General features: G+C 30.5%; 4 protein-coding genes and 1 long non-coding RNA gene across 19 annotated transcripts; 3 read left to right on the top strand and 2 right to left on the bottom strand.

Moving 5' to 3' along the window:
* The first annotated feature begins 32,936 nt into the window (after positions 1-32,936).
* LOC142319300 (2-acylglycerol O-acyltransferase 2-like) lies at positions 32,937-100,626 on the top strand. 6 transcript variants are annotated; one of them, XR_012755169.1, is made up of 8 exons: positions 32,937-33,180; positions 56,751-56,987; positions 68,339-68,604; positions 72,637-72,814; positions 75,674-75,873; positions 77,788-77,958; positions 96,913-97,028; positions 100,269-100,626. XR_012755169.1 is itself a non-coding variant. In XM_075356439.1 (7 exons), exons 2-6 carry the CDS (start codon positions 56,764-56,766, stop codon positions 77,943-77,945), a joined length of 1,026 nt encoding a protein of 341 aa, XP_075212554.1. In that variant the 5' UTR covers positions 32,937-33,180; positions 56,751-56,763; the 3' UTR covers positions 77,946-77,958; positions 85,846-85,903. The 6 variants fall into 6 exon arrangements, 3 of the variants coding, with proteins under 3 accessions (XP_075212554.1, XP_075212564.1, XP_075212540.1); XR_012755166.1 differs by lacking the exon at positions 100,269-100,626 and adding an exon at positions 97,476-98,084; XR_012755168.1 differs by lacking the exons at positions 32,937-33,180; positions 100,269-100,626 and adding exons at positions 42,761-42,885; positions 97,476-98,084.
* Positions 82,593-123,304, bottom strand: cn (Kynurenine 3-monooxygenase cn). The gene is made up of 11 exons (XM_075356404.1): positions 123,223-123,304; positions 101,196-101,265; positions 97,302-97,492; positions 96,503-96,551; positions 94,140-94,227; positions 93,530-93,701; positions 91,160-91,411; positions 88,750-88,839; positions 86,370-86,510; positions 84,166-84,327; positions 82,593-82,943 (listed from the first exon to the last, which is right to left on the bottom strand). The coding sequence occupies exons 1-11, from the start codon at positions 123,277-123,279 to the stop codon at positions 82,854-82,856; spliced, it is 1,362 nt and encodes a 453-aa protein (XP_075212519.1). The 5' UTR covers positions 123,280-123,304; the 3' UTR covers positions 82,593-82,853.
* Positions 123,305-131,409: 8,105 nt separating this feature from the next.
* hlk (hulk) lies at positions 131,410-440,910 on the top strand. 10 transcript variants are annotated; one of them, XM_075356311.1, is made up of 36 exons: positions 131,410-131,882; positions 219,851-220,033; positions 224,263-224,403; positions 235,201-235,236; positions 241,600-241,782; positions 255,921-256,064; positions 261,331-261,513; positions 262,572-262,703; positions 266,152-266,334; positions 271,121-271,252; positions 273,398-273,580; positions 277,082-277,213; positions 279,385-279,567; positions 283,028-283,159; positions 284,420-284,608; positions 291,575-291,715; positions 292,901-293,083; positions 299,487-299,624; positions 325,174-325,356; positions 353,959-353,979; positions 364,311-364,442; positions 370,518-370,700; positions 374,244-374,384; positions 378,640-378,828; positions 381,474-381,611; positions 392,334-392,516; positions 402,760-402,860; positions 413,322-413,406; positions 413,621-413,752; positions 417,940-418,122; positions 424,087-424,227; positions 427,119-427,193; positions 429,684-429,791; positions 429,909-430,049; positions 433,310-433,495; positions 437,719-440,910. In XM_075356311.1, the coding sequence occupies exons 1-36, from the start codon at positions 131,720-131,722 to the stop codon at positions 437,883-437,885; spliced, it is 5,250 nt and encodes a 1,749-aa protein (XP_075212426.1). In that variant the 5' UTR covers positions 131,410-131,719; the 3' UTR covers positions 437,886-440,910. The 10 variants fall into 10 exon arrangements, with proteins under 10 accessions (XP_075212426.1, XP_075212463.1, XP_075212483.1 ...); XM_075356348.1 differs by having other exon boundaries at positions 131,411-131,882; positions 392,334-392,441; XM_075356368.1 differs by lacking the exon at positions 392,334-392,516 and adding an exon at positions 390,249-390,320 and having other exon boundaries at positions 131,411-131,882.
* A 7,600-nt stretch (positions 440,911-448,510) lies between these two features.
* Nmt (N-myristoyl transferase) lies at positions 448,511-541,068 on the bottom strand. The gene is made up of 11 exons (XM_075356301.1): positions 540,903-541,068; positions 490,725-490,842; positions 486,056-486,170; positions 482,206-482,422; positions 475,688-475,804; positions 474,527-474,697; positions 468,145-468,325; positions 463,210-463,327; positions 455,272-455,417; positions 452,098-452,235; positions 448,511-449,805 (listed from the first exon to the last, which is right to left on the bottom strand). The coding sequence occupies exons 1-11, from the start codon at positions 540,977-540,979 to the stop codon at positions 449,785-449,787; spliced, it is 1,419 nt and encodes a 472-aa protein (XP_075212416.1). The 5' UTR covers positions 540,980-541,068; the 3' UTR covers positions 448,511-449,784.
* Positions 541,069-550,985: 9,917 nt separating this feature from the next.
* Positions 550,986-575,686, top strand: LOC142318125 (uncharacterized). Its single transcript, XR_012754827.1, has 3 exons — positions 550,986-551,125; positions 556,291-556,389; positions 575,617-575,686. It is a non-coding gene; the product is annotated as an uncharacterized LOC142318125 (long non-coding RNA).
* The last annotated feature ends 1,030 nt before the right edge of the window (positions 575,687-576,716 follow it).

The following is a 576,716-nucleotide window of genomic DNA, read 5'->3' as shown; positions in this document are numbered from 1 at the left end:
AATAACTCAGCTTATTGCCTTCGCTGTAGGCCTCGTTCGGACATCTTGAATGTTCTACATCGTCTCCCTCTGAACTAGCTAACCGAGTTCGCGGAAGCGTGAACCTCGCGCCTAGTTCTGCTTGTTATGAGCCAATTTCGTGAATGTCTCGTAATTCGAGGCAATTTGGGTACACAGTATTACTTTTGTTTTTGATGGAAAACCATAGACATTTGTTAAACAAAAGTAGCAGTCTTTGTAATGATTGTTGATTCGCACTAAGCCACAGATATAGCAAAAATCAAATGCTTGTTTTTTTCCTTATAACGATTGCGCGAGCTTAATAACTTTTAGTACATATTTTAAGCGGTGACCATTTTTTATCTTGCTCTCCCAGTGGACAACCGAAATAAAACTCATAAATAGTTTATATCAATTTTGAAATTATTCTACGCTGATTCTTTGTACTAGCTCACCATATGCGTACCATAAAAAAGAAATTTGAGAATTTTTACTCCAATGCGTTTGCCACCTCATTTTGTAAATATAAGCTAAAAAAGAGTCTTAAAATAAAATGATCTCTATTTCTGCACTTCGTTAATTTATGAAAATAAACTTATGAAAATAAAATTTATTAACTGGAAAAAGTAACGGACAAATAGCTAACTTAATTCGCATAATTTAAACGTACCAGCTGCCCTTAATTTTAACCAACAGTGGCTGTAGGTGCACTGAGAAACTGAGTGTTTCCAAAAAGAGAGATATTATTCTAGAATACCCCATTAGAATGACTCACCTTTTCTATTTTGCATCAAAAGTCACATATAGCATCTCATCATGTAGCAAATCGTCGGCAGGTATTTTAAACTGAGTTAGCTCGTATACGTGAAGTTATAGAATATTTTTTATTACATTTTCAATTTCAATATAAAAAAAATAGTTTATAGAAACCTCATTAACGAATCTGTCCACAAGATCGTGTAGACCATTGTAATGATTAATTATTATTAAAATACGTATAATTTTATGTAATTATAATTTAGAATTTTGCACAACATTAATTAATATTTATAAAAAAGTATTTTAAAGGAAATTATTGACAATAATATTTATAATTTATAATCATATTATAAATAATCTAATACAAATAGTTTGTACTATTTTCATTGGTCACCTTAAATCCATTACAGCCTACCTCATAGGGAGGTGCAAGGTGGTTGGAAAGGGGCTAGTTAATGAGGATAAGTGGAAGAACAGTAAGAACCTTCTTAAGCCGCTTTGAGATTCTAAATTATGTATAAATGTGGACATAAAAATGAAAACCTTCTAGTCGAATAACTGCAATAAAGAAACTTCATAATAAGGTAAAATACTACAGTCTACAAAATTACAACAATAAAAATATAGTTAAGCAATTAAAAGTAGTAAAGTACAACAAAAATTAACCTAATATGTGATTTAAATTGACCAAACTCTATTGGCCAGTAAAACAATCACAAAAATTAACATTAAAAGAAGGGTACGAAAGAGAGGAAAGTCAGACAACTTTGTCGCTATTATTGCGAGTTAATCGACGAATTACTGTTATTTAATTAAAAAATTATTCTGTTTTTTCCCAAGAGATAAACTGCATATTCATTTACTGAATAAAGACATCTTTTGCCAGGAGAAGATTGAAATGATTTGCTTGTATACGAAATTGTCAAACAATTTTTATACTTCTCGTCGGAACCTTAACTGAATTTCTTGATTAGAAGTTAAAGTTTCATGTAGATATTCCCTTACCAATTTCGAATCATAAATGATGCGATACCAAGCTTTGTCAGTCACACCAGGGAAACTCCATCTCAAAGCCCACGAAAAATGTTTCTTGAAACATTATTAACATCAGATGTAAATCCCAGATATGTTCGTCTACCTGGAAATGTGACTCCAGGTAGCCGAACGATATCCACCTCCGTGCAGTAATATCTACGCACACGTCCTGGGCGAGCAATGACATAGTACTTCGGTACTCATCACTTATGTCGTCCAACGGGGGAATGATTTTGCTCAAGAAATCCCCTATGGTGGTCCCGAGCTGGTTGCAGTTGCGCTTCATGGTTTCGATGTTTGCAACGGGGGCCGGAGGCATGACCGTGATTTGTTTTGCCGACGCTGGCGGAGTGCGACCGGAGCGTGCCCATCTCTCCTCCAAGTTGTTGAGCACAGTTAAGGGTAGGCTGCTGTAAGCTTAGCTCTGCCAGTCTTGCGCCGCCCGGCGTGAGTCAGTCACTTCGGCTGTTAGCAGGGGATGTTTTATGGGCAGGAATTGTCAGGTCACGTGCGAGACCTGGGATGTCAGTATCGGGCCCGCCAGTACCTGACACTCCAGAAGACTTGAAGAAACAAAAATGTAGCCACCAAAACTACACAGACCTTTAAGTGAGAGAGTGAGAAGTTTACCCGCCGCGCGCGCGCGCGTGTGTGAGTGTGTGTGTGTGTGTGTGTGTGTGTGTGTGCGAGTGTGTGTGTGTGTGTGTGTGTGTGTGTGTGTGTATACATAGAATGATTCAGGAGAAAAGGGAAATAATTTAGGAACTGATTCTAGAGCTTGAAATAAGAAAAAAGTTTGTACAAACATATCTTTGAAAGTGCTTTGTTTTCAAGTTACGGCTAATGAAAAATTTCAGTTCCCCTAGTGAAATGAGGTCACACTGAAATTTTTATAACATTATATATAGATTAAGCTTGATGGTTTCTTATGTTGTTTGACCTGACAAATTGAATAAAACAAGTCAGAGAACTGTATTTTCCACATTTTTTCCATGATATCCAACATAAAACAGAAAAATTCAGTGATGAAAAACGTGTTTTTTTTTTTAGGTTTGCACTATATATTTTAGAATCCATTGGTTTTGTGATTCTAATCTATTGAAAATTCAGATACATTAATATGTATTCAAAAAATGTTTAAACCATCTGTTATTTATTTAATTATCCAAAATTTTGTTAATCAGACATTGTAACCAAAATTAAGCAATAGAACCATATTAATTTTCAGAAGCAGTAGTTATGAAATAAAATATTTTAATTAAATGCAGATTATTCTTGACAATTAGGTGCTTAATCATTAATTTGACTTAACCTAATGAATCAAAATGGCTAGATTGTTGTAATATATCTTTACTTTTCCTTAAACATTATAGTATAGAAATGATTGTAAAACATGTCTGGAATGTTGAAGAAATAATGAAACGGTTTATATTATTAGGATATACATTTGAATTTTATCTTTTAACTTAAGTAAACCATTTGAGTGGCCATTACACCTCTGTAAAGAAAAAAGTAAGCAAAGCACAAATTCTCTCACTCAATCTCTCTCTTTCTCTTATTCCGGCTTGCATAATACTCAAATGTTTCCATGTTATTTTCTGTTCTTTTCTATTCTGTAGTAATCTTTTATTCTTAACATATTTACTCAGAAGATAGAAGATACATCTTACAACTTTAATTATTTTGTATTTTACAGTCATTGACTTCTTTACTGTTCTCTGGGAATCCCTTTACTACTAAATTAAGTAAAGCTGGAAGTTTTATATATGGCTTACTAACATAGTTCATGTTCATATTACAACCTGACATAAATTTCTGCCCTGTTCTATTTTTATAAAAACTTATTCGTTTTATTATCAATTTTCCTTTCTGTTTTTCCTATTGTCAGTTTTTAAACACGACACTGGACTACATTCTGTAAAAGTATTTTCAAGGATTTCTTTCTAATACTAAGATCTGTATTTGATACTAATAGATAATATTTCACTTTGTTTGTACCAGACTGCTTTTGATGTTTACGTCACTTTAGCCATCCTGTAATTTTACAAATAAAATTCTACAAGTTCTGGGAAATTATATTCTCCTCTTTTAATCTTTAATTTCTTCTTATCATCTTTTATGTCACATTTCATTGCTTTTATTTTTTCTCTTATTTTCTTTAGTAGTAATTAATTCATGCCTTCAGTAATTTTGCTAAGTTAATTTTGATAAATTTAATTTGAAATCTTTTTTCTCCATTATTTATAGAAATAAAAAGAACAATTGGGTCAGCCTGTTTCCTCGTCTCAATCCTTTTTGAATCAAATCTTTTTTTTCTTCATGTTCTACTCTAATTCCCAACTATGAGTTTCTTTTATAGATTGTATGTCACCCTTATCTCCTAGTATACAGTTAATCTTTTCTTAACATCTTTACATTTTTATCATTTTAATTGGATTAACCTGGTGATTATAATACCTGCTCATAATTATCTAAATATATGTGGATATAATATATACAGAAATACTATTTTCAATTAAGAACACTTATAATAGTGTTCTTAATGATGATTTAGGTATGTCAGCCATGGTAAATGCGTTATTACATACATAACCAAAAGAAGCTGCTTCATCATTTGCATGGAATTATTAAGGAAAACTATACAATAACCTTGATAATCTGATAAGCACTACAAAGCAAACAAATTAATGAATAAAAAGAGAAGTTGTTATAGTACATGTTAGTTCATAAAAATTATAATTATATGAGATAACAGCCAATTAAATAAGTGGAAAAATAATAAATAAATAAAAATTATGTACAATATAATAAAAATTTTCAATTTCAATTTGCGTTATTAGGTAATCTATTAAATTTTGAAAAGGAAGCGTAAATGGTACTTTGTTAAAGTTTAAAATATTTTGTTATATAGTATGAGCATAGATCTTTCTGATTCCACACATGAGGTTGTCTTTTTAAAAAATGTAGTTCATTTTTTAAATAGAGAAAGTAATAAAAATCTTTTACATTTTTCTGAATTATCTTTCACTCTATGTTAAGTTTCCTTAGACTGCTCCTGGCAGGTAGGGGTTGTGGTTAGTTAATTTTGAATGTTTTTTATGCATTATTATTTTGAGTTGTTCAAGTATGTTAAGTTTTGTTCTTTTTTATTAAATTATACTAATTAAAAACCTTTCTTATACTATACTAACACTAACATGTGTTTGTGTAAGTTTGAAATTGTAAGCATTCATTTTACTTTAGTATCATCTTTTTAAATTTAGAATTATTTTTTTGAATTATTTATGTCTATACTACCTTATCAGTAAGATTTATTGCTTGCTTGCTTGTATTAGACTTTTCTTCTTATACATATTTACCAGTCTTTGTTTAATGATATTGAAATTATATGTAAGAAGCAGTTATACTTTATTGAAATGTAATAAATAATACTTGTAATTCAGTTATATCTACCTACTTAATGTAATTTTATCTTCATTGTGATAACATCTATGTTCTCACTATTTTATTAATGCTAAAAAAAATATTTTTAACAGATTTGTATTACTCTAAAAAAAATTCATCACTTTACTAGTTCTTTAAGCCAGTTCCAAACAAGTTTAGTTCCAAGCAAGTTAGTTTTGTAAGTTATTTTTTACTAGTTCATGTTATGATACTTGACCTCTCATGATGACTCAGAGAAGGGCTCAAACAAACAAAATTCTATTGGACTGAGGACTGGATCTCAAGGTGATCACACAGTAGAAATCCTAGCCTAATTTTTAAAGAATTCAAGTGAAAACTATACAAAGGAGCAAAGATTTTCTCTGTAAACTACATATTTTTCTATATTGCATGCAGTTTATTTTCAATCATATGTCTTTAATAGTGTCTCCCAATTAATATTCTGCCCTTTTATAAATCACAAAAATTACAGTTTTTAGCAAAAAATTGTTAGCGTTAATTTACCAGCTGACAGTTGGTTCATGAACACTTTTATAAAATTAAAAATTGGTGAAAAAGGATGTTATTACTTCATATTTTTTCATTTGTATTTCATTTCATAGTAATAAATCCAGATCCCAGGTCTTATTATAAATCATTATTTTTTTTACAAACATTTATTACTTTCATGCAAATAGTATTAAGTTTTTTTTACAGACTTGAAGTTTGCTTTCTTTTTTAATGTTGGTAAGTTTTTGTGTAATCCCTCTTGCACATATTTAATAGCATTCAGTTTGTTATTAATAATTAAATAAATTGTGTCAATGCTTATGTTATAGATTTCCAAAATTTTTATACTAAAATTTATGTCTTAATATTTCTATCATTGCAAGATTCCAGATCTAGAGTTGCATTTGGTTGCTACCATTTTCTAGAGTTGCATATGATTTGGTTGTTCCTCAGTTTGGTTATCAATAGACTAGATTTTAAGTTATTTTTACATCTGTATAAGAGACTATATCACTGTATATTGCTACTTAAGAATGTAGTTTCTTTTGTTTATTCTTTAACAAGAATGCTTTGTATTTGTAACAAACAAAATAAATTTGTTATTCTGTTTGGTACACACATTATACAGATCATATCAGCAATTGGAAGATATGCTATTCCATGGGTAAAAGAAAAGAATTTGCTGAGAAAAACTCAGCATTTGCAAGGATGGATGAAAACCTTGATCAGAGTACCATAACAAAATACACAAACTATAAGATAAAAAATACATGTAATTAAAGCCAACAATAGTTATTTAAAATATAAACACATGAAATAATATTAATGTACATGATAATGCTAAATATTAAAAAAGTACAAAATAAATTACAATTCAGGTGTTAATGAAAATTATTTGAGCACAACCTATGTATGAGGCAGACAGAATACAGAAAATTCAGGGTTTTATTTAGCTATTTATTATACAATCATACTTGTGTGCACACATGTGTGTGTGTGTGTGTGTGTGTGTGTGTGTGTGTGTGCTCATGTACATGTGCGTCTGTGTTAAATGAGCAAGCAGGTATATGTGTACAAGTCATATCTTCTATATTCAAGGTATAAAAAAGGGGTGTAAAGCATTATTTTTCATCCATAACTATGAATCCTTTAGACCAATATTTCCTATTTAAAATTTTAGTACTTGTACAATTATTATCATAAGTGTGTAACCTTTTTTTTAAAATATGTTTAAAAATAAATTAATTAAAAAAAGAAACTCAATTTTTTTTCAATCTTAAATCCATCTCTATAAAACTTAACAAATGAAGTGTGTTCATATAACTCACATTCAATTTGAGTTAGTATTTTTTATATATATATAAAATACAAACTCAAATCTATATATATATATATATATATATATGCAATATATAATGCATATATAATGCAATATATATATATATATATATAAAAATATGAAAAGGAAATTCTTAAATCAGCAGAAGAAACTTAGGCGGAATAAAGAGAACTGGTAGAAAACCTTGGGTTTCAGACAATATATTGCAGCTGATGGATGAACGTAGAAAATATAAGAATAAGAAGCTAGTGATGAAGAAAGTAAAAGTAACTATCGGCAATTAAGAAATGCTATAAACAGGAAATGCAAACTGGCGAAAGAAGAGTGGATTAAAGAAAAGTGTTCAGAAGTGGAAAGAGAAATGAACATTGGTAAAATAGACGGAGCATACAGGAAAGTTAAGGAAAATTTTGGGGTACACAAATTAAAATCTAATAATGTGTTAAACAAAGATGGAACACCAATATATAATACGAAAGGTAAAGTCGATAGATGGGTGGAATATATTGAAGAGTTATACGGAGGAAATGAATTAGAAAATGGTCTTATAGAGGAAGAAAAGGAAGTTGAGGAGGATAAAATGGGAGATACAATACTGAGATCTGAATTTAAGAGAGTATTAAAAGATTTAAATGGCAGAAAGGCTCCTGGAATAGACGGAATACCTGTAGAATTACTGCGCAGTGCAGGTGAGGAAGCGATTGATAGATTATACAAACTGGTGTGTAATATTTATGAAAAAGGGGAATTTCCGTCAGACTTCAATAAAAGTGTTATAGTAATGATACCAAAGAAAGCAGGGGCAGATAAATGTGAAGAATACAGAATAATTAGTTTAACTAGTCATGCATCAAAAATCTTAACTAGAATTCTATACAGAAGAATTGAGAGGAGAGTGGAGGAAGTGTTAGGAGAAGACCAATTTGGTTTCAGGAAAAGTATAGGGACAAGGGAATCAATTTTAGGCCTCAGATTAATAGTAGAAGGAAGATTAAAGAAAAACAAACCTACATACTTGGTGTTTATAGACCTAGAAAAGGCATTCGATAACGTAGACTGGAATAAAATGTTCAGCATTTAAAAAAAATTAGGGTTCAAATACAGAGATAGAAGAACAATTGCTAACATGTACAGGAACCAAACAGCAACAGTAACAATTGAAGAACATAAGAAAGAAGCCGTAATAAGAAAGGGAGTTCGACAAGGATGTTCCCTATCTCCGTTACTTTTTAATCTTTACATGGAACTAGCAGTTAATGATGTTAAAGAACAATTTAGATTCGGAGTAACAGTACAAGGTGAAAAGATAAAGATGCTACGATTTGCTGATGATATAGTAATTCTAGCCGAGAGTAAAAAGGATTTAGAAGAAACAATGAACGGCATAGATGAAGTCCTACGCAAGAATTATCGCATAAAAATAAACAATAAGAAAACAAAAGTAATGAAATATAGTAGAAATAACAATGATGGACCACTAAATGTGAAAATAGGAGGAGAAAAGATTATGGAGGTAGAAGAATTTTGTTATTTGGGAAGTAGAATTACTAAAGATGGACGAAGCAGGAGCCATATAAAATGCCGAATAGCACAAGCTAAACGAGCCTTCAGTAAGAAATATAATTTGTTTACATCAACAATTAATTTAAATGTCAGGAAAAGATTTTTGAAAGTGTATGTTTGGAGTGTCACTTTATATGGAAGTGAAACTTGGACAATCGTAGTATCTGAGAAGAAAAGATTAGAAGCTTTTGAAATGTGGTGCTATAGGAGAATGTTAAAAATCAGATGGGTGGATAAAGTGACAAATGAAGAAGTATTGCGGCAAATAGATGAAGAAAGAAGCATTTGGAAAAATATAGTTAAAAGAAGAGACAGACTTATAGGCCACATACTAAGGCATCCTGGAATAGTCGCTTTAATATTGGAAGGACAGGTAGAAGGAAAAAATCGTGTAGGCAGGCCATGGTTGGAATATGTAAAACAAATTGTTAGGGATGTAGGATGTAGAGGGTATACTGAAATGAAACGACTAGCGCTAGATAGGGAATCTTGGAGAGCTGCATCAAACGAGTCAAATGACTGAAGACAAAAAAAAAATAAATAAATAAATAAAAATATGAATTAATAATCAATGAGCTTAGATTATTAAAGACAGCCAATTGTCAATTTTAAATGAATAAATAATTATTTATTGTAGATGTATTATTGAGAGTAGACAAATCAGCAAATTCTACATCATGCATCCTTAATAATAAATTTTCTTTGTTTATTTTACTTTTTTTAATTAACTAAATACCATTTACTTTTTTAATCAAATATATTAACACCCTGAATATCTTAAACTAAAGATTATACAAAAAATACATCATAACATGATGAAAAAACAAATAATATTTTATCAATTGAAAATAGATAATCATGTTGCATCAGGTAATAATGGTACTTGTTTAATGCACTGAGTACAAGCTCAATACAAATCAAAAGATAAAACAGATTTACAAATTTTTTTTTTAATACTAAGTACCAAAAAAATTGACTGGCATGTATTTTTAAAATTGCATAAGATTATAAAAAAGAAATGATGGTTTATAATAAACTGAGACCAAAATGTAAATCATTTTTTGCTAATAAATGGCCAGATAAGACAGCAAAACCATTTTATTCAACCAAGGAAGATATTATAAATTTAGAAGATTTAAAAGTTAAAGTTTATGTAATGGGAAACGGGAATTCAACTCTTAGGTTAAAAATAAATGCATATTAGCTTTATCAAATTTATCAATATTTCACGCTGTTTCAGTAAAATTGTACGAAACTGAACAACAATTTATAAAAAACTTGTGGACAAATGTTATTCCTTGGTAACATGGAATAAAAAGTTATTAATAAGTTAATAACTAATAATAATAATAATAAGTTATGGAATAAGTTGTCTTGAAAAGACAACTTATCTGGTAAAATTAAAGGCTTATATCAAAAAGTTGTATATAAGTTTGAAAATTTGAACCTAAATATAATAGTTGGTCAAAGTCGAAAAATGTATGTATGAAATTCTTATAGATGTACATAAACCTAAAACTGCAGAATACAATACTCTAAATCATGGTGATTTTGGTGTACATTATTTGATGTACAAATACAACGATAATAAACTGATGTTATACCAGTCGACTTTCAGTTATGTCGATATGCACCTCCTACTTTCGATATTTTTATTTAAAGAACGGAAATGTAAACAAGTTAGAATTGAAAAATTCTATGGTTTTTTTTTTTGGTGGGGGGTTTACGTAGGGGGAGGCGAAAAACTCTGCTCGCAAATATCACAATGCGCCCGTACGTGGTTATGTCGGGTTCCAGCCAAACTCACCCAGGTCAATCAAGCCAGAACCGACTAATAAAAACTCCCCCTATCAGTGACATGCCGATACCAACTTTTCGGCATCACTCGGAACATGCCGCCCCGCTACGTCACAAGACGTCTGGAGAAGGGAAGCCAAGCCACACAGAATGGAAACCACAATGTCCCCAACCCCGGCGACCAGGTAACCCACTACCCAGACGCAACACAAGACAAGACTAAAGAGCGTAGGTGCCTTAGCCGCTAAAATTGAACAAGACAAGGCAGAACTTAAGTAGTCCAAAACCTCACGCAACTTAGTATAGGCTTAAAAGTCTGTTTCCCGAAAGAATGAAGCATACCTCTACAATCAACCTGGCCAACACCAAAGAACGGTTTGGTATGCAAGGTACGAACATGAAATTAACATGAACGGGATATCCTATCCAGTAAAGGTAAAAGACATTGATCGCTTCGAAGTGTTGAACCCCACAATAAGCATCAATGTCTACGGCTATGAAGAAGATAACGATCGAGTGTACCCGGTGCGTGTTACCGAAAACCGCGATCGTACCTATTGCATACATCTATTGCTGCTTGCAGGGGAGACAAGAGATAAATTCCATTATTGCCTTATAAATACCAAACCTGGTATGAACGGGCTATCTCGTCTCCTTTCGAGTCTAACAAAGAGTCGATGCAGCAGTCAATATTGTCCGTATTGTCTGCACCGTTTCAGTTCATCAGACCCACTTGTCGCTACACAAACCTAAACCAACATTTGATCGAGTGTAAGCGACACGGTGCACAAAGGATAAGAGTACCCGATCCCGCTAAAGAAAAGGAATGCGTGATGAAGTTTAGGGACTACTCGTCCACACTACGCGTTCCGTATACGGTGTATGCAGACTTTGAATCATTTGTACATCCGATGGACACTGCCACCCCTAAACCCAACACTAGTTTTACCGATAAGGTAGCCCACCATCTTCCGTCCGGTTACGCCTATGTAATCGTCGACGAGGAAGGGGCGATTTGTGAAGGTCCTGTAGTCTACCGAGCGAGAACCGATGGTGAAAATATCGTTGAGAAGATGCTGGATGAATTGCTCGGTCACGCCAGTAGATTGCACAAAATTATGATTACCGAAAAACCGATGGTGATGACTCCCGAAGACAATGAAACATTTCAAAGGGCTACCGAGTGTTTTCTTTGTCATTGTGAGTTGACCGATGACCGTGTACGTCATCACTCGCATACCACAGGACGGTTTCTCGGTGCATGTCATAACGAGTGCAATTTAAATTGTAAGCGCACCGAGCATATTCCGGTATTTTTTCATAACATCCGCGGTTACGATAGCCATCATATAGTTCAAGCTTTGGGAAAATATAAGGACGATGTAAAAATAAACTGTATCGCCAACACGTCCGAGCGATTACAGTCACTGTCCGTCGGTCCGTTGAGGTTCTTGGACTCTTTACAATTTTTTTCGTCGTCGCACGAAAAACTTGTAGAAAATCTAGTAAAAGATTGTCAGGACAAAGACACGTATTTAAACGTCTCACGAACTGTTACCCGCTACCCGAGAAAAGAGATTGTTTAATCCGTAAAGGCGTTTATCCGTACGAGTATATGACCCATATAAACAAGTTTTTCGAAACCCAACTTCCACCGCAGATGGCATTCTACAGTACGCTAACAAGAGAGAACATAACGGACGATGATTACGTCCACGCTCGACCGTACCCCTATTTCCGTACTACTTATAACGTTTCGCTTACACTGATTTCAACTAGTCTTTACCGGAGTATTTATACTCCGATCCTCACGTTTCGAGTTGGCTCCGATCCTGCCGGTCCGGACCCAACTCGAAGGAAGAGAATGATCGTCCGCCCTCACATTTTCCCACAAAATCCCACCCAGGTCCGTTAACTCTTCTCACGGAACAACATTTGTTTAGGTGTGTCAGTAGGCAGTATTAAAAACAAACATTGTTAAATTGATCTGTTACCTTTAGTAAAAAGGTTTGTTTTAGCCCCTTTCTGTATTCCTCCCATTATTATTTTTCTACTACTTTCTTGGTAATTGGTAGGAATCTGTTACTCAGGTCTGCTATATCTGGCTTGTTACAATATTATATTAATGTTGATGAAAAATTAAGGAAAACCGAAATTGCACTTCAACTAAAAGGCCGTTACCAGAGAAATATTGGTATACTACACTTGACGCTGACTACTAACACACATAATAATATTTATTCAGTAATTTTTAAGGTATAATATATGTAGTGAATTTAATAATAATTATCCTGAACAAATCAAAACAAATTCATTATTTTGTGTTGTTAATCTAGAATTTGTCGATGAGTGAACTAGAATTAAGATCGAGAATGGTGTCCAGTAGCTTTGAGAACCTCCCCAACGGGAAGACAAATTAATTTTCTCCCTAATACTCAAAACACCGATCTAAAATAATTTGCCTTTTTTAGGAGTATTAATATCTTCCAAGAATGCATAATTTTAAGTTACACAAGAGAACGTTCTAGAATATTTTGTATGATATAGAACCTAAAACCAAATTTGAATGATGTATCTTAAATAACCATCACAAACTGTTATAAAGGTCATAAGTACTTTCTGTCTAATACGTAATAGATTGGTTGAAATCCCTACAATTTACTGTGATATCGAACTGCAATCAGTAAAACATATACATACAGTTACGTATTAGTACGTAACACAAACACAGTTTGACTTATTTCATTGCATTACTGGTAAATAGAGTGATACAAATTTTTTAAAACTTGTGATTTATCTTATTACACTTCTAACATTTGCATATTTATGCAAATAACTATTTCGTTATTTTATTAATGTTCAATTAGGTTTTTCAATTAAAAAATAGAGAGGAAAAAAGAAAATTGATTAATTATAATATTTTTCTTTATTGACCATTCAAAAAGACTGAAGGAGTAATGAAAATAATTATTGCAAATAATTAAAAGTAACAAATATAAAGATGTACAAAAATGTGAACTTGAATTTAAAAATAAAACAACGGAAAATTAAAAATGTAATGTTGGTTGAAAGTATGTGATGTAAGATGATATTAGAAGGCAAGTATATCTTTCTGCTTGGATTATTTATATAATCGTAGTGTTATTAAAGATTATCTGATTTTAATTTTTTTTATTTTTTAACTTCATTAATATTACTAATAAACCTGTATTTTTATGGGTTTGTTACGAATTTTTGGTTTTTTCTCAATAATATGTTTCTACAATTACCTTTATTTTAACAGAATTTTTTTTTTCGTTACAGATTATCATTGTTTTTTTAAATGAAGAACCGAGTTTTATATTAAGTTTTAGATTTTTACGTTATGGAAACGTGAGCAGTTCTTCCGAATCGGTCATTATTTTCCTTATCTTACTCTAATAACTACTTAGCGTAATCCCTATTTTCATCAAATAATTTCTTTATTTTTTTTTAAATTAGTTCTGAGATGAGATATTTAGTTCCATAATTATAGCTAAATTATTTTGAAGTTATAATCGATTCACTTTAAGAACTCTTTTATTGTAAACAAACCGCGTGGCGTTATAATAGACTGTCTCGAAAGTTACGCGTAACAATTAAATATTGTGATGTTTTATGTTCGATTTATGAATGATGTTTTCAGTTGGCGTCGACTAAATCGAGTTATTTACGATTTAATTAAGTAGCAGCCGTAAAGTAATATTGCCATTGAAAAAAACACGATGACGATAAAGTTCATATAAATACTGGTGACGACTAGCAAATTGGGTCACTCTGTACATAAATACACTAATACAATCGCGCACGTTGCTGTAAAAATTCACAACTACAAACAATAGCTGGGATAGCTCTAACGCTGAACACAGTATAACAAGATTATTGTTAGTAGTAGATTTAACATTCAGCGTTGATCCTAGTAAAGCCTGTTATTTTTACACGGATTTGAATACTAGATGGTGGATACCGGGTTCTTTGGTGGTTGGGTTTCAATTAACCACATATCTCAGGAATGGTCAAACTCAGACTGTACAAGACAACTCGTCCTCTGAGGACGAGTCCATCTCGATCCCCCCCCCCCCCACCGAGGGGAGAAGAACCCACCTCATAGCGTGTCCGGTCGCTACACCACCCCCTCCGTTCCTAGCCAGCAGTGGCTTTAACGGAGGACTTCTTCTCGCCCTCAAACTGATGCACACCACAGCTTACAGTTTAGGCCCCGCAGAGATGCCACCGATGCAGATGCCCCAAGGGACATCTACATAGGTAAAAATTCACCCCGAGATAGATTTACAAGTTTATGCCTTCAGAATGAAGACAACGGACACCTGCAGCTATCACGTCGCCCTCAAGAACTAAGCTAGAAACCTAACCGCGGAAAGAAGACCCCGCCCCTAGATCCTACTATAATGAGCCACTTTCTGAATGTCTCAGATCCGCACTATCAACCTCAATAATAAACTTCCCACTAAAGTTTAACATCGAAATTTAGGCCTAGTTCCCTTAAGAACCCCGCTTAATACTCTAATGAGTTTCTATCTGACTCCGTTCCGGTCTGCCCGGGAGAGGAGAATAAACGCCTACTCCCGTACACCGACATCGCGGAGTCCCGCGTGACATTCACCATCTTTCGCAATTGCCGCCGAGATTCCCTTACGTACCACCAGAGCAGCACCCAGAGAAGCCCCGCCGACAGTGACTTTAGCTCAAAACGCCCTCGTCGGAGCGCGACCGCACCCGCCGGGCAAGAATAATCCCGCCCACCGACAACGGGCGCAACTCCGCCGACAGCCTGATTCAATGCATACCACCAATACATCTAACCGAGGCACGCTGCCTAAGCGCCTACCTTCGGCCAGTCAACTGCCCAGGCGGTCCCTAGCCACCCAGGTTCCTAACACCTACTAAATTCCCTCGGCGGTCATGCTCAGGGCGAGGAAGCGAAGGAAGCCAGCAACTATTTTCCACTCACTACGAGTCCTCCAGTTGACTCGTAGATCCAAAACAGAGTTTACTCTCTCGAGTTCCCTAATAACTCTGGTACGTTCAGCTTCGTACCGGGGACATATGTAGAGGAAATGGTCCACAGTTTCATCGACCCTACAGTCCGGACAGAAGCCGGAATCAACCAACCTAAACTTAGCCAATTTGTCCGTAAATGCACCATGTCCTGAAAGGAACTGAGTGGTATGCCGATTGGGGGATATCCAGCTAATCGCTCGCAACTCTCTAACATCGGGGAATACACCATGCGTATAACGACCTGTCAAAGAAGTGTTCCACCTATCTTGCCAAGAGTCAAAACCTTGGTCTTCGATCTCACGCATACGCCCAGTAGTAAGAAGGCCAGCCTTCCTAGCAACATACCGCTGGCTACGTTCCGTAGCCGAAATATCCGCAGGTTTGATGCCTGCAATCACAGTTACTGCCTCTCGCGAGACAGTCCTGTAACCTGAGGACGAGTCCAGCAGGATTGGACCCGTCCGGGTCAAGCCAATCCCGGCATTCGAGGAATTTAGAAAAACGAAGGGCAGACCTGATAGTTTTGTCCCGCTGGCCAAAGTAGTCCAGGAGGACCTGGACTACTTGTTCGAGTTTCTTCCCCTTCCCGGTGGCGTCAGGGTTGGGACGAGGAAAACTATCCTTCCAGGGTGGTGAAGATTAAAGAGGCGGCGTTAGCAGACGGATTTAAGACTTTGGTCTTTAAACCCAAAGAGATCAAAGGGGTTGCTGAGGTAGCTCAGGCCTCAGTGCACCCCAGCCCCTACGCTGATCTAAACGGGAAGCCAGTAAGGTGAGGAAGAAACCAGAGGTCATATTCGTTAACAGGGCGGAGAGACCGAAGACCACGAGCAAGGTTCTCAAACGTGACTTTCAGGTTGCCCTTTGCGGTAACCGAAAGGAGCTTCGTATTAGGGGCATAAAGGAGACCAGCAAAGGGCTGGTAATTGTTGTAAATAACTGTCCGAGTCTTCACGGAGTGAAGACTGTTAAGAAGCTTGAGGTCAAGGTTGATCACAAGCGGTTGAGAAGGGCCCGAGTCATTGTATATGACATCGAGCGGAGTCTCTCTGATGAGGTTTTGTCTTTCAAGAGCAAAACACTGATTTGGATGAGGCCTCGTTCAAGGATCAGTTTAGGCTAGTGTTCAAAACAGGTAAGCGTGATGCCCCACGGTATCACGGAGTTTTCGAATTAGCGGTTGGTCTCCACCAGAAGTTCGTGTCGGAGGGACGAATCTTCGTTGACTTCGCATATCCTGTCGCGTCGAGTACCTTGACGTATAGCGGTGCTTTAAGTGTTGTAGGTTCGGCCATAGGGCCAAGTTCTGTAAGTATGCGTCGGTCTGCCCGCATTGTGGCGAGGAGGATCACAAGCGTAACGACTGTCCGCAAAAGAAGGAGGCTCCGTCTTGCGTGAAGTGTAAAACGTTGTGCAAAAGTCATAGGCACTCGGTCAGTAGTAAGGAGTATGGTTGCTACTTGAGAGCTGTTGAGTTATATTTCAACTCTCTTGATGGTTAGGTTCGGTCAACTTAATGCCCAGGGAGCCTATGCAGTCCAAGTTGAGTTAGGTGAGGTTGTTGAGAAACGGAGCCTCGATGTTATTCTTCTACAGCACCCATACGTGGTCAAGGGTGATCTGCCAGGTTTTTCAGACTGGAATAAGTTTTACGTTGGTGATAGTAAATCCGCCGTGCTGTGCAGGAAGTCTATAGATAGTATCTTCATACAGCAGGCCTCTGACACGCATCAACGTCGAACGTCGTTGTTAAGCTTGCCATGAATGGTTTGGACCTGGTTGTAGTTAGTTCGTACTTTCAGTACAGGGATCCCACAACAGCAATTGGAAAGATGGAATAGAATTGTTAGGTGGTAGCGGGTCGTCCTATTCTTATAGGAGTTGATGCGAATGCCAAATCGCTTCTTTGGCACAGTAGGATCACGGACGATGGCGGCGAATTTATCGAAGGTTTCATCGCGCAGCATCAGTTTGATGTTTTCAATGTAGCCGGTGAATTGACTACCTTCGCCGGTGCAGTCGGTTTGCGGAGGGCCTTCCATGATACCCACATTGATGTTACCATTGGTAAGGATATCCCCGGTAGGATTCTGAATTGGTCGATAGTCGATTATTGCGAAAGTGATCACCAACTAATACTTTTTGATTGGGTAGGTGGGCTGGGGTGACGTTCCTGTTCCAGGCGTTCGGATAGGCCCAAGTTTTTGAATATTCTTGCGGCCAGGCTAAGAGTTTTTACTCGGAGTCTGGACGAGGTCCCACTAGACAAACTGGCAGAGAATTTTTCTTCTGCAATAGTTGAAGCCACTGAACACTCCATTCCCAGAAACACGGGTCGGGTCGGGTCGGGTTTGTGGACTCTGGAATTGACTGCGATGAAGCGGACTGTGGGCCGGCTCAGGAGAGCCGCACAACGTGCGGATGATCCTGATCGCCATGCAGTCTTGTTTGCGGATTATCGTCGGAAGAGAACCGAGTATTTTCCTAAGGTTAGGTATTCTAAACGTGATTCCTGGCGCTCTTTTGTGCAAGAGCAGGGACGTAAAGACCCGTGCGTTGTTGTTTATCAAGTACTTTGTCATAAGCGGAAAAAATACATTCTTCTGTCGGCTCTCTCGACCCAGGATGGTGTTGTTATAGATAAAGATCGTGTCCTCACTCATCTTATGAACGATCTACTTCCAGATGATACCGAGGTTGGTGAGACTTCGTATCATCAACGTGTCCGGAGGGAAGTTGTAGGTTTTCGCTATGAGATTTTGTTTTCAGAAATTACTGAGGTGGAAGTCCGTCAACTAATTTGTAGCTTGGCTAAAAGTAAAGCCCCCGGATATGATGGTATCACAGTTGAGCTCCTTGTTCGCACATTGCCCGTTATTGTTGGTCCCCTGACTAGGGTTTTAATAGGTTACTTTTAGCTGTGCATTTCCCAGTGTGTTGGAAATGTGGTGTGTTGAAATTGCTCTTCAAAGGTGGCGACAAGGATCCCACTGTAAGTTCTTCTTACCGTCCTCTGACGCTCTTGCCTGTAGTAGGTAAGGTTTTCCAGGTTTTGTACCATTAATAGTAGGTTAACTTCTAACCATATGCTGATTAGAAGCCAGCATATGGTTAGAAGCATATGGTTAACCTCCGCCCCGGCAAGGGCACAGAGGACGCGCTTCTTATAGTCATGGATTTGGCTTCGGCCACCGAGTACAAGTGTGTACTCGGCGTCTTCTTGGACATATTCAGGGCTTTCAACAATTTGTGTTTGCCCTCTGCCTTGTTTCAACTGCAGCAGCGTGGTTGCACTCTAAATGAGATTAGAACTCTCTCGAGTTACTTCAGCGACAGAACTGTCGTCCTTCGTGAATAGCAATTCGAAAGTAGGAAAGACCTTGTCTAAAGGTTGTCCACAGGGCAGTGTTCTTGGTCCACTGGTCTGGGTAGTTGAGTTTGATTCTCTCATATGGTTGCGGATGCCCAGTGGCCGTCGCATCGTGGCTTATGCCGACGATGGGCTGCTGCTGGTCGAGGGCAGCTCGCGTGCCGAGATTGAGTTCAGAGCGACACAGGCATGTAAGGTATTAAGGTTGTGAAGTCTTCAACATAAGATGGTTTTCATTGCGGAGAAAACCACTATGATGTTCTTGAAGGGTCGTCTAGCCGCAACCCATCATTCGCGGGTTATGATGGATGGCCTTCCGATTAGGTATGTTACTGTTCAGAAGTATCTGGGTGTTATCCTTGATGGGAAACTTCAATTGAAGGAGCACCTCCAGTTTGTAGCGAAGAAGGCCATTGATGCCTTCTTCGGCGTTCATAGAGTCATTCATCCCGATTGGGGGTTGAATTATCGTACCATGCGTATTCCTTACAGTGGTGTCTGTGAGGCCGTAATGTTGTACGCTGCGCCCGTCTGGGCTAATCGTTTACAATTACGATGAGCAAATACGAGCTCAACGTCTTCCATTGTTAGCTGTTGTCGGTGGCTACAGAAGTGTCTCGCGAGAGGCAGTCACTGTGATCGCCGGCACAAAACCCATTGATTTTTTAGCTACGGAAGCATAGCAAGCGGTATATTTCCAAGAAGAGAGGCCTTCTAACGTCATGCGAGAAATTGAAGACCAAGGTTTTGACTCTTGGCAAGCTAGGTGGAACGATTCTTCTACAGGTCGATACACGCAAGGTATTTTTCCAAATGTTAGAGAGTTACGAACGATTAGTTGGGTTTCTCCCATCGGCATATAACTCAACTTCCTTCGGGACAAGGTGCTTTTAAGGATAGTTTGGCTAGGTTTAGGTTGGTTGACTCTGGCTTGTGTCCGGACTGTAGGGTCAATGATACTGTGGACCATGTCCTGTATGTCTGTCCCCGGTACGAAGTTGAGCGTACCAGAGTCGTTAGGGGACTTTAGAGAGTAAACTTCTTCTTTGACCTGCGAGTAAACTGGAGGACCCGCAGAGATTGGAAAATTGTTGCTTGCTTCCTTCGATTCCTCACCCAGCGTAGGACGACCGAGGGGATTTAGTAGAGTAGGAACCTGGGCGGCTAGGGTCCGCCTGGGCAGTTTGATTGACCAAAGGAAGGCGCTTTGGTGCCGAGCCACGGTTAGTTAGATCTGAGGTGATTATCAATTATATAAGCTGTCGGTGGAACGGCGACTGCACTGCCGATGGACATGGGTTACCATGCAGCCGTGAGGTGTAGCGGCATCTCGATGATGGTTTATGAGGTGAATGTCACGCGGGACTCTGCGATGGAGTTGAGTGGGAGTAGGAGGTCTGTTCGCCTCTGCCTTGTAGACCAGACCGGAGTCCATAATTTAACCTAAGTCTGGGATATGAACTAAGTTGAGTTCAGGAAATTTAGGACTAAATTTCGTTGTTGTGATCAACATTTTTAGAGGTATGTTGTGTTTAAATTTGCCTCGAAAATCGAGACATTGACGAAATTGGCTCAAGTTAAGCAGAACTAGACGCGGGGGGTTGTGTTTCCGCGAACTCGGTTAGTTAGTTCAACCCACCGGGTTGGTCTAGGGGTGAACGCGTCTTCCCAAATCAGCCGATTTGAAAGTCGAGAGTTCCAGCGTTCAAGTCCTAGTAAAGCCAGCTATTTTTACACGGATTTGAATACTAGATCGTGGATACCGGTGTTCTTTGGTGGTTGGGTTTCAATTAACCACACATCTCAGGAATGGTCAAATTGAGAATGTACAAGACTACACTTCATTTACACTCATACATATCATCCTCATTTATCCTCTGAAGTATTATCTAAACGGTAGTTACCGGAGGTTAAACAGGAAAAAAGAAAGAAGAAAGAGAAGGTTAGTAGTTCAGAGGGATACGATGTAGGACATTCAAGATGTCCGGACGAGGCCTACAGCAAAGACAAAAGGTTAGTTAATAAATCACCGACGCAAATGTCTACCGAGGCATTTACATCGGTGGCATCCCAACGAGGCCACGCTTATTACTATGAGGTGTAAAAAGTCAGAGGGCGATAGACGACTCCTGTTAAAGCGCAACAGGGCTAGGAACGGGTTGGGTGGTGTGGCAACTTGAACGTCCCTAGGCAGTTGTCTTCCCCTACGGGGTTGGGGTGATGATACAATGAACCACGTCTTCTACGTCTGTCCCCAATACGAGGTCGAACGTTTACGTCCTGTTAGGTAACTTAAGAGAGTACATTACTTTCTGGATCTTCGTATCTGGATGAACCACGAAGAGTGGTCACTAGTGGCTCGTTTTCTTCGCGCCCTTGCGGTGTGTAGGTCTGCAGAGGGAGTTTAATCGAGGTACTCGATCGTGGTAGAATCCCGGGTGGCTAGGATTCTGGCTTAGGGATTGGATTGTTGGAATTAGGCGCATTGGCATCGTACCACGGTTGTATTGGTATTGTTTGTGATTCGCTTTCGGGCTTCCGCTGGTGGGGGTTGCCGCGCCGCCGGGGTATGTTAACCCGTGCGACAGGAGGGGTGGCTTCCCTCCGCGGGTAGCGGTCATGATCGTGACTTGGTAATGCCACGCGAGATAACATGATGAGACCGGGTTGGGATGCGGGGTTTGTCCCCGGCTCCTGCGCGGACCGGAATGAGATTGTGTTCCCCTTGTTAGGTGACCTAAATTGGTCGACTTAATTGGTAGTAGGTCTGAATTTCTATGTTGCGTAAAACATTATTTTGATTGGTATGAGTGTAGCACTGATTTAACTTTAAACTCGTACGTTTTCTGAGCCATTCACTGTCACGAACTGTGTTTTCAAATCTTTACTTGGCGCGAGGTTCGCGCTTCCGAGGTTAGTTTGAGTGAATCATGTTAGGTTGAATGTGAAGGTATCCGTTTGAGGCTACGTGAAGGCAAAATTTGATTTGTATTTTACTGATGCAAATGTCTGCCGAGGCATTTACATCGGTGGCATCCCGACCGAGGCCTGGCTGATGACTGTGAGATGTAATCAGTTAGAGAGTCTAAAGTCGACCTCTGGTAAAGCCCCTCAGAGCTTGGATCAGAGGGGGTAGTGTAGCGACCGGGAACGTCACAAAGTGGGTATCTTCTTCTTACAGGGTTGGGATGGATGGTCATAAGTTTCGCGACCATCTGAGGGGCTTGACCACCTCAGCCAGTATCTTGTCAGGCCCCGGGCTCTTACCGCTACTGAGCCGTCCCGTTGCAGAACGATCTTGTCAACAATGAAACGCCTGAAGTCCTCTGCGACCAACTCCACCCTAGTCGCAATCTCATAGACTGGGAACAACGCCTCCCCCACCTTCCTCGGAAGCCCGGCCGACATGGTAGGAAGAGACTAACCAAACTTACTGGTCGCTATATGGTAGGTGTCTCCTAAAGAGTTGGGAGACGCAGCTCCTGTCACTTCTGTTTTTTGGACTTAATGATCACGTCTCTGAAGGCCTTCTTTTCATGACAAAGGGCATCCTAGGCCTCCCCCTACCACCACCACCATTCATAATCCCTCACGTATCCCCTCTTAGCCCAGATACAGTACAGTCATTCTGGCTGCCAGGATGGGTTCAACCAATAGACCCTCTTCTGCCTGGTCTTCCCAACCGCGGGTTTCACTTCCGCTCACACCTTGCTCAGGAGACTCACTGAATCCTTGTAGGACAGGATCTCCATGTCCATGTTTTATGACCTCTCTTTTATGTACTTTCTATTGATCTATCTATAACAGTTCACCAGATATGATCACTGTTTAAATTAGTTCAGTCCTTTTCATCTCATGATGATGTGCCCAGCCAGCAAGTAGAAGTTACCTTTCTACTCTGAATTTTCTGATTTAACTTTTATTATCTTTCATTCTCCTCATTACTTAATTTTTTTCTTTGCCTTGCCCTTTTTCCATGCCCATATTTCAATTGTTTTCAGCCTTCCAAACTTCTGAAGAAGTATCTTCATCTCTTAATTTACTATTTACTACAGAACTCTTACTACATAATAATTGCTTCTTTCATTGATATTCTTGTCCTTTTATTTTCACTTTTATAAATCTTCAATTAACATGGCACCTAAGCACCTGTACTGTTTTACTTATTCAATTCGCTTCCTTCTTTTGTATAGACTTTCATCAGTTTATTGCTTTCTACCCTCGTTACTTTTGCTTTCTAATACTCACTTTTAATGCAAACTTTGTCATAGTGCTTTTAATTTTGAAATGATCTGCTTAGTATCCTCTGCTTCATTGCCTGTGCTTCATGTGTTCTGTGACTTTTCACTGATCCCTTCATCATTTTATTGAGCATTTTGTTCATACGTTTGACATATTTTATCTTTATGGAATTTAAATGTATAATGGTTTTTAAATTATTTTTAAACTAATGATTTTTTTAAACATTTTATTTTCATTGTACAACTCAATAAGCCTTTCTCCTCTCTCATTTCATATCTCCATTGTGCACTTTCTTGTAAGTTGATATTAAATTCCTCTATTCCCCTGCCCCAGCATACTAATTTTTCATTATTATCCTACAACAATCTTCACAATCCTCTTCATAAAATTTCTTCCTGTAGGTTAATTTTTCACTTGCTTCAGATAAAATTGATTCTTTATAATTATAATTCTATAAAGTTTTAAAAAAAAAATATTTATTTTGTAAAATAATGTAATATATAACTTATACATTTCATACATACATACATAACCTTAGATTTCTTAATTATTGTAAAAATTCAGTCCAGTTAAATGATAAATTGAAATAATCTACATGGATTTATTTCAGCTGCAAAGAAGAAAACAAATGTTTTTTAAATTTTATCTGATATTGGTTCATGCAGACTTGGAAAAACATATCATGGAATTTGAAATATAAGTATCTATTAACCTTTTTTCTCTTTAATTATAAATAAAAATGAAAAATACTTATCATAAGACCTTAAAAAAATTAAATATTTTAATATTTTGTATCTTACATTCTTGAACTAATACATCTGAAAGTGTAATTAAGCTTTTATAACATTTACATTTAGCTTTAAAGCTTTAAAGCTTTAAAAGCTTTAAAAGCCAGAAAGCTTTAAAAGCTTTTATAACATCAAAAAATTTTCAACTACAAAAAATAAAATCACAGACTAGTAAAAGGCTGGCTAACAAGCCATGCTCCTCTCTCAACAAGGCTATGAGGGAACCAAAAAACAGGTTCTGAGGTCTTTCATATAGAAATTTAGAGAGTGACCTGAATAAACCTCATTTTATCAATATTCAATTGGCAAATCAATCACAAAGTAAAACTGAAAAAGATATTTTTTTTATAGTTTAGCTGCACATTAATAGAAAGATATTAATTAGTTTGGTTTTTTATTTTTTTCTGTTTAGCCTCTGGAACCACCATAAGATATTACTTCATAGGATGAGTGAGGATGATATGTATGAATATAATTGAAGTGTAGTCTTGTAGAGTCTCAGGTCGACCATTCCTGAGATGTATGATTAATTGAAACCAACCACCAAAGAACACTGGTATTCACCATCTAGTATTCAAATCCGTATGAAAGTAGTTACTTTCATACGGATTTGCGGATACGGATTTCAGTAAAGGCAGTTGCCTTTACTGGGATTTGAAGCTTAGAACCCTTGACTTCAAAATCAGTTGATTTTCAATGATGAGTTCACCACTAGATCAACTCAATAGATCATTAGTTTGGTAACTGCTCTTTTATGTAATGGTTTTTCCTATCCCTGCTGTATCCTTTTTACTGTTTAGCCCCTAGGAATTATTGTCAGGTATTACTTCAGAGGATGAATGAGGATGATATGTATGAGTGTAAGTGGAGTGTAGTCTTGAACAGTCTCAGGTCAACAATTTCTGAGATGTGTGGTTAATTGAAACAAACCACCAAAGAACACCAGTATCCATGATCTAGTATTCAAGTCCATATAAAAATAACTGCTTTTACTAGGACTTGAACGCTGGAAATCTCAACTTCCAAATCAACTGATTTGCGAAGACGCGTTCACCACTAGACCAATCCGGTGGGTTAAGCCCTGCTGTTCCACTCGCACTAAAAGCAACAGAACTTAATGTATCCAAGTTGCAGTCCTGGTAAAAGTGCTATTACTTTCAGATCTCTACAAATATGCCATAAATATTTCTCATACTGAATCCTGCTCAATACAAGTTGCATATTTTCATAAGACTTCATGTGAACAGCGTATGCTGATGGTACTGATGGGTATTTATTTCCAGTGTGAAGTTGATCAGCTTTTAAACTAAGCTTTGAACTTTGACGATTCAATAAAAAGTTGCCATTCATCAGGATGGTGCATATGTCCCAAAGCTTCCAGTAAAGAGTCCAGATCATTACAGTACACTAAGTACTGACTGTCTATCACGGAAAGCACTTATTTTAGTGCCTGCTTGTAAAAGATGCCGTCCTTTCAGTCTTGATGCCAGTATTTCTGCTTGATTCTTTGATACATTTAGATCACGAACCAGTACATTTAATGCTGACTGATTAATTAGATGTGGTTCAGTATATTTTCTAAATAGTTTGGATCTCTTTCTTCAATGCCTGATAAGTCAGTACAAGATTCAACATTTTCATTTTCATCTGAGTTCCATGTTTCTGGTGATACTGAAATTGAAAGCTCTTGGCTACGTGAAACTCGCCACACGGTAGATTCAATGTCAGGGTATTTAACAGTACATCTAGTTTTAGCTGTAGTCCCAGTTTTCTTTATTACACAAAAATAACAGTCTGTTGTGATCCTTCGGTTCTCTCCAAAGCATTCGAATTGCAAATGGCATGTGACAAGATCCATTTAGTCAACCAGTCAACAATTTTACACAAGAAACACAGCAAATATGAGGAGCCCAAGATTTGTCCTGATCATCTAATTTACATCCAGAAAACAGTTCATACAACTGAGACTTCAACATTACCTCACCACAGATGTAGCAGAAATTTTTTGGATGATTAATGCATCTGTGAGGCATTGTTAATACATTACAATAACTAATATTGTTTAAAAAGTAACACTTTATAAAAACACTAATTTAATAAACATACACTCACTTTACTGAACAACATATACCCACAAATACAAAAGCCAGCTACAAAACTGAATGTTACACACACAAGAATTCACACTTGAATGAGAATTAAAAATATTTCTCAAGTCTGCACTACAGTTTATAAGTAAATATAATGACAGAAATAACTGAGTGGATGATGTGTTTATAGTAGAATGAAAATAAGAATGAGCATATTCTTGTTCCTTTTAATTAGTGTCTAAATAATAAACATGATGACTTATGTCTAAAAAATCAATGTGACAAAAATTAAGGGACTGTAATAAATAAACAAAAGCTTTTTATTGATAAATAATTTAATAAAATATCTTCACAAAATGCTATGCTTATGGAGTTCATCCAAAATACTACCTGACAATAAAAATGGTAGTTAAAAGAAAACTAAGCCTGATAGAGTAATTCTGATTCATATTTGAAATAAGCATGAAATATACTATAAGAATCAGTTATTCACTCTCATTTAACAAAATCATTGTTAATCAGTGCTATTTGTGAAATACCCTACAACTATTCTTACTCTAAATCATTTTAACTCCATTATAAATGTATTAATATTACGTAAAAATTTACTTGTAATGTGATTTTTTTTAAATATTTTTTGCATGTAGAAACTTTTTAAGTTGATAATAAAATACAAGGTACTAAATAAAATTTATTTAGAAATAAATTGGATATTATATAATAGATTATTTTATAATTGATTAGTAAAAATTAATAAATTTTCTTTACTATTAATTAATAAATTAACTATTTCTCTTTTTATATATACAAGTCTAAAATTTATTGTTTATTAAAATTTTCTAGAAACGTTATGATGTTACTTAAATTTCAATAAAACCAAAAAAATTACATTTATTTTCTATAATTTTCAACTGGAGAATGCTGTAAAATAATTCACTGACCAAACACAGAAAGATACATATATCAAAGTGTCATATGAGATTTTAGGTCATAGACATTTTGAAGAAGGTACTCTTTTTTGAGAGTACTAAAATTTAAATTAGAATGTATTTAAAGAAATTATTTTACATAAGACTAGAAACTAAATTTCTGCTAGTGATAAATGTACATAAAGAAAATAGTTGACATAAAAATGGCAATTTAATCATTATATATATAATTGCAAAAATCACGTATAAGAAATACAAAAAATTTAATTAGTTTAAGGAAATTTAGGTAAGAGATTTTGCTGAAGAAAATTTCCAATAGTATTATTTTGTTACAACTGTTTAAATAAGCAGGGAATTTGTAATGAAGTCAGGGTATTTATATCAAAACATCTGTAACACAATTTTCCCATTAGTTTAATATAATTGTCTAATTAAAAATAGAAATCTAATATCTTCATGTAACAAGCTCAAAACAACATAACATCAATAATATTTGTACATAACAGCACTTTTATTGTTTTTTTTTTGTTTTTTTTTTTTTTAATGATGAATTCATTAAATCACCACAGAAGCTTATGAAAGCTTGTATGAGAGAATGTACAATGAAATTTTTGTAGCATACAAAAATTGCCATAACTGACCAGGGATTCTAATTCAGATCCCCGGATGAAAGTGAGATGTTACTACTCTACCTCAAATATTGGCAGTTTATATGTAACATTATTAACAGTTAAATTATCAACATAAGTCATTAAGTAGCAAGCAAACAAAAGAAGCTAACACTTAAAATTATTAAATATTACACATGACTTGCAGTCAAACTACATGGTAACTGTTCTTCCAAAAGATTAAACACAGGAAATTAGCAACACACCTTCTTCGTTGGAATAATTGGTGACACTGTTGTTAGTGTTGCATTAAAAACCTTAAGAACTCTCCCTTCCCATGTATGTATTTAGATAATACATTCAGTTTTTACTTGAGTCGTTATTTGAATCTACTCATATCTAGTGTGTAAATTTCATAATTTTTTGTTGTTCATGTGCTGTGCATGATGTATATGTATATAATCATGGTTTATGTCTTATGTCTGCATGTCATATTTCTGTGAGATTATATGCCAAATTTGGTTTGTTGTAGGACTTTTTGTAGTTTTGAAAACTACATGTCTTCTGAACTGAAGATATTGATATTTTAAAACCTTTTTTAAGACATGCTTCACTAACAGCTGTTAGTAGTTTATAGCTACACTAACAGCTTCACTAACAGCTGTTAGTAGTTTATAGCTGTTAGTAGATTATATGCCAAATTTGGTTTGTTGTAGGACATTTTGTAGTTTTGAAAATTACATGTCTTCTGAACTGAAGATATTGATATTTTAAAACCTTTTTTAAGACATGCTTCATTAACAGCTCCAATGAAGTAGTTATGGCTTTGTGTGGTTTCAATTAACCACACATCACATGAATGGTCGACCTGAGGCTGTACAAGACTATATTTCACTGTACTTCATTTTCACTCATATATATAATCCTCATTCGTAATACCTAACATTAATTCCAGAGGCTAAACAGAAAATGAAAGGTGTGGCTTATAAGCTCAGAAATGTTCTTTAAAAGTACAATTTCCATGTAAGTTGAAAGTGGCTATTTATAATAATTTAGAAATAATGTAAGTTTTAGATATTTTGCATACTGTAGAATGTGGATTATAGAAATATGATTTATATGTAGTAAATATGACAATGATTAATACTTCTATTGAAGTAGTTTTATAGCTAGTAAACTAAATGTTTAAAAAATAATTATAAAATAATTTTGGTACACAATCTATGCATTATCTACAAAGGTGTAGAAATATTAAAGATAAATTTCATATTCACATTTACAAAATATTAAAGATAAGATTTTAATGAGATATTTGTAGAAATTCTTTTATTTTGATTAGTGTAATAATTTGAGTATTATCAACGAAACAGTGAACCATCATTATTGTAATATTCTGTTTTGTTTGTTATAGATTCATAATTTATGTTATTCTCATGTATTAGTATTATTATTTTCCTTTGATATTCATAAATTCCATGTGTTCATTAATTAATCATTTCACAGATTTTATATCCTCATTAAAATGTGTAGGTGAATTAATTCATATTTAATGTTGTAAAAAATGAATAATATAATTAAATACCAATAATTAATTTAGAACCGTTTAATTTAGAACACAACTTTTGCTGTAAACCTAAATTCATTAAATCTGTAGAAAAAATGTTCTCCTACATTTTATTTTTAGATTTATTATATTTATTTTTAGCTACAACTGTCAACAATAACTTTATAAAGTAGAACACAAGGGTCTGAGATGTATTTATTTTACAAGATTAAAATAATCTTGTAATGTTACTATGGTAATAAGAACAGAAATTCCTAAATAAAAAAATCTCATATCTTAAACACAATTATTCTGTTTTTGTTAAAGGTAAGAAACCTGCTACTATTTAACTTTTTAAAATTATTGCAAAACAATTAATAACTTTTAATTCAATGATTTTTTCATATGTAAACAACATTGTGTAGTTATATGCATTAGATGTTATATATTAAATATTAAATAATATGTATGTATATCTTCTGTAATTCTAAAAATAGTTTTAGCAATTATTAGATTATGTAAGATAAAAATTCTGAAAACCAACCCTAATTCTTGAATTATTTTTCCCTCTCATCCTTCTTTAATAAATCCATTTTCCCATCATTACTATTAAATTACCATCTCCTTTAATTTATTTTTTTACATAATTTTTCTCATCATATTCCTTTTCTATTTCCTCAGATTCAACTGAAAAGGTTACCATATGAACTTATTCTGCATCCTTGATTTGAGCTTTGATTTTAAAAGATTTTAAAATTGTAAAATTTCAGCATGCAATTTCAAATTGTACTTATTAGTTGTTACACTAGAATTAACCAATAATTACTGGTCTCTTAATAGCACATATCATAAAGGATCTTAAAATTGTTCATCATAAAAGATTTTAAAATACCACAGTAAAAAAACTGAGATTTCTTGTCAATTCAAAAATAGTTTTTGTTTATTACTTAATTGATTATAATTGAGAAAAGTGTATTAATGTTATTAAAATTTTTTTAACTAGTATTTTTTGCCTAACTTTCTAATGAAATAATTGAATTTTGAAATAAATATTTAGCAATCACCAATTAATACAACACACGTTGCAAAATCTTCAGTGTAAAATGAATGAAGGATTTTAACAATTTTTTATGATGTTATATATAGTTATAGAAAATGTATTACACTAAGAATCAGAAGCTGCACTCTTCTAGTGTTGACAAGAGAGTTATTTTTAAGATACCATTCCAACATGCAATTCATCATTTAAACCATTACCATATATAAAACAATTGTAATACAAAGCACAAAATGGAAGTACATATTTTCTTACTGGGAATTATTAGTTATATCAAAAGCTTCATACTATGATTTTAAAAAAAAGTTGATTTTTTGTGTAAATCTAAAAATAAAAAAAAACCTTAATTAAAAAAAATAAATATAACCCAAACAACTAATAAATCCATAATCACCAAGTTATACTTTGTATGGTTACAACAATTTTATGTAGAATTTAGAAAATAATATTTGCTTTGTTTTCCTCGAGAGAAACTGTCTACCACTTTATTGATTTCTTAGGTAAAATCCTCAGTAGTTGCTGTTTTCTCTCTCTAGACAGAAGACTTGGGTATTAAAAATTTTTCCTTTCACTGTTACTGTTGTAATGTTTTTTCATTGATTTGGTCACATTTACATCAGATGCCTTCCTGCAATCAATCTTTCAGTAAGTGCCACTACTTGCAGTCTAAGGTAAATTTCAATGGCTTAGAACTCCTTACAGAATGGATATCCTTTTCAGAAGGTTTTCTTGCAACTACTGATGTAAAGGAGGCTGGGTTGGACAAAATTTTGAGAATTTTAACTATTTCTGTATTCTAATGAGCTACCATAAAAAAATACATCCTTTTCTTAGGATATTTTTGCAGTAAACTGTAGTAATTGAATTTCAATCATACAATATGACATTAATTTACAGTAAAAGGAAATGATTTATTGAAATTTCATTAAAAAGTAAAATTTTAACAAATACATGAAATAAAAATTGTTAGAACATCAGTCTTCATTTTAATCTTCAGTTTCATCTTTCTAAAATAAACTTTCAGAAATAAATGAAAATTTCAAACATCTATATTTTTTGTTAGACTAAATTAATAGTTAAAGTTTTGTTATATGATATATGCAGTTTTTTCATCCATACTGCATAATATATGTAAAAGTGGATTTTGAAAAAATGTCTCTTTTGGGGGTTTTGTGAAACATGAGTAGCTGTTTCAAATTTAGATAATAATAAAATTTTTATAATGTTATTACAAAATTATATTCAGGAGATGGTTAGCAGTGCAATTAATTTCACAGCAAAGATAGGATTAAACTAATTTTTAAACTGTTCTATAATCTAATTTATCAGTGTTGCAAATTTTAATACATTTCTTTATATTCAACAAAAATCAATGTCATCAAAAAATCAATCAATACAAAGTAAGGTCACACAGAAATCAATTAAATGCTATTAAAAAATTCAGAAAAGATAGATTTAATTTTAATATTACATTTTGCTAAATTATTAGAATTTATTATAGAACATAATTTTTTCCTGGAAAGATGTTTTCATTATGAAGTCCAAACAAATATCAGAATGATAACCCAATTATAAAATGTAAATACATTTTATAACATTTTTATTATTCTGTTATAAGTATATTTGAATTTTTTGTAAGGATAATTTACCAAAATTCAAGGATAGAAGAGTAATAGTTCTTATTACAGTCACTTATTTTATTCTATATCCTTTCATGTGTGTTCAACTGAGTACTCCTTCTTCTTTTTCCTGTTTAGCCTCCAGGAATTACCATTGAGATAATACTTCAGAGGATGATATGTATGAGTGTAAATGAAGTGTAGTCTTGTACAGTGTGTTTGACCGTTCCTGAGATGTGTGGTTAATTGAAACCCAACCACTAAAGAACACCGGTATCCATGATCTCATATTCAAATCTGTGTAAAAATAACTGACTTTAGTAGGAGTTGAATGCTGGAACTTTCAACTTCCAAATAAGCTGATTTGGGAAGACGCATTCACTACTAGACCAACCCGGTGGGTTAACTGAGTACTCCTGGTCACATTCTAACTTTACCATTCTAATTATGAGAAGACTCTGTTTTTCTCTTTAATTCTTAACTCTTAATTGTTTTAATTCATACATCTGCCACCATCTTCACCTGTCCCACCATCATGAGATAACATGTGTACAGACAAATGAGTGACTCTCAGTTAATAAAAGTTATATTCTATTTAGGATATAAATATAAATAGAATGAATATACTGAAAATAATATAAATAGAATATTAATATAGTAGTTAACAGCTTATTAATCACTATAAAACTAAATACCAACCCTGTTGCTAGCAGCTTAATATCAGCCACTGTCCAGTAGCTAACCAGTACTATCTATCATTCTAAGATAATTGAACTGTGATAATACCAAGATGATGATTTCTCTTGTAAAATAATGCTGATTATTAGTGTAAAAGTGTGATTTCTTTTAAGCACAAGTTTGCATACTATAAACAAATGAAAATTATGAATGCATATACATCATATGAAATAAAACATCAATAATTATAACTTAACAGATATAAGTAAACATAATTTTTTTTTTCTTATTTCAGTGTAACCATTCAACAAAAATGGGAACTGTATATTATGATCAGAAATGCAGCTCACGCAATGGTTCAATTTTTTATGGCCAAGGTATGAATGGTGTAAGTCAAAAGTTCCAAAAATGTTGTTATTGATTATTTCTTACTGTCCTATTTTATTTTTATGTTCTTCTGTACTGCATTATTCTATATCATATATTCTCAAAAGGCAGCTTTTAATAGTTCTCTAGATATGGACAAGTTTAAGAGAAGGAAGCGAGTTCTGGTCCGATTGACGTCGGGTCGTATTGGTGTGACTACTAATGTGTTATTTTCTATGGTTTAATTAAGGGTTATTGATCTGAATTTGTGTTGAAATTATATATTATAGTGTCGTACACAATCGTACGAGTGCGTAATGTTGAGGATTTACGTTAAATACGGTTATTAAGGAGTTTGTAATATAGTATCTGAAGGACGAGGTACGCCATCTTTACATCAGTAATAAGGACTCTGAAGGACGAGGTAAGTCATCTTTACATCAGTAATAAGGACCGTAATTGCCCTTAAAATTAATAATTGTATGTTAGTGTAATCTGAGTGATAAAGTGGTAATTAACGTTTTTTAGTAGTTAATCGTTTATATTTTAAGTTTTACAGACTTGTATAAATTAGCGTAGTATAACCTATGGCACCACGTGGTCATATATTTTCGGCTTGTAGTTAATTAAATAAGTGTAATTACGGGACGAACAGCTTAACATATTATAGACCGTCACTTTTGAGTGAAATAACGTTTATTTTAAGTCTGTATGTTAATTATCAAAGTTTTTATTAAATAATTTAATTTAGTGTTCTGCACGTGGTCGCGTGGCGGATATGAGCTCTACAGTGGTACCAACTGTGATAGTTAAATTATTGTGTCACTTTATTAATTTGTTTATTTTATTCTTAGTTTCAATTTTTAATTAATTTAATTCTTAAACAAACCTCAATGAATAGGCGGGAGGTTCAAATTGAGTAGTTAGGACTTAGAAAATTCTAAGTCCTACAGTCCAGTACAACTCAGAGCCCCCTGGGATTCAAAGCCTTTTGGGTCCTGATAGATCCTCCCCATAGTGTGGGGGCCTACTAGTGGGGCCACGAGCTACACGGTCTTTGTCCACACTTACAACAATATAGTTTATAATGGAGCGGAATAAACCCGTAGAGGAGATATACGTGAAAGACAAAGAAGGTTTAGGAAAAGCAAGAAGATGCTGAGATCACCTAGGCCTTCGCCGCCAAGAAGTCTGATAAAATATGTGAAGAGGATGACAAACAAGATGAGATAGCAGACAGGGCCAAGAAAACATGACAAGGTAGTAATGGGGAACAAGTATAGGGATGCCCAGAAATGCAATTACTACTGGAAGAAATTGGTGGATCTCTGCAAGGTCACGCCACCAGAAAAGGCGATTTCGGACACGGACAAACGAATACTTGTTCAGGCCAAGGAAGTTGCAGATATAATTGCTGATCTAACATCCCAAGTTAGAAAAGAAAACAAATATACCCATAATATCAGAATGGGTCTGGAAACACTGTTGAAAGCTTTGAGTATGGATGACCCTACTGCCCTAAAGGTAGTTCTGGATAGAAGGTGGCCTGCACAGGCATTCGAGCATGTTAAGGAGGTAATGCTGTACCTAATGGGAGAGAAAGGGGGATCAAAACTCCCAGAATAATGGAAGATGGCAACGGTAGTGGTGTGAAAGCAGGGAACCACTTAAGCGGATCTTCTGAAGCAGGTCAAGTAATCTATAGGAGAGGAACTTGCGCCTGCGATTCTTTCTGTTAGGAAAGTACTAGGAGAAGAAGTAGAGGTGAGCATGGCAGAAGGAACAAAAGCAATAAAGAGCTTAAGGGTAAAGAAGAAAGTCCAGGCGCTGGAGCTAACTATCTCTGGCAAAGGCCCGTCATCCAGACCGGCACTACTATGTGTCGAGATCTAAACACAGAGGCGACGAAGGAAGACGTACGGAGGGGTGCGGTTAAGGCCTTAGGTTCTAAAACATCGGCGAGAGTAACGTCAATAAGACTGGCGCAAGGAAGCGATCAGCATGCGACAGTGGTGATGCCAGCAATAAAGACAGCCAGGATTACCACCTCAGACAGACTATTTGTGGGATGGCAGCCTGTAGGGTTGAGGTTCGAAGGCCGGAAATGAGTTGCTTCAGGTGTTGGGAGAAGGGTCACCCTGCTTCACAGGGAGCCTGTCGTGAGCCTGACAGTAGTAAAAATTATTTCAATTGCGGCAGGGTCATTGAAGGGTGGAACAGCAGAAATGGAAATGTGTAGTGGTGACTGGTCATAGAATGGACAGTCGGGTCTGTAAACACAACCAACAATGAATTGTATTCAAGTGAACATCAACAGGAGCCGGATTGCTCATGACCTACTGTGGGCAGTATCGTCAGCCAGGGATACGGATTTGCTCCTAATCTCAGAGTCCAATGCAAGAGTGGTGGCTGCAGATACATTGATTGCAGACAGAAGTGGGGATGCAGTTATTCAGATCCGTGTGGAAAATTTGCAGCATTGGAGTTATCAGAAAGAATTGGTCTGGTTGCAGTTGAGACAATCGAATACAGGATAATGTCTGGATACATCTCCCCAAACTGCAATTTGGATCGGTTTGAGGAATTTCTCAGGGATTAGGAGCAACTCCTTAGGAGGTCGAGAAAACTGGTCATCCTTGCCGGAGACTTTAACACAGAATGTGTAGAGCTGGGGGCATGAGTCGACAGTGAGAGGTTGAGTTAGCCACACTGCTGGGGTCAGTGGGGCTAACGGTCTTGAACATGCCAGAGGTATGTTCCTTACCTTTGTCGATAAGGAAAGAGTATCAGTGGTGGACATAATGGTGGTTTCAGAGGTTACAGTAGGGAAAATCAGAGATTAGAGACTGGCAAAGGACGAACTTGGTAGTGATCATAAGGCAGAGGTATTTATTGCCTTATGGGATCATTGGGTGAATACCAGGCTAGGTAGTAGTAGATTGCATCCCACTGAGGTTCAGGTAAACTTGGAGATGAACCAATGGCAAGATGGAGGTCCAATTGAGTTAACAACAGCTCTTGTTGCAGCGAGAGAAAGGATGATGCCCCCAATAGATCGGCAAGGAGGAAGGTGTGGTGGAGCAAAGATATCTCTCCTTAAAAGTGGAGGGAATTGTGGCAAGAAGGAGGTATTAATGTTTACAAAGAAGAGACCCAGAGCACACAGGAACTGGCCGGAGTGGATCACATAGCAAGAAAAAGGCTGAGTGTAGCCATCAAAATGATTAAGAGGGTGAAATGGCAGAAGCTACTAGAGGACCCAGAGTAGATCCATGGGGGAGGACCTATCAAATTGAAGAAATTGACAGGTACCTCCCTCATCTAACCAAGTGCCAAACATTGAGTGCAGTAAGACAGCTGTTCCCCTTAGAGGACCAATTTGGGAGGAAATCAACTGTGAACATCAACATTTCTTTACGCTGGAGGAGCTATGCCGACGATCTGGCACTTTTAGTAGCTGGTCATGCAGAGGAGGACTTTGGAAGAGATTGTGAACATGGTGGTGAGCATGGTTGCCGACTGGCTTGAGGAGAAGGGACTGTGACTTGCACCAGAAAAGAGACTTCAATGGTTGCAGGGTTGGCCGCAGATGTAAGAGGAATTTAGAGATCGTGGTCAGGGGCACCAGGTCTGCACGTTAAGGTATGCCAAATATCTTGGTGTATGGCTGGAAAGAACGAGCCTCTTTTATCACCATCTAGAAGAGGCTGTAGCCAAGACTGAGAGAGTAACAGACTTCCTGACATGGTTGATGGCCAACCAGCAAGGTATAGGTTTTTTATCACACAATGGTATTATGTAATTGGTATTGTTGAACAAGATTTAATAACTGATTATATTCATCTTGTTTTTGTGTTTGTTTTCTTCTTGTAATATTGTTAGCAGTAAGTTTTTGTGTTTATGTATTATATTATTATGTTATTTGTGAGTATGTGGTTACTCTTGTGTTATAATTGTAAAATTATAATAAAATATAAATAATCTTGTAACAATGAAATTTATGGAAAACATTAAAATGACTATTAACTGTATAAATATTAATCATAGGTCTGCTGTTCTAGAGTTCTTGTATGATATGATTGATTGTAATGTTCTGCGATCAAAGGCATTTGCAGGGCACATGAATTAGGGAAGGTGGATAGTTCACTAAACAAAGACAAATGGCTTGTATGATAATTAACTGTTGTCATATAAACTAAATAGATGATTGTAATTATATTATGTTATTGTTTTTTATACTTTTATTTTCTTGCAATTTGTATAATTCATTTTTTTTAGCTGTAAGTCTTGGTTGTACTTTCTCTTGTGTTTTTGTGTAACATTCAGTGCATTAATAGAGCTGATAGAAAATACAATAGACCTATTGATGTGTAAACTACTAGTTTATTAGTTGCTGATTGTCTTCTTTATTGATTTCTTCTATGTTGGGTGATAACTTTTGAACTTCATTGCTTGCAGACTACATGAGTTAGGGATAGTTAATTGTACAAGAGTGTAGTAGGGCTACATGACCTCCATGGTCAGTAGTTATGGTTAGTCATAGGATGTTTTACTGCTTTCTTTTATTTTGTTGTTTATGCGCCTTGTTAGTTATAAGTTTTGTGTTGTACTCTCTTTATGACTAGTGGTTATAATGTAATGCTATAATGGAACCTATGAAGATGTAAAGGTTGTGAAAAAAATGGTAAGATGTACAATACCTGTGAGAAAATAGGACAGTTATTCAATTATTGATGGCTGCTTCAGGATGAATTAAAAAAAACAAAAGAGGGAACGAATCGTGGTCGCCATATAGGGCCGGGAGGCAGCCGCATTGTTTAGGGTGCATTGATCTGCTCATGTGCAAGAGTGAGGGATCGGAGCTCTCCGATGATGGCAACAGGGACCCTCAAGGTTTGAAGGTTTATGGGCTGGGACACAGTCTTCGTTGTGTGAGGTTTGTGAAATGAGAGCCTTGCACACATAACCCACCGGGTTGGTCTAGTGGTGAACGCATCTTCCCAAATCAGCTGATTTGAAAGACAAGAGTTCCAGCATTCAAGTCCTAGTAAAGCCAGTTATTTTTACACGGATTTGAATACTAGATTGTGGATACCAGTGTTCTTTGGTGGTTGGGTTTCAATTAACCACACATCTCAGGAATGGTCGAACTGAGAATGTACAAGACTGCACTTCATTTACACTCATACATATCATCCTCTGAAGAATTATCTAAACCGTAGTTACTCTACGGATTTAGTTTCTCCCCAGATTGAGGAACCTTCATTATTAGGTAAGATTTTCTTTTTGCCAAGAAGTCAAGAATGATTACTACCCACAAAGATATATTTCTTGTCTATCTCAGTAGCTTCCTTCCAGATTGAACTGGAATCACTGAATGCAACGTTAAAATGCTCCTTTCACCTAGGTGATTACTAATGTTTTCAATGAAAAACTTAAAATCATTAACTTTTTCTGGAGTTGTCTCTTCCAGAGAATGGACTAAATATATTATAATAAAACATTGATTCTCAAATTGTTTCACCCACCGACCACATTGAGAATCAAAGATTTTGTAGTGCTTCTGAAATTTTTAATCTTACCATCTGTTAAAAATAATAATTGTAATTGCTGTTTTTAAAAAAACAGTTTTTAAGATGCACTCTTTTTTTAATCGTCCTGGAATCATTCTTTGAAATCACCATGGAGGTTCTCTGAGTGTTGGCAGTAAACAATTTAATTTTAGTTTGAATTATCAAACTAAACCTACCTGTTTTAAATGTGCATCTTAAAAAAAAAACAATTGCAATTATTGTTTTTAAAGGTAGCATAACTATTTCTGAGTTTGAAACTTGCATTTTAAATGAGTGCAATTAAAACACACATTTAATCATATTTGGAAGTATATTTATTAAAATCTCTTTAAAAAAAAATACAATTGTATTTATATAGTTATGACAACAATAGTGATAGTGTATTCATTATAACATGACAGTAATTAAAACAAAGCTTTCAATTGATAAATTATACTTACATTAATGTGAAGGATGAATCTGATGCTTTAACGAGTTTTTTAATATCAGGCTCGAATTTACTTAAAAACAGCCATAAGTTGACACGTATGGTAACATACAGCAGATTTCTCTTTTTGGTTAGCAACATTGCTACAGTAAAACAGCTGTAGCAATGCTACAACTATTGCTACATTGATGAAATGTCCTTGAATCAATGTTTGAAACATCATGGAGGTTCTTCAAGTATTGGCAGTAAACAAGTAACCATTGTCATTGAAGGATACTGCTGATAAATTAGGGAAGTTATTAAATTCACATCTGCCAATATTTCTCTTGTGTAATAGCAGTTTGGCTACCATAGCAGCAACAATATTTTTTGTTTTAATCAAGTTCAAGTCATCACCTTAAAGCTAGAGATTATCATTAAATAATTTATATAGGAATACGCAGTATCATTCTTTGATCTAATAGGTTGTCGCACAACTCTGTCTTTGTTTTCCAGGAACTCTATCACAAAGACACAGAGTCAAACAGATTGTAAAACCGAGTAAGAGAATTACCTTTTGATAGCCAGCGCACTTCTGTGTAAAGCAGCAAGTGGTTGAAATCTTCATCATTGGCAACACAAAGCTGACCAAATAATCTGTGATTGAGTTGCTTCTGATTTTATTAACTGCTCTGACAACATATTACAGTGATGTATGTAGGCGGCATTTACTCAGGTTTCTTGCAACTAAATGTTGGCGATGAATGATGCAATTTACAACGAGCACATCTGGAACTTTATTTTTTAAGCACACTATGAAGCCTTTGTGACACCTGTCATAGCCAGAGCGCCATCAGTAGCAACTGACATAATATTCTTCAGAAGAATTTCCTTTTCATCACAAAATGTTTCTAGTGTATAATTTCTCCCTTTGCATCTTTCTCCAAATTTATAGCAAGTAGTAGTTCTTGACGTATTTTTTCATCTTTGATAAACCTCACGTACAACTACAATGCTTCATTAGTTGGTAAAATGGACTTATCCAACTGAATTGAAAATTGCAAGTCTTCAGATGATTGCATAATGATTCTCTGATGTTTTCAGCCAACTCATCGATTCATCTTTGCACAGAACTATTTTTCGATAATAACTGTCACTGATTTAAGGAACACATGGTTATTACTTGCACTGACAAAAAATAGAGTATTCAAGCTTTAATTTTTTTGTTCATTCATCTCTCTAAGCCTCTTGGTTGCAAAGTTAAAGTAGTTTGAATACAATAATTTTTTATCATAAAATATCGGTGTCCCTTTAATTTTTTGTACTAGTGTAGTGGGTATAAGTTTAGTTTGAAATATCAGGAAAACATAATTTTTGCCTTTTTTTTCAATCAGCCATCACCTTCCTAGACCACCTGAGCACCCCCAATTTTCTGTGGGCCTTCTATCGCCCCCATAAGGGGGCATTACCACAAACTTTGAGAACAATTGTCATAAATGAAGAAGAACCTTCTGAATTTGAGAGAGTGATACGGATTTTCCCTTTTTGAAAGTTCCATCATATCAGTACTCAGCAAAAAGCAAGAATTTTCATTCTTTTTTGAGAAAAGTTTAAGCAGATTTATTGTCCAGATTGTGTAATCTCTGTATTTGATAACCTTCCTGTAACAAGTTGTAGGCAAAGTTATTGATGGTTATGACCTAGGTCCAAAGAGATTGAATGGGTTATCCTACTCATATTATTTAACTGGGTTAGAAATACTTAGAGCTCAATGTTCAAATATAATATCTGTTTTACAACATTCCTCTCACATTACACAATCTGAACTGGCCTAAAGTGTCTGACTAAACTGGAAACTACTGTACATTGGCAGAGCAAGCTCACTGCTGATTTTCCTTTATTGTGCTCTCAAAGTTAAGGAAAAAGGAAAATAAAATATTAAGGCGAACATAGTAAACACCAGATAATACAGAGAGTGGTAAAAAAATTAGAACTAAGAATAAAAGAGAAAAAAGAATCTTATCATTTTGGGTCATAATGGTAAAGTACTCAACTGAACTCACATGACAGGTTTTTGAGTTGGCTCATGAAATGAATCTAGTTCGTTGAAATCCTCAAATGAAATATTTCAATAATTTACACAATTTATGTAATAACACAAGTCCAGATATGTAGTTGAACAACAAATCCAAAATAGAAAACATAGTTACACATTGAAGATAATAAAAAAAATAAAAAAAACAGTTATTAGTTAACTGGGAATGGCAATATTGTTGTCAAAGGCTTCTTAAGTAATATTGGTAGACTGGCAAACTAAAATTGAAGTTTTGAAATTATTGCCAGTTTATTAAATCACAACTAACTAGTAAGAACGCATTTAATCAGTGAGAAAATAAACGTTTTTAAAATTGCTAGGAAGGTAGGAAAGGTTTATACCTTTTCATCTGTGTTTTACAGCAATAAACCACCAAGAAACTGTAGTATACTATTTAATATTCATCTTATTCAGTACTTGAATAAGTATTGAATAAGATTTTGTTAAGTACTGAATCGTATGACTACTTTCTATTTTTCATGGGATTTGTTGGATATTACAAGGGCATTCTATAGAAATCTCATTTACCTTACTAATATATTAATGCCCCACTTGTTTTAGAAAATTAAAAACATTCTTGAAATAGCCCATAATATTTTAGAATTTTTCCTGGATGGCCCACCCATACTGGGATACATATTCCCTGCGGATATTACAGCGGCATTAGTACAGTGTAGTTGGATGTGTTAGTTAATAAGTTTTTCTTTTATGTGGCGGGGGGGGGGGGGTTCTGGGCGAAAAACCCAGTTGTGGAATGTCACAGTGGTATGGTACTTATCTGCTATGTAAACTGCTGAACAGTTTGCTACTAAGAATACTAATAAGAAAATTTATTAAGAATACTAATAGAAAAATCACTTGATAATTCAATACGATTTTCAGCAAAATGTTAACAATTCATAAAATTGATAATTTACGGTTGAAATAAAATAAAAAAATAGCTGTGCTTTCTCCTGAACTCCCAAACAGAAAATTATACCCTTATACAACAGTCAGATTCTTTAAGGAAATGTTGTATTAAAGTACGCGTATTTCAATAAAATAAGCGTTTAACGTTACCATTATTCATAGCTTGAGACGCAATATTAACTGTTCTTTACCCTCCAACTTAGAACCTGACTGGAATATTACATATGAGAAAAATTTCTGTAAATTTGAGTGAAGCTCGTAGGCAGGATGAAATGATCGAAATAAAAAACAATGGTTTACAAGGACAAGGAATAATTTACGCTGTTCCTGCCGGTAAGCGTGTTAAATTAAAAAAAAAATGTTTGAAAAAAGATTATTTTTATCTGACATATGGTGGCCTACAGTGGAATACTGGATTATATATATATTATCTAACCGACCACTCGTTTATAGAACTTCACTGATCCAGTAACAAATGAACAACCCAGATAAGTGAGCGATTGTGGGCGTCAATAAAACGTCGTTATTGAGCCGATTGTGGCATGAATAATTTTATTGTGGCGAAACAAAATGTAAGCATTATGACCTCTTCAAAGTGTTATTTGAAGATACTCGTATAGCTCTTTGATTATCAGAATAGTAACTTATTTATTTTTATTTTTTTATTTCAATTTGTTTTATTACGATATTCTTTTAAAAGAATTTTTAATAAGTATGTCAGTTACTTTTACGACAGAAAATATTTTTAGTTGGTTTCATTTTATTCTATAGGTCAAATAAATAAAGATTTGTTTTTAGAAAAAAATACTTGAAAATTATTTTTAAAAAATAGTCATTCTTTTTGAGTTTTACAGTAAAAATATATTACTAAATATATTATTAAATATATTATAAATATATGTATTTATATATAACACTGGCATAACGAAACAAATAAAACTCTGTATGTGGTTATCAGACTTGTTATCAGTTCTAAAATGTGTTTATTCTTGATATAAGGAAGGGATAGTATTACTGTTGGGATAAATGTAAGCAGTTTGTGTAGTTTGGTGCTTACAACTCCTTAATTTGTAGTTTGTCTTTTGCCAGTAAACATAAATTCTACTATTTATTGCTCAATATAACGAGTCTCTTAGTTTAAATCAGGTAACAATAAATTATTTAACAGAATTTTTTATATTATTTTTACATTTATAAAATTAAAAATAAAACAGTGTTTCATAGGGTAAAATATTAAATTCCGACTGTATTAACAATTTTTTTTTTCATGAATTTTGTTTGAATCAATATATTTTTTTATATATATAATTTATCTAAAAACTGAGATAAACATAGTTATGTGTTTGTCGCTTTATAAACATAAACATGTTTATTACTTCAGGGATTAAAATAACAAACAAAATTATGATTTTATTTTTATAAAGCGATAAGTGATGTAATTAATAAATATTTAGAAGTTTTACTTAATTTAGATAAATAGAATGATGTAGGTTGAAACAGTTTTCCAAAATGTAAATTGTGTATATCCAAATTTTGTTATGGAGGATGAAACATTAATTAAAATTCCAATTAAAAAATTATGACCCACCAGGTCGATCTAGTGGTAAATTCCTCGCCGTAAATCAGTTGATTTCGAAGTCGAAGTTTTCAGGTTCAAATTTGTTGATGCGACTATAAATAAAATATGTATTGTAATTTTGACGATTCTTATATCAATGGCACTAAAAGGTGTCCCATTTTTAATTCGAGTCCAAATGAAACAGTCAGTATTCGCTCTTTCGGTGCAAAAATAATATTTTTCAAAGTATATGTAAGGAAATATATTGATAAATTATACTTAATATTATTAGCAAATTTAATGTTGAGCTTTAGAAGTAAAGAGAATAATCTCTAGCGTAGGTTAGGTTTGATACCTTTTTTTATTTATGTTAAGGATGTATTAGTAGTTTATATTTTGGGTACGGTGGTAAAAGTTTTGTCACGCACATTTTTTAAGAGAGCGTGAGAGAGTGAGTGTGTGTGTGTGAAGGGTAAGGTACAAACACACACACTTGTATATTTATATATTTATAAAGAAATATCAGTATTTTACAAATATTATATGAATTGCTAATTTTTTTAATATATAAAAATTTTTGAATTATTAAGATTATTGATTTCAAGTACATTAAAATCCTTTAAAAATAAATTGGTATACTTAAAAAAAAATAAACACGCGGGCGCACTTGTGTTTAGTTAGAAAAGCAATTAATAAGTTTTGAGGAAATCTTAAATTCATATTTGTAAATGAATCGTAATAATAATAATACGTAATATACCTATTAAAATAATTGATTGTAAAGGCTTGTACGTGCAGGCACACACGGACTTGTAGATGCGTGCCTGCACGTACAAGCCTAATAAGATCGGACCGTATTATTGTTTATAAATATTTAAAAATAGCCTAATTGTTATGATGGTGTTTAATGTTTAAAAGTAAAACCGGTTACACAATACTATATGATAAATGATGAATTGCAATTGTATTTAATTAACATTGTAGTTTATTTACTGATATCGTTCTTTAAGGCAACTGATTTGTATCACTAATATACCAAATATAAGTGATTTATTTATTTACTAGCATGAGCTTGGAACGTTGGGACTAGGTTATTATTAATCTCTCAGACCTTCCTTAGAAATTGAATCGGGGACCTCCGATGCAGCTGGCCAGTATAATACTAACTCTTCGCCAGACATAATTTTGTTTGTTAAAATAATTAAATAATAAGATTATTATTCGTTAAAATTGGAAATACGTCAGCTACTATGTAGATTAATACGACTGTAAAACGTAGGAGTACGTTTTTTTAAATAAATAAAGTACGTTTTTTATTTTTTAAATAAAAAATTAAAGTATAAATAATTTCATTCTAAAGTAGATTGAATTTTAGATCGAGAGTACACTTGAATCATGCAAAAATCGGCCATCAATCTACAAATACCCCGTTTGAATTTCGAAAATCGGAAAGCTGTTTACAGAGATATTATAAGAGCACTCCATTGCACCTCCAAAAAGTAGCGCCCAAGGGAGACCCCGATTGTACCAGCTCATGGTGATGATCGGCCTAGCCTCGCACGAGGTGTTAGTACCTCACAGCACTTTAGCCTCGCACGCAGTCCCCACGGGAAGCCCATTATTTTATTAAGACGTTTTATTAAACAGAAACTTTTTAAATTTATTTAATTTTATTTTATTTAAGGTAAATTTAATTTTGTTAGTTTTGTATTATTCTATTGATTTGAATAATTCAATTTTAGCTAACACAATGATAGAGGCTCACAGTTTACAGTTCGTTAATTCAGTTCATTAAATTTGTGCTTCAACCGACAAATGTTCAATATTATATAATGAGTATTCTAATTTTAATTTCAATCACTTTTCTTTTAATTTATACGATTAAGTTTCGTAATTAAGTTTCAAAGTAAATTATAGTAATCATAATAATTACAACGGTAGAAGTACATTATTGGAATTGACTCCCTATCAAATTCCGGATCCCAACTGGAAATCTTATCAGGGGCCTCCAATATAGTTGATAAAGCACAATGCGAACTCTTCCGTAGACACAGTTTTATTTAGTAAAATAATTATATTTGCCCTTTTTATCGTTTGGCTTTTTTGGATCATCGGGTAACAGGTACTGTTCAGATTGTTTAAAATATAACAATATTAACAGATATAACACGTATATCTGTTAAGCTAAAGCAATTATTAAATCGAAAAGAATGAAATAGTGTTCGATAAAAAAGATTTTAATAGCTGCTACATAAATTGTTACAGTAAGGAATTATTGTAATAAATCCGATATAAAACACGTAAACGTTTTAAAACTTGAGAATTTTATTCTGAGTAAGCGATATTTTTTTATGTATTTCCGTTTAACATGCCCTGAAAGTTTTTTACATCGAACAGACTTTGGATCGTCTCACTAAAAAAAATCTAATACGTATCCTCGATCAACATAACAAAACTGAGAATATTTTTTAAATTGTCTGTGCAGACAAAGAAGTTTTTTTTTAACTAAATCTTTCAACTTAAATTTTCATCTTCCTCGAAATCCATTTAGCGAAGAGTAAAAAGTTTTAAAAAGATAGATAAGAAACAAGATACATTTTTCTAAAGATTCAAACAAAACCTTTAAACATTTCCTTCCAGTTATTTAACAAGCAAAATTTTATAACTTTTTAAAAAATCTTAACAAGAAGAGGTTGAAGAAACTAAAAAAATATTTTTACAATTCGAAACCTCTCTAAAAAAAACGAAAATAAAAATGGTCCGCGCAATTCGTTTCTTTAAAAACTTAGGTAGGTTTATCTTCCCTGAAAGCCTTGGATAATGTCTGATCCACGTGGCTAATGAATTATTCTAAATATAGGATTTCATTTTGCTTTTTTTCACTAATAATAATTAATTTTTTGAAACAATCTAAAACTAATAGCATCAATTCAAATCAGCGATAGAATGAAATGTATAGTATTAGAAAATAATGTTTTTTAAGAATATTATTTGTAGAGGATTTTTCTCTTAAAATGTTTGTCTAATTCATATACAAAACAAATAGATTGCACAAAAAATAGAAATATGTCAAAAAGAACTATAAAAAATTTGACTTATTATCGATTTTGAAAGTAAAATCATTAAACACGTATTTGTAATCACTGAAATGATTCTGACGTACATTATATTGAAAGCTTATTCAACAATAATTACAAAGATATAGAAAATAAAAGACGTTAGAGAGAGAGAGAGAGAGAGAGAGAATTTTTTTCAAATTTAATTTTCGGAAAAATTAAAATTGGCCAATTATATTTATTTATGTATACCAGGTTACAGAATAACAGCACAGTGACATGTCAACAGTACTCTGCAGAGATGCCAAGACATCTGTGCGTAGTCTGGCGTGTAGTCGTAAATGTACCGATAAATGTGTAATCTCTGATTTATTTTTGTTATTATTGAATTATTACTTATTGTAATTATTAATAAATCAATAAAACAAAAAAACAAATAAACGAAATGATAATCAACTCCGACTTAGGGAGACCGACAATATGATCGACAAGATCGGGCAAGTACGCCTCAGTGAATATGTTGTTCTTGTGAGGGTGTATTTTAAACTAATAAATCCAAAAATAATACGATTCTAAATTATACTTCAATTAATGTTAAATAATCAATGTTTCACCAAACCTATTGATAGGTTACATTATGCCTATCGATAGGCATTATTACATATACACATATGTAATAATGCCTATTAAATCACATACACATTTTTAAAAGTACATAAATTTTTATTTCACTAAAACTTCTGATTTTTTTTATACCTTTTTTTTATTGTTATTATTGAATAATTATTTATTTTAACATTTTTATACTATCACGCATGAAATCTGAGCAAACACGAACATTTTAATATTTTGAGCTAATCATATTAATGGCATTGAGTTCTGCAATGAAAATACTGGTGACGCTGGGAAGGCCAAACATGTTTGTTCTATTGCCATATTGGATGAATAAAATCCTCAAATTTTTTGTGCGAACATAATTCAACAATTCTTAGTTACAACCAAGGGATGTATCTCTTTTTTTTTAATTGATGATATCACAAGTTATACACAAGTTTGAAGCTTTTGCGTGGGATATGGAAATGGAATTTTGTATAAAAAATGCCTTGCCTAACCGGGATTCGAACCTGGGACCTCAGGATGAAAGGCCGAGATCGGCCAGGAGATCGGCATTAAATTTAATATTTAGAAAGAGCATGGTATATTTTACCTGTTAATCCCCTACAAAATAAATTTAGTGCCTAGTCCCATTTCGTTTCATTTACGTAAAAAAAATTACCGGGCTTATAAATTATCTGAAAGGGAAGGTCATGGAGAAAGGAAACTGTCACTTGCAGGATTTCTCATGTAGTCTTCTGCATGCAGTCGTGTATAGGTTTCCAAAAGAAGTTTATAATTATTTAATTTAAATTCCTTGATTGGTTATACAGTAAAATCGATATTTGAAACAGATTTAATCGATTCTTAATAATTATTACAAATTAATAGAAACGTTTTGTAAATTATGATCCCTATATTTTTTTTTTCAACTTAAAATACTATAAACCATTTCCTCTTGATAAAGGAAGTTATCATTATACTAACAGAAATATCAAACTACTTTATTCATCCGGTTCAACCACAAATGATAAACTTAATTCTCAAGAAATTTTTTTAATGCTTGATAAACAAATTTTAACGAGATATTGATAGATTTTAACTAGATATTAAACAAAGGAAGATTTTCAGTATAATAAAACTGAAAAATACAATAAAATTCTTTGTAAGAACATTGGGTCTCAGTAGATCCCTTTGATCAAATTACGTTGTTATCAAAATTATACAGTGTATAATAATTAGTAAAAAAAAATATATTTGGGTCTAGTTGACCCCCTTTCACATCAGTTATCTTTTATAAAATATTTAATAACAGTCACAACTTTTAAAAACAGATAAAATATCAAAGCATACAGGTCAAATTCAGCTGACTTATGTTTTGGAGCTTAAACGTTTATTTGAGTAATTTATTTACTTCATTATGTTGTCCGAACTTGTCAAAGAATTTTGAAAATATGAGACAAACTATTTATAATGAAATTTTAAGTAAATGAATGAATAAATGCTTTCATAGTACAAAAGTTCAATATTTTACGATCACGATACAATAAAACCAGAAATTCAAAATGGCCACAACTAATAATCCCCATTTTTAATTTTGCATCAAATTTAATGTCATCAAAGTCCCCCTCCTATACAATGTTAAGTCAGTCCGAAGATATCAAAACACAGGCCAACACACGTAAATACAAACACGCATTTTCTGGAAATTTTTTATAAATATTTTTGTCTGTCTTTTGAACAAGTAAGCCGATGGCTGAATTTTCTCCTTATAGCTATACTATTGCACCAGCAGTAGTAAAAGAACTAGCAGGAATGTAAAAGAACCGTTTTAGTAACAGAAAGTTTTTTGACGGATTTTTTTTAAAGTAATTTTTTGCCACAAAACATCAATGAAAAATTGAACGAAAAACTATAGTTATATTAATATACGATGTAAGGATATCTTTCTTTTTTTATATTTAAATAGTTTCTTAATATTTGTAGCATACCTCATTCAATTCTGATAGACGAAGTATTTTCGCATGAAATATCAAGATGATTAGACGGAGAATTTCTGCATTCTTTTTTTTTAGTTCTCTTAAATTTTTTGTTTTTGTCGTATAGACAAGGTGTTTTAATCTATTTTTTACTTAAAATAAAAAAAATAAAATTGAATAAACATCACATTGACTTATTGAACTTATTCATAACATTATTCATAAACTCAAATTGACTTATCAACGTTACTTAGAAAATATTTTACAATTACTGAATTTCAACTTTTAAGAATCGGCGCCAAAATAAATTTAATTATCAAATAAAATTAAAGAGCGATTAATGTTTTACCTAATTTAATTTTTAAATTTCTTATTATCTCTAAAGCATTTATACGGTCAACATAAAAAAATTATTTTTAAGTATTATTTATTATATCAATAAATCTTCATTTTCTGCAGAATTTTAAATTACTTCATAAATAACTGAATAAATATAATTTTTTATTATCATTAAGTGCATTAAAATAAGCAATTAACATAAAATAAAAGCTACATTTTAAACACACCTGTAATGTATTTAAATTTTAAAATAACTCATCATACCTTACATTTGCAAAATCGTTTTCAAATTATGAGTTTTAGTTTGACCGGTTTTACAGTATATATTTTAATTTTCAATTATTAGTCATAATATACTAATTAGTTTTACTAATTAGATTATCAGGAAATTTTGTGCTGGTGAAAAAAAGAAAATTTTCATATAAACATAGATTTAAAACTCTTCGTCTGCAAATGTTAAGTGGCGAAAGATTTCGCCCTGCCTTCTGTGCCTTCGGTGATGTCTGTACTTTTAGTAGTTTTTTGAGAAATCTAGAGTAAATGTAAAGGATTAGGTACGAAAAACGTGGGATAAAGTGCGTAATAAACGCATAAAAATTTTAAACAAAACTTGAATCTGATTTTAGTAAAATGTGGACGAATAAAGTCCACATTTAATAAATAAACAAACGTAAGACGTGACAACGTCTTATAAATCGATGAACGCCGGCAGCACGCACGAAAAATTGTCCCGTTCCGCTTCATGTCAAGCAGGTTTTAGCGGGCTTTTCAAAAACAGCAATTTCATGGATTTGATTTATGATTTCAACTTCGTCGTTTTAAATTGGGACTTTATCAACATTGATTTGATTAAAGTTTATTTCTATAACAAATTGTCAATTTGTTTGTTTAAACAAACAAACAATTCGAGTTATTGTCATTGATTTGATTTCAGTATATTTCTATAATTATTCATGATTATTTTTAAACAAATTATTTAAGTTAAACTTGCAAAAACTATAAATAATATTTAAAAATTTAATATTAATTTTTTTTAACCAGAATTTCGATTTACTGGAATATACTACCATGTCAAGCAGGTTTGAACAATTTCATGAATTTGATTTATGATTTCAATGTCATCGTTTTAAATTGTTATTTTTGTTCAATTGTTAAATGATTCAATTTAAACTTGCAAAAATTATTAATATTAATTATTATTATTATTATTATTAAATGGAATATTAACAATCACTTCGATTCAATTTGTTTGTTTAAACAAGTAATTTTTTAAAACATCCAAATCATGGATTAATTTAATTAATTGGTATTTTCATCTAGCCCAACGCCAGTTTCTCAAAAAAACATGTATTTACATCATAAGGATAACAAGTTTTTTTTTTGCGATATTACAATAAAAAGGTCGACGAATATCGTGGGCGCTTCGCGCCCGCGACATTGTCAGTCTTTGCAAGACGTTGTCACGCTCAAATCTCGTGCGAAACGTAGTTCCACACAAACCAATTTTTTTACTAGGAATTAAATGAAACAAAATTTTCAATATTTCAAAATAAATATTAAAAAAAAAAAAATATTTTTATGAGTTAATTACCCATTAACAAAGGATAGTAGAACACGTCCAGAAAGTTCGTCGTGAATAACTCTGCGTAACATAGTAATTTAAATTTAGATTTACCTTAATATGTTTGACTGATTGCTAATCTAGATGTCATCACACGCTATTTTTGTAGCGTGTGAAAATGCCATGCCTGACTGGAATTCGAACCCGGGACCTCCGGATGAAAGGCCGAGACGCTACGTCGGCTTTCGTTATTTAACGGAGGAAATAGTAAAATTTTGTACGCATTCAAATCTTTCTACGAAAGCCGACGTAGCGTCTCGGCCTTTCATCCGGAGGTCCCGGGTTCGAATTCCAGTCAGGCATGGCAAAAATAGTAAAAATCGTTTTAAATAAGAGAGTGCCACAACCAAGCGTCTTTTAAAATGCTATGTAACTTTTCAGCGATAATCAAGCTTTTCAGCATTGTTTCATTTTATCGGATCCTTGGATTTTCTTTAACACCTTACAGATAAGTGTATGGAAATCATTCGTAAGTCACATTCAGTGAGTCACTGAATGTAGCTTTGGCAGTTGGGCAGTAAATTAAATTTTGGCTTAAAGACATGTTCCACTGGAGAAAGTAATGAAAAAAGTTCATATACACATAGGTCTGGAAAAACTTTGTTTTCGAGTTACGGCTAGCGAAAGATTTCGCCCGGATTTCAACTCATCTAATAAAAAGAAGCCCTACTGTAATTTTTGGGACCCAAATTAAGAAGTAAATTTGGTAGATTCTTATGTAATTTGAACTTCTTCATGACTCGGAGTTGGTATCGGCCGCCAAGACGTTTGGCTGATTACTGCAGGGGTATCTGCCACTAGCCACTTTTGAGGTCGATTGTTGAAAAGAGGCGGGCGCCTTCCTTAAACGGGCCGGCTTCCTTTCCGAAGTCGGATCCCATGGACTGCTGACCGAGTTGGTTGCAAGGGAGTGCTGGAAAATACTCCCTGGTGCCGCTTCAACACCGTCTTCAATCTTATCTTTACCTCAGGGGGTATTATATTTTTCACAGTCCAGTTTCGATACAGCAGGATCGGGTCGATCGTGCCAAAAAACGGTTTTGCGGGTTTCCTTACCTAGATGGAGGGAACCACGACTGTAGTCCCACATGGCTTGTTGTTACTTCAGCCAGTCGTCTTCCAGAAGCGTTGTGGGAATTTTCGTGTCACCGCAGAAAAGCTCTATTTGCACTACTCCCGAGGTACGGCAGTAAGTAGAATTCAATGCCAGCTCTATCTTGATGCCTGTGTTGAAATTGGCTTGCCACAGTAACAGCTCTTTTAGCCACAGAAGTATCCGGTTGAAGCTCACCTACTCTATCCAGCGAACTGCGCCCAGAACTAACGCGAATTTCGTGAATAACATGAGTTACTCTGAGTTACTCAGCAATATTGGTAGGAAAGCAACTTCACTACCGGGAGCTAGTCGATGAATGAGTTTTCTCTTCTGCAACAGGAATCGTTCCGCCGATCACTTTGTATTGCCTGGGCCAGGACAGAGCTCTCCTTTCAGCTGCCGTTCGACGTACTCGGCTCATTGCTCAACAGACACTCTGTTCTTGTAGACGAGAGGTACAGTCCTCATGTGCTAGACCGCTGAAGGTTGCCGTTATCACCGGCGGAAATGCTGCACGAATGCTCGCAACCCGGCAGTCAATGTTGTTGGGCGCCTTGTGTGTAGGTCTGTCGGCTAACATGTGGTCGACAGAGGCACGGCAATGTCCAGTCTTCTCGTCCAGACGATCTTCGCCACACGTTGGGCGCCACTTGTAACTTACAAGTTCGGTTACAAGTGGTTATATACTAACCTTATGGTTAGTATTTGTCAATTGGCTCGTAATTCATAACCTTGTGGTGGCCCTAAAAACGGCATATGTTTCCGTTAGCTCTGAGAAGAGCTGTTGGGTCCGGTCTCCGGTGAAGTCGGGGAGAGTTCATTGAAGTCAGACCGGGTTTTTCCTCAGCGGCAGTTGGGTCCCCGCTACAACGTGGCAGTAATGGCCCCCCAGAGCCCCGCAGTTTCGGGTCAGCGTCGGTTGTTCTCGCCGGGGCGGTCCTCCCCGAGCGATCCTTCGCTGGACCGGCTACTGCTGCTGAGTCTGCCGGCCAGGGTGATTGAAGCTTGGCGGGCTGACCAGGCCTGCTGCTCAGGCGGGGATGTTGGCATCCGCCGGGAGGTCCCACGGGATGTTGGCATCCGCCGGGAGGTCCCACGTTGGGGCGGCCAGGGAACTTCTTCTGTCTTCTTCAGGTGGTGGTCGACGATGAATTGAAAATTCACTCGTGTCCGCTCTTTTATTGGACCCTGAGAGTGGTGGGGCGGCAACGCCGCTATGGTGGGAGAACTGCGCGGTCGTCTGAGCGGCGATAGTGCTGCTTGTATCAGCTCGTACGTATACTGGGCGCCAGATCACATTTGACTTGCTACCGTGTTCGTCCGCCGATATTAAATTAGGCATATATGTAGTAAAAATACATATAAATTTATATGTACGTGGTGGGGTGATTCAAAAAGGACTTCTTAACTTTAAAAGCACATAAAAATTTATTGAGGAGGTGACTTACAGATTCGACTGAGATCTCATTTCATAGAAAAACACATCACGTTTGTCACCCAACATTCACTTTGGTTCCATATGGCTTCCATTTGTAATGCGATATACATACAACCTGAATTAGATTTCATTCCAGATTTTAGCCAGCAAAAGGGCGTTACCTCTGCAGTTGCGGTATTAATTCATAGTCTTACCTAAAGAAGATCAGTAGTTAAAAGTGATACATAAACGCGAACGCGATCTTTATAAAACACAAGAATAATCTAGTTGGGTCAAATATGGGGAGCGAGGTGGTATTGCAATCGGACTTTCAGACCAATTCACTGACCTGGGAATCAAGTATCAAGAAAATCTGACTTCTAGGCAGTAGTGAGGTGGTGATCCGTCTTTTTGATAGTTATTGCGTTCATCTTGGCCAAGAAGAAGAATAAGAAAATTTTGAAGCATATCCACATAAACGATATTGCCGCTTGGAAGAAAACAGTTGTTGTAAAGTTTCATGAGAGTTTTTGCTACCCCATATTCGGCAGTTGAGTGTTCACCTTTCCGCTGATGTGAAAACGTTGATTCATCACTAAAATTATATTGTCTAAAAATATATAGTTGTCTGCAATTCTATCCGTCATCTCTACACAAACTGCAGCCGAACAATTTTGCCGTCATCTGTAATGTGTTGAATCATGGTTAGTTTGTATAGCTTCAAGTGCAGTCGTATATGCAGTATGAGTCAAACAATCGTTTGTGAAATGCTAGTTTCACTTGACGCCGAATTGGTTTATTCGGACTACGTGCAAAGCATTGTTCTACAGGCAGCTTCAGGGACGTGTGGGCATCCTGGTGATTTTGTATGTTTAACAGAACACAACTGTCTCAACAAGGTTTGATGCCAAGTGTAAATTGTGTATTGTATGCCTACTAAATGGCTCCCTACAATACTCTGCGAAAATTACATTGAACTCTGCAGTTGCAGATTGTAAATCGTGAAACCAAAACTCAAACCAAGCACGTTCTGCACCAATCATGCAACACCATTACCCGTTTTTTAAAACACTGGTGTCAGCGCTAGTGGCCAAATTCAGTACTAATGACTCAAAACTTGATATGTTTTGCAGAAAATTAAGACCTCAACCGAATCTGTAAATGTTTATATGATTTTTAATTTCAGCAGTCCTTTTTGAATCACTTGGTATATATATATATATATGTTATTTTACTGATAATAGCCTGCGAGTAAATGATGCATTACATTTCATAAGCCATAAGCCACGTGTGTAGCCTATCCATGGTTTCCAGAAAAACCTACCGTGAGAAACAGTGTAATGAAGCTGCAACCTTTGTCTTCTTTATTCTAATTGTAAGAATATAATAACTTAGTCTTTGTCCTGGACTCGTTCGATTCTCATCGTCCTATTGAAGTCTTCAGTCTGGACCTGTACAATGCACATCGTTTTATTAAAGTCTTGGACTCTTTCGATATTATATCGTCCTATTTTATAACACATTAGCATGTACGCATAATGATGTTAACAGTTATCATTTACGATTACGTGTATACTAATTGTAATAATTTAATTGTAATAAATAAAGTTCGTATGTATGCATGTATTGTATATGCCTAACTTAACATCGACGAACGCAACACGCTAGTAACTTAGATGTCGGCGGGAGTACAGTATATAAGTACGTGCTTGCGCAAGCGTCACTCGCACACGTAGCTAGCTGCACACGTAGCTAGCTGACCGCGCAGATCTCCAGTGGTGGGGCGCTGCGGCCCCACCACTCGCAGGCTCCAATAAAAGAGCTCCAATAAAAGAGCATACATCAGAGTGAATCTTCAACTCGTTGTCGACCACCGCCTGCAGAAGACCAAGAAGATGGAAGAAGACAAAAGAAGTTTCCTGGCCGGCTCCTGGCGGATGCTAAGATCCCCGCCGGAGCAGCAGGCCTGACCGGCCCGCTGAGGGAGCCGCTGGGCGCGGACGTTCCTTCCCGCTCCATCCCAACCCCGTATGGGGAAGACCTTGTGACGTTACCGGTCGCCACGCCAACCCCTCTGTTGGCATCTCAGTCATCAGCCAGGCCTCGGTCGGGATGCCACCGCTGTAAATGCCTCTGCAGACATTTGTATCAGTAAAATACATATCAAATTTCGCCTTTACGAAGGCCTCAAACGGACATCTTCACATCCAACCTAACATGATTTCCTCAAACTAACTAACCAAAAACCTTCCCGATCCAGCTCGCATTTCAATATCGCTCGGTGGACTCAGCAGCAGGAGCCGGCCCAGCGTGGGATCGCTCGGGGAGAACTGCCTCGGCCGCGCCGGCGAAAAACGACCGACGCCGACCCGATACTGCAGGGCTCATGGGGCTACCACTATCACGCTGCAGTGGGGACCGAACTGCCGCTGAGGTGAAGCCCCGTTTGATTTCAATGGACGAGCCGCAACTCTCTGACTACAGCCGAGCCGACTTCGCCGGAGTCCAGCTTCCGGAACCAACAGCTCTTCTCAGAGCTAACGCAAAAACGGACCTTTTCAGTGCTATAATATGGTTTTAAGGTGCCACGTGCCGTCTAAGCCATCCGGCGACAAAAAAAAAAAAATATATATATATATATATATGTAATTTGTATTCATGTTCTTCTTACGGTGTAAGTGCACACTAAGAAAGGATTTTTGAAATTCCAAGTTTAAACCTTTTATTTCTAGATAACAAATGAACATATTTGTGGTCACGTATTAGTGGTATTTTTCGAGTGACGCTAATAACTGGGCAAAATACATTTTTGCCCAGTTATTTTTAAAATTTTTAAGATGGAGGCAGACTATTATGAAACCCGCATTCTACAGAGAGACCAAACTGTTGCTATGAAGAAATTTGAATGATAGTATTTTAATCCATTAAGTAAGGTTTAATTTTTAATTATTATTATTTCCACAAGCAGAAGTTTAATGAACACAATGAAATCTTGGGGCAAAGCCCTTACCAACTAAACCTACCCTGACCGCGATGGGAAACGAGATTACGCAAGTAACCGTTATAGGGCAGGCGAAGCCGCCAGGTAGGTACTAATATATAAATAAAATAGCTTCCTATGATCTACATTATGGAAAATTAAATATGTGGACTTGGTCAGTTCCCCTGAACAATTCAATTATTTAAATTAGCCAATAAATGTTTTCATTTGAAAAATTTAAAGTTCATTGTAATCAATTTAGAAACTGTTTTATGGATATAAAAATTGATATTTTTAATATTAATTTTTATATCCACAAACTAATATAGTTTCAAATAAGTATGTAATAATGTAACTTATTGTTTGTGCAGGTTACAAGAAACTATGCAAATACTAGGAATACAATTTGAACCCCTTCAAGTGCCACTTGAACAAAGACTTCAAACACTAGCTGCTGGGGCATGGTTCTGCACAGTTGCATTTGCTAATCCAGTAGGTTTTATTTCAGCAGCATACCTTATTTTATACACAAAATTAAGGTGGATTGTTATAATATATGCTTTTTGGATCATTTGTGACAGAGACACTGCAAATAAGGGAGGGAGAAGGTAAGTGTGTATTTATAAAAATTAAAAGAAAAAGAAATTTAATTACAGAAAGATCTTCATCTTTCTGTAATTAAATTTTAAATGAAGGATACATGATCCTACATTTTAGAATTATAATTGCTGAAATTCGGAATACTTTTGAATTGATAAGCTTAAGTCCTTATCAGATCAAAAAACTTGGTACGTTATTTCAATAAATATTTAAATAAATTATACCTCTTATTATTCATGTATGGAAAACCCTGATGGCTAACCTGACATTGCATTCCTTATAAATGTACATAACATTCCATTTTCCTACTTGATATCGAAGATGGAATCTCCAGTTTACAACATTTCATTACATATGAAAGTGGGTGGGATCAGGTTTCACAGCAAGGGAGCGAGAACGGAATCCTTCTTCCGGCTTTCCCTGGTGATGAATTTTTCCACAACTAGATGCGCATCTCTAAACAGCCGTGCGGTTAGACAAGTAATCACGTACTACGGCCTGTAGGACTACGGGAATATTGTGCCGTTCCAACTCATAGAGACAGAACTACAACACAAGAAAGAAATAAAGATTGCCAAACATATTTACAGTCGGCGCTTTCCACCTCGGCAAGAGCATTTAATCCTCGCTGCTAAACCCTTTCATAAAGCCATACTGGCCTCGATTTAGAAAACATTTCGTATCGATGTTTTCCCAGAGCCTTTACACAACCAACCTTCCCAGCAACTTACCGATAACCGGGAAGTGGCTAATGGGTCGATAACGGGTTTAATGAGTCGATAACGGTCGACCTCACTTGGATCCTTTCCTGCTTTTCAGAGCACCCTCACCAAAGCCACCTTCCAACAAGTCGGAAAGCAACCCCAGCTAAGACACCTTTAGAACAGCCTGCTAAGCGCCTCTCTTATGACAGGCAACAAATTATATAAAATATCCGGGTCAAGTTGGTCAATCTCCGATTGCACTGGAGAGCACGTTCAGTAACTTTGGCCGGTAACACGAATTCGTCAGCTGTCAGGGGTTGCGCTGCAACTCGTCCATGGAGTCTTGCCAAAACTTGAGTTTGGCTACCTTGATGGCATGAACGTATTCATTACGGACGCACCGGTAAAAACGCAGGAAATCAGCGTGCACATCATCCACGATAATCCTCGTTAGGGGACGACGCTGGTACATTCTGCGCCCGGATCTCACTTTTGCGCGTTCAGGTCAGAGGACCACCACTTTTTTAGGTCCGCCGCCTGCGATCAACAGGCACCCTCCCGAATGCGAAGGTCATAACGGCTCCTGGCACTTTGATCAACGGACAGGCCCAAGGGTCCGTCCATTGGTTGTGGCCGCCGTATGACCCTATCGCAGCCAGTCTTGATGGCCCGGCCTAATTGTTCAGCCATCAATTTCACCTTTTTGCTGTGCTTCATGCGCCATTTCAACCCCTGTAAGGCAGCCGCGCACACGCGCCGCAGCCTGAGCTGATCCAGGTTCCTTAGGTTATAGCGACCCGTTTCGGGAGCTCTTAAAGGCTATGTAAGCGATCTTATAGGTTATAAGCCCTATGATCGCTCACTCTGGCCTCAGAGCTAGACAGTCCAACTACGTTTACTTCTTAGCTGGTCGCCCGTCACCTAGTTGATGTCGATGTAACTTTCTCCCAGTTCGCAAAAGATAGTCGTAGGTTGTTCTGCCTCGTTAAGCAAGTAGAGGTTCCTGGCTTCAACAAACTGTATGAGACCAGCGCCTTTGGGATCAGTGAGTGGTTAGTGTCCAGAGTAACCAGCACTTTGATGCCCGGGAGACCCTCCAGAATCCGCCCAACTTTCGCCAACAAGTCATTGATACTCCATCCAAGCTGGAAGTTTCCTGACATCAGTACAACATCGAGCATACCCCTCGTGACTCGCACGACGGTAATTGCTCATCAGAAAACTGAAGCATCCAGAAGACACCCAACGAGACCGAGCCAACCACGATCGCAGAGAGCGGCCCGTTCCTCACGAGAAAGAATAACATAACCCCGTGGAAGCCGACCACCCTATCTCTGACCGTGTACAGCTCCTGGACCAAGAGGACCTCGAAATCGTACTCCTCAAGAATCCTCATGGCTTCATTGGTGGCCGCTCGGAACGATGCCGGTTTAACTGTCCCAGGCGCAAGCGTTCGATATGGTGACGACCGTCCTCGAAAGCTTCCCTCAATTCAAGCGTCGCCATACGCCGTATTATGTACGATCTTCGCCCAGGCTATGTCGTGTGACCTGCATTGTTTGCAGGTCACACACCTGCAATACGAGACACCCGGTGTCTCGTATCTAAATCTTCTTTGCTGCCGGACCACCCTGGTTCCCTTGAGGAAGTTCTCCGCAACCATACTCAATGCTGGATTTTGGCTGTGTATTGCCTTGAGGATTTCGGGCTCTCGATTTCCTCTGCTCTCGTTGCCCTTGGCAAATCCTACCGCCTCATTCGGTCGTTCTAAAGCATATGACCAATCACAAACGGCTACTGAGCCTCGAAACAGTTTAGCGACCAGTATAAATAGCTACTCGAGCTTATCTAACAGCGTGAGAAGACTAATCGCATACACCACCGGCTTAAGTGTCCCAACCGCTCACTTGACATATATGCTAAAATGGATAAGTGCACCCTGTCAACTACAAAAAATATATATTACATCTATATATTAAAATTCGTTTAGACAGCAATTCGCTGCCACGCCTAGGTTGCTGAATGCCAGCAAGTGTCTGTCCACCATATTATAGCGCTTGGAGCCTTAATTGGCTGGTGGCCATATATATTTCTATAGGTTAGCTTCCCTCAGCAGTGCAGAAGGAGTCTTTTCCCCTTAGGTAAACTACTGATGTCGGTTGAACAAAGCAATCACATCAAGGAACTCCCACACCGTCCGAGTTGGCCATTCACCGCTGTGAGTGGCCAACTTTCCCCTTGACCTCTAAGTTCCAGTGTGGCCAGATCTCTGGCCCCCAAGAGCAGGGCAGTCAAACATCAGGTGTTCATTTGACTGGACCTCCCCACAGACGCACAGCTCATCAGCTGCCAGGCGGAACTGAAACAGATATTGGTTTTAATTAACATGGTTGGTGAGCACCTGGCTACTCGTTCTTAAAAATGAGCTTGAGACATACCACCCCACAGATCCTGTATAAATTTATACAAGGATCTTCCCTTAGTCATGGTGTGCCATTCCAGCTGCCATGCATCCATCACGAGGTTCTGCAGCCTCTTCCGCAGGCGGGAGATGGGCAACTGAATGAAATTTAGATCCGGTGCATTGTGATCGCCGTTCCGCTCCGGTACTGGCCCGGCTTGAAACCGCATCTCAAATACCTCGGCCTCCCGACCTCTTCGCAATTTCCACATGGCTGCTCAAACTTTCACCACTAAATCGATTCGGAGAGCCTTTCCCAATACGGTGTAGCCTCATAGGAGGTCGCAGAACACTAGAATGAGTGAGTATATTAAGATGATTAAAATGGAAATGACATCATCATGGATGGACGTGGCTCTTTCCATTTTTGTATAAACAAGTTTAAACATATACGCTTATGTTTGATATCTAGACACTGTTAGTAATTTCTTAAAGAAAAGCAATTTCTGAAGAGAACATAAAATAAACTACACGCAAACTTTTTAAGAATAAAAGTATTACTTATAAGATCAGTGTTCAGTATATTTTATTCACTTCACCTACAAAGTAACATTCAAGGGGATCATAAAGGTTATCTTTGGTCACTAATCCTTCCTCAACACCAACGGAAACTTTTTGTTGGAAAGAATCATGTCAAGAATTTTCCACCTCTTGGTAAACATTTATTAAATTGGATAAATTTAAATCATTAATAGAATCAAATATATAAAAGCTGCCTTTTTCCTAGCATGAGTGAATCATCCAATCATCTTTATGCTAAAATTACCCATCATTTATATTTATATTGGGTCATTTAGAATCAAAGTAATACTTTCCAATAAAATTGACCAAAAAAAAAGATAGGTGTCTGGGCAGAAGTAATGATTAGGAACAATAAGTTCCTATCATCTCTAGATTTATTTTCAACCCAGACTGATTGGTTTGTGAATTTCAAATCCCTTCTTTGCAATTCGACACCATTCTTTACAGCCATCAAGGCATCCCACATTTTACCAGTTTCAGCACAATCTGTTTCAGCCTATCTGTTTGGAAATACTCAGTCTTATTTAACTATTATTGAATACAGTTTCTGTTAGGGCTATAATATTCTATAACTACTGATGCAAAAATTTTCTCCAGCTTTGTTCTAAGTCTCCGCACATTCGCTTAAAAAATGTTTTATTCCTTATGACCCATTAATATTAGCTATGTTACCCTCCTCCAGGGTTCTACTCTCTTTAATATTGTCAACATTAGAGACATCCCTCCTCTGGGGTAAGGAAGTACTAATAATATTTTGGATCAAACCTCAGAGACAATGATTTTATAAAAGCCATTAGCAACAGAAGCATAAAAAGAGATGCTGATGCTCTCAGAGATTTTAACCAAATTTTCAACTTGTATAACATCAGTAGTGAACTTAAATCTAGTAACTGTTCTAAAGTGAAATTTAACCACCGATAAATTTTTCTCATCTATACCAAAAACAGCTTTCTCATTTACTTTAGCCAATGACACTAATTCTTTACTTACTTACAGTAGCGTAGTTATAATTAAAAATAAAATTTAAATCTATTTTTATTTTTATTTTTTTATGTTGACCAGTTTTCGATTCAGTGTATGGCAGTTCATTACTGTCAACATATTCAATTACAACTGTGGACTCAGAATTAGCAGTATAATTACATCCATACACTAAACAACAATAGCAAGGTATTGTGTCTTCTTCAGTTACACTCATGTTATGCGCACACAGAATCTTACATTTATTTTGTCACTTTCCATTATGCATGGCACTATTGGCAGCAGGCCCAGTCACAGTATTATTACTAAGATTCCTGAAAGCTTATGTTTCAATGAGCTCTCCAACCTTAACTTTTAGTGATTTGTTATCCTTGTTTAACACCAATAAGTAACTCTAAAAATGCAATTGTTCCATGGAGATATTCAAATCTATTAATTAAATCTCGTAAAGCCTAGAATAATAAGCAGCAGACTTTTGCAATTAACCCATATCAAGAAAAAAGAAGAATAACATATCAGGAAATGTTATGTTTAAATGTCTAAAACTGGGCTTGCATGAATGTGGTGATGGACACAAACAATTTTTGTAAATATTTTCTGACTGTCCTTGGATAACCCCCAAAAATTACTCCATAAGTCAACAATAAATATACCTAACCATAATACACCATTAATAAGAGGGCTAATAAATGGTATCCCAAAATGAAGTGATATTTTTAGTCTGCATTTTTTTTATACTAAACCAGAGTAGAGATTTTTATACACTTATCAGTAAATATTGACATTAAATTATGGAAAAGTCCACACTTGAATAACACACGTTATTCAATAACACATTTTTATCAATAAAAATGGTGAAAATTTTACAGAAACTGTTCCCAAATTTGGTATCATAATGCATTTTCTTGGTACATCATAGTAAATTTAATCAATAAATTAATCAATAAGTGTTAGAGAAAAATCAATCCGTCATCGCAGTCAACAATCAAGCATTTCCACCCCTTTGCATTCTCTTCCAGATAGAACTTCCAAGCTAGGTACCCCATAATACTTGAGCTTTTGAATCAGGAGAGAATGGTTCACTCATCCAAAGCTTCGGCTTTTTGAGATCATAACACATCTATGACCCTCCAAGACCTGTTAAAGTAAAAACAATGCAAGATTAATTGCTCCAGTGGTATTTCTATTTTTACGAAAACCAAACTGGCTCTCAGACAATAGTTTATTATCCCCAAAATGATTAACTACTCCAAGTGCAGGACTTTCAGAAATTTTAGAAAAGTATGACAACAAAATGATACAGAGTGAAAATAATTAAACTCTAAAGGAGAACTTTTCTTTTTCAAGACAGGAATAATTTTAGTGTATTTTAAATAATCTGGAAAAACTGCCGTTTAAATGAGATATTTATTAACAAGGTAATTAATAAACATTTAAGGTTATTAATTAATTACCTAAATCAAGCTAATTTAAGGACTTCTTATAAACTTACCACATATTTTTATAAGAAATGGAGAATTATCATCATTGTCAATAGATTAGTTAGAAATTATGTTACACACTTCAAACCCAGAGATCAGTTCGAAGTAATCAGTTGTTTGTTTTATATAATTTGGAAAGAAACCCCTTATGCAAAGTCATTTAGCTTGCAAAATTTTTACGCAGAATGGTTGCAAAATCTTCATTAAGAGGTTCATTCGACAGCAATAGTAGAGAAATTTCATTGTTCTTTCCAGTTAAGGCAGTTATATCCTTCTCAATGCTCCATGCAGCTTCAGTCCTGTTAACTGAGTCAGCAATCCTTTGGCCATAACAGAACCTTTTAAGAATAGAAATGCATTTCTTTAAAAAATGTATATACATACAGGTATACATAATTTATGAAGAACTGTTGGTAACATAATTTACGTAGTTCTCATTTCTTATTACAGATGCATAGATTCCAGTTGTTATCCAATCTTTAGCATCTTTAACACTTGTTAATTTTTTTTAGGTATATGAGGAAATACATAAATATTAAAATTTTTTTTTTTGTCTTCAGTCATTTGACTGGTTTGATGCAGCTCTCCAAGATTCCCTATCTAGTGCTAGTCGTTTCATTTCAGTATACCCTCTACATCCTACATCCCTAACAATTTGTTTTACATATTCAAAACATGGCCTGCCTACACAATTTTTTCCTTCTACCTGTCCTTCCAATATTAAAGCGACTATTCCAGGATGCCTTAGTATGTGGCCTATAAGTCTGTCTCTTCTTTTAACTATATTTTTCCAAATGCTTCTTTCTTCATCTATTTGCCACAATACCTCTTCATTTGACACTTTAAAAGCTTCTAATCTTTTCTTCTCAGATACTCCGATTGTACAAGTTTCACTTTCATATAAAGTGACACTCCAAACATATACTTTCAAAAATCTTTTCCTGACATTTAAATTAATTTTTGATGTCAACAAATTATATTTCTTACTGAAGGCTCGTTTCGCTTGTGCTATTCGGCATTTTATATCGCTCCTGCTTCATCCATCTTTAGAGATTCTACTTCCCAAATAACTAAATTCTTCTACCTCCATAATCTTTTATCCTCCTATTTTCACATTCATTGGTCCATCTTTGTTATTTCTACTACATTTCATTACTTTTGTTTTGTTCTTGTTTATTTTCATGCGATAGTTTTTGCGTAGGACTTCATCTATGCCGTTCATTGTTTCTTCTAAATCCTTTTTACTCTCGGCTAGAATTACTATATCATCAGCAAATCGTAGCATCTTTATCTTTTCACCTTGTACTGTTACTCCGAATCTAAATTGTTCTTTAACATCATTAACTGCTAGTTCCATGCAAAGATTAAAAAGTAACGGAGATAGGGAATATCCTTGTCAGACTCCCTTTCTTATTACGGCTTCTTTCTTATGTTCTTCAATTATTTCTGTTGCTGTTTGGTTCCTGTACATGTCAGCAATTGTTCTATCTCTGTATTAAAACCCTAATTTTTTTAAAATGCTGAACATTTTATTCCAGTCTGCGTTATCGAATGTCTTTTCTAGGTCTATAAACGCCAAGTATGTTGGTTTGTTTTCTTCCTTCTACTATTAATCTGAGGCCTAAAATTGCTTCCCTTGTCCCTATACTTTTCCTGAAACCAAATTGGTCTTCTCCTAACACTTCTTCCACTCTCCTCTCAATTCTTCTGTATAGAATTCTAGTTAAGATTTTTGATGCATGACTAGTTAAACTAATTGTTCTGTATTCTTCACATTTATCTGCCCCTGCTTTTTTTTATCATGACTATAACACTTTTTTGAAGTCTGACGGAAATTCCCCTTTTTCATAAATATTACACACAAGTTTGTATAATCTATCAATCGCTTCCTCACCTGCACTGCGCAGTAATTCTACAGGTATTCCGTCTATTCTAGGAGCCTTTCTGCCATTTAAATCTTTTAATGCTCTCTTAAATTCAGATCTCAGTATTGTTTCTCCCATTTCATCCTCCTCAACTTCCTCTTCTTCCTCTATAACACCATTTTCTAATTCATTTCCTCCGTATAACTCTTCAATATATTCCACCCATCTATCGACTTTACCTTTCGTATTATATATTGGTGTACCATCTTTGTTTAACACATTATTAAATGTTAATTTATGTACCCCAAAATTTTCCTTAACTTTCCTGTATGCTCCGTCTATTTTAACAATGTTCATTTCTCTTTCTACTTCTGAACACTTTTCTTTAATCCACTCTTCTTTCACTAGTTTGCACTTCCTGTTTATAGCATTTCTTAATTGTCGGTAGTTCTTTTACTTTCCGCAATATATCGTCTGAAACCCAAGGTTTTCTACCAGTTCTCTTTATTCCGCCTAAGTTTGCTTCTGCCATTCTTCTTCTACATTTTCTACCTTATCTTTTTTACTCAGACCTCTTGCGATGTCCTCAAAAATCTTCTTTACCTCCTCTTCCTCAAGCTTCTCTAAATTCCCCCGATTCATCTGACACCTTTTCTTCAGGACATTTCATATCACCAAATTATGGTCGCTATCAATGTGTCTGCTCCAGGGTAAGTTTTGCAGTCAACGAGTTGATTTCTAAATCTTTGCTTAACCATGATATAATCTATCTGATACCTTGCACTATCACCTGGCTTTTTCTAAGTGTATATTCTTCTATTAAGATTTTTAAATTGGGTGTTGGCAATTACTAAATTATACTTCGTGCAAAACTCTATAAGTCGGTCCCCTCTTTCATTCCTTTTGCCCAGCCCACTATATTTCCTTCCTTGCCTTTTCCAATGCTTGCATTCCAATCTCCAACTATTATTAAATTTTCATCTCCTTTTACGTGTTTAATTGCTTCATCAATTTCTTCTTATACACACTCTACCTCATCATCATCATGGGCGCTTGTAGGCATATAGACGTTAACAATCGTTGTCGGTTTAGGTTTTGATTTTATCCTTATTACAATGATTCTATCGCTATGCGTCTTGAAATACTCCACTTAAATACTCCGTTCATCACGAAACCCACTCCTGCCTGCCCATTATTTGATGCTGAGTTAATTACTCTAAAATCACCTGACCAAAAGTCGCCTTCCTCTTCCCACCGAACCTCACTAATTCCTACTACATCCACATTTATCCTATCCATTTCCCTTTTTAAATTTTCTAGCCTCCAACCTTTTTTAAACTTCTAACATTCCACGCTCCGACTCGTAGAATGTTATTTTTTAATTTTCTGGTGACCCCTTCCTTAGTAGTCCCCACCCGGAGATCCGAACGGGGGACTATTTTACCTCCGGAATATTTTACCAAGGAAGGCGCCTCCATCATTACTATTTGAAAATGCAGAGAGCCACATTTTCTTGGAAAAAAAGCAGCTGTAGTTTTCCATTGCTTTCAGCTGCGCAGTACTCAGAGGAATGAGTGATGTTGATATGGCCGTTTAAGTCATTCTGACTCATGCCCCTAACAACTACTGAAAGAGCTGCTGCCCTCTTTCAGGAATCATTCCTTAGTCTGGCTCTCAACAGATACCTCTCCGATATGGTTGCACCTTCGGTCCAGCTACTCTGTATCCCTGAGCACTCAAGCCCCCTCACCAACGGCAAGGTCTCATGATTCATAGAGGAGGTTAAATTTTAATAACAAAATAAATTGTTTTTTTTTTTTTTCTATTTCAAATTAAATAAAAATTGTCAGTTCTCATTCTGTAAATATGAATTAATGAATGTATCATTTTCTGAAAAAGTTACTGTTTTAAAAAAATTTCTCCACTTCTTAGAATTTTTACCCAGAAGATTTGAACTGACATTATCTAATTTTAAGTACTTGTGCTGTATGGTTTGAAATACTACTCTCATGAATCTCAGTTTCACAATTAACGTGGCAAAAACTGGATAAAAAAATACAGTGGGATGTGATTTTATGGTATAGTTACATTTAAGTGAAGGCAGTAAATAGTTGTTACATCCAAAACCTCAGCACGAATTGGATTACATTACAAAATAATATTGTAATTCTCACCCAAAATAATATAAAAAGAAGGATACTTAAGGATGTGTTTCCTGCAGTATTTAAGGAGAAAAACATTTTGAGAAATATTTTTAAGATTTAATTTTCCTTACCCCAGAAGTTCTATAAATAAACTTTACAATAAATGTGTATTTTTGCAATGGTACTGCAACATTCAAAGATAGCTTTCATACATAATCCTTTAAATTCATTCTAACAAGCTTCATCCTTTTTCTTAATAGTGCATGCATAGTTAGCAACCAATAAAAAAATTTCTTACTTTATACAATATACAAAGACTATCTTCTCTGGCCCATTGTTCATTTAAACATCACATCTGAGATACAGCAAGTTGTGAAAGGAAGATATTGAACTCATCAAACTTGTTTGTTTGAATCAACCCCTGTGAATTAAGATCCATTATTTTCAAACTATAAACTTCATCCTTGAGACCAGGAACCTAAGAATCAGAAGTGGAGAAAACCCATCTAGTGGTAGATTTTTTTTCACACTTCCTTCCCACCTAACTGTAAAAACATTTTTCCCCAGAATTTTCCCAGATAAATTATATTACAATTTTTGAAGGTTACTCATTAAACTAAACCTAAATGTATCAGGCGACGAAAATCTCAGAAAAGGTGATGGAGAGACCAATGCTCCCAGAGATGACTCACTGTACTTTTAATACTTTCAGTATTAAAAGGATGAGTTCAAAGAAGACATTGGTTTGAAACTGTTGAGCAATAAATGAGTGATTTTTCTGCTAAGAAGTTTTTTGATGTGAATTTCTTATGCAGCATTAGCTGCACCAACAAAAGCACCAATAGAATTATAAATAGGTACCTTAATACTAACTAAATTACAAACATATGAAATCAATTTTTTACTTTCCTCCAGGTAAGAATAAATAATAGCCACATTCTGCTTTAAAATGACCAGTAATAAGCTGATCACTACATATATATCAGAACCAAGGAAGCATCTCCACTGATATTTGGTTGCTTTAGTGTTATATCATAATACTCAGATGAAACTATTAGTTTTTAAGGAATCACTTTTTTAATTTTAATTATTGATTTATTGTAGAATAATTTTTTATTTTGACAATTTTAGTTGTACAAACTTTAAACCATATGAAATATAAATGTTCCTATTTTCAAATTTTATATTTTTATTATGATAGGATTGAATGGATACGTAATTGGATATTTTGGGACTACTACAGTCGGTATTTTCCATTGAAATTAATAAAGACTGCTGAACTTCATCCTCAACATAATTACTTACTAGTTGTTTATCCTCATGGATTGCTTAGTTCTGGAGCTTTTGGACATTTTGCAACAAATTCAACCAATTTCAAAGATATATTTCCTGGTATAAGAACATTTTTGTTAACTCTTAATATTCATTTTTTAACACCTTTCTATCGTGATTTAGTTCTTGGTATGGGTAAGTGAGGCTTTTCAAAGTTTTATTACATTAAAGTATCTTTTAATTTTACAATTTCTATTTGAAAACATTTCAATTGTAATATATAAATTAAAAAATTAAAATAATATCTGTTCACATAATATTGAATTATGTTTGTCATAACATCAGCATATTTGTATATTGCTGATTGCAAGAATCCATGTTCACATAATATTGAATTATGTTTGTCATAACATCAGCATATTTGTATATTGCTGATTGCAAGAATCCATGTTCAGTTAACATGATTAAGTTAATATGTTAAGTTAACATGTTCAGTTAATATTGTTTTATTAAACACAAAGCTCAATAATGAAAAAAATTAAAATCATAAATATTTTTTTTATCTCAATGACCATCGGAAGGTATTGTATTGCTTTAGAGGATGAGATGAATGTTTTGTAGCATGTGAAAAGGCCATGCCTGACCGGGATTTGAACCCAGGACCTCCAAATGAAAGGCAGAGATGCTACCATTCACACTACAGAGACTGGTGCTGCCTCTTACTTTGAACACTTGAATATCACTTCCTGAGGATATTCTGTTCTTTTTTCTCAAGCACTTGTGTTTGCTAAAGATATTAAATTCTTGATCATAATTGTAAGAATACCTTTTTATTCAAATGTACATACTCAACTTTTGTGTGAAAAATTTCTACGTTAAACCTTCTTTATCATCATACTGTGACCACTTTTAACCAGGTACAGTAAAACATCACTTTTACAGAACTTGATTTGGCTGACTTTACAGATTTTTTGTGTCAATCTTTATGACTTTTAATAAAGGTATTTTGACTTACTTTAGTATTTTTTAAAACTTACCTAAACTAATTTATTAAGATTATTTAAATGATTTAAGTGTACTTTTCTTATCAAATTATATGGTGATAAATATAACAGAATATATAAAAATACTTTTTCTCCATTTTCTGACTTCTTGAATTTATGGTCTGGTCTTAGATACAGTTGAAACTTTATTTAGAGTTTATTTGAAAGTACTCCATTACTTACTCTTGTCTTGACTCCCTTAAATCTACTAATTGTTAGAATAAATTTAGCCACACACTTGTCTTTTAAAGTCATTACTTACAACATGCAGTTTTACATTTAATAAAATGATGGTCTGTTATGCAAACACCTTGATAACATTGTTCTTGTCTTCTTGAACTATAATCAGTATCCTGTAATCATTTCAACATTCAGATTATAAAAATAGGTTACAGGTTAAAAATAGGTTTTATAGGTTAAAAATATAATGCTGTTTTTCCTCATGAAGTTTTCTGCTAATACTGCCCTGAAATTCAATAAATTTTTAGACTATTCATAATTATATACCTGACTTATAATCAACAGAGGAAAAATGTTTAAATTACCCTAATAAAACTATTTACTTAAGCAACTTAAAGCAATAGTTTAATAAAAACATCTAACTGAAGCCAAATTAATTGATATTATGACAAAATGACAAATTATGAATTTTAAAAAATGAATTGAAGAAAAAAGAAAAGAAAAAATGAAGAATACGGTTTGATTTCTAAATTTATGGAGTAATGTTTCCTGAAGATCTTTTGGATCTTTAAATCAACTCCTTAATTATTCATGTGTAGAATTTGTATGAGTGAAATTCTGTGGAACATCAAGCTCATTCGGAAGGAACAGTCACATCAGATATCAAATGAACACAATTGTGTATAAAATTTTAAGGGAAGTCACGGTATCCCTTGGGCGTAAAAACTTCTTGGGGTTTTGTGTTTCTGAATTCTATGAAATCTTTAGGGTTAATTTGAAACCAAATTTATGCAATTCTGAACATTTGGAATTTTTTTTATGAATGCATGTTTGTACAGATACTAATTAGTTGAATATAAAATTGGTATTTTTTGTGTCATGCAAAACTACGTACAGTATTCTTTTTTTTAATTTTGTCATACTTTTTTAGTATAATTATGTTATTGTTTAACTAACCTCACTTTTTATTGAGAAACAATTTCTGTACTTTTAATTCTAGTTTCCTTCATGAAGTGAGTTTTGAAGTGATAATTTTTAACTGTGCGTTTTGTGAAGTGATACTATAAAACTCTTGTCTTTTTCTTTTGTGAATTTATATTCTTTTAAAATTGCCCAGAGTTTCTTAAAAACCATTTAACAAAGCCAATCCTCACAAGTGTTCCTAGAAAAATAAAACATTTTTTTTTGGACTCGGTAAGAGAACTTCAGATGAAGCTCAACATAGTTCAAGCAGTACACTACAAAAAAATACATTTGACTTCCTTGCACACCTATTAAATAAATAACATTCCCACATTTTTTTTTTAATGAAAAGTACATAAAATTTTATTTCATAAAAACTTTTGATTTTTTTTGTTATTGAATTATTATTCATCTTAAATTTTTTTATAGTGAGAGGTTAATACTTATTAATAAATCAGTATATCACGGAGTTTGTTAGAACTTCATCGGTAAAAGGCAACAAAGTCAACGAACTACGTTTACAGTTCTAAACATGACCTAACCTAACAGTGAAATAAAAAAATAAGCGTGAAAGCATTATATTTCAGTTCAATTAAATTATCAATAAAGAATACTTTCAAAAATTAACCTCTAATTTTGTTAGAATTTGTCATTTTATTCATTTTTTTAATATACCTTTACGAATTGCGCTGCTAGATAGCAGTATTTGATAGTACAAAATAGCATACACAAACTAGATAATGTACTTGTACTTGAAATAATAAAATTTAAAAGAAAATATACTTACAGCTTGTTTTTATAGTAAATGCTGGTATGTAAATGACAGTACTGAAGATGAAACAATTTTTTTAATTCCCATCACTTCTTTAAAAAAAATAATAAAAGTATTTGTTTACAAAAGATTATATTAGTCTTATTAATAAAGGAAAAATATGATATGATGAAGTGAATGATATGATTATCAACAAAATAAGTTGGCAGTGAAATCCAATTTGTTTATTGTAAGGCAATAAATTGTAATAATAAATACATAAGACAACAATCAGTAATTCATAAAAAGAATAATCTAACAAAATCCAGTAATATTCAAAAAAATTACAATAAAAGTTGTAAATCATATGGTAAGAATCTTGCAGATAGCTTCTCCTCAAAATTCAAAAATTTTTAGCTGTTCCATAGTTTAAGCGTTCCATATAATAAGCAAAAAAAAAGAAAAATTTGTTGCAGAACTTACGAGCCTGATTTCATTTATATGTAATACATATTACATTTACAGAAATAATACAATTCTTATGATTATTCGTTGTTTAGTAAATGAAATTGAGTAAAAGTTTTGTAACATATATTAAACATGTATTTCTTTTTAAACAAAATTCTAAATTAATAACAGGTTTTGATAATAGAAATGTAGTTCTTACCTTTTTTGATATCAGTATTGTAAAAAGAAGAACAAGTCTGATTCAAACCAATATGCCTACCCCTTATGATCCAATTATTTCATTAATTAAAATTTTATTTGGCTATAACTTGAACCAATGCAAATAAGTACCACTTATGTATATCGCTGAAAAGCTCTTAACGAAGGCTTAATACTCCAGTTAAGAAAAAGTTCAAAATCCAATTTCTTTTGGATTTTGGGCTTTATTGGACACTTTTGGTTCAGTCAATCACAATCAAAAGGAGAGGTGCACAACTTGATGTTACAACAGACCTAAATCCAAAATTTCAACATCCTACTGTTAATTGTTTTTGAGTTATGTGAGATACATATAGACATCACACCGAAACTAGTCAAGATGGATTCAGGGATGATCAAAATGGATATTTCCATTGAAATTTGGAAAACCAAAATTTTTCACGATCATAATATTTCCTTTACTTCGTACAAGAAAGTAAAAAGAGAGCTCATCAAAAAAGAACTAGGTGGGCTCTAGTTTATGAAAACAAAAACTGACAAGTTTTTTATAAGAATGTTTATTATTAGTTAGATTTTTAAAAAAAAATAATTAAAAAAATATATAATACATTAATCCTGTTTTAGGAGGATGTTCAGTGTCAGAACAAAGCATGATGTATTTGTTGGATAAGGATAAAAAAAAAGGTAAAGCATTAGTCCTCATGGCAGGTGGTGCTCGAGAATCTTTACTTTGTCAACCAGGAACTTATAAAATAATTTTACAGAATAGAAAAGGATTTATCAGAATTGCCTTACAAACTGGGTAAATCAATACAGTTGTATAATATTAGTTAAAATAATAATAAAGTAAAAATCTCCTTTAATTTTAAATCAAACAAACAAATTCTGAACTAATTTTACAGCTGATTGTGTAACCATCATAAAAATGAACCAAGGAATATATTTCACAGTCAAACATATTGGTATTTTATGTATTTTAAAAGCATATATTTTTAATTTAATATAAACATCTGCAAACTATTTAAAAATTAAATTAATTAGAGTATTTATCTCTTGAGGCATTTCTTCTGAATGAATTAACTGCTTTTAATGAAACGCCCTAGCTGATTTGATCTTGATCTTGATCATACCTAGTCTTGTAATGGTTAGAAACTGTTTGACATTTTATTCTACAATTATTAAAGCTGTAATTTAATGTTCTTCATAGGCAACTAAAAATTTCACAGAACAATCTTTTATGTGTCTAGCACCAGCTAAATGATCAGCAAGGCTACTTTAGAGAAGTTAAGATCTCAAGATGGTGTAAATTGGTATAGCTTAAAAATTGCCTGGCTTGTATGACAATAGATAAACTGTACATCATCATAGAGACTTTACACATATCCTCAGATGTAAGTTCTTATTCATCTCCAGTGGAAATTTAAAGTAATCTTTGATATTTGATACATTTTTTCTTCAGTAGAATGGATTAAATCATAATTATTTTTCTTAATTCAATAAAGTCATAAAAATGTCTGCTGTTCTGGTAATAATTTTTCTTCTGATCTGCTGAAGAATTTTGGAGACCAGAAAAACTCAATATGTTAAATTACACCTTGGCTGTTGACACATTACATTAACTGAATTTCTCTGAATCCCTTTCCACAAATTTCCTTCTTACAAGATAATTTTCTTTCTTTAGCATTTGAATTGGATCAAACAAACCAACTACGGTAATAGCAGACAACAAACTGTAATCATTAGTAATAATGCCCGATGTTACAGCAGCAACAATATTTGCTGCTACAGGAACTCATTTCTACTCAGCAGTAGAAAATTGTGCAGTGAAATTGTCAGGTTTAATTCATTTATCATTATCATTTTCTTTTGTAACTTTATTTTTTAGCCCAAAAATTATTTTTTTCATTTGATGAATATTGAAAATATTTCAAATTATAATATTTTTATAAGTACTAGACCTGATGTTTTAAAAAACCTTGTTTGGTCAGAATTAATAATAATTTACATGAATAAACTAACTCCTTCAAATTTAATCTATAATGTTTATAAAATTAAGATAAAACTCAAAAATAAAATTCTTATCATTACCTTCATTTAATAAGTTTTTCTTCTAGTTTGATTTCAGAGTTAAAAGATATTTGAGGATGCTTATATATTTCTTTCTTTATAGCTGTTACTGAAATTGAAACTAAAATTTAGTTCATTTGAAGAAATATTGAAACTTGAACTTTATTCTTAAGATGTTTGCAAGTTAAATTATTTTGGAAACTTTTGAGTTATTTTATCATAAATGTCTTTTCCCTCTTGAAAACTTTCTAGAATCAAGGAAAAGATTTTTTTTCATAACTTTCTTGTAATTTTCAATGTATATAAAACTATTTTTTCCGACCCTTTACATCACTGACATCCTTTTACATCAGCACTTTCCAACCACTACATCAATTGGATAGTGAAACAGAGAAGGCTGCTTACTCACCCTTATGAGAAAACTAACATCCAAAAGAAATTATTATGAGGAATGAATAGAAAAAAACATTTCAACTCATAAAAATACATTCTTTCATCAATATGAAAGAGGTTTATGGATTTTCTGACCAAAAATTGCATGAGACCAATAACATTTATAAATATATTATTTTATTTAAAAGATTAGTATAAAGCTGTACATTATTGTTTCACATTTCCATGGTAATTAATGATGTTAAGAATTGCAATTAATTTATAATGAAAGAATTATTTAAATTATCTGCATAAATTACTTTATTTAAATTTTTTTGTAATATACATACAACTACTATGAACTGTGTACTTCTCAAACTTGACAATTATTTTACACCAACTAAAAAACAAAATTAATAAATGTTTTTAAACTTTTTAATAAAAGGAAGTATATCCTCTTATGTGTGTATGTTCTTTACATTCAAGCCTTACATTTTACTAATTCCTCAGTTGTAATGATAATGTTTTTTTTTTTTTTGAGCATTACACCATTTACCTTTCATTCACAATTTTCTTCATTATTTACTATTTTCTGTTTATATTTTTTCTCCTTCTGTCTCTGTAGATGCGTTAAAATGTTATCTATTCTTAAAATTAATCCTTATCCTTTAAAATTTTACCCAAGTTAGTCAGTGCAAACTTGTTTAACTATACAAATCACACTTTCACTCCTTTGCGGCTGATTATACGAGTAAATCGCAAAAGCGCACCTGCATATACAGTGGAATAAGGTAAGTTATCTTACTTTATTTAGTTTATACTTAGGTTGATCTAATAAAATAAATATATTGTATAAAAAAAAAATTACGAAAAATATGTATTGCAATTTTTGGAGAAAAAAGCAATGGGGAATGTCAAAGTAGAAAGAAAATCAATAAGTGACCTTACACACCAATGTTTTTCAAATAATATTGTAACAGTTCTATAAATTAAAAAAAATTTGTCATATCACTTCACTAGAAGTTTAAATTCTTTATTAAAAGTTTAAAGCTCTACTGCAAAAAGACAGATAATACGAGAATAGTACTGTTAGGTGGCAGAATCTGATATTAAAACACCATTCACTGGATTCCACCATAAACAAAATGTAAAAATGAGTGTTTTACTTTTAATAAGTGCAAAATGAAATTACATCAATTTCTCTTAGTGTTCTTTATTTCAGAACATCACTTGTCCCTGTTATTTCATTTGGAGAACCAGATATATTTGACCAAGTGCACAGTGTCCCAGGATCCTGGCTATCGTGGTCTCAAAATTTAGTGATGAAACTAACTGGATTTGCTCCATGCGTTCCTATTGGAAGAGGACTATTTCAGTACAATTTTGGATTAGTACCTAGGAGATATCCGATTACAACCGTTGGTAAGTTATTAAAAGCTGATAGTAAATATGAGGCGATTTTAACGAGAACATAAATACACTTGCAACATCAACAAAGTGCAGTTTATTTAAAACTTCTTTTTAGCTTCTGTTTTCATCTTTTATTAAACATATTGAATTGGCTGGTATCCAAATTTAATTCATAACTAATTAACTGATATTGTTTTTATATTTATTTCAAAACTAGAACCAAGATAAATCAATAAAAATCACAGTGTAGAGATTATTATGCAATCAGTGTGTAAGGAATGACTTTTAATCTATTAAAACTTAGCTATTAATATGTTTTTACTTTCCTTGTTAAAATACTAAGTAATTAATTTTTAATCTAATTAAATTTTTTTTTAATAATTACATTACTAAGTTTTTAATTTCTAAGTGATTAATTTACTAAGCGTATTGGTGGGAACATAGAATGTAAATTATGTAGTACGAAAAACTTTACACGTGACAAAGTTTTGAATCTGAAATGTTCAAAGGCTGAGACGCTAATATTCCACCATGGAAATTAGTAATTACTGTATATTAGCAATTTGTATAAATATTCATAACAAAAACAGTAGATCAGTTATAAACAAACTGCAATACCAAGGTAAATTTCTTAGTTAAATCTAGTTAATAATATCATTTTAATGAATTAAAGTGAAAATGAATGACATTTTATCATGTTCTATTAAAATTTTACACCAGTTATAAACTATAATAATATTTTACGTTGATTTATGATTTTAAATTCATATGATCAATGTTAATATAATAAGTGCTGTTAAGTCAATTAACAACAAACATACTTACTAGATAACGTTTACTTTTAGATAGTAACGTGATTTGTTAGTAATAAAGTAAAGCTGGCAAGTGTTTTTTATTTATCAAAGTATTAATCTTAATTGTAACAATTACAAGAGGTGCACTGGTGCCGGAACACTGTTCTGGTACTGCTTTTTGAGAGAAATAAAAAATTCCCTTTCACATCAAAATTTGTTTCAAAGTCTAGCCTACATTTTATTTTAACATAAAAAATGTAATCTAAATTATAAATATCAGATCATCCAAATGTAGTCCTTACTTTTGGACATCTGTGGTCACACAGTGAAAATGTCACTAAAAATCTAATTCACAATAAAAAGTAAAACATTAAACATGAAAAAGGTAAGTTTTACCAATGTAAACATAAAAATTAATTTACATTTTACATAAAATAGTTATGTACCTGTACCTATCTACCTATAGCTGTAGAACATATTCTTAAAGAATATAACCAGCCTGTAGCTATAGACCATATTCTCAGGAATATGGTCCATAGCTACAATATGTCAGGAAATACGTTTTATATTTTTTTACAAAATCAAACATTCTGGTACTGGAAAATTTTTATAAGCACCCTTAACAATTATAGTTAGAAGTATATAAACACTTTTATTAGATTTAATGAAATTGTATATAAACATTTGGGACAGGTCAAGTAACCCACTTTGTGAACCAGTTATCTTGTGGTATAAAACATATGCATTATTCTTAGCATATATATTTTTTTAAATACATACTTTTTATTATTTTTTATATTAAAAATCAATAAAAAGGAATTTGGAAAAATATAAAAAACAAATATATTGAAAATATGTCAAGCATGTTATCTTTCAAGGACTTAGATGAAATTTATCTGAACATGATTTTCACTTCTTTTTTAAATTAAAACAAATTTTAATAAGTTTGATGTAAGTAAAAATTTTAAAATATTTCAATATTTTTTTTAATTTGATGTAGTTATGATAAAAAACATAATTATGTTATTATTTTTACTGCCAAACGTTTTGAACAACATTATCATCAAATGAAACATCGCAATTTCTAAATTAATATCACAGAAAATAATTATTGTTCATTTTCTTTTTATAGTTGGAAGCCCAATTTATGTTGAGAAGAAAGAGCATCCAAATGACGAGGAAATTGAAAACCTGCATTACATATTTACTAACAAACTTATTGATCTATTTGAAAACAATAAACATAAGTATATTTCTAACCCTGATGAAACTTCTTTAATTATTTTGTGATCTATCTTCAAAAGTAAGTATATAAATTATAAATTATAACTACAATATTATTGTACCAGTATATATATTTATGAATTATTGTTTTCAGGTTTTTGCGTATATTTTACTTACGACTATTTTCGATGTAAAAATTATTTCTTTTTTATAATATTCTTATTTGCTATGAGTTGTTTAGAAATAAAGTTGTATGCAAATTAATCTAAATACAGTTTATTAATACAAAAATAAAATTAAAACCATCTTATAGCTGAAAATAAAGTTGTATGAAAATTAATCTAAATACAGTTTATTAATACAAAAAAAAATTAAAACCATCTTATAGCTGATCAGTTTGTAAATATCTGGTAAGCAATATGTCATCAGATACAAATTTGCGTTAGCTTCAACAAATTTATGACTGTTTCTTCATCACAAACAATATTTTATTGATTTAGCTACATAAGTTTTTATGATGTAGTTCATTTTTACCACAGCTAACAGATTCATATCTGGATTGTTCAGGAGAGTGACCTAGTTACTAGAGGAGCACAAGAATTTTCCGTTCTTCTATGAAAACTTTTCATTATTTTGTAAGTAAACCTTAGGTTAAATTGTTATTGGAATATTTAATTTTCTGTTTATGAAGTAAATCCATAAATCACCACTGACAGCAATGATCTTGGTTGGATGTTCATATGTATAAAACTAATTACTGAATAAGGATTGGTGATTTTTGGGTTGATGAGTTTCCAACATAAATGATTCTGTTCCTTTGCATAAAAATGTAACCCATCAAAAAATCATTTTACTATTTTTCTTTTAATAAAATTTGCATTTAATCAACTAAATGAGCAAATTTTTTTTATTATGTATTAACTGCTTCTTCATAGATAGCTGGTCAATAAACATTCTATTTAGCTGCAAATAGTCTATATATTGAATAGTTGCCACTATAGATTTGTTATTCAGCCTCCTAGCTCTCAATTTAAGTCTGTAGCAGATGGACTAACCTCATGTCAGTTGTACTTTTTCTTCCTCATAACTGTGATGGTTTAATTTTTTATACGGTTAAACTTAATCTTTCTCTGCGGTAGAAAGGAACTACTTTCTTTAATTTATTTTAAGATACCATTCACAATATTCATACTACAATCAAAACAGTTTGTCTTGTGTCATACTGGTATGCACTGAAACAAAAACTTTTTAGAATTTTTTACTTAATTTACATCAATTAATTTTTTTACAATCCACAAAGTGTGAAAAAAGTGAAAATGTAATTTTATTGCAAAATATTGAGTATTTTTTAAAAAATAGAAGTTTTTATTTAATATTCACCAAGGACTAGATAAATTTACTTTACGCTGAAAACATGCTGTGTAAAGAAATCAGAAACAAAAAAATTCCCTTATCAGTTTAATTTATATGCTACTGAATTGGGCAAGGAACAAAAATAAAATGATTAGTATTATAATTTTATAATACTAATCATAGAACGGTTCCATCGTTCTATCATCTAATGTTAAGATCTAGTCTTCAGAGAACATTAATGTAATTTTAAACACAGTTTTTTGTTTCAGAGTGAAACACAGTTTTAGAGTGAAAGTCTAAAAGTCATCCACTTAGGATGACTTTTAGGAAGAATAGGTAGCATCTATTTGAGTGTTAGTTTAGGATATGTTATAGTTCAAAATTGGTTCACCAACATTTATTTGATTGCACTAAATATTAAATAAATTTAAATCTACTTTTTAATAATTTACCATACTATAATTTATAAAACTATTAGGCTAATGCTGTAAATAAGTAAATACTTTATTCTGATTGATATATAGTACATTATACAGATTACATCTGAAATGGATAGGCGTGCTACTCCATGAAAAAAAGGAATAGCACCACCAATTGCCTGGATGGTTTAAGAAAAACCATGGTAAAACCTTAATCGAAGCAACATCACAAAATAAACAAAAAAATTTACTAGACATATAAAATAAGACAAGACTGCTTAAACTTCATATTAACAATTAAAAATAATAAATTAAATATATTAAATGATGATGCAGAAAATTCAGGGAGTATGTTTTGTTATTTTTTAATTAGTTTTATTTAAAAATAAGCAAAAAATGCTGTATCTAACAGAAAAACTATGTAATGGTAATTGTTATTTTATTCAGTTTGAACTATAAATTCAACAACTGTCTAAAAACATAGATATATACTATGTAACTCCTTTCTAAAATTAACTAACTGCAGTTATCAATTTTTAAAAAAAAAAATTACTTTTTCAGAACTTTTTCCAAAGAAACAACTGAGGTAAAAATATTGTGTGATACTAATAATTATTATTATTATTTTTTATGGCCGGATAGGATAGTCAGTCCATTATCCAAGTCTCTTTGATGGGACAGTTTGGGCCTTGCAATCCTCCCAATACCTATTCTTGTGGAGTGTGAAGGGAGTGTTTTTATTCTTGATTTTCGTGTTTAATTTTATTTTATCTGTGGTGTCTTCTGGTGTAAAGCCAATATATTCTTCTGATCCTCTTATCTGTCTGATCCTCTCTTATTTCTCTGATCCATCTGCATCCTGTCTTAGTGTTTTTTGAGTCAAGATTGTACTGTACTAACTTTCAGAAGTCTTGAATCTTGCATCCTCCTCCTGATATGTCCAAAAAATCATAGTCTTTTCTTACACATGGTATTTGTGATGGGTTCTAACTCTTTGTACATGGCATTGTTGGGCATAATCCACCACTACCCGTCTTTCTGGTACTTTTTATTGATGCTGGTTCTTCCGATTCTTTTGATTATCTGGAGGCTGTGTGTCTTTGATTATTTGTTCAGGTGGAAGAGTGTTTCTGCTGCATTAGTGGCTTCTGGTTTTATAACTGTGTTGTAGTGTCTTCATTTAGATTTATTGATAGGCATTTTTTTCTGTGAGTGTACCAGGTTAATTTTTTAGCATTAGCTAGTTTGTTTCTTCTTATTTGGATCAAGGTTTTTTTGTACTCAAAGCTTGTGTATAGAAGTACGAAATGTAATTTTTGTAGCATATGAAAAATGCCATGCCTGACTGGGATTTGAACCCAGGACCTCCAGATGAAAGATTGAGATGCTACCACTTGTGCCATGAAGGCTGGCATTTAAAGTGGGTTACTATTTTGATTTTATTACTGTTTATGTTTACTTCTTTTTATGTTGGTTTTTGGGCACAGTTTCTGTCTTTTTGAATGTTATTTTGAGGCCAATTTTATTTGCAGTGTTTTTAATATTTTAGTTTTAGCTTCATCAATGTAGTTAGCTAGCAGTGCCAAGTCGTCTGCAAAACCAAGGCAGTTTGTTTTGATTTTTCAGCCTATTTTTACTTTTGGGGGACATTTTTTGAGCCATTCCCTCATTACCATTTCTAGAATGCAGTTGAATAATAGCAGTGAGAGCCCATCATCTTGGTGTGGTCCTGTTTTAATCTCAAATGATCCCAAGAGCTTACCCCTGAATTTTACCTCCTACTTAGTATTTATAAGGATCAGTTTCATCATGTTTATTTTGTATGTAGTCTGAGGTGTCTTAGAATTATTTTTAATAGAATTTCTATGGATGCATTCATAAGCTTTTTTTAAATCTACAAATGTTATCACCATGAATCTATTTTTTTTCCTATTGTAATCCATTATTGCCTTGAGACTCATGATCTGGTCTGGAGAACTCCTCCAGGGTCTGAAATCTTGAAATCTCCCTGGTATTCTCTAGTTCTTTCTTGAGTTTTGCCTGTTAAGGATGGTTTTTGAAAGAATTTTGTATGTTGTCACTGTGAGTGAGATCCGCTATAAATGTTAGGGTCTGTTTTGCGTAGCGGATGGAAGAGGGTTGTCGTTCAGTGGTCTGGCAATTCTTCTTTGATCCAGATGTTGACAAGAATTTGTTGTAGAGCACTTTTTGCTGATATTTCTGAATTATGTTGTCACTAAGAGTGAGATCTGCTATAAATGTTAGGGTCTGTTTTGCGTAGCGGATGGAAGAGGGTTGTCGTTCAGTGGTCTGGGAATTCTTCTTTGATCCAGACAAGATGTTGTTGTAGAGCACTTTTTGCTGATATTTCTGCATGTAATGCAGAAATCTCTCACTGCTTTGTAATTGTTCATCTCACCCAGTGCTTGGTAGACTTCTTTTATTGTGAGGGTTGATGTTTTCTTATTTTTTATTGTGAGAGGGTTGAGGGGTGTTGGTGTTGAAGTTTAGGATTTCTGTCGGTTCTTCTCAATTTTGTTAAAATATTTAGCTAGGATTTCTGGATTGTCTTTATTGTTATGAGCAAGTTTACCCTTTTTATTTTGTAGTAGTCTCTTGACTGTGTTTTATTGAATTCTATTGACTAAAGTGTGTCTTTATGGTGCTGTCTATTCTCCTTAGGGTTTCGGTGGTTTCTTTACATTGTTTTACTAGATTCTGAAAGGATATGTCTTAATTTAATTTTTCATTTTTTCCTTGGAATGTCAGTTATTTTGGTTTTTATAATAATTATTTCTTTTTAAATATTTTGTCAATTAGAAGAAAAGGAATGTTATAAACAGAAAGAATAACAAGTTTTTGTTTAGTAATAAGAAAGAATATAAAAGCTATGTTAAACAAAATTTTAATGTATTACAAATGTATGGAGTATTACATTTTTTAGCATCAGTGAATTCTTATTAAATTTGAAAGAACAGACATTTTTTTAATTTGCAAAAGATCTAAAGAGCACAAATGCTGAAATCAATTTTTGATACACATAGGTTTTAATAAAAATTGTAGTCTACATCAACATAAACCTTAAACAATTATGACAATACAGCTTAAAAAATAAATAATTCTATAATGTGCTAACCAAAGTTCAGTAAAAATATGTATCATACAGTAAAAATTGTTTTTTTTTTGTTGACTTTATAATCGATCAATTCAGAGCAATTTTAATTTTATAGAGCAATGCACTGATTCCCATTACTAAGACTAAAAGAATCAAGGTAATAGAATTCTTTATCACCTGAAAAATTAAAATGAGATGAAAATATTGAAAAATGATAAAATTATAATAAATAAATAAATCATAAAAATAGTATCTTTAAATATTTTCTGTGTGGATTATACATACAGCTTTTTTGAAAATTCAAATAATTCATCAAAATATTAACTAATGTGCAAAATAAATTCAAAAAAATAATTTAACCACCAAAACACAATAACAGTAGAAACCTAAGACTAAAAGAATCAAAGTAATAGATCATCAGTCAGTACACAGTTCTGTAATTACATCAAACAATACAATAACAAACACAAAATTTGTAATGCCATTACTAGAATGGTCGACTATCAGTATTAGTTTTTTTACAGATTACATACTTTATAGATATACTGAGTATCTTTAAATAATTTTATTGCATATAAAATTATGCAAATGTTTGAATCAATTACCCTATAGCTGTAGTTTTCCTCTACTAAATATGCCGTGGTACATAGTTTTATTAAATTTTTCTTTTATTATTCTCCTTTTATCATTATTTTTAAGAATCATATGGTTTATAGCAGTATGGTACTGCTATAAACCATATGATTCTTACTTTATTGATAAAACAAATCTTCTCTAGTTATATTTTACAGAAAATAATTTTAGTTAATTATTATGTAAACAGATATCTTCCTGTAAAAAAACAATCTCCTGCAGTGATTTATTTTAATATGAATGGAGCTGGATTACATACATTCCTGTTTTTTATGAATTGGGTTTTGAAAGTTTCTTTTTACTTACTTGGGTTATTCCATGGGAGATTAGCAAGATATTTGTGTAGAATCATCAGCCCACCCACTGAAGGTCTTTTGGTGTTAGAAAGACCAGGGAGTATAAAGAATAAAAATAACTACCTGATAACATGCATTTAATATTCAGTAACTGGTCTTCTTTGATCTTAGACTAGTTGACAGAGCTGTTAATTGAAACCATACTAGTAACAAGAAAGTTAAGTTTATCTGCATTGGTAACATGAACAATTAGATGTTTGCATGTTACCTCTATATAAAACATGTTTTATATAGATGTCTGCCTCCATTGAATTTTTACCACAAAAGTTGCAAGAAAAATCATAAGAACTAAATTAAGAAATAAGAATAGCAAAACTTCTCAGATATAGAGGTCTGAAACCTCTATTTCAAATTACTACCTTCACCTTCAGTGTACAAGTAGTTAACAGATCCTAATAAAAAAAATTCACCTTGTCTTGCCATTTTTTATTCTTCAAACAGTCACTGTATCTCATTGTTGAAAATGTAACACCATTATATAAAGGAAGCCACACAGCTGGAAAGAATTTGTACAATGTATTATCAAGTTTTTTTCTTATTAAAAATGATTTTCTCGTTACTAAATCTCTCATCTGAAATACAGAAAATCAATAGGATAAAATATCATTACTGCATGAGAAAATTAATAAATTTAGAATTTTTTAACGTTTTAAGAATTTTCAACATTTGATACCAAAGTCATTATAATTCATGACTGTAGCTATATTCATCTGCTGTTTAGTCAATTCAGAAATAATGTTGTATTTTATCTATTTTAGATATTTATTTTTCAACTCAAAAGTGTTAAATCTATAGATTTAACACTTTTGATATCCCTCCTTGAGAATTTTGTTGAGATTGGCTTGTTGAAGAGAAGAATTTATTTATGAAGAATAACTTATTTTAATTTTATTAAATAGAGAATTATTTTATTCTTAAATATGTTGTTACTAAGATATTGAACAAAATATATAATTACATGAATATTTTTTATACCAACATTAAGTACAACTGACTATCTGTAGTAAATATGGCTTTAAGGATAGTTGATGGATGAAATGCTGATTTATTTTTCAGTTGTTTAATATCTAATTTCACTAATCACATTGCGTTGTGATCTGCTGATGTGTATATAATCTTAGATTTTCTATTATGGACCAAAGCATTTTCTTTCTTCTATTTATCTATTTTGTTGATCCTACAAAAGGAACCTAAAAATAGTTGAATTATGGTAAAAGAAATATAAATTATTTTTTATTACTATTATTATTATATGACCCTTATGTTAGAATGGTAGTATCCCTGCCTTCCATCAGAAATATGAAATGAGATTCATTTCTCATCATAAAACAAAAGTGGGGGAATGCTATAATTGACCAAAAGTTTGTAGTTACTGGAACATGAAATAAATAGTTTTTTTTTTTTGTTACAGCTAGTAATATGAAACTATTGATAGTGTCAGCATTATTTATCATTGCATTAAAACCACAGTATTATGATAAAAGTACTGAAAAAAGGCTGACATATAAATAGTTCACTTTTAACCACTGTAAAATTTGTAAATATTTTAAAGTAAAAATTAATAAGTTAAAATAATATTTTACAATTTTTATCACTATTAAAATATTTACTGTTCTATACCATCTGTTCTAGTGTTTCTTAAGGTTGTGATACTTGTTACGTATCTGATATACTATTTGTACTTGTTGTAGAGGCTTTCTCTGAGAACAGTGATGTTCATCATAAAACCAATCACTGTGTGGAAAGGACAAATGCGTAACTTTTGTTCTTGGATACCATTGCACTTTGTGACCCTTCCTTGCTGATTTTAGTAGCATGAAGTACTAGGGTGAAATAAATAATTTTTTTGTTTAAGCTGGTTATGTAAACTATTGAGTGACAACAGCTCTATCACTGTCATTTTAAAAATACATTGTTTCCCACATTATTATGACTTAAATACTGAAAAAAGGACTAATATTTCATTACATCCTTTATTTTTTGGATTTGTTTCATCATAGCACCATTATTTTTCTTTCAAGGTATTATGATTTAAAATTAACATTATCTCAAATACAATAAAATAAATAGAAAATATGTTCTTTTCTTAGGAGATTTCTGCAATAAACTACACTACAGAATTTCAACAGTACAATATGATGTTAATTTATAGTAACAGATACAAATTTTTGAAATTTCATTAAAAATAAAAATTATAATAAATACATGAAATAAGAATAATCTTCACTTTCATCTTTCTAGAATAAATTTTCAGAAATAAATTAAAATTTCACTCTATAGCTTTTGTTTAGTTAAACAGTGGGGTTTTACACAAAATTTACAGATGATATATGTGGTTTTTTCATCCATATGAAAAAGTGGATTTTGAAAAAGTCACAGGATTTCTGAAATATAAGTAGCTGATTCAGATTTAGGTAATTATCAAATTATTATAATATTTTTACTACATTAATATATTAAAATAATATTCAGGAAGTGGTAAGTAATGAAATTTGGTAAGTAGTGCAATTAATTTCAGAGCAATGATAGGATTAAACCAATTTTTAAACTGTATTCTGCAATCTGATTTACGTCTTTTGGTAATTTTTAATGTTTTTCCTTTTACACAACAAACCTCAATGTAATTATACATTGCGAGATCACAAATAGCAGATGCATCTTGACATCTTCTTTTGGAAAATTCATTAAGAATCACATGTAGGTTGTTTCCAAATTGAGAAAACAGGTCATCCAATATGTAACAATCTTCAAACCCCTGATGAAAAAACAATAAAATACTATTAAAAAATTTAAAAACAATTTTAAAAATATTGTTCATTTAAAGAAGAGTAAAAATTGTTCATTTAAAGAAGAGTAAATCGTTCAAGAAGTATAAATCATTCAAACTATCTGTGGGCTGCTCACAGACATCTGGCACACCACGTGGTCTGCTCTATGCCAAACAAATTCACACATCATCCTTTTTTACAGGAAAGATACATCTGAGTGCTCCTGCTCTCTTTACCACTTCTATATAAAGTGGTCTTTACCACTTCTAACCATGATGTGCCAAAATAAGATTCTTTTTTCTGTTATTCTTAGCTCTAAGTTTTTTAGCGTTTACTATGTTCGTTTTTAATACCTTATTATCATCTTTCCCTTTATCTTTGAGGGCAGGCTAAAGGAAAGACAGTAGTAAACTTGCTGTGCCAATGTATAGTACTGTTTCCAGACACTTCAGGGTAATTCTGATTGTGCAAAATGAGTGAGTTGTTGGAAAAGTTAAATAATATGAATGGGATAACCCATTCAGTCTCTTCAGACTAGGTCATAACCAATAATTTTGCATGCAACTTGTTACAGAAAGGTTGTCAAATACAAGGGTTGCGTAGGCTGAATAATTAACCTGTTTAAACATTATCTGTAGAAAGAATGAAGATTTTTGATCTTTGCCAAATGGTCTTTGCTGCATCTATGAATAATACCATTCTCTCGAAGTGTCAACTCCAAGAAAAGCTAAATGATTTTAAGTTTCTCATTGAAAATATTGGCCTATGGTGAAAGGAGCTTTTTAACATACAAGGTCTGTCCGGAAAGTAATGCCACCAAGTTTACAATCACATTGTCAATTGTTCTGTAACAATGTCCTTTCAGGGAGAATTTTAAATGGGGAAACAAAAAGAAGTCTGCAGAAACCAAGTCAGAACTGTAGGAAGGCTGGGGCGGCATTGCTACTTTAGGACTGACCAGATAACTGATCATGACAAAGGCACTGTGGACTGGTGCATTGTCGGTGAAGTTCCAGTCGCCATTGATGTCTGGTCTTATGCGCCGAATCCTTGCTCTCAATCTCTTGAGAACTTCTACGTAAAATTTAGAGTTAATGGTTGTCCCGGGAGGCACAAACTTACAGTGGATGATCCTGCTCGAGGCTTCTTATGTGAGGGGACGCCAAGGTGCACCACTTGGTACTTTGCCTCTTTGTTTCGGGATCATACTTTCTTTCTTTCTTTTCCTGTTTAGCCTCCGGTAACTACCGTTTAGATAATACTTCAGGGGATGATTGAGGATGATATGTATGAGTGTAAATGAAGTGTAGTCTTGTACATTCTCAGTTCGACCAATCCTGAGATGTGTGGTTAATTGAAACCCAACCACCAAAGAACACCGGTATAGCATTCAAATCCATATAAAAATAACTGGCTTTACTAGGACTTGAACGCTGGAACTCTCGGCTTCCAAAAAAGCTGATTTGGGAAGACGCGTTCACCACTAGACCAACATTTACATTTCATCACCCGCGATAATGTTGACCAAAAAGTGAGAATCATTTTCACACATTTCCAAAACATCTTGACAAATTTCCACTCATCGAGAATTTTTGACAACGGTCAAAATTCTTGGGACAAGCTTCGCGCACACTTTTCTTGTGTGCAAATCCTTGGTCACAATCCCATGGATGATACTTATTGGAATATTTAAGATGCCGATCATTAAACGAACACTCATTCGATGGTCTGTTTACAAAAATTCTTTCAACCTCCTAATCGTTTTAGGAGGTTGACGAGTGTCCAGTGCAGGCTTCATCATCGACCTCTTCACGGCCTTCCAAAAACGCTTTGTGCTATCTGTAGACTTTCCGTGACAAACAATCATCCTCAAAGGCCTATTAAACCATTGGATAAGTTTCTGCTGCAGACTTGCTCTTCTTGGTAAAAAGAGCCAAGAAGTAAATTTTACTTGATAATGAAAACCTTAGTTCCTCAATTTGGAGAAAAAATAGCTACAGGAAAGCCATAACTGATGAATATTTAATTTTAGTAAAAAAAATTTTTTTAACAATTCTAAGGTAGGTAATTTTTAACAAATTGCATTTTTTTGCATAAACTCATCTGTTTGTTCATCTGTTTTTGTTTGCATAAACTCATCATGAAAAATATTGAAATCTACCTTTTGAGTATATATGATATTTATGAACAATTCAATAACATGATTTCTGCAAATTTTGTACTTACAGCATTCATACCTTGGCCATAAAATGGCACCATTGCGTGAGCTGCATCTCCGATTATCATACAGTTCCCATTTTTGTTGAATGGGTTACACTAGAAAAAAAAAAGTGTATATTTACTTTTATCTGTTGAATCATAATTATTGATGTTTTATTTAATCTGAAACATATGAATTCATAATTTTATTTCTTTATAGTAAATAAACTTGTACTTAAAATTAATCATTCTTCTACATTAATAATCAGAATTATTTCTCAAGGGAAATCATTGACTATTATCATAATTCAATTGTATTAGAGTGTTAGATAGCACTGGGTAGCTACTGGATAGTGGCTGATATTAAGCTGCCAGCAAGATGGTTGGTATTTTATAGCGGTTAACAAGCTGTTCTGTATTTATATTCTATTAAGGTAGAGTCAGTCATTTGTCTATCATGGTGGTGGAGCAGATGAAAATTATGTTGGCAGATGTATCATTTTCACTCTCATGGTGTTTTATTTTTTAACCTCCGGAACCACCAATGGTATTACTTCAGAGGATGAGGTAATTTGTAGCATGTGAAAATGCCATCCCTGACCAGGATTCGATAATATAAACATATTTTTTTTGGTTCCAACCCGGGACATATTTTTGAAATTACTTAAAAGTAATTACTTAACAGTTTACTGAAACATTAAACTTATGTTTTCAGTTGTATTTTTCACTAAACATGACTTTTTTCAGAAATGTTTTTTTTTTACTTCAATTACATCATAAAATTTACAACAAGAAAGTTCTGAATTAATTTTAAGATTTAGCAGATGTTTAACAGTAGATACTGAAAGTCTGCTCCTTTATGCAGACCAAATGATCCCCATAATTGAAAAACTCAACTGGAGTAGATGTCCCAGGCAAAGACATCGCAAACTCAATCATTTTAGAAATACTGCTACATGAAATATCAGTCCTTTGAAACACCTTAAAAATTGCTTTCCACTTCTCTTCAATAGTATCTGGTACTGTTTCAGAACTTGAACCACAACCTACCCTTTGGATTTGAATTACCTGGTTCAATAATGTACGTTCATCAAATAGGTCATCAATATTTATGGAATATTTTATAATTTCATTAACAACTTGTACAGTCTATTCTAAATCAGACCAGGCAATTTCAGTTTTATCCACTGAAACTTACTAACTTTATCAAAACTGGTTCTTCACAACTCTAGAATTTTTGTTTCTGAACATCATTATTTTCTTTTAGAGTGCAGAGCAATTCTTTGGCAGAAGATGGTATAAATTTGTGGGTTTTTCTTTCCTGAAGTTGACAAATTAATTCAAAATATGTCTGAAATGCATCTGTTGCTGTGACAGAATTAGCTTCCAACTTCAGAACTACATTATTAAATAACTGTAGAGTACCATATACAAATTTCAAAAACATTTCATTTTCTAGATTTTCAAAAAATCAAATAATTTTTGGCATTTGTCACAAGATAAGAAGTATGATTTTAGGCCATCAAAAATGAAAAAATTGTTTCTATTGCAGGTAACAAAATAAGGAAGCTTGTGCTGTTATAAGATAATACTTTTTTGTAATCTGTTTCCACAAATTCACAGAACTCTTTAAGTTTCGTTACTCTTTCTGTATATATGTGAAAATATTTATAAATTTTTATAACAATAACTTCTATGTCCAGGGGTAGAGAATCACGTGCTGTTTGTACTGAATTGTGTACAATATGGGCTGAACAAGCAATTCCTATAATAGGTATATATAAATTAACTTTTCAGAACATATTTTCATTCCCATTTCTCTTCACAGCACCAAAATTACTGTTAGTGTTATCAGTAGTATAACAAACCAACTTTTCTTCAAGTTTGTATTTTTCCGCACACTGCAAAGATACTTAATCAAAATTTGAGCAGTTTCCTCCTCCAGACTGAGATATCTTACAACAATCAGAGCAAGTTTTACTTCATTTCTGTTTGAGCTATCCATCGTTACTGCTACATAATTAATGTTTTCCAAAAACGCAACACATTATCAAATATAAATGGTTAAAGATAAAAGTTTTGAGTCATATTACTTTTTAACCAGTTTAGATGTGCAGTCTGATGTTTTGAAACTGAGTGCGGTATGTGAAATGTAGCTTTTTAGCAGCACACTCCAGATTTTTCTTAATACTTTACTAACCATGTACATTTCATCTCTTTAACTGCAGCACAACTTAATATTTAGGAAAACCAGGACTTTACAATTCTAACAAATATTCAATACTATATATATGATAATAATAAAAATTTTATTTTGCCAGGTATGTTTGCTTATAATTCTGACAATTCTCAATTAATTTGATTTCATTTTATAAAGTATAAATTTAAAAATATTAATATACTTATAATTAAAATATTTCATACACAAACTACTTACTTTAACTGAAACAAGCGGTGACGGTTTTGTTGCAAAAAAATCAGAAATTAGTTTTTCTTTTCCAATAAGTGGGATTGAGTCTGGAAAATACTTTTTAAAAAATCGTAACACCATTTCTGGTGAATCCAGAATTGTAAATTGTTTAAAAGGCATAAATAAAGATACAGTCCATGTACAGTCCAAATTTGGAAGAGCAATCATCATAAATGTATTTCTGGGCCAAATGTGCAAGTAATTTTTTGGCATGGCAAACTGAAAATTTTTTTAAAATTATAATTTGATCAAATATTACCATACATTACAAATAAAAGTTCTACTTAATACAAATAAATAGAAATGAGCAAGTTAGCTAAGTTAGTAATATTCTATCCTATCATTAGCCTCAGCAACTGTGGGTGTGCAGGTAGCAGATTGTGAAACAATCACCACATATGGGGCTAAGCACTAAGCAAATGTTTTGCCAAGTACAAGTAAAGTGGAGAGAAAAACAACATTGTTGGTCAGGAACACATCAGATAATGGGAATGCAGTAAAAGGTGGAAATTTTTTTCCAGCTATAAAATATTTTATTTTAATATTATTAAAATATTATTATTTTAATATTATTAAAAATAAATTATAAATAAAAATATCATTAAAACAATTTTTTAATAATAAAGCAAGAACATAAGACAGTATGTTTGCTATTACAAAAACCACAGTGAAAGAATTATTTTGTCAAAATAAAATCAAAGCTTAAATCAACAGTGGCAGAATAAGTTTGGATACCAACCTTTTAAGTTGAATTTGAGGAAATAGAAAAAGAATATGAAGAGAAAGGTGAAATCAAATAAATTAGAATTAAATAAAGGTGATTGTAATTTGATAGTAAAGAGAAAACGGATATCAATAAACAAGGATGAGAAGGGAAAATATTTCAGGAATTAGGGTTGGTTTTCAGAATTTTTACCTTATGTAATCTAATAATTTCTAAACATTTCATTTATATAACAACACACTGTTGTTTATATATGAAATTCATCAAAATTTAACCTGTTACCACATATATGCCTAACTTAACATCGGCAGATGGCAACGGTAGCAGCTCAAATGTCAGCAGGAGTACAGTACATGTGCACGTTTGCACAGCATCACTCCCGCTGCACAGATAACTGCGCAGTTCTCCCAACATAGGGCCTGCTGCTCTGGCAGGGATGTTGGCATCTGCTAGGAGGTCTCATGATGAGGCGGCCAGGAACCATCTTTTAGCAGCAGGCCCGGCCAGCCCACCAAGGGAGCTGCTGGACATGAACACTACCTTCCCGTTCCAGCTGACCGGGCTTCAATCGCCCTGGCCGGTGGACTCAGGAGCAGGAGCTGGCCAGCGTGGGATCACTCGGGGATCCGAGTCAGCACCGCCCTGGTGCTGACTCAATACTGCAGGACTCTGGGGGCCACCACTGCCACACTACAGTGGGGACCCAACTGCCACTGAGGGGAAGTTCGTCTTATTTCAATTGACGAGCTGCAACTCTTCCACTACCGCCAAGTTGACTTCGCTGGAGACCAGCTTTTGGACCCAACAGCTCTTTCCAGAGCTAATTCAAAAAAAGGATCCTTTTCAGGGCTACCACAAGGTTATAAATTACGAGCCTTCGAAGCCAATAAACAACAACAGGCCTTCTCAGGACTACCACAAGGTAATAAAGTGTCACATGCCATCAAAACCATTCAGCAACAAACTAAAACAGAATAATTGTGTTTGACATAAGATTTTTTAACTTATAAATTTCTATTCTTATTACCATAGTAATATTGCAACATTGTTTTAATCTTATTAAATTGAAATAATTGTAGGGCACTCCACAAATAATCAAAAAACTATTTTTTAAATTTAAAATAAAAATGCTTTCCACAATACCTAGAATATTTTCAGTTGGTATTCTACAGGTAATAGAAAATAAAAAAAATACCAATAAACCCATAATTTTGAAATATTTTACGGGTCATAAACTTATCATAGAACTTAGTTGCCATTTAATATGACAGGAAAATGTTTCCCCTCAACAACATTATAATATTTATAAATGACTCATTTACAAATTTTTTTCTGGAGACCTTTTGACGTTAATCTTTCTTTTTGTTCAGTGGAAATTGTGGTAATATTATCATTAATGGCAGAAATCTTATACAGACAAGAAAAACTATAAAGTATTAAGTGCTTTCTAAATTTTTTAAGATAAGTATCATTAACAGAAATGGTCTCAGAACTCCAACAAGAATTTATACCCAAGAGAGTGATATATAATTTTGTAGTTGTAAAGTTTAAGAATTTTATATTTGATGAATAATGACTACTCATAATGAATAATTATTACATTTATCACTAACCTCCTTCTGATTATTGTATGGGATACAGAGCTCAATATATCCATGTTCTATGTATGTTTGACTGAAATAAAACATAGGTTGCTTCATCATTTCACGACGTACAGCAGAATGTGCTCCATCAGCTCCAATTATCAAATCAGCATGTACAGTAATTCTTTCTCCACTCTCACCTCTTAATTAAGGAAAAAAATTAATCAAATTCTTTAGTTTTAAATCATAATTTTAAAAAGAGTTAAAATTACAAAATTTATGATAGTTAATTCCTTGTTACCAAACCATTGTATACAATTCAGGTCATTCTCTAAATTTTTATTTGAAAGATCTCAGAAACTGTCTTTTACTTCCTTCATAGCGTTGCTGACAGTAGAACATGGCTTGTTTTGTTAGCTAGCCTGTCTTTTACTAGCTTATGATTTTTTTTTTTTTTTTATTGAAAATGTTTTGTTATAAAAAATTTAATTGCACTTCTAGTTATATTAGTCCAAGAATGTAAAATATAAACATATTAAAATATTTAATTTTTTTTAATGTTAATGATGAGTGTTTTCATTTTTATTTATAATTAAAGGAAAAGAAAAAGTTAATAGACATTACTAAAAAGATAACTTACATTTCAAATTCCATGATATTTGTTTCCAAATCTGCATGAACTAATTTGTGATTAAAGTTAAATTTAACATTTTTGTTCTTCTCCGCAGCTGAAAAATAAATTCATTTATTTAACAATTCAGTATGTTATTAAATTTTTACAATAATTAAAAAATTTAAAGTTATGTATGAAATATAACAAATTATTTTATAAAAGAAATATTTTTATTTTAAAACTTTATGAAACTATAATTATAGAGAATTAATTTTATCTGAAGCCTTGAAAGATTAACATACAGGAAGAAATATGAATGTGAAGATTGTTACAGGATAATAATGGAAGTTTGGAATGCTGTGGTAGGAAAAGAGATGAATGTAACATCAAATTACAGGAAAGTACACAATGGAAATATGAAATGAAAGGGGGCTTATTGAGTTGTGCAATGAAATTAAATATTCAAACAAAAACCCTGCATTTAAATTCCCAAGAGATAAAAACAGATTTAAAACACTTTAATAAATATGTTAGAGGTGTGATAAAAGTGCTCAAGAAAATGATGAAGGGATCAATATCATTGTAAAAAGTTACAGAAGTACAGATGTTGCAGCAGAGAATATTCAGCTGATCATTCCAAATTTAGACGCACTACGACAAAGTGAGACATGAAAGTGAATGTTAGAAAAACAAAAGTGATAAGGGTGAAAGGCAATAAGCTGATGAATGTCTGTTAAAAATAAGGAAGAAGTAAAATAATACAAATGCTTAGTGTAGCACTTTAACTGAAGATTTATAAAAGTGAAAACAAAAAACAGAACAATTATACTAATAGCTAAGCATTTAAGAGGAAGAAAGAATTATTATGGTATAAGCGTAAATTTCTCTTTTATAAGGATAAAAGAGAAAAAAAAGATAAATCTGAACAATTCAGTATAGAAAGGTAACTGGCTGGGCACATCATGAGATAAGGACTAAATTTATTTAAACAGTGCAGATAGTGCAAAAAAGAGAGGTCATAAAAGAGTAGAAATTAGACAATCTAAAAAAAATGTGAGAACTTAAAATTTTAGCTGGAAGTAGAAAAGAATGAAGACTGGTGTAATGTAAAGAACCTGACTTAGAGCACAAAATCATCTAGCGCTGACACAATCTAGTTTGTAATGTAACATAAATACATTTCATTCTCCCAAAAATATATGTCAATAACTAGTAACTGGATTGTTAATTTGTAGCAGTACTTTACAAATATTACTGTTTTTCTTATACACATGTATATATTTGATATTTATAGTTGTTTAGAATGAACTGTCATTGGCGAAAGGTTTCAGGAACAGTTAGAGATGCTTGATCATATATGTGTCGACTGGAACAAATATTTATTTATTTATTTTTTATAAGATAATTGAATATGAAATATAATGCCTTGTGACATATAATGTTATTAGATGACATGGGAAAATTGTTGAAATAGGCTAAGACTGGTGCGATAGCAAATAGTATTCTGTCACTTGTGCCATGAAATTGACGATTATATTCTTATATTTTTGGCTTAGAACTCTACCATTCAATCCATGAAATACAATTTAATGAACATTAAGAAGTTAGTAGCACCAAGTTCTGTACTCCAACAGTCGGAAGTTTATATTATGTCCAATATTGAGTGAGCAGGATTTACTGTTTTTCTATTTACTGTCCATGATTAAACGAATTACATACACAGTAAATATAAAAACAAACAATATCAACGTCAGCAGTTAATGTAGTGTTCAGCATTCCAGCTTCTTGGTTAGCTAGTATTGGGTGTAGTAAAGTTGTAACCTCATTTGTTTTTTAACATTTCATACATCTTATCTTCTTCATATAAACACATCAATCTATAAATACAAATTTATATAACATAATCTCTATTCATATAAAAACATCAATCTATAAACACAAATTTATATAACATAATCTCTATAAGCATCAGAACCTTTTCATTAACTTCTTCTACAGTAAGCAACTGTTGAATCTAAAATAAACATATGACTGAAGTAAGTTATTAATTATACTGAAGTAATTGCGTAAGGTGTGTAAAAAGATTTGCTAAAAGTAAATATAATAATGAAAAAATATATTTCCTTCTTTAAGCAACTACAGGCTTAACACCCAATTAATAGTTGCTGATAAGAAATGGAAATTATAACATGTGAAAAATATAACATGTGAAAAATAAAAATACTCATTTATTTAATTTAATTATAATCTTTGTTAGTAACGTCATTATCCAGTGAATATACGGCGGTTTGCTGAAAGTTTTATCAGCCTTTTGTTGAATTAGATAACATATCATAAACTTCCTATCTTCTGATGTAAAATATAATTTGTCAGTAATAAAGATGGCTTACCTGTAATTAATTTTTCATTAAGGAACTTTCTTCCAACAGAATGAATGCACTGTAAAAGCAAAAAATAAAAAATAAAGTAATGAAATTATTTAATTGAATAGTGAATTACTGGCATTAAATAGTAGTAAGAGCATTCTTAACCACTTTGGTTCCAAACCTGTGTATATACATTATATATTTGGCTTCTTCAAGTAGTTTCAAAATAGTAGTTTGTAAGGGATTATCTTATTAATAAATTATCTTATTCCAAAAAATCCATATTAAAAGATTTTCTTTAACAAATTAATATTACTGTGTTTACAAATTAAAAAAAAATGGTGTATTCTATTTAACGTTCATAAGTAATGTGCACTCAAATACTGTCTATTAATTGCTTTGAAATTGTTATTTATTAAAAACTATTCTTTCAGAATTTTTTTGCAGCATTTTATTAGCATATGATGGTTGTTGAAATATATATATAAATGTAATGCAGCCGATGGTGCGAATTAAGTTCATGAAAGCGCTTCTGCTTTAAAGAAATAAGGTGAGTAATCCTATTTCAGTTATTCTTTACTTGGGTTGATCTATTAATATATATATATATATATATATTAAAGGGTGTTGGTATTAGAGATAAATAATAAAATTTGATTAATAGATTGATAGATACTTTTTATTAAATTCTGCAGAGATGTTGTTTTTTTCTGATTTTGTTTATTATATAAAACCTCAGCGCTGAAGAAATTTTCATATATTAATATTATAATTTATAATATTATAATATTATAATATTATAATAATTTATTATTTTACTTACCTTATTTTCTAAAGCATCATATAGTATTTCGGTCAACTGTCCATCTCTTTTATGGATCATTCGACCTTTCATAGGAATAGAATTATCTTTTATAATCAAGTCTAAACCAACTTGTTTCAATGCTATTAATCCACGTGTAGACAGAGCCAAATTGATACTTTTCCCTTTTACCAGGTCTGTTCTACGAATATCTTGAAACAGAAAAAATGCATCAGTTACTCAAGCAAATTATCAAGAGATTCTAGCAAAAGCTTTGCTATATGTAGTTTCCATCAATTGAGTTCTACCAACAAGTTAAGAACTATTGAATTGCTTTAATACACAATACAAATTATTATTTTTGTATGTGAGTTTGTAAAGTAGTTACAGCTAAATGTACGATCTTTCCTTTATCAAATTGATCAGTAAGTGCTTGCTTTTAGTAAATTGTGTATTAATTTACATGAGTGCTACTATCTGTTGCACTTTTTATGAGAATGTCTCCATCAAATTGAAATTTTGTTTATATTTATATGTGTAATTACTATTTTAATACATTTAATTTTTATGTATTAAATAAAATTAATTTGTCATCTTTATTAATTTCTGATATTTCTAAATTTGTGTTAATATCAGAAATAAAATGTTTATTGTTTATTAAATGGTCTGCCATGTTAGATAAACCTAATTTATTATTTTCGTAATTTCTATAATGTTCAAGAAATCTAGTTTTAAACTATCTGTTTGTTTTTCCTGTTTAAATAACATCACAATCATTATATCTAATTCTATAAATTCCACAGAGATTGTTTATGTTATTATTATTTTTGTTTTTTTAAATATTTTATTATGTGGTTATAAGGTTTGTATACTGGTTAAATATTTCTTTATTGCAAGTTTTAGTAATGTATTAATGTGTAAATACTTTATGTATATTTTTTCACTCTTTTGTGTCTTATCTATTGTTTGTAAGGTAGTTATTTTGTTATTGTGTTTTAATAGTTTTTCCTTAAAAAATATTATTAATTAAAGTAGTATCTTATCCATTTTCAACCGCTTTATGTTTTATGATGTTTGTTTCATTATTTAACTTTTCTTTGTTATTATGAGTATGTGTGTATTTGATTGTTCTATTAATCATATTTATATAAGTGTTAATTTTATGAGATCAAGAGTGATTTGATTTTTTATGAATTGTCATGTAGGTTTGTGAATTGTCATGTAGGTTTTCTATATACTGATGTTTCAATTTGGTTGTCCTTGTTTATTTCAATATTGATATCTAAATAATTTAACATTCTATTATTATCTATTTCAAATGTGAATCTTAAATTTTCTTTATAAGAATTTAATTTGTTTAAATTATTATATATAATGTTTGGTGGAATTTAGAGCTAGTGAGGACTGTATTTTTTGATGCTAGATGATGATGATGATAAAATAAAGCAATGCCTTGTTGTTGTTGATGAATTGTGTTTAATTTCTTTTCACACATAAATTTACTTGAACATTATCAAGTAACACTAAGCCTAAGCAACCATCCAGACTGAAACGAAAAGCATGACCGTACTGTACGGGATTCTAACTTAGAATATAATTAACACTATTTGTCCATCCGGACGAAATGAATAATGCGACTGCACTAGGCGGGATCCTAACAGAGAATAAAATGTACGAAACAGACTTGCTGGTGAGTGCTAGTACATATTAGAGCGCAGCACCAGACAGCTTGTTCATAGAATGGAACACATCGCCCACCAATTATAATTTTGTGATACAATACATGAAATGAAACTTAATGCACAAACAAAGAGTATTACATAAAATAGTTACGTTAATGCCTGAGAAATCAGGGTTAGGTAAGGAAGTTAATGGGGTGAAGGTTAGAAAATGTCCAGGAGTAAGTGGAGTTGGATCAGATGTATGCCGCCCGCCATGACAGATAAGTATTTCTTCCAAAGAAAGATCTGACAGTATACGATTATTTTTATTTTTTAAATTATAAATGAAGCGACGACAATATTAAAATATGTTTAATGTTCATGTGAACGAAGAAAATGGTTTTGAAAGTTTCTACAGCGTCTGTAGTTTGAAGAGCAGCTGAAAACACATTAGTTTTGCTAGATTTCTTCTCTTCCTTGAGCAAATCTGGTGGACTCATAGAAATGATAGGCGAATTGGATGGCCAGGTGTTCTTCTCTTCCTTCAGAAAAGATAGACCATTCCACCAGAGTTGTGACGAGGTTAATGCATCCGGCATGCAACCACGTGACAGGATGTCTGTGGGATTATCCCTTGAAGGAACATGCTTCCATAAGCATTCCTTACTTAGCTCTTGAATTTTGTAAACTCTATTTGCAATGAATATCTTCCATCAATTAGGAAGCGATGACAACCAGTAAACTACCATTTGAGAATCCGACCAAAAGTGGATTGAATCGAATCTTATACCTAAGATACACTTAACCTTATTGAATAAATGAGAGGAAATGTGCTGTTTTCTTAAACAATTAAGACATAATTTTTTCTGAATATAAAATTTTTCCTTTCATTAACATTATAACTTAAAAATTCATCACATCGATACAATGGATGGTTGCTAGTTTTACATAATGCGCACATAGAATCATTCGAATTATTTACATAAAATACATTTGTACTAGAACTAGGTTTTGAATAATCATATTTTTTTCCGCTAAAACCTACATTAGGTGGCTGTTGCTTTTCATTACATTGAATCGTGTCTGTGGAATAAAATAATTTACGCTTAGATTCTAAGAAAGAAATGAGTTGTTCTAACCTTGAAATTCATTATTTTCCAATGTTTTTTCCCAGTTTCTTAAAATATTTAAATTTAAATTTTGAGTAATTCATTGTATTATAATATAAATAATCAATATTTAGATTCTTCAATGCATTAATATTTGAATTAATTTGATCAATGAATTTAGATAAATTTTCAGAATTTTCTTTTTTTAATCGTTTCAGATTAATAATTTCCATAGCATGTTTAGCTGCAATTAATTGTTTGTTGTCATAACAAGCTTTAAGTAAGTTTATGGCAGTTTCATAATTTTTAGATGTTACTAATAAATTTGTTTTATTAGTAACAAAAGAAAAGGAAACTGGTTAGGACACATGATTAGAGAACTGGAATCTTGACAACTTATAATAGATGAGGTGAAGGTTGGAAATTACAAGAAGAGGAGAAATAGAGTTCACATGATGTTGCCAGCTACAACCCCAGATGCTGATGATGATGAACTAAAAAAAAAAAAACGATGAAAAAGAAAGAAAGAAAAAAGATGATGAACTCAAAGATCAAACTAAACTGATAACAAGGGTCATTGAAATTTAATTAAAAGTAGCTGTATTTTATACTGAATTTGAAACATATTTCTGCAGTATCATTGCTGATAGGAATATATATAAATATACTTATTACAATTTTCTTTTTTTTTTCTTTTAAATCTCTTGTTCCAAATTTTAACTTTGAACTTTTCCATTCTGTAAAAAATATGATAACAAGAAAATAAATCACAGAAAGTAATTTAATTACAGAAAATGTAATTGTAATTTTCTTATTCAGAATGCATTATAAAAAAAAACATTTTTTAAGAATGAAAAGATTTAAATTAAATATGTCTTTTTTATACCAATTTTTGCGGCAATCTTTTTTTTATTTTACTCATTTTTTCATCATGTTCTTAACATTTATTTTTTAATATGTGAGAATTTATAGTTAAATTTGAAATTTAGCTTCTTCTTTATTTTGGGAAGTGGCTGATTTATGTTTTTTCTCAACTGTATTTTTATAAATTATTTAATGATTCATTCACCAATTATTTATAACAACCTTAAACTAAATAATGAACATAATTATTTTTTAATTAATAAATTTATTTCTCACTATACCTTTTCTGTATTCATAAACATTAACATTATGCCCTCGTTGCCCAATAAAACAAGCAGCTAATGATCCAACCTGGAAATCATAATTTTTATTATATTATTGCATGTAAACAAGTATGTCTTTTTTAAGAAATACTTTGTGCATAATAACATTAATAAATACACAAATGTTGCTATATAATTGATGCAGTAATCAATAACATCTTAATTTTAAAACTTATAATTGGATCACCAGGTTGCTCAGATTATGCTATACAATAAACCACAACCATTTACCACCAATATTTATCAAAAAACTTTGTTTTCCTTAATGCTAGCTGTCACTGAAAAAAATTTTATTTATAACACTTTGATTTGGTTTATTCTTTCAAAAGTTTATAGTTTTAAATAAATTTCATGGTTCCGTAAAGATTTGCAAAAAATAAACAAGATATATTAATTGGGGATTGTAAAGGTCTTCAGAAATATTCAGCAAGTGACTATCATGAAGGAAGTTAATACTTCCTTCATCAATCACCTGATTATATAAAAGAGTTGCATTAACTTTTCTGGCTTAGAAGAAAAAGTTATCCTGGCTACTGAAGGTTGTGGCTTAGGAAAATTATTTTACTCTTTGAATAAAATTTTGAGATAAGAGGTCCATGGTGACTTTTTTCCCGCTTTCCTTAACCAATTGTAACCAAAATTAAATGACATCAATGATCCCATATTTATTTTAGAAATAATCATATAAAAAATTTCATAAAAATCATTTAATCCAGTCTGAAGTTAAGTAGAATGATAGCTAACACAAAACAACAACAAAAAATTACTTTTATCCCCTCTGAATGAAATTAAACAAAAACAAAACCAAAGTGAATCATCTAATTAGTAAAAAAATGCAAATTTAAACCCGTTTACAGGGGGATTAATTAAACAAACACCATCAGAAAAACTATGACAATAAATTATGTGAAAGAATTTATTTTACCCAGAATCAATTTAAATGTACTCATATTTTTGGATGTAGAAATAAAATATATTTTATTAGCATTAATAAAAATCTGAGTGGTTAGATAATATTACACAATTATTCAACCAGGATCTATTAACAGAATTGCAAAAGATCTAGATATTTGTAGAATATTAATCGATAATAATCTATAGTAGGGTAATAGAAATATTATTAAGCATAAGAATGTATAACAGTTTATTAATCATTATTAATAAAGATTAAATACTGTTGTATATTCGTTAAATTACAGACTTATTATTTAAGAAGAAATTTCCAACTCAATAAAATGTAGTAAAAGGGTATAAAAAGATAAAAATAAATAATTTGTATATATATTAAAAAAATAAATTTTTTCTATAGTAATTAAAAATAAATAAAATGATATCACAAAATTTAAATCTTTATTTAGTGATCATGTCTTGCTGTGATTGGACTGAGCTGTAAGGACATAGCTATGCGTTATTGCATTAGTTGTTTGTGCATACTATGAGGAAAGAACTGAATACACTTAGTGAGAAGGGAGAAATTAATTATTTTTATCCACAAAAAAAAGTTATTTTTGGAGAGCATATGCTAACCTTTTAAATCAACGTATTATGTTGTAGAGTGATGAAAAATGTTAAGTGTACTTGCTTGGTGGTCCAGATAGACTGGAATAAAAGTTGCAGTTCATCACTTAGCAGGTCTTCCATACGTTGCAGTAAAAAATAATACTTCTGCATTCTATTTTTATCACTATAAATTTTTGTGTAGTTATTCCCTAATTATTTTGCTCTAATAATATAAGTAGAATTAAAAAACCGGAACATTAAAAAATTAATAACAAACAGGAACATTAAGAATGTTCTGATTTTTTAATTCTAAGGATTCTAATGATTGTAGAAAAATCTTAGATTTTCTTTTGATGATTGGGAATGGTGGCTGTATCAAAAATTTCCCAATCTAAAAATAATTTACTTGTACTTTTCTTCATCCATTTCTGAAATTATAGTTAAAAATTTCTCAATCTTTAGTTATATATTGTTATCTGATCTTGTTTCCTCAAAAATAACACCAGAGATTTGCCGGTTGAAGTACAAATTTAATGAATTAAATTAATAAACTGTGAGCTGTGAACCTTTATCACTGTGTGAGTTGGGTTTGAACTGAATGAATCGAATCTGAATAATATTACAAAGATAGTAGAATTAAATTTACATTAAATAAAATTAAAAAAAAATTTTTTAATTTCTGTTTAACAATAATGGGCTTCCTGTGAGGACTTCGTGTGAGGCTAGACTGAGGTATGCGAGCACCTCATGGGAGGCTAGACAGATCACTATCAACTGGTAACAAAAGGCGTACCCCTGGGGCACTGTTTTGGGAGGTACAATAGGGTGCTCTTATACTATCTCTGCAAACAATCATCCGATTTTCAAAATTCAAATGTGGTATTTGTTAGTAGGTTGAAGGCTAACTTTTGCATGGATCAGCTACACTCTTGATTTAACAGATCACGGTTATTCGGAAATGTTATATCTCCACAACCAATCTTCCGATTTTCAAAATTCAAACAGGGAATTAGCTAGTTATTAATACAAAACCACGATAGAACCATAAAGTAATGTTTGTCAGTAATATTTTTTTCTTTTAGCAGTCTTGTTTTTTGTTAATATTTATCTCTACTCTACAACAACGCAATTAAATTGGGAGAATTCACTTAAAATAGCCTGCCATAGTATAATCATCAATAGAACCATAAACTGTACAGGGGAATATGATACTTTTACATACCCGTGCAGTGAAGTGTAGATAGATAATGTTTAGTTAAATAAATATTTAATACAACCCACAGAAAATGAAAATTTTTATAATAAAATGGACATAAATAAATTAAATTAAGCCATTTTAAACAGAAAATAAAATTAATAAATTTGATACACTAAACAAAACGTTCATAATTACCAACACATAAAATCTATGAAAAACATTTAACTATACTATTGATTTTTAATACTAATTACAAAAGATTTATTAAAATAATTGATAACATCAAATATAAAGTAAATATTTATGATATACTGTGTGGAAAATAAAATTGTAAAAAATAAAGTTTTTTTATAAGTATGACAAATTTGAAAAAATTCTTTAAGGAACATTTATAAGTACTAGAAAAAAGGCGGGCACGAAAATGTTACATGGTTTGTTTCATTACAACATGATTTTGTTAAATGTTTTTGCCAATTGTAACTAAATAATGTTTATGAATTTAGCGTACAACAAAAGCTTCAAAATCCTAAACATTTTTAGCTAGCTGTTTCTTGAGTTGTGATTTTTTAACACAGCTCTAGCTCCAATATTTTCCTTTTTTATACCCAAAACACAAATATAATTTTGCATAAATCGAAATCTTTCAAACAATGAATCGTTTGAAAAATATAAATTGTTCGAACGAATGAATTGTTTGTTCCCTGCGCGCAGCTGCTCGCCACACCACCATTGGTTTGCTCTGAGCAAATAGCTGCTAAGATAAAAATGTGAGCACATACAACAAACAAACCCACGCACCATCCTTTTTACTTCCTTGTATGAAGTAAAGGAAGTACTGTGATCGTGAAAAATGTTGGTTTTCAGATTTCAACGGAAATATCCATTTTGACCATACTTGAATCCATTTGGACTAGTTTTGAAGTGATGTCTGTACATATGTATGTACGTACATATCCCGCATAACTCAAAAAAACGATTAGCCATAGTAAGTTGAAATTTTGGATTTAGGACTTGCCATAACATCTAGTTGTGCACCTCTGGTTTTGATTGCAATCGACTGAACCAAAAGTGTCCAAGAAAACCTGAAATCTAAACAAATTTAGATTTTGGACTTTTTCCTAACTGCAGTAATAAGAAGCCCTCATTGAGAGATTTTCAACGATATATCATATGTGGTACGTATTTTCGTTGGTTCCAGAGTTATAACCTAATGAAATATTTGAATCTATAAGGGGAAGGCATTTCGCATTGGTTCGAATCAGACTTCATCTCCTTTTTTATTTTTTTAACTCTTTTTTTTTTACTGTAAATATATTGCCTTATTAATAATTACCTGTGAGAGTAAAAAAACGTTTTACAATAAATAAATTATTCAATAATAACAATAAAAAAAATGAAAAAAAGAAGTTATTAGTGAAATAAAATTTTATATACTTATATGTATATGTAATTTAATAGGAATTATTACATATGTGTACATGTAATAGGGTTAGTGAAACTTCTGATTATTTAATATTAATTGACAATTATAATTTAGAATCGTATTACTCCAGATTAAAAAACTATATCTCAATCCGTTCTTAAATTATAAAATTTTATTGAATAAACATACAAGTAACTAAAATTGTGAGCAGTGGAAAAATCAAGGGAGATATGGCATTTGTTCTCATGAACATTTTATACAATTGCCCAAAAAGGAGTGTAATATATTTAGGGTGTATGTTTGTTTGTTGGTATGTATGTATGTCCTACTACATCTGCTCAATGGCTGAACCGATTTAGATGTATAATCTAGTGTTTTAATTCTTATGTTACTGGGAGTGTCACAGGCTATATATATATATGTAGTATTGAAATTTGTCGGTTGAAATTCAACTTTAATGAACTGCAAACTGTGTTAGCTGGGTTTGAATTGAATTATTCAAATCAATTGAATGCATAATATTACAAAAGTAATTGAATTAGATTTACGTTAAATGAAATAAAATAATATTCAATAAATTTAAAAAGTTTGTTTAATAAAATATCTGTTAATAATAATGGGCTTCCCGTGGGGACTGAGTGAGGCTATAGTGCTGAGATTATGCGAACATCTCGTGCAAGGCTGGACCATTCATCACCATCAACTGATAACAAATGTAGTGCCTGTGGGACGCTGTTTTGGGAGGTGCAATGGGGGTGCTCTTATAATATCTCAGCAAACAATCGTACGATTTTCAAAATTCAAACGGGTATTTGTTAAGTTGAAGACTAAGTTTTGCATGCATCAGATATACTGTCAATCTAACAGATCACAGTTATTCTGAAACATTGTTACATCTTTACAACCAATCTTTCAATTTTCAAAATTCAAATGAAGTTTTGCTAATATAATACAAAATCATGATGGAACCAAAACTGAACAAAAAGAGCAATTTTTTTTGGCAGTTGTTTTTTTTTAATTTTTAATATCTATCTCTTGTTTGTTTATTTTTATGCCTTAGTGTAGGCCAAACTTAGTCCCTTAAGTTTGGTCAACACCTCTCAGGACAACTTATACTAACAGAAATGAATTTATGTATACAGACTTATTCACGAAGAATGTAACAAAATTTCAGGACATCTTCTGTTAGAGAAATAAATGATAAAATCCACATAAACGTAAGTTCGCAAACTCGTTGTTAGCAAGTGTTGGCGAAATATTTTGTCCTGATTTCTACACCTTCGATAAAATTAAATCAGGTTGTAATTCTTGGGACACAAATAAAGGGCAAATTTAATGGTTTTATTGAAATCTGACTTGAAAAATTGGAACATTGATACAAAAAAACTCTGTTGAAGTACGGAAACCCACCTAAATCAGAGTTTGTCGGGCATCATGCTGTATTCACTGTGGGGGAGGACATTTTCTGCAGTTAATTTAATTGTAAGCTGGTCTTATTGTTTCTTTTTGTATTTATTTTTTCTAAGATATTAAATTCTTCTTTTTTTTTGTAATATTGAATATCTTGTTTAGTTTAATACCTAGTTAAGATCTTTCTCATTTTCATGTTTTGTTTTTAATAAACATCAAAATTTTTGTTTGTATTTAGTCTCTGTGGATCTTATTATTACCATATTACTAGGAATTAAATTCTCTACATTTAAAGCTTTTGCGTATTTATTACCCACTTAACGCCATCCATTATTTTATGCTAAACATAAAATAGTGTGTTTTTCGACCCCAATCGTTTGTTTTTTACCCCAGATTTCTCTATAACTGCTAAAAACACAGTTCTGGGACTTATTTTTTCTTCAATTTTTCAGGTCAGATTTCATATAAAACCACCTAATTTACCCCACTTAGATTATCCCTTAAAGTGGGATCCAAGAATTACAATCTGGCATAATTTTACCAAAAGCGCAGAAATCGGGGAAAACATTTCGCCAGCCAATACTTGCTAACAAATCATTTCCGACCTATGTTTAATAACGTTTTTTTTCTTTATTTTCCCAATAGAAGATGTCCTGAAAGTTTATTACACTCTGTGAATAACTCAGAATAATTCTGCATAGATTTATTTCATACTCTAATTTTTTTTTACGCCAAAGGTTAGTATAATTTTAATTATTTGTACAAAAAGCTACATCATTAAAAACCTTAAACTAATTTGGAAAGTAGAAGGTAATCAAAAATTTACATTTTTATTTGTCATCATATGACTAACAGTATTTTATTTTTATTTTATAATAAATCAAAGTAGGATTTATAAAACAAGCTATTAATTTCATTCATTATTTACTGAATCACTCAAATTTATTGAGTTGTTTTTTTATACCGAATATAAATTAGAACTGAATTCAAACTAATTTACTAACATATTAGATTTCATTATTAACCAGAAAAAAATAATAACTTATAAAGAAACAGTCATAAAATTAATTTTATTTATTTGTTTAAAATAAATATACAAACATTATCCACCAGTAATTTACTTATAATCAAACAGTTGGCTCAAGATCAGCGAATAGTTGGCAGCAGTTATCTTTAGTTCTAATTTTATTGTTATAACTTTTAATACTGATTATCACTGCCATATTTATTACAAATAAGCGTATAATTGATTGTATAAAAATAAATATTAGAAAAATGTATAAATACTTGGTTTTAGATTGATTGATTGATATTTTGCACTTGCTGGAAAATATAAAATGTTTTTTTAACTAAAAAACTTCTTTCTTATATTTAATTGAAAAATATTTTCCTATGCAAATGATTTTTATAGTAAGAAAAATATTAAGAAAAACATTTCGTTGGGGTAATAGCAAACATTATTTTCATATTCCTTTATTTATATATATATATATATAATAGCTTTAATAAAAATGTCTGCAGTTTAGTAATGACTATTCAATGAGCTAAAAATGAAAAGTATGTGATTAATTGAGAATAAACTATTAGTTAATGCTGAGCCTAATTTGCAGAACAAGTTAATTTAAGATGTAATATATTATTATTTTTTTTATGAAAATAGGTTACAAATGTTAAAAGGTGTTTGATTTTTTACTGGTTCACAAATATTTTCTAGAGTTAAATTTTTACTTCCTTACACGAAGTAAAGGAAGTATTGTGATCGTGAAAGATGTTGGTTTCCAGATTTCAACAGAAATATACCTTATGACCATCCCTGAATCCATTTTGCCTAGTTTTGGCGTGACGTCTGTACATATCTCACATAACTTATAAATGATTAGCCATGAGATGTTAAAATTTTGGATGTAGGACTGCTATAACATCATATGTTGTGTGCCTTCCCTTTTGATTGCAATTGACTGAACCAAAAGTGTCCAAAGAAGCCCAGAATTCAGGATTCTTGGATTTGGATTTTTTCTTAACTGTATAATAAGCCCTCATTGAGAGTTTTTCAATGATATATCATAAATGGTACTTATTTTCATTAGTTCCAGAGTTGTAGCCAAATAAAAGTTTAATTAATGAAATATTTGGATCTTATGGGAAGGCACATCGGTTCGAATCAGACTTCATCTCCTTTTTTTAACTTTAATTTTTTTAATTTAAATATATTGATTTATTAATAATTATTAACTCCTTATTGTAAAAAACGTTTTACGATGAATAATATAATTCAATAACAAAAAATATCAGAAGTTTTTATTGAAATAAAATTTTTTGTACTTTTCATTTAAAAAAAAAATGTGTAACTCTAATTTATAATAGGCTGACAAAGAAGTCACGTGTTGTCCAGATCAGATTTTATTTTTATAAGTAGCTTTAATTATTCCAAATTGCTGGGACTTTTTAAAGTTCAAGCCTGAACTATATTAAAACGTTTTTATCTATATAATTTCAATTAATTAATAATGTTTCCATCCCTGATTTCATGCTAAATTTAAAAAAGTTGGTTACGCGTGTTTTCATGATTACTTACAGATGGGTAGCAGCATCACCAACCAATGTCATGATTGCGGGGAACAGGACACCGCAGAACATGTGGTGTTCTCCTGCCCAAGATGGTGAGATTTGAGGGTCGGACTGGTGGACCAAGGAATAGTGGTTGCGAGCAATATAATAAAAGTAATGCTTAGCAGCAAGTACAAGTGAGATAAAGTATTGACAGTGGTCTCTACCATGATACATGTAAAGGTGCATTAGGAGAGAATTCAACAGAATATGCATCAACAGATGAAAAAAACATGAATTTTTTGTTGGCTAATCAGTATTGAAAAATGTTTCCAATGAAGAAGCCTTTGTTGGGCAAATTTCCCACCCACTTTGTTGTTTGACTCAACAATTTTACAAGAATTACAATTCACGTATGTTATTAACTGTATAAAATTTCAATTTTGTATGAGAAACTCTTATTGAGATACACGATTAGTCTTGTGTGTAAAATAACCCCCTGCATGTTTGTCTAATTGAAAACCTTAATGGTTATGTTTGACATCCAATTTACTATGCCAAATTTGAAGATTGTATGACAAATCGTTAGAGATATTTAATTAGCTCTAAGTATAGACTACCTACCTTACTAACAAACTAAAATAACATAAATGATTAAAATATGTGACCTATTTTAGCCAATAAATAAGGATATTTTTATGATACTTGAAAAAAGTGAAAAATGTCTACACCTTTTAATTTAGAGATTGATAGAACAACACGAATCAAAAGTATATAAACTTCCTAGGAGATACTAGATTACCAAAACTTCAGATAAAATTTTGAGATACTAGACGTATGGTGACATTACACCAAAATTAGGCCATGGTGGCCCTTGACCAATATTGGAGGTAAAAAGAAGTGACAACAATGACCCATATTCAAAATTTAATAAAAATCAGTTAATTCAGTATTAAAATGTCAAATAAACTGATAAAAAAGGATAAGGCATATTGTCCCCATTTTTTAATTAAATTGGATAAAATGCAAAACCAGTTGACATACTCTAATGGAATCTCCTATACAAGACTGTAAATTTGAGTCCAGAAACAACAAAAAAGAAATTGTCCCATATCTCTCTGCCTCCTGACTAATTTTGAACAAAATTAAGTGGCAATAATGCTTCATATACAGAAATATTGTTCCAAATTTCATCAAAATCAATTCATGAAGTTAGAAATATCAAGTAACAACATGTCTATATATATATATATATATATATATATGTACATTATTCTGAAATTATTCAGTACTAATTACATTCTGAAATTATTCAGTACTAATTAGAGTTCAATACGAATTGTGTTTTTCTTCTTTACCCCCTTCCCCCACCCGCACGAACAGGCCGCCAGAAGATCACGCAAATATATAAATATATATCATTTCACTTCTGATTTTTCCTCTTTCTTCAAAATTCTTTCATTTTTCTGTCCAGCACTAGCGCTCTTTTTTACATATAAAAAAGCCAGTATTTGGCGGATTTTTTCTATAAATCTTTTTCTATCATTTTAATGCTTTATTTAGGTCTTCCTTTACTTGTTTCATGTATGAGGGGCAGAGGTTTATAGTTCCAAAATTTACCAAAAACCTTTTGTTCAATCTATCTCAATCCATTCGAACCATATGTCTCACAAAATTTAGTCTTTTCGTTTTGTGGGTTATAAATCTTCAAAAGTTTTATCTTTTTTTTCTTTAATTTTGTAAATAGTTTTATTATTTCTTTTATTATCAATATTATTACATATATTTTTTTTTTAGAGGGATTCATGATACATTAGATCTGAAAAAAGTTTGACATGCAAATTTTGATCCGATTAGTAAGTATACCTTTCCTTATATAGTACACTGTATTATTTATACAATGTACTGTAAACCCGGTAAAGTAAAAATTGTCTTCTGTAATGAAACTGCACCAATAAAAAGGAGTTAAATGATTGTGGAAATTTTAGCTTGTAAAATGTTAAGAGGTACTGATGCTATTTAAAGTTGTTATAATTGATCTTATGGGTACCCCGCATCTTAAAATTTTATTCAGAGTAGAATAATTTTTTTTTCATTGTTCTTTACTTGTATATTTACATATTTTAATGCTCCTCCCAATAGTAATCTGTTAGGGTGAAGCTCTCAGTAGACAGAAAGTTATGCAACTCTTTGCCAACTTTTTTAAATTTAGTATAAAATCAGGGATGGAAACATTAGTAATTAATTGAAATTATACAGATAAAATTTAATGTAGATAAAACCCATTTTGATCAAATGACGTTTTTATCATCAAAATTATATTGCTAAAAAATATAATTAATTTTTTTTTAATATGGTAGTTGCGAACCCCTTGTGCAAGTAGGTTGAAAAACAAACCAAACCTGATATATATATACTATTATTAAAGAGGAAGAAGGTTTCTTTTGTTTGGGATAAACAAAAAAACTCGATCTATCGCAATTAAAATTTTACCCATGTTTCATGGCATACCGAAAAAAGTTTTTCGATATACCGTATTTATTCAAGTACCCCCGCACTTTTTTTCTTGGAATTGGAGAGAAAAAATAAGGGTGCCGGGCCTACTTGAAACATAGCCTTTAGCCAGGATAATTTATGGAAAGTAAACGTTTTCTTAGAAGTACCTAAATTTAGTCGCATAAATAAAGTTTACATTAGGCTTTCGTTTAATACCGGATACCGCTTATACAGAATATCCTTAATTATTAACATCCTGTTCATGTTATCGATAGGAACGAGTTTACGGTATTTTTATAAAACTGATTCATTCTGTATAGGCTGCATCCGGTTCTAATGACACTACAGTTACAGAATCAGTTACCCATCCTCGTCTTGTCATTGTACATATTCGCCATAGTCACTGTACTGTTTGTATATGTGAACGGTTGTGTGCATTTTATCTGTTTAGTTTATCTTGTAAAGTTTAATAGGATGATTTATTTTAATTAAGGCATTAAAATGAGTACTAAAGAACAGCGTTTACCATCTACCCGTAATACGTTATTTAGATGTTCATAATCAATCAATTCAAACCCAGTTCACACAGTGATAAGACACTCACAGTTCACAATTCATTGAGGTTTGTGCTTCAACCGGCAAAACTCCACTACTTAATACCAGATGGTCAATATAAATTGATATGTTTTTTTTATCCCTACATCCCCAGGCCGGATATCCAATTAAGTATACTCGGCCCGAGAACGTGTCCTTTAACTCAAAGGAGGCCTCCCCACCCACCGGCTAAAAATCCGGCACGGCAGGTCGACCCCCCTTCCCCCCCGGCGGTTGGATCTTCTGTTGCCTGCCTCAAATTCCCAGCGGATGGTAACCAGACCCGATTATGTCGTTCCCAGCCCGCCCGGCAGACACCGGGTCTCGGTCATTAGCATTGCCTGCCTCATCAGGAGGCAAGTCACCTCATACGAGGCCGTACGATCTCCTGCGATGACACCAAGGAGAACACTCCTATGAACCCCCTGAAGGCTCACAACATTACGCCTAACGTTTGTGACAGCGATCCATACCGGGGCCGCATATAGGAAAGAAGAGGCCACCACCGAGGCGATGAGTCTCCTCTTCGATGTCCTTGGTGCCCTCTGGCCAGCCAACAAGGCATTGATTGACCGAACCGTTTTTCCGGCCTTTTCACAGCAATACAAGACGTGGTCCCTGAATTTCAAGTTTTTGTCCAGCAGGACCCCCAGGTAGCGTATACACGTCCGCCTATTTATAGTCTGGCCGCCTACCCTTAAGACAAGGCCCCTTACCAGACGCCGACTAGTAAACATGATGTATTCATACCACGATCACCCAACCATGTATAATTGTAGGGCTTGATTTCCTTTTTCCTGCACTTCTTCTTCCGTAGCTCCGCTTACAAGAATGCAGAGATCGTCGGCTTAGGCAATTAGTTCAGTTTCCGTTGGTGTGGGAAGCCTCAAAACACCGTCATAAACAAGAATCCAGAGGAGGGGGCCTAACGCTGATCCCTGCGGAACTTCCCTGCCGAGACTACAGTTAATCGGACCATCCAGTTGTCAATCCTCATTTGCCTGTCATACAAATATTTTTCGATCTGCCTTCTGATGTAAGCACTGACCTCCTTAGCTGTGAGAGCCGCCATGATGGCTTTCCACTTCACTGAGCTGAAAGCGTTGCGAACGTCCAGTGAAATCATCAGCGGAATCTGGCGCGTTCGCCATATCCCACTACTTCCTGCCCAGGAGACTACCCGCCTGAGCGCTTGTAAACTGGAACGCCCTCGCCTGAACCCATATTGATTAGTACGGAGTCCATTCTCAACCTCCTCCATCAATCTGCCGGCTACGAGCCTCTCCGCCCCCTTGCCCAAATTGTTGATGAGACAGATGGGCCGGTAGGTCATCTCATCCATGCCACCAGGTTTCTTCGGGAGGAAAACAACCCGTGATTACTTCCAAGATTTTGGAAAAGATCTATTCTGTAGCCCGAAACAGGCGACGTCTGTCATTTCCCAAAGAATCTCCTCCATAAGCGTCTTAAGAATGGCCGCCGGAATGCCATCAGGATCTGGACTCTTTTTGTCACGCAGTTTGGCAATTGTCTGGGCCACCTCGTCCTGAGTGAATCATCCACGACCGCATTCAATATGTTCTAAAACATCCCGTTCACTTTCCGGGAAAAGTATGTTAATTTGCTCGTTCGCCTGTATACCCGTGAGGGCAGGTAGACGCATTCCAAGCTTTTTTGTCGCCACCTGGTATGCCCGCACCCACGAATCTGCATCTAACTCTAGGCAAAGTTGTCGCAATTTCGATCTCTTGGATTCTTTGAATTTGAAGTTAAGGGTCCTTCTAGCAGTGGCGAAGCTGTTGGCTACCGCGTCGTAGGCAGGGCTATTTATTCTCCTCAACCGTTGCTTTCTGTGGCGCAGACCCTGAAGTGATTGTCGTAAAGCGGCAATTTCCGGTGTCCACCAGTATACCGGACGGAAGCGCCTACGTGTAACAGGGAGTCGTGCCATTTCCTGAATGACCAGGTCTTGAAGCACCTCCGGGGTGACAACCGTAACGTCGGAGAGTTTATTAACCACGAGCTCTATCTATGCCCCGGTAAGTCGCGGTGGCCTGTATTCGTCTAGCCTCTGAAGCAGCACAACGTGGTATTGCAACAATACAGCACGATGATCGCTAGCTTTTCTTCATTTAGTACCGTCATTTGGAAACAGTCGTTTCCCCATCTGTCGTCAACCATTACTAAGTACACTGGTGTGGCCACACGCCACATACGTCCGAATTCCGTCGTAAAGGCATCTAAGGCCCACTGCTTGGAGCATCTCCATCAATACTAAGCTATTGTTATAAGAACAACCAGCTATCACTGTTTGACAATTGAAGTCGCCGAGCAGAACAAATCTTCTGGGGGACCTCACAATAACATCTTGCATAGCGCCGACAAAAGGTACATAGTCCTCAAGAGGAATGTTGGGACTCACATACACTGCAATGATTGTGAAATGTCTCGTTTCCACCCTAATTATGTCTTCTTTCCGGTGAAGAAGCTGCCAACGGTGCCGACCACTAACGTTGTACAGAGCTACATCCCCAGCTGCATCGGCACACCAATCATGTCTGGCCACAGTGTATCGATTAGGCTCCGACGTGACCACAATATTGACGTCATACCTTTTCGCAACCTCCCCCACCAAATCGTGTGAGAGGATGCTTCTATTAGCGTTTTCTAACATTATTTTAGTCATACTGAGTTTTACGCACGTCCTGCCTCCGGTGCGATGTTCGGTTGAGTTATAATCGAGGCATCTTGTGGCCTCTATACAATCTCTAATAACGTGTCCAAAACTTCCACATTTGTAACACAATGTTGCCCTGTCATGACCCTTACAGTCGGTACTTCTGTGCCCCGTTGACCAGCACCTATAACCCCTGATAGATTCTGTTCGAATGTAGGCCCGACAATGGACCCACCCTATCTTTATTCTACTGGCTACGCCTCGAGATACGCCCTTTCACAACATTTATTGAAATTGGTGCTGAAATAAGATGAAAATGTGCTCGGTTAACAGTTTTAATTACTTTAAAATTAATTTTAAAATCGGACATCATTACTTTCAGCGAAAGCTGTATCAAGGCATTAAAAGATTGATCCACAAGTTGAGTAACTTATACAATACATTAAAGAAGATTGATCCAGTATATCAGTAAATTATTCAATACATTAAAAAAGATTGTGGAAAATTTTAAAAAAGGACTTAACTCAAAAACGGTGCGTCCTAGACGATTTTTAACGCGATTTTGAAAGGCTTATTATAAGGGTGGGTTTTCCTACATCTGAGAACGATTGCTGCTAGTTTCATCCGTCCAAGTCCAGCCGTTCTCGAGATACGCCCTTTTCTCAACATTTTTGGAAATTGATGATGAAATAAAATATAAATGTGTATTTTACCACTCGGTTAACAGTTTTAATTACTTTAAAATTAATTTTAAAATCGGACATCAATACTTTTAGTGAAAGCGGGATAAATTATTTTGGTCCCGCAGATCTGCGGGGCCAAATATTTGTAAAAATTTCTAATATTGAAAATGTTTAATATTGCAAAAATGTCTAATATCTTCAATAAATTGAAAAGTTTAAATTTAACCATAAATTACTAAATTTTTAATGGATTTTGTATCCTATTTAGGATATTTTGTTGCCCAATTGGCGAACGGCAGTACAAAATGTTAAAAAAACAGTGTTTTTCGACAACTTGGCAATATTTGTGAAAAAATGTACTTTCTATAGTCTATTTGAATTACAAAACTTCACTTTACATATAGAGAAAAAAATATTGAATATTTTAAATTATTGTAATAATATTAATTTTAAATTGTTAATTTTATACAGATTCAAAAAACCTACTATTACCAATAAAAAGTTAACATTTATATAAATATCAAAATTAAGCTTCGTAATAATAAAATTCAACAAAAAGAAAATTCCCCATTGTAAATGTATTGGGTGGATGTACATTTAAAAACAAAAGTAAACATGGTTCTCTCTTGCCAAACACCGTTAGATGTATTGTATGCGGCCCACTAATTGTGGTAAAACAAATGTAGTTTTTTCAATCTTTTAGTTCAAGAAAACGGTATTCGTTTTTAAAACTTGTACATTTTCTCAAAATCGCTTCATCAACCTCTCTATAGAATGTTGTCAAATTTAATGATGATGAATCCTGAAATGGGCTATTATGAATATACTGAAAACGATCAAGTCCCTCAACCAGAGGCGATTGAACCACATTCAATAATGATTTTTGATGATCTAATAAAAGAGAAACAAAATAATATTGGTTCTTATTTTGCACGGGGGTGTCATAATAAAATTGATTGTTTTTATCTAGCACAAACGTATATAAAATACCAAAACAACTCGTACGTGACAATTGCAGTTTTTTAATTTTATTCAACCAAGACAATTTAAATTTAAAACACATTTACGATGATCATGTAAACGTCGACGTGTCTTTTGATGATTTTATATCAATGTGTGATCAAGTTTGAAATACAAACCAATATAATTTTCTAGCCATCGATAAAGAAAAGGATAAAAATAAAGGTCGATATAGAAACAACATCAAAATATTCATAATTATTGAAAGTAACGTTTAACGTTCAAGATGACGTTTAACGTAACGTATAACGTTAACAAAATGATCGTTTTTAAGTTTCTTTTTATTCTTTATTGAGCAATAAAAAAGGAGAAACAAATGATTGAAATTGACAAGCTTAATAAAAATTTTAAACGTAAACATGTAGCTTTTATGATGGGTTTGGCCGAAGAAGAAGCTTTATTTGCTAAACGTTTCAAACCGATAATAGATCCTATAAATGAAATTAAAGAAAAAGTAAATAGACCCAGACAAACTCCACCTAAAACTGATGGAGAAATTGATGTAGACAGAGTAGGGCGTGTATTGGGTGATAGATTGTCGGCTCATTTAGAAAGACACCAAGATAGATGTGAACAGAGTTTATTGGAACAAGATTCAGAAGAAGAAGATGTAGCCTATTCTACATTATTATCTGAACAAACAACATTACCACTATATTCTGAACAATCTCAAGAAGAACAACCTAAAATATATACAAAATATACGCCTATATTAGAAGACAATGACACTGAAATAATTAAACCATACTTGGAAACGTTAAAAACTGGTCCAAAAGCATCTATAGGCCGCGTATATGGTGTAAAGTATGATAAAAATACAGATACTTGTACTTTGGGCGACATTAAAATTTAATTTAAAGACGATAAAATTCATTTGGGGGATTTAATTTATTCAGCCACACCAGGTCTTTTAGAGTTGTTTGTTTATAAAAATCCAGACTTGAAAAAGGTTCACATAGAAGATATGAAGGTTTATGGAGAAATGTTGAAATATACTGTGCTCATTTGATGGAACGACACGATTCTTAAACAGTGAAATCGAATAAATCTTTTAAATATAAGAAGTAATTATAAAATTGTTTCCTATAAAAAAACCCGTTTACCCAATATCCCCATATAAAATACCATCCAGGTCTTTTAGTGGTTCTGGGTTATTGCACGCACCAATTATAATCCAGTATATTTATATCGGGACGATCCAAACGAATTGATTGATAGATTTTATACACTTGTGGGTGAATATGATGCTGGAAGTAAGACCGTTTCAATTGAAATCATATCCATAATTAAAGAATTGAAATGTTGAATTTAAATAGGTTTTTGAATGTTTATTTACATTTTCTTTATATAGAGAAATGTCGCGAATAAAATTAAGTAAAGGTCGTCGACGAGGAGAATGAGGTTTTTCACTCACACCAGAAAGAAATTTTGATGTAAAACATAACAGATTGTGTAATGTATCCGATCCTATCGATGAAAAGGATGCGTTGAATTTTAAACGATGTAAACTTATGTTTGAGGAACTCGGTGAAAAGTTTGTTGGTTTAGAACGATTAAACGAAGAAATGACAAAAGTTGATGTAAACATTAAAAAATATATAGAGGATGAAAATTGAAACTTGCAGATGCAACTGTTGAATTTATGAAAGATTCCCTCGAACCTCTTAAAGAAAAAATTGCCAAGTATATAGACGATGAATTAAACGGTCACATTACAGAAGATCTCATCGCGAACCAAATTAAATCCATTGTCGGGGAATGAGACGAGAAAACGAAATTACTAAATTAAAAATACTCGATAAACCATAACATCAATAGTTTATTTAAATTAAAATTAAATTGTTTTATATATAGACATGAAGAAAAAAGGCGAGACAGACAAAAAGACCAAGACTAAGAAAAAAGGTCCTGTGGTATTATTGGTTCTGTGGAGAATAAAGCTGTAGATTTATTACCAGTTGAAGCGCATTTACCAGGTTACAATTATTGTGGTCCTGGCACAAAATTGGATAAAAGGTTAAAACGCGGGGATAAAGGCGTTAATAAGTTGGATGATGCCTGTAAATTGCACGATATTGCCTATTCGAAATATTCAGACACCAAAACCAGAGCCCAAGCCGACAAAGCACTAGCTGAGAGAGCTTGGGAACGTGTAATTGCGCCGGATAGTAGTTTGACTGAAAGAGCGGCTGCCTATGCTGTAACAAATGCGATGAAATTAAAATCTAAATTCGGGGGTCGATTAAAATTTAAAAAAAAAATGGCGGGAGAGTAAAAAATGGGCAAGTAAAAAAAAAATAATCGATTCAATACCGAGGCGTGCTTTATATGATGATGAATTGAAAGAGTATGCAAAACGATTGAAAATTCCACATTTCGGAGGTGTTTTTATGTTGGACGCTTTACCAAAAAGATTGGAAAAAATGAATGTGCTATAGTCAATTTGGACACATAAAAGGATGTGGTACACATTGGGTTTGCTTTAGAAAAGTCGATAATAATGTAAACGATTTTGATGGTATAGGAAACATACACCCGTCCCCAGAATTGATGAATTATTTTGGAAAATCTAATGTAACGTACAATTACAACAGATATCAAGCCGATGATGATGTAATTTGTGGTCGATTGTGTTTAGAGTTTTTATCCGAATAAATTGTACATTTTAATTTTTATTTTTCTGATTTTAGACATGTGTTTGTTGTCGATTGATGGAAACAATTCGTTGATTAAACAAACATTTTTTCCTTCAATAGACCTTTCAAAAGGCCAATATGAATTGGGCTTAAAATGGTTGATGACGGCCAACACGATTCCAAATGTTGAAGAAAACAAAAATAATAAATTGTGTTTGGCGTTCGACAAGGACGTTTAAAAAGATGAAATAACAATTATGAATTTACAAAGAAAAATTACATAACAATACCGACGGGTAGTTATGAAATTGAAGACGCTGTTGAATATATACAAAATGAAATGAAGAAAATTAAAAATCAATCACATTAAAGGCGAATAGCAATACGTTACAATGTGAAATTAAAAGCACCGTGTGGATAGATTTTTTAGATACAGATTGAAGTATTGGCAGTCTATTGGGTTATGGGGCGAGAATTCTCAAACCAAAACAAACACATCATTCAGATCGAATAATAAATATCGCTCCTGCAAATGTAATATGTGTAAAATGTAATATTATTTCGGGCGGATATAAAAACGAGAAATAAGATTGCATATTTTGTATGATTTCCTGCTGAGTGTCAATCCTGGTGTAATGATTGAAGAATGTCCATTTTATATTACATTCGTACCAGTAGATGAAAAAGAAATTACCAACTTCATAATAAAATTGATCGATGAAAACGATCAGTTGTTAAATTTACGCGGCGAACGGGTAAGCAGGTCGTTGGTATTGAGAGAATGTAACTAAGTTGTTGCAATTCAATTTTTTTTCATTTCGTTAGAAATGCCATATAAAAGTGACTGTGACGATGATGTTAAATATAAACTAACAGAGGAAAGCATTAAGAAATTAAAATCTCTAGGATTTGAAATTGTTGGTGGAAAATTAAAAAGCACCAATAAGTTGTTGAAATGAAAAATAATTTTTTCTTATATAGAGATGAATTATTTAAATGTTAAAAAAGTCGCGTCTACTGACGAATCGTTAACATATAAACAAATACATAAACACACCCCATTTGAAAACAACTTTAAAACGGGTGACAAGATTATAATAAGAATAAATCAACCGGACGAGTATACTGTTCCGGACGACAGTTGTCTACGTATTCGTGGGAAACTTGTTGGTGAAAACAATAAAAAATCAACAACATCAGAATTGGTTAATTTTGCGGGCGCCTTTCTATTCGATGAGATTGTTTACAAAATAAACGGGCAAGAGGTGGCCAGCACGAAGAACGTAGGTGTGACCACTATTATGAAAATTGTAATTTCAGTAACAATTCGATTCTATTGTTGGAACAAGCTGGCTGGGTTACTGGTACAAATAAAATTAATATAGACAAAGATGCGGCGTTTACTTTATACATTCCCCTTTCAATGTTGTTGGGTTTTGCCGAAGATTATAAGAAAATAATTATAAACAACAGGCAAGAATTGTTATTGAAACGTACTAGTGATGATGTAAACGGTATACTGGCCACGGTTTCAGATCATAAATCTAGACTAGAAATAACAGATGTTGCATGGCTTGTACCATATTTAAAGGTTTCGAGTCAATATCAGTCGGAATTGTCCAAATTGAGAGAAAAAAATTACGAATTGCGTATACCGTTTAGAAGTTGGGAAATTCATCAGAATCCAACAGTCCCACAGACAAAATCTATGGTTTGGAATGTAAAAACATCATCACAACTGGACAAACCTAGATACGTTATTGTAGGGTTTCAAACGATAGATTAAACAAAGCTACAAAGAACGCGTCGGAATTTGATTCGGGCAACGTTAAAAATATTAAAGTATTTATAAATTCAACTGTTATCTATACTAGGATTTAGAGGTAATCGAATGTTGATGCACAAAATGTCGTCGAGTTTAAACAATTGTATTATAAATTGACCGATTCACCATATACGTTTTCAGATTATAAAAACAAATATCCCGTGTACGTGATTGATTGTTCACGACAGGATGAATCTATAAAAATGGGCGTTATTGATTTGAAAATTAATATTGAAGTTGAAGAGAATTTTAAACCAAATACAATCGCGTATTGTTTATTAATATATGAAAATGTAGTGGCTTATTCACCGTTAACCGGCAAAGTAATTAAACAACCTTCATAAGTAGAAATTTTAATTACTTTTTATTTTTTATTTTTAATGTATTGAATAATTTACTCAATTACAGACGTAAAGTGATGGTGGGTGGGGGGAGTCTTCTTTAATGTATTGTATAAGTTACTCAGGTTCTGCTTAAAAAGTACTGGGGGGTGATTCAAGCAGAACCTGAGTAACTTATATAATACATGTGGGGGGAATCTTCTTTATTATATTGTATAAGTTACTCAGGTTCTACTTAAAAAGTGGTGGGGGTTGATAAAGGAGGACCTAAGGTTTCTACACTACTACTGTGTGAGGTGGGTTTGAATTGATTGATACGAACATCTAAATAACAATTTTTTAAGTTTTATTCCAAGTTTCAAAGGTTAAAATTGATTTAAAATTTTTTTTGGAACCTGTTTTTTTTTTATTTCTCGGTAGAAAATGAAGAAATCAACTTGATTTTTGGTGAATGACATCTTCATGTCAATAAACAAATTTCTAGATTTTTAAAATTCGACCTTAAAAGGGGATGAAGAAAGGTAAAAACGTTTTTGAACAATAATTGTAAATTTCCCCAATCCCGACTATAATAAACGAGATATTCAATAGATTTGGGCTTGTAAATACTCTTCAGAAAAATATTTAAAAACCACTGGCTGCCCCTGCCTCTGGTTACTTGACTAATAAAAAAAGATTGACCGCTACGGAAAACGCAAATAACCATGTAGCACAGGCGAAGCTGCGACAAGGAGCTAGCGTATGTATATATATATATATATATATATATGTAGAGCCAAATATTTTTGCCAACACTCGTACATACATATCTAACTACAGTCATCTCCTGAAAATTTCTAAACTTTTTGTGTTTTTAAACTAAGGGGGTCATGAATTACTGACATTTTCAAAAGTAAACTATTCCCAAAATGTTAGCCCATCGCTATATTTCCAGGAAAGTAAAGGTGATTAAATATATATATATATATATATTTAAATTTAAGGTATTTTATTCTAGGTTATTCATCTTACGTATTATTAGAATTAAATAAAAACTATTTTAATGGTATGGGACAATAAGGAAACTATCTTTCATTTTAAATGCATATTACGCTTCTTCATTCAAATTCTAAAATCTGAGTAATAATATAAAAAAGTTGTTTAAATTAAAGGTGTATATAATAAATATCGACCTCGTGACGGAGTGGTAGCGTATTCGTCACTTACCTTTATGCTTAATGTACCGAAGTTTTCTCATGCACAAATGTACGTGTGTTAAAGCTTATTAGTTAATTATAAAAAGATATTTTAAATATATTTTATTCTTTTTATTATTTTTACTGCTTTCTATTTGGTCACAGTTTACATGTTCGTTTGATATATGATATTTTTTATTATCAAAATTTAATAATTAAAGTTTATCTATCAAGCTTAATTTTTTATTTTAAAAATAACAATTCTTACAAAAGTTAAAATTGTATTTTTTAATTTAATTTGTTGAAAGAGACTTTTTTTATTAAAAACATACCATTATTTTTACATAATTTAATAATAAACGCATTAATTAATTTTAGTTATATTACTCTATTCCTTAATTTTATTTGTTTAAGTAAGTTTAACTAATTAATTACATATTAATTTGTAATATTTTCTTACCAAGCCTGCCCCAATTAGTGCAATATTAAGCCGGTCACTTGTAGTATCACTGTTCATGACTTCTAATTACAAGCTGACCCGATATCTGACTAAACAGACTTTTTATTTACATATATACAAAAAGTGAATTTTAATCCAATAAAGGTAATCTATCCTTCTAATGAACTTTTCAAAGGTTTCTTGCATATAAATGTGTTATTCTATACTTATCTATAGTATTGTGTTTCTTGTCCGACAATCGTATGGTTTATGTAACGGTTTTATATGTAGGTGCTTGTTGTTTTGGAATGTTAGTATTTTTTATTTTGTTATTTACACCGGAGTGGGTATCACATAATACGTCATATTTTTTTCTTAAATAAGATAATAAGTCTATTTCTAACAAATCGTTTATTAAAACCGATTTTCTGTAATTACTGCATTTAATTATCTCCATTTTAAAATTATTTTTTAAAAATATTTTAAACTAAATATAAAAAAAAAATGAAGCGTAAATAATTATTGATAACAAAAAACAATTTAAATCTGAAAAACATGAAATTGATTTCATTGAAACATAATGATTTTTTAAAAAAATAAAAAAATGAAAATAAATAATTTACTAGGTTTTATTTCCATTGTATTTATCCGGATAATAGATAATATTATTTTTTATTTTGCTAATGTGTACGTTGTGTGTAATGTGTGGTAGATAATAAGCCACACATAATGGTTAAATAATTCATTAAAGTTATTGTGATTTTTTTTTAATATTTTGATTTATTTCAATCCACTTTTTTCTCCTTTTTATTTTGTAAGAATGCTTTATTTTATTTCTATGTATAAAAATAATATCTTGTATATTAATATATTATAGATTGTAGTGTTTTTTATGTATTTTTTTTTATCTGAGACTATAAATAATTCAAATTTAATTTTATGAGCATAAAAATTTATTAAAACTTTTATTTTATCACAATTTTGGCATAACATTAAATTTATTTCTAAAAATCTACAAATTTACACGTTTAATGATTCAAGAAAAATAAAAAATCTAATGTGGACAACACATGACTTCCTTTTACCCCTATAAAATTACATAACACATTTTTAAAAGTACATAAAATGTTATTTCACTATTAACTACTGATTTTTGATTTTTTCTGTTATTATTGGATTATTATTTATTGTAAAAGTCTTTTTACAATCACGGGTTCATAATTATTAATAAATCATTATATTTAAATGAAAACAAAAATTAAAAAAAAAAATTAATTAAAAAAAAGTTAAAAGTCCGATTCAAATCGATGTGCCTTCCCTATTTGGATCCTATTTGTAAGATCCAAATATCGTTAATTATAATTTTATTTGGCTAAAACTCTGGAACCAATGATATCAGTTATGATATATCTTGAAATGCTCTCAATGAGCACTGATTACTGCAGTTAACAAAAAGTCCAAAAAAAATATTTGAAATTGTGATAAAGGTTTTAATACCTTTAAGAAACACGTAATTCTTTAACTTATAAATCTTTATTATGTTGTATAACCTTTGAAAAATGCATTTCAATAAAAATTGTCCATACCTTCTTTCCTAGCTGTCGAAAAATTTTTTTCTATCAGATATTTTTCACAAATGACGTAATTGTTTGATGATAATATTGTTTTAGTTAAAATTATATTTTTTAACTGTAATGTGACTTTTTAAAATATTGTCAATTATTAAAACTCTAGGATATATAATTTCATTACGTATATTTCTATTTTTAAAAATAACTTCATTAATAATTTTATATATGTGGCATCTTTAATCATAAGTTGACTTTTTTTTATAGCTGTTGTGTGTGCGGTGGTTGTATTTAATGAGTGCTAGTGGGACTTAATTTTGTCCCACTAATTTGTAATTTTATTATTTTATGATAGTATTGTAAATGAGGTACTATACTATAGATCGTTTATTGAAGATTGTTATTATTTCTAATTTTCGTGTTCGAGATTATATGTTTTAGCCAGTATCGACTTCCAAGTGACTGATATAAATTTTATTGACACGTTGCTATGAACCGCTTCAAGCTGTTCCATCTAGCAACGTCAAATGTATCCAGTAACTTTCAGGGGAATAGAAAATGATCCTAAGAAAACCCAAAAAAGTAATGGTTATGTAGGTTAGTTAGAAACGAAGTCACTACTCCAGCCGGTCCTAGGGGTGCCTTAATGCTTTCCAAAAAGGAAGAGCACCACCTGAGGGAGGAATCGACGAACCCGCCAAGCAATCGATAGACATTAAACCTTTTTTTCTGTTATTTTAACCTTCGGGGCCACCGTTAGGTATTTATTTCAAAGGATGAGATGAATGATACTTTTTGTAGCGTGTAAAAATGCCATTCCTGACCGGGATTTCAACCCGGGACCTCCAGATGAAAGACCGAGACGCTACTACTAGCGCCACGAAGGCCAGTGGTAGACATTAATCCTACCCCAATAGTCCTGTACGGCATCACAGACATAAAACCTTTCAATTTATTAGATTCGGTAGTGCCCAGTGTCTGCGCTAACAATAATAAGTTACTACAAATTCTCCCAAGAAAATATTGATAGCTACAAAAAGGTCATTCAGGTGATGTGGGAGCATAATCTCATAGGGCATACCTACAAGAGACACGATGAAAGAGCATTTCTAGTGGTATTAAAAAATTTTAAGCCATTATTGGCTAATTGGAGGTCATCTTCTTGCTCTTAAACTGATCACACCACAGTCATCAGCCGGCCTCGGTGAGATGCCACTCATGTAAATGCCTCAGAAGACATTCACATCAGTAAAGTTAGCCCTCTAAACCCTAACTCTACTGCCTAACTCTATTGCTACCTAATAACGGATGTACCAACGTACAAATACGATTTATTTCCGTACATTATCGTGCTACGATAGCAACTATAAGTTATTGATTGGAGTGCAAACCAAATATATGTCCCAGGGGACCTCGGGTCTGGTCCGTTCGTGAGCTGAGTGTAACCTCTAATCTCCCACTTTAGCCCCAAATTTGAGATCAGCTTGGATGAACTACAAGTTGATCGCAACTATGGTTTCCTTATTTGCCCTTAATAAGTGCACTCAAATTCCACGCTAAATAATTAGGTAATCGTACCTGGGAGAGTAAAAGTCACACTCCCGAGTACGACCCCCATTGATACTTGAAATATTCTACCCGGGGCTCGGTAGCAAGCACGTCTACCCCCGGCCAATCAACTGTCCAGGCGGTACCCTAGCCACCCGGGGTACTACCACTAAAATGAACCCGCAATTGCCAGTGCAGGGTATGAGGCGAAGTAAGCTCTAGCCAAGTAATCATTGTTGAAGCATCACAGCGGTAGAAACCTACGACCAGAAGTCGTTGCCACTTCGCCCTAGTTGCCCTCTGAACTAGCGAACTGAGTTCGCGGAAGCACGAACCCCGCGCCTAGTTTTACATTTAACTGAACTATTGTGAGTAAATATCTCATAATATTCGAGGCAAATTCAATAAATTACATCACACAAGAAATGTTCGCAACAACGGAACTTATTCCTAGTTCCCTTAGTGAACTCAACTTTACAGTTCGAACCCCTGATTTGATTACAACTACTGATTCCGGTCTGGTCGATCAGGGAGAAGAGAACAGATTCCCACTCAGTTCCATCGCAGAGTCCCGCGTGACATTTACTTTATCACATAAACTACCGTCGTCGAGATGGTGCTATATCTCACGGCTGCATGGGAGTCCATGCCCTCGGCAGTGCAGTCACCATCCTGCCTACAGCTATGCTTGCTGATTCATTTAACTGCCCTCGTCAAAATGACGCTACATCTCACAGCTGCATGAATAACCATATCCACGGCAGTAGAGTCGTTGTTCCACCGACAGCAAATACACTAAAAATCATCATACGGTTTTCTAACTAACCGTGGCTCGATGCCAACACGCTTACCTCCGGCCAGTCAACTGTCCAGGGGTTCCCTAGCCACCCGGGGTACTACATTACTTATAGTGGTTTGTCTGTCATTTCTCCCACCACCATCACGGTCGCCTTAAAGCATAAGACCGAATGTCCGTACCACAAACGGCTATTGTGCTTCAAAACGGTTAGCGATCAATATCCTAATTAGCTCCTAGAGCTTACCTAACCACGTGAGCGAAATAAATGTGATGCCTTACACCACTCGTTTGCGTGTCCCACCGCTCACTTGTCATATATTACTAAAATGAGTAGGCGCACCCCATCTACATACTAAAATATATGACTTGTCAATAAATTAAAATTTATTCCGTCAAGCACAGCAAATTTCTGTCACGCCTAGGTCGCTGAATGCCAGCAAGTACCTGTCCACCATATTATAGCACTTGGAGCTATATCTGACCGATGGCCAGCCATTTCTCGAGGGTAGCTTGCTACAGCAAGCGGAAGGAGTCTTATATCTCTTAAACTACTGATGCCGGTTGAACAAAGCAATGGCATCAAAGAACATCTACACGGTCCGCAATGGACTCACGCCACATTGACTTGCCGCTTATGAGTGGCCAACTTTCCCCTTGACCTCTAAGTTCCAGGGTGGCCTGAGTTCTGCCCCCCCCCGCACACACACCAAGAGCTGCAGTCGACCATCATGTGTTCGTTCGACTGGACCTCCCAGCAAACGCACAGCTCATCAACTGCCAGGTGGAGCCGAAACAAATATTGATTCAAATTCGCGTGGTTGGAGAGCACTTGGGCTCCCGTTGCCCTTAAAAATGAACTAGTGGCGTAACATCCCCCCAATCCTGTATAAATCTACACAAGGATCTACCCTTAGTTGTGGCGTGCCATTCCTGCTACCATGGTTCCATCACGAGGCTGTAAGGCCTCCTTTGCAAGCGAGAGATGGGTAACTGTTCGAAATTTAGACCCGATGCATTGCGATCACCGTTCCGCTCCGGTACAGGCCCGGCTCGAAACCGCATCCCAAATACCTCGGCCTCCCTGCTTCTTCGCAAGTTCCACATGGCTGCCCGAACTTTCACCACTAAATTGATTGGGAGAGCCTTTCTCAATACGGTGGTAACCTCGTAGGAGGTTGTTTTAAGCACACCAGTGCATAAGATTAGGCTCTGCGCAGGGCACTCCTTAAATTTTTAATCAGCCCGTAATCCTTTCGAGCAATTCTCCTAAGCTTGTGCATCACAGAGATGGCGTCCGCCGCTACTTGCCTAATGTAGTTGCTAAACAGAAACCTCTCATCAAACAAAACACCTAGGTATTTATGAACTCTAACTCGGCTGATCACACAGCCTTTATACTTAATATAGGGGTTACGACTGTAATTTGTCTGCACCCTTGAGAAGCATACAGTTCGTCTTGGACACAGAAATCTTTAAATTTTGCATGTCCATCCAGCCATCTGCGGTTGACAAAGCCGTCTGCGCCGGTCTTCTAGCTGTGGTCGTGAATTACCACGAAATAACAGGAGACAGTCATCGGCGAAAGCCTGGGCCGTGACCCCTTCTGGGAATGTCAATCCCCTACATTATTTATACCCCCACAGCTGTTCTGCTCAGTACAAGGAATCGGAGAAAGCCAGCGACTATAGTCCATTCTTTGCGAGCCTTCCAATTGACCCGCAAATCAAGAAAGGAGTTCCCTAACAACTGTGGTATGTTCAGCCTCGTAGGGGGATAAACATAAAGGACATGGTTCACAGTGTCATCGACCCTATAGTCCGGGCATAAGCCCGAGTCAGCCAACCAAACCTAGCCAAACTATTCCTAAATGCACCATGTCCCGAAAGGAATTGAGTTATGTACCGATTGGGGGAAACCCACCTAATAGCTCGCAAGTCCCTAACATCTGGAAATATACCATGCGTATATCGCCCAGCAGAAGAATCGTTCGTTTTAACTTGCCAAGAGTCAAAACTTTAGTCTTCAATATCTCGCATACACTCAGAAATAAGAAGGCAGATAGAAGTTCTTGGAGATATACCGCTTGCTACGTTCCATAGTTAGAATGTCAATGAGTTTTATGCCGGCGATCACGGAGACTGCCTCTCTCGAGAGTTCTGTAGCCTTCGTTTATCATAAACAACATAATAAAATTATTTCGTAGAATGGTGTTTGAAATTTTACGTAAAGAGTAAAACTGAATTTACTCGAATATTCACATATTAAAAAAGGCAGTTTAGATTCAATCGATGCGTAATTGTAACAACCTTATTGTGTTTCAACTTTCCACATGCAGTATCGCAGCTAAATCTAATTTTAAAATATCTAGTTAAAAACCGGTATTACTTTATTTTTAATTTATTTAATAAATATTTCTTAATACTTGTAATAGAAGAAGCTGAAAAGATTTGTAATCTGGCTGCATGGAGAAAGTTTGACATTGTTGAAAATTTCATCTGAGATTGGGACAACTTCTGTTAAAAAGAAAGTAAAGTAGATCTTTTCGTAATTCAAAATCTACTACCCAAATATAAAAGAAAACTTCCTTAATATCACAAGAAGAAAAAATGCGGTATCCTGTACTATAGAATACGACAATTATGTTTTTAAAATAGCTAAATCATTGTTAAAGCAATTTCAAAGCAAGTTCACAATGGCTAAAAAAATGGTTTTACAATAAAACATTCTATTAATAACACAAAGACGAGCAGTTACCAACGACTTTCAAACTCTAACGAATAAAAAATAGTAGATTTTCACAATTATACAATAAATCTTAGAAAAAAAGACTTATTCGCTTTATCAAATATTACCTGCGGATTACCCATCCTTTGTACGGGTAACGAACTATAATTAATATTTTGAAGATGAAGTCAGACTATTTTGAAACCCGCATTCTTCAGATCACTCGAAGTTAAGATCTGTACTGACCAAAGTATTGCTATAAAGAAATTACAATACATTAATAGTTTTTATAAATTGAAGAGGCTTTAATTTTTATTTTTTATTAATATTCTCACAAGCATGAGTTTAATGAACACAGGTAGTCTAGTGGGCAAAGCCCCTAGGGTAGACTTGAAGGGCGAGTAATCGAGCCCTGATTGGCTAAACATCCCCTGACTGCGGTGGTGGGAAACACTAGTAACCGTATAGCACAGGCGAAGCCACGACGGGTCTGCTAGTATATATAATATATATGTATGTATATATATATATATATATATATATATATTGATTTTCATAATATCATTAAAGTTATTTTTAGATTTATTTTTATGACAAGAAATGTATTTATACAGTTTAAAAAGTAATACATGATTAAATAAAATTAAAAGATATTTCATTTAAAAAAATTAAGTCTTCATTTTGCAACAGCATTACAGAGTTAAAAGGTAACTACATTTTTGTATTGTTATTTTATCTTTTAAACAATAATATTAATTTTATTACAGCTTTTTAATAAACTTTTTTTCTTTTATGTTCCACTTTATAAGTGTTTAAGGTTACACATTAAAGCAGGCAATTTTATATTTTCTTATAACTAAATTTGATTTTTTTAAACTATATTTTCGATTCCAAGATTTGTATGATTTATAAAATTTTGTTATATTAAATTTATTTCTTATAATTCTGTTATTAAAATGAACTTATTTTTTATTAAAACTTTTATTTCGTTAATCTATTGTGCTATCGATACTAAATAATATAAAACATATCAACAAAAAATAGATTTTGTTTATCTACTGACTTAGTTTGCTCATCTACTATTTGTTTTTAACAAACATATTTTTAAAAAATGTTCATTAAGAAGTTTGGCAACAACGTACATAATTTGACAGAAATTATTTTTAAAATTATAATCTATAACTAGTTGTATAAATGGAATTCGAAAAATGCTGTAATTTTCAGACCATGATACACGAATTTAAAGGATTTTGTGGTTGTAGGAAATATTTTTCCTATCAAGTTAAATAATACATAATTCCAGTCAATACAGTTTTAATTTTTTTTTTAGAAAAAAATTAATAAAAATTTATAATTTTATTTCTTCAGGTGGATAAAAAAGCTATTGATTGTTAAAGCGGATCTCATTTAATATAATAAATCTGTGTGTGTGTGTGTGTGTTAGCTCTAAACGTTTCGCGCTTGCGCAAATTTATAACGTAGGCAAGAACCCCGTGCGTACATATACAGTATGAATAAACACATTTCGAATTACTTCTCAACGAAATCTCTTAGAACGAGTGTAAATACAATACATTAATTTTTCTTAATAACTTAGTTGTAGATAAATAAATATAATAATTGCAGTGTGATTAATTTTATAACTAAATTGTTAATATAATAAACGAGTGCAGGAATTTGAATAAATAATTACAATTTTATATTATATTTTATAATTAAATGATGAACAAATTGAGGTTGGGAGGAACCACTATCAGGGGTGATGCTTTATAGTGTAAAGTGGCGAAACCAAGCGGCAGGCGGAATCGGATAGTGTATTTTTAGTCCGAGTCTGGGACGGTGGTAAGTACCCGGGCGGGCGCGGGCGCAGAGGTGCGCGATGGTACGGTGGTGGTTGGTGTTACTGCTGGCTGGTGCGGTGGCCGTCCACGGCAAGAAACAGGGTGCTGGAGAAAATTCCAAGGAGCCGGTAATTGAAGAAGTCACCGCCAAGCAGCTCGAGAGGGTCCTCAACGAAAAGGACTTCGTCGCCGTCTTCTGGTGTAAGTCCATACACGGCACTTGCCACTTTCTTATGACGTCACGAAACCCGACCCAACTGCTTTTTTATTCCATCTCCCCATCCATTAAAAAAATTCATAAAAATATATTGCATGTGGAAAACAGGGTAGAATAATTTTGTTTTTTTTTTATTATTATTTATCTTTTTCTAATAATTAATATAAATTTTCACTAATTAGTTTCACACACACACGCGCGCACCCGCGAATACACTTTACCCACTCAAGTACCTAGATTATGTATATATACAGTAATTTATCTGTAATCTATTCCAGATGAAACTAAGGTTAGCTCAGATTTATAGAATTATCAGACTAAAAATAATGTATATCAGATTAATATTTAAAAATTTATTTTTTATATATGGTATACATGATTTAAGATCGGCTTTTGTTAGAGTGGATTACGTAGTTTAATTGTAATCAATGTCAAGAAAAATTAAATTACAGATAAAAATAAATCACAAGTATTAGTACAAAACAATTATTTAATTCTGAGTTAAAAATGTTCTTTTATAAATAGAATTTAATTTAACCACAAAATTTATTCAAAAAGGTATAAGAGCGTTTACCACTAATGAAGTGCTTAATGGAATTTGTAAATCCTTACTTAAAGTGCTAAATTTCATTAATAAAACTTTTCATTGGTCATTATTTACAGTAATAAATAATCTAAAAGAAGTTTATAATTATTAATTTTATATACTGTATTTATATTCTCCAACTAGTTTTCCAGCTACTGCCTGGTGTGTGTGTATTTTCTGACCTGACTTAGGTGCAATGTAAGTGTAAATGTACCGGCAATTAGTTTTATTAACACAGCATTTCATCAGATAAATTAAATAATATTAAATTCGTATGTAAATTTAAAGATGTTGTCAGATTGAAGACTGGATTTATAAAATTTGTAGATTTAGATATTTTAAAAAGCATAAACAGTATCGATGAATTGGCGTGCTAGTATTACTATTATGGAATAGAATATTCAATTTCTTTCCTTTTCAAAATCATACACTACAGGATAATGATGATTGTATTAATTATTAATTAGAATAAAATAATTTACAATAAATTAATCTCTCTCCATCTTTATTCTAGTAAAAAATTTCCTCCGACCTCAATGGTAGAATGGTAGCGTCTCTGTCTTTCTTTTATAGATCCCGCGTTCAAGCCCCGGTCATGGCATGATATTTTCACTTGCTACATTCATTATTATCCATCGGCAGCTGTTAAGTTTTCAGCATTGTATTATTGAATAAATAAAGTTTGGTGTTTGTGTGTGTGTGTGTGTGTGTGTGTAGATGCCTTGTAGATTTTTAATCTTGCTGAAATGGTTTCTCCTATTTTTCAGTCATAATTATACCATTAAAATCGTATACAATGCAGTGGTAATAGTACATATAGACGACAATGACCGATTCCTAACTAGTTGAATTTATGTGATAATAAGAATACAACAATGTTAATTTTTTATTTCTAAATAGAATAATACACCATAATATATTATTAAAAACTGATAGGTATTCTTAGAATTTTTATGATTAATCAGTAAATAATTTGAATTTAAATAAAAATAAAATATTATTTTTTATTGACATTATAATTTAATTGAAATTCAATAAAATTGAATTTCTAATTCAATAAATTAAAAATTTAATGAACTCAGTTTTTCCTATTTTCTCGGAGGAGTGGTAGCATTTTGGGTTTTTCAGCCGAAGAACTCGGGTTCGAATCCCAGTCAGGTATGGCATTTCTCATGCTCTAAAAAAGCCCATATCCCTCACGCACAATCATCAGGCTTATGTGACGATATCATCAGTAAAAAAAAAGTAGTTTGAAAAAACAAACCATTAACCATTTCTTGTCCAATTCAAGCCGACCACTATTGAACAATGCTGTTAATTAAACTCTAACAACGAAATAAGTCTCAATTTAATATTTTATTCCAGTTTCAATCTAAATCCTGAAATAATTAATATCTTCGATGATTAAGTTAGAATCCAATTATATGAAGAAAAAAAAGTAGGTATTAAAGTCCTAAATATATTCTAAAAATACAAAATTTTGATTCAAAAACTAATTGAGGTTTCATATAGTTAGACAGTAGTCCGATTATAGTAATAATAATTTAAATAGTACAATCATCTTTTTAAAAAGTTACATGATTAAATGAAGATACTTTATATTTACTGTAGATGATTTAAAACAACTTCAACAACAGTCCGATTATAGTAATAATAATTTAAATAGTACAATCATCTTTTTAAAAAGTTACATGATTAAATGAAGATACTTTATATTTACTGTAGATGATTTAAAACAACTTGCTTAAGTAAAAATGTCCATTACGTTAATTTTTTGTATTATATTTGTGGATTACGTTGTTTCTCAGTAACTGTATTCATATTTTACATTAACTAACAGCAGAAAACTGAAGAAACATTTGACATTATTACTTACCGGATATTAAAATTTTATTAGTGGCCGGAATCTTTTTACTACCTTGTACGAAGTACAAGGGAAGTACAAAGGAAGTATTGTAATAGCGAAAAACTTCGGTTTTCAGATTTCAACGAAAATATCCATTTTGACCATTCATGAATCCATTTTGATTAGTTTCCAGGACATCTGTACGTATGTATTTCGTAAAACGATAAGCCATAGAATGTTGAAATTTTGTATTTAGTTAGTTGTGCACTTCCACTTTTGATTGCAATCGACCGGGCCAACAATGTATATACGGTCAGGCCTCTAAATAAAGCGGGGTTTAAATTTTGAAACATTTGGATTTTTTACTTTTTCTTTCAGTAATAAGCCCTTGTTGAGTTCTTTTCAATGATATATCATAAGTGGTAATTATTTTCATTGGTTCCAGAGTTATAGCCAAATAAAATTTTAATTAATGAAATATTTGGATCTTAGAAGGGGAAGACACATTAGTTCGAATCCGACTTCATATACATATATTTTTTTTTTTTTTTTTTTATTTAAATATATTAATTTCTTAATAATTATTAACCTTCGATTGTATAAACAATTTTAGCAATAAATAATAATTCAATAATAACAATACAAAAAAAATCAGAAGTTATTAGTGAAATAAAATTTTATGTACTTTCCATTTTAATTCAAAAATGTTTACAATCAGGTTAATAATTATTAATAAATCAATATATTTAAATTAAGAAAAGTTAAAAAAAAAACTATATTAAGTCCGATTCGAACTGATGTGTGCATGATACGAATCCTACACGTTCTCACTTGCACCACATATCTACTTCGACGGCGTGAAACAAAATTAATATATAAACTAATATAAAATTCTAAGGAAATTTTTAGAGCCATTTTTCTTGAGTATAATTGAATATCGTGTGTTAGTATTTTGTGAATGAAAACACGTAAAGGGTGTACTATTCACACACTCAATATGGTTCAAATCGGTGTCCCAATGCTCGTGCCTTCCCCTTGTTAGCTACAGTAATATAGGTCGTAGATGCCTTAAACTGATTTAACTTTTTATAGCAAAAGGTCACTATATTTATTTTCTCTCGTAATTAGAAATAATTTGCTTACGAAAAACAATTTTTTCTTAAACATTAAGATCTTAGTATATTAGAACAATTTTATTTCAGGTAAGATTGTTGAATTAGTAATTATATAAATATTTAATGATAATAAAAACTAATATTTTAGTAGTTGTGTAACTGTCCACTTTATTAAAGAATTTGAAGATCGTATCTCACTTTCAAATGAAATAAGTTTAAATGAAGTGCAGCAAAAAATGTGTATATGTAATTTAATAGGCGTGCCCAGAAGTCATGTGGTGTCTAAATCAGATTTTTTAACATTGGGAATACAGACGTATATTCCGTTTTGAATTAAAATTGGATAAATGTCTTCAGAATAAATTTAATCATACCAATTAATCATTAAAATCAAATTAAGATTTTATATAAATAAAAACAAAATTGCGCATTCATAGCGCGTTTTTTTTTTATATATATATAATTAAACATACAAATTTATTTGATTTGTCCTTGATTTTAAGGTAGAAAATATTTTGCTGGAAAATATAATAGATTTGATTCCACATTCGTTATTTTTTAAAAATTCTATTCTGAGTCATTAAAAAACAGATCAAAATCTTCATTATTTAATTATAGTAGTGTAAAGAAAATTCCAGAACGTCACATTTACCAAAGCTTAGGTTAAATTCTTAGCTTAAATTCTTAGCTTAAAATTATCAAAAAGGTATAAAACAAACCTTTATATTTTTTTGTGAATGCATTATAAGATCATTTATAAATTTCTTAACTATTTACAGATGGGAATAAATAAGTCCTCATTTATTTCATTAAACATTTGCAAAACAATTATAAAAAAAGGATGATTAGGGAACGTAAAATAATTCGTATACCCATTTAATGAATGTACTCAAAAGTTTTTGTAGGATTAAATTCCATCAAATTTTTATCTTGCTTGAAAATATTTTTATATTGAGTTAAATATTTACATAATTGGCTGCCTTCATGAACATTATAAAAAATGTAATATATAACTTATAAATAAAAATGTAAATGTTCGTTTGTTCAAAATCTTAAATCTCCGAAAGTTCTTCACCGATTGCTTTGAAATTTTGACACAACGCTACATTCAAATACGCGCGTGTTTTTATATACCTACACTTACCTATTTACCTATGATGTCACACCTGTGACAGGTAAATACATGGTTTTTAAAAAACAGCGCTCTCTGTTGGACGTAAAAGCAACACGCGCTATACTAAATACTTTACGATTCCATTTCAATGATTCCGATATGTGTGTCCGCTATAGTCTAAAAAATTACTGGGCCGATTTACGCGCGGGGAAAAAGAGAGAAAGGGAAAAAAGTAAAAGGGTGAAAGGAAATGGACAGGAATGGGGAAAGGAAAGGTAAAGGGAGTGGAAAGGAGGAAATGGAAATGGAATAAAGGTAAAAATGAAAATGGGAAAAGGAAAATGGAGAAAAGGGGTGAATGGAAGGGGGAAAGGGTAAAAGGGGAAAGGTTACATTTTTTGAAGTTCCGTAATGTTCATTTCCTTGATGTTTTATCAACCTTTCAATTTCGTTCATTTAATCTACATATATATATATATATATATATACTCAAATCTAGCAATAGTGAAGCACTGCCGGGTCTGCTAGTTCTAATATAAATATTATTTTATTAGATTTTATCATAATTTAAAAAATTTTTTTTAACTTTTAATAGTTTTAATACAACATACCACTGTCTTTGTTGAAAGCTTGCCCAAGTTTAATCAGAAACATTTCTCTGATGAAAACAAGTTTGACAAGTTTTCCTCAGTTGAATAACGAAGCGTATAATAAAGACAAAGTTATGTGAATACACTTTATAATCCCAGCTTAGTATCCAAGAAACACCTTTTATTATTTATTACACAGTTTATCGCCGTAAGATTATTTGCATAACCTAAATTATATGATAAAAACCTTTAATGTTTATACATTAAAGAGGTATATGTGGTTGTATATACTTGATTATACAAGCGATCGATTTAGTATCACTCGCCCAATCCCCCACCGATTCTATTGAAACTTTACAGACATTTTAACGAAGGTTCTAAAAATATTCTGTGAAAATTTTAACTTTCTAGGATTCATAGAAAAAAATGGCGGCTTTCAATTTCAGCTCTGAAATATTAAATGGATTGTTCGGTTATAAATCCCACTTTAAGTTATAAATCCCACTTTAACCAGTTGATTACCCTGGAAACTGAAGGAAGATTATGACTAATCATTAACTTATTTTATTCAATTTGAATAGCTGTTTTAAAAATATGTCATCTGGTATTAATGATTTTTAGTAGCTATTTTTGTAAAGAATGAAAAATGTGGTTTATCTGAAATCGATGATTTTATTTGAACGCTGCATTTTGTTTCTATGAATCCTAGAAGGTTGAAATTTTCACGCAATATTGTGCGTGTGCATAGAAAACTTTTAATACTAGAAATCAAATTAGTATTCCACAAGAATCTAATAAAAATTACAGTAAACTATTAATCAAATTTATGCTCAAGAGTAATCTAAAAATATGATCTATTGGTTATAAATAACTAAACTTTTTTCAATCTCTTCGTAACATTTTTAATTATTGTACCGATATTTTTCCCCGCTATTTTTAAAAAAATAACAATTTCATTCAGTAATGAATATTTAAAAAACGAAACTTTTTTAATTATTGGTTTGCTCAAAGATCATATATTAATGAAAATTCAACTATTATTACGTCGAGGATGAAAATATATTTGCAAATAAAAACATAAAAAAATATTTTGCGTCAGTAAGTATAAAAAAAAAAAATGGTATTCTCTTATGAACAACAGTTCATAATAGGAGTTAAGTAACGTTTTTATTACGTTAATATTTCAGTAAATACTCGTATTTGTAAATATGACTTATTTACGGGAATACTTTCTTCTCTGCCAGTATTTATTGGGAAAGAATTATTATTTTTTTTAATATAACTTCATCATATTAAACTTTTGACTATTACATATTTTCTTATTTAGGTTATTAATATATATATATTACTCCATGATTATGTGGGACTGACTCTTGCAGGCTTATCCTTTAAAACCACTTTCCTACGACAACATGGTATTCGGGTTCTCTTTAACAAAGTATTATCACAGCACTCCCATGTGACTTGTGCCCTCCAATGTTAGCCAGATTCCTAACAACCATCAGGATCCTGTATTTTTTTTGGGGGGGGGAGGACGAAATTCCTTAATATGAACTTAGCCCAAAGGGAGACTCAGAGGGAATCATTCACTTCTGGATTGCTTTCGCCATCTTTGTTCGATGATTTTTAAACAACATCGTGGAAGCACAACAAATTCTTTCTGGCATGCTTCCTTACACTGCAGGAACCGATCACAAATTAATACGGTGTGTTCTGCGGTACCCTCCTCCTCGTTCCTACACATTCTGCGGATGTTCTCAGCGTCCGTGCATGCAGATGTGCCTCGAAACACCCTCGACTGGTAAGGAACTGGGACGCCTCGTAGTGTTTTCGGTGCAGGCATCTCTGAAGGTTAGGGATTGTACTGGGATTATACACATTAAATATTACACTTTTGGATAAATCGACGTTGATTGATTCCTACATCTTAGATACATAAGTAAAAATATAATTAGACTGGTGTGTGTGTGTGTGTGTGTGTGTGTGTGTGTATAAATATATATACTTGACTTCAAATTGGTGCTTATTACTGTAATAAGCAATTTTTCGGATCTACCACACATCTCTTTCTCTCGCTCTCTCTCAGTTAGGAGAAATATGGATCTCAAAAAAAAATGATATTCTTTGAAAACATAATCCCACTTCAATTATTAATAACTTTTTATTCGCTTTTTTATTAAAAATACTTTCTGAAATTAAAAAAAGTAAAATTATGTAAAATGACAAAAAATAATAATTATAACTTTTAATCATTTTTTTATTCATTTAAACAGTCAAATTTTTAAATAACTATTTTTTATATCTTTACATTTATAATGAAAATTTCTTGAGAATATGTTTAAAAAGTGTCATATAACAATTTGTTAATAGCGGACGACAATGCAGTTTTTTAATGCTTGTTATTCACAACATACAAGTAAATAAATAAAATCAGGTGATAAAAATGTTTGTAAGTTAAATATTTATTTTTTAATTTAATTAAATATACGTTTAGAACTAGATTTTTTAAACTAATTGTTATTAATAAAGGTCACCTGTCAAAGAGAATGTTTTATCTTAGAGTATAGAAGAAAAATTAATTTACTGCAGGTATAGCAAGATTAGAATGATATCAGTCATTCGTAGTCGTTATGCAATCGACTAGCTTTAAATTTCATTGAATCTTTGTTAGTACGTATTTATATATGATAGCTATAATCTACGTTCAGGTTAAAAAGACCTTTATAAAATCATATTAATTAAAAAGCTAGCAATAAAGTTGTTATACTTCCTTGGCATTGATTATTTATTCATATATAATGGAAAGGTATAGATGAAAATAAAATTATCCTTATGTATTTAGATAAAGCAAAAAAGTTTAAAAGATTCAAAGTATCGGTAATTTTTTTTCTGCTCCACACCACCAAAATTACCTTCCAAGAAAATCTGATTTTTCTATCTTTATAAACGGAATAGACTAAAAATTCCTGTAAAATGTAAAATGTAAAATGTAAAAATTACTGTAAAATGTACAATCAATAAAAAATTCCTAAGATTTATTTTTTTGATGGTGGGGAGTGAATCGTGTCATGAAATTTTATTGTAATAATATTATTAAAAAGTTCTTTATTTAAACTTTTAATACAATTGAAAGTTTAAATAAACAAAAAAAGTTTTAAGAAATTTGAAAAAATCGTTATTTTTAAACTTTGATCGGCTACCCCATCATATTGTCATCAAAGTAGTTTTTTAGACTACGTACACCATTACTATACCTAGAAAGACATAATTAAAAATTCGGTTAAAAATATGTAAAAAATAAAAGCTAGCTTTTTTCGATTTCTTTTATGAAGAGAAGGAATTTTGAGACAAATTGTTTTTAAAAATGGTAAGATAATCATGCTCGCATGTACTGAACTTAATATAAAGTTGGGTTATGATTGTAAAAGTTTGAAAAAATTTACCCCCAATAAAATATCTACCCCCACCCCTCGGAGATATTGACCTAATATAAAGGATTCTCTATAAAATTCCATCAAAATCAGTTTATCCAGTCAAAAGTTATTAAGCTTCAAACACGCCAACACATGTACATACATATACACATTTATATGAATATTGACTCCTCTTTTTTGTTTTTTGGGGGTCCCTGGGTGATGAAACATCAAGAAATGAAAAAACCCAAATCTCATTTTTTGACTGATTATCATCCTTTCCTTCTTGCAATATAGATCTAGAGCTACGATGCCAGGAAAGTAAAAATGAGAATGAATGAAATTAATAATCAGAACTAATTGTAACTTTAAATTAATTTAATTTTCTTTACAAATAAAATAATTTGAATTATTATTTCGGATGATTGGTTATAAATATTATGTTTATAATAGAAATTTTTTCTCTTAATTACATAAAAAATACGTATATAAAATACATCGTTTTTTTAGCGTTAGGAAATCAGTTTTTAAAATTCCATGAAGCTGTACCTCATTTCATTGTGCTGTAGATATTTATAACTCCCATAATCGATTCCAAATAATCAATGGTTAAACTAATCTCAAAAATTCTTTCATCTAAAGCTATGTTTGTTCTTTCATCAAATGTGTGTAAAATTTTTCTTTTGAGTTAATTATCTTAGATCACTACTTGGAGTATACTGCAGACTACTTTTGAAATTAACAGTGAAAAATAATAAATGGTCACAATTTTGGTTAGGATGATTATAGCCTGAAGTTTTGTACATCAATTTCTTTTTCAATGTCCTTTAAAATGATGTGTTACAACCCTACCCTTTCCATTTAAAATACTGGAATTGTATCTCTATGAGAGCCCTTGGAGGCTTCCAATATAATCTTATACTGAAAATAAATCATGTTAGATCATTTTGGTAAATTCTATTTTTTTATTTAACTGACGAAATAGGATTTAGGGGTTGCCTACTTTATTAATAGTGTATTTATTTGTAATTTAGAAAAAGAATAAAACGTCGGTCTCCATGGTGAAGTGGTAGCGTCTTGTTCTTTCGTTAGGGGTCCCGGGTTCGAATACCGGTCAGGGATGGCACTTTTCATAACAGTACCAAATTCCATTTCCATATTCCCATTAATAAGCCTCTCTATAATCTTCTGTGGTGAATAATTCATAAAGAAAAAAAGAAAGAAAAAATATGGTTGTAATAATTATTTTAGTGTTACAGTACGATGACTTGTCTACAACAGAACGTTCATCAAATTTCAAGAACAAGGCTATGTTCAAACAAGGCTATGTGATGCAATACATCCATCCATCACTTCTTTTTACTTCATTAGATGGGTTGAGGATGTGTAGAAATAAGATGAAACGTTCGTCTAAAAGTTAATTTTAACAGTTAATAGGCTAATAATATAAGAAATCCTATTTTTAAAAATATAATAAATTAAATTAGGTCAAAAAATTGGAAATAAAATAATAAATTGAAAAAAAAAGCATGATGACTCATTGGCATAAAGCACATTGAACTCGGTACTGAAAGATCTTATTTTTTTTATTTAACCATATTAAAAGTCCATAAATTGTAAATGTTTATACAGTTTTTTTATGTTCATCTACCTACCAGTTTTTCTTCACTTAGTAATTTAATTTTAAATGTGAAATGAAAATAATTTATTTCATGAAAGAAAAATTATTTTTTTTCAGTGTTAGTCATCTTCCATAGTTGTGTGTGTGTGTGTGTGTGTGTTATAATAAGTCATTTATCTATATCTATATCTATATCTATATGTATATATATATATATATATATATATATATATATATATATATATATTTATATATATATATAAAAAATTTTTGGACAAAATATATTTGGAAATTTTTGGACAAAATATGTCGAGATATTTATGAAATAAATAAATATACAAACACACTCACTACCTTCTTTATATATATATATATATATATAATAACCTGTGCGGATAAGATACATATTGGAAAATGCAAAATTTTACTTTTTTTTCATCGAAATTCGTCGAATTCATCGAAAATATTGGTCGGTACACAATCAATCATATGTAACCATACAGCACGGGCGAAGCCGCGACGGGTATGCTAGTTATTAATAAATAATATATTTATGTATAGTTAAATATTATATGTACTAATACAGATTATTACTAAAACTAATAATGGATAAAATAATACAGTTTTTAGTGGAGAATTATGTAATTATTTACAGTTATGCTTGGTGGAGATAGAATTTCGAGTAACTAACTTTGTATTGTACGAACGGAACTGACGACTGCTAGTCATTTTTGTGGATATGATATCTAGTGTAGGCTCTTAAACAGTTGGATTCCATCCAAATATTGTGATCTCCCCCGCATTACGTCACAGCTTTGACGTGCGCAACAGCAGAACACACTCTACACCAGAGCTTGATATTTTTACGTTCGGTTATTTTTAATAACTATTTCATTTAAATCGATTTCCATCTTATATCATTATATCCATTATAATTATAACTTATTTGTTAAACTGTAATTTAAAATATGTATATCTGGGTTTAATTAGGACAATTATCATTATATATGATAATTATAATGATAATGATAATCTGGATATAAAACTAAAATCCAGAATTATAATGAAAAGTATGATTAACATTGAAATTCTTACTATATTTGCAGATATATTTAGATAATAAACATTTTGATTTAGAATATGTATTTTTTTAAAATGAGATTAATTTTAAAATCAAAAACAGCTGACAAAATATTACGTGCCTTTCCCTGCTATCCCGATCAAGTCATACAATAACTGGCACAGTTTTTTCGTTGCAAAGTTTTTTCTGCATTTTAGATCCGACGTATATAATTGATAAAAATTACAGAAATTTCTTGATAGCTCTAAAGTATAAACTTTCAAAAGGTTTTTGAAAAATATTTAAACCGAAGGGAGATAGAGCAAAAGAACAAAACACGTACACCTCAGTTTTAAGAGGTGGAAATTGATTTCTGTAAACATTTTTTCTGTATTATATATCCATTGTAGGTAATAAATTTACCTTAATAAAGTTTTCTCTGAAATGCCTCTGAATAAAATCGAAATTGGTCTTTTCGCGATATCTTTCAATCCCTTAATGAATTTTGAAAAAAATTAATACGGTCATTTTCCCATAAATAGAAATATTTGAGCTAAATTTTAAGAAAATCGGTTGGGTCAATTTTGAGATATAAGACCAAAAGCAGTGCAACTAAATACAAATAGATTGATTTAGATGAATTAGTTGGATCCTAAAACGTAAAGATTTGCAAATAAAAACCCATTACCCCATTTTTTATATGATCACCATAGTTTCCCCTTTAATATATTTGTTCTAGCTAAATCCCTAAAAAGTAAAAGTATAGGAAATGGAATCAAATTATTACAAACATGTACAAAAAAAATAATCAGCGTATTTATTTAACTTACTTTATACTCGTAGTTACTGTAGCTATCAATACAGTGTTTTTATAATGGTGTGCTGGCTATACGTTTTCGGATTCTACTTGTAAAACTAAACAAAAAATATTCTTAGAAAAATGGCAATTTCTCCTTCGCTCTCCTCCTGTCCGCCATTTTGTTATTTTTATATAAAAATGTATATCTCAAGCTCGGATAGATAAATGCTCCACCCCAAAAAATGCTCTAAACTAGTGGTTATGTGGGCATACTGCATCAACAGCATCCCCTCAACCTCGAGTAGTACTAGCGTCGCAATCCGTCATCTTGGAATTTCATTTTTTCCCTGTGGGAAATTCCCTTTTCCTCGTCCTGTTGGACCGGGTAATTAAAAGTTCCACAAGGTTGCCATCTAATTAATTTTTCACACTTTAAATATTAATTATTTATTTTATTTATATAATATTTCAAAGATTGGTAGCACTGATGTACAGCTGTTGTAGTCGTTCGCTATGTTGTGACGTCAAAGGTGAGCGGTAGAATTAAATAAATTAATAATTTTAAAGTATAAAAAGTAACTCGATCTCAATGGGTCTCGAACTAGATTGCCTGGTTGACTTGATACCTGGTGCGTTAAGCCTCGCGGCTACACCAGTCTGCCGACCGTACAAGCGAAATTTTTCTATGTAAGTTGTGAAATTACATTATTTTAGTTAGTGCTGATCGTCGCCGCTAGTACTGCCATATCCGCCCGAATTAAATACCGGTATACGAGCGCGCTTTAGTTAGAAAACGTTTGAAACGAAAAATTGCTTTGTAACAAACAATTGGAAGATCTTTTGATTTGTTTTTTTTTTATTATTATCAGATCATTACAACGTAACAAAATAAATGGCACTAGATCGTGGATACCAATCTTCTTTGGTGGTTGGGTTTTAATGGGTTTCACATTCCCGGAACTCGGCTTTAACCGCGTGACAGCTTTTCTTTTTATGTAAATGAATGTACCATTTATTTATTTACCATTTTCATCCCCAGAATAAAATTTTGCTAAATTTAAAAATATAAATTAACATAACCCAAACAAGGAACATAAAAGAAATACACAATAAGAAAGTAAAAAACAAATTATTATTAAATTTTAGTCTACTTGTTAAATAAGACGTTTTCTGATTTTTTTCAGAAATTTAAAAGAATTTGGTAAGTGTTGCTCTATTTTTTTTCAATCTTTTTTTTTTAAGAGTTGATTTCTAATTTGATAGGAATTTAAACAGAATTTATTTGTTTCGAAATTATAACATTTAAGACCCAAATAAAAATAAAGTTAGTTTCTCAGTTAAAATAATGCTGTAGTCTTGATCATAATGAAAAATTTGAGTAACAATTATGAGTTGTCAGAAAACGATGAAGCGTATATTTTGTTATTGCCTTGATACTCTTTTTTATGAATGAAAATTTTATATTAAAACAAAAACGATATCACTTTATCTTAAACATGGACTTGATAAAATATTTTTTCCAGAGTTAAAATCGGCATCCTAAAAATCTTAAAATAAGCTGTTTTTTGGGGAAAATAACTTTTATTTGACCAATTAATTATTTACTTGTGTAGTTTTATGTTAATTTTCATTCCTTTCTCTTCTGTATAGGATACACACTTAAATTATCTATCCAAAGTTATCTGTTTTTTATACTTCAGTCTTGGTTTTCCTCTATTATTTTTTTCTGTACACTTTCTTTTTTTTCTAAATACGTAAACTAAACATGGATGACGAAATACATGACTAATCACTGTAGTTCGTCTCTTTACACTAGAAATCCTTTTGATCTCTTTATCTCAAGATCTCTTTATTTCATTCTTCATCATTCCACTTTATTTTCAACTTCCTCCTGTAATATTATATTTCAATGGCCCATTTATTATTCTCCAATCTTTGTTTGGCAATTGTAATTCTACACTCCTCACAAATATTTTTAAGAACAGGCTATCTACTTGTTACGTCTACATTTGACTATCTCACTACTTATTAGCATGAAAGCTCATTTTTTTTCATCAGTCTGATCACATACATCACGTTCTCTTTTCTTAATATTTTGTTCTTCATTATCCCTCTTTCTGTTATTACATTTAATTATTTTCTTTTTACTCTTATTTATTTTCAAGCCGAATTAAAGGATATATAATTAAAATCTTAATATTTTAAAAGCTGTTTGTAGATTATTTTCACGTGTCTAAAAAAAATCTAATTAATATTTTTATACGCAGTGTTTAATGACGTTCTCCCGCGACTTTCTAACCTATTCTACTCGTAAAAATAATAGAAAAATGTAATATAAATATATCACATAAAACGGTTAGTTTGCGAGTTATGGCTAGTGAAAGATTTTGCACTGGTTTCAGCTACCCCGTTGAAATGAAGTGGTAATGAGATTTTTAGGACGTTAATTAAAGAGCAGCATTAGTAATTTCTTATGGTCTTTCACCTGAAAAATTGAATAAAATAGGTACCAGAACTATATTTGTAACAGGTTTTGAGAAATTGGGATGAAAACCAATAAACCAATAAAAATCCCTTTTTTTACGATTAACGAACAATAACTTTGTTAAATAGGCGATAAAAATATAAAACTTTTACACAAAACTTATAGAGAATTGAATTCTGAACAAAATGGTTTAAAATGAGTTGAATAAAACAACGAAAAATTAGAACTTTGTTTAGAAAGTGAACATTACTACGTTTGTCAGAAAAGTACGTACTTAATGTAAACAAAAATCCAATTCTTTTTTGATGATGTGAAAAATTTGTAAAAACAAAATTTACTATTAAAAATTGCTTTAAAAAATTTTAAAAAGACTGGAAATTGCACAATAATTGTAAAATAAAAATGACTTAATAATTTTTTTATTAATGACAGAAATAAATTATTTGAAAAATTATTATTTCAAAGTTGGAAATAAAATAATAACAGCTGATCAATAATGCTCATTATTATATTAATGTTTAAATCATTCTGTAAGGTACATTAAGTATACAGGGTATTGTGAACTGTGCTGTCGTTAGCGAAGGTTTTCTGTGAATTTTTGAGCTTTTTGAAGATGTTCCTCTAGCGCTGAGACGCAAAGTATACTTCCCAAGAAATGTGTTGAAAATGGTGGGCTCATTTTTGAACATTTATTATAAACTGGTACATATAATGCTCTTTGGTCTAGTGCACTGTATCTAAAAGAAATCCTATTTTTTCTTTTTTTTCTTTTTTTTTTATTCAACTTATCTTACACCATTTTGTTCAGAATCAAATCCTCTAGAAGTTCTATTTAAAAGTGTTATGTATTTACTACCCATTTAACAAAGTTATTTTGTACGTCTAACAAAAAAAACATCTATTTTTATCCCAATTTACTTGTTTCAGCTCAGATTTCTAAAAAAACTACTGAAGATGCGGTTCTGGGACCTATTTTATCTAGACCTATTTTTTCAGATAGAAATCCATAAAAAAATCACTAATTCTGTCCCTTAATTAATTACCTAAAAATTTCAGTACCACCTCTTTTCACCGGGATAGCTGAAATCCAAGCGAAATCTTTCATTAGCTGTAACTCGCAAAAGAAGCATTTTAGAAAAATATTTATATAAACGTATTCCATTATTTTTACAAGTAAAGGAGGTTATGAAAGTCCCGGGAGGACTTTGTGATACACCCTACATAATATTACTTCACTGATGTTTAATTAGGTGACTGCCTCAAGAGTAGGTTGATTTGAGTGTTTTAAAGTTAACCCTCATTTAGAATGCGTAAATTAAGTAAATGATTTTAATTAAAAAAGCGGTTAAAATATCACTCAAGATAAAAAGGGAAGGCTAGATAAATATTATTAGAAATATATTAACATTTAAGGGATTATTTACCATCCTGAATGAAAAAAAGAGTGGTAACTTCCACAAAACTCTTGTCTAAGTATATCTTCCTAGATATTAATAGTTTTGTACAATAACAGATAGTAGAATTTGAAAGTTTAACCCAAGTTTGGATCAAGTAAAGTAGGGTTTTGATTTTTTGTAAAAAATTAGTTAGGCTTAAATAATACGTAAATAGATTTTATGATATTGGAACAGTTTTACAAAATTAATAAATATAAATATGAAATCTATACAACCGAAGCACTTGAAAAGTAAATATTAAATAAATATTATAAATTAATCTATTTCACGTTGAAAAATTATGTATACTTTTAAAAATATTTTTAGTTCTAGTTTTCTAATATTAAAATTAGTATTTCCTTATGTTAATAAGGAAAATGGATTCGAATTTATTTCGTTTCAATAGAATAGGAAAATAAATATCAATTGAGTATTTTTACAAGAACGATTAATAAACTGGTTTATTAATAGCATTAGTATTATTAAAAATAAGAAATTCTCTTGAATTTAAACATTTTCAAAAAAATAATAAGCTGTTTCAGATTATAACTTCACTCTTGGTTACTACTCTACGGAGAATTTATTACGTGTGTCAGTTATTTTACCGCTCTGAGTTAAGTGTGCGAGTACGATACACACACATATGTAATTCTTTTCATGTGGTAACTGTTTTAAATTGATTTTGATATTTTTTTTCTTTAATGGATTTTTATGTTAAAAAATTCGACATTACATAAATTTCAAATCTGGACCATTATTTTTAAAAATGGCAAACAAAAATAGGAAACGTTTTAAACGAAAAAAAAATTTGTTCTATAATTGTTCACTGAAAATTGTATAATTATGTTATATGTCAAAAATAATTATGCTTAGTTTGTAGACCCGATCATAAGTAACAAGAATGCAAGGTTAATTACGTATGTAAGATGTCGTAACATTAACAGCTGTAGGCGATATGAAGCGTAACAAGGGTTAACCAAAAAAAAATTGGAATAATGACCGTCTAGCATTCCATGCTGTGCTTGATAAGGAACGTGAGGACTGACGTAGTTTCCTGTTCCAAATATATCGATGTTCAACCAGCCAAATATAATATTGTATTACCTTACCAATCCTAGTATTATATGCAGATGATATTCAGTACTGTATGGGATGACAGCTTATCTCTTTTCACTGCACGCAGTAGCCGTACAACTAAATTACTGCTCTCAGAGAAGGCACTTTTGATAGATACATCTTGTACATCAGACTTTTAGGTTTATCACAGCTGAAATAAAATTAAAATTTTTTCCGTGAAAAACATGCAGTATGCCTGTACTGTCTTTACTCAATATAGAAATGAATTTATAATTTTTATATTACCAAAAATATAAATCACTTGTAAAGCATCACTTTTCAAAGAAAAGAAGTAGATCTGGATGACCCAGTACCTCCGTTTGGCAGTCAATACAATCTGAATATATTTATCTATATTTAAAATAATTTTTTTAACGCATTTCATAATTATCTTTTAATGGGTTCTTGAACGTACAAAAATGTTTTCTTTGACCAATTATCGTTGAAAAAAATGATATTTTTTAATAATATTAAGCAAATATCTAATATAATATTAAGTAAATATTTAGCACTCTTTTTAAGCGCTAAAAAGAATGCCAAATATTTTGTAATTCATACAACATTAACATTAAAATTCTACCAAAATTTGTTTACCACTTTTAAGAAATTTAATCTTTAAAAGAAGAATTTGGTATTTTTATGTGGAGTCGTTAATTTAGATTGTATAATAATTATTTTTTTTAAATATATCTATGTAATTATTTATATATTTGCGCCCATAATAGAATTCTAAATGTCAAATTCATTAACGGAAAGATTTACTTTTAACAAAATCTAGTGAATATTTCACTCCAATGTGTTGATTTTTAACCTATTTAAGAACTATTTTTACTGTTAATAAAAATTCTAACAGTAATTCAGCATTGGATTATTCACTCCTTAAATGACTCAATAATAAACCGTCTCCTTTGTACCATTAGGTGAAAAATCTAAATCATTAGCTCTTATAATAAATTTTTTAGTAAACACAAACGCTGTTTATGAAGTAAAGAACTTAATCAATAGAACTTAATATTTTCTTAAAATAAAATTTTACTTCTTTTAATATTAATTGATAAAAAGTCTCCCGGTTACATTATCTAAAAAGTAATTAAAAATATACCACAGAAACTTTCCCTTACAAAATAATAATCATTGAAACTGATAATTTACTTTACTTGGAAATAGTTTTTTTTTTTTTTTTTTTAATATACGGAAAAAACTGAGAACTTCTCTTTCAGAGATCGAATGAAAAATAATAGAATTTAACACCCAGTAACAGAACTTAGACCCTACAATTAATTAATAGTATTAATTACTCCACACTATTTAATACTTCAGCCCACACAAGTAGTTATTGCTTGTAGCATAATTGTACCTTTTACTTTCCTTGTTATACGGTTATGTTTTTTAACTGTACAGTATTCTATACAAGGGAAAATATGCTGATTGGGTCAAATTTTGCAGATCTTGACTTTCGTGATCCCCTCTAAACAAAAAATATTATTTTAATGCTGAAACATAAAATTTAATGCATATTTCTATTTATTTGTATAAAGTAGTACGTATAATCTTGTGTAAAAAAGACATCTTATAATATTCCTTCATTCTGACTTTAAAAAAAAACGAAAATTATTACTTGTATTCAGATTTGGGAACTTTATGTGTGTGTGTGTGTGTGTGAGTGCGCGCGCTCGCGCCTGTGTGTTTTAGATAAAAAATGGATGTATCTGAAAGAAATACCGCAATCAAAATTTAAATGGTTTTTATTTTTAGATTCTGTATTTAAAGTAATAAAACTGTTCGTCCATCTAAAAATACATACTGAAAATATAAATACGTACAAGATGAAGAGCGTTTGGGATATTTTACTCATACGTATCAAAATTAAAACTGATTCACTTAATTTATTAACTAATCTTAAAAATTTATTCTACTAATTGTATGCAAACATAATAATTTTTAATAAAGAAAATATTCCATACTTTAAATATCTTAATAAATGTATTAATATTAAAAAATATAAATATTAAATATAAACATAAATAATATTGCTGCTATATTGATTATGAACCTCTTGTGCACTTTTCAAAATTGTTTTTTTTTTTCATTCAATCCCAACATATCACATTATGCCAGAGATGTATGATGTTCACCTACATATGAACAGGTGTCGCTTCTTTCGGCTTTCAGCCAAACTTCTGAATGATTTTAAAAGGTATCTTAACTTTACGACCTCGACCTTTTATGATAAAAAATTTAAATACCAATTAAAAATGGAATTTTTACTTTTAAATATAAATTATCATGCAATTTTCCTTTTAAACCATGCTCTCAGGTCTTTCTAGCAATATTTTTTTTATAAAAACAGATCTGTTCATAAAACGTATTATTTATTTAAATCCATTAAAAATGTAATATATCATTAGGAACAGGAATAAATTATGTTATATGTTATGTAGGAGTGCAACTGAAAGCTAAGACAAAGTATACTGCACTTTGTAAATAGTTAAAAAATTACTTATTTTTTTCTAAATTTAAATATATTGGGTGATTTAGGGAAAAGGGCAATTATTGAAATGAAATAGTCTTCTATCTGCGTGATAACTAATTGAACGGCGTGGGCTTCTTAAGACAGCAGCTTCAACAGTCTCTATATTGCCCAACGTACGAACGGTCCGCACACCGCATGGAGGTTTCTTTTTCATAACTGAATCCTTTTTCACAGAATCACGTATCTTATATTGGGTTACTGCTATTGACCGCAATATACTTAAACGCATTTCTTTATGTGCAATTAATGAAAAGTTAATCTTTTAAATACTTTTCTCATATGAATACTACTAGAACTGGTGTTACGTCACAAATTTACATACCTTCTCTTTCCCTTTACATTGGAACGATAGAGCTTGGATTCAAATAATATACGAATAAATTTATTTTAAACAACTTCTAAAAAAAATAATATGATTGTATAATAATAATAATAGATAATTTTAGACCAAATTTCTTAAGAGGAAATAGATATCTAATGAGATGATTTATTTTTTAATTTATTTCCTTTCAGTAACTAACAACTACAGGCCAACATACACATGAAAAATCCCTTGATGGATCGGAATTTGAACCCAGGACATTCCGAATAAAAGGCGGAGGCCCTATCAGTCTATCATGGAGGTTGGTGGTGATCCATTAAGTTTACATTTTATGGATCACATCAATATTTGTGACTAATATTGACAAGTTATCCTAGGGAAGCATAAAGCTTATGGCTTCCGTGAATCCCTTTTGAATTCTAATGACAAACTGAATAATTTTCCCTCTCTTTAATATTTCTATAATCTTTAGTAATTGTTAAATATCTACTCAGCCACTTCTGTCGTCATTTATATATCTTCAATATTCTTCAATGTTTTAATCATAAATTGGTGGTAATTCCTAAAACAGGACTCTTGCCCTCCAGGACTACCTTTTTTATAAATTATTATTAAATCACAAAAATTATTATTTCATCATAAATTATTGCCTTACAGTTTTAAATTAGAATATTATTGCTACTCTTGTGAACTTGTTGTAGGTCAACAGAAGTATTTACTTAATTCATAAGCTATGTCTAATTTGTAACTCTGTTGTATATTGTAAATGATATTGTATTGTTTGTCTTAAAAAATGTATTCTTAGTTTGGAAAATAAATTATTATTATATTATTTTGCTACATTTTATACCCAGAAAATGAACATTTTTTTTTTTTTTTTTTTTATTTATAAATAATTCTACTGCGTATGTAACTCTTCTATCTAATAAAATTGTACTCATTTTATAATAGTAGAATGCATCAAGAAGTAGTAAATAATAAATTGTGAAGTACTGTTTTGTTATTACAACAATAGCTATAAAAATATTTAAGATAATTTTGTAAATTTTTATAAGTTCTGTTATCATATTATATATATATATACATATATATTGGCAGTCCATTAATGTGGTGAATAACATAAACTATAGTAAAGGCAGTTACTTTTTACGGATTTGAATACTAGAACGTGGATACCGGTGTTCTTTGGCGATTGTGTTCCAATTAACCGCACATCTCAGGAATGATCGACCTGAGACTGTTCAAGACTACACTTCATTTACATTCATACATATCGTGCTCAGTCATCTCTGAAGTAATACCTTACGGTAGTTCCGGAGGCTAAACAGAAAAAGAGAATGAATAACATACATCCTTTGTATTCAGTTGGTTCATGGTTCAATTCTTGGTAAGGACCTGGTGATTTTATATTATTTTATTCACTTCATAAAAAAAAAATTTCCTTAATATATGTGTTTAGAGTAAACAAAAGAAATAAATTTTTAATCTCTAAATAAATTTTTAATCTCTATTATTAAACAGTTCTATTATGAAAAATAATATAATAAAATATTTATTTAATAATTAAACAAAAGTTGTATTATTACGTTAACACATTTAACCTAATTTTATAAATAGAACATTTAACAATAAACTTAATTTTATATCTTTATTCTGATCAGAGATTTTTACCATTAAGAATAAAAAAAAAAATTTTGGTTTAGCATAATGAAAACTGAATGTTTTGGCAGAAGATCACCAATATCAAAAAACCCACGCATCACATCAACACATACCAATGAATGTTCCCATCTACTATTTTAAGATACAACAAATGAACTCTAAATCGAACAACTTTGAAAATTTTATTATAAGATAACGTAAAATCAGTAGCAAATATACATATATATGTATATATATATATATATATATATATATATATATATATATATATATATATATATATATGCTAGCATACTCTCATCGCGGCTTCGCCTTCTCTATATGGTTACTTGAGTTTCGCATCGCGGTCAATTTTTTGTTTTTTAGCCAAGTAACTGGAGGCAGGCGCAGTCAGTCACGTCGAATATACTATAACAGCGGCTGTCGCTGTGTTAGTTGAGCCGCCGCGCCATACACCTTCGCATTCCTTAAAAAAACTCCAAAATGGATTTTAGATATTTATTTCAGGATTGTTTGCAAGCCCAAATCTACTAAATATCACGTTTGGCATAGACGGAAATGGAAAAAATTTACAATAATTGTACAAAATCTATTTACTTTTTCCACGAAATTCAAGGTCAAATTTCGAAAAAACTAGAAATTTGTTTTTAGATATTTACATGAAGATTACACGTACACCAAAAATCAAGTTGATTTCATCATTTGTTACCGAGATATTAAAAAAATTGATATTAAAAGATTCTAAACTCCATTTTAATTCTTTAAACTCGAAATTTCAAAAAGTAAATTTCATTGTTACTCCATTTAACCCTTTAAACATGGAATTTCAAAAAGAGAGAGCCTGAGAGGGAGTGATAGCAAATGAAAACGTTTGGTTTAACAAATAAGGATTCCAGTCTTTACTCCAAAGCTTTCTTGAGCAAAACAAGTAACCAAAATTTTTTCACATGAATGAGTTACTATCCCGTTGCTCTCCCAGAGTAATACGACTAGAGATTCTTCTCCTGGAATTACGGTACCGCAGCCGATATATCTGCTTTAAGGTGCCGAGAATTCTTCTTCTACATCTTCCATACTCCTGCATTACAACTCGCATGCCGTCATATACCTAAAAACTAAATCAAGGACTGGAGAAATTAGGATTTGCTTGCAGAACTACATAAATAGAAAATTCTAATTCTATTTGACAGTTCCAGACGGTATAAATGGAATTTAGTGGTAATGGGAATTTAGTGGTGGAACCAATTAGATATCATTTCCTTACCAACTACCTAACTTATCCAGTAATTTATCTAATTGGCTATAGTAAAAGGAACAATGATAATTAAACAATGAAGAACTGAATCAATAATAGGTAATCTAAATCAAGAAAAAAATAATACTATATACAAATTTTAAAGATTGTATATTTTTTAAAGATTTAAACTTTAATATATCATTTAAGACAGTTTTAATAAAACAAATTGAATGACAAAGTGTGTATAACAATTTTGGTTCCACCACTAAATTCCCTTTATGCCGTCTGCCAAGCACTGATCAAATACTACGAACAAACACCCTATGCGAACTTACACACCGCGAGAGCGCGAAGAAAACTAGCCACTGGTTTTCTTCGCGCTCATCCAACCACTCCTCGCTGATCATCCAATTAATGCGGAGATCCAGAAAGGAATGTATTCTCTCAAGTTCCCTAACCGCTCGTGAACCCTCGGCCTCATATCGGGGACATGGTCCACTGTATCGTCAGTTCTATAATCCGGGCATTGACACGAATCCACCAAAAGAAACCAAGCTAAACTTGCTCGAAAGGCGCCATGCCCAGAGATGCCTATCTATTAACACTGCAAGCTGTCCTACTCCGGCACCTCACTCATTCTTACCTTCTATCAACATTCTTATTATCTGAGCATCAGCCGTTTATCCAGATCGCCGCTAAGTAGGTCTCCCAGCATTCATACAACCTAATCGCCACCAGTTCAACTGAGAGGATGCCAACCAACACACATGCAGCCTCCGCGGTGATTGTCCTATAGCAGGAGGTGACCCTCAGCGCCATCGGGCGCTGCAGCCTTCCCATCACCTGAAGTGCTTTCTTAGACTTTAATGCCCTCTCCCAGGTTGGGACTTCGTATAACAGTGTGGACCCTCGCTAGCAACTTCCTCTTGGATGCACATGGTGAACCACCTACATTTGCCATTACACGGCTTAAGGCTACAACCGTCCGCACTCCGCGTTCAGTTGTTTTCCTGGTATGGCACTGGAAACCAAGGTGACTATCTGACCAAATACTCAGGTAAATGACCTCCTGAGACGTTTGGACACGCAGGTTACCCACACATACCAACATCGGTGACAGTCGCATCAAAGAGGACAGTTGTCTGAGACTTTTCGGCCGCTAGTTGGAACCCATTTCTCCCAAGCCATATTGTCACCAGTTTTATTGCGGTGTTGTCCTTGGTCATAACCTTCTCCTCACTTCTTCCAACTATGGTCAAGGCCAGGTCATCTGCAAAAGCAATCGGCTGTACCCCCTCCGGAAAATCAGACCGTGGTAAGTCGCCGGACAAATTGCAAAAGGTAAGCCCCATGACAGCGCCTTGTGACACTCCGCATCTCATAAGGACCGTAACTTTACCGTCAACTGTGATCTCAACTGAGGTACGCGTATGGTGCGTCGGACATAGGGCTGACACCCCAGTACTTCAGCTAACGAAAGATGTTGAAGGTATTATTAATGTCCAGGAGCACCACCATGAAAGTTCTTCTCCTTGTACTTGAGCCACCAGCAGCTTCGTCAGCAATTTGCATGACCTCAGACACATCGTGCAATGTGGAGCGCGTGGCTCTGAAACCGCACTGGTACTCGCTAAATTCTCCTCGGTTAACCAACTTTTCCTTTAGACGTGCTACCAGTAATCTTTGGAACAGCTTACTGAAGCTGTTCAACAGATACAGGAGCCTATATGAGAACGCTATACCGTTCTGGCGCCCGGCTCTTTTAATCGTAACTAGCTGAGCACCCTTCCAGCTCCTGGAGATATTCTCGTGCTACAACATGAAACTGAAAACTGTCCGGCACTCCCCCAGGGTTCACCTTTAACCACCACCTTGATCCCCATCATCCGGTATCCCGTCAGATGCAGGGATTTTACCGCATTTCACACATGCTCACGCTCTGTGCAACTCTTCCGAGTAAAGAGAGGGATGTTTTCAGCCACAGACTCCTCTCTCCTGCATTTTTCTCCGTCCGAGAACACCAGCCGGGCGAAAAGGGTAAGTTGCTGGGGCTATAATATGGGAATACGGGAACCCTTCGTCCAAACTTTCCTGTGTCAACGCGGTAAACATTGCCCCAGACAAAATCGCTCTCCTGTAATCCTTTCTGGCCTGTTTTAATCATATTGTATGTTTAAACAGTATGTATGTATGTATGTACATACAGTATATGTGCATTAAACATACTTTTAATTTTTTGGTCCAGATGAACTAGTGGACCTTAACAGGTTTGCCAGACACCGGTTATTAATAATTTTTGACACGATCACCATACTTTCCCTTTTAATATAGTTATGGTTAACCTAATACAACTCCCAGGTTAGTCTAGTGATTAAGTTCATCATCGCAAAATCAGTCGATTTTCAAAGTCGAGAGTTCTAATTCTCGAGTACTTGTAAAGGCTTTTATGTGGGTTTGACTGTTACGCTGTGAATACCGCTGTTCTTTGGTTTTTGGGTTTCAACTAACCTTATATCTCAGGAGTGGTCGACCTGAGTCTGTTCCAGATTTGTCTATACATACACACCCAGACCCGGCAATAGCTGGAAAATTGGTTGGAGAAAATAACAGTCAAATATGGCTATTGTAGCTATATTTGCTTGGAAAGTGAAAATATTTCTTATATAAATGTAGAAAAATATATTTTGGGCCTTTCCCATTTGTGTTAAGTTAAAATAATAGATCAGATACAACCAAATGTATGTTTGTGTTTTTTTTTAAATAAACGATAAGTTATTAAAAATGTATGAAGCTATTAAGAATTGTTAGTATTATATATAATGGAAATTTCGATTAAATTGTTAAAAACGAAGATCCCTGCAAATTTAAGGGGATGGATATACAGTTAAAGAATTTTCTAACAGATAGGAGAAAGCCAACGAAATATAACACAAAAAAAAAAACTATACGACTATAATAATAAAAGGAGTTGGACACAAAGATTGAAGTAAGATTATGTCAAAGTGAAATAGCCATAGTTTTATTATATGGAAGTGAGAGTCAATCAGAAAAAAACACGAAGGGAAATCGGGTCTCTTTCAGGACGCCACCCATGCAAATGCCTCGACAGGCATACCCATCAGTATGTATATTTAAACAACTTATTATCGCCTTCTTGGCTCGATTATGGCTTCTTCCAACCTCGATTATACTGTATCAAATAACCCTCAAACTATAAAATTAACCGATTCGCGGAAAACGCGATCCCCACCTTCCTCTAACACTGAAGATTTCATACAAAACCTATTCCCATATCTAACTTCAGTTAGACTATGATCATAATTTTATTGAATCTTTCAAACCAAAAAAAAATTATTGCCATACCAATAAAACAAGAGTTAATTGCAACAACGAAAATTTCGACCTACAATTCAGTTTATTCAAATCCCTCTTGATTTACTCAAAAATCAAGAAACAAATTCATAAATTTAATAAACGTCTAATCATGTAACTTTCTCCGCTCTGATCCGCTTTCGGGAGCAAGGTCAATGCCTACATCCTCCCTCATCGGAACTCCATAACACAACAGCGAATATCTCAGCTAATAGGGACTCGATTGCCAAAACCCGCATCTTGGCGAAAAAAGCACCCAGGCGAGCCCTAACCACTGCATCTATACATCCATATCAGCATTAAACCTCCTCAGCTATCCTCTGCAAGACTAAGACTCTCAAGAAGCCAGCAACTATGTTCCACTCCATTTCGATTTTCCAATTAACTTGCAGATCAACACCAGAATTGACCCTTCTAAGCTCTCTAACCACATTGGTACGTTCAGGTTTCTACCTGGGATGAACACATAAGGCATGGCGCACATCATTGATCCTACACTTTGGACACAAGCTGGCCAACCTATCTCTAAAGGCACCATTATAGAAAGAAACTGTGTAATTTGCCGATTGCAGGAAATCCACCAAACAACTTGCATACTTCTCACATCAGAAAAAATCTCAACCGCATCAAAGAATCGAATTCAACAACTCAGAGCACGGATCCTAAAACACTAAAGGTTGTGGACAGCTTTTAGATAGTGTCTTTTCTACTTCTGAGATGCCATCCTCAGGATATGGATAAAAAAACACCACGTTCCTGATATACGTAACCGAGGTGTACAGAAGGCCAAAAACTCGGTCGGATAATGACCAATATTAGGGTCTTCGCATATTAAGGCGGAGGGTCTTTTCACAGATGGTCCTCGAGCAAGTGTTGTATGGAGTACCAATCTGGCCTAACGCGCTGTAAAGCGGGAGAGCATGCAATTCTTAGTCGCACAGGACTGTCTTCCTGGGGATATGCTGAGATTTTATAGAACCAACATGGCGATACCATCTGTCTAGTGTGCTTGGACTTGGACTCTGAACTTCCCCGTTCGGAAGAGGGAGATGATGTACCAGCGATCAATGCGGATGCGAAGGCATTGCTTATCTTGGCAGGAGAGATAGGATCAGTCGACGAATGGACATACATTCTGATTTCTGACGTCCGGAGATGGCTGAATCCCAAACACGGAAAATGGGGTACGAGTTGACCCAGTACCTGACTGGTCATGGTTGGTTTAAAGCTTACCTGTGCGCGCGGTTACAGAAATCCTCCGAGTAGTGTGACTACTGCGGAAGGCAGGACACCGCAGAACACGGAGTGTTCGAGTGTGACCGGTTCTTGCAAGAGAAGCATGTCTGAGTGATTTCGACATGCCTACTGCAGATAACATCGTGGGTACTATACTGTAAACCAAACGGGAGTGTCACGCACTGACGAAGATATTTGTCAGGATTATCTGCACAAAGTGGTGAAAGAAGTACGGGGGTGAATTTCCCTGATTCTCCCTTGGGCCAGAGTTTTTATTCAAAGCAGATCCGGTTCCAAGGAGAAGTAATAGAAAAGAAGAGAGGAAGATACTAGCAAGAGATAGATAAAGTTAAGGAACCGGCTTGCCACATATCCGACACCTTGAGTGGTAAAAGTAAGAAATAAAGAATATGCTTTATGTTTGTACAGTCTTTATTATTATGTTTGTACAATTTTGAAACCTAATTGATGTTCTTAATTTGTGTGTAGAATTATGACTAAAATTCCAAATTTTATATTAAACATTCTGTACGTTATGTATAAAAATAGTTTGTTTTTTTTTTATTACTCATCATTTTATTTTAGTTTATTTTATTTTGATATTTATTTATGTGTATAATTTATTAATGAAAAAGACGGTTTCTTAATTTGTAGTAGTGAACATTTTTCCTTCTTCTTACATTATTAGTGTAATTTAAATTACTTAAACCTTTTTTCGATTGAAATGAAGTCGTGCAAGTTATTAGCTAAGAATAGTACAACGTATAATGCTGCCAAACACATAAAACTGGATCATCCAACACTTGATGCCTATAACCACTGCCAATTGGATAATAAGAACCCCGTTATTGTTTATAACTTGCTATCAAAAATAAAAAAGGAGAAATAACTAATAATAAATATAAAAAATTTAGAAAGACTAATTTCAATTGTTCCACATGGAATGATTAAATGGTGGTGAGTAGAATACAGCGATGTTTATTTTTACACCAGAAGAAATTTCATAATAAAAATATAACTAAAGAGAATCAAGCGAATTTTTACATTATTTATTTTTTCTAATTAAAACCATGAAAATATTCGTATAAGTATCGCATAAATTAGATTAACTCATTTGAAAAACATAGCTTTCATTCAACTAAGGAGAATAAACTTGTGAATACATAAAAATTGAATTAAATAGGTTAGGGGAAGGTCAGTAATAATTTTTTTTTAAAGTCAAACAAAAAAGTAGAATGACAAATAAATAAAATAAAACTAATTAGAAAATTTATTTGTAAAATAAAATTGAGATCACTAAATTGTAATAAACTAATTAATTACCGAAGTTTTAAGAAATTATTTATTATGCTAAATGATTTTTTTATTAAAGGAAAATGTTCTAAAATAGAACTGAAGTAGTCTATTAAAGTAATTTATTAATTTTTAAAAATGAAAATTTTGTGAGAAAATGCAAGTTTAAACAAAGTTGGTCTGAAGTTGATAATTTTCATACACCACAACTGAATTATTAAAATTACAGGTTTAAAAAATTACCCTTTATTAAAATCATTTTTCTGTCAAATTTATTTACGAAATTTCCTTACAAATGTACAAAATATGTAGTTATTGGAATCTTCTGTTACACACATTTTGAAAAATAAAAGAAATGGTATAGAATAACAGTAACAGTAAAATCTAAATATAAATTTGTGGCTTCTTATACATTTATTAAACACCAGATTCACAACATTTTGTCAACGAGTACGATAATTTTGCAAAATGAAAAGAGATCTGTCTTGTATGGTTTGCTAAAAATTCTACTTACGCGGATGTATTAATAAAAAAATCTGATGTGGACACCACATAACTTCTTGTACGCCTATTAAATTACATATACACATTTTTTTTTTAAATGAAAAGTACGTAAAATTCTATTCCATAAATAACTTCTCATATTTTTTTTGTTTTTTTATCATTGAATTATTATTTATCTTAATTTTTTTTGCAATCGCAGATTAATAATTATTAATAAATCAATATATTTAAATTAAAAAAATAGTTAAAAAAAGGAGATGAAGTCTGATTCGAACTGATGTTCCTTTCCCTTGTAAGATCCAAATATGTTATTAATTAAAATTTCATTTGGCTGTAACTCTGGAAGCAATGAAAATAAGCACCACTTGTACATCGTTGAAAAGTTCTCAATGAGGGCTGATTACATCAGTTACGAAAAAGCCCAAAATCCAAATTTTTGTTTTTGTATTTTGGACTTTTTTGAATGCTTTTGGTTCAGTCGATTGTATTCAAAAGGGGAGGTGCATAACTAGATGTTAAAACAGTCCTAATTCCAAAACTTCAATCCTACAGCTAATCGTTTTTGAGTAATGCGAGATACGTGCGTACGTACAGACGTCACACCGAAACTAGTAAAAATGTATTCAGAGATGGTCAAAATGGATATTTCCGTTAAATCTGAAAACGAAAATCTTTCGCGATTACAAGGAAGTAAAAAGTACCAACGAATACAACAAACTGTTATGATTTCATGTTAGGTAACCTTTTATTTTTTTATTTTTTTTTTTTTTAGGGGCATCGACTGCTGCGGTCATTAGCCTCTTTCCACATTAAAAAAATAAAAAATGTCTTTTCCTCCCTGTAAAAAGACTATCGGCATAATCAGATGACTAGTTTTGTCAAAAGAATTTCTAAATATAACGCAACATAAAAAGGTCGGGTAGGCCCTTGCCATTTAAAAACATACTAACCATTTCTTACGAAATTTAGTCATAACTATCAAAAAACACTTTTCTGTCATATAAAAAACTAAAAATCTCACAATGAAAACCTCTAAAATACAAGATGACAAGAATGAAAAGGACCCTTGCTACATAATAACACACACAATTAATATAAAATAACACATAAATCACCTTCAAAAAACAATAAAAAAAATACACTTCGTCATACAAAAATTAAGGATATACCTTTTATTAAAATTCTTTTAAAAAAATATAAAAACAATTTCTTTTAAAGTCAAATGTCAAGGTATCTGAGGCCTCGTAGATGGAATCATCCAACTATCCGCAGTAAACCACGGAGGATACCTTGCTACCAGCATCGGAGGATAATTATTATTATTATTGCCAACCTCCGAAGTGGAGTGGTAGCGTTTCTACTTTTCCCACCCAGTAAGATGTGAATTCGAATATTAATCAACTAACCATTTTTTTACAAGACTAAAAAAAATCATCTATCATCAGTGAGCTGTTAGCCTGATTGTTAGGGTAACATTCAGGCTTGGATTACTTACCTGAATGTAACCCATTCATTTATTCAGCTACCGTTTAATAATAATTTTATTTTAAAACTAAATTTCCTTATTAGTGTTATTTTATTTATTTCTCATTATTTTCTGTTTGACTTTAAAAAAAGAACATTTATTACTAACCCCCCCCCCCCCCCTATCACCTTATTTATATTTGATTTTTATTTATTCACCAGTTTATTCACATTATCACAATGAAAGCTTTATATTTTGAATTAAATATATGCAATTGATTCATTAATTAGACTAATATTATTATTTTCTTGATTTTAATTATAAGAAAAAAAAATAATTTTAAAAAATTTGCTTGATTTTCTAGTAATATTTTTATTTTGACTTCTGGTATAAAAGGAATATTAGCCTGAAATTACTCGCAAATAGAAATGAATACTTTTTTAAGCTTATTTTCTGAAAAATGTTTTGATTGAATATTTTTATTGTTGTACTGAATACTTAGACTTTGTTAGTATTTAATCAACTGGTTATAACTTTAATCACTAGATTATAACTTTACTCACCACTGTCCTGAAAAGAGATGTACCCGTCCAAAAGTTTTTACCTATCATGTTCTCCTCCTCTCTGAACCACGACGTCCTGTATCTTTCCCTCGATAATTAGATGTAACAGGAAATATTTATCTGGGTATCTTATAATGTGCCAAGAATAGGATAATGTCAGGATTTTGTATATTCGTACGACCTCTGTTTCCTTTTTCATCTTAGCTTAGAATCGTTTCATCTGTTATTCTGTCCCTCTAACGCACTTTTAGAAGACACCTATAAGATTGTATCTCGAAGGCTTCAAGCTTTTTAATAGATGCCTCAGTGAGTGTTCAGGATTCCACCTCATACAACAGGACAGAGAACACGAAGCATTTGAGCATCCTTGTTAAGAGGCCCAATGAATGGTCTAGTGATACGAGCACTAGGAAGAAGTCTGATTTGGCCTTCTCAATTCTGCACTTGATTTTCAGACTGTTTTGTTACCATTCCTCAATACTACTTTCCAGCATAACGTTTTCACTCTTTCTAGCGTCACACCCGCTGCCTTTAAAATGATTCTACTCACCCGATCCTTACTGATATAACATGTAATTAGTCTTCAGACTTAAACCATACTTCTCACATGCCTTAACAATTTTATTTAAGAGTATTTGCGTACCGTTTTGAATCTCTAGCAACAATTGAGTATTATCAGCGTATCAAAAGTTGTTAATTGGAACATCATTGATCTTTATACCTTCATCTCGATTTGTCAAGGCTTCTATGAATATATTATTACTAATATTAAAACTGAATGGGGACAAAATACAACCCTGCCTCACCCCTCTTCTTATACCCATTTTCTCAGTTATATAATTATTGAATGAAATGTAAAGCTTTTCCATACCAATAGAGTTAAGTGTAATGGGTTGATCTTTTTCGTCAATTCCTAAGGAATTTAGAATCTTTATTTTCCCTGTTTAGCCTTCGGTAATTACCGTTCGGATAATACTTCAGAGGATGAATGAGGATGATATGTATGAGTGTAAATAAAGTGTAGTCTTGTACAGTCTCACTTCGGCCATTCCTGAGATGTGTGGTTAATTGAAACCCAACCACCAAAGAAGTGAGTCGAGTGGAAGTTTTTGTTGCGGTCGGCCGTATTGTTGTGCGCTCTGTCTTATACTGGTTTTTTTCGGATCAACGATTTTGATATCTGATTTTTGGAATTGGGAATCGACGGTGGAAAATTTTCGGAAGTGTTTTAATATAATTTGGTGATTTTTGGTTGCGGACTGACCTTTTTATTGAATTTTTTATCTGTGTGGCCTTATTGCTATTGTCAATAAGGTTCATAGTTCACTGCTGGTCGCAGTGGTTAGTGTGAGTTAGTAGTGGTGTACCTTGAGTTGTTTTCAATTGGGGTGTAGCTTATCTTTAGTGGATGGCATAGAAAATTGTAACTGTCATCGATTGTGGATAATATTGTTTATTATTCCTCAAATTGATAATATTTTGATACTGGAATTAATTTCAGTTATTGTTGTCTCTTGAAAAGATATAATGCTGTAGCTTAGTTTATCAAGCTATCATTTATATATTTAGTTAGTTTTATTTATTTATTCTACTGTTTTTTTAAAGTTTCTTTTGTCCCGTTTGTTTAACCGGCATACAAAGTGCTTGATGATTGATCTTCTGAATCCTTCGATCCATACACAAATCGTTCAGTATCTTCTCGAATATTGACCCCCAGGACCCCTCATACCCCTTCGACCCCCCAAAAATCCGACCTCGGATTTGGGTGAATATATTTTTGGACCCCCTCCTGACCCTCTGCCCTTCTGACCATCCATCTCAGAAATGACGTGTGGGTACTCAATTTATGCGGAATTGAGTCCTAAACACGTTTGTGAAGTCGGAATTTAAAAAAAATGTTTAAATAATTTTTTTTTTTGGGGAGAGTTAGGGACGTTTTTCTACTGCTGAGAGCATGGAAGAGAAACGGGGCTTCAGACCGAGAAAGAGCCTGCCTAGGTCGCCTGTTAGAGAGCAAAAGAAGGTTGTAACCGCGCGAATAAGAAGGAGGACCCTTTGTTGTGATGAAGCTCGGGACAACTAGAGTATTAATTAAGTCACCTAAAAAAACTGGGTCGTTGGATAGGTTGATGAAGAGGCGTAGGGAGGAGACTGATGATGGAGAGGTAGCAACTGATGAGGCGTGTTCGTATGAACGGCTGTTAGAAGAGATCGAAGTCCAGATTAAGAAGTTGGCAAAATTAGTGGCTGCGAATGCCAACACGAAATTGGAGATTAAGAAGTGCTCTCTCTGGCTTACTGAGCTAATGAAAAGGAGAATTGAGTTGAGGGATTCTGGCTACTCGTGTGGAGGTTCTATAAGTTGTGATGGAGTGGACGCGGCTACCCAGACTGCGCAGATTGAGAGTAGGAAGCTGCTTCGCCAGGTGAAGGAGGGAGTACTAGAAGAGGAGATTCCTGACTAGGTGATTAAGAGATGGTCTGCCACGTTTTTTGAGAAGTGCGAGGAGAGAAAAGAATCGGTTTTTGGTGTGTCGAATGAGGACATTATTGTTGTATATGATCTTGCCAAAGACTCTAAAACGGAGTATGGGAGGAGGATTTTAGAGCGTACTATGTCGTTGAGAAGACTGCTGAGAAGTGGTAAATTGAAGCGAGGACAAGTAGTGGTGGAAAAGGTCCACACGGAGGTGTTATTGAGTGAGCTTGAGGAAGAAACGTTGGGGACCTGCTATACAATTGTTGTAGATACATCTGGGTGAAAGATTGGTGGCTGAAGACCTATATCAGGCGATAAAGAAGATCACTGATCTTAAATTAAATGTTGTTTATGGGGCTGTAAGTAACAGTACTGGTTGGCTTTGTAAAAAGATTTTGGAATATGTGGCCAGGGGACGAAATGAGAAGAAGGTTTTTTTATGGAGGAGGATAAGTCACGAGTGATGGATCTCAAGGGTGAGCAGAAGATCAGAGATGACGGTTCTAGTATAATAGTTTTAAAGGAGGAGGGTACCTCTTATTCAGACTTGTTGAAAAAAGTTAAGAAGGAGGTTAGTAAGGAAGAATTGGGTAAAGTGTTGTCAATTAAAAAGGGAGGTGGTGAGGCCTTGCTTATAGAGTAAGAGGGCCGGTGGACAAGGTTAACGTGGCGCAACAAGTGGTGAAAGAGAAGTTGACTGGGGTGAACGTTACGAGAGGAATGAGAGGTAAACTGGCGTCTATGGTCATTAAGGATCTTGAGCTAGACGTTACTGAGAGAGATATATTGTCAGCTGTGAGTACCGGAATGGAGAATAAGGACATGGACCTGAAGATTTTGTCCCTTAGAATGGCTTACGTTGACACGAGAAATGCAACTGTCGTGTTACCGCAGATGGAGGCGGAAAGGCTGGTGCGTAAAGGTAGAATTCAGATTGGATGAATTCACTTATAAAAAATTGGACATATGGAAGAGATCACTCCGGAGTTCCTTACGAAGGTAGTGGCGAAGGCCTGTGAGGATACTTTGCAGACGAAGAGGCCCTATAGAAAAGGTGTCCATTGGTGGTCTCCCCAGGTAGCTGTGGCCAGGCTGGAGTGCATACGGGCTCGTAGGAGATTACAGCGTGCTAACCGAAGGGGAAAGGTTGAGGAAGAAGAGAGAAGATTGAGGAAGCGCAGAGAGTACTTAAGTTAATGAGAAGGCGGTGTAAAAGTGAGATAATGAATAGCAAGAGAGAAAAGTGGAGAGCTCTATGCGATCAGTTAGATAAAGATGTGTGGGGAGATGCCTTTCGCATTGTTAGTGGAAAGTTTGGACGGAAGCTACCGGTGCTATCAAGTGATGTGATGCAGAGATGTTTGATGAAATTGTTTCTGAGGAGGCAACAGGAAGAGGTAGAGGAAATTGCAACTGTGGAAATGCCTCTTTTTACACAAGAGGAATTGTTTTGTGCTGTAATGAAAACGAGTAAGAGGAAAAGTCCCGGCTTGGATGATATTCCGCATGAGGTTGTGGCGGTGTGACGGCAATGAAGTTCCCGATACAAATATTGTCGGCGTCCAATAAGATTTTGTTGGATGGTGTTTTTCCGCGAGATTGGAAGACTGCAAAAGTTGCATTGTTGAAGAAGGCAGGAAGGAAAGTGGATGACCCGAGTGGTTATAGACCACCTCCTCAGCTGTATGGGGAAGCTTGTTGAGCGGATGATTGTCATGAGGCTTTTAAAAGAGATTGAGTGAGGGGAGGGTTTTAGTCCGAACCAATTTGAATTTAGGAAGGGATATACAAGTACGACGGCGATAAGTAGAAACATGAAGATCGTTGATGAAGCTGCGTCTGGGACGTGGAGAACTAGGTCCATCCCGGCGGTGGTGTTGTTGGACGTAAGTAATGCGTTTTACTCACTACCATTCGGGTGGATCCTGAGTGAACTTAAGAGAAGAGGAGTCAGCCCATACTTGCGACGTCTTATTCAAGATTATTTAAAAGGACGAGTGGTGGTGGGCTGTGCTGAGGGAACCCAGATTCAGATTGAGATGGAGGCCGGAGTACCCCAGGGTTCAGTTTTGGGGCCAACATTGTGGAATGTAGCCTATGTTGGGGTGCTCCGCTTGGAATATCCAGAGGGTGTGTACCCGACCGGTTTTGCCGATGATTTGTCTCTGGTTATATCGGCTAAAACGGAGGATGAATTGGTGAGGAAGGGCAATGAAGCCATGCGGATGGTATATGCTGGTTGGAGGAGAGAGGTCTTCATTTAGCCTTAGAGAAGATTCAACTTGTGGTTATAGCAGGAAGGAGGCGGTTGGCTCCAATAACTTTAATAGTAAGAGATGTGGAGATTGTGCTGGTAGCCAAAGCAAAGTACCTTGGAACCTGGCTCGATAATAAGAGATCTTTTCAGCCTCATATGGTCGAGGCTGTACAGAAAAGCAAACAAGCAGAGCTGCGGTGTGCAGGCTAATGAGCAGGATTGGCGGACCGATTTTGGCGAAAAGGAGGCTATTGGCATTGGTGGCTCGGTCCGTTGTCATGTATGCGGTTCCAGCATGGAAACGTGCATTGAAGAAGAAGAAGGCCCGGAACCAATTGTTAAGCCTTCAGAGGCCCTTGGGTATTGGGGCAGTTAGGGCGTATCGTACAGTCTCAACCGAGGCGGCGTTGGTGATAGCTGGGATACCGCCGTGGGATCTTGTAGCGGACGAAATGGTAGAAAGAGCAGAAGGGCAACCAAAGAGTCAGGCGAAAGGGGAAATGTTGAATAAGTGGCAGCAAAGGTGGTCAAGGAGTCAGGTGGGTAACTGGACGAGGAGGCTGATGCCGCAGATAAAGCCATGGCTGGTCAGGAAACATGGTGAGGTCAACTATGAATTGACACTATTCTTGACTGGCCATGGCTGTTTTAATAAGTTCCTCTATGATAGGAAGAGGAAGAGGTCGCAAGAGTGTAGGTATTGTGGGCTATGCGATACGGTTGAACACACGATGTTTAACTGTTTTCGATGGGAGGAGGCTAGGAGGTAAGTGCTGGCGATTGTTGATGCCATAACACCAGATAATGTGATAGAGGCAATGTTGCATAGCCCCAGAAACTTTAACCTAATTGGTAAGATGGTGAGCAATATTCTGAAAAGGAAGGCGATAGATGGATTTAAAGAGGAAGAGGATGTTACCTAGTGGGGTAGTGTAGGGTGTGGCTGGATAACCCCGTTCATGAGGAGTGCGATGCTGAGGTGTCCCACTTCCGATGAGTGAGCGGGGACTCCTGGGGTGAGTAGTGTTAAGGCCGAGTCCTGATCGGACGTCCCGTGTGGTGTACCTCTGATTTTAGGCAGGCAAATAAAGACCTGTGTTCTTTGGTGGTTGGGTTTCAATTAACCACACATCTCAGGAACGGTCGAACTGAGAATGTACAAGACTACACTTCATTTACACTCATTCATATCATCCTCATTCATCCTCTGAAGAATTATCTAAACGGTAGTTACCGGAGGCTAAACAGGAAAAAAAGAGACGCAAATAAAGACCGAGACCCGTTAGGGAGCCTCCTCTTGGGGGACCCCTGATTTGAGGCAGGCAAGTGAGAAGACCTAGTCCCGGCTGACCGGGTGGTACCTTGTGCCGGGGACGGCATAGCCGGATTCGGCATGGTCGCCCGGAAGGTTAGAGGCAGTGGCACCCCTAGGACCGAGTGTGCTTCTGCGGCTGGTCCGGTCCTAGGGGGATGGGATTAAAAAAAAAAAAAAAACCACCAAAGAACACCGGGGTATCCACGATCTAGTATTCAAATCCGTAAAAATATGGATTTTAGAATCCGGACTATCTTATGTTTCTTAACCCTGCCGAACGCTTTTTAAAAGTCGATAAAGAGTAAGAATTCTATCAAGTTTACAACTCTGTATTTTTATAAAAGGACCCGAACGAAGTTTAAACAACTTCCCTAGTTTCCACTCCTTTTCGGAAAACAAACTATTTCTCCAAATTCACTATTCAACCTTCAATATATTCTTTCACCAGATGAGCAAAAATGTTTTAAGCACGTGATTCATTAATGACAAAATCATTATATAACATTATTTCTTTATTTTTATTTATTTGTTTGTGAAAAGTTAAATCCCCAAATTCTCAAGGACGCTTCAAAAAACTTTTGTATCATTTTGTGGAATATTAAAATTTTGTTGATATTATTAGAAATTGCAAATAATCTTCAAAAAAATATTATGACTATCCCTTTTTTAACTTAGATCCTTTCAAATTATTGGTTGGCATTTTATAAATATTAACTGAAGGGATAGGACTAACTATCCCTATCAATACTGCATTTTAGTATGCAGTACTGATTTTCATTAAAAAAAAATTTCATTTAAAAAATCAGAAGCAATATAATAAACCTTTAAATTCTTGCACAAATCTAATTATATTAAGACAAACACTACATACTTGGTATTCATACAGTAACCCAGAGAAGTTCCGGATAATCCAAAATTACATAAATTTTTTGTAGAAATTTTAAACATTTGCAAAAAAAATTTGATAGCAAAAATCCAACAAAAAAAGGAATAAGGATAATTTTTTTACCAAGCAGAAAACAAAAATTTAGCAAATCCTACTGATCTATTTTATTTGAAAAAATAGGTTGTATAATCTGCATTATACGGTAAATTAATACGCTTAGTAAAATTTTAAAACTACGTGTCAATAAAACATACCACGTTATTTAAAAGAATTTTCATATATACGTTATTTACGATAAAATGAGTACAATATGATCCTATTCAAAAAATGTTATGAGTATAGGATAAAAATATATATGAGTATATACCTTGTCCGACGAACAGGTATACGCTTTTGTTTTAGTATCACTCGCCCGTTCCTGCACCGATTCTTTTGAAAGGTCTTTACAGACCTTTTAATGAAGGTTGTAAAAATATTCTGTGAAAATTTCAGTCTTCTGAGATTTATATATATATATATATATATATATATATATATATATATATATATATATAAATGGCGACTTTCAAATAAAAAATCAATTTCAGATAAACCACATTTTTATTCTTTACAAAATATCTGGTAAAAATTTTTAAAAGCAGAAGGTAAATAAAAATGTACTTTGTCTAAAATAGATTTTTATATTTGAAAGCCGCTATTTTGTTTCTATAGATTCTAGAAGGTTGAAATTTTCACAGAACATATTTAAAACCTTAGTTTAAAGGTCTGTAAAGTTTCAATAGAATCGGTGCAGGAATGGACGAGTGAGATACTAAATCAAAAGCGTATATCTCTTCGTGGGGCACTGTACATATAGTATGTATTTCTCTTTTTATTAAATTACTAACCTCTCACGAGGTGATCGCATCATCTCATACGCTAGCCTCACATGCAGTCCCCACGAGAAGCTCATTATTGTTAAATAGACATTTTTTTTATCTCCGGAACCACCGTTAGGTATTACTTCAGAGGATGAGATGAAGGATTCATCCTCTGAATCAATACCCAACGTAAATCTAATTTTATTATTTTTGTAATATTATTCATTGGATTGATTCGAATCATTTAGATCAAAACCCAGCTCATACAGTGATAAAGACTCACATTTTACAGTTCATTAAAGTTTTTGTTTCAACCGGAAAATCTCCACTACTACATATACGCGTATATATATATTTTTGAAGATTTTTGTAGATCACTATTACATACATTTGAAATAGCTATACCTGAAATGCCAGTTCAAAAAACTGTGAGGAAAATGAAACAAAATTAAACCGTAAATATAATAACAGTTTTTTGTGTTTCCATGGGGAAAACTAAGTTAAAAACTAAACTAATATTTCAATGTTTAAAGAATTTCAACAATGAAATTAAGTTGCATTGGTTAAGAGAAAAATCAATATTAAATTAAATTTTTTATATGCATAAAAATCATTTTTAATCAATTTACCTTTTTTTTTTTAATCAAACAAGAGAAAAATATTAAAAATTAAAAAATACGACTGTAAAAAAAAATCATTGTTCTTTAATGTAGGATAATTACTAATATCGGATAATTAAAGAGCGTGTTTTATGTATAGCATTTGTATATATAGATAATGTAAGGATTCCAACGCGAGATTATACATCAAAATCGGTTCAGCCGTTGGGCTGTTACGGTGGAACAAACATATATACAAACACCCTAACTAGATTACACTCCTATTTTGGACAGTCGTGAAAATAAGGTCCATCTCTGAGTATATCAGTTAATTTTTGTTCTGGTTTGGTTCCATCGTAATTTTTTATTAAATTAGCAAATACCCTGTTTGAATTTTGAAAATCGAAAGATTGGTTGCTAATATATAGCATTTCCGAATATCCGTGATTTGTTAGATCGAGAGTGTACCTGATACATGCAAAAGTTAGCCTTATTTGTAGATATATAATAAGAGCACCCCATTGCATCTCCAAAACAGCACCCCAGGGGCATCCCGTTTGTTACCAGTTGATGGTGATCATTGGTCTAGCCTCGTAGGAGGTGCTCGAATCACTTCACTACTCCAGCCTCACACGCAGTCTCCACGGGAAACCCATTATTATTAAACAGGAATTTTTTTAAATTTATTTAATATTATTTTATTTTATTTAATGTAAATATAATTGTATTATTTTTGAAATATTATTCATTCGATTAATTTGAATCATTCATTTCAATTCCAGCTCATACAATGATCACAGTTTAAAGTTCATTAATTCAATTCATTAAAGTTTGTGCTTCAATCAGCAAATCTCCTTTTGCCTGTTAGGTAATCAAATCTTCATTTCATACATCTAAATCGGTTCAGCTGTTGAGCTGCTACAGTGAAACAAACAAACATACATACGCCCTAAATACATTACACTCCTTTTTGGGCAGTCGTCTAATAAAGGCCATTTCTTTGTTAGATGATTTTCATTAAAATTATTGAATATTTGATACAAAAATTAAAAATAGAAATAAAAAGTAATTTATCCTATTGGAAAAAATTTCGTTTTTTACGTCAACTCGTTTATATTAGTTTACCACTTAGTCGGAAGTATTTTAAACATTCCCAACTAAATGTCAGAATATATCAACGGAAATACTTTTCAACGATAAAGTTTATGAAAAATAAAACGCATGAATTTCTTTAGTCGATCTGTATTGCGAATTGGTGTTTGATTACAAAACCGAGACTATAAATACCGTAGTTAGAAAACAGAGAAAGCGATTTTATAGATGAACGTAAATCAAACAGAACGGTTATACTGACTATTAGAATAATCTTTTTTAATTTTATTATTTTTAACTATCTTTTTTTTTATTTATACTTTAAACCGGTTTTAACAACATAAATTAGTCTATGAATTTTAAACTTAATAACTTCTTTCAAAATAAGGATAAAAATTGGGATTTTATTTCCCAAGCAGTTTTCTGTTAATCAGGGAAATTTCATTTCTGTATTGGAATTTCTCTTTTAAAACTAATTTTATTCTACTTTACGGCCAACTGATACACAAAATAAATTCTAACATGATTTAATTAATAAATAAAATTTTCTCGATTTTCTTGTCAAATGCCCAACAGTTTTCTGGTTACCGGAATATTCCAGCCAATAACTAAATAACCAAGTTTAGTTATTTTTAAAAATAAAAACTGATATCTTTGTTTAATAAATTTAGTAAATAAAATTCGTATAATAATTAAAGCAACCATATTTTTTTTCGTTCCGACCACTACGGATCACGTTTGCATTGTTCTTTTCACAAAAGTTTTTAATTTTTTTTGTTCTGTTTTTATCGCCTTTCTTGCGCCCAACTATTCAGGTTTATACACTTCTTTTTCTTTCTCTTTAATAAAAAATTTTGAATTATTTTTATTTCTTTTAATTTCTCGGGGATATATACATTTCATTAGCGTATTTGAAGTAGATTAAAAGATCCTTGGTCCAGTTTTGTTTAAAATATTTTTGTTAACATTTCTTATTTTTTTGTTCTTATAGTAAAGTACAGAAAAGCGTTGGAGGTTCGATTTTTTTCTGTTTATTTCCATAAATATGAGTAACAATATTATATTTGTAGAAATAGAGCTCACATTTGCATTTCTGTCTAAACAAAATTTTAATTTGACATACAAAACGATACTATAGTATTACAAGTTCGATATAATTGTTACGTATAAGATTGTAGAGTATATATTTTCCTCTCTTTAATCTTAATTTCCGCTTTTCTAAATAATGTCATCATATACGGGTATATATATATATATATATGTATATACTCGTTATATATATTAGCTTATTAAAAAAAATTTCTGATCCAACCTAGAATTAAGTCATGTGAAGTTCATATTATATATATTTATTTTAAAGGTAACAGTTGTGGGTGAACGGACATAAGACACCAATCACTTCCAAGAATGGTCCGTTCAGAAGACGAACATCCCGTGAAGTGATTTTTCATTGTCTTTTTATTCTGCCAAACATACTTTTGTTTATTATCACCACCTGAAGCATAGAAGCATGATATTCAGCCCGTACAAGTGACCACGTTCATTTCATTCACCACACTGGCTACATAATGAGCATTATTACTCTAAGATAATAATTCTGATTAGAACCACTTGTATTTCATATGCTTTTCATAGGTCAAAACCTTGAAAAATATTAAAACAGATAGTGTAAAGCAACAAATTAATTACTGTCTTTCAATGGAAAACTACGCGTAACAAATATACAACGCAATCCTTCACTCAGTAGCAGAAAATCGTGATTTATAATTTAATGCATCTTGTATGTAAATTGGAGGGATTATACACTAGTAATTTTCTTTAGTAGATCATTTAAAAAGACTTCTAATAAAATGATTTAGCGTTATCTTTTTCGCAGAGGTTATTAATATACAATTTATGTTTCATCACGTTAAAAACACCATAATTAACGTGATTTTTAAACTTTAAAGTGACACATTCTCTTAATCACTGAACCGGCTGAATTTTCAGCAAACAAATTACTACCCCCCTGTCTGCCTTATATTACATACTCTTCTACTCATTAAGGGAGTTACTTTAAATATCTTTAAGAAAGATAATAATATTAATTGATAGTAGTTATAAGAAACGTCAAGAAACTAGCAGTTATAATTAAAATAAAAGAAGTTATTAAGTAATTTTTTATATAAAATATTTTACTCTATTCTCTTAAACATTTTAATTTTATTAGTACTTAATAAAAGCATTATTTGAAAATATTATTACTTTCCGGGTAAATACGGGTGTAATTAGAATAGTTATATTAAATCGTGAATGTATAGTGATCGTGTAAAAAATAAGGCATCGGGTTTTTTTGTAAATCTTTTCGTTTTAAGTTCCAATTTGTTCATCTGCATAAAAAAAAAACATGTTTGTTAGAAACAAACATGATTTCAGGATTGATTGAACCGATTTTCTTCAAATATTTCTATACGAGTAGTCAAGGAGGGCATCGATCATATTAATTTTTTTTCAAAATTCCTTAGTGGAAGGTGGATGTCGCGAAAAAACCAATTTTGATTTTCTTTAGGCATTTTAGGGAAAACTTTAATACAGCAATTTCGTTACCTACAATGCATATATAAAGAATTAAAAAAAATTTTTTTTTTTTTCAAAAAGTCAACCACCACTTCGTAGAAATATATGTTATTTGGGCTTTTACTCTACCTCTCTTTGGTTAAAATACGAGTATTTTTTTAAAAGTTTTTGAAACTTTATCCTTCATATATATAGAGATATCTACTTCTTTGTTAAATTATAGAGCCTAAACCCGAAGTACAAAGAATTTTTTTTTTATTTTCTTTTTCTTATTTTAGCTTTTGTTGAAGATGTCTAAGATTTAGAGAAAACTTTATTTAAGCAAATTTGTTAAGCTTAATCTATAAATGAATATTTTTAGAAAAAATTTCCTTAAAATGTTTCCCCGTCATTAAAAAATATATATTTCTTTCTTTTTTTTTTTTTTTGTTTATTGTCTCTTAATTTTTATTATTAAAAATGTTTTCTTATATTTTTCTTCATCACTTAAGCGTTATTAAAATTAAAGTAGCTTTGGCACCTATATTGCTTTCCGGGTCCAAAATGAGAAGCAATTTTTTTCATTACTTTCATAAAAATTCTACTTATCAAGTTATACTTGACCTACATATCCCGAAAAATCATGCAATTCTTTCCCAAGTTTTTTAAAATAAAAAATTGGTCTGAGAAAAATCTGATATTTCAGATAGTTATTTTTACAAACCAATAAGTGTTAATGTCAAAAAAGAATAAATAATTATTGAATAAAAGTTTGGATGTTGGTCGAAAATTTCATTAGTAAATAAGAGTGGCATTGGTAGTACTTAATTCTCTTTGGAATTAGTAGACCTATATCTTAATCAGCATTCTCCGATTGAAATAAATAAATTGCCATCACTACATCAAAATTTTATCTTGTCATTTTATCGAAATTAGTAAAATTTTGATTGTGACCGTATTTTTGTGATATAAACGAATTTATTATGAAATTTTTTATAAAATTTAGTCTAAATTTTTGTTATAATTAATTGTAATATTTTTAAACATATTGAAAACACAAAATTATTTTATGAGTTTAGTTTAATCTGATTAAATTTCTTTCTGCTAGTTGGATACTGAAGTACTGATCGAGCGAATGTCATTACAAAGCACGCGCCAGTTATTAAGACAGTTAGCAGCTAGACTAATGCTAAACCGGGGGACGTATACCGAGTAGATGAGCCTGAAATGGACTCTGACACATCGATATTAAATGCCAGGATCTGGGTCGAAAGAAGCGGGCGGGGGTTTGCCAACTAGCACGCCAGTAGTACACCGCCCCCTCGGTACAACACTCGGCTGTGAGCCTCGGGAGAAAACTAATCTATTGCTCTCCTAGTTTGTCTCTTTTAATGTTTTTTCTTTCTCATTTATCCACTCTCTTTAGATTATACTTTTCATCTCTCTTACATATGCGAGCGAGGTCACACAGATACAATTTTCTTTTTCTATTTATCCTTCTCGTTCTGTCTCTATTTAACTATTTCTCTTCTCTGTTAACTGGTCGTTTTCATTCCACCAGCAAAAAATAGCTCGATGTTTTGACGTTTTTACCGTAACATTTTTTTATTTCATTTTTATGACCCATAAAACTTTGTGAAACACGATGGCAACATAAATTTATGCTATTAAATAATTCAAGTATTAGATTTCAACTTTTTTTTTACGTAGCCATGTTTTATTTTGTTAATTTAAGTACATTTTTTACGGTTTTTAAGATTTCCCCATTAAAATGTTTCGCTAATTAAATATTTAAAAATCGTAAAATTTTGTAAAATAAAAATATATTTATTGGTACTCTTTTTTTTTCTGTTTAGCTTTCGAAATCAATGTAAAGTATTACTTCAAAGGATGATTGAGTATGAATATAAATGACAGTCTCTGCGCCACCATTCCTGAGTTGTGTAGTTAATTGAAACCCAACCACCAAAGAACATCGGTATCCACGATCTTGTATTCAAATTCGTTGCCTTTAATAGAATTTAAACCTTAGAACTCCCGACTTCGAAATCAGCCGATTTGTGATGACAAGTTTAACCACTAGACCAAACCGGCCTAGTTTAAGTAACAGTTTTTTATTCTGTTCTGTTTTTTATTTCCGTTTTGAAATAAATATTAAAATTTTTGGGCTATTCATATAAATTATTTACTGCTTAAAATAAAACTAGCAGCAAATCTACCCTCCGTTCATTTTATTTTCAATTTTATTTTTCAAACAATCCTAGCAAAATCATTCGTTAGATCATATCACAAAGAATGATTCCCAGTGTTACTTACAATTAATAGTTCCAGCATGATATTATTATCTTTCATTGTTTTCCCTTTTCCCATTAATCATTTCCACATTTTGAGTAGTCATAATCAAATTTTGTTGGCAACCTAAAATGAGACATCATTTATGTAGAATATCCTTATCATGGATAATAAAATACTAGTAAGTAGGCTTACTAATTAACGTGTTGAATGAAGAGATTTTCCTAGGTTTTATAATTGAACTAAATATGTTATTGAATATAAACCCACTGAAATTTAGGTGAAATTCAGCTATTCACTCCATTTACCACGGGACTGGCTGTAGAAAGAATGCAATGGCTAGAAGAGAAGAAAATTCTTATAATTGCCGGTTGAACCTTAAACACTTTGATCATGTGTAACAGAATTATTAAAAAGGATGCGACAGTTAAGAAAAAAAATGAATGTATCTTTTAGTGGAATTCAACAATTGTCCCTAGTCAAAAGAGAAAACAACAAATTAAATAGCATTTAAAAGATTTTCAAAAAAAGAAAATGTTAGGTCTCGTTTTGTTACATTATTTTTTTTTTTTAATAATAATATTTCAAGTAATTGTATCATTAGATCTACTATAAATGTCTGCCTTTTTTGTTACATCTATCATTATATAACGCATAAATGTTTTCCATATTTCTCTCATCTCAAAATGTATGGTAAATTTATTTATAAATAATTTGTTGTACACCTATTATTAATGTATAAAAATGAATTACAGAGCCACTGGAATTTTCGTAATTAATTTTAAGTGTTTGTTTTCAGAGAATACTCTTTTATTTGGAAGTCCGCCCCCCAACTCTTCATTTTCTCTTAATTGAACAATTTTTAAACGTTACTATAAAAGTATAAAAAGATCGTATTAAATTTATTTAACAGGTTAAAACTACTAAACAGTTATTTAATAAGAGATAACTAGTGTATGGATTTAACTAAATAATAATTTTTGGCAAAAAACATTTGATAAAATTTTTGGCAGGAATTGACTACTTATAATAAGTAGAACACGGTACCTAATATTCCAATTATTTGATTTTTTAGTTTAATTAAACAGTAAAAATATTAATCTAAGTTTATTTTAAATAAAGGGATATTTCCAAGGGAATTAAACAATTAAAAATTTAATGGAAGGGAAAGATAATATCTAGAAATAATGTTATTCAAACTAGACAGATATGGAAATAGGAAATATAAGCTCTCTAACGTAAATCTTTCAAATTGTACGATTTTGTGTTACTAAATATGATATCACATGTATCACACTCTCTCTTTTTCCTGTGTGTAGTCTTGTACATTCTCAGTTCGACCATTCCTGAGATATGTGGTTAATTGAAACCCAACCACCAAAGAACACCGGCATCCACGATCTAGTATTCAAATCCGTGTAAAAATAACTGGCTTTACTAGGACTTGAACGTTGTAACTCTCGACTTTCCAAATCAGCTGATTTGGGAAGACGCGTTAACCACTAGACCAACCCATCGGGTCGGGTCATGACATGTATCTCTAACTTAGATGAACCTTACCAAAGTGGTCAGCTCCAGCGGTAAGCGAACCATGCCAATCTATTATTAAAATTAAATCCAGTATTCCTCACTAACTATATATTCTTCCTATTCATAAACTGAAGAAAAAAACAGCAAAAAAATTAGTTTAAATTATTTTTAAATAATGTATACCGCTTCGGTACATGATTGATAAAATTATTTATATTTCCCCTATATTGACTACCCTAGTGTTTTCTTCATTCACTCTCTTTTTCTATTAAGCCTCCGGAACCACCGTAAGGTATTGCTTCAGAGGATGAATGAGGATATGATTATATGAATGTAAATGAAGTATAGTCTTGTACAGTTTCAGGTTGACTATTCCTGAGATATGTGATTAATTTAAACCCAACTACCAAGAACACCGGTATCCACGATCTAGTATTCAATTTGTATAAAAGTAACTGCCTTTACTACGATTTGAACCTTAGAACTCTTGGTTTCTAAATCATCTGATTTGCGATGACGAGTTCACCACTAGACCAACCCGGTGGGTCCTTCTGCATTCACTGCCAAACATATTTAAAACACAATTTTTTCAAATTATTATTCTATGTACAAACCAAAATAGTTAGTGAAAATCAACTTCGTGATCGTCAAATAATTTACATGAAATATTCTGAAGTATACACATCTTCTCTAATCACTGACTAAGTTGACCACAACTTAGTTCCTCAACTTTATTAAGTAGTAGTCCATAGCCTATTAAGACGATCTTTTAATTAAAAGACCAGAAAAATGGTTCGGAAAAATGATAAAAATTGAATTATTTGGTGTACTAATATGGGCATTTTTTTTTTAATGTCATATACCTTCTCCAGATTGCTATTTACTTCTGGTTGAATATACACTATCTTCTATTTAATTTTCTTATTTTCTTCTAGATCTTATAAATTTCTTTCAACTTAATCGAGTTGAATTCAGTAGTAATCCTACTACTACTACTACTACTACTTTCTACTACTAATTTCTGCTACTAATTTCTTAAGTAGCTGTAGTTAATTCTTCATAAGTCGAGAATTATACTTTTAACTTACTTTTCAAGTTTCTCCTGTTACAAAATGTTTTATTACTTTTAATACAAAATTCTTGAATACGATTTTTTTTAGTCCAAAGTTTAAATGAAGGTTTTATTGTGTAGAATTATTATATGAATACAAGGTATGAATTTTATTCAAAATTAAACTTCATTTCTGAAGTAATTTAATAAATAAACACTCAATATAATTTTATATTTTTAGGTTAAATTTTATCTTTGAGTAATGTAGCAGCACAAATAACCTCTTACAACAATTAATTGTTTCTGATAATAGGCTTATTACGCGATTGAGTTTTCATGAGGATTAATTTTTAATTATTTTTTTTTAAATTTAATTAAGAATATTAATATAAAGTGAATTTTCTTTAACTTATAATATGTACACCTAGATCAATACAGGAAGAGTCTTGAGTAGGTTAAATTCTGCATCGCGAAAAATAGCTAGATAGTGTGAAATTGACTCAAGAAATGCTACTCATGAAAGTTATATGAATTCAAAGAATCAGTTTCAACAACCATATACTGTAACTGTAGTTAATAACAGAGTTATTGACACTAAACAAAGTTTGGAGTTCTAAGTCAAAGTTTGGTTCTAAGTTTGTTATTAACTACGGTCAACAAATAATTTACAACAGAAACTAATAATATACATTTACAACAGTTGTTTTCTCGGTATTAAGAATAATGGTAAATGGTGTTCACTAAAATCATCCATTTATCAAAATTGAGTAATTTTGTATTGAGTATTTCACCCATTACAAAATTTTTTCTAATAACAAACTACTAGCATCAAAACAAATGGTGATGTATGTTTAAGAGGCAATGGTTTTACAGTTTTTGGTTTTTTCTCTTAGAATACAAATAAGAAATGAAATTAAAATTTATTTGCTTAAATAACGTAAGCTATGACTGAGTATAATTCAGCATTAATTCATTTTATGTCTTCCTCTCTCTCTCTCTCTTTCTCTCCCGCTCTTGAAGAATTAAACTAAATTTATGCAATAAATAAAACTAAAAATATTTTCTATTGATTCAGAATAATGGTTTCAGAGAATTGCGCGACCTACTGAATGGGCATCAGTACTTTACAACTAACGACTAGGAATGCTTGTACAGTAATAGCCGCGTATTCTAGCTGGCCCCCACCGCATCACAGAGCAGGGCTCAGCGCTCGTTCTTGCATACCTGGTTGACTGCCACTTGATACATACCCTACTCATTTCATTTCCCTTCCCACTTTTGTTATTTACTTTTGTAATCTATTATTATAGTTACTTAATTCGGCAAGCTTAATTTTTTTATCATTATAAAATATAATGTAGAAGAAATTTTAATTAATTAATTAAAAATGGCTACAAAATGAATAGTAATATATCACAAAAGTTTTTTCTTAATTTTTATTACCGTCAAACTACCTTTGAATCGGTTTTTACGGAGTTGAGTTTTATTTGCCTTATTTTTTAATTATTTTATTTTGAAACATTTAGTTGTTTCCCCTAATCTTTACGATCAAAATTTTGTAACAGTGGACCCATAAATCAAATTAATTTGATTATATACACAAACGATATATAGTAAAAGAAGAAATTATAAATTTAAAAGAAAATATTTTAATTTTTTTTTATTATACAAATGGCCAATAAAAATCATTTTATTTTTTTTGTGACTGTTAGTTGAAACATTATATATATTAAAAATACATTAATACGTTACAGATAGTCTGCTTTAAGATCAAGGCAGATGATTTTATATCTACTTTCTTTTTCTGTTTAGCCTCCGGAACCACCGTAAGGTATTACTTCAGAGGATAAATGAGGATGATATGTATGAATGTAAATGAAGTGTAGTATTGTACAGTCTCAGGTCGACCTCTCCGGAGATGTGTGATTAATTGAAACCCAACCACCAAAGAACACCGGTATTCACAAGTTAGTATTTAAATCCGCATAAAAATAACTGCTTTTATTAGGATTCGAACCTTTAAACTCTCGACTTCGAAATCAGCTGATTTGCTATGAAGAGTTCACCACTAGACCAACCCGGTGGATTAAATCATTTTATATCTGCTTGTTGAACTTTTAACAACGACTAAAAGATTGTTAAGAATATTCGTCATACTTGTGAAGCAAAGTAGTTTAATAATAATTAAACAATCGACTTTTTTATTTTAGTAAGTAAAATCCTGATATGTAGAGAGGAAAAGAGTAAAATACATTTTTATTTAATGTACCCTAGTGAAGGAGACCTGACATACAAGGTCTAATTCATTGTGTCCCCAACTGAAGGATAAATCAATCTTTTTTGTATTTTCATTTTTTTTACAGAGAAAGTTATATTCTACAAAATAAAACCTATATCATACATTAATTTTTCGAAAAATAAAGAATTTTTTTTAGTTTTTAAAAGATTTTGTGACGCTTGTAAATTTCTTCATTTAGTGAGTATTTCTCCACCGATTTCCTTTAAGTCTTAATAGAAAAAAAAATTGTTTTTCATAGGCTACATTGTTACGAGTATGCGTGTCGCGGGTAGCTGCTAGCGTATAATTTTGATTTCTGTTCATGTTTTATTATACTGTCTAAAAGGATCTCTGAATCCTGCTCTAATTAATCATTTAACTAGCGTACAAGAATATATCCATGATAACAAGAATAACCTAAGTGTAGTGTCTAAATTTAAATTACTTTGATTTATAACTTAATTGAACTACTTTAGTCCCGTAACTATTTATATTATTACTACTTTCGCTCAAACAGAAACAAATAAAAATCGTATACCATTTAAACCTTTGATTTACTAATAATAATTTTTTTTTTTTTTGTTTTTAAAGAAAACAATTACGACAAAGAAAAATATTACAAAGTAAATGATGATTAACAGCTCTTTCTACTTTTGTTTGTGTAACAAGCTATAAATCTTAATCTTTTATAACTCATTGTGTATTAGAGATAATAACTTGTAAATTAACACAGAGAAGAAAAATATTAATTCAGGTAACGTTTGTAAGAAATGTTTACGTTAATTAAAGTATTAAAATGAGTAATGATATACTGCTGACCTCTCTTACCTAGCATTCATAGTCCCCACGTTTATCATATCTTATATATCATTAGCACTTCCATTTCCTACTATTTTTGCTGTTTCTTTCTTCCTTCAACTCCTCATCTTAATTTTTTTCTACGACTATTCTTCTTCTTCTTCCTTCTTGTTTTAACTTCTTTTCCTTATTTTTTTCTACATTTTCTACTTCTCATTTCCCTTTCCTCCTTCTATTTTGTTTCACCTCCTCGTTTTTCTCTCTTCTTCCTCCCGTTTTACTCTTTTTTCCCTTTCTCCTACTCCTCCCGCCTTTCTTTTTTCCTTTCCTTTTTCTTCCATAGGAATGTTTTTGATAATATTTTTAAGCCTGTTTTTATTTTATTATTGCATCAATAAGAATAATTATGTTCACGTAGAGTTAATAGACCCGACTTCATTCGATGAGCACCTAAATTCTAGACTGTGCTTCTTTTGCTCAGAAAGCGGATAAAAAACAATTTCCATAAGCTTAACCTTCCTCATTAAGCCACCTAAAATATCTATTGAACAAAATATCTAAAAGCTTCCATGGTCTTATCACTACCCATAAAGCTTTTAGTCAAAATCTGTTTAGTTTATACATACCAGAGAAAAGATGATGAGAAATGGTGGTGAAGATCGAAATATTCTTTCCATGCAGTCGACATATTTCCCAATCCATGATCCCTCAGGAGATCGGAGTATTTTAAACCAGGATTGGAACAACACTTTACTGTTCAACGAAATTTTGTTGTTTAACTGAAATATATAATGCAACAAATTACTTTTCCTTCAAGTAATAATGCACTATTTCAGAACAAGTTTGGATCATCGCCTCTCAACCATTGTCTGAAATTCTATACCGAATGGAAGATCTCTTTTCTAAAACTTATGTTCGAAGCGTATTAAATATTTATTTCAAATTCTCAAATTTGGTAAAAGAGATTCATTATTACTTCAACCTAAACCATAATTGCTTTTTTAATCCTTTTATTATTTTTTTTACAGAATTTTCACTTTAAATCCGTACACTTTCCTCTGCATTATTTTGTGATTTTTCAATCTTTCTAGTTCATAGAACATTAATGCAATTCATTTATATTCATAAAGATTATATTTACTGGAGAAACCAGTGGCAATATTCCTAACCCCAATTTCAAAAATTCCTATTCGCAATAACAGACTAAAGCTGTTATTAATGTCTAAAATTATAATTGTGATGTTTAATTATATATAGATGGATTTTTACCATAATAAACATTAATTTTTAATTACAGCAGCATAAAACTTTACATGTGCGCAGAAATATTGCGATGAGTTACAGTATTTCCTGTAATAATAAGTTTATTAATTTTTTTCTTTTAAGATGATTCATTGTGTTAAAACTCAGGTTTTCACTTTTTTTCTTACTCTTTATAAATTTTCACTTTTTTTGTTACTCTTATTAAATGAATTTTTTTATTGCTCTATTAGTCTATTAGTCAGTCTTGTTCCAGCCTTCAAAAACTCAGCATGTGTTTATTACGAATGTATAATTAATTAATATAATAATGTTATATAAATGAATTACAAGTTCAAAGATTATAATAAAAATAGAATTTTATTTATTTTAATAAACCAACGAATAGTAAAATATTTTAAATAATTAAACTTAACCGACGTGTTGAACCAAGGCGGCATATTATTCGACATTTTTGGTTCTCCAGTCGCGGATATAATTTGCAACTTTGAAGAATCATCATTTTTAAACTTCCAGAACTATGAATAAAATCTAAAATTTAAGAATCATCATATTGATCTTCCAGAATCGCGGATATAATCTAAAATTTTCAAGAATTTTAATGTTCAACAAATTACTACAAAAAAAGGGCTCGCAGCAATTTGATCAACATCATTTACGTAATATCTTTTTAATTTATTATTACGTTTAATTTACATTATCTCATCATTTATGTAATAACATTTGATTCGTTTCATATTTAATTTACTTTGTTAATAATTCACATTGTTAATTTAAATTATTACTATTATTATGTACAGGGAACAAGTAATTAGACGAAGAGGGTTAGTAAAGGCCGCTATAAGTAAGATTGGCACGTTTACTCACAATTATGATCCTTCAGAAGGTGATATTCCCTCCTTATAAATTAAAATAAGGAATCTTCTTGAATTGCAAAGCAAATATGACACTATTCAATCAGAAATTTAATTGGAATATTTTGATGAGGTTTTAGCTTCCGATCATACACGAGTCGAAGAAGACTTTTGTACTACAGATCCAAATTGCAACATTTAATAAAAAATAGTAAAAAAATCACCTAATCAAGAATTTAGTTCAAATACAACATTTAAACAAACACAACTACAACCCATTAATATACCTTTATTTAGAAGTATTGTGTTAGAGTGGCAGGCAGCACTATTTTAATATATTTATTGATTTATTGGATAAAAGAGATTATTTATCTAATATTCAAAAAATACGCTATTTACAGACCTATTTGAAGAATGAAGCCTTAGCTATCATTAAAAATCTGCCAATAACAAATTAAAATTATGTTAATGCTCTAGAATTATTAAAAACACGATTTCATAACAAATATATAATTGCATTTCATTATGCTGAACGCGTTTTAAGGTCAGATTATATAAAAAGAGAATCCGTAGATACTTTATCCAAATTTATTAATGAAATTTCCTCATGTGTGAATTTCCTCATGTGTGAATTCGCTTGAAGCAGTGCAATTTCCTGTAAACACATATTAATTTATTGTCGTTCAATTTCTAAAATCAAAATTGGACTACAATACTTCAAGATTATGGAAGGAAAAGTTGTCAAATCAAAGGTTTCCCACCTTAAAGAGCTTTATCGAATTTCTTAATTCCAGACAACTTCTAAAAAATATTAATGCATTCACTTCAAACACGCAAGTGAAAACAGAAAACGAAATAGAAGGACAACGATGTAACAATACAACCAAAACTTTTAACAAACGCTCTACCTTATAACAAGTAATTTAAAAAAAATAATACCAGTTTTTATTCAAAATTTAAGTCTAAGCAATGTTTAATTTGTAATTCAAACTATCATTTAGAACAATGTAAAGAATTTTTAAATCTGTACATCAGTGAACGCAGAGACTTTTTGAGGCATAATAACTGTTATTTGTTTAAATAAAGGCCTTTCTATTTAGGAGTATTACTCAAAATATTTATTTATTATTTGTACTAAAAACATAATACACTCATTCATATGGAGAAAATTAATCATTCTAATTTAGATGACAATAAGCCTGAAGGTAATACCTATTGTTCATTTAATAATCAGTCAAAAGAAATATATATACACCAAAATATATATACATATGGTAATCACCATTCATGTAGAATCTTATTAGATTCTGGTAGTCAGGTTTCAACATATAAATTTTCCCGGAAATTAGGGCTTAAACTTCTGTCGCATCTTTTCTTGCTCAAAACGTTCATAAAAATCTCTCAACTACACTCGAGAATTTCTGAAAAATTGAAGAAATTAATATTTATGCTTTAGTTAATGAAACCTCCAAAAACATTTTCAATCCAACACTATTCGAAATAATCAAGGAAAATTTGTCGTGTCATTACCAAGCAAAAATAATAATATTCAACTAGATGATTCTTTTGTTAATGCTAAAAATAGATTGTTATCTTTAGAAAGAAAACTAATCAACAATGCCAACCTTAAAAAGGACTACTCCGCATTCATTCGGGGATATTTATAATTAGATGACATGTCATTCCTAAATTTCAATGATTTGTTAATTAAAAAATCGAATGTGTGCTATTTACCTCACCATCCAATATTCTAGCCTTCTAGTCTAACTACTAAATTTAGAATTGTCTTTGACAGTTCAGTTAAAACCATTAATGGCCTATCCCTTAATGATACTTTATTAGCCTGACCTGTACCCAACAAGACCTATTTTCCATATTGCTTAGATTCAGTATCCATAATTACGTCATTATGTCTGACATAGCTAAACTTTATCGTCAGGTATTAGTTAAACTTAGTGATTGCAATTTACAAAGTATTCTTCGGAATGATTCTCCAGATCAAGAAATAAAACACTTCGCATTACGAACCGTAATGTATGGGACTGCTTGTACACCATATTTAGCCACTATATGTCTAATTCAAATTGCTAATGAAAATGAGAATGATTTCCCACACGCCTCTAAGGCCATTCGAAATGATTTTTATGTTGATGATCTCACAACAGGTTCAGATAACTTAAATGAAGTTATTTAATTGAAAATTGATATTTCTTAATTATTTCAACAATAGGGTTTTTCACTCCATAAATGGTTTTCCAATAATAGTACCAGTCTTCTGAACACAATTCTTCCAGTCCTTCAAATCAAGAACAGAATTTGCGTATTTTAAGAGTTTTTTGGAATAATTCTTCAGGCACGCTACATTTCAAAATTACTCATTCTAATGATTCTAAAAAACACACTAAAAGAAATATTCTGTCCATTATAGCAGGTGTGTTTTATCCTTCAGGAGTCATTGGTTCTATTGTTTTCTCACATTAACATTTTATGTAATTGTTGTGGCAACTTAAAATTAATTTGGACGAAATATTACCCAACGCATTACTAACACAATGGCTCAATTTATACATCCAGTTGCATTTGATTGAATCAATTAAAATAAATCATTCCATCAAACCTAAAATTGATAGAATTAATCCTATTCAAATACATGAATTTTCCGATGCCTCTACAAAAGGCTATGTCTGTTGCATTTACATACGAATTGTATGCGCAAACCATACAATTTCTAATTTACTGTGTTCTAAATCAAAATTAGCACCCTTAAAACAAATTACACTACCAAGACTTAAACTTTGTGGTTGTTTACTACTTAGTCGTTTATTATTAAAGGCCTTAGACATACATTTTGATGAGATATACTTATACACAGATTCTACAAAACCACTACATTGGTTTCATGAACAACCATCTAACTGGAAGGCATTTGTCAGCAACAGAATTTCTGAGATTCAGAAAAAATACTTCAAATGCTAATCGGCATTATGTCAAATCCTCTGATAATTCAGTAGACGTATTGTCTAGAGGTTATACACCAACTAAATTACTTGACATGTCACTTTGGTGGCATGGTTCTCAATGGCTTTCACAACCTTCTTTTTTCTGGCCAAAAGAAAATAATATTACTTTTAATAACTGTAATATGAGTTCCGAATGTTTAATAGAAAAATGCAAAAATATAGTAACAGCATTTGTATCAAATTTTGTCTTCGATTATACAGAACAATTTTCTTCACTACACACTTTAATTCGCACATTTACTTTCTGTTTTAGATTTTTTCATAATGCTAAATCAATTAAAACGAAACGAATCATTTGTTCCCTAACTACAAAGGAATTAAATCATACACTTAACTATTTTGTTCAACAATCTCAACACACGCATTTTAGTAACGAAATAAATAATCTTACAAACAATCAAACTTATAATCATAGCAAACTTATACCACTTGATCCATTTCTGAATAATTTAGGCTTACTTGGTGTAGGAGGCAGATTACAACATTCTATATTACATTACCGTGTTAAAAATTCTCTTATTTTACTTTCAAATGCAAACATTACAAAACTGATTATTAATGCTGAGCCTTTGCGTCTTATACATTCCGGTGTTCAATTAACACATCATACTTTACGTCAGAAATTTTGGATTATAAACGGTAAGAGAATTGTTCCATCTATCATTCGTAAACGTATGATATACTTTCGATATAATGCAAAAAGCCAGGTACAACAGCTTGGCTAGTTACCATCTTCCACAGTTATTCCTTCCCGACCATTTTCTACATGCGCAGTAGACTACGGCAGTAGTCTACATTCGTCATGGTAGGTAGAGGTCTAAGACCTTTAGTAAATCTTATATGTCTCACTGCTAAAGCTATTATTTTAGAATTAGTTTCCGATCTGACTTCAAAGTCGTTTATTGCAGCATTTAAAAGATTTACATCACGTAGGCGTATTCCAAGTCAAGTATTTTCTGATAACGGTTCCAACTTCCGTTTCACCAAAAACTAAAATCAGACATTCAAAAATTCACAACTACACAAGGTATAAACTAGTCATCTATTCCTCCCTCTTCATCCCATTTTAGTGGTTTATGGGAAAGCCCGATCAAAAACGTTAAATTCCATATGCGTTATGTAATTGGACAAAGGATCCTTAACTTTGAGAAATTATATACAGTGTTAACACAAATTGAAACCTGTCTCAATTCCCGTGTTTCTAACGATAATTTATCCGACGCATAATAAATTAATAAATTGTAGTGTTAGAGTGTTCCCTAGCTACTACAATTTATTAATTTCCCGGTAGGGTTATTCGACATTTTTTTCTTTTTTATTTAGCCTCCGGAACACAGATAGGTATTGCTTCAGAGGATGGGATAAATTATTTTCAGCTTGTGTGAAAATGCCATGCCTAACCGGGATTCGAACCCGGGACCTCTGGATGAAAGGCCGAGACGTTATCACTCGCGCCACGGAGGCTAGCAGGTTATTCAACCTGAGGCTGTACAAGAGTTCACTTCATTTATATATATACATATCATCGTCATTCATCCTCTCAAGAAACCACCTTACGGTGGTTTCGGAGGTTAAACAGAAATATAACTCTAACAGAAATAGGACTCTATTGAATAGAAGATCCTATATCTCGTTGATATAGAATTGCATCATTTGTATGAATCTCTTCTATTATATATCTGTTTCAAGCATTTCAGAACTATCTGTTAAAAGAAAGAAGTAATTCAAAAAATTAATAAGTTACTCGTATATGGATTCCACAAAAAAACTATTAAAATTGACGTAACACAAAAATTTCACAAATCTGTAACTTTCATTTTTTATTACTTCTTTACTTAATTACCAATATAGTTTTTTATTAGTAACTACCTGTGAATTATATTAATTAAATTTATTTTTTTAATATTACAGACAACATAATTGACAATAAAATCACTTAAAAGTTAACATTAAAATATCTATTGAAAATGTTAAAACGGAATGTTTTATTTATTTTCAAATTCGACTTTTGACCTATTTAATGATTCTTGTAGGTATGCAATAAGGTCACACGATATTGCCCATATTTATTCGTAACACTTAAACACCAAATAGAAAATCAATTAAGTTTCAATTAAAATTATAAAACAACCAGTCTTTATCAAATTTTAATATAAACAATGTCATATATATTACTGCAGTATATCTAAATTTCAATGAAACTTATCGAGTAGTTTTGGAGATTTTCAAGGCAAAAAATTTTATACTTAGGCCTATATAAATATATGTATGATAAATATAAATATTACATTGTTTTCTCCAACCAGTTTTCCAGCTGCAGTCGGGTCTGAGTGTGTGTAAGCAAATGCAGTAACGCTAGCGGCTTGGCAGGCCTGACGTAGTTGAAAATGTAGTCCAATGTAAGTGTGTAAATGAACCGGTAAACATGTCTGAAACAGACTCAGGTCGACCAATCCCGAGACATGTGGTTAACTGAAACCTAACCACATATAAGTATTATATATTAAATATAAATTATTATCTATTTACATGATAAATAGACTTTTACAGACTTTTCTACGAAAAGTCTGTAAAAAAAGAAAAATGACTACTGGTAAAAAATGTTTAATCAAACTGTATTAAATAAATGTTGTTTTGTAAGATTATATACGATTTACGAGTATTTTAAAAGAAGGATAGTAAAATATTTTTTTTAAATATTAAAATATTTTAGTAAAATACTTTTTGCAATTTTTCTAAAATGGGTAATTTATTTTATCTTTCTTTTCTCTTTTCTTATCAGACTAATAAAAACTAACGAGATTTTTGATTCGATAGGTACGTCTTTATTTCCTCCTTTATATTGTCATATTACATAGCCATACTGTATACTATATAAAGGAAAGTGTAATAAATGGGACAAAATTTGCATGCCGAAATTTATGCAGATGTTCATTTTTTATGACCACCTCTCTAAACAAAAAGAATACACTTTTAACACTGAAAAATCCTGGATCTCTTTGGCACGACCATTTCTAAATTTTGGATTGTGAACAAAATTAAAGAATTTTGGCCATGATCAATCGAAGGGGGAGGAGATAAAGAAGATAAAAAACTTTATGGTTCCCGTATCTCAAAAGTTTACTCAGCGGGTAGGTATACTTTGGCATATTTTAATGCTTTTTAGGGAGATAAAATATTTTCGGATAATGTTTGTTCTTATTCAAACCCTCGAAACAATTAGGGAAAACCCCCTTCTTTTAATTTTTGCCGTTCTCCACTGAAAGTTAATCCTTGCAGCAATTAGATATTTCAATTATATTATTATGTCACTTTGATTAAATTATTGGGCAACCTCATTCAGGAATTGAGTTTAACAAGCCTCTTTTTTTGTATCGTTTTGTTTTGTATTTTCTGACCGGATTAACCGTGAAATTTTGTACCAAGTACTTCTTAATGTAAGCCATTGATTACACCTAATTTTGGTAACGATTGTTTACGGGAATGAGAAAATACGGTCACCATGAATCCCGTATCACAAAATTTTAATTTAAAAAGTAGAATAATCTTTTATTTGATATTCATATTTTAATTTTCCATTTAATTTTCTTCCTAAATAATAGTCTGTCGGGAGTGAAGCTCTCCGTAATCAAAGTTACACAACTTTCTTGAGCAAGCCGGGAAAATGCACCTATTTCAATGATTTTTACTTTCCAGTCTAGATAGCGCTATAGCTCTAAAATGGAAAGTATTGTAATCGGTCCAATTTGGGCATATGTGGTTTTCACCGGACCTTTACGTTTTGATACCTAAGGAACCCAAAAAATCGGGTGGAAATTTTCCGGATGTTAATGTTCGTATGTATTGTGTGGGTTCGGGTTGGCCGTAAATCATCTTATATCTCCAGAACTACTGAACGATTTTGACCAAATTTAGTCAGATTACTATAATACGTATGGGCATTGATACCATTAAATTTTCAACTTAACAGGTAATGGAAGTGAAGCTCTAGAACAAAGTCACCCTCAGTATCTCTAGATTTCGCTTAAATAAGGTCATATTTTTCTTAGGCATATTTGTTAACAATTAAAAAATAACAATATTTGCAGAAAAAAGTTTTGCAAAACCCACCCCACCCAAAAAATGCTCTAAACTGCTACTGTGTTGTGACGTCACAGGTGAGCGGTAGAATTAAATGAATAATATTTAGTGTACAAGAGTAACTCGGTCTGTTTGGGTCTCGAACTAGATTGCTCGTTTGTCTCGGTACCTGGTGCGTTAAGCCTCGCGGCTACACTAGCTGCCGACTGTACAAGCAAAATATGTTCTAAGTTGTGAAATTACATTAGATTAGTTAGTGCCGACCGTCGCCGCTAGTACCGCCACACCCAAGCTTTAGTTAAAATCATTGAATTAAATGAACGAAAAAATATATTTAAATAAAATTATAAGTATTTTAAATTAAGTTCTCTCTCTCTCTCTCTCTCTCTCTCTCACACACACACACACACACACACACACACACACACGCATGTGTGTGTGTGCCATGCATCAGAAATGTCAGGTGTATCAGTCAAGTATGTTTAGTAATTTATAATCTACAAAAAGATTTACTTAATATGAAGCCTGCGGCAATTCTACTTCGTTTTAGTTGCTAAAATGTATATCAAAGCATTTTCTTTATCATCAGATAGTTACAAATTTATATGCTATCATTTAAATTTTTACCTAAATGATGATAGAGCAATGTTTTAAAATGCATTTTAGCAATTTAAAGAAAATGGAATATAAACTATAGTCTTCGTACGTAAGAAAAGCATTTATAAATTACAAATTACTTAATTCTTCTATTCGTATTTAAAACGGTAGAATGCTAACAAATTTCCCCAAAAATATTTCTAAGAAAATGCAAAAAAAATAGCAATAATGTTTTCCACATGAAAAAGTATTAAAACTTATAAAGTAGAAAATTGCCTGTTTTGAATAAAAAAGATTTATTTTTTCCTTAAACATCAGTCTTACTTATAAAAAAATCATGCAGTATACTGTCACAAAAAAACTCTAAATTTATAATTTTTTTTTTATCGGATAGCAACCTAACTGAAAGGGATTTTGGTAAACCAATCAACCTCATATAAAGTATTTTTCTCATAAAGCCTTTAAATTTGTTTTTTTTTAATAATTTGCTAAATATTCTATATTTTTTATATATCAATGAGATTCTTTGTACGTCTGGATCTCAAAACTTTGAAAAATACAAAGCTTCCAGGATCATTGTATAAATGTTAGAAGTAATTTTTCTTTATCAGATTCATAGTGATCTCAGTTGTGAAAGTAAATTACATAAAAATTTTAGGTATTTTACGGTAAAATTATTTTTGGCTTTTTTTTTATTAAATAGAAAATATTTTTTTTAGAATTAAAACGAAGGGCAGAATTTCCATACATTATTGTTAAAACATTATTATTTGAACTAGAAAATGTGTACGCTGTTGAGAGATGCCTTTAATTTCAAAAGGAATCAGATAAAAAAATTATTTTGGTTCAAGTTAATGATAAAATTTAATCGATAGACTTTCAAGAGGAATTGTGGTAACTTAGTGAAGAATTTTTTCCTCGAGTTCTTTAACGTTTTACTGATGATCACTAAATATATTTTAATTTAATACTCTCCCAAAAAAGTCGCATACCTTGAAATTCAGTGATCACGTAAACTAAGGAATATGTCTGGGATAAACGCGGTTGGAAAAATCGTTTAACTGCAGTCATTGATTTCCTAGCTTCATAAACAGAATTGAAACACCAGTTGGTCATTCAATTCTGTTTAAACCATAATCTGGATCGATTTCACTTTTTGAGAAGATAAAAGTTCTTTAGTCATTCATACATATCGCTTGGATGCAACAGTATTTGTATTTTTATTCTAGAAAATGCAAGGACCGATTGTTCTTGAGGATACTATTACACACTAAACAATGACTTTAGTATTGTGCAGTGGTTCTTGAGTACTTAGATTTGTCTGATACCCAGTACCGGAAGTTTTGTTTATTCAGATATCAAATTAAGAGGAAAAGTATTTATATTCGCTGCCATATATAAACAACATTTTCTTTAATCTTTATAATTTAAATATTGGCAGCAAAAAAATCACAGGATTAACTCGATCAGTGTTATTTAATCCCGGCTAAATTCGCCTGAATTTTGTACGGGTGTATGTGTAAATACCTATAAGGAATTCTCCGAATATTTCTATTCGACAAGCCGTGGGAAACTGACTGACGAAAGATAGACTGTTTTGGCCCTCGTGGCTTTTCCGCTCTTACAGGGTTTCTGTTTTCAAATCCACGTTTTCCCTCTATCAGGAGATTTCTTATTCAAAGCTGAAAGTTTTGGCACCCACATTTAATGGAACGGGCTGACCCTAACATATCAATAGATCAAAGTGGTGTTTAGACAATCGTTGTGTAGGAGCCGTTAATCTGTTACAATTTTTGCATGATACTCTTTGATTCGTAAACCCACGCTGTTCCCTCCTTCAATGCTCCATCATAACCAAAATACTATTGAGAAGAATTTACTTTTACCAAATTTTATCTATTGACTGTTGTATATTATCACCTGTTTCAATTGCTCAACCGTTTTAACAAATTGATTACATAATTATTTAATTAATATTTCGTTGAATTTTGTTACGACTGACCTATATAGGAATGATAATAATTCTTCAAAGTATATATTTTCTTAAATATTTTCCATTGATACAAATTAAAAGACTCATATAATAATTTTTTTTGTCATTTTTAGTTAAAGAAGGTGATTCTCAAATCAATACATACTACCTTTACTTTTCAGAAAATAGACCTACTTTTTTCTTTTTTTTTTGCAGATGAAATTCCTCTGTTTTTTTTTTGTATCACGTTTTTTTCTAAATAATGTGCATTGAAAAGTTTTTATTTAAAAAGATATATTATCTAAATAAAGAATTAGATTTTTTCACGTCATAATTGCTTAGTATTGGATAATTATAGCATAATTATACATAACCTGACCCTACTAGTATTTATAGTACTTTCACTCAAAAATGTAATATTGGGAGAAACATTTATGATAAAAACATATAACATATATTCTAAATTCCAGAAAACCCACTGGCCAATTCTCAGTAGGAATCCTTTGCGTTGTTTCGCTGTGCTAATTCTTTTGCATTTAACCAAACGCTCATTTAAGAATATTTTAAAAGGGTTTTTGCTTTTATTCTTTTTTTGTAAGTATTCCTTTTTCATCGAAGTAGTTTTTATAGGCGAGAGCCTATAATAACAATCGTAAAATGAAATAGATAACAAATAATAATAATTAGTAAAAATGGTCTTCCAAAAAATATTCATGAAAACTAAAAAATAATACTTTTATAACTCTTCTATAAATGTTGAATATTTGAATCGGTGCCAAATTTATTTATTAAATTATTGGTTTTTAAAACTCTAGCAACTCTATACTCGAGCACCTCTTTCAATATCCCAGACTGACGTTTTTCACTTTTTTTTAAAAATCATACCAAATTTATTTTTTAACCTTTATGTAACGTTCTTATATTAAAGCTCAGAACTTGGTGTTTCTACTAAAATACTATTTAAAGCGCCTAAGATTTTATGCTTTTCAATATTATGTATTGAATAATGTCATGAATTAAACAGAACTAGTGACTAGAGACACCAGTGAAAAGAAAATGAATCGGTTGATACTGAAGTCAGAAAACGAGTAACGTAGGGGAAAACGTATTTAGAACAATAGAATCCCGGCATCGTATCTCATCCGGATGCCAACTGACGGACTAAAATTCGCGCCGTATCACGTAATCTGTCGACTGGAAAGTGTTTTAATTTGGCTCCATCTTCTAAAATTCAAAAATTTAAAAGAATAACATAAAATGTATTATGTTATAGTGAAAATTTTATTTTTGAAGTCGGTTTTATTTCAACAAAAAAGTGTTCATTTTATAAGAAACATTTAGTTTCCTTTATTACAATGTATTGAGTCCACAGTATAGACCTCCTTCTTACATATCAAATAAACATTTCAAATTAGTAACTTGAAAGCAATCAGTACCACATAATATTAATCTTTCTTCAGCCATTAAAGTGTACATGATGCCTTCTCGTAAATAACTGAAAGAGAAATAAAAACATAGTAGCTGATAAAGAGATAAAATCAACTTTAGTTACAGTTAAGTATTTGGATAACATACAAAAAATCTACAATTATTTTCATCCCCTAAATTTGGGATGAACTTTGATAAAGATTTCATTACAACTTTTCTTTTTGTGAAACAGCTGTTTAAAAACATTTTTACTGTTAATGTTTATTGATTAATTAATGCTTGTAAATTATTTTTCATAAAGCCTAAAATTACATCTAACTTAACACGTAAATTTATAAAATAATAGATTATTTCTTTATATTAAAGTCAAAAAGTAGTTTTTCATTTACATCTACATTAATACATTTTTATGTATATGAATCATTATGGTATTTTTAAACTCTAATATAAATTAAGCAATTGTATTTTGGTCACTATATTCAGCTTTGTTTAAATGACACAATCTTTATAAAGCTGCCGGTCTTTTGGGCAACTATTATTAATTTTTTTCTTTTTTTTTAATTACAAAATTAAAATGTTTAAAGTGTAGCTATAATAAATATAACATCTTGGACACGTACGTAATTAACAACAATAACAAAAATATTAATTACATCTATCAAACTGTTAGTTTTTTATTGCAATTAAAAAACTTGTTCAATAGTAGAAAAATAGAACAAAAGAAATATAAAGCTTCCGTCTGGCAAAGATGTCAGTCGGTCTGAAGAGTAGCCGACTTAAATTCTGGTCTGGGTCGCAAGCCTGAAATAACTTCGAATCTATTCTCTTGACTCCTAGGACACGAATACTATTATCATGACGTATATACATTCAAACATATTTAAATTTTACAATAGGCTAACATTAACACATATAAAATCCTCTCACTTTTTAATACTAAAAAAAAAAATAGATAAATTAATTGATAAGTACGGCAAAATGCATTACCAAAAGGTTATAATCAAATTTCGAAAAAAGTATTTTTAGATTATTTCTGTAATAATGATAAGCTACAATAAAATAAATTTTTATTCGTTTTACACGATTATATTACTACATAAAATATACGTGAACTAGGGAAGTAGATGCTACAAGGATACAACAAACCAGTTGATTTATAAAACTCACCACGAAAGAAAAGAAACTATCTTTGAAGAGTTTTCCATTTATCTTGGCAACCATTTGATGAAGAAACAAGTAAATGAATATTATATCATATTCACCATTTGTACTTTTTTGATTTAATATTTTGAATTGAAATTTATTTATTAACGGCATTTTTATTAATGGGTTAGCCATGGTATTTTTTCATACGCTAGCAATTTCCACCGGGCTAATAACGATAGCTGTTAACACCCGCTCATTCATAACAAAAAAAAGTAAGTACGAGTATGATAATAACATTATTTTAAATTGAAATTTATCTCAAGAAAACCAGCAAGAATTAAGGATTTTTTTCGTTTTCTGTAGGAGGAGGAAAAGTCTCCGCCAGCCGCCGCGAGGCCCGCTCTGACGGCAGTGCGGGGCTCTCACCCGCTAAAAAACCCTCCAGTCACACAGGGGCCGGACCTAATCCCTATGGCATGTACTCGGCCGCCGCGTGATCACCCGGGCTCTCTTCTATCCGATTCGAAACGACCCCGTGGCGTTCCCTGGGGGCGATTGACGGACGGCGACTCCGAGGGTCCCCGCCGCCCAGCCACAGAGGCTGGCGCTGCGATCATTCGTCTTCGTACTCCGTGCCTCGGTTCATCTGTTGATCCATATTCTATCGAATTTTCAACCTCATGCGTCTTTTCACGTATCATCGTGGAGACCACTGTCAATAATTTATCCCAAATGTCCTTGCTGCTAAGCATTACTCTTATGATATTGCTCGCGTCCACTATTCATTGCTCCATCAGTCAGACTCTCAAATCTCGCCATCTTGGGCAGGAAAACATCACATGTTCAGCGGTGTCCTGTTCTTCTAAATCATGACATTGGTTGGTGATCTCCTACCCATCCGTTGTAAGGAATCACGAAAACGCCTATGGCCAGACAGGAATTGGGTAAACTCGAAATTCGTATCTCCATGACCCCTCTCTGTCCAGCTTCTGACGTCTCTGATGAGCTCCTATGTCCATCTACCCTTGGGTTCCACTCTATATACTGCTGACCTCCTGTCTACCGTTCACAATGAGGATCCTCATCTTAACTTGCGAATCCACCGGAGGAACCCCCGCCATCACCGATGCCGCCTCTGTGCTTATATTTCTGTATCCTGCGATTATCCGGAAGTCTGCGTTGCAGCCTCATTAGTCGACTCACATTTTGAGCTCTGGAAAGAGCTTCCTACCAAATCTGTACTCTGTACAAAACCACTGACGAGAGTAAATTTTCCAGCAATCTCCTCTTCATGGTCCTTGCGCCCCGTTTGTTAGCCATCATTCTATTCAATACCTGAACCACCATCTCGCCCTTTCTGGCTGCCTCTAATTAAGGATATTTAACTATACAGAAACTGACCTTGTTTTTCTACTGTATTCACGGTAACATAATTTTAACGATCCATAATTTTGATAAACGATTATATTTAAAAACGTTATTTTAAATTTAAAAAACTATTTTAAGTATATTTAAGAACAAAGTTTTATCTGTTGTTTAAGCCTAAAACAATTATATTTCGTTAATGTATATGAATATTGCACCAATTAAAATAAAAAATACTATAAAAATTACTAATTCAGCTCTCGGTAGGGCAGTTTTTTCTCTACGAACATGTAATTTCATAATTTAAAAATCAACACCATGTTAACACCGATCATCAATTTTTTTTATATTTATTTAAGAATGTCAGTCAATAATTAAATAAACCAAGGTTTGAAAATATTATTACTTTTTTAATGACAATAATTAATACTCACTCATACAGTCTCCTCATAAAACGATAAAAGAGTCTTAAATAAATACAGAGGCATCTTCATTCATACATATAGCAATAAATCTTCTCAAGAAAAACTTTTAAATATTATGAAAGAACAATTAGAACCCCAAACTGGAGAATTCCAGGGAGGTTTCAGAAAGGTATAGTCTCGTCAAAGCAAATTTTTAGTTTAAAAACAATTAATTATTCGGAATTACTACAAAAGGGGTATAGATACTGTAATAACTTATGTGAAGTTTAAAAAGGCCTAAGAATCAATAGATAGAAAAACTTTGTTCAGCATATCAGAAGAATTTTGCGTAGACATTAAAACGTTGAATTTAGTAAAAGAAACCCTCACAAATAGTTTCTTGAAAATAAAATTTCAAGGATTAAGCTCTGAACCTTTTGAAATCAAAACATTTGTGAGACAAGGTGTTGTGTCGCCCTTACTGTTTAATATAGTTTTGATAAAAGTAATTAGGGAGTAGAAAAAAAAGATGGAAATTTTAAAGTTAGGATTGAAACTAGGAAATAAGGGGTAACAATCTCAAAATTAATTGTTTGGACTTTGCAGATGATATAGCAGTTTTCCTCACATAATAAAACTGCAGAAATTTAATTTTTTTTTAAATATTAGCTGAAAAAACAGGTTTACAAATTTCTTTTCAAAAAACTGAATTTATGACAAATATTTAAATTGCTTCACAGACTTTAAAAACCTAATACAGAAAAATTAATAAAGTGAATTGATTTAACTATCTAGGGCAAATAATTAGACCCAACGCTTTAGATAAAGAATCGAATGACTTAGATAAAGACTTAGATAAAGAATCGAAGATCTCGCGAATCACTTAAAAAATTAAATACAATAAAAAATTACTTTCCAAAAAACAAAAATTAGGTATAATAATACAGTTATTAGACATGAATTTTTCTATTCCTCTGAATTTTCATATATGAATAAGATGGGTGAAATTGAAGAGCTAGAGAAGAAAGAGAGAAAAATATTGGGCCGGTTAAAATTGAAGAGAATAAGTTAATTATAAAATATGAAGAGCATTTTAATTTAATGATAGTCTTTCAGATGTCATGAGGAAAACAAGACTGTTGTTTTTAGGACATCTTTAAGGAATGTAATAAAAAAGACTGACTAAAAGACTTTTTAAGAAAAACTAAATTTCCAGGAAAAATTATTAAATAAAGAGAAAAAATGATTAAGATATTTATTGCGGTCGTAAAGTGGCCAGTTCAATAAAAACAAGAAACTAACACTACTTTTAACATAATCTCCAGCTACATTTAACCACTTCCCCCATCTTTCTGTGAGCTTTCTTATTATAAAAAATTGTTCACCTCGTTGTTTAAGCCATTCTTGTACCGCATTTTTGATCCGCTCATTGTTGCAGAGGTCAGTGTCTTTGTTTTTCTGTTTGGTCTCCGGAACCACCGTAAGGTATTACTTCAGAGGATCATATGTATGAATGTAAATGAAGTGTAGTCTTGAACAGTAGTCGTCCACCATTCCTGGAATGTGTGATTAATTGAAATCCAACCACCAAAAACACCGGTATCCACGATCTAGTATTCAAATCCGTATAAACGTTTTACTAGGATTACTAGGGTAGCCTTTACTAGGATTTGTACCTTAGAACTCTCGATTTCGAAATCAGCTGACTTCCGATGACGAGTTCACTACTAGACCAGCCAAGTGGGTTAGAGCTCAGTATCATGTAAAAATTCTTTAAAAGGCCCAAACAAAATTCTGATAGAGCGAGATCTTTCTGTAAAGTGGATAAATCAAAAGGTCCTGACCCCACTTTTGAATTCCTTCCCATGCCTTATGGTGGCGGACATTTATCATGATAAAGAAATACGCTTTTTGAGAGATAACCAGGATGTTTCCTCCTTACTGCAATTCTCACTTTATTTTCCAGCATGTCTCACTTTGATTTTTCCAGTATTTTACTCATTTTGATTGTATGTGGTTTTTTCAAATAAGTACAATAAATACGGTCTTTATAGTCATAAAAATACCGTTAACATCACTTTACCAGGTGACGCTAGATTTTGAATTTTCTCCTGGACGGCGAAATCGGATGTTTCCGTTCCATTTTGACATTTGGATTACAGCTCAAAACGATAAATCCGAGTTTCATCACTAGTCGTTATCCGATCTGAAAAACCTTCTATTAAAAATTATCATTCAATTTCCATATAAATGTGAATTTGTATGTCTTAGTAATCTTGAATAGATTGTCTCGGAAACCATCTAAAATATGTTTTACGGTAATTAAAACATTTATGGATAATGAAATGAACAGTGTCCCAATAATCACGCAACAAATTTCAAAAACTTTTCAAATTATTATGCGTTTGTCCTTGCTAATAAAATCATTAATGCGATTTTGAAAATCATCAGTCCAAAGTTCAGCGCCCTTCCGCTACAATGAAAACCGGTGATAATTGTTTTGCTCGATTTCGATCCATTTATAAAAGTTAGCATGGTTATTACATTTTTACTGTTTTAACATCTGCGAGTGTATTTCGTTCGGTTTTATAACTTTAGAGCAGTGATTCTCAACCTTTTAGCTTCACGACCCCCAAAAAGTAAAAAAAATATATAATAAATATTTCGCGACCTCCAACCACAACCAAATGAAGGCTAATTAAAACTACTCAGCTGCAGCTGTTTGTTAAACTATGCTATGAAATGGACGAAAAGAAAAAATTCTCTTCTTTTCCATGCAGAAGTTAGATTGCTATCACGGGCTAAAGTATTAACAATCCGATTATTCAAATTACAAGATGAATTAATATTTTTCCAGGATGAACAAAACCATTCCCAATTTTTTACAAAATAGTGAGTATATGTTGCTGTTGACTTGCTTAGCTGATGTATTTTCGCATTCGAACGACTTGAATGTGAATTTACAAGGACGTAACAGAAGTACTTCATTAATGACAAAGTACATGCCTTTATTAACAATGTTGATGATATTTGTATTATTCGCCTTAACTAAAAATTTGGATATGTTTTCACTTGCTTCCGATTATATTGAGAAAAATTTAGATGAAGAAGTCACTATTATTCACCACAGTTTGGATTTAGCACGAAGATGCATTTGTGCGAGCTAAACATTCAGTTGACGGAGTATTTTCCGGAAGATAAGAATTATTTCTCGAAGATGAAACCGGTACCAATCCATTAAATGAAAACTTTGTTGCAGCTGTTAAAGTTACCTGTTGGATTCACGACCAGCTCATCGAAATGTTTGTCGATAAAACGTTACAACTATAATTCACATTTTAAGATGTTCGACTTGCTTGTCGAAGTGAATATGGAAATTAAGTCACAGAAGCATTGAAAATATTAATTCCTTTAGTCAGGTTTTACCTCTGTGAAAAGAGTATTTCGTCAATGGTTGCGCTAAAAACTGATTATAGGAATCGTCTTTTATCACTTAAAAACAATTTGCTTTTGTGTGTTTCTAACATAGATCCATGTATGGAGAAATACGCGACAATCTCATTAATTTATTTTCTTTAATGTGTAAATGTAAATGAAATATTTATATTGTTTACGTGTAAGGTTGTCGCGAAACCTTCGTTTGAGAAACGCTGCTTTAGAGAATAGAAATATTATCGCACTATCCTTACACGGAAAGCAAAGCCAGCATTTTAAAATAAACAAAAGAGATTATAATAAAGGAAATATTTTTCGAACAACCGGTATTTTCTATGTAAAGGGTACCAACTTGAACGTCAGACAGTTTCAGCTTATGCCATTTAATAGTATTTCTGCCGTTAAACAATTTGAATGAGAAATTGAACTACCATGAAAAAAAAGCAAAAAACAGGTACATAGTATTATTATTCGGTCGGTAATTTTACCTAATTCCTGCAGAATTTTTTTAACTTGACAAGTTATAATAATAAGGCATCAGAAATAGTAAGTTTTATTATGTGTCACTCACTAGTTTCCAAGATAAAATTTTGCAAAAACAAGCTTTCCTTCCTATTTTGATGCATTATGGTTTAATTTTTTTGTTTCTTGTTAAATTTACGTCCCGATAAAAACCTTTAAATCCTCAAGAAAACACAAAAATAAGTATCTAATAAACTGAAAATAAATATTACTTCAATTATAATAAATTAAATAAATACACACCATTTTTTTTTTTTTTTTTTTTTTTTTTTTTTTTTTTTTTTTTTTTTTTTTTTTTTGTTAAACTATAAATTAAACAATGTTATAGAATCTCTCAGCTTAGTACTTTCAATTATAAAATATACTAAAATAGTTACAATAAAGCATATAACAGTGGTAAGATGTAACAGCTGTTAAGCAAAAATCTATTTTGGAGATTAAAATAAATAAGTAAATACTCATTGTACTTTATTTATTTATTCATTCTTTTCTTCCTTTTCCTTACCTTTTCTTCAGCCATTTTTTATTTTCCTTACTTTTAATTTATTTCGCAATCGTTTAAATACTTAAAAATGGAATAATAATTTTAATTAACTAAGTAATCATGAATTTCATGTTTAACTTTATTAAAAGGCGAATCCGTTTTGAACCTATTGGATAATTTATAGTTTTATTTCAACAGTAAATAAGATGTTTTCTAAAAAATGTTTTTTCTTTGCGCTGCATAGAAAAGTAGTAATCCTGCAGTATAATAATCAGTTTCTCATTTTCAATTTTCAAACCGAACTATGTTACTTTTATATTATGAACCTTAGGGTATAATATTAATGTTATGCAGTTGTCTTTTTTTCACATACCCAAATCTGTAGTTGTTCTGTATAACTAGCTATATAGTACACTAATTGTGTGAAACTTTGAACATCGGGTCTTTTGCAGGACTTGACCTTCATGATCGCTTATATTCGTAAAAAAAATTTAATAATTTTAGAATTACAAAATTCCAAAAGGATGTATGAACATATTATGTATGTGTGCTGGCTTGTTTTTTACTTGATTTCCGCAGACGGGATGGAACAATTCATTTGAATGAAATTTTGTACAATGATTTTTAACATGGGAGGGCAGTGATACCATTTAATTTTCCCCACAACTGGTCAAGGAGATACGGATCTCAAGGATCCTGTAACTAAAAATTTGATTCAAAAGGTAGGTTAATTTTTTCATATAATTAATGTTTCTTTGGTAGCTAAAATACTGTCTGATGGTGTTCTATCTAACACAAACATCCCGTAAAGGAATGAGAGCATAAAATATTTTTCTTTTTTTATTGTGTATATACTCAAAATCATATTCTTGTATTAACTGATGATTAAATTATATTAGTATGTAATGGTCCTCGATAGCCAGAATTGCTTATAACTTTCCCTGCTTCACCAGCAAAGTTAAGCAACCCTTTGTCGGCTTTTATAAATAATTAAAATTTAAAATCACTGAAAATTAAAGTTTTTTTTTTAATAATAGTCATAATTAAAAAACAAAAATAGATAAATGAGGACGTTCCTATAACCCTTATTCCTCAAATAACCTTTGAGTAGGTTATTCCACGAAAAATCCGTGTATATGTGATTTTATATAGCATAATGTTTCTTTTAAAATAACTTTTACACACATTAATAGCTTACTATAATATGAACTGAAGTATTAATTTTGTTTTTTGATTTATGATTTAGGATTTATTAATGATTTATGATTTTAATTAAAAATATATTCAAATATTTTCCGAGATAAAGATGAATACTTTTTACTGAATATGATTCATATCCTGAATTTAATTTTTGGAGACTTTTTATTTGTATGTTAAAATTCTATTTTTTAGTTTTATCTGAGAAGTAAATTCGTTTAAATATTGAAAAAAAACCCTAGGTAATGTTGGAGAAGATTGTTAAAATAGGGAGAAAATGTAAAAGGAGAGAATGAAGAAGAAGGATTAAAATATAAAGGAAATGTTAAAGAAGGAGGTTAAAAAAGTGAAAAAAAGGGTGAAAGAACAGCAACAACAGTGGAAGGAAAAGATGGAAGGGGAAGACAAGCAATTAAAAAGGGGACGGAAGAGTGAAGACAAAAGTAATAAAAGAAAAGAATCTCTTCACAGTCAGAATAACGCCTTATTTCATTTAACGCCATCCACCATCACGATACATTCCATTATTATGGCCAGAATTTATCGATATATCAAATTATCGATTTTTTTTTTTTTGTTTAGAAAATCTAAACTTCACCTTTTATACTTTATTTTTATATAGACTTTACTTTTTTTTTTTTAGATGGTGGTCTTGGTTCGATTCCTGACAAGATCTTAATTTTTTTACTTAAATTTCATTACTTTTCTTCCTTGTGAAAATAAACACAAGATCATAACCGAAATTGTCATAATAAAAATAATTAAAAAAATATAGTATCATATAAAAGACATTTACATAAATTACATGGATAAAATTAAACTAAAATGTTTAGTAATAAGAACATCTGAAACTTCAATTAAGCCTAGTAAAAATCTTATTGTGCTATAACTGATTAAGGTTTTAAAAATTAACTTGTTTTGTACTAAATTGCAAGCTCTAGAGGTAAGTCAATGTAAGTTGCAATTATAATAACACTAGAAAATTAATTAAACAGCTTAGTAAAACTATTGCAAATATTAATTACTTCATTTATACACATAAAAATTTATTTATGAACCAAAAACTTTAATTATCCTGGATTTAAAAAAACAAATTCAACCCATTAATCTAAATTTCTGTTAAAAGAATGTATTTTTATTTCCTATTTTAAATAAATAGAAGATTATAGTTGTATTTATTTTATTCACAGCTGACATTTGTTGTTGTTTATTTAAGATTATATTATCATTTATAACATCAGCAAACTTCTTTAATTAATATCACATGAAAATCCTTTACTTTAGTTTGCTAAAATAGATAAAATTAGTGAAAAAATTTTCAATTACCTATCATCAACGCCTGAACAGAAAATGTAATTGCGAACAATAAAGGTATTAGAGCAGTGAGAGAAGTTGTTAATACAAGATTGATTATTAAAATTGTCAAGATAAGCTTTCATGCTAATATCTTTTGTCATTGAGCCTGAATTCTGGTTTTCAATATTTAACTACTTGTAAATAAATCCTGACGAAACCTTTAAATTCTGTTTTGTATGTAATCACTGTTTGTTATTATTGACATTCTTTATTATTATAATTGTTGTTGTTGTTGTGATTACTATTGTTATTATTTGTTTATTATTATTAATGATTTTAATTATTTTTTTTATGTTTCTAAACAAATAATTGTAATTATATAGACAGTTTCAATTGTCAATATCTCAATATCCTGATGAAGCCGTGAACACGCTACAATATATTTATATGTTATTGTGAAAGACCGGTATCTGGCAAATTACGATATTCTCCGGTGAATGTTAACACGTAACAAATACGTCGGTTAAAGGCTGAAATATTTGCTTATTCGGATCTTCGCCGGTATACGCGTAAGTCGACAAACATAGATAAGCTCTGGTGCGATTCGAAACTATAAATAGAAATTAAAAAGAAATAACCTGATAACAATTTTTTTAGGTAAATAGATTACGACAAACCCTCATAAAAAAGGAAGTATAAATTTAAGCCAAACATAACCTACGCTCGCTTATCTTGTCTAATTTATCGTTAATTTTTATTCTGTATATCCTAATCGGCCTTTTCAATTTATAAAATGCTGAAAAGTTGATTAAATATTTGGGATTTGTTATATTAGATTTTACCATAACTTTTCCAAGTTTTTTTTAAGTGAAAATACGATGAATATTGGAATGAGATCAGGCCATATATATTTATTATGCAATAAAAATTTAACACTAAGTAATAACAACGAAAATGAAAAAAATATTTTTATTAAAGATTTTTTAATTAGACAATGAAATTTTCTTATAAAATCTTCCGTTTTAAATTATTTGAGAAAACTAACTACCAGAGGAACTGTAACTACAAAATAAGAGGAAGACGAATCAGTTACATTTGATGAATAATAAAATTCTATTATGTAAAGAAAAATATTATATGGATCGGAATTAGAACTTTCATTTTTAAGGCGGTTAAAAAATTAATTACAATTTTTTTTTTACTTTTGATAAACAGATGAATATACTTACAGATTATGTACAAGTTATTAAAATATTTGTTAACTTTTTCATACTTAATTTTATTAGGTTAATAATTGGTTTATTGGGTTGCATCCTAGGGACAGAAGATAATTAAATAATTTTTTCGTTATCTTCTGCTTTTTAATCCACATTTATTATTTTGACAGAGATCTCTGCCTTATCAAAATATTTGCCTTACAATTGAATTAAGAAAAAAATGTGGGACAGTATGACACCACCAATTCATATATCAGTGACTAAGATTATAAAAATATTCTATATTTTTAGCATAGTAATTATTTTCATTTTTTTTTTTTTTTTATTATACTTTTTTAATATTCAAATATTTTTAATACTTTTCAAAAATTATCTTTTTAATTTAATCTCACATAAAGCTTTCTGATAATGCACAGATTTCTGCAAAGATATTAAACGGGGTTGCAAAAATAAAGCAGTATGTGAAAAAAATAATTATAATTCAGTTGTCAAAATATATAAATTTAATTAAAAACAAATCGTAAATTATCATTGCTTATCATCTGAGGTTTCGTAATGATCGGAGAAATATGTTTGTGTATATACATGTAAACTTATAATAAACTGTTGTTTGTGTATAGGCTACAAATATTTTTATCTTTTATTTAATGAGACGTGCGGGCATCAACTACTATTATCATTTCGCCCAAATGAAGATTTGTAACGTATGAAAAATGCCATGCCTGACCGGGATTTGAACTTAGGGATATTTTACAAGATGTATTAAGTCCCTTGTAAAGTCCTTTCAAATGTGTGACTAATATCACATTAATATTATTTTACGCTGATTAAGTAGGCGTATTTTTACAAATTTCCTACTATAAGGAGATCAATACTGCACTTAAGATATAAAAATATCTATCGTACTGTACGTTTTCTATTCCACACGAATAGCCCAGCTATATTTAGATTCTCTACGTAAATAAAGAAAAAAGTTAATTTGTTATGGTCTAACATCATTGAGTAATAGTTTCACATTAGCAACTGCCAATGTGAGATATTTTTGGTTAATTGCCAGACTTTATAAATTTTGGCCGTTCAATCATTAGAATGTATGTCTCCAAATAGTTATGTTTTAAGATATTTCTAATCGAGTGCTTGCACAGATTTTTAACAAACAAAAATGTTGAGTATATAAACGTATTAAATACGTCAAATGCAACAAACTAACTTGTCTGGGCAATTTAATAGAAATTAATAAGAAGATGATCTCTAATGAGAGGTTGTGCCAACCTCTGAGACAACACTTAATGCCAAACAGGGCTGTAATCCTGATAAATTAAATGATTTACATCAGAAGTTCCCAATTTTTTTGTTTTACAATCCTAAAAACTTTCGTATGTCTTACGACTACTATTAAAGCGTTGAATACTTTTATTTACATTTCTCTAAATCATTAATAGCAATTTAATTTTTTGATCATTATTCAATACATATATAAACCCCGGGTGTCGAAAAACGAAATCCGCGGCTTTAAATTAAATTTAGTTGTTACTAAATGTTACCTCTTACTGTAACTCAATACAAGTACCGCTTAATACTCTGCAGACTTCAGAACAATAATCTACCTTATTCCACACTCTGGCGAGCATGTCTGCAGGAATCACTTTCACGGTTGCTGTTTTTTCTTTGGCACTCGAGTGCTGGATTTTTTCTTGGTATCCGATGTCTTTTACGTAGCCCCAAAAGAATAAATCCATCATCAGCTTCAAATCGGGATTTCAAGGTGGCCAAGCAATAATAGCTTCTCTGCTATCCGGCCTTCTGGGAACCTGTCGATGAGCGCAGTCCACACAACTTCTACATGATGTGGAGGGGCTCCAACCTGTTCCAAAATTAGGCCCTCCATATCTCATTCTGGGGAAATACAAAATGGTGGATAACATGTCCTAGCATACTAGGCCGGTAATAGTCTCCTCTTGGAAAAAAAATTCAATTATGCATGGTAGTACACCAAATATTCACTTTCATACTTTTTTGGACGAATTCCACCAATTCGTGTGATTTTTCTAAGCCCCACATTCGACAATTCACAACTCCATGAACATGAAATGTTGAAATGCTTAATCAGAAAATAAAATGCCCTCCAGGTATTTTTTATGAGCAGAAATGAAGTCTAGCATGATTTTACAAATTTAAAACTAGTTGTGACTTATCATTACGTTTTATTACATGGATTTGCTGCAGTTTCGTTGACGACCAAACCCTACGAACTTAATTTTTTGGGCATTGTTGGAAAGGCAGTCGAATTCTTTCTGTGTTTCCGGTACTTAGTTAAGGTCTACCTGGTGAGACTCCTTTCAAAAGTCTTTAGATTCCCAAAAACTATTCACACCGCTTACGAATGCTTTTGTAACTCGGAGAATTTATACGATAGACTAGCATATATCTTCTTTGAACGACAGTCACTGATTTTTTTTCTGTGAACAGGTACACATATTGTACTTTCTCTTTAGTGACATCACGGTGCTGAAGGCCGTGCTCACCACAGCTTGGTCTGTACAAAAATCTAACGCAGCTGCTACAATTCTTCTACTTTAAAATTATTTAACATATTGAGCACAGCAAAATAAAAACTATATATATATAAAAGCTTCGAATTTGGAGTGAAACGTCTTTTTTTGTATTTTTTTTTTTTGTTACAATATTAAGTGGTATATTAAATTATAAAATAAAATATTTGTTGCCGGCCTCCCTGGCGCGAGTGGTAGCGTCTCTGCTGTTCATCCGGAGTTCCTGAGTTCGAATACTGGTCAGGCATGGCATTTTTCATACGTTACAAATCTTCATTTGGGCTAAATGATAATAGTAGTTGATGCCCGCACGTCTCATTAAATAAAAGATAAAAATATTTGTAGCCTATACACAAACAACAGTTTATTATAAGTTTACATGTATATATATATATATATATATATATATATATATATATATATATATATATACACACAAACATATTTCTCCGATCATTACGAAACCTCAGATGATAAGCAATGATAATTTACGATTTGTTTTTAATTAAATTTATATATTTTGACAACTGAATTATAATTATTTTTTTCACATACTGCTTTATTTTTGCAACCCCGTTTAATATCTTTGCAGAAATCTGTGCATTATCAGAAAGCTTTATGTGAGATTAAATTAAAAAGATAATTTTTGAAAAGTATTAAAAATATTTGAATATTAAAAAAGTATAATAAAAAAAAAAAAATGAAAATAATTACTATGCTAAAAATATAGAATATTTTTATAATCTTAGTCACTGATATATGAATTGGTGGTGTCATACTGTCCCACATTTTTTTCTTAATTCAATTGTAAGGCAAATATTTTGATAAGGCAGAGATCTCTGTCAAAATAATAAATGTGGATTAAAAAGCAGAAGATAACGAAAAAATTATTTAATTATCTTCTGTCCCTAGGATGCAACCCAATAAACCAATTATTAACCTAATAAAATTAAGTATGAAAAAGTTAACAAATATTTTAATAACTTGTACATAATCTGTAAGTATATTCATCTGTTTATCAAAAGTAAAAAAAAAAATTGTAATTAATTTTTTAACCGCCTTAAAAATGAAAGTTCTAATTCCGATCCATATAATATTTTTCTTTACATAATAGAATTTTATTATTCATCAAATGTAACTGATTCGTCTTCCTCTTATTTTGTAGTTACAGTTCCTCTGGTAGTTAGTTTTCTCAAATAATTTAAAACGGAAGATTTTATAAGAAAATTTCATTGTCTAATTAAAAAATCTTTAATAAAAATATTTTTTTCATTTTCGTTGTTATTACTTAGTATTAAATTTTTATTGCATAATAAATATATATGGCCTGATCTCATTCCAATATTCATCGTATTTTCACTTAAAAAAAACTTGGAAAAGTTATGGTAAAATATAATATAACAAATCCCAAATATTTAATCAACTTTTCAGCATTTTATAAATTGAAAAGGCCGATTAGGATATACAGAATAAAAATTAACGATAAATTAGACAAGATAAGCGAGCGTAGGTTATGTTTGGCTTAAATTTATACTTCCTTTTTTATGAGGGTTTGTCGTAATCTATTTACCTAAAAAAATTGTTATCAGGTTATTTCTTTTTAATTTCTATTTATAGTTTCGAATCGCACCAGAGCTTATCTATGTTTGTCGACTTACGCGTATACCGGCGAAGATCCGAATAAGCAAATATTTCAGCCTTTAACCGACGTATTTGGTACGTGTTAACATTCACCGGAGAATATCGATATTTGCCAGATACCGGTCTTTCACGATAACATATAAATATATTGTGGCGTGTTCACGGCTTCATCAGGATATTGAGATATTGACAATTGAAACTGTCTATATAATTACAATTATTTGTTTAGAAACATAAAAAAAATAAATAAAATCATTAATAATAATAAACAAATAATAACAATAGTAATCACAACAACAACAACAATTATAATAATAAAGAATGTCAATAATAACAAACAGTGATTACATACAAAACAGAATTTAAAGGTTTCGTCAGGATTTATTTACAAGTAGTTAAATATTGAAAACCAGAATTCAGGCTCAATGACAAAAGATATTAGCATGAAAGCTTATCTTGACAATTTTAATAATCAATCTTGTATTAACAACTTCTCTCACTGCTCTAATACCTTTATTGTTCGCAATTACATTTTCTGTTCAGGCGTTGATGATAGGTAATTGAAAATTTTTTCACTAATTTTATCTATTTTAGCAAACTAAAGTAAAGGATTTTCATGTGATATTAATTAAAGAAGTTTGCTGATGTTATAAATGATAATATAATCTTAAATAAACAACAACAAATGTCAGCTGTGAATAAAATAAATACAACTATAATCTTCTATTTATTTAAAATAGGAAATAAAAATACATTCTTTTAACAGAAATTTAGATTAATGGGTTGAATTTTTTTTTAAATCCAAGTTAGATAAATTTGTTTGGTTCATAAATAAATTTTTATGTATATAAATTAAATAATTAATACCTGTAATAGTTTTACTAAGCTACGGATTTAATTTGTAGTAGTTATTATAATTGCAACTTACATTGACTTACCTCTAGAGAATTCAATTTAGTACAAAACAAGTTAACTTTTAAAATCGTAACCAGTTATAGCAAAATAAAATTTTTCGAGAATCTATATACCATTTTTTTTTGTAATTACAATTCTACAGCAGGTTTTTACGTTTGTTTACTAGGCTTAATTGAAGTTTCAGATGTTCTTATTATTAAATATTTTATTTTATTTTTATCTATGTAAATATAGTAAGTCTTTTATATACTATTTTTTTTAAATTTTATTATGACAATTTCGGAAATGATCTTGTGTTTATTTCACAAGGAAGAAGAAGTAATGAAATTTAAGTAAAAAATAAGATCCTTGTCAGGAATCGAACCAAGACCATCTAATGCAAAGTCCCCAAGCCCAGTTACACCTACGTTAAGGTTAAGTAATATTTTCAAAAAAAAATATTTTGTTCGATAAGTATTTAAAAAAAATAATAAATGGCTAGCTTGACCAAAATTCAAACCCATCTGGATGAGACCTTGATTATAGTTAAATAAAAATAAAAAATAAGTTTGATCTTTGACATGGAGCATGAAAATATAGAGCTTCAAAAGCGGATTTAGTACACAATAAACTTTCATATAAATGTTAGGAGTCCAGAAAAATATGATAAAACGTTTAGAAAAATTAGATTAGTAGAATAAATTAAAAAATTATTTAATAAATGAATAAATATTATTCAAAATCTTAATTTAGAATAAATTAAACGATTGTGTGGGTTCATATTAAACTAAAGATAAATAGAAGTTGTTGAAAAAAAAATGATATCATGATATGAAGAGTTTTTAGATCGTGTCAAAAGTTTAACTTAGATTGGTTTCTAAAACAAAGCAATATTGCTTTTAAGTAAAAAAAGATGTTTCTTATTATATTTTATAGGAAATTTGTATTTTCACTACGGTATCTAGTCAAAAACAAATTTCACATGATTTTATTAAATTTAAAAATAAAATAATTTTTTTTTTTTATTTTCCTAATATGTACGTTGAAATCTGTTCAACTAGTGAACAATAAGCAACCCCCTCATGGCCCAATGAGATGAGTATGATATGTAAATAAGGAGTAGTCTTGTCGTCAAGACTCAGGCCGAACATTCCTGAGGTGTATGGTTAATTGAACCTCAACAACCAAAGGACACCGGTATCCACTGTCTATATTCAAATTCGTATAAAAGCAACTAACTCTTACTAGGGTTTGAATCTCACATCATTCGACTTCGAAAATCAGCTGTTAAACAACTGATTTGCGAAGATTTAATCACTAGACCACCCCAGTAGACCAAAATAAATAAAAGAATGGTTTAAGAAAATATTGATTTTAAACGATGATTTTCTTCATTTTTATAAATAAGACGTGAGTCTGTTAACAGTTATATATACAACTCACACAATATTAACAAAGCATGGTAACCGTTAAACAATAGGTAAATATAGAAAAATTAAATTTAACTCGAAACGATCTGTTTTTCGATATCAGTCCTTAAATTACACTAAGACAATTTCTGAAATTATCAATGATAAAATATTAAATTGCTGCCTTTCTGGTTAGAATTATCGTAAACCAAAGTTTTTTGTCGATTTTTTTTGATTTTTCAAGGTCCCTTAAAATGATGTTAAAATCTTGCCTGTTTCATTTAAAATGTTTGAGTTGCCTCCCATGTGGATTTGAGGGCTGCGATGATTTCATATCGAAAATTAAATCGTTTTTTTAGCTGTTTAATAATTACTTAAAAGATGCGTACTTTGTTAATTCTATGTATACAAAATAATTTTTAATTACATTTTTAAATAACCAATATGGAAAACGGAAACGTTTGTCTAATTTTTTTAAAACCGTGGATTCAACTTTTTCTAATAAACAAGAACCAACAACTGGAAGTAAGTATACCACAAATAATTCAATTTAGTTTCCATAATATACATTTGCAACGAACCTATAATGATAGCCATTAATGCACGAGTGTGAAGTAAGTTAGTTTTGGCAAGTGTCATAAAATTTGCAAGAATGCATTAATGGCTGGTATAGGGAGTTGCATACCCTATTTTTTCTACGGCTGAGAAAATATTGGGATTATTGATCTAAATCAATGATACAATACATTGTTTTCGGAATATTCTATTTAAATTTTTCAAGAAGTACTTTAAACATTACATTTCTGTGATAATAGGATATTAGTCATAAGTTCTGCCTTTTATTTAATAACGATCGATGTTAAAATCGATCATCTTCTTCTTAAGAAGATGTTTCTTCTTAAGAATCCAACATAATTAACAAAAAGAAAAACAGTTTAATATAGAAACATACCAATAAAGTAAACCTATTGGTGTACTTTGAAATTAATCTCTGCTTGCTAAATACTAAAGCGGATTAAAATCAATGTAAATAAACAACTGATTGGTCAGTGGTTGAAAAGAGTAGGCTTTTGATTGGTTGAACACCTATATCATATTGAAAATCTTTTTCATAATGACCCTCTTTATATTCTATGTTCCAGCCGTGAAATTCAAACGTTAAAATACAGCGGTACAAAATAATTTTTAATTTTATTTTTGAAGTATATAAAATTAACGGTTAATAATCGTTTAATGCGACGACCTTGTACATGACAGAAGTTTGGCAAAAATAGTTGTGAATAAGCAGGCTTTGTTAATCTCATTTGGTCGTTGCTACACAATCTTTCTCGCGTGTCAAACAGGCGAGGAAAATTTAAGACGATTTATTCAATTGGATCTATTTTGTGAATATAAGTTAATAATAAATTATATAACTGTTTTAAACTTCATTACAATTAACGAGTAAATAAAATTAATATTGCCGATCTCCGTGGCGTAGTGGTAACGTCTCGTTCTTTCATCCGGAGGTCCTGGTTCAAATTCCAGTTTGACATGGCATTTTTCAGACGCTACAAAATTCCACCTTTCCATATCCCACGCACAAGTTTCAAGCTTATGTAGCGATATCATCAAGCAAAAAAAAAAAAATATATAGCGCAAATAATTTTATTATCAAGTTGAAATTTCTTTACTTTATAAATGTTGGCAGAATAAATAATTTTGCAATCATTTTGATTTTCACTTTGTAAATCGTATTTAATTGATAATTATTTTATTTATTTTCCAGTCAGTTTGAAGCTTTAATAACTTGCTTCATGTTTCCATAAACAAAATTGAGGTGATTTTATTTTATTCCCTAATTACTATTTTGATAACTGTATATTCCATTTCATCAGTGAAATTTTTCTTGATAAAAAGATTATGAAAGCTACGTTTTTAACAATGTTTAACCTACCTCGACTTTATGCCCTTGAGAAATACTTATAAAATCTAAAAATATGTTATAGTAATTTGGGTACAATAATATGCCAGTTACAGATAATTTCTTCAAATAATAACTAGTTCAATCAAGAATAATTATTTTTAAGTATTTCTTAATGTTCTATTTGATAAGCTTAATAATAAAATTCAGTTAAGAATCACTACTCTGAGAGTAATGTGACGCACCTTCATCCTGAACCTGGCATGTTAATCTGCAATAGTACTTTTGAGACATTGAAAATTACAGCAGGGAACCGGTCTACATCAACCCTTATCTTTCTAAGTAAGCTTAACTCAAGAGATTGGTAATCTTTAAGAATCTCTATTCTTTTTATGAGAGTAACTTGAAAATTAATTCCGGTTGCCTGCATTACTTAAAAACAGCAAGTTTTATTTGCAGCCTTCACTATAAATTTCTTCGTTAAATTTTTCTACCAGAATTCCCTTCAATACAAATTATTATTATTTATTATTTTGTTGATTAGTATAACCTAACAAGCCAGAAGACAACCCCTTTTTTATCTAGGTTTCTTTCATTATGTTTACACCATGTATAAAAGGAATGAGAAAATTTTTTTTGGAATATCCCTGTTTAATCCTAAATAATGACTCAAATTCCCTTAATTTTTAATTATCGATTAAAAAATAATAATTTAATCAACAAATAAAAATTATGTATTCTAACTCACTAAAATTTGCAGATTTTACAGAATTAAATTTGGTATGTTTTTTCACAATTACAGAAATTTAAATTCTTCTACTTGGTTTCTTAAAAAAGCAATGGGATTAGAATTATGATTATTTTTATTAATTATTCCTTTTTAATTATTTACTTGATATATTTATTTTAACTAATAAAATTGTCTGTATTTAGAAATTTGGGAAAAAAATTGTAATATGTTCTTAAGCAGAATTTATTTTGAGTTATAGAGCTGCAGTATTAAAAAGTTAATATTACTGCATGTTTAGATACTGTATTACTCTTAAGATGAAAGGGAAAAGTTAAGAAATTGCAATAGATTCAGGGCTTTTCTGTAAGTTTAAAATGAAAATATTTTACTGATTTTTCTGAAATCAGATATTAAGCTTTAGTATATTTCAACTCCTATTACAGGAAAATCAGCGTATCGTTTAGCATGTGTACTTTTTACGGCAGTAAATAAAAATAATTAACGTAGCTTATAGCCTCCGCACAAATATCTATTAAAAAAAAAATCATTAAAAATATTTCTTATAATGAAAAGAATTATTTTATTGAAGAGAGAGAGGATAAGAATACGGCAAATTAAAGAACAGTGTTGCAACGGCGCCTGGCCCAGGGCCATTTTTGGCTCGACCGTGGTGACGGCCGTGCTATTGGCCGAGCTGAAAACGTCCTCCGCGTCACAGTTACATCATAAAACAAACACCCATTGTAAAAACACCAATCATCTGGCAACTGGTCTGCAAAGATGTTCCTTGAACTCGCATGATTTTGCCTAAAAATGTTATTTAAAAGGTTGTAATCTGATTTGTTTTTTTTTTTTTTTTATGTGTTGAATAATCGTGTTCAGATATAACTTTTATATTCATTACATCTTGTTTGTATAAAAAACAACTTAGAATGGAATTAAAAGTAATATCCGACCCATAAAATTAAAGAAGTACATAAATTTAAAAAATGCAAGACTATTAAATTTAAATAAAAGAAGCATGCAAAAGAATTTTCTTTTTGTAAATTTAAATTAAAGGTCTACAGTAATAAATCAAACTTTTTCATGTATGAATACAAAAAAAAATCATAAATACATAATCTGCATGAAAAAAATAGTTATTTAGTTTCGGAAAAAATCCTTTTAAAATGTTTATCGACAACAGTTGTTAATTACTACTCGAAAATAAAACTTACAGAAAAAGAATTTTCTATTATTTAAAATTTGCTACCATTCTCTTTACGTCTGTAATTTATTTATAAAACATTTCATTTTCACTTAAATGTAATTTAGCGTTTGATTGCATTAAGAGGCTTTTACTAATAACCATCATCTCCAGTTCGTGAAAGGATTTTTATTTTAATGGGTAAGTTAGCAAAACTCAAATATTTTAACTCAAGGTTGCCATTTACAAGTAATAATTGTTTAGGAATTTAAACTGATTTATCATTAAAGAAATACCTAATCTTTGGTCATCAGTTTGTAATATCATAATTAAATATGACATAAAAATGTATTATTTAAAAACTGACAGCTAAGGGCACTGATGGATGAAGGTCTAGGTCATGGGTCAATTACCCCCAGACTACCACTGTAGATTATGCTGACGGTTAGGAATTGATTGCCAGGAAAGAAGTAGCCAGTCAAATTCATTCCTTGAAATATATAATTCAGAATGATATATATCATATATGACAAGTGTAGAAGCAGGTTGCAATGTACGCATTCAGCTGAACCATATTAGTTACAATTGAATCTTTGCATTCCATTCCCTTATATATTTAGTATTAAATACATTACAAAATTAAATATAAAGAGCTTGATAAAAAATGTTTATAATGCTTTACTTAGGAAAAAACTTAGAAATACTTTGCTTAAAAACTTGCTTAAAAATACTTAGATTGCAGAAAGAAACTGAATTATAGTAATGTTTTGTTGCTAAAGATTATACATGTATTGTACATGTTACTAACTTATACATTTGTTTTAAAAATACAATTTATTTTCAGCGGTCAAGGTATCATCAAACTTCATTAACTTAGCTTGTACACTGACGAAGCTAACCTAAATTAAATTATAGAAATCTGTTTTATTAGTGGTGCACACATAGTAATCCTAACTGCTTTGTTGCAATCACTATACAACAGATAAAGGAAATTTAATATCTACATCAGAAGAAGATGTAATTTCTTTTTGCAGCAAGTTCTGTTTTTGACTTTGCAGTCACACTTCAGTTTTAACTTAAATGTTATATAAATAGATTCCTTGAATTTCCTTTTTTTGTTTTAAAGCCTACCTACAATTTTTTTAATGACTGTTCATTTTTCTGTCTTAAATTTTCCATTTTTTTCATAATTTTTAAGAATGAAAAAATGAATGAATGAAAGAAAATTTTTTTCTGATATGCTGAACTGATTGTACTTGCTTTTTATGGCTTCTGATATATTAACGTGGAACATTTAATTTATCTCAAGTTATTTATTAATAGTTTATGTACTTGTATCTATTTTGGAATAGTTTATGGAATCAATATGCTTGTACCACTACAAATTACATGTTTTACAGTATCTTAAAAAAAGATTATTACTATGAAATAATTTTCTATACCCTATATGAAGTTTGGTTTTATTATAAATTTTCTCCAGTTTAATATTGAAACTATTCCAATAGATGAAGAAGCATTTCAAAGGCTCTCATAAACTACAGCCCAATGAATCCAAATGTTCACTTCTATGAATTGTTTCATGTTAGATGTGATAAATTTGTCAGTACCTAATTAACTCTTGTAAAATTTAAAATAATATTTTTTTTGTTATACCATAACATTAATTGTGTAAAATTTAGTTATTATTATGTTCCTTCACTCAGAATCAAACTTTCTGCTGCACATCTTTCTTACCAACAAATTTCATTTAAAAGTTTCCCAACAGCTGCATTTTGAAGATCAGGAACCCAGAGTGATTTTCAGTTACACCTAACTTGTAGACTATTACACGTAACTTCTCATAAAAAATTTGAATATCATGAACTGTTAAAATTTTGTATTTACACTTTTATTTTTTTCAAAAATATAGCTGAGTAGTCAATTATAGATTAAACGTTTTATTGTTTACTACCACTGCATACCTATATTTCATTTAAAGTAATAATAAATGCATTAAAAATAGTTGATTATTTTTTCACAGATGCTAGAAGCTGTATAACGTGCGACAAAGTTTTAGAGGAACTGGAAAAAATCGATGACGACACAGATTCTTTTGGTGTGGATTTTGTCAAGATCAACGACAAACGATTGGCAAAACATTATGGAATCAAGAATTTCCCTGCGCTCACATACTTTAGAGAGAAGGAGCCCATCATCTACGAAGGTACTGTACTTATCTAATATTCTTAGCTATAGATGGTTTATTTTTAATGTTCAGTTTCTTTTATGTTGTTTATCAATGAAATCCATTCAACTTTACAATAAAATTAATTTCATTTAATTTTTAAATTGTACTTGATTTTCATTAACAGCATAATAATTACAAGAATTACTCTACTGATCCAGGACATCAGTGCAGGCATTTCAGAATAAAAAATTTGTATAAACATAACTCTATTTTACATTCATAGCTATATCTCTGATATTATTATTTATAAAATAACAATCGGTGATACTTATTTGCTCCAGTAAATGAATGGTCAAAGTCATGAAGATTGTTAACTTCAAGTTACTATATTGAAAATCTATATTGAAAGACTCCACTTGTTTTATAATATAACTAAGAATGGAAGAAAGAATTGTATTTAATGCTAGACAATATTTTAGTTCTAAAAAGTATAAGGGGTTAAGGAAACATCAGTATTTTTGTATAGTGTTTGTCAAAGCAAAATTTACCCAAAATCTATAAAATCAATTAGTATAAAATGAACAGGGATGTAATTAACAGTAATAGTAATCCTAGATGAGATTATCACAAAAAAAATCAAGCCCTCATGACATCAAAACTTCACTGAATCACAAAATGAAACTTATATTTTTAGAAGTTTCCAAAAGAGTAAATAAAAAAGCAATGTATATTGTTCAATAACTTCAAATATGTTCTCCAAAAAACTAATATATCTACTTTTAGCAGAAAGATTAAACTTAAATATCTTTAAAGTTTATTAGCTAGATCAGTTATCAAGAACTCTTGTAAATGCTAATTTTCATTCATATAATTTAATATAAGCCTTGCTTCAACAATGTAGATAAAATATTTCTTTATGGTTTCAGTTTTCTGAAGGGTGCTAGAAACTATGATAAAATTATTCAAAAATGATCAACCACATTTTACTTTAAAATTAGATAATTTCACAGAATGATCCACACATTACTTGAATTTTTTTTTAGTATTAGACTGAAGGTAATATAAACTGAATGTCAGCTTTATGATACTGGTTTGTTCAATTCAGTCTGTTTGATTTTTTTATTATTAATAAAATAGGCATTCAGTTTTTGTGATAATGACCTGTAAAACAAAAAAAAAACTTTCTTTTTCCTTGGATTTTTTTTTTTTTTTTTTTTTTGACTCTCCTTCCCTGGGCCGGTCCGACTGGTTGGTATTGCGCCACCCAGGGGAGTGCCTGTTGTACTTAAATGGGCCTTCCCACCTACCGGCTGTATGTCCGGCATGGCAGGTCGGCCCACTGGTCAGTTCTTTTGAGTCTATTGATATGCCCATCTATATATATATATATCGCCACGCCATACCATGATTGTCTTGACGTGACGATTGGGTCTTTTCTTTGATCTTTCCTATCCAGAAAACCCTTGGAGTCCCCAGTGGCTCATCGAAACTGGCACACCTCAGCATGCCAGTCCTCACCACTGGGGCTGTCCGCCCTTCCCTATACTAAGATCAGAACCCTAATCTCCTCTCGTCCTCATTTTTCTGCGTTAATATTTTCTTAATAGCTGAATCAACCCTCTTCTAGGCATCTTCACTCTGCAACATGTGATTAATTAATTTGCCGTTACCATCAGATGATAGATCGATGTCTACTAATTCTTCTCTCCATTTATGGCAGTCAGTAAATGAGTGCTCAACATCATCTTCGCGATCGCAATACATACATTCCGTCGATGCTCTTCTACCGATTCTGTGCAAGTAAAAATTAAAGTTGCCATGCCCTGTAAAGTATTGTGACAGGTGAAATTTCACTTCCCTATGCTTCCTATATATCCAGCTTTTAATATCGGGGATGAGTCTCTTTGTTCTACCTCCAGGGCCATTCTCATTCCACCTGTCCTGCCACCTTGCCATTAGCCGCTGCCTTCATTCGTGAATTCCAACTCCCTGGTCTCTTTCAACTCTTAAAAGTGCCAATAAATCAATCGGTGGATCCTGATATCCAGCTGATCAATGATCCTTCTTCCAGTCAAAGTGATAAATTTGCATTTATCAATGTTCAGCACTAAATTTTTATTACATAGCCAGTTTTCTATCATCTGTAATGCCAAATTGGCCTTATTTTGTACTTCCAGTGCATGTCTATCACTCGCAAGGATCACTAGGTCATCTGCATAGGCAATGACCTCGACTCCTGCAGGATAATCGAAATTCAGGATTCTGTCAAAAGTTAAAACCCATAATAACGGGCCCAAAACGGAGCCCTGGGGAACCCCACCGTGTATGTTGACTTCCAAATCTCTACTTTGCATTGCAATTCTGCACGATCTGTCAGAGAGGTGTCTCCTCACCTGTCTCCTAAGATATGGGCTTACGTTCTTAGCCAATAATGGACTGTGAATATGGCTCCATTTGATGGAGCCAAAAGCATTCTTAATGTCTAGGGAGACAAGTAACGGAATCCCTCTTGCTCTCCAAGTACCTCTTCTGACATCTGCTATCCAAGTAGTTACTTTCTTTGCTGCCAACACGTTGGAGCGTCCCTTCCAGAACCCGAATTGATTGACGGTTATACCCACGCCTTCTTCAATTTCGCATACAATTCTGTTGGCGAGCATCTTCTCTACCGCTTTGCCCAAGTTATTTAAGAGACTCAGCGGTCTAAATCGAGACAGACCTTGATCATCACCGCCTTTAGGGAGGAAGACCACCCTGGCCTCCCTCCAACATCGCGGGAATGAATCATTCTCCAAGCCATAATTAGCTATATCAGTCATCTCCCAGGGAAGCTGTTTTACAAGGCCTTTGAGTATTGTAGCAGGGATTCTATCAGTGCCGGGGCTCTTTTTATTACCGAGTTGTCCGATAGCGTTACTTAGCTCAGCAGGGGTAAACCTCCTCAGCTCATATTCAGGCAAAATGTCAGTTGCCTCTGCTGGACATGGAAATAATTCGTCAAACTGTGCCATAGCCTGCCGTTCACTCAACACAGGCAGACGCCTGCCAAACCTCTTAGTAACTATCTTGTAGGCTTGGCCCCAGGGATCATTGTCCAATTCCTCACAGAGTTTGAACCAATGATCCCTTTTTGATCTCTTAACGGCCCTGTTCAAGTGGCGTCTAGCCTCTATATATAGTTTGGTTGCAGTATCAAACTCAGCACCACCTCTGATCCTCAGTCTTTGTTTCCTTCTCCTAGCCTGCTGTAAATTATCGCGTAAGCGTGCTATCTCATTTGACCACCAGTAGACTTGTCGTCTGCCCTCAGTGGCCCTTTTTTTTCCTTGGATTGTTTTGTTTAAAGTTACTTCTTTTTTTTCAGAGATATTATTCTTTATTGTTAATTTTACCATATATAATTACTGTTTTGGATATGAATATAATAAACTAATTTTTTGATCTTAATATCACAAAAACAACCAACAAAAACACATTATTGAAAAATACACAAAGTTAACAATGATGGACACTTTCTATTGAAACACATCAAAACCCCCAGTCTCACATTGTGTGCTTATAAAAGTGGTCTACAGACCATAATTTAAGTAAATTATTTAGCAGTGTTAATATGATCATATAGAAGAACTCAACATCATAAAATACCAAAGTCACAAAAATCGATACAATAATAGTCTCATTGACTCACTATGACTCACTTATATAAAATAAATAAAAATAAAAAAGGATTGTAACTACATAAACAATTCTCAAAGAAAATAACTTAATTTTTTTTTAATCTGGATGTAATATTGTTTTCATAATAATAAACCAAAAAAGCATTACCCAAAGAATGCCATTAATCACCAATCACCAAACAAAATGTCCCTGAAAAAATAACTACTACTATTTAACAATGTCTACCCTTGAAAAATTGAACATAGTTTCATACAAAGATACAGTGAACACTTAATAGAACTCCAAAAATCAATATCTGTGCTACCCACTTCATAGATGCAAATAAGAAATCCATATTTTAAGTTATGGATCCCTAAAAAATCAAATGTATCATGTTAACTGTAATATACATTTGTCTGCCTGAACTTTATGGGATTGTTGGTACAGTAGAATTCTGTTGTATTTGTAAAATTATATAATAAATTATTGCCGTGTATTATTCAATTATAGTATTTTATTAATTTTTTATAATTTATATATATATATATATATGTATATAAAAGATATTGTGTATGTAATATTAAACACTACAATTACTGTATTTATAGGGGACTTGATGGATGAAGAAAATGTGTTAGATTTCTTGACAAGTTTGGAAGCTATGGACCTGCCAGATAGGATAGAAGAAGTGAATGCAAAAATCTTGGAGAAGATTATTGAAGACACAGAGTTTGTTGCTGTTTTATTCTGTAAGTATAATTTTCTGTTACATTTTATTATATTATTATGTATTAATGCTTCAATAGTTTTAAATACCAGCAGTCGCACCAGACTAGAGTATCGTAAATACAATATGATACATATATCAGTTTTTTATTAGAAATTCATTTTTTATATATTTTAATGTTATTTTCTATATAATTTTATTTATACAGTATGATTATTGTTAATGGCTGGCTTATAACTTAAAAAATACCTACAATAAACTCAGTGTATGTATTTAAATTTAAAGTTTAAATCTTTAATCTACCAACAACAAAAAACATTCATGTACTATGGTAAAAGGTAATATATACAAGTACAAAAGAGAATAACATTAAAAAAATGTTTAATGGTAAAATTTTAATTATTTTAAAGTAAAAATTTTTAATAACTTAAGTACATAATAAACAGCTGCATTCTATTCATTCAAAACAATCACTAAAAATATAATCAAATGACATGTAGATTTAACTGGTGTTTTTAAATCCTACAGCCAGCTGCATCATTCCAGGTAAAACAATCTCATATTTTTCTTACCAATTATGATTTTTTTTTAGGTAAGCAATGTTTGTACTACTCTATTGCTTCATCTTTATTGACAAAAATGGTCATTACTAGTTAATTTTTGCCATTGAATGATGTCACTTAATTGGTCATGCTAAACTACAAGTTTACAAATAAGAACTTTAATGAAATGACCATGTATAGTGACACAGTACCTATTACTTAAGTATATATTTCTATTACAGACAGTAACTGAATCCTTCAGTAACAGTATTGGCAATAAAATAAGTAGTCACCCACTTACTTATCACCTGGAATGATATAGCCCATGTGCGACTACTGGAGAATAAAAAACAAAATTAATATATACATATTTTTTTTAATTAAAAAGCTAGCAGCAATGATAATAATAATTTCACTTAAAAATGTTTTGGAAAATAATTAATTTTTTAACTTTTTAAAAGTAATAATTGTTTATTTAATAAAATAATACCATGATCTGTATATAACATAACCATATAACTGGTTTCTTTTTCATTATTTAAAATTGTTATTATAAAAAATGCATATCGCATATATATATATTCATTTTTAACTACTTACTATTTTTAAACACTAAAATTGGCTTGGAACCAGCACTGTTGATATTAAAAGTAATAAGCACTTGACTTACACATCAGTTTCTTATGATACTTTTAAATTAGACTTATTTTTATCTGTTATCCTCAATAAAAATTTTATTAAAAATTATGATGGACAAAAAAAAATTTTTTTAATGTTTCTCTAAGTGTAATACCATTTTTTGAATTGCTTTTTTGCGTACATTACAGATCTCTAAATACAATTTTTCTATTACCCTTAGTTTTAAATAAATTACACTTCAAAAAAATTAAGGGAAAATATAGTTAAAATCTGTAAAATTTATAATTTTGCATGGCCATACCTGTGTTACAATGATTTTGCTGGTGCTTTTCTTTCATAAGTAGCCTCAGGCACATCCCAAATTAATATCCAACAGTAACCGGCTAGCGTGATAGAAAGATTCTGTGTTCATATTTGCTTTCACTATCAAAAAACGGATTAAAATCAAGTATTTCATGAAGGAAACAAAAACTATATCAGTGTTATTGTATGTGTTTTATATATCTTTCTAATCATTTTTAATTTAGTAATACATCCACTTCCTCTTTAATGGTTATTTTTAAATTTTTTTAACAATATTATCAAAATAATAGCAATCGTCTTTCCAGAAGATCTTTTCAAAATTAATTATGCTTCCTCAGATATGGAGATACCAGCAGCACAGTTCTTAATAACTGATAAATATATGGCAACGGTAATAGTGGCCATTAACAACCATATCACAAAAGTTGACAAAGGAATTGCATAATTAATTCTGAAAACATATTTTGGGTGCATTTATCAGTACAGTTTTAAAGCAAAACATTGAAATTTGAAATTTTCATAATTTAGAAAATTACCAATTTTTGTCAGTTGTTCAATGAAAATAACTTGATAATAAAATTCCAATTCCTTAATAATCTTTTATATTTTTAAACCTATATTAGTAATTAAATTGCTGTTGCCATGATGACAGAAATGTAATAATTTAGTAGAAGGATCAATATTTTTTTCTTTGATGATTGTCTTTAATATAACCCAACCTTAGTCAGTGTGAGTTATCATAAAATTTTCCTAAACATCATTACTGTTCAGTTTTTACAAATCAATAGTGTTTGCTTAATTGTTGCAAAAAAATTATATGCAGAATCTTTCTTCCAGTATAAAAAAGGTATAATCTGCAGTACTGTATATTCATGTACTGTTCTGTATATTTTACATAAAGTCAGAGGAGAGGTTATCACTCCAACAGTCTACACGGTGGAATGATAGCACTTCTCTCTTTTATTTGGAAGGTTCTGAGTTTGAATCCTGTTCAGGTTTGGCATTTTTCGGTGCTGTAAAATATATCTGGCAGTAACAAACAATACAAATTCTAAAACACACTTAGTGGTAGAAACAATATTTATCAGCTAGCAATCATATATAATTACCAACATTTTCAGAAAAAAAGGTTATTGTCAAAGCCACAAACAAAATATACAATCTCAAAGTAAATTAACAAAACAGAACCACACATTTATGCAGACACACAACTCAAAGCTACCCAATAGCAGACAAATTTACTGCAATACAGCGGTCAATACTGAAAATGTTAGTTTCCAAAGTGTCAGTTTTTACAAACAGTGCTTAAAATCTCAAATCCTAACATTCTTCAACAATATAAAATTTCAGATAAGTAAACCTGACAAAAATTACTGTATATATGAACTCACTGTATATTATTGATATATGACCACAACATACTTCTAATATAATATTTTACTATATACAAAAGAGGTGTCTAAATTTTTTTAGAATATGTATCATTAATAACAATGCACCATTACTAACACTAAAGAAGAAATCAGATAATTAACACCAAAAGAGCATTTAGAAGAACAATTTCAACATTAATTGAAAGTAAATCATTTATAATTTTTAATAATTTAAAAATTCTATCTTATTTTATCATGTTATCCAAATTAGTACATTTAAAAAGTCATGTCATCAGTTTTTAAAAGAATTAAGTCAACAGCATTCAATTTCCTAGTTTTTAAAAACTATCCAATTTCCTGTTTTCAAATTAGGCTGGCTTATTTGTAAAACCTTTAACAAACTATGTTGCATATGTTCACTTTCAATCAGTTTTCAGTTTTTTAGTAAACAGCTACTTTTCTTGTCTTTTAACCAAAATAAAATAAGATTCTTAATTCTTAACAGTACTTATTTCATGATTTCAAGCATTAATCTTCACAAGAATGTGGGTTGATAAAAATAATATATTATTGCAGTGTTAAAGATATTAATAAAGTACTAAATTCTTTGATTTATATCAGCTCATAAAATGACAATCAAATATTAATTGAAATTATTTATATAGATTCATATCAATGAAAGAATTGAATTTCATATACACAAATCAGTCTGAAAAAATGATTATTTATGTACAATAATAAATGCTACAATTTAATTTTAGTAATAACATTCATTATCTTAGTGTAATTATCATTGTTTATATTGCATGGGGATGATTATTTTTCCCTATACTTAATGTATTAATTTTACTATTTGGTTTATTGTAAAGTATAATAATGAACAAACAAAAACTTGAGTATATTTTTAATTTCTTGGATTGCTGTTTTTTTGTATTTACTTCTTGCTAATTTTAATTAAAGCTGACTACTATAGTCAACGTATCGTAAACCAGTTCTATTCACATCTTCTGCCCCATTAATATTTCTATTGCCAGTGATGTGCCTATATTCATATGTCTGTATTCACATGTGTCTATATTCACATTCCCAATAATAACATTTCTACTTATTTCATTGCTGGAATCATAAAATATGTAGTATTAAGAATTATGAATCTTAGTTTATTTTGGTTTAAGAAAGAAAAAAGTAGCTGTTTGCAAAAATTGAAGACTGATTGAAAGTGAAATTTATATAACACAGTGTTTTAGAAATTTTTTTAGGTGTATCACTGTTATGTTGATATATTTAATATATGTATGTAACTGCATGAGGTTAAAATAGGCTCAATGCTAAAAAACAAGCTATGTGATTCAGTGGCTAAAATTGAGATAGTATTTCATGACACTCATATTGGTGTAGGTGTTTGCTTTCACAGGGTTGTGGTGGGAGGATTTGAACTGGTTTGTCATATTATCCTTTAATGTTATACGATCTAAGAAATCAGAGATTTATTAAACCACTTCACTTTTATTTTTATAATTTTATAAAATTTTGAATCTAGCATCATATTTAACTTCTTTTTTGTGTGTTTGTGAGAGAGAGATTACATAAATATCAATTTAATAAATTGTTTATGTTAATCAATTATTTTTAACCAATCATTCATTTCCACCATTTTTTCTTTCATAAATTCAATTTTCACTTATAAAATAATTATTGAAATAAATTGGAAACCAAATTATGTTCAAAACATATAAATTATTACTTAAAATTTAAAACTAGATGGTCATTTGATTGTTAAACTATTACCATCACTAAACACTGAGAAAAAATGTGAAAGAAAATAATTACATAAGTTAATGAAAAAAAAAAGAAATAACAGTAACAAATATTAAATAATTAATAAACACACTACTTTTGAAATATTGATAACAGTGTTTCATAAGTTCTGTTTATTTGTCAGTATTTATTATTATTATTATTATTGTTATTACATCATTATTCTCATTTATTTATATAATTTATTTCCTAATACATAATTTTTACTTAGTGTCTACTTAACATCAAAATGTATTCAACAATCAAAATGGTTGTTTATTTTTAGATTTTAAGTAAAATAATATAAAAGTTTATTAAATGTGAAGTTTAAATAAAGTTTAGTAGAGTGTACAGAATGCAAAATTGAATTTAACAAAAATTGTTCAGTTTCATAACAGATAATTTTACTATTATCTGTTACTTCAACTTAGATTTAGGAGATAACTAAATCATATCCTGTGAATTATAGTTGAAATGGGTTAGTAAATGTATGTATAATTTTTTAACACCCATAAAAAATTATATTTTACGTAGAGTAATTTTAATGAATTTTTATTTTATTTTATTTTATGGAGGAAGTTTATATGATGGTGACATTATACGTTTTTCCAAAGGACATAAGTGGAAGTGGTTAATTAAAAAATAATTATCTAGTCTATATAAATTATTTAAGGAAACTTTTCTTTTACTTTTTCTTATCATTTTTACTTAGCAACATAATTAAAAAAATAATCAGAATAACCGTATGAACATTCAGTCAATCTTATAATCAAAGTATTTTTACATGAAAAAGCTAGTGGCCCCTTGCTGCTTCACAGTGTTATTATTACAAAATAATGTTATATATTTAATCAAAATCAGCTAAAATCCTATTCCATTTACTACATGTCTCATCCCAACCCCCTTGTTTTTCTCTTTCCTTTGCTATCAAAGATAAAATGCACACTCAAAACCTATTTCCAGTCCACCCAGATGTTCTACTGGACAGACTGGGCTGATTTTTTTTCATTCTACTTGAAATGGTCTGCACCAAAAAACCTTCAAAGTGATGTTCCTGTGAGTAATAGCCTCAGAAAGTTCCTCAATTAAGGAATAAATTAAATTTTTTTGAGGAGTTTTCAGAGGAGACTCAAGTTTGGATTTCTATGACGCTTGATGGCATACCTGCGGGTCATTTTGAACAGAATAAAAAAAAAAATCAGCCCGATCCCAGTCAAACTGGAAATAGGTTTTCAGCCCAATTTTTTTTTTAATATATAAGATTATTTGGAAACTTAAGGTAAAAAATAGTATATAATCTTCATTTCAGAAAACTCCAGCATATGTTCAGTTGTAGTCAATTAACATAATTTTTCTGCATCCTTTTCTAGTTTTTACCAAAATGCAGGTTTCTCACCTTTTCATTTCATACAAAATACAAATAAAAATGATATAAAAATTATTAAAAAAGTAACATTAAAAAGTAAAAAGAAAAATTGTTTTTTAGTTCTTAAATTTCTATTTTTGAAGTCAGATTCCAGTTTATGGATTGGTAAGTTGGTGGGATTTCTTGTTTAATTTAGCACCAACATTAAAAATTTACAGCTTAAAGAAATTTAATTTAAGGAAATATTATGTTTTAGAGTACTTTTTTAATCTGGTTTTATCTTTTTCTATATGGGAGAGGTTGATAGTTAAAACCTGAAGAAAACATTTAGTTTTAATACTTGCGGCTCCTTGAAACTGTGTCCATGTTAGATTGTTGTACATTCCTCTGAGCTGTCTGTTTATGGATTAAACAAGGTAAAATCAGACTAGTATGCAAACCAAAGATTTAACTATTTTCAGGTCTCAAGCCAAGAGTCACTCTAAGAAATCAGAGACTTTGGGACTATTATACAAATAATTCAGAAATAATTATATTTTTGAAATTACTTAAAAATCTTAACAGTTTACTGAAACATTAAACTTTATTTATTCAGTTGTATTTTTCACTGTCATGACTTTTTTCAGAAATTGTTTTTACTTTAATTGCATCATAAAATGCACAGCAAGAAAGTTCTGAATTAATTTTAACATTTAGCAGATGTTTAACAGTAGATACTGAAATTCTTCTTCTTTCTGCAGACCAAATGTTTCCCATAATTGAGAAAACTCTCGAGCAGATGTCCCAGGCAAAGACATCACAAAATCAACCATTTTAGAAAAATTCCGACATGAAATATCAGTCTTTTGAAACACCTTAAAAATTGGTCTATATAAATCACTTTGAACTTTTCTGAACACTTTTCATTCCCCTTTCTCTTCACACTACCAAAATTACTGATAGTGTTATCAAAGACACTTCATCGAAATTTAAAAGTTTAACTTGAATTTCCTCCTCCAGACGGAGATATCCTACAACAATCAAAGCAAGTTTTACTTCATTTCTGTTTGATCTATCCATGGTTGCTGTTACAAAATTAATGTTTTCCAAAGAATGCAACGCATTATCAAATATAAATGGCAAAATAACATTAACAATAATTGCCTTGATTATGGTTCTAGCAGATGAAAATTTTGGGTCATATAACTTTTTAAGGAGCTTAGACGTGCAGTCTGATGTTTTGAAACCGAGTTCGTATCTAGCAGTGTGGTATGAAAATGTAGATTCTTTAGCAGCACACCCCAGATCACTGCTATTGTTATTTTCATCTTTGGCTTTAAAAAATATCTTATGTTTGCTGAAGCAATAGCATTAATAGCACTTCTATGTTTAGCTGTTTTCACGTGATCTTCAATATCACCCTTTCCTTTATGTGCAACAGAATATTCTCCAGTGCACAGTGTGCAATAAACACGTTCATTGTTACTGTCATTACATAATTTCAAAAATTTGTATTCCTGTTGCTGGTTAACATTAAACACACATTTTCTTTTGCCCATTGCTAAACGATGAGACAAAAAACGAACAGAGGTAAAATGATCAAAAACATGTAGACGAGTTACTTCACACATGAAAACAACTGTTGTGTTGCCAAATGACTAAGTAAAATATTGTATCAAGACTGGTAGCCGCGCCTCCGTCAAAATCAATGTCAGCACTTGCTCCAAGGTTGGCTGAGAGATGCATGGCCGTAAGAGAATGTAAGCGTGATGTCAAACATATAGATCTGAAAAGGTTATCAAAAAATTATGAGAGACAGACACGAAAACAACATACCAAATTCCTTACCAACCATCCAAACCCCACTTTCCCACTGACTGAGTTAGCTCTGAGACGCAATGTCCCAGAACTACCCAACCAAAACACATTTTCTTTAAAATTAAAATTAAAAGATAACAAAGTACAGGCTCCAAAATCGCCTCTGACACCTTTTTCTTACAAGAGGACAACCCCTTAAACAAAGGATCTTAGCCCATGCAGGGCAGAAAGGGAACACATCGCGGAAGATAAGCTCATTATCGCATTGTTCCACTGGGTCCCTACAGTTAAAACCCTCCATTGGATGGGAACGCAATCCATATTTCATAAAATGAATCACCACCAACTTTTATTTATTACCCACCAGTACAGTAGAATCATCCACCAGCAAATGACCCAAGTCCATATACTGCGATAAGTAGGAGTATTGCACCCTCTGACATCCTTACGTTCTGTTCCGTATAGGTCTAAAATTAAAAAAAATCCTCATCAGTCATAAAATTCTCAAACCCTGGAGATTTTTGCAACCCCGGACAGCACTAAAAAACCAGGACTGTCTGGACTAATCCTGGACATATGGTAAGCCTAATTATTCTGCTCCTTTCTTACCCATTTCCTTAGTCTTCTTATTCATTAGTCATTCCATCCAGCAAATCTTTTTCACCCTTCTCCCAATCTAAGAATTTCCTGAAAATTTCACTGTTGTAGATTTATCAAAAAGTTAACATTTGTATGGTGCCTTTTTTAGATTATTAATTATTAAAAATTATATGTTACACAAAAGCAAATTAAAACAAATAATTTTAATATTGTAATTACCTTATATCTGACAAAGATGAATGAAAATGAGAAAGGATAGTCAGTTCCCTTTTGACTGATTCTACTGCAGTTATTTTGCTTAAGAACTGTTTTTGATTTAGTTTTACTTTTACATAAATATATTGCTAGTGAATATTACTATTTATAATTAAAAAAATGTAAGTACCAATCACTGTAAGATGTAAGATTATCATTTGACTATAAATTTGTATACAATAATTAAATTTGTTGATGTAAATGTAAAATTATTAATTTCAAATAATATGACAAACCAAATTTATTTAATATACCTTTTAAAACATGCTTTCGCTTGCTTTTCAACCACTTTCAGTGGTCTCATTCTGTGCAAGTTAATGCTACAATTGGTTAAAATAACCAATAGCACAGTATAGCCAATTATAACCAATAATATAACCAATTGTAAAACAGTATATCATTTAATATGGATAAAATATCAAGGTTATTATTATTACTGTTGATGTATTTGTAAAATGTTTTTATGAAGTGCCGCAAACATGTTCATTATATCTTTGTTTCAAGTTTAAAGCTTTGTTTGTACTTCTTCCATAGATATAAATAAATTTACTAGCAAGTATCTAAAGGATTACCATTACACTAAAGTAAATATCAACTATAAGCTAAATGAATAAATGCAGTTCATATCTAATACTTTTGACCTCATTTTAAACAAGTATCTTGCCAGCAAAAGAAACTGACAACAATAGCATGGCTCCCACCAGAGTGAGAAACATCAACAGCACCAGTCAATGAAGATGGTTGTAAAAGCAACTGAAAACATTTTAATATAAGTTTTTAAAGCCATAATTAACAAATTTAGTTTGTTAAAAAGTAATATGTATTTTTACATGCTATGTTGCGATAAAGAAAAAACATTGTAAATTAAACTGAAATTTAAAGTTAACATTGAAATTAGTTTATGAAACTACTGATTAGAATAAGCACATCTTGTTTTAGATATTTTATGTTGATAAATTCTAAAACTGGCTGTTCTGATATAAAAATGAACTTACTGTCAAATAGAAATAGTTATGACAAACTAAAGTTGTTGGGCAACAAATTTTGATAGCATATATATCTTATATCTGCTTTTACTTTCTCCTTTAACTTCAACTATATCAAAATTTGTTATACAGTTAACATTTTAATAATATTTTATAAATTACCTATCTGTATAAATCTTAAAAGTTTAAATTTTTTTCCTGATTAATACAAGTGAACACATATAGTGTGTTATTTATGTAAAAATGCATCTAATTTACATTTAAATAGATGCATAAATATTGCAGTTAGTGTCATATAAACAACATAAATGTGTTTATTGTTCATTTTTAAATATTTGTTTGAACTATTTTTTGAACATTGTATTTCCATTTCAGATTTTTTTAAATTTTACATGCTAAAATTTGTAATAAAACTCACTGAGACAAGTTATTTGCATTTGTGTTGAAAAATGTATAACAATATGTCTGAAAATATGATAGTTTTTTATATGTGGATATTTATGTCATTTTTTTATTGTTCTCGTCTCATTTAATATATGTAATTGTTTATAACTGTCTCTTGTCTGTTTTTGTGTCACTAAAATAATTTTGTTTCTGTGTTTGTTTTTAAGACTGGTTTTTATGAACTTAACTTATGAAAATTATTTTATTTTCTATTTGTTACAGAGTTTTTTATTTTTTTGTTTTTGTTAATTTTTCTAAAGATGAAAATTATACCGGTTTATGTAGGATTTTGTTTTTTTTTTAAATTTTTTAACAAAATTTAATTAAAAAAAAAAAAATTAATAAAAAAAATGAATGGATTAATGATAATAATTTAAAAACAAAACTAATTAATTTATTGGGAATTTTATTTTTTTCTCATTTTTTCCAGATTTAATTATTTTTTTACAATTTTTTTTTTCCACTTTTAGTAAATTTCATTTATATCTGAATCAAACAGTTTTTTTTTAAATTTAATTTCTATTTTACATTTTTGGAATGTAAAAATTACTTTTTTTTAATATGGATAATTAGTAGTAATTTATATAGTCAAACTTTAATTATCACTCTTGAAAAAATTATTTTTTTGTAAAAAAGTAGATAGCTGATAAATTGTTAATAAAATATTGTTATGTTAATAAATGTATATTGGCTTATAGCAATTAAATATTCACTTAGGTCCTGACCAGGGAACATGCACAGGAGGGAATGCCAGTAAGTAGCACGACACTAAGGTTCCACCTCCTCTATCTCTTAAGTTGTTTTCTTCAAAAATCTGTTACTTATTTAAATTCTTTTCCAGATTTTTTAATTCCATGCTTCCTGAATTAACTGTCGCAAGAATGGCTCTGTACCTATTTACCAATTACCATTAATTTAAGCTTATTTTAATTATTAATTCTATTTAAATTATTCTTAGTACCTTTGACCATTTAGATGATCTTTATGTTTTTTTCTTAGCCCTTGTTTTATTTCATATTGATAATGCAACAATACTGCTTACTATACTTAATTATGCTTTATTTACAATAATCATATATATTCTTTATCATTTTTTTATCAATTCTATTTATCAGCATTTTTACATTTTCCTTTTAATTTTGTTATATTTCCACCATTACACTAACATTTTGTATTAATAAAAACCTAACAAACTGAAGCAATATATATTAAAAAAAAATATATACATATTAAAAAATATATACTAAAAAAGTATGACAAATATATATTGCCACCGTTTATAAATAAATGGTGATAAATCTAGGAGAGCCCACCATTCCCATACTATATTTGAATATCATAAATGGTTAGGTTGACAAAATTAATTACATTATTTAATTAATTCATTATTTATTTAATAAATTTCATTAATTATGTTGACAAAAGGAAGAGTATTCAACCATAAGAATACTGCCAAATCTCTCATAATTAGTAGTTTGTGATCATTACATGTATTTGTATAATTTTTACATGTTACTTTCATAATAATAATTGTTTTCATAACTGTTTTGAATTCACAGCAATAATTAAAGTCTAACAGGATTCTGATGATTTAAAAAAGAAAAAGATGTTTCCTCCTGAAATCAAACTTTTCATCTGGTCCTTTATAGAAACAGAGAATCTATAGTCAGTTTTTTTAAGAGCTGACCAATTAGAGAAATTCTAGGTTTAGATAATTATATAAAATTATTACCAGTACTGAAACAAAACTTAATTATTAAAAGGTTTATTGTAGCATGCATTCTCAATATTTTTTTAACAATTGCATTAATGACAACTTCAATACAGAATTACTTGAACACCAAAACAAACAAAAATTGAAAAGTTTATACATTACTTGAACATCAAAACAAAAAAAATTGAAAAGTTTATACATGTTATGTAGAAGAAATGTATTTCTTATAAACTATACACGTACAGCTTTTTGTTTAATTAAAACATAATATTTCACTATCGATAAGCACCAGCTTTTGTAAGGTTCTGATGAAATCAGTTCTGATTAAATCAGTCTTTCATCAGGAAGATACTAGGTTTCAATCCTACATCCTTTGTAAGTTATTAATTTACATTTCATATTCTCATGCACAAACTAACGTCTTATGATAGATTATTCTTTTCTTCATCTAAGTCATGATTAGTTAGCACCAATAATTACTTATTTCAAAAAAAATAATTATTTATTTAAAGAAAAATTTATTGTACTTTGTTTTTTAATATTCCCCCTTAATTGTACTCAAGTAAATCTTTTTTTTTAAATTGAATTTAAATGAAAAAGCTTTGTTTGTAATTTTTATAGATTTATTATTATTACATAACCATAGTCCAGTATTATAATCAAACTTAATGAAATTAGAATAAAGAATCCCTATAAAAATCAGAAGCAATTTAATGAAACAAAAAATGAATCTGAGAGCATTGGTTTTTATTTTGAATTTGTTGAGAAGTATTTACCAAACACCTGAATAATGTTTAATTCTGTTACTTTAACTATAATTTTAATAACATCTCTTGGATTTATAAACTTCTGAACTGTTTATCTTATGACAACTATTAATTTATACTTACTTTCATCTGTGCTTGTTAATGTGTATATGAAAATTGCATGATTCATATATACTACTAATAAGTAGTCTAGTAACTTTCATCCTAATAATAGAGTTTTTATAAAAATTAATGTTCATGAACTTAAACTTAATGCTTACTTTTTTTTTCATTTAGTGGTCTGCAGAGATCTCTACTTCATCAAAATACATTCTCAGTCACTGATCTAAAATCAGAAATCTGATCTAAAATCTTCCATTGATTATTTTATAATCAATGGAAGATTTAATGAGATTTTATTATTTTATTATTATAATAAAATAATCAATGGAAGATAATAGAACTTTTGTTATTCTATTCAAATTATATTATAATTTGAATATATTTTGAAATCCAAATTTGAAAATTTAAATTAAATATTATTTCCCTAATCCACTCATCATTTTCAAATTTTACTTGTTCATTAATTATACTTTTGTTGGTGTTTTTTATTATACGTATTTTTCCAAGAGTAAGGTATTAAAAATTTATTTCTAATGTTTGCATTTCATTTATATTTTTAAAATATGTGCGTATTACCTTTAATGTGATCAAGGACAATTTAAACGTTATTATAGTTATGTACTTATTGAAGTTCCTGAAAGCATTTTTTTTTTTTTAATTTTTGTCATTCATTTTAATTTTTTAGGATGTTTTTATTAACATACATAATTTTAAATATTCTGATGAATTAGAAATGTCTGTAAAGTGCTAAATCTGAAAAAAAGAGAAAAATAAGCAATAAATACATGAAAATTAGTTATTTTTAATAATATACATAATTTTTGTTATAAATTTATTGTACAAATTAATTTACTTTCATTTTAAAATTCTTGTATTCTTCACAAATTCTTACTTTCTCTTTCTTTTTTAACCCATTTTTTTTTCATTACAAAATCAAACATTCTTTTCTTGTTTAATTTATGCTGATTGTAGATTGTTTTATGTAGTTTTAAATATTGTATCTTTCATGTCAACTGTTTTAATATAATAAAGCAGGAAGTAGTTTTGGTAATAATAATTTTTTATAATTTTTTTTGTGTAAAAAAGTGTATATAAGATTTATTTTTAATATTGCATTTCTTTCAGAGTTAGTGTGCAGAACATAATTTATTAAAGAGATTAACTCCTTAATGGTTTTACTTTTCTAATCAAGATATTTGATGATTTTAGTTATTTCAAGTTCTTTTACCAGTTTTTATCCTTTATTTTTTGATTAAGTAAGGATTAACATTTAGAAACCAAGAAAAAATTATTACGTACCAATAACTAAAAATAAAAAACAACTGATTACCACAGTATAAAACTTCCATTAAAAAATGATGTACAAATGGATTACATTATTTATATGATATATCATGGAATCAAATATATAATAGAAATGGTATATATTATTGGTAAAAAGTTGTCAGATAAATAAAAATATTAAAAAAATTATGTTCACTATTCGCTAGATATTAATATAGAATAATGATGTTTCTTTAAGAAAATATTCTGTAAAATGCAGATTTACAACACCTATCCCCATCGTCTCGGATAAAAACCCGGCAGTTGACCCATCCTATTCGTATCCTATCCTCTACGAGTTTATAGGCGGCCCTATACGTTGTGATTACTGTAATGTTCTGCGTCTTGGCGTAACCTTGACGATATCTTGATGTCCTCATCAGTACCTACTCTTGCAGTAATTGCAGCAAGAATTTCTGTCTCAGTGGTGTCATATTCTACATCCCTGATGTGAGCTATTGTGCGCCTTCCCGCTCTTGTATGCAGGTCAACATGCAGATCTGCCGCCTTATCTCGTAGGTTACTTGTAAACTCTGCAGCTTTCTGCGCTCCCTGAATTCTCACGTGGAGTTCTTCATTCCTGCCCTTACGTAAGGAGATGATCTCTTTTGCATCTTCGCTTCTTACTGCAGACTTCATCGTTTTAAGTAAATCAGAATAGGATTTTTCAGCTGCTTTGATAACCACAGTACGACTGTCAACTGCCGGTGGTGTCGACTTTTTAATATGGGCTTGTCCAGGCTTGCCTTGTATAGCTTTACCTTCAACTGGGATCGTAAGCACTTTAACCGCTACTTCCTCGTCTCTCCGCAAATAAGATATTAATTTCTTCATATAGTTTCCAATATTATTATTGGGAACGACAAAAACTAAATTACCAGCCTGAGGAATAATCTTCCTTAAAGCCGTCAATATAGCTCCCATTGTGCTCTTCTCAGTACCATTACCATCGTAGTAGATTTTGTATTACTTTTCTTAATGTCGTCACAGTCTCCAAGAATTGATTGTACATCTTTACGAATGTCGCCTACTTTGTATTTGGTACTAATAATACCTTCTTTTTCATCCCCTTGACTTGATTTACTTAAATCACTAAAAGTACAAGAGTCCACCACCTCAGAAGGCAACTCATTAATCAAACTAATTTTGTTCCGCAAACTATTTGGCCACCTTTTGGGCAGTAGATCTATTATTTGCTCATCTGTCAGCTCCTTAGTAAGAATTTGCTCCATCTCATCTTCCACAATTATAGGGTCCGTCTGAGTAGCCTGCGTAACAACTGATAAAGGGGACGAGACTTGCATCAAGGCATTAAGCCCATCATATATGCCTTTGAGCTCCTGCTCATGTGTACTTATGTATTTTGAGAGACCCGGTGTCTCATATGCTGTCTCAACGCCACCATAGTTAATCCCAATTGGTAAACCAGATTGCTAAGGCTCTCCAGCAGTCCTTCTTCTTCTTCTGAGGACCCCCTGTCGGGGTCTCTTTTTACATTTACCCTCTGTTTTCTTAGTAATGGTAACCTTTTGTGAGCTAGAAGCTCCCTGCGATGATCCCTCTAAGGGGAGTGATCCTCTTCGTCTCATATTAGCGCTGTTGGACTATGGGGACGATCCCGAATCCAACGAGTACCCACTCGGGGATGGGAGCCCCAAAAGAAATTTGAGGGGGGTTGGGGTGGTGGTAAAATGTATCAACCCAAAAATAGGGTCCAAAATTTTGGGGGGAGGGGGTCAGGAGGTAGGAAACTTTTTGGGATGGATTTATAACTTGGGATGAGGGATGTAGGACGAGTGGTTCAGAAATTATTAAGGAACAAAGAATTCCCTAATAAAAACTAGTCTAAGGACTTAGAAAAATTTCACTCGTATAACTACTTATATACGAAAAAATTTCCTAAGTCCTTGTTTACTATTCTAGAGTTAACACCATTCTGAGTGAACACAAGAGACATAATCTCAGTTGTTCAAAGGCAAATCCCCCCTGCCATCTACAGATATCTCATGTGACTCTCTCTGCAAAGAAATTGCATTGGACCTTCCACAAAACTAGTCCCTCGGATGGACTGAATTGCATCAGGAGAAAGAGCAAATATCTTGCTAATCTTCCAAGGAATAACCCGAGTAAAATACTTTATAAATATGATCTGCAAAGGATTGGGGCCCAACCCCATCTATCCATCTTAAAATTAAAATAAATATATATTAGCCACTAAAAATTAAATACCTGCCAAAGAATAGAATGAACAAGCAGCAAGTAATTGATATCCAAAATCTGCAGTGATTAGAGGGATAAAATATCGTCTACATCCTTGTGTGCATTTCCACCTCCTCAACATATAATCATGTTTATAAAGGTGACTTTTGAATACATTCTATTAATGGAAAGACTTGAAAGAATTACGGTATATTAGAAGAAATAATTTTTCTAATGATTAATACAATTTAACAACACTGAATATTGTTAGTTGCTATTGTAAAAAATCCCATTATACTAATTACATAATCTAGTTTAACATAAGGTAGCATGCGTGTGTGTGTGTATATATATATATATATATAAAATATTTATATTATTTTTTTTTAACATTTATATTTAACAATTTATTAATTTCTGTACTGATTTAGTTTATGTAAAATAAATTTTATTTCAAATTTAAAAAAAATATCTTAAATCAATAAATTTAATATTAAAAAATATATGTTTTAACTAATTTCTTAATTGGTCATGGTTTTTGTCATTTTTTTTGGGACTTTTTTAGATCTTCATGATTATATGCTGTTTGTATTTATTTTTTTTTTTATTACATACGCATATTAATAATTTGATAATTTTGTTTATTAAGCTTATGAAGTAAAATGATTGTAAATGCTTATGTAAAAAAATAATTGTACTTTTAAAAGCAAGCAGCAAAGTTAAATTTTTACTAACTAATAATACACATTTAATATTTAAATAATAAAAAAAATAATAAATGTGAGAAGTAATGGATAAGGATATATGCATGAAGATATGAATTGAGTAATTTTGCTTTTCTGATATTTTTTTTCTTTTTTTAAATATACTTTAAAAAAGTACAAGTACATGCATTTTTGTTATTTTTGTTATAGATTTTCAGCTATTCTGTTTCATTGGTATTTATCATCAGTGAAAGTGTTTTATGATTTTACTTCATCTTTAACTAATTTATTTTATGTTAATATTTAGATAAACCTCAGTGTAAGAAATGTTCAAAAGCCCTTCAAGAGTTAGAAAATATAGATGATGAAGCAGATCAACTAGGAATCGGTTTTGTTAAAATCGCAGATGAAGCATTGGCCGATGAATATAATCTTGGAGAACTACCTAAACTTGTTTATTATAGACATCAGATCCCTATAATCTATGAGCGTAAGTTATTAGCAACATTCTATAGTAGTTCTGCATATAATTAGTAATTTTGTAATTAATCCCTCTATTTTACGTATTAATAATATTAAATTTTAAAATTTACATGTGCATCACAAATAAAAATTACAAACAGGAATTTATGTAATGAAAATGCCCTAATATTTTATTAAATTCTACCATGTAATTACAAGACATGTAAGTTTTAAAATTCGCTGCTATTTACAAAATAACATTATGGAATTACATATGGAAACATGTTATTCATTTACTAAAATCAATATAAGGTGTCATAGGAATGAGTCGATAAAGGAATAATATCTTTTTATATTTTACCATGTAAGTGGATCATTTATTTGAATATATACGCGGTACTACCCAAAAGTTCGGGGAATTTGAATTTCGCGCGCGAAACACTGCTGGTACGACCTGCTGCCGCTAGATGTGGCTAACAGTACTCTTTGTTAATCTGTTCCAACAGCTTGACGGTGAAGTCCATGATGATTGTTTTTTTTCGACATCAAAGGCATTATCCATACGGAATTTGCTCCTCTTGGTCAAACTGTCGATGGGATGTTCTATTGTGAAGTTTTGAAGCGGTTACGTGAAAGCATTAGTAGCAAACGTTCAGATCTGTGGGGTAACAACAGTTGGGTTCTGCACCATGACAACGCGCCTGCGCACACATCGCTAGCCTTTCGGAATTTCTTGGCTTCCAAAAAGACGGTAGTGATTCCCCACCCACCCTATTCACCTGACCTTGCCCCGTACGACTTTTTTCTCTTAACGAAAATAAAATTTCAATTGAAAGGCCGTCGTTTTAACACAATTCAGGAAATTCAGGAAGAAACACAGAACGTGCTTCGAACACTTACACCTGCAAACTTCCAGGGATGCATGGAATCATGGGGGAAACGCTGGATCACTGTATCAATGCCCAAGGGGATTACTTTGAAGGAGACAGTGGAAATCATAAGTTGTGGTAAGCTATTTTATTTTTACGGTAAAATTCCCCGAACTTTAGGGTAGCACCTCGTATATATGCAAATACACGCAAAAACATTTTTTAAATAATTAAAAGTATCCACACTATTTTATTGGATATTCTTATTTTTTGTTAATCCATAGATTGGTTGGCAGTAGCCCTCTATACGTCTCTTTGGTGAGCCATTTTCTTGAGCTCATCCTAAGTCCTGTAGCCCATGTCATTTTGTATTTATATATTATCGTATCATTTTATATATTATTGTATGAACCTCTTATAAGCCATACAAATAAAATAATGAAACAGAACTTACTGGTTGAGAGGTTCTTTCCGTCTTAGATACTTGTCATGATTGATTTTTAAGAATAATTTTCATTAGTAAGTAAAAAAAATGAAGGATACAAGGATACTAGGAGGTAGAAACAAGTATGGATCTACATAGATAGAAAATTACTACTTTATGGTTTGTTTAAAATCTTTGTCCCCCATCTTGGATTGGGCACATTTATTTGGCCTTTTATAAACATACTAATAACAATCAGTTGTTAAGCAAATTAATTTCAAAATAATTTCAACTGATCTCGAACTGAAAGAAAAACATGAATGACTTTAGTTTTTTCTTTCTCTCCAAATCAAAATAATATAAGGTGAAAATAAAATTTTAAGTAAGAAGAGAGAAGTATATAAAAACGTTACTTATATATCATAATGTTAATCTGACAATTAGTCCAGAAGTGGAGACTGCTGGAAAAATAATTTAAAAAATCTTTTTTCAGTTAATTCATATTAATTTTATTTTAATATTTTCATCTTAAATATTAACAAATAAAAGTTTTAAGTAAGCTTCTTAAATACTTCTTCTCTTGCAATAAGACTATGAATAAATAATAAAATGTCCTTCAATCACTCTATTTGTGAAAAGTAAGGTTTATTAGTTCATAGCTTATATAATATTTTTATACTTTATATATTAACTTTATATAAACTTATTAGGTTTATTATTAAGTAAAATCCCAATAATTCACAATGATTGGAAATTATTCTTGTTCAGAATAAACTACTTCACTTAGTAACTAATTATTAATTCTTTCGGAATGTTGCAATTTTCAGTTTACCTAAATAACAGGTTACTTGATGCCACAATACATTGTAGCACATTCATAATGGATTCTTTTATAATATTTGATTTTTTTAATCTAAAATTTTACGAGAAATCTGTTTCTCAATATATGCCTTTGTTTTTGAATTACAAGTAATCGAAGTTGCAGAAACAGAAAAGTTGCGGTAGGAATCAAACAAGGTAAACACTGTAATAATATTTTTATTTTGTTAAAAGCCCCTAAGATTTACTTTCTCAGAGTCAAGATTCGATATGCTCCTCGCTAAAATTTTTGGATGGCTGAAGTACCCGCCTTTTCATTCAACAGCCTCCATTGTTGGATGTTCAAAGTCCTCTTTGTAACTATTTTGTATACCTCAGCCTTTACTACATGTATATTTTTCTGGGATTTCTTCGGCGATTTAGCTTCTGTATCCTTGACCTTCATGTTAGAACTGGTTGAAGGCTCAATCCTTCGTGGAGAAGAAATCTTTGTTTCAGTAACATCTGCTACCTTCTGCAGAGGTTTACAACTTTTTTTTTTAACTAGTGTGTTCAATTTTGCATTAATGATGCATTCAACTATCTTGACTAATGCTGGTGCCAGTTCAGATAACACGTCTCCCATTTTTAAGCGGGCTGCTAGGGTTACGCAACCTGAGCATAGGATGCAGTCTTCAGCAATTTACAATTTTCTTCACATTGTAGTAGCTAGCCAACCTTATGTACAGTCTTCACTTCAAGGATAGCTACTTCTTGTTTATAAACCGGACAGTTATGCAATCTTGCGGTGTGGTCTGTGGCAATTGAACACAGATGAATCCCTGCATGGGTCATCAGGGTGCAACAGCTCACCACACACACAGATTTGCTTTCTTGTACATCGCTCTGCTGTTTGTCCAAATTTCTAGTATTCAAAACACCACACAGAGCTGGGATGAATTGATGAAAACCAGCTTTTATCTTTTTCGAACGTTTGGGTGAGTTGAACGTCAGGAATGCGACACGGAGGGAACCACTTCTCCGTTGCATCGTGTGTTCAGTCTTCAACATGCAACAACTCCTAGTGGATGAAGCTCTTTAACAATTTCTTCTTCTGTTCAATTTAGTTGATCCCTGCACACAACAAACCTTTGGATGTATTTAAACTACTACCATTGACAGTCCCAACAAATAATCCTGCTGTAGTCTTTCTTGTTTCTTTAACAGGTCCTCCAGCTGCTTCCATGATGTCTTGAACTATTATGAAAGGGTTGAACTTTGAATGAGGAATTGGTTCGCCACTCTTCAGCCAAAACTTAGTTTGATCCTTTTTTCCAAAACTATGCATTCTTCTCCAAGACGAGGGTTTTACGTGGTCCCTCTGCCACGGAAGTTGTGGAAGATGAACATTCCATAATCTATAGTTTCGCCAGTCAATATGGCACAAGGTGCGGGGGGGAGAGACATTCAGCGTACCTCAGATCATGATCTTGCTTGGATTCCCCAGCCACCTTCCTCAATTTTAACTGAGGTACTGCCTAACCCACGGCATCCCAGGACTTGCACATAGCAGTAAGGGCTCTGATACCCTTACCCATGAGGCAATCCCTGCCAAGGGCCGAAGTGACTGACAAAGGCAAGACGGTGAAAGGTTTCGGCAGAGCAAGTTCACAGCAGCCCACACTTTGAGCACTCCCCATCTGCACTTCACTCAATGTCGCAATGCACTTCACTGAATGTTGCAAAAACAGATTCGGTCATGCCTCCCATCAGCGCTGTAAACAGCGAAACTGAGAAGCACAACCGCAACCAGTTTGGACAGCTCAGGTCCACCAATCCCATACTCCACAGGGAGCTCCTGAGAAAAAATTGTTTTCAAGAACTCATGTAAGTCTGATGGGTATGGGCACCCACACCCATCACTTGAAAATTACAGTCGTTCATATAGTTGCGAAGTAGTACCAGCAGATTGCCGCGAATGCCCCATTCATGTAATTGAAGATTATTCCATAATGCCAGGTCATATCAAATGCCTTGCGCAGGTCAAAAAAGACTCTGACACAATGTTTATTACTATTATTTTTCTGTTTCTATTTTATGTTTGTATATGTGCTTTTTATGAATTAAAATTAATAAATATGTGGCATATTAAGGCTTAAGATTCTTCTGTCACATTGTTTCCTCTTGGTACCTAGCTGCAGTCACATTTGTGGAAGGAGATGGCGAGTGTAGGGGAGAATCAAAGCCCTGCAAAAAAAAAAATTATTATTGTTATTGTGAAGGCAGTTTTTTTAGTGTTTGGGCCATTAATTCCAATACTGTTTGTTTAAAGTAGATTAAACTAATCAAATTTGAAGCAAAGCAGTAGTTACTATCTCTCTAATATCCTTCATAAACAATGTTATTGGCTGTGACATTTGTACCTTAGACCTATCTCAAATGCTGCTGTCCCTACTGTACACAAAATTACTAGTGAACACTTTTGAAAGTTATATTTCCACATATGATGTCCATCATGGATATAATTTCACTGTTAGTATGATTTTCATAATTTATTATTATAAATTGTGATTTTTTTTATTAATGGTCAATTATTAGATTAACTATGAAAAATTTTGTATAATTCTTATTGTACCAGGATTCAGCAATTAAATAAATGGCATCAGCTATCATAATTTGTTTTAACTTGTTGGGCATTGTAATATCTTAGATTTTAAAACAAATTTCAGAAGTTTTTTCTCTATAGTAATTTAATAATAGAAAAATAAGAATTCAGGTATAATCATCCATTATAATGTCTACTGTTAGCATATGTATTATGGCATCAAGTAAGCTATAATTTAGCTAAATTGAAAATTGCAATGTTCTGAAATAATAATTAATAAATTACTGTACGTGGTATATAAATACAGACTGAAGTAGTTTACTCTGAACAAGCATCAGTTCCAATCATTTTGAATTACTGGTGTTTTACTTAATAAACCTTACAGTTAATGTATAAAATAAGAAAATAATACATAAGCAACAAAGTAATAAACCTTACTTTTGACATGTAGAGAGAGATTGAAGGAACCCTTCTTCCTCTTTATTCATAGTCTTAATGCAAAAAAAGTAGTATTTAAGAAGTTTCTTAAAACAAATGGTTTTAAGATGAAATATTATTAACATTAATATGAATCCTGGAAAATTAAAATGTAATTTTCATTATCATTTCTTTTTACATTATGTTTGATTAGAGAGAAAGAAAAAAATAAAGTCATTCAAAATAAAATATTTTACCATGTTTTTTTTTCAGTTTGCAATTATTGTTTAAAACAAAATAAATATATAATATTAATTGTAAAAAGGAAAAGGCAGTTTATTATTGTTTGGTTTACGTTATGCACGTGAATGGATATTTTTATGTTTGTTTAAACATATTTACAATACAAACCATTCAGGATTTGCCTAGCTCACCTGATAGTCTAGCTAGAAGGCTATGCCCATTGCAGCCCTGCCCTGAAATAATACCTTGTTTTTTTTTTTGGGGTGCACAACAAAGGATCATTATTAGTGCTCATAAGCAATGATTCTACAAAAAATAAACTAATTCTATAACAACATAAATATAATGTTAAGTGAGAATAATACCAGTTAATAACAAAAGTATTCAAGCTTTATAGAAATATAAAAAAGAAAAAATTGCAAAAGACAGAATGGTAGTAACTATGGTAACTATCTGTTATATTCATAACTTATTTCTGTTGCCATGGTGATGGAAATATAATAATGAAGAAAAAGGAATAATCTTTTTTCTTTAATGAATATCTTTTTTCACAACACCACAAGGAGGCTAGAACCTCAGCCTATAGCTTAAAAACTTCCCTGCGATAACACAGATTTATCCTCTAAATTTTATTAATTGTTTAGTTAGTACTATCGTGATGTGAGAACAAACAGACAAATTTTCATCTTCATTTATAAAATATATTTTATATTTTATTTGTGGATGTATTGAAGATTTTTCAAAATTTGTGTGTATAATATACATACAAAACATATTCTGTTAATCATTATAATGGATTCCAAATAAACTGTCTGGCTATTATTATTACTAATGTATGCAAAAAATATTTCACAAAAAAGAGTTTTAACTTGGTAACATTAAAAGTTTCTTAAATACTGAAAATTATTAACAATTCACTTTCAAATTAATGGAAGTTGATCGCCTAAACTCTTTGGAGTTAACTACTGGAATCTTTCTAATGGGAGTTTACAATAACAATACCTTTGTTAAATGGGACCTATTTTAAAAATGTTAAGAAACAGTGATTTTTTTAGTAATTATTTTTTTTTTGCCTTCAGTCATTTGACTGGTTTGATGCAGTACCTTAAGATTCCCTATCTAGTGCTAGTCGTTTCATTTCGGTATACTCCCTACACCCTACATCCCTAGCAACTTGTTTTACATATTCCAAATGTTTCCTGCCTGCACAATTTTTTCCATCTACCTATCCCTCCAATACCAAAGCAACTATTTCAGGATGCTTTAATATGTGACCTATAATTCTGTTTCTTCTTTTAACTAAGTTTTTCCAAATGCTTCTTTCTTCATCAATTTGCCACAATATCTCTTCATTTGTCACTTTATCCACCCATCTGATTTTTACATTCTCCTACAGCACCACATTTCAAAAGTTTCTAATCTTTTCTTCTCAGGTACTCTGATCATCCAAGTTTCACTTCCATATAAAGCTAAGTTCCAAGCATATACTCTCAAAAATGTTTTCTTGATGTTTAAATTAATTTTTAATATAAGCAAATTATATTTCTGACCGAAAACTCATTTCGCCTGAGCCATTCGACATTTAATATCTATCACTCCTGCTTCGTCCATCTTTAGTTCTACGTTGCAAATAATAAAATTCTGCTATATCCATAATTTTTTCTCTTCCTATTTTTATATTCAGTGGTCCATCTACATTATTTCGATACATTTCATTGCTTTTGTTTCGGTTATTTTCATGCTGTAGTTCTTGCATAGGACTTCATCAATGCCATTCACTGTTTCTTCTAAATCTTTTCTACTCTCAGCTAGAATTACTATACCATCAGCGAGTCATATCATCTAGTAGTTAGTTCTATGTAAAGATTAAAAAGTAACGGGGATAGGGAACATCCTTCTCTGACTCCATTTTTATTACTACTTCTTTCTTACCTTCGATTATTACTGTTGCAGTTTGGTTCCTGTAAATGTTAGCTATTATTCTTCTATCACTATAATTGAACCCTACATTTTTTTAAACTGCTGAACATTCTATTCCAGTCAACCATATCAAATGACTTATATAAGTCTGTAAATGCCAAGTATGTTGGTTTGTTTTTCTTTAATCTTCCTTCTATTATTAATCTGATTGCTAAAACTGCTTCGTTTGTCACTATAATTTTCCTGAAACCAAATTGGTCTTCTTCTAACACTTCTTCCACTCTCCTCTCATATCTTCTGTACAGAATTCTAGTTAAGATTTTTGATTCATGAGTAGTTAGGCCAATTGTTCTGTATTCTTCACATTTATCTGCTCCTGCTTTCTTTAGTATCATGACAATAACACTCTTTTTGAAGTCTGACAGAACTTCCCCTTTTTCATAAATATTACACACCAGTTTGTATAATTTATCGCTTCCTCACCTGCACTGTGCAGTAATTCTGCAGATATCCTGTCTATCCCAGGAACCTTTCTGCCATTCAAATCTTTTAATGCTCTCTTAAATTCAGATCTCAGTATTCTATCTCCCTTTTTATCCTCTTCTTCCTCTATACCAGTTTTTAATTCATTTCCTCTGTATAACTCTACAATATATTCCACCCTCCTATCAACCTTTTCTTTCATATTATAAATCACTGTACAAATCTTATTTAACACATAATTAGATTTCAGTTTATGTACCACAAAATCCTCCTTAACTTTCTTGTATGCTCCAACTGTTTTACCAATGATCATTTCCCTTTCCACTTCTGAACCATTTTTTAAATCCACTTTTCATTCACTAATTTACACTTTCTGTTTATAGTATTTCTTAATTGTCAATAGTTCCTTTTACCTTCTTCATCACTAGCATTCTTATACTTTCTACGTTCATCCATCAGCTGCAATATATCCTCTGATATCCAAGGTTTTCCACCAGTTCTCTTTGTTCCACCATAGTTTGCTTCTGCTGATTTAAGAATTTCCTTTTTAACATTCTTCCATTCTTCTTCTATATTTTCTATCTTACCTTTTTTACTCAGACCTCTTGTGATGTCATCAAAAATCTTCTTTACCTCTTCTTCATCAAGCTTCTCTAAATTCCACTGATTCATCTGACACCTTTTCTTCAGGTTTTTAAACCCCAATCTACATTTCATTAACACTAAATTATGGTCGCTATCAATGTCTGCTCCAGGATAAGCTTTACAGTCGATGAGTTGATATCTAAATCTTTGTTTAACCATGATATACTGTATCTGATACCTTGCACCATCACCTGACTTTTTCCACGTGTGTATTCTTCTGTTATGATTTTTAAACTGGGTGTTGGCAATCACTAAGTTATACTTCGTGTAAAACTTAATGATTCGATCCCCTCTTACATTCCTTTGCTCAGCCTTTTTTCACCCACAATATTTCCTTCCTTGCCTTTTTTGATGCTTGCATTCCAATCTCCAACTATTACAAAATTTTCATCCTCCTTTATGTGTTTATTTGCTTTGTTAATTTCTTCGTATATACACTCTACCTTATCATCATCATGGGTACTTGTAGGCATATAGGCGTTAACAATCATTGTTGGCTTAGGTTTTGATTTTATCCTGATTACAATGATTCTATCACTAAGCTTTTTGAAATACTCTACTCTCTTCCCTACCGTTTTGTTCATTACGAAACGTATTCCTGCCTGCCCTTTATTTGACATTTTTCTTTGGCCCTAAAAGTCATTTTTCTTTTCCCACTCAACCTCGCTACTTTCTACTACATCTTCATTTCACCTATCCATTTCCCTCTTTAAATTTTCTAACCTACCAACTTTTTTAGACATCTAACATTCCACATTCCGACTCATAGAATGTTATTTTTTAATTTTCTGTGGACCCCTTTCTTAGTAGTCCCCACCCAGAGATCCGAACAGGGGACTAGTTTTCCTCTGGAATCTTTTGCTAAGAGAGGCACCTCTAACTATTGTTACATGAAAATGCAGAGAACTACATTTTCTTCGAAAAAAAACAGTCATAGTTTTCCATTACTTTTAACTGCATAGTACTCAAAAAATTAATTGATGTTGATATGACCGTTTCACTCCTCCTGACCTATGCCCTTAAAAACTGCTGAAAGAAGGCAGCAGCTCTTTCAGAGCACTGCCCTCTCTCAAGAAAAAAAGTACTGTGTTACTTTTAAAACCTAAAAATAAAACATTCAAAATTAAACAGCAACCAAATAAATGACGCAATGTCAACACAGCAACCCAGGAACAAATGTAGTAAATATTAATATCAGTACATCAGACAGGATGGATGCACATTCACTTACAAAAATAAAGCACACTTCAGATATTGCATATATCAGGATTACCTTATAAAATATCTCATAATAACTGTTCATATATACAAGCTTTATTATATAGACGAAAATCTCGCAACAAACTTAAATAAAGCTTACAGATGCTAAATTTTACAAAAACATCATATTAAAAGCAAACACAATGTAGAAAAAAATTATTTGATCAATAATTAAACATTTGTTTAAGTACATTAAACAGGTGTCATTAATAACAGTGTCACCAGTAAATCCACTGAAGTTAGCTGCATAATTAGCTCTCAAAGATCATTTGGAAGAACAATTTTGATGTTACTTGAAAATCATCAGTAATTTTTACAAAGTATTATCACATTTCATCATGGTGATTAGCAAATTTTAAATTGAATTCAGTTAATCTCTAAAGAAATTTCATGTGTGACAATGATGTTTTTTTAATACGTTGCAACTTTGCATAAATTATAAATTTTAGAGCTTCAACATCTGTCACATATTTTCAAATTCATATTTTATTTAAAATAAAAAATACATCCCTTTATAAAATTCATTACATTATTATTATTAGTCAGCTTTTGTAGATTTTTAGTGAATAACAAATTCACAGGATGCACATAGAATGTATGAGAATTGTGATCCATCACAAGAGTTTTTTTTTCTATGATCTTGTTCTTGTTCTTTAGATTAGTTGAAATCTTATTCTGGTCATTTTGAACTCTAAGGAACCCTATTCCCCACAATAAGTAGATATTTAGGTCTTTTAATAATCTGTTTCATCCTTAGCTTGCTAACAGAACTACTATTATCCCACTTCTTTTGTCATATACTGTTAATGATTTCTAACACAGTAATTTATAATAAAAATATACTATGTTTACCATATATCTTAATTTCAATTGTGTAACATTATCTTTAATTATCTACAGCTATCAGTAGTGTTATTACTAGTTTTAGTAACATGTAGTGATTATTACAGACAGAATTTTTACATCATTATAGTAGCATTTTGTTAACTTAGTTTTAATTATTAATAATATCACAATGAGCTATTAATATATAATAATTTATGTAATGATTTCTTGAAAGTAATATGAGGAATGTTTTAGTGCAATTGTGCTGGTAAGATGTGGCATGTGGCATCTAGGCCACTACTTTTTTTTGTACTAGATGTCTTGTGTTATTTTTTATATATATATATATAATATGATTAATTCACCATATAAGCCTGAAAAGCTTGTACTTGGGAATATGAAATGTAAATTTTGTAGTGTACGGAAAATGCCATGCCTGACAGGAATTTAGACAATCTCGCAACTTCAGATGAAAGGTTGCTATGCTACCACTCCACCACGGAGATCAGCAATTACTATGAGTTAATATCATAAAAACTCCCTTTACAGTTATGTTAAAAATTAAGAAAGTTCTTGTTTATTTTCTGTTAATATGCAACACTGTCCATGCTCAATCTGAACATTTTTCCGTTATTCCCTATTCCCTGTCATAGCTTTTCTATCAGGATTGGGTATTTTTTAAAGATATTTAACACAGTGTTTTATTCATTAATACTGACAACAAACAAATGATTCCCAGATAATAATAAAATAATATTTACATTGTAATAAAAATAAAATTATTTTCATTAATTCAATTAAAATTTGGTTAATTAACTGAATTAATTCTGATAAAATTATTTCAAATTTGTCTTCACTTGATGAGAGCTATTTACTTGTATTATAATGTAAACTAATAAATACAAATTTATTATAGCAGGTGTATTAAATATTACCAAATGTAAACAAATTAATATTATGACTACTTACAACATTATAAATATGAACTGAACATCAACGAACATAAAAAACCTCATTAAGCATAAATTATGATTTTATTTTATATGAGTACATAAAAATTAATAATGTTACTTTTTTAAAAAATGAGTATCTTCTAATAATGCTAACACCAAATCAGAGATCATGTATTTTGATTTAAAGGAGACTAGGAGCAGCATAAACTTTGCATAAAATGTAATCTTTGAGAATCTGTTAAGCACGATTTTTCTGGCTTTGAAGTAGCTAACCTTTCGAATGGTCTTTACTTCCTGGATTGCCAATTCCTCCTTATAAATCATAGTTTCACGAAATGATGCCCTTGGCAGCTGACAAACTGGCAGATCCCTGTACAGGTCAACCAGATGTAGTAGATTACCACAAGGACAGATCTGTTTCCTAGTGCATCACGCCATTGTATATACAAATTTCTGACATCCAAAACACCAAAATGAAGTCGGGATGAATGGGCAAACATCCAATCTATGAAAGCCAGCCTTTATTTTTTTCAGGATGCTTGGTTTGTTAAATGTCAAGATATGCGATAAAGAAGAGTACAACTTCTCCATTTCATTGTGTTTTCAGTAGTAGTCAACATGCAACAACTCCTTATCCACAAGAGCTCTTCTACAATTTTGTCTTCCATGCAGTTCAGCAAATCCCTGCACACAACTACTCTCTTGGAGGTTTTATAGCATATTATGTGAAACATCTTCAATGTCAATGAGTTCCAGCTTTTTAGCTTTGAGTAGCCATGATGAACGTATGTCGTTGATGGTCTCAACAAACAGTCCCATAGCAGTCTTCGTGTTTCCTTAAGAGGTCCTCCTGCAGCTTCCAAGATCCCTTGTGCAATCACAAAAGGACTGATCTTGGTAAAATCCCCTCTTTCTTCTTTTTCACCAAATATTTTGGCATCAATTTACTACCTTTTGGTCGAAAATTAGTTTGATCCTTCTTTTCTATACCTCTAAACTCAACACTCTTCCTTTTCTTCGTTTACGAAGGCAAAGGCCTTCCTGTTCAAGGGGTTTTACATGCAACCTCTGCCACAAATTGGTAGAAGTTAAGGTTTCCATAAAGTTTCAACATCCCACCCCGTAGGGGAAGCACTCGTCTTGTGACACTTCCGGTTGCCACATCACCCCTCTGTTCCTAAAATAAATAATAAATAAAGTTTCAACAGTTAATATGTCACAAGAAGCAGTCGGAGAGACAGTTAGGCATACCCCCCTGGATCTTTGATCCTGCCAAGGTTCCCCCAGTCAGCCACCTCCTACAGATTTAACCCAGGCCGGAGAATCAGGTACTACCTAACCCAGTATACCAACATCCCAAGACTAACAAGTAGCAGTAAGGGCACTGATATCATTAACCATGGGACAATCCCTGCCAATGCCTGAAGTTACTGACTCACGCTGAGTGGCGCACACTTTGACAGAGCTAAGATCATATCAGCTCACCCTCAACCTGGTTTCTTCTATGTCCAGGAGAGATGAGCACTCCCCATCCACACACTGCTCAACATCGGCGAAAAACAGATCATGATCAAGACTCCCGACCACGCTGCAAGCAGTAAAATTGAAAAGCACAATCATGCTCATCTTAACAGCTCGGAATCGCCAATCCCATACTCCACAAGGAGTTCCTGAGCAATATTATTGCCCCGTTGGCCAACATAAGTGAAAGTACAGACATACCATGTCGTTGCCCATCCCGACGTGTGCTTAGATGTAATTGCATGGATGTGGGATTGAATTTTGTATGGAACTTTATTATTATAATTATCTTACACAGTTCAATGTGCTAGAAAAACGCCCAAGCCAGATTATGGGATCTGAACATTTTTTCCTAATTATAGGGGGAAGCTAATTACAGTTTATAAAATCAAATGATAAATGCATGGCCAAATTGCCAGATACCAGAAGCCCCCAAAACTACTGATTTTTTCAGTGGCCCAAGTTAGAAGTTCCTCAGCAATGCACATGTTTCCAAAATTATGGATTTCTATTTGTTAAAGTAGAGGCTTGGTGGAATGCCTAGGGCTTTCAGTGACCATGCAGAGTGTTGGGTTATTTCACCTAGTGTACCAATAATTATGGGTCCATCTTTCACTTTACACTGATCCTAAATCTCCCTTATCTCATTTTCCAAGTCCTGATAGATTTTTCTGTATATTTCCTCTTCTTGTTGGAGATTAATGCTGTGGAAACATCAACAGTCCAGTTGATCTTCCCTTCTTCATTACCACAACAATGTCAGGCAATTATGGTCCACTGATCTATCCAGGTCTAGGGCAATCTTCTGATAGAGGAATATTGTTATGTTGTTGTGACAGGACATGTACTGTTTCAAAGCCAGTACCCAGTATTCCCCAATCTCGTGCTCAATGGATTCATTCATGGCATCACATAGACGACAATGGCTGACAGTACTGCAGTATTCTTAACTATGTACTTCCAATAATCAAGTCCTGAATCGCAAAAAAAAATCCTTCAGTTTCGCCAAACAGCCTGGCGTTCTTGGGCAACACAATAGAAACTTCATATCCCACAACATCGTTCAACACGGATTTTAAATTTTCAAAAGTGTATATCTGTTTTTTAACATAGAAGAAAATCCTTCCACACAGTAAAATAGTTTTATAAAAGAATTCATAAAATTCTTATGAATTTCCTCATAAGAGAGATTGTTTTTTGTAGAGGAATTGACACGAGAAGAAGATGTTCTTGAATGGCTGGTTCAAAATAAGTCCACTGGTGATGAAGAAGATGTAATTGAAGATGTGACAGCAAAGACTCTTGATACACTCATTGGCTCCATTGACAACTTGGTCGTCCTCTTCTGTAAGTATTGTTATTTGGTTAAAATGATATTTTTGTCACATCTTTTTAATTACATAACTTGCATTTTAAACTCCTAAATAAATGTCATATTTTAACATTTTTCTTACACTGTAGAAAAAATTTAATTAGAAAAAAACAGTAATTTACTGATAAATCAAGAAAAGGGACATATCTATTTTAATGAATCAAATACCTAGATGATTTGGGATTGCTAAAAAGAATATATAGTGAAAGTTTGTTATAACAAGTAAAGTCACAGCACTGAGTACACCCTTGGGGATTCTCCCAGATCAGTACTATAGTGTACAAATAACAAATGATTTGATGTATATCAATCCTTGATGGGTTTTAGCATATAATGTAATTGATTGTAATTCCACAGTCTGGTATCACTGAGTACCAAACCTGACATATTTGGTGTCAGTCAGGATATTCTCCTGTCACCCACATGTCACTGCTAGATTAATAAAAGTTTAGCCCCCATTTAGCAGTCTACCTGGAGATGCATGAACCAAATCATCCTGGATTCAATGGTGGTAGCTACAGCCAAGCAATTAATTTTTGTCAAGGACAAACCTAGTCTGGAATTCAATATAAACTTTACTCTGAGCGTAATTAACTTGCTGTAGTCACTAGTTTCAGCTAACTAATCACATTACATATATCAACTCAACCAAAAGCTACCAAATTCTGTGATCTATTCACTGTGTTCAGTGTACTGTAAAAGCAATTATATTTTATTGTCTCATATGGACTGTAAACAAATTATGACCAGTATGCCTAGTACATTATTGTTTTTATTGTTATAACCTGTTATTTTTCTTTTTTATAAGGATCTACTTTATACGATTGCTTAGTTTGTTTGATGTTCTCTTTACATTTTGAATTTTTACGAAAAAAAATATTCTAGCAATTGAGCAAATGATTAAATTATTTTATTTATTCTTAATTTACTAATTAATTTTTTTTTTATTTATAAAAGTGACACACACACACACACATACATACGTGCATGCACATATGTATAAAAAATGTGTATGTAAACATTTTATTTACTTAAGATTCCAGTTTGATGTAAATATCTATCATTATTCATAAAATTTACTTTCAGTAGTTTCTTTCTTTATGTCCATTTTTTTCTCACATGAGATGGATAAAAACATCCTTTTTTTTATTACTTTTAAGGCTATAATGGATCACTTTAGTTCATTTTTTTTTTTTCTTTGGCAAGTTCTTTCTTTTCTTGCTGATTTGTTGTTTTTCAGCTTTTCTTTTTTGCCAGTAATTTCTAAGGGTTTCAGATCTTCTTGCCCTTTCTTGTTCAGAGTATACCCGGCTTATTGTTTTCTTGGGTTTTGATAGGAATCTTGTTTCTTTATTTTTTAATTTCTCATAGTTTCCGGTTTTCGTGGGTTATGTCTAATTCCTCCATGTCTTTCTGTACTTCGTATAACCAGTTCGGTCTGCTTTTCTTGTTCCAGAAAAGTTCGATTATCCGTCTTATAAGTCTGGTCTCTTCCATTCTGAAAATATGTCCTAGAAAGGAAATTCTCTTCTTTCTTAATTTTTTAGTTATCGGGATGATAGTTTTGTAAATCTCTTCGTTTGGAATTATTCTCCAAATTCCGTCTTTTTTAATGTTTTTCCCGATGCATCGTCGTAGAATCTGTCTTTCAATCTTTTCCAGTTTGTCGGTAAACCTTGTCTGGTACGGTCCAAATATGATTTCGCATCCGTAAAGTATTTCTGGTTGGATAACCGAGTTATAATGTCTTATTTTTGTGTTTATGGACATGCATTTTTTGTTATAGATGTTTTGTGTTTTTATTGTGGCTTTGATGATTTTATTTATTTTTTCATTCCAGTTTGGATTTTCTTGGAGGTTGTGCGTGATGTTTTCCCCCAAATATTTAAAGTTTTCTACTAGTTCTATGTCATTATTGTTTATTTTTACTTTGCTTATGCATAGTGGGTCTCTCACCATAATTTTGGTTTTTTCGTATGAAATTTTTAGACCGATTTTTTCTGCAATCTCTTCCAGTGTTGACAGTTGGTATCTGGCCTCTTCTATATTTTGGGATAGTAGGGCTAAATCGTCCGCAAAGCCTAGGCAATTTACTGAGATACCTTTTCCAATTTTAACGTTGTCTTTATTTAATTTTTTCCAATCCCGTATTATAAATTCAAGGGCACAATTGAATAAAAGCAGTGACAGTCCATCTCCTTGTCTCAGTCCTGTTTTGATGTCGAATGGATCGGATATTTCTCCCCTGAATTTAACCTTGGATTTGGTATCCGTTAGTGTTAGTCCGATGATTTTGACTAGTTTTGGGTGAAGCCCTAAATTTCTCAGGATTTTTAGCAGGGATTCTCGATGTACACAATCATATGCTTTCTTGAAATCAATAAAAGTCACATCCTTTATATGTTATAAAGGATGTTATAAAACATCCTTTATATAATATTTTTCTTATTATTATTATAATTATTATTTTTTTTTTAGCTCTTACAATTAATTATCCTATAGAAATTTCTATTGTATTTCTATTAAATAAATTATAATTTATTATAAAGTAGTCAAATTTTAGAAAAAATGAATGAAAACTATGTTAAACAAATCCCAGATTTTCTTATGTGCAATGAAATAACATAAAACGGTTTGTTTTTTTTTTTAAACAAAGAAACTTAGAATTTTTCACACTTTATAAAAAAAATCTGATGTAGACACCACTTGACTTCTTTGCACACTTATTAAATTACATATATACATTTTTTGCTGTACTTCATTTAAACTTATTTCATTGGAAAGTGAGATACGATCCTCCAATCCTTTAATAAAGTGGACAGTTACTCAAATTGCATTGTGGTAGACACCACATTGCATCACATTTTTTGTGGAGTCCATATCAGCATTTCATATTAGTTTATATATTAATTTTGTTTCACGTCACTCAAGTAGTTATGTGGAGTAAGTGAGAACATGTCGGATCCATAACTGTGCATACATTGGTTCAAATCCAACTTTATATACATATATCTTTTTTTAATTTAAAACTATTGATTTATTAATAATTATTAACCTCTATAAAAAATGTTTGAATTAAAATGAAAAGTACATAAAATCTTATTTCACAACTTCTGATTTTTTCCATTACATTAATTTTTTGTTTTATATTTTGTGGATTACATTGTTTCTCAGTAATTACAGTCCTTAGCTGTATTCATATTTTACATCAACTAACAGCAGAAAACTAAAGTAATATTTGACATTATTACTTATCGGATATTAAGATTTTATTAGTGGCCGGTATCTTTTTACCTCCTTGTATGAAGTAAAGGAAGTATTGTGATCGTGAAAAATTTAGTTTTTCAGATTTCAATGTAAACATCCATTTTGACCATCCCTGAATCAATTTTGACTAGTTTCGGTGTGACGTCTATACGTATGATCTCGCATAAGAATTAGCCTTGTATTTAGGACTGTTGTAACATCTAGTTGTGCACCTCCCCTTTTGATGGCAATCGACTGGGCCAAAAATGTACATATAGTCTCTAAATAAAGCGGAGTTTCAATTTTGAAACAATTGGATTTTGGACTTTTTCTTGTAGTAATAAGCCCTCGTTGAGAGCTTTTCAACAATATATCATAAGTGATACTTATTTTCATTAGTTGCAGAGTTATAGCCAAATAAAATTTTAATTAATGAAATATTTGAATCTTACCCGGGTAAGGCACATAGGTTCAAATTCGACTTCATATACACATTCTTTTTTAACTTTTTTTTTTATTATTTAAATATATTGATTTATTAATCTCTGTAAAAAATGTTTGAATTAAAATGAAAAGTACATAAAATCTTATTTCACTCAGAACTTTGATTTTTTTCATACTTTATTGTTATTATTGAATTATTATTTATTGTTAACATTTTTTTTATAATCAGAAGTTAGTAATTGTTAATAAATCAATATATCTTAATGTAAAAAACAGTTAAAAAAATATATAAGTATATGAAGTCAGATTTGAATTGATGTGTTCATGGTTATGGATCTGACACATTCTCACTTACATCACATAACTACTTGAGTAATGTGAAACAAAATTAATATATAAACAATATAATATGCTGAAACGGATAACAGAAAAAAATGTGATGCAATGTGAGCTCCACCACAATGCAATTGTGTAATTGTAAATTTTATTAAAGAATTGGAGGATTGTATCTCACTTTCAAATGAAATAAGTTTAAATGAAGTGCAGCAAAAAAATGTGTATATGTAATTTAATAGGTGTACAAGGAAGTCGTGTAGTGTCCACATCAAATTTTTGATTTTGCACAACATCAAGACCAATTCTTCTCTGAACTTCATTTTCATTATTATATTATGACAAACTTATTTGTACAATAACCATAGATCATTATGATCTTATATCTTCCCAACAGACTACCCAAAAGGTAATCCCACCAATGAATTTCATATACTCTCCCACTATCTTGGTTTGATATTGTGACTATTGAACAGTTCCCACAAGAATGTTGATGATAACACAATTTTATTATCTACCCATGACATAACTGATACATTAACCCCTTCAACATTATATATATTTCCAAAAGATGTTCTTCATTACATTTTTTTCATATTTTCTAGTGAAAACCTACTTTTGCAAATAGTCCCAAACAGTTGAATACCTTTCTTTTTTAGATATGTCAGTAAAAGTACTCGTAAACTAGTATACTGATTTTTGAAAAAAATTATGGTTATAATTTTAAAAAAGCTCTTATTTGCTACTTTTATGTTAAAAACTAGAATAGTTATTAAAATACTTTTATATTAGCCGATTGAAAGTTTATACCTAATTAAAAAAATGTATTCCTTTCATAGGATAATTGTTTAGATATAATACATAATAAATATTCTTCAGCCTCTGCAAAGTACAAAATTAGAGAACACTCTTACCTTTACTTTTTCATGTTCAAAATATTTTTGGGCCTAAGCCCATCTTCATGATATTTTTTAATAAATTTTTCATTTGTTTACATTTACTCATTACAGTTTAGCTTTTTACATTTTTTTTGTAAAAATTGTTTGTTAATAAAATAAAGACATTTTAAAAATTCAATACAAATATTTGTTCAGTCAAGAGAATGAAAAAGTATAAAAATGGACTACAAAAAATGTTATCTAAATAAATTGTTTAGATATAAATATCTTGAGAATATTTTCATTTTTCTTGAATTTTAATTTACCTTGATATTTACAGATGACAACGATGATGAGGATTCGATACAGGTGTTAGGAGAATTGGAGAAGATTGATGATGATTGTGATAAACATGGTATTCAATTTGTAAAGATAGACGACAATCAAGCAGCTAAGGACTTTGGAATTGATAATGTACCTGCTATTGTCTACTTTGAAAAGCAGATCCCTAATGTGTATGATGGTAGGATGTAATATATGTAGGATAATATTGTAACTTTACATTCAATCTAACTTAATGATTTTTTCTTAGTTTTTATGGTTTATAGTTTTTAAATTTAAGCAGTTTTTCTTAATTTATTTAAAGAATATTTTGGAGAGCTTTTTTTTAGAATACTTAGGAAAGTTTTCCATTATCTAACTTTTATGTTTAATATAAAGAAATTTTAGGTTCTTATATTGTTAAATTATCTATCTTATTTAATATAACTAATTTTTCATTGGTAGAGATGTAGATTCTCAAAATTAAATTATTTTAATTAGTCTTTCATAGCACAGTATTGTCTGTAGAATAATAATAATAGTATTGTCTTCTATTAATAATAATTATATAGAATGAAGTTCAGGGATAGTCTAACAAAGTAGGCTAAATTATTTATGAACTAATTTGTATTTAGGTAAGATCATAATTTGCAAGCACTGGATTATAAATAAGTACTGTCTTGTATTTTATTATATTGTCTTGTGTTTTTATTATTTTTAGTTTCTTTGGGAGCTACAATAAAGAGTAGTGAAACCTTTGTTCAGAACCCTGAATAATAGACTGCTTAAAATTATTATTATTTTTTTTTAACTATACTCCACCTACACTTTTGTGTCTGTCAGAAGGGAAACAGTAAAACAATTACTTAAATTGGTTTCTGGCCTAGAATAATTTATAAAAATTATAAAACAATATAATATTAAATAAATTTTATTCTCAGCAATGATTTCATCACACAGGGAACTGAGCTAACACTAATCCTCCATTTCCATGGACTGTGTGTTACTAGACTACTGATATTTGTGAATATGTGCATAAGTCATGAGTATTTAAACATCAGCTTTTACTTCCTTTTATTATGAAAACACCAACTGAAACATAAATTCAGTGCAAATGCTCAAACTTTGACCACAAGCTTAAGTGTTTAATGTCAACCATTGCTTGCAATAGTTTTTCTTAAGCCTCTATATAAAAATTTATATTAACACTTACCTTATTCTTTACATTGCTCTTTAATTAATCTTGTTAATGTCTTTTAGGCGATATTGAAAATGAAGATGAAATTTTGGAGTGGCTAATAGAACAATTAGAAAAGGATGAAATTGAAGATGTAACTGATGAGATGCTTGATAGGTTAGTTAAGGAAGGAAAAACACTTGCTGTTCTATTTTGTAAGTATATTGATTTATAAGTATGAAATATTATTAATTTTTTTCCATTTTTATCTTCAAAAAGCTATCTAATTACTTTAAATTATTGTTTATAAATATTTCTTTTACACCTGAAACTGGGTTTTATTGTTTATTCTTTACTACAATATTTGAAACATAATTCATAGCAACAGTTTCATCAGATGAAAAATGAGGTTATGTTAGCCCTTGCATATGTAGCTGATAAATAACATTCCAAAACCTGCCATAGATAGTTGTTATATGAATCCATCTTTTTTAACTTACAATTTTATGATAAAGTTCAATTGATAAATAATTATAATTAGTAAAGCATTATTAACACTACAAACACAGACAGCTCTTGTTGCCTGGTTCATGAATCAGTTATCAGGAGCCTGGCTTCTTGTATCATAATAAAAATAGGAGCTTCTGCTAAATTTTTTTAAATTAGAATGTAGTAAAATATACTTTTTTGTTGATTTATCTGAATAAAAAGAACTAGATAATAAAACAGATTAATTAAAAAGCTAAATAGTAAACACTGTGTAAAAAATGCTAGCAAAATTATTTTTTAAAAAGAAGGATATTATGAGTTACTTACTATTACTTTAAAGTTTTCAAAAAGTAAATTTCGGCCTTATAAAACAATCAGTAATTTTTTTTATATAATTGACTGTAAATTTAGTAGTTAAACAATGTTTGTTAACAATGATCCATCAGAAAGCTTTCAGCAAATTTCAAAATCTTACCTAAGGATGGGCAACATGCCTGCATATGATTTTCATACCTTCTTCAATTGTTCATCCTTGAACTTATTCCTTATTGGTATCATTGGGAGTACCAGTTATAAAATCTTCCAAAACAAATAATTACCAGTTTTTTGGCTGACTCTGCCTATGATTTAGAAATAATAAAATTTCTTCCAATTAAACTTTAAAATTTTCTTTAAAGACATATATTTCTAACATTATAGCAAATATGATGTGTCTTTCTTCAGCACATGAATTAGCTGCAAATAAAACCTTTCTTCTTTTTTTTTTATGAACTATTGAAATTTGATTGTAGATTAAAAACTATACAATTTAATTTAATACATTGTAGCTAAAGAATTTTTTTTTATATCTTTTTGCTTATAATATACTGAAACCATGGACACAGTGATTCCACTCTACTTAAAAAAATTATTTTATCTATGTACATTTATCAATAATGATTTACTCACCAGATTTCATAGAACACATACACAATTTCATTTCATATACACAATGCTTTCAAAAAAATTACAATTAGAAGTTCATTTTTTTTCATCTAAAGCACTATATGCTTCTTTAATGAACTTCCATCTGCCCCATGTATCTTATATTAGTACACTCATGGTAACAATTGAAAAGTGCTTTCTTTCCTCAAAAGATTTCTCAAAAACTACTGCAGATACTGTTCTGGCACCTATTTTGTTCAATGTTCAGGTCAAAAACCATAAGAAATCATTAATTCTGGCCCATAATTAGCATCCTAAAAATTTCAGTATGACCTCATTTCAAGAGGATAGCTGAAATCTAAGCAAAATCTTTCATTTTAGGTCACAACAAATCATTTTAGGATATATGTTTATATGAACTTTTTCCATTATTTTCATGAATAGAATAATTTATGAAGTCCTGGGGAAACTTCATGGTACACTCTGTATATTATATGAATCAAAACAATATTATCACCATTATCATCAAAATGGTGATAGTGGTGTATCTATAACAAAGTGGTCTCTCTCTCTCGCTCTCTCTCTCTCTCTCTCTCACTGTGTGTGTGTGTGTGTGTGCATGTGCACACACACACACACACACACAGATACACTACTGTCCTACTTATCAGCTGGTAAATTCACTTAATAGATATATAAAATGTTAATACTTACTAGCATACTATGTTACTTAGCTTACTAGCATTTGTTAAGAGTACAACTTAACAAACAAACTCAGGAAAATAAAAAATGAAGTTGTTTCCCATTTTCTTATTCTTAGAGCTAAATCCAGTACTGCACCATCGGTGTACCAATAACATGAAAATAATCTCTCTATTTAATGACACTCAGTCCTTCAAATGACACTTAATTCTCCTCCCTATGATATTAGTTATGCAGTAAATGACATTGCTCTTTTGGAAAACAACTCACCAATTTTTTTTATAGCTCAAGTGCTTTTACATTTATTTTAGCTATTATAAAAAAACTGGAATAGTTGTGTAAGTAAGGCATTATTTATGTTTTATTGTAATAAAAAAATGCATCACACAATGTTATGACATAAAATATGCTTTCGATAATTAAGGTAATTTGCAAACATTGCTATTGTAACTAAATTGAATTTTTTTCAGAAATTTAAAAACTAATAAATCACATAAAGCTATAAAATCACAAATAGCATTTATGATTTTAGCTCTCCATGGAGAGCTATCCTGAAGGAGGCCATGGTTCATAAAGAGCTTTAGTACAAAAAAAATTACACAAATTGCTATAACAATTTCATTTCTGTAAAATTTTCTTTCCTTTTCAGCAGAAAAATTTTTAAAAAAGAAATAGTTTACTGCAATCTATACCAAAAATAAATGTTGAATAAGTAAATAAATGAGTGAATTGTATCACCTGGCTCAGCAAATATGGCATACATATTCTTCTACTACTCAATAACAAAGTACACTACCAGATTACAGTTTAATATAATGTATAATTGTAATAAGTTCTTAAGTTATTATAAAGTATCTACCTTTAAAAACGTTTTTCATTTAATCTTATCATTGTGGGCAGAAGTTGAAAAGTCAAACTGAAAACAGAATAAATTTTATTTTACTTTCAAGTTAAATTGTCAGAGTTAATAGTTTTTTTTTAAGTTAATAAAAGACTTTAACTTTCTGTTTGGTATATTTCCTTTGGAAAATGGTTTATTAAGTCTGAGACTAAGCTTCCACCACCACTTTGGGTTTAATCTGGTTTAGAAAACCAATTAAACCTGTTGCAATGTGACACTCTATTCAGAATTTTTCTTGCTAAACAGTTTTCAAATTATTCCTTATTTAAATTATTCATAAAAACATTTAAAAATTTGTTTAATACTAATGAATTGATTATTATTTAATAAGAAGAAATTTTCATCAATGAAAGGAAAAACTTTAACGTTTGAAAAATATAAAAAGTAGTCTGTTTGGTTTTTTAACTGGACTGTTACAAAAAATGTCAACTTTAGCAAGTAATAAATAAAAACAATTATTATTTTCTAAAATAATACATTTCAATTTTTATAATCTGTAATAATTTTATTATTTCTTATTTTAATGAAAATGATTAACTAATAAAGTATTATTTTTAACTAAATAAGTTTAACTGTTATTTATAACTCAATAATTATAACATAAATAAATAGAATATTATAATAATTTATAATATGTTTGTATGTAGATGATAATAATGATCGAAAGTCACAGCGTGTTCTCAATGAACTTGAAAACATTGATGACGAATGTGATGCTTTGGGTATTGTATTTGTTAAACTTGATAATTCTGATGAAGCCAAAAATTATGGTATTGAAAAACTTCCAGCGCTTATGTATTTTGAAAAAGGAATTCCAATGTTGTATGAAGGTTTGTATATTTCATAATAATTATCCTTTGTGGGTATGCATGCATGTGTGTGTGTGTGTTTGTGTGTATGTGTCACACACATAAAGAGACACAGAGTACAGAACAAAAGTCCACAGAAAGAGTTTATTAGAGAACTTACTAAAAATACAGCAAACTTTAATTCTAACAAATTTTTTTTTTCTTGAAATATACTTTTAGTAGAACTATTATTGATAACTAAACATTCCAAGAAATTAAAAACAAAACAAAAAATTGTGAAATTATTTCACTGAGCTTACAGTTTATTATCACAACAATATTAATAACTTAATGTAAGCAAAATCAAAATAAATTACAATATACTGAATAAATATTTTATTTATATATTGTAAACCTGATTACTATTATTTTATCTAGAAATGTATAATGAATTCTTCAATATAAAAAACAGTAAAGAATTTAATATTTACAAATTTGTATAAAAAACTTTTTCATCTAATTTACATCTAAATTGAAACATCATTAAATATTTAAGAAAAAAACTAGAGATACTTCTTCAGAAATTATGAGATTAATAATTTAAAATTTAAATATATTCACATTAGATCTTTTTCTTTTTTTTTATTACTGCTTCATTATTAAAAACTTATTTTTTACATTATCATCTAGGTATTTTATGTGACATTAACACAACTTTTATTAGTTTCTCTTTCATTATCAAATTTCAATTTGACAGATATGAGCAATAACAGAAATTCATTCCCTTTCAATTTCTTTTGAAATATTCAAAAAATTAAGACTTTACCAACTATAAATTGTATTTTACACCAATAATTAACAATTAAATTACAATAGAATTAGTAAAAACTAACTGATTAAAATTTGTATATTTTAAGTATTTAAAGCGGTGACTTCTGGAAGTGTTTTTTATAGATATTGTTTATAAAATGTAAAAGTGTATACAATAAAGTGTATACATATAAAGTCATATGACTTTATATGTACATGATGGAGTGGTCACTTTTCAGCCTTTTATCCAAAAGGTCTCAAATTCAAATCTTGGTCAGGCAGCATTTTTCATATACTTCCATTTCATATTTTCATACACAGCTTATACCTATAAAACTTAAGTGGTATATTAATCATCAACCTGATGCATATTGATAAATATCTAGTGCTTCTTTATATTGAACACTGTTTCAAAATTATGGGTTTAATTGAAATTTTAGGAGGTATGATCTGATACTTTTACACTTGACAGGATCTCAAGAACTAATTTAAAACCAAGCCAAACTAATTTGGCTTTTTGTCAAAAATCTCAACGTTTGTCATCTCAAATTTATCATCTCAACGTTAGCGGCTATGTACGTATAGAAATAAAAATAACAACTTTACCACATGTATTGACTATTTATTTGTGAAAAATAAAATGCTAAACAATAAAATAATGAGAATAGTATACATTTATATACTGTTAAAATTAGCAAATTTATGTGCTCATAATTTAATTTTTCCGGCAAAGCGTTCTCTCTCTTCCTTCAGGTGGCCCAAAAGGTTTGATTTCCCCAGCTCGAGTCTACACACAGATCCACCATATTTTCGTCCGTCAGATGCCACCTGAGGAGAATCATGTTGTTTATTGCGCGTACAATTTGAGGAGATGACATTTTTCAGATTGACTGAAACAAATTAAAAAGATTTCATTATAAAATAATATTATTCATGGCGGGTCCTTATTTTCTAGATACTTTTAGGTTAGAGCAATCTGTACATAAACGATACAATATACATCGGAATAGTACCCGCTAAAATCATTAAAATACATCTATCGGTTGTATCTTAGACTATTTACTCAAATAATTAGAAAGATATTCTAATTAACAGTTTGACGTCAATATTACAAAAGTATTAGGCCAATACACAGTTTATGAATATGTACGTATAAATTTAATACTTTTAAATTATTAAATATTTAAAGTTTATAATTGTTATTTAAAAGATTTTCACTACCTGATCGATAATGAAGCTTGAGAAATTAAGTAAGACGTATATAAAACAATAACAAGCACCGATTGCTTTAGGGCAGAAGAATTGGTATGAATACGATGACAATTTGGCGGTTAATTATATACAACGGTTGACCTTATCAACGAGATAACATTCAGATAAAAAAGTCTGACGCACATGAATTATCATTAGTGCGCAATATTGTGTAATTGACTATATAACATATTTTTTCCTCTACGTGCCGAACATGCACACACACATTTTTGGATCATGTGATCACCACCTTTTCACGCGCAATCTTTTTGGTGCTACAAGATGGCTGCTATGACGACACAAGATAGCATAAGGGAGGGGGTGGGGCCTGTGCCACGTGACCAAAATCCTGCTCTGATTGCTCGTGACGCAAAATCTCCATTTCTCAATGCGAAACGAAGAGCTGAATTAATATTTAGCCTTATTGACTACCGTAATTTCTCTTTTGTTGATGCTGATTCTCGGATGACTTGACATGGTAGTTCACAGTTAGATCTCATTTTTACCAACTGTGTTGTTGCAAATGCTCCATGTTTTTGTTGCATCTGATGATCTGAGTCGTTCTCTTGATGATGCTGTAGATGGAAATGTCCCTCTTTTTTGCCGTCGTCCTAGAAGACTTCCTTCTTGGTTTTCTGCTTAGTGAATTTCGCTGATTAATAAGAAAAGAAAGGCTTACCGTCGGTATAAAAACTCTGGTCTTCTATCCGATTTTAATGATTTTTGTGAAATTTGTTGGATGGTAAAAATCACCCTCCAAAGAGATAAACTAAATTAGACTTTTTCTTGTGAGAGTGATGTTATTGATAAACCTTCTCGATTTTGGAGCTACATTTTCAAATATAGATGAAATTAAAACTGAATTGTTGCTCCTCTTGATTCGGCTCACCCGAGAACTGATCCATATGAATTATGTTTACATTTTGGTGAATAGTTCCAGTCCATATGGCCTTTCACCCAGAGGTCCCGGGTTCGAATCCCGGTCAGGTATGGCATTTTCACACACGCTACAAATCATTCATCTCATCCTCTGAAGTAATGCTTAACTGTGGACTCGGAGGTTAAAAAAAAAAACAAAAAAAAAAGTTCCAGGCCATATACTAGTTATTTGTAGCGGACTGTCAAACTATTTCTACGCCGAATGATATGAGTTTTACTGATCTTGATTTTGATATTCCAATGGTCTACTTAGAGGATTATCTGCTTGTGCTCAGACAGCTAAATTCTAAACTTGACATTGGTCCTGATAATATTCCACCATATATTATCAAGGGAGTTAGACTGTTGCTCGCTCCTGTCCTCACTTCCATTTACAACTGAAGTTTGCAGTCTGGCACTTTTCTTTCCCTATGGAACAAGGCAACTTCATACCTGTTCCTAAACCTGGTCTTCCTACAATAAATAATTTTCATTCTACCTCCATTTTAAGTCCTTTTTTAAAATGGTAGAGAAAATAATCTGTTCCCATATTTACCATTATAACCAACCGTTCATCAACATGGATTTATGCAGGGTTGCTTGATTACATCTATCCTCAACTCTTTTCTTGATATCACTTGTCTATTTGTAGAGGGGAAAGGTCAGGTAAATGCTGTCTACTTTGATTTCCATGAGCAATTTGATAAGATGCCTCACTTTTTTACTTCATTGCCTGAGACACTACGGTTTAAGCGAATGTCTGATTTTTTGGATTGTCTCATATGTTCGAGAAAGGAGGTTTTTTATTCATTATGCTGATTTGACATCTTATTGTGAGTTTGTTGCTTCCTCTGGGGTTCCTCAGGGCTCTAATTTGGGTACTCTGCTTCTTTTATTTTTTATGAATTATATGTTGGCAACTGCCAACAGTGATAACTATCACTGTTGGCTTGGATATTTATGCAGATGATCTCAAAATTTAGATTCAATTTCTTCAGAATGAAACTATCTTCTTTTACAGATTACTAATAATGCTGTTTACAACTTTACACAAAATGCTTTTAGGTTTGAATAACGTCCTTCATGTTCCATTTTCCTGACAAACCAATCATTTTCATCATCTTTACTCCATTGGTAGTGAGTTTAACATTTTAGAATTCAACATAAAGTAAATGATCTCAGAGTCTTACTGGACACCAAGCTTTATTTAGAAGATCATGTGGATGGGATTGTTAGTAAGGCTAAGCGCAACCTTGGGCTGATTAAATGGCTTGCAAGACCGTTTCAAACTTAAGTTTGGAATTTGAAACGGTCCCAGTGAACTGGAATATTCCACTACCACCTGGAACAAACCACGTAATTACACTACAAAAATGATAGAGTGTTCTGGATAATTTCTTATGTTGGTGTGTTACAAATTTGGTTGGCAATTAAGCATCTCTGATATTCATTGGCGTTTGGATTTGTCGTTCTTATCCAGTAGAAGAGGCTTTTTGCCTTGGTTTTTGTTTATAAAGATATTCATGGCCTTAATACTATTCCTGGCAATATTTCAATCAGAATTCCATGAACTAATGTTAGGAATTTCTTTCCATTTAGTTTGCATCTGCACACTGCATCCCCTACTGTCCGAAGATTGGTAAATTGTTTTTTTATTTTAATTTGGCCAGCACTATATGCTCTGTTTGCCACTTTGTTTTATAGTTATTAACCCATATATCTTGGCTTCTGCTGTTTTGCTGTATTAAACAAATAATTTTTTTTAATTATTATTATTAGTGCTACGAATAATGTTGTCTTTCTATAAAAAATAAAATTATTTGAAAATAATGCAATCAGATTTTTTCAGGTAATTTGGAAGAAGAAGAAAAAGTTCTTAACTGGTTAGACCATCAGCAACGAAGTGATGAAATTGAAGATGTCACTGATGAGATGTTAGACATGATTATAGAAAAAATGCCACATGTTGCTGCCTTATTTTGTCAGTATCATACGTTAATTTATCTTAAACTAATGATTTTTTAACAAATAAAAATCGCAAAGTTTTATTTTCATATGTACTCTTCATTTAATGGCTCATGAAAACTCAAAAAAATGGTTTTAAAGTTAAATCATTAAAAAATTAATTTTTCAGAAGTTTTTATATATGTGCTTATTAATTGATTTTTGTAACATTATTGTATGTAATGTTATTGTATGTCATTCTGATATTTAAATTATTTCCATGTAAGAATTTAAGAAAAATTAGTTTGTTTTTAATGTATAGTCCGTTTTGAAGCCAAAACAAAATTGAAAAATATGAATAAATAATTGCATAACCATAAAAACTTAATTTATTTATTTGTTTTCTACAGCTGTCTTCAACTGCAACACATTCTTCACATCATTTTACAAGCCCATTCATTCCCTCTTCAAGAAATTCCACCACTAGTTTAAACCACGTAGTAATGCTATTTTTCAATTTATCGTCATCGTCAAACCTTTGTGATGCAAGCCACCGTTTAAGGTGAAGAAACAGAAAATAATCTCTGGAGCTATGTCAGGGCTATAGGATGAATGACTGAAGATTTTCCAATGAAATCTTTCCAGTCATCTCATTGTCTGATTTTCTGTTTTTGGCTGGGCATTTTCATGTAAAAACAAAATCCTGTGAGATAGCATTCCACATCATTTGTTTTTTATAGGTTTCATTAGATTTTTTTTTACATTTCGCTATACATATCATAGTAATCGTGGTAGTTTCATGATCCTAGATTCAACAAGCAGGATACCTTTTTTGCCCTCACAAAATAAATAGTAGACGTAAGCTTCTTTACCAAAAACATTAATGTTTGAACTTGAAGGAGATGATAAATGTTGCTTTCGCATAGACTGCTGCTTTGTCTTGACATTTGAATAAGAAATCCAGGTTTCATCTCTGGTAACATTGTGAATAAAAAATTCATTACCTTCATTTTTGTCCTCTGCAAAATTCATGCAATGGAGCAAAATGTTTTTCTTGTGAGTGTCAGTTAACATCTTCGACACGCATCTGCACACAATTTTTTTATCCCAATTTTTCAATCAAAACTTCATAAATCAAAGATCGTGAAACAAATTCTCAAATTTCTCAAATTTTTTCATCAACATTTTCAGTCAAAAGATTTGTTTTCACTGACAGTCAGTCGGCCCTTATGTTCTTCATCATGAACTTTCAATCACACTTCTCAAAATGAACAACACCATTGTCTTATTTTGGTTTCACTCATATTCACATAAATGCCTGTGAATTTCTGCCACAGAATTTTTCCATAAAAAATCAGATTACTTCTCGTACTTCACACTTGGCGGGATCACCAATTGTAATTATAAATAGATGAAAATAAACAACTAACTAAAGCTTTGTAGAAAATTATTGTAGTTCTGGAAAATATTATTGCCCATATAAATTATTTTTTTAAAGGTGTGGTAAATTTTTATTATTTTTTTAAATATTTTACATTTTTTCCAGTTTGGTTCACTATTGTTTTCAAAGTATTACAAAATCACAATTTATAAACAAAATTAATATGTATCAATTATATATATGAAAATAAAACAATTACATAATAAATAAAACAAAATGACCTACAATCAGAGCTGTCGGCTGATTTCCATATGTTCTGACAACCTGAAAAGTTATAACATTCAAAATTACGAAAACAAAAGAAAGTCCAGAGTATAAGCTCATAATTTATGCCAAAATCAAGACAATCAGACATGAATTTCTGATGAAATATTGATTATTGTAAGCAACTATATTATCAGTCATCTGACCATACCATTTAAGAAATAAACTGACTGTTGGTAAAACAGCAGCTGTCAGTTCTAGAGTAAGCTAATAAGGAAAACTGTATGCCAATTTCACTTCATAAATCTGTGGATTATATTTCAGTCATTACAATAAAATTTATTAAACTTGCTTCATATATTAGTAAGCCATGTAACTGTAAAATTACAAGTTTATTGTCTTATGAACAGTGTCTAAAGTGTTTTTTCCATTTCACTTAGTTTTTTAATTCATTTACATCATATATAATTATTTTATTAAAAATACTTTTACGTAGATTTTATCATTAATAATGAATGAAATTTTATTTTTATACAGATGACAAAGACCAGAAGAAAAGTCAAAAAGTTTTAGCCGAGCTTGAAAATATTGATGATGAATGCGATCAGAATGATATTGCTTTTGTAAAGATTGATAATGATGAGGAAGCAAAAGAGTATGGAGTTGAAAGTTTGCCAGCTCTAATTTTTTTTGAAAAACGCATTCCTCATATTTATGACGGTTAGTTAACTTTATTATTATTTAGCTTTAATTATTGTTAACATTTACATTCTGATTTAATAATTAATTACTATTTTAAGAATTATAATTTATAGGTTAATACTGTGAATAAATTCAGAATGATTGTTAGTTGTATACATTAGCAATAAGATATTTGATATTAAATAGAAGGTATTTAAAATGTATGATATTTGAAAGATTACAATAATGTCCATGAGAAGATTTTTTATGAGATGATCATAACTGATTTTGCAAAAACTCAATAATACAGTAGCAGTATGAATTTATTTTCTAATTTTAGTTTCAGTTTAGTTTAACTTCTGTTCATTTCAACATATTCTATTGTAAGTGTCACTGTAACCCTACAGTAGCATCATTATACCCTACAGTGGGTATTATTGTTACCATATGGTGAAAATAAATCATAATAGTTACTGTAGCTGCAGTAATCTTGTAAACAGAATAAATTGTCAGTGTTGCATTAGTAGTATTATTCAGTTCAGATCAGTCTGATTCATAGCATGTGAAAATTTTACTATCATAACAGTTTTAATAAAGCCTACATTTTCTTTTCAACATATAAATACTATTTATAGAATTCCCTTTTCTTTTTTTGTAACAGAACTTCTGGTATAAGAAATTATTTTAAATGTACAAAGTTTTAACTGACTACGTCAGTCATTGAAGTTTCAATAACCATTTAAACAGTAGTAGAATTTGAAGCTCCAAAATGTTTTTTGTGTAATTACTTTATAATTTATTTATTATTATATTCATTAAGGGAGCATACAAAGAAAACCCAAATTTTCAACCTAATCAACAGTTTACTTTTAAAGCCAGTTCAACATAAGAAGAAAAAAAATTGTAGATTAATTAAAAAAGAGATATAAATACTAATAAGTCATGAAATAAACCACAATGAAGAGAACAAAAAGTAAATAAATACATTAGAAGAAAGTCTGTAATCAATATGACTTGTGTAAAAAAAGTATACATAAAATAAAAATAATATATAACTCCAGTGGAAGCATACATTTAAAAAAACAGTACAAATCTAAACATTTTTAATAAAATTATTTATTTTTTTTTATTCTTGATACTGGTAAAGGGTAGGTGAGAAAATTAAATTTATTAAAAAAGATGTGTTACATCTAATGGAGAATAATAATTGTGATTCTTTGACAATGTGGAACAACGGTAAAAGCCAAACATTATTATGAAATGGGTGAATCATTGACGTAATGTTATGAAAGCAAAATAAGTAGTCAAAAAATCTGTTAAAAGTTTGATGTAAAAGAATAAGACTAACTTTAAATCACACAATGCTTTCAGTAGCACATAATAAAAATTTTTCTTAGACTATCTTTCTCTTTTTTCTGTTTAGCCTCCAGAACCACTGTGAGATATTACTTTATAGAGTGAATGAGGATGATATGTATGAAAGTAAATGAAGTGTAGTCTTATACAGTCTCAGGTCGACCATTCCTTAGATGTGTGGTTAATTGAAACCCAACCACCAAAGAACGCCGGTATCCACAATCTAGTATTCAAATCTATGTAAAAGTAACTGCCTTTACTAGGATTTGAACCTTAGAAATCTCAACTTCAAAATCAGCTGATTTGTTGATGATGGGGTTATCAACCCTAGACCAGTCCAGTGGGTTTCCTTAAACTACCTGTGTTAAAACCAACTAAGCTAGCAGTATATCTTTTGCCAAAAAGATATTGTAGAAATTTCATCTGTGTGTACTCCACATCAGATTCAGTACAAAATTGGCCAAGACACCATACTTCTGAAGTAAACTCCATTACATTCTAAATAATCTCATTATCTTCTTATGTTTCTGAAACCAACATTCTACCTTACCACTCACTTCTGTTTTGTTTTTTTTTTAAGTTTTAAACTAGTTTCTATTTTTATAGATAGTTACTGGAATTATCCAAATCAAGGCACACACAATACCTATTATTTTTAAATGGAATTTTTTATAGGATTACCATCACATTATTGCGCTATTTTCCATATATCATTTAAATAAATAATACCATTACAGTTACAGTTACTCTATGTAGATGCAACTTCTACTTGCTTTATTCCTGCATACCTGTAAAAAATGTTAGTCTATTTTTTCTTGTTTATATTTATCTCTTTTATCAATATGATAGATTTGATTTTACTTATATAAAGAGTGGAATTTTCTCCAAGCTACGTTTATTGTTAAGTTGTATAGAAATATCTGTAGTGTATTGAAAAAAAAAACTTTTTTTATAATAAAAGCTCTATGTCTGCAAATAAGTTTTTCTTATCATTCAATAATAATCCAAACAAAATAACATAAAAAGAAAATAATTTTTTTCTAAACTTTATTCAAAACTGTTCAGTAATTATTAATAAAATTGCTTAACATTCCTTTATATATATATATATATATATATATATATATATATAGTATCTATATATATATCTATAGATAGTCTTTAATTTTTCTAATAAAATTAATTATATGCAATTAATTTGCTTTAATACTAAGTAGCATGCTATTTAAGCAAAATTCCAATTAAGTGTTTTTTATCAAATTCAGTTTTATAACTTGGCTAATACTAATCAGAATTATTCACTAAAGGTTCTGTTTACATCTGTACATAAATATATCTGAAATAGATCTATGGGAAATGTTTATATTATAAGAAATGCAATAACTATTGAATAAATCTGTTACAATATGTAGATTATACTTATCCACAAAAAAATCAGTTGTTTACTTCAGATTTTTGAACATATTAAATGTTAAAACAAATTATTAGATATCAGATCTTTTATCAGCTCTACAAATATTTCAGTTTTTTAAATGAGAACTACAGGAGATATTTGCATTTCACCAAACTATCTAAATTTATTAAATTGCTTTTAGTAATGTTCTGTTTACAGTGTGGCACTTTCTGTAATATAAAGGCATACATGAAAGAATTAAAAAGTTACAAAATATACTTTGAGATGTAGAAAGGTCCAGGTGAAATGGTTTTTCTGGAAGAATTTTTGAATAATGTTTTCATTATGGTTAAACATAAAATACAAAATTATTTTATAAACTGATTTTTTAAAATTATCTTTAATATAATCAAATTTTCTGTTTGACTGATAATGTTTACCTTAAATTATTGTATTGTGGCAGCATAAAATGATGCCTTGACCAAGCAAGATGCAGCTGCTAATATTCAATGAACAAGTAAAGCACTCTATACAAATGCAAAGTGTCTCCATGTTAAGATAAAATGTTTAAAAAAAAGAAAATAAGAAAAAAATTGTATTATACCACTCACAAATTTAATTCAAATCGTATAATGTACAATTTATCTGTAACATTATATTTGTTTGTATAAGACATGATAAGAATAAATATTAAAATTGTACTAGTCTTTTCACCAATATATTTTGTTTTTTTTTTCTTTTTCATTATTGTGAAGAATAAAGGATATGTATATTTTGTTTTGTTTAATTAGGTGATTTAATGAAGGAGGAAGAACTCCTCAGCTGGTTAATACATCAAAAAAGGCACAGTGAAATTGCTGAAGTTACTGATGAAATATTAGACAAACTTATAGATAGTATAGAATTTCTTGCTGTCCTCTTTTGTAAGTAAATATATTATTATAAAATTTATAATTGAAGGTTACTAATTTAAATAAAACTAAAAATACTACTCTTTTAGTTACAGTTAGACAAACAAATTTAAAATAAGAGTTTTAATTTAGTTTTCTTCTTCATCTTACTTTCCTTGCTGAACGAATTCATGTGTAGGGATGTAATAATAAAGAAAGCATTAAAATCCTTGTCTGAACTCAAAATATTTTACATCATCTTTCCCACGGGGAACCCATCTATCTCTTTCCTATTAGTTTAAATTGCTCTACAATTTCATTAATCATTAATTGATACTTTCAGTTTTTTCTCTAAGTATATTGTTTTCATGAGTTTGTAATTTGAAGTTTGAATTGAGTAATAGTTTAAGAAAAAACTTTTTTTTTATAAAATAGAAAGTTTTTATATTTATTTTAAAACTATAACATTTTTTTTACAACAAACAAGCAAAAGAGTCTAAGAGATAATTGGATACTGTGCCATTTTACTGATGTATTTTTTTTAAATTCAGTGTAATGATACTGAATTATGAATTGTGCAAGAGAACGTGCATTGAACGTGTAGACGGCATATTAAATCTTATTGGTTCATGCAACAAATTGCATTTGTTTCATGTAACAAATGAATCATTTTTTTACGATGCAGCAGCATTGAAAATGCAACTTAATAGCAACTTCTCGCTGACTGTTGTTTTATCTTTTTTGCAATGACATTAATTATTTTAATTTTATTATAAGTTTTATTAATGTATGTGAGTTAATAAAAGTTTTATACGGCATCCGATAGCAAATTGCTCAAAATAAGCAGTTTTGCAAAAATCTAATAAATTATTTATTTATTTAAAAAATATAAATATGTTACAATTTTCACATCACCCATGAGGTATGTAAAAAGACTGAGATTTATCTTAAAAAGTAAAATATCTCCCCAAGAAAACTATGAAACACTCAATTTAATCTTTTACAAACATAATTTTACATCTTTATCATTTATTTATGATAAATTATTTTTTTTAATTTTAATTAATCTTTTTTATATAATTATTAAATATTATTTAATTATAGCAGGCAGGTGTAGCTGTAATGAGATTAATATTATATTTTATTTTCACACACACACACACATACATACACTTTAATTTAAATATTATATTTTCATACATGCACACAATTTAATTTATATATTTATCGTTTTATTTATATATAACATTTATTTGTTCATTCTAACTAAAGCACTGATACCATATTTTAATTAGTGCCAGTATGGCGGTATTTAGCAGCGGCAGTTTGTACTAGCTAAACGAATGTAATTTCACAACTTACATAGAACAAATCTCATCTGGTCAGTCAGAAAACTAGTGTAGTCTCGAGGCTTAATGCACCAGGCAACTGGGTGATCAAGTTCGAGACCCAGCCAGACCCAGTTACTTTTTTACATTTTAAATATTATTCATTTGTTTAATTCTACCACTCACCTGTGGTGTTACATCCTAGCAGACAACTACAACTAATGTACTACCTACGTTTGAAATATTTAAATAATTAAATAAAATAAATAATTAATTTTTAAAGTGTAAAAAATAATTAGGTTGGTAATACGCTGATTGGAAAGGGGGATTTCCTAAATGGTGGCGGAGTCATGTGACCAAATTCCTGCAACGGGATTGACTATTGATTCCATACCGTTATTTCCATACATAATGTTTATACCTTTATATGAACACCTGTTGAAAAGTAGTAGTTGTTATGCAATGTATAAAATTGTGTTTTTATTTTTATGTCATTCTCTTCATTAAGCCATATTTGTATCTAGTTATTCTTTTTGTAGCAGTTGAAGAGATTATTAATAAACTTTTAGGTTAGCAAAAATAGTTGTACATAAAAGAAAAATTTGAACAGTTTACTGTAGAAAACTGAAATTTTATTTAATTTTAATACCAATTAAGATACAGTCTTTATGTTTAATAATTCCAAATATCAGTCTTCAGGTAACGCTAGCGTTTGTATTGTGAATATAGTAGAGTACACTGATATACATATGATCACCTGTGCATAAGGAGAGTTCCTGTACAAAGAATGTAACATTTATTTTTTAATAAATGTTACATTTAATAAATGTAACTACTGTCATTGTAGTATTTCAGTTTAATTTGATGATTTTTCAGATGAAAAGGAAGATAAACAAGATATAAGAGTACTAAATGAACTGGAAAATATTGATGATGAACTGGACAAAGAGGGAATTGTTATTGTGCGTATTGATAACAAAGAAGAAGCAAAAGAATATGGAATTGACCATCTACCTACTTTAGTTTACTTTGAAAATAAAATTCCAGCTATTTATGAAGGTAATTGAGTTAATTGCTGATAACAAAGATTTTGTTTTTTTAATTCTTGACATTATTGAGTTACTGTAAGGTGTGATAAAGCATTCTGAGACTATTTCTCCAAAAAAATATCCTGCTTGATTTTAACTTGTCTAGCATTCCCTTTGAAGTAATCCCATTGCATAGACATTATCTTCTCCTGCTGTTGAACTACTTTGCAAAAGTCCTCTTTCTCAAGCACCTTCTACAACACTAGTTTTCTACACACATCCACAGGTTCTCCTTTATTATGTCAAAATGATGTCTTCAGTTTGAGTTTTATCTTGAGGAAAAGTGTTGTTTCTTAATTTTGTTTTCAAATGTTATATTTTAATTAATTTCTTTATTTTCTATTATTAATTAATACCTTTGTAACTATTACAATCATTCCTATTATTTACTATTGAAGTAGTATTATTTTGTATTCAAATTTTCTTCATACCATAGTTCAAATTAAAAAACTGAAGAAAAATTATACAATATACATGGTGAAATTATTTATTTTCTAACTTTATAAAGAGATTCTCAGTATAGCATATACTTTTTTCATGTTCAAGCATAACTCAGGAAACAAAATGCACCAGTTTTCAGTGATTCATTTGTTTTTGGGAGGGAGTTATGAGGTTTTGCCACTACTACACTCTTAAAACCTTAAGAAATAAATTTTTTTTTTATTCAATTTAATGATTCTTAATTTTTTAATTTTAAAAATATAATTATTGCTAAAACTTGTACTTAAATATCATCATTGAAATTTTTTCATTTTGATAAATAATAATGTAATACAAGAAACTAAGAACATCTTCATTCATTTCAAAAATAAATGAATTCAGTTATCACATTCTGATTATACATTTGGAGCCCATTGTATTCTTAAAACTTTTTCTGCATCTAAAGCAATATTTTCTTTTGGTTATTTAGATATTCAGTTTCAAGTGAATTTACTGCCAAAATGTAAATTTCTGGTTGTTTGATGTTCATTACAAACATAACAATACTCATACCATTTTATTTGATAAATTTATCCATTGTCTTCATCACCATAAAATTTATTCAATTTAAAGAAAAAAAATTTAAATAACTTATACAGAAAAGAATTACATTAGATTTCATTACATAATTAGTAATGCAGGCACCCTACAGAAATTACTTGCCCCCAAAAATTCCATTGCTATTTCAAAAGTAGCAAGTATCACTTAGGAGGGTTGCATGGGCAAGTTAGGAGTGAAGTAGTTTCTCATAACCTTTATTACTAAGCTGAATATGCTATTACTTTGACTACTTCTCTCAGTGCTTCGATCTCTTCACCACAGGGACTGGACTTTTAGTGAAAATCATTACACTTTTATCATTACTCTTGAAGAATAATTTATTTTTTGGAATAACAATTTTTTGGATATTACATACCACATCCCTTTAAAATATTACAAAACTTTTCAGCTTTTTGGATGTGTTATATACAAATGATATATAGTTGCAACTAGAATACACATTTTTAGTGACATGATGATAAAATAACCTAAAAAATAAAATAAATAAGACACATTCCCTCCTGTCCATTCTCTTTCCCCCTTGTCTCCTGACAGGACATGTAAATATGTCCTGTAATAGTAAAAAAGAAGTATCAATAATCAGACAAAAAACAAACCAAAATACTAATTGTAACACTCACTTGGATATCATATATGTAAATGCCTAAAACAGTTTTAACGGCAAAAGTAATGTTTAATAGCCAAAAGTCTTATAAATATTTGAAAAATAAACAAACAATTAAACATGTGAAATAATTGAATTAATATATGCCAACTTATTTTAATATAAAATTTTCATGTATTCATATGTCTTTATAAAAATAATTCTATAAATTAATCAGTCTCCACAATCTTTTTTTTAAAAAGAAGCAAATTATTTCTTCATTAAGATGTTTAGTTTGGCATTTGCTATAGTAGGTTTTTTTACTTTTATTTGAATTTTTAAAAAACTTTATAACTATTTAAATATTTTTCTTAAATTTGATAAAGTGTTTATGAAATTGATAAAATGTTATATATGTACTTACTAAAACTGCTGATAAAGTATTCAAGAATATTGTGAACGTACAAGAAAATGTGTACATACTGTGCTAACTATACTTACTGTGCAAATGTGCTACATAATTTTTTATACTCAGTATTGATAAGCCTGAAAAGTCTAAGACATTTTTCTAAAATTTTACTTTCAGCAGTTGCTGTTAACTATAGCTCCCCTTCTTAGACATTATCTTTTTTATAATTATTATCAGTCATTATTTAGATTAATTTATTAATGTACATTACAGAACAATTTATATAGAAAAGATTGAACCAAAAGTGTTATCCACAAAACTGATTACTCAGCAAGTTAAAATATTCTTAATTGAATATTATTCAGTATTTTGGGTTATTTAATATAGTATCTAGTAAAGATATTTTTCATTCTTAGAGAATTCCTTAATTCCATTCCCAATAACATGTTATTACTGAAATTTTTTGTTGCTCACATGTATTAACCAAGATATTTTAATTTCAATATTATATAATTCACTATTGTGAATTTTGAATTTTTACATGAATTTGCTCTATTCTTTCTGTTTTTTTAATTCATTAAAAAAAGTTCTTTTGCATTTTTTTAAATGCAAAAAAATGGTATCAGCATAAATGCAGCGTGTGGTCTCCAGCAGTACATAGATGACTACATACAATAAACCAGTCCACACCCACTAACAAATAAGTGCAAATAAGCTTGATGTTATACTCAAAGATCATGGTGGAAGAACAGCACTGCTAATAGATGTCTCACTGCCAAAAGTCATGAATATTATGCAAAAGAATGCAGAGAAAAGAAACTGAGGTACGAAAATCTAAAGATCTATTTTAGCAGGATGTGGAACATCAAGACCCAGATAGTGCCGATAATCACCGGGGCACTTGGAGCAATCCCTAAGGACCACCAAATAGATATACAGAAAATACCAGGGAAAGGTAGCGTAGAAGATATGTAAGACGCAGTGCTCAATGGCATGGCAAACATCCTTAAAAAAGTGCTGTTTTAGGAAAACTCATTACGAATATCTGGGATCCTGCATGCTCATTTACGTTGCGCAGAAGGTCACAAGAAGCATGAGAATATATCCATATGCGAACTGATTATGTATCATATTATAGTGAAACAGCTTCCCCTAACATGGGGAACAGATGCTGACCAGAGTGCTGCCCAATACAGGTGCAGACACATCTGGCTTTAGATGCCTGGTTGGTTCACAGGTGGTATTTTATTTACTATTTACCCAACATATCTGCCGATCATCCCCCTATCTATCACCTGGGGATGTGCCAGATGGGGGCAGAAACCCTGCTCATATTATTGGGTATGGGTTATAATAATAATAATATTATATTATTTTAATATTTGCTTATTTTTGTAGGTGAACTGTTGAATGAAGAGGAAGTATTGGAATGGTTACTTGAACAGAAAAATTCTGCTACAATAGAAGAAGTCACGGATGAAATTTTAAAAGAACTTATTAATGAACATGAATATGTTGTTGTATATTTCAGTAAGCTTATATACTATTCATTTACTGTAACTATTTTATTCTCTAAGTTCTTAAAAAGTGAAAATAACAAGAAGTTCTCTTTTTATATTTTATAAAATATATTTTTATATTCATAATATTATCAATCTTTATTGATAATAACAAATATAATAATATAATATAAATATAAAATATAATAATATACTGATAAAATGTTTTTCAATAACAATTATACACTCTGATAAAATAATGGAACATTATGAGGATGATTGTGATGCAAAATGTACTATTACTTTAGGTTTGTAACTTGTGACTGAACTAGTATGTTATGAATTATATTTAAACCATCTATTTCATTCATTCTCAAAGTGGGCAATAACACCCCCTTGTAGTGCTGGTGGCTTTCAGGAGGGGGCAGTAGAAGGCCCAAAGAAAAGTGAGGGCATTCAGGTGGTCTAGGAAGGCGATGGCTGATTAAAAAAAAGACAAAAATTATGTTTTCCTGATATTTTTCAAAGTAAAATGTAAGTTTCAACTCAGAAAAAGGATATGCCACATTTAAAGACAATAATTACAATTGCAATTTTTAAGAGTGCATCTTAAAAACAGCAATTGCAATTATTATTTTTAACAGATGGTAAGTGTAAAAATGTTGAGGGCGCTAGAAAATGTTTGATTCTCAATGTGGGTGGTGAGCGAAAACGTTTGAGAATCAATGATCTATTTAAATATTGATGAATTACAGAGTAAAAGCTATCAATACATCTTTCCAGCTGTAATGTTTCAGCAATGATTTAAATTTCTCTTCAGAACTATTCAACCTCATGACAAGATAGTCTTTGCTCAGAGAATTTCACTGGGAGATGGTCAATATTATTAGATGACTGAATATTATTAGTGAAAATTTTCTTTTTGTAGCATTTTTTTTTTAATTTTATATTTTTAAACAGTACATATAAGTAAAATGGTATTCAAAATGGTAAATACCTTTGAAGGTGGTAATATTTAAAATAATAAGTTAGTAATATGTTAATAATTTACTAACTACACACTTCAAATTTTTGGCTTATCAAACCTTTAGAAGCCTCTATTACATCGGTATAGTTACATCGAGATATTTACATTAACTAATAATTTACATTAACTATTATGGATTCAATTGACCGTTTAAAAATATTTTTAAATAGATGAAAATATATGCTTACAAAAATTTTCTACATGGAAGATCATTTTAAACAATAATGAATTAGTATGTGAAATCATTTTTCTTTTTTTTTGTAGGTGGTCGGTGTGAAGAAGGACAAAAATGTGATTCTATTTTGGATGAGTTAGAAAATATTGATGATGAATTAGATGAGAACGGTATGGTTTTTGTAACTACAGAAGATACTGCACTAGCTAAAAAACATGGCATCAAATCATTCCCATCTTTAGTACTCTTCAGAAATAAAGAACCTCTTATGTATAAAGGTTGGTCAGTGAATTTGGAAAGTTTATATGATTCTGATTGTTAAAAAATTGTTTGTATTTGCATTTTACCATTCAGTTTGTACTATCATCTGCTTATTAATCAAACACTTTTTTAATCATTTTGTGTACATTCCACAGTCTATAAGATTTTGAAACAGTGAATGCAACAGCCTTCCCAACTTAATTGTATAATGCATGTAAAATATATTAGGCGGTTATAACCACCAAACACAAGAGTAGCAAAAATTGAGTGCAAATAAATCGTTTGTACAGAATTAAAAAAAAAAGATATTAAATTTGGAGATTTTCCTTATAGGGAAAGATGGCCTTATAAATAAAAATTGTGAAATAGTATTTATGGTTGAAATTTAAACAACATTAGGTTTAAAAACTGACAAAAATAAATCATTTCCTAGTAATAACTCTGCATTTATTTATCTATCATTTCTATCAAAATTTCATTATTTTTAATCCTCTCTGTGCTGATGATGGGCAAAACCACATGCATTCATATTTAGAAAGAATATAAAGTGGATATTTCTGAAAATTTAACATAGAAAATATTATTACTGTAATTGTTTTTCTGAACTTTTTTTGTATTAATAAATGTAAACAGAAGAGTTTTTTGTTCTTTTTTTTTTTTAATAATAAAAGTGAAATAACCAATAAAAAAATGTTTTTACATATTTTTCAACTGAATTTGTATCAAATACATAAAATTACAGATAAAATTTCTATAAATAACAGAATATGTTATTGTGGAATATTAAAACAAGTATAAATATTAAAAAAGCTACCTTTTTTCCGATGAGTCTGAGAAACCCCATTTACAGGCGGAGTGTTAGACTTGCTAACAGGTTCCACTAGATGTTATTGAGAAAGCGTATGTGTTTCTGCACTCTACCGACCAAATCTCATATCTCACCGATCCTCCCCTCCTGGGTCGGGTTCACAATTAAGCATTGTACATCCCCGGGAGGTGCCTTTGGACCAGAGGGATCCAGAGTCTCCATGCTTCATCACTGTCACCCATCCACGCAAGTGCAGATGAACAACGGCTCTGCAGAGAGTTGTCTTTCACCCACCAACCCTATGTTCATATTCTTCTGCCTCAGTCTGAGAACTCTGTATCGTTGTACTCTCTAGAAGATCCATCTGGAAGCATCCATCAGTTCCTCTCTTTCCGGACTTTGGTTTGCAGTACCTCTGCCACGAATCCTGTGACTGTTTCAAAGTGGTACTGGCTTTTCAACATGGTGTCTATTATGTCATTTAGCATAATCTGCCCCATGACTGCAATGCGCAGCAACATTCCTCCTCACACCACAAGCACTAAAAAATGACATGTTTAGGTGTGTCAAGTTTCTGGCAGTATGGGTACAGAGGATCCTCCACTCTTCTCCTTCCATGCAAATAGGAGTGGAAGGCCCCATGTCCAGTCAGAAATTGGTTGAGCAAGAAACCCTGCTCACCAAAATCCCTACCGGCCCATGTCTCTATACATGGAATCAAGTGATGCATCTATCTCCCTGTAGTGGATGCATCCCACCTGGCCTGCCAGTCTCTGCCGACAACGGCTCTCATCTCCTCCTTAGACATCCCCTGATAACTCATCGTACTAGCCTTTAACTGTTGCATTGGCAGCATGCCTGTAATCACCAGCACTGTCTCTGTAGACACAAAGGCATATGCTGATGCTACCCTTAGTGCCATTCGATACTAAATACTTTCCAAGCGCCTTTTCTACCTACCCTGCTCTTGCCCAAACCAGTGCATCATAAAGCAAAACCAAGTTGGCCACCGGGGCGTAGAGCCTCTTCTTGCTCGTTCAAGGTTCTCCAACATTTGATATCAGTTTAATAAGGTTCTTGGTGGTACTATCGGCCTTTTCACATGTTTCCTGTACATGATTTGTAAACGATAGTTTACTACCTAACCTTATCTCGATATACTAGGGAGTCTTGGGATTGGACTGCTACCCCATAAATTGTTATTGGGAAGGGCCCCAACAAACCATAGGGACAAACAATGACTTCTCATGTGACAGCCAGAGCCCAGCCCCCTCCATCCATTCACTGATCTTGGCAATGGCAGCGTTCACCGCCTGAGTCACCTATTCCTCAGTTTTTGCTACCACCACCAATGCCAGGTCATCCGTGTAAGCCACTGGAACGACTCCTGCCAGATAACAAAGACGAAGAACCCATCATAGATGATGTTCCATAATAGGGGCCCCAAAACAGAGCCCTGGGTCACCCCACACAATGCTTGATACCGCAAGTTCGTAGAGCCAAGCCCGTATATTAACCTCCACTCACTGAGTTAGTCCTCAATTACTATTCTCAAGTATCTACTAACACCCCACTCCCTCGATGTGCAGAAGATGGAGCTCCAGTTGAGGGAGTTAAAGGTATTGCGGACATCCAGGAGCACAATTACAGGAATATGTCTTATTCTCCAGGTACCAGGTTCTGCAGGTAATTTATATACATATTTACATAGCCTATGACACTTCCGGTAACGTAAGGATTCAAACGTGAGGGTCATACAACTAAATCGGTTAAGCCATTGAGCCACTATGGTGGAACAGACATACATACACCCTAAATATATTACATTCCTTTTTGGGCAGTCATGAAACAAGAGATAAATATTAAAAATTAAAAAAACATGACTACGAAAAAAAAAATTGTTGAAAATTATTGCTCTTTAATATAGGATAATTACTAATGCAATTTATTTAATTTTTATCTATATTTAATTTATTTTTTCTATATCTAAATCTTTTCTATATCAAATATATATTTTATATATATAGCCTATGACACTCCTGGTAACATAAGGATTACAATGCAGTGTCATACAACTAAATCGGTTCAGTTCTTGAGCTGCTACGAAAGAACAAACATACATACATACACCCTAAATACATTTTACTCCTTTTTGAGCAGTCATGTAATAATAAAAACCAATCAAAATTACATTTTTTTTTTGGTTTTATTTATGTACCTTTTTACATTTTCATGCAAAATTTTCTATTATTCTAAAAACAGGTTTAGAGTAACTGAAATACTGAAAAAAGTTTTACAATTAATTCTGTTGGTAAGCCATATAAATAATATATCATGACATAAATCTGCTCTTGTAGCCAAAATTGTTGGATTGATTTTCATCTGTAATCTAAATAGTTCCTCTATGAAATGAAAATCCATCGGGTTGGTCTATTGTCAAAATCATCACAGTCAGCTATTTGACAGCCAATTTTTGATACTGCAGGTTCTGAGATTTAAATCTTCATAACTTTTTATTGAAAATCTAATTAATAATTTATGAATTATGTATAAAATTATATTGTTTTTTTATTAAGTTTAATTTTTTGAGTTATATTTTAATAGTTTTATTTTTCAATAATTTGTTTTTTTTATTGTTATTCATTTTTTAAAAATATAATGTTTTTGTTTTGTAAGTTTGGTAATACAATATTTTGTTATTGACTGTGTTTATTAATGATAGGAATTCAATAACGATCATAAGAATATTTTGAACACATGTAAGGATTTTGCTAAAAGAAGTTTTTCCCCGGTAGGGTAGAAATAGTCTTGGTTAACAATGTAGTATTCATTTCTACAACAAAGTGACATATAAATGGTAAAAAAAAAAAATAAAAAACCCACACTTCAGCTTACATTTATTGATACAAAACAGTTCAGAAAAATATTAAAAGTAATAAACAGTATTTGCTGAATTAAATTTTTAGAAATATCCACTTTACGTTTCTAAAAATAAATGTGATTGCATCACATGCATTGCATCAAATGCATGTGATTTTGTCCATCATCAACCCAGAGATGGTTAAAGCTAATAAAATTATGATAGATAGATAAATGCAGAGCCATAACTAGGAAATGATTTATTTTGTTAGTTTTTAAACCAAATGTTTAAATTTAAATCATAAATATTATTCAAAAGTTTTATTTACAGGTCATCATTTCCTGAGGAAAACTTTCAATTTTTTTTTTTTAATTCCTTATAAACTGATTTATTTGCATTACTTTTTATTACTTTTGTTATAAGATTAAACAGCTTTGAAATAATTTTGTCGGTCAATTTCTCAAATATGGTTACCACTGATATATTAATAAATTATTAAAAAGTGCAAATCCACCTTACCAGCAGTTAATTTTGACTTCTCAAGATCTTCCAGTTCATAGACAATTGTCAGGAGATTAATATCAAGAATGATGTTTCAATCTCCCGATGATGGTGTAAGAACTGAAAGATCTTGAGAAGTTAAAAGTAATTGCTGGTAAGGTGGATTTGCACATTTTAATAATGTTGTCGGTAATCTAGCATGTGGAAATGGTATTTTAATTGATGATTGACCAAAATTGAAAAATTTTTCAGACTTTAAATTTATTACTCTTTTGTATGAATTTTAATTAACTGTCAATTAATTATTTTCTGGGAGCATCTTACACTTCCAGTCCAAGTGCTTGAAATATATTTATGTATACATTTCTATCTGTGTAATTGTATTTTATACATATATGTACTGCATTAACCAATAGAAAAATAAGACAAATATCTAGAGCCCGTAATTCAGAGGGCTTGAGTACAGGAAAAAGTAAAAATAATGATAAATTTAAAAAAAATTTATTTTATCTTTAATAATTTAAAATATTATGTTATTATTTTGAAATAATACAAATAAATATCATAATAATTAAGAAAGTAATAAAATTGGATCAGTACCACTGGTGGATCTTAACCATGGCAGCCATGGCCTCCTTGTATTTTATCCACTTGGAAATTAACCTTCCCCCTTGGAGGTTAACATTGTGTATTTTTTTTAAAGATAAACAATGAGTAATACCTTCAAAATTATTATATTAAAGGTATTATCTTTTTTAAACCTAATAATTTTTTTTTTTTTTCAAAGCAAATGAAATATGAAGAGGGTGGTCGGTTTATATTTTTCTGATGCCGAAAAGGGAATTTCTCTAATACCCTTCAGTTTTTCTCTAAAGATGTCCACAACTTATAAAAATGGGGCCCCGAATTTAAATTTTGTCGAGCCCGGTAGAGGCTTAATTGGCTACTGTATATATCTATTATTTTTTTAAATGCGTTTTGTATGTGGATATCGATGCACATACGAAAGCCAATTGGAAAGTTCTCAGCTTAATAAAGAAAACAAGATTTTTCAGAATTTTATCTTTATTTTTCATTGTAGTTACCTTGCAATTTGATACATTTAGAGGAACAATTTTCCATTAACTTAATAACGTCAATAAAATGTGACTTGTCCTACTCTGCAAAATAAGTCTTCTCATATTTGACCCCTAACATTTGAAGTGAATCTTCATCCAGCGAGCTATTTCTTCACATTTGGGAAGATGAAGTATTGCTGGTAGCCAAATGCAGCAAATGTGGAATCACTGAAGTGTAGGTCATTTGCTGCAATAATCCGAGATATTTGAGCAGACAAATTATCATGATAAAAGAGAATTTTTTGATCCATGTTTCATCTACTGTTACAAAACGTCAAACAAATAAGAGGAATCAAGTTTAAACAAGTCAAAATATCCTTGAGAAGTGTTCAGTTGAATGCATTTTTAGTGAACTGTTAACAAACACGGCATCCATTGAGCAGAAAACTTTTTCATAGCCAAAACATCGTGTCGGATATGGTCTGTCAAAAGGTTTGCAATGTCTGTGAGCTTGCATACTTCCAGTCAGTGATCATTTAATACATTATTGTGAATTTTTGGGATGATTTCATCAGTCATAATGATTTTTGGGCATCCTAAACGTTCATCATCTTGAATGGATGTGCGACCATGTTTAAATCCAGCAGCTTACTTTTTTACAGTTAAAGATGAAGAAGAAGAATCCTTTAAAGTGAAACCTACTCTTTTTGTACATCGTCGACGTTAAATATTTAAAAAAAAGTACTTTATAACAGCTCATACTTCATTCTCATCTTGTCAATTTTTCGGAAAATGTCAAAACATGTTTGCTTTATTCGATTGCCTCATACAAGCACCTTAACGTATGTGTCTGAAACGTCTCATCACACCACCTAAAGGATCATTCTTGACAATTATCATAGTCTTGGTCATACTTGCTTTATCTTTGTGTCAGGTCGAGAATTTTCTGAATTGCTGTAGTTATGTTTGTTCTAGTTATTGTTTTTAGAATTTTATGATTTTTTAGTTAGTTTATTTTACTGATTGATGGACTTTTATATCAGTCAATGTTCAATTTATTCTTTCTATGCGATATCCCCTTGCAACCCAGTAATGTTACTTTCAGTTTACTATCATCAGTTTACTATCAGCGTATGTAAAAACGCTGATTATGAATTTTTGAGTCGGTATAGTTACTTACTTTCTGAAATAATTTTATGTAAACTTAATTTTATCAGCAGTTCACTTGCAATGCAACTGTATTAAAATTTGTATTATATACAAATAGAACAAAGTGACATCAAGTATTGTTTATTTTTCTTAAATGAAATTTTAAGTTAAGAGTTTAAAGTCAAATGAAATTTTATGCTGTTCAAGAATCCAAAAAGCTAGAAGATTTATTGCATTCTGTATATTAAAGTATAGCAATTATACTTATTTTAAATAATGCATAAAGTGAGTATTTTATTAAAACATGATTAAGATGCATTTTGAAAGCCCATGGAAAATTCTTGTAAATTATGTTTATTTTTTAAAGAATTTGCCAGTTAAAAAGTTTATCTTTATTAGATAATTTAATTAAATGTGTAAATGGATTATAGTTAAAGAAATTAATTAACACATTAGATGATAAGAGGAGAGACTAATACTAAAATATTAGCACAATTTTGAAAGTGTGTAAGGGTTATTTTTAGGGGTAGATTTTATAAATTTAAAATATTTACAACAGTTTTCCTTTATTCATTAAGAAAAGTATAACTGTGAAATAAATTTACAGGTGATATTGAAGATGAAGATGAAGTGTTATCATGGTTGACTGATGATGATACAATGGAAATTCCTGGACGCATTGAGGAAGTAAATACCCGCATGTTAGAAAAAATTCTTTCTGAGAATGAGAATGTTGTTGTCTTTTTCTGTAAGTATGTAATTAATATGCATTTAATTGTTAGTTTTTAATGATTTTATTTAATAAAACTTGAAATCTGAGCTATTGTTTCAAAGCATTTAGTTTTATTCTCAGAAAACTTAGTTTAACACATTTAATTCAACACTTTGCTTATAATTTTTGTGCATTACAAGTCCCCACTGTCCAGTATTTACAATCCACTGGTTTTTGCATGACACCCATGTCTTGTATGTTTTCGCCTCTTCTAAGCTATCTGTCAGACATTTATAGAATTATCATGAATTTTATAATTAAAGGATGCGGTTCTGGTCATCCATGTCTGGTACAGATTTAGTTCTTCTGACATTAGAATTAGGGTTATTCAACATGACATAAAAAATAAATTAGGAGGATAAATGAAAAATATACCTGCCACACAGAAGGGAAATCGAGAGGAATTCAAAAAAGAGAATAGAATGGTTCATCGTAAATGTTCATAGAAGACACATGTAATGGGTACCATAACCAGTGTGTTAAAATGATTTAAAATATTTATATTATATACTTAATTTTATTTTATTTATTTGGTTTTCTTTAAGAATACATTTATTACATTTTTCAACAAAATTTTTTGTGTGTGTATGCTTTTGTGTGTTCATGCTTTACTATATAAGCATGAAGTTCTCCCAGGATTTTCATAACCTATTCTACTCATAAAAATAATGGAAAAAGTTCATATAAATATATGTTCTAAAATGCTTTGTTTGCGAGTTATGGCTAGTGTAAGATTTTGCTCGGATTTCAGCTATCTAAATATATATTTGTGAGAGTTAATTAAATCATTTTATCATATTGTTAACTTGAGTTTTGAACTTGATGGATAAGTGCAGCCTGAGTGCAAAAAAGTACTTTTTGTGTCAATCAAATAACAATTGTTGTAATATACTGATTCTCTAACCAATAATTTGGATGGAGAATTAATTATATTAATTACTCCATCTCAATTTGGTTCTTCTATAAGTAGATTAACTATTTAAAATTAATCATTTGAAATCGGATGTAATGTATAATTGGCATTTGTAAAAAAAAATTACTATGAAAAACTATCTCCAGGATGGGCTGAATTTTTTTCTGATTTTGTTTAAAATCACATTAATTAATTTAATTTTATCCTTTAATTATACCCTCTTAATTTAGTAAGATCTTTCTTTTCAGATAAAGAAGGGGACAAGAAAAGTCAAAAAATAATCAGTGAATTGGAAAATATTGATGATGAATGTGAAGAAAAGGATATTGATTTTGTTAAAACATCAGATGAAGGAATTGACAAAGAATATGACTTGCCTTCACTTCCTGCTCTTGTATTTTACAGAAACAAGTTCAGAAAAATTTATTCAGGTAATGCTGTTAAAATTATTATATTTTTTATGAAGCTAACAGAAAATTTTGAAATCAGACTGAATTATCTTTGTCTTATTGAAAACAACAGAGTAATTTTCCCAAATTAAGGGGTTTACTAATTATACAAAAGAAGTAATTTTTCTAGATTCTAATTTTTGTAAAAAGATAGTACCTTTTTTCTTTAATTCTTCAGGTCAAACATATGCAACCATGAAATTTACCCCTCAATTTAAATTCCAAGAATTTTAGTATCAGCTTAATTTTACCCTTCCAGCAGAAATCAGGGTGAAATTTTTCATGAGCTACAATTTCAAAACAAATCATTTTCACTTGTAGAACATGTCCTGAAATGAATTCTTATTTCTTTATGAGACACTCTCTCTCTCTCTCTCTCTCTCTCTCTCCTCTCTCTCTCCTCTCCCTCTCCCTCTCCCTCTCCCTCTCATCTCCCTATCCTCTCCCTCTCCTCTCCCTCTCCTCTCCCTCTCCTCTCCCTCTCCTCTCCCCCCCCCCCTCTCTCTCTCTCTCTCTCTCTCTCTCTCTCTGTGTGTGTGTGTGTGTGTGTGTGTGTGTGTGTGTGTGTGCGTGCACACGTGTGCATGTAGAATGTTTATAAAAACCATTTCAATAGTTCAGTGGGTGGTCCCCAACATCAAAATAAACAGAGAATGTGTTTAAGATATCTCCAGAAATGCATAGTTTACTATCTATCTGCCATTTTGTATTTTTACATAAAACTTTATTTCTCAAGAATGGATAATCATATTGAGTTGAAATTTCATTATACTGCTTGTATAGCCAGAGATTTACTTGTATAAAAATGAGCCTGATCCCTCACTCAATTTCAGAATGGTGGCCATGTAAAATTTTTATTGTTAATATCTTTGCAACCACTAATTTGTTTAATTATACAAAGTACCTATTCACTGAACATTTTTTAAGCAAAGCTTTTTAACGTAGGTTTCACGATAGCGAGTCAACTGAGAAAAAATGAGCATCACGAAAAAGCTTCACATGCAAGCTGATTCCCCCACTATTCTCTCTCTCTCTCTCTCTCTCTCTCTCTCTCTCTCTCTCTCTCTCTCTTTCTCTAACTCTTATACACAGCTTATACATATACAGTGTTCTGCCCCTCACTCTCTCACATTTATATATACACACACACACACACACACACACACACACACACACAGAGAGAGAGAGAGAGAGAGAGTTTGAGAGCGCTTATGCATATACAGCATTCTCCCCCCCTCTCCCCACACACTCTATGCTGCAGTGTGATGCAATACAGCTGACCATATAGTATAGAAAACACATGCTCCAACTTATAATAATTATTATTACATATATATTATTATAACATATATATTATTATAACATATATTATTGCATAAGAAACTTACATCGTATATATCCGAGCAATGATGCAGAGAGCGGAATATGAGATGCTCAATACATCTTGCAGAATTTTATATATGACATTTCCCTAGGGAATTAGAAAATAGTTTTTTTTATAAGTCATTACATCAATAATAAAAAAAAGCAGAAAACATTTCAATATAATAATATATACAGTGGAACCTCATTTATTCTTATTTATTGGTAGTAGAAGTCATCCAGATTAACAAAAAAACAGATAACCCAGAAATTTAGGGAAATACTAAATAAAATAATGTATTTAATCATCACTTTATTGATCTAAACACATTTTAAAACATTAAATATTTAAACTTATTAAAGAAATATTGAGTAAATTTTTGTTGCATTAATTTTGTGAGATTTACAAACATTTTGGTCTAAAATATTTCAGGTGAAATGATTTCCAACCACTGTTCCAAGTAAGTCACACTCTTGTCTAAAAGGGCTGTTGGCTTCCACATGACTTGTGAGCTTTTTTAGTATTGTGCCCACCTCATTATTTGATCCCCCTTTTTCTGTTATTTGTTGATAAATTAACGTCAGTTATCATACCACAACCTTAATCATTGTCTCTTTGTAACCAGTCATTTATACATGAAAAAAAATCAGTATACTTTTTAAAATGTTTTTCTGTATGGAATAATTTCCCAACATCAGCATCTAATGTCTTCTATAGCTGTTGGGAAGCAAACACAAAGTCATAATTTTTAACTTAACATAATGTTAACATAATGTTAACATAACATGTTTAACTTAACATAATTTTCTCCTCAGCCACCTTATAACTGAGTAGGTGCACAATTGTGTGATGTTTTTAAGATGGATTTTAACAATTCAATCGCACTTGTGCCACTTTTATTCAGTATACTTGACAGAAATTTAACACCAACATATCTCCACAGATCTTTTCTTCAAATCTTGACTATAGCAGTGCACTATCAATTTTCTATATAGATTTCAAATGAATACAATTGTTATTTGTTTTTTTTTTTACATTGGCTTCTGATGTTTTTAAAAAAAAATCAAAAAGCCAATTTTTATTAATGAAGAGGAAGGATTTTATGTTTTCCAAATGTGTTACTGCAAGCCACGACTGTGATCCTGCGTTTGTTCATTTTATGATTTTTTTCAGAAACATCAGATTAGAAATTTGAGAATATTGTGCTGGAAGTATCTGACAAAAATTACTCTCATCAATAATATATACCTGTTCAGGTGTAGTTCAGCTTCCCATATGAAACAAGTTTTTCAAACTCACTTTTAAAATTATAGCTAAAAAATGAATCTCCAGAGAGCTTTTGCCAGTTTGTCAGTTGGCATATTACATAAAAGGTTTCCACTTTTCTAACCAATCCTAGCACTAACAGTAAGTAAAATTCAGATCCTATTGATATATTTTTGTTTAAGGTTAATGCATTTTCTTATTGAACTAAACCACAAGAACTCATCATCTAGGGATTACGTTTTTACTTTTTGTGTAATTATTCAACTTTCAAAACTATCCAGTTATCATTTTGAAGCAATTCACTGGTTCCTATTTTTTTTTGGTTAGACACAGATGAAGATCTGATATCAAATTCTGTATTGCTGTTCAACATTTCAACTGACATAATAAACAGATGAAATCTGTTTATTATGTCATTTTTTCTTTTATCTATAGAAACAACCGCTTTCTTACACTTGCCATCATCCCAAACTCAGTTGTATGTAGCAGTTGGGAAATTGGACATAACCGACATTTATTATCAGAATAATGTACAATTTTATCTTTGACTAAGATACAATAAATATATTCTTTCTTTCCACAGGTAATTCATAATCAAGTAGAACATTTAAAAGCATTTTGATGTTATAACACATCAATTATAGTCTAACAAAATTTGTGTCAATGGAGTAAAATAGTTTTTAAAAATATCAAAATCTCAATCTGGATAAACCACACATCTAGATTAATATTATGCCGATAAAAAACGACCCACCCAGTAATTTAAAAAATTCAAAACTTTGAAAAACTATTTTAAATTTTATTTGCACTTTAATTCTTTTCCTTTTTTTTATTTTTTTAAATAAAAATGTTAAATAAAATATGTGTGTAACATTAGTACATAAAGTAAAAAATATTAATAGTGATTCAAATTAAATCTATTATAATACATAAATATTATATCTCATTTCTTCCAGCTGATCTGTGAATTCTCAATAATATATCACAAAACTGAATCTGTAAACAATACTAAATATTATCATATTTTTAAAAAAATTTTTTGGTTTTAAAATTAAAATTTTTGTTGAAAATGTATATACATAATATAAATAAAATATAAAAAAACATACTTATTTATACTGTTAATACCTTAGGATAACATCAACAATTACTTTTTATCTTTTTTTGTAAGAGTTGAGAAATAAATTTTACAGCATGTGAAAATATCAAGCCTGACTGGATACAAATATAGTAACATAAACTTATGTATTATACTGTTGCAACTATCAAATCAGATTATTACTTTCAGAACTTACCACAAATTCTAATGTAGGTGTATCATTTATTTGGTACATAAAGTTAAATCAATAAACAGATATCAACCATAACACATTAATGGTTTTTGAAAAGTAATTAATAATAAAAATAGAGACAAATTGTAAAAGTAGCTGCACAAATCTGGTAATACATAATTTACAAAACAGCATCTTAAAATGTAAAAAATTGAGTCAATTGAGGAATTATAATTTAATTTCTCAACGAAGAGAAAATTGAATACAGTTTAGTATTTGATTTATGGATTTATGGGACTGCAAAACAATTATTTTGTTTATATTTTTTGTATTTAAAAATGTCTCATCAACTTAAACTTTTATTTACTTAAATGCTATTAAAGAAATCTGCCAATGCAATTCAATTTTTGTAATGAAAATTGGTGAAAAATTTCATTAATGCTAGTAAAACATATTTCCCAATTTAGTGATTTTGCATTGTTTCCCAAGAAATACATAATTATCTATTACTTTACAGTAACTGCCTGATCTTTCTTATCAATGTGGTATACTGTGTATAAAAGACAATAATGAGAGTTTTTGTTTCTGAAAGTAAAAATGTTCATTTTACAGTCAGACCCTGTAGTAAATTGATTTAAAGTGTGCCCGGTGGGTCCTTAATAAGCCTGGCTTAGGATGTTCATTACTCTTAAGAATGGTTTTGCTTTTTTTGAAGCATGACTGGTGTCTTGTATGACCTACAACTGTTACGGGTTTGGTACACAATTACTTTTTCACAAGTATAAATTAAATGAACTAGAAGAAACATGAAAAATTATTTTATAGCAAAGTTTTTTGTACGAATTTTGTATTTTGTACTTACAAAAATATAATAGCTTGCAAATTATTATAATTCATCATAACTTTAAACATACTGTAAAATTATTTTTTTTGGTGCTGTCAGCTTGATTGTGTTATATTCATAACTTGGAATGTGGTAATCATTAGAGACAACCTCATGACCTTAATATGGGCTCCCTTATTTCTAATTTCCTAACAAAAACAGAACACAACAGAAACAAAATTATTCGTAACATAAACAAAAGACAGTGTTCAAGTAAATTACACTTTCACTGACTTTGGACATAATAAATAAATCATTTTTCTTGGCCTTATCATCATAAATAGCAACCAATAAAAAATATAGGCTAGTTTAAAAGTATAAAACTGAACGAAAATAGACATTCTTATTCCTTAATTGAGTACATATAATATCACATAAGCTCATCTGCAGCTTTTAGTGATTTACAAATTACTTACAACATCAATGTCATCCGAAGATCTCATAAAAACGTTTTAAGACTGTAAGTAGATTATCTAACATCTGCAAATGGATGCTGCAAAACCAATATATAATGGTTTGTTATATTTTTTCTCACCCTCTCCCCCCTCTTTCTCTCAGATATATATATATATATATATATATATATATACATAGACAGAAATTCAGAAAAAATACCTTACAGATACATAAATGTTGGATATTTTATTCTCAGTACAAAAATCAGAAGAAATCACACACACAGAGCTCAACAAACCTAATTACCTAGAAATATGTAACTTCTACTACTGCTGTAATCCAAAATTCTATTTCAGACATATGAAATATCACTGTAATACAGTGAGCATGTAAAACAACTTTGTAGTAATACAGACAAAATCAAACTTTGACTAAGTAGCAGGGAAATTATACCAAGAATCTCACTGAAACAAAACTTAAGTACTTAGATGCACAAGTAATCCTTTTTGATTGTATATTAAGTGTTGTACCTTCACAAGTTGACTTGTGTACCATATTTCCAATATGAAGGCAATTATGCTACAACCTAATTCTTTACTACAGTACATAGTTGAGACATATATAGAGCTACATTAGTAACTAAAAAGAAATCTTGAGGTTACTTTTTTGGGGGTTTGGTGATTAATTCCCCCAACAGTTCAAAACTTGTGTGCATTATGGAATGAAAATTTTGTAGCGATGAAAAAATACTGTTCATGACCAGGATTTAAACCCCGGGATTTTCTAACTGAAAGGTTGAGATACTACCAACCCATTACTGAGGACATATATTATCTCTTCAACATACAGAAGAGAAAAATCTATTAATATGATATTAGACTCTGAATTTAAAAAAAAAATCATAAATTTAATGGTAAACTAACAAATTGTTCTGAAAAAAAATCCATGTGGGAAAAAAGAACAACCAATTTGTTAAAAAAAATTCTACTAATAAGCTGAAATTGTTGTGCAAATGACTACAGCTAGTTTTTAAATGCAATAATGATTGTAAAATCATTAAAATCTTTGTTAAACATAAATCTGGTTTGATTTATTATTTACATTTAATAGTTTCAACATTAAACTCTAATCATTATCATTTTTACTTACACAAAATGTAGAGTGTAAACATGTAACAGTGTATAATAACAAAAATTATTTTTGCAGGAGATCTAATGCAAGAGGAGGCAATTTTGGAATGGGTGTTAGATTTGCACGAATCAGAACCTGATGTTATTGAAAGTGTGGATCGTAAAACACTTCAAGTACTCATCAATGATGTTGAGCATCTAGCTGTATTTTTTTGTAAGTTTTTTTTCATTACTATTACTAGTAATTTTGAAAATACTTAATATTATCATTATATAAAAATGTATTCTTATGTAATTTTAAAAACAAAAGAAGGATTAATTTCTGAAACACTTAAAACTAGCATTAAGTAACACTTACACTGCCACAATCTCAACCTAGTGGACAGAGAATTTTATTAACAATCTATTTTATGAGTTGATTACTCACTTCCATTATTCCCCTGATGTGTTGAAGCATCTCAGTAAGGCAGTAATAGAGGCAAGTAACAAGAAAAATAATAAATAAATTTATCCAATGTATTGTTTCATAAGAAAAAGTGATACTTTAATTTATTGCTTTATATCACCTATCCTAATTTCTCTTTTTGCTGTGATGCATTTGAATCAACTGATGTACAAAAGCTACTGATCAGACTTGATTCTTTTGAGAGTAGCATTGTTTATAACTCAAAAAATACTCAAGATACAGTTGTGGAAACAATTATTTTTTTTGTGTAAGATTTGCAAATAAAACCACTTATTTCAGTCAAATTTGCATCTGCGAATTTTAATACAGCATTATTTGGCCATTAGAGCAGAAATATGGAGAAAATCTTTCATCATAAGTAGAAAACAAAACTTTTCTAAACGTATGTTTACATGAACTTTTTTTATTTTGGTGATAGGAATACACTTATATGGCAGAAACTTTCTGAAACACTGTTTATATATGTATATATATTCAAAGTAGTAAAGAGAGTGATCAAAGATTAACTGGAAAGTGAACAGTAAAACAAAAAACAATATAAAATTATTGATAATAAAGTTTCATTTGCCTTTGAAACTATGATAATTTTAGGTGATAAAATAATGGTTAAGTTAATTGGTGTTAAGTACATTGGTGAAGATATGAAGGTCAGACTAAGAAGAAATGATTTTTCAAAAAGTGGCTCTAAGTGCCACACAGCTGAAAGCAATGGAAAGATTAAGTAATATTTTCCAAATAATTATTTTTTCTCATTCCTTTCTTTTTTAGTTCAATAAGAGAATGTCATCATGAATAAAACATCTCAGAAATAAAATAGTACCTCAGTCAGATGACCAATTGGAGAATATTCTAGTGAAACATCAGAAATGATAAAAACTGCTATAATCTTCTAGTCAGAGCATTGAATGTTAGAGGTTTAAATAAAAGGATTAGTGAGGTAAAAAAATCCTTAGATTAAGGAAGGACATATGGAAAAGATCGAAGAATCAGAAATAATAGAAAGGGATTAGAAGTATGATTATAGGATAGAAGAAGAAACAATATGCTTAAAAAATGTGGAGCAATTAATGGATGAGGTTAAGAAAAATCTTGAAGGGATGAGTAAGCAGAAGAGCAAGTATTATAGTGTAATCAGCCATTTTCAAGAGTAGTGACATAAATTAAGTAATAAAAGTTAAATGGTGCTGAAAAATAACACAGGAGGAAAGAAAAATTGAGATGATATGGAAAAAATAAGGTAAAGGCAAATTTTTCATGACTGTATTGAGATTAAGCAGTGAATATACTGAAGGTTAAAAGTGAGGAACTAAATCATGTATATGTTGCATAAACCACAAATAATGGCCCTGCTCTCAATACAAGTTTGTCTAGCTTTATTTTTGAGTAGTACTGAACTTACATGTTTAAAAAATGAAAAAATGCATACTTGATCTTAATTAACTTTTAATCAAAATACTTCTGTCTACTAAATATAGTTTTTTTTCAGTACTAAAACCCAAATAAAGTTAGTGTATAAATCTAATTTTGTCTGAATTTAATGTGACTGAAATCTCACTGGCTGTGGTGTATTCCTTTCTATTTAACATACTTTCTACATAATAACAAACTGAAATGTCTACAAAACATAATCATATGGAATGAAAAATAATTATGAATGCTATAAATAGAGAAAATAGAAAGAATATAAAATGTATATAAAATGTACGTAATATCTACCAATATTATTATTAGAATATTATTAAAATAAAATTAGTGATTAAATAAAATATTAAAGAAAAAATAAATCCTTAACTTAATAAAATACAACATCAGAACTACAACAGAAATAGCTAAATAAAATAATGAACAAAGATTAAGGATAGTCACTAAATGTAATAATCAGCACAGAAATATTAATAGCTAAATAACCTGATATTGTACTAGCAATTAGTTACTTACTTTTGGGATGGTGGCACATCCCACACTTTTTCATAGTGACTTTCATCTTGGCAACAATATGAGTTACTAAGGTTTATGGGTTTAAAGGTTGTTATTGATTTTCAGTAAGGTACAGCAGTTATATAATTGTTAATAACAATTGATATTGTTATTTTAATACTACTCTAGTTGTAAGCAAACTTGAGTAAGACATAACACAGTGTGAACAACAAGCTGGGTCTGCATTTTATTCATCCTCTTTGTTTATGCTAAATTAATATGGGCTTTATTATTTATGAAATGTTCAAATCTGTTAAAATAATAAGACCATTTAATTGATCATTCTCAGATAAATTAACCTCACACATTTATAATCCTAAAACATTTTTCATAAAATAAGAAAATGAAATTAAACTGAGGAGAATATGAAATAGTAATAGTTTACTTTTATAGTAAAATCATGAAATTACAACAAAAAGTAGATGTTAACTTATTCTTCATTTCTTTCATTTTGCTGGTGTATGAAAGCTTTTTCTTTATATAATTTCACTAATAGTTCAATTTTGAAGGATTCAGTCATTCTTTTTGAACCAGATAAAACTTGCCTTATTAAAGTATGAGGTAAAGAAGTATTATTCACTTAAAAAGTAGTAATTACATTAAAAATATGTTGTTTATTTTTACAGATATTAGTTTTAAAATATGTTAAATATAATTCATATATGATAAAAACAGACATGAAATTCTTGAAGATTTTCATGTAATAAATTATTCTAACTTATTAATTTATTCATCACTTTTTAACATTTATTTCATTAAAAAAAAAAATAATAATAGTAACCATATTTATATTTTGTTTCCCAGTAATTACAAAATAAGACAACTGAAATTGATCCTTTAATAATTTCTAATTGTTCTATTTATTTTCATAAAGGAAGATAATTTTATTAATAATAAGAATAGTGTAATTTTAAAATGTAACCTAGTAACTGAAATGTATTAAAAAACCTTTTTCAAAACTGTACACCTTTAAAAAAAGTACACATTTTTTTAAAAATAAAAATCAAAATTTTAAATTAACATGTTAAATTTCTTGGCAAATTCTTGTAAACCATGGAAAATGAAAATTTTCGAGTCTGAATTCAGCACAACACAATTTGTAAAAGCCAAGAAATGTGGAGAAAATGATCATGGGACAGTTATTGGCGTCTACCTTCCTGATAGCAATAATGAAAGTATTCCAGAACCAACAACATTTACCAGAACAGGTACTAGATTGAATGAAAATTTACATGGAAAATTGCTAAAGTTTTTGGAATATGCCAAACCTATTCCAAAGTTAGGAGATGTTAGACTTTTATTTGGAGTCGATAGTGATTATCCACAAATAGCTGTTGTAGGGGTAGGTGATCCTTGCCTCGGTTACAACCCAGTCGAACAGTTGGATGAAAGAAAAGAGGCTATAAGAATTGCTTCAGCAGTAGGTGTCAAAGCACTTCAAAACATAAATGTAGAAAGAATAGCAGTTGAAAGTTTTGATCATGCAGAATCAGCAGCAGAAGGTGCACATTTAGGAGCATGGTTTTATCAAGAAAACAAACAGATGTATAAACAAAAAGAACCACCATCCATTAACTTGTTTGACTCGTGTGACTGGATGGGATGGCAAATTGGCATTGAAAAAGCAAAAGCTCAGAACATAGCCAGAAAATTAGCACAATCACCAAGTAATCATCTAACTCCTGCAATTTTTGCACAAAATGTAGTCGATCTTCTGTCAAAAAGTGGAGTAAATGTGAAGGTAAGAGTAAAGCGGTGGGCAACACTTAGAAACATGAGTGGACTTTTGACTGTAGGTAAGGGTTCTTGTCATGATCCAATATTAATTGAACTGCTATGTGAGGGTAGTGATAAAAATACTCCCCCGATAGTTTTTGTTGGAAACGGTTTGTCATTCAGCACTGGTGGTCTTTCCTTGAAAAAGCCAGAACAACTTCTGCATAATCATGGATCTATTACTGGTGCTGCTGCTGTCGTGGCAACCATAAATGCTGCTGCATCTCTAGGACTTCCATTAAATATTAATGGGTTAATTCCTGTTGCTATAAATACTTTTGGAGCATCATGTATGAAACCAGGTGATACAATTCGTGCCATAAATGGAAAAACTATTTTAATAGAAGATACTGAGCTTGCAGAAAGTACTTTAATGCATGCAGATGCTTTAGTTTATGCAAAGGAATATAATCCTAGATTTATAATCGATGTAGGATCATTTACACATGGTATGAGACCAGCAATGGGTAGTGCTGCATGTGGAGTGTTTACTAATAATGAATCCCTTTACGAGTCGATCAGAATAGCTAGTATACATTCTGGAGATAGAATATGGCAATTTCCTTTATGGGAATACTTTGAGGAATATTTAAGATCTGATTTAAGTGATTTAAAAAGTTTAGTGAAAACTGATCTTGGAGGATCACCAGGAAAAGCAGCTGCTTTCTTAAAAGAATTTGTGCCGCCAGGAATCGACTGGCTTCATATCGATTCTTCTAATGTTACATGGACAACAGGAAAAGCTTTTGCATATTTGAGAGAAGGTATGGCTGGTAGACCTACAAGAACGTTAATTGAATTTTTAGCACAATTATGTTGTTTAGTATCAAAAAAATAAGAAAAAAGACTAAAATATTAAAAAAAATTTAATAAAATTGAACTTAAAAACTTTTCTAATATGTTTGTATTTTCTTAGTGTATTTTTTTTAAGGGTGTATGTATAATTTATTTGTCTGTGTTGTGTTATTTATAGACTAAATTACAAAAACTCACTATTTTCTACTAGACATAAAATATTTTCATCACATGTAATTTTTTTCACACTACATAATTGAATTCAGAAATAAAAATTTATATAAACAGAAAAATCTCTTTATTTCTTATATTTTTTTTTTGTCTTCAATCATTTGACTGGTTTGATGCAGCTCTACAAGATTCCCTATCTAGTTATAGTCGTTTCATTTCAATATACCTCCTACATTCTACATCCCTAACAATTTGTTTTACATATTCCAAACGTTGCCTGCATGCACAATGTTTTCCTTCTACCTGACCCTCTAATATTAAAGCAACTATTCCAGGATGCCTTAATGTGTGGCCTACAAGTCTGTCTCTTCTTTTAACTATATTTTTCCAAATGCTTCTTTCTTCATCGATTTGTTGCAACACCTCTTCATTTGTCACTTTATCCACTTATCTAATTTTTAACATTCTCTTACAGCACCACATTTCAAAAGCTTCTAATCTTTTCTTCTCAGGTACTCCGATTGTCCAAGTTTCACTTCCATATACACATATGGCGCTCCAAACATATACTTTCAAAAATCTTTTCTGACATTTAAATTAATTTTTGATGTAAACAAATTATATTTCTGACTGAAAGCTCGTTTTGCCTGTGCTATTCGGCATTTTATATCACTCCTGCTTCATCCATCTTTAGTAATTCTACTTCCCAAATAACAAAATTGTTCTACCTTCGTAATCTTTTCTCTTCCTATTTTCACATTCAGAAAACAGGAAAAATAATAATAAATAGGAATAATAATTTTTAGTAGAAATAATGAAGATGGACCACTTCATTATTTCTACTACATCTCATTACTTTCGTTTTGTTCTTGTTTATTTTCATGTGGTAGTTCTTGCGTAGGACTTCATCCATGCCATACATTGTTTCTTCTAAATCCTTTTTACTCTCAGCTAGAATTACTGTATCATCAGCAAATCTTTATCTTTTCACCTTGTTATGTTACTCCAGATCTAAACTGTTCATTAATATCATTAACTGCTAGTTCTATGTAAAGATTAAAATGTAATGGTGATAGGGAACGTCTTTGTCATACTTTCTTTCTTATTACGGCTTCTTTCTTATGTTCTTCAATTATTACTGTTGCTGATTGGTTCCTGTAAATGTTAGCAATCGTTCTTCTATCTCTGTATTTGAAACCTAATTTTTTTAAAATTCTGAACATTTTATTCCAATCTACATTATCAATTGCCTTTTCTAGGTCTATAAACGCCAAGTATGTTGGTTTGTTTTTCTTTAATCTTCCTTCTACTATTAATCTGAGGCCTAAAATTGCTTTCCTTGTCCCTATACGGTTTCTGAAACCAAATTGGTCTTCTCCTAACACTTCTTCCAGTCTCCTCTCAATTCTTATGTACAGAATTCTAGTTTTTTATGATTTTAAGTTTATTAAGATTTTTTATGCATGGCTAATTAAGCTAATTGTAATGTATTTTTCACATTTATCTGCTCCTGCTTTCTGTGGTATCATGACTATAACGCTCTTTTTGAAGTCTGACAGAACTTCCCCTTTTTCATAAATATTACACACCAGTTTGTATAATCTATCAATCGCTTCCTCACCTGCACTGCGCAGTAATTCTACAGGTATTCTGTTTATTCCAGGAGCCTTTGTGCCATTCAAATCTTTTAATGCCCTCTTTAATTCAGATCTCAGTATTGTTTCTCCCCTTTCATTCTCTTCAACTTCCTCTTCATCATCTACAACACCATTTTCTAATTCATTTCCTTCGTATAACTCTTCATTATATTCCACCCACCTATCGACTTTGCCTTTTGTATTATAAATTGGTGTACCATCTTTGTTTAACAAATTATTAGATTTTAATTTATGTACCCTAAAATTTTCCTTAACTTTTCTGTATGCTCTGTCTGTTTTACCAATGTTCAATTCTCTTTCCATGCTGAACTCTTTTCTTTAATCCACTCTTCTTTTGCTAGTTTGCACTTCCTGTTTATAGTATTGCTTAATTGTCGATAGTTCCTTTTACTTTCTTCATCACTAGTATTCTTGTATTTTCTACGTTCATCCATCAGCTGCAATATATCGTTTGAAACCAAAGGTTTTCTACCAGTCCTCTTTGTTCCACCTAAGTTCACTTCTGCCAATTTAAGAATTTCCTTTTTAACATTCTCCCATTCTTTTTCTACATTTTCTACCTTATCTTTTTTACTCAGACCTCTTGTGATGTCCTCCTCAAAAATCTTCTTTACCTCCTCTTCATCAAGCTTCTCTAAATTTCACCGATTCATCTGACACCTTTTCTTCAGGTTTTTAAACCCCAATCTACATTTCATTATCATTAAATTATGGTCGCTGTCAATATCTGATCCAAGGTAAGTTTTGCCGTCAACAAGTTGATTTTTAAATCTTTGCGTAACCATGATATAATCGATCTGATTCCTTGCAGTATCGCCTGGCTTTTTCTATGTGTATATTCTTCTATTATGATTTTTAAACTGGGTCTTTGCAATTACTAAATTATACTTTGTGCAAAACTCTATAAGTCGGTCCCCTCATTCATTCTTTTTGCCCAGCCTGTATTCACCCACTATATTTCCTTCCTTACCTTTTCCAATGCTTGCATTTCAATCTCCAACTATTATTAAATTCTCATCTCCTTTTATGTGTTAAATTGCTTCATCAATTTCTTTGTATACACACTCTACCTCATCATCATCATGGGTGCTTGTAGGCATATAGATACAGATGTTAACAATCATTGTCGGTTTAGTTTTGATCTTATCCTTATTACAATGATTCTATCACTATGCATTTTGTAATACTCTACTCTCTTCACTATCTTCTTGTACATTATGAAACCTACTCCTGCCTGCCCATAATTCAAGCTAAGTTAATTGTTCTAAAATCACCTGACCAGAAGTCGTTTTCTCTTCCTACCAAACCTCGCTAATTCCTATTATATCTACATTTATGCTATCCATTTCCCTCTTTAAATTTTCTACACCTACCAATCTTTTTTAGACTTCTAACACCCCAGGCTCTGACTCATAGAATGTTATTTTTTAATTTTCTGGTGACCCCTTCCTTAGTAGTCACCACCCGGAGATCCGAACGGGGGACTAGTTTACCTTTGGAATATTTTACCAAGGAAGGCACCTCCATCATTGCTATATGAAAATGCAGAAAGCTACATTTTCTTGGAAAAAAAGCAGCTGTAGTTTTACATTGCTTTCAGCTGCACAGTACTCAAGAGAACTGAGTGATGTTAATATGGCCATTTAAGTCATCCTGACATACGCCCTTAACAACTACTGAAAGAGCTGCTGCCTCTTTCAGGAATCATTCCTTAGTCTGGCTCTCAACAGATACCTTTCCGTAATGGTTGCACCTTCATTCCAGCTACCCTGTATAACTGAGCACTCAAGCTCCCTCACCAGTGGCAAGGTCTCATGATTCATAGAGGAAGATTTGTTATGTATAATTAAATTATAAAATAGTTAATTAAAATTTGTGAATGTCAGTATAATACATGTATATTTAAAAAGGTTTTTATTTTTAGAAGTTATTCCAGTACAGTTAAGAATCATTTTTATATTAAATTGTTAGCTATTAGGTAATAATTGAAGGGAACCTCCCTGTAATATTTACAGATGTTTCAAATATCTATTGTTCTTTTAGAATGACACTTCAAATGATAATCATTTAAAAAGGTTAATGCTGGCCAAATTTATCAGGATACTAACTCATCAAGAGTAATTTTAATTGAATGCATTACATTTAAACAAAACAAAAAATATTACAAGATTTTTTAAGCCTCTGTAATTTATTCTACAAAAAAAAATTACATTTAAAATCATAATGATAGTTTTTTTTTTACAAGAGAACAGGAGAGTTCCAATAAGTTACAAAAGTTTCAAGCACATTGACACATACTGACATTAATAATCAACAAGCAATAACACATCATTCAGTGAAATGATACATTCATTAAAGACATCCAAATTTAGCATTCACTGGTGCAACATAACCAGTAACCATAAGATACATGTACATAACCATAAGATTTCATGTAACTTTATCTCATCAAAGATTACCCTTAATAATTACTACAATAATAAATATATACGTATAACACATAGTAAGATATAAAAATTATAGATTGTCAATGCAATTAATAAATGATAATAATAATGAAAATTGTGGGTGACTATTTGATACATGTAAAGTGAGATGATCAGAATTTTCAAGTTTATAAATAAGGAATGACTCTTGATTAACAATGCCAATGCACTGATTATTATTTTTCTACAGTATGAAAATTACAACTGTATTAGTATTACTGTTCCAAAATGTTAGACTGCTATTTTGATAGAATTACAGTTCGGCTAAAAAATAGTTGTTAAAATTTGCATGAAACTGAGTCAATTGAGATTATTTATTAGATAACCAAATTGATTTTGCTTACATTTTATCAACAAAAGAAAAAAATTAATTTTTACTTTCTTAAATTTCCTGGTATTTTCAGGTTTTTACTAATTACAGTTTGCCTACTACGTACTAATTTACATTATATGTGTTTTGTTACATTGGATTGGACCTATTTAATTTATTATTTCAATTGGAATAGATTCAGCTTTGTCAGTTTGTATAAAAACTGATATATGATCAGCAAATAATACTACATATTGGATAGGAGTATAATGAGTCAAATTAATGACAAGCATTAAGGAAAGTTTTGATCCCAGTATTGATTTTATGGTTTCTGTCCTCAGTTTAAATATGTTATTTAAAGTTTTGAAATATATTCTTTCATTTCTTTTTTGTTTAACTGTTAATTGAAATCATAAAAGAGATGTACATTTAATAACATATTTGACTGATTTAATTAACAGAGAATGATTCACAGAATTAAAGTCTTTGAATGGTCATAACAAAGCCCTATCCAAGGATGCAGTTATCTGAAGTATTTAATATTTATTAACTGAACTTGCCAACTGTGCATTTGCAATGTTAACTGAACTGTTCACCTAAAGTAGAATTATTTGAAAAATAATTTTCAGTTGTTCTAAGTATTTTGAAATCAAATGTTAATTACTTGCCTGTTGGTTGGTGCTACAAACTTCCGAAACCTTAACTTATACACTACATTTCTCCAAATATTCATCCACAATTAATGATATTATCACTTTTTTATGTACATTAATATTTGTGTTTTTGTGATGTTTTTTAATTTTCAAAATATTTGGAATTTTATACCACCTAAAATATTTTAGTTAATTTTAGTTAGATTTCATAAGAAAACTACCCATATTAATAGGTACCATGAATCAACTTCTGGAAAATTTTGACATAGCTTCGTGTTTCACATCCCTCAGATCCCAAAACCACCGTCGATTCAAAAGTTTTTACAGAGTGTTTCTAAAATGGTGGGCTGGCTTTACTTTTTCTATGGATTCTACTTGTAAAACCAAGCAAAAATTATCCTTAGGAAAAATGGCAATTTCTACTTCATTCTCCCCGTCTGCCATTTTGTTATTCTTTTATTCAAATTTATATCTCACGTTCGGATAGACGAATCACATTAATATTTGGTAAGCTTCTTGGTAATAAAGTTTTAAAATTAGCAAAAGATCAGAAATTAAAAAACATTCACAAATTACAAAATGGTGGCCATGTTTATTTTTCAATCTATTATATCTCCGTAAATATTAGTTTTATCAAAATTTTTGTTTCGTTAAAATATTAAGCCTTTTATTTTGAAAAAAAATGATAATTTATTTTTTTAAATTGGTTAATAAATAGCCGAATTATGGTAGAAAATTGATGTTGCAATTTGGTGTCTGTTTTCATGTCCTCCACTTTACATTCAATTCTATTAAATATTAATTGTTTGTATTTATTGTTAATTCTAGTATTGTAAATTAGTATTAAATTAATTAATAATTTTCTCACAATAAGATTTAATGTTAAATAATAAAAAAATTGATATAAATTTTTCACCTTTGAATAATTTTACACAGCGATTATTACTGTTGATCATGTTAACAGTGTAAAAATGAAGCTTCTTTTAGTAGGAGCGGTATTCAAAACTATCACAACCAGCGTGTCTGGAGGGACAAGAATCCTCATCGTACCTTCCAAAGTAGCCATCAACAAAGATTTTCCCTGAACATATGGGCAGGTATTTTTAATGACTATCTTTTGGGTCCTAACAAATTATTTAAATGGAGAAAATTATCTTGCTTATTTAACCGAAAATCTTCCACATTCTTTGGAAGACCTACCTTTACAATTAAGAGGAAATATGTGTTTCACCACAATGGAGCTCCAGCCCATTTCAGTCAGTTGGTATCAGATTTCCTGCATGAAACTTTCCATGAAAAATGGATAGGCCGTGGAGGGTCAGTGCCCTGGCCTGCCCAATCACCTGACTTAAACCCCCTTGAATTCTACCTGTGGAGCCACTTGAAACATATTATTTTTTATTCAACTCAACATTGAGGATCTTCAACAAAGGATCCAAAATGAATTTCAGGAAATTAGGAATACTCCCAGATTTTTGTAATGATTAAGACAGTCTCCCAGAAAAAGAATGGAGACTTGCGTAATTTCTAGTAGTACTTTGAATATCTCTGATAACTTTTAACAATTGTTAACTGTTTACACCTAATGTTCTACAACAATTAAAGTAAGATTATTACAGGTAGTTGTTTTATTTTTTTAATTATTAGGTTTATTATTGTGACATAACATTAATTATTTTTTTAATTATTTATAAATATAATTTATTATTAATTATGTGTTTTTTTAATTATTCGGTTAATTATTGTAACATAAATTTTGATAAATCTAATAGTTACAGAGATATAACGAATTGAAAAATAAACATGGTCACCATTTTGTAATTTGCGAAGGTTTTTTAATTTCTGATTTTTTGCTAATTTTAAAACTTTATTACCAAGAAATTTAGCAAATATTAATGTGATTGTCTATTTGAAATTGAGATACAAATTTTTGTATAATATTAACAAAATGGTGGACATTGGGGGAGAATGAAGAAAAAATCTGCATTTTTCCTAAGGATAATTTTTGTTCAATTTTACAAGTAGAATCCGAAAAAGTATAGCCAGCCTATAATTTTATAAACACTGTGTAACTACCATAATTGTGCACCAATCACTTTCAAATTAATAAAAAAAATATAACAACCCAAAATCTTGGTCGAGTTTGTTAATGGGCAAAATCAAACCATGGAGCTGGAAATAGGCAGGTTTTGAAAAAACAAAATATCACTATAACTTTTAATCTTAAGTAAAATATCAAATTCATTTAAAGTTCCTATTATTCTTTGACTAAGGGCCTAAAACTTATCTAAAAAGGTATTTTGATATCACCAACCATTGGGCCAGGAGGTGGAAAAATGGGGTTTCATAGACAAAAAAAATCATACCTTCCTTAATAGGCACATTATCAAATCGGTTTAAAGTGGTCGTTAGTCCTGTAAACATTACCTAAAACTTTTGTCTGAAAAAATTTTTAATATGATCAACCAACCCTTTTGGCAAAGGATGATCAAAATGTTGCTGGAATTGTAAGAAGGTGGAGGATTGTACACTAAACATGTGAAACTTTTTTTCACATGCAACCATTGTCGTATTGTGTAAATTTGAAGTTTTTTATAACTTTAAGGAGGAAATCTTTTTTATCCCTTACTTAGCACCGGTGAAACCTTCTGGCGTGCCGAAAGGTATTTTTTTAAAATATATTTTAGGACAGTATTTCTTCAAAGTATTTTAGGTGCACAGTAACACCCATTTCCTTTTGCACTCTTTCCTTGATGTTATATCTTAATTGTCTTTTGTTCAGAAAAAATTGTGTATAAATTTATAAATTCTTTAATACTTTTTCTCGCACTTTGTAAATGTCTAATCTCTTTTGCTCCAATCATCACCATTACATTTTCCTTTATGAAACGTCTTGTTTTCTTAAAATTGTTGGTCACAATTGCTCTGAACATCAATTGCTCTGAACAGTAGGAGGTATAGTGCTGGGTTATTGTCGATGAAAATCAAGCAGCACAGTTGTAATAGACTCATAATTGTTGAAGTGGAGAACACAAAATGCTTCTGTTACAGGGTAGCCATTTTGGCACAGACTAAAAAGAAGGTACATTACAACAGAGTCATCTGCCAGCAACAATATGAAACTCTAGAATCCCCACTTTAAATTGTGCATGGTTCTTTCATTAGCGATTAATGGCTTTTGACATCGGATGAATCTTTTTGATAAACTCTGAATTTTTACATTTTTATCTTGTGTTATCTATTTATTTTATTCTTTACATTATAATATATTTTTGTATAATATTTTATTAATTGTTATTATTTTAACAAAAACAGCTAAGAAACTTGCAACTAACATACGGTGCAACTAACATACGATACTATAATAGAATCTAACATATAATTATGTAGTTACAACCACCAAATATTAATATTTATTGTACTAAATAAAACATAACAGTTTCTCAAGGAAAAGAATTCAGCAATTGAATATCAATAAAATTATTTTTAATGATTTTTCATTTCTACAGTCATTAACTATATTTATGTGTGCAAATTAATAATTATCTACACTTTTCATTCTGCAATTTATTTAAAAAGGGTTGAGGGTCCAACATATACATTGTTTTTTTAAATAGTCACCTCCCTTGTCAATGCACTGGGTCTAGCGGTTCACAAGCTTGCATATTTTTTCCAAGAAGAAGATATTTGGTTGGTCGCGAAACCACTTTCTGCATGTCTTAAGTCTGTCTACCTTGCAAAGCACGCTTGAGCAGTCCATACAGAAGAAAGTTGGAGTGAGCAAGATCTGGGCTATAGGGAGAGTGTTCCAGTATTTAAAAATTCAACTTAAAACTCAACGGTGTGATAAGCCATGTGCAGGCAGGCATTCTCATGCAACAAAAACACTTTATTTGACAGTAGACTTTATAGAAACCGAGCTTGTCTTTGATGATTGATGGGTAGAACCATGATTGATGTTCAAAAAAGACACTACCTCATCAATAATAACTCACCTGTTCACCAGAACCATCTCTTGAGCCTGCTGAATCTTGTCATACACTGCAGAGGTTGACAGGCATCCTGCTCCCTCTTCGTGTGTCACACTCATTCAGCATCTTTTAAACTTCTTGATTCTTGAAAAAAATACTTTTATATGATAAAGCAGTGTCCCCGTATTGTGATAAAAGTCTATGATAAATTTCAGCTGCTTTCACTCCCTCCCATCAGAGAAATCAAATCATTGCTCATTGTTTCACCTTGGTGCATACTGCTAGAGGAGCGAATATGTTTACACTTTAATAGCTGGAAGGCAAATGATAGAATCGGGATGAAATTTCAAACACATCACTTATCATACAAACTCTAACCACACATGCACAGAAAGCAGTATGACAACTTTAAAGGTGTGTTAAGACAAAAATGTAGACAATTTTTTAATCGCCCGCGTAGTTATTAATTTTGCTACTATATATGATAGCGTCTTTTAAATTAAATTTTTCTCTGTAAAATTGTTTTTATACATTATATCAAGATCAGGATATTTCATTCTTTTTTTATAAGAATAGATTTCCTATACATAGCACTATTGTGTATTTATATTAAATGTATTGTATACCATTTATTTTTTTGTCTTCAAAAAAGTCATTTGACTATTTTGATGCAGCTCTCCAATACTCCCTATCTAGTGCCAGTCCTTTCATTTGGTATACCCCTACATCCTACATTCCTAACAGTTTCTTTTACATATTCCAAACGTTGCCTGCCTGCATAATTTTTCCCATCTACCTGTCCCTCAAATATCTAAGCGACTATTCCAGGGTGCCTTAAGATGTGGCCTATAATTCTGTCTCTTCTTTTAGCTATATTTTTCCAAATGCATCTTTCTTCATCAATTTTCCATAACACTTCTTTATTTTTCACTTTATCCACCCATCTGATTTTTAATATTTTCCTACAGCACTACATTTCAAAAGCTTCCAGTCTTTTCTTCTCAGGTACTCTCATCATCCAAATTATTCCATATAAAGCTATGCTCCAAATATATACTTTCAAAAATGCTTTCCTGATGTTTAAATTAATTTTTGATGCAAGCAAATTATATTTCTGACTAAAAGCTCGGTTCGCCTGTGCTATTCGGCAATTTACATCACTCCTGCTTCATTCATCTTCAGTAATTCTACTTCCAAAATATCAAAATTCTTCTACCTCCATAGTCTTTTTTCATCCTATTTTTATATTAGTGGTCCATCTACTTTATTTCTACTACATTTCATTACTTTCATTTTGTTTTTGTTCATTTTCATGTAGTAGTTCTTGCGGAGTCTTCATCCATGCCATTCATTGTTTCTTCTAAATCTTTTTTACTCTGAGTTAGAATTACACATTACCGGCAAATCACAGCATCTTTATTTTTTCACCTTGCATTGTTATTCAGATCTAAGCTGTTCTTTAACATCATCAGTGGCATATGCAGAATTTTGTTTAGGGTGCGGGGTCATTATTAAAATTGTTTACTATTGACATCAGTATTTTAAATTTTGTGTTATTATTATATCATGTTACGATATATTTATTTTACAATGCTCGAATATAACACATTCATAAATGCCCTAATAAAATCTTCTATAACATATTTTTTTCACAGCCTTAGGCTACAATTATTTTTTTTAACTTGTAACATCCATTTCATTTTGTATAATAAAAATGCTTATGTCAGTGCCACATGTCATTATTACACTTTAGCTACACTATAATCATATATTTTAGTCAGCAGTTATTTGTATACGATAGGTAAGACACGTTACATAATATATATATAATCCATGGAGCAATCAAAAATAATGAAATAATTTTATTAAACACATGTCAATATGGAACTTACTGAGGTTGAAGAATGAAACTGGCACTGATAAATCTACATTCTATGAAGGAATTTGAATAAAGAATTGACTGCAGTTGTCTCAATTGTTGAAGTCAGTACTCTGCTATAGTGTATTATTGTTTAGAAAAATCATTGTTTAAAAAGAGTACTGGTAGTTAAATTAATATAGGATTTATGATGTACGTAGCCTATAGTATATATTACATTACTACATTCGGAAATTTCAGCATTCACAATGCAATGTCCAAACGATGTTTCTTTTTCATTAGTTTCATTTAATACCTTCTGCAGTTGGAGGGTAGTTTCTATGTATGTTGAGGAGTGCTAATCTATTCAAATGTGTATTTCCAGTAGCATATGCAAATATGTTTTTAGACGACGTAATGTTGAGAAAAATCATTCATTTGTACATGTGGACACTGGGAGTGCAGCTAATATTTCTAAAAAAGTGAATATAATTGGCATTACGTTGGGATTTCACATAGTTAACATAGTTATGTTAACATAACTATGAACTATCAACATAACTATGTGAACATAACATAGTTATGTTAACATAGTTATGTTGTGAATTCTGTGAGCGAAGTGAAAACATAAACTTGAGATGGCAGGGGCAGAAGGTCTAGGTTTGTAGGTAAAAGGCACTGAAAGCCTTTCAATATTTGCTTGTGTTTCAAGAAACGCAAACTAGTTGGGACATGAAGGTATCCAGAAATGAAATAAAAGTAGAGACACAGAAGTTAAGTTCTGGTGTCACTGATGATAAGTCCAAGTTTAAACAGTTGTTAGCTCGCACTGCCATGCAAGGGATTTGAATAGAGGACCTCAGCCTATTCAAGAGTTTAGAAACATAAATGAAAATTTTAGAAAATTCTTCATCAATATTTTTGCATATACATTTCATTTCACTCTTAATATCTTCAGCAAGGTTCACTGCTTCCACGAGATCAATTGACGAATTCTGCAGGAATTTACACAATTGGAGAATTAAATAAAACACTCTCTGAATACAAAATGGCGATATCACAAATTAACAGTCAGTCAAAGCACATAAAAGTGAATTTGCTAGTGAGGACAAGTCTTTATAATTCCATTATTATATGCTTTGAAGGGTCGCAATAATAGGGTCATACAATTCCACCACCGCGGCCACGGAGTTATACCTTTCCAACCAACGTGTTGGGCAAAGTTTAACAAGTTTTTCATGACGTGAAGTTGTAGTTTCCATTTCACTTATCGCCGATTTTAAAATATATTGCCTTTTAGGGGTATTAAGAAATTCATGCAGACTCGATATTGTACCCATACAGTTTCTAATGGCAGGTACTTCACAAGCACTGGATACAGCTGTATCCAGTGCTGTATGTATTCAGAAGTTGAGGCTGTGTGCTGACCACTGGACATATAAAACTGACGGAATTGTTTTCTTTACATGTACTTGGACTCAGTTTACTTTTCCTGACATGTACATAGCTTCGTCATACCCTTGACCATGAATCTTATTTATGTTTACATTTAATGAACACAACTTGTCCAATATCGCCGTTGCAATTCCTTTTCTGGTCACATCATATAATGGTACAAATTGTAGAAAGTTTTCCTTCACAGTGAAATTTTCTCATATCAACATAATGAAGACACAGTGATAATTGTTCTAAGCCTGATATGTCTGATGTCTATTGATGAGATAGACATCAGAAGAATAGAGAAGCAACTGGAGGCATTAAGTTCTTTCACGAGATTTCAAACAAACAGGTCATTGCACATTTCAATTATTTCATTCTGTATTCTAGGATTGGTGTACTGTGCATTTCCAACATTACACGTCAACATATTTTTTTAATATAATATCAGTTGAAGAAGAATTTATGGTGGACTGTATCATGTCGATAGATTTTTTTTCTGTCAGTGAAAAATTAGAGGAGAGAATACGATGGATTTTTAAAAAGATACTCAAACATATATGTGTAAATTTATAGTTGATTATTATTTTATATAGGCCTAATATTAAAAAATACTTAAATCTTCAAGTGATGGGGGATTTAAACCCTTGCATATGCCCCTGAACATCATTAACTGCTGGTTCTATGTAAAGATTAAAATGGTAACACGATAAGGAACATCCTTGTCTGACTCCCTTTTTTATTACTGCTTCTTTCTTACGCTCTTTGATTATTACTATTGCTGTTTGGTTCCTGTAAATGTTAGCAAACGTTCTTTTATCTCTGTATTTGAACCCTAATTTTTTTAAAATGCAGAACATTTTATTCCAGTCTACGTTATCAAATGCCTTTTCTAAGTCTATAAATGCCATGTATGTTGGTTTGATTTTCGTTAATCTTACTTCTATTATTAATCTGAGTGCTAAACTTGCTTCCCTTATCATAGTGTTCCTGAAACCACATTGGTCTCCTCCTAGCACTTCTTCCACTCTCCTCTCAATTCTTTTGTACAGAATTCTAGTTAAAATTATTTATGCATGAGTAGTTAAGCTAATTGCTCTGTATTCTTCATGTTTATCTGCTTCTGCTTTCTTTGGTATCATGACTATAACACTCTTTTTGAAATCTGATAGAACTTCCCCTTTTTCGTAAATATTACATACCAGTTAGTATAATCTATCTATCACTTCCACACCTGCACTGCGCAGTAATTCTGCAGGTAACCCACCTATCCCAGGAGCCTTTCTCCCATTCAAACCCTTTAATGCTCTATTAAATTCAGATCTCAGTATTTTCATTCTCTTCGACCCTCTTCTTACTCTATAACACCAATTATATGTCATTTATATGTTATTTATTATAATATAATTTATATGTCAGAAAATCTATTGATGCAATAGTCTTCCTACATACTGTTTCTTTTAAATATTTACATAGTTATAAAAGCACATATCTGAATTTAAAAAATTTATTCCAAGGATCAACTTACAATACAATCTAATTATTACCATTATTATTCTCTTAATTAATAATTATGTTAAAAAATATAATCCTACATTAATTCATCTTTAAATTTTTTTTCTTGAAGTTCAAGTACATAAATCGTACTGGTGTTGCCTACCCTATTCTGTGTTTTTTGCTGCATATTTTCACTTTTAAAAGTCTTTATTTTTATTTTTTCAGCTACCTCTTTTTTAATCGTCCTTAACAACTTTTTTGTAAAAAAAGAACGCCAACGTAATAAATGTATGTCTTCTTTTATTTTCCAGCGCATTAGTTCTTTAGTTCATTTTTTCTCTATCATTTTATTTTGTTACTTACTACAAAGTGCATCTTTGTTTCAGCTGTCTAACCTAAACACCATTTTCCAAACACCAAACTATTTATAATTTTTTTTTTTTATCTTTATTGATGTAATTATCTTCCAGCAATGGAATGACAGTGTGAATTATTCATCAATGATACAGCTACCCTCTAAACAGTTAAGACAGTCTTATTTTAAAAACCATAGGCACATGTAAGAAGAGGATTTTTTGTACAGGTCCAGCATATAAATCTGACGATTTTATAGTAATTGTTATGTTGGCACCACCTCAATGAGAAGGCAGGAGTGTTGTACATCCACAGGTCTATTCATGCTATTTCAGTATCCAGTATGTCGTGGTCGGGTGAACAACGAGCATTTGTGATTGAAGCCTATTTAAAAAATAATGACTCGGTTATTGTAACAGCGTTTATTTCACAGACATTTCAATTTAAATCGACACGCGTCTGTTCCTAGTAGGAATATGATATTGTTGTGGGTGAAGAATTTTAGGAACGCATTGTCTGCTTTAAAAATGAATCCAACAGGACGAAAACGGACTGTGAGAATGCCTGAAAACATTAACGCTTTAAGGTTAGCTGTTACGCGGTCTCACAACATTCAGCAGCGAGACATGCTGCTGCGCTAGCCATTTCTGATCGAAGTGTACGACGAATTCTTCATGCCGACCTGAAATTCCATCCTATAAGATGATGTTAGTGCAGCAACTTAATGCAAATGATTGGGCGTCTCACAAAGCAGCTTGCAAGGTCATCCTCGAAAATGTCCACCAGTATGCCATTATTCTTAGATATAAGGGACTTATATCTATTGTTTAGCTGTATGAGATAAATGATTACAGCTAATCAGTTATCATGATCAATTTATTATTAAAAAAATTTTTTTTTGTCTTTAGATGTCTTTTTTCATGCATTTAATTAAGAAGATTAAATGAAAAAAATACCAGGACCCTTACCATTAACTGAACATAAAATCAGTTGTTATCCTAATTCTCTATGCGCTGTTTTCTTAAAAAAAAAGGATTGTGTATACTTCCTTCTATTCCTAAAATGTTATGAAATCTGAATTATTTTATTTTATTTATTTGTTTTAAGTTTATAAAACTTGTAACAAAGATGTTGACTTTACATCAAATATAATTTAAATTAAGTATAAATCATTAATTTAAAATAAAAAAACTGATGGGACACCACATGACTTCCTTGTATGCCAATTAAATGACATATACACATTTTTTGCTGCACTTCATTTAAACTTATTTCATTTGAAAGTGAGATAAGATCCTTCAATTCTTTAATAAATTGGATAGTTGCAAAATTGCATTGTGGTGGACATCACATTGCATCACATTTTTTTGTGGTGTCCGTATCAGCATTTTATATTAGTTTATATATTAATTTTGTTTCACGTTGCTCAAGTAAAGTGGTGCAAGTGAGAACATGTCAGATCCGTAACCATAAATAAATCAGTTCAAATCTGACTTTATATACATATATTATTTTAACTTCGTTTTGTTAATTTAAATAGAGTGTTATTAATAATTATTAATATCTGTAAAAATTGTTTAAAATGAACGTAACATAAAATTTTATTTAACTAATAACTTGTTTTTTTTTTATACTATTTTTATTGATATTATTGAATTATTATTTATTGTAAATTTTTTTTACAGTAAGAGGTTAATTAATAAATCAGTATATTTAAATTTAAAAAAAAGTAAAAAAAAAATATATATATATGAAGTTGGATTCGAACCGATGTGCCTTCCCCTTGTAAAATAGTTCCAAATATTTCATTAATTAAAATTTCATTTGCTAATAATTCTGGAACTAATGAAAATAAGTACCACTTATGATATATATCATTGAAAAACTCTCAATGAGGACTCATTACTGCAGTTTACGAAAAAGTTCAAAATCCAATTTTTTTTTTTTGGTTTGGGGCTTTTATGGACATTTTTAGTCAAGTCAATTGGAATCAAAAGGGAAGGTACACAACTAGATGTTACAACAGTTCTAAACCCAAAATTTCAACATTTTGTGGCTAATCATTTTTTATTTATGCGAGATACATACATATGTTCTTACAAACTTCACGCTGAAACTAGTCAAAATGGATTCAGGGATGGTCAAAATGGATATTTCCACTGAAATCTGAAAACCAAGATTTTTCCTGATTACAATACTTCCTTTTCTTCATACAAGGAAAAATACATTCAGCAAATTCAGAAAAATTTACAAAAACACTTGCTCATAAGACTCTGCTGGTAAGATTCCATTAAGTTTCAATTTATACCTACCTGACAAGATCTCAAAGAGAACATTCAAGGAAGTATAATGATGTGAATCATATCTAACCACGAACCACAGATAACAGAACTGTCATAAACTATTAATATAAGAAATGTTTTATTTAAGTTAATAAGCCTGTGTTGTGTGATCATTCTAGTTTCAGAAAAATTACTGTAATTCTACTTTAAATATTTCTGTCTTGAGCTCAGAGCATATTGTTTTTGATAGATTGCTTTTACATAGGGTCTTCTGCAGCATATATCATACCTCTGACAATAAAGTTTTACTGACAATTTTTAGGAATATCAATTTTTCTCAATCCACTTTGTTTTTCATCTTATATAATGAGACCACACACATGTGCATGTGCACATGCACATGCACAAGTACCCCATAATATATACACTCAACAAAAATTTGACAGTAACACCTAAAAACCAAAATCTCAAAACAGAATATTAAATTCATAAACATGCTAAATTTGTTTGCAATTATAACTTATAAAATTAACAAACACAATATGGACTGAACACATTGTTTGATTACTTATCTAAGTCATTACCAACACTTACAAATTGGTGCCATTAACAACAGTCCACTAGAAATTCTATTAAAGAAAGTGTTTATAATTAGTTCTTAAAGGCCTTTGGAAGAACTATTTTGATATTACTTGAAAGTAAGTCATTTGTGTTTTTTAACCGTTTTTGGTGTGTTGCATTTCATCATGATGCTATTGAGTTTTATAGAAATGAAAGAAAATCATGACCATTACTAGAATCTAGAATATACAATAACAGTTATAATTTTAAAGTTATACAAATCATTAATGTTTACTTTGATTCTAATATTTCCTGAAGGTAGAAATTTGTTAGTTATGTGTTCCTTTTATCAAATTTAACAACTTGAATGCCACCAATTTTTCAAGCACTTTTAACTGGCCATGAGATCCCAACTGGGACCTCAAATAATATCAACACCAGATCATGAGTTCCTATTTTGAATCTTATCTTCAGTTGAAGACACAGAGACTCTCTATGACATCTCATTTTCCTTTTTTTCTTAAGTGCATTTGTTCACCACGTTCCAACTTATAAATTTATATATTTAGCTTCCTGTAAGGTTAACTTATAATGGAGTTAATAATTTTATAATATTTATGAGCTAAATATCAGTTTTATGCTTATATATGAATGTTTATTATTTACTAAAAATAACTAAAATATTTATAGGCTAAAAAGAGAGTTGTATTGCATGTTACAATATTCCACCAAATTTGAAACTCAGTATGCTTAGTGTTATTTCAAGAGTGCATACTAAGTTCTCAGTATGTTCAATCTTCTACTCAAAACTTCTTTTTTTATGAAACATAAATTGAAAAATAGACATTTTTCTTTCAATTTTATTTATTAGTTCATAGTAATTAATATTGCATAGCCTAACTCAAGTACATTTTATATATCTTAATTTTATTTTATATTTTTGATCTAGAAATTGGTAAAATGTTGTTGAAAAATATAAGGTGTGCACTTTTTTAGTAATATAAGCAATTCTAACCTATGGGTAGTCAAGGTCAACCATTCTCTTCAGTTCGATATTCTCCTCAAATATTCCTTAAAATGCAAACAAATGAAATTACAATTATGAAGAAACTGATGAAATGTAGCAAATGAAGTAAAACTTATTAATCACATTCAGTTCTTATTTGAAATGAACCTTTTCTGGAATTACCCAATTACAGTTTAGTTTGCAAAAAGAACTTATATTTTGGCTTTTATACCGAAATATTGCTTTTAATCTCGCACCGACATAAGCAGTGTATTAATTGAACTCCTCAAACCAGATATGATTATAGTAAGGACATTAAAATGCAATTAAAATTAGTTGTACCATTTATTGGATCTGAATTATTGTACTGCAGTATCATACACAGTTGTGGTAATTTAATTACCAATTCACAATGATATTGTGAATTGGTAATTAATTTGGAATTTGGTTCACTTTTTGTCATCAAAAACAAAGAGAAAGAGTCCTTTCTCTTTGTTAGATTCCACAGTTAGATTCTCTAAGTTAGATTCCACAGATTTGTTAGATTCTCTCAGTTAAATTCCACAATGGTGGAATCTAACTGTTTTAGTATGTCCATCTGGGTTAAACCTTTTAAAACAAAGTAGTTCGTAATTTCTTGAACTTCAAGTTTATCCATTTTTCAGAAAATGCCTATACTTGTTTTGTTTACTCAGTTTTCAAAAATATGACGCTCGATCATCACAGTCACTTCATAAATGTTAGTTTAATTGAAACTAAATCCAGCTGTCTGAAACTTTGCAGTACTTCATCTAAGATAACATACTTGATGAATATCATAGTCGTTTGGTTATACTTGTTCCATCTTTGTATCAGGCTGAGAACCTCCCAAATGACACTAATTAATATTCTGATTTCAAAGGTTATTTTTATACAGTACTACGAAGAACACGTAGACATTATATAACAGTTCCATGTTCCATATTTGGAGAGCATACACTACTACGTGCCCTTACAGGAAGGCAATTATCATGTTACATTTCTGTCTCCACTGAATCATCTTCATTAAAGCTGTAAAGCTTTATTAGAGACTATTTCAATCACTGAATACATGTCAAAGTTGCTGTAAGCTTAGCTTCAGTCACGATACCATTGATACACATGTCTCAGTAGGTATTTGCCTTAATAATTTTGTTAGCGTTTTCACCTCCATTAATGTTTCTTCTTTCCTCTTGATCTACCATTTAGTATTCTCAGACATACTGTAGTTGGTAAGCCTAACATGGAATGCTTGTTATTCTTGAATGTGTTTATATAATTATTGGAATGACTTGTGATTCAAGTCAGGTCAGCTACAAATATTATGGTTATAGCACTTTATAACAATACAGTACAATTTTTTGATTTACAATACTATTTGCACACCAAACTTACATGTATATTTAAAAGATATCCTGACCAGTAATCTCCAGCTCTCTCTGTTTTTACTCGCCCACATGAGTTCTATTACTGCTAGCCAGTTGGAGAGTTAGATATACCCAATAATTGTCATACAATACCAAATTCTCATTGCCTATTTAATAATTACATGTAAATTGTTTTCTTCCTAAATCTTAAATCCCAAGTTTATCTTCATTTGTGTGCTACATAATCATATAAAGCATCTCATAACATCAAAAAGCTATTTATATGAAAAAAGTTATAATCTTTACCCAGAATTATTAACATAGTTAAAATAGTAAATAAATATCACACTAACTTATTGCCCTTTACTACCACATTAATTTATTATGTATTGGCTAATATGTGCAAATCCTTTATGCAAATTTTAATATCAGTCTAAGTTCAACATCAAAAAAGTATTTTTATTTTTAAGATTTTATAAAAATAAAGTTATCACTAGTTACACAACTATAGAATTGCAGTACTTATCATAACAGTAAGTAAATTTGTACTAATTATCATAACATTTGTAGAACCCTGTTGACTATATTGACCCACAAAATAGAACTACTGATCAGTTGAGTAGAAAAATCCACATCTCAACATTTTATTATTCTCTTCCATATCAATGAGAATTGCTTTTGGTTTACAATCTACTTAATTGTTCTAATTTTGTTTTATTTTATTTTTATGATTTTTGACATATTCAACACACATTTTAACAAGGAAGATGATATGAATGAAATTATAGGTGAAAAAATGCTGGACCTTTACCAGAAATTGAACCTAAAACCAATATGCTTAGTTCTACAGCTGGCTAGCTTTGATCAAAACTGCTCATTCAGCTTATTTTTTTTTTTTTTTTTTGAAAGGCAGAGATGCTATCACTCACATCACAGAGGCTTATCTCTTTCTTCAAATAAATAGTCAATTCATTTTCCTGTTTAAAAAATAATACCAGTGAAAATAAAAAGAATTTGTTAATTTTTGCTCTGTTATATTATATCCTTTTTAATTTTAATTCTGTTAAAAAATTTTTTTTAAATTTATAAGTGCAATTTTGTTATCTAATTACTTTTGCAGATGATGATAAATGTGAATCATGCCCTGAAATATTAGAAGAACTGGAAACGATTGATGATGATACTGATGATCATGGTATTCAGTTTGTTAAGTCAAAAGATTCAAAACTTGCTTCAGAAATTGGAATATTCAGTTTTCCTGCACTTGTTTATTATGAAACTGGAGTACCTATCATGTATGATGGTAAGTACTTAAAAAATATTTTTTATACCACATTCCATTAAGTATTATTTGTTTAGCTTTGAAATGTTATATATTTCATATAAACCATATGATTAGATTGAAGGTAGAATACATTTATTTATTTTTCCCTGTTTTCATTCTAAATATAATTAGTTAAATGATAATGATTAATGTTATTGTAGTATATTTAACTGCATATCCACTTGTTATTTCCCGCAATTACATTATATGTAAGAAAAAGGTGTCGAGTATAAAAGTACAACAGTTTGTGGTTTATTGAATTTGATATTCTTTAAAAGTGTTTAATTTGTTATTATGTAATGCTTGTGTTCAGCTGGGTGAATTACCTCAGCAACAAAATAAAAAAAATTTAATTCACATTATAACTATATTAGAAAAAAATGAATTTTTTTTTTTTAATGTATTTAGATGGGAAGAATTTTTTTATCCTTAATTAATGAATGTTTTATCAGATAGTAGTAGTCTCAGAACTCTAAGATTATAATTTTATGAACAGGCTAATCTATTTTCATGGTTTTTATAATTTGCATTTTTTTTTGCCTTCAGTCATTTGACTGGTTTGATGCAACTCTCCAAGATTCCCTATCTAGTGCTAGTCGTTTCATTTCAGTATACCCCCTACATCCTACATCTCTAACAATTTGTTTTACATATTAATTTGAATTATTTTTTTTTTTATATCAAAGAACAAATTTTCAGGATTTTGTGTAAATTTAATGCGTATTGGTGAAGTATCTCTTAAAATATTATTTTTTCCTTTTTTATTTATAAATGTTCCTGTTTATCACAAGACTCAATTCCAATAGCATTTCATTAGCCATATCCAATTACAAACCAACCATTCCTGAGATAATTAAAAGAAATTGTTACAATCTAAATAATATAAACATTGAAATCCAGTAAAATGTAAACATTATTTTATTTTTTAACAAGATAATAAATGCATTCTCTGTTAACATCAGTAATTATTATTCTTAATTATGTTCTTATTTTAAAAATTGATTTTTCTACTTTCATATTATTCCAGCTTTTCCACAAAATGTTGTAATAATTTTCTTTTCATAAAATATAAAGTACATTATGTTGTTGATGGGTTTTTTGGCACTAATAAATAATCTGATTGTTTGCCATTTAAAAAAGTTCAGGATAGTGTTACAAACGAAAAATACTGGAGTTTTAAAATACCTAATTATTAAATATTCTTAAATAATATTAATTAATATTATAATTCTAGTCAATATTTAAATAGCTTCTTAATACCTCTTAATTATGAATTACAGTAATGAATCATAAATAAAATGAAAGAGTTACCCTTACAGTTCCTACAATTCTCAGATTTGAGCACCTTTTGTCATGTGGCATACATCTAACCAAAAGGATATTTCATCCTCTATTTAAACCAGCATGCCTGGAGTAATGGAAGTGACAGCTATTTCAATCCTGTCCCTCAAATGAGGTAAATCAATAGGTAGCGGACACACATGCACAAGATCTTTTATAAAACCCAAAAGAGAAAAATCACATGGGGGTCAGAGCGAGTGATCTTGGAGGCTATTGCAAACAAACTCTATCATCAATTATGCCAGTGAAGAGGCTCATCATCTTGTTACCAAATAAAGTCCTGTGATCCATCTTGCCGTTGAAAAAAGAGCCATGTATCCAGCATATACAAACAAGAAACTCCTGTTATATATGCTTCAGTGAAAAAGAATACCTTGTTAAACATGTCATCAGGATATGGCACAGAAAAAATTTAATTTTGAGGAGTCCTTTTCACATTGTAAGAATTCATAGGGATTTTTTGGCTCTCATAACAGAAATGCGTTTTAACTTTTCCATTAAAATTTGATGTTGACTCATCACTAAACAAAAACATTTGTATGATCTTCACGCTGCAACATTTTAATTGCAAATTTGGCACACACAACATAATCAGTAGGGTTCAAAGCCTGTAACAGTTGTAAATGGTACAGATGCATATGTGAACATTTCCTTAAAACATTCCACAATGTCATCATTGGCAAACTGTGCCGATTTTTTTTTAGGAAAGGCACCATGACACATTTAACAATTTCTTTTGACATCCTTGGTCATCCCATACTCTTCCCTTTATGCAGACATCTGGTTATGTCAAACTGATTATTCCATTTATGTATATTATTGTCACAAATAAAAACCTTGATGTTCTTTTTTGTACAACTGGTATTATACATGGAATAATACTGGAAGTCTTACCTTTTGCCATTGTGATGGGATTTATATATTTCTGTGGAGGGAGATGCTTGTTGAATTAATTCACCATAGAAGCTTGCCAAGAAGCTTGAATGTGAGAATATGGAATATTATAACATGAAAAATCCCATCCCTGGTCAGGATTCAAATATGGGACACCCAAACCTGAGACATTACCACTTCATCATGAAGATCAATGTAGTGATATAGTTGCCATTATATAAGGGTTTTGGATTTTTTTTAAATTTTATTGGTAACTTCACCCTTCATTAGCATTAAAAAAAATCATAAAATTTTCTCATGATTCATAAGCAGATTTAAAAATTACATCAGAGATTTATTTGTTTTTTCAGTTTAATATTAAGTATATTATTTAAAAGAAATTTTAGTTTTATTTAAAAAATTTTATAAATGAAAGTAATGAATGGGAAAGATAATAAAAAAAAAAAATGGGAAAAATAAAATCTTATTGTCAAACTAAATTAATTTGTTTAAAAATATATGATTTCATATTAGAAAGGTGAAAGAAGTTTCCATTCTTTCTGAGGTAATATGTTAATATGTTTCACAAACACAGGTTTATTACCATTCAAAAATTTTGTAAAAAGAAGTATAAAATGAAGTCATCTGTAAAACGTTTTGAAAAAATAATAATTGATAATTTTAATAACAATTTTAATTAAAACAAAAATATTGTTTTAGTTTAAATAGGATTAGTACAAAATTGTTGACATTCGAAATATTAAAGGAACAAATTTATTTATAGTGTAACATTAGAAAATTTTTACATAAGTAGATAAATTCTGTAGATAATAGATCTGGAAAAATAAGAATTGAGACTATGCTACTGAAGAGCAATTAATCAGGTCAATAAAAATATCAACCAACTATCTATGCAATGAATCCTTCATATGAAACTTTTTCTCACCTCTGACCATAGTCTATCAATCTTATTTATAAAAATGTTTTACTTCCATTTTCATTCTTCCTTTAAAGTAGATTTTTTTTAAATGAAGTCTCTAATATTTGAATTAAGTCAAAACATAAGACGTAAGATGATATTGTCTATATGGGAGTTATGTACTTTACAAAATTTCAATAAAAAAAAAGGTCATTACTTACCTTCTTTGAAAACTGTTGTTGACATCATCAACACTTCTTATTGCAAGCTGTTATTACTCATCATAAATAATTAAATTTTGAATATTATCTTTCTTTACCAATCAAATCAAATGTAATAATTAATCATTTTTATTTTAAATTGGCTGAAGATTTTTAATTAAAACAACAGTTTTCTAATACAACTTTTTCAGCACAGTTAAGTGTTATTTTGAATATATTTAAATGATACTTTGAAATTGAAATGAATTAAGAGATTATAAAAATTTACATTGCAAAACAAAACAATAATTTTAAGATTACATTTCATTAGTTGAGAAGAAAAGAAGTTAATTTAATTATGAATGATTAATGAGAATCAAGAGGTAACTTCACAAGAAAATGAAGTAGTCGTAATTTATATTATGGAGTCTTCTGTTTATAATGTATATAAGAATTTATTGACATCATTTGTAGTAATAAAAACTATTATCTCTAATTCGATATTTATGTGTGCATGCATGACTGTGTGGGTGTGAATGTGTGTGTGTGTGTGTATGTGTGTGCGCACGCACGCATTTTGAAAGTTAATTCGAAATTTTTTGAGGAAAATATCAGTAATAAGTTATAAATTGAATTTTTTACATGGATGTTCCTTCTGTTTATGTGACGAAATATATACCTATTTATATTTTATACCTATTTTATGTTATACCTATTTATATTATATGTATACATTTTTTTTAAAAATCCATCCAGCTTCATGTTCCAGATTAAAAATGGTGCTAGACATTACATGTTTATTTTTTCTTAGAAATAAGGTTTTACAGAAAAAAATATTCCAGCAAAAAAATTAAAAATTACTTAATTGCTTTACAAAACTATTATTAACATTTTTTTATTTTTTTTATTTACTAGTAAATCATAATTTTTTTACTTGCCTACCATATTTTAAATAGGTTAACAAAAAAATTTTAATTTAGTAAAACATTCACAATTTTTCATATGTTACTACAGACTTAAATAAATTCAAATACCCAGCACAGGTTTTAGCAAAATTTATCCAGCCAGGTTGATAATTTGATAGAAAATTAAGAATTTATTTCATGTTTATATTTTAAATAATTAATACAGACTTTAATCATATCTATGCTTTATTTTATTATTATTGTATTTTGCAATGCTGCTCTGATAAAGGTTTTACCATGATTTCTCTCGATCCAACTTGGAAAATGTTGGTGCACTTATTTTTTTTATCCATGGAGTAATATGTCTACCTATTCCTAGTTTGATCTGTGTAATATAATAATATTTATCAATCAGGATAAAAGAATTATTTATTTGAATCCTTATTTTGGTTTTTACTCCCATGTAGTAAGGATTTTAAAAAATAATTACAGTCTACAATGTAAGTTGTTTAAGTCTGGATCTGAATCTTATGTGTTAACAATGATAATTCATTTGCTTCAAAGTAAAACTTTCTTTTCTTCAGTAGGTGTAGTGTAGCATTTCAAACAGATACAATGATTGAGATCTTAATAGTTTATAATGTTTTTTTTTTAAATAATTTGTATTACTTGAAGCTGAGTTATATTTTGAATTTTAATTTCATCCATTAGTCATACTTAAATTATCTGTATAATTTTTTATATAACATGCTGAATAATTTTAACAATTTCATTTGCCCTCAATACCGCTTAGTTTATTGCGTTGTTGTAAGTAATAATTTACAAAATTATTTATATATGCCTGCAGTTTTCATTTAAATTTAAATATTATGGTATATCTATAGCTAGATATTATAGCCAGATTGAGCTATGATACTATTTGATAATACAGTATAAAAGTGCAATAAATAAATAAATTTTTAATATGTTTCTATTATATATTCTACATATTTACTGATAAGTAGAACTGATATAAGAAATGATTGGTTTTTATCTTCAACAGTGAATACTTGGTATGATTTTTTTAGAAATAAATTGAAATTTATGGTAATCTACATATTAAGTACTTAATTTCCATTTGGTGAAAAAATTCCCTGTATTCTATTGTCATCTATATAAACATATTTCTCTTAAAATTGACTACTTACCAGTAAATGTTATTCTAGTCTTGGTTTGATTATTTTGATTTCAATAAGGCTGCATAAATTAGTACAGTAAAAACTATCATGACGTCTCAAAATAGTGATTTATTGGATATTTTATTTGGTAAATGTGAACAAAATAGGCAATGATAGATGCAATCTATCAGAATATTACATTCTTATCAGAAAACCTTTCATAGGTGTTAGTATTTCATTTGTAAGGTAAAATTATGACAAGTTAATTTTAATTTTTTTCCAATACATTTTGAACAGTGAATAAAATATGTGTAACTAATATTAATAAATATGTAGTTATTATGAAGTTTTATTTACTGAACTTGCTTATTAATAAATTTATTATGATATTCCCAAAATGTGCATTTCATTTTGTTGTATGTGGCACTTTTAATAGAATATTACATAACTTATTTTTATATGTAATAATTGTATTACCAATTAATAAAATATTCAAATATTATTACGAGTATATTCAACCATGAATTCATGATTTCTTAGATTTATATTTTCAGTTTTTAGATTTGTATTTAAGTGGAAAACTTTTCATACTACTGTCAATGCATATTATGAAAATATTTATTCATTTAGATTATATTGCTTTGCTCTTTTAAGTTTACAATTTAGCAGTTTTGTTTGTCATATAAACTAATTTTATCCATTCTGAAAATATTATTGTAACACATAATTGTACCCTATTTTTATTCTAATATTAAAATCCAATTTAAGAGTTATATCCTTTTAAAATTCTGATACTAAATTTTTTTATTAAGTTCTTTAGTAGTATTATACAGATCTCTCTAATGTGTGATTAAATCAACTAGTATAGTACTAAAAGGTTGCGTATTTTTCTTTTTGTAGAAAAAATATAACACGAAGGATTTGTTCAATTACTTTAATGAGCATTTACTAACCCATGTTTTTCTGGAATGTAACAGTCATAGTGAGTGGTTTATTAAATTTTTTAAAAATTGTTTTGAAAATAGTTTTCCTTTCCTGTAATTAATGTAGTTCACATTTAAATGTTCATGCTTTTAAGTGTTTCAGCACCTATTTGAAAAAATTATAGATTTTATGATAATTTCAGAAGGGATTAATTGACTATATCTCTTCTAAAAAAAATAATAACAAATTTTAATGGAGTTGTTTATTTAAAATTTTAAACAAGTATAGATTATTTTTAACGGTGTTATCAAAATAGTTCTGTTATGAGCTAATATATAAATAATTTCTTTTGATTTTCTTTTTAGTTTGTATTATTTCCTTTAAAGACTATTTCTTCCATTTTTTGAGATTTCATTTTCTTTTGTCTCAAATTTCATCTTGATCAGGTGATTTCTTTGATTAATGTAAGAATCGTTTTAAACAGATCTACTTCTTTGACTTTATTTCAAAGACTAATTGAAAATTTTTTTCTTACTGCATTATGAAGTTTTTCTGTAGAGTAATTAGCTACAAAGATCGTATCTTCTTGGTCATTCTTTATTGCACAGTTTACTGCATATTTATTTATTTTTTATACCTTCTAATGAATTGGTGTTCTGCTGAGTTTGTTCTTTTCAGAATCCAGACCCTTGCTGGGTTGTACATCAGTACAGTGACTATTGACTGAGCCACCAAGACTATAATTAAAATTTTAGACGATGATTAATTTTACAATCAGAACAATACTTTGAATATTGTGCTATTTAAAGCACTTTTTAAAGATAATGGGTGAAATAGCATTTGACAGTATTATGGATCTGTAAATGTATAGTAGTACAATTAAAAATATCGTTTAATATGTATAATTAAGTTACATATTCTTTTTCTTTATAAGAATTGTTTTTCTAGCTTCTATGAAATATTTCTAGGACTTATACTTATTTATAATAATTTACAGATTTTTTATATTTAATTGGAGTTCTGGATTTTAATAAATAAAAAAGGTTTATTTCTTCTTTATATTTTAAAAGTACTTATTGTTTAATCATGTTCTTAGGCAACCTAAGGAAGGAAGAAAAGGTTCTACAATGGCTAATTGAACAAAAAAGTAAGAAATTTATTGTGTAATATTTATTTAGGTTTTTTGTTATAAATTTCTTTAAAAATATAATTATCTAATAATTTTCTTTCTTACATTCTTTTCTAATTAAAACAATAATTTTCTATTCTGTTATAACTTTTTTGTAAATGTCTTATGTATTTTTTGTAATAAGTTGCATTGTAAGTTTATTAATCAATTTAGAGTCAGTTTAAAGTCAGTAAAAAACAATACTATAATAATATTAAAAACATTTTTTTAAAGTTGTTTTTAAAAGTATTTTACACATCAGTTGTTAATAAAGATATTCTACATTATAGATGAATATTGAGTAAAAATCAATCATAATTGATTAATTGGAGATTAAGCAAAAACTGTATGATCCATTTCAGTAGATTTTATAAGAAGATCCTATTGAAATTACTATTCAGCTCTTTTATCAGTTATGATGATGATCGGTTGTTGCCTTGTCTCTTTTTAATAAATATCTCTACACTACTGTAGTTAGTACTGATTCTGAATTAATCTAGAAAACAAATTAATATTTTTATTGTGCATTGCATCCTTTTTTAACTGTTTCATTACTGCTGGTACCCACTATACTAATGTCATTCTAAGACAAGAGATATATCCGCAACCTACCATCATAGCTTATGAAGAAACTGGATGATATTTTCAAAGTTTTGTTTATATCAAAAAATGTTGAATTGACTTTTAATGATGATCGTCTTGTTAAAGTATAAAACATTAAATATCACATTTTATAATAGAAAAAGTTAAAATAATTTTCTTCGGTTTTCATAATTTTTAAATATAAATTATTTGTAGATGGAAAGATTTGTTATTTAGTTTTTAATTATATTTTTTTGCAGAAATTTTTTTTTGTAAGTTTAAAGTAATCATACTGTTATTTTATTGGATAATATAAGAAAGAGTTTTTTTTCAATAATAAATAATTACATTGGTCTGATTAATGAGATATGCAATCAGGGTAATTTCTGCTCTATCTTATTTGAGTTGCATTATTTACACTTTGTGCAATAAGCAACAATTCAGTTACATTTTTTAATTATTTTATATTTTTCAAGTAAATTTTATATAGTTTTAATATTCACACGAACGTAAATTTTTATTTTTAAAATGTGTTTGCTTGATTTTTTTTACCTTTGTAATAGAGTGAATTATTTTGTGATTCGTATTTTGTGGTTAAGAAATGAAAAAATTAACACTACATGTTTATTTCCCTTTGTTTTGTAATGAAAACTGGATAACATTGAAGAGGCACATATGTTTGTTTAAATAACAAGATTTTCCGTATTACTACTATTAATATTTTTATCATTAAATAAATGTCTGTGTATGAGCAAGCAGTTTGTTTTCCAATGTAAAATTCTGGTATATTAATGAATCCCAGACTCAATTTATTCCTTAAGTTTTTCAAATTCTTCATTTTTATCATGTTTTTAAAAAATAAAAGTTTATGTATGTAAAAATTGACAATAAAAAAATGTGTCCTAAAAATGAATATACTTGAGTGTTGCATCATTTTTGTAGGCTATGCAATCATTCTGGCAATATTCAAAGTCATTTTTAGGACTAAGGCAAGATTCAGAAGTCAGCCAGGGCTGGCTGGGTATTCTTTTAAAGATTACTACATATTATTTCATTTAATTAAACTGTAGAGCAATTATATGTGATTTTCATTTTCTCTATACAAATATCAACAATTGATGTTGCTCCTTGAGTGGCTGGGTACAACTTAAATTTTTTACATGAAGTGAAGTAATGAAGAAGTCTGGCTTAACTACTGTAGCACTTGTTCATAATGAAGAGGTAGATGAATTTAACTCCAGTACTGAAATTTCTCAAAACATTTCTTTCATATTCCAAAATAAATTAAAAAATTGGATCGACTACTGTCTACATATGATACACCAGTACAAAGAACACAGATGAGGTAGATTAAATCCCAGGTTCCCAGAGATAGATTAGATCCCAAACTCTCCAATAGTACTTGATGGTATTCCTAAGTTTGATAAAAAATTCATTATTATCAGAGCAATAACAATAAATTACATGAATTATTGCCATACATAAACACCACTTCATAAACAAAAAGAATAATGCATTCATTTCAATAAAAACAATTACAAAAAAAAATCACATAGTTATTTTATCATTAATCATGTCATTCTTAATAAATCAATTACCCTAAACAAAAGATTTAACTCTACTTTCTTACTGCACATTCTTATTAATATCTAATATCCATCCCCGTAATTGAGGAAGTATTCCAAACAATAGAACATATTTGCTAGCTGAAATAGCAGCTAAGTCAATAAAAATTGATTTATCATAAGGAAACTAATTCAGAAACAGCATCAAAGACTTACAACAAAATGAATGAACTTCTGGTTCAAAACACTCAACATAAACTAACACAGTTCTCTAGATTTAATAATATCACTCTAATATTTGTATAGAACAAACATGTACTTTTAAAAAAATAGAGAAGAGTACTTATTTTCAAACTATGCAACATATCTAATAACAATAAATATTACTTAAATAGACATAAGATTCAAATTTAAAAATCGTATAGTCAGCTGCTCTAAATGATAAAAACTAAAGTTTAGAACAGTTCAAAGTACATATATGAGTACACTCACCAACAGTCTACATATATATATATATATATATATATATATACTATAGAGAATATTCTTATTGGTTAGATAAAATTTATATTCCACATCCTCTTTGATTCCATGAAGTAATTTAAATGATCAAACATTTCCTTCTGCACTTCCACTCACAATAAACATATTTTCTGTACAGTGCTATTCACTTCCCGTTACAAATACTTTAAACCAAGGTCTTAACATAGTAATTATTGAAATATCCATGCCAAAGCAAAACACTTGTGTTCATCGAGAACTAGGTAGTGCTACATCAGTAAGTGTTGTATAAAAAAAGTTGCTGTATAATATTTATAAGTGTAAATACTACAATATTTTAATCAATGTATTAAATTTATATTTGGTATGTGCCTCTTCAAATTCATTACTGATCCACATGTTTTTGTTTGCTTTACATTTCTTTCATTCATAACTAAATTTCTAGTTTCCATTTTATCTGCTTTGTTATAGTTATTTTTTTAATTATTAATATACATCGCTAATGCTTTGTATTAATTCATATTGATCATATAATTTAAAATATATTTTGCTAAAAAAGGTTTCATTAAAAAAAAAAAAATTAGTAATCAGTTTATAACTTTTGTCATAATAAATAAATATAGCTTATACTGTAGTGAATTATAAATTGCCATTACTTTCTATGTTATTAAAAATGAATTTATACTATTAATTTTTACTTGAAAAAAAAATTAGATTTTGTATATATTTTTGTATCAAATTTATATAAATGATACAATGCTATTACATTACAAAAACAGGTAATGATGATGATGATGATGATGATGATGATGATGATGATGATGATGATGATGATGATAATGATAATGATGATGATGATGATGATGACGATGATGATAATGAAGACGATGATGATGATGACGACGATGATGAGAATGACAATGATGATGATGACGACAACGATGATGAGAATGACGATGATGATGATATTGATGTTGAGGATGATAATGACGATGATGATGATGACGACGACGACAATGATGATGATTTTGAAATTTCTATTAAAAAAAGTACAATGATAACAGGTACAGAATATATTTGTATTCCTGTACCCTAAAAACATTTCCTTATCCAGACCTCTTCAATGAAAAGATGAACAATTTGTACTTTGGATGACAATGAAGTTTATGTTGCTTTTTTAGCTTGTAGTTTTGAAAATTAAAACTCGATTAAGACCGAGCATTAGAGCACTTTTATTTTGTCACCTTAACTACATATAATTATTTAATAAATATATTTCTTCCTTCATTTTATTTAAAGTAATCGCTACACACTATAACTTACGAAATTATTTTCAAATACTCTCCTTAAATGTAATTTTTACTCGTAATTAGTATTTTATTTTAGAAGTATTAAAATGCATAATGGTGATAATTCTATGCTTCTATATTATTATTAAGCAAGCATGACTTCTGGTAAGTATACCAGTTATTATATTTTATGAATAAAATTAGACCCATAATGTAATTTCAATATTATTTAACATTGCAAACAGTATAGATTATTTATTCTTAAAGCTGTTATTGAAAAGGGATTCACTTTGTGTAAAACAGATCACTTTTTTCAGCCCAGATATTTTTTTATATATCATTATATTTTAAAAGCTGCCTGGGAAAGATATACATTCATGCGTTATGAAATATAATTCACTAAATTTTTAGATAGAGCCAACAAATTTATAAATGTTTTAAATACGATTGTGTCTATCACTGTTAAAAAATATTTATTTTACTAAACCACAGAATCATAAGTTTTGCATATAATTGAGTACTTTGAAAACCATTTTGTCCTGCCAAGTTGTTTTAGTTAATTTAGTTATGATGGTATATTTCAGTGGAATTGATTCGTATATGTGATACATGCCATAGGAAAGACTGGTTAGTCATGAGCAAATTAAAAAAAAGGTGTTCGATTTAATATTTATATGCGCCTAATTTATTTTTCTACATAATCACTATTATTTTCTAAACGCTTTTCATTTCAAAAAAAACCAGCTTTACTTACCTTTACATAATCAATCCAATTCCTAGAATTTCTTCTAATCAGCACTGGTTTTTTTAACTTCTCATTTTCCTTAAACTATTAAGAAGGAAGCCAGTTCTTGAGACAAGGAAGATGCAAGTTTGGGCTGAAAGTGAGGGTGATCAAAACAGTTCTCATGAACAGAATTGCTAAAGTTTCTAAATAGTGTGCATTATTATGAATAAGAAAAATTAATTTTTGCTTTTAAAAAAGAAGACCAAGTAAATACTGATTTGATTGATTGAACTACTGAAAATCATATTTTATCCTAAGTCAGAAAATAGGAAAGATTTTCTTGTTGCATCTTGCATCTTGCGTCTTGCATCTTTACACAGCAATTTCATTGCTGTGTAAAGATGCTTTTCCAATTATCTTTTAATCTTTATGGTTTCAATCAGCTTTTTTGGGACTCAGTTTCACACATCTAGTTACAGTTTTTAAGTTAACAATTTAATTCAATTTATTCTTTGAAATTTTGACAGTTCCATGAAAAGAATACAGCTCCATGCTTGAAGTATTGGTTTTTCTTGTAAATTCCCAATGTCATATTCCATGAGGTCATTTGACTAAACACTGGTCTTCATCATGAAAATGACAGAAAGAAATGAAGTATCCTTTCTTAAATTTATTACCCGTCATATCATTCTTTCAGTCATTACCTTAGACTTAAAAATTGCAACAATCTATACTGTATTTCAGCAGTATTAAGAAGAAATTTAATCACACATGACTTCACAAATGGCAGGATTGTTCACATCAAATCCCACCCTAAAGAAAGGCAAATAACAAACAGCTAACAGAATGTACAAGTTGAAACTATTGTGCAAACATGATCTGACTTACTGTTGTCAACAGTAATCGCCATTTGATTTTTTCGCATAATGTAGTATTTTTATTCCAAATTACTTGAAGACTAGGATAAATTAAACAAAAAAAAAAGTAGGAATATTGCTTCTATGTCCTACTTTATCTTATATTTCCTATTTTGTTGTCCTTTATTTTAATTAAAAATTTACATCAGGTATTGTAATTTTCCTTTATTTGCCTAATCTTATAGAACCACTGAATTAGCTTTATTTAGTTGCTTTGATTTGATGATATTTAGAGAATTTTAATTTTAATTACTTATTTTTCATTTCTTTATTATAAATTTCAGATATTCTCTTCTTTTTGTTTAGATTTTTTTTAACATAAAACTATCTTTCTGTAAAATAAGTTCTGCTAAATAAATATCATCCAGTAATCACATATGTGTAGTGTGTCTGTGTAATAACCAACTGCATGAGTTCTCAAATAATATCTTTCTAACCAGTAATATTTATTTAATATTAGCATGATATTTATGAGAGGTACATCTTGTAACAGTCATATCGTCTGCAGCAAGTTTAATTATTAATAAATAATGCAAAAATCTCCTAATATTACTGTTTATTTAACAACAGAGAAGTAAATTATTCTGCTTTATGTATCCAATATCAGAACTCTTAATCTACAAAACTATTTATATATTATTATCTTAAATTTATAGGCTACTTTATTTCCTTCTACAGAAAATGTTATAGCATGCTAATGAATAATAGCATTTTTATTTTATAAAGAGGAAAAAGGGAGAAAATTTTGTTTTCTGCCTTTTACATATTACTATTCTTCATTACTTTGTTCTTTAGTAATACTATGTGGTTTAAAAAGAGTCCATTATTTATTTACTTGGTTATTTATTGATATATTATTCATTTTAAATTAATAATATATAAATTAAAAACATAGTCACTACAAAAATGCTGTCTGATTATTAATATTTTGCTGCAGGCGATGGCTGTTTCTTCATCGGTCTGGGTGGGAAACATGCAGTCCCTAATCCTTCCTATGAGCCATACCAGTGCTGCCCAGCTAAAGTGAAGAAGGAGACCAAAGTGGCAAAAGCTACACCAACACCTGGAAAAAAGGATAATCAACTGAGAAAAATCAACAAACCATCACAGCCTCCAGCAAAAGACTCAAAATTAAAACCAACAGAAGTTAATCCTGGAAAAGGAAATCCTGGAAAAGGGGGTTCTGTAATACCAACTGGAAAAGGAAAGAAGGGTATTTTTGGAAGTGGAAAATACATTTGGTGGTGGTAAATAAAAAAACATTATTGAATGAAAATAAAATTTGTTACTGCCTTAAAAGTTCTCCATTTTATATGGATAAATATGCATACCATTTATGTAAGTTATTTACATCTCGGTAAAAATATACATTGCAGAAAATATTATGTAAATGTATGTATGTATTTATGAAGATATTAAAACAAACCTGTATTACTCAAATGTAGCCTAGCAATATGTACTGAAAAACAGGATAGATAATTTAAAAAAAAAATATTAAGCATTACTTCACGTATGAAATTGGGAAACAGCTGCTTCATTCTTTTTTTCTTTTTAATACACTCAAGTTTTATTTTTTTTTAAATTATCAAAATTTTATTCATACTGGAAATATTACAATACAATTTTTAATGTTTATCAGAGTAAAATTTTGCTAGTACTGTGTTTATTAATATTTGGTGATGCGACAAATAACTTTATATTTTAATCTGTTAACTCTTCAAACGTGATAAGATTTTGTACTAGACTTATATAATAGAAATATTATGTTTAAAAAAAATATGTATTAAGTTAAAAGTAAAAATTATGTTTTCTGATTAATTAAATTTTTTTTATGAAGCAGCTTTATCTATTTTTCAATTACGTTCATCATTGTTCTGATAATTTTTTCTTCATCTACTATAGAATTTTAATTTTTTATTATATTCTTTAAAATCTACTTTTAGTTTATACTTTACAAAAGAAGTTATTGATATCAAAAATTAAAATTTTTACATTGTATATGAACATTTCTTAGATTTTTTCTTTTTCTTTTTTTTTTAAGGGTTATATGGTAATGTATGTATACATGTGTGAATCGTGTGATAGAGTAGCTGAATGAGTTGATTGAGTTTTGTCAATGAATGGATGAATATTGATCTCTTCTTTATTAACTGAATTATGTGAAAAATTAAAAAAAAAAATTATTATTGCTATTTGTATCTACTACATACACATCTTATTTACAGGTTACAACTATAATGTTGCTCATTATACATAGTTTTATTAATAAATTAGACATAATGTCATAAAAAAAAAATTAAGACTGCACAATGTTCATTATTATTCAAGAATTTCTCTTTATTTAATAAAGTTTATTTATTTATTTAAAAATTTTATCGATGATAAACAGTATGCAATAATAATTATTTTTATGTATATAGAAATAATAATTTAAGTTATTTATGAATCTAGTTTGTAACATTATTAATTTTGTATCATCATATGACACTGCTTCAATTTTCATCAAAGAAGACAGTCAAATGACATCATTTTTTTCATTTTTATTCTTTTATTTTTTAATATTACAAATGAAAACTAACAATATCAGGTATTTGTAAATGTCTTGTTTTGTTTTTTTTTTTTTTTTTTTATTATTATTTGTGATTGTAACAAGAATAATTTTTTTATTATAATAACACTTATTATCTAACAAAAAATATTGTTAAATGAAATGCCACATTTATTGGGAATATTTTTAATTTTGCTCATAATAATAGTAATTAAAATTTTGTGGGATGGGTATTATTAGTAAAGAAGTGAATATTATTTGAATTACTGTATATAATTATTTATGAAGATTGTTTCACAGAAATATTACTGCCCTTATTAGTGAATTAAAATTATAATTCTTGAATCGATTACCAAAAGTTTTATTAGTATTTCTGTTATTATTCTATTAATCAACAATAATTATCATTATCTTCACATAAAAATAACATTTTTTGTACTGTTATTAACTCTGTAAGTAGAATTTAACAATTGTTATATTTTTTACGTACTTTATTATTGCACAGCATGTCCAAAACAAATGAAGGTAACCATTGATGATAAAATCTTTGTCAATATATTAATGTATATCTAACTTTTTATTATATTTTTACCTTGAGGCTTTAAGAAAGAAGGCTGTGAGGCTTTTTTTATTTTAAAGTTGAGAGCTTTAGTCATTCGGTAGTTTTTCTCAACTTTATTATATTATCAGAAATCATTACAGTTGATTTCAATACTGCAGCTATCTTTTTATTTTGTCATTTAAAAAAAAGTCCTATAACTTCCTAGCATAATATAATTTTATTGTTATTTATTATTAATTATATTGTTATCTAATGGCTCATTCTTTAATTAAGTTCCTATAAATAAATAGATAATTGTTGCACTTTTGTTATGCAATATAGAATGCTCAACTTATTAGGACTATCATATCAGTTATCAATTATTAATTAATAAATTCAGCAAAGTGATTTTTTGTGTATATATATCTACATTTATGAAAATATAATTTGGTTTTTATTGTATCAGTTACTGTCAAAATAATTCTAAAAATATAAATATTAAATGGTTTTGTTAATAATTTCATTTACATAAGATATTATTATATAAAATTATCTCAACTTCATTCAATCTTTTTTTAATTAAGAATTCATATATCTCATTATTTTAGTTAAATGTTTTCCTTATTTTTGTGATTTCTAATCTAATTTTCAGCTACAAATAATTCACTTGTTACATCTTCTTCTGTACATTTTTGCAGCTGCTCTTCTACATAAATTTTCACTGAAGTAAACTGAGAAATTTTTTATTATGAAATGTAGCCCTGGTTTCAAGAAACCTCCTGTCCTGTTCAATAATCCAATATAGTATAGTTTTAATAAACATTTTTTTTCTTTTTTTTTTAACTGAAAGTCATTCATCTTTAACATTTAGTTTGGTTTAAATACTTACATCAATGTTTAGAATGTTATCTAATTGAATCAATATTTTGTTAAAAATATATTTATATATATTTCCAATGTTTTATTAGTATTGAAGAAATTGCCTGTTTGATTGGAGTCTTTTTAGTTAACCATTGTTTCCTGTAATTTTGTCAATAACAGTTAAGAATTGATGAAATTTATACTTAATAAGGGAAGAAAAAAGTTTTGTATGAGTTGAGGTAACAGAAAAATTTCATTTTTTCATTTATTTTCATGATTCTTTATCAGTTTATTACTTTAAAAAATGTATTATTCTAATCTTATGATTTTGACAGTAATATGAAACCGTCAATATATTTCTAACTTTAGAAATACTTATATTTCTAAAGTTATGTAAAAGAAAAACTTTGTAAGGATTATTAAATAAATATTGCTACTCAAATGATGCAATATTATTAATTGTTTTTATTGTTAAAATAAAGTCATATTTATGATATAGTATATTCAGAAACACTGAGATGAAGATTATAAGTAAATTTTATTATTATTTTTGTTGTATTAACTTAAAAAAGCAAAGAAATATCACTTTGCATAAAGTACTACCAAATGTATAATTTGTCGTGCAAATTGATATTATAAAAAAAGTATTGTACAACATGAAATAATAATTGATTGTTGTTATTATTATTATTATTATTATTGTTATTTTTCTTGACATGACATGCTGGAATAAATTATTTTTGAAAAATATTATGTTTTAATTTTACATCATTTACCTGTCCAGTTAAAATTATTACTAATTCTTTTTTTAATGTAATTTAAATCATAATGTGATTTACATATAAGTGTGTTTGTAAATTTATTCGCTTTGTTACATAAGTTTTCAAAAGAAATTTTTATTGTTATGAATTTTTGAAATGTTAACATAGAACAATAATTATGTGACATTATTTGCTCTGTTAAAAATTAGAAATATTATTTTCTTCTAGCGTTGTTAAGATTACAAAAGTTCTTTGCTATAATATTTCTGTTCAGAAGGATGATTCCTAAGAACTCAATCATTTTGCAGTGTAATCACTGCCTGAATTTATTTATAGTATATTCAGTATCTGTATTTATTCAAAATAAAAAATACACTAATTTAATTAAAAATTATGAAACTTATTCTTTATTAAGAGTAATTAAAGGTTTAATTCTTAAAAATTGGTTGATATTTTAGTTATTCTTTTTGTATAATTAACTTCTTAAATTGGTTTTAAAGAAAATAAATTTAACAAAAACCAGATTATGTAGTTTTGTTAATTAAAAAATAAATTAATTTACTTAAAATAATAACAGACTGACTTCCTGTAATAGCTGTTGATGAATAATGAGAATTTTTTAGTGTGTGAGAAATGCCTTGTTCAACCAGGACTTGAGCCCAAAAGTTTTGGATGAAAGGAAGAGTTCCTACTACTCCATCTTGCAGACCAGCGTAATTAACGCTGGTCAACCAAAATAGTGAAATTTACTATCAAAATTCTTTGAAGTGAAATTCCTAGATTTCATTTCAAAGGATAAGTGGTTGTGAATAAACAAATTAAATAAAAAAAAGATATTTTATTTTCTATTTCCACATTATTTTTACCAAATTAAAAAGATCTGACACTATGGCTTGAACATATTTCTCATTATTATCAATCAAAGAATATATATCAAATAAATATTTCATTCAGATCAAAACATTACATACATGCACCAAGTGATCCCCATTAATCAGTCACAAATAAAAAATACAGAATAATTAGTAAAATACAAAACTAAATAATAAAACAAGCATTTAATTTAATTTTAAACATTTTTTTTTTTAATTTTAGATAATAATTTACAATATTTGTTAAAAAATCTTGATCACCAACATTTAGGTAAACTTTTACTCTTAATTGTATTTGTGAATAGGTTTTGTAAAGTAGCTTGTGTAATTTTTTCAATCTCATTTTTATGCTGGTTTTCAACCCTTCTAAAACATGAGGATTATTAGTGACAATGACATGAAGATCACAAAGCACTTTTTGAAAGATCCTAGAGAAAAAAAATCTTGTGACATAGATCATGTGGACTTGAGAGTCCACAATCTTTCTGAAATCAGGTACCATCAAGAATTCATGATTTTCATTGCAGTGTGTGCTGTAACACAGTATTTATTAGGTAGAATATCTATCATAAGGCATTAAAAAAGCGATAAATTGATTTATAACATTTTTGTAACTTGTTTATTTATATAATTGTTAAACAAATTAAGCCTAATAATTTTCTCCTGCTAAGCAGTACATCTAAATTTTTTTTTCCTTTCTAATGATGCTTACTACTAGATTTATGCTGCTCCAGATATACTTATTCTGTGTTTTAATATAGATTTTTATATGAAATCACTACTTGCAGTGATTAATTCATTTAGTTCTGTGTGATTCTTTAAGTTCTTGAACAGTCCTGATTTTATAAGCTTTTGTTTTTAAATATTGTGTTTCTCTCATAAAAATGTTATTTTTACAAAGGACCTGAGAAGATAGTTTTTACTACGTTTTTCTGGGATTGTAGAGCAATCACTTTTTAATGTCATCAGAAACTTTGACCATTAGCCATGAACCTCACCACACATTATCTCCTACTCTGTTTCCATAAGAACAGTCAAACAAATTTTTATATTAGATTTATTAGGTAAATGGATGTTAGAAAAAATATAAAACAATTTTGCATCTGCATGTAAAACCTCATTTGCAGATAATTTTCTAAATAAAGATTGTGCTCTAACGTAAAACTCACTTCATATCTACACAACAAACATTTCACAATAGCTTACTATTTAATAAAAGACCATTTCATAAAGAGTATTTTATGCATAAAGTACTTCCCCACATACCTTTGCTGCTGAGAAGTAAATGTTGAAATTCTGAGTTAACGTGACTTTTGGACTCTTGGTTTGATCATTTTGAGAATGGTAGATGTGCTACTTCTCAGATAAAAAAAGAAACAGCTCCAATATTTGGTGATAAGGGGTAAGGGAAAACTTTTGTCAGAGAGCATTGTAAAACATAAAATTATTTAGAAAAAAACACCAGTTTAATGTAATTGTTAAATATAAATTATATGAAATAATATTAATGCAAAAATTTGAAGATAATAGATAAATAAAATCTGTATGGAATATAATAGCAATTTTAATATTACTATTTGAGTACATACTTAATGTTTACATTTACTTAATGTTAACATGTGCAGGAATACATTCAGATTTATCTAATTAGTATTTATTAGAAACTGATAAATAGAGAATATGTTTCTGTAAGAGAATGTTTTTAAACTAAATAATTAATTTGGAAAATTTTTAGGTTATGCTATTTCTTAGAAGTGGAAACAGAAGCATAATAAGGTCCTTTACACTAAAATGTTATGCTTTTAATACTAATAGCTCTGTTATTGATTTAATAATAGTAGACTTTTTTTTATCATTTTTTACGAATTGTATGTTTTTTAGAAAATAGTTTGTTTAAAAATACTAATGTATTGAATGCATGTAAACAATACAGCATTAATACAGTAGCATTTTTAATTTGCAAAAATATCAGTTTGTATAAATCATGTTTACTGGCATCAAAAAAATATCTCACAACATATTTTTCTTTTCTGAAAGCTCGTTTTTAAGTACCGTACTCGTTTTTAAGTTTTATTTTTTATGGTAGTGCACATAGAAAAAATAAAAATTTTATAGATTTGATCATCTTAATGTTTTATTAAATTTCTTGATTTGAAATAGTACTTTTGATCTCATTGCGTATGAAATCATTTAAAATTATTCCAACAACTTACAAAAACTATGCACACAACATATGTACTACTATTTTCATTAGAAAGATTGTAATACTTCCCATTGCAATACACTTACTGGTTATAATATTCTTAAGGTAGTTTATCATGAAGGAAAAATTTGGAAGGAGTTAAACCTGGATAGCATGGTGACTATTATAAAGGATCATGTGTTCCCAACAGATAATAATTTTTAACCATTTTTTCTTTAAGCCACCAGTGTAGGCAGGTATATTGTCCATTATGAACAATAGGATTTACATCAGCATCATTTGGCATCAGTTAGTGATTCAAGTAATGACCATAACAAGTTAAGTGAATAATAAAAAAGCATTTCCTTGTAATACAATGTTGAATAATTGTATGTAATTTTTATAGGACAAAAGAACATTTACTCAAAATATTATTAAAAATTTAAGCAATTACAATACTGCTTTGTAATTTGAAATAAAAAATAATAATAATAAGACTAAGTTAATTTACAACACAAAAATTACAAGGATTCTCAAGTTGTTTGCCTTTGTGATTTATAAAAACATTGTTTTACAAAACACAACGATCCAAGATAGAATGTTTTTAATTAATGAAAAAATATTTATTTATTTTCTTACTTATAGAGAAGGAGATGAAACCTGGACATAAAACAAATACCTTCTTTAAAAAAAAATCATCTGGAATTTCAAAATCATATCATATTTATTTATTTATTGTCAATTGAAAATTATATATACAATTTTATTCAACATATTTATCCATGACACAGCTTACAAAATAAGCTTTAATTTCATATGCAGAATATGATTAATTTTATCTTTACTTTACCTTATACACATTCAGTTTTTAATGTTTTATTTAAAACTTTACATAATAATTTATTTATTAATCTTATCTTTCATGATAAGTTTTAAAAAAGATATTTGTATTCCCTATTTACATTAGTTGCAATTGTTATACTGAAATTTCTAACTAATATTTTTATGTCATCAGTAGATGTGAACAGCTGATTACACAGTGCTAGAGTTTGATAATTTTAGACAGGAATATCATGACGAAGATACTTTATACCATATCTTTGTCCTCTTAACAAGTTAACACAACTCAGTTATAATTAAAGTATTTTTGTTGCCTCTCTCAATTGCCATTAGCAGAGTCTGTTTCCCCCAATTTTTAGAAGTGTAAAACATATATTTATATCAATTATTTATTGAACTATATTGAATTTTAAAAATGCATGCAAAAAAATGTTTTTTTTTAGAAATTAATTAGTATTTATGGAACATACCTAATTTATAGCTGACCAGAAACATTTTATAATGTTGTCTTCTACTATCTCATCAAATATTTTGTATGGTCATATTTTGTAAATATCTTTCGTGATCTTGTAAATTATCAAGATCTTGTAAGTCTATGTAAAAATCTTGTAAATATATGATAAGATTATCATAAGGCTATATAAAAATTAAACCTGTTTATTTTTATATTTGTTAACTGCATTTAGAAAATTTTTAGATAGTTTTGACTTTCATTCATTCATTCATCCTAGGTGCTACAGGCCAGTATGAATCTTGGCCTTCCGAATATAAACCCTTCATCTATCTTGATCCTCTGCCTATCTTCTCCAATTGAAAATGCCAATCGTCCTCAAGTCACACTCCACAACATCCATCCATATATTCCATGGTTCCTTTTCTTCTATTGTACATCGTTTCTCTCTGTATCCTGCTTGCCACCCTCTCCTCTCCCATTCTTACCACATGACCCACCCATCTAGTTATTCCCAATATAACAAATATTGAATGATACCTTCATTCTCCAGCAAATCATTAATTTCAACATTATTTCTCATTCTTCACTATCCATTCTCACAGACCAATCCAGTGATTCTTTTCATTATCTCTCAGAGCTTAAAGAAGCTCTGCTACTTGCTATCTATCTCATCTAACATTTTTTCAGTACTACCCATCAGCAAACCCAAATACACAACACTCTCAACATGCTTGAAAATATAATTCTCTATTTCTATATCTCTTGTATGTCTTCTACTGCTGATGGCAGTATCTTTATGTAGTTGATCTTAGCTTCATTAATCGTAAGTCCCACACCTCTACCAGAGTCCTCCAGCAGACTGGATTCCTCCCTCACCATTGTTATTAACCTTGCCATAATGGCCACATTGTCCACATATGCACTCACCTGCCCCAGTCTGTTTATGATGGTCCCATCTCTCTTAAGATTCCCAACTGCTTCCCAAAGTGACACATTAAACAAGAGAGCTGATAATATAAAACACCTTCCAACAAAATTATCCATTTTCTCCCTCAAATATATTTCATCAAGGGTAGTCATGATCAGCTTAACAAGTTTTAATCAAACCTTCCAAGGTGTATCAAATCTTCCAAGTGGGAGGCACTTGGAAGATTTGATACAATAATTTGATACATAATTTGATACAATAATTTGATACTAAATTTCCTCCTTGATACACTATCAAAGGCCCCTTTGTAGTCAATAAAGAGCAGATGCAGGTCAGTGTCATATCCCCCACATTTTTCCACAGCTTGCCATATTGATGATTTTGTCTACCATACTCCATCCCCTTCTAAAACTGCACTAATAATCACCAAGAATCATTTCCACCGACAAAGTAAGCCTTTTTAATAAAGTATTTATAAAAATCTTATGTACTATACTAAGCAAGGAGACACCCCTAAAATTATTACATACAGTATCATCTTATTACCCTTTTTAAAAATTGGGCAGATTAAGCTTGTCTTCCATTTCTCAGGCATCCTTTCATTTTTCCATAACATCATTATCAAATTATAAACTTCCTGCTTTAATCTATCACTTCCATATTTGATCAGACCCACTCACACCACACCATCCTCTTCTGGAGTTTTATTATTTTTTAATAAACAAATATTGCATCTTTAAATTTGTTTCTGGTAGGGTTCGATATAACTGTATCATTACTTAACCCACTGTTATCATCATCACCGAACTCAAAGCCATATACTCCCATCTCTTCTCTTCTATTATGGTCAGTCATTGTGATATGGCTGCTACTAAGTTGTTACCCACATCATCCTCCTTCTTTCTATTGGAAATATGGACCGAACCCAAAGTGCTCGGTTGATCTTGGCAATCTGTCCACCTTCATCCTTGGCTGATATCCCATTCCAAACCAATCCACAACCTTACAAAATCTTCTGCTTCGATTTCTACTAGATAATATCTCCAGTTCTTCTACATTCCTCATCATTTCCTCATGCTTCTTGTGCCTCAATATCAACTTTATTCTTCTTCTAAGATCGTATTTATTTCAAGTACTTCTTATATCCCTTTGCATCACCTTTTGCCTAGCCTAATCTCTCCCCCCACCACCACCTCACTCTCCATCATACCACTCATCACTTCTTTGCACCGTCCTCACTCTTATGGTCTCTTGAAACACCTTCTCCAAAAAATCCTTTATATTCCTCCACTGAATTTTCACACTTATCTCAGTGAAGGTACTTTAGACATAGTGGAGGTGTCTCACATCCCTTCGGCAAACTCCTCATTCAACCTCTTGTGGTACCTGTTTCTATCCTCTTCAATCTTCAACTTATCTACATCCCATTTGCATATCTTCATCCCCCCTTTCTTTACATACATTGGCCAGCCTTGATCTAATTGTCGCTCTGACAAAAAAGTGGTCAAAGTCGCAATTCGTCCCTCTTATCATGCTTACACATCCAAAATCCCCAATACATTTCTATGTATAACAAAAACATGGTCAATCTGATTGATCATATTCAATCCTGGGACTTTCCAAGTTCCTAGGTATATCCTTTTATGAGAGAAACCCTTGCTCTTAATTACCATTCTATTACAATAAGTAATAGAATACCATTCTATTACAATAAGCAAATTGTACCAATAAGAAGTCATTATTATTTATTTAATGGTACATTTTATAATAAAATCTATTTATTTAGATATGAGTTATATTCAACCAATAAGAACTTTTCCAACATCCTTATTGATTGATTATAACTAATTAATAATATATAAAATTTGTATATAATAAATATACAAGTATAAATTTACTAGTCTTTTATATTTATTTATATATATATATATAAATACTAACTTAAATATAATTTAAGTTTATTTTCCTCTTGATTGGATAGAATTAAATATTATAAAAAGACATTTTACTCAAAAATATTACCTTTATTAATCCCTTGGTAATCAATCAATTTTACAAACTTTCTCTTAAGAGAAACGTAGTGTATTTAATTTATAAGTATGTATAATTGATATAATTGTATAATCGGATTGTTTCAAATTTTGAAGCATTATTCATTATTTTTTAGATCTATTGAATCTCAAAACAACATTTGTACTTTCACATTTTTTTTCACACTGAAGACACCTGCATAACTGCAACTTAGGTATGCGGCAGACTATGTTGGAATTCATGTTATAATTTTAATATAACAGAATTATGTTGGAAAAAATTTGTTACTGTTTTAATTTTATTGCATGATCAATGAGGCAGAAAAGGATTTTACTGGATTCTGTTTAGGCAACTAACTCTTATACTTGCCAGGAATCTATTTTTAACAAAAGAAATTTAGTAACTTGCATCTCCTTCTGTACAACATATAAGAATAAATTTTAAAAGTTGTTATAAAAAGTCTTCTCATCATTACTTCACTTTAATATTTTATTTATAACTGTGAATTTGTAATGAGGTGAAAACAGTTTCTCCCAAATTTCTATGAGTTGTTTCAGATACCACGTCTTCATAAAAAGGACAAGAAATAGGAAAATATATAAGTTGTTTTAATTTGAGATTTGGTACTTCTATTAAAAACATTGTGATGAATGTTTCAAATTTAAAAATTTAGTTATGGTTTTGATTAGTTACAATCGGTCAAAGTAATCATTTCAGAATCAGAGTTCTAAAACTGGCCTCTTTTATCATTTATACCTTAAAAAAAACCTTTTAAATAAAGTGAATGGTAAAATTTGTAAAGGCCATCTTATTTTTTTAAAAATAAACAGGCTAAATTTTCATTTAATCTTTATGAAAACTTGAAATCAATTTCCAAGATATTTATCCTCAAACTTTATAGTACATGCTTCTGTAATCTGCTGACTGCATAAGTATTATTTTACAAACACTTCTAGTGAAACTGTTTATTACTGTGAAAAAGTCATTTTCACATGATAAGTATTATAAGTATAGGTAAAAGCATCTTTTAATGCATATTATCACCAAAATAACCCAATTTTTTTTCTGTGGAAATAAGAAAGTCTTTATTTTAATGTGTGTTAACCACCAATTTTTTTTCCTTATTAAAAAAAAGGTTATAAAATCATGTTTAATACATTATTCTAAAAGCATACTGGACATTTCATTTGTTATGTGATTGAGATCATAATAAAACAAATGCAGTAATCTATCAATTCAGACAGGTGTATTTTTATCTCTCTCTCATCATCCTCCTTTCACTCCCTCTCTTTTACTCAACTATCTTTTTCTCAAGTTGCATGATTCAACAGAACGCAATCCCCTTTACAAACATATATGGGCCTGTACTGTTCTTCTACTTATTTTTGGCGTAGTTATGCAATTTTTAAACTTCATTCACCTCTGGAGGTGGCCTCTGTTGATGTTTCATTCAAAATTTCCCAAAAGACGTACTCCCTAATTTTTTATAGAGAACCCAAATTAAGTCCCAAAACCCGGAGGGCGAATAGCTTGAATTCACCAAACTGAATTAGTAGATTACTCAGCATTAATGTATAAAATGAACTTTTTAAATTCATTTACTTACCTTTATAGTGCATACTATAGTTATTATGACAAATAGGAAATGAAATTGTTTTTCATAACATTTTTCAATTCTCTCTTACCTCTACAAGATTATAACTTATGTATTTTTTTTATTATTTATTTAAACAAGAAACCAGTTTTAAACACATATATTTCAACTACTATTTGTTTTTGTTCAATAAATAGAGATACAGAAAATCTTTTTAAAGAAAGTAAAATACTTAATTTCAAAAAAGAAGAACTTTATACCAATTTTTAAATTTGAAATTTAAAACATTTATCTTTTTGTCATAAAAGACTGTAAAAGTGTTAAAAATATATATTTAAAAATTATTTAAAAAAAAACAATTATTTGTTCTACTAGTGAACGTTATGTAACTCCCCCCTGGCCCAATTACATGAGGATGATATGTGTGACATGTAAATGAAGTGTAGTGTTGTAGAGGCTCAGGCTGACTATTACTGACATGTGTGTTTAATTAAACCCCAACCACCAAACTACACTGGTATCCACTGTCTAATATTCAAATTCATATAAAAGCAACCAACTTTTACTTGGATTCAAACCTTTTTTTCTTTTTTTACCTCCAGGACATTAAGTATTGCTTCAGAGGATGAGATGAATGATAATTTTTTTAGCATGTGAAAATGCCAGCCTAACCGGGATTCGAATCTGGGACCTCCGGATGAAAGGCCGAGACACTACTACTCGAGCCATGGAGGCTGGTAGGATTCAAACCTGAGAACCTTCAACTTCAAAAATTAGCTGTTAAACAACTGATTTATGAAAATAAAATATTTTTATATGTGATATCAAACATGAAACATTAAAATACATTAATTAATGTATTAAACTTGATAAGACATATTTTATTGTAAGCCTCTCTATCACAATCATATTTACTAGGTTAAAATGCTTTATCTGCACCGTAGGTTTCTTCAGTTTATATGTCACATATACAATGATAAAAGCATTATGATGTAAATCAAAAAGTTAAATTGTATTTTTTTAATATAATATAAATATTTTATTAAATGTATAGAATTACTGATTGAAAAAATATTACAATGTTGTATTTCATTTATAAACATCAAATCAGTAATCTAAAAAGACTGAAAGGGGGTTTACAGTTTTTATTTACAACCTCAGTTGATTATCAAATTAAAATTTTCTGTTTGTTTGATAGTATCAAGATTTTAAAATTAACTTTTACCACTGAACTTTCAGATACTGATAATACTATTGTTGTTATGAGCAATAATTTATCACATAAGTAACAGTCAGTCACATGATGATGCTGGTTCTTTTTTTAACTTTCAAACAAACGGTGAAATTTATATTTGAAAAGCAACAGAGGTGTTATTTTAATTACATAAAATTTTTCATAGTATTTTTTTTTTTAGAGGGAGATTCAACAGCATCATATTTTTACACATTATGGTTATATTATTGATTGTTTAGTTATAGTTTAAATTTATTCAGTATTCAGTGGATGTTTTGCTTTATTTTTAAAGGCCTTTTAATATTTCTTTGTATATTTATATTTTTTAAACCCTGTTAGTATTTGGTAAGCTTGTGACACAGTTATTCCATCATCATTGTGAGTTAAATCCTTATAAATAAAACAACATGTAGTTAAATGAATAAAAAATACTAATTGCAACATGTATACATTTAAACATCAATTGTGAATGTAATTTATCTTTTGGGTATTTAGGTTCAATTTTATCAACAAACCTGTTGATTATACTGCTGTGTAAAAGTGTAAACTATTTAAAATTGTAATATTCTGCTTTTTTTAACTATTTAAAATATATTTTTTTTAATATTATCTTCTAAATAAAATTATTATTAAAGCTGATGTTACTTTAATTTTTATCAATTTTCAGTTAACCAAGTTGGGAACAAGAGTAAGTTTTTCATTATAACTTATAGATAATGATTAACAAAATAATTAAAAATAACTAATTAATTTTAAATATTACTTTTATTTTTTTTATTTATTTTTTTTATATGGAAATTTCCAGGTTACTGATATAAAAAATTGAGTTTTTTATTGATATTTTGACTTCTGACAGCTGTATTGTTTTCCTGTATGTAAAAAAGTATCTTTTTGAGAGATTTTAAGATTTATTGAGATATTTTAATTAATGATTGACCTACCAATAGTTTTACAAAATTGTATTATTATAAACTGTGGCAATATAATTGAAAAACAGTTTTAGTTGGGTGATTACACTTGTAATTGTAAAAGGATATTTGAGCTTATTTCAAATACATTCTTAAAATATCTTCTAGTATTATGTGTAATGTTTAGGACACTGATGTTATACACACAAATACTTACAACAGCAGTATGTAAGCAGTTTTACAAATGGGCATTTGTTAGATTAATAAATTGTGGCCTAGACTTGCAAATGCTAAGTAGTAGCATCCTGGATTGTGAAAAAAGGATGTACATTGCAGAAAAAGCTGTGTTTAATAAACTGGTCCATTTAGACATCGTAGGTAAATTAGACTGGATGCAATTCAAATACATCATGTAGATGTTTTTTAATAACTAATGACTATTGGAGTTCATGGCAATTACAACTTACGTTCAAAAAAGTTAATTATAGATAATCTTTTGTTGTTAATAAACCATATACTAATAAAATTTCTCTGAGGAAAAATATAAATTTATGAAATCTTTATTCTAGAACTGTTGAACTATCATTGAAAATTAATCTACTTATAATAAATCTACTTATAATTCTACTTATAATAAGATCTACTTATAATAAATTGTTAATGTTCACAATGCTGGCTTCAAAACTATAGGTTTTTAGTTACACTTCTTCGATTTTCCTTCCCTAAGTCAAAATATCAATTAATATCCATTGAAATCCAAAAGGAAATGAAATCTATTGGTTTTCACATTGTAAATTCAATATTATATAAAATCATAATGAATTTTTCTTTTGTAACTTAATAGCTGTCATAAGTCATGGTAAAGAAAACAATTATGCAGAAAATGTAATTGAAGTTAAAAACGTTTAATATCTTATATGTACAAGCATGTGCAAGTGGTACATCATATTTTCTATTTCTTTTTGTTTGAAAAAAGTATTTATTTACAGCAGGTTAATTTTTTTTATAATCCTAATCTGAGTTTCTATTTACTATTCATTTTATGTGAATTGATTAAAGAAATACAGATTATACAAATTTAACCTGCTATAAATCTTTATTTCTTGAATATGTTTTTTAATATAAAATTGAAAACATCAGGAAATTTATTCACTGAAATAAATAAATAAGGTGTGTTTTTTCAATATCCTAGTGTTTCCCTTATAACAGTTTGATGTTTTTAAAAGAAAATATTTTGATTTTTATATTTCAGTTCTTTAACATAATTTTTCTACAACTTAACAATAATGTGATATATTTTAAATATTGCATATAGTTGGTTGTTTATACAGTTAACATATGTGTGTAACTAAGCACGTATGGAATAATATGCATTTATGAAAATTAATAACCATGTGAATTTATTCTCAAATTTATCATAACTAATTCTTTATGATATAAATAATACTAAATTTATTTATTTTTACAACATGCCCTAGCTGTGTAATTTTTTGTTATATTTCCTTTCTGCATGACAAAACTGAAGAACTCAGATTGATTACTGCTGAAACCAATTTTTTGTTTTAATTTTTTTAATTTTATCCACCTTATATATTAAAATTAACCAACCACTAGTCATTATATCTATTTTTTTTTATTTTAATTTAATTGTATCTTATTTTACTGATTTTGTTTAAAAATTCTATATCATATCTATTATTACTATTATTATGTTATAGTATTTTTCATTAAAGTATTAGTATTTCAAACAACAGATTTCTGAATCATTCTATTAATTTTTAACTCAGTAAACACCTACACTAAGCAATCTGACAAACTCATCAGTCTACAGTTGTCAATCAAACTTTATTTATGTGAAATTAGCTTAAGTGTAAAATTATGTTCCAACATGATCTTGTCTTGTTCATTCTACTTCATAAATGATTGGCCCTTATCACTGTAGTTTATTATATTGCCTATAATTTGAATACTACATTACCAAATAAACTTATCCTTAATTCTTATATGTTTCGAACATGTGTTAATCATGTTTGTTTTTTGTTTCTTTTTAAACCATATTGATGACTTTGCTGACCATTAAACCAAAGGTCTGAATTTTATTGTAAGACCTAATTATCTTATATTTACCACCTTTTTATTACCATCATTTTATATTTACCATCAGCAAAAAAAATTATAATATGTTTTTACTTAATAATATAAAACAGTTTTTAAATAAATTACTGAACTGCTTAGTTAAAAAAAGAATTTTCCCACTGTCTAAGGTACTTTTTGCTCAAAATCAGTCTTCTTCGGCCAGATTCATTCAAGCTCTTCATACCTAAATTCAGAGTAAAAACTAGTTCAGTCTGTTTTTGTATTTTTTTTTTCCAGCAGGTTGGTTGAAACTTTTACTGACATTCTTACTGTCTAATATTATTCAGCTTTATTATAAAATAAAAAAGAACACACTAAATCCCAGGTGTTTGTTAGAAATCTGTCTTTGAATATTTTATGATACATTTATATTTAAAACATCTATTGTTACTCTACATATGTTATATACTCTCACAATGTTAATAATGACTCTTCAGTGCAATAGAATAATATTTTATCTTTCTAAATTAATTTAAAATAATTCTTTTGATAATAAGAAAATAATTAAAAAATATGATTATTTTTCTTGGGTGAAAGAATTTTTCGAAATATTCTGTAGAACACTGAAAGGATACGACATGTTTTTACTCACAAGTTAAAAAACACTAAACTGTAAATAGCATTTGGAAAGGGATAATATGTTCATTTATCATTTTGTACAGACATTACTGAACATGAGAAGCTGGTACAGAGTACACATTGCAGAGGACGTTTTGATTACATTATGAAATTATTGCCCACTGGATTGATCTAGTGGTTAACTCATCGTCACAAATCAGTTGCTTAACAACTGATCTTCGAAGTCAAAGGTTCAGAGGTTCAAATCCTAGTAAATGTTAGTTGCTTTTATATGGATTTGAATACTAGACAGTGGATGCCGGTGTACTTTGGTCGCTGAGGTTCAATTAACCACGTCTTAGGAATGATCGGCCTGAGTCTTTGCAAGACTAAACATCATTTACATGTCAGACATATCATCCTCATCTTATGGGCCATGGGGGGGACTGCTTATTGTTCATTACTTGAACAGACTGCATTGTATATAAAAGAAAAAAATTTTATAGAATGTATTGAATGTTGCACAAATCTTCAAAATAATGTTTAATTCATAGATCAGTATGTCAAAAGTTTTGCACTTATACCGTGTGTCTGTGAAATAATAATAATGGTGAGGTTTCAAGCAGTCATAATTTTGGAACAAGCATGGCAGAGACGTGAATTATATCTCAAGATGAAGAGAAACTATCCAAGTTTTTTATATTTAAACAAGTTCTACTACCAGTTTGTGCATACTGTGTTATAGTCAATAATCGCATGAAGCTACCATGATTAGGTTCAGAGGAAGTTAATTGTGTTTTCTGATTTAATTTTGAATCGGTTATATTTCTTAGGCGTGAATACCGTTTTGTGATCAATCAACCGTTTCACAAAAATAACAGTGACCAATGCAACAAACAACTCGGAGAAAAGACCAGCCTTCTGAAGTAGTCATGTCTAAGATAACCATCAGTATCTGATGAGACTGTTGAAACTGTGTGTACAATTTATTAGTGTTACCTGAAAAACTGAGTGTTTTTTCCAAAAAAATCATTCACAATCTTTTAAAAAAGCAACTTCATGTTATAGGTTATCAAATTAAGATGTTTCATAAAATTTATTCAAGACAAAATTAAACAATTTGAATTCACTAAGATATTCTGGATGGGGAGTTTTTAAACAAATTTATTTTCAATGACACATATAATGTTTGAATAAAAGAACTGTCATTATGAAAACTTCAACATGACAGCTCAAAAGTTAACATCTGATATGTCATTCAAAACTGTAATGGGGAAAAACATCCTGGTTATGTTAGAGGATGTACAATGACCCAAATACCAGAGAATTGCATCTTCAGTTAGATGGAGTTCTTTGTCGCATTCTTGCGGGGTTATCTAAATGAAACATTTCCTCAGCAAAGGTTGGACAAGAAGGGTGAATATTCTGGCTTCAAAATTCTCCATATCTTACCACTATGAATTTTTATTTGTGGGAAGAAACACAATTCTTTGTTCACATAAGAAATCTGGACTATTTAAAAATTCAGATCATTTAAAAGAACAGATATTTCATTTATCATACCAGGTATTTTCTTAGTATGTGCCAAGAGATTAAATATTGTTTTGATGTCTGCAAGTCAACTAACAGAGCACATACCAAAATCTACTGAAGAGATAAGATTCTTGGAGAATTTTCTTTATTTTGTCATATATTTCATGTTAGTCACACGTTATTCCAAAACTATGATTGTTTAAAATTCCACCATTATTTTATGTATATACAGTATATAAAACAATAAAAGTCACAATGTGCTTTAAAAAAAAACCCACAAATATCCTTCCAGAAGGTCTTTTTAAGCCATAGTCTAATCTTTTCCTTGGTTGTACAATGGATGGCATTGTTGTCAGTGATTCTTTTGTCTTATGGTTAGGTTAAATCAATTTAGAATGACTTATTTATTTTTTTGTAAGAACTTTATTTGTTAATAAATTTTGTATTATTTAAGTGTGATTACTGAATGATTTGATTATTACATTCTACATAAAAAATGTTCATGCTGTATTTCAATTAGTTATTATCTTTTACTTCTATTGAGTATTTAATGCAGTCACTACTTTTTAATACAATCCAGTGTGTATTGGTGAGTGTTTTTATTATGATATTTTATTTATGGTTTTGAAAGCAATACAATAATCTTTTTTCCGTCAATATTGACTGTTGGTATGTGTATTAGAGATGTATGTTAGTTAGCAATATGTATTTTTGTCGGGTTTTTTTTGTCTGCAAGTGTAAGCACATATCTATAACAAGTGCTAAATATTTTATAGTGTTTAGTTTTTCAGTGTAGCTTTAATCTGACTGGGTGTGGGAAATCTGTGAACACAGATAAAATATATGTTTGTGTCCAAAATGAAATAAATTTCCTTATGATTTCAAGAAAAGCATCATTAATAATAACCCCTTTATTACAACTGAGGAAGAGACTGGATCAAGGTCTTGAAAAGATCACTTTTCTTTATCTGTCTTCTTTTAATTCTTTTTTCTTTTCTTTTATCTTTATCCATTATTTTAGTTTATCCATAGTTTTCTTTTCCTTTATCCATAGTCTAAGTGTTCATTTTTTTATTTGGTTTATATCATCCAATATCATTTCAGTAGATATGAATATTGCATAAAAACAAAACAGATTTACAGTTCAGTATACAGCCTCCAGGTATATTAGGTATATTATTGCTAACCCACCAGGTTGGGCTAGTGGTGAACGCGTCTTTCCAAATCAGCTGATTTGGAAGCCAAGAGTTCCAGCGTTCAAGTCCTAGTAAAGCCAGTTATTTTTACACAGACTTGAATACTAGATCGTGGATACCGGTGTTCTTTGGTGGTTGGGTTTCAATTAACCACACATCTCAGGAATGGTCGAACTGAGAATGTACAAGACTACACTTCATTTACACTCATACATATCATCCTCATTCATCCTCTGAAGAATTATCTAAACGGTAGTTACCGGAGGCTAAACAGAAAAATGAAAAAAAAAAAGGTATATTATTGCTAATACTTTTTTTTTTGTCTTCAGTCATTTGACTGGTTTGATGCAGCTCTCCAAGATTCCCTATCTAGTGCAAGTCGTTTCATTTCAGTATACCCTCTACATCCTACATCCCTAACAATTTGTTTTACATATTCCAAACGTGGCCTACCTACACAATTTTTCCTTCTACCTGTCCTTCCAATATTAAAGCGACTATTCCATGATGCCTTAGTATGTGGCCTATAAGTCTGTCTCTTCTTTTAACTATATTTTTCCAAATGCTTCTTTCTTCATCTATTTGCCGCAATACCTCTTCATTTGTCAATTTATCCACCCATCTGATTTTTAACATTCTCCTATAGCACCACATTTTAAAAGCTTCTAATCTTTTCTTCTCAGATACCCCGATTGTCCAAGTTTCACTTCCATATAAAGCGACACACCAAACATACACTTTCAAAAATCTTTTCCTGATGTTTAAATTAATTTTTGATGTAAACAAATTATATTTCTTACTGAAGGCTCGTTTAGCTTGTGCTATTCGGCATTTTATATCGCTCCTGCTTCGTCCATCTTTAGTAATTCTACTTCCCAAATAACAAAATTCTTCTACCTCCATGATCTTTTCTCCTCCTATTTTCACATTCAGTGGTCCATCTTTGTTATTTCTACTACATTTCATTACTTTTGTTTTGTTCTTGTTTATTTTCATGCGATAGTTCTTGCGTAGGACTTCATCTATGCCGTTCATTGTTTCTTCTAAATCCTTTTTACTCTCGGCTAGAATTACTATATCATCAGCAAATCGTAGCATCTTTATCTTTTCACCTTGTACTGTTACTCCGAATCCAAATTGTTCTATAACATCATTAACTGCTAGTTCCATGTAAAGATTAAAAAGTAACGGAGATAGGGAACATCCTTGTCGGACTCCCTTTCTTATTACGGCTTCTTTCATATGTTCTTCAATTGTTACTGTTGCTGTTTGGTTCCTGTACATGTTAGCAATTGTTCTTCTATCTCTGTATTTGATTCCTAATTTTTTTAAAATGCTGAACATTTTATTACCGTCTACGTTATCGAATGCCTTTTCTGCCTTTTCTAGGTCTATAAACGCCAAGTATGTTGGTTTGTTTTTCTTTAATCTTCCTTCTACTATTAATCTGAGGCCTAAAATTGCTTCCCTTGTCCCTATACTTTTCCTGAAACCAAATTGGTCTTCTCCTAACAATTCTTCCACTCTCCTCTCAATTCTTCTGTATAGAATTCTAGTTAAGATTTTTGATGCATGACTAGTTAAATTAATTGTTCTGTATTCTTCACATTTATCTGCCCCTGCTTTCTTTGGTATCATTACTATAACACTTTTTTTGAAGTCTGACGGAAATTCCCCTTTTTCATAAATATTACACACCAGTTTGTATAATCTATCAATCGCTTCCTCACCTGCACTGCGCAGTAATTCTACAGGTATTCTGTCTATTCCAGGAGCCTTTCTGCCATTTAAATCTTTTAATGCTCTCTTAAATTCAGATCTCAGTATCGTTTCTCCCATTTCATCCTCCTCAACTTCCTCTTCTTCCTCTATAACACCATTTTCTAATTCATTTCCTCCGTATAACTCTTCAACATATTCCACCCATCTATCGACTTTACCTTTCGTATTATATATTGGTGTACCATCTTTGTTTAACACATTATTAGATTTTAATTTATGTACCTCAAAATTTTCCTTAACTTTCCTGTATGCTCCGTCTATTTTACCCATGTTCATTTCTCTTTCCACTTCTGAACACTTTTCTTTAATCCACTCTTCTTTCGCCAGTTTGCACTTCCTGTTTATAGCATTTCTTAATTGCCGATAGTTCCTTTTACTTTCTTCATCACTAGCATTCTTATATTTTCTACGTTCATCCATCAGCTCCAATATATCGTCTGAAACCCAAGGTTTTCTACCAGTTCTCTTTATTCTGCCTAAGTTTGCTTCTGCTGATTTAAGAATTTCCTTTTTAACATTCTCCCATTCTTCTTCTACATTTTCTACCTTATCTTTTTTACTCAGACCTCTTGCAATGTCCTCCTTAAAAATCTTCTTTACCTCCTCTTCCTCAAGCTTCTCTAAATTCCACCGATTCATCTGACACCTTTTCTTCAGGTTTTTAAACCCCAATCTACATTTCATTATCACCAAATTATGGTCGCTATCAATGTCTGCTCCAGGGTAAGTTTCGCAGTCAACGAGTTGATTTCTAAATCTTTGCTTAACCATGATATAATCTATCTGATACCTTGCAGTATCGCCTGGCTTTTTCCAAGTGTATATTCTTCTATTATGATTTTTAAATTGGGTGTTGGCAATTACTAAATTATACTTCTTGCAAAACTCTATAAGTCGGTCACCTCTTTCATTCCTTTTGCCCAGCCCGTATTCATCCACTATATTTCCTTCCTTGCCTTTTCCAATGCTTGCATTCCTATCTCCAACTATTATTAAATTTTCATCTCGTTTTACGTGTTTAATTGCTTCATCAATCTCTTCGTATACACACTACCTCATCATCATTATGGGCGCTTGTAGGCATATAGACGTTAAATTGCTAATACTAAATTAGTAAATGAGTGAATACTTATCACATTATGGTATATTGCAATACTTTGTCTTACGATAGAAATAAAACAATGGCAGGCCTCTCTATATCCATAAGAACTGAGCAGTTGCCCTTTATAATATTACACAAATATATTATATTTATTGAAAGTGTAATAAAAACGCATTGAGTTAAATAGTACTTATCTTTAGTCTATATAAAATTTATCATTGTTGAAAGTTATTGGAAAATAAATTTTCTAATGGAGGCAGCCTATATCTTATGATCAAATAACTATTAGCAATGATAAAATGTATGTCAACAGGATTTTTATGTTATTTAGTTAATGCAGACATAGCAATAAACAAACTGCACACTAAATGTTTATTTTACATTATGTCATAATGGTTACAAAATTAATTAAAAGTGAAAAACAGCATTAACGATGAAAGGAAACAAAAATGAATATGAGGGTTATTTTTTTTCAAGGTCTGATTGGTCACGAAATTAAAACCACAGTGTAAATAAAAAACTTTTTATTTGTAACAAGTACTTACACAGTTATGCTGTTTCTCAACATATTCGCCACTCTGATTTAGACATTTGTCGTATTGTGGTACCAACTTTCCAATACCGTCGTCATAGAACGGAGCCGCCTGTGTTTTCAGCCATGTTTCTACGCTAGTCTGTGCAGCTTGATGTCTGTGCCAAAATGTTATCCTCCTATTCACCGTTTCATTTGAGCAAAGAGGTGAAAATCGAATAGAGCCAAGTCCGAGCTGTATGGTGGGTGATCAAACACTTCCCAACGAAAACGATGCAGGAGCTTCTTTGTTACAGCTGCAGTGTGCAGCTGAGCATTGTCATGGAGAAAGACAATGCCTGATGACAACATTCCTCTCTGCTTATTCTGAATTGCCCTTTGTAGACGTTGAAGAGTCACGCAGTATGAGGCTGCAGTGATGGTCGTGCCACATTCCATGAATTCCACCAAGAGAACTCCATTCCGGTCCCAGAACACAGTAGCCGTACACTTTCTGATGGAGAAGGTTCGCTTGAACTTCTTTGGTTTACTGGGAGAATGAGAATGCATCCACTGTTCGAATTGTTCTTTTGTTTCTTTAGTTTTGAAATGGACTCTTGTCTCGTTCCCTGTGACAATTTTGTTCAAAAAATCTTCTCCTTCATTGGTAGCACTGGAGCAACGCTATGGAGGCGTCCATTCTCATTGTTTTGTGATGGTCGGGCAGCATCTTGGGAACCCATCTTGCACACAGTTTGCGGTACTGAAGTCTCTCACTCACAATGGTGTAGAGAGCTGGCCTTGAAATTTCAGGAAACTAATCACTCAATACAGAAATTGTGAACCGACGATTTTCTTGAATTGCCTCATCCACTCGCTCAACGAGATCATTGGTTGGCACTCGCTTCCTTCCCTGACCCCCTGCATCATGAACATCTGTACGTCCTGCTTTAAAGTTCCTGCACCACTGTCGCATTTTGCTGTCACTCATTGAAGTTTTTATAAATCATACTGTTTATTATTAATAATATATTATAACATTGTTAATCATACTACGTTATGCTGTTACATTTATTACCAAAGTTGCGTTATTCTTTTTTTAATTGAAAATTCTGAAGATTTTTTTTATTTTCATGTGATAGAAAATCATTTGCATATATTTTTTTTATAAAATGTATGAAGATTAATGTACATTATTATTATATTATTATATATATTTATTATTATATGTGTATAAATATACTAAATATACTTATGCTTTATCTGTATCAATTTAAAATAAATCATTTACAGGTAATTTACAGGATGAAAAGAAAGTTCTTGAATGGATGATAAAACAGAAAACAGATGAAAGTATAGAAGACATTGACAGAGAAACACTGTTCAAATACATTGAGACAAAGGAATTTTTAGCAGTAGCATTTTGTAAGTAAAAATAATCAATTAGAATTTTATCTTTGTTTGATTTTAATCATAATTTTTTAATTAATTTATTTAATTTAGATATTTTTATATCATTCAATACAAAGTACTCTGTTGTAAAAAATCAAACATTACTTGATATTTCTTCTGAATGGCCCACAACTGCGTTACAAAAGTTAAGGTTAAAGTTATGATTTTTTACATTAAAAGTTATGAATTTTTGTTCAAAAATCAATCTTTAATTTGAAATGTCTAATTGAACATTTTTTAAAAGTAACTTTACTTTTTCTTATGAATTGTTTTGTTTGTTTTTATTATATATTTTTTATTATTTTTTTTAAAGAAAAACATGTTTTTTAAAATTAAAAAAATTTTATATTTTCTTTGAAAAACAAAGTCTAAAAACAAAGACCTATTCACTTATTAATCATTATTTTTGTTAATCTGGTGTTACCTGAATTTTTAAACTGGAAAAAGAATTTTTTTCTGATGAAATATGTTTTTTTTAATTTTTTTACTTTTTTATTGCCCGTTAATAGGAAACATTAGTCTAGACTTGTATTGGCCATCTCTGGCATTGGGTCCATAGATTGTAGCACTATTCCAAATTAATCAGGAATAATGTACAAATTGCTCTTATCATATTAATAATTTAACACATGAGGGCCATTAAAAAAGTTATCGGCCTGAAAAGAAAACAAGATTTTTCAGAAAATTGTTTTATATTCCAACATTGTCACCATATAATTTGATACATTTAGAATGACTTAAAAATGTTTAACTCATTAAATATAGTGCAATTTGTTCAACACCACAAAATAAGCAGTTGTATCGGCTTGACCTCATCACTTGAAATGAATCTTCATTTAGCGAGCCATTTCTTCGAATTTGCAAAAAGGATGTAATCACTTGGAGCCATATCTGGGATATACTTATGGAAGTACTTCAAAGCATATATCATGGAGTTTTGAAGCAATAAACCAAGGTATGTGTCCTTTTTTTTTGGTCAGATCTAGATGTTTAGGTTGAATAGCACCCTTCAGTCAATCAATTAGTGAAGAGTAATAATACCGGTAATGGTTTTGTCTTTTTCTATGTAGTCTATGTACACCACAGCGTAAGAATCCCAAAAAACCATAGCCGTGAGTATTCCTGCAGAACCGTTTTCTCTTTCTTTGGCACATTTTCACCTGCTGCGATTCATTTTTTGAACTTCTATTTGATTCTGGCACATTATTTTGAATCCATGTTTTACCTATGTAATAAAACATTGAAGAAGTTTACTGAAACCCCATTTAAGAAAGCCTAAACACTCCTGAAAAGTGTTCAGTCAAATGCTGTTTTGTTTGCTGTTAACAAACAAACAAACAAAAAAAAGCTTTCTGCAAAATAGATGCTGCCTATTGTGCAGAAACACTTTTATACCTCAAAAATAATGTTGTGAATAGGTCCATCAAGATGTTTGTAATGACTGTAAGCTTATGTATCTTCAGTCGGCAATCATTTAATACAGCATTGTGGATTTTTGTTGCAATTTCATCATCATAGCAATTTTTGAGCATCTCGAGTATTTATAATTTTGAATGGATGAACGGCACTCTTAAATTAAGCACTCCACTTTTTACCGTCAAAAACAAAGAGGTTAGTTAGAAAAAGTTTTTATCGTACATTTTAAAATCTTTAAATAAAAGTTTATTTAATATAATATTTTAATTATTACAAGATTTTTTCTTATTAAATAATTACAAAAATATAATTATTTAAATAGATATTCAATAACTTGGAAAGAATTAATTTGTGTGAAAATGTAAGAAACAGTTTTTTTAGGGTAATGCATAAATGCCCTTGATTTTTTTGATATTCACTAGAGTAATTTGGATTTTTTTTCTTTCTTCTACCTTGAAGCAGGCCTGTTTGCATTATTAATCTCCTAATATCTGTTTATGGAACAGATGACTTTTTTCAACAGTTCTCTTATTATTTTCTCTGGAAAAGTAATATTCTCAGGAAACAGAACAACAAATTCTTCTAGAGAAAATAATTTATGAATTATACATGGGAACTTCAGTAATGATGACTATTCTATATTATTTTCTCCCATAGCATTAATAATACTAACATAATTCAAACTAGCAATGTAATTGAAATTATATATCTCTCTCATTGAAAGATTAATAATTGAAGTATTAATAGTATTATATTAATGATATAATATTACAAAAGTCATCAAATCACCAGTTACTTTTCTCTTAATGAATTTAAATTCCTAGCACTTTCATAAAATTTTATTTTTAAAAAAATGCTTACATCACAAGACTGCTTATTTTATATAATATTTTGTATACAAATAAATTAAAAACAATAAAAAATGAATTAGTATTAAAAATAGTGTTTTAATCATTAATAATTAACATTTTAATCATTAATTTTTTTTTTAAATAATGAATATAATAAAGTATTTATTTAATAAGCATTATTTATTAATAACACTGGTCTAAAGAGTTTCACTACATTAATAAGAATAAGCCATAATATGGCTTATTCTTATTAATTTTTTGATACTGACTCCAAATACTGCCAAAAAATATGTTCTTAAAGGCTTCATTTTTTTTTGTAATAGTCACTCATAAAAAATAAAAATTTGTAAAAAAGTTTATTTTCTATATTAAGACTAAACACAAAAAAAAATTATTGTGAGTCATTGTTTACATTAATAACGAATATGAATGGCTGAAGACCTTTATAAATGAAACAGAATTGTAAACAGTTCAGTATGAGATAAAAAAGACTGGCTGAAGAGAGTACCACTCATTGCTGGGCAGAAAATGTTATTTATCAAGTCTTGTGAACCCAAAGAATGTGTATTTTACACAATTACACAAAAAACTTGGCTTGATGAAAAATTTCATCAAAACAATGGATCGTAATAGTCAAGGTTTCTTATATCTTAAGATCAAGATAATTTTTGTTTCATTCTAGTATTAGTAAGGAAAGGCTTTTTAACAGTTCTATAAATTATGGTAAATCATCTAAACCTTCTCCAATAGAATAAATTATTAAAGAAACGAATCTGTTTTCTAAATCAGTATTTTATTGCCACAAATAAGAAAATCAGTCATTGCTTATTTGTGACATTATTTCAGTTAGAAAATCAATTTAAATTAAATTTTGTTTGCCTGTGTCCTTTGCAACTTTGATTAGGAAAATGGAAGTTATTGAAATAAAAATTTCTAATCAATGTTTAAAATAAGAAAAACTTCCTGTTTTTCTACATGAATAATAATAAAATCATCTTATATCATTAAATTATATTGTCAGAAGGGAGCAGCTTTTAATCGAGAAGAATAAGAAATACAATACATCTAACTTATAAGTGAGCTTGCTTTTCTATCATGAACTCTTAATTCCAGTTTTTCATTACAATAGATCTATTGTGTGTTAAAGATTAGAAAAACTGTAATTGAAGAGGAGGAACTAGGACTCACCTATGCACATGAGTTTTGTTACTCAATACCAAGGATTGATCAGGTTCAAAAATTTGTAAATCATGGTGGAGTAATGCATTCATAATATGGTTTACAGTTAAAGAATGAATTTATTATAGAGAAGTGGTACTTATCTATCAACTCTAATGAAAAATCTAGTTTTTCATGGCCATAGCATAGTTATATCTTCAAGAATGTATCAATAAGCAAAACTGTTGGACCTGAAACAATGAAGACGTACTTTATTTTATTTAATCTCCTGTACACCCATACAAAACAACTATAGATAAAAAACAGATGAGACAATTCAAGACACCATACAATGTGATCTGTTTTGAAACCACTCTAAATGCTGAAAAACTGAAAAGAAAATAAATAATATTCACTTGTTAAGAAATGAGCATATTGCTACTACCAGCTAGATATTGCATTTTAATCTGTTACCAGCTTTACTAAGAAGAATTTGAATAAAGTTTTGGTAAAAATAATAATTTCTGTAAGATTAGACTCTAAGATCCTTTTATTTGACTGGACCAGGTCATTAGCTGCTTAATTATAAATTAAATCATCATTTTAAATTCTATTAATATAAAACACCTAGTACAGAATATTGAGATATTAATTATCTTATAAATTATATATGTAATCAACCATTATTGTATAATTAATTTTTTTTTTTGAAAATTCTAACAATTCATCAACATATTGACCACTGTGCTAATAAAATTAAATAATAACAACTTACCCACCAAAACACAGTAACAGAAAAACCTAAAAAAAAAACTAATACCAATAGTTAACTTTCACAGCATCCCATATCATCAGTCAGTACACAACTCTATAATTACATCAAACAAATAATAAAAAACTTTAAAATTTAAAAAAAATATAAACACATTAATAATCATAAAATCTTATGTTTCCAAACATTGTAGGTAGCATTGTATTCGATGTTGACCTCTAAATCACTTCATATCTCTAGAACTGGACCAATTTTGACCAAATTCGGTCAGATCTCTTCTGTATATGAAGCATTGATGTCATTAAACTTTCAACTTAAAAGGTCAAGAGGGTGAGACTGTAGAGCAAAGTCATCTTCAGTATCTTGAGATTTCTCCTAATTAAGGTCTTATTTTTCTTAGCCACATTTGTTAACAATTAAAAATAATATTTGCAAAAAAAAAGTTTTTGAAAAAACCATGCCCACCCCAAAAGATAAATAAACTAAAACTCTAAATAAACTAGTGGCTAAGTGGATTTAATGTGTCAATAGTACTCCCTCTCATCACAAAGAGCGCTAGTGTAGCACTGACGTACAGCTGCTGCAGTCTTCGTCTACTATGTTGTGACGTTACAGGTAAGCAGTAGAATAAATAAATTTAAAGTGTAAAAAAGTAGTTAAAATGGCCATTAGTACTGCCACACCCACATGATTGAAATACTGTATGTGCACACACTTTAGTTAAAATCATTGAACAAATAAACAAAAAATATTATATTTAAATAAACTGATAAATATTTAAAATTAAGTTGTGTGTGCATTTTCTTTATTATCAAAAAATGTATTAGTAACATTCTTAAAATTGTTATTTGATTCTATTTCTTGTTTTTGATAACTATTATAATTACTGTTGTGAAAATTAGGTTTATTACAATTTTTATGATGTAAATTTTGTATTGCATTGTGATACTAATTGTTATATTCCTTAATTGATTTATTTTTTTATCAAAAGAGCTATTTAATTTCTCTTTGCATTGCTCTTTTTCAAAATCAATTAAATCTCTTATATACATGTAAACTGTAAATCCCAACTCTAATTATTTGTATATGTAAGGAATATATTGTATTATTAACAAAAGCTTATCCCTTATAATCTTTTCTTATTCTAAATTTTTTCAATAATTCTTTTATCTTTTTAAAAGGTAAATAATTATTAGAGTTTTTTTTATTAATAATTGCGTATTTAGATATTATTTTACATTACAAACATGTGTTACTAAATCTAATTTTGCGTATTAAGTTAAAAAGCTTCAGATCCAATTTATAGAGTTTGAATATAATTTTTGTTTGGTTAGCGTTTGTAATATTTTTCATCAACATATCACACTGTGCTTAATTAAATTCAATAATAATAACTTAACCACTAAATTACAGTAACAGAAAAACCTCAAAAATAAAACAATTTTAATATTGAATTTTAAATAAAAATAAAAATTGAATCTATTTTATTTGAATACATTATTGAATTTATTTAAAAATTCAGTGTTATTGAATTTATATTTTATAATACCTGTAAAATTCCATTGCATGGATTTAGTCAAATTTACATTAGATCAAAATGTGTTTTTCTTTTTCAACTGTTCTGTGATTAGTCCAGAAAAAACTAAAGGGTTTAAATATTTATTAATTAGTTATATTTATTTATTATTCACTGGTTTAAATATTTGGAAACATCTTAATTGTTAACCTTTGATGAAGGTGAGAGTAGGGTAGAACAAAATATTGTTTCATATCCCAAATTTTTTGCCTTGTATAGTTTATAAATTTATTATAATTTTTTTAATTTGTAGTAATATTTCCATTTATTTTTAGATGTAGAAGATGATCCAAATACACCAAGAGTTCTTCGTCATATAGAACTTATTGATGATGAAGCAGCTGAATATGGAATTAAAATAGTGAAATGTAATGATCGACTTATGGCTAAAAAGTATGGCTTTCGTAATCCACCAGGTCTTACATATTTTCGTAAAGGAAAGCATATAAATTATGATGGTAAGGGAATCTGTCTTAATGCCTTTTCATTAGTAACTAATAATGATCTATTAAACTGTATCCAAGTAGCATAATATAATAATTATAATGGATGTAATAATTATTATTTGCTAATTAATGTTTGACACTATGAACACTTTTATAGTGAATAATTATGCACCAAATCATGAGAATTTGAAACTATATGTAATTATTATATTCTTTTTTATAATTACAGATATACTTACTTTTAATACTTTTTATACGTGTGGAATACTTCAAAACATAATTTTTTCATGCTTACCTTCTTTGTAGCAACTTGCTATTTTGAAATGTTACTATAGAAATTGTCGTGAAAAAAAGTATTTTTATGTAATTATATGAATCACTAGAGTAATGCATGGCTTTTTGATGTTACTCTTTTTATTTTTAATCTATTTGAGAAAAATTTGTAGGAAATCTGCTTAAGAAAAACATTCTGATTTTCCCTATTTAATTGATAGTATAGTCTTCAGCATTCCATGATTTCATTAAAAGAGGATCATAATTATAAAAAAAAAATTATGATTAAATTTAACAACATATTTTCTTCTTCTTCTTCTTTTGTTATGGTTGCCTAAGGTAAGAACCTCATAAAAATTCCATTTTCTTCTCTTTTGTTGCTTCCTTATTTACAGTACTCGTTCGTCTTTTCGGTATGCATTTTTTCCTTTCCTCAAACCACTTTGTTCCAGTTCTCTTATCCTTTCTACCTTGGAATCCTTCTGTGTTTTGCACTTTCCTACAAAACATATCATGTTCTGTTATTTCATTATTTCTTCCTAGACCTTTTTTGATTTCTTTGATCCAATTTATTATTAACTTCTTTTCCCAAAGATACTTGAAGATCTATCTCATTTACTTATCATTCCTTTTATATAAGTGTCCAAAGAAAATCAATCTTCTTTTTCTCATTATTTCTGAAATTTTTTATGTGTTTTTTTTTTATGTGTTTTTATATACTTCACAGTTACTTATTTCCAGCCTTCATTGGTTTTTAGTGGACTCAATATTTTCCTAATAACAATACTCTCTAGCAATTCTGATTTAGCTAATGTATAACTGATAGTCATTCACAAGCTTATAAACATTCTGTTTTAATCACAGTGTTGTAATGCATTAATTTTGCATTTTTTGTTATAGATATTCTTAGTCAGACCATACGCTCTTTGCACTCTGTGAATCCTATCATCCATAAAAGATTTCTCTAATCCATTTTCTTGGTTTGCCTTTCCTAGACATTAAAATTGTTTAACCTTTTCTATGCAACTGATATTTATTAACAAAAATCTTGGTGCACTCTTAATGTTGGATATAAATTTAGTTTTTTCTAAAGAAATTCTTAACCTGTTGTACAAGCTATTTCTTCTAAAAAATTAATTTGTGTTGCCACAAATGTTAGATTTTCAGAAAGTTTTTGGATTGATGAATTATTCACCACAAAAGCTTACAAAAAAGGTTGTACGAGTTTAATTCTGTTTTTTAATTATTCTAATAGTTGATTTTTTTTTTAATTTTTCCAACATTCAATTTTCAGTATGGTCATTTTTTTTTACTTTGGTATCATATTTTAAAAAATTGCTGTTTCAAATCTCAGAAAAGGTAGAATTATTTTTGCACAAAACTGTGAAAAAAATTCACCAAGTATGGAAACAAGATTGCGAAACAAAAGAATAGTTTTCTATTAAAATTATTTTAATAGAAATAATAAATCTAATGTACTATACTCAATTACAGACTTATAGAATTCAGATCTCATATTCTTTTAAACAGCTGATTTAATGTGTAGCATTGAGTTCATCACTGGTAATCGTTATAGATATTATTACTTTTTTAAGCTATTTAAAGTTATTAACTCGCTTTCAAATAACACAGAAACAGTTCTTTCAGAAAATACTTTTCAGCTTCCCCTTCAAAGGAGTTTTTAGCAGCACTCTTGTCAATGGCCACCATTGATTGGTGGTAAGTGGTCAACAAGAAGTTGACTAAGTAGTTGACTGGTGATAAGATAAGGAAACCTGCTTACTTAGAATATTTTTTTCATTTATTCATGTCATAAAAAAAGGAACTCTTTTCCTTTAGTAAATATATATAATGAAAATAAAATTATTTTAATGCTACCTTAAGCTTCTTCAGATTCAATATTGTGGATTCAAAAAAAGCTTTGTAGACTATACATACCTTGAAAAAAAATAATATAATGTATCACTTTTCAACATTTTATTTTTATGCATTTATTATGCAAATAGAATTAAAAGTAATTTTTCTTTACATTTATAAGGAATTTAAAAAAAAATGATATCTAGAATATTTTGTAGAAAATCCATTTATTTTTATATTAATATAACTGTGCATTCCTTAAGATATTCTGATGATGTATAACTCATTTTAAAATTTCAAATCTATTTTATTTATTTGAACACCTAAATTGGAACTTCTTTCTTGTTTAGTCATTTTAATGCTTTTAGTAAGTGTATTAATCTTTGTAAATCATGTTCACATAAGTTTGGTCACATAACTAATTTCCATTTACGTAAATTTTAAACAAATGAAATCACAATTTGATTTTATGTTTACTGAAATCCAGTTGAAATAAAACTTTTATAGTTTTTTAAGAATTTTGTAAATTTATTTTAGAGGCTTCCTCTCTGTTATTTATTATTTTATCTCAAAAGGCATGCATTATAAAATCCTGTATTACTCCCATAGCAACAAATAGATCTTTTTCAACAAATAGATTCTCAACTACTTTTTTATCTACTGAATGAAAAGATTTTCTTATTTTTTTATAAATAAGAATAGCAGTTTTGTATTAACACAAAATTTTTATATATTATTAAGTTAATTATATTTTTAAGTCAATATACAGTTATCTGTTTTTGTTTTGATCTTTAGGGTAAGCTCTTACATTGTTTTAAGCAAAAAGTGGATGGCCTTCCATCAAAAACTATTTTTAACTTTCTTTGTTCTCCACCTCTCAAAAGCCATGGAATATTTAAACATTTAGGATATGAATGATTTCTTGTAATGGGTAGAAATCCCATAAAAGGAAACCTTGAAAAAAATATTAGTAGAAACATTTTCACTAAGCTCCCATCCCAGAGGTTCAGTCCTCACAAACGTTTTTACATTTAGGTAGAAAATTGGTGATAAAATCATTTAAGTACTGATACTGTAGTGGGATGAAACATGCTGATGAAATTTTCATATAGCATAACACGTAATCACTACAAAAATGTTTAAGCACAATAAAAACCTTGGCTTACAAAAATGAGCACAGTTTTTGATGGAGAGGATGGAGAAACTATTGATAAGATAAAAAATCAAGAAGCAAATATGTAGAGTGGTAACCACTCTGAATAGCCACCCTATTAAATTATTATCTGCAGAATTTACTTAATTATTTTTTTGCAAAAGAAGCCCTCAATGCAAAAAACTTATCTAAGATTTTTTTTAACTAATTAGTTTATTTCTAACTTTAATATCATACTCTAATTTCATGTTCTTTTTGTGTTTTTTTATAAGGTGATATTGATGATGATGAAGAGCTTCTAGATTGGTTGACTGACCCAGCCAACATGGAACTCACAGAACAAATTGAACGCATAAATAGGAAAATGTTTGGTAAACTTCGTCAAACATCTGATTATATTGCTGTTTTCTTTTGTGAGTTTATAGTTTTTAAATATTCAAATAATTCTAATTTCACTATAACAATATTACACTTTAATTCTTATGAATACAGATTAATATAACTATTTATTATTTTGTTAGTACAATTGATTTTGAGGTTTCAAATCAATCAACTATCTGATAACTGAAAAAGTAATACACACACACACACACACACACACACAGAGAGAGAGAGAGAGAGAGAGAGAGAGTGATTCAGAAGGAAAGGGAAATAATGTGATTTGGGAACTGATTCTAGAACTTGAAATTAGGAAAAAAGTTCACACAAACATATATCTGAGAAATGCTTTTTTATAGAGTTTCGGCTAGTAAAAAATTCTGCATGGATTTCAGTTCCCCTAGTGAAATGATGTCATACTGAAATATTTAAGGCGTTGGGGATAAATTTGATAGTTACTTATGTTTTTAACTTGAAAAATCTAAAAAAGAGTTTCTAAAACTTTTATCTCCCATCGTTTTCATGATATCTAACATAAAATAGGAAAATTCAATGATGAAAAACAAGTTTTTTTAGATTTTAAATACAAAATAACTTTATTAAATGACTAATAAATGCATACATTTTATTATAAAAACTTGTAGAGAATTTAATTTTGAGAAAATTGGTATAATAAAGTATATGAAAAAAAAATCAACTTTTAGAATTAAAAACAAAACAGAACGTAACAGAAAAATGTTATGAATTTGTAAAAATTAAAAACAGTTATTTTTAGTACAATAAATGTAATCTTTGAAAAATTAGGTTGGCAACACTAACTAACTGTATGCATGGAAATTAATTTGAATACCACTCATCACAAAATTGTAAGTACCTGTTAATAATAAATGTTATGGGTTTAGTTGTTTTTAACACAATTTTGATTGTTATTATTTTTGAAAATCAAGTTATGTAGTGTTTTTGGGTTTGTTGTACTCTAAACTGTACTTACTTTCTTCCAATTGAATCTGGAATTTAAAAAAGTGAAATTCAATTTTAAATTCTTTGTTTTGAAAAATGCCATATCTCTTCACTCATGTAGAATATGCTCATATGATTTTTGTGTACGGCTTTTGCGATGAAAGAGCTCCAGCTGCAGTGGAAGAATACTGACATAGGTATTCTAGATAAGTAGTTCAAAACCATAAAATGTTCTGTCGAATTTTTAATTATCTTTATGATTATGGTATATTTCCAAGTGTTCATGTGCATCTGAACACCAACCAATACACGGTAATGAAAGGGGAAACATTCTTCAAGTGATACAGTGTAGCAAGTAAAGAACTTCTAAAATATTCCACAAACTACATCAAGGAAGACATTACATGCTGATAGACTGTGTCCTTATAATGTCCAGAAAGTTCAACAACTCTAACATATTTCCTTAAAAATTAAATAAAATTCTTCAAGACTCGTCATTTTGGTTTAAATAGTCAAATTTAATTTTTTGATACTGTTTTGCTTGTCTTGCAAAGACCTTTAAAACAAATTTGTGATATTTATCAAGCTGAAATGTCATATATGCTAGGGTACATTTATAAATATGTATTTATGCCAGGGTTTACTTATATAAAAATAATGTGGACTTGATATTTCAATCCATTTCAAAATTGCGGCCATTTTTTGTTATCTTTGCAACTGCTGATTTATTTAAATGTATTAAAAAAAGTGTTAAGCATTTTATGACAAAAATTGACGTCTTATTTATTGAAATCCATTCATAAATAACAAAGTTATGGCAAAAATTCTTGAAGTGAGTCACTAGATTAAAAAACCAGTTTTCATTTCCCCCATATAAAATTACTGGACACCATCTCAACTGGAATAATTCCATTAATGTTATCATGTAATAAATTATAATTTAATAATAAAATAAAATATTATTGAAATCATGAAAATATTATAATAATAAATAATATTAAGTCATTGTTGTAATGTAAATAAAAACTAATACCCAGTTTGTCTTTTGCTATTGTTCAAATGAATACATTTATCCCTGCTGTACGAGTTAATTATTATTTGTATCATTACCTTGTTCACCATGGCAAGTAATGTGAATCATATTTATACTAGCTTAGAAATGGCTTATAAGCATTTAATGTACAGTCTCACTCATTGCAATACCCTTGAGACAAGACAGCTGTATCAGGAACAGTTTCCCAGTCAAGTGTAACCTTTTCACATATTGTTTTCTTCCACTCAGAGGATGGCTCAGAGGTATAGGGAGGTTAAACATGAAAAAAGTGGTAAATCAGGACAACCCAAATAATATGTACACCCAAATTCGAAGAAGGTGGTTAGATGAAATATCCGGCATATTTGAAATGTACTAATCCAAATTTTCAAATGATATTTTCTTTATCTATGAAGTTAAATTTACAAGATCAGCCATTTTTAACACCTACAACATGCACATGTTGTCATTGAAAACCCTCATTTCAAAGAACTGTCATCAATATCAGTTTTCTGTAAATTTATGAGCTCCTATTATGGGAGACCACTTTTTTTTTACCTAAAATGCTTAATAGTGAAAGATATTTACATTTATTGATGGCTGATGCATCTTCTTTCACTTTTACTCAAAGATTTGCCACTAAACACATGCTATAAAATGTGTGGTTCATGTTGGATGGGGTTCTGGCACATTACAGATTACAAGTTGCAATGCAAATTATTAATATTATTTTTTTATTATATTTTCAAAATTTCAGTAATATTTTATTTTATTCATTTATTTATTTATTTTGTTTTTTGTGCAAAAGAACAGCTTTACAAAGCCTTCATATGTTGCACAGTATTACATGAAAATATATACAATAGTTACAATATCTATAAACAGTTATAAGTAACAATTCATATATAAGTTGAAAATACAATAATTAAATACATAAATATCAGTATACAATAATAAAACAAATTATAAATTTACAACATTGGAAATAATAATTAATGTCTAAGTCACTATTTACAAAAAGTTTACAAAAGTACATTAATTTCGTTCAAGAAACGAACTTGCGGCAAGAAGTAATAATAATAATAATAGTTTATTTATTTATTTTGTTATATTGTTTATTTATTTATTGTAATATTTTTAATATGATTAAATGTTTATAATTTATTAAATGATAACATTAAGAGAATTATTACAATTGATATCATGTTGAATTTAATTTTAATCAGCAGGAAATGAAAACTGTTTTTTTTATGTTGTGACTCACTTCAAGAATTTTTACCATAACTTTGTCATTTATGAATTTGATAAGTGTATGGATTTGAATAAATAAGGTGTCATTTTTTTGCCATAAAACACTTGACATTTTTTGTGAAATGTAACATTTAAATAATCCAATGGTTGTAAAGATTAAATATTAACAATTAGATACTATAGCTGCCATTTTGAAATGGACTGAGATACCAGGTTCATTATTTTTATAAAAGTAGTATTAATACACTTTTACTGCATAAATACATTTTTATAAATGTATCCTAGAATTATACAAAATTTCAGTTTGATAATTAATCATTTCTGAGAAGTAAGCTTTTATGTTAAAAATAAAGAATGGCAGATAGCCAGTAAACTAAGCGTTTCTGGACATATGTTGATTATAAACTTTTTTCTTTATATTGATGTGGGGGACCATCCCTGAATTCTTAATAAAATTGTTTTTATAACATTCTGTATATAATATGTATACACATATTTTGTCAATTGATATATATATATATATATATATATATATATATATATATATATTTGTGTGTGTATGTGTGTGTATAGTCCCTTTAAATATCTGCCTACCTGTCAGTTGTTTCTTCTCTCCCAATGACTTGTTATTAGGATCTTTGATCCTAATTAACTTCGGCTTGATTTACAAAATTTTCTCGTATTTTTGTAAAAATGTTTTCTTTACTTCACAATTCCTCTTCTTCAATAATTTTTGTTAACTATATTATTTTTTTAGGAATTTTGTTACTAAAGAACGTATGCAGATGTATTCCTTCATCAATGTCATCTTCATAATGTCAGAATTTATCCATCAAATCAAATTTATTTTTTTATCGTTATCTATAGTTATAGTTTTCTATAGTTATTTGTTTCCTGCAATAAATATATTATATGTTATTGCTACAACAATTGTTAGTTGTCTTATTGGAGTCAAGTAATTGTTAAGTTTACAAAACTTTAAATCATAAAATTTATTTGAATATATTTGTGAAGTGTTAAAAGTAATTTGATGTGGTTTGTGACAGACAGTGACGACTGCAAACAGTGTGACCGGGTGTTAGCAGAACTTGAACACATTGACGATGAAGCAGATGGGGCAGGAATTGATTTTGTTAAAATTGATGATAAAAAGCTAGCCAAGGAACTAGGTGTATTTGCACTTCCAGCCGTTCTCTTCTTTAAAATGGGCTCAAAAGAACCAGTCATTTATGCAGGTAAATAATATGAATTATTATAATAGAAACAAAGAGAGAACTGTGCTAAACAGTTTATAAAATAAATTTAAAAAAGATTTGAACAATGTAAATACTGGTGTATATTTAAAATGTTTACTAAGCAATCAAGTATATACATCTGTTTCTAAATATTAATTAAATTTTTTTTCAGCATCTTCTGTATTGAGATTTGTTATGATGTGGTAATTACTTGTAAATTATTATGTTATCCTCAACACTATTGATTGTTTATTGTTAATATAACATAAAATATAAGTATATTATATTCTAAATTTAATAATTAGGCTCCATTAATGATGATCCTTTTTCCTAATAAAAGCCAGACATCAAGCCTTGGCTAGTCTCTTACAATACCTAATGAATAATACATTACATTATTCTGTAAATTGATGACTAACATTAATTTAATATCTCAGCTGAATAAGAACGCAATAAAAAATTAATTTTTTTAACTTCACCATCACAAAAAACAAATGAAACCACTGTTTCAAAGTGTACAGAAATCAATAACTTATGCATTATTCAAAAATCTTCAAACTATCCAGCCACACATAAACTGAACAAAATATTCACAACTGCTCACAAATTCATCTTACCTGAAGATTATATCACAAAATTAAAAAATACCTAGTGCATTCATGTGAATATTAGAAAACCCTCATTGAGTAATTTATATTTTTGCCTAAAGATTTCTCCAAGGGAGAATGGTAGTATCTAAGCCTTTCATCCAGAAGGTCCTGGATTCAAATCCGATAGGCATGGTGTTCTTATTCTCCCATAAAGTATTTCCACACAAAAGCTTTCTGCATGTGTGATGAGTTAATCATCTAAAAAATAAATAAAATAAACAAAAACAAAACAAACAATACACATTATATTAACAAACATATCCAGTGATTCATAAAAGACATCTTGTAAAGATTTAATAAAAAGCTTTCAGATTTTTAGGTATCTACATATGTAGAAGAAATTACTATATCTTGCCACATGAACTTATGAAGCATGTTTTCATTCATAAATAATTAATACTATACTAAATGTATGAACAAATATAGTTCAAATGTAGTTTGTGAGTTATGTGTTATTCTTTCCACCTTACAACCAAATGTGAATACATGCCTTCCTCACTCAAAAAACTGCTAACAATGACTTCAGTTGGAATTTTGAGAGCAAACAGAAGATTAGCGTAACCAAGAAAAACTGCAAAACCGATTAAAAATATTTTGATATAAGTAAACAGCATTACCATTAAGTTTAGTGCAGTTTATTAAAAATCAGTATTTTTTTTTTTTAAATAAGCAACTAAGATTTCCAACCATAATAAAATCAAGGTATAAAAATTTAATGAAAAATCTTCTTTTTTTTTATTTTCAAATTACAAAAATTGTGCCAGATAGTGTGTAATTAGAATTGAAATTACTCATATTAGTGACAAAATCTGTTTACTATAATATCTTAAGAAGGACTTATTGTTTTTACTTTAGATGACATACTATGTGATGAAGAGAAATATTACCTTAATGAAAGTAAAGCTAACTAAACATGAAACTCATGTGTTTTTGCTTTTTTTCACTGTTTTTAGAGGTGACCAAATTAAAAAATATAAAAATGTAATTGCAAAATTCTGTATATATAGTGTTTGTGTGGGCATTTATTTTTCTTTATATCTTTGAATCTGTAACTTATTATTTTGAAATTTGGTGCATTAGTTCAAGTGTTAAAACACATTATATTAATATTTTTTTTAAAAACTTAGGAAACTGAGCGAGCAATCTTGATAAAAATTATAAGTTAAAGATCAAGATTTTAGTATAATTGAGACACTAATTTAAAAGGTAATTTATTTCAGTAGAGTTAAACATAATGAAAATTATATTATATACATTTTTTTAATTATAGAAAAAATAATGTCATTGAAAAACTTTTTTTTTAATATATAAATTTGAGTTTCATAAACTTTGTTTGATGGAGAATAATGCTAAGTGTTTGTATTGGTGAATAGTTTAAGTTGTTTGTACATACTGGCAACAAGTCTGATATTGCCTCACCCAGTGGATTTTTATGTTACAAATGTTTTACTTATCTTTTTATGAACATGGTTTACCATAATTATAATATAAATGACCTTAAAAGACACAAGCCACTTGAAAAAATGGTATAGCCATTATCACAGACATGTGTAGTCATGATAGATTATTTTTGTTGGCTCAACTTAAAAATTTGAAACATTTTTTATGTTTTTTTTTTCTAAATTGTGTTATTAAACAGGGAATAAATAAATGATTTTTTTAAGATATTGTATAAGTATACCTGAAATAAAACTATCATCTTTTACAATATTTTTAACATAAATTTTATCAACTTTTCCATTTTTCTTTTTTACCTGATTTTATTTTTTTCTCTGTTTAATATATTTAATGGATGGGTTAATCATTAAATAACATCCCTTGAATAGATTGCTCTGTCACAGCTGGACTGTCTCAGAAAAGATCAACCATCAGAACCACTTTTAATAAACTAATTCTTGAACATCATTACACAGTTAAATAAATAATGTTGGCTACCCATTTCTGTTTATCTGGATATGAGGTTTTGCTTTTAATTTTTTGTAAAATAACTTACAGGTGACCTTTATGATGAGGGGGAAATACTCAATTGGCTTCTTACGCAGAAGGATCCATCAGGTGAAGTTATTGAAGAATTGGAGGGAGAAGAACTCCTTAGAGCAATCCATAAATCTGAATCTTTAGCTGTATACTTCTGTAAGTATTTGAGATTGATTTTATTTATTAAAAATTCTACAGTACAATAATGTTTAATTTTACACTTTTAAAGAAAGATTTTATTTTGTTATCAAGTTATTGATAATTGTTATTGTATTGGTAATTGGGTTGTTTGTACATACTGACAGTAGTTTAAGACTGCCTTACCCAGTGGAGTTTTGTGTTACAAATGTTTTACTTATTTTTTGATAGTCAGTTTACCACAGTTATAATGTAAGTGACCTAATGAGACAACCCATTTGAAAAAATAACTTTTTTGAAAAATTTTCTTTTTTATTTATTAAAATAAAAAAACGTTACACAATGTGTATAAAACGAGGGTTATTTTTTTCAAGGTCTGATCGGTCATGAAATTAAAACCACAGTGAAAATAAAAAAATTTTTATTTGTAACAAGTACTTAAATAGTAACGCTATTTCTCTACATAGTCGCCAATCTGATTTAGACATTTGTCGTAGCATGGTACCAACTTTCCAATACCCTCGTCATAGCACAGAGCCGCCTGTGTTTTCAGCCATGTTTCTACGCTAGTCTGCAGCTCGATGTCTGTGCCAAAATGTTGTCCTCCTAACCACCGTTTCATGTGAGCAAAGAGGTGAAAATAAAATGGAGCCAAGTCCGGGCTCTATGGTGGGTGATCAAACACTTCCCAACGAAAACGATGCAGGAGCTTCTTTGTTACAGCTGCAGTGTGCAGCTGAGCATTGTCATGGAGAAAGACAATGCCTGATGACAACATTCCTCTCTGCTTATTCTGAATTGCCCTTTGTAGACGTTGAAGAGTCACGCAGTATGAGGCTGCAGTGATGGTTGTGCCATGTTCCATGAATTCCACCAAGAGAACTCCATTCCGGTCCAGAACACAGTAGCCATACACTTACTGTTGGAGAAGGTTCGCTTGAACTTCTTTGGTTTACTGGGAGAATGAGAATGCATCCACTGTTCGGATTGTTCTTTTGTTTCATCAGTTTCGAAATGGACTCATGTCTCGTCCCGTAACAATTTTGTTCAAAAAATCTTCTCCTTCATTGGTAGCACTGGAGCAACGCTAGGGAGGCGTCCATTCTCATTGTTTTGTGATGGTCGGGCAGCATCTTGGGAACCCATCTCGCACACAGTTTGCGGTACTGAAGTCTCTCACTCACAATGGTGTAGAGAGCTGGCCTTGAAATTTCAGGAAACTAATCAGTCAATACAGAAATTGTGAACCGACGATTTTCTTGAATTGCCTCATCCACTCGCTCAACGAGATCATTGGTTGACACTCGCTTCCTTCCCTGACCCCCTGCATCATGAACATCTGTGCGTCCTGCTTTACAGTTCCTGCACCACTGTCGCACTTTGCTGTCACTCATTGAAGTTTCACCGTACACATTACTTATTTGTCTATGAATTTCAGTTGCATTACACCCCTCAATCTGAAGAAATTGAATTACCGCACACACTTCTCACTTGGTGCAAGATGCTATTGTTGTAGACATGTTTACTTACTAGCTGCGTGTCAGAACTGTCAGAACTAAACAAAGTGATGCGGCGTGATTGAAGACCATACTAGAGACACTGTGCAACACATATGTGCAAAGGTTCATCCGATTTTTGCGCAGGTTTTTATTTCACGACCAATCAGACCTTGAAAAAAATAACCCTTGTATTATTTTAGGTACAAGAAAGCCTAAAAAATTCAAACTCTGTATAAGTGAATAAAATTAATTAAAATTTTAAAAATAAAACTTTAACATTTTTTAAATGATAAAAACACATATATATAGTTTTGTACTACTTTAATTTCTTCATAAAAAAATAAAATAAAATAAACATTACAAAATGATTTGTAAAAGTTAAAAGAAGTTATCATTTGCAAACTAGTTGATCAGGTACAACCAAAAAATGGATTTTACTAAAAAAATTGTTTTTTCCCCCCCATATAAACAGCTTAGTTGAAATGCATTCAAATCATTAAAAATTCATTCCTCAGTATTCACAATAGTAAAATTTTAGAAATAAGATTTTTTTAAATAATACTTTTAGAACAAATGAAATACTGAGTTGCATTACTATATCAGGCTATTTACAGTGGCAGATGTTGACATTATTATTGCTTTTTATCATTCCTTACTTATATTTAAATATTTGAATAAGTAATATTGTATTTGTTCATTACAACCACAACTTTACTTTAAAAGAAATGCTTTGTATAATAATGTGAATTATTTATTGTTTTCATACATGTACTGGTAGTACAATCCCATTATAATTGTCCCATTATGATGTTCCTTTATGGCAATAAGACTGAGAGTGAAAAAATCATAAACATTAAATAAAAACTGTATCAGAGTATCAGTTGCATCTGAAGTCAGCATGGTGACTGCTATTCAAATGGCTACAATATCTACTAATAATTTAAACAGGTATAAAACATTTTTGAACATTTTTTTTCATAAAAGTATCTATTTGTTGTTTTTATTAAGTTCTGTGAACAATTTCTTTTAAGTAAGGTTATCATCTCTCAATATTTAAATCATTTTATGTAGTGACTTAAAACAGTTAATCTGTGTTACAACCTACCTGTTTTTCACTGTTTTTTGCTTAGACATTGTACATCAAATTCTTTGTTTTAACCTATACTATAATTTTTATTTTAACCTGTACTTTGCAATCTTATGAAAAACATCTTCATAACATTCTATTTCTATTTTATTAACAATTTTTATTTTATATATTTTTGGTTATTTCTCATTGTTTCTTTTCTCATTATACTTGCTGTACCTTTTTCATTAATCAGAGAGCCATCAACTTGTGGATGAACTAGCCTTCTGTTTACTTCCATTTATTACATGAACTTCTTCTGTTCTGCAAAAATATATTTGAGTTTTTTCAGAATTTTTAGATTACTTGCAGTTTTTTTTAAAGAAATGCGATTTTAAATTTTAAAAAAAATAACTTTTTTATAATTCTGAGAGAATTACAAAGCTTATGGATGATCCAATTAATCTGTTTTCTTTCACATGGTAATCATCTTTTAATTAAGTTATAATATTTTTAGGATAAATTTCTTTACTAAAAGGGTATGTTTAGTTAAACAGGCATTTATACATCTATTCTAAGATATCTGTGGTTAAAAAAAAGAAAAAAAAAAAAAATACATCTACTCCCTTACAATCTATTTTTAAATGGATTGTGTAGTTTTAAATGGACTTTAAATACTTCAAAATAATGTCAAGGTTTTACATGTACACTTTTAAACTTGACAGTACAAGAGTCATTTTTATATTTCATAAATTTTTTTCAGTACCTGAGTATATCATTTAAATCGATAGAAGGACTGATAATCCTCAAAGTAAAAAAATAAAAACATTATTTACTGCCTAAACTTTTCCCTCTTTTCTGTTTCTAATTTCTACAGTAAATCCAAAAAGAGTTATTACCTCTTTAAGTAATTTTAATTTGAACAACCTTTCTACATTTCTAGCTATCTGTTCATATTCCTCAGTTATAAATGAAAACTAAGTATTTTAAGATGAACAAGCTGTAATTTTAATACGTATATTCAAATTTTTAATGATGCACAGTGTATTTCAGATTGAAAAAAAATACAGAAAATTTGCAATTGCTTTTATGTCATATTAGTAAGTAATTTTTTTATTTTACTGTATAGTTCAAGTAATTTTTATGTATTTTCCAAGTAAACAAAATACAAAAAATAGTGAACCAAAACATTTGTCTTATGCTTCTTCAGTCCTTACCTAAATCATCAGCCATACAATTAGAATAAAAAAAAAAGTTAAAATTGCAGTATTTCATATAGTGTTACATTAATATTTTCACAACAGGAACAGAAATTATACAAAAATAGATAATTTTAAAATGTTAAAATTAATTTTAACATTTAATTAAAATGTTAAATTTAAAATGGAAAATTTACAAATATGTTTAGAAAAGAAAAAGACTGCAAATGTTTGCCTTCCTGTGAAAAAATAGCATTTATGCAAAGTTTTTTAAAGAGAATTTATAAAATATTTTTAAAAAAAGTTTATCTTAACAAAAAAAAAAATTATGAAAACAGATATATTATTTAGTAACTAAAATTGAAATGTGTGTGACTTGGCTTTTAATTGAAATGTTCTTTATTGTGGTTTATCAGCATGAAGTTATTCTATAAGTGGTTTTTGCTAAAGGAATCAAATGAAAATATTTTATTTTACAACAATAAAATTGATTTGCCACTCAGTAAATCGTTAATAACTTACAAGTAATTATAACATTTTAAAATGTTGAACTGGAAGTGTATAATTCAAACAGTTTACTGATTTTGTGATTTGTGTAAATGTAGATCAGTATAATTCTATAAAACTAAAATATTAATCTACTTGCCTCTATTGTTTTTATTTCTGAAAATAGAATTGGTTTGGTGTCATTTCAAATTCCAGTTTAGTTAACTTTTTATTGCTGAATCATTTGAATTAATTCTCATTATTTTAATTTATTTTTAACACCTGAAGACTAGATCACAATTCTAATGAATAATTTTTAAGAAGTGCTAGAAAATTTTTTAATAACCGCCCTGGTTATCAAATTGAACTTATTTAATAACCGTCCTGGTTATCAAATTTGATACAATTGTAAAATTTTTTTTTTTTAATAACAAAATAAAAAATTAACAATACTTTTTTTATTTTAAAAAATTTACTTGTTTATGAAGTATAAAAAAGTTATGGTTCACAATTCATATAAGTTTATGAAGTGTGTATTTAATTAATTAAACTTTTATTAGATTGGTAAGACTCTTTTATGTTTTAATTGCACGAATTCCTACATGCAATAATACTATTTTTATGTGATGAGATGTAATGTGCAATACTTTAATATTTTTAAACGATCCTCTATCTAAAGTAAATAAATATTTATTTATTGTAACAACTGCATTGTGATTACAATTTATTTTATTTTTATTACTCAGTGATACTGATTATCAATTGTTTTATGTATTTTTTTAAACTCTTTTCTTTGAATCTGGGATTAAAAAAACCAGGGATTGTAAATGATAATCTCCTTCTTATAATAATACATGCTAATGATATTTTTATTTACTTTTTGCTTAAATAAATATCAATTTTAATAATGTACATCAATATTTACCAAACATTATTTACTGTAAATCATCATCCTGATGTTTAGTTAACTGAATCTACTGATATTTTAAGAAAACAATTTAAAAAATATTTTTTGAAATTATTTTTGATACTTTCAATATTAAAATCCTATTAATAATTAATAATAGTAATATTGTACTTTTGTGCAAATAGATTTAGAAATATGTGCAAAAATGTAGGGTTAGAATAATTAAGAGTTCAATTACCATCTTTTAACACAGGATTGGTTGAGTTTCAACATGAAAAATGTTGTTTCAACAGCTTAAATGTATATACCAACTCATGGATTTAAATGAATGAGTTCATAATCTAGTCTTTATGGTGAATAAATATGAAAAAACAAAATTTTTCATTAAAAAAAAAACTAATAAATAAAATTCATATTCCAGTACCAACTTGAAATAAAACTTTGGCAAAAATTATAATGAACCCTATTTCTATTGTTATATTAAAAAATATCATCTATACTAAAGATATAGATATTATATTTATTTTAAAACATTCTTTAAAATTCCAATGTATAATTCTTGTCCAATAAACAAAAACCAGATAAACAGGATTATATTGTAATTTTGAAAAGCAGTGTGCTTTATATTACAGTATTTAAAAATATTGCACATAGAATTAGTGTGTGTGTGTATGTGCGCGCATGTGTGTGCGTGTATATGTGAATCCATGTGACTGTCAAGACAAATTAGACAAAAATGTTCTTTTTCTACTTAATATTATGGTATACACATATAATTTAGACATTGCACGTAAAGGCATTATTTGGAAAAGTTATAAGTACTAAAGTTTGGGAATCACTGATGTACATTAGAAAATGAGCTACATGTTTAAAATATGGAATAAACAAAAGTGGTTGGTATTTAGTAAATATATATATCAAAAATATTTTGTTTTGTTTGTTGAAATTATTGAATAGTTTGACAATAAGGGAATGAATATAATATATTTTATTTATAATTTTTAATTTAAGTTTTATGCAATCTTATTTCTTTTTATAGCATGTATTTTGCTCCTGAAAACATTTGCTTCCTGTATAATTTAATAAATTTCAGGTACATTTAAAGGAAGTTTTTTATTGGTTGTATAATACTGTACTTACATTCTACATGATTTTTCCATTTCAATACATAATTTGTTATTTTTGTTATGTGATCTTATTCAGTAATGAAGAGTATTTCAAAATTTATTTTGACCGATTTAAAAAAATTGAATTTATTTTTTTTAATATGTTTTTTTAAGTGTAATATAAATTGTTTAATTATTAAAATTTTTTTTAAGTGTAATATAAATTGTTTAATTATTAAAATGTTTAAAAGACTTTCTTTCATATTAAACAAAAATTGTATTTTGAGAAATCCTTTCAGAGCTAATTATGCAGCTACTTTTTGATGGAGTGACCAACAGTCATCAGGATGCTATTGGTAACTGTAAAAGTAGAATTCCCATATAATTTAAAATAAATTATTTATAACTTCTTAAAATGTTATCATGTTTATCACACCATTCAAAAAATAATGCAAATGTAGTATTTAGTCTCTATGAGACATTTATGTTTTATTTTTTATAAACTTCTTGTAATTTTATTGTCATTTCCTTACTTTTTAGAACTACTATCTATATTAAATGTATAAAAATCTGTACAAATTTCTGCAGATATATTTGCATCCAATTTCCAGAAATTTTTCATTTAATTGTGTTATAAAAATCAAAAATTATGACAATTTATTCACAAAAGATTAAATCATGCTCTGCCTCAATGAGATTAGTGTAACCATGAAAGAGAAAAATAGTTCATTAATCTTTTCCCTATAATTATTTTCATGTACAATAATTATCACCCAGAAGAATTTGCATGAAAAGTCACACAAACTCTTTCTATCAGTAAATGAGAAAACCATATCTTTCAACATTAGACATAGATACCTATAAAAAGATTCTACTTTCACAATACGTTTTGGAGCTAATTATGCAATTCCCCCTTCTCTAAAGTCACCAATAGAATCCTGAACACTAGTGGCCACTTTATTTATGAAATGTCATGTTCTAAAATTTCTCTATTTCTCAAAGATTAAGAGTACCCACAAGAATGGGAATCAAAATAAATTACAAAAAGAAAACCAACAATTTTAAAACAAAGTGACTGAAAAAATGAAAGAAACCTAAATCAAAATTTAAAACATTTAGCATAAAGGTAAACTGGTTAATTTAATTTCAAAAACTAAATATGTCTAAAGCTTTCACTTACAAGTGAGCAATTTAGAATCGAATGAAGTCAATTTGAACCGCAATTAGTTACTTGGGCATCAACTGTTCATGCTTCAGTGCAGTATAGTTTCATTCTATGCACTTATGTTTTTCTAAAATGTCTTACTCAATAAATGAAAGTGTAATTATAGTGGAAGCTCATGTGCTTTCTGGATCCTGTCAAGAAGGGCATCAAATATTTACAGAAAAATTTCTGAATGCTAATATCAAGCAAAGAGGTAGCTTACACAATGTTAAAAAAATTGTGGGATCTATTTCAAATTTAATACGAAGTAGGCAACCTATTGAAGCCATATATGTAACAAATGTGTAACAACTTAAGAGAATTGTATGTTAATTTGCAGAAAACCAGGTATTGGATGATTGAAAATCTTCACCAGATGTCACAGTGTTCATTTTATTATGAGAAAATCTGTGTATAATGTGCTGTTTCTAGCAATTGTTTAGCAGGGTCAGTATTCATTGATTGGACAGTCAACACGTAAATTTTCCATACAATTTTCCAAGAATTTTATGCTCAGTTAGCAGTTCATGAAATGAATATGGCCTCCTCCAACAAGACAGAGCAATTTGCCTCTAAACAATTCACTAGTATGCATTCATGCTTTTATGCAACTTTTACAAAAGAATGAACTGTCAAGAGAAGGTGGTGGCCTCTAAATTCCCCAAGTTTGTCTATTTGCAAATGTTTTCTTTTGGGGCTTTTTGAAGGATAGATTTATGAGCCCCCACTATCAATGAACTGAAGGTGAATGTTCAACAAGAAACTGACAACTTTTTGCCTCAGATGACCATACAAGCACAAAAATGCATTGCTGTGCAGGGTGCTCATTTATAAAATTAGCGCCTTGCGCAGCTCAATAGATGACACAGAACACTAACAAAAAACATTCCAATAAAATCAGTTAGTATTTAAGTTTTGAATTGCTCAGGATTACACAACAAAAATATAGAGTAATTTTACACACTGTTCCACATAAATCTCTTTTAAAATCTGAATTCATATTATTTTCATTGTAATTTTAATTTTGTTATTTTGATAAACATGGCATGAATATTATATAATATTCCATTGTATAATATAGATGTCATACTGTAACAAAAGTAATGGAAAAATTAATCAGTTTTTTATTAAAAAACACAATTTTTTTATCCACTTATTAAATTGTGCAAGTGTTTCTTACACTTGCAGGTAAGAATATACAAACATTAGTTGATAATCCAACTACAAATGGGGGGAATTCATCCCAACCGCAGTATGACTGTGAGTAATAATGAAATAGCATGCATTTTGTTTTTTCAAATTCTGTTTGTAATGGGCAAATCATTAATATCAGTAAAAGATTTCTGGCTTTTAATTAAATATATTAATGCAAAAAAACATAATATAAAATAAATAATTTAACAATCTTTATTAACTTAATTGTATTCATTGTGTAAATTGTTTTTTAATCGGGCAAGTTAATGCTAATTAAATTTTTTTAATAGAAAAATAATTTTGAAAATAATAAATGAAAAAGTAGTTTTAAAAGTAAAAGTAATTTATTCCATAATACAGTATATAATATTAATTACGTTGTTTTTTTCTTTTCTAATATTGAAATGAAAGACTCCGCTAAAGTGGTTCACAATACAGCTATTCTAACTTATTTTATTATTAATTTAATAAATTGTTTCGTATACTTAAAACTGAAAAGTGCTTAATATGATGCCTGATTATTTAATTTATTTTCTGTTAAAAATATATTTCATTGTATTTTATTGCTTTTGTTGCTTAAAACTTGCTTATACTTCAACAGTGCATTAATTATATATATATACTTGTAGGGATGGCAATTATGTTACCTATGCACATGTGCAGTATTATATCTATTGATGTTCCAAACTATTATTTAATTAAATATTAGTGCATTTGAATTTGTGGATAATTATTTTGGAAATGGATTATCAGATGTTCATGAAGAATACAGTCTTTGTTAAGTTTTGCACTGGTTATGATTCCCTTCAAAGATTTTTCAAACATTTTGTTTGAAAGGTTTTTAGGTGAATTAGAGCTCTAATTCTAACTAAGATTTATAGTAAATCTTAATTGTTCTGATTATACCTTGGAAAATTTGTAACTTTGAAGAATGATATTAATAGTCTACAGATTATAAATGTGTTCATCTTCTAGACAAGTGGTAATGCCTGACTTGGTGTCCAAGGTGCTACACAATCAATTTCAAGAAAGTTGTTATTCTATAAAGTTCAAGTTGAGTTTTTGAATTGATTTTTTATTACAGTTGATTTAGAAAATATTTCTAAATTGTAGTGCTTAATTGTGATTTTATAAATTGTTATCACCTACTTATTTTTAATGCTGACTCATCAGATTTAAATGTGTTTTTAGTCACTCATCTACCACCCTGAGGGTGCATTATGAATTAGCAGACTGGGGAGTTAAAACTTGTAAATGGTACCACATCTAATTATTATCATGAGCCTGTTTTATTAATCTCATGAAGATTTAACAATTAAGTTAATTTTTTTACCAGCCAGAATTATTTATGTATAAAAAAAATTAATTACAAACAGAAAAATAAAACAAAAAATTTATTTATAAACTTAAGTAACAAAAATATCACAGTTTTACCAACATGTGAAATTTCTACTTACTGCTTATTTTACTCTAATTTATATTTAAGTCTTTATGTAATCATATTAATAGCTAAGTAAATGTTTCCTAATACTTATACCAGCATTTTTTGTTTGTTTACTTTTTTATTTATTTTAAAACTTGATAAATTTTATCTAACAAACAGAATATTGTTTTGTATAACCAAAATTATACATTAATTCAGAACTTTGTAAAATGTATTGTAATTTCTTATTATTTTTCTTTAATAAACATATTTTAACAGCATAATGTATAACATATTTTATTATTTTAATTTACTTTTTCCGTATTTTAATATATTGTTTCTCTTTTATAAAATGAAATGTAAAAGAGCATTAATTTCTATGTATTTGCTTAAGGCTTTATAATAACAAGATATTAATTTTGCTAATTTATTAATTATGCATTTAAAGTTTTTAAAATGATATTTTAGAGTTATACATTTTTTCTTTATTTTTTTAATTAGTTAAATTTTTTCACTACAAAAAAGAAAATTTAATTAAGTAAAAAAATATTTAGTCTGAAAGCATAGTTACATGTTTGAATTTAAAAAAAAAACTTCCTTTATTGTCTTTGTTGAATTAGTAAATTACTGAATGAAAATTATGTTGCCGGGTATAGGGAACAAGACCCTGTGCGAACTTTGCAGTTCAAAGGCCTATCGCAAGATGATCAAAAAACATCACGAGGACCCAGATGCTGCCACCACCGAGGAAGACTCTAGCGATAGTGAGATCGATGATGATCATTATGATGGTACCCCAGAGCCTGATTCCCATTACCCCCCTACCAGCCTGGAAATCGGTAGACCTCATTCTTGATACTGATGCAGTTAACATTGTCTATTCCATATTAATAACTTCTGTTTTTTAGTGCCTTCTAGATTAGTCAGTTGCTGTGGTGTTTAAAATTCCAAGACACTTGAGTGATTGAATTCCTCTCTCCAAACGTACAAAATATTTTTGTAGTCATTTGTGTACTTTACTATCATTTGTTTTATTATTAGTTTTCTTTTTCTATTACTTAAAAAAGTTATGTACAATCTTTCTATTGTATTTTTTTTTTGTAAGAAAAATTTAAACTTGCATGCTGCATGTTTACATGTTTTCTAATCTCATTCAGTTTTAATCTGCAATACCTGTAAACTTGTCTGCAAAAATAACTTTTGTTGTTTTTTTAAGGAGTGCTATCTGTGGTTATACATGATCATGTTTTAGAGTGAAGTTTGAAATTTGTTGTTTATATATTTACACTGTTAATACCTACATTATGTCTATGTCTACATTATTAATATCTATTTGTAATACTATTGCTAAGTTATATTTATATGACATGTTTGTATTATTAATTACGTAAATTTACATTCCTCATTTAACCATCACATTTAAAAAATTTGTTTTTCAAAGTGGAGATTGTTAATCCTAATACAGAAAAATATCTATAAAATCTCTTTTTTAGAGTTCTGTTTAATTTCAGTCTGAATTATTTATTTGAACAATAAAAAGCTACACTGTTCATAAAAGCTCTAATCTCCTTTACCCAACCTTTTCAAAACAGTTATTCTTTCTGTACGGCAGAAATTTTCTTTTTCACTCCATTTTGTGAAACTTCTTTTACTTCTGATTTTGTTTCAATCACTTTTTTCTTTAATTTTGAAAGAAAAATTATTTTTCACTATAAAAAAATACTTTTTTCATGAAAATGTATTAAATCAAAAAATTAAAAACAATGCATTTTTATGGATAACTTTTTGAAGCAATATCGACAGTCAAAAGATAACAATTTAGATAAGATATCTGTTTGGTAATTTTTTATCTCAATTTTTTCCAGACCTGAAGGGTTAGCTGAAATTTTGTTTTATAGAACAGAATTTAATTTAAAAAAATATATTTTAAGTGCAATATAAGCTTATAGATTCAGATATTTCAAAATTACAGAACAGATTTTAACAGGATTACAATGATTTCACTAGAAAGAGTCAATTACATCTGTTTAAATATAAAAGTAATAATTTAAAAAAACAATTATTTTTATTTGAAATAATCGTTTACTTTTCAACTGTTTTAATTTGTAATAGCTTTTTCCCGTGTTCAGCTGTCCATGGGATCTTTTTTAAACAAAGATAAATTTGTTGAAGTTCTGTTCGAATATTTGTTACAACTGTCTGTTTTGTCTTAGTTGGAGAATGGTCTCACTTCAAAAGAAGACACAATATGTGTTGATACTTATAACAATGCATGTAATTGTATGCATAAATTAGAGAAGACAGCTACTACTTTATAAAGCAATTTTGTCATGGTACTTCAGGAAAAAAGTGTGTATAAAAAATTAGTTTAAGAGTAAAGTAAAATTTACTTAACATATTTTATCTTTATCAATCAGATCAATCACAACAATCAATTTCAAACAAAATCTAAAATATTATGGTAATCTTTAGATTTAATTTCAAACAGTTGAGAATTTCATAGCAACAGTTTTAACCTCTTACAGATAAATTTGTGCATTGCGGTCGAAAGATTTCTATCAAAATTAAAAATAATTTATAGTAAAATATTTTTAATAAATTATTTCAAAGCATTTTCTGCCATTTTTCAACTTGGATCAGCTGATGTGATTGAAGGTAGTTTCTTAATTCAGCAGACATATATTTACAATGTGGTAAAAAGTTTGTACTAACATACAAATTTATGCAAACATATATTTAGAATGTGGTAAAAAATTTGTGATGTTTAAAATTTGAATTGTGTCTGTTCATTTAGTAAATTGTTTTATGTTTATATATATTTGATAGTATTCCAGTGTATTAAGAATTTTTTTTGTAAAGTGTAGAATATCAGGGTGTCATAACTGTGTTAGTGATTTTGAAATTTATGACTATGAGATGCTATAAAATATTAATTCTTTATTGTAGCAGGGCTTTGAAGTATTCTTTCATCTTTTTGGTTATCTTTCCAAATGATTTATTTCTTAAATAAAATCTGTATCATGACATAACTGCTTTATAAAATTGGGCTTGTCATCGTATTTTCACACCTGAATTTATGTTTCACAATGTTATTTTGATTTTATGCACCATAACAGATAGATGTTTGCCTTCTGAGACAAATCAGTCTGATCAAACGTATAAATGTAACAGTAAAATATCTGCTTATAATTAAAAAACATCCTATGTATCTAAATAAAAAAGATGTTTTTCAAACTGATACATCCATTATTTATAAACAACTATTATTTTATTTTAAATCACATAAAAACTTGGTATAACATAAAGCAGCACATGATTGTGCAATACTAATTTAACTGGATGTAAAACTTATTTTAAAATAGGAACCCTTTTATAATAAATATTATAAATATCCTATTCTTATGTCTGTGATGTGATGGTCACCCATGATTTTGATTTGAAATTTAAACATTTGAAGTAAACATTTCATTCTCAGTACCAAGAATAGTTATAGTTAAGATAAATAACTATATTAGAATAGTTTTTCAAGTAATTTTTAAAATCATATTAGTATACAATTTTGGGTGTGTTAATACAAAATTTCTCCCTCAAAATTATTGCGTATCTTTTAAAAGTTAACTGATTCTTAATTAAATAATTAATAACCCCCCATCACCAAAATAGATTAATAAAGTAAGTTATTTCTTATCTCCCTTAACACAGTAATGCTTTCAAGACTACCCTTTCTATCACATCCGTTTAAACTTAAGATGTATGTAGAAATATTGTACATTATTATGAATTTAGAGTGCATTATCAGATAATTAAGTACTGTTCTTATAATGTTAATCAGAACAGTGAAGGTTGCATTAAACTATTAGTTTGTGCATTCAGGCATAATTTTGTGCTCTCAGTAATGCCAGCCTAAGCAGACCATCAGTTTCAAATTTAATCTACTGATTAATTAAATTTCTTTTCTGAACTTATTATTTTTTTACAATTACTTCAAAATCCCAGTATTCTAAATAATTTTTAGTTATTTATCTTTCAATAAATGTTTTGTCCCATGAATAGTTTTATGCTATCTTTTTTTAATGTTCTGATGTATTCATTGTAAATGGCTTTAGGTTATTTCTTTAATTAGATATATGTCCTCCAGAAACAACAAGCTGATAACTAATTACAGTTTTTGAATGATAAATGTAAATGTTTTTGAATGTTAATTTCTTTAGCATATGAAAAATGCCAGGCCTGATCAGGTTTCAAACCCAGAATCTTTTGGATAAAAGAAGGATATGTTATGCAACACTATTGAGGTCAGGCACATATGTATTATGTAATTAGTATGGTTAGGTATGGTTATCATTTAATTTTATCTGTTCCATTTGAATTTTCATTTTTGAATTCATTGATTTACATTCCAAAGTACTTGGTACTGCTATTAAAATTTTAATGTTTTTTGGGTTTTTTTTCAATTTAGTTGTAATTGGTAGCTTAATTAATTTTTAACTTTAAATTCTTATGTATCTAAATAAAAAAGATGTTTTTTCAAACTGAAACATCCATTATATATAACTGTTAATTTATTTTAAATCATACAAAAACTTGGTATAATTTATAAAGCAACACATGATTGTACAATACTAATTTGACTGGATGTATTCAATAAATAAATGTAAGTTAAATGTATTCAATCTTTACAAAAATTGTTTTACTTTTGTTTGTTTATTATAAATATTATCCACAAAAGAGCCATTGTACAGGTACCCATTTTCTCTAGAAATCTGTTTTATTTGGTTTTTATCCAATTTTTCTTAATCTCAATCCCTGTTTATGTCCCTGTTAATTATGATGGAATATTAATCTATTTTATATTGTCAAGGGTGATTGATAAATAATAGTATTATTTATGGATGCCTTTCTATATTCTTGGGTTTACCTTTTAATTTTTCAGTGTTTATGTTTAAAAAATTTATTTTGTTTTACCATGTTTCAACAGATGTAATTGTAGAATCAGTAATTAACCTGTTAAAAGAAAAATAAACCAAAAGGATCTTGAATGCAAATTTCAGATGTGATAGCTCATAAAGAAGAACCTACTTGTAATCCAATAATATATTTAAATAAAGTTTATTAATAAATTTAAATTGATTTTGTTTAAATACATTTTGATTTATAGTAATTTTTTTAATAAAAAAATAAGGTCTTCATTTCCTAAATTATTTTTTGTTAACTTTAAATATATTCAAATGCACAATGGAATTATCACATTGCTGACATCACAATATAAATAAGAATATATTTGAATGCAATCTTTACTAATGTGAAAAATATTATCAGGAACAGAACTTAATTGTTTAACATTATGTTTTATTCATAGTAATATACAACAGTTTTTTGTATGAATTGCTGATACTTAGGTTACCCTCAAATCATTATTTTGTTAAGAGAGGTAAGTAGTAAAAACTTTATCACTCTGTTTTCCATCAAAACAACTAAATTGTTCTGTACACCATGTATTATATAAGTAGTGAATACAAACTATGAATTTCTTTCTTTTTTTTTTATAGATTCTTATACTTTAATTCTTTTAATACATGTCTTTAAGTAACACATAATATAAAATATATACTTTAATTCCTAATGTATTTAAAAAAATAGTGTTATTACAATACAAGTAACACCAAGTCCACATAAATCTACAATTTTCATAATTTCTCCTTTTCATGAAAATTTACGGAAAAATATCTTAACCATATGACATATAAGTGATCAGAACCAACTAGTATATGTTTTTTTTTACCTCTTCAATATTATCAGCTACCATATAAACCTTACACAGTATTATAAATTTTACATATATTATTAAGTATAGCTTAGAGTTACGAATTAATGATTGTTCAATTTTTTAATAAGAATATTCAAAAGAATTATACTTAGTAATGACTTACACATTAGGCAAACAAAAAAATATATATTATTTAAAAACCTTTGCAAATATAAATTAATTATAATTATTGTTTCTATTATTTACTAATCAATATAGTATTTTTTTGTGTATAAACTTAACAATTTTTTATTGTATACTGGTAATACATTTATATTGTTTGATTGTACCTAGTGTAATATTGTTTAATTTTATGATAACATTCATTGTATATTTATTTTATTAACAACTACATTAAAATGTATAAAATTTGTATATATTTTTTATTATAATGATTGTAGATTTTCCTGGTATTTTTGAAAAGCTAACATTTGTATAATTTTTTTAAAACTGAACTAAAAATTCAGTGTTTATGTAATGTAATTTATATTTAAGTATATATTATGTTAAAATTAAGTTATAAATTTACTTTCATTTGAAAATATCATTTTTTTATTTAGTAATGTAGTGATCATTCTAATCATTGACTTCTATAACTATAAAGAAGAGAGTAATAATATAGTATTTTTTTTTATACTTACATCAGTAATAATTGCACAGTTAAACATTATATAGATCAATATTAAGTATAATAATAATTACCTAAATTGGAATTATCAATCTAAATTTTTAATTCCACCAATAACTATAATGAGTTATTCACAAACCTTCAAACAGAACTCTTCTTAGGCAGATTGCAGCAAATTTAATTTACAGTGTCTTTGTTTTTCCTCTTTATCTTATTATATTCTACTTCTCCCTTCAACTACCATGGGCAGACAAGGTAGTCTCTCCAACTACCTTGGTCTTATCAAATCTGTGTCTCTCCAACTAGCTTTCCTTCTTTATACGAGTACACAGCTGAGTGACTACAACAGAATACTACATCTCACCTTGAAACTTAGTCCAAAGTCACCGGCTTCATATTCTCACCGGAGAAAACAAAATGTGTAGTCTTTTCTTGTCTACAATACTATTTCACTCCACAAGTCCTGCTCAATGAAGAGCCAATTGCTATCTCTTAAATTTTCAGGTCTACTTTTTGATAGTCATCTTATGTGGGCCAAACACATTAAACAGTTAATGGCGATATGTTAAAAATTCTAGATATGCTATGAGTCCTTAGCAACACCAAGTGGGGAGCTGACCAATCACTGCGTTATGTTTTTATTATTCTTTAGTCCAATCCCATTTAGATTATAGTTTTATTGTCTACTCTTCAGTACATCACACCGTGCTTAAGATGCTGGATGCTTTACACCACTCTTTTCTTCATCTTGCAACTGGTGCATTTAGATCAAGCCCTGTTGTAAGCATATTTGTTGATTGCGGAAAGCTATCACTTTGGAATAGGTGGGACCAGTTGCTAGTATCTTACTCTGCCCGTCTTAAAGGATAACCAAATCACCTGGTTCTTAAAGCAGTCCTCGCAAACCCTCATTTACAATAACATGAAAACCATCCACGTAATATAGCATCAACGGGTGTCTGTACCCATTGTTTAATGTACCTTATACATTTTGATTCACCAACCTATCCCAATAGGTTTTCCCAACCTATCCCTGTGCATATCCTCCGTGGAAACTCTACCCCATTGTCATTTTAATTAATAATTAATTGGATGAATTCTTCCATTTTTACAATCTTTGTTCATTGTATTTGCTATCTCACCATTATAACTCGATCTCTGTTCTCTTCCACTGTGATCTTAAAAACATTTCCTCCTGCCATTCGATTTCCCTTTCTCCCTTTGCCAGTTTTACAACTTCAATCTCTTTTAGTCACTTTCTTGCATTTTTCCTTTCACCTATTTCATTTAATACATTTCAACCACCATGTTTTCTAATGAATTTTTATACATAAATTGTCAACTTTTCCTAGTCATTCTAATCTGATTATCAACTGTTAAATTAATAAACTCTGCTTTCAATATTTTTCTTTTTGCTGCTTTTTTCTTTGTGAGCACTATTACAACATATCCATGTTATAAAAACTTCTCTATTTAACTTCAGTAAATCCAATTAATAGTTTTTTTCTATTAAAATTCTACTATTCTCTTTTTCTCTTTTTTTAATTCTCCAGTTTTTCTTTGTTAAATATTCTGCATGCAAATCTAATTTTCTTTTCTATTTCACTCACACTTCATTTTTCTTTGGTCCAGTTTTAATTTTGATTTTTTCTGAGATGTTTTACTTAATACTATTCATTTTTTAACTGTAGTTCTACATAATTTAGGGTTATCCTTATGGCTTAATGTAGTAGTTTTCTTTTTCTTTTCCACTACCTTGTACCATTACTATCTTTTAAGGTAAGCTCTTACCAAAAAATCTAAAAAACTTATACTTTTATTGCTAGTCTTAACATGAAGAACAGATATTTGTAACCATCCCTGTCATGAAGAATCATCACCATCACAGTGTGTGTTTGTCAATGAAAGGTATTTTATAATCCTATTATTACTATTATTATTATTATTATTATTTCCATTTTTAGACCTTTTCTTTAGTTGCTAACCTGGGAGTTAAGTGATACAAGCAGCTCTTTTGATGATAGACACATTATGATTTTGTACTTAAGCTTCATAGCACAGTTGGTGTAGAACAGAGTATATAGTATATAAACAAAATCATACACCTACAGAAATGCTTCTGAAGAAACCTCTGAAGGCAAAAGTACATTATGATCTCATGATAAATACCAAACCACCCTTAAAGCTGCTAGTAATTACTTAAATGCAGTAATAATTGTTTTTATGGTTATGGAACTTCAGCTCTGCAGATTATTTTTACTGATATTATGATGGATAAAAAATTATTTAATTATTTTTAATATCTATATCAAATAAATATACACATCACACAATATAATTTAAACCATAGATTATGCTATAAAACTGATTTTTAGGTAGATAAAAATTTTCCTTTGTGATGAATGAAAAATTTATCAGAATTATTCTAACTGATAAATTTGAATAACACAATTTTATCAAAACATTCAAATGGTGAGATTATAAAAATGAATTAGGTAATTTCTGTGTTGTCTGTTATACTCTTAGCATATTTCTTGTTTTTGAATGATAGATAAGTTTTTTATTTTTTGTTTAGTTTATCTTAAACTCTTTCTAATATTTTATTTAACTAAATGATACAACATAATATACTTACTGAATGAATGTCTACATTATATTTTTATTTAATACTGTAAAACTGATTGAGAAACTTAAATCTACATTAAAAATAATTATTTTTTTATTATTAAGTTTAGTACAGCCAACTCTTGACCACCATAAGCAGTTTATTTACACTGGATCTTAATATCTTAAAGCCTTCGTCTATATAAGTCTATATACATAGGTTATATAAGCCTAAGTATAACTGTACCCATAAAACAACTTGTCCTGACTGACTGATTCATCAGTGCCCAGCAAAAATTACTTAAGATAAATTCATGAAAATCTGTATACGTTTTCTTACGGTGAAAGTGCACACCAAGAAAGGAAATTCAGAGTTTTAAAGGATTAAAATAGAGTAACAGTGGAATTTACTATTTTTTTTAATTCTCATAACAATGAATCTAAAATCTTGATTTTTGGTGTGTGTAATTATCTAAACACCAATTTCTAGATTTTGAAATTAGATTTTGAAAGGGGGGTGAAGAAAGATTAAAAAAAATTTGAACAATAATTGCAAATTTTCCCCATTTCCAACTATACTACAGATATTCAGTAGTCTTGCAAATACTCTTCAGATAAATATCTAAATACCACTTTTGCAATTTTTTTTTTAAGGGGTGCAACAGAATGGCAGGTCAACCAGCACAGCCACTGTTATTGTATGCACAACGTGATTGGTTTCACTTCTTTTTTTTCTTAACCTATGGGTCTACCATTAAGTATTGCTTCAGAGGATGAGATGAATGATTTGTAGTGTGTGTGAAAATGCCATGCCAAACCAGGATTCAAACCTAGGATCTCCAGATGAAAGGCTGAGACACTACCACTCGTATCATGGAGACCGGCCTCCAGTTATTTCACCGAAAATAAAAAATAAGAGTAATTAAAAGATTTTATTTTAAAAATGAGAAACGAAGTATGGTCATCTAGTGGTGCTTGTTGGGTAACTCTATGAACCGGGCAAAATACATTTTTACCTGTACAAAGATATCATTATTATTTATCAGCATGAGTTTAATGAACACAGCAGGGTCCAAGGAGCCCTCTGGTTAAACAGGAAGGGCGAGTGAAGCGAGTCATGACCAGCTAAATATCCTCTGACTACGTCAGGAAAATCAAGTAAGCATTTTTCACTGGTAATCAAACTGTTTCTGTTTGGCAAGATTTTGAACATGCAACTTTGCATTATCATAAAAATCACAATATTAACAATTTAAATAATCAACCAGTTTGTTAATGAATTACTAATTTTGTAATTTTAGCTTTCCTCTTTGATTTTTGTTTTCCTGTTCACTACCTGAACCACCATATCTAATGTTAATGTTTCAATACTTTCATTCTATGCATCAATTATTCTCTGTACTTTATTTTCACTTTCAACTCATAAACAGTCATGCTTCCTTTCCTGTTTCTATAGTACTGCTTACATTTTGCAAATTTTTTCCATCACTATCCTAAATAAAAGTGTGAATGCAAAATACCCTTTCTCAAACCAATTACTATGCATTTTATTTAGTAATTTACTTATTATGTATACAAATATATATTATTGTGTGACATTTATGGATATGAAGACCTCAAAAAAATAGTTCCACCTGTACAGTAAAATCAGTATACTTACCAGAAATTGAATCCAGTAGACCTTTAGTTCAGCACTTCATGATACTACTTGCTGTGCCGCCAAATAATATAATTATTAAATTTTATAAATAAACCATAAAGAATAATTGTACGCAGAAATTACAGGTTACATCTATGTTTTAAAAAATGTAAAATGCTCTTTGGATAAATCACATAATCAGACTAATTGATGTATTTTTATTTACTTACAATTTCTTCACTACTTATTCTTATGGACAATCTAGAGTTGGCTGTATTTATTACATTTTTTATTGTTTTTATATTTCTTTTTTACATTTTTATTGTTAATTTAACATTTAGTAAATTAAAATAAACTATGTGCTTTTCATAAAAGTTTATTTGTTTCCTTAATATTATTTTCCAGACAAAGCTGATGAATGTGAGCAGTGTAAAGAAATTTTAGAAGAACTTGAAAATATTGATGATGATTGTGATAGACATGGAATAACTTTTGTAAAAACACAGGTGATTTTATTAGATAAATTATATAATTTATTTATTTATATATCACCAGTCAACCATGAGGCTTCACCACGGTTTCTCCAAACAGGGGACATCTTTGTCAAATTCTTCTCATGAAACTTAACTGAGATAAAATAAAGCCTACTAATCTCCTTCAACAGGTTTAAAAATAATTAAATGTTATTGATACATGAAGCTCATATGAGGTGGAGCAGGATATGCAGCAGATAAAAAAAAAAAACATTAATTTTTATACCCATAGATATTTGTTATATAATAATTTGTGAGGCTGTGCAATAATTTCCCCATAAGTACAATCTGATCACTGTTTAGTTAGGAAGTATTATTGTCCAACATATAAGTCTGATATTTATGGCAGCGTGTTTGAGTCACTGTAGATCCAGATGAGCTAATTTTCAAAAATGGAAAATAAACTATCTATTTCAGTTATTTAATTTTTATTACATATATAGTGATAATAGTGCTTAATAGTTCATATTTTTTCCAAGTTAAAATCTTTGAAAAACTAAAGTATATTAGATCATATCCAGTAAAATAATAAATCTGAAAATTATTAGGAAGATGTAATCTAAAATAAACATAATTTCAATGTCCTCTCAGTTTTCTTAGTGCATAAAAGAAGTAAAAGCTGCATTAAAATAAAATAAAGGACATGATAATTTCTTTTTTGGGAGAAAAATGCTTCCACCACCTGAACACAATATATGTGTTGTAATAAATAAAGATATATCACATTGTATATCTCAATTAAAGTAATAAAATAACCATTTGCTTTATGGCAGTTGGCATTAATAGCTGAAACTCACTACAGTAACTCAAATACTTGAATGTAAACAGATAGACCTAAGAAACTGAAAAACATAAGATAGCAACATTTCATTATCCCGTAGAATAGTTTGCATGTTAAAACGTGCAAACTAAAACGTGCGACGCAATCTGCCAATAACTAATCCACAAGGATTTGGTGTGCGATTGGTAAAAGTAGACTGAAAACAAGCCTCTTTTGCTGCTCTATCTGCGCACTCATTGCCTGAAATTCCTATATGGCTGGGATCCAGCAGAAGCTCATTGTTGTATTACATCTAGTCATTTGTGAAATAACATACTGAATCTCACAAAGAACAGGGAGTACATGTCACTAATCACCTATAAGATACTCATGGAATCCAAGCAAACAACTACATGTTGAAATGTTGGGCTAATTATACTTAAGGTCTTATTAATAGCAAACAGCTCTGCAACAAAAATACTGGAGATGCTGTAGAGGTCAAACATGTATGTATGTTCTGTTGCCTACTACAAAAGCACAGCCATGTTTTTAGAACCATCCGTATAAACTGTAACATCAGGATTCATGCTATTTATATAAAATTTGATTCACAAATAAATGGATTTGTGTCCTTTTTATTATACTGACAAAGATCAAAGCAGTAATTGATGAGAAAAGAGCCCCAAGGGGGTAATAACATGGAGCAACAGTAAGAACTGGAGGTAATTGTATATTTAGAGCCGAGAAAAGGCACTGAGCTCTGATGACTAGCAGAGCATTAAATCTCGGCTGTTCCTGTTATTGATTAACATGCTGGTTGGATGAATCATTTGCGCTTTAATCCGAGCCACTAGGAGCACATCATTTACTTACATCTATTCCAAAGAGATGGCTCACCACTGTCTACCAGCATCCTTTCAGGGCTTAAGCAAAATGCACCTGTGGCAAGATGTGTGAATGAATGATGGACTGCATTGAGCAACCTTAGAGCAGTGGCCCGTGCTGACAGATAAATTACGCAGCCACAGTCTAAGCAGGAATGGATCAGAGCTTGGTAGAAGCGCAACATGCATATACGATCGGTTCTCCAACAGGTATTAAATAAAACCCTCAACATGTCTAAGATTTTTAGACATTTTACCTTCATCTTACCTCGAAAGGGAAGACACCTGCCATGTGATGAAATGTGATAGAAATCTAACCCGTGTGCATGCCTCAACTGATTCACATCTAGATACAGATGAGGATCAACTGGGAAAAACAAATACACTTCATTTTTTTTTTGGAAAAGGTGAATTCAGTAGATTTACACCACGAATCTAAGCAGGTTATTGTGTTTTGAAGCAGCCTCTCACCTGTAGCTAACGTTATACATGCTACGTAAATAGAAAAAACATCTACAAATAAAGAATACATAACGGGTTTTCATACGCAGTTTGTTTAGTATTTATGGCTACGGCAAACAAAGTAACACTTAGGACACTTCTCTGAGATACTCCGTTTTCCAGTGTGAACCTTTCAGATACTGTCGTTCCAACTCGAAAGAACTGACCACTGAAGAAACCACTGCTGAATGCAAGGAGATTACCTTTTATATCCCATTCATGAAGTGGATTAGGATTCTTCTCCTCCATGCCGTGTCGCACACTTTGTGCTAATCGAAAAACACAGCAACCAGGTGTTGACAAAATAAAATGGCATTTTGAATAGCAGCCTCCAGTGCAACTACGTGATCTAGCCTGATCTACGTGATCTAGTAGGCGATCTACCCTGGCACATTGTTTTGGGGCAATTGGGGCGTTTCTCTCAAGGTACTACCCTAGACAACAGTTTACCATTTCTTCCATCACCTTTGTGCCGGGGTACATTTGTATCAGGGTATGGTCAAGGAGGTAGGACGATAATTTGTGGGCCATGATTTATCTTAACAGTACAGTGAGTTTCAGTACAGGGATTGTCAGTGCCTCTGACCAAGAAGCTGGAAACACCTGGTCAGAGAATATCCTATGATAGAATCAAAAAAGATTTAATGCACTATTTGGGAGATGTGATAACATTTTGAGCATGATATTATCATTTCCAGGGGAAGTGTCACGAGAATTATTCAAGGCATACTTTAGTTCACTATAAGAAAAGGGTGTGTTAAATCCATTTTACAACTCTCCAATCACCGACGGTATATTTTCTACCTGCAACTTATATCTCACAAACTCAGGACAGTACAATGATGAAAGTGAAACTGCCCTGAACGACCTTCTGAATATGGTTCGCCACATCAACTGTCGTGGTAACAAGATCCTCCGCTGCTTTGCAGTCCAGCCATGATTCAATTTGATTCATAACTTTATCCCTCGTATGGCCCCAAAGGAAAATATTGCAATCAGCCGGTATCTGGAGAATGCAGAAGCCACCACGCCTTTTATGACAGTTTGTTTTTATGTAAAAGCAGTGAACTCAGGGTAGTGAATCTTTTGATCTGTCACATTGCTCATTCTTATTGAAGGAAGCTGTATTCTTTTTCAAATTTAAATCATGAAAACTATTACAGCAAGATATTATTTTACACCATTTTGTTGTAATAACTTAAATTGATTTTTTCGGATTGTAGAAATTCTTCTTTGAATAGTGGCTGTGGCCTCTGGAGTACTAACAGGTCACATATTTTGTTTTGCATTTGAAATTGCTTCCATTGTATGTCATACACCATCTTTTAATCAAATTGTATATACTGGCATTTGAAAAATTTCCTGTCAATATTTGCTGCATTTCTTGAAAGGATCCAGAACAAATAAGCATCCGTTATTGATCAAATAAGGCATTTTAGAAAAATACAATTCAAAGAATGAAACCATACTGCACTGAAGCATGAACAGTTTACAACTACCTACATTTGAGAGTAGTAATATACAACCAATGATGGCACTAGTAGTAGAGAAATAGCAGCAGCGCATTAAAGTGACAGTCAAATAACTCTGTTTGGTTTTAACTTAAAGTATTGTTTGAGCCTTGTAGTTCATGTATTACTGACTAGGTACAATAAGGTGTTATCACTAACCCATCCATTCCATTATAAGAAGAGGGTAAGCTTTACTGCTGAATACAAACTCATGATAAATAAATAAAATAAATTTTCTTAATGCTGCCATCACTATAAATAACCAACCAAACGCTATTTCAGAAAACTAACTGAAAAACACTCATTCACAACACCTCAAATAACCAACTTCAGTTAAATCTGGTCGTCTGTGGGTGTTTATTGTGACTGGTGGTTGCTATGTTGTGTTCTTCTTAAAGAGCTATATTGTGTTATACATATGTGCTGATGGCTGTTGCAAGGATTTGGGGCATGTTGGAGCTGGTGTGCATATTTTGTTATGCTTATTTGTGGTCATTGTGCTTTCAGTTATCTTGTGTATTGTGATCCATTGTTCTTGGGATGAGTGCATGTTTGGTGCTACTTTATTGTTAGTGGTGTCTGATTGTGTGTGTGGGTGTTTAACCCCCTCCTGAAGTAATGCCACTAGCAGTTTCCAGGAGAGGTGGTTAGCCTGGGGTAGAGGTTTAGTCGGTAGTGCGGAGGTACACATATGCACTTAATAACATCTTGTAGAACCTGTTAGAGAGCCTGACACTGCCTTGGCACCTGTAAATGGGGTTCCTTTACCTTGTTTAAGCTTAAACTTCGGTATTCTACAACACACGAAAAAGTACCACATCATAACACATATGAAAATTCCTATGGGCACCTGAGCAACCCAGTGCGCTCTACTGGAGTGGTCTATTACATTGCCAGTACTCGTGGGAACCATATGGCTACCCTTATCATATTTTTTTGGGTCCAGCCCAGGACATATTTTTGAAATTACTTAAAAGTCTTAACAGTTTTCTGAAAAATTAAATTTTATTTATTCAGTTGTATTTTTCACTAGATATGACTTTTTTCAGAAATGGTTTGTTTGTTTTAATTACATCATAAAATTCACAACAAGAAAGTTCTGAATTAACTTTAAATTTTTTAATTAATTAAATTTTTCAAATGCCAGTATGTATGATTTGATTAAAAGATGTTGTTTGGCATGCAATGGAATCAGTTTCAAATGCAAAACGAAATACACAACCTGTTAGTACTCCAGAGGCCACAGCCAATATTCAAAGAAGAATTTCTATAATCCAAAAATCAATTTAAATTATAACAACAAAATGGTGTAAAATAATACCTTGCCCCATGATATTTTTCATGATTTAAATTTGAAAAAGAATACAGATTCTTCCAATAAGAATGAAAAGATTCATTACCATACAATCACAGCTTTTACATAAAAACAAACTGTCACAAATGATGATGTGTTGGCTTCTGCATTCACCAGATACCGGATGATTGTGATTTTTTCCTTTGGGGCCATATGAAGGATAGAGTTTATGAATTAAATCCCCACATTAGTCATGAACTGAAGGCAAACATTCAATAAATGACAATGTCTTGCTGTCAGGTGATTCTCAATGTCATCATTCAAGCACAAAAATGCATCGCTGCACAGGGCGCTCACTTTGAATATCTTTTTCAAAAATATGGTAAGTGTGTAAACTTTTGCTAATGTAGATAAAGAATTTAATTTATATTTTAATTTCATTCATAGAATGTTACATGACATAATTGTGTTTAGTCTGTAGCGGTTCAGTTTTAAATTGCTCCCCCAGTATTATCGTACACATAGTGATATTAATTTCACAGAAGATACTTCTTGCAACTTGTTAAACCTCCTTACTTAAAAAATTATGCAGTAATATCATCTGGTCTGACAGCCTTGCTGTTCATACATTACAATGCTCTGTCCAAATCCAGTATTATTAAATTTAGTGACTTTCCATCACACAATTCAACATTTCAACAATCTGCAGCTTCTTCATCAAACCACAATTTTCTGTAATGATTCATCCATTCCAAATCTGATATGACATTTACTGAAGCCAAATCCTTTTCCTCTTTCTTCAAAAATTTCATTACTTTATTAGCACATCTCCCTCCCATGTATATTATGTTCTAACACACTCACAAACTTTTCCATGAATCCTGATGGGGTTCTCTCACAATTCGCTTCGCTAAATTCCTTTTAGATTTATAAACCTCCCATTATTCTAATGTTTTCCTCTGAAAGAAGTCAAGATACACCTATCGTTTACCTCTAATTGCATTTTTGATATCCGCATTCCAGTCTTTCAGAGAGCTTCACATGCTGCTGATTGAATACATATCCTGATACTATTCCACTCTACTTCAATGTTGTCCATTGTTGGGATGAGAGATAATCTCCTTTATAATAACTCCTCTCCTCCAGTAAAATTTGAACCTTATAAACCTTATCATTACCCTCTCGACCAGTCCAAGTCACCTTTTTTCATCTCACCAGACTCACTAAATAATAATCTCATCTTCCTTATCACTAAATAATAATTGCTGTACATGTCATAACCCCTATAAGCTCTTATGAGTATCTTGCACAAGCATTTCATCCTGTCATTCACCAATATGTAATATAAGATCTCAATCTCATCGCATTCGTGATGAATTTATAAATATCCTTCTTCAAAAGAAGGTATTGGTCACTTTGATTTTATTAAAAGATGGAAACTGATGTAACTCCTGTCCATATACTGTATTCTCTCCAAAAGCTGTAACCACATTTGGTATGTGTAAATTAACAACCTTAAAATTGCCAATGACCACCATTTAGTCTATCCCAACAGTTTTGTTCATGACTTCTGGAGCTGACCATAAAAAATACATGTTTCTTTCTTCTGTCACTCTTTAGGATCATAAATATCTATAACTGTAAGTCAGGGGTTCTCAACCTTTCTGTCATGAAAGGCCATTTGAGATTGCAAAAAATAGTGGTAGGCACAATTGGATTAGAGAATAAATAAATAAAAAAGTATGTCCATTATTACAACATACGTTTTGTAAGATATATTTGCTGTTACATATTATATATTTATTATAAAAGTCGAATTAGTGTCATCTTTGAAACTGCAAATTTGCTAATTTTTCATAGTTGGGAGTGTAAGATGATAATCCTAATCGTTAACAATCATCAAGGTTGGAATTAGTAAGTTGAGATCTGATTTTTGATTTTATAATATTCATGGTGAAACATAAAGATACACACAAATATGTGGAACCAAAACAGGATTTGATTTTGTAGGCTCCTTTCTTAAAAATATTATACTTTTTATGGTCAACTAAATTCCAAAAATTTTCATCCATATCATGAAATTTTAATATTGTCATTTTTAAAATCTGAAATCTGTTCTTCAATTTTCAGTGTTTCTTCTTGAAGAAGTTCTGTTATAGATTTAGCAGTTTCAGTAATGTCTACTTGAGCAGTAAAAAAATTTACAAAATGTAGACACTGGTTTGATAATGTTAATTGCTGGAATCTACTTTCAAACTGCTCTAAATTTTTAAGATGAATGATAAATAATGTTTGGTCAAAATTATTTCCACCAATCATTTCTTTCATCCTTGGAAAGTGTACAAGAGAATTTTTCAACAAATTATTTATCCAAAACTGTATTTTGATTTGAATGCTTTTATAGAACTATTCATTTAAGGTAAATGTTTATTTTTTCCCTTGATTTAAACTGTTCAATTTTTCACATATGTTAGTTAAAAGAGTCCATCAACCACTGAAGATTATCTAATGGTGGAAACATTTGATTTTTTTAAAATAAGGAATTTGCCTAGTAATCATCTTATATCTGTATGGATGATAAGGTCAGGTTGGAAAAATTCATCCTTTTCAACAAGGGCTTTCATTCATAACATGTTCGAAGGGTAATATTTTGGTACATAATGATTCTTGATGTATGATGCAGTGATAATACAATTTTCAGAAAGGATTCATCTTTCTTGCAATGGGAAATAAATCCATTATTGCAGCCCACCAATTGCTGGTGCACCATCAGTAGTAATAGCTGATCAACTTATGCAAAGGCATATTAATTTCTGTTGAGTAATTTTGAAAGATTTTACAAATCTTCACCACTGTTCGCTCTTGCATTGATAGTAATTTTAGATAGTTCTTCTTTCACACTAAAAATCACTGAATACCATTCTCATCCTTATTGCCAATTGTGCTCTATCTTATATATCTATTGATTCGTCTAATTGTAATGAGAAATATTCACATTCTTACAAATACTTTTTCAATTGACTTTGTAAACCAGTTGAAATCGTGGATTCTTCTTGTACTTGTATTGTTTGATAACAGTAAATCTTATATTGCTGAAATAATTTTTCGCCTATCAGAAAATAATTCAAACAAATCGGCTTCAACAAGATATGCTATAAATAAAAATATTATTATTCTTGAGAGATAGGCTCGAGCTTGGGACTGGCTGTTGGTGGTGTTGTGTTTAAAGATCATAATAATTATAATTATTCATATACAAATACTTGAAATAATGTTAAGATAAATACATTAGATTAAAAAATACTATAAAATATTTCACGATTCAGATCAGCTATTGAAAATTATTTTGAGCACATATTTGTACATGTTGAATGGGATGCAGATGAAAGGTTTTTTCTTCTTAATTATTGTTTCCACAAAAGAATATATTTGAATTATATTTTAAATAAATTGGTGTTAAGATTTACTACAATTAGTTTGGCAATTTATTAAAAATTGTTAATGGAAGCATAATAAGGCCCTTTCCTGTAAGCCAAAGTATTGTGTTACAAGTGTTTTGAGTTACACAAAAACAATTCCATTGTCTGGTTTCTAAATAATAAAGCCGTTAATATTTAAAAACCTAATGGTATATTTGAAACAAAAGTTTGTAAAGGACGAAGCTGGAAAAGTTATGCAATCCTTTCCTGCTAGTTTTTAGTGTCACTGACTGCTTTGGTCAGTGACACAATTAGCTATTGTGATCAATAATGTTTGACTATTTTGATCAACGCTAACTGTATAAAGGGATATTTTATCCAAATTCGTTGTTTAAAACTTGAATTGTTTATGGTGATCTACAAGAACAATTTTATTTAATGTAGCTTGAACAATGCCAATATATTTTAACTTCACATCCTTTTATTTTGTTAGGATACAACTTTTTTCTTTTTTTAACTCATCGGGTTGGTCTAGTGGTGAATGCATCTTCACAAATCAGCTGATTTGGAAGTCAAGAGTTCCTGCGGTCAAGACCTAGTAAAGACAGTTACTTTTGTATAGATTTGAATATTAGATCGTGGATTAGTATCCACGATCTAATATCTTCTAATAATCTTCTTTACCTCCTCTTCCTCAAGCTTCTCTAAATTCCACCGATTCATCTGACAACTTTTCTTCAGGTTTTTAAACCCCAATCTACATTTCATTATCACCAAATTATGGTCGCTATCAATGTCTGCTCCAGGGTAAGTTTTGCAGTCAACGAGTTGATTTCTAAATCTTTGCTTAACCATGATATAATCTATCTGATACCTTGCAGTATCACCTGGCTTTTTCCAAGTGTATATTCTTCTATTATGATTTTTAAATTGGGTGTTAGCAATTACTAAATTATACTTCTTGCAAAACTCTATAAGTCGGTCACCTCTTTCATTCCTTTTGCCCAGCCCGTATTCACCCACTATATTTCCTTCCTTGCCTTTTCCAATGCTTGCATTCCAATCTCCAACTATTATTAAATTTTCATCTCCTTTTACGTGTTTAATTGCTTCATCAATCTCTTCGTATACACACTCTACCTCATCATCATCATGGGCGCTTGTAGGCATATAGACGTTAACAATCATTGTCGGTTTAGGTTTTGATTTTATCCTTATTACAATGATTCTATCGCTATGCGTTTTGATATACTCTACTCTCTTCCCTATCTTCTTGTTCATTATGAAACCTACTCCTGCCTGCCCATTATTTGAAGCTGAGTTAATTATTCTAAAATCACCTGACCAAAAGTCGCCTTCCTCCTCTCACCGAACCTCACTAATTCCTACTACATCCACATTTATCCTATCCATTTCCCTTTTTAAATTTTCTAGCCTACCAACCTTTTTTAAACTTTAACATTCCACGCTCCGACTCGTAGAATGTTATTTTTTAATTTTCTGGTGACCCCTTCCTTAGTAGTCCCCACCCGGAGATCCGAACGGGGGACTAGTTTACCTCCGGAATATTTTACGAAGGAAGGCGCCTCCATCATTGCTATATGAAAATCAGAGAGCCACATTTTCTTGGAAAAAAGCAGCTGTAGTTTTCCATTGCTTTCAGCTGAAACAGTAAACTGTTAGGAGATTTCAACTACTTACTAAAAAATAAACTTGTAACATGTGGAAAATGATGTATGAATTTATTGCAATATAATTCTCTCTTAAGATATTAGTTTTTTTACCAGGATATTTGTTTCACGGTTTTACGCAAGTTTAAGAAAATGTTGGTAGTTAAAATATTATTTATTCTACATAAATATTATAATTTTTTCCCACCATGTGCATATGTAAATGAAGAAACCTGGTATAAAAACCAAATGTTTAGACATAGAAATATAGAAGGAAAATTAGCTGCTAATGGCATATCTACCACAGCTAGTTACTTCTGAATGCTTTAATCTAAAAGAAAAAATTTAATGAATTTTAGATTAGATATTTATAATTGTTAATACTTTGTTTGCAGGACTTTCATGTGGCAGAGAGTTTTGGAGTTTCTGACTTTCCATCATTAGTTTATTTTGAACATCAAATACCAAATGTTTTTGAAGGTTAGTTATAAAAAAATGTTATTTTCAAAATGTTACTTGTATATAATTTATTTAATTTATTTTTCAGTGTTAAAAATTTAGCCAATTTTTTCTAATTTTATCATATTTACTGTAAAAGGATAATTTTTATTAATCATAGGTTCTTTTATATCAGTCATTATTTATAGAAAAAAAATTAACACTTTAAAAATAATTATACTTTAATTTTCTCTAGGAAATCTGGCTGAAGAAGAAGAGGTACTGCAATGGTTAATCACACAGCGTACTGAAGATCGTATTGAATTAATTACAAGAACTATGCTAGAATCAATGGTTGAAGAAACTCAATATCTAGCCGTATACTTTTGTAAGTTGATCTTAATTTCTGTATTAAAAAACTTTTTTCTTGAATTATTTATTTTTATTATATTTAGATTATGTTTACTTCATTATGTTAATTCATGTTTATAAAAACTCCAATTTGAGGAGATTATTGTTATATTTTATTATTAAGAAAAGAATAAAAACAGTTATTTATTTTTCTAGAATGTAAGTAAAATGAAATTTTATCAAGCTTTCTGAAAGGGATGATAATCATGGATATGGCTTATACTACTGATAGTGTTATATCGAGTATGTAAAATATATGTCTGTATATATATATATATATTACATACATACATCCTACAGTCTGATGTAGCTGAATAATATTACAAAATAATATTCTATTCTCTCAAAAAATCAGCTTGTTTTGGTTTTGAATTATTTGAATTGGTATATATATCTTTATATTTTTGGTTATTGAATAGAATTTATATCTTAACGCACCAACCATAGTAAGGGAATCAAAATTATTAAATTCACAAAATAATTTTGTTAATCAGCTATAAAAAAAAATGTATATAATTTACCTTAAAAAAAGTTGTTCCTGCAATAAAGAAAGATTTAAAAACCTCAAAGAAATCCAGGATTAAAGGAAGAGCAAAACAATTTTAAATAACACAATTTATGTGCTTGATAATATCAAAAAATATAAAACTAGTAATTTAATAGAAAAAAGTATACAAATGAAAAGAATTTCATGAAATAATAAAGATGGAGAAGGTGCTATTGCGTTAAATGAATTATCAGCATGTGAAAAAACAAATTTATGAAATAAGGGATCAGAGCAAATAAATATAATTTATTTTTTTATCGTTTTTAAGTAACTAACAGGAAAGATTCAATTTTATTTTCCCAGGTTGAGTAACCTAAACCCACCGGGTTGGTCTAGTGATGACGCGTCTTCCTAAATAAGCTGATTTGGCAGTCGAGAATTCCAGTGTTCTAGTAAATTCAGTTATTTTTACACAGATTTGAATGCTAGATCGTGAATACTGGTGTTTTTTGGTGGTTGGGTTTCAATTAACCACACATCTCAGGAATGGTCAAACTGAGACTGTGCAAAACTACACTTCATTTACACTCACACATATCATCCTCATTCATCCTCTGAAGTATTATCTGAACGGTTATTACTGGAGCCTAAACAGGAAAAAGAAAAAAGGTTGAGTAACCTACCCACCGGGTTGGTTTACTGATGAACTTGCCATCACAAATCAGCTGATTTTAAAGTCGAGAGTTCCAAGGTTCAAATCCTAGTAAAGGTAGTTGTTAATTTTATACAGATTTGAATACTAGATCATGGATACTGGTGTTCTTTGGTGGTTGGGTTTCAATTAACCACACATCAGGAATGGTCATGCTGAGACTGTACAAGACTATACTTCATTTACATTCATACATATCATCCTCTGAAGTAATACATTACAGTGGTTTCAGAGGCTAAATAGAAAAAGAGTGGTTGAGTAAAATGTAGCCCTGTGATTAGTAGGTAGCAATTATCAAGTTAGAATTGCAGGGGGATTTTGTTATACTGTTCCATATGTTGAATATATTCAGTAGCTTTAAGTATTCAGTGGATTGGCTATGTTATGTAATCAACAAGAAGGAGTGTAATTACTGAATAATTATTAAATTTATTTTAGGAAAGTTAGGAGACTATTCATGATATTCCTTTAAGCTGTTACATACATATAATAATGAGTGACATTTTTAATAACACAAATAATAAGTGTTTATCAGGGTTTTTTTTCTTGAATGGCATGAAACAAGAAATTACCTGCTGTTAATTCTGTGTTATAAAGAAATAAAATTGTAGAAATTTTGGTATAACTTGAAATACTCTTCTCTCTTTATTAAGTGCTTGTATTTTCTTTATCTCATTTAAAAGCCAAGTACTGTTTAGCAATATTACCATTTCTACAAATGCATTTTGTGAGTAAGCTGGAGTTTGACACAAATTTTTTTCCTTTCAAAAACAATTGTTTATTTACTGAACTGTTCTTATTACCAGTTGTTCAGATTCTCCAATTTAATATATCCACATCTCGATTTTGAAAGAAGAAGCAAGGAATTATTATTATCACAATTTTTATAATTATCACAAATAATGTGATCATATTAGTGTAGGCCAAAATTAATTATAAGGATACATCAAATACATCTGTTTAAGGTAAATTAGTAATTATTAATAACTTTAACTGACTGGTTTCAAAAATTATTTCAAAAGACTTCAGATATCTAGTTCAGTTTTGTTTTTTTTTAGGTATAGGCAGCTGCACTGTTTTTTACGTACCGGTTTAGTGACTGTACATGTAGTTTGTAACATTTCTGGATTTTCAAGCCAAGATGTATTATTAATTAGATCCAAACAGAATGATATTACTGTTAGCATAAAAATTTGACTGGTCTGGCCAGATCTCAAATTATCTACTTTTCACACAGAAAGACAAACACTAATTGCCTCTTAACACTATAAATATAAACAGAAATGTTAAATCACCCAATATGAAAAATTTAGATTTATTTTTTCTTAAAGTAATTGAACCAGTCTTGACTATTTTATTAAATAAGAATAATGTAAATAGTGAATTATTTCTCTCTTTTTTTAACTAATAATTCAATGATAATTCTGAATTTGATGGATGTTTTTAATAATAAGGTATTTAGTACAATTTGGAGTTACATTTGTTTATGATTTAAAGGAATGGAGTGAATGATAATAGTTTTTACCAATTTCAAAATTTTGCGAAATACTGAAAATTATGATTATCAGGAACACCAATTTCTATTTTAGTATCATCAAACTACTACTACAGCTAGACCATGAATTAAGCCATCATTTGAGAGAATGAGGCTTCAAAAATTTGAAAAAGAAAATCGAATTTTCAAATTTATAGTGTACAGTTTTTTTTTTAATTAATTGAGATAGGAGACCCTGACAGGCAAAGGATGTATTTCAACATCATGGAGTTAACTGCACTTGACTATACTTGAAAATAAAACACATTTTGAAAAATATGAATTGAATATCATAATTTTTGGTTTTTATATATGTTAAGGGAGGGCACGGGCAAATAAAACTTTTTGGATACCATTAATTTGTTTGTTGAATCTTGATGGAAGAAAATCTTTTGAAAACAAAAAGTGCGCAAATATAAAATATTATCATATTTTCCCTATGTTAATCATGTAAGTTCTAGGTTATAGGAACTGAGAATTCTTACAAAATCTGATAGTGATAATTAAATAGCCTGATAATGATAATTCATTTATCAAGAAAAAAACATGATAAACACGAGGTTTAATGATAAACCTGATGATGATAATTCACTAGCTTTAAGTATTCAGTGGATACCTTGTGTTTATCATGTTTTTTTTTTGTTTTGCTTGAATGAGATGAAACAAGAAATTAACTGCTGTTAATTATTTGTTATAAAGAAGTAAAATTGAACTTGAAATACTCTTCCCTCTTTATTAAGCACTTGTATTTTCTTTATCCAATTTAAAAGCCAAGTATAGATTATTGTATAGCAATATGACAATTTCTACAAAAAATATCAAATCCTAAATTCTGAGGGTTGAGTGACCAGTTTTCTCACAATCAGATTTTACTGTTACTCATTATAAATCTTATTCATTATATATTTCATTATAAATCATTATTCATCATGACAGACTATTATCAAAGAGGGAATATTATGGACTAACAAGTGAAGTTTTCCTGTATGGCACTGGGTAGAAATAAGCCTTTAATTAGCGAAGACATTTTTCAGATTAGTTTAATAGTTCCTAAAATAATCCTGACATTTTGTGTATATAATATAGTATGTAGACGTTTGAAACTATTGATAGGTATTTAATGCTTAACAACTACTTTGCACACAGTCTTTTCAGTTAAAACATTTACACATCTCTTACTTATGTCCAACTCACTTTTTATATTATCTGATAATTTATTTTAAAATAATAAAGATCCTACTGTTAGAGGTTATTTTAAAATAAGTGAAATTAAATAATTATGGCAGTTTAAAAATGTTAATGTCAGTATCAAAATAATTATTATCTCTCTGAACATATTTACCTCATGCGGTGTTTTATTTTGGTTTGGTAAATCAAGTTAATAATTCTTTCACCCACTTAAATATTCTGTATTTTATATCTTTGTTTCAGATAAACTTAGCTGTAACATATGTGATACCATTTTAGAAGGTTTAGAAAAAATCGATGATGAATGTGATGTGTTTGGAATTCATATGGTAAAGATACAAGATCCTCAGTTAGCCAAACGTTACTCGATAAAAACCTTTCCAGCACTAGTTTATTTTAGGAATGGCAATCCTTTATTATTTGAAGGTATTGATATTACTTTTTATTTTGTGTATTTTTAATAAAAATTTCAATTGCTGTTTAGTTCTGCTCTCTATTTCATTTTGTGGTTGCTTACCTTATTATATAAACATGTATTTCTTCTTGCCATTTCTTTAATTATATATGGTGTTGATTTCTACGGTCATTACCTTCTAATAAATAGCAACAACTTGTGAGAAATTGACACTTACAAAAATGATAGAAGAGGTGCTTTTTACAAACAAATTAATGATAAAAAAATTCCATGGCTACAGTTAAATTACATTTCCAGTAAAGCAGAAGAAACTTCAATTAAGATCAACAATTTAGAAAGTCATGACAAAATAGTAGGTGACATGTTTACAAATAAAATGGATAGAACAGAATTATTTTCTATGTTCCATGGTTTTTTGCTTAGGTTAAAAAAAGCTCTTCTACTTTCTGCCAGATGCTTGAATTGTTTTCTGTGCGACTTAAACTTAGAGATAAATAAAGAATTAGGTGCCTTGAAAAATTTTACATTTTCAAATATAAACTTATTAATTATAAAATTGATTACAAATGTGATGATTTCTCTCAAATTGAACAGAAGGTTCTAATATTCACATGGCTTCTGTTTACTTGAAATAATATTCCTTTATCAGTATGTATTTATACTGCCCCAACTCAAAGTAATCCTCTCAAATATTTATATGGCATAAATAAACGTCAGTGTTATTTCCAGTCTCCAAAATATTTTTGGAATACACTATCAGTTACAGTCTACAATTTTGTTTACTGTTTTTCAGTGGTTACAAAACACTATATTTCATGGTTTTTGTTTTTCATTCTTGAGATAAGAAAAAAATACCATATACGGCCATGTCTGAAAAATATAATGTTATGGTATTACTATAGTGTTATTTATGGACAAAAACTCCCAAACAAAGATTACAAGTGAAGTTATGCATTATTATTTTGTAATTGAATTTCCATTCTTTAAATGGGTCTATTTTTTTTTTTATGGATTGTCAAACATAAAATGTCCAGTATTTTCAATTAATCATAGTAATTGTGCAAAAATCTATTAACACAAAACCACAACAATCTAAGAAAACAACAGAAATTTTTTTTTAATTTTGATCAAATTTGTCATCCTGTTTTTATCTAGACTGATTGTAAATTTTCATTGAAGTGATTAGGCTTTTGTTTTGATATCAACTTGCAGACAAGATTCATCACCAATTATGATGCATTAAAGCCATGTTAAATAGTTAATGACTTCATTTATTACATTCTTACCAATTTTATCAATCTGTTTCTTGGTTAATGTTCAAAAGATCTCCTGCAATCTGTCTCATACCCACAACACAAGTGAAAATATTTCATTTGAACCATTTGAAATAATTATCTCTTCTGAAACCTCTAAGATACTAAATTTGTTAATTAGCTGTGAATTTTTTCTTCAACTCCTTCCTTTTTTCATTGAGTGAAAAAATCTTTATCTTTCTACTCTATTGATTTACTTTACTATTTTTCTAACTAATACTCCATTTTTCTAGCTGATAGACATCATCTTGGAAGCATTTATACCATTTACAAAATACTTGTGCTTGCATCACAAACTTGGAAATATCCTTCACAACATTTTCACCAAATTAGGGCAAGAGCCTTTAATCAAATTGTTTATTTTAGAGAAGTTGATGCAAAAATTTGATCTTCTTTTATAAGTTATTGGAAATCACCAAACATAAAATACAAATTACTTATTTGGTGGTAACTTAATTTATGTCCTAATAGGGTTGCACAAGATAATTTTCAATTGTCACAAAAAAAAAGATTTTTTTAGTCAGAAATTTCTTTATGAAAAATAATTAAAAAATTGTACAAACTCTTTGATTAAAACTTATGTAAAAATATAAATAATATAATAACATTATAACACTTCACCATTTTCATTATGGTGTTTCATCTTAGTGTTTCATCTTTTATCCAGACCTTTCAAGATTGGAATTCTAATCAGATTTGACATTTTTTCATAGGTAATAAAAATTAATTTCTCATATTCATAAAAAAGTAACTATAATTGAGCATTAATACACATTGTTAAGATTAAATGCGTTATGGATATTTGTATATACCTTACACTGTGCCATGATATATATATATATATTTATATTGTATATGTCATAAAAAATGTTAATCCAGAATTTTTGTTGAGTAAACCATAGAATATTATTCTCAAATTTCTCAGAAAATTAGCAATCCTGATGGGCCAATTAATGAAAATCATAAGTATGAGTGGAAATAAAATCCAACTATGTGGGCTTGTCATTCAATTTTTTTGTTGTCTTAAATAAATGTATATTTGTTTAGATCAGTACATTATTGTATATAATATAAGCATGTCAGGAATGTGTACATATGTTATCGCACAATTTAGAAAGAGAAACTATCCCAGCATTTGCCTAGATGTATTAAAGAATAATGTAAAACCTTGATCAAAAAAGTGTCATAAAATGTACAATTAATTATTTTAAAAAAGTTTATGTACAAAAATAATAAATAGAGATGAAATAATAGTAAAGCTAATATGCAAAGATAATAAATAAATAAAAACAATGAAAAAGAAATTAAATTATTCCAGTGTATATTATTATTATTATTATTATTATTATTATTATTATTATTATTATTATCCTTTTATGGCTAACATGGGACCTCTTAAGTCAATTTTAGTTGGATCTTTTTGAGAAAAGCGTGTTATTTTACTCTTCCGAGCTGCCCAGTATTTCTTCATCCGTTCAGATCTTGCTTTCTTTTCTTCATCCGTAAACACCCTCTTCGTTGTATTTTGTCGTTTGTCTGTCTTTTGTTTAAATCTAATGCTTTTGTCTTTTAGCTTTGTAATTTTTCCAGTTTTATTTTGTAGATCAGTCAGGGAAATTCCCAATTCTTTCATATCTTCTCTAATTTCTTTGATCCATCCTACTTCTAGCTTTTGGAACCAGAGCTTTTCAATGATATTTCTTGACAGTCTTGTTTCTGGTGTCCTTATGAGATGACCAAAGAAAGAGATTATTTTTTTCCACATAGTATCAGTAACAGGCTCTATTTCTCGATACACCACCTCATTTGGCACAATCCACCATTGGCCTTTTTTTTGGTGTTTTTTATTGATACACGTTCTGACAATTCTCCTCTATTTTCAGAATTTTATCAATTCGGTTTTTCTGAGTGATTTTGAAAAGGGTTTCGCTTCCATAGGTGACTTCTGGCTGAACTTAAGTTTTATAATGTTTAAGTTTTGTTTTAGCAGAAAGGCATTTTTTGTTATATGTTGACCAAGTTAATTTTTGGGATTTAATCATTTTATTTGTCCTGTTTTGCCATGTCACTTTTTCATTTAAATTATAAGTTATTATTTCCCCTAGATATTTAAATTGTTTTACTATTTTAATTTTCTGATTGTTTACTGTAATGTGCTCTATTACCAGAGGATTTATGGCCATTAGTTCAGTTTTTTCGAAAGAGATATGAAGCCCTATCTTTTGTGCTAGGTTTTGAAGGCTCATGATTTGTGTTTTGGCTTCTTGAATATTATTTGCTAAAAGAGCGAAGTCATCTGCAAATCCTAGGCAATTTAGTGTGATTGAGTTTTTCTTAGTACCCATTTTTATATTTTTAGGATTTATTTCATACCATTTTCTCATGACAAATTCGAGGGCGCAGTTAAAAAGGAGTGGTGAGAGGCCGTCTCCTTGCCTCAATCCAGTTTTTACATAGAAAGGTTGAGAGAGTTCACCTCTGAATTTCACTCTGGACTGGGTATTGGTTAAAGTTAATTTTATCATGTTTACGAGTTTAGGGTAAAGGCCCAGGTTTCTCAGAATATTCAGCATGGATGGTCGGTGTATACACTCATCAGGCCCTTTTAAAGTCGACGAAGGTGATTATTAGTTGTTTTTTCCATCTTTTATATAAGTCCATCATAAGTTTTAGGGATATTATTTGTTCCAGGCAACCTCTCCATGGCCTAAATCCCCCTTGGTATTCCCCAAGTTCCAGTTCAAGTTGGTCTTTGCATCGGTTGTACATGATTCTTGACAGGATTTTATATGTGCAATTCAGGAGAGATATGCCTCTGTATTAGTTTTATCCCTTTTTTTAAGTAATGGATGAATGAGGGCTGTGGTCCAATGTTCTGGAAGTTTTTCTTCGTTCCCTATTTTCACGAGGCATAGATATAGGGAAGTTTTGACTGAATAAACTGATGAGTGTTTCCAGAGTTCTGCGAAAAGCTGGTCTTCTCTGCTTGCTTTGTAGTTTTTTATTTCATTTAAGGCTGCGAGAACTTGTTGAATTGTTGGCGGGTTGATATTTACCGGTGAAGTTTTAACTGGAGTTTCAGTGTCAATCTCAAAAAGCTGTGGGGGGTCGTCACAGTTGAGCAGTCTATTGAAGGTTTCTGCCAAAATTTCAGCGTTTTCTTTATTGGTATGGGCCATATTTCCTTTTTTTCCTCTTAGCATAAGGGTGGGTGGTTCATATCTTTGAAGAGCGTGACCAAAAATGTTATAATATTCTCGGGAGTTAGTTTTCTTGGAACTTTCTTCTATTTGCTGAATCAAGTTTTTTGGGCTTGTCGTTTGGTTCCTCTTATAATTTTCTGAGTTATTTTCCTTTGTTTGGTGAATTCATGGTTAGATTCTTCAGTTTTCTGGGTTTGGTGGTTGATCTAAGCCCGGTGTCGGTCTTTGAATGCTTTGTCACATTCTTCATTCCACCATTGGTGTTTTTTTCTTGGGTTTATAGGGGCTAGTTCTTTAGCTGTTCCTTTCAATTGGGATGTCAGTTCTTTTAAATTATTAGTTAATTTGATTTTTTTTTTTTTGTTTCTTCAAAGATGGCATTGTTTATTAATTTAAGTGGATCATAAGCTCTTTTGTTTTTAGGTTGGGATTTTTTCTTTTTATGCGGGGTGAATTTTATTTTAACTTTAATTAAGTAATGGTCCGATCCAGTATCTGTTCCTCTCAAGACTTTTACATTATAAATCTCCTTGTGATAATTCCGGTCCATACAAACATGATCGAGTTGCCATTCCCCTTTTTTCCAATCTGGGTGTTTCCAAGTCTTCAATTTGTTTGGTTTTCTCATAAAATAGGTGGATTTTGAGATCATATTATGGTTTCTGCAAAATTCGACAAGTCTTTGGCCGTTCTTGTTAGTTTTCTTCTGGGCAGGCCATTTTCCGATAATATCACGATATCTTCGTTATTTACCAAGTTGGCATTAAAGTCCCCTATTAAAATCTTGGTGTGGGTCTTATTTATGTTGTTTGCAGTTTGGTCAAGAAGTTCCCAGAATTTGTCCATCTCTTCTCTATCTTTTTTAAGATCGTTTTGTCATTGGTGGGAGCATGGACATTTATTATGGTGTAGAATTTATTGGCTGATTTTAGGGTTAAGGTTGAAATCCTGGGGGAGTAAAACTTAAATTCTACAACTTAGTCAATTATTTTAAGATTGATTGCAAATCCTGTTCCGAACTGTGGGCATTTCTTCATAATATATATATATATATTAAACAGAAATGCAGAAAGTTAAGGGAATTTCTTTTTGGTTAAAATTATTTAACTCATGAATGTAGTAATATTGGTTCTGAGAAATTAGTTTTTCTAATTTTACTCTATGTTGAAATTTTTTTAAAAGTGACAACAGAAGTCTAATAAGGTGCTTTAAAATGGTGAAATATTGTGCTGAGATATACAAAAATATTTGTGTCGTCTGATTTAATAATAGTGGATATTGTTATATTTTAAGTATATTTTATATTTTTCAGTCTATAACATATTTTTAAAACTTATCTTAAATTTATGATAAAGTTTTTCACTATTTTATATTTTTTTCTGTTTAATTACGTTCTGATGTATTATCAAAATTTTTAATTTTTTTTTTTTTAAATATTCATTAAAAATGAATATTTCAGGTGATCTACAAAATGAAGAATCTGTATTGGAGTGGCTTATTGATGATGATAACAGGGAACTTGCTGATGAAATTGAAGAAGTAAATTCAAGAATGTTGGAACGACTGTTGGATGAATCCTTATTTCTTGCTGTATTTTTCTGTAAGAAATTATTGAAGATTTTTGTTACTATTGGTGGTCAACATTGGAAATTTCCTAAAATCATTATTTTTAAGACAAAAAAAAATAAATTAGTATTTATTTTTAATTGCATCAGAAGCTTTAAGAGTAAATGCAGATTGCTTTCCTCAGTGACTTGTGGTCTTATGCATGGTAAAAAGATCTTAGTTTTTATTTAAAATTTTGAAGACAAAATATAGTGAAATACAAAAAATATTTGGAGAAAAATATAATTTTTCTGTCAGTATATTGATAGCAATTTCTTTTGATTAAAAAAAAGTATATTTTCCAAACCAGCAGTAATGCTTATAATTTCCTGAGGCACCTGACCAAGGTGTCACAGAAGAGCGAAAAAAATGCTTACACCGTCAGTCAGTTAATGACCAATATCGAGAGCCCTTGCATGTCTAAGCAGAGGGTGATGTCACAGGAGGATATTAATCTTGTTTGGAACACCAGCCTAGTCTGTTGCATTTGAAAAGTGTTGAACCCAGGTAAATTTAAACTGTATCCATACAGCTATTTCTGTACAGGTATGCTGCAGCTACAGGACTATTTTGAGCAATGCTGCTAGGGTAGTGACTAGCTTAGCACTCCTGGATCTTCTCATTTAAAAGAGGAAGACAGTGTATCAGAGTATAAGTAGATGGAAGTGAAGACATTGTTCCTTTATAGTTAAGAGGACAGATGGGATCAGTCAACCAATAGCAGACTATTAGACTGATCCCAGACCTCCACAGATTTGCACAACTGGAAGCATGAGGAATTGGGATATTAATTGACCCAGTAGCTCACTGGTCACAAAAGTTTTAAAGTATACCTGTGCTCCCAGACATTGAGACCCTCCACCAAAGGTGACTATTACAGGAGGTAGGACACCACAGAGCACACTGAGTTTGCTTGTGACAGGTTTATGCATTATAGGGAAGCATGTCTGGCCTCTGAAAACAGGGGTTAGCGTAGCAAGGATTTCTGAAAACACCTCAGGGTCTATACCTCAAAATGAGTGCACTTAAAACATAGAAATGTTGGACGCAATTATTTGAATCAAATGGTGGAAGAAGTTCAGGGATGAGTACCCCTTAGATTTCCCTTGGGGTTTTATACAAATTAAAAGCAGGTCCAACCCCAAGGAGAAGTGATAAAACACAATTACTTCTTGTATTTTAAATTTTAGTACGCTAAAATGAGGAATCCTCAAATGTCAGATATTTTTAAAATAAAAATGCATCTAAACATTTTACTTATTTTTAACGTAAAAAAATTTAGATATTAAAATTGTGGTTTTTATTTGTTAAGATTTATAAGTAAGCTTTTTTTACCAATAGTAGAAACTGGACATTTTACCCCCACTTTTTTAAAAATCGGATCAAAGGAAATGGTTTTTAAATGAATTTGTAATTTTATATTTAAACTAAATAAGACCAATTTTTTTTGTTTTAAAACAGAACTTTGATATTTTATTTTGATTTTACATAAAAGTTAGTTACCATAAATGTCAGCCAGGGATCTTATGCAAAAATACAACCCTGCATAAAATGAAATAAGATTTTAATTAACTCTTCCTTCTTAAGCTTACATAATTTTTAGATAGCTTCATTTATAAAATCCTTTAACCATTTTCAGACTCTCCCATCATAAATCATATTGTTTTTTTCCCTCTTCCTCATAATAAAAATAATTTATTCACACTTTCAAAAAGGGAGAGTATAAGTAAAGTACATTCCAGTCATTCTATATAAAATTGGAATAGAATGTCCCAACTTTCCTGAATGTATTTTTTTATTACATTAAAGCCACAACCTTCATCAAATAAATCAATTTTAACATTGCTAAGGAGATTCTGTAGTCATCCTGATGTAGGTTTTCTTTCAGATAATTTAAAAGGAAAGTTTTTTAATGGATTTTTATCTATATTAGGCTACATCATTTGAAGATATTTTTTTTGTCATTATTGCTTAAAATTGTTATGGAGTAATGTTATATACTTTATTGTCATTCCAATGTTTGAAATTTTTTCACGTAAAAATCTACAAACATCTTAATATTGTTTCTCTGTATTTTTATAAAGATCTTTTCTAAAGATTCTTGTCTTGTAAACAGTGTTTTTCGTATGGGGAACATTTTTTTATTAGCCCACCCATATTTTAAAATTAAAAATTGAAATACACTTTTAAAGCAACAAAAACCAGTCAAAAAGTAAATGATAAAAGTTTTATTCTTTTAATCCAATTTTCTGCAGTTTATGATAAATTAAAAATAAACAGTTGCCAACACTCTTAACTATTAATTTGACTTGAAAAATTTGAAATTTAGAGAACTGATAAAAATTATTTTTATTTTATATTGTACTTTTTAAAGTTTATTTTATTGCACTAATTTTTTTTTTTTTTTTTGTAACATCTCATTTATTATAAAAATATCAATGAAAATGTGAAATTTATTATAGTATCACCTTGAATAAAGAGATTTTACTTTTGTTCAAATAGTGAAATAGAAAAATGACATTCATCCAAGAAGTTGTGAACTGGCCTCAAATACTTAAGCTAAACTAGCTCTTACCATATTTTCATACCTTTTCATATATTTCATTTCTATTCATGTTTTATTACATTGCATTTTTCTAAACACAATAAAATTATCACTAAATTACATAAGAGAAAACATAACATGCTGAAATTATCATCAGTTTTTTTTAATTTAAATTTTGTTAACTTGGGTAGATAGCAGTTACATAATCTTTTATAACAATGACAAATACTTAACTGTGTTTAGCTTAAACTAAGCATATAAATTCTTGTGAATAGTAATATATTTTATATTGAATGATATTTAATAAAAAAATTTATATACAGATACTTTTTTTATTACAGATGATGAGGATTGTCCAGAATGTGAAGAAATATTAGAAGAACTAGAAATGATTGATGGGGAAGCAGATTTGTTTGGTAATAAATAGATATATATGTATTTTTTGTTTCAAATTCACCTGCCTAGGGATATGTTAGATCAAGTTATTGCCATGTGTGTTGTTCTTTTCTTCCAATATTCTTTCATTCTTTCTGAGGTACCTTTGCTCCTTTCTTCTGATATCTTGGATCCCCCCCTTTTTGCTTAGACTTTTTCTTGAAATCTTAGCTCTTTTTTTCAGTGTGGTTCTGATCTTATGTCTGTTAGTGATGTTATTTTTGTGGATCTTTAACTCTTTCATGTCTTTTTGAGGGTGTTTGAACCACTTTGTCTTGGTTTTTCTGTTCTTGAAGATGTCAAAAAGTTGTACAATCAGTCTGTCTTGGTTCTTCCTTTTAATGTGACAATAGAAACTGATACTTCTTTAACTCATTGTGTCTGAGTTTTTTTTATTTTCCTGTATAGTTCTTTGGTAACAGTTTTATTTTTGTCATTCTGAAATTTGTCTAGAGGATTTTATTGAGTATTTTCACCTTTTTCAATTTGTCCTTTGCTGTTTAGTGTTAGCACTTTTGCAACACAAAATATATGTATTGCATTATATGTGTATGTGTGTGTGTATGTATATATATATATATAAATACAGACAGAATATATACAGAGTACATCACGAAGTTCTCCCAGAACTTGCATAACCTATTGTGAAAATAATGGAAAAAGTTCATATAAACAAATGTTCTAAAATGCTTTGTTTTCAAGTAATGGCTGTTGAAAGATTTCACTTTCATTTCAACTACCCTGATGAAATGTAGTCGTGCTGAATTTTTAGTGTTACTTAAGGATTAATGTCATCTAATGGTTTTTGACCTGAAGGATTGAATACAATAGATCCCAGAACCATAACTGCAGTAGTTTTTGAGAAATCATGGGTGAAAACCCATAAATTGGAGTAAAACCCCCATTTTTTTGTTTGACATACAATAACTTTGTTAAATGGATAATAAACATATAAAACTTGTAGAGAATTTAGTTTTTAACAAAACAGTGGAAGATAATTTGAAAAAACAAAGAAAAGTTAAAAAAATCCAAATTTTATTTAGAAACAGTACATTAACATATATCAGAAAAGTACTTATTTAATGTAAACAAAAATCAAATTATTTTTGGTATGTGAAAAATTTGTAAAAACAAAATTTACTATTAAAAAGTTAAAGAGAAAAACAGGAAATAACATTACAATTGTAAAATAAAAATAAATACATAAAAGTTACTTATTTAACAATTGTTTTATTAATGACAGAAATACAATAAATTATTTGAAGAATTATTATTTCAAAGTTGGCAATAAAATAACAACAGCTTATCAATAATGCGTAATACTGTATTAGTATTATGCATATTATGTTTATTAGTGTTTAAGTCATTCTGTCAGGTACATTAAGTATATCAGGTATTGTGAACTGTGCCACTGTTAGCAAAGATTTTCTGTGAATTTTAGTTTGAACGTAATCAGTTTGCCATTGAAGTAATGCCGCACTTATTTACAACAAAGGAATATGCTGATATAGTATTCATTTTGGGTCTTTGTAATTTTAATGCCATGACTGCTGCAGTAGAATACGAAATACATTTTCAAAATCGCAGAATTCCAATCCCAAAACAATTAGTGCGACTTCTTGCAATCTTCAGGAAATAGGTTCAGTACCTAATATTCATACCAGTTACAAACAACCTGCCCAACACAACATTGTTGTTAATGAAATTGTTATCAATGCAGTTCAGCACAGTCCAGTCGTCAGTACACGACATATTTCTAAGCAAATCAGAGTATTGCATTCTATGGTTTGGAGGACACTTAAACAAAACAAGTTTTATCCTTATTATAAACAGCCAGTTCAACATCAAAACCCAAGAGACAATCTGCTTCGCTTGGAGTTACAAGTATGTTTTGTTTACTGATGAGGCAAATTTTACTGGAGGTGCGTCAAACTTAACAAAGAGTATATGAGAATATACTCTTTGTTTGAGAAGAGTAAATTCTCATGAAATGGTGGAAAGCGGTTTTCAACACCATTTAGCGTCAATGTATGGTACAGCCATCTTCACAATTAGCTGTTTGGTCATTCATATTATCTGTCCACTTAAATGCCGAGGTCTATTTGCACTTTCTTCAAGAAGAATTGCTGTAGCTGCTTTGAGATGTTCCTCTAGCGCTGAGACGCAAAGTATACTTCCAGTATGATGGTGTGCCTCCTCACTTCTCTTGTGCTGTTTCCACTCACTTAAATTATCATTTCCCACAAAAGTGACACTAGAATATTATGAAACTTGTAAACATACAAAACACACAAAAATACATTAAATGAATAGATACACTTCAAATCATCCCTACATATTGGACCACATTCTTAATATGTGTTTGCCTAATAAAGAAAGTGTCTAAACACTTATTTTATAATTTTTTAAAAATAATCTTTTCTAAAATTTTTTAATATTTTTTTGTAATTAACAAGTAAATATCTTTTCAGGAATTGACATGGTAAAGATTTCTGATTCTGAGGCAGCAACCAAATATAATATTATAAATACCCCATCATTAGTCTATTTCAGGAAAAGGGTTCCATTGTTATATGATGGTAAGTTACTGCTACAATCATTTTACAATCATTGAATAACCCTAACCGTAGACCAGTAATTATTTTATAAAATTATTTAGCTACTATTAAGTGAAATAATAAAGTTTCTTATTTTAGGAGATCTTTTGGATGAAGAAAAAATTCTACAATGGTTAACTTCACAAGATGTATTTGAAATCAAAAATGAAATTGAAGAAGTTAACCGTAAAATGCTTGACAAACTTCTCGAAGAAAATGAATATTTGGCAGTTTACTTTTGTAAGTATTAATCAGAAAAACTGACTCGCTTTTTATCAAGCTTTTATATAATGTCCCATTTTATTCACAAAAGAACAAAATCATATGCAAAGTAGATTCAAAAAGTTTCTGGAATTGAGTCATATAGTTTAAATTTGCTGTTGTAATAAGAAATTTTTTTCTTTTTACTATGGTAGCTCTCATGATGTGATGATACAATCATATCAAATGTTTCCTGTTTTGCACATAACTCTAAATCTGTTTGTTATTTTGTATCATGTATGTCGTACTGAAAAATGTCAGCAACTGAACAGCGTACACAAATAAAATTATTCATTTTCTTAAAAAATGCACATTAACAGCAGAGACATTAATCTGCTTAAACAAGTTTATGCAGAATTAGCGATGAAGAAAACAGTGGTTTATAATTGACATAAGCCTTTTTAGTGGTAGTCATGTTATGATGAACATTTACAGTAGGCCCTATTTATTTCAACACAAAGAAAATACAATGTGTTGAAAATATTATTCAAAGTGACAAAAGAAAAACTATCAAGGCATAAGCACCAGAATAGTTGGGTTATTGGTCAGAAGTTGCCACTGATATTATCATCATTTTCCATAATGATCTGAACATGCTTGACATTTGTCAAAACATTATTCCAAAAAAATATTGTCTACAGATCACTAAGAGACTTCATGTCAGTGGCAGGAGACCTCATCACTATGGTACATCAAGATCAAAATTTTATGAGCAAGATCATAACTAGAGATGAAAGATAGCATTATTTGTACAATCCACTGACAAAATGTTAGGAGTAGAAATCAGCACCACATCAGAAATCAGCAATACAGTCACAGAAATTTTTGTTTGGGTAAGAGCAAAGAAAAAATTATACTGGAAGTTTTTTTAATTCAAAGGTGTTTTCAATAAAAATTCATTCTTGATAGGCAGACAATGAACAAGAATAATAAATATTTTTCATTTGTTGCATACCCTTTTTGTCATTACCTTAGAGCAGGTAACGTCAAATGCATAATGCTTACTCCTTATTTTCAATCTCTCAGATACAATCTAAAAAGCTTCAAAGGTTGTTTACTTTGCCACTAGAATAAAATTTAGTTTGAAAAAATTTGTACCATTCTTAGTCTAATAAATTTATAAAGAAAGAACAATATATATTTTACAAATCTAACAACAAATCAGAGAACAATTTTTCCTGCATTTAAAAATTTTAAGGTGAAAGAAAGAGGGAAAAATGTGTGTTAAACTCTTGTAAAATAAGTTTGATGGACTATATTTTAAAGCAAAAAGAATAAGTTATTTTTTTGGGCTTGAAAGGGTAAAACCTATAAGGAAAGTAGAATCTATGAAGCAAATAATTATAGGATACAGTAAACAATTTAAAAAGTTAAATTAAAAGGTTAGTGAAGAATAAAAAGTGATGATGGGAATTCACACCAATCCAGTCAAATATCTAAAATATACATGTAAAAATAATTAATTAAGCTGCATCCCAACAATAGAATATAATAATGTTATATTAGTTTGATACTCAAAATTTGCTGCTTTTATTTTTAACACCACAAGCACTTTTGAAGTTATCTACATTTCATCAAAAAATAATTAACTTTTTTTAATTTTTTTTTTTTTTTAATTACAGAGATAGTGCCTTCACTTTCAACTTAACTTCACTAATTCAAAATCTAAATTAAAAAAGTTTAACTGAAGTTTGAGTGTGAGAGGGTGCAATATCTCTATATTTTAGGAAAATGTTTTATATATACATTTTTTTAATATAATCACACCCAACCAGTTCCAACTTCAGTTATTCGACTGCCCTAACACTGCTGCTACTACTATTTTCATTACTGATTGTGTGTGTTACTACTTTTGTCTACTGTTGTCAGTTGTGAACTGTTCATGTTTCAGTGCAGTATGATTTCATTCTTTGCAGTTATGTTTTTCTAAAATGTCTTATTCGACAAAATAACTTGTTCGTTCTGTATACTTTCAAGAAACAAGTTAAATATTCGCAAAAACTCTCCGAACACCAGTATCCCAGTAAAGAGTACTACAAATGATTTGCTTAAAAAAAAGGCATCACAATGGTTTGAGTTTCAAATGCAAAACAAAATATTTGACTTCCCGTTAGGAAAATAGAGGCCATAGCATATGTTCAAAGAAGTCTGAAAAAACTAAAAGTAAGTTATCACAACAAAATGGTACAAAATATACATCTTGCTGAAAGATTCTTCATAATTTCAATTTAAAAGTACATCATGTAAAAGCTGTGTGACAATTTAAAAGAATAGACAAACTGAAACATCTTAATTATTGTAACCGACTTTTCAGAAACATTGTCTCAATGGATAGATAGACCTGATGAAGACAAATGCTGTATTTCATGTCGGACAAGGCATGGTTCGAGTTATCTTTTTTCTTTTTTTCCTGTTTAGCCTCCAGGAATCACTGTCAGGTATTAGTTCAAAGGATGAATGAGGATGATACGTATGAGTGTAAGTGAAGTGTAGTCTTGTACAGTCTCAGGTCGACCATTTCTGAGAAGTGTGGTTAATTGAAACCCAACCACCAAAGAACACCAGTATCCACGATCTAGTATTCAAATCCGTATAGGTTTTGAATGTTCGCCTTGTTTGGTGTTGGCATTTACTAGGTTTTGAATGTTCGAACTCTCCAATTTCAAAATCAGCTGATTTGCGAAGACGCATTTACCACTATCCCAACCCGATGGGTATGGTAGTGTTTGTTAATATAAATACAGAATTTAAAATTTAAGTTTCCAGTCTTTCATTTCAGTCATAAAATGTTAAATGTCACAACAGACTTCAGTCTGTAGCTGTTTAGTTTTAAGTTGTTTATGCTACACACACACATATATATATATATATATATATACAATGTACATAAAATCATGTTTACAGTATGTCTTATATCAAATACAATTTGTGTGAAAAAAACAAATTCTGCTACATTATCATTAATTGATCTTGCTGCAATTGTTTTCTTATGTGTGTAAAATTATCCTGAAACAAAAAAAAAGTTGAAAGACTTAGTAATAGTTATAAGGCTTCTTTATTTCATGGGAATTTTCAAAAAGGTTAGTAACCATTCAGAGTATGCAAGTTTTTGAGAGGAGTTAGTTATGATAGACCAAGATCAATGTGTGTATGCATATTACTTTTCAATCATATTTAAGAATTACATTCAAAAAACAATTAGTTATTGAATCTGAGTGATTTTGTATGCTTTGTTTTAGATGACTCTGATGAAGAAGAAGAAAGCCAACAAGTTTTAGATAAATTAGAAAAAATTGATTCAGAAACAGAGAATATGGATGTCACATTTGTTAAAATGGCTGATCCACGTTATGCTCGTAAATGGGGAGTAACAAAATTACCTGCTGTTGTTTATTTTCGTAATCGATTCCCTAGCATTTATAGAGGTAATTTAATCTTCCTTTTTCTACTTATTATATAGCCTTTTCTTCTTATTTGCCCAAACAGGAATTATTTTTTTATGTGGTATGGACTACTGCGGTGGCCAGTCACAAAAAATTCCAATGAACTTGTTTTTAACTTTAGTAATCCACAGGAACCAGCTGATAGAACATGACTTCAGCTCTTGGTATTAAATTTTTAAGATCCTTTTTGAGATAGTTCAAGAGTTATGGAAACATCAACAATAAGTTAAGGCATTCCAAGTTTTTCAATTCTGGCTCCCTTGCTGAATCTAGATTTTCCCAAGGCAGCCTATGCTAAATTCTTACAAGTATACTTTGTGAAATAGTCAATAATTTTTTTTCAAGGGTTAGGTAAAAATAAATAAAGCTCATTTTAAGATCACTAAAAAATGTAATTGAACAAATTCAACTAATAAATAATTAATGGGATGGATGAGCCTGTTGATTGCTGAACATTTTTTTCAAATAAAACATAAAAAAGTGGATATTCATCTTTTACTGATGTCAAAAAACAGTTAATTCCATGCTTCTCAATTCTGTTTTCAACATATTGTCATTTGACAACTCAATCAGATTCTCATCTTTAGCAGCAGAAAATTCAGGTAGAGCACTGGCATTAAATAGATTTACAATATATATAAATCTGTGCAGTATATACGTATTATATTTTGAAAATATTTTTTAAAGCAGGTGATAAGCTGTAATAAGTGTTCTTCAAAAATGGATTTCATACCTGCAGTGAAATCATACCATTGGAGGTCAAAAATTGTATAGCAAAGGGAAATACTCCTTGCCTCCATCTTTATTCATTTTTACTTTTTATAGCTTCAATTTTTTTATAAAAGCTAAAGTTTTCTCAATTGACTTTACAAGGTGCATGTTGCTTCCCTGCAGAAAGAGATTGAGAGCATTGATCTTTTCAAAAATGTCACATAAATATGTTAGTTTTATCTAAAAATCCACATTCACAAAATGTTTGATACATTTGTGTTCCTTTTTAAGAAAAATTTCTTGTTGCAGTTCAAATCTATGAAAAGTACATTACAAAGAGAAAGCCATAACAAAGCACTATAACAAAGCCATAGTGCAACAAAAACATATGTTCTGTTACCATAATCTCATAGTTTTTTGAAAATCTTTCCTTCAACAGTTGAGTTTTTAAAAGGTTTACTCTCTGCATTCATTACATATTCACATATTACACCTACTCTCACTACATATTCTAAAACCTGGTTCAGTGAAGGGCTAAGATATTTAGATATTAGACTTCCTTGTGAATAATGTAGTGAGTCTTCAGTGCTTCAGGGGCTTTGCTTCAAATAAATGCAATCCTCCATAAAAAGTCAGATAAAAATGAATGCCATCAGTACAGACATCAATGCACTTAGTCCACTCTAAACTGTTTTCATATATAAAAGTATCAAGATCTCGAATAAGTCTTGACCCTTTGCACTAGCATTGATAGTTTTATCGATTTTCTACAATATCATTGTAGAATACCTTCTCTTTGCTATAATAAATCGTACATACCAAATCAAATGGTTCAAGTGGATCTACTGGCACCAGTAGATTCAATAGTTTCTCAAACTTTTCATCATGCATTAGTGATCGTATTTTTGGACCCACAAATATTCCTTCTTTAATTTTTACATCACTAACTTTAGGAAACTTCTGTTTTAAGTACATAAAACCAGGAGTATTGTCCATGGCCTTGACGAAATTCATTAATCCTAGTTTGATATGTAATGGAAGTAGATACACATTTTTAGGATTACACAATAGGTCATGTTTCATATTTTTCTGTTCAGGAATGTGATTCACGTTCACTCCATTGTTTTGTAATGAAATCGTTTTTCTGTCCCTACTATCCCATTCACGCAAAAAACAACAGTACCTTGTGTAACCAAGCTGCAGATCAAGAATATGTCCAATTACCTTCAAATCACCACAAATATTCCATTCATACCCTGCATAATGAAACTTTTCCAATATAAATTTAAAGTTTTCATATGTTTCTTTCATACTAGCAGAGTGAGCCACAGTTACTGATGACAATTTATTGCCATTATGCAGAAGCCCAGCTTTTAAACTAACATTAGAGGAATCAGTGAACAAGCGCCATTCTGTTGGGTTATGTTCATTACAAAGTGTCACCATAAGAGAAGAAATATCATTACAAAACACTAAGCCATTTTCTTCAGAAACATAGTCTTTAAATTTAGAATGACAATTACGATAAGTACATATCTTTGTATTCTTTTGAGGAAGATTCCATCCTTTTAGCCAGGAAGCAAGCATAACTTCCTGGCTGAAGGAAAATGTTTTCCTTATGTCAATGAAATTTCTCTTTCTTCCTTATTCCAATCAAACTCTTGAGCTCTCTTCATGAATATCACATGTTCTGAAAGCTTTGGTATTGGCAATTCATCGCAGTGTGGAACTGGTCTCATTGCAGATTACAAGTTAGGGTACACCACTGTATGTTTTGATTTTGACATAATAACTTTAATGTTTGTTAAGCAGAAATAACAGCCAGAAAAGTGATCTTTGGATTCCTCCAAATCATAGGGATAGCAAATGCCATGTGGCGTGTGCCATTTTTTCATGGGTGAGATGCCTAGAACATGATAAACAACAGATATGTGGAGCCCAGGCCCTTCTTTGGTCCCCGACTTTACTTTACTTTAGTTTAAAAGTTCATAACACGCTTTTACTAATGGAGTAAGGTTTCGTCTTTGGGACTTGAGTGTCACTTCACCGCATACATAACAAAAACTGTTAGGATGATTTAAACAAACCCTAGGCATATTGTAACTAACAATAAAAAGAAATAAAGATGTAAATATCTAATAAATACACATTAATTCAGACACTCAAAACAGTCACAATGACATGTTTACTGGTTCACTACTATCTTACAACTGCTATAATTCTGATGAATGTGTGCCACACTAGATCACGTTATGATGATCTGTTCTGTTATGTTGATCTCCAGGGATGGTCCTTCCTTTTTCCAGGTAGATTATGAACACAGCACTATAAGAATCTCAAAAAATCACAGCCATGACTTTTCCAGTAGAAGAACCATTTTTGCTTTCTTTGGCAGATTGTCATCTTTTCCCAAAGATAAATAAATAGAGTAGTTTCATCTACTGTTATAAAACATTAAACAAAGAAACTTGATGGTATTACATTTAAATAAGCCTAAACACCTTTAAATAAAATTCAGTCAAATGCTTTTTTGATCAACTGTCAACAAACACGGCAGCCATCAAGAAAAGACTTTTTCAAATCCAAAATATCATATAAAATGTGTTAGATATGGCCTATCAAGATTGTTGCAACATCATCAAAGCTTATGGTATCTTCAGTCAGCGATCATTTAATACACATTGTGGATTTTTTGTGATGATTTCATTGATTATAGCAGTTTTTGGGCATCCTTAGTATTCATCATCTTGAATGGATGTACATTCATGTTTAAATTCATCCGCTTTCTTCTGTACCTTTGAAAACAAAGATGAAGAATTCTTACAAGTGGAATCTAATTCTTCTCATAAGTCTGTCAAGATTAAACCTTTTATAACAATGAACTTTATAACAGTTCAAACTAATTTTATCCATTTTTCAGAAAATTTTGAAACTTGTTTGTTTTACGCAATTGCCACAAACAAGCAAGTATATGAACAATCTGAAATTTTACAGCACACTATCATCAAGAAATATCAGTCATTTGATTACATTTGCACCATCTCTGTATCAGGCCAAGAACTTTCCAAACAACCCTCATAAAAATTTGTAAAGAAAGATGGTAAAGATATAATATTGATATTATGGAATTTTAAAATTACAAGATTTTACAATTTGTAACCTATGGAAGTATCAATAATAATTTACCCTGTTAAGCAAATACAACTCCTACGTTAAACAAATGACATTAATATATTGTTCGATGAATTTCTTTTGTTATGACTATATATATCAGAAAGAACACTTGAACATAGGTGCATATTAACCTATATAAATGATAACAGGTAAATATTATTTTTTGAATTACTTGTTGAGAAGAATCTTTTCCAAACACAGTATTTCAATGATACGAGTATATTGTTTAAAATTATTATTATCATTCAAAAAATCTATAATGTTCATTATTAAAAAAAGTTATTTACATTTTGTGTATTAATTAATACATTTTTTTACAGGTGAATTTAGTACTGAAAATGAAGTATTAGAATGGCTTCGTAAAAACAGATATAGACAACCAGAGTTGAATTTATTTATGTACGCTTTGTTTGCTATAACATTAGCATTTGTTTTGTATACAGCTTTCTTATTATATGGTTTCCAACAGCCTCCAAAACAAGTTTGAAATATAAATTATGAAAAATAACCTGTGTTATATTTATAGATACTGCTGACCTACGTATAATATATTTATTTCAACATCAATATGTTCTAAAGTTATTTTAACTTTTGATCCCAATAATCACTGCCATTAAAAATATGTGTGTTACTATACGTACACAGTTATTTTTTTTTTTGGAGTGATTGGGTTTTACGTCAGTGAAAAAAATTAATGACAATAAATAAACAAAAACTACTAAAATTAAGATCAAAAAATAAGATCATTACTCAGAAAGTTAAAAAATGTTTACTATTTTTGTGAATGTCTGTGTTTGGTGTAATTTAGAATGATTGAATAGGTATGTATGTACTTGTACTTTCTGTGAGCAACCAATGCTCTTGTGTTTGTTCATGTATCACCATTATGTGAATCAATGACCATACCCCACTCCCCTACAGAATATGAAACTTCTTTTTTTTTGTTCAAGTAAGAAATTAATTATAAAAAAAGATTATAATAAACTAAATTGAAGTACAGTTATTTATTATTACTGTAATGTATAGACAACTTATTTATAATGTTTAAAAACAAATTTCCTTTTTTTAATTTATTTATTACAGGAATTTTTTTTATTAATAAACACAAATGTAGAACAGTTTTTGTATTATTTTTTCTATAGATTTTTAAACTATCCAAAAACGTATGAAAATTATTTTGTTTTACAATTCTAATTCCTAGATTTGTGATAGTAGCTTTTGTAATTGTTATATCAATGTTATATTTTTTCTTTAATTATTAAAAGCCTAACTATGATGAACTATTTATAAATGGAAATTTTATTTTAAACTTCTAAGTAATGCACAAAAAATAGAGCTTACCCTAATATATTCATATTATTTACAGATACAAAAGAGATTTGTTCGTTAATAATTTTAATTGCATATCTCACCATAGCCTAAACATAGTGTTATGAGTAGAACAGCTTAATCCCAACTCATTTATGGTTCACTCTTAATTTTTTTTTTTAGCTTGTATGTTAGCTATAGTCATATGATGATCCACATTCAGTCACAGTTTGTGATAAAGTATAGTTGAATCAAATTTTAGTTAATTAATTTTTTTTAAAGGCATTATTGTTTTAAAACACATTTATAAATTCACATCATAATAATTTCAGATAATTTTTTGAACATCTTCAATGACTTTATGACAAATGACTTTGAGAAACAACTGATTTCTTTAAAAGTCTGAAGACATGAGTTTGGTAAAACATTATTTTAATGTATTTTGTTCCATCTTTTATTAAAAAAAGAAATAGTTTTGTGCATTTGCAACATTAAATATCACGGACAAAAACATTACAAATTAATGGAGGATGTTTTTTAAGTTTAGCCTTGTTTATAAAGTACAGTTTCACTAAAAATTGGTTGACAAAGTTCTGATTTAAAAAAAAAAAAAATATGGTTATTTCTTAATTGTAAAAAATTCCAATGAATATATCACATTTTTCAGCAAAACTGATTAATTAAATTAATCTGGTATAAGTTTTAAATAAGATATATTATATCTCATTAGATATAATTAAGGCTTTTATTTACTTAATATTACATTATTTTCAGTTGATTATTATAAGTCACTGATTCTTTTTGGACTAAATGGCAAACTGTATTTATAAGAGTAAGAAAACATCTTTTGTATTTAAAAAGTTAACTGGATGGTTATGTCATTTCAGTCGCTGAAACTATCACAAAATATTTAACAAGTTTTTGTGTACCATATGAGAGGGTCTCAGAGCATTTAGGAGAATTAATAAAATTAGTTTTAAGCAACATAATAATAAAAACTTATGATTTTAATTTATTCATTCAAATTCTCTTATTTCTTCATTACTTTTTATAATCTGTAAACTTATACGTTTATTGAATGGACCAAAAATATGTATATATTAATAAATTTATCTATTACTTGTTTTTATTTCTTATTTGAATCACTTTCTTTTCTTATGTAACTTACAACATAAATTTCACATACATTCTACACTCATTTAGAGTAAAAGAATTAAAGCAATGTAAATAAGCAAATAGTGCTACAACACCATTTTAGTTTTTATAATTGATGTACTTTCTATATAGACATTCTGTTTGTTTGTTTGATTTTAATGGTTTTTCTGATTTATCTTTATTGTTGATTTTTTTCAAGATTGGCCAATGAATTTTTTTTATGAACTGTGTGTCTTCGTATCATAAGTTTACTTTTCTGTATATTAAATACATGTGTGTTATGTATTATATATATATATATATATATATATATATATTCTTTCCATTAACTTGTTTGAATGTATTATGTTATATAGCAAAATTAATAACTTGTGATTTTTATATGATAAATCTATCATTATTTTTGTTTTTGTGTCCCATAAAAACAATTCATCTAATTTTTTGCCAGTACATTTAGTTAAATTTGTAATTAGCAAGGTGTTAAGTTATTGCCTCATGGAACTCACAGCCTCTATTAATTATTCCCTTCCTCTTAATTTGCTTATATTTGTAACCTTTTCTTACACCATATGTACTACGAGAAATGAACTGGCCACACTCTACAATAATAAGGAGGTTGTAGCTAGTGGAAAAGATGCAGAGAAGATGATCAACTGTGCAAAAGTTATTTTTGGGTAGATTCACAACTGGCCAAGGAGCCTGTCATACACTTCCTATTCCTCCCTAAAATCTAAATTTAAACAAACATTTTGTAGGAATTCTTTAATACTAAAATCAAAAAAATACCTATTTTCCTGTAAAAAACATTGTTGTTGATTATATATGAAACTGAAATTGGTTTGTATATCTTTAATTTATGATATACTTGATTTTTATACACTAAATTTTTGTGATCTAAATCTTATATTAGTTTATTATTAAATTATAATTACATCCATTTCAAAAGTGTAAATATAACTAAAGAAAAATTTCTTGTAAAAAAATGTATATATATATATATATTAAAAAAAATGCGTCAATTATGTAAATATAAAGATTTAAAAGTCTAAGAGATTTTTTATTTTAATCAACCTTTCATCTGTCAATTAGATTAATCTTATGTAAAAAGTAAAATTATATAGGGTCTTTTTCATTACCCCCTTCAGGGATAAATTTGTTTATGCTGTCTTAGTACTACAAAATTTACCAGAATATCCAGACACATTTTTAAGTTATTTCTAACAAAAAATAATTTAAAAAAAAAGAAATATTACTCGGTAAAATGTACATAACAAAATTAACATATTTTCTCTAAACTAATAACTAATGTTTTAATAACTAATGTTAAAAATGAAAGGGTCTTTGAATAATTACAACTGCAGAGGCAAAACAGTTTGTAAGAGGGTTATGATACTTTCACAACAATATATTGGTAACCCTGTGATGACTTTCGATCGGCTATATGAATAAAACTGTTTTGTTTATAACCTCAAAATCTCATTTTATGATGCGAGTCCTCATGAAGTTTACAAATTTGTTGAACAGTATATAGTAATTTGTTTTTCTGCTTTACAAAGAGGTCAATCCATTTGAAATCCCCAAAAAAATAAGCTAGTTGCTTGACCAATTCAAAAAAAAATTGAAACTTACCCACTTATTTCCTGTCTCAGGACCTTGAAACTACTTTTTTAATTTTTTATTTAATGGCTGTGTCATTTTTGTTACAGTGTGCACACCTGTTATTGTGATTGTAAGGGTTTACAGAAAAAGTCATAACTAAAAAACTATTGATCCTGAAAGGATGAAACAAAAAGCAATTTAATCTTATTTTCTCAAGGTAAAAGACTGATCCAGTGTTTTATTTACCAGTTTCTCTTCTTTCTATAAGAAAATTATCAATAAACTTGAACATGAAATTTCACTTTTGGTAATTTCTTTTTTCAAGAGTCGGGGGATGGCATACACAGTTTGAATTATTTTTTTATATGTAGGTATATGTTAGTAGTTTTACCATAAATAATATTAATGATGATATACTTACCCCTAATTTTTTATGAAATAACTCTGATGGGGCTGGTGATAAAAATCTCAAATTTGCACAACTTACAGTGTTATTGTAGATGTTTATGGAATGTTTGTTAATGGATGTTTATGGGCACCACATATAACCTGCTTAAATAAAAAATTTATAAAAGATAGTTTTAAAGTCCTGAGGCATGTAGAAAACAAGTAAACAAGTGGGTAAATTTCAATTTTTTTAAAATTAGTCAATCAACCACCCTTGGATCACTTTAAGTTGATTGACCCAAGGTGTACAACTGGTTAATATTTATTCTCCTATGACCAAATATAGACAAAATTGATTGAATGTAAAAACTTTTCCAAATGGATAGAAAAATTTAAAGACAGAAAGATTATAGCTGAAAATTTTAAATAAGTAGGTGTCTACAATTCACAACATTATTATCAAGAAGCTCAAGTATCATAAAACAAACACAAGATGGGTTCCAAGAGAGCTGACACATCACCACACAGAGCAAGATTTCACATCTGCACAGAACTGAAACAACAGTATTGCTTCATAGATAATGCTTTTTTGCACAGTATTCTAACCTGAAATGAGACATGGATTCACTATTATGAACCGGAATCAAAAAGACAGAGCATGGAGTGAAAGCACATGAATTCACCTGTAAGAAAAAAGGCTGAACCTGAACATCAACTGGAAAAATCATGACAGTCTTTTGGGATGCAAAAGACCTGGTTTTAGTCGATTTTCTAGATCAGCAAACAATAAACAATGTATACTACTCTGACATAATTATCAACAAAGTAAAGCTAGCAGTGTTAAAAAGACACCCTGGATCTCAGCATTAAGGCACATCTTACTCTTTCAGTGCCTGACCTCACACAGCTCAAGTTACTCGAGAAAATAGCAACAAATTTAATGGAATGATGACATAAAAAAAAATGTGCTAAATTGTACACAAAATCAAGGCAAAGATTTGTTTGCAACTGACATAAATATGCTGGTTCAGAGATTACAAAAGTGTATTAATATTGCTAAAGATTATGTTGAAAAGTGAAAAACATGTTGCATCAATTAAATAAACAGTTGTAACTAGAGTAACTAGTGTTTAATTATTGAATAACTCTCATATGTAGAAAAGAGCATAATAAAAAACTTTATTATATCAAAACAAAATCAACAATTTTTTGTTCTAGAAGCTAAAAATGTGTATCTTTAAGTAACTTTTTGAAGAGATTATTCCATAACAATTTTGCCATGAAAATTTACTCAAATAAAGCTAATGTAACTACTCATGCCATACTTACAATGTTTCGTTGATAATGACTGACTCAATAGTCAAGGATATCTATTCAGTCAACAACATTCAGTATTTTCTTGTAAAACAACATTTCTCATATTGATTGGTAGGTGCTGCTGACAAGGATATCTCATATTCCATTGTACGATTTCCACATCTCAAAAAAAAAAATAAATACTGATACTAATATACTGTTATACTGATCCATTCTTCTAAAACATTTAACCAGGTTTTCACTGTTCAATCAGGAGCAAGGTAAATATAATTTCCATATTGTTCCAACATATTCCACCTAATACACATTGTTTTTGATAGATATGCCATTTTTTTTTTTTTTTTTTTTTTAACAACAAAAAGCAAAACAAAATCAAAATTTATTACATTCCTATTATCATATTATTATATTCATACTGAAAAATTGAACATTCATCAAGTTGCAGCAAAGTTTGTTCCTTATTTGATAACCAAACAGCAGAAAGAACATCGAGTGGAAATTGCCGGCAAATCCTTGAACAAGCCAATGATGATGAAATTTTCATGCAAAGGATGGTAACAGAAGATGAAAGCTAGGTTTACGGTTATGACACTGAAACAAAAGCTCAATCATAAAACAGTCACACATTACAAAAATCGCTACTAACACTTAAACATATTGTACTCAAACAACAATAATACAAAAACTAAACAAGATATCAACAATCCAAGAACATGTAGTTACAGAGGAAGTTATGCGGAAGACAATGCTGCCAACCACACTTTCACTAAATATCTCCATTGACACATAATAAAAAAAGTCTGGTTATTTTTTGAACATACATACACATATATATATACAGAAGGTGTGATCAAAAAGCTTTATAGTATGGGAGGGAGGCCATTGCAAATGTGACCTTAATTCGTACTGGTTGCGTATGATTTTACTGCTTAGCAGCCATGAAAATAAAATATATGAATAGTGCTTGTGTGTTTTCATTGCCATTCCAAATACTGATTAGGTTGAGCAGAGAATCTGCATTAAATTTTGTCAGAAACCTGGTGATACGCAAATAGAGATAATACGAAAGATTCAAATAGCTTTTAGTCAAGCTATGGATATTACACAAATTAAAGAGTGATACTACCATTTTCAAGATGACTAACATCTGTTGAAAGTAATGAGTGCTCTGGGAGACTTTCCATCAGCAAAAACCTTGGACAGCTTGAAGATGAAGTAGGAATTTCATTTGGCTTAGTGCAATCAGTTTTAATGAATGTTGTTGGGATATAACTGCATAAAAACTGGTCCCAAAACCTCTTACTCATGAACAAAAGAAAAACCAACTCCAAGTTGCACAAGACATGAATGCGACTGGAATGTGCTAATAGTGATTCTGACTACGAAAAAAATAACTGGAAATGAACCACGAGTCTGTGACGAAGATATTGTCTCAGAAAGATATTGTCATTGGAAATCTTAAGTTCACTGCTAAAAAAAAGCAAGACAAAGCAATGTGAAGGTCATGCTGACAATCATTTTTGATTATCAAAGCATGGCACATCATAGTATGCTCCTCAAGGACTGCTATTAATAAAGACTACATGATTGTTCTTCATCAACTAAGAGATGCTGTCTGACAAAAGTACCACAGCTTTGAGAAAATGGTGATTGGAAAATTCATCATGACAGGACTTCAGCCAATACATCACTACTTATTCTGAGATTCTCGGCAAAACTGTGATTTGACCAATTTCAGCAAGCTCCTTTTTCACCAGTTATTGATTCCTGTGATTTTTGGCTCTTTCATAAGCTTACAATTCTATTTAAAGAAAAGAGATTTGAAGATAGAGAGAGCAAATAAAATGTGACAAGAGTACTCTATAAAAATGACTACAAATGCTTCTGACTATGACAAATATTGATGGGATAAGTAAGTTACATAGAAGAGTTACTTTGAAGGGGACAAGCCATTTAACTAAATTGGTTAGTAGTTTTGTTTTTGTGAGCCATGGTCAGATACTTTTTGATCATGCCTCGTGTTTACACACACACAACTTTTTTTTAAAAAATTCAAATAATTCATTAACATATTGAATACTATGGTAATAAAATTTAATATTAAATGAAATTTAAATCTTTAAGTTAAAGATTGACAAGACCATGTTAATTCCAAGAATCAATTTTCACAGGATCCCACATTTTCAGTTAATATTTAATTCTATAATTACATTAAATAAATAAGTTTTATAATTTGTGAAAAATGTTACAATTTTATAAATTTTGAACTTTGGATTAAAAAAAAATGGCGTATTAAAATTAAAAAAAAATTAACACCTATATATGGCAGTTTATAACAAATAAACATCTGTTAACCCATTTCTTCCCATCATTACATAAGCGCAACAGTACAAAATTGCATATATCATTTTTTTTCTGTGATATGTCTCTTTTATTTTGATTTGTGTTATGAATTCTAAAGTTATACAGACATTTTATTGATGTGTTTTTTAAAAATATTTTTTATATATATTTTCTTTTTTATGTGAACTTGAATAATGAATGATAAAACCAATGTATTCAGAATCTACTTTTTTGTCATAAGAAATAAAAGTGTGTACATTATTAGAACCAAATTTTTTCTTTTGTCAGTTATTACCGTTATGTTTTTAGTTTATTGTCAGGTCATTTCCACTATGACTGAACTTTGGGTTTCTTTGTTTTTCAATGGAATGCGCAAGTGTTGCATTGGCAAAATGTTGGGAATTTACTGCTACTTGAGATACAGCTGCCATGCATAGTGCCTTGATCAAAACAAATATTGTCCATCATTACTGGAACTACGTTATATTCATCTTTCAATTTTTTTAACAGTATTTAAATTTTAATGCATGATAAATAGCTTTTTTATTTCATAAAATATATTTAGTTATTGGTTTCTAGTGTGTAGTTTGTATTAAAACCGAACAGTTAGACGTAATGATTAGCATACTAATATTGATATATTACTTTGACCAATATATTCTTATATGAGTTTTCAACAAGAATATTATACAATAGTAGAAGAGCTGCTTGCAGCACTCGATGATGTTGAGGAAGAGGAAGTAGCATGCGATGTCGGTGCAGAATTATACTATCTGATGGCGATGAAAATACAAAGAAAACATTGATGATAACCAAATTGTTATCAATGATGGGGGTGATCTTATTCCTTTGGATATTGTTGGTTCTTTTGAAGTCCACAGTTCCATTACTATAGAACCAACTAAACGTAAAATGGCAAAAGGAACCTAAACTGTGTCCAAATTGGGGAAATTCTTTACAAACTACATAAAAAATTTTAGATGATTGTAAAATAAATAAACTTGTAGAAGAAAAAAAACTAATACAGTAGTCTAACAGTTTTTGAAACTTCAATTTAATCTTTGATGATGTGTTCCTGAACAAAATTATTCAGTTTTTTATCTCATATGCTAAGGAAAAAATAACCAAAACTTTAACTCATTCGACTTGAAAAAAAAAAATTTTGGAATTCTTATTCTAATGGGTTATCACTTGCTTCCCCAATGTAAATTTACTGGAGTAAAGATCCTGATAAAAGTATACTATTTGTACGAAAGACAATGCCATAAAATAAATTTGAGGAAATTAATTTATCAAATCACACAAAACTAAATAAACTGGGAAAATTTTCAAACTACGCCCATATTATAATGAATTGAATGTCAAGTTCAGTCAATTTGGGGTGTTTTCTCATAAAATTTCAACTAAGAAGCAAATGGTCCATTCATTTTGGGCATCATTCCGCAAAAATGTTCATGAGAGGAAAGCTGGTGAAATATTGTATTTTATCAACATGAAATAAAATTAGCAAGATAGAATTTAAATCAGAGTTAGTTTTGTTGTTTCTTTGATCAGCGAAAATGGAAGAACCTAACATAATGACAGAAATTTACTGTTAGGACACTGAAGTAAAACAAATTTACCAGACAATGTAGTACAAAAAGATAAAATTCACCATATTATCAAGAGAAATAAACCTAATGCAAGACGAAAGTGTAAAGTTTGTCATAGTCAAACTGTTTATATTTGTAAGAAATGCCAACTATTTTAAAAAATTTCACTAGGCACTGAAAAGTAAATTTAAAATTATAAATATAAAAAATAATGTGAACTGAAATTATTATTACTATTAATAAAATTATTTTATGTAATTATTAGTATACTGTTTACATCATTTCCCACCACTGAGTTAACGCAACTTGAAGGATTAGGAAAAAAGAAATAATGAAATCAGAGGATCATAGAAATGTTGGGTATAATGAATGATAGGATAATACCATTTAGGTAGAAAATTTACATTGATTTGGAGATAGTAGACTGTATTCCTATACAGCCGAATCCAGCCTTAGCATTAAGGATAATGCTAGGGCTGGAACAATCCCTTGGGCCGGTATAAGAATAAAGATACTCGATATATATGATAAATGATATTTAATTTATAATAAAATTCACCAAACTATAAGACACAGTAAAAACAAATAATGATACACTCACTGACAGAGTGGAGCCGTGTTACTTACAAAGCACTATGCAGGACTGCTCACTGGCAGAGCAAAGTCGATGTTGCTCCTGACAAATGCTATATACAACTGATTTGCAAAGTGGAGGATCTTGCTCACGACAAGTGCTAAACACGACTGACTTGATGATTGGTTACAATCAAACCTTATTACGAGTTTCTCCCACCACTTCTCAATGTCTAACACAACTCGCAATGTTGTGTGAGGTCATAACTCAAAAACTACAAATACGAGTTTACCTTTCACATCTTATTTTTTAAATTGGATAGTAAAGATGTAGATAAAATTGTTCTTTGGGAAGAAGAGGGTTAAGATGGAAAATAAGACAACTTAAAGAAAAAGTTACTTAGTCCCAATCAAAAATGGCAAAGAAACATACTTGAAGTTATCTAATTGTTATATTTCTTTTGTTACATGAGATGCTGTACAACAATGTATTTTGTTCCAAAAGTTTGTAAATCAGACAAATTTCAGTTTACTCACTGCCATTTTGGATCGATGAGGAATTATAGAAAACTTTTCTTTACACCACTTTTCTCACCTCATCAATACGATCTTTAAGATAAGGTATAACAGTATTTACAATTTTTTGGGGCACTCAGTTTCTTCTCTAATGTTAAAAGGTTAAGTACATAATTAACCCAAAATTTTTACTTTGAAATAGCTTAATTGTTAAACAGGGGTTCCATTCCCTTGTCACATACATTAAACATTTTTCTGATAAAAGGTAATTTTATTTTTCAAGTACCTGTAATACCTCAAATGAATGAATAAATATAAAATGTCCATTATCATAAATAAAAAATACAATTTTATTACAGAAGTATTTTTGCACAAGTACAATTTTCACCGACAATTTAATAACACATATTTTCAAAACAAATAATGTAATAATCTAAAAGATAACAATTTAACAAAGATATAAATACTTGATCACTGTATTAATTCTGTGCATTAATTTTTTATTCTCAAAGATAAAACTTGATAATTCACAAGTTCACAATGATTAAAGCAATTCACGCTAAAAATATACATTCTTAAATGTTTTGTTACAAAAGATAGCAAAAAATTTATTTTAAAAAATCTGACATTCAATTTACATATTTAAAAAAAAAACAAGTTATTTATAGGAAAGATGTTCTTAAGATTTATAATTTTTTTTTCAAAACAGTAATAAAATAATTCAATTAATTATTATGGTATATAAATATTTGATGTTCCATTTCATGGGAACCCTATGTAATTTATCACGTAAGTATAAATTCCCTCGATAAAGGTAACTAATCATTTTGAAATTACCTCTTATGGACTGATTAAACAAGCTGAAAACATTCTTTATTCAACACAATACGTTTCAATTACCAGAACTTATAATGTAATTCCGACTGGCTTATCTATAAAATAAACCTATTTTTTAAATATATAATTTGTACAATAAAAATTAAATAATATACCAACATTTAAAATTTTTAATTATCTAAGACAATTTGTTTCCTATACGATAATAAACTTACCTGATTTGGATACCAGACTATAAACCATGTTACTATTTATTTAATAAACTAAACATTAAATACATAAAGAAAAAAAGTTCATTATTAAAGGATGGTTAAATTAGAACTACAAAAGTTTAGTATACATCCATTTCAAATAATACACGCACTAATAAAAGGTATATAGTAATAATAACAATAATTATAATAACTTATTTTTTAAATATAAATATTAAAAACAAAAAAAAATTTACCTCGATTACAATCTAATCAATAAGAAAAACAAATAAAATTCTGTTTTAAAATTCAACCCACAAAAGAAGTAAAAGTGTAACTACTTATGTAGGAGGAATCAAGGGATAAATTAAATTATTACATGATAAATATAATGATTAAAATTATTTTTAAAAAACCCACAAGGGTAAATTTTAAAGGCCATAGGTAACGGTGTAAAGTCGTAAGCCTATTTTGTGCAGTAACATTGGTCTCTATTGAATATCAATGATACAAGCTATACATTAAATACATAAACCAAGGCTTCTCAGCTTGCTAATGACACGCACATTCATTGAAGGACAAGTCCAATCTGAAACAAAAATATAGAATAGAATCACGATTAACATTAAATACAAATAATTGGCAATAGTAAAGGAATGTTCAACCTGAGACTAGACAAGAGTAACTGATAAATTGTAATTGAGAAGACTAACTACTAAATCCTGCATTGAGGAAGTATATTAGGTGATTTGAAAAGTTACCACATTTATTATTCAACAGCTATCAGTTCTATCATACTTCTGTTTTTAGTCATATATACCATTCTCAGGGGGGAACATTTTTAAAATTATTTTCAAAGGGATGGAACCCATCCTCTCCGCTACAACTACCCCACCTCAAAAATCTTAAACGGCAATGACAACATTTAATTACATTAATTAACAACCCGAAAAAAATAATAAATTTTGGTAAAAAGAAAATTAAAATCCGCCATCCCTTCACTCGGTAGGTGAGAAAAACCATTCGGAGGGAGTACTTTTTTAAATTTCACTCCAACAAATGTAACTATAAAATTACGTGATACAATTTCTTAAACCATTTGAAATAGTCATAATCTGTGGATTAAAACAGTGAAAATTAATTTTAAAATTAGCAACACAAAATTTTGCCTTTAAATTTTTCTCAATTTTCAAGGGTTGAAAACTTATTTTTTTAAAAATAAGATGATATAGTTTGTGACACCTCACTGGAAGACCCTTTGAATGACAAGTAACTTGGGACAAATAAAATAAAAATTGGTTCACTGGTATTGAAATTATGATTAAAAATATGTTTTTTTAAAAATTACATGAGGTTTTTTTTAGGTTATGTTGGAATATAGTGTTACAGACCCAAAGCATTAGTTATCTTAAGAAGAGTATTTCAATACAATCTACCCAGTTTTATTAGTGAAGTTGACCCATGTTGTACTTACATACTCCCTCCATACAAAAATCACATTCTGAATGAATGCTCTTGATATTCCAATGTTGCTTTATACTTTCGCAATATTTAAAAAACCCAACACATAATACGATGCAGTTTTACAGTAGGAAGTAATTAAAAAAAAAATATTGGTCTTCTTACAACATTTGACCTGCTTATTGAACATTTCAGTTAACGATTTCTGCTGCTTTTGGATCTAGCTGTATAACAAGTTATTATTTTAGATTTTTTTCGATTCTTTGTACGTGTCAAAATTGTCAACTTATATTGAATAAATTAGAGAGATAATTAATATATATTTGGCATAATATAATTTTTTAGTTATATCATGACAAAAATAGGATGGATCTTTGATAAACTTAGGAAAGATAATTACTTTCAGGGAAAAACAAGGAATAAAGAAATTAAAAGAATGACACAAAGGTAAACAAATTGGAAGAAAATACATAAATTGCTAAATTTATCTACAAGACTGTAAAAATCAAGAACATACATTTATTTGAAATATATTAGGTACTACACCAAAACTGTTAAAGAAAACAAGAACTATTGTTGGTACATAAACTCAAGTATACTCTATCAGTAAACTCAAGTAAAAACCATCCAACTAATTTCAAAAGAAGTCACACCACCTTTTAGACCATTTTTTATAGCACTTAACAGTGTTAACTTCAATTTTCTTCTATTTTTCAATACATTACTGTGATATATTTAATATATATTTTTCAATGTATTATTATAATGAGTATGAGAAAAAACACCATTTTCTAAGCCTTCTATCATACAGCTTGATTTTGATCGCATGCCAATAAAAAACCATCAATCGCACTGAAATTTTGTGAACTTATCCCTTGAATTTCAGGTCTATATCTTCAAATGTTTAAAAACTGTTATTCAATTTTTAATTATTTTATCTGCATTCCTATTCACAGTAGAAGTACGTCAAGGCACTTTGTCATTGCCGTTATTTTAAACTGATGGATATGACATTTTATCAAAAGTTATCCTAACCTGAATTCTTGTATAGATTTTTATGTATGGAAAAATAATTTGTTTTAAGTAAACTGCTAAAAGGAAACACTGTGCTGAGAAGTTCAGTCCCTCTTTCTCTTGGCTGCCTATGTATGGATAAGATGTTGCCGAACTTATTCTTTTACAAATTTCAGATAGTAGATAATTATCATCTTAGTTTTCTCATTTTACTTCCCCTTCTTTTAAAGATTAATTTATTTATATATTTCACTTTTATAATTGTCCAGAATCTGATCAGAACCTAATAGGTAGCGATTATAGAAAATTTAGTTAGAAAATTTATTTCACTTTTTTACATAAAAAATAATAATAAATACATTAATATATAACAAGTACTATCAAAATTATATCATTACATATTAACCTTGTCTGGCAATATTGGAGGACATCTCCAATTATAGAGGTAGTACTGAAGATTTCCGTCTCCAATTCCAAATTTCAAAGGTTCTAAAAATTCACGATTTTCCATCAGATCTAGGGCATTGAATACATCAAAACCCGCCTGCAAAAAAATAAGACCAACATAAATCCATTAATGATAGAATAATTGTAGTATTAAATTCATTTAAAATTATAACATTTACGTTACACAATGTTTTTGTTGCAAATCAGAAGGAAATTTAAACCATGATTTTGTTGATACTGTTTATTATCTATGTAAACATAACATACTACTAGTATTATCTAGTGTACTTGTAATCATATTAATAAATATTTTTATAAAAAAATATATACACATATAGTTCTAACTGAAGCACAATAGATTCCATTTATTATCAACTTCTATAACCTTTTATAATACTCTGCTAACTTTCTGATGAATTCTTCTCTTCTTTTAGTCTTTTAGTTCTACTTTAAATGATTAATAAATCCATAAGAAGTGAGTTTGTGCTCTATAACTTCAAAACATCTACAGTCGCTCATTAGATATAAAATTACTCATCTAAATCGTGTAAGTAACAATGGGTGTTTGACAACGAGATAAATATTAAATATTAAAAAAACACTATTGTCAAAAAAAAATTGCTGACTAACAATGTTTTTTAAAATAGGATAATTAAAGAATGTGCAAGAGACAATTTTGTATACACAGTATGTCTGAAAAGTTCCCGAACTAAATTAAATCAAAACACAAATTTAAAGATAAATGAATTTACTCACATCAGCCCTCTACATAGAACCCTTCTCTAGTTATACATTTGTTGCAGCACTGGTAGAGCCCGTCAAACAGTCTGGAGAATAACTTTGTGGGATCACCTTCATCTGTTTGGTGCAAGCCCTTTGGATGGCCGGAATGTCATCAAAAAAAGCGACCTTTCATCTTCAATGTGAGTTTCGGGAACAGAAAATAGTCTGGTGAAGCCAAGTTGGGTGAATAGGGCAGGTGGGATATGACAGTGATTTGATTTTTAGTGTAATAATATATTAAAACTGTAGCCACGTGTGCCAGGGCATTGTCGTACAACAGAGTCCAATGCTTGAATCTCGATACTCGGGCCGAATTCAACAAATGCAACGCATCAGGCATTTCATTAATTCTAAAAAAATTTAGAATTCATGGTTTGACCATGAGGAAACCTCAGGATGAATCAGGCCCTTTAAGTCAAAGAATGGCAATCAACACTGTTTTCACTCTTGATTTTTGCTGCCTGACTTTCGCCAGTCTTTGTGCTCCAGGACTCAACCAAGCAACCAACTGATGCTTCATTTGCAGATCATACATGAAGCACTACCTTTCATCCCTGGTTACAATTGTTTGCAAAAAATTCATGTCATTATTGGCAGTTTCAACGAAGTCTTGAGTGTAAGAAAGACCCACCTGTTTTTCTTGTTCAGTCAAGAAGTGTGGAACTAAACAAGAGCACACCTTTCGGCAGTTCATTTTTTCTGTTAGAATTGTTCATATCGTGTCTTTACCGATGTTTAGCTCTTCTGCTATGGTTCAAAGGGTAAGATGAGGTTATTCAAGCAGAAGCGCACACACTTTTGCAAAGTTTTCCTCATGAATAGCTATTGACGGCCTCCCACTTCATTCATCGTCATCCAACGACTCTCAATTGTCTTTAAACCGCTTCTACAAATGTATGTAGTAGTATGAGATGTGGCTTCACCAAAGAATGCTTGCTGTACCATAGAATAAGTTTCAACGAAAGATTTTTGAAGTTGAATACAAAACTTTATTGCACTTCTCTGTTCCATATCACGAGCTCACACAAGTTCACACGAACACAACAAACGCGACTAAAAGTAACTCAAGACTGGAGTGACGAAACATGATGAAATTTTGTTCACACATTTGTCAGACATCATACTACATAGTTCCTTGGTTGTTTGAGAGATGGCAGTACTTGCGACTACAGAAATTTAGTTTGGGAACTTTTCAGACCTTTTCAAATCCTGTGATACTCCTTATGGTAACATAAGGATTCTAACACAAGGTTATACATCTACATCAGTTCAGCCGTAGAGCTGCTGTGGTGAAACAAACATAGATATATACACCCTAAATACATTACACTCCTTTTTGGGCAGCGGTGTAAAAAGAAAATATGGCAGATAGTAAATGCCACTTGTTTTAAGCAGAAAAAAAATTGTTTGAAACTAATTAAGTGAGATAACAATTAAAAAATTTAGAAGAAAATATGATTTCAAATGCTCATAATTAATAAGAAATAATCATGAAAATATTAACGAAAAACATCAAAAAATAAATTTTAAATTTATTTAATAAATAAATCTAAAAATAAAAAATTAAAATTAGATTGAAAACATAGAAAAAAATTAAATAGAAATACAATTTAAAGATTGCATATATCAAATTAATGGAAACCAAATAAGTTATAACCAACCACCTAAAGTGCTGGTTAGATGAGTGCTCAACATTGTTGGTGATCAGCTATTATTACAGTTGTTCTATAATACTTTTGAAGCAACTCTTAAAGACATGGTCTCATGTAAGATAGTAAACCATCTTGATAAGAGGTATTTCCTCTGGGGGGGAGTAAATTTCCCTTTTATCTCTTTTCCTCTTTCTGTATACTCATACATCATCCTGTACAACATCCTCATTCCTCCTGTGACATCATGCTGGCATCTTTTGACAGGTGGCAAGAGCAGCGTCTTTTTTATTGGGTATCAGCAAGTTGAACTTTTTTTATTGTGCCCTGAAAATCTGTCCAAGGACTTTGTTTTCCAGACCAGGATTACACAAAAAAAAGTCAAAAATCAAGTAGCACCTTAAATGCCTATTGGAAAAAATGCCTTCTACTATTCATACAATTTAATAAAAAAAAAAGGCATGGTTTCTTTATTTTGATTTGGAAGCCTGTGTTACTGGTGTACCTAGGTTGCCGAGGTTTAATTGCCAGAAAAAACTAATGTTTAAGATCTTGAAATGGTTTAATTATGTAAACAAGAAAGTGAATACATTTATAAAAAAAAAATTAATACTTTATAACGTCTTTTTATCTGATTTAGCCAATAATTATTTTTGACATGATTAAAATATAAAAATGAAAAATCACTCCATTACACTTACATTTTTGGCAGATATAAGAGCATCATTCATCAGTTCAACCCATGGTGTTTGGAGTGATACGTTATAAAACGAATAAGCTGCTTTAAGAGTTCGATGGAAGGGGTGATACATAACAGTGGATGGTAATGTATAAAAGCTCACCATATCTAAACAAAGAAAAAAGTATAAAACTTGAAAGCATATTAAACTGAAATTTTTTAATGAAAAAGAGGTCATTTTATAAAATGGAGCAATTTGATTTTTAAGGATAAATATAATTAAATACAAGTGTCCTCAGCAGATGAAACATTGCCTCTCAAATATATTGAAAAATATTTTACACTTAACTGAAACCTAATTCATCTAGCTGCTTGGTTAAGAAACAATTAGCTATATAAAACATGATAGATGTCACAACACGATATTCAATTTTTCAGCTATTTATGTAAAAAAAAAAACTTAAAGTAAAACAATCAACAGATGACATACACAACATTATGAACAAAACAAGAAAACACTTATTGCACATCAAATCTGTAAATACTTAGCAAATCAATCTGTGTATACCATGTTAGGTATCAGGTAGCAGCAAATGGAAATTGAATCTTGTTTAGGTAATATATTTCTTCATACTTGTCAATACAACTGTTTTATTACCTAGCAATTAGGAATGATCTAAAATTCCCACCAATTTTAATACAAATTTTCTTTTCATCACAATCATTTTTTTCACCTTACTGTTGATTGATTTATTTGCTTATAAATTTTAATTATGAAAATAATTTTTAAAAATTTCTCTTTAATAATATTAAAATTAACAACTAGTAAACAATGAGGAGAATAATGTTTTAATTTTATCAATACATTTCGTTTTTCTAAAGAAATAGCAAAAAAACTTTTTTTTTAATACATTAATTTCAAATCAAGTTATTTCTTATATTAAATAATTTCAAATTGAAATAATTGTTTTCACTATTAAATTACTACTTTTTTTTTTAATAAAAAGCATTTTAATTGCTAAATTTTATAAAACAAGCAATAAAGTAATAGTTTACACACATAAACTTGTAATAAACACATTTAAGGTAAACTGATTACCTGATGTACTATAATAAAACAACTTAGTCAATTTTCTTTAATTAAAAATTATGAAGTTAAAATATTATGGAGTTTTGAAAATTTACTAAGTATTATGTAATTATGCTTCATTTTATCAAAGTGGTAACAAATATTATGAATTCCAATGCAGTATACATGTTATTTGTATAAAATGGTATCTAGCAGTAGTATTTGGCACTATCTTAAATTATAATATTCCACCTAATGGGCACTGCACGTTGGATTCAACAAATTAGAAATGTGCATGAATTTATAGCAAATTAACTTGTCCAAAAAGTGAATGTGAGGTTAATAACATGTCAAATTACAGAACAATGTATGTAGCATAATACAGTGTGCAAAAAAGAATAACAGGTTTTAAAGTTATAATATCTCTTAACTTTGAGTTACAGTAATGAATCATAAATAAAACAAAAGAATAATTCTTACACTTTTCTCTGCAAGTATTTGATGTGAGCACCTTTACAAACTGAACACGCAGCACACATCTAATCAATAATAGAGTTTGTTCCACACTACAACCAACATATCTGCAGTAATGGAAGCGACAGCTACTTAATCCTGTGTCTCAAATCGAGTAGATAACACAAATCGAATCCAGTAGTTGCTCGAATCGAGTAGCAGAGGCACATACACAAAATCCTTTATAAAACCCCAAAGGAAAGAAAATCACATGAGGTCAGATTGGGTGACCTTGAAGGCCACTGCAAACAAACATTGTCATCAGATCCATGGCAACCAATCCAACAGTTGGAGTAAATGACATTCAACTGATCCTAAACAGAGTTATGCTGGTGAGAAGGTGCACCTAATCTTGTTGCCAAATAAAACTTTCTGGTTCATATTGAGATTGAGGAAAGCATTATTTACATAACATACACAAATAAAAAACTCCTGTTACACTTGTTTCAGTGAAAAAATGCCAGTTAACTTAAAAGTCAGATATTGCACAAAAAAAAATGTTGGGGAGTCTCTTTTGCATTGTAAGAGTTCATGGGAATTTTCTGAGCCAATACAGACACGTGTTAATTTTTTCACTAAGAAAAGTTAACACACAAAGTTGTTATCCTCATATTACAAATGTTTGTCACAAAGTCAACATGTACAATGTAGTAGATAGGCTTCAAAGGCTGAAACAGTGGTTAAATGGTATGGATGCATATGCAATCATTTTCTTAAAACATCCCATACTGTCATCACTGGCACTGCAGGCCTAACTAAAGATTTTTAAGGACTATGCAAGAAAGGCTCTCCCTGACATGATCAACACTTTCTTCAGGCAAGTTTGGTTGACATCTGGCTGTTTCAAAGTAATTACAATATCGACAAATGTTATTGTGAACTGGAGACTCACAATTAAACTTTCTATGGAACACATGTTGAGCTGTATCTACAGATTCACATTTAGCAAACTGGAAAGCACACAAGGCTTTTTGTTCAAGAGTCGCTATCTCTATTAATGGTACTGTCAAGTGGAAGGATAAGGAATCAAAATAATACACATGCGCACAACTAAAACTGTCCCCTTTGCTCTTTGTTTCTAGCCTTAAATCAATACTATGCATCTTATTCAAGGACTATTATAACAAATTAAAACACTGATATTCTTTTTTTTGTATACCTGGTAGTGTTGATAAAACAAATGGAGTGTCAAAATAGGAATAATTTCCCCCTTCGTAAGCATTTCTTCAAATAAGTTGTAACTCACAACACAAATAAATTCTAAATTCTAACAATTTATAGTAAATTTTACAATAAATTGTAAAATATAGAAAATATGAAGTTTAAACATATAATAAAACAATTCTTTCTTTTTTTATCAAATGGGTTGTAAGAAGTAATTTTATTAATAAACTCAATAATTTTTGAGTGCCTGATGTAAATGGGAAATTTCTTAATCAACTTTATTTTTAAACCTAATCAAAAGTAAAATCCTCATAAGTTTAAAACTGGAGAAAAATCTTACCCGATGTCTGCTCAAATGATTCAACTGCTATAATTAATATCACCAAGGTTCACTAAATATGAGTTATTATTATTATTATTCAGAGTATTTTTATTCATACAGATAGTTTTGTTATAAAAATTTCATGAGTGGTTAAGGGTTTTTAAAGATCCAAAATTTGCTTTTTATTGGTTCACTTAGCTTGAATGTAACAATACCAATCGTGTAGAACACATTCTCTAAATTATCACCTTTACAGGCTGACTGATAAGTTTACAACCAATTACAATAAAAGATATAAATTTACAAAACAAATTTTTTCAGTCAGCTTAACTCTTACACACTGAATTTCGCACTGAAGCACCTACCACTATGTTTATCATCATGAACTAACCCAATCTATATAAATTCCTCAATAAATGTATACTCAATGAGAAAATGGTGTACCTAGAAATAATGATGAAAACTCTCTTAGTGTTGCGAATACTCACTAAGTTCATAAAAAAATTCATCAAGGAGTACATGCTGTTCTATGACAAGAACATAATAAATACAAACATAGAACAAATTAAAACTAACTTATTCTGTGGATCATGTTTCATATATCACTGCATTTTTATAAAATTACTAATAATGAGCTAAATATACCAATCTTACATAGTGATTTAAAATATCAACTGACTACTAGCCCACACACACACACACACATGCACACACACACAACCCCACACACACACACACACACACACACACACACACACACACACACACACACATATATATATATATATATATATATATATATATATATAAAAATTTCTTTTGAAAATAATGGAAAAAATTCATATACACGTTACATGTTGTGAACATATTATATGTTAAATGTTATATGTCCTAAAATGCTTCATTTGTGAGTCACGGCACATGAAAAATTTCACTCAGATTTCAGCTACCCCAGTGAAATGAGGTCATACAGAAATGTTTAGGACGTTAATTAAGAGGCAGAATTAATGATTTCTTATGTTTTTTGATCTGAAAAATCAAATAAAGTAGGTCCCAGAACCATATCTGTAGTAGTTTTGGAGAAATCTGGAGTGAAAACCAATTAATTGGAATATAAAACCCTATTTTTTTAAAGTTTAACAAACAGTTAAACTAACAGTTAAAGTTAGTTTAAATAAACACATAAAAACTTATAAACAAAACTTTTAGAGAATTTAATTCTGAACAAAGTGGTGTAAGATAAGTAAAACAAAACAAAGAAAGTTAGAAGGGTCCATTATAATGTACCATTTTAATACATTTCTTGGCACGCTTCTGTACTGGCTTTGTTGCTCTTTTTTATTTGTTTGTTGCAATCCTTAAGTTGCTCAGCCATATTCATAATGCAGACAATTAATTCTTCACGAGAATGTATTTTTGTTTTGTATACAATATTTTCCATCCATCCTGACACAAAAATTTTTCCATCCATCCCCAACGCAGAAATTTAAGTATTAGATCAGGCAATCTTGGTGGCCAGGAATGTGGACCGCCACAACATCCATTTCTCAAGAAAATTATGATTTAAGTGAGTGGAAATGGCACAAGAGAAGTGGGGAGGTGCACCATCATGCTGGAAGTACACTTAGCGTTTCTGCACTAGAGGAACATCCTCAAGCATCTGCAGCAATTCTTCTTGAAGAAAGTGCAAGTAGAAACAAAGTAATTAAGCAGCCAGATAATATAAACAGTCCAAAGAGCTGATTGTGAAGAAGGTCACACCATACATTGACTCTAAATCGGTGTTGAAAATTGCCTTCCTCCATTTCATAAGGATTTACTTTTGCTCATGTATGCTCATGGTGTAAGTTGTTAACTCCCGCGTGAAATTTGCCTCATTGGAAAGCGAAAACAAAGTTGTAGAGTTGTAGATTTGTATTCCACCAGTTGCAGAATTTCAAGTGAAGCAGAACATTTCCTGGGTGTAGATGTTGAACTGACAATTTATAATAAGGATAAAACTTGTTTTGTTTAAGTGTCCTCCAAACCATCAAATTCGAAACTCTGATCTGCTTAGAAAGACGTCATACACTGATACCTACCTGGACTGTATTAAACTGCATCAATTATAATTTCATCAATAACATATCTGTTGGTCTGATCAGTCATAGCTGGTATCAACACAAGTTAGTAAACCTGTTTACTGAAGATTGCGAAAAGTCACCCAATTGATTTGGGATCTGGAATCCTGAAATTCAGAAAAAATATTTCATAATCTACTACAGCAGCTGTAGCATTACCATTACACCCACCCAAAATTAATACCATATCAGTGTATTCCTCTACTGTAAATAAGTGCGGCATTACTTCAATGGCACACCAATTAAGTTCAAATTAAATTCACGGAAAACCTTTGCTAATGACAACACAGTACAGAGTACCCAATATACTTAATGTACCTTACAGAATGATTTAAACACTAATACTGTATTGCATTGCTGATTTGATTCTGTATTTAATATTATTATTATCTCAGTAATTTTTGCTTTAAAATTGTATAATTTCCAGTTTTTTTTTTTAAACAGACAATTTTGTTTTTACAAATTTTTCACATTACCAAATAAATAGTAATCTGGTTTTTGTTTATATTAAATAAGTACTTTTATGATAAATGTAGTATTGTGCTGTTTCTAAATAAAATTCAAATTGTCTAACTTTTCTTTGTTTTATTCAACTTATCTACACCATTTTGTTCAAAATGAAATTCTCTATAAGTTTTGTTTTTATTACTCATTTAACAAAGTTATTGTACGTCAAACATAAAAAAAACAGGAATTTTTAACCCCAATTTATTGGTTTCCACCAAAGATTACTCAAAAACTACTGCACATATGGTTCTGGAACCCATTTTATTCAATTTTTAAGTTCAAAAACTGTAAGATATTACTAATTCTGCCATTTAATTAACATCCTAAAAATTTCATACGACCATATTTCACCAGGGTAGCTGAAATCAAAACGAAATCTTTCAATAGCCGTAACTCACAAACGAAGCATTTTAGGACATATGTTTATGTGAACTTAATCCATTATTTTCACAAGTACAAGTGGTTATGAATGTCCCGGGAAAACTTCATGATTCACCTGTATATACTCACACATCAAAAAGGTATCACTTTTGATTCAAATATTAGTGTTAGTTATGTTGAAGTTAGGTTTTATATATGTCATAGGGTTAGAGATATGTTGTATGTTGTTCAGCATTTTATTGCTCTAGTTTCTTTATAATTCTTTAGGATATATTTCATGACAGTCAGTTTTTATTTCTACAGAATTTTACATTTTTAAAAAAATTTATATATAAAACAATATAATGCCAAAAATGGTAATGCCAAAAATTTATATATTTTTGATAATTTAAATAACACTTTTTATATACTTTAATTTATTTGTAATGTTTTTAAAATATATTAATAAAATCTGACTTTTTTCAATTTTTTGCACTAATTTTTTCTGAAATGTATCAAAAAACCTATTTAAAACATTTATGTTTATACATGGTAAGCATTACTTGTCTACTTTTTTTTAATAACTGTACAGATTTTTTAATAATGTATTTCAGACTCATCACAGTAACCAATGAAGTTTTGTCAATTTTTTTCCCTACAATTCAATATAATTATTTCACACACAAAAAATGAACTAAACCAAACTATTATTGAAATAAACTGGAAAACAAGATAACTCCCAAAAATCAATAAAAAATCTTTTTTTAAATTTATTTAAACCCTAAACTTATCTTACTTAAAACTAGATTTAGGTTTTAATTTTTTTTACCTATAAAAATTTTTTGGAGCAAAATCTTATTTAATAATTACTTCACCTTTCCATTTCTAATAGGTCAGTATTCTTTTTATAATTTTGTCTTGACTACATTTCAGTTTTCAACAATCTGTAACTTTAGTTCTCAGTAAAGACACATATTTTTTTGTATGGTTCTACATGCTTTAATAACACTATCATAATATACACATAGTTTCATAATTTCAATTAAGAATGAGGCATACAAATAGCTGCAAAGAGAAAACTATTAGTGAAATTGCTTGAAAACTCAGAAATCTGTCACAGAAGAACTCATAATGTTCCACCATGACAAGTTCTAGATTCTATATTTGCATGAAGTTACTATATAGTCTCCTAACAGATGACCAGAATTACCAAAATTTAATTTTGGTAATTCTGGTCATGGTAAAGAAAGAAATTCTTCTTTCTTTCCCCACTTGTTTTCCAACATGAGAAACTTGTTTTCCATATTCCCTCACTTTCTTTCCCACTAATAAGAAACTTTTTAAAATACAATCTGAACTGTTAATTCATTTTTCAAATCAATTCTTAATGGAGTTATAGAACATTGAAATTCCACTCTGTACAAAAAGGCACTTTTTATACATAATTTGCACTAACTAATTCCTATACTACAGATTTTCTTCAGACAAGCTAAGCTCTCAACAATAAATGAGAAAAAAGGTCAAGGTTTAATATAGTGTAACGCTTAAACCTTTTAAGCCATATGATTCATAAGATGTAAGTGTTTAAAAGTAAGCTTTTTCTTTTGATACATGGCATAGCATTTAATTAAAAAGATAGCAACCAGCACCTCAAAATCAAATACTACCAAATAATTACTGAAACACATATGCAATATGATTAACCAATTACAGAAGAATCAAATAAGTATAAGAGACAAATCACAAAACATATAGTTAAACCAAATTATTAAAAATAAAGACAATGAAATCAAAAAACTTAGACACAATTTCTTTAATTAAATAATCATTGTTCATGTTTTTATATCAACTATGCCAGATAACGCACTACATTTAAGTACACGTGCACAATATTATTTCACTTACCAGTAAGTTTTCCATTATTTTCAACTACAAAGGTGTCAACAATACCAGCTTGTGGAAGGAACCAATGGCGAAATTCTTCTTGTGAAAACAATGGTGCCAGATCAAATCTTTTTAAATACTATAAATGTGAATAATTAAAACAATTATTACAGATGTAAGAACAATACATGCTAAACAATGAGAAAAAATAGGTAGAATATTTCTGTTATTAATATATAAAGTAAAACTAGTAAGAAAATATACTTAAAAAATAAGATTAGTGTTTACCAACATCAGAAAAAGAAAAAAATCTGATGTGGACAACACATGACTACCTTGTATGCTTATTAAATTACATTTTCACATTTTTTTAAAATGAAAAGTACATCAAATCTTATTTCATTAAAAATTTCTGATATTTTTTCTTTTTTTTTTGTTATTGAATTATTTATTCATCAGAAAAATTTGTTTACATGAGAAGTTAATAATTATTAATAAATCAATACATTTAAATTTAAAAAAAAGAGTTAAAAAAAGGAGATAAAGTTGGATTGAACTGATATGGCTTCCACTTGTAAGATCCAAATATTTCATTAATTAAAATTTTTTGACTATAACTACGGAACCAATGAAAATAAATACAACTTATTAACTATCGTTGAAAATCTTTCAATGAGGACTTATTACTGCAGTTAAGAAAGTAAAAAATCCAAATTTTTTTTTGGATTTTGGGCTTTTTTGGACACTTTTGGTTCAGTCAATTGCAATCAAAAGGGGAGGTGCACAACTATATGTTACAGCAGTCCAAAATTTTATGGCTAATTGTGTTTGAGTTATGTGAGATACATACATTCATACACACATACGTACATACAGACGTCAAAATGGACTTCAAAACTAGTCAAAATGGATTCAGGTATGGTCAAAATGGATATTTTCCATTGAAATCTGGAAACAAAATTTTTCGCAACCACAAAACTTCCTTTACTTTGTACAAGGAAGTAAAAAAGACAGAATAAATTAACTAACGGTCAAAGTAATAAGGTAATTTTTGTCATAACGATATTTTTTTGAATACACTTAATAACAAAAAGAAAAGAAAATGTGCAATTAAAATATGTTTCTGTTTATTTAGAATAAATTTATATGCCCTTATACATTTCAATTTCCTAAAGTATAATCTATTTCTTGATGTTTAATTATAAGATTTTAAAATAATTCTACAATTTAAACAAATGCCCAAAAAATAAATTCCAAGTGAACAAACATAATTTAAATCAGATATTCTTTACGCATATTACGACTAAAAATCCATCAAAACCTATTCAAATGCTAGCACCACATTCAACACTATGCAGCGGTCTTTGAAGGTAAATTTGGAGTGAAAGCTAACTCAAATAAAATTTTAACAATTTAGATAAATGATAAATGACTTTTAAAATAATGTGCACTATTAAAGTTTACTCGCAGTAAAGTACACCGTAGTTAATTAAAAAAAAAAAAAAATCTATATCTTTTGAATAAAAAACACTATGGATATTAAAATTTAAACTTTTAAAAGGAACTTAATAATTTACTTGTTGGATGAATGAATCCAACATAAAGTAAAAAAGAAAAAAAATAATATAATAAATAAAATGTTAGTAAAATTACAAAATGTTTGATATAATTCAACTTTGCAGATATATTAAATGTATATTACGCCTGCAAGTATTATTTTATTTGGATTTTTAAATCATCAGCTAAGATCATTTACTGATACCAGCTGCACTAACCCAGCTAAATGAAAACTGAACCCAGATTTATTTTGAATTCAATCCTCTATAAAAATCGCTTAATTAAATGTAAATAAATCTTCAACTACTAGAATTTCATCTTTTTCATAAACTTTTAAGATGATACTGTTGAAAAATTTAGGCAATACAGAATCATCGTATTGTAAAATTAAACGAATACAACAATTTTAAGTGTTTCTAGTTCAAAAAGGAACCAACTGCTTTATTTATGAAATAATACTAATATCTCGTTATATTATTTTTTTAAAAGTAAATCTAAATTTAGAAATCTGTAGTTGACAGTTTACTAAAAATGGCATTCTGTCCACAGGAACTTTTACCTTACTTCAAAATTTCCATTTTTCCAGATATTAAGCTCTATATACGGTTATATCAAAGAAAGTTTAGACTTACTATGATAAGTTGATATTGAATAGGTCACAATCTTATGGGTTCTAGACATTAAAGATGTTTAAAATAATAAATATTTAAAATTTCCTAATTTCTACAAATAATCAGAAAAATACACATTAGTATTGTACTTATTATATTATAATTTTGCAAGTAAACAGCAGTTTTTGGAATAATTATTTCCTTATTCAATATAGTAACAATTGTACACCATATAGTTTGATTTCAATCTTTTTATACGCTTATTAAAAAAAAGTTGTTATTTGCCTTCGGTGGCAAGTAACAACTAAGAGAATGGTAACTGTATAAAAATTACCTACAGATACAAAAACATATTTTTAGTACAGGGTATTATAGATTAAAATAGAATCTATCTTCTTGGTCCACTTAACAGAAGAAACTGGGAAAATAAATGCTCAAAAACATGGGAAACTGGGACATGTCAAAAACAGTATGTTTGTTATTACAAAAGCACACAAAGTCCAAGTTACAGATCTTGGACTTAGTATATTTAGAATGTGACCTTCACAAACAATACAAAAATAAGCCAACAAAAGAAACAAATTAAAAAACTAAAAGGACTGAAATATATTTTTTCAATACTAAAAATTTTGAATTTTATAAGTAAGCAACCACTTAAAAACAACCTACTATTAACTTTTTATGCCTAAATTTGATAAAAAATTCAAATATTGTATTTTTTATATTCTCTTTACATCATCTTAGAAACGTAATTTTTTTGCTTTTAGAACGGCTTTTCTTAAACTGAATTTAATTTTCTTGAAAAGTCTATTTTATTACACTTACCTTTTAGATTTATCTTTATTTAAAGATATATACTCAAATCTAGCAATAGCGAAGCATTTCTGGGTCAGCTAGTTTCTAATAAAGCATGAGCTAAGACTATCTAGTGTAAATGTTTTTAACTTAAAACTAAATTTCTTGAGCTTGCATTCAAAAATTCTTTTTAACATCAGAAGATATATATATATATATATTTATTTATTTATATTCATCCTATAATCCACTCCTACACAGTAACAATGAAAAAAAGCTGACAACACAATTGCAGGACTTTCCTGACAAGCAGCTTTTTTTTTATGCATGGTTTATACACACACACGCGCGCGCGCGCGCGCGCGCACGCACACACACAAACTTAATTTAGAATATTCAGTTTATTTAAATATATACTTTTTATTTATTTAATTCAATGATTCTAACTAAAGAGTGTGCACATACCTTACTTCATTTGCACAGGTGTGGCGGTACTAGCAGCCATTTTAACTAATTATAATTTATTTAATTCTACCACTCACCTCTGACATCACAAGATAGCAGACAACTACAGCAGTTGTACGTCAGTGCTATACTAGCATTCCTTGTGGTGAGAGGGAGTATTACTGATGTAGTATAGCCACTTAGTCACTAGTTCACTTACGGCATTTTTTGGCCTGGGAGTGCAATTTTGCAGAACTTTTTTTTGGAAATATTATTTTTTAATTATTAACAAATATGCCTACGTAAAATAAGACCTTAATTAGGTGAAATTTTAATGGGATTGAAAATTTAATGGTATCAATGCCCTGTATACAGAAGTAATCTGACAAAGTTTGGTCAAAATCGGTCAAGTAGTTTTGTAGATATAAGGTGATTTAGAGGATGACACCAAACATACACTCATACATACAAACATCCAGAAAATTTCCATCTGGTTTTTGGGTTTTTGAGTTCCTTAGGTGTCAAAATGGAAAGATCCAATGAAAACCATATGTGTCGAAACTGGACCAATTACAATACTTCCCCTTCTAAAGCTATAGCTTTGCTATAGCGTTAGATGGGAAAGTAAAAGAAAAAATATCTTCAAACTGTTTACAAGATAATATAATTATTAAAAACATCTTCCACTTAAGTTATCATAAAAAATCATTAAAATCAGTCAATCTCGTGAAGAAATAAAATACATAAAAAATGTGCAAACTAATTAAATTGGAAGCCTTGTTTTTTAAGACAGTTAAAACTGTATTCTGTTAAAGTAATAGAATACTGAAAAAATGGACAAGCGATATGGTAAATACTTGAAAATATTATCACAAACATTTATACTTTTCATTAATTCAAAGAATTTCTTACTATGATCATGGAGCAAAAAAATTTAAAAAAATCATGAAAGTGGATCTTACAGCACTAAATACTCTTGAATACTATAATAAAATTATTTCTATCATCTCGTTATTTATAAATAATGATGTTTTTATTATTTTAAAGTATTTGCAACTCCTTTAACATTTTTGGAGACACAATTACCATTAGAGAATTCTAAACAAAGTGTACTTGAAACTCAAACAAGAAAACCAATTAGCTATTTGGTTTGCCAATTGGCCTGGCATTAACTGAAAAAAACCGACTTAATAAAATGGATTTAAATATTTTGCTGTACATCAACTATTTTTTTTTTTTTACAGACAATGGTGATAAACATGAAAAACATTTTATGAAATTATAAATTACTTTAAATAACAGAAAAACAGTACTGAAAATGAAACCAGTAAATAAAAATATAATCTTATCATTAAAATACATCTATGATTTACTTTGTAATTATACCTAATACAGAATAAGTGCTTATTCACAAGAATGCTGACTTAAAAATTATGAATTTAAATATATAATCACAACTAATATCTCATATCAATAAATTTCTGATCCACAAAAAGTCAGTACTCATTAATAAACACAGACGTAACATAGTAGAAACAATATAACTTACATTAGCTAACAGTTTATGAGCTTTTGTTAAATCGGCTATAGTAAGTTTTCTAAAACCAGGAGTTTTTGTAGTATCAGGCAGTTTATATAATTTCAATGTTCTTTGCATTGTCATGTTTCTGCTTAGATGTGAAAACTTAACTTCAATTAACTTCTTAGGATTCAGTGACCTATGCCAGTACCTAAAAACAAAATTAACAATATAGATCACAAATTATTGTTTTAAATCAAGTGTCAGTCAGGCCTTTCACAACTGGCTGAAAAATTTTCATCTCATCTAATTATCATGTTGACAAATTCTACAAGTAACACGTTCACTACATATAACTTGACCGATGAACTCAACTATATAATATTACCTATATTATAAATAGTACAATGTAGAGTAATATATTGTATATTACCACTTACAACTACTACTACTAAAAGATGGCAGTACTACACTTCTACTATTACTTACTTTTAGGTCACTTTCCCTTTCTCCTACCCAAAAGTTTTCCTTAACACAGTCAATTGCAATTCTCTAAGGCTATTTTGGAACTTCTGTAGCCAATCTTTAAATATAGCTGGTACTAAAAGTCTATAACTCATTTAGGACTTAACATCAAACACAAATGCCTTTTCTTATAATAAAGGCCCTAAAATCAGCATACTTTGAAATCTGTAGTTTAAACCATAAAAATATTGCTATTTCAAAAATACATATAGGCTAACGTTTTTGAGGTGCAGCTCTTCAGCTAACCACTGTAAAAATTGGCCCATAGTTAAAAAATACAATATAACCTGTTTACAGTGTCAGCTGCTAAATTTTTTGCCTGTACCACCAAAAGACCATAAAAATATGATTATTTCATTCATACCCATAATGACAACATTTTTAGCATAAAATACAATTTTTAACCAAAGGCTAAAATAACTATTTTTTGATGCTTCTAGATAGCCACATTAGCTCTCTTTTTTCTGTTAAGCCTCCAGAACCACCATAAGGTATTACTTCAGAGAATGATATGTATCATCCTCATGTAGGATGATATATGATGAATGCAAATGAAGTGTAATCTTGTACAGTCTAAGGTCAACCATTCCTGAAATGTGTGGTTAATTGAAATCCAACCACCAAAGAACCTTGGTATTCACCATCTAGTATTCAAATCCATATAAGAGCAACTAGATCTACTAGAATTTGAACCTTAGAACTCTTGACTTCAAAGTCAGATGATTTGTAATGATGAGTTCACCACTAGACCAACCCAGTGGGTTTAGATGACCACACTGAATTTGTTGTATTTCCAAGAAATTAAAAACAAGGACTGAAAGTATAGAGTGATAAGTCATACTTGTGCATGAGTAATACAGTAACTTTAGTAACTGACAACAACAGTAATGCTTACACAAAATGTATACAAAATATCATCAACCCTAAAGGTAAGGTCCAGCATTATAAAGGTACACACATTACACCTTCAGTACGTGTACATTTAGTATAATGCTAATAAGCATTAATGCTTACATTAATTGCTCGCATTAATGCTCAACATCGATGATCTTTTTCTAGCAAGGAAAATATGTACGAGGCATTTTTAAAGTAAGATCAGTTTTGAATTTGCCGCCTATATAAATTATATAAAGATGGTGCTTGCGAAGTTCAGTTATTTCAATCAATAGTCAGCTGTTAATAGCAATAGTCAAGTCATTTTGTTGTTAGATGTTTATACTCATCCATTTATAATGCGTGGTACAATTCATGATCCCACCAGCACAGAGTAATCTGATTTTTTTATATCAAAAACCAATTCAGCAGCTGAAATTCAAAGCAAATTTCTGATATTTACAGGTCAAACATTACAAGTGATATTGTCCACTTCAAGAAGGGTGAACAAAAGTTCATGAAAGAATATAGCGGTCAGCCATCAGTAACAACAGATGATTTGATTGAAAAAGTAGATAAAAAAATTTGGGAAAATCAGCATTTCATTATGTCACAATTACTTTGATGTTTCCTGATCTTTGATTTATGAAGTTTTGACTGAAAAACTGGGCTATAAAAAAATTGTGTCAAGTGGGTGTAGAAGATGTTAGCAGACATACAAAAGGAAAATATCATGCTACAGCGCATGAAATTTTTGCGACATTACAAAATTGAAGGTGACACATTTGTTCAATCGCACTGCTACTAGAGAAGAAAGCTGAAAACTAAATGTCTTATTTGAACATCATGACAAGCAGTCAATGAACATTATTATTACATCAACAGCACTATCTATAGCACTATTATGAACATTATTTGAACATCATAGCAGTCAATGGGATGCAGCAATCATCACCTCCTAGACCAGTGGCAGTCAACTTTTTTATACCAACCGCCCACTTTTGTATCTCTATTAGTAGTATAATTTTCTAACTCCCCACCAGTTCCACAGTAATGATGATTTATAAAGTAGGGAAGTAACTTTACTTTATAAAATTTATAAAGCAAAGTTATAGCAAGTTAAAGCATATAATAATTACTTACCAAATACTTTATGTTGGACTTTCGCAAAGTTTGGCAGAATAAATCTTTATAATGTTTTTAAAATTTCAGGTATATCCTCATGCATTACTGTTGAGATAAATTCTTTTATAGAGGGTATTACTACAGCTTCTCCAACATTATAGCTTTTATCAATTTTTGCAATTAATTGTGAAATGCGATAAGCATTAATACATCATTGTTCACTGCAAGTTGTTTCTTAAATGATGCTACAATTGTTGAACAAGTTTGAAATTTTTTATATATTTCCTGAAAATATAATGGGCTTGTCCTTATAATTTGGATGCTTTGTAGAAACTTGGCTTCATTGCCTCATTGGATAATGTTTTATGACCCAACAAACACATTGGATGTTGTTTATTTACAACAGATTCTATGAAACCCATCTTCAGATACTCTGGCAAATAGCCACGAATATATTTCTTTTTTTGAGACATGGGGTCACAATACCTCTACAATATTTTGTTTGAAGCTGTAGATAGTCTCGCTCTCACAAATCTAACTGCATACTGATCAGATGTGCAAGCTATTCTGGGATGAGGCTCTTTTGTTTATGGTTGTACTATAGCGCCATTTAGTTTCACTTACATAATGTGAACTAAACTTATGCATTGGCAATACAAATAGTATATTTTCTGAAATTTTAATTGTCACGGGGAATTTTATGAAAACCTAATGAAAATGTTTTTAAATAATGCTATGAAATTTTTTAAAAAGTCAATTAAATTAAAAAAGAGTAAAGTACTACAACATCGAACAAAAACCCTGCCGCTCACCATGAAAATTGGAATACCCACTAGTGAGTGGTAGGGTCTAGGTAGACTACCGCTGTCCTACATCATTGATTCTCAAAGATTTTCACTGCCCACACTGAGAATCAAAAATTTTCTAGCGCCCCAAAATTTTTAAAATTACCAACTGTTAAAAATAATAACTGCAATTGCTGTTTTTAAGGCGCAATTGAAATTATTGCTTTTAAACACGGCATATCCTATTTCTGAGCTGAAACTTAAATTTAAATGAGAGCAATTAAAATCCATATTTAATCATATTAGGAAGTATTTTTATTAAAATTGCTTTCAAAATAAATACAATTGTATCTATATAGTTATATAACAATAGTGATAGCATATTCAGTATAACAATACAATAATTAAAACAAAGCTTTCAGTTGAAAAATTACACTTACACTTACATATGTGGATGAATCTGTTGTATTGTAATGAGTTTGTTAATACCAGGTTTGAATTTACTTAAAAACAACCATACATCACCATGTTTGGTAACATGCAGCCAATTTCTCGTTTTGGTTAGCAATGTTGCTACAGTACTAAATCCACGTTCAGACAAATATGATGATGGGAATGCTATCAGAAATTGTTGAATAATCGACCATAATCCAGGGTATAATTGCGGGATTGGCTTTTGCAGCCAAAATTCTTGGTAGCCATTCTTGAATTTTATTTTTATTTTTTCATTTGTTGTCAGTTCTATAAGTTTTTCTTCTAACTGGGATGATCCTGCTGTGTTGACATTTGAAAAATGACCCAATACTCAGTCTAGTATGACCATATTTAAAATGTTCTGAAATCGTTCTTTAAAATCACCATGGATGTTCTCCAAGTGTTGGCAGTAAATAACAAAGACGTTGTTGAAGGATAATCTGATAAATTAGGGAAGTTATTAAATTCATATCTGCCAATATTTCTCTTGTGTAACAGCAGTTTGGCTACCAACGCAGCAACAACATTTTTTTTTGTTTTAATCAAGTTCAAGTTGTCATCTTGAAGCTGGAGATTAACATCATTAAACAATTTATATAGTTCTGTCATTATGCAATATTATTCTTTGACGTAATGAGGTTGTCATGCAACTCTGTGTCTTTGTTTTCCAGGAACTCTATCACAATCAGATTGTAAAATTGAGTCAGACAAGTACCTTTTGATAGCCAGTGCACTTCTGTGTGAAGCAGCAAACAGTTGAAATCTTCATTATTGGCAATGCAAAGCTGACTAAGTAATCTATCATTTAGTGAATTGCTTCTCTGATAACATATATCAGTGGTGTAAGCAAGGGTTCACTCAGGTTTCTTACAACTAACCCACCGGGTTGGTCTAGTGGTTAATGCGTCTTCCCAAATCAGCTGATTTGGAAGTCGAGAGTTACAGCGTTCAAGTCCTAGTAAAGCCAGTTATTTTAACATGGATTTGAATACTACATCGTGGATACCGGTGTTCTTTGGTGGTTGGGTTTCAATTACCCACACATCTCAGGAATGGTCGAACTGAGAATGTACAAGACTACACTTCATTTACACCCATACATATCATCCTCATTCATCCTCTGAAGAATTATCTAAACGGTAGTTACCGGAGGCTAAAAACAGGAAAAAGAAAGAAAGGTTTCTTACAACTAAATATTGGTGATAAACACAATGTATAGCAAGCACGTCTGGAACTTTATTTTTTAAGTACACTATAAAGCCTTTATGACATCCTGTCAGCCAGAGCACCATCAGTAGCAATGACATATATTTTTTAAAAGAATTTCCTTTTGTCAAAAAACATTTCCACTGTATTACATATGGTTTCTCCCGTTGCATTTGTCTCTAAATTTCTAATAAATGTTCTTGCAATATTTTCTCATCTTTGATAAACCTCATGTATGACAACAATGCTTCATTAGTTGGTAAAGTGAATTCATCCAAATGAATTGAAAATTGGCAAGTTTTCACATGATTGCATGATTCTTCTATGTTTTCAGCAATCTCATCAATTCATCTTTGCACAGAACTATTACTTAAAGGAATTTTTTGAATAATATCTGCCGCTGGTTTATGGATCACAGTGATTACTTCTTTTACTGCCAGTAAAATTAAATTTTTCCCAATAGTGTGTGGTTTTTACCTGTTTTAGCAATTAACAATGAGATATTGTACAAAGCTTGAAGTCGGTCATCTTCTTGCTTGAAAGCCACTGGAAAATTTTTTTATATAGTTGGCTAAGCTACGTACTTCTTTTCCAGGTCTTGAAAATAGGCCACATCTTTGTCTTTCTTATTTGAGTGCATTTTATTAAAATGATCTTGTAGTCTGGAAGGCTTCATCGCTTCATTTGAAAAAAACTTTTTGGCAAATAAGGCATACTGGTGATGATGGATTTGTGGGATTTTTTTATAAAACCATATTTAATATACACCCCACACTGCACTTCATTTTCTTCTTTTTTGCTTCATACATGATTTTGACTTCAAAAATACGTAAGTAAAAGATGACTTTAAAAAACCTGCTACCGATGGCATGGGAAAATAAAAATGAAAATAAAAGAAACAACAATTACTGCCTTTATATAGGTTTGAAATCCAACATGCACTGACAGGAATAAACATGCAGTTACTCTTTTACTCCATGTGACAGAATTCATACTGAGCAAGTAAGAACAAACACTGATAATCCTGTCAATTCATGCAGGATTGGACAAATTGCATTTACTCATACAGACCCCTAAAGACATATAATTGACTTAACCATTGATGAATCATTTTAAAACATGTTTGAGAAATGCTACATAATTCATAAACTAAACAGCATTTTAAACAAGACATAATATCTGATGAAACTGGTTTGGTTATAATTTGTGCTCAAAAATTAAAAATATGTTTTTATTTTTTTTCTGCTTCAATTTTATTTTGTGTTGTATATGAATTTCATGTAGCTTTTTCTTCATTTCTTTGTTGATAATTGAATAATGCTTTGTATATAATAAATACTCATTTGTTTTGACATATTTATTATAAGTAGAAAAACACAATTAACATTAAAATAAAAAAACACAAATCAAAATAACTCTCCTACCTGCAAGTACCTATTGGTTTTGGTAATACAACACCAGCTGTATAGACAGCCTGGAATATTCCAGTCTGATTAACTCTTCTGGTTATTTCTCTAATAAGAACAGGTGCCACACGTTTATTTCGTAATTTTTTATGTACACAGAGGAAATTAATTTCTACCATTTTTTGAGTCCTGAAAAACCATACATAAATAAATAAAAACAATTTAATACATAGATATAAGGTAAGTTTTTTAAGGTCCATTTTGTAATTTACCATCGACTGTAGCAATGACGTGGGACTATGGATACATTGCATTTCAACACACTTTTTTCTTTTTGTAAGAAAAAAAATAGTGTTGCAGAAATTAAACAAATTTGTGAGGTTGAGCCAAACAGTGTTGTTTGATTACACAAGAACAAATGAACGTTCATAATGAAGAGCATATTGGTCACCCAACAGTGATGATGAATTATTGGAAAAAGTGAGAGCTAAAGATTGTGACAATCAGTGATTGATGATTTCAGAATTATCAGATTTAAATGTTCACATTCATTAATTTACAAAAAACAAAAAATTATGTCAGATGGGTTCTGGAAATGTTAATGGACGTTTAAGCAGAAACATTAAAGTTAAGCTTTAAAAATAAATTAATTCATTAATTTAAAAGTTTGTTACACATGGAATACTAAGTAAATTTAGATAATAGCTTAGAAATAATCAAAGAAAACTTTTACAGAAAACACATATAACGTAGATCTCATCATAAATCTTCATTTCTAACAGCTAATATTTTTAACACAAAGTAACTAAATAATTAGTTATTTTACGTTATCTTTCAAAATGTAAGATTATTTTATAATTCTTGAAAAAATCCTGAAAACTGATTGTTGCGCATCAATTTTCAAACTATTCTTTAATTGTAAAATATGATGAGTTTCAAGAAGTTTGGATTTTTTAAAATATTTACAGAATGAGTAGTAGTTCTATGACTAAAAGGAAAAGTTTCATAATAATTTTAAAGAGACCGTTTCAGCATCTCTGATATTATGCATCTGTGCGAAAATTACACCAAGACCACAGGCCTAGCACAAGGAACAAAAATTAACTTTATATTTAGCTAAAACAAAACATAAACCTAATCTTAAGAAAAAGTGCATAAATAATATATATAATTACATACACATTATAAATATTCAGAGTTGCAGGAATGGCACTGATAAAACCAACAAGTCGGCCACTCTTTGTAACACGCACCCCACAATGCCAGTCTTTACACCAACCTGGAGGCTGCAATGCCCTGTAACAGAATTAACTTCATTTTATCACTTAAAAAATTTCTTTTGAACAGAGAAAAAGATTTAGGTTTTCTTTCTAATATTGTTTAAATACATGAAAACAATGTTGTTATTACTTTTATATTATTAAAAAAAAAATATGTAATAATGTTTTTCCTTCAACAAATATATAACCAGTATAATCAAATGAAGCATTTTCCCTCTAATCTGACATTACTAGACACATTGAAAAAAATAATAACATTCTTTAGAAGACTCCTTTTAATTTTAGATATGTTTAGGGAAATTACAAGTACTTAGCCATTTTAAAAACCCTATCACGCTTACTCCACCAAAAAGAGCATTAAAAAACAAAACATTAGTGTTCAAAGAATTAAATGATTCAAAATCTTTATATACATTACAATGTCATTAACATTAACTTATGGTTGTAAATAACCTGACAAGAGACGTAAATCACACCTAAAAATGACAGTCATTCTCTAGAATAACAAGAATTTCATGGATATCTTACAAGGGAAGTGAAAAGATGAGTGGTTTCCAATTGCTTTCTTCCCCAAACTGAACACATGTTACATATCAATACACCAATCCTACTGAAATGCAGCCCACTATCGAGACCAACCAGTGTTCATCTTTCAAAGAAAGCAATTCTGACTCAATGTTTCTTACACATAAGATGCGTTACATGTATTACAGCCATTAGAAATACAGGAAATTAATGCTATAATGCAAAAAATTAATCCAGCCACTTCTATGGAAAATAATACAGGGCAATTCTCAATGATAGACTCAATTTAGTAACTCTAAATTTTCTGAACTATACATTGTGTCCAACTGATGTACGTAGTAGTTGAGAGAGATTCGAAAGTTTTTAATAACATCGCTAGAGCACATGAAGTTGCATACACAACCACTAGTACTTGCGCCACCATTACATGTCAGTTGTGAGTAAGATGGATACAATGCAACACAAGATTTTCTGTGTTCTTGAGCACAGCAAATCTGTCAGCAAAATGCAATCTGTCTGCATTTCGTCTCCGATTTAACATTGACCACAAACATGGAAGAGCATATTTCACTGGTTTCACCAGTTTGAACAGTGTCTGTAAAGGCAAGAGCACAGGCCAAGTGCATCTGGCAGAGAAGAATGTGAGATGAATTGAAGAAAATTTTATACGAAGTCCAAGAAAGTCAACCGATAGAGAGAGAAGAGAACTTGCAATACCTCAACCAACTGCCTGGCATCTTTTGAGGCATCGTTTAATTTTTGTTTTTGAGGCATTGTTGTTTTTAAGCCATACTGCCTTCAACTTTATAGGCTCTTCGCAGAAGTGACAAATCAAAGTGTGTTGAATTTTGTGATCAAATGCTTGAAAACATTGAGGATGATACTTTTCTTCTGCATTTAATTTTTAGCAATGAAGCAACATTCCATCTTAGCGGAAAAGGGAATAAACAAACATTCATAATGTTCAACATAGACACAATGTATGCATATTAGGGTCTACAAAATCAGCATGACATACTGCTACATAAGAAACTACCTAAGGTTTGTGTTTTGTGCCCTATCAAAACAAAGGTTTATGGAACATTCTTTTTCGCAGAACACACAGTTACTGGGATCACGTACCACAAAATGCTGGAAAACTGGCTTTTCTGTCAAGTAAATGAATATTCACAAGATAAATTGCTAAAGGTATTTAGCAATTTATATTTTAAAAAGTATGTAGCTGTCTGTAAGAATTGTTTTTAAAAAGTATTAATTTAACAAAATACAAGTATAATAATAAATAATAATAAAATTGAAAAATCAAAGAATAAAATTAGGACTTTCAAGAGAATGGTGAGGAAGTAGTTACATTGGAAAGCAATAATGAATTCTTGGAACTCTTGCCTATGGATGATGTAACTAGCGGTCTTTTGGATTCTTTACATAAACATTTTAGGAAAATATGATGTGTATGTAATGTGATGCCAGACATAAACAAGGCAAGATCTTTATTATAATTTTTCACTGCTAATGTTTCCCTTGAGATCTTTAAAGAAGTGTCTGTGTCTGAAATAATATCTATACAATCCTTAAAGCCATCAAACATTTGTGCCTAGGATGAAATCCCACTTTGTTTTAAGAAAGTGTCCTTTAATAGCTGCCCACTGAAGTGTCTGATTAATTTTATCATTTAAGACAGGAGGCTTTCCAGATTTACTCAAATTTGCTAATACAATTCCAGTTAACAAAAAAGTTTGAATCTGATTTTAACAATTATCACCTGACTGCGATTCTTCCTGCAATATCCAAGGTTTTCCCAGCTATTCTGTTACTTTGAAAATAATAGATTGTTACATCATACTCAGTTTGGTTTCCGTAAAGGTAAGAATACTATTAAAACAGTAAATTAATTATTAACAAAAATTGTTGATGCTGTTGATAGGTCACAGTTGGTTTTCAGTGTCTGTGACTTAAGAAAAGGCATTTGACTGGATGAATCACGAGCTGCTGCTCTGGAAGCTTGAGTACTGTGGTGTTTGTGGAGCTCCTCTTACTCTGCATGAATCCTACTTAAAAGACCTTAGACAGAGTGTTTATGTTACATTATTAACAGTAGTAGCACGTATGAGTTGGTACCTGAAATGTTTCTCAGGGATCTATTCTTAGACTAATATTATTTCTGATTCATGTAAATAAATGTCTTGTCAAACTTGATGCATCTGTCCAGGCCAATTGTTTGCTGACGATACCACGTTGGCTCTTACAAATTTAAATTATTCTAATCTCTCTAATTTAGTGAGTAGTGATCTCATCACAATGAATGAATGGTTTCTGGCTAATGGCTTGCAACTTAAATCCAATAAAACAAAATCAGTAAGATTTCATTTGAATCATGGAACAGTTACTGCTACTCCATTTATGAATACTTTGAAATTTTCAAGCTCTGCTGATTTTCTGGTTTTCACAACAGATGGTCTTACTTGGAAGAGCCAGGTTCAGCAGTCTCTGCCATCTAAATAAAACTGGGTTTTTTTTTTGTTCTACTTGTTCTACCACATATAATGAACAGGAAAATTCTGTTGATCGTGTATTATGCATATTACTTTTATATTAAGGTGTTATTTTTCGGGATAATTCTGTTGACAGCAAAAAAATATTTATTGTTCAAAAAAGATCATTTGTATGATTTTTCAACTGAAACCAGGTGATTCATGAAAGCGTTCTTTTAGATATTTTAGAATTCTCACTCTTCTATACTATTATATTTCTAAACTACATTATTTATAGAAGATAAGCTATCAGAATTGAAGCATAACTCTGACTTTCATACTTACAACACTTGCAAACAAATTTTCAGTCCTATCCAAAGCAAAGGACATCCACTATGAACGTGTACCAAATTATCCTGGTTTATATTTTTATACTAAGCTGCCATCACATATTAAAACTGAAGCCAATCAGAAAGAATTAAGGGGGGGCTTTATGGGTTTTTTTTTGGTGGACAGGTGAGCTTTTGTAGGTAGAATTCATTTTCTTCATTCTTACAAAGTGATTCAGTCTTGTTTGAGACTTGGCAAGATGTGTTTTGTTTGGAGTTTATGTTAGTAGTACACTGATGTCAATGTCACTCGTGGCATTTGCATTGGTGACATCCTGGCGAAGGCTAGACTGAAAGATGTCATTGCCGATTTACTGAAGACAACCTCTGGTAAAGCCCATAAGGGCTAGGTATGGAGGCGATGGCGTGGTGACCGACAAAACCATCACATGGAGGGGGTCTTCCCCTTTGGGGTCAGAATGGACAGATGCTATTATTCAGTAAACAAATATGCGACAGATAAGTAGTTGTTCATAATTTTCCGGATACTCAAGCAAAGCTAATAAATGTAAAATGTATTCGAACTTGAGAAGATTATCTTTAATTATGCTTTATTTGTAATATACTGTAATATATAAGGGTATGTTTGGAAATAAAGTGTTACAACTGTAATTTTGGTATTAGTTTGTAATATGGATGTTTTGTGTTATTTTATGTGTATTTTGTGACTTTTACAGCTGAACAACATAGATTTGCAACTGATTGCAACATAGAATTAATATTTTTATACATTACATTATGTGATAATGATGTAAAATAAACAAACATCTGACAGAAAGTTACAATTTAAAAAAAAATAATTTTATTAACATCGATGGAAACATATATATAAAAATAAGAAAAGTAATGTTTTAAATTTTCCAATGGTTGTGGTCACATATTGTTTGCAGGTTTATGGTAATTTAATTTCCCAACAGTTGCATCATATTTTGAAGTTATTTAAAATCTAACATGAAATAGCTAAAAAGATCATTAAAGTTACTGCAATAAAAAAATAGATAACAGTTGCGAAATGACACAATGTTTAATTTTTCATTAAGGAAAACAATCATATAAGATAAAACACATAGCAAAAATAATTTGGATATTTCTTTCCGTTTATTAAACAAAGCAACTATATTACATTAATTACTTCACCTGTTCAGCATAATTTGCAGGCATAATGTCTGTTAAATAATTCATCATATTATTATTTATTTACAGAATATAGTAAGAAGATAAAATTAATAAACATGAAAGTTTATCATTTATAATAACTATAAAAATTTGGGTCTGAATTGTTAGTCTGGATTAATTTTACAGAACGTGCAGAAATCTTTTACTAGAAGACACTTGCTACCGAAGTATTTTCTAGCCTATGTTTATATGAACTTTCTTCTTTATTTTCACCAGTAGAATATATCCTGAAAGTCTGTCAAAAATTTTCATGAATCATTCTGTATAAAGATAATAAAATCACTTTTAGCACTGAAAAAGTACATACACTGACATATATATATATATATATATATATATCATCAATGATAAAATGCAGCTTTTAACATAAGAGTTCACATAACAAACTGGACAACACTTGATTTTAGAGGATTGTTGCAGAGATCCTATTTAATTTTTTATTAAAGACACAGCTAAATTCAATGATGCTTTTCTTTTTTTCTTTAGCCTCAGGAACCACCATAAGGCATTACTTCAGAGGATGAATGAGGATGATATGTATGAATGTAAATGAAGTATAGTCTTGCGCAGTCTCATATCAACCATTCCTGACATGTGTGGTTAATTGAAACCCAATCACCAAAGAACACTGGTATCCATGATCTAGTAACCAAATCCATATAAAAGTAACTGCCTTTACTAAGATTTGAACTTTAGAACTCTCCAGTTCAAAATCAAGTGATTTCCAATGACAAGTTCACCACTAGACCAACTCAAAGGGTTTGCATTCAATGACTATCAATAACTACTCAATGAATTTTATTGTACCATCAACAAAAATCAATCACCAGAAAAAAAATCAATAGAAAATTTAACAAAAATAGCAAATCACCTACTCCAAAACAAATAGAAAAAGATTGGAGGAAGTATGGTCAAAAAATTGCATACTGCCCCCTATACATATAAATTGATTTATAAAGACAATTATTTCAATTTTCAGAATATTTAGGGTAAAGCAAAAAAAATTTGAAATTCAAATAAAGGAGAATTTGGCTCATTATAAAGACCAGAAACATTGTATGTAGCCCAAGAAAATCGTAGAAGCCCAGAGAAATCAGATAAACTTAAACCTGGTCACGAGAAACAATAACTAAAAAATTTATAGTAAATAGGAATTACACAGCTGGAAAACTTACTTCATGAATAGTGATGCAGAAACTTCATTGTTGAATAATGACATGGGACCAAAATTAATTGCATTTTTGATTTTTACATTTAGTAAATAGTTTTCAATTTAAAAGTTTTCTTTTGTAAAAGTTTTCAATTATTACTATAATAGGAGGATAACTATTAAGAGAGGTGATAAATACTTATCATTTCCCTTAAATTTTATTCATGGACAGGGGATACCTCTGACTATTGTAAAATTCACGCTATCTTTATCCTTCTTAAGATATATTTTATCTATCCAACCTAATGAAGTAGTCAGTCTGATTTGAAGGTTTAGATAGTTAAAATACAGTTAAGCTAATTTAAATTATTTACTGCAATCATCTGAAGTGATAATCATTTTTTTACAGTGCTTCTTAAGTCATATTTATTTGTCAATTAATATTTTATTATTTTTTATTTAATATTGATGATTAACAATACAATGGACACTTAGGTTTAAATTTGAAGTACAATAAAAAGTTTGAAAATGTGCTTTTTAAACATAATCTTATCTTCTAATTTAATACAACTAATATTTGATAAAAAAGAATTATAAAAATTTATGGTAAGCTTAACATAAATACACACCACAACAGTAGTCCTTACGCACATTATTTCAAAAGTTACCATGTCAACAATGAGATCATACACCACATAATAATTACCATTTAAGAAACTGTGGAGGATAATCAAAACGAAACATTGAATCATCATCTTCTACATAGTTTTCATTTAATAATGTGTACAATTCCTTTAAGACTAGTGGGTCATCTAAGGTCAATGTATCCCATTGGAAACCTTCAGGTAGACTGTATGGTTCTTGCCTTATTTCTGATGCAATTTTATCTGCTTCTATTGGTTCATTTGATGTAATCTTTTCATCTGTAAATTTAAGATGATTGTATCATACATTCTTGGAAATGCTTACATATATTTTTGTATTAGAAAAAAACATAAGCATAACAAAAGAAACATAAGAACATTTAAAAAGATTATCTAGTTTAAAAGATAGATATTAAATAAAAGATTATATAAATAGTAAATTAGTAACATGACATCACTCACACATAAAATTTTTAAAGGACACTATATCTTGATGATATTCTAATTTTATATATATATATATATATATATATCAATTGGTTTACCAGGATATATATATATATATATATCCTGGTAATAAACAATTAACATCTAATAATATTAAACAAATTATATTCTTATAATGAAAATTTTAAATTTACATTTAAAATAGATAAAAATTCTATGTTAAATAATTTTGATCTCAATCAAAATAAAAAAGAGCAACCAAATTGAAATATCAATATATGGAAAATCTACAACTAATAATATAACAATTCATAAAAAATCAAATAAGCCTAATGAACATGAAACAGGTGATTGCATACATTCAGTAATACTGTTGATGCCTATAGCAAACAAGGTGGCACTTAATACACTTCCTTGTGGTACTCCACTCTCCAAAGTGATGCTACCCGAAAAGGAATCTCCAACAGAACACAAGAAGTTCGATCATTTAAGAAACCCCTGATAAATGCAAGCATACAGCCTTTGACTCACCATTCTTTAAGGGTGATAAGAATATCACATTGCCAGGCTGTAATAAGCCTTCTTGATATAAAAGAAGAAAGCGACAAGGTGATGGCGAAATAGGAAAGCGTTCTGAATAGCTGCTTCCAGTGACACCAAGTGGTCAATGCATCCTTCGTGGAAACTGCATTTTTCTAGACGTAGATGACCATGTCTCACTAAGTACCATGTGAGCCTGCGGTTCACCATTCTTTCCATGACTTTACATAAAACACTTGTCAAGGAGATAGGGCAGTAGCTTGAGGAATTTTCTTTGTCTTTACCAGGTTTAAGTACTGGTATTACAATGGCTTCTGACCAGACCAAAGGGAAAACTTGTAAGGAGAATAAACTATTATAAATACACAATAGGTGTTATAGTGCCGAATTAGAAAGGTGTGTCAGCATACTAAGATGAATGTTGTCAGGTCCAAGGGAGGTGTCACATGAGTTTTTAAATGCATGTGACAACTCATTGAATGAAAATGGGGTGTTTAATTCACCAACTGAATTACCAATGTTTAAAGATAGCACTTCCATCTGTAATTTATACCTCGGAAATTCAGTACTCAATTGTAATTCAGTCTTCGACTGCTAGTAGCGATTTGGCAGTCAGCAATCCACCAAGGAACGGAAAGACGTCTTGGGTTTCACAATGTTTATGGGATATATCTATTAGCATTGTCAAGTATCAGAGACATAATAGATGCAAGTTCATCAAGGGCGTCTTCACCATAGTTATACTGTGATGGGAAGGCTTTATGGTAACTGTTCCAATCTGCCTTTTCAACAATCCATCTATGTGATCTTTTATTCACGTTGTCATCAACGCCAAAAACTATAGTAATTGGCCTGTGGTCACTGCCATGAAGGTCGTCACAAGCAACAAAATAAAACGAGGGAGTAAATTTGGTGAGCATAAAGAGAGGTCGATGTTTGACAGTGTACCAGAAGATGAAGACATAAATGTATATGTCCAATCATTCAGAAGACAAAGGTCCAAGTCTTGTCTGACTCTGTTTATCATATTTCCTCAGAGCAGAAAGATAAGCCTAAGTAAATATGGTGGGCATTGAAGTCTCCTAGTATTAACAACGGCGATGGAATTTGCAAGAGGAGATCTGATATTTCTAGAGCAATGAAGTCAGAGTTCGGTGAGAGATACAAACTGCTGATAAGCAATTTAAACGGGATTGAGATTTTAACAGCAACAGCAGGAATGAGGGTAGCTAGTGATATCCTTGTAGCAGACACCTCATTCTGCATGAAAATAGCTACACCACCACTCTCTCTACTGTCTACAAGGCAATCGTATCTATCACAGACACAGCCTCTGAAAGTTACTACATCTTGTTGTAATGGATGGGTATCTTGGAAGCACATTATTAATGGTTCACGTGTGCACATCAACACTCTAACATCATCAATGCAGGACCGAAGACCATCGTTCAAATTTTATATTTTCTTGTCTCCTTTTTTTAACCATCTTTCTAGTAAGCAAGCACTTCTTTATTCTTCTTCCTTTAATGAAGCTAATTAATGAGAAGGTGTATCATAACGATCTCAGAACACTGCAGTATTTACAAAACAACATAATCAATTGATGGGAAATCCCAGTCCACATACTGGCATGAGTATTTGGCAAACGTCATCAAGAGGTACAATCTTATTACAATTTTTATTTTATCTTAAATTTCTACTTTCTTTCAATTAGATATGGAGTATAAATAACCAGATTTCAAATACAATCCTTACCAATCTGAATTTTATTGAAAACAAATGTTAATAAAGAAAAATTGAACGTAATTATAATTTCCAAATATTTTAATGTAATAATGTTTTTTAAATTTTAAACATACAAATTATTAACATGTGATATATGTCATATAACAGAAATAAAAATATTAGTAAGTTAACCACACTTTGAAAAACATTTTTCAATATTTCTTAAGTTAAAAAAAAAAAACGTTTTTAGTAGAAATTGGGCTGGCTTTTTCCAAACTTTCCTAAAAGATTTATAGATTTTTTATTCATTTTTGAATGTATAACAGCCAAAGATAAACAGTTGAAATGAATAACTAACATTTGGACAGAAAACTAGGCTACTGAAGAAGTGGTGTGAGTGCTGCTTCTGTACTGTTCAGATTGCTTACATTTAAGGGATTAACATAAAAAATAAAAATTCTTGTAGTTTGATTTTTTCTGAACAAAAAAGCTGTGACATCTTTTATATAAAACCAAATAAAATCAATCAAGTTTGTTTGCATTAAAATAAATAATTAAAAATTTAGTAGTGAGATTAGTCACACCATTTGATGCTGATGTTGAATTCCCCAAATCCTATTTCCTACAATATGTTCTTGTAAATCCTCTAATTTTTAACTACTTAAGAAAGTTAAAATAATGTAATAAGTCACTTCAATTTCTATTAGCATATTTTTATGTATAAAAATCATAAAAATAAAGTAATACAATTACTAGAAAATAATAATGGACTATTCATTCTGAAATAATTTATTTTTGCAGCTCTCAAAATATCAACTGAATAAACATTTATTTATAATTAAAACTTAACGTGTAAACCAAGTTTTATTTCTCCTATTACCACTATGAGTATGTTTAAAGAAAGAGTGGAACACTATCCTAGTGGATGATTTTGGTTTTTGGTTGTCAAATGTAGAGTTCCTAAATAATAAATGCTTTTAAATATTTTTGAAAAAAACTATCTAATTTATAAAAATAATTTACATAACTGTTTAAATTAATTAACTATTTTAAACAACCAATATAGTAGTTTACTAGTGTTCAGTTCTAATTAGCTTCCTATGCTGGAAACAATCATCAAACTTAACAACTAAAATAATAAAGTTAATTTATTTTAATGGAAAAAAAATCCAGACATCAGATATTCAAGAGGAAACATACCCATCTTTGGAACTGGCTGGGTACTCCAAAACTGGTACTGCTTTTGCAATGCCTCTTCTGTTGTTTTGGCAGGTTTCTGATGCAATGAGAATACCTCCATTGCTTTTCTGATATCCTAAAAATAAAAAATAGGTAAAATAAGTACTTCGCATAATTTTTCAACAGAAAAAAAGTATAATCTTAAACATTAAATGTTCTTTTCATTTCATTAATTATGTATTATCTATCTTTATATCAAAGATTTATTAATTTATTATAAATAAATAAAATTATATATACAAACAAGATGTTTATTTTAAATATACCACGATCTCTAAAACTATAACTACTATAACACACTTTAAATGGGAGAGCATTACTCAACATTAACTTTATATGGGAATATTGAAGTACTACGGAGACTCAGTTGTCTGGTAAGTTAGTAGTCAGATACATCCAGTAATCCGGCACTAAAAATATTGTGATGCATACACATTAGATGAAAAACGTGTTTTGAAAAAATTCTACTTTTTGATTAAATCATTGCAATAGGTTAAAAATATCTATGAACAGTAAAACGTGTGTAAAAATACCAAGTAAATACTGTATAAATAGGTTTATGTGCATGCCTGTTTAAATGTAACTCTTCTAACAACAATGGAAATGTTCTTCTGGTTTGATAAATTTAAAAAATGGTATGTTATTCATTTTTTTGTGTGTAACTGAGGAAAAATTAGCAAGTGATTCTTCAGCTGTAGCTTCTTTCATGGACGAGTTAAAAGATAGAATAAAATCAATGAATCTTGTTGTCAAACAAATATTCAGTGCCAATGAGAGTGGATGTAATTGGAGATTGTTACCAAATAAAACTTTTGTTCATAAAGGAGAAAAGTGTGCTGCAACTGGTCGTAAAGTTGCATAAAAATGCATAATTCATGCCATGTTCAAATTCATCAAGTACACACAAGCTTCATTTGTTGGTTATTAATAAATCAAAAAAAACCTCAGGTATTTAAGAACGTAACAATGGAAAAACTTCCAGTTAAATATACAAACCAAACCAGTGTGGATGAAGTTTGAACCAAGATCATTTCATTCCTTCTGTAAAAGACTATCTAAGAGGACATAATCTTTCTCAGAAAGCTCTCTTATGGATAGTGCTCATGGCCATCCCAGTATAGTCGACGTCTTGAAAGTTAAAATAAAGGACTGGCTCAGTGAGGTTATGTACTTACCAGCTAATATGACAGCACTTATTCAGCCAATGAATCGGAATGTGATAAAACTGATAAAGTCACATTATAAAATAAAAAACAGTTAGTAATGGATTTAGTAGGCCCACAGTCTGATATTTCTGCTAGCTTCTCAAACTACAATATGAAAGATGGTTTTTAGCTTTGCATATCCTTGAAGAAAAGTACCTGCGAGAACTATAATTAAGTCATAATCATTGCGGCCATCACATTCACTTTTAATAGAAGATGAAAATGATACTAGTGAAACTGACAACCTTAAAGAAATTATTTAAATTTTATCAACAATTTCGTAACATGCAGGCACGAAAAACCTATGAAAAAACACATTTTAGAGGAAGTATGTTCTTGGCTTGAAGATGATGATGAAGACCCGAAACTCTCTGACAATGACATAATCACTGAAATTTTACAAAATGATAAATCTGAAGAAGAAACAACAATGGAGCAAACTTTACCAAAAATTACTGTGCAATGCGAAGAAGCTCTGTCAGTGATCAGCACCAGCATTAAATGGGCTTAAAAAAGAAACACTGACACAGATCTTTTATTAAATGCATTACGTGAAAAGGTTTTGCAAGAATTCTTCATGACAAAAAACAAAAAAAAAACAAAACATTTTTTCAAGCCCATGTAATTCAAAAATTATGTTAATTATGTTTTGTCACACGATTTTTATTCAATGCATTAAATTATTTGTAAGATTGTACTGTATAATATTTTACTGTAAGAGTGTAAGCTATTCAATGTTATTGTTTTGTTCATTTGTAAGTGTTGTGTTCATCGACCAAATATCGCACAATAGTAACAGCAATACAATGCAAATAATGTGTTTTTTTAATTTGTAAGAAAGGTTGAAAGAAACTTTTCATAAAAATTATTTTAAAGATTTTCTTTGTTAACACTACCAAAATACAATTTTTTGCAGTACAGTTACTACAATAATTAGCCTATGTATTATTTTTTAAAGAATCCAGTACTGTAATTTAAAATTCCAATCTGTTTTTTAAAGATTATTTTTGCTAATACTATACTAAATATGATATTTTTGTAGTGTTAGTTTAAGATATATATATATATATATATAATATATATTACCATAATGATTATTTAAAAAAAAGAAAAACCAGTAATTTAGTTAAAATTCAAATGTATTTTCATTATTTTCTGTAAATAGTACTGAACTATACAGTAGTATTATATTATTTGCAAAAATCCAATAATCCAGCATTTTTCGTAATTCAGCACCCCCTTGGTCCAACCACCACCGGATTATTAAGACTCCACTGTAATGAACATTAACTTTAAATTGGAAATATTTTTCCCTGAACATTAAAAATATGGTACTGAAGTTTTTCAAACTGCTCACATTTTTTTCTATAAGATGGCCAACTTTTCTTTTTTACTTCCTTGTACGAAGTAAAGGAAGGATTGTGATGTGAAAATTTTGGTTTCCAGATTTCAATGGAAATATCCATCTTGACCATCCCTGAATCAATTTTGACTAGTTTCGGCGTGAAGTCTGTACTACGTATGTATCTCACATAACTCAAAAAGAATTAGCCACAAACTGTTGAAATTATGTTTTTAGGACTGTTGTAACATCTATTTGTGCATCTCTCCTTTTGATTACAATTGATTTGACCAAAGATATCCAAAAAAAATTTGGATTTTGAACTTTTTCTTAACTGCAGTAATAAACCTTTCAACGATATAGCGTTCAACAAGAGCTTTTCAATGCTATATCATAAGTGATACTTATTTTTATTGGTTCTAGAGTTATAATCACATAAAATTTTAATTAATGAAATATTTGGATCTTACAAGGACATCGATTCAAATCAGACTTCATATACTTCATATTTCTTTTTTTGTAATTTAAATATATTGATTTATTAATAATTATTAACCTCTGATTGTAAAAAAATGTTTACTATAAATAATAATTCAATAATAACAACAACTAAAAAATATGAAAAAATCAGAAGTTATCAGTGAAATAAAATTTTATGTACTTTTAAAATGTGTAAATTTAACAGGCATAAAAAGAAGTCAGGTGGTGTCCACATCAAATTTTTTTTAAATAGAAACTCCCAATTTTTTGCCAGTTTTCAATAGAAAACATAATTTTAAGACTTCTTTTTTATTCTTCAAAAAACACCTAACGCATAGCATTAAAATTTCTTTACAATCATATTTTGTATCAAAAATGAGCAAATTATAAATGGATTTTAATTGTTTTTAAAATAGTAAAAAAACTGTTTGTCATATTTGAAAAATGGAAATATGAGAAGTGCCAATAGTATTTGTAATTCTCATAGAAAAAAAATGCAGAATTTTGTTTACTGTCATTTTAATAAATTTATTGTCTATCAAACTTAAAAGATTGTGTTTTACCACAATTTCTTGTGTTTTAAAATAATGTTCTCAAGAATTATTAGATTCAATTCCTTCCAACCATCAAATGAGCACCTCAGAACAAAAATTTTATCTTCAGATAAACATTTGTTTTTTGCTTGATATTTCCCGATTGGATGGATCTATTTTACTGAAATCTGACATGATGATTTCTGTATATGTGGCGTATAATTCTGGTCACAATCAATAAAGGCAGCAGAGAGATACAGATCTCTTATCTCAAAAATTTAATTTAAAGGATAATTTCTACATAATTTAATGTAACTTAAGTATCTAAAATACTTTTTTTATTAATAATCAGATTTATTCAAACTTCTATAAGTGGGTAGAGGAAAAAAGTACTTTTTCTTTATTGTCATTTATATAGTCAGTCACATCCTTGTACCAATTAAATAATTCCATTAACATAGCATGTCACTTTGGATAAACATTTGGGCAGTTTCATTCAAGGGTGGGTGATAATAAGCCAATTTTTTTCACTTTTATAGTCAGTTACTCTTTTGCTTGTTATCTTCAGATTGGACCAACAGTTTCATGAAATTTTACACAATGACTTCTGAACATGAATCATAAAAGACAAACTCAAATCTTACAATGTTACACAGCCTAAATTTAATTCAAGATTCAGACCAAAGCAATTCAAAATTTTAATTAAAAAAATGGATAACAATTCAGGCTTAAACGGAGATAAAAACAGATTTTTTTTAAACATTTTTGTACAACGACAAAAATTTCTCAAATTTAGGTAAAACATTTAAAAATTTAAAAGTGAAATAGGTGATTACTTCACTACTTTTGAATACATCTTAAGATACTATTTTATAAATAGTTTGGATGAAAAAATAAACTTTCAAATAAAAAAATGTTTTCCTTCTGTAAGATGGCCAGGCTACGGGAAGTAGTCTCCTAATGAATTTCTGACTAATAATAAGTCAATATAAAAATTCTGAAAAAAAATTTTTTTTTGTAATACTGAGTATATTTTTTTAAAGAGTTTTAGAACATAAATTAAAATGTACCTGAATTGAAATATTACATCCTGCTTGTAATTCAGCATCATTTATTGCTCCATCTACATTTTTCTCAGCATCCATACCATTAGCTGCTGCTTTTTTGCGACGATTCCTTTTTTTCGAGCTGAAACATAATTTAAACAAAATATTACAATATACTTTGCTTCTGAAGCAGCGCAAGACATTATAATAAAAAAATAATAAATTAACCATCAGAACTGACAAATTAAGACAATTCAGTTTACCAGAGTTCACCAAACTATGAAACATCCTTTAAATCTCATCTTCAATCTTTTTAAGATTATAACCTACTTAATATGCAATATTTAATATAAAAAATAAAAAACTGCTAGTGATTGTATGCTTTTGGCATAGTTAATTTTACAGTCAAAAGCTCAGGGTTCTGAATCTAAAACAATAAGGACAACCTACACGACAGTAAAACATTGTTTTTAATATTGTACGGAAATAAACAAATTTTCCTGTTAACTAATTATTAGTTGTTCATCATTTAATGTTTAAGTTAAAAAATTTTAAATAAATTAATTTTATATATATGTTCTAATCTTTTATTATTTTTTGCCAACTTTATTACTCCCTTTATGAATCATGAGACCTTGCCGTTGGTGAGGGAGCTTGAGTGCTCAATGATACAGAGTAGCTGGATCGAAAATGCAACCATATCGGAGAGGTGTCTGTTGAAAGCCAGACTAAGGAATGATTCCTGAAAGAGGACAGCAGCACTTTCAGTAGTTATTAAGGGCGTACGTCAGAACAACTTAAACAGCCATATCAACATCACTAAGTCCTCTGAGTACTGCGCAGCTGAAATCAATGGAAAACTACAGCTGCTTTTTTCCCAAGAAAATGTAGCTCTCTGCATTTTCATATAGCAATGAGGAGGTGCCTTCCTTGATAAAATATTCTGGAGGTAAACGAGTCCCCCATTCGGATCTCTGGGTGGGGACTACTAAGGAAGGGGTCACCAGAAAACTAAAAAATAACATTCTATGAGTCGGAGTGTGGAATCTTAGAAGTCTAAAAAAGGTTGGTAGGTTAGAAAATTTAAAGGGGGAAATGGAGAGAATAAATGTAGATGTAGTAGGAATTAGCGAGGTTCGGTGGGAAGAGGAAAACGACTTTTGGTCAGAATAATTAACTCAGCTGCAAATAACGGGCAGGCAGGAGTAGGTTTCGTAATTAACAAGATAGGGAAGAGAGTAGAGTATTTCAAAATGCATAGCGATAATAGAATCATTGTAATAAGGATAAAATCAAAACCTAAACTGACGATTGTTAACGTCTATATGCCTACAAGCGCCCATCATGGTGATGAGGTAGAATGTGTATACAAAGAAATTGACAAAGCAATTTAACACATAAAAGGAGATGAAAATTTAATAATAGTTGGAGATTGGAATGCAAGTGTTGGAAAAGGCAAGGAAGGAAATATAGTGGGTGAATACAGGCTGGGCAAAAGGAATGAAAGAGGGGAATGACTTATAATGTTTTGCATGAAGTATAATTTAGTAATTGCCAACAACCAGTTTAAAAATCATAATAGAAGAATATATACATGGTAAAAGCCAGGCGATACTGCAAGGTATCAGATAGATTATATTACGGTTAAGCAAAGATTTAGAAATCAACTCGTAGACTGCAAAACTTACCCTGGAGCAGATATTGATAGCAACCATACTTTAGTGATAATGAAATGTAGATTGGGGTTAAAAACCTGAAGAAAAGGTGTCAGATGAATCTGTGGAATTTAGAGAAGCTTGAGGAAGAGGAAGTAAAGAAGACTTTTGAGGAGGACATCGCAGGAGGTCTGAGTAAGAAAGATAAGGTAGAAAATGTAGAAGAAGAATGGGAGAATGTTAAAAAGGAAATTCTTGTCAGCAGAAGCGAACTTAGGCGGAACAAAGAGAACTGGTAGAAAACCTTGGAATTCAGACGATATTTGCAGCTGATCGATGAATGCAGAAAATATAAGAATGCTAGTGATGAAGAATGTAAAAAGAACTATAGACAATTAAGAAATACTATAAACAGGAGGTGCAAACTAGCAAAACAAGAGTGGATTAAACAAAAGTGTTCAGGAGTGGAAAGAAAAATGAACATTGGTAAAATAGTATACAGGAAAGTTAAGGAAAATTTTGGGATACATAAATTAAAATCTAATAATGTGTTAAACAAAGATTGTACACCAATATATAATATGAAAGGTAAAGTCGATAGATGGGTGGAATATATTGTAGAGTTATACGGAGGAAATGAATTAGAAAATGGTGTTATAGAGGAAGAAGAGGAAGTTGAGGAGCATGAAATGGGAGAAGCAATACTGAGATCTGAATTTAAGAGAGCATTAAAAGATTTAAATGGCAGAAAGGTTCCTGGAATAGACGGAATACCTGTAGAATTACTGCACAGTGCAGGTGAGGAAGCGATTGACAGATTACACAAATTGGTGTGTAACATTTATGAAAAAGAGCAAGTTCCGTCAGACTTCAAAAAGAGTGTTATAGTCATGATAACAAAGAAAGCAGGAGCAAATAAATGTGAAGAATACAGAACAATTAGCTTAACTAGCCATGTATCAAAAATCGTAACTTGAATTCTGTCAGAAGAATTGAGAGAAGAGTGGAAGAAGTGTTAGGAGAAGACAAATTTGGTTTGAGAAAAAGTATAGGGACAAGGGAAGCAATTTTAGGCCTCAGATTAATAGTAGAAGGAAGATTAATGAAAAAAAATCCAACATACTTGGCATTTATAGACCTAGAAAAGGTATTCGATAATGTAGACTGGAATAAGATGTTCAGCATTTTTAAAAAATTAGGGTTCAAATACAGAGAGAGAAGAACGATTGCTAACATATTCGGGAACCAAACAGCAAAAGTAATAATTGAAAAACATAAGATAGAAGTTGTAATAAGAAAGGGAGTCCAACAAGGATGTTCCCTATCTCTGTTACTTGTAATTGTAAATATTAAAGATTACAAGTCAGTTTGGACATGAACAATTTGATTTTTATGAATAATTACATTTTCCTTTTAAGTTTACTATAAACATACGTTTTAGTGTTATTATTTCTTTTTTAAGCATAAGTTTTATAATAAATATGTTTGTAAAGAGTCTTTGTGTCTTTGAATAAAATGTGAATTGTAGTCTTTTATTACAATATAATTTGTTTAATACAATTCTCTAGATATCTTATTCATTATAACTAGATATATTACCACTTGCATCTTACCTAGATATCTCAGCATTGTGTATATAGTCTGTGTGTGTACATACATGAAACGCATACATACAATACCTTTTCAATTAATTTTCTAAATTTGAATAATGAACAGAGAGTATTCCCAAAAGTAAACATATGAAAATTATTACAATACACTATTTCCTGAATTTTTTATTAATATTATTAATTTATTACTAACATATAGCAGGTATGATTTTCCATACAACCAGTTTCAGGCTCAGCCCCTCATCAGGTACATTATATTAATCCATAAATTAACAACACTTATGTTCACAGAATACAGATATTTAACCTAATTTTTACCATAATAAAAAATAAATAAATAAATATAGTGACAACATGAAGTGCTTCACAGCATTTTTTATAATAATATATACTTACATATGATGAGTCTGATTTACATGTTGGATATGAATTTTGATATATGTGTGGAATTTATGGATTAATATAATGAACCTGATGAAGACGGGTTGAGCACAAAACCATTTGTACAAAAAATCATACCTGCGTACCAGAAATAAATCTTACATGCATACCAGAAATAAATAAAATTTGCCATCAAAAATGAAATATTTTGTGTAAATGGTATAAATCATAGTTACCTATAATTTTTTTCAATTATATTATCAATGGTTTAGCATTTTTTTATATTAACTAAATATTTATGTACAGGTAATTAGAACATCATGTTTCTGTTTCATTATGTCACATTTTTATACACTCATGTAAAAAAGTTAAAATTAAATTCATTTTTGAATAATTCATTTTAAGAGAAAACCAGGAATAGTAATGGGGGAAAATTATTTGTTGGTTAGAATGAAGTTTAATAAGAATTAATATAAACTGACAGTGAATTAAAATCATTAAAAATCATTCAACTTAAAAAATAAACTGTACTACACGTTTCTTTCTATGTTAAAGAAAATCTATTTACTATGCAATATAAGCGTTCTTGTCTGATTGGTATTGAGCTAAATGCAACATTCTGGTAGTTGTCAGACCATCTACCTTAAACTGCAGCTTTTATTTTCTGTTCAATAGTAGTACAGTTATATACAACTGATCTCAGAAAAGCCTAGTTTTAACAAAAATCTGGTGATAACAGATAAAAGACATAACAACTGGTTTTGAATAACTTTTTTTTAATGATATTTTAACAATTAGAACACTTAATTTTTGACAATATATCATTACATCATTATAGTAAATTCTACAAAATATCAAAAATTATAATTCCTCAATTTTCTGGACCAATTAGAGGAAGTCTGTCCATAAAATCAGTCTGTGATATTGATGTGAAAATAAGGGTTCATTTATAATAATTCAAATTATATATTTATTTTTGAGATTTAGCATAAGATAATAGGTCACCTATAACATCTTTAGAGCTCATAGTCATTTGGATTTCCCAATCACTGCTTTCCATTTGTGAACATCTGCATGAACATAAGAAAACCTTTTTTCTTTACTTAATTTTCTTTTTGGCACTGAATTCTAATATTTATAAGCATAGTTGTTTCCTGTTAAAGACCTCTATGAAAGACTAATCTCATATATAATATTATTTTATGCTAAAATTAACCTTGATTCAATTATAATCTTTTTAAACTTTCCCATATCTTCAAAACACAGTACATTTAGAATGAATTTCTAGTTCAGTAAAAAGAAAATCACTAGCATAAAGATGTATCCAGAATAATTTATAATAATAAATGTGGAAGACAGGTCAATGACCAGTATCAATTAAGGTGTAGGAGAAAGCTGTTTGTAAGCAATCACCAAAAATTCAGACCCTCAGTATAAATACATAAAAGTTACAAACTTGTCAGGTATAAAATCAAAAATACAAAATAGCAATATATTAAATCTTAAGTATTTCTTATATGAAGTATTAAGGGTACAATTAAGAAATGCTGTGTATCCATAACAAACCTTCAACTTGATAAAAAAGATTACTAACAAGGGGAATAAAATTTAAGAACGGGTACACAATTAACACATTTTAATATACATTAATTAACACAGTTTTGAATTCATAAAAACTTTAGAATACTGTAGTACTAAACTGAACCATATTAATATTAATAGTTTTAGGTGCTACCAGATCAGTGAACTGGTAATCTATTGTTTAGGTACAATTTGTAGCTATTTTATAAAATCACACCTTACTGTAATGTGATACAACAAAAGATTATTAGTATAAGGCTGAGAATGATAAATTCTCTTTGTAGAATTGGACAGCTGAATCAGTGAAAACCTCAGTTTTTCGAAAACAATCAATACATGATTATGCCAAAGTTGATTGTATATACTTATTATTCAATATCCAACTGTTAACAAAATAATTACAGAAGTGAAAAGAGCCAGTTAGGTGTCAGAATAAGTGATAATAATAATAATAAAGGAATGTTACTGTCATCACAGCAAAACTACTGTACACCACAGTGAGATTGAGATGACTTAGCCTATTAACTAGAATTTCAAGAAAAAAACAAATGATAGCAACCAATTTTAACTTAAAATAACAGACAAAAAAGAAAAAGCAAAGTAGTCATTTTTTCAGTTTAATTAACTGTCAAGAAAAAAAATAAAAGTATGCAATGAAACATTTCATCAATACTTTCAATGTACAGATTACTGGCATTCATCAGTTTGGTAAATTTTTAGTAAACATAATATTACAATTGCAAGAAAATTATTTTATGAATGTAATGTAAAACAATATTATTTAGCTGTTAAAAAAGCTGAGTTTTAACTTCAGGATATAATATAAAACAGTAATGATGTGAGAGTTATTATACAATAAGTGGTTTTTGTGTCATAAATTAGGTTCATTTGTTTTCTCTAACCACTTTCCAGCTACTGCCAGGTTTGGATGTGTGTGTATAGGCAAATGCAATTATCACTACCAGCTTGCCAGGTCTGACATAATAGCAGACAAAGTGTAAATGTACCGGTAAACATGCAATCTGGAACAGGTCAACTATTCCTGGTACGTGTGGTTAATTGAAACCCAACCACCAAAGAACACCAGTATCCACATAAAAGCAACTGCCTTTACAAGGACTCTTAGAACTTTTAACTTCAAAAATCAGCTGATTTTGCAATGACAAGTTTAACCACTACGCAAAACAAATATTTTAAGTGTTCTAGTCTCATTTTAAGACTAGGATTGCTTTTACAATATTGATCTATTTCATTCTACCTTATATTTATTTTCAATTAAAAATCAACTACTTTATCTATTCCATCAATATTCAACAACTGGTCCTTATAAAAAATAGTCCATAATCTATTGCATAACTTTCTGTAACAATCAAACTACACACACTTTAAAGCAAAAAAAAAAAAGAAGCATACTTAATGGACCTCCATAGGTTCATAGTCAACATTTACTAACCATAAATGATAAATCCACTAACACTGACAACAACCTTCGTATTTTACATACACACAATAGAGGACCAAATCTTATCAAATTAGAACATTTTGAGATATATATATATATATACTAGCCAGAACCTGGACCCTCATGACCCAGGAGAAACCCCAACTCAGGGGATCCTCGAGGTCTACTACAGAGCTCGCTTCACTCACCATTCCCTCTACCCAGAGGGCTCTTGCAACCTGGACCCGCACTGTTTGTTATCTTCATGGTCGTGAGAATAAAACTGATAAATAACAATTGAACTAAACTGATAAATAACTGAAAACTAAACTAAATTACAAAAAATAGAATAATAATAACTTGTGGTAACTAAATTACAAACATCTTTGATGAAAAAAAATTCATAACTTGTTTCTTTGCCATGGTAGCAAAAAAAATTATAATGAAGTAAAAGGATTAATCTCTTTTTTCCTTAATAAATATCTTTAATTCACACCCTCCACCCTCGGGTGAAGAATTAATGAATATTTTTAATATCTTAATCTTCAAGGGAGTGAGGATGTCAGTCTATGGCTTAAAACCTTCCCTGGGATAATACGAATTTATCCTGCAAATTTGAAAGCAGTCGGTTGGTTGGTTCTTCCATGATACAGAAACAAACTTTATATATATCTTTTGAAAATATCTCTATTAAAAATATCTTGGGAGCAGCTTGCAATAAAAAAGGAGTATCGGCCCAAACAAGAAGTGCAGATTATTTATTATGTAACGTAATTATTTGCATGAAATGGATTATTATTTACATGCTTTAATAAATAATTTTTCATCTAAACATAGTCTGTGACACTCAAGATTACATAATGACGCTACTGTTATAATTTGGTAGCAATTAGTTTAAAAGTTCTTGAGATTTTTGCTTATAAACAAACAAACATTTCCTCTTTATATAATAGATATATATACAAACATGAAAGTTTGTCTGTTTGTATCAGCATCATGCAAAAACTAACCAACCAATAGCTTCAAATTTGCAGGATAAATTCATGTTATCCCAGGAAAAATTTTAAGCCTCAGATCAAGGCCCGGGAGTGAAGTGGGAAATTGTGAATTTAAGATATTCATTAAAGAAAAAAAAATGAATCCATTTAATTCAATTTCTATCACCATAACAACTGAATAGGTGTGAAGATTTCCTCATCAGAGGTCTGTGTACTTCAGTTACCACAGTTGCAACAACTGTTCCATCACAGTTACTGCTGTTTTTGTAATTTAGTCTCATTTTCATGTTTCTATAAAGTCTGCATACCTCAATTGTTATTTATCAGTATTATTTTCACAACAAAAGGGTACTGAACAATGCAGGAGTCCAGGGGGAAAACCGTTTTGCCCAGACAAGAATGAAGAGTGAAGCAATTTCTGTGACCCTGGGCAGGGATTCCATGACCCCTGGAGGCCCCAGGGATCCCCAGAGTTGGCCCTGGGAAGCCCCCGGGACTTGCATGGCTCAACCTAGGCCCCGAGGACAAAGCTCCGACTGGCTTATATATATATATACACACACATAATGCAAAAACGCAACAATATAATAAATGAAAGGCCATAATTAAAGTCCAAAAACATACTCTTTAACCATAACCAACCAACAGGTTGGTTGTGGTTAGGTATAAATAAATAAATGTCTATAAAAAATAAATATATGTAATAATAAGTGTATGTTAAATAAAAAAGCCAAATAAATTGTTAGACAATAAATATATGTCTAATAAAAAAAAGGAAAGGAAACTACCAACAATGGTATTAGCTGAATCAATGTATGTGAAATTTACCCATCACTGATGAAAAATAAATTATTTACATTTTTTGAAAATATTTATTTATAAAATCTGATTCAGTTTGTCTTGGCAAAAGTTTGTATTTTAAAATAAATATAACTGCTGATTGTCAAGGACAAAATAACAGGAAAAAATTGTTTAAAAATATTTTGTAAAAAAAATAATAAATAAATAAATCATCACTCAAAATAAAAATAAATAAAATATATTTAATATAATTTTAAGATTAACATCTTCTTGCTCTTCAGTTTAAAGTGTTGAAAGAACAAATTTTGAAGATCTGAATACAAAAAAAATTTTCACACTTTTAAAAAATGTATGCAAGAAGTAAAAAACTTAAAACAGATTTAAATGTTAAACTACTGCTTAATAAAGAACTCTAACAATTTAACAGCGGGTCTGAAGATGTCACTTAGTTAAAAAAAAAATTATATAAGAAGTTCCATGAAACCTTGTGGTTATCTCATAGCAGAATATTTCATGATATCCTATAAGATTGAATAAATTAAATAAATTATAAGATTCAATAATTATTAATTAGGAGATTAGATATTAATTATTAATTTATGAACAAGAACTCATAAATGCAGGGAATTCTACACAAATTTCTACATATGTTAATTTATATCTTCTTTTATTTTTGGACGAAGTGGAGTGTTTATTTGGAAGTATTTACTATAGAGATTTATGATAATTTATAAACACAAATTACGTATTTAACACAATAATATTATTTAAACACATGTAAAAATGCATAATAAAATTACTACATATAGCATTTACTAATTTAGAAAGATAGTGTGTTCACATTTTTCACTGGTATATAATTAGTCAATAAAACAAACAGTGTTGTAAATAAATAAGTAAAATCAACAGAATTACATGTTTCTAGGGAAAAAAGAATATGAGGTAAAGAATACTATATAATAAAGCCATTTTTCTTTATATCTAATTTAATAATGATCAGTTTTAACTGTGCTTTCATTATTAAGAAAAAGGTTTAAAACCATATCAATAAAGGATTCAAATTAATTACTAATGAGCAAAAAATGCAGTGATGATAACACTCTCAAGGTTGCCTTTAATACTAACACAATAATACTTTTGTATGAATGTAATATATGAGAAATTATATATCTCTACATCTTTAAAATACTATCTTTTTTTTTACATAACACTGTACTGCACAACTTTCAAAACATAAATAAAAACATTCGAATGAAAATATTAAAACAAACAGAACACATTATCAAACAAAGCAAAGTCCATTTTTAGCTTTACGACGAAAACACAACTTCCAGTGTATTTAAAAAATAAATTAGTGGAATGACAATGAAATCTTAAAACAAATACATTTTGTTTGTTAATCATTTTTGTTCCTGCACAACAATATGCCCTCATGAAACACTAAGATTAAATATAATCTGTTCACCATCAGGAATGGGTACAATTAATTACAATAAAACAATATGATTAAATTTTGTATTAATTATTCAAAACACAAACAAACAAAATAATGAAAATGCATTAAATACTTAAGATTTTAATATAAACAAAAAAAAATGATATGGACACCACATGACTCTTGAGCGTCTATTAAATTACATACACACTTTTTTTTTAAAATGAAAAGTACATAAAACTTTATTTCACTAATAACTTCTGATTTTATTTCATTTTTTTTTTATTGTTATTATTGAATTATTATTTATTGTAATTTTTTTACAATCAAAGGTTAATAATTATTAATAAATCAATATATTTAAATTAAAGAAAAAAAAATTAGAATATGAAGTCGAATTTGAACCAATCCCTTGCAAGATCCAAATATTTCATTAATTAAAATTTTATTTGGCTGTACCTCTGGAACCAATGAAAATACATACTACTTATGATACATCGTAGAAAAGCTCTAAATGAGGACTTATTACTGCAGTTTAGAAAATGTCAAAAATCCAAATTTTTTGGATTTTGGGCTTTTTTGGACACTTTTGGTCCAGTCGATTGCAATCAAAAGAGGAGGTGCGCAACTAGGAGACTGTTTAGGAACAGTCCTAAACCAAAATTTCAACATTCTAAGGCTAATCGTTTTTGAGTTACGCGAGATACATACATACGTATAGACATCTTGCCGAAACTAGTCAAAATGGATTCATAGATGGTAAAAATGGATATTTCTGTTGAAATCTGAAAACCAAAATTTTTCGTGATTACAATACTTCCTTTACTTCGTACAAGGAAGTAAACCCACAAAATAATTTACAATTCAAAACGTGTTAATAAAAATTGACTTGAGCACATATCTTCACACACCTTCGACAGGATTTTGAAAAGTCAGTGTTTTTTTTTATTTTTAATTTATTATTTAAAAATTCATCTGTTTAAAGAAACAGAAAGAAAATCATTCAACTGTGATAAATAAGTTGGTTTGATAATTTTTTTAAAAATGGCAAGGAGTAAAAGAAATTTTTTAGGAATAAGTCAACATTCTTTTTAGCAGAGAATGCACAATCACAAGGATAAATTAACCCTTTTTTTTTTTTAAATAGCAGTCTATACAATTCAAATTTCAAATTGATGAGTGCAAAACAACGATCTGACAGCCCACTTTTGTATCTCAAATAATCATTCTAAATTTTTATAGAGCCCCAAGAGATGACACTGTGCTTTACATTGGGAATATATTTAAGCATGATAAATATTTAATAATGATGATAGACTTGGTCGTTTTATTAAAAGTATGGTTTGATTCTGTCACAAGCAAAATCAATTTGATCGTCTCAAAAGAACATGTCATCTATCTAATAAAACTTCCAAAAACGTCACTTTATGAACACAAATATTATCATTATTATTAATGGAAAATGTATTCACACAATCATCAATATTGCATCTATCTCAGAAACATAAAACAAAACGGTTTTATCCATACTTAAAGTTAGATGTTCACAATTCATCCACTGAATAGTTTAGTGAATTGCTACTGTCATATTTTCAATTCCTTTTAAATAATTATATTCAGATGTAGATGCAGTTGAATCATCTCCATAAAGGACAATAAACAGTTAAAAGATTTTGAGGCAGGTCATTAATAAGCAGTAAGGAAAGCATGGAACCAGGGTACTTCCAGCAGTATTTTGCATTCTACATCTTGAAGTGGGGACCTAAATTTTACAAATGTATTCTTATCAAAATCAAATTTCAACTATCTGTTTACAGTTGGTAAGTAAGGTATGACTTCAACTAACTGTAAGCATTCACATTTTGTACGCATTTTAAAACTTCTTTACTCTCTTCATGGCTGTTAAATCTCCAATCCATTTATGTTTTTATCATGTTACTGACTGGAATTTGCACACCTCGGTCTCTTGTTCAACATTTAACTTTTCTTTTAACATGTAGGATGCTATCACTATCTTGGGTTTATTATTTGTGGGTATTTTTATGATGGATGCACTATGCAAACTTAAATTATGTTCCTTTAAAGGTTTAATACAGTTGCTCTATGTTGTTAGTAGTTGTCTGCTGCTTGTTTTGCTTTTTTTTTATTTATTTATTGGAGTGTTAAGCAGCACCACTGTGTTTCTTTTACCAAATAATTATACCCTTCTTTATTGTAACTTTTACTTCCTTGCACGAACTAAAGTAAGTGTGGTAATCGTGAAAAATTTCAGTTTGTCAGATTTCAATGGAAATATCCATTTTGACCATCCCTGAATCCATTTTGACTAGTTTCGGCATGACATCTGTACATACATATGTATGTACTCACATAACTTAAAACCGATTAGCCGTAGGTTGTTGAAATGTTGGATTTAGGACTGTTGTAACATCTAATTGTGCACCTCCCTTTTGATAGCAATCGATCGGACTAAAAGTATCAAAAAAAGCCCAAAATCAAAATAATTTGAATTTTGGACTTTTTCGTAACTGCAGTAATAAGCCCTCATTGAGAGCTTTTCAACAATACATCATAAGTGGTACTTATTTTCATAGATTCTACCGTTATAGCCAAATAAAATTTTAATTAATGAAATATTTGGATCTTACAAGAGGAAGGCACATCGGTTCAATCCAACTTCATCTCCTTTATTTAACTCTGTTCTTTTTTTTTTATTTAAATATATTGATTTATTAATAGTTATTAACCTCCAATAGTAAAAAAAATTTACAATAAATAATAATTCAACAATAAAAAAAATTGAAAAAATCAAAGTTATTAATGAAATAAAATTATATGTACTTTTAAAATTGTGTATATGTAATTTAATAGGCATTACATATATGTATATGTAACAGATTAGGTAAAACATCTGATTATTTAATATTTATTGAAAATTATAACTTAGAATTAATTTTTGGATTTTCTAGTTTAATTTCTGTTTAATTTTATCTACATTAGTATCTTAGTATAGTTATCTGTTAACTACAGAGTGACTGAAAAATAGACCCTCACAAGAACATAAACATTGAGGCATACATACCCGATCTTTAATAAATTGTAAAAAATTCTTATCTTTTAGTTCATTACTCCTCTGACATTGCTGGACAATTTTCTCCATAAGTCTGAGTTGATCATCATTTCATTTATTTGTTTTTTGTTGCCGATCATTTAATTACTCTTTGGTTTGATGTAATTCTTCTGATCTTAATTTGTGTCTCTAGTTTCAGCAATTGGGTAACTGTCCACTTAATTAAAGAAGTGTGGGATCGTATCTCACTTTCAAATAAAATAAGTTTAAATGAAATGCAACAAAAAATGTGTATATGTAAATTTAATAGGTATACAAGGAAGTCATGTGGTGTCCACATCAGATCTTTTTTGTTTAATATTAATACATTTAAAACAATTAAAGAATAAAAATGAATTATAAAATTATACAGGAAACATTTGATGAAAGTGAACAGAATAATTATGATGTGATTCATCATACCTAAGATGAAACACAAATTTACAATATTGAAACTGAGCGATCAGTTACTTCTTCAAACAAAGAACAGGTAGATAGATAATATTATACACACTCACAACCGAAAATGATAGAAAAACATAATGGCATAAAACTACAGCGAAAAGAAATGTTTGAACAAACATTCAGAATATGAACACCCATCTTCCAAATACCAAAGCTAAAAATGTTTGCTCATTGTTAATGATACAATTACTTAAAAAACAAATTATATTAACATATACATGGGTCATTTCATGTCAACTGGTCCAGTTTTGAAAATTGTTCCCAGCTGACCATCTCCAAATATCATCAAACTTTTGGTGGAGATTTCCTATGGTCTGAAATGCCATTTTACCAAATTACAGCTCTTCATCCGCTATGGCTGAATTTTTGTGGCCTCTTGTAAAAGGGGTACTTACTTACAGTTTGTGGACACATGTAAAAATTATTATCTTTTACTAACAATTTTGATGGCAATAATAAAGATACAGATTCAAATGTCTGTACTGTTGGTTTACTTTTTATGCTATATCCGAATATGTTAGTCCCAAGTTTATTTTGGAACCTGGTTCTGAAATATAGCAGCTGAAATTCAGCCAAAAATTTGTCACAAAATTTTGGAAGTCAAAGTTTGAGCTTATATATTTCCTTATCTAATTCTTTACTTGGAATAAGACTTTATAATCTGAAAAGGGGAATTATTATGAGTAGGATCCTGAAATTTCAAAGCAACTGCAATCTTATGTCAGGAGAAATCCATCACCAAATTTGATCAAACATTTTTTATCTTGATTTCTGGCTTATCTTCGAAGGCTTATATCTCAGGTATACCTTCTCAGATTTTGTCAGCTTTATAATAGGTGGAAAAGGCTGCTTTTAAACAATATAATCCATGCACTTTGTTTTTTCATCCATATATTATAGTGGGTAAGAAAGCTTTTCTTGAATATTTGTGGAATATTTTGGAAAAACTCCATTCTACAGAACATTCTAGAAATTTCTGGAATATTCTGGAAAATTTCATTTATTCTAGAATGTTCTTCATTTTCTATAATTCTTCACTTCTTCACTTCTATAATCAATTGTGACATTTATTGTTATCTCAAATTGTGTTTTGAATTTTAAGATGAGTGAAGTTCTTGGCCCCTGCCATTTTGGCAAGCCTGATGGCTCTGAACACTACTAGTCTTTAACATTTAATTATGGGAAAGAAAGCTTTTTTGTTGCCTGTGAAAGAACTATCAGCAATGGATAAAGAACTTTTACAGCAATGATCTGGAATTAGCTTTAATGAAGATGCTGCCATATGTTCCTACCATAAAGCTGTTTTGCTGACAAAGTTTGAATTCCTACAGAAGGACTGCTAAAATCCATTTGGAAAAGAGTTGCATAAAGCCACAAAAGGATTGTGGCCCATTGATATTAATTCTGTTGACTAATTAAAAGCTTTAACAAATTATGACTTCAAGCCAGGTCAAAAGTTATGCCCACAATATAGACAAGAACTGGCTCAAAGAGAGATTCAGCCAAAAGATGATCAAGTAGAATCAGAATCTAGTGATATGCAAATGTTAAAGGCTTCTGGAAGAATGGATGTCTCACTGTCACCACTTGGAATCTCTCCCTTGAAGCTTAAATATGACAGCAAATGGGATTCAAAAGGCTACCTGAAGAAGCAGAAGATAAGAAAAACACAAGACGCTATTGCTACTGCAGCAGCTCCTGCTGGTTCAAGTGTTACTGATGTAATGCAAACATTAAAGAGTAAGCAGTGTCAAGGTTTAAAAATCTGGATATCCTGATTGAAGAGCTCAAAGCAAAACTTCTGATCTCAGCTCGTCCACAATAAGTTCAGATTTTGACATTGGCACCCAGTAGCTGGAGTATTGAGAAAGCAGCTGATGAATTCCAGGTTTCAATGTGAATGGTGAAGCAGGCCAGGAAGCTCATATCTGAAGCTGGTATTCTGGCAACATCAGAAAAAAGGAGGAAAAAACTAAAGGATGATATTAGACAACGGGTCCTCAAATTTTTTGAAGATGAGAATTTTCCCAACTTTGTCCAGCAAAGAAAGATTTTGTTTGTTACAATTCATAGTGAAAAAGTCCTTATGCAGATACGTCTACTTCTGTGCAATTTAAAAAAGATGTTCAGAGCTTATTGCACACATTATGGCCATGAAATTGGCTCCTCAAAATTTTGTGAACTTAGGCCAAAACGGTGCATTACAGTTGGCGCTACTGGCACGCATTCAGTTTGTGTTTGTACCGTTCATCAAAATATTAAGCTCATGATAGCTGCAATATCCATCAAGGATGACACTACATTGATTAAGAAAACTGTCTGTAACTTAGAATCTAAGGATTGCATGCTACAACATTGTGAACAGCGTCCTGGAAAAACAAAACTGGATTGAGTCCTATTTATTGGATTGACTTAAACAATATGACTTTGAGGAACTAATAGAATATAAGCAGTGGATTCATACTGACAGACACATTGGAGATGAAACAGGCAACTATGGAAGATTTTATTAAAGCTTTCCTTAAGGGTTTTTAGCCTGACTAGCCAACATTTTGTTTCAAAATATCACATATGCATATTTAAGACAACTGAAGGAACATTTAAATGATAATCATAGGATTATCCTAATGGATTTTGCGCGAAAACTACTCGTCTGCTGCACAAGATGCTGTAAAGGGATTCCATTGGGAAAACAGCCAAACTACAATGCAACCATTCATGATTTATTACAATAAAAACGACCTTCAGAATTTTAGCATTTACATGATCAGTGATTGTCTGTGTCACGATATCATTGCTGTTCATATATTTTTGACTGAACTGATCAAATACTTGAAGACAGTGACTGAAATAAAGTATATACACTACTACAGTGATGGTTCAGTTGCTCATTTCAAGAATTTTATTAATTTGTGCTACCATGAACCGTTATTTGGAATAATAGTTGAATGGAAATTCTTTGGTAGTCACGGAAAATCATCTTATGATAGAATTAGAGGTACTACAAAACAATTAGCAGCATATGCCAGTCTTCAGTAACCTACAGAAAACCAAATATTGACACCAAAAGAATTATTTGAATTTTGTAAAGAAAATGTACCAAAAATCAGGTTCTTTTTTATTCCATGAGAAGAAGTTAAAAGAATCTGACTTGAACAGGAAAGCTGGTTTAGTAATGGTCACACAATTGCTGGAACAAGAAAGAATCACCAGTTTATGCCAGTTAGCAAAGCTTAAATCCAAGTCAAGAGAGTCTCAGATGATGTATTCAGTATTTGAAGCTGATGTTTATGAAACTGATTAAACTACTCAAAGCATATCACTTTACATATCATCCTCATTCATCTTCTGAAGTAATACCTTACGGTGGTCCTGGAGGCTAAACAGAAAAAGAGAATACAGCATACCACTTACAAGCTTGCAACCAGGCTAATATGTGGCTTGCATATATATATATATATATATATATATGACAATACTTGGTGAATTGGAAATATATGTGATATATCTTTTGAAGAATATAATGCCCTCATTAGTTTAATGCACCCTCACAGTGCAACTCATTCTTATCATTGGTCCCTAGAAAGGACACTTGCTGGATTCCAGAACAGCACATCTTTGCTACTCTTGAAGCACCATCACGACATCATCAGGACAACAATATATGTATCCAGAATACATCCAGTCTATCACTGAGAAACAATTTAAGCTTAAAATTAAAAGTAATATGCTAAAACGATTCTGATTACTTCATATATTTTTTACTTTATTTTGAATCTACTGTGTTCTACTTTATTGCACCTACTACTAAAAAAAAAAAACCAGTTACAGTTTCACAAGTTCCCAAGAAACTTACGAAAGATGCATTATCTTTCAATTTTTTTTTTTCCACCTGTAAACTATAGGTCAAAAAACAAACTGCATGGATTTTGTAGTTTAAAAGTTTTGTAGTTTAAAAGTTGCTCTTTCTAACTATTATAAAATTAACAAAATCTAAGAAGGGTATACAGAGATGTAAGCTTTCAAAGATAGGTAAAAAATCGATCTAAAACATTTTGACCAAATTTGATGATGAATATTTCCCTTTGAAACTTTAGGATGTTATATACAACTATGCCCTTTTTCAGGTTACAAAGTCTCATTTCGATTAAGTACTAGATAAGGAATTATATAAGTTCAAACTTTAATTAACAAAATGTCACAACAACCTTTTAGCTGAATTTCAGCTGCTACATGTCAAAACCAGATGCTAAAAGAAACTTATGAACAACACATTTCAATTCAGCATAAAATGTTAACTGAATGTATTAAAACTTAAACTTATAGCTTTATTATTGCCTTAAAATTATAAGTCAAAGTTAGAATTTTTTGCATGTGTGCAAGAACTACCAGTAAGTACCCTTTTTTCAAGAGATCACATAAAATCAGCAATAGCAGATATAGAGCAACAATTTGGTAAAATGACATCTAAGACCACAGCAAATTCCACACAAAACTTGATGAAGTTTGGAGATGGTCAACTGGAGACCCCTGGTCTACTTGACATGGAATGACCCACAACAAAAATTCAATGAACTACACAAATAACAGATTGAATTTATTAATATGAACAGAATTCAATCATTGATTGTTTTATTGATTATGGGGGCCTTTTCATGGCAGTGTAGAAACTTTTAAAAATCTTTGGAAATAGTGATATTTTTCCCATTCACAAAATTTTAACAATTGTTGTTTCACATATTTCATAAATAAATCCTAAAGTTCATTTTGTATTTCATAAATAAATCGCATTATGAGTATATTACAATATTAGAAATATTGCAGTTCTCATGAGATGATAAAATTGATTTCATTCGTAACAAATGTTTTGTCCTGAATAAAACACTAAGCTTGTCATAATTATTATGCCTACAAATATTCACATAAAATGCAATGACATCTCTTCAGACCCCTCAAAAAGTCATAACAAGTTTTTAAGATACAAAAATGGGCCGTCAGATCGTTATCTGAGTTCCACAGTTATAAATCTTGTCGATATATATATATATATATATTTAGAAAATTAAATATATTCTTATCGTTATGCTTATGAATGTGCAATCTTTGTTAAAAAGGATGATCACTTAATCTTAAAAAATAACAACATTCATCTTTACCAAACCACACAACGAAACTGTTTTCATATAAACCAAACAATACTTTGGCTTACAACAAAGGATTTTATTACACTTCCATTCCAATTTTTAAAAAATTGCTGAACCATTTAAAAGATCTTTCCACCAATTTATTTAAAAATAAAAATATGTTTCTGTAAAAGATTTTCTTTTTCAGAAAGAAAATACACCCTGCACACAAGTATCTGGTTTAAACTCGCTCATCACTGTGATATAATATATCATCACTGTAACATAACCTCAAACTGAGGTTATGTTGTCTATCGTCGACCTTAAATTGGGCATAACGTAAGAACAACTCAATTAATTTGCACATGCACAACTTCAGATACTCTAGTATAGCATATCTAACTTCAATGAAATTGATTTAATAGTTTTAGAGATTTTCGAGTCACAAAATTTTCAAATTTTTTGGAATGACTGAGTGTAACAAGAACAATCAACCAATTTCCATTGAATTCTCACATACACAAATTCAGATACACAACTACAGCTTATCTAAATTTCAATGAAATTGATCAAGAAGTTTTGGAAATTTTCAAGTCACAAAATTTTATACATGAATAATATTTTCATACTCTTCATACCTCAAAATGCAAAAAAAGTACAATTCCCCCACCAATCACACCATGTGACCAAAAATAATACCACGCTTTTCTTTGAAAAGTCTATAAAAAAAAATAATCTCCATCCTGTTCAATGAGTTTCTTCGAGTTCAACGAATTACTTGCTAAAAATAATTTTCAATCGTTTTTTCTAAATTGTAAACTATATTGTAGTAACTGTTTATATGTGTTTAATGTAATAACCTTGAACATTATTTCATGTGTTTGTATTTAAATAATTAATAAGCCTTTAAACACATTTGCTTTTTAACTTATATAATCTATTGTTATATTCATAATTTATCATATACTGACATGATCTATATGTCAATCAATGTTCTATCAATTTACGATGAAATTTAATCTTTTTTTTTAACCTCCAGGACCAACATTAGGTATTGCTTCAGGGGAAAAGAGGAATGACAATTTTTTAGCAAGTGAAAATGCCATGTCTGACCAGGATTTGAACCTGGGACCTCCAGATGAAGTTAAAAATTTAAGACAAATATTATTTACTCAAACAAATGTTGGTAAAAAATTTTATCCGATTTGTTTATTTTCACTCTAATTATTATCTAAAGTTATAGGCTACACCTTACATAACTGTAAAGATAACAAGTTTCTTTAAATATAAGTAAATCTTAATAAAAGTGTTAACATATCAAATGATTAATAAAAAGTTTAAATATAAGCAATTTCATAAACTCTCTTTAAAAAAGATGCTATTAGTTTAATTACAATGAAATAACAACTGTAACTCCAAATGGATCTAGTTTCCAGTCTTGCAGCATCATAGAATGTCATAAAAATTTATTGCCAAAGACAGCCATAACAGTATTATTAAAATTAAGGGAATTTTCATCAGAAATACAAATATTTTTTTATTTTAACAATTTCTCAACTACTACAATAAATAATAAATTTATAAAATTAAATTAACAAATTCAGGGTTTATTGATCTGTTAGGACAATAAACCACGGGTTTATTAATTTCATTTTATAACTTTTATGCATAGTAGTTTGATTGCTATTATAATTCTGAACATCATATACTGAATTTTGAAGAACATCATATACTGTAACTTTATACGTAATGAATTCAGGAAATTAAACAACAGAACTTATAAAAAAATAAATAATAAATAAAAATAATAAAATAGGTACCATGAACCAATGTCATATTACTTATTTTTTTGAACGGATTTTAGAACACAACTGAGTCAATCATTATAATAAATAAATAATATTATTTATGTATAGTTCACCATGAATTTAATCACTGAGGTTTCTATACAATTCTTGTTTCAAGAAGGAAATTTTGGCAATCAAAATGTCCATTTCAATTCTGTCAACTAGACACTAAAAAAACATCTGAATTCTAATCATTGGAGCAGTGTGTAGATAGGTTCTGTGATCAGTATGAAATTACAAATGTTCGACATACTCTTCAGTCAATCGAGAAAAAAAGGAAGTTTATTATACTCTGTAACACCAGACTTAACAGTCATTAACTATTTCAAATAACATCAAATTGTCATCAACAACATACCACAAATATGTTTTCCAAGGCAGACAACCTTAGCATGCTTGAAAAATTGTTGATTATCAAACATAGCCAGCTTAAGGTTGATTATTCTTAAAAATGTTTGTGGAACTTTTAAACACATCTGATGCATCTCATATAGAAAGGAAACCAGATGACAGTACAATATTCCACTTGGGTTAATCCTGCATTACATTTTTATAATACATTTATGTTTTTAAGTGTTTAGTATTTTTACTGATAAATCTAAGAATCTTCAAGCTTTATTCCTGACTTATTCAAAATGTAAAACGAAATGCAGCATGATACCAAGGTAATACAATGTTTGAGCCAATCCCAGAAGAGATATCTTCAACCTCTTAATCAAACAAAAATATATTCTTTATATCCAAAAAATAAAATTACTTTGTGTTTTCCACTGTTCAGGTAAACTGCCTCACACCAATGTATTAACTCAAATAGAAAAGTCTGTATAACATGATATTCACTAATTTTATTATTTTCCAATAATCTGAATATAACAGAAATTTGTACAAATTTATACCATAACTGTATATATACTATTAATAAAAATAAATAATTTTAATTTATGAAACATATATTATATTTATATTTTATATAAAATATATTATTTATAATAAAAATTATATACTATAAATATAAATAAATAACTTGATCCACCAAGTACAGAATAAAATTAGATTAACATTTATATTTATACAGTAAAAAGATAAGTGGTTCGAGGAAGGGAACCTGAAGCACACCAGATGTAACAATAAAATAAGATTAGTGCATTGTATTAAAATTTAATTTCCAAACCCTAAGACATACAAACGTCTTAACAGATAAATAATGACAGGCCTAATTGAAGGGCTCAGCTAAATCTACACACATTACATCCACTTGCATTCCTTTGTCTAGACAATTCAAAACATAATTTTGGTAAATCAATAGATCAGCACATGAAGACCACATTGAAATAATTCCATGCTGCTAAGTTATAATAATGTAATTAAAAATGGTTTGATATTTTCTCAAATACCAAATAGCTAAATAAAATGGGCAATGTCAGTAGCGCAGAAAAAAGTGGGGACAGGAAAATTAGAACACTGAACTAACTAGCTCCATGTTAAAAAAAAATTACAAGGTGTATAACAGAATAACTGTGGTATATTAAAGAATTTACAAATAAAATTTTTATTAAAGAGCCTCCCAGCTCAAAAGGTCATTGTGAGGAGATTTATGTAGGCTTACACAAACCACTCTCTGACAGGTTTATTGTGTAATAAACCTGTCAGAGAGTGGATCTGGGTAACAATATTGTTACCCAGATATAGTACATGTAGACATGATTACAAAAAAAAATTAACTAATGTAATCATCGCAAAGATTTAACTAGACAAATTATTAACTTTGACTAACTTCCTCTACCAGCTAGACACAATAATATAATGTAATAATAATATAATTTCTTGTCGACAGGGAACATTTCAATTTGTTGCTTTATATTACACATGCTAGTTTTTGTTAAGGCAAACATGCATAAATCATCAAAGGTATATGTGCAGTATACCCTTCTAATCAAGAATTCCTTTCGCAAGAGAATGAAGATGTTCATTACACACCGGTCCCTAGTGAACAGAATCAATATGTCATTTGTTGATCTAAATATTACTATATTTCAGTGAAGTTCAATATCCTGACTTATAATGAAGAAGGCTCATGAAACCACTTCACGCCTCAATTTCCCTAATAACCCAGACATGAGATACTAAATAAAGAATAAACATGCCATTTCTGTGACTCCTTGACTGTGTCAGTCTTTTTTTATATCTACCTTATGTCATCTAACCTTTGCATAATTTTACATCAAAAAAAATTCTATAAATTTTGTTACATAATGTTCTCTTATCTTAATATTTTTAATTCCTCATTATTCTCCTTACTTTAATACTTTATTACGTAGTTTGATTCCAGAATGAATTTCAGAATTCAAAGTTAAACTACTTTCACTGATCAATTATACAAACTAAAAACAAATGCAACTGTAATAAAACAAGGTAATTTTTTTAATTATTAATTTAAAGCTCTTGATTGATCTGATGATAGAACATATTGGATAATTTAATCATAAATTGTTTTTATTGAAGTTTGTTACTTAAATTCTTTTATAATTTATTTTTATTGAATACTGTAACTTAATTTCATAGATAAATCTCTACTAAGTAACAGATAAAAAAATAAACAGACATTTAATTGCCATATTATCTACACAAAACTGTTCCTGTTTGAACTGGTGGAAACCCACCAATACAGAATTTTAATTAATGTCATCTTAGGTTTAGCTAAAAAAAAAAATGTAACATTATTATGTTTACAGCACTAAATAAACTAATCAAAAAGTATATTGTCGAATTACACACCACATCCAGTTGAATTAATTAAAATCAACTTACTAGCCAGATTCAATGTTTAAAAAACTGATATCAATGTTAAACACTATTTAAAGTACATACTTTGGAGATAAAACATGAAATCCAATAAAAAAAACTTTTCTATATTTGATTTTTTTTTAATTTTAATGTGATATTTTAAAAATAAACAAAAACTGTCTCTTAAAAAAAATAATTTTGTATCTGATATTTAATCACATATTGTTTTCCATGTGCTTGCAACTTGATTATCTTGCATTCTAATTGTTTTTATTACACAATGAATCACTGTTCATATTTGCCAATATATATTTTTAAATTACAAAGGGAAGTTATGAACCTTTTTATAAAACACATACTTTCTAATAGTTTTTTTTAAATTACAAAAATCATTATTTTATTTAAAATAACAATGGTCATTAACTATTTAAACTTACTGATTCATAAAGCATTACAATTAAAGTTAAGAATTTACACATTCAATGTACACCAATACATTCACTTAATATTTAAGTTTTACTGTTAATACTATCCAAAAAGAATTTACATTTTTTACAAGATTGTTACAAAAGGAATATCTACAAAAACAGATGGTACATTCCAAAAACTAAAATGTATTATTTACAATAATTTAGTGCTAGGAAAAAATTTATAGCAGACACTACAGAGCCTTATTTATTTTTGCAATAGTTTGAGAGCAAAAAGCCCAAACAAATAAAACTTAAAAAAAGCTAAAAAGTTAAATCTTGATTAAAAAAAAGGTTTAAATTTATAACTTCAGAGCTTAAAAGAAAGAACTGTATTGTAATAATAGCACATCACATTCTAATGAGATAGCACATCATACGCTATATTATATATATATATAACAGCATATTACACTTTAATAATTGATTCAAGGCAAAAATTAAACAAAATCACAAAGACAATAACATCACAATATTATTTAATAATACCAGTACGATAATATGCATTAAAAACAAACAAAAAATAAACAATACGTTACAAAAAGCACTATAAGTTTTAAAAAGCAACAGGTTATGCCCTCTTACTTCCTGCTTCAAACCAAAACGTATCACATACACAACAAAAAAATTTTTTTAAATGTCAATAGATTTTCACAAAATTATCTAAAAAATCACAACTGTTTCAGTACGTGGGTTTAACAAACAGAATACTAAAAGTAAACTATATTCAACAAAAAATGTGAATACAAAAGAAATAAAATGCACAGGATAAAGAGCAACAATAGGAAGTGTACACATGAATCAGTAATATATTTAACAGTAAATACTGTTGGTCAATTTAGGAAAAAAGAGCGGTACTTACAAAATTACAAAAAGCCCATCATACACCTTTAAGTTCATTAATGGCAAACTATTCAAGTTTAATCGATCACTCTAAAAGTAAATTAGAATTTTAAGTTTATTAATTTCCAATGACTCTAAAAGGTTCAGTTTCAAACCTTTGTTCTCAACATGAAGTACTTTGAAATTATATATATTTAATGATGAGAATCATGTTTATAATGGTAATTTCAAAGTACTTCACGCTGAGAACAAAGGTTTGAAACTGAATTTTTAGAGTCATTGGAAATTGATAAACTTAAAAATTCTAATTTACTTTTAAGTGATCAATTAAACTTGAATACTTCCCCATTGATGAACGTATAGATGTAAGATGGGCTTCTCATCTTTTTGTAAGAACCACCCCTTTTTCTGACCAACAATATTTACTGATAAATTTATATATTACTGATTCATGTGTACACTTCCTATTGTTGCTCTTTATCTTTGTGTATTTTATCCCTTTCGGTTTTTTTACCTTTTTTGTTGTATGTACTTTTTTTAACTTTAGTATTTTTTTTTATTATACCTAAGGAAGATACTATACTGAAACCGCTGTTGTAAATAATTTTGTGAAAATCATTTAACATAGTTGTTTATTTTCTTTAGCTATGATGGATTTTCAACAAGTAACGCTTCATCCATCGATCACACACATAATAATCACGAATTCAAATATATAAAGATATTCAAAGAAAAAAGCAAAGAACAATTTCCTAAAAAATTACAAAACATAATGGTGCATAAAATACCTAAAGGTACATAAGTTTTATGACAAAAAAATTGTGCATCTGAATAAGTATTTAGCTCATCTGTTCCCAAAATATTAATTTCTATATAAAAAACCCAAGTCAGAACACAAATCATTTCAGACACACATTTATATGATTTTATTTAAATTTTTACTTCCTTGTATGAAGTAAACAAGTATTGTGATCGTGAAACATTTCGGTTTTCAGATTTCAATGGAGATATCCATTTTCACCATCCATGAATCCAGTTTGACAAGTTTCAGCGTGACATCTGTATGTACATGTGTATGTATATATGTGTGTGTGTATGTATCGCGCATAACTCAAAAACTATTACCTGTAGGATGTTGAAATTTTGGATTTAGCACTGTTGTAACATTAATTGCACAATCTTTTTGATTGCAATCAAAATTAAAATTTTAATTTCTTTGTTTTTTTTAACTTCCATTTTTTTAATTTAAACATATTAATTTAATAATTATTAACCCATGATTGTAAAAAAATTTTCAACAAATAATTCAATAATAATAAAACAAAACTAAAAAAATTATTAGTGAAATAAAATTTTATGTACTTTTAAAAATGTGTAAATGTAATTTAATAGGCATTACATACATGTATTATATATAACAGATTTGGTGAAACATCTGATTATTTAATATTTATTGAAAATTATTATTTAGAATCGTAATTTTTGGATTTTCTAATCTAAATTTAATTTCTGTTTAATTATTCTGGAATTTCTGTTTAATTTTATCTACATTAAAGTTAACCACAAGTGACTGAAAAATAGACCCTAACAAGAACATCATAAACATTGAGGCATACATACCCGATCTTTAATAAACTGCAAAAATGTCTTATCTTTTAGTTCATTCCTCCTCTGATATTGTCAAACAATATTCTCCCAAAGTCATAGTTCCTCCTCTATGAATCATGAAACCTTGCCGTTGGTGAGGGGGCTTGAGTGCTCAGGGATACAGAGTGGCTGGACCGAAGGTGCAACCATATCAGAGAGGTATCTGTTAAGAGCCAGACTAAGGAATGATTCCTGAAAGAGGGCAGCAGCTCTTTCAGTAGTTGTTAGGGGCGTGAGTCACAATGACTTAAACGGCCATATCAACATCACTCAGTCCTCCGAGTACTGCGCAGCTGAAAGCAATGGAAAACTACAGTTGATTTTTTTCCAAGAAAATGTGGCTCTCTGCATTTTCATATAGCAATGATGGAGGCGCCTTCCTTGGTCAAATTTCCAGAGGTAAACTAGTCCCCCGTTCGGATCTCCGGGTGGGGACTACTAAGGAAGGGGTCACCAGAAAATTAAAAAATAACATTCTACGAGTCGGAGCGTGGAATGTTAGAAGCTTAAAAAAGGTTGGTAGGCTAGAAAATTTAAAAAGGGAAATGGATAGAATAAATGTGGATGTAGTACGAATTAGTGAGGTTCGGTGGGAAGAGGAAGGCGACTTTTGGTCAGGTGATTTTAGAGTAATTAACTCAGCTTCAAATAATGGGCAGTAGTAGGTTTCATAATGAACAAGAAGATAGGGAAGAGAGTAGAGTATTTCAAAACGCATAGCGATAGAATCATTGTAATAAGGATAAAATCAAAACCTAAACCGACAACGATTGTTAACGTCTATATGCCTACAAGCACCCATGATGATGATGATGTAGAGTGTGTATACGAAGTGATTGATGAAGCAATTAAACACGTAAAAGGAGATGAAAATTTAATAATAGTTGGAGATTGGAATGCAAGCATTGGAAAAGGCAAGGAAGGAAATACAATGGGTGAATACGGGCTGGGCAAAAGGAATGAAAGAGGGGACCAACTTATAGAGTTTTGCACGAAGTATAATTTAGTAATTGGCAACAACCAGTTTAAAAATCATAATAGAAGAATATATACATGGAAAAAGCCAGGCGATACTGCAAGGTATCAGATAGATTATATTACGGTTAAGCAAAGATTTAGAAATCAACTCGTCAACTGCAAAACTTACCCTGGAGCAGACATTGATAGCGACCATAATTTGGTGATAATGAAATGTAGATTGGGGTTTAAAAACCTGAAAAAAGGTGTCAGATGAATCGGTGGAATTTAGGGAAGCTTGAGGAAGAGGAGGTAAAGAAGATTTTTGAGGAGGACATCGCAAGAGGTCTGAGTAAAAAAGATAAGGTAGAAAATGTAGAAGAATGGGAGAATGTTAAAAAGGAAATTCTTAAATCAGCAGAAGCAAACTTAGGCGGAATAAAGAGAACTGGTAGAAAACCTTGGGTTTCAGACGATATATTGCAGCTGATGGATGAACGTAGAAAATATAAGAATGCTAGTGATGAAGAAAGTAAAAGGAACTATCAGCAATTAAGAAATGCTATAAACAGGAAGTGCAAACTGGCGAAAGAAGAGTGGATTAAAGAAAAGTGTTCAGAAGTGGAAACAGAAATGAACATTGATAAAATAGACGGAGCATACAGGAAAGTTAAGGAAAATTTTGGGTTACATAAATTAAAATCTAATAATGTGTTAAACAAAGATGGTACACCAATATATAATACGAAAGGTAAAGTCGATAGATGGGTGGAATATATTGTAGTTATACGGAGGAAATGAATTAGAAAATGGTGTTATAGAGGAAGAAGAGGAAGTTGAGGAGCATGAAATGGGAGAAGCAATACTGAGATCTGAATTTAAGAGAGCATTAAAAGATTTAAATGGCAGAAAGGCTCCTGGAATAGACGGAATACCTGTAGAATTACTGCGCAGTGCAGGTGAGGAAGCGATTGATGATTATACAAACTGGTGTGTAATATTTATGAAAAAGGGGAATTTCCGTCAGACTTCAAAAAACGTGTTATAGTAATGATACCAAAGAAAGCAGGGGCAGATAAATGTGAAGAATACAGAACAATTAGTTTAACTAGTCATGCATCAAAAATCTTAACTAGAATTCTATACAGAAGAATTGAGAGGGGAGTGGAAGAAGTGTTAGGAGAAGACCAATTTGGTTTCAGGAAAAGTATAGGGACAAGGGAAGCAATTTTAGGCCTAAGATTAATAGTAGAAGGAAGATTAAAGAAAAACAAACCAACATACTTGGCGTTTATAGACCTAGAAAAGGCATTCGATAACGTAGACTGGAATAAAATGTTCAGCATTTTAAAAAAATTAGGGTTCAAATACAGAGATAGAAGAACAATTGCTAACATGTATAGGAACCAAACAGCAACAGTAATAATTGAAGAACATAAGAAAGAAGCCGTAATAAGAAAGGGAGTCCGACAAGGATGTTCCCTATCTCCGTTACTTTTTAATCTTTACATGGAACTAGCAGTTAATGATGTTAAAGAACAATTTAGATTCGGAGTAACAGTACAAGGTGAAAAGATAAAGATGCTACGATTTGCTGATGATATAGTAATTCTAGCCGAGAGTAAAAAGGATTTAGAAGAAACAATGAACGGCATAGATGAAGTCCTACGCAAGAACTATCGCATGAAAATAAACAAGAACAAAACAAAAGTAATGAAATGTAGTAGAAATAACAAAGATGGACCACTGAATGTGAAAATAGGAGGAGAAAAGATTATGGAGGTAAAAAAATTTTGTTATTTGGGAAGTAGAATTACTAAAGATGGACGAAGCAGGAGCGATATAAAATGCCGAATAGCACAAGCAAAACGAGCCTTCAGTAAGAAATATAATTTGTTAACATCAAAAATTAATTTAAATGTCAGGAAAACATTTTTGAAAGTATATGTTTGGAGTGTTGCTTTATATGGGAAGTGAAACTTGGACAATCGGAGTATCTGAGAAGAAAAGATTAGAAGCTTATGAAATGTGGTGCTAAAGGAGAATGTTAAAAATAAGATGGGTGGATAAAGTGACAAATGAAGAGGGGTTGCGACAATTAGATGAAGAAAGAAGCATTTGGAAAAATATAGTTAAAAAAAGAGACAGACTTATAGGCCACATACTAAAGCATCCTGGAATAGTCGCTTTAATATTGGAAGGACAGGTAGAAGGAAAAAATTGTGTAGGAAGGCCATGTTTGGAACACGTAAAGCAAATTGTTAGGGATGTAGGATGTATAGGGTATACTGAAATGAAACGACTAGCAGTAGATAGGGAATCTTGGAGAGCTGCATCAAACCAGTCAAATGACTGAAGACAAAAAAAAAAAAAGTCATAGTTGATCATCATTTCGCTTATTTGTTTTTAATGCAATCATTTAATAGCTCTTTGGTTTGATATAATTCTTCTGATCTTAATTTGTGCACATTCTCTAGTTTTAAAATTTTTTCACTCATCATCCTGACAATTCTTCATCCTCTGTTAATCTTTTTACCCTTTCCTTGGTCATAACGTTTTCTTTCTCTTTATATTTATCATCATCTCTTAATCTCTTTATTCTTTCTTTGGTTTTAACATTTTCTTCCTCTTTATATTTATTACCTTCTCTTAATTTTTTTATTCTTCCCTTATTCTTAACATTTTCTTTCCCTTCATATTCATATTCATGTTTTTTTTTTTGAAATATATTTCTTCATATTATCCTTCTTTTTCCTATTTGATTGTTTCTTTTTAATTTTTGATTATTGACCAAATAATCCAATAATAAAAACTGAATATTTTAGACAGTTAGGTCGAAATTAACATTTGTAACCAATATACAGGAGTTTACTAAACAGAATAGTTTAATTATTGTTAAATTTTGTTTATATGACAAACCAGAAATCTAAAACTTTTATTATTCAGCAACTCACGAAGATGCGAATAATACTGATCTAGTAGTATGAATAATAAAGGGACTTCTATTGTATCCTAATATTTCATGTAAGATTGTTGAATTAATAATTGTATAAATATTTGATGTTAATAAAACCTAATATTTCAGCAATTGTGTAGCTGTCCACTTTTATTAAAGAATTGTAGGATCATACCTCACTATCAAATGAAATAAGTTTAAATGAAGTACACCAAAAAATGTGTATATGTAATTTAGGCAAACACGGAAGTTATGAGAGTATCCACATCAGATTTTTATATTTACAAAGTTTGGTAATATACACAGAATCCAAAAAAAGAGCTCCATGGTTTTAAATTAAATTTTCTTTATTACATTTAGAATTGAAATTGTTTTATCACATGAGAGTACAGTCTAAAGTTTTTTTTTTTTTTACTTCTCAATGTAACTCATATATGAGCACTATTCTCAGCCCCGCAGACGATAACACATCTCATTCCACACTCTGACAAGCATGTCAGAGGAATTGCTTCCACAGCTGCTGTTATTCTTTAATGCACATGGTTAAATTGGATTTTTTTCATGGTGTACAATGTCTTTTACTTCGCCCTAAAAGAAGAAATCCATTGGCATCAAATTATAATTTCACAGTGACCAAGCACAATGGGAAATTTTCTGGGTATCTGGCCTTCTGGGAACTGTCATTGAGCGCACTCCACTCAACATTCTACATGATGGGAGGGGCTCCACCTGTTGAAAACTAAACCCTCCATTCATATTTTCATTCTATTGAAACATAAAGTTCTCTAACATGTCTTAGTTCACTGTGCCTGTAACAGCCTGCCCATGGAAAAGAATGACCCAAATTCAAGTATACATGATACAAAGCCAGACATTTAGTTTCAGACAATTGTAGACAATTCCACCAATTTGTGGAAATTTTCTGAGCTCCACACTAGACAATTATGGTGATTCACAACTCTGTGGACACAAAACGTTGATTCATCAGAAAATAAAATGCACTGCAGTAGTTTTCATCAGCAGAAATGAAGCTTAACATGGTTATTATAAATTGAACTCTTCGTGGCTTATCATTAGGTTTAATTTCATGGAGTAACTGAGGTTTATAAGGACAAGATTTCAGTTAACTGCAAACAATATCATGGACAGTGCTTTTAGGAAAGTTTAATTGATGACTAACAATAAAACTGAACCATCTGGACTAACTGGAAAACCAGTTAAATTCTTCCTATGTTTTCAGCACTTTTTTAGGCCTACCTGGTAAGTATCCTTTCAAAATGCTTCTGGTTTTCAAAAACTATTCAGACCACTTATTTTTTTTTCTATGTTAAAGTCCGTGTTTATTTCTTAGTATGACAATCACCGATTTTGTTGCAAATCAGTGCAAACATTGTGCTTTCTCTTGTAGCGACACCATGATACTGAAGCCTGGGCTTCAGTAGTGGACCACACAGTTTGGACTGTGCAACAGTCTAATGCAGCTGCTATTTTAACAGATAATGTGTGGCAACTTAACAGATATGTGTATATTTTAACACATATCATATGTGTGTATATTATAACAGATAATGTGTGGCAACTTAATTGTTGCCACTTTAAAATTATGCATAAAATGCAGAGCGCTCAAAAATAAAAACTATATTTGTTAATAAACCTTGGAGTTCTTTGTCAGACACCCAGTAATTTTGAAACCTTAGTGTAGGTGGAATTATTGATTACATTTACCCAAATTAAAAAAAATATATTTTGCATACACCACTACTACTCGAGCAATACAGCTAAAGATTTTTACCTAGCATCCATTTTAAAAATAAATAAAAAAATCAAGGGTGCCTACAACTCTAAATACTGATAACCTGAACAAAATATTCTTTCAAATTTGACAAGAGAAAAAATTATTTAATTTTATTTAGAGGAACACACAATGGTCTACAGAAATGGATGGAAATTTAAAATTTGTAATATTTTGGGCAGAAACGAGTGCATTAGCACATGCGTGCAACACAAGCACAATCACACACAATGAGCATAACATGTTAATTTCATGTACCAAATTTTAAGTACTTCAGCTTTTTATACAGTCCACTACTTCTGTTACAAGTAAAATTAAAGACCTCACATTCTACAGTCAATTTACAGTCTATAACAAATACAGAATAGGTTTTGAACTGTATACAAGATGAGAAATTATTCTTCATCCAATTTTTGATTTACTAATTATTTATTTATCAAAAAAAAAGCACACAGTCCTTATAACATGCTGCTCTATAAGAATATTTTACTGTACAGCACAACATAAGCTTATTCAAACATTTGTCCCACCTTACACTACTTTTTAAATTATAAAAAATTAATAAAAATAAAAAAGGTAATAAAAGTAAAAAGTAACAGTCGCAAAAGTTGTTATTTTTTAATTTATTTAGCACAGTAGTCAGTATGTTGATGAATTATTTTAATTTAAAAATATATGTATATAAATATATATGATAAAACCTAGTGTTTGTTTTATCTTTTTGTTATATATCATGAAAATACATTAAAGTATTCTTATGAATTGCCTGACCATTATAATTCAGTGCCACATTATTTAGTCATAACATATTACTTACTAAAACAAATACATCTGCTAATGTATTGACAAAATTTTATTAACATTTCAGTAAACTTTAGTTTACTAAAACAAACAAACTTTAGTTTGTTTACAAACAAACTTTAGTTTGTTTACAAACAATTATTAATCTCAAATTTTTGCATAGTTATTTATAAACTAATCAATAATTGGAAGTAACAGTAAACAAATAAAAACTATTCTTTAATTAGCAATAACAACTATGTCATAACTATAAATAAATCTCATAACCAATACAGAAACTAATTCGTTAAAAAGAACCTCAGACATTTTTTCCTTTTGTACCTTCAAATTTCCAATATATTACTCTCCGATACATTCCAAGTTTTATGGAACCATCAGTTTAAAAGGAAAGCAACATAAAATCTTACAATGATTTTAAATTTTATTATCATTTAAAATGTTGAAATCCCATAATAAGCTAAACAAAGTGGAAAAAGATTTTCCTATACACAATTTCTTTAATATTACCATTACCTGACCAACATATATAATATGTAATATATAATTTTAAATATAAATAACTGGTATATAATATAATAACAATTTGAATATAAAGGTTATATTCAACTTGTTTCAATAAATTTCCATTAATATCGTAAAATTTATAAAAACTAGATTCATAAAATGAACCATTTAGTAACTAACCAAAAAACTTATTTAAATAAATGTACCTAAAAATAAGTACAAATAATGACCTACCTTTCAGAGAATAGTTAATTTACAGTAACTTATCAACAAGTATATTCTTTCACTGCCAGAAAACAGATTCAATGAAGACTGACAACATAAATGATTTCCATGAAATCTTGACAGTGAAAATACAGAAAATGTTGATTTTCAAATACAAATTTTAGAAGAATTGGTAGCTCACAAAGAGGACCTGCGTAGCAAAAATCTTTACATAAAAATATCTTTAAATACTTAAAAATTGATGTATGTAGATCCTATCTACATATATAAAAAATATCCCACATAAAAAATTATTACATAAGCATTTAAAAGTTTACATAGCCGTATCTGGAGTAAATGTGAAAAAGCCTGAAATTTTACCAAGGCTGCTGTGGAAAGTTATAGCAGAAACAGTTTGATAGTTTAACTATTGTTCTATATAAACAGCTACAACAATGAAGAAAGCCAATATGTCACCTAGTGATAAGTTGTTTTTTGGCACAAAAAAAAGACACTAAAAAGAAAAGGATAATTTTGGAAAGGTTGACTGTGATTAAGTAAAAAAAAGATGACATGAAAAAACATCAAGGAAGAAGAGGAAAAGAATGATTTTCGTAGACCTGCCTATGAAAATTGCAAGAAAAGTTTTATATTAATACCTCATAATTACAAGTAAAGCAAGTTAAAACATTAAATTTTAATTAGCAGAAATTAATTTTTTCCCATATTTTCAACAAGTAGAACAGGTAAACATTGAAAAAAGAGACAATTACACAATTTTTTTTTAATTTATTTTAAAAATTCAGACCAAAATAACATTTATTTTTAGGCATTGTTTTAAATATAATTTTTAAATTGCATTTGACTCAATTTACCAAATTTATGTAGATATCTCTACAACAGAATTTTCAATTTCATTAACTCAGATTTGAAGACAACTGGAACTAGAAAAAAGTTGTTCAAAGTATATACACCCTTAAATAAATGTATTTTATCAAACATACGGACTTATACACGTTATCATCAAATATCCACCGATGGCATATTATGTAAAATATTTCATATTGGATCGAAAAAAACACAAATTATCACAAACAACAGACACTAAAACCAAATAATCTGCAGGCATATATACATCAATTCTTCTATATAATGTACACTCTTATACTCAAAAACCAATAAAATTTTTTTCAAAAACAACTTTCATCACCAAATATTAAAAAGACATACGTATACATTTTTTGGGGCTCAAAGTGACAAAATATGGTCAGAATTGACAGAAAATTATCAAAACTCATAAATAACTAATTCAATATTCCATACAAAATAAACTTCAAAATTTTAGAACTATGATTCAAAGAAACAAAACAATCCATTTTCATGAAATATGACTACTACTAGGTTGAACTACAAATAATAAAACATTCTGCTGGGGCAAACTGATGTAACAAACCACTGACTGACAAACTCCTACATAAATTTTGCAACAAAGACTTAAACAGACAGACCAGAGCAATAAATTCAATATTTATTGTTGGATTAATCCATTTGAAATGTCCCAAAAACCATAAGCCGGTTGCTTGATCAACTCCAAAAAAAACTGAAACTTACCCACTTATTTCCTACACGTCTCAGGACCTAAAAACTACCTTTTTAAATCTTTTCTTTAACCAGTTTAGCTGTCGTAGCCATCTTTGTTATGGTGCACACACCTATCATTTTGATTGTAAGGGTTTAGAGAAAAAAGCATAACCAAAAACCTATTGGTCCTGAAAGGATGAAACAAAAAGCAATTTATTCATATTTTCTCAAGATAAAAGACTGGTTCACTGGTTTAATTACCTATCTCAATTCTTTCTATGAGAAAATTACCAATAAAGTTGAAAATGAGAAATGGAGAAATTTCACTTTTGGTAATTTTTTTCAAGAGGAGGGATGTAATTCATACAAAGTTTGAATTATTTTTTTTATATGTACGTAAAGTTAGTAGTGTTACCAGAAATAATATTAATGGTGATGTACCTAAATAAAAATACAAATTTTTGTGAATTTTTGAAAACTAATTTTATTTTTAAAAATTCAAATTTTGGCTTCAATTAACTCTGACGGGGCTGGTGATAAAAATCTTATATTTGCACAAGTTACAGTGTTTTTGTAGATGTTTATGGCAAATAAAAAAAGTTTCTTGTGTATTGTACCAATAAAAAAGTTATAACTTCTCAAAAATCATGAAAAACCTTTTAAAAGCGATACCATTTGACTCACTAAATAGTGCTTCAAGGGGGTTTCTTGTCTTCTTTGCACTTTTTATATTTAGCCCCTATGTTGTTGAAGTTGATTTTCAATATTTATAAAATAGTTTTTTTTTTAAATTACTAATGTAGGTCGTAATTTAATGATATTAAATACAAATACCAATATAACCTAATACAATTTTGATTCAAAAATGCATGTAAAACTTACCCAAACTAAGATTTCAATGAGTAGCCTACATCTTTTTTTCAAGAATTAATTTTTATATTTGTTTATCTATTTTTATTTAGGTTTATTTTTGTAAACACTATCAAAGAAAAAATAGATTGTAGCAAAATTTTATTTATTCTTCAGTGAAACATCCTGTTTTTGCAGTAATAAAAGTTTATTATTTTTCAGATACCTTATTTATTTTAAATTTTAATCCTGATGGCCTTTGATCCGTACTTAATTTTTCTTCAATTTTGATGGAGGTGATACACCCAAAATGCTACAAGCAACATCCAATTGTTCAATATTGTGATGTGGGGCAATGCACTGCTCTTGGTCTCACATTCATACAGTTCTTTGTTCTGCTGAGAAAAAATACTTTTGAAATGGTTAACACAAAGAGACTTTCCAGGAACTAGATTTAAATTTGGAAAAAATGGGTTCTTAAAGATCTTGCTCAAATGTTATTTTTGTCTTAAGTTTTTCTTAATTGTTTTTTATGAGTTCTCAAAAGGTCACAACAGACCTGTCCATACAGGTGACTGAATTTTGAAAAAAAAATTTTTTCATGATATTTATAAACACTAGTAAATTAACAAATTACATCTGAAATAACATGTAAAAAAATAAGTTGTTGGTTCACTAAATTCACAAATTTTAACGAGTTCTTTTGACACTGTTTTAATGACACTCTTCATTCACATAAACTCCTATGGAACTTTGTTTTTCCACTGTTTTATGTGAAATTACTTGAAAATAATGTAAAAATTTAACTGATTTTAAAATTTGCAAATATAATATTATTAAGTAAAACTTATTTGTTTAATAAACACTTCCAAACAAGGATGAAATTTGAGATACTCTGTAAAGATGTGAACAGGTCACCAACTAATGTCAGACTGACCAGTCTGTAAATGCAAAGCTAAATGATGCAACAAGCATACATGAGCATGTTGCAACATGAACCTTTTTTCCTGACAACTGGAAATGACTTCAAGCGCCTGTTATATCATGAAAACTGCAGTTGAATGGTTCAAACAAGTTTATTTCAACTGTAGTAACAAGTATAAAAAGATTAAAGTGCCAAGAAGAAACCCCTTTGCAGCGCTATTTAGTTTGTCAAAATGGTATCGCTTTTAACAGGTTTTTCATGATTTTTGAGCAGTTATAACTTTTTATTGGTACAATGCACAAGAAACTTTTTTTATTTGCCATAAACATCTACAAAAACACTGTAACTTGTGCAAATATGAGATTTTTATCACCAGCCCCATCAGAGTTAATTGAAGCCAAAATTTGAATTTAAAAAAAAAAAATTCAAATTTTGGCTTCAAAAATTCATAAAAATTTAGGTAAGTATATCACCATTAATATTATTTATGGTAAAACTACTAAAATATTTAACTATATATAAAAAAAAATTCAAACTGTGAATGCCACCCCTGCCTCTTGAAAAAAATTAAAAATGTGAAATTTCACAGTTTTTCATATTCAACGTTATAGGCAATTTTCTCAAAGAAAAACAAGAGATAGGTAAATAAACCACTGGACCAATTTTTTACCTTGAGAAAATATGAATAAATTGCTTTTTTTCATCCTTTCACAACCAATAGTTTTTCAGTCACAGTTTTTTCCGTAAACCCTTACAATCACAAGAATAGGTGTGCACAACGTAACAAAAATGGCTACCACAAGTAAACTGCTTAAATAAAAAAACTTAAAAAAAATAGTTTTAAGGTCCTGAGACATGTAGGAATAAGTGGGCAAGTTTCAATTTTTTTTTGAATTGGTCAAGCAACCACCCTTGGGTCACGTCAAATGGATTGACCCTGTTACATTCAGTAACAATAACAGCACTACAAAAAAATCATACATAAATTAAAAAAAGGTCTAAAATACTGAATAAATAACCATAAATAAAAAAAAACATATTGTCAGATAAAAACTTGGAATAACTAACAAATACATTTTATTTACTTGGGATATACAAACTTCCCTGCTCAGAGATAAATTCTACATAAGACAAATAGGACATAGTTTTCAGATTATAAAAAACACACAAAAATCCTTTACAATTGAATCAATTTTGCAATCCACCTCATTGAAAGACCACATTTATACAAAAACATCAATAATATGAAAAGTATAAATACATGCAATTTAAAGGCACAACTAGTTATAAATTGAGCAACTTGAAAAATACAAAAATATAAAAAATAGCATTCTAAATCAACAAACATAATTTGAATTAGGCACCCTTTAAAATACATCAATTCATTCCATGTAGCATTCAATTCATTTGATGCTAAATCATATCTATTCACTGATATCAATGTTACTTAAAAATAGTTATATTATAGCTGCGAAAATGTTATTTCATATTAACAAATTTTTAATTAATCATTATCATATATATATTAAATGATGGAAAAATTAATTTAATCCCTATCTGTACATGATAATACAGATAGCTGATGTTTCCAAAAACAAACCATTAACAATGGTGAACTTTTGAAATTATTAAACATAACATTTTTGGATTTTTTAGGATTACTTCATTATGGTGTTAACACAGCCAAAAGTTTAAATATTTTATTGTTAAATAGATCAAACAAATAATGTTGAACTAAAGAAATTATTCAGGTAAAAGGATTTTAGGAATAGGAGATATTGTCAATACATAAATATTTAAGTTTCAAAGAATTTTGTGATTGAAGCAGCCCTTTTTGAAAGAAATGAATTATTAAAAGGCAGTAATCTATAAAAAAAAGAATCACTCCTCCTTAATCATACAACACCATAAATTGAATTTCTACTTTAAAACAATTTCCTATACCGAAATAAAATTCCTTAAAAATAAGTATATTTCTATTAGAAGGGAATGCATTTCTTAGAATTTAAAAATAAATATAAACCCAACTTATTTGGAAGACTATACTAACTCATTAGTTAAGATATAATTTTATATCCACAATACACAGCTGTAATTGTTCTTAAACTGTTTTTTTTTTTTATTGGAATTTGATTTATACTTCCTTGTATGAAGTAAAGAAAGTACTGTGATCATGATACTTCCTTGTACGAATTTAAAGGAAGTATTGTGACCATGAAAAATGTTGGTTTTCAGATGTCAATGGAAATATCCATTTTGACTAGTTTTGGCATGACATCTGTACGTATGTGTGTATGTATGTGCATATGTACGTCGCATAACTCAAAAACGATAAGCCGTAGGATGTTGAAATTTTGGATTTAGGACTGTTGTAACATCTAGTTGTGCACCTCCCCTTTTAATTGCAATCGACTGGACCAAAAGTGTCCAAAAAAAAGCACAAAATCCAAAACATTTGAATTTTGGACTTTTTCTTAACTGCAGTAATAAGCTCCTATTGAGAGCTTTTCAACAATATAAAGTGGCACTTACTTTCATTAGTTCCAAAGTTATAGCCAAATAAAACTTTAATTTATGAAATATTTGGACAATATACAAGAGGAAATTTATACATTTACACAAGAAGGCATATCGTTTCAAATCCAACTTAATCTCCTTTTTTTATAAAATATACTGATTTATTAATAATTATTAACCTCTAATTGTAAAAAAATTTTACAATAAATAATTTAATAACAATAAAAAAAAAAATGGAACATGTCAAAAGTTATTAATGAAACAAAATTTTATTTACTTTTCATTTAAAAAAAAAAAAAAATATGTATATGTAATTTAATAGGTGTACAAGGAAGTCATGTATGTAGTGTTCACATCAGGTTTTTTTAATGTACTGCAACTGTCTTTGTCTCATGTATTTTACTAACTTCATAATTCAATGTTAAATCAAATGAAACATAATTTCATTAAAAAAATTAATTTTAGCTTGACATTATTTATTTGCATCTGAACAACTGTAATAAATAAGAAAATTTTTACTTAAAAACAACCTGATTTTATATTAAGCAAATTTTTTTATTGAAAATATTTCATGAACTTTTTCTATTTTTTAAATTGTAAAAAATAAACGATAAATTAGTAATAATCTATTAGCTAACATGAAATAATTTTTTGTAGGGAAAATAAAGAAAACTTTTTTATTTATGAATAAATTATATATATATATATATATATATATATATATATTTGCTTTAAATAACATGGTATGGAAAATTGCAAAAAAAAGCAAATAAGAATTAAACTGAAAAATAAAGAAAAATTCCCAAAAAATAAATAAAATAAAAAATGATAAAAATAATGATGATGAAATCTATATTTTCTGGTACTTTTAATAGAAATTTTTCTTTCTTAAGAGCAAGTTATATGTGATGAACACTACCATATAGTATGTAATATGGGATATTATTCCGATAAAAATTAAAAACAAACTTTGTTAATATCTTAAAAAGTATTAATTCTATTCAAAAATGTCTTTTTGAAGTTGACAAATTTTAAATATTTGTGATTTTCACTAAATTATGACGACAGTGAAACACAAAACATAAGCAGCTAACATTTCTTAAAATTATAAAATAAACAATTATTTTTAAATCCTGGTAAATTTTGGTGAATTCTATAAAAGTTCAATCCCCCTCCCCCAACTATGGTATAATATATTAATGAAGTTACTGTTTTAGGGGTAGAATGGTTTTTACCATAAATCCTATCCAATTAAAATTTTAATACTATTCACTTATATTATCTATTATGAAATCTAAATATTTTGGGTGAAACTACATTAAGTTATATTCAGAATTCAGTTGCTACGATTTATAATAACACGCAATTGTTATAATTCAAATTACAGATAATTATATAATCTTAATTTATAATATAAATTACATTTTGGTTATTTTATAACAATTAAACCGAAGCACATAAGAGTGTTCCAAGCGATTCCCACAAACAGCACACTCTCCTCTAAGTAAAATTAAAAAAAAAAAAATCACTAATAAAAACCACGAGTTCAGAAACACTTTGTCTTCAAATCATGACCAGTTAAAAATTTTCTCCTTTTTTAGTCTCAGAGGTAAAACAATATGGTACTATAATCAATATAGGCAACTTAAAGAGTTATTCATGAGGAATGTAACAACAAACTTTCGAGACACATTTACTGGTGAAAATAAAGAAGAAGGTTCATATAAACATACACTGAGAAACGCTTCTTCTGCAAGTGTCAGCTGGGGAAAAATTTCTCCCTGATTTTTATACCTTCAGTAAAATTAGGCCAGACTGTAATTCTTGGGATCCAAATGAAGGGGTAATTTAATGGTTTTATATGAAATCTGAAAAAGTAAGTCCCACAACTATTTTTAGAATCTTTCAAGAAATCTGAATTAAAAGACAAAAGATTGAGGTCAAAAACCCAATACTTTATGTTTGGTATTAAATAACATTGACAAATGGGTAATGAACATTTAAATGTATAAATAAAACTTGTAGAAAATTTGATTCGAGTAAGACTGTTGAATAAGGTCCAGAAACAAAATATAAATGTAAGAATTTTGAAATTTACTGAAAACAAAATATTTTGATGTTTTGTTTTCTTGATAGGGGATTTGAAGATTTTTTTTGCAATTATAACTTAACACTGTTTTATTACAGCATGACACATATCCTAATATCATATTGGTACTAAAGTATTTTTACACAAAAATTTTGAAAAATTTGTCCCAAACATTAGTTTTCATTTAATGGATTTTTTTTAATGTTAAGATTAGGATTAAAATTATGATAATCTTGCAAGATTTTCTTAAGATTCTAAGATAATTTACTTTTAGAATTAAGATAATTTTACTTCTAGAGAGTAATAAATAGTCTTTCTGCAGATTAAACCTTTGGGTTTCATGCAAATGGTTTTCAGATGGATCGTATCTTATGGCTATGCTCTAAGAAGGAAAATACAAATCAGCCAAAAAATGGGGTAAGGGTTTTTTTTATTGACAAACCTCATAATATGTGTATATGCTTATCTAAAAATTTTTTTTAAAATTTTGCCATCAAAATACCCCCTTTCCGAAAGATCGAAAAATGCTACTTTTTTATTTATTGCATATTTTTAAACAAAATTTCGTCCTAGGGATAGTAGTAATGCAAGCACCCCAAAAAAACTTTACTCTGGGGGCAATACTGTGGGTGTACGGGCAGTCAAAGTTTAAATATATCAATTTTTTAAAATTTTTCAACACTTTTTCTGTTTATTTGAACTTTTAATATTATTAAAAAAAATAATAAACTTATAGTAATAATCTTACAACAAAATTTCATCATTATTCAACCCCCATCCCCTGTAAAAAAATCATAGGTAACTTTTTATTGATTGTAAATGTTTTAGTGGATTTTATAGTTTAATTTCTTCCATTTATCACAGTAAACAGTAAAATCAAAAAAATTCTTATAAGGTGATTTTGGAGGTAGGGAGCAGAAAAGAATTATAAAATACTGATTTTTTTGAATTTTTAAATTTTTTGGTTTATTTACATACAATGATAATTTTACGATAAAACTTCATCATAAATTACCCCCCCCCCCCCCCCGCCAACAAAAAAGAAATCTTAGGTTACTTTTAACCTAAGGTTTTATTATTTTTATATTATTTTTTCACTATATAAGAATAAATAACCAATATCAAGAAAGTATTAAAACTTTGTTGTCAGTTTTTTTTTGTATAGGCTTATTTATACTTTAATTAAAAAAGAACCTAAAAAATGAAATGTCACCGCTTCAAAAAACATCAAAACCAAATTAAAATTCTGCACTAAAAAATCAAAAAACAATGTTTTCATATTAAACAAATAATGTTTAAATGAATTTTTTAAACTGGCTCCAAATTACACTTTACAAAGTTCTTTGTTTTTTAATTTAGACTCACTTCATAAGAAAATGTTAACAAATTTAAACAGTGTAGTTTTCTATTTTTTTGTGTGCTTTTAAACATTACTTCCTAAATTAAAAACATCTTTTACATTATTAAATGAAAAATAAATACTTTTTTGACACATTTTTAAAAAATATTTTTTTCATATTCATTAGTGCTTTATAAGTATTGCTTATTTCTCAACTAATATTTATTATTACTTCTTATTTTTTATTTAATTCTTATAAATACATAATATTTCCTCACTGTCTGCTGTGATAATGATTAACAATCAAAATGGCCATTTAGTTTTAGATTTTAAGTGAAATTTTTGTGAACATTTTTTGACGAGTATCTCAGTTTCCAATCTGGTTACCTACAATTAAAATAAAACTAAAAATAACCTTTTTATCTAAAATAAAACAAACTTTTTACATCACCAAAAAGCAGAAAATAACCGGCTTATTTTAAATTCTTTTTCAAATGTTAACTTTTTAAATTCAGTGGTAAATTAGGTATTAGTAGACTTAAAAATCTGCTTTTAGTTCAGCAATGTAATTTAATTTATAGTTAATTTTTTCTGAAGTTTGTTTTATCATTCGTTTTGTCTTAACATTACTTATTGAATTTGTATAACTAAGTTATATAAAGCATGTTTCCAACCTGAAATTCAACGAATTTTCATGTGAAAATTTAAAATAAAATAATAACATATTACTGCAATCACACCTAATTCTTCTTAACAGTCTCATTACACTGTGTGAAGATATTATTTTCTTATTATCAAGGCTTTCTACCTTTGCATTTTTTGTCAATGATTTTTTTTTAAGGTAGAATTTTTGTAGTCATTCATCTACACTTTAGTAAAAACAAACTTAGAAACTGTAAAATATATATTTTTTTTAAAAAAAACACAAAACAACTATCTAAAAAGTAAAAATAATACTTTTATTATAATAAGTTTATTTTTTTACTTTTAAGACCTTTTAAAATCTGTGCCAAATTGAGAATTATTAAGTTGTACTTAACAAGTACTTGTTATATTTTTCAGCTTTTTTTTGCTAAGATAATTAATTCACGACATAAGCTTTAATCCATAAATTTTTAATTTATTTTATTTTTAGTTTAACTAATAAAACATGTGAAAATAAGCAGATACTTAAATAAATATTTGAATGTAATGTATGCATGTCACATGTCATAAGCAAACAGGTTGCTGGTGCCCTGACATGGGTTATTTAATCATTCATGAATTTGGCATAGCCACTCTTAGTATAGTATGCATCCTCTGCCAGGATTGCTAAGGGTGCAACAAGTGAAATGGTTTCCTTTTGCATTCTTTACTTTGCCGATGTCTTGTTGCACATAAATATGAGGTCTGTTCAGAAAATAACCGAACTTTATTTTTTATTCTTTATTATTAATTTGACAGATTATTGATTCTTGTTCCTTTCAAGGTACTCCCCTCCCCTACTCAAACTTTCCCCAGCACTGTTCCACTTCGCGAAGCAGTCCTAGATAGCTTCATTTGAAATGGCCTTTAACGTCCATGACGAATTTGCTTTACTGTCATCAATAGTCTGAAAACGGCATCCTTTCATCACCAATTTTAATTTCAGAAAAAATCGCAAGGAGCTAGGTATAGCAAGTAGGGTGGGTTAGGGAGGACAGTCATCTGATTTTTGCCATGAAAATAACGATTTCACAAAGCTGAGTGTGCAGGCGTATTGTTGTAGTGAAGGAACCATGAGTTATCACACCACAACTCTGGTCTCTTTTTGTACTTTTTCACATAACCTTTGTAAAACACCTTGGTAGTACACAAATTTTTCCCATTTCATGCAAAATTTTACATTGTATCTTAGCCCCTGAAAATCGCAATAACACTTAAAACAGGTTGCACTCAAATAAAAACAGCACAAAAACTAGAAGAGATGTCAATCCAAGGACATGTGAATACAGAGGAGGTTATGTAGAACACAATGCTGCCAATCCCACATATCACTAAATATCTCCGTTGGCAGATAATTAAAAATGTTCAGTTATTTTCTGAACAGAACTCATATACCAAACCCATCAAAATGCAGCATTTTTTCAGATCAACAACAACTTAACAAATGTAAAAGTAAATTAATATGACTATAAAATAATAAAGACCATAAGGCAGAAAACTTAAAATGAAAATAAATAAAACTGTGAGGATTATCTTATGTGAAATTCATGTGAAAACTTTAGTTTTAGGTGTTTGTTTTTGTGACTGAATATAAAACTATTCAGTACTTTTCCATAACCAGGGTGCCACTATCATATTTTTATACTTCTGTACTGCAACAACACAAAAATGTTTGTTATTTATTTTGCTCTTCTTAATTTCATTTAGCAATTTATTTATAACAATACTATTACTCTGCATTTTATTACTTTATATATTTGTTTCGGTCATTTTAATTTATATTAATAAACTAAATATATATCTATCTGTTTCCAGTTTCCAATAGTGATATCAAAGAACAGGTAATGAAAATTATGAGATAACAATTCAGTTTGGTTTTACTAATCACTATGTTCAATAACATACAGACTGTGGTCACAAGTATTTGAATTCTTAAATTTCCTAATTTCACTTGTGACACACTGGTATTTATTCACCAAAGAATAAAATATCATGTTTGCTCTCACATATGCAAAAGTGGGCACGAAATTAAGCTGTATTTAGGGGAGAGAGTATCAGTGAGCATTACAACCATAGAGCTTGCTTCATTAAAGATGGACATGCACGAGGTAATTGGTTTCCGAGGCCAATTAATTGGCACGAGGAGAATTTGTGAATACCTATCCTCAGCTGTTAAGATTCATTTATGGATCAACTATGATTTTCTCATATTTATACTTTACTCTAATATAGTTGTTTCAGCTAAATGAGAAACGAACAAGATAAAATGTTGGCCCAATGCCCATCAATTGAAATGGTGGTGAAGGACTGATTGAAGAAGTATACGAAAGTATGTTTACTAGACACAACAGCAATACAAGTAATAAAGAGGTGTTCTTAGCAGTGGATATTCAGAGGGCAGAACTGTGAATCAAAGCAGGCATAACAGTTAATGCCTCATAACTCCCTCAATATGAGCAAGAATGTTATTAAAAATAGCATTAAAAAAGAATCTACTTACAGTGACTCATGGCATCCGTATTGCTCCATATCTCTAAAAGCTGCTGATTTCCAGCACTTCAAAGTTAATCATAAGTAGAGCTTTGTGGATCCAGACAGTGTAGATATACACAAAATACCATTTGAATGATTGTGGGGAAGAGTGAGATGGCAAAAAAAAAGCACAGATGTACAGCAATGCACCACTATGTACAACAAGGATCACCGACTTACAGTGAAGTCGGAAGGTAATGTCATCGATGAGATTCTAAATGTAATAAAAACCTTCTGGCTGTTACAAGTACAACAGTAAAATAAGTTAATATTAATACATAAGTAAATATTGCAAGTTATTTACATCAACATTACAAAACACAAGAGCATCAATAATATAAAGTATTAAAGGTAGAATTAGAATCAAAGGAGAAATAGCAAAAATTCTTAAAAACATTATGATGAGTACAATCTGTAACAATATTTCTTATTAAAACAAATCCTTTTTACATATTTTCAATTCAAAGTGTTAATTTTAAGCAATAAAATATCATTAAGAGATTTACATCCAGTAGAGATAAACTACTATAACAACTACAGGAATTTCAATTCTAAAAAAAACCAAACTTTTTACACCTTGTTTTTTTAATATAATACTAACATTTCTAATATAAATCTACCATTTTAATTAAATAAAATTTCAAGAAATTTTTTTTCAACAGTCATAGTATTAAAGTATTTTATCACATTAATAAAATACTTTAATACTTTTTTCAAGCATTAAGTATTAGGATCATACACTTTTCTTTCTTTTTCCTGTTTAGCCTCTGGTAATTACCTTTCAGTTAATACTTCAGAGGATGAATGAGGATGATATGTATGAGTGTAAATGAAGTGTAGTCATGTAAAGTCTGTTTGACCATTCCTGAGATGTGTGGTTAATTGAAACCCAGCCACCAAAGAACACCGGTATCCACGATCTAGTATTCAAATTTTTTTTAAAATAACTGACTTTAATACGACTTGAACGCTGGAATTCTCAACTTCCAAATCAACTGATTTTGGAAGACGCGTTCACCACTAGACCAACCCGGCGGGTTTTAGGATCATACACTAACTAATGTCAACAGCATGCAGTTAACTGGCCACAAAGAAAAATTTACTCACAATCTTATATTTAACTTCCACGAACTGACAACAATAAACTTATTGGGTATGGATTAGGCTATCATTAATTTATCCTTAGTTTACATGCTCAATTTTTAAAATAAAGCTGCAATTAAATTAAATGAACCTGTGAAGTTGTAAAAGGATGCTTTTATAGTGAGTGCAATCTGCAACCCACAAAAACCTTTATGTTGCATAAACTTTACTTCAAAACTCACAATGAAACAGATAACTCTGATTAAATTAATTAAATTAGATTCTTTACAGATTAAACACCTACAGTAATAGAGTTATTTATGGATTTGGTTATTTGTGGCAATTAGTTGTTACTGCTAAAAATAATTTAAATTATGTTTATCATATTTTTGGATTAATAAATACAGAGTTAAAATAATTACTAACTATACTATTAGTTATTTGTTTCTTATTTTATTTAAATTTTTAAATATTTCCATACTGCCAGTTATTGTTCCATTACTACACCAGATATATAATGACGGAATCCCCGCCTCCAAATAAGAGGTGGGAAACAACAAAAAGAAACTTTCTTTTTTGTAGCAAATAAGTAATAAAAAATTTGAATTACTTTTCAATTTTTTCTTCATATTCATAACAGCAAAAGTAATAATATAATTTCATATTTCAATGTAAATACATAAGAAATAATGCCTTAGAATAAAAATACAGTAAAAATTCAGTGTGGTCAAAATATTCATTAAAAATAGTAATAAAGCATAAAAGTCTATAAAATCTATAAAATTACAGAATGTTTCATGATTGTGTATTCTGTGGGTATAACAAGATAACACTAAGCGTATAAACTTAATAAATAATTTTACTATATGTTAAACAAAAAAACTGCATTTATTCCACAACACTGAGTAGTTATTAACTGTAATTTTATTACTTTCAGTAAATTGATATAACTTACTTCATAAATAGCAAGGGATAATTATATTAAATTAAATATTTAAATGTCTATACAAAATTGAGCTGCATATTTTTAATATCAATTAACATTCAAAACAGAGTTAATTGCAATTACCACAAATAAAATAATAATATAATAAACTACTTTTTGTAAAATTACTTAGTTTAAATATCATTTTAAAAAGTGCTATAAAAATAATTCTGTTTTTTAGCATATCAATACTGAAGATAAATACAATTACAAAGTAAATTATAAGTAAACATATAGTATAATTGTATTGAGAAATGACTTTATTAACATACCTGCAAGTATTAAGATATACAAAAATTAAACATTATTTAAGGAGTCCAAATAATATTTGTGAAGACAAAAATGGAAATCACATGTTCTGTCTTCAATTACATACATCTTACCCGGGCAAATTATATAAAATCTTTAGCCAATAATAACAAAATGGAAATATGGCCATAACAGTAGGTAGCCTCATGTATTTGGTAAAGCAGTTCAAGAATGATTTTTTTTTTAACATACAATAAAAATTATTCATTTTTAACATATGTAATTTTATATAATAAATTACTAAGTAACATTAAAAGACTGGCAGGGAAGAGATTCGATAAATTTTTTTTTAGAAATCATTCGTTGTTCAAAGTGATTCTCTAGATAATTTTAATTATGACAAGCTGACAACTTAATTTTCCATAAAGTCAATGTAAAACTAATAATATTATATTACAAATGTTGTATAATTGTGTTGCAGTTATTGAATTTTTTTTATAAATATTTGTATTTTAACTTTATTCTGAAATAGGATTCCACTAGAACAACTATTTTAAGGTTCAGAGATCCTACAACCAATTAAAAAATAAAAATTATTATTATTACAAGGCATAATAGATTTATTCCCAATAAATAAACGATTGCAGCACTTTTTTAAGAAATTGTTACACCCACATTTTTTTCTAATAAATGGGATGAATATTTTTTACTCTATATTTCAACTAAAAGCACTAGTATTTTTATAATAATTCAAGGCTATTTGTATTTCACTACTCTATACCAACTCCTTAATGCTACCTTCACAAAATACCTTTTTTAACTTGCCAGAATCTGAATAAATGAATATCAAATTGAAGTCATTACAGTTTGCTCTTGGGTAATTATTCTCGATGATATTTGCAATAAAATTTTACAAATACCAGTTTGTGAATACCTTAATATCTGAACATATTATAGTAATGATCAGCATACTTTTTTCAAAACATACAATGAATATTAAAAAAATAAAAATGGGAAAGAAATTTTAAAATGCAATTACGAGATATAACTGAATTTAAGAATAACACAGTAGCCATTTCACAAAAGAATACAAAAATAACGTAAGTAGTACTTAAACACAAACAGATCATCTCAAAAAAATCAACACAACATTAGAATTATTATATAAATAGAACAGACTGTTTAATGCCAATCAACCAATCAGTTTTTACTTCCTAGTAACCTTTCATTAAAGCACACAAACTCTACAATTATTAGACATCTTTCCTGACTCTAATTATTAAAATAAGTAATGTAAAATTAAATAAATAAAAAGCTAAGATAAATAACCAAGACAATGTTCCAGACAATGTTGAGAAATCAACATTACATTAATAACCTTAAAAATTAATTTGTTCATATAAACTTATTCAAAAAAACGTTATTCTATCAAGTAAATCAACCTACAAATGATGATTACTATAAAAATCCTAAAACCATATTAATAACCTATAAAGTCATGTACACTTCAAGCACATGTTTGAAGAACTTTTTTAGTTCTTCCTACCCCTCCTGGAAAAAAAGTTTAATCACAACACAGTCAATCATAAATTAAAAACAATGCTTATCACAAACTTTACGAGGGCATTCATCGGGTAAGTATACCGTATTAATTTAACTATAAATTAGTGACCGATTAAATTACGTGCTAACTATAAATTGGCCACCACGGGAATAATAGGTTAGCTTTGGAAGTTATTATTTCCTAGCTAATTTGAAACCGTAGAAAAATTACAGGGAAAGAAAAATGTACAATGGATTTTTATTTTCATCGTAGTTCAGTAAAGTTAATAATAAGAAAATTAAAGGAGAACTGAAAACAACACGAGTGACTTGCACCTTTCACACCTCTAGTTATATACAGAACTATTAACAGACTGGGTCCAACCTCATTAACCTAAATAGTTCCACAAGAGAAATAATTCTCACCTCTTCGATTTACTCTCTTTTTCGTGTGTTTCTTGTTGATTGCCATCACTTTGGTCTACTTCGTTTTTGAGATCCATTTGAATAACTACAACAAAATCAATGTAACACCACCAAACCTTCCATTCAACCTATCTTAACAGATGAATGGTTCACAGCGAATCAACTTTTTAAGAGCGCTACCAGTGGATAATTTTGTAACCATTTCAACACTCCCCCACCACTTTGATATTTTAACCAGATATCTCTGAATATCTTAACCAGATCACTCATCTCATGAATATCGTATACCTGAAAAATAATTAGAACGGCAAAAAAAGCACTTTGCTTCAAAAGTGTGGCCAAGTTGACTTTGCAACTGAATTAAGATTTATATATTATTTTAATTAAGAATTTCAAAATGGCGGTTGAACACTAGTATATTAGCACTCAAAACTAGCAATATCTATCAGAAAGGTCCACTATAACATAAAACGTTTCATAGTAAATGTGTAATAATTTTTGAATGAACTTTAGTAGTCTATTAAATTTCCGCACTTTAAGGTTAGGTTCTGGTATATCATTCTATAAGGTACTTGCTTGATGGTTAATTTTTTTGTAAATTCACAAAAAATGACAACAAAATTGATTATTCCAGTGGTATAAATATGCGAATGCCTGTGACATCTTTGTATTTGTAGATTTTGGATGAAAAAGTATGGAGACAAATAAAAAAAAATCAAGATGGTCCTGGTAAAACAGTAAATTGCAGCTCTTTCAGTCTGATAGTTATGCAACCCTTAAAATGACTAAAAGGAGTACTACCCAGTTAATTATCCTGTTAACATTGAAGTAAGGATAAACACAATTACATTAGACAGACTGATTCACGTAGATCACCAAAGTTAAATAACTTTGCAGGCAGTTTTAAATGGCGATTTAAAAAAAATGGTTATTCATTACAAAAACTTCACTTAAAAATATTTTTATGTCTAAAAACTCTGTCTTGAAGAACACCTCAAAACCTCACCTGGAAATCCTAATTTGGCCATTTTCAAATATGCCAATATAATAGTAGCCTATATATATATATATATTTTTTTTTTTGTTTTACATATATATATATATATATATATATATATATATATATATATATATATATATATATATATATATATAAAACATACAAGATAGACTTAGCTAGTAAATAATAATAACTTATAATAATAATCACTCAATTATCATATCTGATTTTATTTAACTCTTATGTTTATGTAGGAATTAGGATAAAAATGTTTATGTGGAACTCTTATGTTTATGTGGGAATTAGGATAAAAATGTATTGCAGTTATTTAGTATCACACTACTTTCTGTTATATTTTGTATCATCAATTCTTATTAAAATTTCCAGCTTAAATTCTTGACCAGGGTCTGAAAATTATTTACTCTTATGTCATTCAAATATTCTTCCTTGTTAAAATATATGTGTAGATTAGTAATATTAAAAATAAAAACCTCAGCGTAAACACATTTTTTATGACAAATAGCAAAATTATGAAAATATAATAACCATTTCTTAAGGTAAGAGTTTGCTTGAATTTCAAAAATATTTTTTAAATGTTCACATCTATAAAATGCTTTACAGTGAATGTTTTATGGTCAGTGGCAATGAAACAGATTTTCATTTGGAAGCATTACTATAAAAAAATTGTTATGTACAGACACTTATGAGATAAACTTCTTGATGTTTGATTGTTATATAAGAGTAAAAGATCAAAGAGGGTGTAATTTATTTTAAAAAGCTTCTATATGAATATCTAAACAAATATTAATTGTTATTCATGTATCATGATAAATGTTCAATAAATGCTTAAAATAACCATTTTGATCGATTTTCTATTTCGAAATAATAAATAAACACACATAAAAGTTTCATTAGATTGTACATTTAATGTGTTAGTAAATGACAAAAAATAACAGCACATACTCGCCTTACTAATAACACTGAATATATATTTTGATCGACTGATAAGTTAAATGAGTTCAGTTGTAGAATAAACAGCTGTGTATCTGCATTAGGCACAATTTCCTGGTCCTGCTACACAGAGTGCCCAGTGACAAGGAAAGAAGGCAGATTAGAACAAATATTTTAGAATGATATTTTTACTTTAGATGAAAAATTAATTTAAAATTTTTACTGAATAATCAGATTTACATATCATTGATAATTAACTAAAAAAATCAACAAACTAATATTAATAAACTATATATTAAATAATCTCTCATATGACAGTAAAGAAAAATCCATTTATCAGCATAGATCAAAACCTTGAAGATTTATAATACAAAACTGAGATGTGCAATAACCTAAGGACTGGACAGTTTCTTTACAAAGACTTATGGTTGAAAGTAAATTATAATAAACTGTAAAAAATAAGACATTTTATAGATGCTTATACGATTTTATATTAAATAATCGTTACTACTTGAGTAATTCATTACATATAGAAAAAAAAAATAAAAAACCATAATATACTGCATACCAGGAGACTATGCATGCAACCAAAACAAGAAACAGGGCCACCCTAGTGTTTTGCTGCTGTAGGCAAACCCAAAAAATGCTGCTGTAGGCAAACCCAAAAAATGCTGCTCCCCAAGCTTCAAAAAAACAGAATTAAAAAAGAACCATGTTAACCAGAAAAATGGCATATAATTGAGTTAAGACAATAATACTAATACAGATTTACAGAAAATTGTTTTATTGAAAAACAAAATTTACATTTTTAATGAGCCAACAACAACAAACTAAAACTATTTACTATTTTCAGGAATAATTTAAATATACTTTTAAAACAACAAACAAAACTAGTTCAATAATAATATTATTGTGCTAATAAATAGTAAATAATATTATTTTCTAGATTCAAGTCATCAAGATATAGTTTTGTGGGTTGAGTTTTTTTGTGCTCTAGTTCAGGTGATTTTGCTGCCATAGGCAGCTGCCTACTATCTAGGGCCAGCCCTGCAGGAAAACAGTCTGACCCAATTTATCCTACAAACTGTTGCTTTAAAAATTTTGTCTTCATTTTTCATTTGATGAATCTCAGCATGCTTGATTTATCTTAGCTTATTGCATCTGTTTACATGTGCTGCACAATCTTCTTGTAAGCAATATAGTGAGATCTTTAAAATATGGAATTAAAACTAATATATGCAGAAAGAAAGAAAAACTGGAAATTTTCATTCTTAATCCAAAAATTGTGCATATTTTTACCACATTATTAACAACAAATATATTTCAATTACATCAATTTTATTTAATTTTCTGTATTTAAATAAGTGTAATCATAAATTACCTAAGAATCAATAACAATTGCTAAAAAGATAACAAAAATTAGACCAGAATAAGATTCATGGATGCTGATGAAAGTAAACAAAAAAAGATAAGGTATTTATAATTTACTTGATATGAAACACCAAAACAAAGGAAATTAAAAAAAAATAACAGAAATGTTTGTAGTAAAAATACATTTATTTATAATTTCTGAATGTTTGAGCACAATTTTAAATCTATGACTAGAAATTTTAATAAATTATTGTTACATATTAATTAATTACTGTTAATTAATGTTATCATTTTGATTATAAAAACAAAGAGCATTGTACAATTCATAACATTTTATTTTTCTTACAGCTGAAAAGAACAATAAATAATAGTATTCAAACACAAATATAAATACCACAAACAATATTTAAATTCATTGATTAGCAAAATAAAAATCTGGTAATAGATAGATATACATTTCAATATGAGTGACTTGTATTTAAACAAAACTTGATATTATGTTTCAAATGTGTATATGCATATACACTCAACCACATACTGTTGTAAAAGATATGTACACATAACACAAACCATTCTGTTATCAGTTCAACCACAACCATTAACTGGATAAAATATTTTCTCTTTTTTTTAATAATTAACCATTTTTGTTTAATTTTTTTTTTAATTTTAGTATTATATTACATAACAGTTCCATTTCAATTTACACACCTTTATGTTCATTTTATTGAAATTTTTATGCTCTTTTTAATGGCAATAAAAAGAGCATAAATCTCAGTGAAATCCTAGGAGTAAAATAACAGTATTATTTATAATACAAAATAATAACAATATATGAACATTTGCTTTAACTAGTAAATTTTTTTTTTGTATGTTGTGTGCTAATAGTGTTTTAGTGATTTACACCAATAAGAGATGATATAATTTACTCATATTACTGTTTACATACCTTTGTTATCAAAATATTATCTAACAGACATGTTTGATATTACTATTGTTTCACCTCTTTTATTTCTTCTATCACATAATTTACATGCTATTAATAACTAAATAAGTATATTATTTTTGACAGATTGAAAATGCTAATCATTTAATATAAATAACTATGTATTAATTAGGTTAACCACAAACTATTTTTTAAGAGTTATAGTCATAATGAATGCAGGTAGTGTACATGTATGTACTAATAGAAAGAAAATGGCAAAAATATAATTCAGTATCAAAATTAACTTCATGGGATAGTTAACAATTTATAATTTTAAATTATTGTATAATTAGCCTTTTCTATCACCTTAGAAAAATAAATATTTGTAAGCAGACACCTATCAACACTTTCATTATCAAAATATGTCCAATTATAGGAAACAATGGTATGTTTAATTTAAAATTGTATTTACAGAAAATTATGAATTTAAAATCAATTTAATTACAAATAAAAAAAAAATAAATTTTATTTTTAAAAGAATAAATAACACTTAAAAAAAGATTCCATTAAAAAGATCAATGCTTCAATAATATAATCTTTACATACAGAATGTTGTCCTTTTTTATGAGTACTAAAACAAAATGACAATTGAGAATAATAGCAATGATGTATGACTAAATTGTTTTAATAATTCTATTTTTGTTACTAAAAATAAACAATACTTCAAAATGTTCTTTAGTTCTTTAACTTAGTATGTTAACTTATATTCTATACTTAAAACTTTTTTTGGGAATTCAACATTCACATTAAAGCACAATCGATTAAAATCTGTATTTACACCCCGAAAGAAATATAATTTAGAAAATAATTGTTTACTTAATTTATTCCTTACATGATTGTTTTAAATTTGATTTTTTGTGACTCAATAATATTAATATTTACAAGTATTTTTTATTGAATAATAATTTTGAAAGTGAGGCTGGAGGATCAATAAAAAACCCACAGCAGCAGTGATATTACAATAAAAGACTTCATAAATTTGCAAAGGTGCAAACAAAAAAAAGTGTTAGTCATGTAATAAAACATTTGGTTGACAGATGGTGTTGAAAGAAAGCACAAAATAATTGTCCTAAAATGAATACCTAAGTGTAACTTTAATCCAAAAAAATTACAATGAAATTTTAAACCGTATGGTAAGAGTCTTGCAGATATCATTTCTTCTGTTCAAAAAACAAAAATTTCTGTAATATACATAAAACTATTTTTAAGAAAATGAAACTGATATCAAAAAGGTAAGATTCCAGAAAGATGACTACATTTCTGTTATCAAAATCTGTTATTAATTTAGAAATTTGTTTAAAAAAAAATATGTGTTAAATATATGTATTAGACAGTAGCTATACAATAATAGATAACAAACAATGTTTAAGCATTCCGTATAATAAGCATAAAATAGAAAAATTTGTTATAAAACTCTTACTGGCCAGTTTTAATTTATTAAACAACGAATAATCATAAGAATTGTATTATTTCTCTAAATGTGATATGCATTACATTACATATAAATGAAATTGGGCTGTTAAGAGTTTTGTAACAAATTTTTCTATTTTTTACTTATTGTATGGAACATTAAACATTGTTTATTATTTATTACTATATATATATTGTCTATTACATATATTTTTATAAACAAAATTCTAAATTAATAACAGATTTTGAAATAGAAATGTAGTGTCTACCCTTTTTGATATCAGTATCATTTTGTTAAAAACAGTTTTATTTATATTACAGAAATTTTTGTTTTTTGAGCGGAAGAAATGATATCTGCGAGACTCTTACCGTATGGTTTACAATTTCATTGTAATTTTTTTTGATATCACTGCATTTTGTTAGATTACTCTTTTATTATTTTTTTTTATGAATTACTGATCGTTATCTTATTGATTTATAATTAAAATTTATTGCATTTCTAGAACAAACAAATAATGCATTTTTTGAACTCTGACATTTTTTTTTTTTTTTTTGATAGTCATATTCACTTCATACCACATTTTTCCTTTTTTAATATAACTAGAGTAATGACTTTCACGAATCAAAGATCCGTTATGTAACATTGCAAAGTACTTTATAAGTGTAACCCTTGATTTTTATTGTATCCATGGGCACACTTTAAATGAACTTTTTTTTATTTCTCCATCAATTAGTTCAAATAGTTCTAATTGTAGAATAAAACTTTTATCAATCAAATTTATTTCTGTTTTATGTAAGAAATCTTTGTTGACACATTTGCAATACTTTCATACTGTTCATGTTTTATTAGCAGCTATAACCTCTTGTAAACTACTACTTTTACTTTTTTTTAATGAGGTGATGGGAATTAAAAAAATTGTTTCATTTTCAATACTTTCATAAGATCATTTACTATTAAAACAAGCTGTAGTATATTTTATTTTAAATTTTATTATTTCAAGTACATTATCAAGTTTTGTACACTACCTTTGAGGAAAAGTGACATATTCGAGTTCCACGGTTCATCAAACGAACGAAAAAAACATTTTCTAACAAAATTTCAGGTATTTTTTTAAAGTATTCTTTATTACAAACCTAACTGAAATATAATGTTCTCAAGCTTATTTTTAATTCTTTTTCCCATTTTCATTTCACTTTTAGGTTAGGTCATGTTTAGAATGTAAACATAGTTCTTTGACTTCACCATCCCATCCAATTCTACGAACTCTTACTGGCAAAGTTTTAACAAACTTCATGATAGTTCGTTGACTTCACCATGCCAGCCAGTTTTATGGACTCTTATGGCAAAGTTCTAAAAAACTTTGTGATATTCTACTCAGCAAAAAAATGTTTTTTAATAATCAATATATTTTTTTTTTTAAATACTGACATTTTATGAATAATATTGTGTTTTTTCTTCAAAATCTATTTTTAAAATATCCTTATATTTTCAAACACCAAATACAAGACTTTCATTCATTCAACTTACGGAGGCATTGGGTAATACTACTTGTTACTGAATTCTAAGTTTTGTACTGATTTATTTATGTGGAATAGATAATCATCATGACCTTCATGAACAAAGCTCATTACAATCAAGGTAACTTACATGTACATAATAACCCCTCATTCGATAAGACTTTGATTATATAGGTATGAGGGACCAATTTATCCTTCACGTCAAATCAATACTTAATCTTTTTTTTTATTTCATACCTGAAGTTTAAAATTATATCTCTAATTCTTTCCAATCACCAATTCTTTCATGTCAAAAAGTTTAAAATATAATAAATGTAATAAAAAAGTAAGGTCATAGCAGTCAACCTATTAAAAAGGAAGCAATGAAAGAAAAATTAAATTACTTACTACAGTAGAAAGAAAATGGAGCAGCAACAATGTTTTCTCAAGAGTCCACTGAACTCTGAACCTGAAACTACCTATCCCAAGCTGCATCAGTAAACATTTGCTAGAAAGAGAATTTTCTATGAACATAGCAAAATAATTAAAGCAATCCAAAACTTCTTACTGAAAATGTGAAACTTAAGATTTCTTGAGAAAAATACAAAATGTGTCAAAAGTAGGGCTGGTTGTAAAAAAAAATGGTTGGCAACATTAAATTATATTGCAAATGTTCAGCAGCCTCAACTGCTTCTTAGAAGCTGGCTGCAGGCCATCTTGGTGAGCAGTGTACACTTATTTGTCTTACTATTCATATTTGTCTTAATTCATTTTGAATTATGTGGAATTTACTGCCCTATAGTAATGAGTGAAGAAAGGTATGGCAATGGTGTTGTAAGTTTAATGAAGGCTGTACAAATGTTCATGTTCAAGAAAGAAATGGATACTTTTCAGTAAGATGTCCTAATTGTACAAGAGAATTAAGAGTTGAGAAAACTGACACTTTAGACTAAGTGTTCTTGCATAGAATTTCCACACATTTTACAGAGTAGAGTGCACAAAATTAGGCTGTCATAAACTGTGTGCAAGATACGACACAAAGTTTGATTGAAGAGCATAAAAATGAAAGGATGGCATCTGTACCTTGATTTTTGGTTTATTATGAGACATAAGAGACAATATCATAAAATGTTGATGAAATGTAGATTTCATAAATCAACTGTGGTCTGGTTTAAACAACTCTGGAGCATCATTCAAGTTCATGGAACCGAAAAAATTCAAGCAAACTCAGTCAGCTTGAACAGATCTAAACAACTGTTTTCTGGGTTAGAAATTACTGTAAAAACTAACAGATTTAATGGAGCCTAGAACGCAGTCATAGTGGTATGCTATGGAACTAAGAAGTGCAACTAAGTGGCAGAAGTTTTCTAGGCAATGACATGAATGGTTCTGTCGTCACAATTTTTTCTTCACCAAAAGAATAAGGCTTGGTTCTCAACAGTTCAAGAATAGTGATGAGCTGAAAACAGCAGTAACGAAGTAACAGCAGTAACTAAAATCTATTTACACTTACCTTCGTAAGTCTGAAGCTAGCATAGTGAGAAAATGTTTATAATTTTTTTTTTATATTTATTTGATTGATAGAACAGTGCTGTTTTACAAATTATCTAATTTTGGATACTCTACAAAGATGATAAATATCTTAAAAAATTTCAATGAGAACAGTGTCTGGGACAAAGAAGTATTAATGGAAGAATGACTTTATATCAGCAGTGAGAATCAGGCTGGGCTGCTCATATAGCCTGTTGTTGCTTTTGCTCTCTTTTTATGAATGATTTGCAGAAAGAGCAGGGAATATAGTTTGGTGACTGCACTACAGTGGTTATCTACTGTGTGGCTAAAATGCAAACATTAAGATTCAGACAATATGATAGTGTTGAGGTTACAAAAGTTTTTCATTACAAGAGTTTTCTGTTGCCAAATGACATTTCTAATTATGTGATTCTCAGAGAGGTACAAGTACATACCTCAAATTACATTTTAATTATAATAATGTTATATTATATATAATAAAAATTGTGAAAATGAATAATAAAACGTTTCCAAGAATTTTGTCAAAGTCATAAAAAATAAATGTTTGTTTAGTGTGGAATTATGCTCAGTTTGGGGCTGGAGGTTAGATTTGAACAAGTTGATTGAAGTAGTTAGATAGAAAGGTGATTTTTATAAAATACTCAGCTATTTAAAAGATAAATACAGACAAAATTTTACAAAAACATTTGGCCTATTGATATCACAGTTTTTATAAAAAACAAAATTTAACTTTAAAATAATTAGAATTATATTACTTGCATGCATGGACTGTATGGTTTAAGGTAGATCATGAAAATGAGAGGGTGGGCTGATAAATCTAAATTACAACTATGAACAGCAAATAAATATTACAACAGCTCCTTATTACCTTGGACAATATGATCCCAGAGTTTGTTTCTTTCTACTGCCTGTTGTCTGCTTCTAACAGAATGGAAAAAATAATTAAAATAAGTTGAGGTATTAGTAGATCAATTTTTAGGTTTCTAAATGGGAAAGATTAGGTATGGCTAGCTTGATGTTGCAGGAAAGCCATGAAATATAGATGGATACACCTAGCCATTCAATTATTAATATTCATTTTCCTTATTTTTTTAATTACTACTGTCTATTTTTTAACTGACATTATTAGTTATGTAAAATTTATTAATAGTTAATGTAATGTTAAATTAATTATTAAAATGCGTTTTTAGTATTTTTTTTTTTTTTTTTTATCTTTTATATTCAATATTTAGTTTTTATTTCTTACGTTTTTATTTTATACAGGTGGCAACATGCAGGAAACCATAAAATGGTGGCTGCATGTGGCAGTTTGAGAGTGAACATAATAATAGAAATCAAAAATATTCTGAACTGAATTATAAATAATGAACACCATAAAATAGCAAGCAAAAGTTGAAGTTTGGACAAAAGTTATAGATGCTGTTGTGGGAGGGGAAATGTAATGTAAGGAATTCAACAACAGAAATAAAAGCAAGATGGGTAAATAGCATACAGTTATTTTATTATACATATTATTTACAAAATGTTTCATTACAAAAGAAAAGCTCCATTTAATATAACAAAATAACAAAAGATTTACATCAGAAACTCTCTTCTACTGTTTAGCTCTACAAAATAATATAAAACTAAAGAACATTGTAATTAAATAGTTATATTTGTAATTATTATTATTATTTCTATTTATAAATTTCAGATTAGTAGAATTCTCATGTTAAATGAATGACTATATCAAATATTTTTAATGACTTATTTATAACAATAATAAAAATACTATCTCTTAAACATGACTATTATCCATTATTTTTCTAGTAGTTAATTTTGTTATAAACCTTTAATAATGATCAGTGAAAATTAATAAAAGAAAGGTTAGAAGTCAGGTCCATTTTTAATGAATAATTATTCTACATAATAAAAAGCTATCATGTTTGTAATTATATAATTTTCATTGACTACCAAAAATTATTTGGTGAAGATCAACCTAAACAATTATGTTTTAACACTATCAGTACTTATCAAATTAATATATAATGCTTAGGAGCTCTGCTATGGTGTAAAAACAGCACTTACTATAGCTAATTTTTATTATAATTTTTGCAACATGACATTACAATGGAAACATGAGCACTAATTTACAACTAGTTATTGATGTAATTCATGATAGATGAAGCCATCACATTTGTAAAAGAAAATTACTGCTTGTTTGTGCTGCATTTTATAATTCATAGAGTCATGATCTTAATCAATCAACTAATTACAAAGTTAATTAATTAACTTTTGTTATTGCTTTTCAATTAGTCACTTTTAGTGACTAATTAATGTGTAAAATATCATGTCTGTATAGCTATGCTGAAGTATTCATAATAATTAATTAAATTCACTGTAATGCATTTAATTTTTTAGTATTTTAATCTTCTCTAATCAAGTAAGAAATATAAGTACAAGATAAGAACAGGGAGGAATTGACTGTACAACATTTTATTATAAAGTTAAATCTGTTTAGCAAAATAATATATATGATCTGTATAATACTCGATTATATTTACATGATGCAATTATTATTATTATACAAGGACTGATGACTTGTTTTGGTCAATCATGTAATTAACATTACAGATTTATATTATAAATTGGGGAGAAATGATTCTACACTTTTTAGTATTCCATGATGATATAAAAAAAAAACATGCTGTAAAATGTGTGTTATTTTGGATTCTATATAATTAAGAACAGATTGCGTATTATTACTCGTATTATTAATATTGTTATTGTCTTATGTAGTACAACAAAATCACGAAATATTTGGTATCTGATGTAACTAGAAAGAATATTGATTCATGCACTGCAAAGCATCATCAGTGACAAATACATCAATAACTGACTCTCGAAGTACACATTTGGAATCAGGTATATCAGTCGTCTTTCAATGAAAAATTATATTCATAATGTAAATGTAAAGTTATAACAAGTACAAACTATCTATCTCGATTGCAGCATGACTGAGAAATGAAGTGACTACTAGTGGACTTTAGCAATTTCAGGGCTGGCCGGTCATAGTATCCGGAGGCTAAACAGGAAAAAGAAAGAAGGGCTGGCCGGTCAACAAAAATTTGGTAAAGAAGGTAATGCAAATGGCAGTCATAGCTGTTAGGAAGATTCCTATGATAGTGTTCAAAGATATTACGAATGCTTCAAAAAACCTATCATGTAAATTTATCTTTCAGGAGCTATTCAGTGGGGTATTAGCCATTACCTGCGAATAACAATTCAGCTCCCTTAGGGATAGATGGGCTGTAGAATCTTCAGCCAATGAAGATATTGAAATCCCTATGAGTGTGGTGTACCACAAGATTCTTTTATAGGATCTATATTATAAAATATAGTTTATGAGTGTGGTGTACCACAAGATTCTTTTATAGGATCTATATTATAAAATATAGTTTATGAGTGTGGTGTGCTGCAAGACTCTATCTTGGGGTCTACATTATAGAATACAGCCTTTGACAGACTTCTCAGACTTGGACTCCTGAAAGGGATTCAGTCAGCTGCATTTGCCAGTGACTTAGCCTTGGTAGTAGTCTTAAGGAGGGAAGAGGAGATCATAACAAGAGGAACTAATACTGCAATAAAGCTGATTGTAGGATGGCTAAAACAAAATGTCTAGAAGTTGAGGCAGAGAAAACCCAGATGCTAGCGATTGTAGGGAAGAAACAGCTGACCTCATTCAAGTATGTGTTAGTGACATAAAAGTGACTCCCATCAAAGGAAAAAAGTACTTGGAAATTTGGCTTGGCAGATGACAGCTTCCAATATCATATTATCAAAGTCATAAAAAGAACAGGAAAGATAGTTGCAGCACTAAGCAGGCTGATGGCAAATGTAGGTGGGCCACATGCATCTAAGAGAAAGCTATTGGCATAGTCTATCTTGCTTTTACTGGAGTCCTGGTATGGGAGAGGGCTTTAAAAACTCAAAATAAAATAGGGATGATAGAGAGACTGCAGTGCAGACTGCCTGAAGATAGCCAACTGTTATATTACAGTGTAAGTGGAAGCTTCGTTGTGGTGGCAAGTATCTCCTCCTGATGGCACTATTGGCTATAAGTATTACAAGCATTGGAGGGGAGTAGATCAAGATTACCAGTGGTTAGGGATTATTACTAGGATTATGATGAATGCAGATGAAGGACAGGCTTAGGTAAGCCAGCAAGACTAGCCAGTAGGTGCCTCTGCTTGGGAGGTTGCTGCTGATGATTAGATAAAAGGATAGCCTGCAAGGCTAGTTGGAAGGTTCCCTGCTTGCAGGAATAGCTGATAATGATGCAAGCAAAATTCCATAGGATAAGATATGCATGTAACATCTAGTTGGAAAACCTGTTTTTTGCACATGATACTGAATAATGCCTTTTATAGGTGGCTCCAGTAATCACATTATGATGAAGCAACCAGGATACTTTTGTACTTAAATTGGTACTAAATTTTAAGCGGGTTTTAGACAGTGCAATCCTGGCACTACTATCTGTATGGGTACCTACCCATACAGATAGTAGTTATTTCTCAAACCCACCATCTGGTGGGTTTGAGAAATTTCCCTCCTCAAACAAGACAAAAAAGTTGAAAGAGAGACCCTTAGTTCCCTCAGATTACAATCAAACAGAAAAACCAAAGATCAAGTACTTCTAGTATAAAAATATACAATATTTTCTCATATTTGCTTTTACAATAAATCTGCCATTATCACATTCCAAAGATGATGCAGAAATGAAATCAGAGTTCAGCAAACAACATCTGTATTTATAAATCTGAATTTATTATTAATATAATAATACATTTTTTACTTATTTTATAAAAAAAGATTCAACAGATTGAAATTTTTGCAATTAATTTTTTGTAATTTTTTTTATCTTCATAATACAAAAAATTATCCTATTTACGTATAAAAGTAGTAGTACCAATAAATCTGATTATTTTTTAGCTAACAAAATACTTTTTAGTAGTCTTTTTTATGAATAAAACATTTTACTAATAACAATTTTTATACAATTTATACCAACTATTAACTTTCTCAATCCTTATTATAAAGCTTTCATGTATTTAAACAGTTCTGTAACTTAATTTTACATGAAATTTTGAGCAGAAAAGATATAAGTAAATTTCCTTATATTACTCCTGTATAAGTCTTAAGTAAATTGGTAATTTTTTAAAAGTTAGTTTACAGTTATAGTATTTTGTTATTAATATATAAAAGAGGTATTTTAAGGATATTATAAAAAATTTTAATTAATTCTTAATTTTAAATTTAACATATTTAAAAAATACTTATGCGTCTTACATTCCTCTATTAGAGTCCTCTCACATATACAAAATCTACTTAAAAATAGTATGTTGTGTTAATCATCCTATATAAACCATGTCATATTTTTCAAATAATTTCAATAATGATCAATTTTGACATCCTAATTGAGTCTCTCATAAATAAATTTTTTTACAAAGTAAAATGTCTTAACACATTTAAAAAAAAAAATATTATAAAACAGAAATTTATTAACAGTTTATTTTGATTTAAATTCAATAAATAAAAATAAAAATGATCCTATGAACACAATAATTGTGTTACCTAAGGAATAACAAAATGTAATGAAAAAACAAATGACTGAAACAACAATCAATCTTTTAATTAATAAAACTAGGACATAAATATTGAACTTAAATACTTAACAGTTTCCTTGAAAAACTTGTGCAGCTTTTTTTCTAATGATTCTTTAAAATGATACATGCAAATAACTGACAAAAAAATAAACATTTTTCGTATATACACATAAACTTACAAAAATATGAGAGTTAACATATTAGTTTAAACAAGACCATCTTAAAATAAAATAATTGTAGAGAAGAAATATCATAGAAAGAAATAACAAAGATAAATGTTACATTTTTTTCTAAACCTAGCTATATGTCTACAGCCAATTTTGTGAAATATAATAGCCTGGGTCTGTCTAACTGACTATGTTAGGCACCTAGACGTCTTCTATATCATTCTTTATGTCCTTTAAAATAATATGCTAATGCTATCAAACCATTTACTTGTCTAAGCTCCAAGTAACCATAACTTTATTGATAAAAACATTGCAGGCTTGTCTTAACCTGTTCAGTACCGGTAACACACAAGTTGCATCACCCTTGTATTTCCTCAATGGCTGGTGCCACAACTCTTGACTCTGCCTCCTGTATGACTATAAACTATCCCATCAACCAAATTCTTACTCTTTTGCTCTCAAAATTATGGTATACATCATTCAACATCTATCTATCCTTCAATACGATCGAGCAGTCTTGAGAATAACAGCACTTATTTTATTTTTGTACATCATTTTTGGTTACTGTTTTTTCCAAAACAATTATTTTCATTTTTCTGTAAATTTACATAATTTATTTACGTTAAAATTCAAGAAATTTGGAACTGTAATATAATTATATATATACATATCTAATTGTAAAAGTTCCATCAGTTTTGTAAAATCAAAAATGTAACAGCTTTTATTTTACTGCATTTATTTTGTTCAATCTTTTCATTTCATTAATTAGAATTAAGTATTTGATTTATGATGAGCAAACCTAACGTTGTAACATTAATTGGCTTCTTTTCAGTAAAGGAAAGTTTGAAAAGGAAAAATGTAGATGATCTGCAGTTGCCAGGGACAAGTTTGCAAGTAATTTCAAGATTCACAGTCATCAAGAAAGACATAAGTAAACAATTACACTACCTAAACTTTTATAATGCTAAATATTTTTAATTTCATTTTTTTTTCAGGGATAGTTTGGAAAGAAAAATCGTAGATGATTTGCAGTTGTCAAGGATCAGTTTGCAAGGAATTTGCAGGAACTAGTTTGTAAGCACCTAGAACATGCCTTCGATATCATTCTTTATGTCATTTAAAATAATATGCTAATGTTATCAAACAATTTAGTTGTCTAAGCTCCAGGTAATCACAACTTTATTGTATTTTGGCTAACGAACATTTAGTCCTGCTATCTGCTCCTTCATGAAATTAAATGTACTAAAATTCTTGGAGTACAAATTGAGGGGTAAATTTGATGCTTCATTACGGTTTCTGATCTAAGAAATTGAATAAAAGTGGTCCCAAACCACTATCTCATTTAGGTTTTAAGAAAAACAGGGTAACACATGAAAAAGTTTTGTTTGAAAATACATTTTTTTAGGTTTGTTATAAAATAAATGCAGGTGTATGCAAAACGACTCATGATAGATTCAAAGAAACGATCCTGGCAGCAATACTTGTCATCCATTGACAGAACTACTACTGCATCAGACGTTTGTAGGAAAGTGAAGGCAATTTGTGGGCGTAAAAACTTTGCTTCCATAACTAGCCTTCAAGATGAAGATGAAATTAAGGACACTCCAAACGAAATTGTAGAGTTATTATCCAATCACTTCGACAAGGCCAGCAAAACAGCTAACTATGATGAAGATTTTCAGACGAAAAAAGCAGAACTTGAAGGTCTACTAAATTTCGGAACTGATTATAAATACTCATACAATGTACCCTTTAAAATGGAAGAATTTGAGAAAGCGTTGGAGAAAGCAGGTCACACACCTGCTGGTCCAGATGAAATCCATTATAACATGATCAGGCAGCTGAATACCACTGCAAAATGCAGATTACTAGAACTATGTAATCAAATATAGCGGGATGGAATGTGCCCGCAGCAGTGGAAAAAGCACATGTTGTTCCACTACCGAAGAAAAATAAAAATTTAACAGATCCCAATAGCTACTGTCCTATTTCTTTGACGTGCGCTATGGGAAAAATACTTGATAAAATGATTAATAATCGACTCGTTTGGCTTTTAGAAAAAGAAAACCTAATATCACCATTCAAGCAGGTTTTCAACAATACCATTCTACCACTGATCAAATGATCAACTTAGAGAACATTATATAAAACAGCTTTATTACAAGGAAACATTATGTTGGAGTCTTCTTTGATCTTCAGAAGGCTTTCGATATGACCTGGCTACAAGGAGTAATGCTGCTCCAGATACATGAATGGGGCAATCTCCCAGTTTTACTCAGCAACTATATGAATGACCGTACTTTCCAAGTACACGTCAACACTGAATATTCATCTGAAAGAAGCTTGGAAAATGGCATACCACAAGGTTCGCCGTTAAATGGTACCTTGTTTACGATTGCCATTAATAAATTGATATTAGCAATTACAGTAGAAATCAGCAAAAGTATTTATGTTGATGAATTGGCAATTGTGTATGCCAGCAACAAGACTGCTATGGTGAAATACAAATTACAACGAGCGATTAATGCTCTAAATGAAGTTACAAGGAATAATAAATTCCAATTTTCACCAGAAAAAACGTGCTGTGAACACTTCTCTAGGAAGAGAATTCCTCACTAAAGTCCTATTTTGACAATTGACAACAATCCAATACAACATAAGAACAATGTAAGATTTTTTGGGGCTGGTATTGGATAAATCCCTTATGTGGGGATTACATATACAGGACTTTAGTGATAGATGCAAAAAAGGCCTAAATATTATAAAATGTTTATCGAACATCAAGTGGGGCTCAGATAAATAAATATTATTGAGACTATATAAGGCATTGGTACAATCGAAACTAGACTACGGATATATTGTATATTCATCCGCTAGGAAGTCGCATTTAAGAAAGTTAGACGTAATTCATAATAGCGGAATAAGATATGCGACAGGCGCTTTCCACACAAGTCCGGCGACTAGTCTAATGTCCAAAGCCGGAATAATACCATACATTATATCATAGATATCATTTTACTAAGATTCGCAGGAAATATATGGGCTTTTCCTGCCCGTACAAATAACGCACTTTTTAACAACCATCCTTTGACTGCATTATACGAACTTCGCGCTACCTATACCAGACCAGCCGGAATTAGGTACCACGAATTAAGAAGAAAACACGAAATTGCTATTCCAGATACATTAGCAATTTCTACGTGAGAAATACCGCCATGGCTCTTGCCAGCGGTAAATACAAGGTTGGATCTCTCTCAGGAAGAAATAAAAAAGAAGCCAGCAGTGAACATCCAACAGGAATTTTTAGCAACCGTCAGTAGTTACGAACAACATATTAGAATTTATACTGATTATACGAAAACCGAACATGGTGTTGGGTGCTCCATATATGTAAATGGGAAAGCCCACTCTTGGAAACTGCCAGATATAGCCAGTGTCTATACGGTAGAATTTACTGCCATACAGCAATCTCTTCGGTACACAAAACACTATTGCGAACAGAGAGTGCTAATATGTTCCGATTCTTTAAGTGCACTTGTTGCAATTCGGAACAAGAACATTAAGGATGTCCTAATTGCAAACATTCTGTCCATTTTGTACGTTCTAAAGCAACGAGGACAGCGATGTGTATTTGTATGGACTCCAGGGCATGCTGGTATTACTGGTAATGAAAGCGCAGATGAAGCTGTCAGAAGGGCAACAGTCTGCCATGTTTTGTATGCAATTCCTGTAAGGGTGCCAGATGTTAAAAACTGTCTATCTAACATAATAAGAAACAACTAGAATACTGATTATTGGAGGAGTTTAAATACAAAATTAAACTCAATCAAAACGTTTCCGTATAAATGGAAAAGCGACGTGAAGTTGACTCGCCGAGAACAAGTGGCTGTGATCAGACTTACAATCGGTCACACGCGAATAACAAATTCATATTTGTTAACCGTCGAAGAGAGACCAATGTGCGGTGTTTGTTATAAAACACTTAAAAATAAGCATCTAATGGAAGAGTATACCATATATGAGGACCTCAGAAAGAGGTTCCGGCTAAGAAATGATATTGTTGCTGATGTGGATAATGGAATGAAGGAAAAATAGTTGCTTATTTACACGCCAGTGGACTTCTTAGAAGTCTGTAAAAATGAAATATTTTAAGCTGTGTTAAACAAACTATACGGGATAGTTTTATATATATAAGGGAGTCTCGAAGCGTGGCACGTATAGTGACGGGAGGTAGCCCTCTTGACTAGGCCACCCTGGCTCGTCTGCATGCAAGAGCAGTGGGTCGGCGTGTGCCCAATGATGGCATGGGGGACCCTCAAGGGTGGGCTGAGGGCGTGAGGCTACGGGTAAGCACAATGCATGCCTGTAGCCAAGTAGGTCAGGACCGCGAAGGGTAGCCTCCCCCCCGAAGGGCTTTTTGGCCGTCCTGAACAGGTGGTCAGATTGCTCTTATGACGCTGGGAGGACCCCGATGGGTTACGTCCTACGGGACTGTCTATAGTGAGGGGGGGGTCAACTGCCGCTTCCAACGATTTGGAAGTGGACTTATACCGTATTTAGAGCTGGTGATGTGGCTGCCTAGGTCAATGTTATTGTAGGTGTAACGGAGACCCTTCCGTTGTCCACATGCCCCTTGTGATGGCAAGCATGTAGCAATGGTGCCCATGTATGTCAGTGCATGGGACCTGTGAAAGCTTCGGTGAGTAGGAACCTTGAGTCAGTGCAGAGATTGCGCTTGCGCTCTCTGCCAGGACATTTGTCGGTTCCACCGGAGTACCGGATCGGACCTCCAAGGTTAGTAGCCCTGGAGTGGGGGTGTACTCCGGTGGCTAGCCTTGCTACAGAAGGGATCATCATCATACATGAATATTCTTGAACAAACAAACATGGCAGAGGGTGCACGTAAACACCTGGTGGGTTACGTCCTACGGGACTGTTTATAGGGGGAATTCAACTGCCACGGCATCCTGAGGCGACTGATATGCTGCTTAACAGCGGTTCTGGTCGCTCCGACGGTGCTTAAATAGATAAATAAACGGGACAGGTAGAAGGAGATAATGGTATTGTAAAGACTTGTATTTTCCATTTATGTTCTTTGTGATATTTTCTCAAATTTTTAAGAATGGGGCCCTTTACACCCCATAAGTGTTGTTGTTTTAATGTTTTTGTTTACTTTGTGTTTTTAAATAAAAATGTATGGGCCCTTTACACCCTTACATATGACGACCTTGTTGGTGATACTAACCTCTTTTTAAGAATGTGACGAGGGTGACCTTAGCAGTCGATGCCCGTAAAAAAAATAATAATAATAATAATAATTCCCCCAGGTAAATCCATCTCCACGTCCGGATCAGTAACATCTACGATCCACGTCTGGGGGGGGGGGGACAACGGTTGTGCACTTGCAACGACTTGCACAATACTCCTAGCCGTCTAACGGAGCTCTGGTCAATGTCCATTCTGGGTTATGTGTTGATGGGGGTATGGATCACTGTGGTTTTTCATCTCGAGACTAAACTCCCCTGCGTGTTTGCCGTGTGCGGAGACCTGTCTTGCTGGAAATTGGGATCCTGGCCCTTAAGCGAAACTTCGCATTTGGTCTGGAAAACTACGTCTAGATGTAGCAATAAGGCGCTTTGGCCCCTACTTTGGCTAAGCAGGAGGCCGGTTTGCTAACCACTACCGGTCAGCGGCTAGTTTACGACTGTACCTTTCGCTTGCGGATGAGGCAGGTAAACAGATGACAGCCCGAGATGCCTTGGCAGGACTAGTTTCCTGTTTCGGGTGGATTGGGTAGCTCTGGCGTCCAGGTAGGCGCCCGAAATGTGTGGCTCCGTGGTTGGTGTGGAGCCAGAGAGACGAATTATTCTGTACATCTCTTATGGAATCCAAAACTTTTAACTCTCGTTCGGTAACCCCGGACAACTCTGAGGTCAAACGCGCTCGTTCTGAACTCTCTCCTCCTTCGACGTCATCGTCAAAACAGAAAAGTGTAGCTGTAAGGCATACGCCAATAGGTCCATCAACAGGTATTCCTCGCCAGAGGTATCTTGTTGTTAGGAAAAACGATGGATTGGAAACCGGTTTTTCGGACATTAGTCCCTTTGTCATAGCTAAGGAGCTCGCGACGGGTGCTGATGGGCCAGTCAAAGAAGCTAGGAAGACACAGGCTGGGTTATTCATTGAAGCGCTGAACGACGTCAGAGTTATTAGAAATAAAACAATTAGCGAACATTGACATTAGTGTGGAAGCTTACGGCACACAAAGGCTTCCAAAGGGGTACTGTCTGTCATACTGTACCAGTACAAAGGGGTACTGGGTCTGTCATGACTTACTTAATTGTAGTGAGGAGGAGATTGTTAGTGAGATGGCGTCGCAAGGCGTCATCGCATGTAGGCGATTGAACATGAGAAGGGATGGTGAAGTACTACCCTCTTCTTCTCATGTCCTTACTTTTAATAGGCCGTCGTTGCCTGAAAAGGCAAGGGCCGGAATCCATCGGTTAGATGTACGCGTCTATATCCCATCACCGATGAGGTGTTTCAAATGCCAAAGTTTTGGCCATATCTCGGACAGATGCAGTCGTGAAGAGATTTGTGCGTGTGGCCAAGCAATCCATGAAAGTGAACTCTGTAAGGAAATCCCTTTATGTGTGAATTGCGGAGGGCAGCATTCAGTGAGATCTAGGAATTGTCCTGCTTTCAAAAAAGAAATCGCAATACAAGAAACTAAAGTTCTTAAGAAAATTAGTTATCTTGAAGCGACAAAATTGGTTAATGCGCAGACGCCGGGCAAAAGACCTTTGCGCAAGCGGCTGCCCTTAGCGCGGTTGATAGTTTACTCAAGCAATTTACGCCAGTTCTAACTGCGGTTTTAGACAAATTTATGGAAAGGATATTTGCTGCAGTTGAGCCAACGCCGTCGACGAGTGATGATGTTCGTCAACAGCCGAACACAATCACCAAATTAAATAAACCATTGGCGACGCAAACGCGACAAATTACTGAGGAAGTTGAGCGTACCGGTAAGAGACAGTCCAGAGCTAATAATACCGGGGCATCGAGCTTATCGAAGGTCAAATGTCCTCAGGAACCTTTAGAACTCCTGCAAGGGGATAAGCCACCAAAAGGACAGAGGGTTCAGAAGATCGGCACCTCTATTGTAGTCAGCTTGGAGAGAACGGGAACGACACAAGGCGTGACGTCACCGCTGGCAGTTCATGCACCTTGGGCTGGACTGCCAAAACCAACAAATCCCAGTCTTACGCACAGCACAACTCTGCCGAACCCTGAAACTATGTTAGTCTCAGGTGAGGAGAGTGACTCCGGTTCTGTTGAGTCGCTAACTCACTCAGGTTGTGCTACAACTACAAGAAAGAAAAAAGGATGGCCGAAGGGTAAGCCACGCTGATAAAGTTAATGGAGAATATAATACAATGGAATATTAATGGTTGTGTCTCGCACCTACCAGAGCTTCAACTACTTATGAATAAACACAGCCCTGCCTACGTGTCTTCAAGAAAAGCACTTTAAGCCAGAACAGGATTTCCGTCTGCGTGGATACGATGTGATACGTGCAGATGTAGTGTTTGATCGTCGAGCAAGCGGTGGTGTTGCCTTTCTTGTGCGTTCACATCTGTCTTTTCAACGAATAGAACTTGATACTACGTTGCAGGCTGTCGCTGTACGATTATCGTCTCCAGTTGAAATATCCGTTTGTAACATATATCTGCCAGACGGGAACTGGGACGTTGACGATCTGCTGAGCTTATATGGCCAAATCCCACGGCCGATGATTCTGGTAGGGGATTTCAATGCGCATAACCCGCTTTGGGGCTCACAACGATTGGAACGCAGGGGGCGCGACATCGAAGAATTTATATCCAACACCGAGCTACTCCTGTTGAACAAGAGTGCAGGAACGTTTTTCAACATGCGAAAGAGTGAAACTTCGGGCATAGATTTGTCATTTTCCAGCCCACTATTATCGCTTTCCTTAGATTGGGAAGTTGACACACACCTACATGGGAGTGACCACTTTCCGATTGTAATTACAACAGATATACGGCGGAAACCACCAAAGTTTATTCAGCGGTGGTGTATTAAGCCTACCGATTGGATTAGCTATACGGACAGCGTCGTTATGCCACGTTGTACTGGAAACATCGATGAGGATATAACAGGGGCAACACGGGAAATGGTCAATTCGGCGAAGGAAAACGTTCCTAAAACCACCCCAACATGGGTGAAACCAAGTGTACCATGGTGGGGGGGGGGGGGGTCGAAGTAAATCTAGCAATTAGCAGGAAAAAGAAAACTTTCAATCTATTCAGGAAATGACCTACCGTGGAGAATCTAATATCTTTTAAAAGACATCGTGCCTACGCCAGACGTGCCATATTATCTGCGAAAAAAGCATCCTGGGAAACATACGTATCCTCCATCGACAGTGCCAAATGTGCTTCGTAGGTATGGAAGATGGTTAGGGCCATAGCTGGCCGGTTGCATGGCCATTCATTGAACGCGCTCAAACAAGCCGGTGTCATCGTAGTCGATCAACAGGCTATTGTTGAATTGTTGTGAGTAGCAATGAAAATCATCACATCGATTTCATTCGCATTTCAAGAAGGCAAAGTTTAGCATTGCTAAACTTTGTAACAGACGACGACCTCTTTTATAACGTACCGTTTGCATTCGTCGAATTCGATAGTGTTCTAAACAGCTCCAGTCATAGTTCACCTGGTTATGGCGATATTCCGTATACTTTCGTCAAGAAGCTTAACAACGATGGTAAAGCGTCGATGTTACGCTTGCTCAATAGAATATGGGCCTCAGCCTCTTATCCACAAGTATGGAAAAAAGCAGTGATCATACCGCTTTTGAAACAGGGGAAAGATCCTTTAGACGCTATGAGTTACAGACCAATATCTCTCACATCGTGTATTAGCAAACTTTTGGACAAAATGATAAATACTCATTTAGTATGGTTGTTGGACAGGAAGCAGCTTCTTTCGCCATATCAAATCGGATATAGACAGCGTCATTCTACGACTGACAACATGATACTTCTTGAGAACGCAATACAGAATGCTTTCCTTAGCAAGATGCACTTCGTAGGCGGGTTTTTTGACCTTGAAAAAGCGTTTGATATGACGTGGAGGTATGGGATCTTAAAACAAATGTATGACTGGGGACTACGTGGAAATCTCCCCATGATTGTCGCCAGCTACTTTTTTCAGCAGGCCATAAAAGTACGCGTTGGCAATGCGTATTCGACAAGTAGGCGCTTACGTTTTGGTCCTTTTCGCGTGCCGGATGCGTGAATATTCGTTGTGTTTTATACAGTGTGCGTGAGACGTTTCTAAGTGCGGTTTTTTTTGGTGAAATAATATTTTCTATAGTTACGGTCGTTCAATATATGTGTGCGTTCGCATATTACGTACCGTCATCTTGTTACAATTCAATACAGTATTATCGATAACGGCGGGTGGCCTATTCGGCGAGCATATCATCGTCTGGGAATGGTTATCACAGATTACATCATTCGTCTACGAAGCAAGATAAGTAGTAAGCAAGTAATTTAATATTTTGCCTTTAGCTGCATCGCTCAGTGTCGTTATTTACTTGCCTAGATTTTTCCTTATTATTTGTTCCATATCATTCACATATCATTTATACAGTGTTTACCATAATTACCTCTTTATACTTACGTCGTCCTATGTTGTTATTTTGTCCTGTATATTATTCATACTTCCTATTTTGTAATTACATATCCATTGTTAGTTTTACCTTGTTTTAAAATCAAGGCTAACCAAACTTACTACAACTGTAGATGCGTTAGAAGCTGGCACACAAAAGGTAGAGTTACTTTCTCTCAAACAAACTAGGTTGCTTACAATCTCCCAAAAATTTGGTGAAATTCAAAATAAAATTGAATTACTTTCAGAGTCTATTGAAAGCAAGCTCGATTACTGTGAAGATCAATTATCTGTGAAACTTTTAGATTGGATTGATCAAAAAAAAGGTTTCTCTTTCTAATTCCGGTATTTCCAAATCCAGCTCAGATGGGAAAATCAAACCGATAAAATTACCTACAATAAATATTCCATCATTCCAAGGTGACTTTAAGGACTGGTATAATTTTCGAGACATCTTCGAATCATTAGTAGTAAAAAATGAGGGATTATCTGCCATTCAAAAATTTCAATATTTGTTGTCTGCACTTCGTGGGGAAGCGCATGGGTTAATAAAAAACATTCCTATTACTGATGCAAATTTAAAAATGCCTAACGGGTCATTTGCGAGAGATACAATAACAAATGAATTATAGTCACAAGTCACGTTAAATCTCTATTGAATTTACCTTCAGCTAACAAGAGTAATCCTAATCAATTGCGTAAATTAATTAATGAAGTTCTAACGAATTGTGATGCTATTAAGGCGCTTAATTTAGATGTAAACTTAGGCGAATTACTATTGGTTCAATTAATGTTAAGCAAGGTTGATATTTCAACGCGTACTAAATTAGAATCATTCCTTAAAGTAGAGCAGATCGCTACGTTAAATTCTCTCATAACCTTTTTAGAACATAAATGCCAAACAGGGCAGGTACTTCATAATGAAACATATCAGGGATCTCCTTCAACAGTAAACCAATTCAGTTCAAAAAACTCTTATAACAAATCAAATAAGACAAATTCAATGGTAGCTACTAGTTCATCCCTTTGTAATTTATGTAAGGGTACTCATAAATTATACAAATGCCATAAGTATACCTCACTCAGCCCGTCAGAGAGACTGAATCGAGTCAAAAGGTTCCGTTTATGTTTGAATTGTCTCAATACAGGTCATATGTCTAAAGATTGTCCGTCGTCCACCTTATGTTTCAAATGTAACAAGGGTCATCATACATCCCTTCATTGGGAAAGGGTTGACTACTCAAAGGTACATCAGGCTTCTGGCTCTAGTAAACAAACCCCTGAAAATAAATTACCTAATCAATCGGATCAGTCAATAAAAAGTTGTTATGCTAGTCCTGGTAATCAAACACAAGTGTTGCTTGCAACTGCCTTGATTAATGTGCAAGATGAAAATGGCAATTACGTTACGTGTCGCGCTATTTTGGATAATGGGTCACAGGTAAACTTCATAACTGAAGACAGAGTACAGAAATTGCAACTTAAGACGATTCAAGAATCCTGTCCCAATAGAATCATTCAATAACTTGGCATATGAGTCCAAAAATAATGTTAATGTACAAATCCATTTCGTTGCTAATACGTCAAGAGACAACCAAGGGCATTTTGTGGTCAAATTACCCCTAAAGCAGGAACTTTCAACTCTCGGGGAATCCAGATCAACAGCTATTCATCGCCTCCAAAGACTTGAACATCGTCTCTCTTCAGACAAGCAACTACATGATGAATATCATCATTTTCTCGACGAAAACTAGGGCACATGCAACCCGTTCCATCAACTGGTCAACCCACATATTTTCTGCCACATCATGCAGTCTTTAAACAAGACAGTACTACTACTAAAACTAGAGTAGTATTTGATGCATCGTGTAAAACATCTAATAACATCTCGTTAAATTATATTTTAAGAGTCGGTCCCGTTGTTCAACAGGATCTTTGTACATTCGTATTATGTTTCCGCACTCGTGAGATAGCATCTATCGCAGACAAAAATAAAATGTATCGACAGGTTAGAATACATCCTAGCAATTATGATTGCCAGCGGATATTGTGGCGCGATTCCCCAGCAGATCCAATACAAGAGTACCAACTCAACACAGTTACTTATGGCACTTCGTCAGCCCCATATCTTGCAACCAGATGTCTACAGAAATTGGCGGATGATGAACAATGTAACTATTCCAAGGGTGCAATAAGTATTTTAAAACATGACTTTTATGTTGATGACTGCATCTCAGGATCAAGTGATTTAGATTCGGCTGTCAAATTAGTCTCTGAACTACAATCTGTCCTCGCCAGTGGTGGCTTTCAGCTTCGTAAATGGGCTTCCAATAGTGCTCAACTTCTGGAAACAATTCCTCCTGAATTTCAAGAAAACCAGTTCAGAAGTCAATGGCAATGCTACGGTAAAGGCGTTGGGCCTTCGATGGCAACCTGCATAGGATCACCTCCAAATTGTTAGTGGAATTAGCTTATCACATCAACAATTTAGGCCAACTAGTTTTACAAAAAGAAATGTCCTTGCTACCATTTCGTCCATATTTTAACCACTTGGTCTATTGGCTCCTACAGCAATTCGTTGCAAAATATTGATGCAAAGGTTATGGAAACAAAATCTTAATTGGGATGATATCCTCCCTTCGAACTTACAGCAAGACTGGGAACTCATTTATAATTCGCTTGAACGGCTCAATGAAATTCATATTGATAGATTGGTTATGATAAAGAATCCTGTTCACATACAATTACATGGCTTCTCAGATGCCTCTGAGGCAGCCTGTGGTGCTTGTGTTTACTTCAGATCCTGCAATTCTGATGGAAATGTTGTCGTTAATTTACTTTGTGCGAAATCTAGAGTGGCACCACTCAAGTAAGTTTCCTTACCTCGTCTTGAGCTCTGTGGTGCTGTTTGATTACTAAGGTCAAGGCTAGTATTGATTTAAATATAAATGAGACATATTTATGGACAGACTCTAGCATTCTACTTGCATGGTTGAAAGGGTCTCCATCTACATGGAAGACATTCGTTGCAAATCGCGTCAGTGAAGTGCAAGATTTAACAAAGGAATGCACCTGGCATCATGTTTCATCAGCATCCAATCCTGCGGATATGGTATCACGCGAAGTCACTCCTCAAGAACTCATAAATAACGACTTATGGTGGCATGGTCCGTCTTGGTTGACAGAAACCCCATCACAATGGCCGTCACTTACATTTGCGGCAACCTTAATTAGTGATGTTCCTGAAATGTGTCCTACCGTAAGTTTTGTCGCATCCACCTGCTCAGATGACATTTTGAAGGAATCATCTTTTCTTCCACGAGTCCAGCGAAAAATTGCATATTGTCTTCGTTTTATAAAAAATTGTAACGGCTCAAATTTCGTCGGTGCCTCTAACGAGCTTCGTGAAATCTATACCATGCCTAAAAATAATAATACAGCCATTTCGGAGAATCTGTTAGTGGATTGTCAATGGCATTTTAACCCTCCTAGCGCACCCCATTTTGGCGGCATGTGGGAAAGTGCAGTCAAGGCAATGAAATACCATCTCCGTCGCATTGCTGGTAATAATTGTCTAACGTTTGAAGAAATGATGACACTACTTACGCAAGTAGAAGCTTGTTTAAATTCTAGGCCATTGTCCAAATTATCAGATGATCCTACAGACCATTCCTACCTTACTCCTGGCCATTTCCAGGTTGTAGAATCTCTCACCATCCTCCCAAACCCTGACCTGAATGATATGCATGTGAATAGACTAAGTAGATGACAACTGTTCCAGCAACTCACTCGACAACTGTGGCAAAAAATGGTCTACTGAATACTTGACATCTTTGCAGCAGCGAGGAAAATGGTCATCATCCAACCCAAATCTGCAAAAGGGTGAAGTCGTTCTCATCAAAGAAAATACGATGTATTTTGGCGGGCGGTATGGTTGATGTTCAGCGCGCTCTATGGCACGGCTGGCAAGTGAACACTCGACAGGAGTCGGTCGTAGTGTACGCATCGGATGGACGTCGCCTTTCCCTTTAACGGGTCATATCCCTTTTACGGGTCATAATTAGTTTTGTGTTGTCTTTATAGTATGTTTTTTTATTAATAGTGTATTGTTATTGTTTGTAAATTAAATATTAGTTTATTCACGCATCCAGTGACTAATTATCACACCTACACAGTCCACTTAAACATTTATGTTATGATCATCCACTTACAAAATGGGGTTCCGCAAGGGTCACCCCTTAGCGGCACCTTGTTCACAGTTGCTGTTGATAGAGTTCTACAGGCAATACCACCACGAATTGGTAAATGTATGTATGTCGACGATCTGGCGGTTTTCTAGAGTCTCTGTTGAGAAGTGAACGTGAAAGGTTGTGTTAGATAGTGCTCCTGCGTTAGTGTGTTACTAGTGCTTGTGTGTTGGCGTTCTGCTTCGTTTCCGGCTGCCTGTGTCGATGACCATGTGACGTCGGCAACATCCTGTTAGGACGCCTACCCAGGCCCTCAGCCATATACCAAAGCTATTGTCAACGACCGGATAAGTTTTAAACCTTTGTTTAAAAACTTTCTAATTTTATTTATATCTATAAGTTAATATATTAATGAATAGTATTGAACATTTACAAGTAATTTTATTCCTAATTCTTAAATTAATTTATAAATATTAATATTATATTTACAAAATATAATAACTCTGTTATTATATTTTGTTAAATTGATATTACTTAATTTAATTTAACTTCATATAAGTTAATTTTAATTTAATTTAATTAATTAAGCCATTAAATTGGACTTTATGTAAATTAAATATAATATAATAAATAGTTTTATTATATTAAATTACTTATAGTTTTAACCTTTTTACTTTAAATTTTCTATGACAGACTTTTCATCGAAGTCAAAAATAGTTAAATAACTTAATATTAATTTAAATTTTAGCAGTACTCTTCAGACGATTCTTTCTTAATGGAAAGCTATCTAATCCGAACCCGTTCTCTTCCCCGTCCACGGAGCTTTCTGCTGGAGGAGAGGATAACGGTGTGGGAGCAAGAAAACGTCAAAAGCGTAGGTCGGTAACCACGGGTGATCAACACTCCGAGAAGCCGAACACTACAAGGGGCAGCTGCCACCATGGAGGTTAGCGATGGAAATTCCTCTGTCATTAGGCGGGAGAAAATCCCACCTATCATGTTGGACTGCCCCAAGGAGTAGCCAACGCTGGCAAGAGCAATCTCCGCCGTTATAAGAGGGCGCTTGGTAGTCAAAAGTACCGGGCTATCTGTAAGGCTGCAGCTAAGCAGCGAAGGCTACTTCAGGGAAGTACCGAGTTTTCTGCATTCCAAGGGAGTTGCCTTTCACTCCTTTCAGTTCCCAAAAGATAGGAAGCTCAAAGTGGTTATCCAGGGCATCCCTTATGGGGCCACCCCGTAAGAGGTAAAAGAGGAGCTGACCTCGCTCGGTTACGAGGCAGTTTCAGTTAAAAAGCTGACGACGAGGGTCGGAAGGGAGACCCCCCACGTGCCTCGTTGCCTTAAAACGAACGCCAGTCACCAGGGCATTTATGGCCTGAAAAACTTATTCTATTGTAGAAGTAAGGTGACCGCATTTGTGTCTCGATGGTGTCCGCCCCAATGCCACAGATGCCAAAAGTTCGGCCACTCGTCGAACTATTGCTGCAGGGCTCAGCTCTACGTGAAATGTGGTGGAGACCATGACGCGGCGACGTGTCTGAAGCCGCGCGAAGAGCCTGCCTCGTGTGCAAACTGTAAGGGGCCGCACCCGGCCAATTACAGGGGGTGTCCTTATTACAAGGAGCAGCTGAACAAGCAAAAGGGCACCCAGAGAACGTCCGCTGTTACTGACGGACGTAGCTGGGCACGAGTTGCCGGAGGGCGAAAACCGAGCCCCCAGCCACAGGTAATTTTACCGGCGGCAACGGTGGAAAAAGGGGAATCACCTACCCCCACACCAACAGAGCCTAAACCGGCAATAGTTACAAGAAAGGTGGAGGCAAAAAAAGCCGACCAAGCCTGCTCCGTAGGTAAAAAAGGCAACCGAACAATCGGCAAAATCAAAGAGGGGGGTGGTGCTAAACCCACGACGTCTGGAAAACACACCAAGGTCCCAGAAGCCCCATGCCTCATCAAAAAGGCGTTAACGACTCCCGGCCCCTCCAGCGGTAAAATAAATATAACCGCACTCCTGAAGGAGAGTTTCGGCAAGGATTTCTTGTCATAAGTGACAATTAAGGATGTCCTACCGAAAATTCTAGCAATATTGGCCCGCCTGCTCCAAGCAAAATCGCTGAAGGCCTGCATTCAGTCCATCATAGAGAGCCTCATGAACTTGCTATCTAGGTATGATTAGACAAACTCTCAGATTGCTACAGTGGAACGCCAATTCAGTAGTAGGCAAGACGGCAGAACTATGCCGTCTGGCCGAGGATCTTCTAATAGACGTGATACTGTTGTCTGAACGCGAACAAACAACTGACCATTCGGAATTACTTTACGTATATGACGGATAGGCCAGTACAACTCGGATGCCCTGCCAGCGGCGGAACCGCAATTTTAGTCCACAGACGCCATATACACACGCGGGTCGACCTCCACACTAACGTAATGGAGCAGACTTGTGTTCATGTGGAGCATCTAAGGACTAGGGGGCGGACGAGACCCTCGACTATTCCCAGAAGGTCAGTGAATTGGAAAAGGTTCTATGAAACTCTCCAACGGGATTAAAGACCAGTGCATGTTGAACTCCTGACCACACCGGAGGAAATCGACGACACGGTCGAACGCGTCATATCGTCAATGACCGAGGCTCTGTCAAACAGCTTTACGAAAAAGACCACGAGGCCTATCCGTAATAATCTCCCACCTCACGTCTCTGATGCTATAGCAGAGAAAAGCGCCGACTGAGGAGGAGATACCGAATCACCCTGTCCCCCGATGATAAAAGGGCTTTTTATATTCAAACGGACGAAGTGAAACAGCTGATGGCCCAACATCGAGAGGATTCGTGGAATGAATGCCTCGCCTCGGTCTCAGACGATCACTCTTCGGTGTTCAGGCTAAACAAAAAACTACGAGAAGGAAACAAGCCCCGCCACCAGGTTGTAGGGCAACGAGGCCTTCTGGCGTATTCGGAGGTGGACAGGGCGGAGGTTTTCGCCGACACCCTGGAGAACCAATTTACTCCAAACCCCCCTCCCGCCGCGAACGACGACCAAACAACCGAGGTGGAGTCCTTCCTCGTAATTATTCAGCACAGCTGGAAGACGCCCCACTAGAAATAGACCAAGTCACTGAGGCGGAGGTTTCCGCTGCAATCAAAGCCACAAGCCCCGACAAGGCTCCGGGTGTTGACGGGATCGGAGCCCGCGCATTCCGGAATGTTCCACCCGCTCTTATAGTGACCATAACCACAATATTCACATCAATTTTGTACGTTTGATATTTTCCGAATTGCTGGAAAACTGCAAAGGTAGTATGCCTACCCAAACCTGGGAAAAGTCTGCTCTTTCCCCAGAATTATAGGCCGATTTCCTTATTACCAGTGTTGTCAAAGCTATTCGAAAGGATTTTTCTGGAGAGACTTAGGCGACATTTGAGAAAAGGTGTACGGCCTGAGCAATTTGGGTTCAGGGAGGGCCACTCGACGACCCTCCAACTGGTTAAAATAATCGACAGTCTTGTCGGAGGCCTAAATAGAAAAGCGGTAACTGCAACCGTTTTTCTAGATGTGGCTAAAGCCTTTGACAAAGTCTAGCATAGCGGCTTGCTGTATAAACTCGCACATACGACGATTCCCTGTCGGGTCAGATTGATACGGTCTTATTTACTAGACCGACAATTTGTTGTACGCGTAGGGGGAAAAATCTGCTCCACCAGAGACGTAGCCGCTGGAGTCCCCCAAGGAGCAGTGCTTTCGTCGTTCTTGTACACGGCCTACGTCAACGATATGCCGCTGTCGGAAGGAGTTAAAACAGCTCTATACACAAACGACACGGCATATTATATGAATCCGGAAGTGTAGATTACGCAATCGAGAGACTCCAACGGCAATTGGATCTAGTAGAGCCATGGCTCGATATGTCGAGAATCAAGGTCAACGGTGAAAAATCGTTGGCGGTGATGTTCACATACAAGACACGTGCTCCAGCCAGGCAGCTGGAAATCTCGGGAGAGAAAATCCCCTTTGGGAAAACAGTCAAGTACCTGGGAGTAGTCCTGGACAAACGGCTTACCTTAGGAGAACATGTTAAATATGTGACCCAAAGGGCAAAGGCCGTCAGAGCCTCACTATACCCAGTACTGAACAGTGCCAGCCCATATCCATTGGCGTCCAAATTGCTCATTTTTCGGCTATACGTCCTACCGATTCTAACATATGCTTACTCGGCATGGGGAGCTTTGTTGTACTCCACGCTTCAAAAGAAATTATAAGCCGTCCAAAACATAGCGTTCCGGACGATATTTGGAGCACCGTGGTTACTGGATTGTACGTCGAAACTATTAACGACAGTCAAAGTCAGAAGGTCCAGTCATTGAAGAAGATCGGTGATTTCACGCTATCGGTGCAACCACACGGCACCCTTAACTCATCCAAAGGAGTTGTTGTTTGCCGTGATCTTCTAAACTGTAAAGAAGAAGAAATAGTACAGGAAACGTCTAGTCAGGGAGTGACACATTGTCGCAGACTCATTATGAGAAGTAATGGTGAGGTTCTTCCTTCAACCTTGCATGTTTTGACATTTATTAGGCCTAATCTTCCTGAAAAGGTACGAGCTGGCATACATCAGCTTGATATACGTGCATTCATTCTGCACGCAGCCTATGAGATGTTTTAAGTGTCAACAATTCGGACACACTGTAGCCAGATGTGAAGCATAGGAAATTTGCGTGTGTGGAATGAAAACACATGAGGGTGATCAATGTAAAGACCCTCCAATCTGCATTAATTGTAAAGGGCACCACAACTGTTGATCAAGGAACTGCCCAGTATATGAATTGGAAACGGCCATTCAGGAAGTTAAAATGCTTCAAAAAGTCAGTTATCCTGAAGCGAAGAAAACTGTTAGTCAACGAACACCTCGACCATCAACCACTTATGCAGAAGCAGTTGCTGGCCCATCCTCATCAAAAATTAACGTGGAGCAGTTGCTTAATACGATTGCACCAAGTCTTGCGACAATGATAGAAAGAATCATTGACACAAAGATTGAGTCGACACAGCGAATAGAACTAACTAAACAAGTGAAGACTCATTTCCAGACTGACGCCGTTGATTTCGGGAACGTACTGGTGCAGTGTAAAGAACCAGTAAAATCTGCGACCATGACTCCGCCGGACGACATAATAAATAAAAAACCTGATTTATCTGGAAAAAGCAAATAGATCACTTTCTCTTTGAGTCATAAGGCTAAGGAAATTGTGACAGAAGTACAATCTGAGTTTACCGATATGGAGGTGCAAGTCATTATTGAGAAAGCACCAGACATAAACAAAATAAAAACTGTACCAATAGAGCCTCCAAAAGCTCAGAAAACAGCTTCAGTGAGAATGTCTATTTCAGTTGGCCCCAGCGCACCCTTAGAGATTGAATTCAGTTCATCAGCTGCCGAAAATGCATCGCTTGCGAGCTTAGATTCAATATCAACAATGCTAACTGCACCAACAAAGCTTTCATCACCTGATGTCAGCCAGAGAACATCATTGGCATCAGAAAGAGAAGAAGATGCCATGTCCGATGCCTCAGACACACTATCATCAGAAGTTGAGGCCGTAAGAAGAATGGAAAAGCGGTGCAAGAAAGGATGGCCGAAAGGAACGCCTATGGGCTAAAAATTAGGATTCTAAAGTAAAATGGAAATCTGAAATTATGAAACTTTTTTTTATTTTTTAAGTAGGACGGGTCTAATGACCAAAGTAGTCGATGCCCCCCCAAAAAAAAATAAAAATACCAATAATGCTGAAAAAGGACTTTCAGTTCCCTATGCTTACTTTTATAATATTTTTGTTACTGATTATAATTTAAGTTTTGGCTGTCCAGCAAAGGATAAGTGTTCTAAATGTTGTCAGTATGAACGAAAAGAGAAGGCTGATGATAGTTCATGCAAAACAGAATTTTAACTTCATAAAAAAAAGAAGTGATGCTTTTTATTCTCTCGTTCGGCAAGCAAATGTAGGGAAATAATATTATCTTTCGACTGTCAGAAAAATAATGTACTTTCAAAGATCCCAGACAAAGCGGTTTTTTGCCGCCGTACTATCAGTTTTATGTATATAGTTTAACAAAATGCAAAGCCATTTTGAAAGATAAACAACCAAAAGATAAGATTAATATTTACACATGAACTAAAGCAGATGCTGCAAAGAGGCCTGTTCAAATAACTTTTGCAGTGTTTCACAAATTACAGGTGATTCATTTTAAAGGATACACTACAATTTGCCTGTTTTCAGATGGGTGTGGTGGCATAATAAGAATTCTGCTATATTATTCATGCTAATGTATTGATTTGTAAACTGTGCTCCATTGCATGTGCAGTACATCATCTCATGATGGAAGATGCTGAAAGTGTACTTCAAATAGTTGGGTAAATTTATTATTTTCTTATTTTACTATATAAAATTGTAATAATAACAACATAACTTACTTTCATTGATAAACCTACAATTTTTATCATATTAAAATTCTCATATAGGCCTAAATGTTGAATATTTGTTTTTTTTTAATATAGAATAGTCATAATTGTTACTCTTTTTTTTCAGTAATAAATAGTGTAATTTTCTGACAAAATTTTGTACATTGTTTTTTGAACCAGAATGTCTCCGCTGAAGATTTTCATTCCAAAACATCCCTTGTCCTTCCTTGTTTTAGTTTTGTTCAAAATTATTTCTTTATTTACTTTTAATGTGCTGCTTTCATTACCTATTCTTTTGATAATATTTATGTTTCTGTAAGATAAATAAATGTAGTGGATAAACTATTTTCTGCTTAGTTATAAAAAAAATTTTAGCTCCACAAATTCTTTTGTGGTTTGCCACAAATTTCACCCAAAGGACAAGAGACGTTTTGGAAATCAGCTCCTTAAGTGTGAATCTCTTGCAATAATTATTTAATAATGACACTTATGCCACAGGCACTGTCCAAATGATCGATCAGGTGAGATTTGCCCATGTACATAAATAATTGAAAAAGGGAAGAAAAATAACAAGATACACAGATAAGGATCAATGGGATGTTCAAATTATTATCTCTGAACATTCTAAATATGGTTGAAATAGAAAACAGAAGAAGAAAAAAGTTAAGTCATCACTGGCAATAATTGAATAAAACAAACAACATGGGAGACATTGACAAACATGACCAGATGACATCATATTATCCCTCCAAGAGTAAATCTACATGGTCGTACAAAAATCTAGGGTGTTTTATCTTTCAAATTTTGATGTTAAATTGTTATATTTTCTACAAGCAGAATATAAAGAAGGTATCTCGCTTCCATATATAATTTCTATGTTAGAAATTTTGTTTCCTGAAAAACTGAACATGATCATTT

The sequence above is a fragment of the Lycorma delicatula genome, chromosome 1 (assembly GCF_047948215.1).
Source record: "Lycorma delicatula isolate Av1 chromosome 1, ASM4794821v1, whole genome shotgun sequence".
NCBI classification, from domain to species: domain Eukaryota; kingdom Metazoa; phylum Arthropoda; class Insecta; order Hemiptera; family Fulgoridae; genus Lycorma; species Lycorma delicatula.
The sequence above is the reverse complement of the archived record's forward strand: the minus strand, read 5'-3'. Positions and strand labels throughout refer to the sequence as shown.

Coding starts and splice junctions, on each gene's coding strand:
- LOC142319300 (XM_075356439.1), top strand. CDS start 56,764: ATGCAAATACTAGGAATACAATTTGAACCCCTTCAAGTGCCACTTGAA. Junction 72,815..75,673: donor AGAATTGCCTTACAAACTGG/GTAAATCAATAC, acceptor TCTTTATTTCAG/AACATCACTTGTCCCTGTTA. Junction 75,874..77,787: donor ATATCCGATTACAACCGTTG/GTAAGTTATTAA, acceptor TTCTTTTTATAG/TTGGAAGCCCAATTTATGTT.
- cn (XM_075356404.1), bottom strand. CDS start 123,279: ATGAACAGTGATACTACAAGTGACCGGCTTAATATTGCACTAATTGGG. Junction 97,493..101,195: donor TGTTTATGAATACAGAAAAG/GTATAGTGAGAA, acceptor TTCTGTTTCAAG/ATATTCGTAGAACAGACCTG. Junction 82,944..84,165: donor ATAAAAAATGGCAAGACAAG/GTGAATTTTTTT, acceptor TTAATTTTTCAG/GTGATAAAGAATTCTATTAC.
- hlk (XM_075356311.1), top strand. CDS start 131,720: ATGGTACGGTGGTGGTTGGTGTTACTGCTGGCTGGTGCGGTGGCCGTC. Junction 262,704..266,151: donor AACACTTGCTGTTCTATTTT/GTAAGTATATTG, acceptor GTTTGTATGTAG/ATGATAATAATGATCGAAAG. Junction 277,214..279,384: donor ATTTCTTGCTGTCCTCTTTT/GTAAGTAAATAT, acceptor ATGATTTTTCAG/ATGAAAAGGAAGATAAACAA.
- Nmt (XM_075356301.1), bottom strand. CDS start 540,979: ATGGATCTCAAAAACGAAGTAGACCAAAGTGATGGCAATCAACAAGAA. Junction 486,171..490,724: donor GATGTAATATTTCAATTCAG/GTACATTTTAAT, acceptor TTTTATTTTTAG/GATATCAGAAAAGCAATGGA. Junction 482,423..486,055: donor CCAGCCAGTTCCAAAGATGG/GTATGTTTCCTC, acceptor TTAAATTTACAG/ATGAAAAGATTACATCAAAT.